The sequence below is a fragment of the Homo sapiens genome, chromosome 11 (assembly GCF_000001405.40).
Source record: "Homo sapiens chromosome 11, GRCh38.p14 Primary Assembly".
Classification (NCBI taxonomy): Eukaryota; Metazoa; Chordata; class Mammalia; order Primates; family Hominidae; genus Homo; species Homo sapiens.
Window position 1 is genome coordinate 33,224,050 of NC_000011.10, and position 576,716 is coordinate 33,800,765.

The following is a 576,716-nucleotide window of genomic DNA, read 5'->3' on the forward strand; positions in this document are numbered from 1 at the left end:
TCCTTAGAGACATATTTCCTAGTCCTGATTCCCTGAGGCTCCTATAAAAATAGACCATGATCAAAATGTGTTGCAGAAACAAACTTCTGAAAATATGAAATAATAGGTCATGCTTTTTTAGCCTTTCTACCAATAACCATAGTATAACTACATACATAGAATTGCAATTTCACCTTCTACTCACTTATTTGCACTAATATTCTAGAAACAATCAGTTTAGGCATTTAATTTTACAGTGTTTGAAAATAAGTTCTTTTTCTCTCACTTACAATTGCTTTCTTACAAAAAAAACTATACAGTTCAGGATTTGACTTTTAGCCTGCACTAATAGTAATAAATACAAGCTTTCAAAAGACTTATTTAGGCCTAGTTTTGTGTATTCTCTCCAATAAAATTCTATAAAATAATTGTACACTGATTTACACAACATTTTATTTGCATCTGTATCCATTATTAAAAGATGTGATTCTTTAAACGTTTCTAGTTTGAGTAACCTAATTTTTATTCAGAATAGAGCAAAGCATCATTTTTTTTTTCAGCCCCCCAGTGTTAATATTTCTATAGCATCGTGGTTAAGAAATTAGACTGACTTCACACTGCTTTGTTTCAAGCTCTGACTTCACTACTGGCTCTCATTGTGTGGTTAATTCAACTCCCTGTTCTTCAGTTCCCTTCTAAAAAGGGATAGATCATTAAATCCATCCTTATGAAGTAGGTGTGATGATTTTTCTTTCTCTTTTTCTTTTTCTTTTTTTTTTTTTTTTTTTTTTTGAGACAGAGTTTTGCTCTTGTTGTCCAGGCTGGAGTGCAATGGCCTGATCTCAGCTCACTGCAACCTCCACCTCCAGGGTTCAAGTGATTCTCCTGTCTCAGCCTCCCGAGTAGGTGGGATTACAGGCGCCCACCGCTATGCCCGGCTAATTTTTTGTATTTTTAGTAGAGACAGGGTTTCACCAGGTTGGCCAGGCTGGTCTCAAACTCCTGACCTCAGGTGATCTGCCTACCTTGGCCTCCCAAAGTGCTGGGATTACAGGCGTGAGCCACCGGGCCAGGCCAATGATCATTTTACATAATTCTTAGCACAGTATCCCTGACATAAAGTAAATCCAATTAAAATATGCCTAATGGGCTGGGCGTGGTGGCTGACACCTATAATCCCAGCACTTTGGGAGGCCGAGGCGGGTGGATCACCTGAGGTCAGGAGTTCGAGACCAGCCTGGTCAACCCAGTGAAACCCCATCTGTACTGAAAATACAAAAATTAGCTGGGCATGGTGGCCGGCACCTGTAATCCCAGCTACTTGGGAGGCTGAGGCAGGAGAATTACTTGAAACCAGGAGGCAGAGGTTGCAGTGATCCAAGATTGCTCCATTGCACTCCAGCCTAGGCAACAGAGCAGGACTCCATTTCAGGAAAAAAAAAAAAAAAAGTGCCTAACATTGTCTTAAACTTTAGCTAAGGTACAAGGAGAAGTGGTTTCAGTTTCCAAAAAGTAGGGAAAAAACTTTGAATTGAAGTCCTTGGAGGGGATTTTTTTGGAAGGGTAGAACCTGCACTGGGCTTTGAAGAATGAGTCATGATAATAATTTAGGACATTTTGTAAGAGAAGCAACTTTGATCATATGTTACATTTTGTATTTGAAGATTTCTTGGGAGTCATTCATACACAATTATTTTGGTTATTTTGTTTATATGAAATATTTCTATTTAAAATTCTTAATTTCTTTATAAATAATAATGCTTATAATCTAGAGAAAATCCAATAAATGGAAAGTACTTAATTAAAGTTCTTTCAGATCTGAAGAACAAACTAATTTACTAGCTATTAATGACTCCTCAGCGTGGATATGCCTTTCTTCATTAATCTTTTTAAAAAACTTGTATTTAGGCCAGGCGCGGTGGCTTAACGCTTGTAATCCCAGCACTTTGGGAGGCCGAGGTGGGCGGATCACGAGGTCAGGAGATCGAGACCATCCTGGCTAACACAGTGAAACCCTGTCTCTACTAAAAATACAAAAAAATTAGCCGGGCATGGTGGTGGGCGCCTGTAGTCCCAGCTACTTGGGAGGCTGAGGTGGGAGAATAGCGTGAACCCAGGAGGAGGAGCTTGCAGTGAGCTGACATCGCACCACTGCACTCCAGCCTGGGTGACAGAGCGAGACTCCATTTCAAAAACAAAAACAAAAACAAAAACAAAACAAAACAAAACAAAAAACTTGTATTTAGCAGAACAAGATAAATTTTAAAAACTTGTGTCTGTTACACACCTGATGCAAGTGTAATTGATCTGTTAGTACCAGGTTTTGCATCAGAATTACAGGTGTGCAAAATCAATGACTATATTGAAGACAGTTCTGCTTAGTGTTCAGTAGGCAGTAGCATACGTCATAATACATTGTAATTTCAAATAGAGGCATAGCAACCCAAAGCTGAAAAAGACTTCTTACAATGATTTAGGCTGACTTCCACCTTTTTTGTGTTTAAATTAGGAAATTAAGTCAGGTTCTCCCAAGGGTTTATGTAACCCAGGGAGACACATTCATTCTTCCAGGCCCTCCTGGAGCACCATTTGATGTTGTTGCTTTCTTAGTCACCAAATTGCCTACAAAGTGGGAAAATAACATGCAATGCTTACTAGAGACATGTGTCTCAAATGTGATTCCTAGGATCACGCCTATACAAGTCGAGAAATTAAGAAAGCATATTACCAGAGCCTCTGTCCAAAAGCCTAGCTCTTAAAAATTTCACGTTGGGCTGAGCATGGTGACTCACGCCTGTAATCCCTGCACTTTGGGAGGCCAAGGCGGGTGGATTACCTGAGGTCAGGAGTTTGAAACCAGCCTGGCCAACATGATGAAACCCCATCTCTATTAAAAATACAAAAAATTAGGAGGCTGGGTGCCTTGGCTCACGCCTGTAATCCCAGCACTTTGGGAGGCCAAGGAGGGCGGATCACAAGGTGAGGAGATCGAGACCATCCTGGCTAACATGGTGAAACCCCGTCTCTACTAAAAATACAAAAAATTAGCTAGGCGTGGTGGTGGGAGCATGTAGTCCCAGCTACTTGGGAGGCTGAGGCAGGAGAATGGCGTGAACCCGGGAGGTGGAGCTTGCAGTGAGCCAAGATCGCGCCACTGCACGCCAGCCTGGGGACAGAGTGAGACTCCGTCTCAGAAAAAAAAAAATTAGCTGGGCATGGTAGCGGGCACCTATAATCCCAGCTACTTGGGAGGGCTGAGGCAGGAGAATCATTTGAACCCAGGGGGCAGAGGTTGCAGTGAGCCAAGATCTCACCACTGCACTCCAGCCTGGGCAACAAGGACAAAACTCTGTCTCAAAAACAAACAAACAAACAAACAAAAACAACCCACTGCACTTTGCCCTGTGTAAGTTCCCCAATGAATTCCCTGATGCTTCCAAAAACCATCCTTTACCCCTAAGCCTTTCTATCACTGTGACAGTACTCACTCTTCTGACTTGTCCGTTCTCTAAGCAATGTTTCATGCTTCATACTTTTCCACTTGGAAAAACTCATCTGTCCCTTCTCCCATTCCTTTAGGGTCTTGCTAGGCCTTGCTACGTCTTGCTAGGCCTTCCTAGTTCTTGCTTAATTTAATATGATAATCATAATAGGAAATCAACAATTGCTTCCCTTCAGTATTTTACTGAAAAGACCCATCTATGACTAGGAGTATTCAAAACATTGAAATCCAAGAATACTATGTTGTTCTTGGGAAATTCTCTTCCAAATCTCAATTCTGGTAAGTTATTTTACCCTCAGTGATTCATAGGAGTAGCAATCACTTTTTACAAAGCACTTATAATGAGATGGGAAAAAGAATAACCTAGGAAAATTTTAGATCTATTAAAATATGTTTATGGCTTAGAAACCTATTGTTAATTTGTACAACATGTTCTGATGGGAGAATGACTTCCTAAATTTGAACTTGAAGTTGACATAGGGAGAAGCAATCTGACACCTATGTTGCAACCAGCCTATTTTCAACAGTCAGAAAAACAAGTAAAACTTATCTCTGAGTTTTTGGTAGGGTAAGACTCAAAGGATGATGTCACTTTTCCTTTCTCATACTTTTAAAGGTCCATGAAGCCATTTTCTGGCAGATGTGTGCTTTAGTTATAATAAACACGGCAGGCAGATAGATCTCACAGGTATGCCTCAATGTCTGAAAGTTTTTAGTTTCTGATAAGAGCTGGAAATTTCTGTTTTAAGTGGTGGCTTTGGTAAGCAGTCCTGCTAAATGTTCGCCAAATCAGTTTAATTGCTGCTAATTTTCATATTCTGCTTTTGAGTTGAATCTTCAATATTTGACTGAATGTGGAATTTAAGACCAACAAATAAAAAAGACATTTTGTAAATTTCTTCAATATTTAAAAAAACAATAATAAACATTTTGAACTTACAGTAAGCACTTATTTCAACAAATTGTGCTATTGTCTCAAATAGGAAGAAGCTTTTTGCTAATTGGATGTCTTGGCTTTATCGCTGTTATGACAAAAAATGATGCTTTAGGCATCTTTGTCAAGAAAAGGACTACAGACTAATGCTAAGAGGAAATGAACTATTTGGGAAGTTATCTTTTCAATTGCAAATGCTTACAAGTAGCATCCTTTTAATAAATTATGTGATGAAAAGGGAACAAATGTATCACTTTGGCAGTATAAATTGCATTATTTGCAAGGGCTAGACAAGAAAATAAAAAATGGAGGAGTAGGGCTGGGTGCGGTAGCTCATACCTGTAATCTCAGCACTTTGGGAGGCTGAGGTGGGTGGATCACTTGAGGTCAGGAGTTCGAGACCAGCCTGACCAACATGGTGAAACCCTGTCTCTACTAAACCTACAAAATTAGCTGGGTGTGGTGGCACATGCCTGTAATCCCAGCTAGTTGGGAGGCCGAGGCAGGAGAATCGCTTGAACCCGGGAGGCGGAGGTTGCGCTGAGCTGAGATTGCGCCATTGCACTCCAGCCTGGGCAACAAGAGAGAACTCCGTCTCAAAAAAAAAAAAAAAAAAAAAAAAAAAAAAAAAAAAAGCTGGGCACGGTGGCTCATGCCTGTAATCCCACCACTTTGGGAGGCAGAGGTGGGCGGATCACGAGGTCAGGAGATCGAGACCATCCTGGCTAACATGGTGAAACCCCGTCTCTTCTAAAAATACAAAAACAAAATTAGCCGGGCGTGGTGGGGGGCGCCTGTAGTCCCAGCTACTCGGGAGGCTGAGGCGGGAGAATGGCGTGAACCTGGGAGGTGGAGCTTGCAGTGAGCCGAGATCGTGCCACTACACTCCAGCCTGGGCGACAGAGGGAGACTCCGTCTCAAAAAAAATAAATAAATAAAATAATAATAATAATAATTTGTAATGCAGAGCAAAGTATGCCATCTCATGGTATCTTATGGATAGATCTCATGCTTATGGTAAGTTTTGGGTGTTTCTCATCTGACGTCTATAAGATCATTGTTAGATGTTATTAGTGATGCAATTTTGAAACAGACTTCTTATTACAGATCTGTATTTTTAAATGAGTTTAATTAAAGAGCAACTTGAAGTTCCAAGGCACGCTGTTAAAAAAACAACAACAGCATAAAACACCAACATCTATTACTTCTTGTGACTCCATATTTGCATGATGAGTATTGTGATACTATACAACCAAAACAAAGTATAAAAGTCAATTGGGCTGGGCACGGTGTCTCATGCCGGTAATCCCAGCACTTTGGGAGACCGAGGCAGGAAGATTGCTTGAGTTCAGGAATTCCAGAGCAGCCTGGGCAACATATACTGGCGAAATCCTCGTCTCAACAAAAACAAATTGTCTGGGCATGGTGGCGGGTGCCTATAGTCCCAGCTACTCGGGGGAGGCTAAGGTGGGAGGATCCCTTGAGCCCGGGAAGCAGAGGTTGCAGTGAGCTGAGATCGCGCCACTGCACTGCAGCCTGGGCGACAGAGTGAGACCCTGTCTCAAAAAACAAAACAAAACAAAACAAAACAAACAAACAACAACAACAAAATTTGAAGCAGACGCAGATGTAAGACAAATGATTACACATAATTCCCGATTTCTATTTTATACATTCATCAAAATGACTTTAGACTTCATTGTTCTCCGTGATTGACTTGATAAGAGTAAATACTATAAATGTAAATGAACTTATAAAATAAATGTATGTAGATGGACAGTGGAGACTCAGAGGGATGAAGGGGTGGGAAGGGGATGGATGATGGGAGGTTGCTTGGTGGGTACAACGTGTGTTGCTCCAGTGATAGACGTACTGAAGGCCCTGACTTTACCACAATGCAATATACCAATGTAGCAAAATTGCACTTGTGCCCCATGAATGTATACAAATTAAAAACTAGATAGCCAGCTGTGGTGGCTCATGCCTCTAATCCTGGAAGGCTGAGGCGGGAGGATCACTTCAGCCCAGAAGTTGGACCAGAAGTTGGAGACCAGCCTGGGCAATATAGTGAGACTTTGTTCTACAAAACATTTTTTTTTTTTTTGAGATAGAGTCTCGTTCTGTCGCCCAGGCTGGAGTGCAGTGGCGTGATCTCGGCTCACTGCAAGCTCTGTCTCCTGGGTTCACACCATTCTCCTGCCTCAGCCTCCTAAGTAGCTGGGACTACAGGTGCCCGGCCACCACGCCCGGCTAATTTTCTTGGGACTACAGGTGCCCGCCACCACGCCCGGCTAATTTTTTGTATTTTTAGTAGAGACGGGGTTTCACTGTGTTAGCCAGGATGGTCTCTCCTGACCTCGTGATCTGCCCGCCTCAGCCTCCCAAAGTGCTGGGATTACAGGTGTGAGCCACCGCGCCCAGCTTACAAAACATTTTAAAAAGGCCGGGTGTGGTGGCTCATGCCTGTAATCCCACCACTTTCGGAGGCCGAGGTGAATGGATCACTTGAGGTCAGGAGTTCAAGACCAGCCTGGCCAACATAGTAAAACCCCATCTCTACTGAAAATACAAAAAATTATCTGGGCATGGTGACACGTACCACCTGTAATCTCAGCTACTTGGGAGGCAGAGGCAGGAGAATCACTTGAACCCGGGAGGTGGAGGTTGCACTGAGCAGAGATCACACCACTACACTCCTGAACAACCGAGTGAGACTCCATCTGAGAAAAATAAAATAAAAAATAAAAAATGAGGCAGGAGGATTGCTTGATCCCAGGAAGTCAAGGCTGCAATGAGCCATGATGGCACTACTATACTCTGGCTGGGTGACAGAGCAAGAACCTGCCTCAAAATAAATAAAAAAAAACATAAATAAATAAAATAATGCAGAAAAATATATTCTGCAAAAAACATTGACAAAATGGGTTTTAAAACTTTAAAATTTGGACAACCCCTCTTTTCACTACAGATGAGAGGATGCATTTCTTGGGGTGGGATAGACTAGGAGTTTTTTGGTTTCTTTGTTTTTGAGACTAAGCCTCGCTCTGTCACCCAGGCTGGAGTGCAGTGGTGCAATCTTGGCTCACTGCAACCTCCGCCTCCTGGATTCAAGCGATTCTCCTGTCTCAGCCTCCTGAGTAGCTGGGACTACAGGTGTGCGCCACTGCACTTGGCTAATTTTTGTATTTTTAGTGGAGATGGGGCTTTGCCATGTTAGCCAGGCTGGCCTCGAGCTCCTGACCTCAGGTGATCCACCTGCCTCGGCCTCCCAAAGTGGTGGGATTACAGGTGTGAGCCACTGTGCCTGGCTAGACTAGAAGTTTTTTGAGGAAATACAAAGCACTAAATATATATATTTTTAAAAAAAGGCTCTGCAAAGGGCTCTACAAAGGTGAAATGGAGACCAGTTTCTTGAAGACCTGCCTGGTTGATCTTTAAGCCTTCGGCTGCTGCCACAGCCCATCTTTGTAACTCAATAGGATTGGGTAGGAATAGTAGCTGACAGTCTCTTCCACAATCCTCAAATCAGTGCCACCAATCCTTTGGGAAATTAAAGTCACATCCTCCTAGTGATATCTTCAAAGGATGAAAAAGAATATACAGCACAGTGAAAAGTAAATATCCCTTCTTCCGCTGGCGCCTTCTTACCCAGTTCATTTCCTGGAGAGAGCACCGTTACTGGTTACTTAAATATTCTTTCAGAGATATTATATTTTCAGATTATGTTTACAATTATCCATAAATCCTTACCTTCCACACTAATGACAGCATATTATGCACATAATTTAGATCTTCCTTTCTTCAGTATATAGCTTGGTAATTGTTCCATATTACTGCAAAGAAAGCTGCTTCATTTTTATTTTATGGCTGTACAGTATTCCATTGTATGGATATGCCATAATTTATTTCCAGGTTATTTATAATCTTTTGCTGTTATAAACAATGGTACAAAGAATTATATATACATTATTTAACAAATGTATGAGCATGTCTGCAGTATAAATATTAATACTTTTGTCCATTTTTGAATCAAGGCAGTCTCTTAATGACTTGTAGGAGGCACATATTTATATAAAGGAAATTGGCCTTTTATGTATGAGCCCCTAATCTTTATTTTTATTTATTTATTTATTTATTTATTTATTTATTTATTTATTTATTTTGAGACAGAGTCTTGCTCTGTTGTCCAGGCTGGAGTGCACAATCTCAGTTCACTGCAACTTCCGCCTCCTGGGTTCAAGTGATTCTTCTGCCTCAGCCTCCTAAGTAGCTGGGATTACAGGCATGCATCACCACGCCCAGCTAATTTTTTGTATTTTTAATAGTGACAGGGTTTCACCATGTTGGCCAGGCTGGTCTCAAACTTCTGACTTCAAATGATCCGCCCGCCTCAGATTCCCAAAGTGCTAGAATTACAGGCATGAAGCACCGTGCCTGGCCTGAGTCCCTAACCTTTAAAAATTCATGTTAAAATTGAGTTAAAATCTGTCTATATGAAAATTTAAATTTCTTATTATGAATGTTCATAGTATAAGGGAAAGTGGGAATTGTGTAGCTCTAAGGTAAAGATTATCTGTTGAAGTTTATTTAATATGATATCTTCTTTTACAATAGGGTACATTATTATTTATAAGGATATAGTTTTTTCTTGGAGAAATGAAGAAAAAAGGGTATATTATGATTTTTATTGTGATGGTGCTATGAAATAAAATAATCCTTTTAATTTGTTCACTACATAGCGCTTCTACTTGATACTTTGTCATTTTCAGTGATTTGTCTTTTTCCTGAATGTGGGCCTTAACAGTGTGTTATTTAAGAACTAGAAAATATTAAAACAAAGTAATACATAAGCAAAGCTGGGCCTTTTGTAACATAATTCCCAGAGACAGATGCAAAGCTGTAATGGAACTCAGTATTCAGGAGCAAATAGAACTATTCTGTAACATTTGATAAGAAGTTAAACCCTATTGAGCTATAGATACTTTTGTTTACGTTACAGCAGTTGTGATCTGCAGTTTTTTTGTGTGTGTGTGTTTTTTTAAGACAAGGTCTTGCCGTGTCACTGGAATACAGTGGCAGATCATGGCTCACTGTAGCCTCGATGTCCTAGGCTCAAGCCATCCTCCTGCCTCAGCCTCCCAAGTACCTGGGATTATAGACATGAGCCACCATGCCCGGCCTGCAGAATATTTAAGCAAACTTTTGTTGTAGCAAACAAAATAATATCCAAAGAATTAGTTTATTTTTGACCTGTGATTCAGGATTTAAAAAAAAATTTAAGGCCCAAGTGCAGTGGCTCGCACTTATAATCCCAGCATTTTGGGAGGCCGAGGTGGGAGGACAGCTTGAGCCCAGTAGTTGGAGTAACATAGCAAGACCCTTGTATCTACAAAAAAAAATTTTTTTTTTAAATTAGCGGAGTGGGGCGTGACAGTGCATGCCGGTGGTCCTAGGTGCTTAGATGGCTGAGGTGGAAGAATTGCTTGAGCCTGGGAGGTCAAGGCTGCAGTGAGCTGTGATTGTGCCACTACACTGCAGTCTGAGTGACAGAGTGAGACACTCTCTTTTTTTTTTTTTTTTTTTTTGAGACGGAGTCTCGTTCTGTCGCCCAGGCGGGAGTGCTGTGGCGCGATCTCCGCTCACTGCAAGCTCCGCCTTCCGGGTTCACGCCATTCTCCTGCCTCAGCCTCCCGAGTAGCTGGGACTACAGGCGCCCGCCACTGCGCCCGGCTAATTTTTTGTATTTTTAGTAGAGACGGGGTTTCACCGTGGTCTCGATCTCCTGACCTCGTGATCCGCCCGCCTCGGCCTCCCAAAGTGCTGGGATTACAGGCGTGAGCCACCGCGCCCGGCCGAGACACTCTCTAAAAAAAAAAAAAAAAAGAAAAGAAAAAGAAAATTAGGCCGGGGTGGGGGGGTGTGGCTCACGCCTGTAATCCCAGCATTTTGGGAGGCCGAGGTGGGCTGATCACCTGAGGTCAGGAGTTCGACACTAGCCTGACCAAAGTGGAGAAATACTGTCTCTACTAAAAATACAAAATTAGCTGGGCATGGTGGCACATGCCTGTAATCCTAGCTGCTTGGGAGACTGAGGCAGGAGAATCGCTTGAACCCGGGAGGTGGAGGTTGCAGTGAGCCGAGATTGCGTAACTGCACTCCAGCCTGAGCAACAAGAGTGAAACTCCATCTCAAAAAAAAAAAAAAAAAAAAAAAAATTAAACTCTCCACTACACTCAGTGTTTACAAATTAATTTCCTTTACTTTTTAGAATATTTTTCTATTTTGACAAGAAAGGAATAGCAACAATGTCACATACAAAATGGCACCATCTTCCTATGATGCCAGTTTTGAACTCTTTAAAGAACATTAACCTTTAGAAAGAAAGATGTTTATCTACTTGCAAGGAACATAACCCCCAAGAGATTTTCCTGGACTGTGCCCTAATTTGTTGGATTTTTATCAAATTTCCTGCATATGCTCATGCACTCATACTTAATTAGTCATAATTCTTCTTTAGAAAAGACTTGTTTTAAAAAGAAGCACAACAACTGTGATATCTTTGGAACTTATAAATATCTGGTCTAGGATTTCCTTAAGCTAGTCATCTGTTTCCTCATTTCAAAAGCTGAAACTGTGTTAGGCTGTGTTTTTAAAATGTTGGATTTGTTTTGCAAATGCAGGAAAAGCAACACTTCCTAATTTGCTTAGATGGGTGCCCATATAATTTGGTGTTTTATCAGCTCTAGATGAGTACTGGTGTAACAGTGGGAATAAGCAAGTTGGATGTGTTTGCATGCACATAGATGCCTATGTGTGTCTGTGTATAAGTAATATGATGAGATTTTAGTAGAGAATCAGTATGAAAGTCCATTCATTCTTTAAATATTTTAGACCAACAGAGAGACTGAACTAAAGTGAACAAAACTGGTTCTACTAAGCACATTTTCTCTCCTTTGGCCACTGATTAACTTATTTCTCTTAAGTGGAAATAGGATAGAACCTATTTGTCTATTCTTTAAGGATAGTACATATTTATCTAAATCCTTGAGTTACATTAGTGTATTTTTGGCCAGGCACGGTGGCTCATGCCTGTAATCCTAGCATTTTGGGAGACCAAGGAGGGCAGATTGCCTGAGTTTAGGAGTTCAAGACCAGCCTGGGCAACATGGTGAAACCCTGTCTTTACTAAAAATACAAAAAACTGGCCAGGTGCAGTGGCTCACGCCTGTAATCCCAGCACTTTGGGAGGCCAAGGCAGATGAATCTCCTGAGGTCAGGAGTTTGAGACGAGCCTGGCCAACATGGTGAAACCCCGTCTCTACTAAAAGTACAAAATAGCCGGGCATGGTGGTACACACCCGTAATCCCAGCCACTCGAGAGGCTGAGGCAGGAGAATCGCTTGAACCCAGGCGACAGAGGTTGCAGTGAGCCGAGATTGCGCCACTGCACTCCAGCCTGGGCAACAGAGCGAGACTCTGTCTCAAAAAACCAAAACAATACAAAAAATTAGCCACGTGTGGTGATATGTGACTGTAATCCCAGCTAGTTGGGAGGCTGAGGCCCAAGAATTGCTAGGACCTGGGAGTGGAGGCTGCAGTGAGCCGAGATTGTGCCACTACACCAGGCTGTGCAACAGAGCAAGACTCTGTCTCAAAAACAAAAACAAATTGGTATATTTTTATAGCAGCGTAGTATTTCCTAAAATGGTGTTTTAAGATGGGTTACACATTATTTATTTATTTATTTTTGAGACAGAGTCTCACTCTGTTGCCCAGGCTGGAGTGCAGTGGTGCGATCACACCTCACTGCAACCTCCACCTCCCGGGTTCAAGCGATTCTCGTGCCTCAGCCTCCTGAGTAGCTGGGATTATGGGTGCACGCCAGCAAGCCCGACTAATTTTTGTATTTTTAGTAGAGACAGGGTTTCACCATGTTGGCCAGGCTGGTCTCAAACTCCTGACCTCAGGTGATCCGCACGCCTTAGCCTCCCAAAGTGCTGGGATTAAAGGCATGAGCCACCAAGTCTGGCCTAGATACTTAATAATTGCTTATCACCCTTTATATCATAACTGTACTAAATAAATTTGGCCTAGAGATCTAGCTCAAAACTTTATGCTTTGCAGGAATTTCCCTGTTACTCCTTGTGATAAGTGGTTAGTCAGCTTTTGTTATTGTTGTTAGTTAAGAGAATGCATCGGAAAACACCTAGAACCGGTCCTGGTCCAGTTAACTGCTTTTGCTTAAAACTATTTTTAAAATGAAGAAATTTTACCAGTGAGCATTATTAAATTTATTCAAAGACTTACTGATTGCTTATATTCTTTTTTCTTTACTGATTATGTAAGCAAAACATGTTATTTTTACAAATTCATATATGTTTTTGTGCATATATTAACATTAGTATATTTATTAGTCTTTATTTTACAGAAATTGATCATAGGTGACTTACATTTTTAAACATGTCTTAGATATCTTTTTACATAAATAAAAATAGGTCTATCTGTTCTTTTCCTCCCTGGCTTTCTGAGGATAGACTGCCATCATGAACGGCACGGTAACTATCCGCGTTAGAAAGTTCATGTCCAACCGACTACTTCAGAGGAAACAAATGGTCATTGATGTCCTTCACCCTGGGAAGGCAACAGTGCCTAAGACAGAAATTCAGGGAAAACTAGCCAAAATGTACAAGACCATACCGGATGTCATCTTTGTATTTGGATTCAGAGCTCATTTTGGCGGTGGCAAGACAACTGGCTTTGGCATGATTTATGATTCCCTGGATTATGCAGAGAAAAATGAATCCAAACATTGACTTGCAAGACATGGCCTTTGTGAGAAGAAAAAGACCTCAAGAAAGCAACGAAAGGAACGCAAGAACAGAATGAAGACAGTCAGGGGAAGTGCAAAGGCCAGTGCTGGTGCTGGCAAAAAGCCGAAGGAGTAAAGGTGCTGCAATCATGTTATTTGTGGCTGTTGTGGATTTTTCACAAGAAGATTAATAAACTATAAACTTTAAAAAGTAAAGATCTATCTTATTTGTTTTAATGCTGCAATGTATTCCATTTTATGGCTGTACCATAGTCACTTATCTAAACCCTCTAAGGTACATATTTCTTTCTTTCTTTTTTTTTTTTTTTGAGATGGAGTTTCACTCTGTTGCCCAGGTTGGAGTACAGTGGTGCAATCTTGGCTCACTGCAATCTTTGCCTCCTGGGTTCAAGCAATTCTTGTGCCTCAGCCTCCCAAGTAGCTGGGATTACAGGCATACGCCACCACACCTAGCTAATTTTTGTATTTCTAGTAGAGACAGGGTTTTACCATGTTGGCTGGGCTGGTCTCGAACTCCTGACCTCAAGTGATCTGCCCGCCTCAGCCTCCCAGAGTGCTGGGAGTACAGGCGTGAGCCACTGTGCCTGGCCAGTTACACTTTTCATTTCCACATTTTAACATTTCTGAAATTACTTCTTGGTTATTTTATTTATTTATTTTGAGACAGGGTCTCGTTCTGTCACCCAGGCTTGAGTACAGTTGCCGGATCTCAGATCACTGCAGCCTCCACCTCCCCAGCTCAAGTGATCTTCCCACTTCAGCCTCCTGAGTAGCTGGGACTACAGGTGTACGCCACCACGCCCAGTAGTTTTTGTTGTTGTTGTTGTTGCTTTTTGAGACAGAGTTTCTCTCTTATTGCCCAGGCTGAAGTGCAATTGCGTGATCTTGGCCCACTGCAACCTCCACCTCCCGTGTTCAAGCAATTCTCCTGCCTCAGCCTCCCAAGTGCATGGCACCATGCCTGGCTAATTTTCGTATTTTTACTAGAGACAGGGTTTCACCATGTTGGCAGGCTGGTCTTGAACTCCTGACCTCAGATGATCCACCCGCCTCGGCCTCCCGAAGTGCTGGGATACAGGCGTGAGCCACAGCGGTGCTAACATTTCTGAAATTAGGATGTCACTTATATTTTATAATGCATGACAGGTTAAAGTTACTATCTGCCAGGCAGCATTTGTGACCTAATTGTCTTTGCCTTGCACAGGTGAACTTGATCATAATTGTTCAAATTTGTGTCACTTAAATCAGTTATGTGCATTGTTAGTACTACAGGTGTTGGGTTTAATTGCTGTTTAAAATGTTCAGATGAAGATGGTGGCTTGACAGTGTGGCTCACGCCTGTAATTCCAGCACTTTGGGTGGCTAAGATGGGCATGATCACTTTGAGCCCAGGAGTTCAAGACCAGCCTGGGCAACATGGCGAAATCCTGGTCTCTACCAAAAATACCAAAATTAGCACACACCTGTAGTCCCAACTACTCAGGAGGCTGAGGCGGTAGGATCCCTTGAGCCTTCGAGGTTGAGACTGCAGTGAGGAGCTATGATCGTGCCCCTGCACTCCAGTGTGGGTGACAGAGTGAAACCCTATCTCAAAAAAAGAAAAAAAAAGGTGGTATTATGACTTTTTGTTGAAACACAAATTTATTGTTTATGAGGAAAGGACAGACACAGAGCAGTGGGGCATACATTTGATATTTAGTGAAGCACATATTTGTCATTCAGGGAGTAACTAATATCATAATGTTTTTCTACAAAGGAATGACAATTCTTTATGAGATGGAAGAAAGTAAGACAGTCATAAGTGATGAAGTTGTTTCAAAGCAATGGGAGGTTGGCATGACTGATTTATACATCTCACAGGACCGGTATTAAGGCATTTTGTCATAGTTTAATTGGCAGCAGTTTTTCTTTCTTACAGGCCCATAAAATAATAACAATTTTACTATTAATGATCTCTAAGAGTAGATGACCTACATTACAGTATCCATGATAAATAACAGACACTGTGCTTAGACTTTACATCTGGGCCAGGTGCAGTGGCTCACACCTGTAATCCCAGCACTTTGGAAGGCCGAGGCAGGTGGATCAATAGGTCAGGAGTTTGAGACCAGCCTGGCCAAGATGGTGAAACCCTGTCTCTACTAAAAATACAAAAATTAGCTGGGCACAGTGGCGGGCCCCTGTAATCCCAGCTACTCAGGAGAATGAGGCAGGAGAATTGCTTGAACCTGGGAGGCAAAGGTTGCAGTGAGTGGGCCACTGCACTCCAGCGTGGGCAACAGAGCAAGACTCCGTCTCAAAAAAAAAAAAAAGACTTTACATCTGGCCGGGTGTGGTGGCTCATGCCTGTAATTCCAGCACTTTGGGAGGTGGGTGGATCACTACGTCAGGAGTTTGAGACCAGCCTGGCCAACATGGTGAAAACCCGTCTCTCTTAAAAATACAAAAATTAGCTGGGTGTGGTGGTGTGTGCCTGTAATCCCAGCTACTCAGGAGGCTGAGGCAGGAGAATCGCTTGAACCCGGGAGGCAGAGGTTGCAGTGAGCCGAGATTGTGCCACTGCACTCCAGCCTGGGTAACAAAGCTAGAGTCCGTCTCAAAAAAAAAAAAAAAAAAAAAAAAGAACTTTATATCTATTTTACCCTACATTTTCTAATTGCATTTTTGAAAATAGACTTCTTTTTTTTTTTTTTTTTTTTTTTAAGAGGGAATTTCATGCTTGTCGCCCAGGCTGGAGTGCAGTGGTGTGATCTCGGCCCACTGCAACCTCTGCCTCCCGGGTTCAAGCGATTCTTCTGCCTCAGCCTCCTGAGTAGCTGGAATTACAGGCGCACACCACCACACCCAGCTAATTTTTTTTTTTTTGTATTTTTAGTAGAGATAGGGTTTCACCATGTTGGCCAGGCTGGTCTTGAACTCCTGACCTCAGGTGATCCACCTGCCTCGGCCTCCCAAAGTGCTAGGATTACAGATGTGAGACACCGCACCTGGATGACTTCATTTTTTTAAGAATAGTTTTAAATATACAGAAGAATTGAGAGCGTAGTACTGAAAGTTCTCATAGACTCCACCCCCACCCCCACAATTTCCCCTATTATTAACATCTTAGATTAGCATGGTACCTTTGCCACAATTAATGAACCAATATTGATATATTATTAATAACTGAAGTTCACAGTTTATTCAGATATCCTTTTTGTCTAATGTCTTTCTCTGTTTTTGCCTAATGTCTTTCTCTGTTTCAGTATCCCATCCCTGGAACATTAGGTATCTAATAAGCATTAGGTTACATGATATTATTTTTATTTTTTATTTATTTATTTTTTGAGACAGAGTCTCGCTCTGTCACCCAGGCTGTAGTGCAATGGCATGATCTCAGCTCACTGCACCTCTGTCTCCCCGATTCAACTGATCTCCTGCCTCAGGCTCCTGAGTAGCTGTGATTACAGGCGCCCACCACCACGCCCGGCTAATTTTTGTATTTTTAGTAGAGATGGGGTTTCACCATGTTGGTCAAGCTGGTCTCAATCTCCTGACCTCGTGATCTGCCCGCCTCGGCCTCCCAAAGTGCTGGGATTATGGGCGTGAGCCACCGTGCCCGGCCAATGTTATGTTTTTTTTAGGCTCTTCTTGGCTGAGACAGTTTTTCAGAATTTCCTTATTTTTCCTTGAAAGTTTGAAGAGTACTGGTCAATTATTTTGTAGGATGCATCTCTATTGAAATTAACTGGGGCTGGGCGCAGTGACTCACGCCAAAAATACGTGAGGATCTCGTCAGGAGATCGAGACCATCCTAGCTAACATGGTGAAACCCCATCTCTACTAAAAACACAAAAAAATTAGCCGGGCGTGGTGGCGGGCGCCTGTAGTCCCAGTTACTTGGGAGGCTGAGGCAGGAGAATGGCGTGAACCCGGGAGGTGGAGCTTGCGGTGAGCCGAGATTGCGCCACTGCACTCCAGCCCGGGCGACAGAGCGAGACTCGGTCATTTCAACACACACACACACACACACACACACACACACACACACACACACACGCAAAGAAATTAATTGGATATTTTTCTCATGATTAGACTGGTGTTACAGGTTTTAGGGAGGAAAAACACAGAGGTAAAGTGCCACTTTCGTCATATCACATAGTGTCAACATGATTCATCACTGCTGATGTTGAACTTGATCACCTGGCTAAAGTAGCGTTTGTTAGGTCTCGTCACCATAAAGTTACTCCTCCCTCAACCCTCGTTTTGATACTGTACTCTTTGGAAGGAAGTCACTATGGGTAGCCCACACTTAAGACTGAGGTGTTATGGTCTCTCTCTTTGAGAGCTGAGTATCTACATAAATTATTTAAAGTTCTTCTGCATGGGAGATTTGTCTCTTCTTCCCCATGTATTTACTTATTTAATTATTACTTATATCACCATGGGCTTATGGATATTTATTTTTTACTTCGAGTTATGTAGTCCAATACTATTTCATTTATTTTGTTGTTTAAAATGTTCCAGGGTTAGCCATTGGGAGGTCTTTCATTTGACTCCTGTGATCATTTGACACTCAGGGTTTTTATTTTGTTTGTTTGTTTGTCTGAGAACTTTCTGGAATCTAATTGAATTTTTACAAGGCTATTGTAAGTAGGTATTAGAATCTCCTTAGTTACAGATAAAGAGACTGAAGTTTAGAGAGATTAAGTAGCTTGCCTAAGTCACATAGGAAGTAAATGACAGGATTTGCGTTTTGCTCTATCTGAAAGCTTCTCATAATCTTAAATGTCTTATTCTGATATTTGATAGTATAATAAATAACACATCCTTTTAAGAAAAATAATTCTGCCATGATAGTCTGTTAGATATATGCATTTCTATCTTTATTTTGGACTTAGAGGGGAAAAATGTATCTGCCTGGAACCAAACACATAATTTTTGGAATTGCATAACGCTGTGAGTGAGTGTGTGAGTGTGTGACTGAGTGTCCACTCAAACTGCCAGAGTTCCAGTTATCTCTGGCTCAGGGATCGTCCACCTTCCTGTGGGAGTTCATTTGCTCCTCTCTGCATAGGTTACTGCAGGCACTTGTAGTAGAATATGTCAGGCTATGCTTTTGTTGCCAATGTCTTAAGGGATGACACTCCTTTCATTCATCCCATGAGGTTTTATGAGAGTCTGCTGCTCTGGTGGAGCTTACACTGTTATAGGAAGAGACAAAATAAACAAGCATGAAGTTAGTACAGCCACTATGGAGAACAGTATGGAGGTTCTCAAAAAAATAAAAATAGAACTACTGTATGATCTGACAATCCCACTGCTAGGTATATCCCCAAAAGAAAGAAAATCAATATATTGAAGAGATACCTGTACTCCCATGGTTTATTGTAGCACTATTTGCGATAGTCAAGATTTAAAATTAACCTAAGCATCCATTAATAGATGCATGGATAAAGGAAATGTGATACATATATACAATGGAGTACTATATAGCCATAAAAAAGAATGAGATCCTGTCATTTGAAACAACATGGATAGAACTGGAGGATATTGTGTTAAGTGAAATATGCTAGGTACAGAAAGACAAACTTCACACGTTCTCACTTATTTGTGGGAGCTAAAAATTGAAACAACTGAACTCATGGAAATAGTAGAATGATGGTTATCACAGGCTAGGAAGGGGAGTGGGGGCAGGGAGCAGGGGAATATTAATGGGCATGAAAACATAGTTAGATCTCTCCCTCCCCCTCCCCCTCTCCCTCCCCCTCTCCCTCTCCCTCTCCCTCTCCCTCTCCCTCTCCCCTTTCCACGGTCTCCCTCTCCCTCGTCTCGCCTTTCCACGGTCTCCCTCTGATGCCGAGCCGAGGCTGGACTGTACTGCCGCCATCTCGGCTCACTGCAACCTCCCTGCCTGATTCTCCTGCCTCAGCCTGCCGAGTGCCTGGGATTGCAGGCGCGCGCCGCCACGCCTGACTGCTTTTTGTATTTTTTGGTGGAGACGGGGTTTTACTGTGTTGGCCGGGCTGGTCTCCAGCTCCTGAGCACGAGTGATCTGCCCGCCTCGGCCTCCCGAGGTGCCGGGATTGCAGACGGAGTCTCGCTCACTCAGTGCTCAATCTTGCCCAGGCTGGAGTGCAGTGGCGTGATCTCGGCTGGCTACAACCTCCACCTCCCAGCCGCCTGCCTTGGCCTCCCAAAGTGCTGAGATTGCAGCCTCTGCCCGGCTGCCACCCCGTCTAGGAAGTGAGGAGCGTCTCTGCCTGGCCGTCCATCGTCTGGGATGTGAGGAGCCCCTCTGCCCGGCCGCCCAGTCTGGGAAGTGAGGAGTGCCTCTTCCTGGCCGCCATCCCATCTAGGAAGTGAGGAGCGTCTCTGCCCGGCCGCCCATCGTCTGAGATGTGGGGAGCGCCTCTGCCCCGCCGCCCCGTCTGGGATGTGAGGGGCGCCTCTGTCCGGCCGCGACCCCGTCTGGGAACTGAGGAGCGTCTCTGCCCGACCGCCACCCCGTCTGGGAGGTCAGGAGCGTCTCTGCCCGGCCGCCCCGTCTGGGAAGTGAGGAGCCCCTCCGCCCGGCAGCCGCCCCGTCTGGGAAGTGAGGAGCGTCTCCGCCCAGCAGCCGCCCCTTCCAGGAGGTGGGGGGCAGCCCCCACCTGGCCAGCCGCCCCGTCTGGGAGGGAGGTCGGGGGCAGTCCCCACCCGGCCAGCCGCCCTGTCTGGGAGGTGGGGGGCGCCTCTGCCCGGCTGCCCCATCTGGGAAGTGAGGAGCCCCTCTGCCCGGCTGCCACCCCGTCTGGGAGGAGTACCCAACAGCTCATTGAGAACGGGCCATGATGACGATGGCGGTTTTGTCGAACAGAAAAGGGGGAAATGTGGGGAAAAGAAAGAGAGATCAGATTGTTACTGTGTCTGTGCAGAAAGAAGTAGACATAGGAGACTCCATTTTGTTCTGTACTAAGAAAAATTCTTCTGCCTTGGGATGCTGTTAATCTATAACCTTACCCCCAACCCCCTGCTCTCTGAAACATGTGCTGTGTCCACTCAGGGTTAAATGGATTAAGGGTGGTGCAAGATGTGCTTTCTTAAACAGATGCTTGAAGGCAGCATGCTCGTTAAGAGTCATCACCACTCCCTAATCTCAAGTACCCAGGGACACAAACACTTCGGAAGGCCGCTGGGTCCTCTGCCTAGGAAAACCAGAGACCCTTGTTCACATGTTTATCTGCTGACCTTCCCTCCACTATTGTCCTATGACCCTGCCAAATCCCCCTCTCCGAGAAACACCCAAGAATGATCAATAAATACTATTAAAAAAATAAATAAATAAATAAAATAAAATAAAACATAGTTAGATTTTTAAAAAAGAAAATATATTAGATAGAATGAATAAGATCTGGTATTTGATAACACAATAGGGTGACTATACTGAACAACAACTTATTGTACATTTAAAAATAAGGAATATAATTGAAATGTTTGTAACATAAATAAATGATAGATGCTTGGGGTATGTGTACTCTATTTACCCCAATGTGACTATCACACATCGCATGCCTGTATTGAAATACCACATATGCTCCGTGAATATATACACCTACTATGTACCCACAAAAATGAAAAATTTAAAATAAAAAAAGAAAACACAAAATAAACAAGTATGTAAGAAAATTAACAAGGTATTTTTGGATGTGATAAGTGCTAACCAAAGGCCAGTGTGCCCAGAATTCAATAACCGAAGTGGGTAGCATGGTAGGGGATGAGGTCAGAGTGATAGGCTTTGTGGCTCACAGTAAAGAACACGGGTGTTATTCCCTTTTCAATGGTTGGCTTTGGCTGGGTTCAGAAAGGGAAGGGATATGGTCTCTCTGGCTACTCACAGACCCTATTGCATACTGCTCTTTTTGGTTCCTCCGCCCAAGCCACACTGGCTTTCTGACTGCTCCTAGAATATGTCAAGTTCTTTTCTGCCTTTGAGTCTTTACATTTTTTAATTTCATCTGCCTGAAAAAACAATGACCACAACAAGAACAAAAACTATTCCATCACATAATGGTATAATTCTTCCTTCATATCATTCAGGTCTCTACTTAAAGCTATCTCCTTGTACATCCTATCTAAAAATGCTTCACTCTGCTCTCACCACCACGTCTCTACTTCAATCCCTAGGAACTCTGTATATCTCCATCTGGCTTTGTATTTCTTTCTTTCTTTTTTTTTTTTTTTTTGAGAGTGAGTCTCACTCTGTTGCCCAGGCTGGAGTGCAGTGGCATGATCTTGGCTCACGGCAGCCTCCACCTCCCAGGTTCAAGTGATTCTCCTGCCTCAGCCTCCCAAGTAGCCGGGATTATAGGTGCACACCACCACCGCCGGCTAATTTTTGTATTTTAGTAGAGACGGGGTTTCACCATGTTGGCCAGGCCGGCCTCAAACTTCTGACCTCAAGTGATCCGCCTGTCTTGGCCTCCCAAAGCACTGGGATTACAGGTGTGAGCCACTGTGCCTGGACTGGCTTTGTATTTCTTAGAGTATGTATTGCTACCTGGCTTTATTTATTTATTTACTTGTTTATATTCTGTCAGCCCCATTAGAATGTAAGTGCCATATTAGGGCATGGATTTTGTTTGTACTGTTCATCATTACGTCCTCAGTGCCTGGAACATTGTCTAGTACATACAGGGTGATTTTATTAGTTATCGCTTACTGTGGAACACATTACCCCCAAAACTGAGTAGCTTAAAACAGCAACCATCTATCTCCTAGTTTCTGTGGATGAGGACATCAGGAGAGGCTAAGCTGGGTTTGTGTGGCTCAGGGTCTTTAAGGAGGTTGCACTCAATGTTGGCCAGGGTTGCATTCATCTGAAGGCTTGACTGAGGCTGCAGGATCTGCTTCCAAGCTCTTTCATATGGCTATTGACCAAAGGTTTCAGTTCCTTGCTAAATGAGTTTCTCCATAAGGCTTGCAACATAGCAGTTGGAGAAGTATCAAGGTGAAAGGCATAATACCTTTTGATGACCTAGTGTCTGAAGTTGCACATCATCATTTCCATTTTATCATTTTATTTTGTTTGTTAAGAGCAAGTAACCAAGTCCAGCCCACAAAAGGAAGGGAATTAGGGTCCACTCCTTTTTTTTTTTTTTTTTTGAGACGGAGTCTCACTCTGTCACCCAGGCTGGAGTGTAGTGGCATGATCTTGGCTCACTGCAACCTCTGCCTCCTGGGTTCAAACAACTCTCCTGCCTCAGGCTCCCAAGCAGCTGTGATTACAGGTATCTGCCACCATGCCCAGCTAATTTTTGTATTTTCAGTAGAGACAGGGTTTCGCCATGTTGGCCAGGCTGGCCTTGAACTCCTGACCTCCAGTGATCTGCCCTCCTCAGACTCCCAAAGTGCTGGGATTACAGGTATGAGCTACTGCACCCAGCTGACCATCTCATTTAATTCTCAGCGTCATGCAAGGTAGACATAATTACATCAAATTCAAAGATGAGGAAAAAGACTTTGGAGGCTATGAAATATGTCCCAAGTTGTACAGTTAACTGAGGATTCTCCTTCTCTTGTCAAAAGGCAAGAAAGGAAGGCTGTACCAGCACAGCTGCTGCATGAGGACAGGCATGCTTTACACTGCAGATATCACAGATGTGTGTGTTTATTATGATGTTTTTCTAACAGATGGCAAAAACGTGTTGCCTTAACAAAACTGGTATATTAAGAAAATTTTCTGGGTCAGGTGCAGTGGCTCACACTTACAATCCCAGCATTTTGGGAGGCGGAGGCTGGAGGATCACTTGAGAACAGGAATTCAAGATCAGCTGGGGCAACATAGAGAGACTCTGCCTCTACAGAAAATAAAACAATTGGCTGGATGTGGTAGCACATGCCTACAGTCCCAGCCACTCAGGAGGCTGAGGTGGGAGAATCACTTGACCCTGGGAGTTTGAGGCTTCAGTGAGCTGTGATCACACCACTGCACTCTAGTCTCGGCAATAAGAAAAAACCTGGTAGGTATATATATATATATATTTAAAAAAAAAAGATAATTTTCTGACAGATGGAAGTAGAGTCAATGCCTTTTTCTTATTCCAACAAAGGCTTTGTTTGGGCTATTGGTTATTTTGGATATTATAAAACATAAAATAAAAGTATGTTTTAAATAGCATACTTTTCCTGGCTGGGTGTGGTGGCTCACGCCTGTAATCTTAGCACTTTAGGAGGCTGAGGCGGGCAAATCATGAGGTCAGGAGCTTGAGACCAGCCTGGACAACATGGTGAAACCCGTGTCTACTAAAAATACAAAAAACTAGCTGCGCATATTGGCGAGTGCCTGTAATCCCAGCTACTCAGGAGGCTGAGACAGGAGAATCATTTGCATCTGGGAGGCAGAGGTTGCAGTGAGCCGAGATAGTGCCACTGCACTCCAGCCCAGGTGACAGAGTGTCTAAAAAAAAAAAAAAGCATACTTTTCCTAAGATTAAACTTGAATTTACTTGGGGAATGAGTAATTTGATCAAAGAAAGATGTAATTTCAATGTGAAGGATCTCTGCATACCTGGTGGGAAGAGGTGTGTTCCAATGGGGCGCTTTTGATAATGAGAGCATAATCTGAAGCCGTTAGAAGAGAGAGTCTTTGAACAAAGAAGGGAGAAAACCAAGTGTGTAGACAAAATGTAATATAAGGGGCATCCTAAGGAAAAGCAAGGAAGAAAGAGTACTAGTCCAAGCCTCACAAATTTTCTTAGACCTACTTCTATTGTCTGTTATGATTTTATTGATTGATTGATTGATTTTTGAAACAGAGTCTTGCTCTGTTGCCCAGACTGGAGTGCGGTGTCCCAATCTCGGCTCACTGAAGCCTCTCCCTCCCAGGTTCAAGTGATTCTCCTGCCTCAGCCTCCCAAGTAGCTGGGATTATAGGCACCCGCCACCACACCTGGCTAATTTTCGTATTTTTATTAGAGACAGGGTTTCACCATGTTGGCCAGGCTGGTCTTGAACTCTTGACATCAAGTGTTTCGCTCACTCTGGCCTCCCAAAGTTCTGGGAGTAGAGGCCTGAACCACGGTGCCCGGCCTGTTCTGAAAGTTTTAAAGGCACAGCTATCTTCAACGTTCATCCACTCTGGCGCCCTGGGAACAGTTCCTTACATTATGTCCTCTAGAAGAGCTGGACTAACACATATGCAGGATAGGTTATGATGCGGTACGAGAATTGAACTTCAACCCGGGAGGCGGAAGTTGCAGTGAGCTGAGATAGCGCCACTGCACTCAAATAATTTCTTTTTAAGTGCCTGACATTTCACTATCCCAGAGGAATCTGGTGTTAGCAGGCAGGGTTTTGTTGTAGTTTGTTATAGTTATGTGCATGACTGAACACACTCCACTTTTGTAAGGTCTTTGCATATTTCCTCATACATTTCACTGTGGCACATGAGCCAAGAAACAAGGAATGGGTGATTTACTACCTAAAAATAGGCAATCAACATTTAATATGGAAGGACTGAAGGGAAGAAGGAATATAAAGAGAGGGAAGAAGGAATTTGGAAATAAATAAATAATAAATCAGGGAGTTCCTATTTTGGGACTACAGACAGTCATTATGATTCATAAATGGGATGACTGAGGCAAGAGGACTGGACCTGCATGGTCTTGGGTAAGTAATGAAATCTGTCTGAGTTTTTGTTCTTACTTAACCGAACCTCTGTTCTTTCATCTGTAAAACGAGATGAAACCAGATGAGCTTGAACCACTGTTCTCCATGTACCATTTTAGAGGATCATAAAATTCTACTTTCCTTTCATAGTTTAATATTTGTCATATCCATGATTTGATGCTGAGACCTGTCAGGAACACAAGTCTCAATTTTAACTCCTTGCAAGAGAAATTAAAATCTCCTTTAGGATTATATGTCTTCCAGAAACATTTTAAAGACTTCATTTAGTGGAAATCTGTATTTTTTTGGGATAAAGGTTTAAGGCCAGACAGCTTGGGTACAAATCCAACTCCATCATTTACTATGTAACCTTGGACAAGCTGCTGCTTCTTTTTTTTTTTTTTTTTTTAGACAGGGTCTCTGTACTTCAATACTTCAATTTCCTCACTTGTAAAATGAGAATAGTAATAGTTACCATTTATTTATTTATTTGAGACAAAGTCTCACTTGATCACCCAGGCTGGAGTGCAATGGCGCAAATTTGGCTCACTGCAACATCCGCCTCCTAGGCTCAAGCCATCCTCCCTCTTCAGCCTCCCCAGTAGCTGGGACTACAGGCACGTGCCACCTTGCCCAGCTTATATATATATATATACTTTTTTTTTTCCTGAGGCAGGTTCTCACTCTGTTGTCCAAACTGGAGTACAGTCTGCAATCTCTACTCACTGCTAACTCCACCTCCCAGGTTCAAGCGATTCTCCTGCCTTAGCCTCCCAAGTAGCTAGGATTACAGGTGCATGACACCACACCCAGATAATTTTTGTATTTTTAGTAGAGTTGGGGTTTCACCATGTTGGCCAGGCTGGTCTGGAACTCCTGACCTCAAGTGATCTGCCCAGCCTCCCAAAGTGCTGGGATTACAGGCATCAGCCACCACGCCCAGCCTAATTTTTGTATTTTTTGCATAGATGGGGGTTTCACCATGTTCCCTAGGCTGGTCTAAAACTCCTGGAATCAAGAGATCCTCCTGCCTCAGCCTCCCATGGTGATGGGATTACAGGTGTGAGCCACCATGTCCAGCCTGGACAAGGTTCTTAATCTCTCTGTATTAATGTTAATCTCTCCGTATTATTTATTTATTTATTTATTTAGAGACAGAGTCTCACTCTGTCACCCAGGCTGGAGTGCAGTGGCACCAATTTAGCCCACTGCAACCTCTGCCTCCTGGGTTCAAGCGATTCTCCTGCCTCAGCCTCCCAAGTAGCTGGAATTACCACACTTGGCTAATTTTTGTATTTTTAGCAGAGAGAGGGTATCGCCATGTTGGCCAGGCTGGTCTCAAACTCCTTGCCTCAAGGGATCCTCCTGCCTCAGCCTCCCAAAATGCTGGGATTACAGGTGAGCCACAGTGGCTCAATTACTATTGAGTCACAATAGTTATCCTTGAGTTATTTAATAAAATAATTCAGAAAAGTTCCTGGTATATAGCAGGAACTAAACAATATTTGTGAGGTGAATGAATATCACTTAAGAATTGGATGTTCAGGCTGGGCGTGGTGGCTCATGCCTGTAATTCCAGCACTTTGGGAGGCTGAGGTGGGTAAATCACCTGAGGTCAGGAGTTCAAGACCAGCCTGGCCAACATGGTGAAACCCCGTCTCTACTAAAAAATACAAAAATTAGCTGGGCATGGTGGCTCCTGCTGGTAATCCCAGCTACTCAGGAAGCAGCGGCAGGAGAATCACTTGGATCCAGGAGGCAGAGGTTGTAGTGAGCCGAGATGGTGCCATTGCACTCCAGCCTGGGTGACAAGAGTGAAACGCTGTCACACACACACACACAAGAATTGGATGTTCAATCAAAGCTTTTTGGAAGGGTGAACATTTAACTTTGACTTTGAAGAATGGCTACTGGGCATGGAGAAATAAGGGTTAGAGTTGGGGAAAGGGAAAAGAACTCTTTGGTGGGATCATACGGAAGTACAGGAAAAATGGCTAAAAGGTTTTATGGGATCCAACTGTAATGTGCCTCAACAGCCAAACTAAAACACAGGGACATTTTCAGTAGGTAAAACAATAGTCCTAAGGTTTGTGAGCAGGGAAATGTTGAGATGAAAAAAAGATTGAAGGCTTACTTGCCTTGTTTTGCATTACCTTAGTTTAAACATTTTTTAAAATATAAAACTGATGTTAGTTCATTATATTGCATTTTAAGTTCCTTTAACTTCTGAGAACTAAATACAGCAGCTCTGGAGAGAAAGAACAATGTAAATGGTGTGAGTGCTGGCAGGACTTTCCATTCAAGTTGCTGAAGCACGTGGGCAATGATTCAATCAAATCTGAAAGGTGCATTTTGGCAAAAACCTATGGAGATAATGTGCCAAGTACTTTAATGATTCCCCAACCACAGAGAGATTATTTGGGTGTCAGATGGGGTGACATGCTAGTGTATTCATTATCCTGGAGGAAGAAATTGAATGATTAATTGAGGGCTCTAGCAAAACTTTGACAAAGAGGGTGATTACTAGACTGTATATAAAGAAGATGATCAGCCTGGGCAACATGGTGAAACCCTATCTCTACAAAATGTACAAAAATTTGCCAGGTGTGGTGGCACATGCCTCTATTCCCAGCTGCTCGGGAGGCTGAGGCAGAAGAGTCACTTGAGCCTGGAAAGTCGAGGCTGCAGCCAGCTGTGATTGTGCCACTGCCCTCTAGCCTGGGCGATGGAGCAAGACCCTGACAAAAAAAAAAAAAAAAAAAAAAAAAAAAAAAAAAAAAAAAAAAAAAAAACAGAAAGAACAGAAAGAAACTGAAAAAGCTAACCAGTTATTATAATCTTCATAAAATTTCTGAAGTGCTCCAAGAGGTGAAACGTGAAAATTTAATTTATGACTAACTATAAGTAACATATCATTAATATAGACATATAAGTAACATATCATTAATATAGACATGTTCAGGTTGTATATACAAAACAATGTATATTATGCTTTATGGGTAATTGAGGTAATTTTCAAGGATTAATTTTACTATGTGAGATTTTTGCCTTGCGCTGACTGTAGTACCTAACTCCCAGATAAAGATGAGATTGTGAACTTCTAAAAATATGAGTGTTTTATCTGTAAAATTTAGTGGAAACAGTTTCTTTCTTCTTTTTTTTTCAGAAGGAGAAACAAATCTTTGGGCTGCAAAGAGTTACTTGACTGGGCTTTTTGGTTATGCAGAGTGGTAGGAGTGGCACACTCCTGAATGGATTTTTTTTTTTTTTTTCCATTCCAGTTGCCCCTTCCTGAGGCTCGGGTATACAAAGCTGATCTCCAGGAAGAAGACAGATTATTTATATAAGAAAGCCAGGACTGCCGGGCGTGGTGGCTCACACCTGTAATCCCAGCACTTTGGGAGGCTGGGGTGGGCGGATCACCTGAGGTCAGGAGTTGGAGACCAGTCTGATCAACACGGTGAAACCCTGTCTCTCCTAAAAACGCATAAATTAGCCGGGCGTGTTGGTGCACGCCTGTAATCCCAGCTACTCGGGAGGCTGAGGCAGGAGAACCGCTTGAACCCGGGAGGCAGAGGTTTCGCTTGAACCCGGGAGGCAGAGGTTTCGGTGAGCTGAGATCGAGCTATTGCACTCCAGCCTGGGCAACAAGAGCGAAACTCCACCTCAAAAAAAAAAAAAAAAAAAGCCAGGACCTCCTGGGAGGGAGGAGACAGAAGTCCCCTTGGTGAACCTCTCCTCCTTGATATTAGTAACTAGGGGGCTATTTTTGGTTGACAGGGTACCTCCTATTCTCCCAAGGTGTAATGGTAAGAAAGGATACCCAAGGACTAGAGAAAAAAACAAAAACAAAACAACAACCAACTTCCCTGAGGAAGGGGAGTGTGGATTGGTGACTCAGGCTCTGAAAAAGTTCCCAGCTTTTTCTTGAAACTGCATGGCTTTGGACAGAAGCGTCGGCATCATTTGTGGAGACTGCGGAGGGCCATCTCTTCACAGGAACACCTATATGTGGTTTAACGAGGAGCAATGGCAGCGAAGAACACAAGGTGAGTGCGAGGAGGACTGGCCTCCTTTGGGAAGAGTAATGTTATTTTTATTTATTTATTTTTTTAGGCAGAGTCTCATTCTGTCACCCAGGCTGGAGTGCAGTGGTGTGATCTCGGCTCACTGCAACCTCTGCCTCCCAGATTCAAGCTATTCTCATGCCTCGGCCTCCCGAGTAGCTGGGATTACAGGTGTGTGCCACCACATCCAGCTAATTTTTGTATTTTTAGTAGAGACGGGGTTTCACCATGTTGGCTAGGTTGATCTCGAACTCCTGACCTCAGGTGGTCCACTCGCTTTGGCCTTACAAAGTGCTGCGATTACAGGCATGAGCCACCACGCCTGGCCTGGGCAGAGTAATTTTTGGAGGTAGAGGTGGGAGGAATAGCTGAGAGAGAGGGCTTGGATTTCATGGCTAGGTGATCTCAAACAATTGTGACTGCTCGCAGTCTGAGTTTATGGAGGGTTTCTTACTGATTCCATAGAAAATTTATTTTTTCACTTTACAAATATTTGAGTTCCCTTTACATGCAAGGCCCTGTTCTAGGCTCTGGGGATCAAAGCATCAAGAAAACAGACAAAAATTCTTGCCCTGTGAAAGCTTACCTTGAGGGACAAGGGAACAGAAAATATATATCATAGTATCTAAGATGATGGCAAGCCCTAAAGAGAAAGATAAAGACAGGGAATGTAAATATAGGTGGTCATCGCTGAAGAGGAGGCTTCACCATGAAGGCAATATTTGAGTAAGGACAGGAAAGAAAGGTGGATGGCTATACTTGAGGAATGTTTCAGGCAGAAGGTGATCCAGGCACCTACGGAGCTCCAGAGAGTGGCTGGAGTAAGGAGACAAAAAGTTGATTGAGTTCCTTGTGGGCTAGTTCTGTGAAGGATTTTATTTGTTTATTTACTTACTTACTTACTCAGAGACAGGGTCTTACTCTGTCGCCCAGGCTGGAGTGCAGTGGTGTGATCACAACTCACTGCAGCCTCAGGGCCCATCTCAGCCTCCCGAGTAGCTGGGACTACAGGCGTGCACCACCAGGCCAGGCTAGTTTTTGTATTTTTTGTAGAGAGAGAGGGGTTTTTGAAGAGGCTAGGTCTTGCTCAGTGATAGAATTACAGGTGTGAGCCACCAAGTCTGGCCCTTAAGTAATTTTTTTGAATGAAAACATTAAGGTTTTCTTTAGTATCTTCCTGTTTTATTTTTTAGAGGCAAGATCTTGCTCTGTCACTTAGCCTGGAGTGCAGTGGCGAAATCACAGCTCACTGCAGCCTGGAACTCATGGGCTCAAGCAATCCCCCAACCTCAGCTTCCCAAAGTGCTGGGATTACAGATGTGAGCTACCATGCCCTCCCCCAGCCTGCATTTTTGAGAGATCTTAGCACTATGAGAAATTTTCCTTAAAAAAAAAAAACAACCCTCAAACTTTGTAAAATAGCTACATTAGGGGCTTTGGGAGATTATCTAGATGTTTGTGTTCAGAATAGATTTGAAAGCCAGGCGCAGTGGCTCACACCTGAAATCCCAGCACTTTTGGGAGGCTGAGGTGGGCGGATCACTTGAGGCCAGGAGTTCCAGACCAGTCTGGCCAACATAATGAAACCGCATCTCCATACTAAAAATAAAAAAAAAATAGCTGGCTGTGGTGGTGCGTGTCTGTAATCCCAGTTAGGTGGGAGGCTGAGGTGGATGGATCCCTTGAGCCCAGGGAGTTGAGGCTGTGGTGAATGGAGATCACACCACTGTGCTCCAGCCTGGGTGACAAAATTAGACTCTGTCAGGTCAGGAGATCAAGACCATCCTGGCTAACATGGTGAAACCCCATCTCTACTACAAATACAAAAAATTAGCTGGGCGTGGTGGCACGGGCCTGTAGTCCCAGCTACTTGGGAGGCTGAGGCAGGAGAATCGCCTGAACCTGGGAGGCGGAAGTTGCAGTCCCAGCTACTTGGGAGGCTGAGGCAGGAGAATCGCCTGAACCTGGGAGGCAGAGGAGCTGATATCGTGCCTCAAAAAAAGAAAGATTTGAAGGGGAAGAGATTAGAGGTAAAGAAATTAGGTTAGGAGACAATAGGTATAAAGTGAAGGGGGGCTGGAATATATCATTTACTTATTTTGCAACATTTACTAAGGTCTTACCACAAGTCAGGCACTGTATTAGGCACTTGCAATATAATGGTTAAAAAAAAAGATGAGGCCGGGCGTGGTGGCTCATGCCTGTAATCCCAACACTTTGGGAGGCTGAGGTGGACAGAGCACGAGGTCAAGGGATCGAGACCATCCTGGCCAACATGGTAAAACCCCGTCTCTGCTAAAAGTACAAAAATTAGCTGGGTATGGTGGGGCATGCCTGTAGTCTCAGCTATTCGGGAGGCTGAAGCAGGAGAATTGCTTGAACCCTGGCAATAGAGCGAGACTTCATCTAAAAAAAAAAAAAGATGAATGAATCCCCTCCTGGAATATATAGTGTAGTGAGTAGCAACATGCAGGAGATAGAAAGGAAAATAAATCCTTGTCTCTCATTTCCATCTCTTCATGGATGTAGCAAATACAGGGAATGGAAGCCTTCCATTAGAGATGGCCTCCTTAAATGTCTGCAAAAATTCTGAAATTTGAAGTTCTAGTGGAATAGTTTCTCTGTTCCTCCTGACAGATTTTTCTACTATTGTAGCTTTCTCCGTTGAGTAAATGATTTTATCCTCTTTGATTCTTTTGACTATTGTTCTTAAGAAAAATAAAAAGTAACGAAATACTAAGTGAAAAGGAATGGTTCATAGGCTATCTCTCTGAAAGGCAGCCATTGTTTTGTTCTTCTATATTGGAAGCCTTTTCAGCTGGTTATCCTCTCTAACCTGAAAACAACTGTCATTCGAAAGTGTTATTTCCAGTGGCCTCAGGGCATACTATCCTTTCTCTTTTATTTTATTTTTTGAGACAGAGTCTCTCCCTGTCGCCCAGGTTGGAGTGCAGTGGCTCAAGCGATTCAAGCGATTCTCTTACCTCAGCTCTCGAGTAGCTGGGATTACAGGCGCCCGCCACCACGCCCAGCTAATTTTTGCATTTTTAGTAGAGACCAGGTTTCACTATGTTGGCCAGGCTGGTCTTGAACTCCTGACCACAGGTGATCCACCCGCCTCAGCCTCCCAAAGTGCTGGGATTACATGTGCGAGCCACCGCGCCCGGCCTCCTTTGTCTCTTAAAGGCATTATCCAAAATACTCATCTTCCGGTTTGAAGAGCAGCAGGGATTAAATGTGTATTATGTATGCAGCAATTTGCCACTCCCTTTGCCCTGCCCCAGTTACTGCAATAGAAAATTTCTGGGAATAAATACATCTCTGGTAAATTCAATCTTGCTAGTGAAGATTATGAAGGAAACAAAGAAAGGACACTTCCATTCCAGAAAGGTGTTTGTTTCCCAAAAGGTTAGACATTGATTCAGAACAAAGGGAACCTGAGGAAACGGGTATAAAAGAAAATCAACTCTGAATGTGAGGTATTAGAAAGCCATTTGTTTCCTAGGGAAAAGGAGGAAAGATGGGGTGGGAGACATGGGCTTTACTGTATAACCTTGGTCATGTCACCTAAACTTCTTGGAACTCCTGAGTGTAAGAGTTGGGACCAAGGATCGCAAAGCTTCTTTCATTCCTAAAATTCTATGGTTCCACGATTATGTAAGCTGAAACAGGCCATTCTGTTGATTTCCTAATCTCCAGGAGGAAAGAAACTAGTCTTTGGGAGTTAAACCGACTAATTTAACGGAGAATTACCAATGTGGAGGTGGGCGAACTTCACAATTATGGGGTTTTGGACAGTAGAGATGCTCTTAAAATTTCCAAGAGGACCCTTCCCCCGTCCTTGAACCTGGCTTTACAATTCTCTTCACTCTTTGGGATAGGGGAGCGGGTAGAACCTAGTTTAGATTGAGGTCGTTCATTTGAGCATTTCCCCTTTACTTATTTTGGGACCTTTAACGACCAAATGCCGAGAAACAGATCCTTAATTACGGTTCCGGGATCTCGAAAGGCCTGTAAAATCCTGCTTCCGCATCTTCATCCTTTCTTCGGGTATTGGGATCTTTTTTAAAAATGTGTATTTCTGGCGGAGGGGGCATGGAGTGAGGTTCAGAACAGCAGAGCCGGGCTGACGGATGCTTCTTTCGCGGGAGGCTTGGCTTGCGGGACTCCGGGTTGGGGCCGCACGGGCTGGCAGGCGGGCTCCGGGCAACAAGGGCGCGGCTGCGGACTGGCGGGCGGACCCCGGGGAGGGGCTTCACGGAGGCGCCGCGGCCGGAGCGGAGCGGAGCCGCCCGGGCTGGGCGCGCAGCGCTGCCGGGCGGGCGGTGGCGCTGCGGAGGCGGTGGCCGAGGCCGACGAGCGCGGAGGAGGGGCCCGAGGCTGGGGCGGCTGGTGGCAGCTGCCTCAGTGACGACTGCCGGCATCGCGGCGACCTGAGGAGATCAAGCCGCAGGCCCCGCCGTCGCCACCACTCCCGCCAGTCTTCCTTCTCCGCTCCCGGCCGGGGCGTCAGGAATGGGCCCCAATCGCCGTGGGCCCCGCACCCTGCGTCGCCCGTAGGCCCCAGTAGCCGGAGGCCGACCGGCCTCCCACTACCCCTCGCCCTAGCCAAGCCGTCCCCACCCCAAATCCCCGGGAAGGAAGATGAGGGAGACGGGCCCGGCGCTTAGCAGCCAGAGCAGCAGCAGCAGCAGCAGCGGTCGGGGGAGGGTGTTTCGCCGTTTCCTCTCAGCCGCCAGGACAAGATGGCAGCGGCCGCGGAGAGGGGCTGAGCCCGGGCTGGGTGGTGCCGCCTGCTGAAGCGCCTGGCTCCCGGTCCCCGGCACGGCCCTGCGCCCCACCCCGGACATGCTCAGGGCTGCGGCCGCCCGAAGAGGAGAGAGCGCGGGCCTCTAGGAAGGTAAGGGAGTCGAGCGAGGGGCGCCGCCACCCCGGGGTGGGGGGATCGGCTCCGTCTGCGGGCTCCGCGGCCAGCGGACCCCAAGCCTGACCCGGGCCTGGCCCGACACCTCCGGCGCAGCCCGCACTCATTGCGCGTCCCGTGCCCCATCCGCATCCCCAGCGCTCTCGTGCTCCCAGTTTCCGCCCTAGCCCCTGCAGTGTGGCCCGGTATGAGCCGCTCCCTCGAAGCCGGCGCCACGCCAGGCCCTGGGCCGCCGGACGCGGGGGCCGTAGCCTCCGGGAAGCCGCGCCTGGCCGGGGCCCGGGGGCCTCGGCCCCCCCTCCCCCTGCCAAGGTTGCGCAACGGCTCTTCCCAGCAACCGAAGTTTTGTTTAGTCCCACGGGGAGCCTCTCTTCCCCCTCCGCAGTCCTAGGCCGTAACTACGGAGATCCCTTTCCTTTCATTAAGGGGAACAAACAAACGCGCAGGCACGCAGCTTGAGCACCCCAGCCGATGGCCGCGTCCCGGGCTTTGTGGCCCCGTCCCCAGCGTCGCGGAGCAGCGGGTTTGCAGGGTGTCAACTCTGGGGACGTGCGTGCGTGTGTGTGATTGTTGGGGAGGAGAAATGTGATCCGCGGCTCCGCGTCCCCAGCGGCGGCGGGAGGAAGGCGTGGCGGCCGCGCGGCGGGGCTGTTGCCGGCTTCTCTCGTTACGGTGGCTGCCGCCCGCTTCCCTTCGCCGCACTGGGAGAACTGGCGGAAAGACTTTGGATGAAAATGTCTGTTTCTCTGTCGGGAGGGAGACGGCTGTTGTAAAATGGTATGTGGCTCTCGGGGAATCCTGTTGTTCCCGTCTCATCTCTGCTTGAGGAATTGCGCTGAAGAGTGTGTGCGTAAATTACCTTGGACTTGTTACAGAGTAGTCGTAACACGTTCAGGCCTTGAACCGTGTTTTCACAACCTCTTACTGCCCTGTTAGGGAATTTGTTTTTCCACCTGTCAGTTGGCTGCTTCTAATTATAATAAGGGGCTTCTATTAGCAACAGCAAAAAATTTCAGTTTATCGTCCAGTTTAGAGGGAAAGCGCATGGTTGGCTCTATTGTAAACTTTGTTTTGATGTCTGTCTGGTACAGGGCCGGAAAAGTTAGCTGGCAAACCAGTCTGCGTGTGCTTTTGCGTACTTTCTAGTAGTTTGGAGATCTGCTGACACTTTTTCCCTTTTTGCTATTTTAGGTATTTGCTTTTAGCTGTAGCTTCTGAAGTGGGAGTACTTATATTCATTCAAACCATCTCAGTTAATTTCAAAGTTTTAGTTGCTGGGCTCTTTAAAATTTTTAAAGAGGTTTCCTTTCTGATCAAATTTTTGATGAAAAGTCTTGAGCCGTAACGGTGGTTACTGCTTACCCAACTAAGACATTTTAATCCTATATTATTTAATTTTTCAGAAGCTGGTGAAGTCTCACCATATGTTTGATAAGTCTAGATTCTGCTTATGTTTGCAAGTGCAGTGCTAATTTTATACAATGAGCAATGATAAGGTTTAGATAGGTCATGATTAAACTTAGTATTTTAAGTAAACAAAATATGACTGACCTTTTGTAAAAAAAGTTTTCATAGTTTTATTGATTATCTTATGCTTTCGTGCCACTTATCAGTAATTGCAATTTTACCAGCCAGATACAGTTATTTAGTTTTAAGTCAATGAAATATTTCTTGGTGTATTTATGGCTGCATTCATAAAGTGTAGAGGACTTTTATTTCTGAACTATAATGCTTAACCTGTTTGAGATTTTTCTTTTTTGAAATTTACTTATTTAAAATTTATGTTAAGGCAGAGATGTGTTGAAATATTTGTGATGTTTGGGCATGTCTTTTTTTTTTTGTACTTATGGAAAAATTTGTTCCTTAATCCCCCCCTCTGCCTCCCGCCCCCCGCCCCAAGGGGATCTCTTTTCTAAGAAAAAAGTATTTGTGGAGAACCTTAGATTAAAACTGTTGTAAAAAAGTAAGATGAGTTTGAAATCTAGAACAGAACTGGCCATTAAATGTTTCAACTTTATATTTGGGCATTGCTGACTACAGTAGCTAAACATACATATTAGGCAAGCAGATCATAACATGATAAGTCAGCCTTACTTAGTTTATTGTCAAAATATATTTTCCATTGAACTAGTCATTACCTTGCTTATAAACTGGTCATTGGCTTTTGGGCATGGGATTTTAGAGTCACATTAAAATGGATGGTTTATATGAGATACTTCTTCTTGTAAACATGTTTGAAAAGAAGCTGTAGATCATACTCTTAACTTTTTGGATACCATAAAATAGGGTGTAAATTACAGACGTAGGTTGCTGTTGCAAGTATGGCGTGGGCACATAGGTTTTTATGTTTAATGCAAGATATGGAGAGCCTCCCTGCACCCCCTGCAACTTAAAAAAGCAGCAGCTATCAAATTAATTTTTTGATTGAACTTTTGTTTTTAATATTTGATGCATGAACCTGAAAGCATATGGAAAGGAGGAAAGGGAAAATGTAAATTTCAGAATGCCGCAATATTATTTTTCAGACCTGATTCACATCCATTTCATGGAATGCTTGTTTGCATGTTATTTTTTATTTGAATGCTAGTACGACTTATCCTGGTAACTTTTGAAGTTAACTTTATTTTACCAGGTAAGAGAGTTAACTTATTAAATGTTATTTTCATAGCAACAGTTTACCAAGTATGATGATAAGGTAAATTAGAATTGCACTATTGGTGGTTAATTCAAAGGCATAAAAATGTAGTTCCCATTGGAACCTCACATTTAAGTTTGGAGATGAAAAGATGTCATGGTAATATTTAGATTCAAAGATATTCTAAGGAAATTCTCCATATTTAAATATCCTTCCAGAAGTTGTTATTCCTGACTCTTAACTCTTAGAGGACACAGAATAACTTGATTTATTGTTGCCAAAATAAATATTCGTGTTGTAGCTGTCCTGGTTTTCTGATGTCCAAAGTTGAGACTCCCAATGTAGTATGTTTAACTTGGAAGTTACTTCTGAAGACAAACTACTAAAACTTTGTTAAAATGGATGACTCTATCAGTGTGTTTATTTTTTAAAAGGTATTATTCCCCCCCAACACTTTTCACTGGGATGTAGTATTTCTCTTTTTTAACTTGCTGAAAGCTTTGTCATGGAGAATCTTTTGTGATACCGGTGTAAGTCTAAAGGGATTATATGTATATATATATACATAAAATATATATTATATATAAAATATAAAATATATTATATAAATATATATAATACATTATATAAAATATATATTATATATAAATATATATGTATTTTTTTTTCTTTTTAAACTTTTAGGTTCAGGGGAGCATGTGCAGGTTTGTTATATAGGTAAACTTGTGTCATGTGTGTTTGATGTACGGATTATTTTGTCACTCAGGGACTAAGCCTAGTGCCCAATAGTTATTTTTTCTGCTCTTCTCCCTCCTCTCATCCTCCACCATCTGGTAGGTCCCAGTGTCTGTTGTTCCCCTCTTTGTGTCCATGTGTTCTCATCATTTAGCTTCCACTTATAAGTGAGAATGTGTGGTATTTGGTTTTCTGTTCCTGCATTATTTATTAAGGATGATGGCCTCCAGCCCCATCCATGTTCCTGCAAAGGACATGACATCATTCTTTTTTTATGGCTGCATAGTATTCCATGGTACATATGTAGCATATTTTTAAAAAATCGAGTCTTCCCATTGATGAACATTTAGGTTGATTCCATGTCTTTGCCCTTGTGAATAGTGTTACAGTGAACATATACATGCATGTGTCTTTATGATAAAACAATGTATATTTCTTTGGATATATACCCAGTAATGGGATTGCTGGGTCCAATGGTAGTTCTGTTTTTAGCTCTTTGAGGAGTCACCACACTGCTTTCCACAGTGGCTGAACTAATTTACATTCCCACCAACAGTGTATCAGCCTCCCCTTTTCTCTGCAACCTCATCAGCATCTGTTATTTTTTGACTTTTAATAATAGCCACTCTGACTGGTGTGAGATGGTATCTCATGGTTTTGATTTGCATTTCTGTAATGATCAGTGATAACCTTTTTTTCATGTGCTTGTTGGCCACACGTATGTCTTTTGAAGAGTGTCTGTTCATGTGTAAAGGAATTATTTTAAATGTCCTAACTGGTTCTGGATCCAGCTGCTTAAAAATATATATCTTGCCTAATACTTAAGCACCTTATATTAAGAATATATATTTGGAGAAGTACTGAGTCAGTGGAGGCTTTTAGGATAGTCAGTACTTATGTGGCCTACTTAAGGAAGAATGTCACTTCTTTTGGTTGGCTTGGTATGTAGTTAAGAGTGGTTTGGAGGAAGAACAACTTAATATTAGTGTGCTGCTTCTGTAGCTTTGCCATAGATGTTCTTTGGGACCTTGTCTTAGTCACTTGTAGGACAAAGATAGAATAGATATTTGGAGGATGTATGTTACACATTTATAAGTTTGTCAAATGAAACCTTGAGCTTTTTGGCAGACCAGGCTGTTCTCAGTTGATACTTGGAACATATGTTACTAAACAAAGGCAGCATATTGTCTGGATTCTGAGACACCACTGTTATGCCAGGGACCTAGAGCCTCTGTTCTTACTGTGTGGAAATTAAAACAACTGGATGAATATTGTCAATATGTATTGTATTTTTAGGACAGCATTTGTGGTTTGGAGACAGTTAAGTTATTAAGCAGATTTATTTTGTCTTTTATATTTGGCAGTTAATGCCAAGTTAGTACTTGAGAAGGCTCTTTTCAACAGAAAGTCCTTGAAATGGAGCAAACTGAGGACCATATTTTTGACCTTAAATGTATTTTGTTACTTTAAACTAATTTCTCTAATTTTTATATTTGTTCTTTTCTCTTTTTATATTTATTTTTTCTATTTTTGTATTTATTTTTTTCATTTACAGACAGGGTTTTGCTCCATGGCCTGGGCTGGAGTATAGTGGTATGATCATAGCTCACTGCAGCCTCAACCTCCTGAGCTCAGGAGATCCTTCTGCCTCAGTCTCCAAATAGCTGAGACTACAGGAGGTATCGCCACCATGTCTGCTAACTTTTTCATTTCTTTTTCTGTCTTTCTAACATGGTCTTGCTGACACCTTGAATTTTTTCATTTTTTGTAGAGACGGGGTTGTGCTTTGTTGCTCTGGCTGGTCTTGAACTCCTGGGCCCAAGCGATCCTTCTGCCTTGGCCTCCCAAAGTGCTGGGATCACAGGCATGAGCCACTGTGCCCGGCCCAATTTCTCTAATTTTCTAAAATAATGAGACCTTTCCCATTCTGTAGGAGACTGAGTGGGAGAGTGGGTGGTGAGGCAGGGGAGACTGGACAGTAGAAGGGAGAAGAGCTTGGTTTAATTGGATTTGAGAGACTGAAATCTGCTTTAATTAATTAATTAATTTTTGAGACAGGGCCTCGCTCTGTCACCAGGCTGGAGTGCAGTGGTGCGATCTTGGCTCACTACAACCTCCGCCTCCGGGGTTCAAGTGATTCTCATGTCTCAGCCTCCTGAGTAGCTGGGATTGCAGGTGCCTGCCACCACACCTGGCTAATTTTTGTATTTTTAGTAGAGATGGGATGTTGCCATGTTGTCCAGGGTGGTCTCAAACTCCTGGCCTCAAGTGATCTGCCCACCTTGGCCTCCCAAAGTGCTGGGATTACAGTAAGCCACCGCGCCTGGCTGCTATGATTTTAAATGTCCAAGTTGCTGGAGCCCAGAGTTCACTTAGTGAAAAATTGTAATAGCTTGAGGGAAAGATTAAGTCAGTAGCCTGCTAAGTGATCAGTCTTGTGAAATAATAGCATCTCTGTTTATCATCCTTGACCTCAGTTTTTAAAATCCCTCCCCCAACCCCTTCCTCTTTCTGTCTTTTGTTTCTTCAATCTGAGAGACTTTTCCTTAAGGTGGAGTTTGGGGAAGATAAGCTTTTTCTACAATTAAAACAAAAAAAAGTCTTATGTTCCAGGACTAATCTGAAGCTGCAAGTGTGAAGACTATAGAACATAATATTGCTGTTAAAATGAGTTTGAGTTATAGGATATATCCTTTTAGTTTCTGGAGATCTTAAAAAATAAAACTAAGATACATCATGTATGAATTAAAACTCAGACTTCTGATATCTATGTCTGTCACACAGTCCTTTTCACCTTCTTCTGAGATAAATATCTCTTAAAGACTAGATTTCTAGGTACACTTTTACCTTGCATTTTCTTCGCTGCTAACCTTGTCTTTTTTTTTTTTAAACAAAAAGGTCACACTTAAAGTGGATATTTAGAGAAGCATAATAAAGGAAAATGTAGTATTTGCTCATTTGAGCTGTACTTCTAAGTTGTGAAAGACTTATTCTTTCATATAATTCTTGATCATGTTGAACGCAAAGGATTGCCAAGGCTGGTGAGATAGAATTTCTTTTTATTTTGAGTAATTGTTTATGCTGGAACACCTTTTCCCATCCAAGTACTGATGAGGTCTGACCCTGCTTAGCCTCCAAGATCAGGCAAGTTCCAAGATCAGAAACTTTTCCATTTCTAATCTAGTTGGAAAAAAAACAGTTTAGATTTGATAGGCATTGAAATCAATAGAGTATGAGGCGAGCTCCTCACCCTAAACATTTTGTAGCTTTTATAAATTATATTTGATTTAATATGGATTACCAAGAAAATTGTCTTAAGGATGCTAGAAAATAAAAACTTGGCTGTATTTGGCTAGACAGTTATTTTACTGTGGAAATTTTAGAAAGTATTTGATTTGCTAAAAACAAAAAATGTTTATTTCAAATTCTTTAACTTCCCCCTACTTGGTTGTATATTATTTATAAGCATACAAAATATTTTAGAGTTTTTAAAAACAAAATAGTGAACTTGAAAACATTTGCAGGATATAACTTTGCTTATTAAATATTTCCTACCCTATAAATTGGCATATAAAGGCCTAAAAGTGCCAATTTTAAAATCTGTTTCAACTTTTTAAAAGCATATTTCAATTACATGTTATCTCTTTAATAATACAGAGAGTCTGGTAGGTTTGGTAAACTATACAACTTTAGATATATAATGCTACAGTTTTAAATAGTTAATGAGATAGATTAGAGTGATAACATTGAAAACTGAACCTGACTTTCTAGACATTTCTTCCAAAGAATGACTTAAATTAATACTTCTGAAGGCTCTAGGTATGTAATTTATTACACTTTCTATTGAGTTTAAATAGGGTGTAGTGACATAAAATCACAATGAAAATTACAGGTTATGCTGCTATATAACCTATAGCTATGATGCTGTGCTATATTCTCAAAGCCAAATAAGAATGTTTTGGGCCAACTTCTAATAAGACATTTTCAATGGAGACAGTAAGATGTCTCTGCAGTATATTGGTTGTAGTTTTGTATTTTAAAGTTAGGTAAGAATAATATTGGGTTCAAAAATAGTGGATTTGTAATCATTGTTTAATGTGCTTTAAATATTTTTTGTAGCTGATCACAGACTGTGGCCACAAAAAAGATAGAAATTTTATTATGACGGGTAATGATAAAATATTTGTATGAAAACTATTTATCTTATTGGCCAGGCACGGTGGCTCATGCCTGTAATCCCAGCACTTTGGGAGGCTGTGGTGTGTGGATCGCTTGAGCACAGGAGTTCAAGACCAGACGGGGCAACATGGTGAAACCCCATCTCTACAAAAAATACAAAAACTAGCTGGGCATGGTGGTGTGCACCTGTAGCCCCAGCTACTGGGGAGGCTGAGGTGCGAGATTACTTGAGCCCAGGAGGTCGAGGCTGCAGTGAGCTAAGATCGTACCACTGCAATCCAGCTTGAGTGATGGAGTGAGACCTTGTCTCAAAAAAAAAAAAAAAAAAAAAAAGCAAAATGGGCCGGGCACGGTGGCTCACGCCTGTAATCCCAGTACTTGGGGAGGCCGAGGCGGGTGGGTCATGAGGTCAGGAGGTCGAGACCATCCTGGCTAACATGGTGAAACCCAGACTCTACTAAAAACAAAAAAATTAGCTGGGTGTGGTGGTGGGCACCTGTAGTCCCAGCTACTCGGGAGGCTGAGGCAGGAGAATGGCGTGAACCCGGGAGGTGGAGTTTGCAGTGAGCCTGGGCGACAGAGTGAGACTCCATCTCAAAAAAAAAAAAAAAAAAGAAAACAAACCTATTTTATCTAGTATATATTTGAACGTCCACTAAGTGCAAGGTACTGTGCAGTGAACGAAGAGACTAACACGTGGTCCCAGCTTTGAGCAAGTATATGATAAGTGAAATTAGCTGAATACTGTAAATTTTCTTTTATATTTGTATATGTGCACCTAAGTTAGAAAAACACTGCTTAAGAAAAATGATTAACAATAGCACATTCAAACTTCTAGGCTGTTTACTTTATTAAAATGAAATATTTAAATAAATGATATTAAAATAGTAGCATTCATGTTAAAGTTGTGTGTTATTCACTGCTGTTCTTGCAGTGGGTAAAATCAAAATAAGTCATTGAAAAATATGAACACTTCTGTAATCCCAGCACTCTGGGAGGCTGAAGTGGGTGGATCCCTTGAGGCCAGGAGTCTGAGACCAGCTTGTGCAACATGCAGAAACCTTTTCCTACCGAAAAACAAAGAAAATACAAAAGTTATTCAGGCATGGTGGTGCATGCTTGTGGTCCTAGCTATTGGAGAGGCTGAGGTGGGAGGATTGCCTGAGCCCAGGGAGGTCGATGCTGCAGTAAGTAAACCATGATTGCGCCACTGCACTGTAGCCTTGGAGACAGAGTGAGACCTTATCTCAAAAACAAACAAACAAAAAACCAAAAAACCCTAATTTTTAACTTTATTCATTTTTTTTTAAACTTTGCCAAGTCCTGATGGAAAAAAATATTACCAGTTTTATCTTGTGACAAGTGTTTTCATTAAGGCTAATCAGTTTTATAGTTGAAGTATCTTATAGAGATAAACTGTATGTTAATTTAAATAAAAGAAGGTCATATTTCTCAGATGTGGCTAGTAATACAGTTCTCTTGTTTTCTCGTGGTTTTTTCTTCTGGACCTGTACAGTTTTCACATTGCCTGAGGGAATTCTATTAGGCTTGCCCTTTCTAGCCATATTTCCTTTCTCCTAAATTTAGAATGTAGAGCCCTTTAAACCTCATTCCTATGCCAACCTGTGGAAAGTAAACAAAAGGCGAAAACATTTCCAGCTTTTTGTTTTTTTTTTTTGAGACGGGGTCTTGCTCTGTCCCCCAGGCTAGAGTGCAGTGGCGCGATCTGGGCTCACTGCAACCTCTGCCTCCTGGGTTCAAGCGATTCTCCTGCCTCAGCCTTGAGATTACAGGCAACTGCCACCACGCCCGGCTAATTTTTGTATTTTTAGTAGAGACGGGGTTTCACCATGTTGGTCAGGCTGGTTTGGAACTCCTGACCTCAGGTGATCCGCCCACCTTTGCCTCCCAAAGTGTTGGGATTACAGGCGTGAGCCACTGTGCCCGGCGCACATTACAAGGTATTTTTAAGAATGTTGAACCTGCTAGCTGTAACTTACTTGAAACCACTACACAAAAGGAATATTATTATTATTATTATTTTTTTTTTTGAGACGGAGTCTCGCTCTGTCCCCCAGGCTGGAGTGCAGTGGCGTGATCTCGGCTCACTGCAAGCTCTGCCTCCCAGGTTCACGCCCTTCTCCCGCCTTGGCCTCCTGAGTAGCTGGGACTAGGCTCCCGCCACCACGCCCAGCTAAAATCTTTTTGTATTTTTAGTAGAGATGGGGTTTCACTGTGTTAGCCCGGCTGGTCTCCATCTCCTGACCTCGTGATCCGCCCGCCTCGGCCTCCCAAAGTGCTGGGATTACAGGCATGAGCCACCGTACCCGGCCGGAATATTATTTTTGTATTTCATTTATGTAACTTAAAAGTGTTTAACTTGGAGTCCTTAAAAGCAGAGATGTGAAAATGGCAAGTATTTTATTGTTTGGCTCCTAGTATAATTGTATATAATACAGTATTCTTGGCCAAGCTTGGTGGCTCAAACCTTTAATCCCAGTATTTTGAGAGACTGAGGCCGGCAGACCACCTGAGCTCAGGAGTTCAAGACCAGCCGGACCAACATGGTGAAACCCCATCTCTACTAAAAATACAAAAATCAGACGGGTGTGGTGGTGGGCGCCTGTAATCTCAGCTGCTCCGGAGCCTGAGGCAGGAGAATTGCTTGAACCCAGGAGGCGGATGTTACAGTGAGCCAAGATGGTGCCACTGCACTCCAGCTTGGGAGATGAGTGAAACTCCATCTCAAAAACAAATAAGCAAACAAACAAAAAACAGTATTCTTAATTAAATTTGACAATTTGGCAACATTTTGATATTTTATACATGTGTATTTAAAATTGAATTCTGGGCCGGGTGTAGTGGCTCAAGCCTGTAATCCTAGCACTTTAGGAGGCTGAAGTGGGAGGATTGCTTGAAGCCAGGAGTTCAAGACCAGCCTGGGTATATAGTGAGACTCCATCTCTATAAAAAATACAATTACCTGAGTGAGGTGGTGCATACCTGTAGTCCTAGCCACTCGGGAGACTGAGACAGAAAGATCATTTGAACCTAGGAGTTAGAGGCTGCAGTGAGCTAGAATTGCACCACTGCATTGCACCTTGGACAACAGAGTAAGACTCCGTCACCAAAAAAAAAAAAAAAAAAAAAAAAATTAAAAAAAGAATCTTGTATGAAAAGGTGTTTGGTATGATGACATGATTAATTGCCAGTAGCCTTGAACAGAAAATTTTCGGGAGTGTTTGCCTTATGAGTTGCCTTCTCTAAGCCTAGTGTGGCATTTCTGAAACTATTTCTAGTGGCCACTCTATAATTTCTCCTTAAAGTATCTCAAAATCTGAAATCTCCTTAAAGTATCTTACATCTGAAGGTCTATCTAGCTTGAAATGATTTTGCATTAATTCTATTGGAAGAAAATGAAATACCTCAACTTCCTAACCTATTAGAAGTTAATATATAACATTTTTGGGAATGTTATACTTTCATTTAAAAATATGAAATCGTATCTGAACTGTTCCTTAAGTTTAGGGACCATGCTCTTACCTGTTTTTATGTTCCCTAAAGTGTATAATAGATGTTGGAAAACAAATATATTACTATTATAAAAGGAGTCAAATACAGACATATGATACTCAACTTACATACCTTAATCAACGTGTAGCATCTTTATTGCATAGCTTGGCAGGTACCTGACCAAGCAGTTGTGAACATGTCATCGACAAACTTAGCTTCTCAAAACCCTCCTTTATTCCTGCCTCTTTTTTTACTTCTAACAGATGAGTCGCTTTCCTTGATAAAGGTCAGTAGGTATGACCTTCTCCCAGATTTCCAACCCTTTACCTCTGGACTTAATTCCAACAGTACACACTTTGGGATTTCACTCCTCTCTCAAGGAAAGAAACATCTCTTCATTCCCCCAAGATTACTCACTATTTTCCATGTGGGCTTCATCCAGAATTGTGTTTTTCAACATCTGGAGCTTGTCCAAAAACTTAAAGTTCTGTTTTTTTTCCTGCTTTTTTTTTGACAGGTAAAATTATATATATTTATTGTGTACAACATTGACTCTTTTTCCTTCAGCTTTTTAACATGCCCAAGTATCTGAGATCTTAAGCAACCATCTTTTAATTGTGCCTCTTCAAGTCTAGGGTCCTCTGTTTCTTTTTCTGTTTCTTCTAAACTTCTTAAATGTGTTCTCTGGCCTCTACTTGGATTTCTGTTCACTTCATAGCCTTTGGCAGTATAGTTCTGTCTATGCCACTTTAATGAGATTGCTCCTACTAAGCTCCCCTGTATTTTTTTTATTTATAGTTTATGTATTCCTTCAGATAATTGTTTACAGTGTCCCCTACTCAGTTCTTAGCTTTCAACCCATATTTTGAACCTCCTATTCATTTCCATATTTTTCCCTTACAGGTACCTCAGAATTACCTTATTTCTAAATCCTTTGCCTGGATTCCCTATCTAGCATCCTCATTTCTATTGCCCTGTGTGTGTGTGTGTATACCTGTATATGGTTTTTTATTATTTTTTTAAGACAGTTTCGCTTTCGTTGCCCAAGCTGGAGTACAGTGGCGTGACCTTGGCTCACTGCAACCTCTGAATCTCAGGTGAAAGTGATTCCTCTGCCTCAGCTTCCCGAGTAGCTGGGATTACAGGCACATGCCATGACGCCTGGCTAATTTTTTGTATTTGCAGTAGAAATGGGGTTTCACCATGTTAGCCAGGCCGGTCTCAAACTCCTGACCCTCAGGTGATCCACCTGCCTCATCCTCCTGAAGTGCTGGGATTACAGGCGTGAGCCACCATGCCTGGCCTGCCTTTTGTTTATGTTTGAAACCTTATTTATTTATTTATTTATTGTTTTTTTGAGACGGAGTCTGTCACCCAGGCTGTAGTGCAATGGCACGATCTTGGCTCACTGCAACTTCCGCCTCCTGGGTTCAAGCAATTCTCTTGCCTCAGCCTCCCAAGTAGCTGGGATTACAGGCGCCTGCCACCACGCCCGGCTAAGAAAATTGAGAATGTATGAAAACTTACAGTAAAAATAAGATATTAAAAAGAAAGAATGTGTAACAACTGTATGAAACTGCTTATTACAACTTTATATGAACAGTGAAAAAAATTGGAAAAAAAGCAGTCCAGCAAATTATGATATGCACATAGGATAGAACATTACGCTGCTATTTAAAATAATAATAGTTGATTAGAGTCTGGGTGTGGTAGCTCATGCCTATAATCCCAGCACTTTAGGAGGCTGAGGTAGGTGGATCACTTTTGCACAGGAGTGCAAGACCAGCCTGGGCAACATGGTGAAACCCTGTCTCTAATTAAAAAAAGAATAAAAAATGTGATAAGAAAAAGAATAAGAGGAAACATTGTTATATCCAGTTATCATGTATTTTAATTTTAAGCATATGATAAAACATTTAACTGACTTGAAGGAATTAGGTTCTTTTCCCTGAATATTTTGTAATTTTATAGTAATTGAATAACTTCAAAATGATTGCTATACTGAAATTTAACCTCTTGTTAATGTGAATGATATATCTTTTCATGATTTTATGGCAAAATACTTTAAGTTTTATATTAGTCTAGTATACCAATTCCTAGCAGTATGATTCCAGGTAAATGATACTGCCTTAGTGGTAATTTTTATTCACTCAAATTGCAAGGTTCTATGAATAAATAGCATTCTAAGTGTTTGTTAATATGATAAATAATGATATAAATGTTTTGGCGTATTTCATCATGTATAGTGAATATGCAATCATTATTTTCATATCTGAGATTCTATCTAGTTTCTTGTGCAAATGCCTAAAAAATGGTGGCTGGGTGTGGTGACTCACGACTGTAATCTCAGCACTTTGAGAGGCCAAGGTGGGCACATTGCTTGAGCCCAAGAGTTTGAGACCAGCCATGGTGAGACCTCATCCTAACAAAAATACAAAAAATTAACCGGGTGTGGTGGCATGAGCCTGTAATCACAGCTACCAGGGAGGTTGAAGTGAAAGGATCACTTGAGCCCTGGTGGTCTAGGATGCAGTGAGGCATGATTGTGCCACTGCATTCCAGCCTGGGCAACAGAGCAAGACCCTGTCTCAAAATAAATAAATAAATAAAGTCAATTTTAGTTACTATTTGAGAATAGATTTCTAATCAGTAAACTGTAACTACTTTGCAGCCATTTTCAGTCTAATGAGGAAGCACATTTTTATTTATGGGATCAATGGCTACTTAATTTTAAACTTAAAATGTGTTAGCTGTTAGTTACATATGCAACTTAAATTTAAACTTTCTTAATATCTTTCTTTTTTATACATTGATGGTGTATTTAAAAAAATCTCTTCAGCCAGATAATTATGAAGAAAACTATTTTTATCATTATCATTATAGTTCTGATATGTATGGTTTTTAGTGTCATGCATTGATAGTGTGACTTTTTACACTAACATAAAGAAAAAATCTGTTTTTCTATGACACTTTCAGTGGAAGAAAAATAAATATGTAGCCTTGCTAAGTCTATCTAAATTTGTGGTTTTAATGCACAGCTTATAAGCAACTCAAAAAATGTGTCACTTAAAGTTAATGATTAGATGTAGTTAGGGCCAGATAGAAGCAGTTGTAATAGATTTTTAAGAATTCAATGTCGTGGCCGGGTGCAGTGGCTCACGCCTGTAATCCCAGCACTTTGGGAGGCCGAGGCAGGTGGATCACTTGAGATCAGGAGTTAGAGACCAGCCTGGCCAACATGGTGAAACCCCATCTCTACTAAAAATTCGAAAGATTAGCTGGGCGTGGTGGCAGGTGCCTGTAATCCCAGCTACTCAGGAGGCTGAGGCAGGAGAATCGCTTGAACATGGGTGGTGGAGGTTGCAGTGAGCCGAGATCGCGCCACTACACTCTAGCCTGGGCGACAGAGTAAGACTCCGTCTCCAAAAAAAAAAAATAATAATAATTCAATGTCGTTTCTTTGTGGGTACTGTCTTGAGAAGCTGCTTGTTTTCTTAACTCTTTAGATGTTTGTAAATTACATTGCTGTTCTTTAGTTTTTCTGGCTTTCCTAAGGAGACCTGTTGCAAGTTTCTGCTGTATCACCTTCCTCAAAGTTGTCATAAGAATGAGAGAGATCTTTCTCCTTTCCTTTTTCCTTTTTTCTTTCCTTTTTCCTTTTTTCCTTTCCCTTCCCTTCCCTTTTCCTTTTTCCTTTATTCTTTTTTCTTTCTTTTTGATGAAGTCTCATTCTGTTGCCGAGGCTGAAGTGCAGTGGTGCAATCTCGGCCTTTCCTCCTTCTCTCCCTCCCTCCCTCCTCCCTCCCCCTCCCTCCCTCCTTCCTTCCTTCCCTCCCTCCCTCCCTCTTTCTTCCTCCCCTCCCCTCCCGTTCCCTCCTGTCCCCTGTCGAGATGAGGTCTTGCTTTGTCACCCAGGCTAGAGTGCAGTGGTAGGCACTATCACAGCCAAGCAACCTCAAACTCCTGGGCTCAAGGCATCCTCCCAAGTAGCTGGGACTATAGGTGTGTGTCACCGTGCCTGGCTAATTTTTTTTTTTAAATAGAGATGGGGTCTTGCCATCTTGCCCAGGATGATCTTAAACTCTTGGGCTCAAATGATCCTCCTGCCTACGCCTCCCTATTGTTTCCGACTTGATACCAGAGAGTTTCCTGAAGCCATTGTAAAGGGCCATCCTCAGTTGACAAGATATAAGTGACAGTTAAACTTTGAAAATTAAAAAGAGTATTTCCACATTAGAAAGGCTTTGGGCTGGGTGCGGTGGCTTACGCCTGTAATCCCAGCACTTTGGGAGGCCGAGGCGGGCAGATCACGAGGTCAGGAGATCAAGACCATCCTGGCTAACACGGTGAAACCCCGTCTGTACTAACAATACAAAAAGAAATTAGCCAGGCGTGTGGTGGCGGGCACCTGTAGTCCCAGCTACTCGGGAGGCTGAGGCAGGAGAATGGCGTGAACCTGGGAGGCGGAGCTTGCAGTGAGCCGAGATCACGCCACTGCACCTCCAGCCTGGGCGACAGAGTGAGACTCTGTCTCCACAAAAAAAAAAAAAAAAAAAAAAAAAAGAAGATTTTGGACAATACTTTGCAAAATTCCTTAAAAAGGGCATTTATATAAAGTGGAATGTCTGGCAACTACAGCCTGAGTAGAAAGAAAACATAATTGTAGAAATTAAAAAAATACTTTGAATTTAGCAGTATAAGGCATATTAGGACCCTATAGGATCTTAATAGAATTTGGAAAATAGAAACAGTTGACTTTTCTATTCAACTTATTTTTTCCAGGCCCCACAATGTCTTTCATAAAGATTTTTAAAAACTGAAAGTACTATACTCAAGCTTATGCAGCTGTAAATAACTGAAAGTACTATACTCAAGCTTATGCAGTTAAATATTTATCTTTTCAGCTCTTACAACTGAAAAACTGTTATGTGTCTGGCAAAGGAGATGGTAGCCACTGTTCTCATTCTGTTGGTTTTTAGAATTTTCATTCTTGTGTGATTTACATTACTGTAGAGTGATAGTTCTCTTTCAGGTGTGAATATAGTGATGAGAATCTTAAGGTTGTTTAAGGTAAACCATACTTTTGAAAAGTTTTATAGAACCTGACCTTTGGTTCTCTACATGTTCATTTAGAGCTTTGAATCATTATCTCATACAAAAATCTTATTTGTTGGCAGATTTTTTCCTTTTTATTGCTGTCAGCAGTGGGCATTCGGTCAAATTATTAATCTAGGATTCCAGTTTACCTGTTGAGTTGTTTTAAAGGGAGATGATGTCAGGTGATCTTGTAGGAATCATTTGACCTTTGCCTTCTTAATCTTTAATATTTTGTATTTATCTTTGTCTGAAAGTTACATAGATTTTCATAAGAAATAAAAGTTTTGTGGTGGTTCTTTTGAGACAGATTTTCCTATAAAGTAGAAAGCAATACATTTGGCTTTCTATTAAGGGAGTTGTTCATAACCCAAACTTAAAAAACTGTTTACTCTTTCTAATAGCTCATTGGTAGATATTGGGCGTTGTATGAAGAATTTAAGTAAAAATTTTTCTTTAGTACTTAAGTTATATAAGCTGAATTTGAGTTATTAATCTTAAGTTTACATCAAGAAAGAGGGAACTTCAGGTAAACTTTTTGTCTTTAGTCAACCTTTCTGTCAGGGTTTCCATTTCTGATTTTTTATTTTATATAGCTTTTAAAAATCTAGAGAATTATCTGCTTAGTAAGAGTAATCCTTGTGTAATTTTTTTGAATTAATTAGCTCTTTTCTAGCCTTGTTAAAGATTTGTACTGGCAGGGTGATTTCTAGCAGCTTTGAAATGTCCAACAGGTCATTTTCTGTTCCAAATGTTGGAACATTTTGCTAAGTCAGATGAAGCTTGTTATTTAACATGCTGATTTGTGTTATAGTCAACACATTCTCTAGATGCTTTGTTCACAATACTGCTGGAAAATACCCAAGACTTTAGTATTTTCAAAATAAATGTTCTGTAGGCACCTCAGACAGCAGGTTTAGTTTATTAAGTTTTACAATGTATGGTGGTTGTTTCTTATATGAAATGGTAGACACAATTTTTTTTTTTTGAGATGGAGTCTTGCTCTGTCACCCAGGCTGGAATGCAGTGGCGTGATCTTGAGTCACTGCAGCCTCCGCCTCTCGAGCTCAAGTGATTCTCCTGCCTCAGCCTCCTGAGTAGCTGGGATTGCAGTTGCGTGCCACCATGCCTAGCTAATTTTTGTATTTTTAGTAGAGGTGGGGTTTCAACATACTGGTCAGGTGGGTCTTGAACTCCTGACCTCGTGATCCGCCCGCCTCAGCCTCCCAAAGTGCTGGGATTACAGGTGTAAGCCACTGTGCCCAGCCAATGAAATGGTTTAGTATTATTTCCTGGATTGAATGCTGGTAAAAATAATCTTCTAAAATAATAGAGGTATTTAAAATATTGACACCTAGTTAACCAATGAAGAATTAAACTCATTTACTGTTCATACTACCAACTTATTGTCTAGTGTCTCCTGCCTTTTTTTTTTAAATGGCATGTTGTTTTGTCTTTTATAAATATGCACTTTAAACAAGGTAATTGAGAAATGAAATAAACTGACTAGAAACTCCTTTTTACTGGCTACATATTGTTATATAGTTCTATTTTGTAATTTCTATTTATAGAGCCTTGCATAGACTGGCACTATGGTTCTGTCCTTTGAAGAATGAAAAGCCCTTTTAATTGTCAGAATTTATTGGATCATATAGTGAAGTTCTACTTTTAGTCTTTATTGATTGAAGAAGTTATATAATGACCAACAGCTTTAAAAACTGTTATGAATTAAGTAATACTTTTAAATGAAGAAATTTGCCCTCACTGCTTATGATTACTTTTAAAATTAGTGCTGGCAGATGATCCTAGGGACTCTTCATATGCCTGGCAATTCTAGACTTTGGGTGCTCTGGGCTACGCCTACCATATTTGGCTGTTCATCCACAAGTTAGTGACCCTTGAAGAAGAGTCTTGTTCAAGAAAGACATTGTTTTATACCTGTCACTCGTTCTTGTTTTCTGTTTAACTTATCCTTTGACAAATATTCAGACCTACAGAAAAGCTGCAAGAATAATACAAAGAATTCCTGTGTATTTTTCACCTAGATTATTCAAATGTTAACATTTTACTGCATTTGCTTTTACCTTTTTTTCTCTGTATCTATATTATGTTTTTATCTGAATTTTTTGAGAGTAAGTTGCAGGCATGTCCCTTTAACTCTAACTAATTGCATAAAGTAAAGACTGTTCAGTTGTTGTATCTCTTTAGTTTAATCTGTGATCTGAAAACTTCCTCAGTCTTTATGTTGATTTGACATTGACCTTTTGAAGAATACTGCCATTATTTTATAGACTCTTCCTCAATTTGGATTTGTTTTCATATTTTTGAGACAGGGCCTATGAATAAATAATATTTTAAGTGTTAATATGGTAAATAATGTTATGAAATAACTTTTGGATATTCATTATATATAGTTGATATACAATCACGTTCATATCTGAGATAGATTCTAGCTAGTTTCTTGGGGTACGTGGCAAATATTTTAGGCTTGTACGGACTGAACAGGTGACTGCTTCACTTTGGTGTGGTTACCAAATTGGTATGGTTACCAACTGAATGAAATAAGGTATGGCTGATTGGTTATGTTAATAAAATATATCTAAAATGATCGTATTTTTGTAATTTTATTTTATTTTATTATTCTTATTTTTTTTGAGATAGAGTCTCACTCTGTTGCCCAGGCTGGAGTGCAGTGGCATGATCTTGGCTCACAGCAACCCCTGCCTTCCGGATTCAAGTGATTCCCATGCCTCAACTTCTTGAGTAGCTGGATTACAGGTGTGCACCACTACACCCAGCTAATTTTTGTATTTTTAGTAGAGACGGGGTTTCATCATGTTGGCCAGGCTGATCTCAAACTCCTGACCTCAAATGATTCACCAGCCTCGGTCTCCCAAAGTGCTGGGATTACAGGTGTGAATCACCATGCCAGGGCTGTATTTTTGTAATTTAAAAATAAACAATTACTAAAATAGGTTATTCCTATTCTCTGATAGATTTTTTACCTTCTTTATTTAAAAATTAATGTAAACCCAGGCTATGAAAGTATAGGGAGTAATAGAATCACTTCCTATGCAACTGTCATCCAGTGTGCAAAATAAATTTGAGGTCCCTTCCTTCTCTTTTCTTCCTTGACATGTCTGTCATTTCCATGCATGTTTTTATACCTTTACCACATATAAAACATGGTATAGTTTTGTCTTCTGTTAACTTTATAATAAATGATACATGCTCTTCTGCAACTTTTTTTGTTCTATATTTTGAGATTTATGTACGTTGATATATGTAATTTCAGTTAATTCATTTTGCTGCACTTCATCAGTTCTAGCACATTTCCTCCTAACATTTTAACATCTTTGAAATTGGGATGCATCTTAAAATCGATGATGTCTTGACCTAACAATTGGTATATTTTCTTTTTTTGTGGTACATAAATATATAATAATTGTGATATGAGCCACACTTGTACTGCATGCTTTGTATTTTATGACTAAGCCACAATATCCAGTCCTTTTCTGACAATTAGATTATTCTGAAATTTTGATACTACATATAGTGCTGCAGTGAACATTAATTTACCTGTTTCTTTGTGCATATTTGTGAGAATTTCTCTAGATGGAGTATACACCTGGGAGAAGAATTGCTGGATTATAGAGTATGTCCATTTTCAGCTTTGCCCTCAAAAGTGATTGTACTTCTTACCCTTGTATAACAGTTCCTGTTGCCCTATTCTTCAACAGTGGATGTTGTCCTACTTCTTTTTGCCAGTTTGGTGGCTATAAAATGGCATAAAATAAGACTTGGCTTGTATTTCCTGTCTGTGAATTGTCTGTTTATATCTTCTGTCCATTTGTCTACTCAGTTTTACCAAACATAATATGACTTCTTTAGATCTCTTCTCAGTTACGTGTATTGCAAATAACTTCTCTATGTCAGTGGCTTATCTTTATTTCAGGTATCATTTGATGAATGAAAGCTTTAAATTTTAGTAAAATCAAATTTGTCATATTTTCCCTTCTAAGAGTGTGTGTTTTTTACATCTTCTTTAAAGAAAACCTCTCCTTTCTGTCAGAGGTTGATGATTAATTTGTTAAAAATATAACTAATTTTAAACTAAAAGGAATAAAAATTATAAATCTTTATGAATACATTTTGTGCTATGTAAGAAAAGTGTTAATTTTCTATCTATAATTTTACTAGAAAGAGGAACTAGAATTTAGCCAAGAATATTGGCAGGCTGTGGTGGGAAATAATCAGGAAGAGATGATAGGTCAAAGGAAAAGAAGGACAATATTTTGAGGACAGAATGTGAAGGGCTGTGTTTATAGGAGCATAAACTCATATCTCAGGGTTTGATTGAGATAAGGGAGGAAAGAGAAAACTGTGAGAAATAACTGGATCCATGTAAAGACCAAAGTAGGAATAGGAGAGGGACTTGGTAGTTGGTCAAGAAGCACCTACTTGTGTTTCTTGGTGTTGCTGGTTTCTTTGTTTTTTTAGCATGCTCACTGTACTTAATGTCACTGAACAGTACATTTAAAATGATTTAAGATACACGAGGTCAGGAGATCGAGACCATCCTGGCTAACATGGTGAAACTCCGTCTCTACTAAAAATACGAAAAATTAGCCGGGCGTGGTGGTGGACGCCTGTAGTCCCAGCTACTCGGAAGGCTGAGGCAGGAGAATGGCGTGAACCCGGGAGGTGGAGCTTGCAGTGAGCAGAGATCGTGCCACTGCACTCCAGCCTGGGCGACAGAGCGAGACTCCGTCTCAAAAAAGGAAAAAAAAAATGATTTAAGATAGTAAATTTTATTTATTTTTACCGCAATTTTTAAAAAGGAAAAGATTTTTAAAATGGAGATTTGAACAAATAGAAGTAAGTTGAGTAAGGAGAGTGCAAGGCATTATTACCTTTTATTTAATTTATTTGTGATATCAAAGTACATTTAAAAGAAGAACCCAGTCAGGCCTGGTGGCTCATGCTTGTAATCCCAACACTTGAGAGGCTGAGGTGGGTGGATGGCTTGAGGCTAGGAATTTGAGACCAACCTGGCCAACATGGCGAAACCCCATCTCTACTAAAAATACAGAAATTAGCCAGACATGGTGGTGTATGCCTATAATCCCAGCTACTTGGGAGGCTGAGGCGCGAGAATCACTTGAACCTGGGAAGGCGGAGGTTGCAGTGAGCTGTGATCACGCTACTGCACTCCAGCACTCCAGCGCAGGCAACAGAGGGAGACTCTTTGTCTCAAAAAAAAAAAAAAAAAAAAAAAAGAGAAGAAGAAGAACCCTATTACATATGTAGTGTATGTAAGTTTGGTCAAAAATAATTCAGAAATTTCATATTGGCAAATAAATTGAATATAACTTGGTAAAGTATTTGTTTCTGTTTTCTCCCTCCCTTTTCAGATGGGCTAATATTATGTGTAGTAAAAAAAGATGGAAACAGCCCACTATGGTTAGCAATGATCAGACTCATGACTATGGGTGTCAATATTGATTACATTGCTGGTTTGGTAATTATAAAAAGATGTGAACAGTTTGGATAGAGTAGTTCAGATGCGACTTAAAGTTTGTTAGAGGATTGGAAAAATAAGATGTATATGGTAGTCCATTTGGGCTGCAATAATAAAATCCCTTAGACTGGGTAATTTCTAAAGAGCATAACCTTATTGTTCACAGCTCTGGAGGCTAAGTTCAAGATCAAGGTGCCAGCAGATTTGGTGTGTGGTGAGGGCTCACTTTCTCCTCCTTCAAAGATGGCGCCCTTTTGCTGTATCCTTACGTGGTAGAAGGGGTGAACAAGCTACCTCAGGCCTCTTTTATGTAAAAGAGCACTAATCCCATTCAGAGGATAGAGCCCTCGTGATCTACACCTCCCAAAGTTCCCACTTCTTAATACCATCACTTTTGGCGGTTAAGTTTCAACATACAAATTCTGGGGGAGCTGAGGGGAGGTGGGGGGGACACAAACATTCAGACCATAGTAGGTTAAAGAACCTGAAATTATTAATTCTAAGGAATGAAAGCTTAATGGTTGCTCTAATAGGAGTCTTCACTATCCTCTGAGTAATATTTTATGGACAGCTCCAGCTCACAAAGGGGTAGTATTTCAAAACATCGTTTCTTAGTTGATAAGAACAATTGGCAGGGTCATGAATAATACAGCTGCAGAGGACAACACAGTATACATTGCAATGAAAAATAGGAAATAGTATTGTACTAAAACAGTATTTTGGACCATGGGCTTCAGCTCCTGGGAATATAGTACTTTGTAAAATCCATAAACACCAGATACTAGCAAGTCGTGAGTATGTCTGATGGAGGGTAGGAGAAGGAAAAGAGTTAATACCTGGATATATCAGGGAGTCACAGTGGTCAAGTTAATAAGTAATTTATAGGTCTTTTCTTATGGTCTTTTATACCTGTCTCCAGCACCACCACCTATGCCTTCTGATGAACTATAACTTGCATGATATTCCTATCTGTGTTTATTTTCTAAAGTCCCTTTTGAGATAGGTTCACAGAGCATAGTGGCTGGGAATTGGCTGGTGAGGGATAATGACACTTTGTCCAAACCCTGGTTGGAGCCCTGGGTTGATTGATTGCCTTCCAGCTTGGCATGTTGGGAAAGAAAAGCTAGGAATGGCAGGATCCAGAAATTGCAGCAGTTTTAAAAATTTCTCTATGTCAGTTATCAGCTGTTCACACAATTTAACATGGCATGAATTAGCCTAGAGTGGTGTGCATTGATCTGATTCCCTGGCACTTCATCCTGTTTTTTCAGACTTGGGGGCCCTGATTTGGTAGGACTTGAATTTGCCTGTGGTTTTTGTATAGACGAGATCATTGGTTCTCAGATTTTAGTGTGACTCTACATGGCCCTGGGAGCTTGTACACTTTCAGATGCCTGGACCTTATCACAGACCTACCACATCAAAATCTTTCTGATTAGAGTTTTATGTGTATATTTACTTATTTGACTTTTTTTTTTTTTTTTTTTTTTTTTTTTTAAGGCAGAGTCTTGCTCTGTCGCCCAGGCTGGAGTGCAGTGGCACGATCTTGGCTCACTGCAACCTCCACCTCCTGGGTTCAAGCGATTCTCCTGTCTCAGCCTCCCGAGTAGCTGGGATTACAGGCGTGCGCCACCACACCTGGCTAATTTTTGTGTTTTTACAAGTGTGAGCCACTATGCTTGGCCCTTATTTAACTTTTCATTAAGGAAAAATATAAGCGTATTCAAAAGTAGACAGGATAGCATAATGAACTCCAATATACCCATCATCAGGCTTCTGTAAATAACAGTTTATGACTCATTTCATTTTCTCCATATCCCCATCCACTTTTTCCTCTTCTATATTATTTCAAAGCAAATCCCAGATTATTTTATTTTTAGATACATATGTTTTAATAGGTTCCACAGATGATTAAAAAACTTTCTTGGAACAGGTGATACATGTATGTAGTAAAAAAGGATGTACAGTGAAAAGTAATTCTTTTCATTGCTGCCAGTATTGTTACTCTTCACCAAGGCAAAGAAACCCTCAATTTCTTTATATATCTATAGATATTCAGTGCATATGCAAATATATGCATATAATTCCTCTTTTTAATTAAACACACATGGTAATATCTATTGTAAAGTATACATTTTTTGAAATCTTGCTTTTTTTCAGGTAGCAGTATTCAGAATCAGGTGAATAGCAAGGCAAATAAGTTGTTTTCATTCTTTTTAAATTGGTCCATGTGTCAAGGTCTGTTTAGTACCTTTTGATGGATATGTAGGTTATTTACAGTATTAGGTTGCTTTACACAGTGCTGCAGTGAATATTCTTTTATATTGTCTTGAGTTGCCTGCATTTCTAGGTCAGAGGATATGTTCATTTGCAATTTTGTTAAATATTGCCAGATTGCCTTCCCACCATCTGTATATGTATGGTGTACTGTTCTTCTATATTTTTCATGTCTCTCTCATGCTTTCCTTTAAATCCACAAGTGTATAATAGCTGTTTTAAAATTTATCTGTTGGCCAAGCTCAGTGGCTCATGTCTGTAATTTCAGCACTTTGGGAGGCCAAGTCAGGAGGAGGATTGCTTGAACCCAGGAGTTCGAGACCAGCCTGGGCAATATGGCAAGACCCCATCTCTACAAAATTTAAAAATTAGCTGGGCATGGTGGCACATATCTGTGGTCTCAGCTACTTGGGAGGCTGAGGTGGGAGGATCGTTTGAGCTCAGGAGGTCGAAGCTGCAGCAAGCCATGTTTGTGCCATTGCACTTTAGTCTGGGCAACAAAGACTGTCTCAAAAAAAAAGAAAAAAAATTGGGCCGGGTGCCATGGCTCATGCCTGTAATCTCAGCACTTTGGGAGGCCAAGGTGGGTGGATTACTTGAGGCCAGGAGTTCGAGACCAGCTTGGCCAACATGACAAAACCCTGTCTCTACTAAAAATACAAAACATTAGCTGGGTGTGGTGGCAGGTGCCTGTAATCCCAGCCACTCGGGAAGCTGAGGCAGGAGAATTACTTGAACTTGGAAGGTGGAGATTGCAGTGAGCTGAAATCACGCCACTGCACTCCAGCCTGGGCAATAGAGCGAGACTGTATCAAAAAAAAAAAATTATCTGTGAATTTAATCATCTCTTTTTCTGAGTCTATGGGTATGGGTTACAGAAGTGGTTTGTAAATTAGGAGAATCATGGCAATGTTAAATTATCGAGTAGGGTGTAGTGGTTCGAACCTATAGTCTATTTGAGATTACTTGGGAGGCTGAGGTATGAGGATCATTTGAGAACAGGAATTCAAGACCAGCGTGGGCAATACAGTGAGACCTAGTCTCTTAGAAAAACTATTGCAGATAAGATTGGAAGCCTCACAAAAGTGCCTTAATGGATGAGTTTGATACATATAGCCGGAGTTTTCAGTGTGTTTTTTCTTCATTAAAAGAACAATCAGTTGATGGAGTTTCAAAATCTTTTCTGAGTAAAGGTATGGAATAGATGTCAGTAGATGCCAATGAGATGTTTGGAACTCCAGAATTTCTTTTTTTTTTTTTTGAGACGGAGTCTCCCTCTGCCGCCCAGGAAGGAGTGCAGTGGCGCGATCTCTGCTCACTGCAACCTCTACCTCCCGGGTTCACGCCATTCTCCTGCCTCAGCCTCCCGAGTAGCTGGGACTATAAGCACTTGCCACCACTCCCGGCTAATTTTTTGTATTTTTAGTGGAGACGGGGTTTCACCGTGTTAGCCAGGATGGTCTGGATCTCCTGACCTCGTGATCCGCCCACCTCGGCCTGCCAAAGTGCTGGGATTACAGGCGTGACCCACCGCGCCCAGCGGAACTCCGGAATTTCAATTTATAATTTTCTCTTACAGAGTGAACATCAAGTCTTAATTTGTCTAGTAAGGTTTTGTAGCAGATTTATTAAGGTCAAGTCAACTTAGGAATGTGGTAGACTGTGCACAAGAAAACTTGTAGGAAGCTATAGGAGGTATAAATTTGCACCTTTTATCTGAAAGGTGGTACGTTTACTTGTTCCTTGTACCATACCTTAGCTATTGACTATGGGCCAGTTACCTAGTCTTGGTAAACTTCAGTTTTCTTTTTTTTTTTTTCTTTTGGAGACGGAGCCTCGCTCTGTTGCCCAGGCTGAAGTACAGTGGCGCGATCTCGGCTCACTGCAACCTCTGCCTCCTGGGTTCAAGCGATTCTTGTGCCTCAGCCTCTCCAGTGGCTAGGATTATAGGTGTGCACCACCACACCTGGCTGATTTTTGTATTTTTAGTAGAGAAGGGGTTTCACCATGTTGGCCAGGCTGGTCTCGAGTTCCTGACCTCAAGTGATCTGCCCGCCTCGGCCTCCCAAAGTGCTGGGAATACAGGCATGAGCCACCGTGCCTGGCCAACTTTAGTTTTCTTAAAAGCAAATTGGAAAGATATTGCTATGATTAGATAAAATATTGTAAATAAAGTGTTAAACTGTTGCATAGTAAGTGCTCAGTAGGTAGTTGCTCTCATTTTTAATATCGATATTACAGATTGATGGTAATCTGTGGATTCTGAGTTAAAGAACTGATGTTTGTGATTTGTTATAAGAGTAGGAGACCACATAGTTAATATAATACAGATTTTTAAATTGTAGAAAATGAAGATATTTCAACCAACCAACAAGCCAACATTTATTGAACACCAACTCTATATCCTTGGCACTTTGCTTTAGATCTAGTGTGAAAGACAGATATATACACTGACAATTACAATATAATGAAATGTTGTAATCGCAAAATGAGAAGAATTTAGGAACTACTGTGAGAGCACTGAATGCTAACCCCTGCCTAGAGGGTGAGTTTATATGTTTCAGGAAAGGCTTCAGCAAGAAGATATTATTTTACTTTGATTGAAATCTGAAAGAGTTTTTAAAGTGTTCAATAGTAGATGTGAGTCTGGGTGCAGTGGCTCATGCCTATAATCCCAGCATTTTGGGAGCCTGAGATGAGAGGATCACTCAGGCCAGGAGTTGGAGGCTGCAGTGAGCTATGATTGTGCCACTGCACTGCAGACTAGGCGAGACCTTGTTAAAAGAAGAAAGGGTAGATGTGCAGAAAAACATTAAGAGAACATAATGCAAAGTTCCTGTATCTGGCTTCTCAGCTTATTTTTACACTTGATCATTTGTATTAGGATTTTACCATTAGGGAAATTCCAAGATAATTTTGTGCAAGTAGAAAACATGGAGTATTACTTAAAGTGATGATTCTGTCAAATGGTGGTTTTGACGTACACGTTTATATATTGTTGTGGCAGACCAAGTAGATGGAAGGCAGATCTAACACCTGTGTAATTATCAGTTTTTCTAGCTATGGTACTGAGGATTCATTCTTATGTGTGTATATGTTTTGAGTTCCTATAGATAGGTCAGCAGTTGCTAGGTTGATTTCATATTTTATAAATTCTAATTTGGTAAAATAAGGTCATAGGGGAGAATATTAAATATGCCAGAATAAAACTGGATCCTCTTTCATATCTATGTTATATCTGAATCAAATAATGTTTATAAAATCATTATACATTTAATGGTTGTGTGGTAAGAATGTTGGCTATTTCAGCCTCAATAAACTCACATCCTTTTTGGATGCAGGCATAAAATAAATAGAATGTCATTTAGTCCTTGAGAACCTTAGAATGATTTTAAATCTGTTTTTCAAATATGATTTGAAATTTGATTTGAAAATATGATTTGAAAATTTCAAATATTTTCCAATATATTTGGAGGAAGTTTAAAGGAATATCCATATAATAAAGTACACATTGAGAAGAATGGGAACATGAATATAACTGGGTAGAAAGTCATTAACTTGTCTTTGTAATATAATGCTTTTTAAGATCAAAGGATAATATTTTTAGTAAATAGAATGTAGCATCAGCTATTCATGAAATTGGCACCCTAATTTTATTTAAAATCCCTGCCATAGGTGGGGCATAGCGAAACTCTGTCTCAAAAAAAAAAAATATATATATATATATATAGTTAAAGCAGACATAGATTTTTTTTCCTCCTGAGGCAATTCTTGGGCTTTAGGTTTAAGAAATATGGCTATAAACTATGTTTATATAATGTATATTTTCTTTTCTTGTCATTGGTTCATACATTTGAATTTGGTAATAGAATGTTTTACTTTTGTCAAATGTGTACAGTTAAAGGATCTGTACTTTTTTTTTGAGACAGAGTCTTGCTCTGTCTCACAGGCTGAAGTGCAGTGGTGCAATCTCGGCTCACTGCAACCTCCACCTCCCAGGTTCAAGCGATTCTCCTCCCTCAGCCTCCCGAGTAGCTGGGACCACAGGCATGCACCACCATCCCCAGCTAATTTTTGCATTATTAGTAGAGTTGGGATTTCTTCACCGTGTTGGCCAGGCTGGTCTTGGACTCCTGACCTCAAGTGATCCAACTGCCTCAGCCTCTCAAAGTGCTAGGATTACAGGGATCTATACTTTTCTTTTGAGGGAAAATGTTGGCACCGTTTCTAGGGCATATTGGCCATTTCAGCTTCTCAGTAAATATTTGTTAAGTAATTAAATGCACTTGATTCTTTATTCTTAGCCTTTTAACGCAATACTCAGAATAGCTGAAGCACCAATTAACTGAAATGGAGATATTATAAAGATAGTTATCTTCTCCAAGGGAAAAAATCATCTTCATGGAAATTAATTACTTTTTTACAAATTGTGAATTTGACCCTTAAGAGTTTTCTTCCTGATATTTAAAATTGAAAAAAAAATTGTTGACATTAATATTTCTTCTTTCCTTTTTTTTCTTTTCCTTTTTTTTTTTTTTTTTGCAGGTATGGCCTCACAAGTCTTGGTCTACCCACCATATGTTTATCAAACTCAGTCAAGTGCCTTTTGTAGTGTGAAGAAACTCAAAGTAGAGCCAAGCAGTTGTGTATTCCAGGAAAGAAACTATCCACGGACCTATGTGAATGGTAGAAACTTTGGAAATTCTCATCCTCCCACTAAGGGTAGTGCTTTTCAGACAAAGATACCATTTAATAGACCTCGAGGACACAACTTTTCATTGCAGACAAGTGCTGTTGTTTTGAAAAACACTGCAGGTGCTACAAAGGTCATAGCAGCTCAGGCACAGCAAGCTCACGTGCAGGCACCTCAGATTGGGGCGTGGCGAAACAGATTGCATTTCCTAGAAGGCCCCCAGCGATGTGGATTGAAGCGCAAGAGTGAGGAGTTGGATAATCATAGCAGCGCAATGCAGATTGTCGATGAATTGTCCATACTTCCTGCAATGTTGCAAACCAACATGGGAAATCCAGTGACAGTTGTGACAGCTACCACAGGATCAAAACAGAATTGTACCACTGGAGAAGGTGACTATCAGTTAGTACAGCATGAAGTCTTATGCTCCATGAAAAATACTTACGAAGTCCTTGATTTTCTTGGTCGAGGCACGTTTGGCCAGGTAGTTAAATGCTGGAAAAGAGGGACAAATGAAATTGTAGCAATCAAAATTTTGAAGAATCATCCTTCTTATGCCCGTCAAGGTCAAATAGAAGTGAGCATATTAGCAAGGCTCAGTACTGAAAATGCTGATGAATATAACTTTGTACGAGCTTATGAATGCTTTCAGCACCGTAACCATACTTGTTTAGTCTTTGAGATGCTGGAACAAAACTTGTATGACTTTCTGAAACAAAATAAATTTAGTCCCCTGCCACTAAAAGTGATTCGGCCCATTCTTCAACAAGTGGCCACTGCACTGAAAAAATTGAAAAGTCTTGGTTTAATTCATGCTGATCTCAAGCCAGAGAATATTATGTTGGTGGATCCTGTTCGGCAGCCTTACAGGGTTAAAGTAATAGACTTTGGGTCGGCCAGTCATGTATCAAAGACTGTTTGTTCAACATATCTACAATCTCGGTACTACAGGTAGGTAACAACTCCATACTTTTTGGTTGTTTATTAATGTGAAATTTCTGCTAAATGAAATACTTTTGTGTGTGTTTGTGGTAGAAGAGACCACTTCAGTTAAATAAGGAAATCAAGAGAGGATCAATTTAGGTTCGTTTTAAAGAGATTAAAAAAAATCAAGACATAAAATCTACCCAAGCAGGATAGAAATCTCCACTGCAAAGTTCCATGCCAAAGACATCTGGTTATTTTTATTTTTAATGGAAGACTTGAAGGAATGATAGGTGATTAATAATGATCAAACAGAAGTCTTTAAATGTTGGAAAGTATTTACATTAATCTTTGTATATATCATTGGGCATTTTAGCACTTGAGAGAAATAGTTTATTAAAGATATAATCAATCATATGTAACTGAACATTTAGAAAAATTATATACAGGTTTGAGTAGCCCTTATCTGAAACTTTTGGGGCCAGAAGTGTTTTGGATTCCAGATTTTTCCGGATTTTGGAATATTTGCACTGCCAACTAGTTAAGCACCCCCAAATTTGAAAATTCGTTTCCTTTGAGTGTCATGTCAATGCCCAAAAAGTTTCAGATATTTGGATTTGAGATGCTCAACCTGTATAAGGATTCAGAAAGTTATTCTGATTAATGATTTTAAGATTCAGATATACAGCCGGGTGCAGTGGCTCATGCCTGTAATCCCTGCACTTAGGGAGGCTGAGGCGGGTGGATGACCTGAGGTTAGGAGTTCAAGACCAGCCTGGCCAACATGGCGAAACCCCCATCTCTACTAAAAATAACAAAAATTAGCTGGGTGTGGTGGTGGGTGTCTATAATCCCAGCAACTTGGGAGGCTGAGGCAGGAGAATCACTTGAACCCAGGAGATGGAGGTTGCAGTGAGCCGAGATCATGCCATTGCACTCCAGCCTGGGCCACAAGAGCAAAACTCTGTCTCAAAAAAACAAAACAAAACACAAATATACTTCTTTGGCTCCCGTGACTCTTTAGGTCACCTGATCATAACCAGTTTTATTATGTTCTATCCACATATATGCTATGGGTAATGCTATTTTGGTCTTGCTTCTTGGGGGAAGTTAAAGAAGAAAATAATGCCCATGTAAGTATTGATAAAGTGCTACAATGTAACACTAGCCTGAAGTGCAATAGATAGTATGAGAGGCTAACTAATGATTACCAAGATTCAGAATACTGAAAACTCATTCTGGAGTGTAAAATGGCTTTGAATTCATAGTTTGATAACTTTGAGCTTAAATTATTTTCATATAAGCCTGAGTGAATTTATGTTCTTGGTATTTGCTAAGCCCTACGAGGTCCAACATGATGGACCTGCCATCAAATACAGACAAATACAGGATCTGCCAATATTGGTCATTCATGCAGTTTATTGTTAGAAATGGTTAGAACATGGGGGATATAAATTTAGACCCACCAAGGAGTATATTCTGATACTGCATTTGCCTTTCACTGTACCTGATTACCCTTCTTGCAAGTATATGCTATAGTGCCCAGTATAAAATAAAGGAGAAATTAATTAACTCTTACACAAATCATCTCTAAATACATGCCCTACCAGTAGGTTATCAGAAAGAATTGCCCATTTATGTCACTTAGTGTTAGTAAAGCTTATTAAAATATGTATTTGAGCTGGGCTTGGTGGCTGACACCTGCAATCCCAGCACTTTGGGAAGTGGGAGGATCGCTTTAGGCCACGAGTTTAAGATCAGCCTGGGCAACAGAGCGAGACCCTGCCTCTCCAAAAAAAGAAAAAAAATAATGAGCCAGGAATGTTGGTAAATGCCTGTAGTCTTAGCTATTCAAGAGGCTGAGGTAGGAGGATCCCTTGAGCCCAGGTGTTAGAGGCTACAGTGAGCTATGATAATGCCACTGCACTCCAGCCTGAGTGACCGAGTGAGACCCTCTGAAAAAAAAATAAAGTGTGTATTAGGAATTAGAAATAACAGCCTGATATACCTTTAGTATATTCTTTTTTTAAAAACATTTTTATTTTTATGGGTCCATAGTAGGTATATATATTTATGAGGTATTTGAGATATTTTGATATAGGCATACAGTACATAATAATCACATCAGGGTAAATGGACTATCCATTGCTTCAAGCATTTGTCATTTCTTTGTGTTACAAACATTCCAGTTAGACTCCTTTACTTATTGTTAAATGAACAATAAATTATTTTTGACTGTGGTCACTCTGTTGTGCTATCAAATACTACATATTATTCATTCTAACTATTTAGTTGGACCCCTTAATCATCTCTACTCCCTACCCCCATCTACTACCCTTCCTAGACTCTGGTAACCATCATTCTACTCTATCTCCATGAGTTCAATTGTTTTAATTTTTAGCTCCCACATATGAGCGAGAACATTGTGAAGTTTTGTCTTTCTGTGCCTGGCTTATTTCACGTAACATAATGTCCTTCAGTTCCATCCATGTTGTTGCAATTGACAGGATCTCATTCTTTGTATCCATTGTGTATATATGTATCACATTTTCTTTATCCATTCATCTGTTGATGGGACACTTAGGTTCATTCCAAATCTTGCCTATTGTGAATAGTCGTGCAGTAAACACTGGATTGTAGATATCTCTTTGATAGACTTTCATTCTTTTGGCTATGTATCTTAGTATATTCTTGATTGTATGGGTTTTAGTAGTAGAGTGCTAGATACCATTAAAACTTTTCAGATCATTTAAAATTTTAAATTTGCTGTTGCAGGGTAGTAGCTCTTGCTTAGTATCACATAATTAGATTTATTAGATATCTGTGCTCCGCAAAAGATTTTTTTTTCAATATACAAGATTAGCTTTTAATTTTTTTCTGGAAAAAAATTGTAAAATCTTATTTAACAGTATGAGAAGAATAGTAGTTTTTGTTTTTTTCTTTCCCTTGGTACTCTATGGATTCTGTCTTGAGAGCTTTTAGTAGTGAGCTAGCATATTATATAAACTCCCAGGCTTCAGCTGCTTGGGCCCTATATTTAGTTCACTTGCTAGTAAATGACTTCACTTCATTTGGGTCCTGCATTATTCTGCATATCAGAATTACCTCATTTTCTTTATTTGAAATCTTTTTCCACTAGAGTTAAAAAAAAAAGTCTTTTTTTTTTTTAATACTTGAGAATGTCTGTCGGTTTACTAAATCTTTCAAGGGAATGAAGGAAATCCTTTAAAAAGCAATCTAAAATGCTGAATATTTTATGATACTGGTTTCTAGCATTAGGCCTTTGCACAAATACTAGCCTTTGTATTAGGAATGAACAAATCTATGAATAATTGCTAAATACAGTTAGTAGTTTCTAATTTGTGTTTATATATAAATTTCAGGTAAATAATTTACCCGACGTTCAGAAGCTATACAATTGCTATGCTAAATTACAGGCTCTGGGTTTAGAGTGAAAAATAAGAGGCTCTTATTTGTAAACAAAGACTAGTGCAGGCATTTTGGTTGATGTTGCCTCGATAAAAAACTAAAAATAGATTTTATGTCATTTAGATCCAAGAGTTAGAAGAGTTAGTAAGTATTCAGGTATATCAGTGAAAATATATTGTAGTCCTTAATCAGGTACTGTTTTAATATCTAGTGTAATTTTGCATGAAAATGGCAGATACCACTACTCTGTTTAAGTATTTGTTTGTACTTTATTTGGGACCCTGCCAATTCTGGCCTAGTTTATGACTAGGTTACTTATAAATCTGATAAGGCAGTAAGCTAAAGTGTCTTATACTTGATTTTTCAATTTTTGTTAAAATATTTTTTATTTCATAAATGAAAGCAGGAAGTGGAAACTAACCAAATTAAATATTTTTGAGCAAAGCACAGTAGGAATGCACATATCCTGATTTCTGAGGTAAACGATTTGTGTTTAAACTCAGGTTTATGTGTATTCTATTTCTTTGTGCAACACAGAAGTGTAGTAGGGATATCTTAAAATAGACAGGGGACAGTGGCCAGAAATTGTTGACTACTATAGATGGTGAGGCTGTCTAACTCTTGCAGTGATACAAGCCAGAAGTACGTGCTAAGGGCATTGATTTGCTTAAGGTCAGCATGTTCTAAATTGAGCTGCTTGAGTATGGTTTCTGTCAAGAACACGTAGGGCTCTTAAACGTGTAAAAGGCTTTAGCGGCAGAAGGTGCTGTATTTATGAGGTGTGGTGGCAACATTTAGGTCATGAATTTCTTTTTCTTTTTCTTTCTTTCTTTTTAAATATAGAATTTTAGCCTGCGATTCTAAGTCATTTCAGAACACAGAGACAGGAAAGTGGGCTGTAAAAATAACCTGTGTAGCAGTTATATTCTTTGCTACTCTACTGAGTAATTTAGCATTAATTGCTGTTGAGTTTTAAAAAATGCTATTTTGCATGTAATAGTTAACAAAAAGGTATGTAATGATAAACAGTTAATTTAGACATATTTGTTCTTTCATGGCATTCTTACCTCTCATGCCTTCTTAGATCCAGAAGTATCAAAGTTTCTGTAACAAAATTAAGCTACATAGGAAGACCCGTAAAATAACGGCTAATATTTTACATAGGGTACTTTATGATGAAACACCGTGTATGTATAATGCATCATTTTTTCAAAGTGCCTTTCGTTATATTTTCTAGTTTGTTTCTCACTTCTCTATGGGGTAGTTAAGACTGGGTGGCATTATTCTTTGATAAGGAGAAAACTGGGACTTATGTAAGTCAGACAGGTTCAAATTCACACTGTAAGTTTAACTTTACAAATTTTGTTAGGCCTTTTTGGGTGCTGGTACAGTGCTAGGTGCTAAGAATACAAAGGTGATTTATGTATGTTCATTAATTTATTTGATTAATGATTTCATCATTTAATGGAGGGGAAAAATAGTTTGCTTCAAGAAATGCCAGGGTGGAGAGGTGTGTGCAGGGTGATATAGGAACCCAAAGGAGGGCTCCGAGCCTGATCTGAGGGGCAGGGAAGGCTTCTAGGGGAGCGATGACCCCAGAATGACCCTTGAGAGCACAGCAGAGAAGGAGCCAGGGTTGACTGGTCTTGAGCATTTTCTCTCACTAAGCCACTCTTAACCTAAAAAAGCTCAGCATTGGGATGAAATTGCTGGTGATTTCTTTTGTATATCATAAAGTAGTTGTTTGGGAACCTTTATTAGACAAATACAAGATTGTCAATTGAGTTTAGTTTTAATAGAAGATTAGGAAATTCTAAAATGAAATGGTTTTCTTTTTTTTAAGATGGAGTCTCGCTCTGTTGCCCAGGCTGGAGTGCAGTGGCACAATCTCTGCTTACTGCAAGCTCCGCGTCCCGGGTTCACGCCATTCTCCTGCCTCAGCTTCCCGAGTAACTGGGACTACAGGCGCCCGCCACCACGCCTGGCTAATTTGTTTTGTATTTTTGGTAGAGACGGGATTTCACCGTGTTAGCCAGGATGGTCTCGATCTCCTGACCTTGTGATCCACCCGCCTCAGCTTCCCAAAGTGCTGGGATTACAGGCGTGAGCCACCGCTCCCGGCCAAATGAAATGGTTTTCAGCGCCATACCTGTGGCTGCAAATGTGTAGTACTTTACTACATAAAGGACTTTACATAGACACAGATAGTCGACTACATATATCGGGCCTTCTATTAAAAATTCTAGCAGAGCTCTTAAGTTTTTTTGTTTTGTTTTTGTTTTTAAAAACAGCTTTATTGAGATATAATCTACATACCTTGAAATTCATTCATTTAAGTATACAATTTAATGGCTTTTAGTATATTTATAGTTGTGCCATCATCAGCACAATCAATTAAAATTTTAAGTTTAAAATTTTTTTGGCCAAATTATTTCTCACCTGACACAATTTTTGAATATTTACATTACCCTCAAAAGAAGCCCGTGTGCCTTTTAGCCATTGTTCCCCAGTCTGCCCATCACCCCCAGCCCTAAGCAACCACTAATCTACTTGCTGCCTGTGTAGATCATCTATTCTGGACATGTCATATACATGTAACCATACAATATATGGTCCTTTTCGACTGAGTTTTTTTTTCACTTAACATAATATTTTCAAGGTTCATCCATGTTGTAGGATGTATCAATACTTACTACTTTTTATTACCAAATAATAAACCATTGTGTAGATATATACCACATTTTACGTATACATTCATCAGTAGAATGTATTAAAATTGTGTCAATGAAAAGATATGTGAATAGAAACTGTAATATGGTCCAAGATTAAATATCAAAATACTTTAGTGCCTCTAAAATGTAAAGTGTGGTGCTTGGTGCTGCTTGTACAGGAGGAGAACAAAATGAGTCTCTGCTTTTATGGTGTTTGCAATCTAATGGGTAGACAAAGAACAAAAAAAAGTAGTTGGAGAGGCTGAGTGCCGTGGCTCACACCTGTAATCCCAGCACTTTGGGAGGCCGAGGCAGGTGGATCGCCTGAGGTCAGGAGTTCGAGTCCAGCCTGGCGAGCATGGTCAAACCCCGTCTCTACTAAAAATGCAAAAATTGGCCGGGCATGGTGGCAGGCACGTGTCAGGAAGCTGAGGCAGGAGAATCGTTTGAACCCGGGAGGCGGAGGTTGCACCAAGCCAAGATCGCGCCATTGCACTCCAGCCTGGGCAACAGAGCGAGACTCCATCTGAAAAAGAAAAAAAAAAAAACGTAGTTGGAGCAAGGAGAGAGAACAAGAGAAGTTTAAACTTTTTTAGTTCCTTTTTTTTCTTTAACTTTTACATTGAAATTATCTTCAACATACAAAATAAGTAAATTTAGGCATACGAAAAAAGTTGTAAAAAATAGTACAAAGGATTCCTGTTATCCTTCATGCAGATTCCCCAGTGTTTCACGTTAGTGTTTGACCACCCTAGTTTTATCAATCATTCTCTCTTTACACACCCACACACCCACCCTCACCTACCCACCCACCTACCTTTTCCTACAGGGTGTGATACGAAGTTGCTTTACCTCTAAATGCTTCAGTGTACATTTCCTAAACATAAGGACATTCTCTTGCATAACTTCAGTACAATTATCAAAATCGTCATCAGTTAACATCAGTTCAATATTATTGATTTGATGAACTGTTTAAACTATTTTTTTTTCTTTTCTTAAAGACAAGGTCTTGCTTTGTGGCCCAGGCTGGAGTGCAATGGTGCAGTCATAGCTCACTGCAGTGTCAGACTCCTGGGCACAAGCAATCCTTCTGCCTCACACCTCCTGAGTAGCTGGGACTGCAGTCATCAGCCACCCAGCTCATGAATGCAATTTGGTTTTGAGGAAATTAAAATCAACTCAATACTGTTAGCTAATTTACTGACTTTATTTAGATTTTGCCAACTGTCCCACTAATGGACCTTTTTTTCTCGTGCAGAATTCAGTCCTTCATCACATGTTTACATTATTTGCCCTGTCTCATTAGTGTCCTCTAATCTGGTGATATATCATAATGATGTCATTCTCATGTCTCAAAATGGAGTCACTCATGTCAAGTAGCATTGAGCTCACAGCAAAGTCGCCCCTTCCCCCCCAGCGATAAACATATGTAATGGACTGCTGTGACAACATCTGCCCTCACCGGGTACCACCTGAGACTTGAAACGAACCCGTAGAAAGTGAAAGGTGGCTGAGATAATGAGAATAGACCCATTTGGGAGGATCATAAAATGTGCCAGGACGAGACGCTTTTAGAGGCTGTGCCCAGGAGACCTCTGAAGCTTCCTCCCGATTTGGCATCTGCTGCCACCTGGAGAGAAGCAGCCACCACCGCCCCCCCCCCACAACTCCACCCCATCCCCGCCCATGGCATCCGAAGGACTTCGGGACTGTTCGGCTCATCTGTTTGCCTGTTGGTCTCCCTAGCCAGGGTTGTGCTTTGTTCCCCACAACCCCCTTTTCTTCTGCCTCTGTGTTGAATATTGGTTGTGTGATTGGTTGGCTGTGGAGGCCTCGCAATAAAACGTGAATTCAAGCTTATGTTGCGTCGTTATGAAACCTTCGGGCGTAGGCTCCGCCTGTGGTCGGAGTCAGCGCACCTGCGCAGAACCTCGTTCACATAGTACCCAGGTTAAGGCCCGACAGCTGCAGCAGCTCCTTACATCTTTCTTTGCCTTCATGCCTCTGACACTTTTGAAGCGTACTGGCCAGTTATTTTGTAGACTGTTCCTCAGTTTGCTTATGGCTGATGTTTTCTCACGATTAGATTCAGGTTTTGCACTTTTGGCAGGAACTTCACAGAACTGATGTTGTGTCCACACATATTGAGAGGCGCATGATGTCAATTTGTCCCATTATTGGTAAGGCGAACTTTGATCACTTGGTTGAGGTGGTGTAACTGCCAGGTTTTTATCACTATAAAGTTACCATTTTTTTCTTTGTAATTAATAAGTACAATATCTTGTGGAGAGATACTTTGAGACTATTCACACGTACTATTTCTTATCTTGTATTCACTGACCAATTTTAGCATTGTTGATGAGTTTGGCCTTAACTGAGGTTTGCCAAATGGTTTTCTAATTCTGTAGTTCCTCTATTAGGAATTCTTCCACAAGAAGAGCTTTTTTTCCCCCTCCCTTCCTTTCTTTCAGTATGGACTCATAGATTTTTGTTTAATTCAATGGGTTGTAAATATCACTCATCATTCTTTGTTTTGTTCAGTAAATTATCCCAGATGGTTCAGAGAGAGCATCTTTCTTTAGGCTTTTTCCAGTGTCCCTGTGGTATGGCCGCATCCTTTCTTCAGGGTTTACTTTCTGGCACCACAGATGTTCTGACTTACCTTGTGCTTTTTCTGTCCAGCCCTTGGATTGGACCTCTAAGGAGCACTTGTTCCTTTTATTGGAGAATGGCTTTTGGAAAACAGGACCTGGACACAGGTCAGGTATGCTCAGTGGTTCTAGGATATTACTTCTTTTAGGTCTTTTGAGTGGCAAAGTTAGAAAATATAGAAGCATACCTTGTTTTCTTGTTTTGCTTTATTGCATTTCACATATACATGCTTTTTACAAATTGAAGGTTTGTGGCAACCTTGTGTCAGGTCTGTTGGTGCCATTTTCTCAACAGCATGCGCTCATTTTATGTCACTTTTTGGTAATTAATGATATTTCAAACTTTATTATTATTTGTTACAATGATCTTTGAACAGTAGTCTTTGATGTTACTATTATAATCGTTTTGGGGCACCACAGACTGTGCCTATATAAGATGGTGAACGTAATAAATGTGTGAGCTCCGACTGCTCTAACAACCAGCTGATCCTTGGTCTCTCCTTCTCCTCTGGCCTCCCTATTACCTGAGACACAACAATATTGAAAGTAGGCCAGTTAGTAACCCTGCAGTGGCCTCTCAGTGTTCTAAGAGAAAGGAAGATCTCATGTCTCTTGCTTTAAATCAAAAGCTAGAAATGATTAAGTTTAGCGAGGAAGGCGTGTGGAAAGCCAAGGCAGGCTGAAAGCTAGGCCTATTGTGGCAAACAGTCAAGTGGCGAATACAAAGGAAAAGTTCTGAAGGAAATTAAAAGTGCTACTCCAGTGAGTAGTAAATGGTAAAAAAGCAAAACAGTGTTATTGCTGATATGGAAAAGATTTTTTTTTTTTTTTTTTGAGATGGAGTCTCTCACCCTGTTGCCTAGGCTGGAGTGCAGTGGCACAATCTTGGCTCACTGCAACCTCTGCCTTCTGGGTTGGATCAATTCTCCTGCCTCAGCCTCCCGAGTAGCTGGGATTACAGGTGCACACCACCACGCCTGGCTAATTTTTGTATTTTTAGTAGAGACGGGGCTTCGCCATGTTGGCCAGGCTGGTCTTGAACCCTTGACCTCAGGGGATCCACCCAACTTGGCCTCCCAGAGAGCTGGGATTACAGATGTGAGCCACCGCGCCCTGCTGGAAGAGATTTTTGTGGTCTGGATAAGTGATCAAATTAGTCACAACATTCCCTTAAGCCAAACTCTAAGCCAGAGCCAGGCCTTAACTCTCTTCAATTCTATGAAAGTGCAGAAAGGTGAGGAAGCTGCAGAAGAAAAGATGGAAACTAGCAGAGGTTGATTCATGAGGTTTAAGGAAAGAAGCCTCTCCATAACATAAAAGTGCAAGGTGAAGCAGCAAGGGCTGATGCAGAAGATCTAGCTGAGATCATTGGTAAAGGTGGCTACACTACACAACAGATTTTTAATGTAGATGAAACAGCTTTATATTGTAAGATGATACCATCTAGGACTTTCATAGCTAGAGAGAAGTCAATGCCTGGCTTCAGAACTTCAAAGAACAGGCTTTTTTTTTTTTTTTTTTTTTTTTTTCTTGAGATGGAGTCTTGCTCTGTCACCCAGGCTGGAGTGCAGTGGTGTGATCCTGGCTCATTGCAACCTCTACCTGCCAGGTTCAAGCGATTCTCCTACCTCAGCCTCCCGAGTAGCTGGGATTACAGGGGCGCACTACCATGCCTAGCTAATTTTTGTATTTTAGTAGAGACAGGGTTTCACCATGTTGGCCAGGCTGGTCTTGAACTCCTGACCTCAAGTGATCCTCCCTCCTTGGCCTCCCAAAGTGCTGGGATTAACAGGTGTGAGCCACCGCACCCAGCCAGAACAGGCTAGCTTTGTTGGGATAATGCAGCTGGTGACTTTAAGTTGTGGCCAATGCTCACTTACCATTCTGAAAATCCCAGAGCCCTTTAGAATTACGCCAAATCGACTCTGCCTCGACTCTGCCTATGTTCTAGAAATGGAATACCAAAGCCTGGATTAGAGCATATCTATTTACAGCATGGTTTACTGAATATTTTAAGCATGCTGTTGAGACCTACTGCTCAGAGAAAAATATTTCAAAATATTTATTACTACACATTAACAAGGCACCTGGTTACCCAAGAGCTCTGATGGAGATATATAGGGAGAATAATATTGTTTTCATGTTTGCTAACACAACATCCATTCTGCAGTCCCTGCATGCATCAGGGAGTCATTTTTACTTTCAAGTCTCATTCTTTAAGAAATATGTTTGGTAAGGCCATAGCTGCTATAGATAGTAATTCCTCTGATGCATCTGGGCAAAGTAAATTGAAAACCTTCTGGAAAGGATTTATTGTTGTAGATGCCATTAAGAGCATTCATGATTCATGGCAGCATTAACAGGAATTTGGAAGAAGTTGATTCCAACCCTCATGGATGACTTCGAGGGGTTCAAGACTTCAGTCTTGAGGAGGTAACTGCAGATATGGTGGAAATAGCAAGAGAACTATTAGTAGAATTAGAAGTGGAGTTAGTAGAATTAGAAGTGGAGTCTGAAGATGGGACTGACTTGCTGCAATCTGACGATTAAACTTGACCTATTGACAAGTTGCTTCTTTTTGTTTGTTTGTTTTGAGATGGAGTCTGTGTTGCCCAGGCTGGAGTGCAGTGGTGCAATCTTGGCTCATTTCAACCTCCACCTCCTGGGTTCAGGCAATTCTCCTGCCTCAGCCTCCCAAGTAGCTGGAATTACAGGTGCCTGCCACCATGCCTGGCTAATTTTTGTATTTTTAGTAGAGACTGGGTTTTACCATGTTGGCCAGGCTGGTCTTGAACCCCTGACCTCAAGTGATCTACCTGCCTCGGCCTCCCAAAGTGCTGGGATTACAGGTGTGAGCCACTGTGCCTGGCCTAGACGAGTTGCTTCTTTTGGATGAGCAAAGAAAGTGGTTTCTTGGGCCGGGCGCGGTGGCTCACGCCTGTAATCCTAGCACTTTGGGAGGTCGAGGCAGGTGGATCACGAGGTCAGGAGTTCAAGACCAGATTGACCAATATGGTGAAACCCTGTCTCTACTAAAAATGCAAAAATTAGCCGGGCACAGTGGCAGGTGCCTGTAATCTCAGCTACTCGGGAGGCTGAGGCAGGAGAATCGCTGGAACCTGGGTGGCAGAGGTTGCAGTGAGCCGAGATCATGCCACTGCAATTCCAGCCTGGGCTGCAGAACGAGACTCTGTCTCAAAAAAAAAAGAAAAGAAAGTGGTTTCTTGAGATGGAATCTAATGCTGGTGGAGATGCTGTGAACAATTGAAATGATAGCAAAGGATTTAGACTATTATATCAACTTAGTTGATAAAGCCAGCAGCAAGGTTTGAGAGGATTGGCTCCAATTTTGAAAGAAGTTCTCCTGTGGGTAAAACATCATTAAATAGCATCGCGTTCTACAGAGAAGTCTTTCATGAAAGAGCAAATCAATGTGGCAAACTTTACTATAGTCTTTGAGACATCGTTGGCCAGGTGCAGTGGCTCACGCCTGTTATCCTAGCACTTTGGGAGGCTGAGGTGGGAGGATCATGAAGTCAGGAGTTCCAGACCAGCCTGGGCAATGTGGTGGGACCTCATCTCTACAAAAACACAAAAATTAGCTGAGCTTGGTGGTGTGTGTCTGTAGTCGTAGCTTCTTGGATGCTGAGGTGGGAGGATTGCTTGTGCCTGGGAGGCAGAGGTTGCGGTGAGCAGAGACTGTGCCACTGCACTCAAGTCTGGGTGACAGAGTGAGACCCTGTCTCAAAAAAAAAAAAAAAAAAAAAAAGAAAGAAAGAAAAGAGGCCAGGCACGGCGGCTCATGCCTATAATCCCAGCACTTTGGGAGGCTGAGGCGGGCAGATCACAAGGTCAGGAGTTCGAGACCAGCCTGGCCAACATGGCGAAACCCTGTCTCTACTTCTACTAAAAATACAAAAATTAGCTGGGCGTGATGGCAGGTGCTTGTAATCCCAGCTACTCGGAAGGCTGAGGCAGGAGAATCGCTTGAACCTGGGAGGCGGAGGTTGCGGTGAGCTGAGAGATCTTGCCAGTGCACTCCAGCCTGGGTGACAAGAGCAAGACTCCATCGCAAAAAAAAAAAAAGAACTTGCAGCCATTTTAACCTTCAGCAACCACCATCCTGATTGGTCAGCAGCCATCAACATTAAGGTGAGACCCTCCACCAGCCAACCAGCCAAAGTATTACAACTGAAGGTTCAGATTCCTGTTAGCATTTTTTAGCTATCAAGTATTTTTAAATTAAGAGCTATACATTTTTTTAGACATAATGCTGTTGCACACTTAATAGACTACAGTATAATGTAAACATAACTTTTATATGTACTGGGAAACCAAAAAATTTGTGTGACTCACCTTATTGGGGTATTTGCTTTATTGTGGTGGTCTGGAACCAAACCTGCAATATCTCTGAGGTATTCCTGTATGTTGATATATTTGTGGGTGTTTATGTGTGTAGTATTTTTTTGTTTTGTTTTTTTGAGAGTCTCACTCAGTCACCCAGACTGGAGTACAGTGACATGATCTTGGCTTACTGCAACCTCCACCCCGCCGGGCTCATATGACCCTCTCACCTCAGCCTCCTGAGTAGCTGGGACTTCAGGTGCATTCTACCATGCCTGTCTAATTTTTGTATTGTTTTGTAGAGACAGGGTTTTGCCATGTTGCCAAGGGTGAGCTGAAGCAATCTGCCAGTGTTGGTCTCCCAAAGTGCTACAATTACCACACCCGGTTTTATGTGTATATTTCTATGTCTATCTGTTTGTATATTAAAATCATAAATTCATGCTGATATGTCCAATTTTGATACCTGAGAGTTTGTTCTTTCTTATGTGTAATCCCTCATTTGACACCAAGAAACTGACTCTCATTAGCCACAATATGTTACTTATTTGCTCAATTTTGGAATACATTTAAAGGAGTTTTAGAATTGTTCACCCCTGCCACTCCTAATTTAGTAACCAGAGTACAACATGTATTTGCAGCTCTTTTATTCTTTAGCCTGAGACTTGGAGTATGTAGTCAAAATACTGTGTTCCAAAGTTACTTAGGTTAGTTCCTCCCCAAACTCCTTCTCTCCCACCTTCAGTGTGATTATGTTATTATTTTTGAAATACAGTTAAGTTTATTTGTTTCTGTTTGTATTCCATTTTGGGTCTCCCATGTCCTTGTTGATTGATTGATTTCACCATGTGCAAAATTAACATGTTTCTAAAAATCAGAACTAAGGGTGAGGTATAGTGTCTAATGCCTGTAATCCCAGCACTTTGGTAGGCCAAAGAGGATTGCCTGAGCCCAGGAGTTCAAGACCAGCCTGGGTAACATATTGGGACCCCATCTCTATAAAAAAAAAAAAAAAAAACTTGGGCATGGTGGAGCACACCTGTAATCTCAGCTACCTGGGAGGCTGAGGTGTGAGGATCTACCTGTCAGCTATCTGGGATGCTGAGGTGGGAGGATTACTTGAGCCCAGGAAATCAAGGCTGCAGTGAACTGTGATTGTGTCACTGTACTCCAGCCTGGGCAACAGAGTGAAACCCTGTCTGACACACACACACACACACACACACACACACACACGAGTACAGTACAGTACCTTGCTTAGAATATTGTCCTTGGGCTCTGTGCCATGAGAATATATTTTAGATAGGTCTCTTAAGTACTTTTATATGTACTGGGAAACCAAAAATTTGTGTGACTCAGGAGACCTGTACAGTACCTAAGGAATGAAACTCCTTAGAGGGAGAGGGAGAAGCAATACTACTACTTTACCATGTACTAAATTCTATTCATTTGGAAACAGCATTGTAATCAATCTAGATATCTAAAGTGTTAGATCCTGTGAAGGTTATCTAGAATCCCTTTCAGTTCCAGAATTCTATGATTCCTGTGTGCCTAGACACTTGTAACTTCTAGGTTCCTTCCTTCCCAATTTTTCCTAACTGCCCTCCATTCCTTCCTGAAATGAAAAATGGTATCATGTTTCACATCTAATCATTTTCCTACATTTTAATGAATCCTTACTTGATTCTCTCCAATGAACTTCTCTATGATAATTCCTTACTTCTTTTTTTTTTTTTTGAGAAGGAGTCTGACTGTTTCCCAGGCTGGGGTGCAGTGGCACAATGCCTACTCACTGCAACCTTCGCCTCCCTGGTTCAAATGATTCTCCTGCCTCAGCCTCCCAAATAGCTGGAATTAGAGGCACCTGCCATCACACCTGGCTAATTTTTGTATTTTTAGTAGAGAAGAGGTTTCACCATGTGGCCAGGGTGGTCTCGAACTCCTGACCTCAAGTGGTCCACCCACCTTGGCCTCCCAAGTGCTGGGATTACAGGCATGGGTCACTGTGCCTGGCCACTTATTTGTTGTTATATAATGGTAAACCAGTGCGTTTGATTCAATAAGTGATTTCAATAATATGAAGAAGATAAGAATAATAATATAATCAAATTTGCATAGAACGAGTGGACCAGGAGCTGTTAATTTTAATCTTAATGCTATTACTGATTTTTATATGTGACTTTTGAGGCTACTTAATTTTATATGTTTGTACATTAATGAGTTAAAGTATGTATTTCTATCCTCTTTCCTTAGGTGTGACATTAGATTGTAAGACAGTAATACATAGATGTTAAAGAATACTAGTTAGGCATAGGGCAAAAACATTTTTAAAGGCTTGGTCACAAAGTGAGTTTATTTAATTCTGTACACTGTAGCTGTAAAATATGTAGTAAATGTAATACCATGCAAACCAGTCTGATCTGTCATTTCATATCAGGTTTTAATGACTGTATTTAAGAATTGTTTATACCCATTAGATGTGGTTGTCCCTTGATATCTGAGGGATTGGTTCCAGGACCCCCCACGGACATCAAAATCCACAGACACTCAAGTCCCTTATATAAAATGGCATAGTATTTCCACGTAACCTATGCACTGCCTCCTGTATACTTTAATCTCTAGATTACTTATTATAATGCCTAATACAATGTAAATACTTTGTAAACAGTTATTATACTGTATTGTTTAGGGAATATTTACAAGGAAAAAAAGTCTGTACGTGTTCTGTACAGATATGATCGTCTGTTTTTTAATCTGTGGTTGGTTAAGACCATGAGTGTAGAAACTGCAGGTACAGAAGGCTGACTGTAGTTACTCGTAGGTTAAAAGAAGACTTTAGTGGTGGTTTTAAAATTTTTGGAATAAAAGCCTTTAATGTCAAAGGTTATTAGTTTTTTTTCCTTGTGCTATATATGTAGCTTTGTTTTAAAAGTGCATATAGCTTCATGAATGTACTATGTCAATAGAATGTAATGGTATCATGGATTAGATGTCCTTCCCGACCTCACACACTTCAAAATGTGTGTACCTATTTGTTCTGAGTCTTCAGCATTTTCCTGTGAATGGAATTCAGCACGCTGAATGTTATTAACAGCATGTGTGCCACCATGAAAGAGTGCCAGTTCAGTGGCCAGTGAATAATTTAGGCATCAGCTGGTGTGGCAAGATTGTATTACTTAGGACAGAGAATCTAATATGTGCTAAACTTTGACATTAAAAGGAACAAACATTTCTTTCGTGAGAAAACATTGCATTACAAAGAATGTCGTGTATATCTAAAAACCAATATACTAAATTAAAAATTATTTGATATATATGTGTATATATATATATTATGTTTTTGAAATGGAGTCTCTCTGTCACCAGGCTGGAGTGCAGTGGCACCATCTTGGCTCACTGCAATCTCCGCCTCCCAGGTTCATGCGATTCCTCTGCCTCAGCCTCCCAAGTAGCTGGGACTACAGGCGTGCACCAGCACGTCCAGCTAATTTTTTGTATTTTAGTAGAGACGGGGTGTCACCATGTTGGCTAGGATGGTCTCCATCTCCTGACCTCGTGATCTACCCACCTTGGCCTTCCAAAGTGCTGGGATTATGGGTGTGAGCCACTGCACCTGGCCAATTAAATATTTTTTAAATTAAAAAAGTAATGGAAGCGGGCAGGCGCAGTGGCTCATGCCTGTAATCCCAGCACTTTGGGAAGCCGAGGCGGGTGAATCACCTGAATTCGGGACTTCGAGACCAACCTGACGAACATGGAGAAACCCCGTCTCTACTAAAAATACAAAATTAGCTGGGCTTGGTGGCGCATGCCTGTAATCCCAGCTACTCGGGAGGTTGAGGCAAGAGAATTGCCTGAACCCAGGAGGCGGAGGTTGCGGAGAGCCGAGATCATGCCATTGCACTCCAGCCTGGGCAACAGGAGCAAAACTCCATTTCAAAAAAAAAAAAAGAGGTAATGGAAGCTCTGTCAGACAAAATTTGATAATAGAGAAAGGACATGAAGTAGGGACAATTTCTCCTTTTATATTGTGGCTGTATTTTATAATTTTACAAAATACATATTATGCTTCATTTAACCAGTCCTCAATGATACACATTCAGTTTTTTGATTATGTCAGAGAGAACCTTCTTCTGTGTCTATGGATACTTGTAGGCACATTTTCATAACATATTTCTAGAGGGAGAATTGTTAGGTCAAAGCATATGTACCTTTTGACCTTTTGCTCATGGACGCTGCCGGATTTCCTTCAGAAATAAGCTAGTCTGGTTTATCATCTCATCAGTAGTGTGAAAATGCTCTTTTCTTCACATTCTTATCATGACAAGGATATTTCTGGTCTTTCACATTATTGGCTTTGAATAGGCAAAAACCAAAACTTTTTTTATTTTTGTTTTTTGAGACAGAGTCTTGCTCTGTCGCCCAGGCTGGAGTACAGTGGCACAATCTTGGCTCATTGCAGCCTCTGCCCGCCGAGTTCAGATGATTCTCCTGCTTCAGCTTCCCAAGTAGCTGGGATTACAGGCTTGCGCCACCATGCCTGACCAACTTTTGTATTTTTTGGTAGAGGCAGGGTTTCACCACGTTGGCCAGGTTGGTCTCGAACTCCTGACCTTAAGTGATCTGCCTGCCTCAGCCTCCCAAAGTGCTGGGATTATAGGCTTGACCCACCATGCCTGGCCTTTTTTTAATTTTAATTTTTCACTACTCTGTATTACCTTGAAATAAGTTTTAGGTCTGTTTTCTCTTTCATATGTTATTAAGGTAGATGCTCTTATATGAGGAATAAGAATCTAAAAGTAAACAGTTCATGAAATAATGATATTTACTGACTGCTTAGGTTCAGCCGCTGTGCTAGAAACTTTGCATAATTACCCTTTACTCTGACACCAACCATAATAGATGATAATACTATCTTCATTTTACAAATAGGGACATTGAGATTCAGATATGCTAAGCAGGTTGTCCAGTGGTGCACAGCTAATAAACTGCAGAGCTATGATTTGAGCTCAGTTGTGGATCTCTATTTCCCACAATCCTTCTCCAAGGATTTTCTCTCATCTTCCTGAAAATCTCTCGAAGACACTGATGAGTTATTTGTTAATCACCAAATCTGGTGGATTTTTTGTTTGTTTGTTTTTTAAGTCCTCATCTGTTTGGACCTTTATCATTCAGCACAGTTAGTGTATATTTTATTGAAACTTTCTTTCCTGGCTTCCTAAACAATTTTTTTATTTTTTTTTTGGAGACAGAGTCTCACTGTGTCATCCAGGCTGGAGTGTAGTGGTGTGATCATGGCTCACTGCAGCTATATGTTGCCCAGGCTGCTGTTGGACTCCTGGGCTCAAGCGTTCCTCTTGCCTCAGCCTCCTGAGTAGTTGGGACTACAGGTGGGCATGCTACTGTACCCGGCTGGAAGCACATAACTTTAAAGCTGAAGATATTTTAGAAAACATTTACATAGACATTTCGTCTAACTTAATTTATAGAAGAGGCAACTGAAATCTAATATACTTAAATGAGAATTGGTATATCAACATTTATAGATAACTCTTTTACTTAATTTTTACGTGTATGTTATAGGAATGTATTTGATTTTGAGTAATAGTAAAATGAAAATAAAATTATACTTCTAATCTAAGGAAAGCATTCATTGTAAATGGTTAAATATAATTATAGAAATTGTCAATTTGTGATTGTAAAAACAGGATACCATTTTCAAACAAAATACTTAGAAAAAATAAATTCATTGAGGGAATTTTTGCTTGTAATATGGTTTTGAAGCTGTCTAATATGACAGAAATATGTGTTTAAATTTATTAAAGATTTTACTTGCTCTAAATTGCTTTTTTTTAAAAAAAATTAAGTCATAAAACCATGAAACAATATACTTATGTCTGATAGTCCTAAATATTAAGTAACTAATTATATTTCCGTATTTATTCACAGGCTTATAATTTTAGTTCTGCCACTTATTGTGTCACCCTGAGCAAGTTGTTTGACCTTTCTTGGCCTCAGTTTAGTCATCTGTAATATAATGATGATAGTAACTACCTCACAGGTTGTTGTGAAGGTTAAACTCCATAATGTATATAAAGTATTTAATACAGTCTTAGGACATTGTGTACATTTTATAGGTAGAAGCTATTAAAGTGGCATGGTTTAAAAGAAAATTATACAGTAGTAATGATATGATGATAGGGAGTCTCCCATAGTTGTTTCCTGGCAGCCTGCTTTTGGTATTATGTGCTGCTGTTGCTTTTCAGGGAAGAATCTTTGAAAGAAGTGGCTTTGTATGAATAATGATAGATGCATCCACTTTTTTTTTTTTTTTTTTGAGATGGAATCTCACTCTGTCGCCCAGGCTGGAGTCCAGCGGTGCGAACTCAGCTCGCTGCAACCTTGGCCTTTCCAGTTCAAGCACTTCTCCCTTCCTCACATCCCCAGTGGCTGGGATTATAGGCATCCGCCACCATGCCTGGCTAATTTTTGTATTTTCAGTAGAAATGGGGTTTTGCCATGTTGGCCAGGCTGGTGTTGAACTCCTGACCTCAGGTGATCTGCCCGCCTCAGCCTCCCAAAGTGCTGGCATTACAGGTGTGAGCCACCATGCCCGGCCAGATGCATCCATTTTTAAATAAACTATCTTATTGAATTGTAAGATAGTTTAATGTGTACGAATAGTATGTAAACAGCATGGTAAACTTTTATAATATGAACACACTTATATAACCACTACCCAAGTCAAGTGTATTGACTAAATTTGTGTATTTATGAAGTGTTTTTTTTTTTTTTTTGAGACAGAGTCTTGCTCTGTCGCCCAGGCTGGAGTGCAGTGGCGTGATCTCGGTTTATTGCAAGCTCCGCCTCCCAGGTTCACGCCATTCTCCTGCCTTAGCCCCCCGAGTAGCTGGGACTACAGGCGCCTGCCACCACGCCTGGCTAATTTTTTTTTTTTTTGTATTTTTAGTAGAGACGGGGTTTCACCGTGTTAGCCAGGATGGTCTCGATCTCCTGACCTCATGATCCGCCCGCCTCGGCCTCCCAAAGTGCTGGGATTACAGGCGTGAACCACCGTGCCTGGCCTAAAGTGTGTTTTGACTTTATATATGTGCTTGGTTGTTTTATTCTTGTTGGTGTGTGTGTGTGTGTGTGTGTGTGAGTGAGACAGTGAGTGATTTTAAAAGATATTCTCCTTATGAAACTTTTGGGAAAATACCTTCAATTTTATGACTTGCTTTTTCACTCCCCAGGCTGTCTTAGGTGAATACATGGTCTTAATTTTAATAATTTTAATATAGTTTAATATGTTTTTATTTTTGAAAGATTTCCCTTATGATTATGATTGCCATTTGTGTCCTATTTAAGAAGTGTTTACCTTCCCTAAAGTAACTGTGATATTTTCCTGTTTCCTTTTTAAAGCTTTATTCTTTCACCTTTTACATTTTGATTTGCCACCCATCTGGAATTGATTTTTGTGTATGATATGAGGTAGAGATTAAGATGCATTGTTTTCCCCATGTGGCTATCCCTAAACTGAGCACCATTTATTATTCTACTGCATAACAGTGACAGCTGCCATATTCATGAATCAGATGACCTCATATGTGTGGGTCTGTTTTTGGACTCTTTATTCATCATTTTGACTGTTCTTCTGCCTGTGTCAGTGTCATTACCATAACTGATAGTGTAAATCCTCCTGATTGTTCTTCAAGGGCCTATTTTTTTGTCCTTTGCATTCTAGGTGAATTTTATAAACTGTAAATTTCTGCAAAACTATTTTAATTTCAACGTATATTTTCTCCTAAGTATGTTTTGAGAGTTACTTTCTGTCTGCACTTTAATTACATCATTCCATTTAATTCTGCCTTCTATTATTTCCATAGAAAATTGGCTACTTTGATAGCAATATGTCCTTTTCCCCCCTCTGGCTGCATTTAGGGTTTTTCTTTGTCTTTTGTTTAAGCACTTGATCTACAGGTGTGTGCCTAGGGGTGTGTGTGTGTGTGTGTGTGTGTGTGTGAGATTCTGCTTGGGGTTTATAGAGCTTCTTGAATCTCTTAATAGCTTTCCCCAGTTTTGGAAAATTCTCAGGCAGTGTCTCTGCAAGTATTTCTTTTAACTTTTTTTTTTTTTTTAACATTTTCTCTTTCTCCTTTGCTTCTGGCATTTTAGTTCTATATATATAAGACTTTAAAAATGATCTGTATATTTCTGATGTTTTCCCTCCCCTCAATACTTTTTTTATATTTCCTTTTACTGCTTTTCTGTTTCAATCTGTGTATTTTCAGTCTGGCCTATCTTTTAAAAATTCCTCTTCTCACCAATATTTTACTGTAAAACATTAAAAAAATAGTAATAATAAAATAAAAAGGATGGATTTGTGAACAAAAGTTCTCTGAAAAGGAATTTAGAGGAAAGAGGCTTTATTCGAGTGAGCAGTTTGCAAACTAGGAAGGCATAGCCTTCTGTGTAAAAATGAAGATACTTTCCAGAGATCAAAGGGAGGGATTATCTTTTTATTTATTTATTTTTTATTTATTTGCCCAGAGATCACCCTCAACCTGAGGGAGGTATTGTCTTTTATAGAGATCCCACCCAGGTTCCCACTCAAGTCCATTTATGCAAATGGAGGATTAGAACTTGCTCCCTTCTTCCCTCCTTCCCTCCTTTTTGTTAGAGACGGGATCTTGCCATGTTGCCCAGCCTGGCCTCCAACTTGTGGCCTCAAGTGATCCTCCCATGTTGGTCTCCCAAAGTGTTGGGATTACAGGTGTGTCACCACACCCAGCCCAAACTTGCTTAGTTCTGATTGGTTGACTGGTTGGTTCAGGCAGAATATATAGGAACAGGAAGCTATGAAAGTCCCAAAGTTAAACAGACATGTAAGTTTCCCTGGAACTAATAGTAAGTGTGTGACCTCTAATCAGCAAGTGGCTGCTTGACTCTTATTTTTAATTTAGACCCAGTTAGCCACTTAGGATCCATCTTGAAGGATTGGCTCTTTTGGGGTTCAGATTATACAGCAAACACACATACACCCACCACCTGGATTCTACAGTTAACATTTTGCGACATTTGCTTTATCCCATCTTTCCCTCTATCCATTTATCAATCCATTTTTATCTTATGAGGCAATTCAAAGTAAGTTATAGATACCAGTACACTGTACTGCTAAACACTTCAGCATGTGTATCATAAAGTAAAGCTTAATATTTGTTTATGGTTCTTTTTTTGGAGGTAAATTTTATATATGGTGAGATGTACAGGTGGTATTTATAAGTCAAGTTATGAGTAGCCATTTGTTGAATTTGTTTTTTTAAAAAGTAGATTCCAGCTTTCTGCTGAAGTTCTCTGCCATTCCATCCATTTTCTTGCACATTTCTATTGTTATTTTAAAGTCCCTGTTTTAAAATTTCAATAGCTGGATAACTGTGGTGATGCTTCTACCAATATCTTTTCCCCCATTGGTTTTTGGCATTTGATTATATTTCTTGTTAGAATGACAACTTTGTTTTTTAGCATTGGTCCTTGGGTATGAAAAATTCTTGACACGTGCTGTTCAATATGGTAGCCACTAATCACTGTGGCTGGCTGGCTGGCTATCTTTGTCTGTCTGTCTGTCTGTCTGTCTGTCTGTCTGTCTGTCTGTCTGTCTATCTTATCTATCTATCTATCTATCTATCTAATCTATCTATCTATTCTATTGAGGGTCTTGCTGTGTCACCCAGGCTGGCGTACAGTGGCACCATCTTGGCTCACTGTAACTTCCACATCCCAGGTTCAAGTGATTCTCCTGCCTCTCAGCCTCCTGAGTAGCTGGGATTACAGGTGTGCACCACCATGACCCAGCTAATTTTTGTATTTTTAGTAGAGATGGGGTTTTGCTATGTTGGGCAGGCTGGTCTCAAACTCCTGGCCTCAAGTGATTCGCCCAGCTTGGCCTCCCAGAGTACTTGGATTACAGGCATGAGCCACCGTGCCCAGCCTATTTAAGTTTAAATTAATTAAAATTAAATAAAATTTGCAATTAAATTCCTCAGTTACATTAGCCACATCTCAGGTGCCCAATAGCTACATGTGCAGATAGAGATAGTACAAATAGTACAGATAGGAACATTTCCGTTGTTGCGAAAATACGGTAGGACAGCGGTATGCTAGTGAGTCTACATGAAATCTTCCTCCAGAGAAAATGCAGTTTTATGCTGGAAGGCAGATCAAGTAGGTAGATCATGTTATTCTAAGGGAGACCGGTCTGTTTCAGTTTGTCTTTGTTCTAGTAGTTCAGCCCTTTGTGGTTTTGCTTGAAAAGCCTGAGGCATCTGCCAAGGCCCCTCTTCCTTGGTAGGTTCTGAATTCCAGGTTTTGTTTTGCCGGCCCAGTGGGATGGCTGCAGGCTCTTGACTACTACTTTCTGTTCAGCCTCTATGCCTTACTTTGAATTGTTGACTACCTTAAGGATATATAAGGCTCACTTTAGTAAGTTTTCTCTTTACTCTGGGATTTTATTCTCTCAGGTCCTGGCTGTCTTGTCTGTTCTCTGATGACTTTGCGCATTGTTTTTTAAATTGTTTTTTGTTTTTTTGAGATGAAGTCTTGCTTTATGGCCAGGCTAGAGTACAGTGGTAAGATCACAGCTCACCACAGCATTGACCCCCTGGGCTCCAGTGATCCTCGCACCTCAGCCTTCTGAGTGGCTAGGACCACAGGCATGTGCCACTACACCTGACTCATTTTTTCATTTTGTGTAGAGACGAAGTCTTGCAGCCCAGACTGGTCTCAACTGCTGGGCTCAAGTTGTCCTTTAACCTTGGCCTCCCAAAGTGCCAGGATTACAGGTTTCAGCCACCATGCCTGGCCTTTTTTGTTTGTTTGTTTTTCAATAGACTATTTTGTAGAGTAGTTTTAGGTTCGCAGAAAAACTGAGCAGAAAGTACTGAGTTCTGTATACCCCCTGCCTCTGTACACATACAGCCTGCCACTATTGACATCCTGTACCACAGTGTACATTTGTTAGGATTGATAAACCTCCATTGATGCATTGCTATCACGCAAAGTCAGAAAACACACCCTTTTTTGTTTTTGTTTTTAAAGAGTTGAAGTCTTGGCCATATGCAGTGGCATATACCTGTAATCCCAGCACTTTGGGAGGCTGAGGCAGGAGGATCGCTCCAGGAGTTCATGAGCAGCTTGGGCAACATAGCAGGACCCTGTTTCTACACACACACACACACACACACACACACACACTACACACACACACTTGGGCAACATAGCAAGACCCTGTTTCTACACACACACACACACACACACACACTACACACACACACGGGCAACATAGCAAGACCCTGTTTCTACACACACACACACACACACACCACGAAAAAATACAGCTTTTAATTTTTTGTATGTGTGTGTTTTGTAGAGACAGGGTCTTGCTATGTTGCCCAGGATGGTCTTGAACTCCTGGCCTCAAGCTATCCTTCTGCCTCAGCATCTGGAGAAGCTCCAACTACAGATGTGCACCACTGTCTGGCTACACACAGCTATTTTTATGTGTATATTTTTTCTAGCTCTATAGTTGTTCAGTATCCTTCCATTTTCTTTATTAGACAATATAATTCAGTATATTTGAAGGTGCCTTGATGGCTCCTGGCAGTTCTCTAGACTGTTATTTGTTGGGATTACTGGTTTTGATAGGAAATTATGCAGGGTGTGTTATGTGGAAGAGTGCTATATTTTCATGTTCACTTTAATCCCACTCTTCTAGATATAGAAGTTGATTAATTTTGTTGGCTATTCCGTATGATATCAAAAACCTGAGAATTTCATTTAAAATACAGATTAAAATGGAATGTATTTGGGGAGCATTATGTCTCTATATTTTGTGTTCATCGAATACATCTTTAAGGAGTGATTTAAGTTTGTAAAAGACTCTGCCAGGGATTGTATGAAATATACAAATGAGAGACAGTTTCTGATCTTTCCAGTCTTCTTAACAGAGTTGATAAGATACATATATAAATATTGTGAGGACACTTTGTAGAGGGCATATTTTATTTCTAATATGGTTTACAATTTAAATCTTAAGTTTTTGTCTTGCCACTATCATTTATTGACCCTGGGGAAATCACTCAAGCACTCTTAACTTGTGATGCTTTTGGGTTTAAGGGAGACTAGTTATGTGCCAAGTGCTTTACTTGGTTTTATTGTCACAATAATCTGGAAAGGCAAGTATATCTCTCATTTACAAATGTATGAATTGAGGCTGCAGTGACGTTTACAATTCACATAAGGCATTGAGTTTGTAAGTAATTGCCAGAGTTGGGATTTGAATTTAGTTCTCTATTACTCCAAAGTCTGTATTTATTTGACTATACCAGCACATAACAATTGTTCTAAGAATCATTAATAGGTTGTACTTGAAAAATTGATGGTAATAATATGTTTTCTAATAAGCGCTTTGAAAAAATCAAGTGTAAGATAGCATCACTCCTGTAGTAATCCTGCTAAAAATTAACTGAATTTTCTTATGAGAAAATATTAAACAAACACCAATTGAAGGATATTATACAAAATAACTGGTGTGTATTCTTAGAAAATGACAGTGTCATGAAAACCACAGAAATACCAAGGAGCTATTTCAGCTAAGCAAAACTAAAGAAACATGAATCTGGGATTTATTTATTTTTTTAAAGTATTGTTGTGACATTATTGGGACAGTTGGCAACATTGAATTGTAATATCATATTAATTTCCTGATTTTGACAAATATACTGTAGCTATGCAAGAGCTTGTTTTGGGGAAGTATACACTGAATGAAGCATTTAGAAGTAAAGGGGTACAGTGTCTGCCACTTAACTCTCAAACAGTTCAGAAAAATTATATTTGTGTGTGTATATAAAAGAAAGAGAGTTAAGGCAAATGGAGTAAAGTGTTAACATTTGGGGAATCTAGTTGAGGGGTATTATCAGAATTGTGCTATTTTTTGCAACTTTTCTGTAAGTCTAAAATTATGTCAACATGATCAGTTATAAGGAAAAAAAAGTATAGGAAAAATACTAATGATTTTTCTAGCTGTTAAGTGATAATTTAAGAAATGGTGTGCTCCAGAGCACCATGAGATTACGTGAGATCACCTGATGAACCAGAGTGTCATTTTCTATGTGCTCATTTATGCACAAGTACCCGGTCTTATGGTTAAATAATGTGTTTATTTTATTTTTATTTATTTATTTTTTTAAATTTTTTTGAGAGATAGGGTCCAGGCTGGAGTGCAGTGGTATAAAGACAGCTCACTGCAATCTTGACTTTGTGAGCTCATGCAATCCTCCTGCCTCGGCTTCCCAAGTAGCTGGGACTGAAGGTGTGCATGATGTTGCTTGTATAGATGGGGCCTTGCTATGTGCCCAGGCTGGTCTCGTACTCCTGGGCTCAAGCAGTCCTCCTGCCATGGACTCCCAAGATGCTGGGATTACAGGTATGAGCCACTGCACCTGGCTGAATAATGCATTTAATAGTTCATAAAGTAAAAAATGATTTATCTACATGGTGGTGAGGAGCTTGGACTGTCACTCAGACTGCATAGGTTTGTATAAGCCCCACCTTTCACTAACTGAGAGATCATGAAAAGTTACTTTTGCACTTAGTTTTCTCCTGTCTAAAATGGGATAATGTATCTACCTCAAAGGGTTTTGTTAGGATTAAGTGAGATAATGAATGTAAAACATTTAGCACAGAATCTGACTCTAGGCTGGGGAGGGTGGCTCATACCTGTAATCCCAGTACTTTGGGAGGCCTAGGCGGGTGGATCACTTGAGGTCAGGAGTTCAAGAGCAGCCTGGCCAATGTGGTAAAAACCCGTCTCTACTAAAAATACAAAAAAATTTAGCCAGCCATGGTGGCAGGTGCCTGTAATCCCAGCTACTTGGGAGGTTGAGGCAGGAGAATTGCTTGAACCCGGCAGGCAGAGGTTGCAGTGAGCTGAGATTGTGTCACTGCACTCCAGCCTGGGTGACAGAGAGAGACTCCATCTCACACACACACACACAAAAACGAATAAAGAAGCTGACTCTAATAAGTACTCAATCAACATTTTAAATTATTGTTAATAATTTTACAAAGTTAGAAAGTTAAATCATTTATTGCAGTTAAATAATTTTTGTTGTCTGATCTAGCCTAAATATACCTAATAGATTATGAGCCTCTGTTGGTGTTTTACTGACGATACATTATAATTTTAAATATACTTCATAGTCAGATAAATTTAAGACATAATTGGATTGTTCCATACTCACCTCCTAATCACCTGTAAAATCAGGATACTTACATTTATTTTGTTATGTCATACAATAAGATATTCGAAAAGATTGTAAAATCCAAATGCAATACAAATATGTAGCACTAATAATATAGTGTGTATATATGAGCTGTGATAATCATACATTAATTTTTCGACATTAACATGTAAAGAACAGATACATGCTACCTCAGTTACTGACATGTTTTGTCTTTATTTTCCACAGATACTTTTTGTGTTACCCTACCAATCTGGTCCCTTAGCTTCTCTCTCTTGATATATGTTAGTAATGTTCTCACAGTCTTCTCTTACATATTGTGAGATTTTTGATAGAATCTTGCTCTGTTACCCAGGCTGGAGTGCAGTGGCGTGATCTTGACTCACTGCAACCTTGGCCTCCGGGGCTCAAGCAATTCTCATGCCTCAGCCTCCCAAGTAGCTGGGATTACAGGCACGCGCCACCACACCTGCCTAATTTTTGTATTTTTAGTAGAGATGGGGCTTCACCATGTTGGCCAGGATGGTCTTGATCTCCTGACCTCGTGATCCACCTGCCTCGGCCTCCCAAGGTGCTGGGATTACAGGCGTGAGCCACTGCGCCTGGCCTTAGCTAAGTTATTTATTTGTAGAGACAAGGTCTTGCTGTGTTGCCCAGCCTTGTCTCGAACTTCTGCACTCAAGCTGTCTGCCTGCCTTGGCCTCCCAAAGTGATGGGATTACAGATGTGAGCCACTGTGCCTGGCCCTGACTCCTATTTTTATAAAATATTAGCTATTGATCAGTCATAGAAATGCAAATTATTGCTGTATTCATCTCTTTTGGTATTGGGCTGTGAACTATATTTGTGGCATATTGGTAACAAATATTAAATCTTTGCTGTCTTCTATCCTCCATCTCTTGAGTTTAAAATTTAATAGGCTTTGAAAATATTTGTTATTGTTGTTATTCTTTGTACTTGGTGCTTTGATCTGGATCATTGTCCTGCATACTTAAAAGATTAAGTGGCCTTTCAATAAGGATATTTTTAACTGTGATATTTTTAGTCTAAGACACAAACTACATTTGAATGAGTATCTATTCTGAGCCTGTACTTTGATTACATTTCAACATGTAATCACAACATGGATAGTTGCGGTTATAGAGTCATAAAAACAATCTGCATGAAGGTCCAGTATTCTGTAGTGATGTTATTTCTTATTATATCGAAAACATTCATAACAAAAAATATTTGTAGAAGCGGTTGATCATCTGTTTTGAAATCTGTCTACCTTTCTAAGAATGTTGAGGGTTTGTTGCTTGTTTTAAAAAAGCACCATTCTGTGGGATATTGAAAAAGCTGCTTTAACCTGAAATAAACTCACTAGTAGTATTTTGACAGTCATCCTTCTGTTAAAGTTCCACTTGTGGAAATGCTGTTCTGTATTTTCATAAATTTTAGTTGCATTATGATTTGGAAGGAGTCTTGCAGGTACTCTAGTGTAAGTTCCCCTGTTATGCTAAAAGAGTCTCCTTTATGGTATCCTCTACACAGCGATAGAAGCTTGAAGGGACATCTCCAATATTTCTTTCCCCCTGAGGCAACACATTCCCACTTCAAATACATGTATTAGAAAATTGTTCCTGGCTGGGCATGGTGGCTCACACCTGTATTCCCAGAAATTTGGGAGGCTGAGGTAAGGGGATCACTTGAGGCCAGGAGTTCGAGACCAGCCTGGGCATGTAGCAAGACCATGTCTCTACAAAAAATAAAAACCATTAGCTGGGCATGGTGGTGCACGCCTGTAGTCCCAGCTACTTGGGATGCTGGAGGGAGGAGGATTGCCAGACCCTGGAGGTTGAGACTGCAGTGAGCTATGATTGCATCACTGCTCTCCAGCCTGGGCTATAGACAAGACCCCATCACAAAACAACAACAAAAAACCCAGAAAATTGTTCCTTATAATAAATAAAAATAAATAAGATTCACTTAAGATCTAATTTGATACTTATAGTAAGAAAACTAGTAAATTCCTTTGCAGTCTCAAAGACTGACAATTTTAAACATTAATCTTTTTTTATTATGTGTTTAATTAATTTTTTTTGAGACAGAGCCTTGCTCTGTTGCCCAGGCTGGTGCCATCTTGCTTGCTGCAACCTCCGCCTCCTAGGTTCAAGGAATTCTCATGCCTCAGCCTCCCTAATAGCTGGAATTACAGGTGTGCGCCACCATGCCTGACTAATTTTTGTATTTTTAGTAGAGATGGGGTTTTGCCGTATTGGCCAAGGCTGGTCTTGAACTCTTGACCTCAAGTGATCCTCCTGCCTCAGCCTCCCAAAGTGCTGGGATTACAGGCGTGAGCCACTGTGCCTGGCCCTATTTTTTTTTTTTTTTTTTTTGAGTCTTGCTCTGTTGCCCAGGCTGCAGTTCAGTGGCACAGTCTGAGCTCCCTGTAGTCTTGCTCAGGCTGTCCTCCCACCTCAGCTCCCCAAGTAGCTGGGACCACAGGCACACACCACCATGCTCAGCTAATATTTTTAAAAAATTGTTTTGTAGAGACGGAGTCTCCATATATTATCTGAGGTGGTCTTGACCTCCTGGCTCAAGTGATCCCTCCCAGCTTGGCCTCCCAAAGAGTTGGGATTACAGTCGTGAGCCACTGCACCTGGCCAGTCTTATTTTATAGTATGAGATGCTTGTTTTAGAAACAATAAAATATTGTGGAAATATATAGCATTTCCTACTCCTTGCCAGGTTGATTCCTCATTGATAATTGCTGATACAACTTAGGTGTGTATCCTTCTATTTGCTGTGCTTGTACAAACACTTGTTTATCTATGCCTGCATTTTATAACCACTTTAGGTCTTTGCTGTCTTTTGTTACAAGTATAGGGGTTTAACTTGTAAGAATTTGTTGAGTGCATGATGAATTGGTATCTGTGACTAATCACACCTACTGACTAGTAGATGGTCACATCCACTGTTGAGCTCATTTCCTAACTGCCTCTGTAAAAAGATGTTACAGTCGTCTTTAGGAACTCTGTGTCCCCCAAAATAAGAGCTTTGTTTTAACTAAGAGGTATTTTAGAGGATGTCTATGTATTTAATGTGAAAGATTTTTTATGGTTAAGATGAGTAAATGCTTAAATTATAGGAAGAGTTCAGTAAAATGTCTGCTAGAATTCTCTTAAATATGTTATATTTTACATTTCCTGATTAGTTTTAAAATCAAAGGTGATAGGTTTAAAGAAAAAGAGATTATTGAGAAATGCAGCATCTAAGTCTGAGCACTTCCATTAAGATAAAAGTCCAATAGTTTTTTTTCTTAAATTTTTTTTATTTTTATTTTTTATAGAGATGGGGGTCTCACTATGTTACCCAGGCTGGTTTCGGACTCCTGACCTCAAGCAGTCCTCCCATGTTGGCCACCCAAAGTGCTGGGATTATAGGCGTGAGTGAGCCACAGTGACTGGCCCAAAAGTCCAGTAGTTTTAGGGATCATAGGAATTATTTATTTTAAGGTGTAGTGGTTAAAAGCATGGATTTTGAGTTCTAACTATACCTCTTACTAGCTGTGTGACCTTAGGCAAGTTACTTACCCTTTGTCTGTTTCTTCATCTATTAAAAGTTTTTATATGAATATCAAATGGGTTAATACTCATGCTTAGAACATTGCTTGGTTCATAGTATTATGTTGGTACTTTATTACTGTTACTGTATATTTTAAAAAGGATTTATGTAGGATGAAAAGTTTGGTTTAAAAAATGCCAGCAAAATCTCTCTGTCTCTTCCCCTTTTCTTTTGATTGTCATAGAAATCTAAAGACCAGTTAATCATAAAAGGAACATAACAAATGTTTTCTCACGTTATATAACTATTAGAAAATATAAGTCAGTATTTTCCTGCTCTGTAGAAAATAAAATCAGAGGATATCTTTATTGAATTGCCAAAAATTACTTCTGGGCCAATTTCTAGGTTTTCTGTTCATTTGGTTTCCTGTGTTTCTTTGAATCAAAAGGTTTTATGATTTGAGATGAAATGGAATAGAGAAAGAGGCTTTAGAATCAGGGGTTTACATTTAAATTCCAGTCCCACCACTTTCTGAGTAACTTTGGGCAGTGTATTTGTTATCTGTTGCTGTGTGACAAACAATTCCAAAATTTGGTTGCTTCAGAAACAATGATTTATTATTTCTCATTCTGTGGATTGGCTGTACTCAACCCAGGGGTTCTTCTGTTTCATGTAGAACATTTTGTTTACCCACATTTTTGGTCTTGGGTAGAAGAACAATGCAGTAATCTGTTTTTAAAACATTTTCTTTAAATGAAATTATGCTCATGCCTGTAATCCCAGCACTTCGGGAGACCGAGGCAGGTGGGTCATGAGGTCAAGAGATCGAGACCATCCTGGCCAATATTGTGAAACCCCATCTCTACTAAAAATACAAAAAATTAGCTGGGTGTGATGGCAGGCACCTGTAATCCCAGCTACTTGGGAGGCTGAGGCAGGAGAATTGCTTGAACCCAGGAGGCGGAGGTTGCAGTGAGCCGAGATTGTGCCATTGCACTCCAGCCTGGGCAAAAAGAGCGAAACTCCATCTCAAAAAAAAAAAAAAAGTCATGATACCTGGCACATTGTTAAAGCTCAGTAAATAGTATTTTTTTAAATTTTGTAGTGATAAAACAGTTGTCCCCAATGCAAAATGGCTATGTAAGAGTCCATTGGTTCATACTTGTTCAGCTCTTATTGGTGATGTTTAACAACATTTTCTTTGTTTTCCTGAATGAATGATGTATGCTATTAGCTTTTGTTGGTTGATCAATTCATTGAACAAATAATGAAGTGTTTTATGTGTTGGGAATATAGCATTAAAAGAATTAAAGTTCTTGCCCCCATGGAATTTATGTTCTAGTGGGGGCAGAGAGGAAATAGATAATAAGCCAACATATTTATCAGTTAATGACAAGTGCTATAGAGAACAGTCAAGCAAGATAAAGGAAGAAAGGCAAGTGCCATGTGTTGGTGAGGGTTTACTCTTCTATTTAAGATGGTCAGGGAAGGCCTTTCTAGTAATATGACTGTTAAGCAGTAACACAAAGTAAGAGGAAGGGATCAAGTCTTGTATTCTCTCTGCCTGGAACTCTCTTCTCCCAGATATTTTTAAATGCAGAGGTCTTGAGGCAGGAACTATGGTTTGAAACAGTAAGGAGACTAATGTGGCTGGACCAGAGCAAGCAAGTGGGAGAATGGTAGGAAGTTTCAGATGTAGCTAAGGGCTGCCCCTTGTAGGCCATTGTGAGGAATTGAGATAGGAAGCTATCAGGGTTTTGAGGAGAAGAGTGACATGGTCTAATTTATGTATTAAATGGATCACTCAAGCTGCTAGATTGAGAATAGATGGCAGAGGGTAAGGACAGAAGCAAAGAAGAACAGGAAGCTCTTGTAATAACAGATGGAGGTGATGGGGGGTTGGATTAGAGTGGTAACAGTAAAGGTGGTTACATTGTGAGGAATTTGACTTTTACTGTGATAGGAAGCCAGCTGGGATTTTGAGGAGTGGAGTGACATGGTCTGATTTGTGTACTAAATGGATCACTCAGACTGCTAGAATGAGAAGAGATGGTAGAGGATAAGGACAGAAGCAAGAATAGTTAGGAAGTTCTTGCAGTAATCCAGATGAGAGGTGATGGTGGTTTGGATCAGGATGGTAGCAGTAAAGGTAGTTACATTCTGTTAATAGATACACCATATTTTGAAGATAGAGTCAATGGAATTTGCTGATGTGGGAAGTGAGAAAAAGAGGAGTTAAATTTGATTCTCACAGGTTGTGGGCCTGAGAAACTGAAAGGACAGAATTGTCGTTTACTGACATGGGTAGGACTGTGAGAGAAGTGAGTTTGGGGGAATCAGGAGTTTTTCTGAACACATTCAGTTTGAGATGCCTAATAAACATTCAAAAAGAAGTGCTGAGCAGACAATTGGATTCACAAGTCTGGAGTTAAAAGAGAGAGGTCTGAGTTGGAGATGTACGTTTGGGAGTCTTAAGAATAGAGGTGCTTATTTAAAAACATGTGACAGGATGAGATCATGTAAGGGAGGTTAGTGCACATAGAGAGGATAGATTCCCAAAGACTGAGCCTTCAGATACCCCAAAGTTTAAACGTTGGGAAAATGAAACGGAACTAGTGAAGCAATCTGAAAAGGGTGTGCTAGTGAGATAAGGAGGAGAACGAAGAGTTCTGGTGCCCTGGAATTCAAGTGCAGGTAGATTAATAATCAGCTGTGTTAAATACTGCAAGTCAAGTAGATTGAGGACGTAGCGAATGCAGTGGTTTAGTGACCTTGATAAGAGCTATCTGGGTGGAATGATAGGGTAATGAAAGCCTTTTTGAATGAGTTCAAGATGGGGGTGGAGTTGGAGGCAGCTTGTATAAACAGTGCTTTCAAGAAGGATTGGTGTAAAATGGGAACAGAAAAAGGGGTGATGGCTGAAGGAGGATATATAATCAAGAGTTTTTTTATTCTCCTTTATTTTTCCAAGATGGAGATCTAGAATTGTCCTATAGAGAAAGAGATATTGGTAATGAGGGTGGGAAATTGGAGTGATGTACTTCAGTAGGTGAGCATGGATGTCTTAGATAGAAGCATTACACTGACAGCTGCAAGTGGTCTAGTAGATGTGGTAAGAATGTGGAAGCTGTCTTTCAAATTACATCTATTTATTTTAGTAAAGTAGAATACAAGGACAACAGTGAGGATGAGGAGGAGGTGGATGTTTGAAAAGAGGAAGTGTGAAGTAGGACAGTGAGTATGAATAGTTCACAGGAATGTATATACTGCTTTACATTTCACACACATTCTTTTACTTAGTCCTTTAGATAATCTTCTGAGTGTGGAAGGTTAGTAAAACCCTGTTTTAAAAATGAAAATACTAAGGCTTAGGTAAATTACTCGCTATTAGGGGGAGAGCTGTGTATCTACTCCTGAGTATTTGAAATCTAGCTCTATTTAGGTGATTTTTATTATGTGAAATCAGTGCTTCCTTACCAGGCTCCAGTGTTTGTCTTCCCAGAGCTTTTCTTCATACATTCCCAACTTTTTATTTTTATTATTATTTTTTGAGACACAGAGTCTTGCTCCGTCACCCAGACTGGAGTGCAGTGGCGCGATCTTGGCTCACTGCAAGCTCCGCCTCCCGGGTTCACACCATTCTCCTGCCTCAGCCTCCCGAGTAGCTGGGACTACAGGCGCTTGCCACCACACCCAGCTAATTTTTTGTATTTTTAGTAGAGATGGGGTTTCACCGTGTTAGCCAGGATGGTCTCGATCTCCTGACCTCGTGATCTGCCTGCCTCGGCCTCCCAAAGTGCTGGGCTTACAGGCATGAGCCACCACACCTGGCCATTACATTCCCAACTTTTTAGTACTACTGTAACATAAAGTTCAATGAAATTTGCTTGAAGGGAATTGCATGCATGATCCATGTTCTTTTATATTGGATTGCCAGTATATGAGCAAGAGGTTCTTACTATTTTCTTTTAGTGGCCTAGAGGTTTGAAAAATGAATAGGACAAGATTAGCTCAATCATAAAGGCTGTTGCACTGGACAAAGTAGGAAGAAAAATCAATAGTTCCTTTAAAAACTAGTGCCCATAGCCAAGGGCTCACACCTGTAATCCCAGCACTTCAGGAGGCCGAGGCAGGCAAATCACTTGAGGCCAGGAGTTCGAGACCAGCCTGGCCAATGTGGCGAAACCTCATCTTTACTAAAAACACAAAAATTAGCCTGGCATGGTGGCACATGCCTGTAGTCCCAGCTACTCAGGAGGCTGAGGCAGCAGAATTGCTTGAACCCAGAAGGTGGAGATTGCAGTGAGTCAAGGCTGCGCCACTGCACTCCAGCCTGGGTGACAGAGCGAGACTCCGTCTCAGAAAAAAAAACTAGAAAAACGAGTGGCCACTGTTTCCTTTTTGAATATATGTTCCATCAAAGGCATTTTCTTCCTGAATAGGCCAGTTCTGTCTGAGGCCATAGTTGTTCTTCATGTAGACCCTCTCTACTCTGACCTTCCTGAGCACTGGAGTGTGTTCTTCTCAGCATCCTGGTGAGCTGACATGGCCTGTCCTGTTAACAGCTCATTTTTTATAATAGACAAAAAGTAGAAACAACCCAAATGTCCATTACCCGATGAATGGATAAATAAAATATTGTATACAAGGGAATATTATTCAGCAGTAAAAATAAATGAAGTGCAGATATGTGTTAAAACATGGTTGAACACTGAAAACATTATGCCAAGTGAAAGAAGCCAGTCACAAAGACTACGTATTATGGGATTCCATTTATTTATTTATTTATTTTTTGAAGACAGAGTCTAGCTCTGGTCGCCCAGGCTGGAGTGCAGTGGTGTGATCTTGGCTCACTGCAACCTTTGCCTCCCAGTCTCAAGCAATTCTTCTGCCTCAGCCTCCCAAGTAGCCGGGATTACAGGTGCACACCACCACACCTGGCTAATTTTTGTATTTTAGTAGAGACAGAGTTTTACCATGTTGGCCAGGCTGGTCTTGAACTCCTGACCTCAAGTGATCCTCCCGGCTTAGCCTCCAAAAGTGCTGGGATTACAGGCGTGAGCCACCACGTCCGGCTGGATTCCATTTATATGAAATGTCCAGAATAGGCAAATCTATAGAGACAGAAAGTGGATTTGTGGTGGCCTAATGATGGAGAAGTTTGAGGAAGTGGGGGAGTGACTTCTAGTGGATAAAATGAAAATTGTTTTTCAACTTAACCACTTTAACATAAGTTTTATATCAGTGCTTCAAGATTTTAGAGTAAAAGGATTGATAAATTCAACTAAAAGCACATGGCAAAAAATTAAAAAGGAAAAGAAATGGCATTTCAGATGTAGATTGGCTTTATCACATGCCCTAAACTGTTGTGTTTATGGTTTTCACACTTACCTTCTAACTGTGAGTTATTATTTATAGAGTGGGAGAAACAGGTTTAGTTGTATTCTCCATTCAACTGGCATGTTTAATTTGCGCCTTGACTGTTCTACAAAAGTACAAATGATGTCTATTCTCTGCAATATCCTTAGCACTGCCACATACACATGCCCAGAGGATAAGAGTTAAAGTAGAGGAAAAAAGTGGAAGAACTTTCTGTAGGAGTAGGACAGAAGATTTCTGTGAGTGGTCCATTAGTCAGAATTCTTGCTATGGTCTTTTCCATACATAAGTATATTTAGCCCATGGGAGGAATTTGAGAGCCAATTAAGATGAAACCAGTAAACTAAGCTTTATTCACTACTGACAGACGGATGTATTCTTTCAATGCATGGTTTATTTTTTAAAGTGTATTGTGTTGTAAACTGGCTGGTAGAACTGTCATGTCTCTGGCAGTTTCATCTAGATTTTAAGTGCTTTCAGGCATTGCTTCCCAACTTTCCTCATGCTATGGTATGATATACATAGAAAATGCATGGCATGCTACGGTTAACTGGGGAGGATTTGGTCTTGTTTGTAGGGGACTTAGTGAAGAAATTTACTGCATTTTCTCTATGATAGATAACGTATTGTGAAATGAAATGCGGAAGCTTTTGGGAAGCTAGTTGTGGCAGCTGTGAAAGTGTGCCACTCAGAATCCCCTTCAAGAGAGTCCCCTGTGTAGAGCAGCTGGCTGAGAGCCTCCAGCTGCTGCACCTTCAGATGTGCTGCAGTGCTCAGGCTGAGGCCATACTTCCTTTGGGCCCCTTCCCACCAATGACCAGGCACAGTGTGGGGCACTAGAGTTGGGCTATTCTTGCTTGATGGGAGGCTCCTCATACAGATAATGTTTGCTTAGGGACTTGGTATTGGCCTATCCGAGACTTTCTCATAACTGCACTGCTGTGGGAGGTTCTTTGTACCTAACTACTCCTTTGCCTCTCTTCTTCCACCCTCAGACCCTGCTCAAGTTTCTCCTCACCTCCTTCTGCTTCCTCTGCCTGTATGCTGCCCAGGCATCTTCCCCAGCAAATTTCTGGTGTATCTAATTTGCTTCTCAGAGGATCTGAACTAATGCAATAATAGATAGTGAACTTGTATAAAACTCCCAGTTAAAACTCTTTTGTATTTTAAAATGGGAAACTTGAATTTGCTTCTGTGAGTGTAACTTTTGTATCTCAGGTTTTATGTTTGAGTGGCTATGTGCAATTCCTGATCAAGATTTTGTAAAGATGACTCTGTATTCTTGTTGTCACCATCAGTTAGAAACTTGACTTATTCATTAAATGGTAGCACATGGCAGAAGGAATTTGTTGCTCTTTGTCTGACAGAAACTCTTTTCTTACTGTTAACAGAATTAAAATGATTTCAGTCTCTTTAAGTGGTATATCTTAGGTGCTGTTATTGTTACTTTCCTTTATTGCCAAATGCGATACTGAAAAGTTCTACACCGAAAAATTTCAAATCCTATGAAGAATTTTCCATATTAAATATTTCAAAATAATCATAAAACTTTTATACACACAGTAATAGGCCTATCATTAGTCTTACTGATTTTTGTTTTGCATTCAGATTAGTATATGGTTAACATTGGTAGTGAATCTCATTTCCACGCCGTACTTTCAAAACTGCATTTTTGCTTTGAATCTTTTTTAGTATAGGTTAATATATGCTCTTTATAAACTCTTGTGCCCCGTTCTCTTTCTTTCTGCCTAGACTTCTGTATTTGAAGGCCTAGTCCAAAACCAGACCGTACTCTGATACTTTTCTTTGTGTGACTCAACCTGTGTTGAAATGATTTATTTGAGAAATGTTTACTGAATGCATATTCTTTACAAGGTTCTAGGTACACAAATAATGAACAAAAAGGGATAAGGTCTCCATCTTTGATAGCTTTTTTTGGTACAATATTGTGAATATATAGGATTAATAACAGTGCAGCTTCCTTTTTTTATCTTTCTACAACACGTTTTAGCATTTGATTATACCTAAATATAATTAATGTGTATACATCCATACACACACTTGAATATTTTGTCAAAAGAATGAAAACTTCTTATAACCATGTTTTGAAGATCTTTTATACCTCATAGAATCTCCCCGTGGCTCTTGTTTTCAACAAATGCCTGTGGATTGGTTAAGGTTCTACTGAATCTTAAGTATTATTTACAGCAGAGATGGGGCCAGGAGTAGAATATTCACTGGACAGATCCCAAGTCTGTAGTAGAAAACAGCTTGTTCATTATCCTCTGAATTTCCTTTGCCAGAAGAGTTGTAGGGAAGAAATGGGGTGGTCCTCCCATTGGTCTAACTTCTTGAGTGTAAGGCTTTGGTTCTCAACTTTGGCTATATGTTGAAGCCACTCTTGATTCCTAAGTCTAATCCCCAGGGTTTCTGATTTAATTGGTGTAGGGTGTGGCCAGGACCAAATAATTGTAATGTGTAGCCAAGATTGAGAACCACTGCCTTAGGAGATGACAACCCCCAGTCTCAGTTAAGAAATTAGCAGGCTTATTTTGCTTAACTCTAGGTAATATACGTACTGAGAAGGTCTGGGAACCATCCCAATAGTAATGAGGATCCATAGCTCCCTGATCTTTGTTTCAAAGGTCTATTCTATACGAAAAGATACCAGAGATCCTCAGAGAAATAGCTGTTTTTAGGACTGGAGCAGGGAAAGAACAAGATGTGCCTGGAATATCTTGCTGTGTCAGAAAGCAAAGAAATAATCAGAGATTATTGTCAGAAGAACATAAAAGTCTGAGGGAGTTATGACTGGTCAAATCTGGGATTTTTTTTTTTTTCCCCCGAGACAGAGCCTGGCTCTGTCCCTCAGGCTGGAGTGCAGTGGCACAATCTCAGCTCACTGCAGCTTGGACCTCCTGGGCTCAAGTGACCCTTCCACCTCAGTCTCCCAAATAGCTGGGACTACAGGTGCGGACCATCACCCTGGCTAATTAAAAAAAATTTTTTCTTTTTTTGGAGAGATGAGGTCTCATTATGTTGCCCAGGCTGATCTGGAACTCTTGGGCTCAAGCAATCCTACCATGTTGGCCTCCCAAAGTGCTGGGATTACAGGTGTGAGCTACCACGCCAAATCTGGGAAAATCTGAGAATCAAAATAAGTAATTATAGTCATGGATTATAACTCATTGAACAAAGTAGGAATCCTTTAATCTGTACTCATACAGGTAAATAAATGAAAAAAATGAAAGTTTGATAAGAAATGGATTATTTATATAGTTTCAATTTGAGATCCCACAAAATACTTAATTAGAAAGAGAAAAGTAGGAACTTAGTAGTAGAGAAATATAGCAGACATCATGTGATCAAAGTAAAAATTATTAGTAATGGAACATATCAGAATTGCATGCCTAATAAGATACAATGAGAAAACATGATCACTTCTGTGATGTTCCTCTGAATCTAATTATGAGGAAACATCAGACAAACCCACACTGAGGGACGTTTCTTCAAATATCTGTCCTGTAATATGTTATACAAAGGTCATGGAAATCTAGACAAAACTTAGGAATTATTCCATATTGAAAAAGACTGAAAGAGATAGGACAACTAGATGCAATGCATGATCCTGAGTTGGATCCTTTTGCCAAAAAGGACGGTATTAGTATAATTGGCCAAACTTAAATGGAGTCTGAAGCTTAGAAGGTGGAGATGTATCAGAGTTCATTTCTTGATTTTGATGATTGTATTGTGGTTATGTAGGAGAATATTCTTCTTTGTAGGAACTATAAAGTATACAGATATTTGGCAAGTTATTCTCGGGTGATTTAAGGAAAAAATATGTACTGTTCTTGCAACTTCTCTGTAAGATTGAGATTGTTTTAAAATTAAACACATGCACACTAATCTAGGATAACTGTGATCCATATGACTTCTTTGGAATTACACAGCTGTACATGGAGTCTGTCTTAGAACATGAATCTTCTCAAGGGAAATCCATATGAAGGTGCAACATAATTTATCTAGGAATAATATGTTTCTTGGAGTACATTTCCCAAATGACCAAACACTTTTAAGTGCTGAAATGCTTTTTAACTATGTTGTTATATGCTGTATACTTGTCTGCCTTTTAAGACAGAATACACTGAATTTAGTTTAATCTCTTGGATGACTAATGGCTCCAATTAGGTAAATATTTATTACTGTATTCTGAAGTAATATCTAGGTCTAGATTCACTTTTAGCCTTTGAGGATTTTGCTTTGTTTTTGTTTTCTCTCTCAATGTCTGGTTTTCAGTTCTGCTGATGTCATAGTATGTATTTAATAGTTTGCCAGTTCTCTTCCTATTGTGTTATTTCTGATCTGCTGTAGTCTTAAAAACAAGATGTATGTTTTTCCTTTTTCAAAAAATGTTATGTTAGTAAAACTATAAGGGAAAAGGATTACAGTGGAAGAGACTTTATTATAGAAATGTTGTACTCATAGTACCCCTTTCAGATTAATTCAGGATTATGTCTAGGTTTCAAAGAGTTCTGAAATAGTGAAGAGTTCCTATACATAGAATGTGATACCTCTGTCATTTTACCAACTTCCTAGAATGCCAGTTGAAATTAGGTAATTTTAGAGAAAAACCACCCTGATTTTTGTTTTAATTTTAAATTTCAGAGCTCCAGAGATTATATTGGGGTTGCCATTTTGTGAAGCCATAGACATGTGGTCATTGGGATGTGTGATTGCAGAATTATTTCTTGGATGGCCGCTCTACCCAGGAGCCTTGGAGTATGATCAGGTAACAAATAATGATAATCTAATAGAATTGGTAAAAAGTAAAGAATAATAACAGACTTACAGGAACACATGGCTGCAGGTGTACAATACACTGGAAAGTCTTTTTAACATAAAGTGGCAGAATCTGGGATCTTGTAGAATTGATTTTGAAAACTGTTTTATAATGCTGAAGTAAGTTTTCATAAAGTTACAGCCTATAGAATCTCAAAACCAGTTTTGTAAAATTATTGGGAAAATTTTATACTGTAAACATATAAAAGGTTGGATTGTGTGTCCATTTAATTAATTGTGCTTTGCTTGGGTGACAAACTTTGATGTGTGAAACGTCAGCCCCTCCCAAGGCATAAAAGCTCCTAAAAGGCGTTATAACTTTTGGTCTTAAACCAACTGCCATTATTGGTGTTTTAAATACCTCAGTAACTTGAACTCTTCTCAGTCTTTTTAGCTGTTTTGAGTGGTGCTGAAATTCTCTTTTAGCACTGTTTAATGATTCTCGGTAGAATTCAGCAAATTACCTTATTAAGCACACTTTTCATGGTAGTTTTCAGGTATATTCATTAGCCTTTCTGTACTATTAAACAGTGTTGTGTGCTAGTAGTCTTAAATATTAATACCAAGATTATTTTTTGGAGAAACTGCCATCTTATTTATTATTCTTTGAGTATCTTTGAGATAATGTACTCAACTCATTCTAATAGAAAATGCTAGTCAAAATCAACAAAGTAGTTACATTAATTTTGTCATTCTGATTAGTGAATATTTTTATTTAGATGATATTTAACTTTCAAGCAAGAAAAAATAGAAAATAGAAGAATTTAAAGCACCTATTACATAATCATGATTATAGCCTTGTATTTTAGGGCTATTTTCTCTATCAAGAGGAAAAAGAGAGGTAATTAATTTAGGTGACTTAAATGTTCCTGAGATGACTCTGTCATTTAATACTGATTATTAGATTAGATGTTATCATTGACTTTAATCTCTTGTCATCATCCATGAACCTTCCCTTTTAGGTTAGGTTTTCCATATTCTCTACCTTCCCTCCTCCATGTTCAGAATTCCACTGGGTTTCTGTAAAATTTTCCATACATCCTGTCTTCTTTCAGCTTTCTACCCAATTACTAGCTTTGATACAGATGCAAGACTACCGTCAGTTCTGAACGAGTTAGTAATTGAATCAGAGTCCCATAATCCTTTAGCTGTTGGAATACTGAGGCACCAGTAAAATGCTAGAAATACACCCTTGGCTTTGTAGATTAGCCTATGGCATGCATACCGCCCTGGAGCAGGACACCCTCTAGTGGCAATTTCAAGTTGATTTGTTATTATACTCGATTAGGACTTCACAGTTCATCTTGGACAACTGATATTAGTATTGAAAAGGACCCCAGAGATTACCCAGTAACTGCCCCCTTTTCATTTTATAAAGGAGAAAACTGAGGCCCAGAAAAATGAATTCACTTGTCAAAAGTCACAATAGTAATTTTAAAGACAAAGCCTTGACCAAAACTCAGTTTTTCTAAATTTTATAATGAATGTTTGTTTTTTTTAAACTAAACTTGGAACAGGTATTATCTGATCCAGATTGACAATGTTTTCAGGATGTATATTACCAAAGGGATTAAAAAAAGTCATTGGCCCTTGGCATATAGCATCAATAGTCTCACAGTTCAGTGGGGTTTTTTTGTCTTTGTTTGTTTTTCTTTTTTCTTTTGAGATGAAGTCTTGCTCTGTCGCCCAGGCTGGAGTGCAGTGGCGTGATCTCAGCTCACTGCAACATCCGCCTCCCGGATTCAAGCGATTCTTCTGCCTCAGCCTCCTGAGTAGCTGGGATTACAGGCACACACCACCATGCCCGGCCAATTTTTGTATTTTTAGTAGAGATGGGGTTTCACCATGTTGGCCAGGCTGGTCTCGAACTCTTGACCTTGTGATTTGCCTGCCTCAGCCTCCCAAAGTGTTGGGATTACAGGCGTGAGCCACTGTGCCCCGCCCACAGTTCAATGTTTTAAAATATTTTACAAAATACATGAATGCAAAGCAAATAAATTGTAGTGATTTTGTGGGCGTCTTTGTTTTGGCCCTAATCTGGGACTTTAAGCTCATTTTCAAGCATGGTATTTGTTATAAAGGCTTTGATAAATTTTGATAATTTTTTTTTTTTTCCCTATCAGTCTTAACTTGGTTTAGGACTTTCAAGTGCTTTTTTTTTTGCACTTGTTAAAATGTTCACATATGTTTTTCTTTTTTCTTTTTCTTTTTCTTTTTTGAGACAGGGTCTCACTCTGTCGCCCAGGCCTGAGTGCAGTGGTTCCATCTCGGCTCACTGCAACCTCCGCCTCATAGGTTCAAGCAATTTTTCCACCTCAGCCTCCTTAGTAGCTGGGACTACAGGTGTGTGCCACCATGCCTGGCTAATTTTTTATTTTTAGTAGAGATGGGGTTTCATCATATTGACGAGGCAGGTCTTAAACTCCTGATCTCAAATGATCCACCCACCTTGGCCTCCCAAAGTGTTGGGAATACAGGCAAGAGCCACTGCGCCTGGCCACATATGTTTCTCAGAACAGCTTTAGTCTGTTTATTAATGTGTTTGACTTTCATAGATTTTCCCCATCTCGCTAGATTGTGATCACCTAATGTTAGGATGTGAAAGGGCCACCAGTAGGGTATGTCTCTCTCTATTATCTGTTCCTTATTCCAGTAATCAGCTGCCTAGATATACTTGGACACCCCAACTGGGGAGTTGGTATTTTTTTTAGACAGGGTCTCAGTCTGTCATCTAGGCTGGAATGCAGTGGCATGATCATAGCTCACTGCAGTCTTGAACTACTGGGCTCGAGGAATCCTCCTACCTCAGGCTGTGCCCAGTAGCTGGGGATACAGGTGTGCACCAGCATGCCTGACTCATTTTTAATTTTTTGTAGAGATGGGGTCTCTTTCTCTATGTTGCCCAAGCTGGTCTCAAAGTCCTGGGCTTAAGCCATCCTCCCGCCTGGACCTCCAGACATGCTGGGATTACAGGTGTGAGCCACTGCACCTGGCCTGGCAGTTTTTTTCTAATTATTATTTTTTGCCTTACAGTGGCAGTGCAGTGGGCAATAGTAATATTAACTAATTAATGCTTACTGAGCTCTTTTATGTACTAGGAACTGCTGTTAACACTTTATATTAACTCATTTAATGCTCGTAACAACCCTATGAAGTACACACTACTGTTGCCTCCATTTTATAGATGTAAACTAAAGAGTTCTTAACAGTATATCATATTCTTCTTTAGAGACAGAGTCTTTCTCTGTTGCCCTGGATGGAGTGCAGTGGCAGGATCATGGTTTACTGCAAAGTTGAACTCGTGGGCTCAAGTGGTCCTCCTGCCTAGGCCTCCCAAAGTGTTGCAATAACAGGCACGAGCCACCGCGCCTGGCCAAATTATTATATTTTTAAAAGCCAAATTTGAGTCAGCAGGAAAAATATTCAAAGTATTTTAATTCTTCATTATAGGGTTTGTGTTCTAGCCCTTTAATCATATTTATCATGTCTTAAAACCTTTCCAATGCCATTTTCTCTTTGGATTTTAGATTCTGTAAGTAGACACTGACCGTGTTGAAAATTTATAATTTCATATTTTCTTGTATGTGCATTTTATTTCCGTTTATATAGACATCTATATTTAGTGTGTGTGGTTAGGGAAGATCCTACCCACCAATTGTTACAGTGCGTGAATCCCTTCCTGTCTTGATTGTAGATAAACTGTCTTATTAGTGTTCTATTTACAGGACTTATATTTACTAGGGACATATCAAAAGTATTCTAGGGAATTAAGGACTATTTTATGGATGGATGGATGGTTGAATGGATGAATGGATGGATAGACGGATGGACAATAGTTGGTAAATGTTCATTATTTCTCCAAAATGTTTGTTGGAGTTTAGATAGAATGTTATCCAGAACAACTAAGAGTCTGACTTTATATTCAAATTATATTTGGTAATTTCAAGTCTTATGTAAGAAAAATAAAGTTCACTATTTCAACTGCAGAGAAAATAAATCTTTCAAGATTTCTATTTTTGTCAGGCTATTTAGCAAAGAGACCCACACAAGCTGGCCCAAATAAGGGGACATTTATTTATATGTGTGGATGTATTAGGCCATTTGCATTGCTATAAAGGAATACCTGAGTAATTTATAAAGAAAAGAGATTTAATTGGCTCACAGTTCTGCAGGCTGTACAAGCAGGGCTCCAGCATGTGCTTCTGGTGAGGGTCTTAGGTAGCTTACAATCATGGCAGAAGGGAAGGGGAGCAGGCGTTTCACATGGTGAGAATAGGAGCAAGAGATGGGGGAGATGGGTACTACACACCTTGAAACAACCAGATCTTGAGAGAACTCACTGTTGGGGGGACAGCACCAAGCCATTCATGAGGTATCGGCCCCTATTACCCAAACACCTCCCACCAGGCCCTACCTCCAACACTGGGGATTATATTTCAACATGAGATTTGGAGGGGACAAACATTCAAACTATATCAGTGGACTATCACAAGGATCTAAGAATGGAACTATAATATGACTGGGATTTGTGAAGTATGGAATTGAAGGTGCTTTTCAAAGTAAGGCGACACGAGAGGAATTAACAGATGTTGGTAGAACTTCACTGGTACTGGACCATCAGTGTGACTTGGCTGTTCTTCAAGTGCCTTTGTCTATTCTGATCTGAGTTTCTGCTCACCTTACCTTTGATTAGGTTTCATGACCATAAAACTCCGGCTCTACCTAATAACCCTTTAGCTCATCCCCCAAGAGTCATTGGTATTTCTTAGTTCACATTTCTGACATAGTTAATCTGATTGACTTAGTTTTTTTCTAGTTGAGTTCATGAGGCCAGTTTAGAATTATGTGTCAGATTCCCATTCTTCATCCACTGGAGATGGAGGAAGGCAAATATATTTATATATTAGGGGTTCTAGATGGAACATTTTTCTCTTCAAAAGACTGGGCAGACAGTATGACAAGTAATAAACTCAGATTTTCACTGGCCACTTTTGTTTGTTTGTTTGTTTTTTGTTTTACAGAGCCATCTCAACTCCTGAGGTACATTAATTGCTCTATTCTCTTTGCTTTTTTAGCACTTTGTTTTCTTCTTCACAATGGCTTACTAGCTTAATTGCAGATTATATGCTTAAATATTTTTCTGTTCTACTGAATTGTGCTTTTGAAGATTGGCACCATATTTATCTACATGTCTTTAGCATCTAGCAAATAATAGATGCTCTGTTTGTTGAAATTGAATTGTTGATGGCTTTTCTGTCTGATGCAGCATCTAGGCACCAAACTCTTAGTACTTTTTCCTTCCATTTTTCTGTTTCCTTAAAATAAGGAAGTTAGCTACTTAGTGGGTGGGAGGTGGGGAGAAAGAACAGCACTTTAACGAAATGAAGCCAGTTTGTAATGTGGAAGTTTTCGTTGTCATTTTATATAAAATTGGGGATACAAATGTGGATAAAACAGACTGTTATTGGAAGGCACACAATCTAGTAGGGAAAACAGACATGTAAAAAATTGTAATATAGTTATAATAATTATAAATGCATGTTCTAGGTGTGATGATAGCACAGAGTAGAGTAATTACCTCTGCTTGGCATCGTCAGGGATGGCTTTATAGAGGAGAAGATTCTTGAGCTGAGTCTTGAAGAAGGAATAGTAGAAGTTTGTCTTGTGGATTTGGTGAAAGGGGGAATATGTATGTTGGATAAGTAGAAGTTCGAGAACAATATAGGAAAGAGAAACTGGCCCATGTGGTTCGACATGGTGCCAGTTGGTGCCGAAGTACCAGGAGAATATAAAAGGGCAGGGAATATATATAGTTGGAGGGCCTGTTTGCTAGGGTTAGAGGTCTGGAATTGATCCTCTAGGTCAGGGGTGTCTAGCCTTTTGGCTTCCCTGGGCCACATTGGAAGAAGAAAAATTGTCTTGGGCCACACATAAAATACACTAAAATTAATGATAGCTGATGAGCTTTAAAAAAAAAAAAATCACAAAAAAATCTCATAATGTCTTAAGAAAGTTTACAAATTTGTATTGGACCTCATGCAGCCCCTGGGCCGGGACTTCTGGTTGGACAAGCTTGCTCTAGGCAGTAAAGGGTTATTAAGTAATTTTACACAAGTGACTAACAGATGCACATTTTGCCAGAATGTTTGGCAGTAGTGTGAATAATGAATTGGGCGTGAGCGGCTAAGGACATTAGGAGAGACTGGAGGCAGGTAGAATAATCAGGAGGCTTGTGAAATTGTATAACTCAGAATTGAAGAGGATCTGAGGTAGGGATGGAGAGGAGGGGACAGTTGTGAAAAATGTTAATGAAGTAAAATTGTTAGGCTTTTGGATATTGGGGGAGCATGATGAGGAAGAGGTACAGGGCATCAATTTCAGGTTTCTGATTTGAGTGGATGGTGTTGCTATTAACCATAGGAGGAAAATACATTAGGATTAGCAGATCTGGGGGCAAATCAGTTTAGGATATATTCAGTTGGAGATATAGAGTCCAGCCAGGTTGAAAGTTTCAATAAGCGGTTGGGCCTGGAGCTCCAGAGCTAGAGCCAAAGATTGAGGCGCAGATTTAGAGATAAAATTGTGGGCACTTAGGACTTGTAGAGGGAAAAAAGAAAGACAAGACTCTGGAAAGCAGTGTCATATAAAGAACAAACAGAGGAACAGAGTTAAAGACTGTCAGGAAGTAGAAGAGACCCAGAAAAGCATGGCGTCGTGGAAATTGAGCGATTTTTATGTAAAATGGTAGTAGCCATTAGTATCAAAGTAAAATAAGGATTTATATGTGATTATTAAACATGTCTGTTACTAACAGGCCATTACTTATCTTAATACCATATCATGAGGGTGATGAGACTAAAATTCAGATTGCAGTGTGTTGAGGTGTGAATGGGAAGTGAAATAATATAGGCTACTATTTTAAGGGTAAGACGAGAGAGTTAAGTAGTTAAGGGAGGTTTACTTTTTTTTTTTAGGATAGAAGATATTGAACATTTTTGTATTTGGTGGGGAGAGAGCTCAGAGGGAGGAAGAAATAGAAGATGCAGAAGAGGATGGACTAATTGATGGAGCAGAGTCTTTGAGGTTAAAAAAACATCTTTGCACTTATTCTCAAATACAGGTTAGGGGAGTCAAGTTTTAGTAAGAAGGAAGGATGGAAAAACAATTTTAGCCCCCAGAGATCTCTCTCTTTGCTAAGCCCCTGTTTATCCCCCGTGTTTCCCACTCATTAAGTGGGGGAATCAATATTTCAGGGCCTACTGTGTACCATGCACTTTCATGGGCTCTGGGGGTATATAAGTAAACAAAAAAATTCTTCCGTTCATGGAACTTAGAGTCTCATGGAGAGGTAAGAAAATGGAAAGTAAATGCATAGAATATTAGATAATGAAAAGCGCAGTGGAGAAAAATATAGCCAGGAGGATGGTGGGTGAGTTACTGAGAAGGGCAGAGTTTGCCGTTATTTATTGATGGGTCATGGAAGGCCTGGTCAATAAGGCAACATTTGAACCAAGAGCTGAAGGAAGCAAGAGAGCCATACAGATATCTAGGGGAAGAATGTTTCAAACAGAAATATTAAGTTCAGAAGCCCTGAAGCTGGAGTTTTTTAGTATCACCCTTGGGAGAGCCCATCAACTACCATGCCTCTTCCCCAAGAGACACAGCTGTGTATATATCAGTGTCTCAAAAAAGTGTTTCCTCCAAACTCCCACCATAGTAATTCACCCAGTGTTTATCAATCTAAATCTCTTTTGAATCCATTCCTTCCTCTCTATTCCCATTCAGTCTCTCAGTTCAGACCCTCTTCATCTCTTCTCTGGCCTTATCCCTTCACCCATTGTCAGACATTTCTTTAAAATGTAAGCTGTCAATTTCTTGCTGAAATTTTTCCAGTGGTTTCCCATTATTACCTCCTGGCATATAATCCAAATTTCTTAATTTGCTGATAAAGCCCTTTACCTGCTAGTTCAATTTCATCTCTTACCATTCTCTGTTAGTGACCCTCTGTACTTCCAGTCTTTGAATGTGAGGTTATTCTCTCTTGATTTTCTATATTTACACATACTATAACCTTGGCATAGTTTTTCTCCCCACTCTTTCAGTGCAAACTCCTATTTGTCCTTTAACACCAAACTTGAGGACCACCTCTTCTAGAATTTTACCTGACCACAATTACTTTAGGTATGCCTTTTCTATCAAGCGTGCATTTATTATGATACTTATAATTCCACATTATAATTTTTTCCATATATGTTCTCCACTAGACAGTGCATTTCTTGAGGGCATAGACTATGTATTTTCATACCTGACCTAACATATAGCCTAGTGTCTGACTTAAGTGTTCTGTCACATGAAAGAATAAACTATTCTGTTCTGTAAATTATTTTTCAGATTCGATACATTTCTCAGACTCAAGGTTTGCCAGGAGAACAGTTGTTAAATGTGGGTACTAAATCCACAAGATTTTTTTGCAAAGAAACAGATATGTCTCATTCTGGTTGGAGATTAAAGGTAATTCATTAAAAAATAGAATATTTAGAAGACTAGTTTTCTAAGATGCCTCATATGCATGGATAATACCTTCCATGTCTATTTACATTTTACTATATTTCTTCCTTTTTTTGAATTTTCATTTTTGGCCCTTCTTTATTTTATTTTATTTTTTTCAATTTTTTTAGTTTTTATTTTTTGAGATGGAGTTTCTCTCTCTCGCCCAGGCTGGAGTGCAGTGGCGCCATCTTGGCTCACTGCAACCTCCGCCTCCTGGGTTCAACCAATTCGCCTGCCTCAGCCTCCCAAGTAGCTGGGACTACAGGCTTGCACCACCATGCCCGGCTAATTTTTATATTTTTGGTAGAGGCAGGGTTTCACCATGTTGGCCAGGCTGGTCTTGAACTCCTGACCTCAAGAGAACTGCCCACCTCCGCCTCCCAACGTGCTAGGATTACAGGCGTGATCCACCATGCCTGGCCCCGTCCTTCTCTCTCTCTTTCTCTTTTTCTTTTTTTGAGACAAAGTCTTGCTCTCTTGCCCAGGCTGGAGCGCAGTGGTGTAATCTCGGCTCACTGCAACCTCCACCTCCCAGGTTCAAGCGATTCTCCTGCCTTAGCCTCCCAAGTAGCTGGGATTACAGGTGCCTGCCACCATGCCTGGCTAATTTTTGTATTTTTAGTAGAGACAGGGTTTCACCATGTTGGCCAGGCTGGTCTTGAACTCCTGACCTTGTGATCCGCCTGCCTTGGCCTCCCAAAGTGCTGGGATTACAGGTGTGAGCCACTGTGCCCAGCCCCCTTCCTTCTTTAAGAAGAAAGCCCTCTTGGAATAACTTCACTAACTCTCTAATTCAGCAACATAATTATTAATTCATCTTAAATTAAAAAAACTTTTATGTGTATAACTACATTTGTGTTGTGTGTTTATCTTCTCAGTTCTACATTATTACACTTTATAGGACAGGGAATGAATCTAACCACTTACTACATATCCCAAGTGTGCTAGGATCTTTGGAGGAATCAGTAAATCCTCAATAATTAACTTCATAAACAGTTATTATTATTATTGTATTTTTTGAGACAGAGTCTTACTCTGTTGCAAGGCTGGAGTGCAGTGGCGCGATCTTGGTTCACTGCAACCTCCGCCTCCCAGGTTCAAGTGATTCTCCTGCCTCAGCCTCCCAAGTAGCTGGGACTACAGGCATGCGCCACCACACGCAGCTGATTTTTGTATTTTTAGTAGAGACGGGGTTTCACCATGTTGACCAGGATGGTCTCGATCTCTTGACCTCGTGATCCACCCGCCTTGGCCTCCCAAAGTGCTGGGATTACAAGCGTGAGCCGCCGTGCCCGGCCTAGTTATTTTCTTTATGGGGTTTGTTACATTTGTAATATTTTTCTTGGCCTAAACCAAGCACTTCTCATTTTTTTTTTGCGTATACTTTAAAAAATACATTTTTGATAGTGTCTCTTTTGAAATTACTATTTGCCTTAGAATATTTAATATATTAGACTAAATGTGCCAGGATTAAAGAAATTTGTAATAATGTATTCTTTTTTCCCTTTGATATATGCAATAAGACATTGGAAGAGCATGAGGCAGAGACAGGAATGAAGTCTAAAGAAGCCAGAAAATACATTTTCAACAGTCTGGATGATGTAGCGCATGTGAGTACCATAGCCACATTTGTTCATCTTACATGCTTAGATGGTAGACTTGAATGCCAAGGGGCCCAAAACATGTTACTCAGTTTTTAAATGGCTACAGAGTCCATGCTGTTTTTAAGTTTTTCAAATGAAACTGATTCTATTTTCAACCTTTCAGGAACTAAATTGCATTTGTCGTTATCAAAATTTTAATTTACCTATTCGTTCTTTAGTAAAAAAGTTTTTGCTTTGAAAGGAAAAATCCTAGCCAACAGATTTCCCTATATTTCATTAGAAATGGATATTTGTTTAATTTTTAAAAACTTCTTTTATGCTTTGAATCCTATTTGGTACCTCAACACATTTTGAGGATTTGTTAATATTATTTGTTCTTCTTTGTTTTAAGATAATTGTAGTTCCCTCTCCTCTCCTGTGTTGTGATTTTTGTTTTATTTTTTAACGGTGGAATTTATACTACTCTCTGTGACTTATTTTTACTTGATGGCTTGAAATTTTGATTTTCTTAGGTGAACACAGTGATGGATTTGGAAGGAAGTGATCTTTTGGCTGAGAAAGCTGATAGAAGAGAATTTGTTAGTCTGTTGAAGAAAATGTTGCTGATTGATGCAGATTTAAGAATTACTCCAGCTGAGACCCTGAACCATCCTTTTGTTAATATGAAACATCTTCTAGATTTCCCTCATAGCAACCAGTATGTTACTTTAAGATCTTTTAAAGTGGTTCTAAAAAAAAATAAGTCTGTAGAAAATGACTGCATCAGAGAAATTACTTTTCTTCATTAAACACAAGTAACCTGAGTCAAAAGAGGCTAAGCTAACTTGACCAAGTTCACATACACCAGTAAGTGTCAGGGAACTAGAACCCAAGTCTGAATTGCAGTCCAGTGTTCCTTCTCCAAAATGCGATACTAAAAATAAGACTGAGTGGTTTTGTTTTTATTATACATGACTTTCTTACCTTAATAACCAGGCATATATAAAAGGAAATGCTAACAGTTTTCTCTTTAAAGTCACATTTCAGTTTTCCTACACTGTAGGTTCTATCATATTTTGAGTCGTGCAACTTCCATTTTACATTTTTTTTTCCCCACAACTTTTGCTTTCCTTTTTCCTCTTTTTCTCCTGCATTTTGAAGAAAAGGAGGTTTTTCATGGGTCAGTAGATCATAGGTCAGTAGGGAAGAATATATACTAAAATTCCAAAGGCCTTAAATATTACAAATTCTTTGTGTTTTGTTTGTTTGTTTGTTTTGGAGACAGGGTCTTGCTCTGTCAGTTGCCCAGGCTGGAGTGCAGTGGCACAATCTTTGCTCACTACAACCTCCGCCTCACAGGCTCAAGTGCTCCTCCCACCACCTCAGCCTCCTGAGTAGCTGGGACTACAGGCATACGCCACCATGCCTGGCAAATTTTTCGTAGAGATGGGGTTTCACCATGTCACCCAGGTTGGTCTCGAACTTCTGGGCTCAAGTGATCCACCCACCTTGGCCTCCCAAAGTGCTGGGACTATAGGTGTGTGCCACTGCACCTGGCCAAATCTTACAAATTCTTTGAACCTCAGACATATTTTGGGAGATGAAGGGAGTAAATTTAAGTGACTTAAAATGGCTTCCTTCAGTATTTAAAAAGACAAAATGAAGAAGGCATGGGAATGAATCCAATATTTATCATTGTGAATTGTTCTTAAAAATTACGTTTTTCTACAGCCCAGTTACATTTTCCCCTCAAACACTTAAAATGTCCTAATGTTTTTCATATACAGTCACTTTGAAAGTAACATGATAGCAACTCTTTGGTACTGTTAATTTAGTGGTGTGGAGATCTCGAAATTTCGGAAAAAGTTTTTCGTGTAGGGGATCGTAAAATTATTGCATGCTAACCAAAAAATGCTTACTGTGGTTTTACTGTTTTAAGAAAAATATTGCAGAATATATACTTTTACTTGCTCTGAAACTTAATCTTTTCTGGTAAGATTTCCTGTTAGAAATACTATTGGAAATAAGCAGATTAAGTGCAAATTAGGATTTTTTTCTTTTAGGAATAATTTTTTTATTTTGTCAATGTACCTCAATTTAAAACTAAGCTTTTAAAATAATACTGTAATACCTTCACTTTTTCTTTTACAGTGTAAAGTCCTGTTTTCATATTATGGATATTTGTAAGTCCCACCTAAATTCATGTGACACAAATAATCACAACAAAACTTCACTTTTAAGACCAGTTGCTTCAAGCAGTACTGCTACACTGACTGCAAATTTTACTAAAATCGGAACATTAAGAAGTCAGGTAAGAATGTGTAGTAATTAATAACTTAGGGTCTTTTTTTAATGATTGCGCATTTTACTTTTGATATATACAGAAGTTTGGTGTCAGTTGTTAGAATGTACAGTGCTGTGAGGTCTTACTATACCTGTTTTTACCAAATCTCTTAAAATTCCAAGGTAATAATTGGAACATATCTACTCCGATTCACTTTTTGCCATTCCTCTCTTCATTCTCTCAATACCTTTCACCTGCCCTTCTATGCCACAACTCTACCAAAAGTAGAGGTCAGTAGAATCGGTTTTTAAATTTTAATTTCGGCAGCTTGTTTTTGTTCTCATTTTCTGGACACATTTTAATAGTAGAATTATGATCTTAAGAAATGTGTTTGAATTCTATTTATACAGCGTGTATATTTCATTTAGAAGACTGCTCTATATAATGTGCTCGTTGTTTCAGGCATTGACCACATCTGCTCATTCAGTTGTGCACCATGGAATACCTCTGCAGGCAGGAACTGCTCAGTTTGGTTGTGGTGATGCTTTTCAGCAGACATTGATTATCTGTCCCCCAGCTATTCAAGGTATTATTTTATTTAAATTTTGCTTTGAATCTAGGCATGCTTTATTTTAAAATAAGTTTAGGAATCTGTTCATTAAATATATTGTATAATTTTTGCTGCATTTAGTGCTACATTTGAATTTAAGCTGTTCAGGCCAAGTGTGGTGTTTCACGCCTGTAATCCCAGCACTTTGGGAGGCTGAGGTAGGCGGATCACTTGAGGCCAGGAGTTTGAGACCAGCCTGGCCAACATGGTGAAACCTCAGCTTTCCTAAAAATACAAAAAATTAGCTGGGTATGGTGGTGCGTGCCTGTAGTCCCAGCTACTCGGGAGGCTGAAGCTGGGAAATGGAGGTTGAAGCTGGAAAGTGGAGGTTGCAGAGAGCCGAGATTGCGCCACTGCGCTCTAGCCTGGGCGACAGAGTGAGACTCTGTCTCAAAAAAAAAAAAAAAAAAAAAAAAATTTAAGCTGTTCAATAAGCCTTCAGACCAGTGACACTCATTTCTTGACTGGAACTCCGTTACAGTCATCACTAACAAAATGGGTCATATGATAACTGTATTTCCTGTAGAGTCTAGCATGATAAAATACCTTAATAGGAATGAATGAACTTGGGCTACAGGTTGGCCTATACTGGGTATCACTGTTTTAGACATTTAGCTACCAATACTAAACATAAAAGTGACTGAGAGCTCAGTTATTTAAAATTTTGGTCAAAAGAGTTTTGTCCCAAAATATTATAGTCTTTATTGATAGCTTAGGTAATAAATAATGGATTGATTTCAATTACATTAATGTCCCTTCATTAAATAAAAATAGCCAATTAAATCCTCAAGCGGAATGGGTGACAGAATACCTTTGAAGAGGCTATACATTCTTTTTTTTTTTTTTTTTTGAGACAGAGTTTCACTCTTGTTGCCCAGGCAGGAGTGCAATGGCACTATCTCGGCGCACTGCAACCTGCAGCCTCCGCCTCCCGGGTTCAAGCAATTCTGCCTTAGCCTCCCGAGTAGCTGGGAAGCTGGGATTACAGGCATGCGCCACCACGCCTGGCTAATTTTGTATTTTTAGTAGAGACGGGGTTTTTCCATGTTGGTCTTGAACTCCTGACCTCAGGTGATCCACCTGCCTCGGCCTCCCAAAATGTTGGGATTACAGGGGTGAGCCACCATACCTGGCTGGCTATACATTCTTAAACTAGGAAATCTCTTAGTGGTTTCTAGGGAATCATAGCAGCAAACCTCACTACTGGAATAACTGGACTAAAACCCTACTTCCTAAGTCCTTTCCTGGGATTTTGTCCTTGCTAAGCTTTAACATCTAGTTAATGCAAGAGGTCAATTACAGATGGGGCCCTAAACCAACATGTCCAACTTAGTGGTGATACTGTACAGAGTAAATGAAAACAGTTGGTGCTGAGTCAGGACACCTGGAATCTAATTCTGTTTCTCCTGTTTGCTGTATCATTGTAGGCTAGCCTGTTTACTTATTTCAGCCTTAGTAGAAGGAAATAGCCTGAATAGATAATATATTGGCCATTTCTAACTCTAATATATTTTGATTCTGAAGGATTATTTGATTTTGTGTGTGTGTGTGTGTGTGTGTGTGTGTGTGTGTGTGTGTGTCTTTTTTTGAGATAGTGTCTTGCTCTGTTGCCCAGGCTAGAGTGTGGTAGCACGATCTTGGCTCACTGCACCTCCACCTCCTGAGTTCAGGTGATTCTCATGCCTCAGCCTCCCAAGTAGCTGGGGTTACAGGTATGCACCACCACTCCTGGCTAATTTTTGTATTTTTAGTATGTACAGGGTTTCACCATGTTGGCCAGGCTGGTCTCGAACTCCTGACCTCAAGTGATCTGCCTGCCTCAGCCTCTCATAGTGCTGGGATTACAGTCATTAGCCGCTGCGCCCAGCCTCTGATTTTTTAATTTTAAGCATTCAAGCAACTCTAAAACTTTTTTTATTTTAATATTTACCTCAGTACCAAATAAAAAACCAAGAATATGTTTGTTGACTTGATTTGCTGGTAATAAGAGATGTGAAAACAGGTCAGATCTTTAGTTACTGTTGTTCTATCGGGGTAGCTTTATTTTCATTGTTTTTATATATTGGATTTTCAAGTAATGTATCATTGGGAGAAGGATTTATATCATAGAAAGTATAATAAAAGGGCAACTTAGATGGTTGATTCTGAAGGTGAAATTGTGGCCCAGTGGCCACAGTGGTGGTCTGTGAGTATCTGTAACAGTGACATTTTTATTACTTTCTGGTAATAAAAATGCCCACATCATTGTAGTGTTAGGAATAATAGATGCTAACAATATAATGCTGTTGTGTTTTTCAGTTTTTTCCCCCAAGTGTTTATTATAGGAATTTCAAACATACAGAAAAATTGAAAGAATAATATGTTTTCTACCCTAGATTCAACAGGTGTTACTATTTTACCATATTTGCATTATCAATCTACCTACCTACCTACAGTGCACATACATGTACTATTTGAAATTAAATGGTAGATTTTATGACACTACTTCTAAATACTTCAGCATGCAAGATTGCTGTTTAAAAATTTTTTTTAATCAGTTATTACTTGTGTTATCTTGACAAATGCATTTTCACTTAAATTTATAATCTGTACTAACAAGTAGGTTATTTGGTTCTAGTAATCCCTCCCATGTACCAAAATCAGTTTGAGGGTCACCACTTATACTGTGGTATATTTCACGAAGATTTAGAATAGCAGGTTTTTTTTCAGAGCCTAGCTTCTTTGGCAAAAACTTAAAGAGACTTCGGAGACACATTTCTAAACAGCATTGAGCATAATTCTTAAAACATTTCAATGAGGTTAGAAAAATCTTTTATCTTTTTATATGGCTTATAATTGATGAAAAGTTAGAAACCTTTCTGTACATAAAGTAACAACTATATCAGTGGTTTACAATATGGGATAATCGAAGGAAAAGAATTACTGTCACAGACTCATTAACCCATTAAATGTCATGAACAGCACTTTTGAATTAGAATTACTAGTGAGAAGAAGCACAGTATGTTTTAGCTTTTATAACAGGTGCAGTTGCAGCAACAGGCCAGGCAGGCTCTGTAAGTATGTTGTTTCTCTTCTTAGTAGAGTGTCTGCCTTAGAAATGAAAGCACTCCCTCTACAGTCTTAGTATCTAACGGGTAGATGTTATATAGAAATTGTAATGTAGAAAATTTCAGCATTGGGCTTCTTGCCCCTCCCCTTCATTTACCCTTTCCCTTCAGAATGTGTCAATCCATTTACAAGAAACATTTAAAAATAATTATTGGGCAGCTATTTGAGATAGTAATTATGGTACCATTGTGGTTTGTATTTTAAAATAAACTTTATCCCTTTGACTTAAAAATTTTACTTTGGAGCTATCATGTTTAAGTAATGCATTTAATATATTTTAGATATTATAATATGTAGGTATAGGTATATAAATACTATATCCATAAGACTGTGCTTATTTTAAAAAGTCAGTTTATTTTTAAAAATCAGCTAAGCTTTTATTTAACATCTGAGTGTTTTATATATTAAACAAGCTTTTAAAATTATTTAGTGACCTGAAAAGTTAGGTATTCATCCCCTCTAGATGACAACTACTATATTAGAGTAAAATATATTCCAGCAAAATTCTCTTCTGTTATACTAAAATAATATTCATAAGCTTTTTATGTCTTGTCTTCCAAGTATTAAAGCAAATATAATCAAAGATAAAGTTTCAGCTAACCTAATAACTAACTATACAAAAATTAAGATCTTATCCCACTGTTGAATCTGATCAAAAATTAGATCTCCTGTGGAGAGGGTATATAGGAGAATTCTTCTCATCTTAAGGCATTGCTTGTGGAGAGAATTTACAGACAATGAGATTTTTGTTCAGATTTGGAAATTTGCTCTCTCTGTTCATCCTTGTCAAAGTGAAGAGATTTTTTTTTTCTTGAAGAGATTGTCTATATATTGCAATATATCTACACTGCCTGGGTGTGCTTATATTCCATGTCTTGGAGAATTGGATGATCAAGACAGGCTTTTTAGCAGGAGTAAGAAGATTTTTATTAAACTTGACTCATACCTGGCTCTTTAGGTGGAGCACAGAGAGTAGAATACCCTGGTATGGTAGTAAGGTAACAGTCTCAGTGAAGAAAATAAACAGGCTGAAATGGACATTCTCTTTAGGATTAACACTTACATCTGTGAAATAGAAAATTTGAGGTTGTTTTACAATAGAGAAAGAAAACAATTGTAGTATTTTTCTCTTATGCCTGAAGAGAAACACTCAACATCACATTTATCCCCAAATTGATTATATTATATTTAAATAATTTGCAAGCCCATGTTGAAAGTAACTGCTGCAATAAACTGGAATTATGAAGTGCTGAAATGATTTTCATTAATGTACTTTCTGATCTTCGGGGATGTCCCTAAAATCTTGTCAAAACTTTAAGCTGGAATGTGATACTACTTTGCTCTCTCAGAGTTCAATATTATAAGACTTAATATTTGCAAGGTGCTTTGCAGTGAAAACAGCTATATTAACATTATAGTAACATTAACAGGATTAACATGTCTGGTAATCCTGCTTTCTAATTTTCCTAGTGGGCAAGCAAAATGGTAGCATGTTTGTTCTGGAGTTTCAGCTCTCTGCTAAGAATACTAGTCAATTAAGCCACATTGCGGAAACCTTAGTTTTATCATCAAATTGGTAAATAGGTTAGTTTTGCCTTTCCTTTGGAGGTTGAAATGAGTGTGCCATCCCGGAATTTTCATCCATTATGTGAACCATTATGTCCATTAAATTATGAAGTTGTGATGTATTTCTGTTTTGGTGACAGGAGCATAAGATTCTATCACAGTTTTAAAGAAGAAGATAACTAAGCATAGCTAAAAGTTTGTATGAAAAGAAGAACCTTCACCTGCTAGGTTGTCAGCATACTAAGCCAGATTCTTCTTTCCATGTTCTTTATCATGGTGACTGAACTATTTAAAAAGGAAAATAAAGCTTCAATAGCAAACTTCGGAGATGAGAAGTTTCAAGAAAATTAAATCGTTCAACTTTGTAGTATGCATTTTGAAACAGAAAGGGAAGCTTTATGATAATTTTTGGAATGATGTATATCACAAAGTAGACAAGAAGTACCTCATTTTGCTACTAGATTGCTCTGTTAGTGTTATGAAAATTTTATGCAGAGAATGGTATCATAACTCCACAATCAGGGCTGGGTGTGGTGGCTCATGCCTGTGATACCAGAAATTTGGGAGGCCGAGGTAGGAGGATCTCTTGAGCCCAGGAGTGCAAGACCAGCCTGAGCAACATAGACCCTGTCTCTACCAAAAATTAAAGAGATTAGCTGGGCATGGTATATGCCTGTGGTCCCAGCTGCTCAAGAGGTTGAGGTGGGAGGATCCACTTGAGTCCAGGAGGTTGAGGCCACAGTATGGATCATGCCACTGTGCTCCAGTCTGGGCAACAGAGCGAGGCCCTGTCTCAAAAAAAAAAAAAATCTGTCAGAATCTAAGCAATTCTTGACATTTAAAATAATTGTATAAGTTAAATAAGAGGAAGATTTTTTCTTTTATTTGATAACTATTCTGTTTCACAGGTATTCCTGCAACACATGGTAAACCCACCAGTTATTCAATAAGGGTAGATAATACAGTTCCACTTGTAACTCAGGCCCCAGCTGTGCAGCCACTACAGATCCGACCAGGAGTTCTTTCTCAGGTTGGTAATAATTCATTCTTTGCCATATATCAGCTTGTGCTTTTGGGAAATAGTGAAAATGACCTGGATAGGGATTTAATCCATTTTGTAGGTTATGGACTTTAATGTTTATAATTGTTAGCTGTTACTTTTAGATAGTTTTGAGTTTAAGATATGGTAAAGTTCAATTACTTATAACTTGTTATTTTCTATTGTTTTGCTTTGCTGCAAGCAGACGTGGTCTGGTAGAACACAGCAGATGCTGGTGCCTGCCTGGCAACAGGTGACACCCCTGGCTCCTGCTACTACTACACTAACTTCTGAGAGTGTGGCTGGTTCACACAGGCTTGGAGACTGGGGGTAAGCTGAAAACAAAAGTACTTTGTGAATAGTTTGCAGACTAGATCTTGATTAAAGAAAGATCTTGATTAAAAACATTGTTCTGAACTTCTCCCTAGGAAGATGATTTCATGCAGCAATCATTATAACTCAGTGATGCCGCAGCCTCTTCTGACCAATCAGATAACTTTATCTGCCCCTCAGCCAGTTAGTGTGGGGATTGCACATGTTGTCTGGCCTCAGCCTGCCACTACCAAGAAAAATAAACAGTGCCAGAACAGGTTGGTATTGGTGCTTTAGCTTTCCTCTGCATTTTGAGAATCTTTTAAATGAATTTTGCATGTACTCTAAAGGGTCACTCTGTTGTATTCAAAATGACCTCTTTTATAGCTTTGTTACAAACACTAAGCCAGCTCCCTTCTCAATTTCTCAGAGGTATTTTGGTAAAACTAATGGAATGGGAGCCAGGAAGAGAGGAAATAAATGCTTTCAGTTGGTAAGATTGTCTTTATTGCCCTTTTGATTTATTATCTACCTGTAATGTAGCAATTGTGGACATTCAGATAGCACATTTACCAAAAAGCAACTATTTAAATGTATGTAAATGCAGTCTACATGGATATTTCTAGAGCTATTTTATATTTCACAAAAACTCAAGATCTGTTAGTGTGTTATATTCATGAACTCGAACAAGTGAAGGTTCTCATTTTCTGGTTTAACAAGATACCTTAGACAATTGATTATACATATTTTGATTATAGAAATTATAAATTATTCCTTTGGTTGCAGGAGTAATTCATTACAGAATACCAATATCCCACATTCAGCATTTATTTCTCCAAAGATAATTAATGGGAAAGATGTCGAGGAAGTAAGTTGTATAGAAACACAGGACAATCAGAACTCAGAAGGAGAGGCAAGAAATTGCTGTGAAACATCTATCAGACAGGACTCTGATTCATCAGTTTCAGACAAACAGCGGCAAACCATCATTATTGCCGACTCCCCGAGTCCTGCAGTGAGTGTCATCACTATCAGCAGTGACACTGATGAGGAAGAGACTTCCCAGAGACATTCACTCAGAGAGTAAGTGCCAAACGCTGCATCCTCAAAGGATATAGATGGCATCCTTTGGTGTGCCGAAAAACAACTTTCTGTGACTTATTTCTTGTTTGTCAATGTACTCTGGAGTAAAACCTTTAAATTAGATAACCCAGTTCTAGACAGGGAACTTTCTAAATAACATTTAGCACGATTATTATAGCATTTTCCTTGTATCTGTAAGCTTTAACTTTTTGTCCATGTAGGTCATTCTTAACAGTTTCATATCCTTAATTAAAGAATATAAATTTTGGCTATTTGGAGAGTATCTTCTTGTATTTGACTCATGTTTTTCCCTTTTCTCTTCCACTAGATGTAAAGGTAGTCTAGATTGTGAAGCTTGCCAGAGCACTTTGAATATTGATCGGATGTGTTCATTAAGTAGTCCTGATAGTACTCTGAGTACCAGCTCCTCAGGGCAGTCCAGCCCATCCCCCTGCAAGAGACCGAATAGGTAAAAGAATCTCAATAGTAGTGTGTAATAAATAGTAAGTCTACTAAAAAGCCTACGATTTCTTTCTGTTGTTTAATAAGTACCTGCCAGTTTACCACAGTGACTTCTATCTTGAACACAATTTTTGAACTAGATCAGTTTTTATAAACACAGGTTTGTTTGTTTGTTTGTTTGTTTTTGAGACAGGGTCTTGCTTTGTTGCCCAGGCTGGAATGCAGTGGCATGATCTCGGCTCACAGCAACCTCTGCCTCCCAGGCTCAAGCAATCCTCTTGCCTTAGCCTCTTGAGTAGCTGGGACCACAGGTGCGCACAGCGATGCTCGGCTAATTTTTAAGTTTTTTTTGTAGAGATGGGATCTTGCCCTGTTGCACAGGCTGGTCTTGAACTCCTGGGCTCAACCAGTGCTCCCACCTTGGCCTCCCAAAGTGCTGGGATTACAGGCATGAGCCACCATACCTAACTAAATAATCTTTTTTTGCTGAGGGGCGGGTGGGAGGAGATGAAGTGTGGCTCTGTCACCTAGGCTGGAGTGCAATGGTGTGATCTTGGCTCACCGCAGCCTCCGCCTCCCCAGGTTCAAGTGAGTCTCCTGCCTCAGCCTCCCATGTAGCTGGGACTACAGGAACCTGCCACCACACCTGGCTAATTTTTTGTATTTTTAGTAGAGATGGGGTTTCACCAGGACATGCTGGTCTTGAACTCCTTACCTCAGGTGATCTGCCTGCCTCAGCCTCCCAAAATGCTAGGATTACAGGCGTGAGCCACCACATCCAGCCAAATAATCTATTTTTGAAAGGATAAAAAAGCCACATTCTTAATTTCAGCCCCACAGACTACTATTGTAACTTAAATTTGGAATAAAAACATATACTTTAGCAAAATTAAAAAGGAATGTTTTGCATAATGAAGTACTCACTGGCCCACTGTCTACAGGACATCCACTATGATTTTTTTCTCCCATTGGTGACTGATTTGCATGGTTTTATCCATATTAACCTGGCTTACCCATCCTTTGGCCAGCGACATGTACCACTGCTAAGATAGTAAGCTTGTCCTAAGCAGAATGATTTACTAACGCATTGAGAGATAAGCCACAGTCTAGGCACAGTGGCCAACACTTGTAATCCCAGCACTTTGGGAGGCCAAGGCAGGAGGATCACTTGAGGCCAAGAGTTCGAGACCAGCCTGGACAACATAGTGAGACCCCGCCTCTACCAAAAATTAAAAAAAAAAAAAAAAGCAGGATGTGGTGTTGCATGCCTGTAGTGCTAGCTACTCAGGAGGCTGAGGCAGGAGGATTATTTGAGCCCTGTAATTTGAGGCTGCAGTGAGCTATGATCACACCACTGCACTATAGCCTGGGCAACAGAGTAAGACCCTATCTCTTAGAAAGGAAGGAAGGAAGGAGGGGAAGGAAAGAAAGAAATAAAGTCTTATTTTAGTGGCAACAAACATTTGAAAAATTTTAAGTTTTAATTTTACACATCTTTTTCCTTAGGAAATATGATATTGCATTCTTATAGCCAAAGCTCTATGGAAAATATAAGGAAATTTTAATGTATCTTCTTAAAAGTTGCTTATAATATGGTTTGAAAATTGATAATGTACATAACTATACATTCACATGTAAAATATATATAAACAAATATACGTATAAGATATATAAATAAAAATATGTATAAAAAGAGATGCTTCAAATTCGTAAGTAAGTATGGAATGAGTGGTTGAAACAGACAATAAATGCTGTAGAAATCCCAAGGAGAGAGAGATTGTCAGGGCCCAAGAGTGTCAGGAAGAGATGAGAAATATGGGGCTCTGTCTAGGCCTTCAGAGGTGTGGGGATACCTTTCAGATACCTGGTTAGGTACAAGGACCCAAATTACCAGCAGAGGCACATATCCTGATGTTAGAATTTAATTTGAAATAGCCAAGTCACATACATATATGTTTGTATATTTCATTTAAATTATCCAGAGCAGTGCCTCTTTTGTCATGTCTTGATGAAATTATCTGGAATTTATAAAGAGGAATTTTATGAGCTGCTACTAAGGATCAAATGGGAAGGGAAAGAAGAAAAAAAAAATGCCAAAATGATGTTCCTGAAATGGAACAGAATTAGGTTTGGCAGTTGGAACAGAGAATTAATTTAAGGGTCTAGAAATTTTATGAAAAAGTGCTATTGGACAAGGAAAAAGGTGTAATTATATATAAAATAACTGAATAATGTTCTCATCAGTTCACTGGAGCCTGAATATTACTTAACATTAGATTTAATGTTGGAAAAAAATATCACTCATAAAAAATGCTTTCTTTTTGTAGTATGTCAGATGAAGAGCAAGAAAGTAGTTGTGATACGGTGGATGGCTCTCCGACATCTGACTCTTCCGGGCATGACAGTCCATTTGCAGAGAGCACTTTTGTGGAGGACACTCATGAAAACACAGAATTGGTATCCTCTGCTGACACAGAAACCAAGCCAGCTGTCTGTTCTGTTGTGGTGCCACCAGTGGAACTAGAAAATGGCTTAAATGCCGATGAGCATATGGCAAACACAGGTAAGTTGAGTCCTCCCATTTCTCTGGTTGTCCTTTAAATACGGTCTTAATTTAGGAAAATCTGAGAATGCAGTTGCCAAAGTCATCTCTGAATTTTGACTTGACCCTGCCTTATGTATTGTACAGAGGAAATCTTCTAGTATTATCCAGTGCTTGGAAACCATGACCTCTCCTTTGATTTTATTTAATTTTAAGGCTCTCAAATCACTATTGTGTAAAATATCTAAAGACTTTGCTAATTTTTTATTTGAAAAGGAAAAAGCATAAACTCTTTAATATTTTATTCGTCGCCAGATTCTATATGCCAGCCATTAATAAAAGGACGATCTGCCCCTGGAAGATTAAACCAGCCTTCTGCAGTGGGTACTCGTCAGCAAAAATTGACATCAGCATTCCAGCAGCAGCATTTGAACTTCAGTCAGGTATGTTCATTTGTGGATATGTAGGAGTCTGTGGGATTCAAATTTAGCAGTTGTTTTTCACGTGGAGGAGAAAGCTTCTGAAACTGTATGTAGTGTTAATGAATTTTTCCCTTCTCATTATCCCAAGTGGCTAAAGAGTAACTGGCTTAATAATAGGATAATTAAGCAAATTATCCATAGAACTTGTAGCCTTTTTCAGAAAGATTAAGTCCTTAGGTTCTCTTACATAATATTAACAGAGTGTGTCTGTTATCTCAGAACATCATTAACCTTCCTGAATACTTTCCATCTTATTCAACACTATATTTGGCGGTTGTGTTTCAGTTGGGAAAAGAAAAGATCACAGATACTGGAGTTGGACGGGGATTCAAATCTTGGTTTTGCCATGTACTATATATATATATTACCTTGGCCAGGTCTTTTCAACAAATCTGATTTGGAGCACAGTTAATGGGAATCGTAATTATATCATGGGTTGTTTTAGAAGTAAATAACATTGTGTATGTAAATGTTAGCTTTACATATAAGAAGTGCTCCACAAATGGTAGCTGTTAGTAGTGATGGGGATAGTAATAGGTAGTACTAGCAGCAGTAATAGCAGTGTTTATATTATAATAATATGTAGTAATAAATACTAAAATGTTAATACTAATATATATGGAATTGATATTTTTCTCTCCTCTAGTTATTCTTAGTATAAGTTAGTTCTGAGAGATCCACTATGAGTTATCAATCACAAAGGGTATATTGTAATTTCCCTTTCTTTCTTTCCTTTTATCTTTTAAGGTATGTTATTCAGTCATTTTTTTTTTTTCTTTGTGGATAGGTTCAGCACTTTGGATCTGGGCATCAAGAGTGGAATGGAAACTTTGGGCACAGAAGACAGCAAGCTTATATTCCTACTAGTGTTACCAGTAATCCATTCACTCTTTCTCATGGAAGTCCCAATCACACAGCAGTGCATGCCCACCTGGCTGGAAATACACACCTCGGAGGACAGCCTACTCTACTTCCATACCCATCATCAGCCACCCTCAGTAGTGCTGCACCAGTGGCCCACCTGTTAGCCTCTCCGTGTACCTCAAGACCTATGTTACAGCATCCAACTTATAATATCTCCCATCCCAGTGGCATAGTTCACCAAGTCCCAGTGGGCTTAAATCCCCGTCTGTTACCATCCCCAACCATTCATCAGACTCAGTACAAACCAATCTTCCCACCACATTCTTACATTGCAGCATCACCTGCATATACTGGATTTCCACTGAGTCCAACAAAACTCAGCCAGTATCCATATATGTGAAAAACAGTATATTGGGGAAGCTCAATGATACAAACATTTGATTAAAAATAAAAACATGGTATTTAATATTAGCCATGGCACAAGAAAATTATTTTTGAATCATGTAGACTTGGGTGCAATTTAAACAACTTTGAGCTTTAAAAACTCACTTTTGATGTGTTTTGCACATTTGGTATAACTTGTCTTTGGTCATGTTATCTTCTTATGTAGTAACTCTAGACAGGTGACTTATGGGAGCAGAAGTCCAGTTTTGCTCCTGCTATTTTTTATAAATTGCCTTCTAACTAGTGCAAGACACGTCTACATTTGGGAAGCCATTCTGTGTACAGACTTAGAGCAACAGATGCACATATGTCAGAATTACAGCATACAAGTGAATTGTATTATCCGTGTCTTAGTGTATAAATGTTGGGTCACTTACCTAAGAAATTGAGCTATTGTTCTTTACATTTGCATGTGTCTTTTGCATGGGCAAAATGTTGCCTAGACTTTGCTCTTAAATGTTGTTCTAATAATCTCAGCTGCATTGTAAACCGTTCCTACACATAGTGCCTTAAATATTTGAGGTTGTTAATGTTATTACCTATATATAAATGTTGAGGACTGCAGCACTTAAAATTCAGACCTACTATTTAGTTTCCTTTTGATAGCGTAATGTTCATTTTTGTTTTTGTGTGGTATGATTTCAGGTAGTAGCTGTTTTTTTCCTTATTAAGAGGGCAGCATGTTTGCTATAGCTGAATTCTGCTGTCTGATTTTTCAGAATGATCTAGCTTCAAGAAAAGCAAGCAGTTAGTAGTGCTTAAGAAAAATTGATTCAGTATCTAATGGATAGTTGATAACTGTCACAGCACAGCATTTTATATACTGTTAAGTGAAACTGCAATACAATCTAAGTTTATTTTGAGAGTGTTTGCTGTATAATTGGACTTAATAAAATGTTTAGAGGTACAGTAGGCATGACTTTGGGTAGATAATAAAATGCAAAATGCTCATTGATTCATGATGTGGTTTTATCTTAGCTTGGGCAAACCATGCAGTATTTAATAAATAGTAGCAGAACTTTTACTATTGAAGCTTGAAAAGATGTGAGTTCTTTGTGTGCAATTTTTGATTTATGCATGTGAGAGGGTTTTTTTTTTTTTTAAGTATTTTTACATTGCAGTACTTGTTTTGCTTGTTGGTGATGTTTGCTTATTTAATACATTCCGTCAGGGACAGAAATTACATGCTTTTTTTTCTTTCTAGGAAGTGTGTTGAGTTCCCCCCTTCCCCGACATTTTTTTCTTTTTTGGGTGGTGGTGATGGTAGTGGTTATGTCTGTTTAAATGAAGTTGCTTTTACAGCACCAAAGACTTAATCATCCATTTCCTATATAAAGGTAGCTACTTTTTGCATAGACCTCAAGTATATTGTAGTGTAAAGGTGGAATTTAAGGAAAGGTATTAAATTGAGGCTGTGTTTTAGCTTACAGGCAAGTAATAAATTGTATCATTTATCTTGAATGTATCATAGATAAGCTGCTATATAACGATTGCCACTTCAGATAGCTGTGAAATTAGGTGATTAACTAGTTGTTATTTAGCCTTCTAATTTCTGTATAAGTCTAATTACATGAATAGAAATTGGGGTTTTGATTTTTTACTTTGCTTTTCTGTTTGGAGTGTCATTGTAACTACTGTATTGTAAATGGTGGAAAATAATTGCATTTGTTACTTTGGGGTGTGTTATTTGCATCAGTATTTTATCTCTATTAATGTTTGTGCTCATCACTGCATATTAAAAAAACTTGGATGTATCAGTGTAACTTAATTTTTTATTTTCATACTGGCATTGTAGACACTTGAGAAAGCTGTATCTTGCAGGCTTGACTTAACTTTTTTCCTTAAAAATCTGGAATATAATCTTACAGCATTTACTGGAATAAACAGTACAAAGCATTGGAGTGTAAAACTCTAGATGTTTTGGATTTACAGCGTTTCTTTGATAAATGAATTGTATACCACTAGTACAGCTCTAGTACAGCGTTCACAATAAGCTAATAATGGATAAGTTTTCTTCACTCCATTAACACAAGCAGTGTTTTATTTAATAATCATCAATGAAATAAATGTGCCTGAAATTGATTTTAAAAATTACAGTATTAGATCATAAAGTAAAAACCAGCAGTACATTTTTAGTCACACTGAAAATGAAGGACTTAATTTTCCCCACAAGTTTCAGTGTTTTTAGTAATTAATTCTATGCATTTTATACAAATAGAAATATATATATATAAAAAATTAAATGTTTAAAAAGGAGTAGCCTAAGATTAATTTAAAAGATTATTTACAGATGACACATTTATGGGGTCACTATTTAAGTAAATTTGCTGCCCTCCACAGCCTTCTAATTTTATTTATATGTTCCAGCAGATTATTAGGATCTGCTTACTTCTTAGGAAAGAATCAATGCTGGCAACACATTGTTTCAGAAACACCAAGTGCAAAGGATTGATTGTATCACAACAGGTACAAAACTGACAGAGTTTTCTTTTTGTTTAGGGCCATGTTTACTACCCTGAAATGTTGTATTTTTTGTCTTTAATTTCCAAGACTTAAAGCAGTCTTGTTAAATTGACATAAATGGTAAACTTCAACATTTTCATAATACAGTATTAATGTTTGATAAAGGTATATCCCAGTTAACTACACTGCTCTTTAATTGCAATCATGGGCATTTTAATGTATTTTAAAATAAATTTCAAAATTCTGCTAAATTCTTAATTTAGCATATTGACAAAGTAATCTGGATTTATACCTTTTAAAAACCATTTTGACCAGTTTTCTTCGGTTTTAATGCTTTCTTAAATAAAACACTGCATGATTTCCAAGTTGCATATTTGCATACTATTTTAATTTGCAAAATGTTTTTTAAATCAAATATCCTGATATTTAGTTGTTTTTTTTTTCCTCCAGCGTGTTTAATTAAATATGTTACTGTATTAGCAAAACATTTTCATTTTTAAAATCTGCTAATTTTAAACTTGGACTGTGTTAAGTAAAAGTTAAATCATACACTGCAAGGTGTAGGAAGATTTGTTTTAATGAATCCAATGATACAGATTTGATTACTAAGTTTGAACTGTTAATTGTTTAACAATTTTAGACTTGTGGCTTTCTTTCTTTGGTTTATTTGTTTTTGCTTTTACTCCTATGCTACACTAGTTTGCCATGTAGCAATTGCACTGTGCAATATTACAATAAGGACTGGGAAAATTTTATGGATGTAATGTCTATTACGGTTTGCGATAGTATTTCTCTCTAGTTCTCAGTGATTTAAATGTGACCAAGCCTTCTGTACTTTGTCACAAAAAGCGGGTTTTCCAGGTGACTATTTTGGTGAGTGTCAAAATAAGAATTTATGGTGTATTACTGTCGATTCACTTTGAATTAAAATATATATATTGCAGCAAACAGCTTGTTGACTTTTTTTCCACCCCAATACTCCTTACAGGGTAGGGAAGGGAGAGGTTAACAATATTGAGTATCTATTAATAACTTACATCATCTTATTTAACTCTCAAAGCCACCTTGTGAGATAGGTATTATTATCTTTGTTACACAAATGAGGGCATAGCTGCAGAATGTTTAGGGAACTTGCACAAAGTCACATTGTCAATGAGTTGGAATCTGAGATACACACCAGGATATCAAACCATAACTAATCTACTTTCTATCAGTTCTTTTAAAACCGAAGTCTGAGGCAGTGTACCCGGACTACCTGCAACCATAAGATGACCCTGTCCCATTTTCCTTCAATATTAAGTTTCCGCAAATATTTTTTGAGAGAAATAATTTCTGTTCAATATGTGTGGATGAATAGGGAATTCACATGTATCTTTAATACTTAAAACATATGACTTCGAAAGAATGTGATTGTAGTAGGCCAGCTTACATCCTAAAATACCAACACCTCATAATTCAAGGATCTAACTTTCAAGGAACCTCAGTTGGAAAGTTTCTAGGGGAGCACTCCCCCAGAACACAATAGTGAGAATACGTATTTTCAATTTCTGCCTTCCCCTATCAATGTTTAATTGAAGTATAACATATATGCATTCTTTGGCATCTGGCTATTTTTTGTTAAACATTTATAAGATACATCCATGTTGTGTGTAGTTCATTTATACTCATTGCTGTATAGTAATCCTTTGTGTGTATACAGAACTATTTTGTTGATGGACATTTGACATCTGAATAGTTTCTACCTCCTGGCTATTATGAATAGGGCTGCCATGAATGTTTTGTCCATATCTCTTGGTGAACATATGCATGCATTTCCTTTGGGTATATATGTAGACGTGCATTACTAGGACATAGGGTGTATACAGATACTGCCAAACACTATTCCAAAGTAGTTAATGTACACTTATTAGCAATGTATGAGAGTTCTAGTTGCTTTATGTCCTCACTAACACATTATTTTTTGTTTCTTTTGTTTTAGTCATTCTTTTGAGGGTGAGTTTTTCAAAATAACATGAACATTTTCATTTAGGTCAAAGCACTGATCGTACATAGAGATGAAATTCAGATTTTGCAATTTACTTGAAAGTAAATTAGCCTCTTGAAAAAAATACTAAGAAGCATTCAGCTATTTAAATAGATCTAGGAATATAAATTTTTTTTCTCTGAAACAGGGTAATAGGATGAAAAAAGGGCTTTGAGCAACACATTTAAACCATTCAGCCAGTAACTACCCAGCACAGTGCCTGGCATATAGTGGGTACATCATGAGTCATTTAAAAAACCTTGAAGCATCTACTATGTTTCAAGCACTATACACGGGGCATGTACCAATGGACAAAACAGAGGTCCTTTTGCTCTTATGGATTTAACCTTTTTCCAGGGGAGAAGACTAAAGTAAGATTCAGGTAGGGTAAGTAAAGAAGACGGTACGGGGATAGGGTGACTGGAGAGGTCATGTCAGGGAATGCCTCAGTGAGGTGACACTTGAGCTGTGACAAGGAGAATGCTGGTCAGGCATGCAAAGAAAGAATATCTGGCAGACGGAGCAGCAAGTTAAGCTTTTAATATGAGCAAAATAGGAAGTGGCCATTATGGCCAGAGCATAGTGTTTGAGTGGGTGGCAAGAGATAGAAAATGCAACTGTAAGAGTGGGCATGCAGGCTTTTTGCCAAAGATTGGAGTGTAGATTTAATTCCATATATTGTAGGAGGCCATGGGATGATTTTAAGCAGGCAAACAGTATGACCTAACTTAAAGATCAGTCTGGCTGTTGAATGAAGAATAGATTGCAGGGCCAGGGTGGGAGTCGGAAGACCAGGTAGGAGGTTGCTGAAGTAGTCTAGGTGAGAGGGATGAATAACAATATTTTGTTAAGAGGTTTGTATTAGCAATATAGTCTCCCAGTCTGTGACTTACCCTTTTAGTTTCTTAACAGGGCGTTAGGAAGAGCGAAAGTTTTGGATTTTGTTCAAGTCCATCTTATCAATGTTTTCTTTCATGGTTTGTGCTTTTTGTGTCCTAAGACATTTTTGCCTATCACTAAGTTTCAAATACTTTCTCCTTTGTTTTCTTCTAGGAGTTTTATAGTTTTAGCTTTTATTAAGTCAGTTGTCCGTTTCATGTTAATTTTTGTGTCAAATTTTTACTTAATGGTAATTGAGAAACTACACTTAACACCTAATTAGAAGTGTGGTTATTTGAAGTAGAAAAGTCAGATGTTAATGTTTCATATTACCCCATTGTAAATATAATACATGGTTACAATATGCTTGGCTAATTCAGAAAAATAGATTTTTTAAAACATAAAAATGTATGTTTTCAGATAGTTAATGTACATGTAAGCAACTTCAGATACAGATATTTGCTACTTCAATCTATAGCATTGAATTTATAGGCATTTTGCATGTTTTACAAACTGCACAAACATTTGAATGCCAAAATGCAAAATTCAAAAGTGATCAGATTTATTCTAATAGTTGCTTGTTTCTTCAGTGACTGGAGAATCCAAAGAACTCAACTTTTTTTCTCATGTAGAATTTCTATACTTCTATTTTTTTATTAAAAAATACAAACAAGAAAAAGAGAGTAGTACAGTGAATACACACATAACCTTCACCTAGATTCATCAGCTGACATTGGCCTCATTAGCTTTGTATGTTTATGTGTAGTTTTTATTTTATTTAATTAATTAATTATTTTGAGATGGAGTCTTGCTCTGTCGCCCAGGGTGGAATGCAGTGGCACCATTTCGGCTCACTGCAACCTCCACCTCCCAGGTTCAAGCAATTCTCCTGCCTCGGCCTCCCAAGTAGCTGGGACTACAGGTGCGTGCCACCACACCAGGTAATTTTTTTGTTTTTAGTAGAGATGGGGTTTCACCATGTTGGCCAGGCTGGTCTTGAACTCTTGACCTCAAATGATCCACCTGCCTCAGCCTCCCAAAGTGCTGGGATTACAGGCATGAGCCACCGCGCCCAGCTTGTTTATGTGTAGTTTTTAAATTGAGCCATTTCTGGTTAATCATACTTTGCTCCAAAATACTTAAGCATGCATCTGTAAGAATAATGACGTTTTCAACTAACCATGAGACCTTATAACATCTAGCAAAGTTAACAATTCTCTAACATTTATCTAGTTTTCAGTCCATAGTCAAATTAGACATAGTCAAATAGACATAGTCAAGAATGTCTTGAAACAAGTAGCTATTTTCCCCCTACTCCACCAGCCAATTAAGATTTACCCATTGCCCTTGGCTATGGCATGTCTCTGACTACTTTTAATTCAGAACAGTCCCCCATCCATCCCCCATCTTTTTTTTTTTTTTTTTTTTTGAGATGGAGTCTCACTCTGACACCCAGGCTGGAGTGCAGTGGTGTGATCTCAGCTCACTGCAACCTCCGCCTTCTGGGTTCAAGCAATTCTCCTGCCTCAGCCTCCAGAGTTGCTTGGATTACAGGCCCCCATCACCATGCCCAGCTAATTTTTTTATTTTTAGTAGAGATGGGGTTTCACCATGTTGGCCAGGCTGGTCTTGAACTCCTGACCTCAAATGATCCACCCACCTCGGCTTCCCAAAGTGCTGGGATTACAGGCATGAGCCACAAGTTCAGGCTAGAATATTGTACATTCTGGATTTGTCTGATTGTTCATTTGTCCTAATTGGCTCATCTCTATTTTCTGTAAAGTAGAGGCTGGTTCTAATGCCTTAATTCGGTGTTCATGTGCAAAGGTAATTATAGGAGTTGCGTCATTGTGTCACGTCAGGTTGTTCACTATCAGGGATGACAGTTAAAGAGTGATGACTGGCAAATCTCTCCACTGTCATTGGTGGGGTGATACTTTGAAAGTATCAATAACATTTTACTCGGTGTTTTTAGCATCCATTAATGATTGCTGTCTGAATCTATTACACTGGGGATTGCAAAAATAGTGATTTTCAACTCTATGATTCCTTCTCTTAAATACATTCATGACCTGGCATCTTTCTGTAAAAACAGGCTTTCTCCCTGTACACAAGCTCTCTCGCTCTCTGTTTTTCTGTCATCACTATGGGTTCATGGATTTTGCTTTATTCAGTAGGTTAAAGTGACCAATTATCTTCAAGACCCCTGAATCTTTTTGACATCACCACATTTGTCTGAATGTTCCCTTGCTTTCTGGCCCAAAAGAATGTCTTGGGCTCACCTTGTACCTTTTCTGCCTCAGATCTGAAATCAGCCATTTCAACAAAAAGCCCAGGTTTCAAAGAACTCAGAGTAATTTTTACAGGTCAGGCACAAAACTAATCCCTTTGTCTTGTACTACTTCCCAGTCATGGATGTCATGGGTGTTTAATCGTGGTGTCATGATTCGTTTTTGCTCTTCTCTTAGTTTAGCTTTAATCCCATGTCTCCATTACTTAAGGGTATGTCTGATTCCTATTTTTGCAGAGATGTGGCTTGCCCAGCAACTACTGCACACTCCATGGATCTTACTGATCTTGAGTCCCTCTTAGCCTAGCACACTGATTGCAGATGGTAATTCCGAAGGCAGGATGAACAGGGAGATGAATGAGTGACTATTTTAGAGGGCATGCTTGGGAGAAGTAATGTAGTAAATGCAGCATTTACTACTCTTTCTCTAGTATTTAGCACTTGTGCCCAGTGAATGTTGAATCAATGTGGGCCCTAGGGTTTGAGGACATTATTTAGAAAATCTTGGTAATATTTGTATTCTCAATGATGATGATGAACTTGAACCAGGTGCTGAGGTGAGAGCAGGAACTGTGCTGCAGCATCGCCACAGTTCCCTTATCCCTTGTTTCATCACTTTCATTATATTTCTTGCCTTGCCCACCTGCTCTTTGCACTAACTGTAAGCTCTAAAGACAAAGGCCATTTTAATCCTGCAGACTCTGTTTCTTTGACATTTGCTATGTACCTGGCCACAGTCAGCACTAAAACATTTGTTAAATAGATGAATGAAATCAATAAACATCTGTTGAATGCAATTTAGGAGGCCCATATTTCATTATCTGCTTTGCTGCTACTATAGGTAGTATGATTTTGAGCAAGTTTGGGCTTCAGTGTACTCATTGGCAAATTGAGAGAGCCTGGGGTTGCAAACTTAAAAGCAGCAAGGGCTGGGCAGATGCCATAAGTAGATGAAGCAGACTGAGTGGGGACTGGCCGAGTGGAGAGTCAAAGCCCCACCCAAAGTAATCAGGAAACACAAGTAGGATGGCAGACCAAATGTGCACCAATGTCTACTTTTTGGAGAAAACACAGAAATATGCATGTCAGATATTGGCAACTAATTCAAAAGTTTTTTAAAAAAATTATTTTAGACATGGTGTATACCAAACACAAGTTGTCTTCAGGCCAGAGCTGGTCTGTGGGTAGGCAGTTTGCAAGATTAGTTATTTTGAGTTTATTTTCAGTTTGACGTTTAGTAATGCCGTTCAATATAGTATTGCTATGTTGTATTATGGCCAGCAGGGGGGGAAGTTTCCTAATAAATTTTTTTTTAAGTTTGGTCTCATAATAACTTTAAAGAAAATAGCAAAGCAGAAATATGAGCAGTGTAGGCTATGTCGGAGTGTCTAATTTTGTAATTTTTATTGTTAGAGACGATGTTTCTGTCTCTCTGTCACTTAGGTTGGAGGGCAGTGGCATAATCATAGCTCACTGTAGCCTCAAACTCATGGGCTCAAGTGATCCTCCCACTTCGGCCTCCCAAATTGCTGGGATTACAGGCATAAGCCACCACACTTGGCTCAGTTTTTCTTTTTCTTTCTTTCTTTCTTTTTCTTTCTTTCTTTCTCTCTCTCTCTCTCTTTCCTTCCTTCCTTTCTTTCTTTCTTTCTTTCTTTCTTTCTTTCTTTCTTTCTTTTTCTTTCTTTCTTTCTTTCTTTCTTTCTTTCTTTCTTTCTTTCTTTCTTTCTTTCGTCTTCCTTCCTTCCTTCCTTTCCTTTTTTTCTTTTTTCTTTTTTCTTTGAGACGGAATCTCGCTCTGTCGCCCAGGCTGGAGTGCAGTGGTGTGATCTCGGCTCACTGCAACCTCCGCCTCCTGGGTTCATGCCATTCTCCTGCCTCAGCCTCCCGAGTAGCTGGGACTACAGGCGCCCGCCACCACGCCCGGCTAATTTTTTTGTATTTTTAGTAGAGACGGGGTTTCACCGTGTTAGCCAGGGTGGTCTCGATCTCCTGACCTCTTGATCCGCCCGTCTCAGCCTCCCAAAGTGCTGGGATTACAGGCGTGAGCCACAGTGCCCGGCCGGCTCTGTTTCTAATTTTTATATATTTTGAAAAAGTGAGAAAGGATTTCAACCGTCCATGAATTCTTAAATTACTACTTAGACTGACTGGTTTATCAAGGAATCAAAGGAAGACATCCATTCATCCATTCGTTTCTCTGCTGTCAGGTAGACCTGCGATGTAGTACGAAAACGTGTAGATCATTTTATCTCCAGCAAAGGAAATAAAACTTAGAGGATTTGGCAGCTGGAAGTGGAAGGAAAAGATAAGAGGAAAAGAGTAACAGACATTCAACACCTACATTGTACCAGAGCCTTTTATGTGGCTTATTCTCACAACAACCCCTTCTTGTGACAAATCCTTCTTTATTTTTTTTATTTTGCAGAAAAAGAAAAGGCTTAGAGAAGCTCAGTAGTTTACTTAAGATAACACAGAAAGAGGCCGGGCGATGTGTCTCATGCCTGTAATCCTAGCACTGCAATTTGGGAAGCCGAGGCAGGTGGATCACCTGAGGTCAGGAGTTCGAGACCAGCTTGACCAACATGGTGAAACTTCGTCCCTACTAAAAAACACAAAAAATCAGCTGGGCATAGTGGCACGTGCCTGTAATCCCAGCTACTTGGGAGGCTGAGGCAGGAGAATCACTTGAACCTGGGAGGTGGAGGTTGCAGTAAGCCGAGATCGTGCCACTGCACTCCAGCCTGAGCGACAGAGTGAGACTCCAAACAAAACAAAACAAAGCAAATCAAAACAAAACAAAGATAACACAGAAAGAAGCAATGGTGAAATTCCAGTCCCTGTTTGACTCTACAGCTGTGAAAGTCCCACCTAATTACATTCTCTAAAATGCAGTGCTGGCAAATGTTCACCAACTAGCTGGGTGGGTAAGGGGGTATTCATATGTATTTATATAAATTTGTTATAAATTACATGAATATAAAGAATGGTAGCACATAATTTATAAATGATAATAAAGTATACAACAGTCTTTATTATAAATTCCATATGGCCAACTGGTTCTCATAGAATGCTTTTGTTGAGTTTTACCAGACATATAAGTATACTTATAAGTATAGACTTAAGTAAAACCTTAAGTTGGCTGTAGACATACTAAGAGTATATAGATAGACATATAGTATAGTATAGTATAGTATAGTATAGTATAGTATAGTACAGTATATCTATTTATATACTTACAGCCAGCCTAAGGTTATAATTCTTCCAACTTAAGGTTATAATTCTACCATGATTTGACAAAATCAGGCTATGAATAAATGCTTGATTACTACCTGATTTAGCCAAGAAGTTGCTCATGGTATTGATCAACAAGTATACTTTTGATGTCAGTGTTTGTTATTGTTTTCTTTTACATTTAAGACCAAAAGGAAACAACAAAGACGTATGTTAGAACTTCACTTGTTCAACAATGACATGAGTGAATTCTTTGCTCTATCTGACGATAATTTTCAAATACTGGAAGAATACGCTTTCCCTTTTTTCCCCATATTTTGTTTGTTATTAACAATGTACAACCATAGGTAAGATAAACATTTAAATATAGTCCACATTAACATTTTCTCCATAACTTTCTCAAGTCTAGATGATCAACAAAACAATAAGTCAAGCCCTGATTTGTAGTGTTTGCCAATTTTCATGGTGTAAATGCTCCCACCAAGAACAATTTCAAGCTATCTGCACAATGTCGCTGAACACAGAGCTGGAAAGAGATTTGCACCATTTAACATAGATAAGATAGACATAAATAACTTCAAGAGCACAGATAATAGTAAAATTATTCAAAGGTGATATGTTTTGAGTATAACTCATCCTTACTTTGGACAGCAGTGTGTGGCCATAAAAATGACTATAGAAGCTCAGACTATGTGATCTTTATCAATGGGAAAAATTACAATTGTTCCATGACCTTTAACATTATTTTTTTGTTAAAGCATTGCTAAGTCTCTTACTGTTGGTTGTAAATGTATAGGGAAATGAAAAAATAGAAAAGCTAATATTTATATAGCATACCAATTAAAAACATGAGAAGCATTGAGAGTTAAGCGTTTTATTTCTTTGCAAAAAAATGTATCAGTAGTTTAAATGGTGTTTGCATTCTTCTTATCATATAACTTAGGATTCACCTTTTTTATACCTTGGCAAATTGTCATACTCCTTTGCAAGTTTGGATCAGCTTCCAACATTTTATCCTCTGTGCTCTGAATGTCGTGAAATATCTCTGAGAATTTCTCTAATGTGAATCTTTTTCAGCATCACTTCCTCTCTGGGCTATCTTCATTCTTTTTGTCAGAGCCACTTTGCTCATTTATGTTGATAAGTTTGCTTTCCCTGAGTTCCTCTGGCTGCACCTGTACAGACTCTAGAACAGCAGTGTGTCAACATTCCTACAATGAGCTATTTCCTCTACAATTCCACTTACATTTATGTCAAATTTTACTTCCAGCATTGTCACTTTTTATTTCTTTGCTGCACCCTCATCTTTGTTGGTCAACTGCCTCTTTTGATTCTATCCATTTTTGTCAAATGTCATGTGGGTTCGTCACTGGAGGACAAGAAGGTAAAACAACCACACAATTTGCTGTCTGCAAGAACTGAATGACGGATGAGCAGTGCTCCATCACTGACAGTCTTTGAAAGAAGAGATGCGATTGGTCACTGATCATGAAGCACATCTATTGCCTACAAAGTGATTTGTGGACCAAAGAGCTAGCAATGAAGTTTGTACTTTATGCAATCACTCACAGCTAATATACTGTGGTGACTAAAATTTGAACTGCGTTGTTGGCAGACTGGTATTATTTAACTAAATGGTGATAACCAAAATTCGTGTATCCTGGATCCATGTAAAGTGAGGATTGCCCTGTATTTACCTTTGCTTTTAACATAATTTAATTGTAACTTTATGTAATTGAATTTTTAATGATGACTGTGTTTAACAACGGCTTCATAAAATTCCTGTAAATTTAACAATTGGCTCTCACAAGCTGGCACAAGCGAGATTTAGCACAGCACTGCAGAACCTCATGAAGCATCTGGTATTTCCCATTTATGTTAAGCAAGGGGGCTGTGGCTTGTTTAAGTTCCCAGGAAGAATGGCATAGCCAGAGCTATCATTTCAAGGCTCATATTCTTTAAACTCCCCTGATAACTGCATTCAAATAATCTAAAGGGTTACAATAAGCCTATAACCTTATTCTATATCTTCTTGGTATCCATCAAGACGATATATTTGAAAATTTAATAACTTTTAAAAAGTGAAACATTTGTTTGAGCTCTTCTCTTTCCTTCCCAGCCTTATTTCTTTCATTAATAGCTGACAGAATCTGATTGTCAGCTTTCAATAGGTTATACTGCAGTAACAATGATCCCCAAAATCTTAGTACCCCAAACCAGCACAGGCTTATCTTTTTCCCTTGTTACATGTTGCTCCCAGATTGGTGGCAGCTCTGCTTCTGTCTGCAGGTCACATATGCTCCATGGGCCTTCTTTATTTTAGGATTCTGACTGAAAGAGTAAAAAATATTGGACATGCTTTCTTATTGGAAGAGGGAAAAGATGCAGAGTTGAATCTTGAAATGGTTCTTAAAGCTTATGAATGAAACTGGCACATTGTCATCTCTGTCACATGCCATTAGCCAAAAGAATTTGCATGCCCTAGTCTAATATAAGTGGGGAGGAAAGAATCATCAGGGAAGAAGGGCACTGCAAATCCCCCGTGGTAACAGGTGAGGAAGTACAGCCATCCCTCGGGATGTGTGGGGGATTGGTTGTAGGACTCCTCTTGTACACCAAAATCCACAGATGCTCAAGTCTCTGATAGAAAATGGCATAGTATTTGCATATAACTACACATTTACATCATCTCATATACTTTGGGCCTGGCACAGTGACTCATGCCTGTAATCCCAGTACTTTGGGAGGCCAAGGCCAGTGAATTGCTTGACACCAGGAGTTTGAGACCAGGCTGGGTGACATAGTGAGACCCCTGTCTCTACAAAAATAAAAAGAATGAAAAGTAGCTGGTGTGGGGGCACACCCTGTAGTCCTGGCTTCTCTGGAGGCTGAGGCAGGAGGATGACTTGAGCCAAGGAGTTCAAGGCTCCAGTGAGCTATAATTGTGCCACTGCACTCCAGCCTGGGTGACAGAGCCAGATTTTGTCTGTAATACATACATACATACATACATACATACATACATACATACATACATGCATATATACGTACACTACCTTCATCCATTCATCCATCCACCTTCCCATATACTTACATGCTTTTTTATTTTTGAGACAGGGTCTTGCTCTGTTGCCCAGGCTAGAGTGCAGTGGCTTGATCATGGCTCACTGCAGCCACAACCTCCCAGGCTCAAGTGATCCACTCACCTCAGCCTCCCAAGTAGCTGGGAATACAGGTACGCACCACATGCCCAGCTAATTTAAAAAGTGTGGTTTATTTGTTTTGTTATTATTATTATTATTATTATTATTGCAGAAATGAGGTCTGTTGCCCAAGCTGATCTGGAACTCCTGGTCTCAAGCGATCCTTCTGCTTTGGCCTCCCAAAATGCTGGGATTACAGGCATGAGTCATTGTGCCTGGCCACATATACTTTAAATAACCTCCAGATTACTTATAATACTAATACAATGTAAGCACTATGCAAAAAGTTGTTATACCATATTGTTTTTTATTTCCACGTTTTTATTGCTGTATTGCTATTTTTTTATAGTTTTTCTCTGAGTATTTTCCACCTGAGGTTGGTTGAATCTGTGGATGCAGAACCACGGATACAGAGGCCGTGCCTAGTCATCTCCAGGGAAGTGAAGAGTAGAAATGAAGCTGTTTTTTGTTTTTTCATTTTTCGTTTCTTGTAAAAACACAGGAATAGCTTTTCAACAACTACCAAAGCTTAGGGATTTGATTTTTTAAAAATTCACTCACTGACGTTAGGTATAAGCCCTATACCGAATGGCCCAATATCTTGTTACTCAAAGAGTTGTCTCCGATCAGCCTCGGCATCACTTGACAGTTTGTTAGAAATGCAGACTCTGGGGCTGGGTGCCATGGCTCACGCTTGTAATCCCAGCACTTTCAGAGGCTGAGGCGGGTGGATCACCTGAGGTCAGGAGTTTGAGACCAGCCTGACCAACATGGTGAAAACCCTTCTCTACTAAAAAATACAAAAATTAGTCAGGCATGGTTGTGAATGCCTGTAATCCCAGCTACTTAGGAGGCTGAGGCAAGAGAATCGCTTGAACCTGGGAGGCGGAGGTTGCAGGGAGCTGAGATCACGCCACTGTACTCCAGCCTGGGCAACAGAGCAAGACTCCCTCTTAAATAAATAAATAAATAAATAAATAAATAAATGCAGACTCCTGGGTGACCCCAGACGTTCTTTTTAGCCTCTCTCTCTCTCTTTTTTTTTTTTTTGTATATTTTTGTGTTTTTTTGTATTTTTTACTACTTATTTTTGTTTTTCTTTTTGTATTTCAATTTTTTTTACTACTTTTTTTTCACTTCAAAATTTTTTAAAAATAGATTTCTTTATTTTCTGGAATTTTTCTAGCCATGGTAACCCCAGGCCTTTTTAATCAGAATCTTCATTTTAGCAACATCCCCATGTAACTTATGTGTACATTCGAGTTTGTGAAACTTGGGCCTAATGGACAGCTTTACCTGGATGCTCCTTTTAGCACTTGTTTTTTTCCCCCAAGCCTAATTTTCCTGTATCTATATTTCCTGTATTCCCAGATACCTATCTTCCTTCCTACTTTCCTTCCTTCTCCCCTACCTCCCCTCCCTTTCCTTCCCCTCCCCTTCTCCCTTCCCTTCTCCCTTCCCTTCCCTTCCCTTCTCTTCCCTTTCCCTCCTCCTCTTCCTCTTTCTCCTGGTATCATTGGTTACTCCCTGTCAAATCCTTCAACACTGTTCCTGTCTCCTTACCATCCTCATTGTGCTGCCTCAGTTCAGACCTGGAACTTATCCAAACTAATACTTTTATCTGACTTCCTGGCTTTGAGTCCACCCCCACTCCTCCAACCTTCCTCATTACTTTCCAGGTGGTCTTTTTAAAATTCAATTTTGACCAAGACAGTAGCAGTGGAGGTGCCAAGGAGATGCTTGGAGCAATAGAAGGGGCAAGTAAACATAACCTAAGTGAAAGCAGAGCTCTTCTTATCAAATTCAGCTTCAAGACGAGTCCTGGACCAGTTTCCTCAAAGCTTCTCATGAAAATTCTGAAGTTGCCTTTGGATGCCAGCCTGCTTTCAAATTTTCACTGTCACTGTCAAGATGATGTCCAATCTCTTGGAGGACTTTTCGGAGGACTTTTCTTTTCTTTACTTTTTTAGAGACAGGGTCTTGCTGTATTGCCCAGGCTGGGCTTGAACTCCTGGCTTCAACTAATCCCACCTGGGCCTCCCAGTGCTGGAATTCCAGGCTCGAGCCACTGTGCCTGGCTTTAGGAGGACATTAAATTCTCTATGACCACAATCTAATTTTAAAACATTTCTATTACCCTAAAAAGAAACTTTGTGCCCATTACAGTCACTTTTTGTTTTTACTCACCAGCCCCAGGTAAGCACTAATCTACTTTCTCTTTGGTTTGCCTTTTCTGGACACTTCATACAAACGGAGTCATAGAATATTGTGACCTTTTGTGACTGGCTTCTTTCATTTCGCATAGTATTTTCAATTCATCAGTGTTGTAGCATGTATCAGTACTTTCTTCCTTTTTATCGATGAACAGTATTTGGTTGTCCCACATTCTATTTATCTTTTCACCAGTTCATGAGTTCTTCCCACTTTTTGGCTATTGTGAATAATGCTGCTCCATATATTTGTGTAAAAGCATTGTGTGAACATACGCTTTTATTTGTTTTGAGTAGATACATGTATCTTGATATCTTGGGTAGATATCTCTAGTTTCTGAAAGGGATAGTGTGGTAGCGTTTTAAAGTTTTCTCAAGGTTACTAGTTATTAGGTGATGGAGTTAGGACTTCAACTCAGGTTGTAAATCATTGAGATTTTCAATGACCAATCCTGGTTTCCACCCCACAGAGCCCAAGAAATAGTCTCAACACAGTGAGACAAGAAATTGAGGGCAAAGAGAGACAGTAAAAATGAGCTAGCCCCATACTGTCAAATGCTAGACCAGATCTCTGCTCTGCTATTGGATGAATCCCAAAAGCAACAGAAGTATTAGTGAGAGACAGATTGACCTTTGATCGTTAAAAAACAAACAAAAGACCCTGCCTCCTCCCACTGGAGGATTTATTTATTTATTTATTTGAGACGGAATCTCACTCTGCTGCCCAGGCTGGAGTGCAGTGGCATGATCTCGGCTCACTGCAACCTCTGCCTCCCGGGTTCAAGTGATTCTCCTGCTTCAGCCTCCTGAGTAGCTAGGATTGCAGGTGTGCACCACCATGCCTGGCTAATTTTTCTATTTTTATTAGAGATGGGGTTTCACCATGTTGGCCAGGGTGGTCTCAAACTCCTGACCTCAAATGATCCACCCGCCCAGGCCTCCCAAAGTGCTGGGATTACAGGCGTGAGCCACTGAGCCTGGCCCCCCTGGAGGATTTAGAGGATAATTAGCCAGAACCTGGAGGAGCTGAAATGTCATCAATGGATGTCAAGTTGAAGTCAACAAACACTGAGTAGCTAGGCTGCTGTGGGGGACACCCTGAGGACTGAGATCAGTCTCACTCACCCTGGAGTCTAGGGGCTGGTCCTAGTGGGTGCTGTTACCGTCTTGCTGGGCCCGATGTGCTGGGCCTTGGGGTGGGCCTGGGAAACTGTTTTTAGAAAAACAGGTTGAGATATAAGGGGGAGGGGAAAGCTAGTTGACCTGCGTTTCTGCAACAGCCTTCTTACAGTCGGCCTCCTCCTTATCTCACCCCTGTTGTACCCGTTCTACAAGGTGGCCAGAGTGATTTTCCTGGAACACACATTCACCACTCCTCTGCTTTAAAATTTGTCCCTAAGCTCCCTACTGCCCTCTGTCATTGTTAATTCAGCTGCATCTCTTTGCCCTTGCGGGCAGTTGCTGTCTGCGGGGAACCCATATGATAAGCATTTGTCTCAGGGCCAGGACAGTGCCAGGCAGGAAGGGCCCAGTAAACGACCCATCGTTGTTATATCCAGTGTTTTCTCAAGGGCACGGAAGCAAAGAAAACCATATTTAAATTTTTGTTTTGAATTTCTTCTGTCTCAATGTCTGCAATATACACCATGGCACCAGTCCCTTGCTTGCCTCCCTAACCTCCTCTCTCAGCAGTTTCCTCTGCAGAAGCCCACAGCATCCTTTCCCGCCCCCCTGACAGCATATACTGAACTGTGGCATAATTGAGTGTTTACTCATCTCCCTCACTTACTCTTTTTTTTTTTTTGAGATGGTGTCTCACTCTGTCGCCCAGGCTGGAGTACAGTGGTGCTATCTTGGCTGACTGCAAACTCTGCCTCCCAGGTTCAAGCGATTCTCCTGCCTCAGCCTCCTTAGTTGCTGGGATACAGGCGCCCACCATCATGCCTGGCTAATTTTTGTATTTTTAGTAGAGATGGGGTTTCACCATGTTGGCCAGGCTGGTCTCGAACTCCTGACCTCATGTGATCCACCCGACTCAGCCTCCCAAAATGCTGGGATTACAGGCGTGAGCTACCGCGCCCAGCCTCCCCCACTTATTCCTAAGTATGGAGTTCAGTGAGGGTGGGGACAAGGCCTTGCTTGCTGTGGGAATCCTAGAGTCTAGAACGGTCCTGGGTGCACAAAAGGAGTTCAGTGTAGACTTGGGCTTTGCTCCAGCAAGGAGTGTCAGCAACAGAGTTCTTGACTAGAGGAGAAATAGCTGCCTATTTTAAAAAGAATGAAAGCAGAGGCCTAGAGATTTCCCCTCTATGAATGGCAGAAATTTCTGTTGTGGGCCTGAAACAATTGCCCAAAGATTGTTCTTTCTTCCCAGCCTAACAAAATGCTTTGCACAAAACACACTGACTTTTGAAAGCTATGTAGCAATAAATTTACACACTGAGAAAGCCCCAAAGCCCTAGAAATAGACTAAAATTAATGAAAGAGTTTATGGTTTAAGAGGGTTGCAATTGTCATATAATAAGATTGGTTGAGTGTTTACTGTGTGTCAAGTATTCTTCTAAATGCTTGACATGTATCAATTCAATTCTCAAGACAATTCAATGAGGGAGTCACTCTTATCATTTCCAGTTTTATAGGTGAGAGATATAGAGTAATCTCTATATGATGTGCCCAAAGTTAAACAGCTAGTAAACGGTAAGGCCTGAATTTAAATCTGAGTAAAGTTTCAGAGTCTATACAGTCACCCACCAATCAATGACTCATCAGTCAAAGATCTCACCAAGCTTCCTGCTCCAGCAGAGAACCCTTCCGGAGTGGTTCCTCCTGGATAAGAATAAGGTACAAACTCCATGCCATGGCATCGCAGGCTCTCAACATCTGCCCGTAACTTGGCTCCCCTGCCTGGAGGCTGAATCTCCCTAAGTTCCCTCTGTGCTTCTCTCACCAGATACCTTATCTTTCCCTGCAAAATGCTGCAGACTTTCATGGCTTTCTATTGTGTCATTGGCTGTGCCTGGCAAACTCCGACTTTAAATGTTTCCTTCTTTTGCCTTTTCTCCTCCAGGCAGAAATAGCCACCCCTTGCTCACATTCCCATGGCGATGAGTGATCTGCACGTACCTCTATCGCATCCTCAGCACATTGCTCTGAAGTTATTGCTGCATGTATCTGTCCCCCTCATTAGACTGTAGGCTTCTTCTTCTTTTTTTTCTTTTCTTTTTTTTTTTTTTTTTTGAGACGGAGTCTTGCTCTGTAGCCCAGGCTAGAGTGCAGTGGTGTGAGCTCGGCTCACTGCAACCTCCGCCTTCTGGGTCCTGGTTCAAGCAATTCTCCTGCCTTAGGCTCCCGAGTGGCTGGGATCACAGGCATGCACCACCATGCCCAGCTAATTTTTGTATTTTCAGTAGAGACGGCGTTTCACTATGTTGGTCGGGCTGGTCTTGAACTCCTGACCTCGTGATCCACCCACCTCGGCCTCCCAAAGTGTTGGGATTACAGGCGTGAGCCACTGCACCTGGCTGACTGTAGGCTTCTTGAGGAAAGGGATGGTATCTCGTCTTGAGGTCAGTCTCATCAGGGAGACGAATTCATTGAAACACCAGTGCAACAACCAACACGTGAAAAGTAATTTATAATTTGTGTAAGTCTGGCAAATAATGGAGAAGGGAAAATCCCATTTACAATACAGAATTTACTTTCTCGAGATATGCATTTGCTATCTCCCAACCCCATGGCAGTTGCCCCTAAATCAATCTCTCTCAACTCGCATGGAGAAGCCAGCTGTGTTCAGGTCTTGCCTTTCTTGCTTTGCACACAGCGTCTCTCCTGCTGGATCTTTTATATCTCTTTAGGCCAGCAACATTCAGTCGCTTCCCGGGTGAATGCAGCCAGCCTGTCCAGCTTCCTCAGTTCCTGACTCACCATCAACACCACAATTGTCCAGGTGCAGAAAAGGGGTGGGTGGGGGAAGCTGTGGCTACTAAAGGGTTCGTGTTTTCCCCCATCACATCCACCTGTGTGTTCTCCGGAGCTCTTAACTCAGAGCCTGATACAGGATTGGTGCTCCTGAGAGTGACTTATCTTCCCCTCTCCCTCTCCTTCAGATGTGTCCAAGGCCTTTCACAACTTGGCCTCAGCATAAGAGTTCTGGGTCTCAAACAGGCAGGCCCACTGCTCCAAGACCAATCTTCCTGCCTCCTTCCCTGCCTCTGCTCCGCCCACTTCTCTCTCCAGGGGCTCCCTTTTCTGCAACACCTAAGCGAGTCTATACCCTGCCCTTGTTTCAGTTCTTCTTTGCCTGACATCCTCATTCCCCATCGCCTTGTCCGTGGGATCACCACCGGCTGCAGGGCCGTTCATCTTGTGATGCTGCCTGAACCATGACCATGGGCTGGCTTTCTCACAGTGTCTCCAACTAATTTAGTGAATTGCTTTATCTCTTCAACTAGACTGCATCTTTCCCTTCCTCCCTCCCTCCCTCTCTCTCTCCCTCTCTCTCTTTCTTTTGAAGGAGTCTCCCTCTGTTGCCCAGGCTGGAGTGCAGTGGTGCAATCTTGGCTCACTGCAACCTCTGCCTTCCAGGTTGAAGCAATTCTCCTGCCTCAGCCTCCCAAGTAGCTGGGATTACAGGCATGCACCACCACACCTGGCAAATTTTTGTATTTTTAGTAGAGACAGGGTTTCACCATGTTGGCCAGGCTGGTCTCAAACTCCTGACCTCAGGTGATTCGCCTGCCTTGGCCTCCTAAAGTGCTGGTATTACAGGCGTGAGCCACTGCGCCAGGCCAGACTGCAAGTTTCTTAACACAACCCAAAACAGCCCAACTAGTTTAATTAAAGAACAAAATTAAATCATAACCCCCAACAAGGCATTACTATATTTCAACAAATCTTAGACATATTATAAGAACACATCTGACTTCTGAAAAGTTAACATGTGAAAAGTATGTGTCTTAGATGAAATGTGGTGTTATTTCTATCCTGCAGATGCTCAATAACTAGAACCTAACACTTTTCCAGATCCCCTGGTTAAGTTGCTGTGCCCTAACACACCAGGCACGCTCTGCCCCGGGATGTTAGCCTTTTTGGTTCCCTGTATCTGGAATGCTCTTCGCGCATGGCTTGTTCTCACCTCCTTCAGATCTTGGCTCAAACGTCACCTTCTCAGCGAGGCCTTTCTTCACAATGTTTAACATTTGCAACACCCCCTCCCCACGTTTCATTCTTTTACACTGATTTTTCTTTACGGCATTTACCAGTCTAATATTCTATTACTTATTTGTTTATTGCGGGTGAACCCCCACTAGAATGTCAGCTCCAGGAGGGCAGGGATTTTGTTTATGGCTGTTGTCATTGGCACATCGCAGGCAGTCAGTAAGGATTGTTGAGTGAATAGCGTCTGAGCTTTACCGGGTCAAGGATGTGTGTGTTTCCCCGCTGCTTGTATCCTCAGTGCCTAACACAGATGCTGGCAAACAGCGGGCCCGTAATAGATACTCAGTGACTGGGGATGGATGAGGCGCCTATGAGCCAGGTCACTTGCTAAGGCCATCAAGGCTAGCAAGGGCGAAGAGCAGGGGACCAACTCAGGTGACGCCTGGGCCTTTTGTCCCTCTGAGCAGGAGCTGCCTGACTCTCCTGTTTGGGGGTGTAGACTTTTTTGGAAAAACTTCCCCCAGTCTTCCCAGTGCGCAGTGTAATGCTTTGCACGTAGTGTGGCTGCAACAAATATTTATAATGTGTTTTAATCCAGCGTGTTATTGCAACTAGCCCACAGCCGCTTGAGCTCCTCAGGGGTAAACTGGCATGCAGCTGTCCGTTGAACCCTCGGAGAAGTAGTGAACAAACAGCACAAAGCGCGCCCGCCCTTCTACAAAGAGCTTTTCCAAAATCCAGGCGGAAGAGCTTTCCTGCCGCTTGGGCACGTTGACCATGACCCCCCTCCCCGGCCAGACGACCTCTCTCCCGCCAACCTTCCCTTCTCTAGATGGGGGACAGGAGGGGAGGGAAGCCCTCCCCTTAAGGACCTCCGCTGCGCGGGAGCCGCCGGGAGGGGTCCCCCTCCTGGGTCTCGAGCCCGGCCGGGCGCGCGGGAGCGGGGAGCGCGCGGTGGCTCCGCGCGGGGCTGCGCGCGCGCGCCGGCCTCGCCTCCTCGCCTCCTCGCCCGTTCCGGAGGCTACGTGCTTTCTTTGTCAATGAGGCGCCGCTCTGAGCTGCGGTAGCACTCGCGGCCCGGGAACCCGAGCCGGAGCCGGGGCTGGAACCCGAAGCCCAGCGAGGAGCGAGGAGCGAGGAGCCAGGACAGCGGGGCGCCGAGGCTGCAGCGGCGGCGGGAGGGAGGGACCCGAGCGCGCCCCGCGGCCGCCACCCCCGTTCCCGGCAGCCTCGCCCCCTAGTTCTGCAGGAGCCGGCCCGGGGGAGGGGGCCCCGGGCGGCGCCCGTCCCACCCTCGCCGCCCCAATCGCGCCGGCGCGCGGCGACAGGCACCGTGGGAACCCCGGCCCGCACCCGCCGCGGCTCCATGCGGGCCCGGCCCCTGCGCGGGTGAAGCCGCGGCTCCCTGGAGCCCGCCCCGGGCGCGGCAGGACGAGCGAGCCAGTCGCGCCGCTCGGCGCCCCCTCCCTCCGGCGCCCGGGCCGTGGCCGGCGATGCCCGGTGAGGACCGGGGCGCCGAGGGCTGGGCTCCCCGGCGCGGTGCAGAGCGAGGCAGCGGCCTGGATGTGTGAAGCGTCCCCATGGCTCCGCAGGAGGCCAAGCCTCAGGGCTCAAGGGAAGCTGGGCCCGCGACGCGGGGGCGCGGGGGCCGGCCCGTGGCGCGTGGGCTTGGTCGGGCTGCCTGGGGAGCCGCGCGCTGCACGGGTGTGAGGGGCCCCGGGGCCGGCGCGTCCCACGATGCGCCCCCGCGGCCACCGACGCTGCTGCTGGGACTTCTGCTGCTGGCGGCCCTCCTGGAGCACGGCCAGGCCGACCCGGGTAAGCGCTCGGCGGCGGGGCGTCCGCGGAGGTTTCTGGAGGAGCGGGGCGGCGGGACGGGACCCACACCTGCCCAGGTGGCGGTGGAGAGGTATTGGCAACACCGGCCCTTTACTGCTGCAACAGTAGGCGAACTGTCAGAAATCTGTCTTTCGGGAAGGCACTTTGGGCGGGGAAGAAAAAAAAAGGAGCAATCGCCTCTTCTTTTTGGACAAGTTGTAGAACCTTCCTAGTGGTCCCGCAGGCACGCTTTATTTAGAGAAAGATGTGTGTTTAGGACACCTTAAACGGGAAATGTATCATTAGAACACGTTTCAGGGTGGCAAAGTCCCTGGTATTTTGGGCTCTCTGTTGAGTGTCCACTTTGTCTTAACTGCATGAAATGGCTAGAGAGTTTTAGGCAATCCGCGTGTCGGCTTCCCAAATATCAACACAGTTTCTCCTGTGTTGATAGCGGAACCCTTTTCTTTTGGGAAGGAGGTCTCTCCAATAATTGCTTGCACCTTGCAAAGGGATGCAGGCGCTCATTAAGTATATAATCCACTGTTTGCAGGTTAGTTAAAAATAGTCATGCTTGGCTTGTAGACTTCCAGCAATCCCCAGGAAATAGATTTCTGTAATTCCTTGGACAATTTTGAGAAATCTGTTGTAAGTATTCTAGGTGGGGGTGGATTTTTCTGCTAAGTGTGCTTCAAAACTTAAGCTGTGCAGTAAGCAGTTGTCCTGGAAATAATAATGATTACTGCCTGCACTTGGAAAGGGCAGGCTTTTGTGTTTCTGACGAAATTCTGAGCTCTTGATACACTGCCTTATCAAGGAATATATTTCTCACTTCAGATAATGTGTTCCTGTAGTTTTGCATTTTTTAGCAAGGACTAATGACTTCTTCTTTCTCAGAGTACCCCCTCCCCCAAATTAGATTAAAATTCCTAATTGTAAAGGGGCTGACATTGTTTTAGATAAGAGAGTTTTAGGTTAAAAATATTTCTCGTCTTCAGCAGCTTAATTCAGAGCCCATTTTCCTTCGATTCACTTAAAGAGTCACTGACAGGTGGTGCTTGTGCTTGCGAGTTACTGTCAGATAATGTTCTATTGCGATTATAGTGGTTACAAAGTTCAGGAATCTTTGGATGTGTGCCTCAGACTTGAGAAAAACCTCTGACGAATTTTAGCCCCCGATTTTTATGCCTGTAGCAGTTTTTAGTGATGTGTATTTGGCATAATTGTTAAAAGATAAGGCCTGAGAAAGACCCACGTAAATACCTTGGTATTCATTGGCTCAGAAACATACATCCTGTTTTTGATTAAAGGATATCAAGTCCTTGGTCGTTTTTGTGAACTGCTTATGAGATGTTTGCTTTGGGATGATGTTCATTTGTTCAGCCATCTGTAATATGTGAAACTGGCTTTCATGTGTTGTTCTTGTTCAGCCTGATGTTGGGTGATTTCCTCGGATCAGTTTTGAATTTCTGATTTCCCTTCTGACCTTTGTACCTTGAGCCTTCTGAACCTCCCTGACTTTCCTTGGCTCCTCTTTCAGACCGCCAGAGCCTGATTTAGAGGACTTCTCATCCACATTGTTTGGGTTTAGCCCTGGTGTCCTCTTTCTTTTTCCTTTCAGTGTGGTGGTCATGGGGATACGGGGCTGGGAAAGATGCTTTGATTACAATGATGGTAAAAATAATTAAAAGTTGATGTTCCTCCCCAGAGTCCTCTCCGTCTTTCTCCATCTCATCCGAGCGACTCGTTGCTTCCTCTATGCTTTTTGGATGCACTTTCTGCTGTCCCCCTTTATGACCAGCTTCCCGTGGTCCAGCCCACCTGCGGATTCACAGTCCACCTCTGAGCTCCATGGTTTTCTGTGGGTTTGCCACTGATTCAATTCCATGACTCAGTGGAAGGGTTAAACACTGGGTTCCCTGTGTGTAACTCTTACCTCCTATCTGCTCTCATTTGTTCTCTGATTTCCACTGGAGGCAGTTTCACCCCAGGGTAGGTGAGTCCTGGGCCTAATGCAGGGCATCCTAAGGGGTTTGTGGGAAGAAGTGGTGTCAAGAGGGAGGCAGGAGAATGAATGACAATTTCTGGGGCCTTTGACTTTCTGCAAACAACCTAGTTTGGAACTTTTTCTGAGGAGTCGCTGCGGTTTGGTGTTGCCACTCATTGTAGAATGCGTCCGACCCTGAGATGTCTGAGATCTTACTCAAAGTGCTGGCTTGCTACAGTCCCATCATTTACATGGCTGCTCTCCCTTGTTGTTTAAGGAAGGCTAAGCCAGACATTTGTCTTGGTTGAAAAATGGGCAAACATAGATTTGTTTCTGGAAAATTCTGTAGCAATTGTTCAGCACCTTCCTGTCCTGGAGACTCTGCAGTGTGTTCCCAGTCTACTTCCACCCACCCCACCCCAGCCTCTTTTGCTTGAATATTCTAAAGGAATCAGAGTTCCTTCTCTTTTCCACATAAAGAAAAGGCTGTTGTCATCTTCACTGCCCTCCATTAGACTCCTAACTTCCATCTCCGTCTTCCGTCTTGCTTCCAGTCAGTAAGCTCTGTTTTGGATGCGGGAGGTTGGTGTGGGAAGGAAGTTTCTTTGTAGTACTGAGTACTGACACCCTGTATTCTCTTTGGCCATCCAGGCTCCAGGCAAAATGGTAGAGCTCAAATTTGACTTCACTCTCTTTTTAACTACTGAGCTTCCATTCAGTTCATGTCAGTAAACATTTACTGTGTGCCTGTTATGTACAGGGATAGTGCTCATCTGTTCACGGGCAGCTACTCAATGTGACTGTCTGGGTCTCAGTTCTCTCATCTGGAAAATGGGGACAACAATAGTTCCAATCTCATTGGGTTCTTGTGAGGATTACACGAGTTAAAGCATCTAAAGTGTTTCAAACAGTGCTTGGTATACAGTAGGCGCTCAGTGAATGCTACCTGCTGTTTTAAAATGGCAGAAACGATGGAATGTTTACTCTGTCTAGGTGCTGTGCAGGGGCAGGGGATACAGAGGTGAATAAGGACGAGGCAGTTTGTAGAAGCTCCTCAAGAAGAGGGCGATCAAGGCCCTTGCCCTCTGTGCTGTGTGATCAGAGCTAATGAGGGAATAGTTAATTCTGGGGGCATGGGGGCCTTGAAGGATGAGGTGGGGTTGGCAGTGTTGATGGTGGCATTTCTGGCAGAGGAAAAGTAAAGGGTTCTTTGTGGTCAGAGCACAGGGCGCTGTGGGGAGGAGTCCTCAGCACCCTGTCTGCATGCTGGGGCTTCCCCAGGCCCTCCTCTGCCGGCTGAAGGGCTCTGAGCGGCTGTGTGCTTCTCCCTCCAACTTATTAGTTCCTGATTTACCTTCATTTGCCTATTGCCTGTTACAATACCCAGCACAGAACAGGAATTTCTTAAATTTTCAGTCTCTACACTCCTGTTCCTCCTGCTTGGCTGTTTCTGTTAGATTTTAGAATACTGTCTCATTTAAATAATTCACAGTAAGTTGTGAATGACTGCTTTATTAAGGGAATATATTTGCATGTTGATAGAAGGTTTTGCTGATACCAAAGAATTTCTTCTGATTACGTGATCAATTTTAGCATCAGTGACGTATGGTGATAAGAAGAATGTATATTCTGTTGTTTTGGGGTGGAGAGTTCTGTGGATATCTATCAGGTCCGCTTGATCCAGAGCTGAGTTCAGGTCCTGAATACTTCTGTTAATTTTCTGTCTTGATGATCTAATATCGTCAGTGGGGTGTTAAAGTCCCCCACTATTATTGTGTGTGAGTCTAAGTCTCTTTGCAGGTCTCAAAGAACTTTGTAGGTCTCTAAGAATTTTATGAATCTGGGTACCACTGCATTGGGCGCATATGTATTTAGAATACTTAGCTCTTCTTGATGAATCGATACCAAAGAATTTCTAATTTAGAACAGTGTGTGGGGAGATAGTTTTGACCTGGGACGTCCTCCTTGCCGCTCCCCAAACTCTTTGTACACATCATCAACTTGCAGTCGAGTCTAGAACAGGTTCAAGCTCATTTGTTCATTCATTCATTCCTTTATTCAGTATGTTTTGAATGCCTCAATATTCTGAGGTAACAGTAATGAACAAAAACAAGGCCTGTTCTCACAGGGATTAGAGAGAATGGGGCTTGTTTTTGTTCGTTACCGTTACCTCAGAATATTGAGCCCAGTGCCGTCCAAACTTGACTGTGCTTACCAGTCACGTGAAGATCTCGTTGAAATGTGGATTCTGATTCAGCAGGTCTGAAATAAGGCTTGAGAGTCTGCATTGTTAACAAGCACTTGAGTAATACTGACGATGCAAGTTTGTGGACCCCATTTTGAGAAATAAGTGGCAATAAGCAAATACCTGTAGGTCGGGTGATGGTAAGCTCTATGGAGCAAAATAAATCAGGGTAGGGGATAGTGCCTTCACACATGAACTTGTCTAGATGGAGTGGTGAGAGGAGGCCTTTCTGAGGAGATGGCCTTGAGTAGACCTGACAGTGAAAATCTGGGGGAAGAATATTCCAGGCTGTGGGAAAAGCAAGTGCAAAGGCCTTGAGCAGAGATTGTGCTTGCGTTGTTTGAGGAAGAGCAGGAATGCCAATGTAGAATTGAATGAGCAAAGGGAGAGTAGTGAGAAATGATGTTGAAGAGAGAGATGGGGCTGGATCCTATAGGACTTACTGGCCATGGTGATGACTGGGTACTTTAGTTGGAGTGAGATGGTCAGCCATTGGAGCATCCAAACAAGAGGTGACATAATCTGACTTAAGTTTTAAAAGAATCACCTTGGTTGTTGTGGAGAGAAAAGTCTGTAAGGTCAAGTATGGAAGCCAGGAGATCAGGAAGGAAGCTGTTATTGAAATCAATCTGCAGATGAAGATGGCTTAGAGAGGGTGGTAGCAGAAGTGGTTAGATTTTGGATGTCTCTTGAAGATAGAGCTAGTAGAATTATCTGGTGGATTAAAAGGGTAGGAGAGAAAGAGAGGAATTGATACGGCTCCAAGGTCTTTGGCTCAAGCAACTGGGAAGATGAAGTTGCCATTAATTGAGACAGCAGTTCAGGTTTGGGGTAAGAAAATAAGAGTTCATTTGGGGGTATGTAAAGCTTGAAATGTTTATTCAAGTGGAGATGTCAGGTTGCCAGTTGAACAAAGTAGTCTGGAATTCTAGGGCGATAACAGGTCCTAAGGCATACATTTTGGAGCCATCAGCATGGAAGCGAATAAGAAACCTAGAAAGTGAGTATGGAGAAGAGAGAGGGAGATCTGAGCAAGGAGCCTGGGATTACTGCAGCATTCAGGGGTTCAGGGTGAAGGGGACCAGCAAGAGATAGAGAAGAAAACAATGAGGCAGTAGGAAGAGAAGAAAGTGTATATGGTGTCCTGGGTGCTAAGAGAAGAAAGCAATCAAGGAGGAGGGCGTGATTGGCTTGGACAGATGCTGCTGAGAGTGGAGTTAGATAGGCACTAGCAATGCACGTTGAGTTTGGAGGTGTGAAGGTGGTTAGTGGCTCTGAGAGTGATGGGGATAAAACTCTAACTGCAGATGGTTCAAGAGAGAAAGGAAAAAGAGGCATTGGAGGCAACACATAAGACAATTCTTATGAAGTTTTTTCTCTAGAGAAAAGCAGAGTCATGGGGGAGGTGGGCCAAGGGAGGGTTAAGATGAGGTCTAATTATATGTGTTCACACTTTCTCATTTTTAAACATGAAAGACATATGACCAGAGTGTTTGATTTGGTGTTTTTCCCCCAAATGTAGATGGCCCAATAAAATATATTTTGACTTTTTACTCTGAGTATGATTAGTACTTCAAAGATTCTTACAAGATGTCCCAAATCTTGCCTCCCATCTCATCCTTCCCATCCCCACAAAGTAAAGAAAATGATCTTGGGGCCAGAGCACAGGGCACTGTAGGGAGGAGTCCCTGGCACCCTCTCCCTGCCCTGGGACTTCCCCTGGCCCTCCTCGGGGGACTGAAGGGCTCTGAGGGGCTGGGATACTGCAGCATTTGGGGGTTCAGGGAGAAGGGGGACAAGCAAGAGACAGAGAAAATAAAATAAGGAGGTAGGAAAAGAAGAAAGTGTATTAAATATTAAAAGTACAGTGTTACTTGTACTTGGAAAAGTACAGTGTTACTGTACTTTTAACACTGGCATAAAATAAGTTAGATATCCCTTTGCTGACCCACATCCTTCCGTCAAACTGACCACCACCATGGAAACTTCAGGATCCTGAAATTCTGATGACGACCAGAGAATCTCTCAGAAGCTTACTTAGCTCAAGTCTCAAATTACTGGAATATGATCTGAGAATATTCAAAATGAATGTGCACACTTCCCTTTTTATTTTCATTAACCTTCAAGCCCATATTGTGGTTTTCTTTCTTTCTTTTTTTTTTTTTAAAGACAAACAAAAACTCCACTCTTCCCCAGACAAAAATGAATAGTTGGAATGACCTTAAAACATTTTCGTTGCTTGACAACATATTAGAGGGGATTTCTAAACACACAGAGGGACACATTATTCTGGGTCACGGGATGGCAGCCATGGATGGTGACTCTCTTTGGGGACTTCAGGACCAAAGGAGCAGTTAGCAATCTGGGTGTTGTAAATGTCAGTTTTAGGAGCTGGCAGGAAGGTGGCAACTGAGTCATATTAATTCAGCAGTGTTTATCAAGCACCCAGCATGTGTCAGGCCCTCCACTAGATGCTGGGGGTATAGTGAGAACAGGCTAGGCCTGGACCCTGCTCTCAGGCAGCCCGTGGTCCAGGACAAGAAACTCTCACTCGGGCAGGTGTGGTGGCAGGTGGGTAAAGTACTTCCATGAATTGGGTCAGGTTGGGGGATGTGGCAGGACAGCAAGTGCCTGCGTTGCTCAAAGAGGCAGCTACTGCTTAGTGGCAGCCTGCATGGGACCGAGGCTCAGGGTGCCATAGTTCTGACTTCTCAAGAAAAGGCAGATCTTTATTTAGAATCTTTTTGTTTTCAAATATCACCAATTAGTTCAGATTTCTAAAATGTCATGCAGTACAAAGAGAACACACTCATCAGCCACCATCTTTTTCTTCTTTTTTTAAAGTCAAGTTTATTAAGGTGTAATTTACATACAGTGAAATTCATCCTTTGTAGGTGTGCTGCATGATGAGTTTTGACAAAAGTGTGCAATCATGCGTCCACCACCACAATCCAGATACAGAACATTTCTGTCACCTCAAAAAGTTCCCTCCTGCCCCTTGCAGTTAATCCACTCCCCCAACACACCCAGTCCCTGGAAACTACCCATGTATTTTCCATCCCTGTAGTTTTGCCTTTCCCAGAAGGTCGTAGAAATGGAATTGTACTGTATATAACATTTTGCATTTGGCTTCTTTCACTTAGCATAATGCTCTTGAAAATCATCTGTGTCATTGCATCGATCACTAATTCTGTTCTTTTTATTGCAGAATAGTATTCCATTGCACCACAGTTTGCTTATGCATTCAGCAGTTGATGGACATGTGGGTTGTTTCCAGTTTATGACATGGAAGTCTTTCTGTGGGCAGTTTTCATTCCTTTTGGGTAAATGCCTAGGGGTGGGATTGCTTGGTCATGTGTTAGGGACGTATTTCATCTTATAAGAAACTGCCAAACTGTTTTTCAAAGTAGCTGTACAGTTTTGCATTCTCATTAGCAATGTATGAGAGTTCTAGTTGTTCCTCTGTATCCTCACTGGCATTTGGTATTGTCAGCTTTGTTTTTCCTTTTAATTTAGATGTCAGCCATTCTAATAGCTGTTTAGTGGTATCTCATTCATTTTAGTTTACATTTCTCTAATCACTAATAATTTTATTGTTGCATATCTTTTCATGTTCTTACTTGCCATCTATATCTCTACTTTGAAGTCTGTTAAGTTATTTTGCCCATTTAAAAATTGGATTGTTTTCTTTTTACTGAGTTTTGAGCTTTTCTTTATATAGTCTGGATACAAGTCTTTTTATCAGATAGGTGTTTTGCAACTGTGTTCTCCCGGTCTGTGGCTTGTCTTTTCATTTTATTAACAGCGTTTTTTTTGTTTTTTGTTTTTTTTTTTTAAAAGGAGAGAAGTTTTAAATTTAGATTAACTCTATCAACTTTTCAATTTAAGATTTGTGCTTTTTGTGTCCTAGCATAGAAATTGCCTAATGTGTGCCAAGGTCACAAATATCTATGATTTCTTCTAGAAGTTTTGTATTTTTATTTTTACTTTTAGGTCTGTGATCCATTTCATGTTTGTGTATGGTGCAAAGTAAGAATCAAGGTTAATTTTTTTATATGGATATTTAATTGTTCTAGCACCACTTATTGAAAAGACTATCCTTGGTCCATTGACTTATCTTGGCACCATATATGTCTGGGTTTATTTCTAGTCTGTTCTATTGTACTTCTCTCCATATGCCAGTACAACACTGTCTTGATTTCTCTAGTTCAGGGTTTCTTAACGTCAGCACTATTAACATTTTGGGTTCAACGGTTCTTTGTTGTGGTTGCCTGTCCTGTGCATTAGAAGTTTAGCAATATTTCTGACTGCCTGGTAGATGTCAGTAACTCCCCTCACTCTTAGTTGTGACAACCAAAAATGTTTCCAGACATTGCTAAATGTCCCCCTAGGGAGTAAAATTGACCGTGATTGAGTTTCACTGCTTTAGTTCTGTAGTAAGTCTTGAAGTCAGATAGTGTGAGTATTCTTTATTCTTTTAAAAAATCTTTTTGGCTATTCTAGGTCTTATGCTTTCTATACAGATTTTAGTATCTTCTTGTTAATTTCTATTTAAAAAGCCTGCTGGATTTTTGGTTGGAATTTCTTTGAATCTAGACCATTTAGAGATCTCTATCTTAACAGTGTTTTTTTTTTTAATCCGTGAACATATCTCTCTCCATTTACTTAGGTATTCTTTCTTTTCTCTCATCAATGTTTTATAGTTTTCCACATACAAATTTGTACATACATTTTTCATGTTTTTCAGTGCTTTGGCATATAGTAATAGAAAAATTTCTTTGTTAGTGTATGGAAATATAATTTTAAAAACCTTATATCATATGACCCTCCTAAACTCATTTTAGTTCTAGTAGCTTTTTATAGAATCTTTGAGATTTTTCTAAATAGGAAATAATGTTATCTGTGAATAAAGACACTTTTCATTCTTTCAAATCTGTAAGGCTTTTATTTATTTTTCTTGCCTTATTGCACTGGCTAGAACTTCTAGTACTTTGCTGAATAGAAATAGGGAGAGTGGACATCCTTGCCTTGATCCTGGCATTGGAGGGAAATATCAGTCTTTCTCTAGAGTATGATGTTGGCTATAGTTTTGATTTTGTTTCACAGAGGCCCTTTATCAGGCTGAGGAAATTCCCTTCTCTAGCAAATTTGCTGTGAATTTTTATCATGACTGGTTATCAGATTTTGGCAAATGCTTTCTCTTTGTCTATTGAGATGATCACAGGGTTTATCTTTAGTTTGTAAAAAGACAACTTTTTACAAACTAAAGAAATTCCTGGCCAGATGTGGTGGCTCATGCCTGTAATCCCAGCACTTTGGGAGGCCAAGGCAGGAGGATCACCTAATGTCAGAAGTTCGAAACCAGCCTGGCCAACATGGTGAAACCCTGTCTCTACTAAAAACACAAAAAAATTAGCTGGGTATGGTGGTGGGTGCCTGTAATCCCAGCCACTCAGGAGGCTGAGGCAGGAGAATCGCTTGCACCTGGGAGGCAGAGGTTGCAGTGAGCTGAGATCATGCCACTGCACTCCAGCCTGGGTGACAAGAGCAAGACTCCATCTCAAAAGAAATTTCTAACAACGGCCAGGCCATTGTTAGGAATTTTTAGTTTCATGTTCATGAGGGGTATTGGTCTGTAGTTTTGTTTTGCTAAAAGGTGTCTGGTTTTGTTAGAAGGGTAGTGCTGGTCTATAAAATAATAGGGGCCAGATGCGGTGGCTCAATCCTGTAATCCCAACACTTTGGGAGCCCAAGGAGGGTGGATCACTTGAGGTCAGGAGTTCGAGACCATCCTGGTTAATGTGATGAAACCCCGTCTCTACTAAAAATACAAAAATTAGCCAGGTATGGTGGTGCACACCTATAGTCCCAGCTACTTGGGAGGCTGAAGCATGAGAATTGTTGGAACCCAGGAGGTGGAGGTTGCAGTGAGTCGGGATTGTGCCACTGCACTCCAGCCTGGGTGACATAGCAAGACTCTGTCTCAAAAATAAAAGATAAATAAAATAAAATAAAATGAGAGAGAAGTATTCCCACTTCTGCTTTATGGACGTGTTTGTGCAGAACAATTTCTCTTTTAAGGCCCGTGAGCTTACAGATGATATTGAAGATCCCTCAAGGATTTCTTTAGTAAAATAAAAAGTATCAGGTACCTCTAGTTCATTTTCTCATTCTCTCTCTCTTTATTTTATTTTATTTTTTTGAGATGGAGTCTGATTCTGTTGTCCAGGCTGGAGTGCAGTGGCACAGTCTCGGCTCACTGCAATCTCCACGTCCCAGGTTCAAGCAATTCTCCTGCCTCAGCCTCCCAAGTAGCTGGGACTACAGGCACGCACCACTGCACCTGGCTAATTTTTGTATTTTTAGTAGAGATGGGGTTTCACCATGTTGGCCAGTCTGGTCTCGAACTCCTAACCTCAAGTAATCTGCCAGTCTCGGCCTCCCAAAGTGCTGGGATTATAGGCATGAACTATCATTCCTGGCCCATTTTCTCATTCTGAAAGCTACCAGCAGACACTACTTTGGTTTAAGGTCTAGGGAAAACAGCCTGGGTGAGGGAAAATTGCATTGGTTGCATTCAGGAGACTGAGGTCACCCCTGGCTGTTACCAAATCATTTCACTTTTCAGGGCTTTCGTTTTCTCATCTGTGGATAACAGCCTCAAGATCTTCCCTTCTTCCCCCATCCCCCGTCTGTGTCTTTACAAGCCATAAGCAGATGTTTTGGTGGAGTTCTACCATCTGCATTTCCTGCTTCTTCCTACATTAGCAGCCAAGCCCAGCCAACGATTTTCATTCTGAAAAGGGAAGAGTTTTCCCACAGTTTGCTGTCATAGTTCCAGTGTGAGGCCCAGATAAATATAGGCCTATCTTCAATCTTCATTGGATTTTAAAAAATTATGAAAGTAATATATATTTTATTAAATTCAAGCAATACTCAGGTAGATGCAGTAAAATGCAAAAGGCCCTCTTTGCCTTGTGTATTAGTCCACTCTCACGCTACTATAAAGAACTGCCCGAGACTGAGTAATTTAGAAAGGGAAGAAGTTTAGTTGACTCACAGTTCCGCATGGCTGGGGAGGCCTCAGGAAAGTTACAATCATGGCAGAAGGGGAAACAAACACATTCTTCTTCATATGATGGCAGGAAAGAGAAGTGCCGAGTGAAGTGGGGAGAATAAAACCATCAGATCTTGTGAGAACTCACTATCAGAAGAATAGCGTAGGGGTAACTGCCCCCATGATTCAGTTACCTCCTACTGAGTCCCTTCCACAATGCATGGGGATTATGGGAACTACAATTCAAGGTGTGATTTGGGTGGAGACACAGCCAAACCATATCACCTTGCTATTCTCTAGAGTCATGCTGTCAGTCAAGTGTGATGGATCCTTCCAGACCTCTTCATACAAATATTTATATCCATAGACGTAGCCTCAACTTAATTTTTTTTTAAGATATAAAAGGTATAATATTCAGCAACTTGCTTTTCCCGTTAACACTATATCATGACCCTCTTTCCATGCTAACTAAATTGTGTCATGAGAGAACTTGAACTTCTGTTAGAAACAGGGAAAGACCTTTTATTATAAAAGAGAATAAATAGCTTTAACAACACAGGTCAGATTCAAACCTAGAGTTAAAATATCTCCTTAGACGGTTCTGCCCATTTTCCTTTACTCCCTGGCTTCCTTCTCTAGACGATACTTCTGCAGACATTTAAGAAAAATCATGGGCCCTTTTAAACACCACATAGAATGGGGATAAATTCATGTTATAACCAATCCTAGATATAAATAAGGCCAAGTAGCTTCCTCAACATAGGCCAAGGTCGCTGCTGCACCTGCCTCCTGTTCACTCAGACGTGGCTTTGCCCAAGTGTCCTAACCACAAGAGGTGAATTCGATTTAGATTGAGATTTATATATGTTAAATCTATTCTTAGCTAGAAATAAAATCTCCTGACGTCAGACACACAAAATGGTTTTGGTATTTATGCAGTTCAAGTAAATGGGGAAGCCTAGAATACTTCTAACTTCAGTCTTTCCACATGAAATATGGAATGAAGTATCTAGAATGAAACTGGGACTCCCAGACCTGTCTGCCTACCTCTGTCCCTAGTAATGAATGCCGTTCCCCTGTCACTTGCCTTTTTATTTACCAGGTGTCAACAGCAAACCCAAGAAGGCTGAAGAAAAATGGGAAGTGTGAGAAGAAAATGTGTTGAAATTGACAGTGTGGCTTATAAGTTCTTGTTGAAAAGGGATGAATAAAAATATCTCTAGATTTGTATCCTTCATTGTCCGTTAAGAAGTCTTTGTTTTGAAAAGAATGGGAGGATCAGTCTTTGGAGCATTATTTTGAACATAATTAAGCTGGGTGAAAGTGTATTAAAAAATCAGCATCCTAGAACTGTCTTTGGCAGTTTCCTGTTATTATCTTATTAATACTGGAGATGAACGTATGAATCAAGCTGGTGAACCCTACGGAAACTGAACCTTTTTTTCCAGTTGGATGGGGAATATTTCTCTAGTCTCTAGTCCAGCAATAAACACATTTTAAACAAGTGTTTTCCATTCTTGTGACCAATGTAATATCTTTTCTTTTCCCTGCAGAGACAACAGTCTCCAGAGTTTGGTACAACAGTTCACGGTTGTCGAAGCTTTCAGTTTCTTTTCCTATTTGAATCTCACACTACTCTAAGAGAGGGTTGAGAAAGTGATTTGCTAAAGGTCACACATTGGTCCAGGGATTTGCACATTATTCTGTGATTCAGGGGACAGATCACCTAGCTACACAACTAAAACTAGCTCCAGTATGGGGCCTCAGGCCATGGGGGAATCCCAGGTGACATATTCGTAATAGGAATGAAATATAACCAGGCCACGTGGATGCTATAATTAATTGATAGAAATAACAGCTAATACTTTTGAGCATTTACTGTTTGTATCAGTTCATTTGATTCTCATACCAACCCTATGAAGTAGGTTCTGCAATTATCCCCATGTTTCAGAAGAGAGAACTGAGGCACAGAATAACTTAACAGTAACTGGTTCAGTGTCTCCCAGTTAACTGGCAGAGTAGAGATTGGAACCCAGGCAGTTCGATTCCAGAGCCCACACTCTGCTTCATGATATTGCCCTCCAGGATATTAAGAGGCTAAGGTTACTGGCTGTGCATCTCCTGGGCCCAGTGCCTCTTCTTCCTATGGCCCAGTTCATCCTTCTGCCTCTTTCTGGAGACTGGCTTTTTCTGCTTCCCCATAGCTTCTTGGTTCCCCTGACAATAAACCTTGCACGGGGCTTTTCACTTGCTGTGGTGCTCACTGCAGCCAGAGTGGGCAAGCCTCTTTAGTTTAAACGCCCACCATCAAGACTCTGCCCCAGTTCCACATTCCCATGAGGGAGAATCAAGCTGCTGCAATCTGGCCAATGGAATTAGGGAAACTACCTCTCATCCATTCAGCAGAGGCCAGAGGAGAAGGGGCACATGGTATAAAAATGCCTTCTTAGCCTGATCCCCCTTTCACCATGGCCTTGGTAGAGGTCAGTTTTAAATGTCAGTTTGGAGGGCAAACTTCTGAACATTTGTCTCCTCCTTCGTAGCAGTAAAAGACAACTTCACATGTTGGTAAGCTTGTTCTATGGAAGATAACAATGACAGGTGGCCTGCTTGATAGTGTTGGCCAATTTTCCTTGTATAAATACTCCCACCATGGCTGATTTCAAGCTACTAACATGATAATGGAGTTGGGAAGTGATGCCTCAACTGGCTCAGCTCTGATGTGACCTGGCCCTGGCACACCAATGCTCCTATCCATATATGGGCTAGAGGAAGGGAAGCTTCCACAGTAGGTGCACGATGTCTCCAAGGACTTTGAAACCTAGGCTTCACAGGCCAGTCAACTAGTTGCATTTGTAATTATGTAAAAGGGAATAAGATTTCAAGGTAGAGAGGATGGGAGTCAGATTTGCTGCGTGGTCTAAAACAGCTTCAAATACTGTGTATAGTCCCAATGGTACAACCTAGTAGGCACTCAGCGATGCTTTATAAAAAATTGCAATTTCCTTTGATTATGGTGTCTCACTTGTGACATATAATTAACCCTTTCACTGAATTTAAGACGTCAGACCTAATTTTCTTGAATGAGCATTGGTTTGGTTTTCTGGCACGGAAAGGTGAAATTTTTCTTTGCTTCCAGATGTCAGCAGCTCCTCCTCCTTTGCTGTCATCATGTCATCATGTTTCAAACCTAGGGATGCGGAGTCCACGTGGTACCCTAGTAGATGTCTTTTAGTTGGATACACATTATTAGTCTCAATTGGAGGCTTTTATTTATGATCATAAGGCCATCTCTCAGTTCATGTAATTATGCTAAAAGCCAAGACAGTCATGTGACTGCCACTTCCGACGGCGTGTCTGGTGCTTTAACAGATCTCAAGGCCTGTCTGATTGGCTCTTTTCATTTGCACATCTGAGAAGGAGACTGGGAGTCTTGGCTTCAGTGTGCTGCTTAAGATGCTGCCGACATTCCCCATCTTTCCTCCTGATGTGATGATGTTGCTAACCTTGGCCAGCTCTCACAACGGGTCGTGTTGGTCACTGGGAGATGCAGGGAGGAAGTGTCAACAGTGTGGATCTCTCACCCTCCTTAGACATGGAACTCCCAGTGTCCTACTGATGGAAGGTCAGTGTCTTTACCTATAAAAATAGCACAATTAATTTATTCTTTTAATTTCCCATGGGGCATAGCAAGAGAAAAATTTTTACAAGATTCTTCTTTCACATTTTATTGAAGATTTGTCCTAGTTTGTGAATATGTAGACTTCTGAATAAGAAGACTAACATTTATGAGACAGCTATTATTGTGTTAGTCACTGGATCAAGGGTTTAATCTTATTGAGTCCCCATGACGATGACACTGTCAGATAGTTCTTGCCCATTTTGCTTGGAGGAAGTTGAGATTGAGAGAACATGTAAAAACCAACTGGCCTAAGGGCACATTGCTTGTAAGTAGTGGAGCTGGGATTTGAAACTAGATCTGATTACAATGTAAATATATTATCAGTTATACAGTGCAGTCCTTCCCTGCCCACCCAACATTTTATGAAGTTGTCAAACACACGGAAAAGTAGAAAGAACAATATAGTAAACACCCCTATATCTACCATCTAAATGGTGCAATTAACATTTTGCTTTATCATATATCTGTCTGTCCCACTATCCATCAATTCATCTTATTTTTGATGTATTCAGAGTAAGTTGCAGACATCAGTACATGTCACCCCTAAATACTTTCGCATACATGTCATTGATTAGGGTTCAGTATTTGTTTATGACTCTTTTTCTGAGGTAAATTTTACATACAATGAAATACAAAACTCTTGAGTACATTTTCTTGAGTTTTTACAAATGTATACACCTGTGTATCCCAAATCCCTGTCAAGATATAGCATGTGACCATGACCCCAAAAAGTAAGTTTTCTTTTGCCCTTCTGCAGACATTCCCATCTCTTCTCACTCGCCCCACCCAATCCAAGCAACCATGGTTTGATTTTGTTTTTCACCATAGTTTAGTTTTTATATCACGCAGTTAAAAAACAACCAGATTGCCAGTTTTCTTTGTTCTGCAGCAAAAGATAAAAGTGAGTATCTATCCTGCGTGTCTTGAACTCCCGGGCTCAAGTGATCTGCCTGTCTCAGCTTCCCAAAGTGCTGGGATTACAGGTGTGAGCCACTGGGCCTAGCTGCTGATTGCATTTCTGAACACTTTCATAATTCTGACAATTTTCTGTCTTTGCTGCCTTATTTCAGACCCTCCCTCCTTTTGGTCCACGTTCTTACCAAAGCTGCATCTCCTAATTGTCCCCTGTCTCTAGTCTTGTCCCCCTTTAAACCAGCCTCGTCCTCCAGCCAGAGATTCTTATAAAATATAAATCGGCCCAAACCTTTTGTCGGCTCTTCATAACTCAGTTTGACTTCATTGCTTAGCAATCTGGGTCCTTTATGAATGAACCACCTCCAACTCACACCTGCCGCTATAGCGAGGCTTGCAGTTTCCCCAGAGCCCTTTGCGCCCTTTACATTTTATTCTTTCTGCCTGGGAAGCCCTTCCCAGCCTTGTCTGCATGATTACCATCTACACTTCTTCAAGACTCAACTCAGGTGTTAGGCCTGCAGGCAGCCTTCCCTGGCATGCACTCTGCCCTCTGCCTTAGGAGTTAGATGCCGTCTTCTCTGCTTCTGTCTCCTGGGCCATCCTTGAGGTCTCCTGGCCCGTCTCCTTCATCAGACTGTGAACTCGTCAGAGCAGTGGTTCTCAAAAGGTAATCCCGGGTACAATGGGGTCCTGGAAACCCCTTCACAACTGTGATCAATGTGTTAAAAACTATTTTGGTTATAAGTGAGGACACACACGGTTATTAGCCATGTCTACTAGAAGAAACAATGAGCTAAGTACCTAGTGGGACAACTTGCTTAGAGAAAGAGGGAGGAAGATACTATAAAGTCAAGCCAGCACTAAGGAACAACCGAGGCATGTTGCCTCCCGGGCATAGAAGACAATGTTCAGGAAGAAGAGCAGGAAGCAGTGCTACTTATACCGTGTAAAGGTGGGATAAGTGTGGAGTCAGTTTAAGGTCTAGGGTACGAAGGTGTGCAGACAACCCCGAAAACTTGAGAGCCGCTCTCTTAAAAGCTGGGATTATGTTTTATTTGTCTTAGCACAGGGTCTTGCACATACATAGTAGATACAGGATAATTGTGTATATAAAGGAAGGAAGAGAATCTCCTGGTATGTTCTCACAGTACCTCTGAAAACCTGTTGTGTTATTCCTGCTCTTTAAACCTTTTTGACCATTCTGCCTACAAATATGCATGGATAGCACAGCACTAGCGGTGGGATGGAGTACAGGCATCACAAGCCAGGTACTAACTTCTCTCCACAGATGGGTTTTCAAAAATTAAACACTTGTGGCTGGGCGCAATGGCTCACACCTGTAATCCCAGCACTTTGAGAGGCTGAGGCCAGAGGATCGCTTGAGCCCTGAAATTTGAAAGCAGCCTCGGCAACATGGTGAGGCCCCCTCTCTACCAAAAACTAAACAAAACAAAACAAAAATTAGCTTGGTGTGGTGGTGTGCACCTATAGTCCTAGCTACTAGGGAGGATGAGGTGGGAGGATCACTTGAGCCCAGGAGGCAGAGGCTGCAGTGATCTGAGATCATGCCACTACACCCCAGCCTGGACAACAGAGCCAGATCCTAACTCATAAATAATAAATAAATAAATAAATAAATAAATAAACAAACAATAAACAATAAACACTTGTCAAACAAAATGAAACATCACTTAAAAATCAAGAGCTTTTCCATAAAGAAAAGTCAGGATTTCTAGGTTCCCTTGAAATAGTCAGAAGTTTAACCATACTGGTCCTATATTTCTGGATGGCCACACTTGGCTGAAGCTTAGTAGTGGTGCCTCTTTTAGACGGGGCATCTGTCACGGCTCCTGTTTGTCCCATTTCACTCTCATATTGGCTGTGATGAGCTAACTGTGGTAACAAACCAACCCCCAAATCTACAATGGCTTAAAGCCAGAGAAGTTTATTTCTCACTCACATAAAGACAAAATGAGTGTTCCTGATGGGCAGAGAGCTCTCTTTAAAGCAGTGATTCGGGGACCCAGGGTCCTTCCATTTTGTGGCTTTGCCATATTCAGTCTGTGGCTCCCAAGGCTGCCCTGCTTGTCTGCGTGCAGCAGATGGAAGCAGACAGAGTAACAGGTCCCTAAGTGATGTGTAGCATTCTGTGCACATTCCATGGGTTAGTGCTCTGTGACTTGGCCATAGTGACCTGCAGGGAGAGGCTGAAACACGTAATCTTAGAGTGGTCCCAGAAAGTAGAGGTAACAGGTTTGGCGAACAGCCAGCTGTTACCTGACCCAATTCATTTCTTTCATCTACTTGGCCCTTTGGTATTTGAGTTTGCAATCCCTGCTTTTAACAGCAACAGGCTTTGGAGATAAGGAAACCTAGGTTCAAATCACTATAATGTCAACTCTAGCAGGACAGGAACTTAATCTGTTTTGTTCACTGCCTAGAGCAGTCTCTGGCACACAGTAGGTGCTCAATAAGTCTTTGTTGATTATATGAATGACTTCCTTCTGCCTGTAGCAATAATAATAGCTAACACTTAATGTTCATAACGCGCTTAACTCTGTGAGTAGGTTGGGTGCTATCTCAGGAAAAAGGTGCTAAGATTTGAACAGCCATAAGGTAAATGTGAAAATTATTTTCTTTTTCTCTTCTCTCTAATTTTCAGGATGTTTCTGGAACTCTCTTTCATCTATATATCGATGAGAAAATGTAACATTTTCTTTTTCATATTTTAGAAGGCTTTCTATAATATGAAAAGAAGGCTATTTCTTTAACATATTTTAGAAGGAAGGCTTTATTTTTTATTTCCTTAGGTTTTTGGAGAACAGGTGGTATTTGGTTACATGAGTAAGGAGAAAACGTAACATGTTTTCTTATTGGCTGACTGCTAGGGTGAAAAAAACAGCTGTTTTCAACTTCTTGTAGTTTCGGTAGACAAATGGTTGTTACCTCAAGATAAGATTTTTTTTTCCTGTATGTAGTAAATTCTGATTAAATTGGACTCAGTTGTACTTCAAGTGGATTGTAGTCTGCTGTCTTCTGTTTGGCAAAAAAGTTAGTGTTATTTTCAAAGTCACCTTGACATCTTTTCGCCGTACTCAGCACAGAGGGCAGAAGGTCCAATAGTTTTCCTGCAGTTTGAGGTCCTGATGGTGGTACATGCGAAGTGTAATTTCTTTGTTGTTATTGTTGTGACTTTCTGATTTATTTGGGGGCAGGTTTGAGGTTAACTGGAAGGAATTGGTTGTATTTTTTTCTTTCCCCATAGGAATACAAGTAAAATTCCTCATACCTTGTTATCCCTGGTGTTGTGTCTTTGCTAGTTATTATGGGACCAGATAGCCTAAAGACCTCACCTAGAGCAACTTAAGGTGATAGCACCCATGTTCCGGGCAGCAGGAAGTGAATTACCTTTGCATGAAGTATGTCCTATTACAGGACCATCAGACCATTGGAACCCCACCTTTCCCTTAATTGAAGGGGGCTACTGGAGTTGCAGGAGCTTAGCTGCAGGTCTCTTCCAGATGCTGCCTGAATCCCTTTTGCCAGAAAAATATCCATGAGAAGATTGAAAACTACAATAAAAATAGTGATGTATAAACACATAACTAAAATAAATAGATTACTACAATATTTACAGAAGTATTGTGAGAGGAAGAGATTAATGTGGATTTTGCTGGTAGAATTTCTAGTGAGTTGGGTTAATCGGAAGGAGGACCTTGAATAGAGGTTGAATGGAGAAAGTCTGACTTGACGGGGTCTGGGATCCTTCTTATGGCATTGCGTAACTAGGACACAGCCTAAAGTAGGTAGAGTGAAGGGACTCAGCTGAACTTACTCTTCTCCCTTTAACTTATCAATAGCATTAACTTTCTTTTTTTTTCTCTTTCATTTAAAAGCTTCCAAAAAAATGGCTGGTCATGGTAGCTAGCACTTTGGGAGGCTAAGGCAGGTGGATCACCTGAGGTCAGGAGTTTGAGACCAGCCTGGCCAACATGATGAAACTGTCTCTACGGAAAATAGAAAAATTAGCAAAGCATGGTGGTGCACACCTGTAGTCCCAGCTACTTGGGAGGCTGAGGCAGGAGAATTGTTTGAACCTGGGAGGCAGAGGTTGCAGTGAGCCGAGGTTGCGCCATTGCACTCCAGCCTTGGTGACAAAGTGAGACTCTGTGTCCAAAAAAAAAAAAAAATTCCAAAAATGAATTAATGTTTGTTTTAAGCTCTCCTCTGTTTTCTAAATTTTATCATAATTTGTTTAAAAGTGAAAACGTTTTAGGTTGGGCGCGGTAGCTCACGCCTGCAATCCCAGCATTTTGGGAGACCAAGGTGGGTGGATCACAAGGTCAGGGGTTCGACACCAGCCTGGCCAATATGGTGAAACCCCGTCTCTACTAAAAAAAATACAAAAATTAGCCGGACGTGGTGGCAGGCGCCTGTAGTCCCAGCTACTTAGGAGGCTGAGGCAGGAGAATCGTTTGAACCTGGGAGGCAGAGGTTGCAGTGAGCTGGGGTTGTGCCATTGCACTCCAGCCTTGGTGATGAGGTGAGACTCTGTGTCAAAAAAAAAAAAAAAATTCAAAAATGAATTAATGTTTAAGCTCTCCTCTGTTTTCTAAATTTTATCATAATTTGTTTAAAAGTGAAAACATTTTAGGCTGGGCGCGGTGGCTCACGCCTGTAATCCCAGCATTTTGGGAGACCAAGGTGGGCGGATCACAAGGTCAGGAGTTCGACACCAGCCTGGCCAATATGGTGAAACCCCGTCTCTACTAAAAAAACTACAAAAATTAGCCGGACGTGGTGGCGGGCGCCTGTAGTCCCAGCTACTCGGGAGGCTGAGGCAGGAGAATCTCTTGAACTTGGGAGGCGGAGGTTGCGGTGAGCCAAGATCGCGCCACTGCACTCCAGCCTGGGCGACAGAGCGAGACTCCATCTCACACACACACACACACACACACACACACACACACACACACACACAAAAGTGAAAACATTTTTTTCTATTTAAAAAATTTATTACAAGGTAATCTTTTAATAATAATAAAGGAAATTTTTGAAAGGAAAAATCATATAGTTTTTTTTGTTTATTTGTTTTTTTTAAATCAGGTTGGAACACTGAAAGTTCCAATTTGGTGGTTGGCCTTTTTTTTTTTTTTTTTTCTTTTTTTGAGATAGAGTCTTATGGTTGCCTAGGCTGGAGTGCAGTGGCACAATCTCGGCTCACTGCAGCCTCACCTCCCGGGTTCAAGAATTCTCCTGCCTCAGCCTCCCGTGTAGCTGGGATTACAGGTGCCTGCCACCATGCCTGGCTAATTTTTGTATTTTTAGTAGAGACGGGGTTTCGCCATGTAGGCCAGGCTGCTCTTAAACTCCTGACCTCAAGTGATCTGCCTGCCTCAGCCTCCCAAAGTGCTGGGATTACAGATATGAGCCACCACACCTGGCCTGGTGGTTAGCTATTAGATAGTAACATCATATGTTAATATTGTTCAAAAATGTAAAAAAAAAAAAAAGGTAACATCAGGCCTGCATCCACTCTATACCAATGCTGCTGCTCCACATGGCTTATAACCAGTCTGGGGTAAGCTGAGTACAGGAACTAAAAGCTTAGAAACTTTTATGGCAATTAGGCATTGGCAGGACATCTGGGCATGTGATCAGTGGATCTATCCCATAGAGCAGGAACTAGTCCAGTTTGGGTGTGATTGAACTCTCATGGTAAGGTGCAGATGGCATGAGCTATAGTAAAAGGACAGTTTGGTAGGTGATGGGTTGGAAAGTAAAAACAAGCAAGCAGAGAAACAAAGCACCAGTCCTTCCCCATGGATAGAGCTCTGCAATACTTGCTACCACATTTTCGCTCACTCTTCTTCCATTCATAACCTAGTTAGAAGAAGAAAAATCGCCCATAGCCCCAAGAGTCTAACACAACCATTGATAGGATTGATATCTTTCCTTTCATCTTTTGCTTTTTGTGTGTACATGCCTTTTACAAATACATTTGTAACCATAATTCATCACAATCTCTGAATCTTAGGATTCAAGTTCCTAGTTGACATATTATGGCAATTTTTGTGTTTCGTATATAGTCTTAGTTAAAAAGACTTAATAATCAGTTATAGTCTGAATTGTCTCTTCTTTTAGGAATTTTTGGCTCCTTTCACTCCAGTGAGTGTTTTTTTTTTTTTTTCTTTTGAAATGGAGTCTTGCTCTGTCACCCAGGCTGGAGTTCAGTGGCACAATCTCTGCTCACTGCAACCTCCACCTCCCGGGTTCAAGTAAGTCTCCTGCCTCAGCCTCCTAGGTAGCTGGGATTATAGGCATGCACCACCACGCCTGGCTAATTTTTGTATTTTTAGTAGAGACAGGGTTTCACCATGTTGGCCAGGCTTGTCTCGAACTCCTGACCTCAAGTGATCCACCTGCTTTTGCTTCCCAAAGTGCCAGGATTACAGGTGTGAGTCACCACGCCCGGCCCAGTTAGTGTTTATAATGTCATGAGATTTTTGTGTTTTGGGGTGGAAAGAAGGGGAACGCTTTTCTCCTCTATTCTAAATTTTGCTGGTTTATTGCCAGGCAACCAAAGAAGAACTGCTAGAAGATAAATCAAATGTCCTCTTTAGGATTCTGTTCTCATTAATCCCACGAGTGGTGGTATATGCAGTTTTTATCCTCTGTTAGTTTTCTCTTTCAGATAAGATAAAATTCTTCTAAGTCCCCAAGCTTTCCTGGTGGCTGAGACTCCAGGAGATGAGCTGGCCATCTGGTGAAATGGACATCACCTCCTACACAGAGGCATCTCCCATGGTGGAATGTCATCCAAAGGGCCATGGTTCTGAATCCCCCAGCTCTGCCCGCTGTCAACTGGCCATCTGTTCCCCCTCACCCTCCAGGGTTTATTTTGGCTTTGCACGCTGACTGATGATCTCTTCTGAGTCACCTGTGCCTACCTTGGGCTTTTTTAATTTTTTTTAAATCCCTTCCCAAACCTTGGAAATGGTTCCAGATTGTACTCACTCAGTTTTGTGAATTCAGAAGGACGAAGATGAAGAAGATAGGAGGAGATGGCCATGTTTGGGTCAGATTCTTGTAGCACTCCGCTTCTCTTTGCTGTGGCACCTCCACTTTGTGGACTCAGCTTTTTAGCTAACGGTGTTGTGAAGCCAGCCCTTGCTAGAAAGGAGCTGACTCCGCTCATACTGCTAGGAAATCGACTTTTAATTCCTCACCAGTAAGTTGCTTATCTCAAGCCATCTTTAAGAGAGATGTTTAATAATATGTTCAATGTTTATTATTAATTAATAGAAAAATAATTTCTAGAACAGTCTTGTTAGCTTCTGACCTTTCACGTACAGCACATCTTTAAGAGTCATTGGTACCTACAAATGTGTAGAAATCAACCCATCACATATTTACAAAACATGCATGATGTGTTAAGTAAGACCAATGCTAGGTAAGGTTTCCAAAGTGATACCAGTAGTGCTTTGAAGGTATATAAGTAAGGACAGGGTTGCATGAAAATAGCTAATTGAATATGAAAGCTTAAGTATCCAGGCACAAAATAAGTGGTACAGAAACTAAATGAACTGGGCTATCAAATTTAGCATCCACTTTACCCTGGGTTACAATGGGAATGGACTGCTGGTGTCCCTAATGGTAAGAACTTGTCTGAAATAACAACTTCTACTGAGTGTCTGTGACTTGGGACCTCATGGTCTAGGATAATGCTAGGGGTCTTGTGGGAACTTCTGAGTCATTGATTTTTACCAGAGCAGGTCTTAGAGAATCATGTACCAGCAACAGAATCTTTTAAAGCAAAGTTGGCATTTTGCTTCTGAAATATATTCTTACCCACAGCACATAGTAGAAATTGTGGATTAAAATTATCTTAAAACTGTTCTTACTTGAATTACCTAAAACTGTAGAATGTCTTTGCTGAAAAACTCTGTTTCATCCAAATTATAGTAATAGTAATAGTTTCCACTTATTCTGCCAGCATTTCCCATGATCCAGACACTGTGCAGGGTGCCTGAGATGCTTATATGGCATTTAATCTTCACAGACCTCTTATGAGGTAAGAACTGTCATTATTCACATTTTGCAAATGGGGAAGCCGAGGCTTAGAGAGGTGATATAACTTGCCCAGGACCACATAGCATAATGTTGGATCTGTCCTTCTGAACCCAAGGCCTGTGCTCCTGTCCACTGCTAAGCTGAATGCTCTCCATGACTGTATCTGCCTTTCCTCTGCCCCATGAGCTGCGTCCCAGGTCTAAGGATGAGATGAAGCAATTGTGTCTGATGGGCATGTATTGCTGTGGGCATTACAGAGGCTTTTCACATCCGTTGTCTCTGTAGTATGATCTGGCCACAAAGGGTGAAGGTGTGAGTAAGCGTGGCTGTGGCTCATATTATATATATATATATGTAAAATATATCTCATATGATATGTATTATATATTAATATAGTATATATAAATACATTATATTTATACAATATATAAAATATATTTATATATAAAATATATAATAGATATAAAATATACATATATTTGAAGGTGTTGGTCAGAACATTTTATCATATTTTATATCTATTATATATTTTATATATTATATCTATTCATAGGTTCCCCATCAGTATCATTTCCAATTTCCATACACGGCTCTTCTGAATGAGTCTCCTTGAGCCTTTTAACCTCCCTCCAGACACCCAGTCCACCTTAGATGGCTTTTGTGGTACCTTTTTCACCTGTTCACTCCTTAAATGTGGGTGTGCTGTCAGGTTCTGTCCTAGCTTTTTTTTTTTAGACAGGTCTTACTCTGTCACCAAGGCTGGAGTGCAGTGGCATGATTATGGCTCACTGCAGTCTTGACCTACTGGGTTCAACCGATCCTCCCACCTCAGTCTCCTCAGTAGCTGGGACTACAGGCACATGCCACAATGCCCAGCTAATTTTTTGTAGAGATGGGGGTCTTGCCTCTGCCTGCCTCAGCCTCCCAAGGTGCTGGGATTATAGGCATGAGCCATGGCGCTCTAGAAAGTTCTGGGACTAGAGCAGGGCCCTAGCAGCAAGAGGAGGTCCAACTTCATGCCACAAGCCAAAGGTCACCAACTCAAAGATGCGGAAGCCAGGTGGGTGGCATGAGTGAGCCAAGCACACATGGGAGGGTGCACCCCACATAAGGGGCACAGCTGTCCCTCTGCTCCAGCCAGTTGTTCCCGTGGGGGAATTTAGGAGCCAGGGGCCAAGATATGTTCTAGCCTTCTCGTCTTCTAGCTTACAGCATCGAGGGGTCAGTGACTCACAATGTTACAACTCCAGCATAGACTCTTCTGCACTCCAGCCCTGTTCCCTCTTATGGACACTTCAGCTAGGTGGTCTCTAGTCACCTCACACTCAGCTGTCTCCCAGCCTGATCCCCTGACCTGGCCATCCTGCTGTATTCCTAGTCTTGGTGAATGGAGCTTCTGTCTGCTTGGCCGCTTAAGCCAGAAACCACAGAGTCATCCTAGACTCCTCCTCCTCCTTCACCCTGCATATCTGATTGGTCCTGTCAGTTCTGTCTCCTTAATGTTTCCTGCACCTGCTCCCTCCTCTTACAGCCTCTACTCAGGCCCCTGTGGTCTCTCATCTGGATGATTTCTGTAGCCTCCTATTTCTGGTCGCCTTGTGGTCCTTCTCCCTCTGTACTTTCGCCTAAGTCTGTCCTCCAGGGCTCTTTCTAATCATAAAGCAAATCATATATCCCTCTTCAGCCTAAGGCTTGAAATCTGTGTCCATCTCACAGATCTGTATTCTTTCCTTACAGTGTTAGCCTGCATCATATTTAAAAACAATTCCCTTTGGCTTTGCTTGCCTATATTAAAAATCAGAGGATTCCATATAAGGATCCAGGTTTCTGGCTTATCTTTGAAAACCAGAAGCCCTGGCCCCTGGCTCCTGAATTCCCCCGTGGGAGCAGCTGGAGCAGAGGGACAGCTTTGCCCCTTATGTGGGGTGCATCCTCCCAGGTGTGCTTGGCTCACTCCTGCCACCCCCCCTAGCTTCCGAACCAGTTGACTTGGTGACCTTTGGCTTGTGGCATGAAGTTGGACTTCCTCTTGCTGCTAGGGCCCTGCTCTAGTCCTTGTACCCTGCACCCACAGAGCTTACTTTCTTGGAGTACCTCTAATTTGGCTTTTTGTTTCACGCCTATGTCTTGTCACATACTCCCCCCTGGTTAAAGCTCACACGAGAGGCAATACTCTTTTCTGAGGATCTTGACAACAGAGTAAGATTATGGTTTCATCCTTAGTCATTTGGCTTGGGGTCCATGAACCCCTAGGGTAGTCTCTTCTAAATTATTTTGATAATGTACAATAAGAACTACATTTTACATTTTGACCCAGCATGCGTGTGCATACACACACACAGACATACACAGACACACGCACCCACACATGCAGACACAGACACAAACACACATATGCAGACACACACACAGACACAGACACACACAGACACAGACACACACACACACACACGCATACACGGACACAGACACACACGGACACACACATGCAGACACGCAGACAGACACACACAGACACATGCAGACAGACACATACAGGGACACACATGGACATGGACACACAGACACACAGACACGCACACAGAGACATACATGCAGACACACACAGGGACACAGACGCAGAAACAGACACACATCAGACACACATAGACACACAGACACACATGGACAGACACGCAGACACACACACGCACAGACACACAGACACGCATGGACAGACATGCAGACATGGACACACACCGACACGCAAAGGGACACACACAGACACACACACAGACATAACACCCACACCTACAACTGATAAAAAGGGTGAGGAAATAATACATGACCTCTCTTCCATACTTTTTTCCTCTGCTTTTCCCTTTGCTTCTCCTCCTTCTCTTCCTCCCTTTCTTTCTTTTTCTTCCAAGTTGCTCATGACCCACTAAATTGATTTCATCACCCATTAGTAGGTCACAGTTCATACTTTGAAAAAACACTGTTCTTGAGGAGAGAGCTATAAATCCTTGAAATTATATGTTTAAATCTAGTGTATACCATACCTTTGTTTTTCCAGGAGACAGGAAGTTTCTAAGCATTCGGCTTTCCAAGGGGGCCATGATGAAAACAGATTTCATAACCACTGATTTAGGTATTTTATTTTCAATGGGATTTGAGGTCACCAGGTTCATGCACCCATAGAAATTAGTGATAATTATTTGAAATGTGGGCCTCTGTGTCAGACGTCTGACATGGCCTATACTGTTTGTTGCTAAATGAAGTTAATATTTGCAGAATCTCAGGGAGGGTGGAATGGATCCTTTAAATCTCCTGTACCCATGAGAAGGTGAAAAGCTATGTGAGGCACATAAAAAGGATTTACTTGGTGAAAGAGTTTCAATAAAATCTTCATTTAGGCCAGGCACAGTGGCTCATGTCTTTAATCCCAGCACTTTGGGAGGCCGAGGTGGGTGGATCACTTGAGGTTAGGAGTTTGAGACCAGCCCGGGCAACATGGTGAAACCTCATCTCTACTAAAGATACAAAATTAGCCAGGCGTGGTGGCAGGCGCCCGTAATCCCAGCCACGTGGGAGACTGAGGCAGGAGAATCGCTTGAACCCAGGAGGGGGAGGTTGTTGCAGTGAGCCAAGATCACACAATTGCACTCCAGCCTGGGCGACAGAGCGAGACTCCATCTCAAAACAAACAAACAAAACAAAACAAAAACCTTTCATTTAAAGTCAGATAAGTACAGACAATTCATGGAAAAAAATAAAAAGAAAAAGAGATGAAGGTCGTGAATAGACAATACCATAGCAAGATTCAGGTAAAACAAACAAAAACTATATAAGGTGTTTATAATCACAACAATAATGAAAAACAAAATAAAAGTTATTTAAAGCTGGGCACAGTGGCTCACGCCTGTATTCCCAGCACTTTGGGAGGCTGAGGCAGGCGGATCACCTGAGGTCAGGAGTTTGAGACCAGCCTGGCCAACATGGTGAAACCGGTCTCTAATAAAAATACAAAAAATTAGCTGGGCATGGTGGCATGCCTGTAATCCCAGCTACTCGGGAGGCTGAGGCAGGAAACTTGCTTGAACCTGGGAGGTGGAGGTTGCAGTGAGCCAAGATCGCACCACTGCACTCCAGCCTGGGCGACAGAGTGAGACTCTGTCTCAAAAAAAAAAAAAAAAAAGTTATTTCAAAAGATAAGAAAAAAAGTCAGATAAAATAACCCAGAAAATGTTTTATTTTCATTTTGTTATATTGTTTTTGTTTTGGCTTATATGAAACCATTATTCAACACCTGTCTTGGTAATAGGAATGAAGAAAATAGTAGTGAACAGAATAAATATTCTTGCCCTCAGGATGTTCCAATCCAGAAAAGGGGAGTGAGAAATAAAAATAGAGAATCACTAAAGCATTGGTGTAAACAGAATAAATACCATAAATGCATTGCTGCCAAAGAATATAACAGAAAACCAAATTAGGTTTGTGGGAGGGGTTGTGTAGCGAGATAACAAAAAAGACATTACAGAATGACCAAGATTATTTTGAGCTACAAAATTATTAAGCAGTGGTTTTGAGTAACAGAATTAAAAACAGCTGCTGTAATAGACTAACAAAAAAATTCCAGATTCAATATCCTCTAGTAATGTCTTTTATGTTATTTCCCTACACTTTTTTTTTTTTTTTTTAACATAATACACTGCTTCTAAAGAATCAAAAGCTGTCTGGGCGCAGTGGCTAATGCCTGTAATCCCAGCACTTTGGGAGGCCGAGGTGGGTGGATCACAAGGTTGACAGATAGAGAACATCCTGGCCAACATGGTGAAACCCCGTCTCTACTAAAAATACAAAAATTAGCCAGGCGTGGTGGCGGGCACCTGTAGTCCCAGCTACTCAATAGGCTGATGCAGGAGAATCGCTTGAACCCAGGAGGTGGAGGTTGCAGTGAGCTGAGACTGCGCCACTGCACTCCAGCCTGGGCAACAGAGCCAGTCTGTCTCAAAAAAAAAAAAAAAAAAAAAAAAGCAAAAGCTCTACTAGGAATAGTGTTTTATCCATGTTCCAGGTCTTGTTATCCCCATTTTTAGAAGAGGAAGGCTCTATGTTAATGGGCTTGTGGACCTGGTCTACTATAGGAAGGTTAATGGGTTCTCCAAGTAAGGCCATTCATTATTACCCATGTGTATGTATCACTTCCTTGAATGATTCTGGCAGTTGGAGCAAAGCTAACTCATTACTACAACAGTCAAAGAATGAAAAATGGCCACTGTGATGAGCCTCCCTTTTTTACTCTAGTAACACAATTACAATTTGATTATAGATTTTTGTTGTTGTGAATATAACAAAGGCATGTTGCTCCCCCCAAAACTGGCCTACAGAGAAGAGGGAAAAAAATTAATCCAGAATCCCACGGCCCCAACACACCCGCTGTTTGCATTCCTGTTAGGAACCGAGTGTGGCTTTCATTTGCTTGGCTGGCTTGCAGGATGGCTGGGTGGGGAGGGGGTTCCTGCCGGCTGCGACTTATGCTTCACACGTGCACGGGCCATATGGCAACACCAGTGTGCATGTGCAGGGGAGGGGCCGCTGCCTTGACCCCGGGCTTTCCATTGGGTGCCTCTGTTTTCAAATCATCTTTGGTCCGAATCCTATCATCTCCTCTCTTAGGGACAGGTGGATGTAGATGGGGAAGCTGGAACTCAAACTACCCCCTTTGCTTATGTTGTGTTGTAATCCGCGCAGCGGAGCAAAGCTCCCCAGAGTTGGCAGCCCCTGAAATTCAGGGCAGGTCTGACATTTGCTCTCCACTCTGCCCTGCACTCTTCTTTCTTAAGGCCCCCTAGCCCTCCGCTGCCTCAAAGGGATCAGCGCTCACTGCATCTTTCTTCACGAATCTAATTGTAAAGGATCAGGCACCTACCAGGATGCAGTTATACTTTGCTGCTGCTTCGTATTCTTCATTTTTGGGGTAACAGTTTTGTTAACCTTTGCTTTCGCACACCCAGGTGTCGGATGAGGTCTTTTGGCCCCTTAAGACCTACTTAGATTGGCTCCAGCCCTCCTGTTGCCTGCTGCTGGAGGTGTAATGTTCACGATTCCTGTAAATTCCTCAGGCACTTATGTTCTAGTTTCTGTCTTTGAGCTCTTGCTTCACTGAACTAGCTCAAGGTAGGGACTCTTTGTTCCTGTTCTTCATAGGTCTATCTAGGTAGATGTGGAGTTCAGTCCTTTTTCTTTTTTCATTTTTTTTTTTTTTTTTTTTTGAGACGGAGTCTCGCTCTGTCGTCCAGGCTGGAGTGCAGTGGCGTGATCTCGGCTCACTACAAACTCCGCCTCCCGGGTTCACGCCATTCTCCTGCCTCAGCCTCCCGAGTAGCTGGGACTACAGGCGCCTGCCACCACGCCCGGCTAATTTTTTGTATTTTTAGTAGAGACGGCGTTTCACCGTGTTAGCCAGGATGGTCTCTATCTCCTGACCTCGTGATCCGCCCGCCTCGGCAGTCCTTTTTCTTTTTCTTTTTTGAGACAGTCTCACTCTGTCGCTTAGGCTGGAGTGCGGTGGCATGATCTTGGCTCACTGCAACCTCTGCCTCCCGGGTTCAAGTGATTCTCCTGCCTCAGTCTGCAAGCCTGCGAGTAGCTGGGATTACAGGCACGCGCCACCGTGCCTTGCTAATTTTTGTATTTTCAGTAGAGACGGGGTTTCACCGTGTTGGCCAGGCTGGTTTCAAACTTGTGACCTCAAGTGATCTGCCCGCTTTGGCCTCCCAAATTGCTGGGATTATAGGCCTGAGCCACCGTGCCCTGCCCTAATCCTTTTAATTCCTTCAAACCACCCACCTGAACTCACCATTCACAAGTACAGAGAAGACTCTAATGAGGGTTGGGGAATCCTAAGGGTTTGCCTTGCAGTGAAGCAGATGGCTTTACAAGGGAAACCCTGCCTCCTTGTTCTGAAAAGTTCCTGGCCAATTCTAAAAACTTTAAATCCCCCAGCCTTCTGCGCCCGTCTATCCATTTTCTCTCTTCCCTTTCATCCTCAACCCCCACATTCCTCATGAGTTCTCACTCAGAGTTCTTGAGCTTTCTTTAGTCAACTTCCTACTGGGAATGACCCGTTCCTGCAGGGTCTCACCTTCCAAGCCCAAGAAGCTCATCAAGTTGTTTTTTTTTCCCACCTTGTAAACAAGACAGTTTCCTTCTCAAGGGGTGTTAAGATAATAAAAATTTTACCTTGTTGTTTAATTATCCGCTTTCTGGAGGAAAAAACCTCAATCAATTCTACTCTTCTGAAATAAGGAACAAATATTGTGTACAAAACAGAAAGATTGGAAAATGTCTTTTGTAGTACCTTCTTTTCTAAAACATGTAAAACTGAGCTAATACATTCTGGAGCTAGGCAGGTAGCTAACTGGTGCTCTGGGCATCAGTCGGGAATAGAGAACTAAATTCTGAGTTGGGAGTGTTGCTGGGCAGGGGACTTCGTCACATAGCATCTGCGTGATCTTGGTTTTGGGCCTATCATGTGGTGTTTCCCCATCAGCAAAATTGGATTCAGTGATATCTAATATCTAATATCTTCCAAGTCTAATATTTTATATGGCGCTCTCCATAAGTTAGAGATATATATATACATACTCTGTATATGTGTATATATATATATATATATATACACATGTATATATGTATACAGAAATTTTAGATCTTCCCAAACCTTTAGGAAAGCTTCCTACACACAGATGCCTCATGTGAGCAAGTTTTTTTGGCACCTCTCTGTCCCAGTCCCACATGTCCAAAGTGATATAGACTTTCCTTGGTTAGGGAGTTGGTTGTCTCATTTCTGACATCATCTTTAAGATTAAGTGTTCTACGGATCACATGAGGCCCGGAGTCTGAGACCAGCCTGGCCAACATGGTGAAACCCCATCACTACTAAAAATACAAAAAAAAAAAAAAAAAAATTAGCCGGACATAGTGGCGCATGCCTGTAATCCCAGCTACTCGGGAGGGCGAGGCAGGTGAATCACTTGAATCCAGGAGGCAAAGGCTGCAGTGAGCCAAGATTTTGCCACTGCACTCCGGCCTGGGTGACAGAGCGCGACTCCATCTCAAAAAAAAAAAAAAAAAAAAAATTAGGTATCCTTAAACTGCACTTGAAAAAAAGTCAGCAACTGCTTGTGTGGGGAAATATTCCTCCTTCAGAACAACACAATAGTCAGAGGTTAGAAACGGTGTGAATGATGCTAGAGGGAGGGGGGACAGGTATCATAGCATCTGTGTGCATTTGTTTTTTTTCTTTTTTTGGAAGCGTTTACAAAGTCTTTGGAAAAAGTCTCAAAACTGGGCCTTGGTCCCTAAAACCAAATACTGTCAACACTGACACTGTGAAACCCCAGTGTTTTTGAGGTCCTAGTATACAAAAGTACTGGATTTGATGGCTTCACAAAATTCTTCATCAGATCTTAGAAGGGTGATGGTTCATAACTTACTGTTCTCTAAAGGACCTTTTCTAGAAAACAATAACAGATGACATTTGCTATCCTGAATATTTCTGAGTTCTTGTTTTTCTTGCTGGTTTTTATAAAGAACAAAGGAGGTAGCGTTTCTTCCAAGATATTTCCCTCCTCCTTTGTGCTTCAGTGACATTTTTGCTAATCTACTAATTTCATTAAGGGTAGGCTTTAATGTCACACACTGTGGATTGTGACTTTCCCCAGAATCAAGTAAGAAGGTGACAGGAAATCAGTGAAGATCAGTTGCTAAATCAAGGTCATTCTGCTTACTTTTTCCTTTCTCTTCTCACTCATTTATTCTTTTTCTTTGGAAAACACCCTTTTGAATGACTTCATTTGATCATTATCATCCATCCCCTTTCTCAATTTAAAATGAAAACCCTACAGCTTGCTTTTCTTATGTGTTCTCACCTCTTTTTTTTTTTTTTTTTTCCTGCCTGTACTTTTATTTCCATGATGGTTTTCTCTAGGTCCTCAGGGCATTTTGAGATGAGATTTGGAAGGAAAACTCAATACAATATAAAGTTACCTTATACCCATCTCAGAGTGGGACAAATACTTAAAACAGTCAGAAAAATCCACAAGGGAGTCTGGGCTAGTGGGGGCCACAAAGAACATCTTGTTTTTTTTCTGACGTTTCTCTGTGTCTGTTATCACTGCCTTACTTTCTTTTATTTTTCTTTGTTCATGGCTGTCTGCTGTATTTTTTTTTCTTTTTACAAACATGCAGAATGTTAGATTTGGAGTGTGGACCATGGGAATCACTGAGACCAAACCCTTCAATTTTTGGAGAAGAAAAGCAAGTGGGCTAGAGAAGTTACCATTAAAGAGGCAGTAGACTGTAACAGAGAGATCTATCACAGGCTTTGGAATTGCAAAAGGGTGGGTGCAAATCCTAGCTCAGTCACCTGTTAGCCAGGTGCTCCTGGGCAACTCTCTTAACTGCATTGTTAGTGTAGACCGCATTTGTAAGTGGGAATGGTAATGCATTCCTCCTGGAGCTGTTGTGAGGGTTAAATGAGATAATGGATGTCGTGTTCCTCTTGTGTCTAGGCAGCGCCTAGAAAACCACTAAAAAAGAGGTAGCTGTTGCCACAAGCTAGTTAGAAGTAGTACCTAGATTAGTTCTTATAACACATTTCTTACTCCAGCAGACATTACTAACCATCTTGGTTCTGAACCACCTGCCTCAGTCCATCTCATACTTTGCTTTCCAACATTTTCAGTCTTCATGGCTTTTAACCTTGTGGCTTTTTCCTTATGACCTCATCTCACCCACTGGAAGTAAAACTGCACTTTATATTCTACTGGATTCCCTGTAGACCCATGCATGGAACACGGATGGGCATAGTGGGTGGGTAGCATTTGACTTTGTCCTTGAAATAGATGTAGGATTTGGATCTATGGAGAAGGGAGAATGGAATTCTGGGAAGAGGGAACAGCATGAGCAAAACTAAAAGAAGGGATTTGCAAGATGTGTTTGGGGAACGGTGAATTGTTTGGAGAGAGCTAAGGCATTTGGAAGCCAGGAGGAAGACAGTTTCAAGAAGGCAGGACCAGCCTGCTCTGGGAAATACTGCAAAGAGGTACAAGTGAGTAATGAGGAAAAGTGACTGGATTTGGCCACACAAGGACCAGTTTAGGGGAGTGGGCTTTGGAAGGACCAGTTTAGGGGAGTGGAGCAGGCACACACTGGGTTGTAAGGGCTTCCCAGTGGAGTGAGTGATAGGGAAGTGCAGTCTGCTAGTCTAGACCAGGTGTTCCCAAATGCTGGTCCACAGGTTGTTTATCCTACTTTGCCAGAGGTGAAACGAGGAACACAAAGCTAGTATAGGGTGTTTTTCATAAGCCGAATTTTATTTATTTATAATGACCACCCTCTAATCTGAGATGATAGCCTTACTTTATTGGTTTTGAAATATCTCTTTTATGAAGTGATTGTTGTTCTCAATCCTGGCTGCACATGAGACCCACTTGGAGCACTTTTAGAAATCATGGCATCCTGACTCCACCTGAGACAACTGAAGCTGATCCCTGGGGCAGCCTGCTCCTGCTGCAGGTCCAGAACTCCACAGGTGATTGTCATGCATCCAGATTGCATACCTCTCGGCTAGTGGATGTTAGGGTTTTTGAGGCGGTGGTGGTTATTTTAATTTCTAAAATGACCTTGCTTGGCAAAATTAAAAGTTGGAAACTCTTGGGTCATTGCCCAACCTTATTTGTTTGTTTGTTTTGTTCAGCTTTTCGTTTTTGTTTTGCTGATTTGTGAAATTCAAATGGCAGGGACCCAGCTGTAGGTAGCTTTTTAAATGACGGAGGCAAGTTTGATGTAGTCTTTCTTTGAAAGAGGGTTAGCTCTCCTAGTGCTTTCCAGCTATCGTGGAGTGTATTTACAGTTTGAGGAACATTGTGTTTGTATGAAGTAAGGCTTAGCTGTGTTGTCAGGCACAGTTCTTATTTCAAGTATCACTGAGAATTATTAAGAGACCAAGTTGGAGACTCAGGTTCGATGGATGTAAAGCACACAGGACATCCTCCATGTGAGTCTTCTCTTGCCTCCCTTGTGGAGGGCTCTTCTTGTGGTTCAGCAGTGCTTTCCATTCTAGCCGCTCACAGGATGTCTTGTACTTTCTGACCTTGAAGGTGAAACATCTTTCTACTGACAATTGCAGGTCTGAAATGTAGCGTCGGATCAGTGAAACATTCTCATTTCTGTTTTGTGGTGCTTCTAGTTATTTTAGTGTTTAAAGGTCAGAGTAGGAAGCATCTTAAATGCAAAGCATTTAATTTCCATTAGAGTTAAAGGATTCTGAGTCTGTGTTATAGTCAATAAAAACGGTGATGCTTAAATCAGCTAATGCTCTATTTCTTACATGAATATTTTATATGAACTACAAAGGAAGAAAAATCTATATGTTTATCCAACATTATGTCCAGTGGCTATTGGAAACTTGTCTTCTTGGGTATTATATGAATGACTCCTGTTGTATCTATTCAAGTTGTAAAATAATTACATGTATTGTTCTTGGGAGCTGTTTTGCAGACTTAAGTTTATGGCTAAATCTTGCTAATAGAGGCATTCCCTGAATTACTAACACCCTTACAGACTTGCTATAAATAAGACTGTGTGGGCTGGAGTATGCTACCATGAGGCAAGAAATGGTGTTTCTGGGTGCTGCTCTGGAACTAGTATTGAGGTACACAGTGATAGCATAGTAGAGTCTCTTAGCTAATGTACCACTGCTTAACCAGCTGGCTGCATTAATTAGTGCTGGTCATTTGCTCTATGACTGATGGCAGGCTGATCACCCATGATTAGAAAACGGATAGCTTCTCCCACTGGGTGAGGATCAGTTGTGTTTATTCCTAAATGTGCTGGTGTCTGTTTGACTTGTTATTGTGATTTCTTAATCTGTTGAAGTATTATGTAAACGGATTAAATATTAGTACAGACATTTACGCATCATAATCTATGGGATAGATGCTATTTTTCTCTTCTTTTTAGAAACAAGGAAACTGAGATATAGAGAGGTTAAATAACTTGCCTGAGCTAGTAAGTGGCAGTGACAGGGTTTGGACCCAGGAAGTCTGATTCCAGCTATAGTCCTAATGAATATACTGCACTTTCAGGGTAATAAATACATGATCTTGGTGGATTTGAAGCTTTTTGAAGAGGGAATATGAATAAAATTTTCCAAAGCCAGGTCTGGGGAACATGAATCCCATGAGATCCTGTACTTAAAAGCATTTTACTTTCAGATGTTTTAGGGAAATGCTGCATCAGATACCTGCTTCCTGAGATAAACCATTCACCCTCATTTTCTAAAGTTTGAGAAGTTGGGCAGCACAGAAACTAGCTTTGCTTTGTTTACCCTAGAACTTCCCAAACTTATTTGAACACAGATTTTTTTTTTTTTTTAAATCAAGAATACCTCTTAAGGCTGGGCGTGGTGGCATGTACCTACAATCCCAGCTACTTAGGAGGCCAAGGTGTGAGGATTGTTTGAGCCAGGAGTTCAAAGCTGCAGTGAGCTGTGATCATGCCACTGCGCGCCAGCTGGGGAGACAGAGTGAGACCCTGTCTTTAAAAAAAAAAAAAAAAGCAATACGTCTTAACATTCTTCAGAGTGAGTGGCCTATGAAGCATGGTTTTTGTTGGGTTTAGAGTAATTAACTCAAGATGTGTCCCCCTTAACAATCCTAAGTTAGGATTGTTATGCTACCACGATATCTCAATGTTTAAAACTTATGTTGACTTTGGTCTGTTTTATTTTTAATTATAGTACAGTCTATGTAATTAATTATCTCTACTTATTTTTTGGATAAATTATTATTTGTTCTTATGAACAGAAAAGACATTGTTTTAGGCATGGAGGAACAAAGAAAGTGACAATTATAATGAAAATCTTAACATGTTAAGAGGTCTGCATGAACTGCTGAAGTGGACTTCTATAGCACACCGAGGTCCAGTGCTGCATCCGTCTCTGCATACCTGTCCTTTTAGACTGTCTTATGGAGGGTGAGAACACCTGAATCTGTCTAGGGTCTCTGGTGAAGGTGTTCACATTCAGAAAAAGAAGATTAGAGCAGGGATCTGACAAAGGATTTGTGTCTGAGGATGTGTAAGAATTGGAATCTCCAGGACCTAGATGTTTATGGAAACACAGAATACATTTCTTGGAAGTCTCCTGGGAAACTCTGAGATAGCCATTGTCAAAGCATCTGTGACATCATTTCTTCATTCAGTAAACCTGCTGCCTAGTATTTTTATTAACTGCTACTTCTAATTAGTACACAAGCCTAGAAGTCTATTAAAATTATAGTTTGTAGTTATGAAGATCATTATAAATCAGTCCTGCAACATCCCTAAGTGCCTTCAGAATCATACGAAAATTAAGCTATGTGCAGTATGGATCTAGCACGAAGTATATAATATCGTAATTTATGAAGTGAATATTCCATGGATGATTAGATAATCTTATAAAAGGACTTTTAAAGATGTGATGCATAGTATCTATTACCAGCTTGTAATACAGTTCACTTAACCTTCTTTCTAGTGATGGATTTATAGGTGACTTCTGTTTTCCCCTGCCATAAACATGTGATGGATGTCTTTCATATAAATCATTGGTTACATCTTTGATTATTTCTTTGAATAAATTCCTGGAATAGAGGTACTGGATCAAACGGAGTGCACATTTTTAAGGCGATTGGCACACTTTATCAAATTATCTTCCGTTAAGTATATATGGGCAATGTAGCAGGGAACATATTCCTTCACACCCTTGCAATGTTGGGTATTGGTATTAAAAAGCAAAACAACAACAAGCGACCTTTCCCAATTTGGTAGTTGAAAAGGGTATTGTATTATTGTTTTAATGTACATTACTTTGATTACTAGTGGAGAGGTAATCGAATAAATAATGTGTTTTTATCATGTGTTTATTAGCTATTTGTGAGGAGAGAGAGTGTGTGAGTGAGTGTGTGTGAGAGAGAGAGAGACCTATTCATGTCCTTTCCCCATTTTCCTGTTAATATACTATATCGTTTTGATGTCAGGACCTCTTTATAGAGCCATAATACTGTCTTTATCATATGTTGCAGATATTTTTTCCCTGTGAAAAGGCAATTTGTCATTTGCGTTTTAATTTTTATAGTGTTTTTGGATGTCTGACATTTAATGTTGCCAAATCAATGACTCTTCCTTGGTGATTTCTTTCCTCTGTGCATTATTGGTAAAACTGGTGAAATACTAGATAAGCCAAGTCTACCTTTCCCTGCTTCTTGCTCCAGTTCAGAAAGAGAAGTGAAGTTGTGTTTGGCTAGTTCAGGGCGTTAGACATTTCATATTCAATCATTCATTACTTTATTCATTCCAAATATTGATCTAGTGCCCACCATGTTTTGGGCACGGTATTTGACAGTGGATTGCATAAGGTGCAACTGAGTTTCATGAATATGGTGCCTATATGTTATGGATTTTCAGAGTCCTTAATATTCCATCCCATTGTCAGTCTTAGGGATCAGGCTACCAGTTCTGAATTTGGCTTCAGAATGTGTCGCTGTACTGTCCCTGGGGAACATGCTCATTGGGGATCCTGCCTCTACTTGGACCAGCAAACAAATGTGTCACCCAGGCCTGAAGTTGAAAGTGGGGGCCAAGGTCCTGTTGCAGTGGAAGGCGTGAACTCAAACACTGCTCCTTCTGGTTCTGAGAGGAAGCAGCATCTGTTTAGGATACCCGAGTGGAACAGCCAAGCCTGTGTCCTCTTCTTGGTCTGTACTGCGCAGGTGGATACGGTCATTTTACCTTCCTAAGTAAGCTACATGGCAAGTCAGAGCCCAAGATGGGACCCTTATATCCTTGAGCTTTTTTCCTTTATATTGTTGCCATGAGAGAGAGCCAAAATGAAGAAGCCAGCAAACACTGATGACTTATCAGCATTTATTTTTATTTATTTATTTTTTTGAGACGGAGTTTCACTCTTGTTGCCTAGGTTGGAGTGCAGTGGTGTGATCTCGGCTCACTGGAGTGCAGTGGCGTGATCTCGGTTCACTGCAACCTCTGCCTCCTGGATTCAAGCGGACTTATCAGTATTTAAAAGACCAGGGATGTCAAGGCTGCAGTGGGATGTAATCACACCACTGCACTGCAGGCTGGGTGACAGAATGAGACCCTGTCATAAACTAATCAACCAACCAACCAACCAATAAAAAGGCTCTTTTCAAACAGCAGGCAGCCCCAGACACCATAGGGGGAGGACTGTCCTGAGGCAGGTGACCACCCCTGAGTTACGCGTCCTGAAAACCCTCCATGTGATGTGTCACCGCCTTCTTGGGCCACAGGACTCCTGAAGATAACGCTCATTGGTAACTGTTAGAGTTCCATATGGGAGTATTTATTGTTCCTTGGATTTGGTTTCAGACCTTCCTCAGGGCCAAGAAATGAATTTTTAATTATTACACTGTTGTAATTGGTCAGCTGTTCCATTCCCGAACAGCTCTTCTTTGAGATTCTGTAGATTTTGTAGTTTTCTTCCCTAGTAAATCTTTATGTAGTCGGCTCTTCATATCTGCAGATCCAACCAACTTGCAGCTCAAAAATGTTTGAAAAAAAAAACCAACACAACAATAAAAATAATGCAAATTAGAAAACAATACAGGATAACAGCTATTTACATAGCATTTACATTTCATTAGGTATTATAAATAATGTAGATATGATTTAAACCATATGGGAGGATGTGTGTAGGTTATATGCAAATACTACACCATTTTATATAAGGGACTTGAGCATCTGTGGACTTCGGTATCCTTAGGGGCCCTGGAACCAATTCTCTTTGGATTGTAAGGGACATCCGTGATTCAAAACAAACAAGGGATGGTTATTTAGTAATAGTCACTTTATGGAGAATGAAATTAAAGCCAACTAACTCTTACCAGCACATGCCTATGGCTGGTAGGACTCCGTGATTTTCAGTATATTTTGGTTTTACCTTCAGCTGGATGCCAGCTGGATTATGAGGCAATATAAATTCAGAGCCTTCTATTCAGAAAACTCATTCATCTGCTCATCCTGCACACACCTGTAATTTTATCAGGTGACATTAGAGGGGTCACAGACTCAAAGAGAATGCTCTGTAACTTGCTCCTCAAGAGAACTTTCTGCATTTGATGGAAATGTTCTATCTGTGTTGTCCAATACAGAAGCCACCAGCCACATGTGGCTATTCAGCTCTTGAAATGTGGTTAATGCAACTGAGAAATTAAATTTTAAATTTTGTTCAATCTTTATTAATTTAAATTTAAATAGCCATATGTGGCTGGCACATACAACATCGGACAATACAGATCTGTAAAGTACTACATTCACGTTTTTCAAACTTTCTGATCGTAGTTCAGTAAAAGAAGCAGATTTTATGTGGCACTGCCGCACAGGCACACAGCATGCGCATGACACCCCCCACCCTGCCTCCCACCCAGTATCATCCAAGTTTCACCAAATAGTACTTAGCCTCACTGTAGGCGCTGCACACTGGTATTTTCTGTTTTATTCTGTTCTATTTCATTTTAAAGGTGCTGGTTATCACCTACTAAATTGATTTCATGACTCACGAGTGGGTTATGATCCCCAGCTTGAAGAATAATTGCCTTGCATGACCTGCCCCCGACTTTCAGCCATGTCTTTTATTCCATCCACTGTCTCTGCATCTGGCCTCCTTGCAGGGGCTTTGCCATTGCTGTTACCTCTGCCTGGTGATGCTTTTCCCTCCAACATCTCATGGCTGCATTTCTCACATCCTCGGGTTTCTGCTCAAATGTTCACTAGAGATTTCCTCTGTAACCATCCTACTCTAGGGAGCTCCCCATCCCTCTTTTCCTGCTTTGATTTTCTTTTCCTTCCTTCCTTCTGTCCTTCTGTCGTTTTGTTTTTTGTTTCTTTTCTACACAGTTTCAGTCTGTCGCCCAGGCTGGAGTGCAGTGACACAATCTCAGCTCACTGCAACCTTCGCCTCTTGGGTTCCAGCGATTCTTGTGCCTCAGCCTCCTGAGTAGCTGGTATTACAGGTGCCCACCACCACGCCCAGCTAATTTTTTATATTTTTAGTAGAGACAGGGTTTTGCCATGTTGGCCAGGCTAGTCTCAAACTCCTGACCTCAAGTGATCCGTCCACCTCAGCCTCCCAAAGTGCTGGGATTACAGGCGTGAGCCACCACACCTGGTTCCTATCCCTCTTTTTCTGCTTTGGTTTTCTTTATAACAATATTCGCTATAGGTCATATATATTGTGTTTATTGTTTGCTTTCTCAACTAGAATATCAGACCAATGAGGGCAGGGTCTTAATTTTGTTGGCTGGTATGACCTGGCACCTAGAATAGGCTTTCATAAATATTAGTTGAATAAATGAACAGACACCGCCTGATGTCTTTACACAGATTAATTACTCACTGTGGTTCATATGCTGAGAGGCCTGTGGAATCTTTCACTTGTTTCTCTGGAGACATTGAATTAATACCAGAGGCCTGGCATGGGGTCTGGGCACTAGGAGGTAGGTATGCTAGAGGAGATGGCAGACAAGGCCCTGTCCTCTTGGAAAGTTTAATCGCCTTTGGGGCTCTGCTGTGTCTGGGTCTGTGTGAAGCAGGTTCACTGCACACTGGTCACCACTGAGTCTGAATCCAGTGAGATAGAACACCCCAACGTAACAACCTCGCCTCGTAACAAACAAGTTTCATGAGTTGGATTTATTCCTTACATATAGGCAGCGAGGGACCACAGGAGCCTAGGATTCATTGCAAACCATTCTTCTGTAGTTCAGGAAAGTTACCTGGGGTGGATGGAGGCTTGTTTGTGTATAACCCACTTGGATGGCAGCTGAGGGACCCCAGAAAGCAGCCTGACCAAGATTTTATATCCTAGTGCAATGTGCCTTGCTGGGCTAAAGCATTGAAGGACATCCTGTTTCTAGGGGGAGCTGGAAAAGAGCCTGGGCTGTTCTGGCCCTTTATGTCAGTATGTTGCATTCCTAGCTTTTTTTTTTTTTTGGGTGGGGTGGGGTGTTTGGGATAGGGTCTGGCTCTGTCACCCAGGCTGGAATGTCGTGGTGTGATCTTGGCTCACTGCAACTCTGCCTCAGCCCCCTGAGTAGCTGGGACCACAGGCACTTGCCACTGTGCCTGGCTAATTTTTGTATTTTTAGTAGAGACAGGGTTTCATTGTGTTGGCCAGGCTGGTCTCGAACTCCTGACCTCAAGTAATTCACCTGCCTCAGCTTCCCAAAGTGCTGGGATTACAGGCATGAGCCACCATGCCCCGCCTCCCTACATTTCTTTATGGTTTTCCTTTACATTTTCCTCTCAACTTAGAAATAAAATGGCTAACCAAAAAAATGATTTTCTCTTTGGTGTTGAGTGGCAAGCTTTATGAGAATTGAGTAATGAGCCTGGTGGATAGCTCTCTAATTATAATGATACCTTGACATTTTTATCAGCCAATCTTTATACTTGATGGTTTCTGCTTACACTATGGATATGTTGGTGGTTCTTGGATCCATTTTGTAGGCACAATGTATTTCTATTCTTGGCCTGTTTTCCCTCGTCTTTTCCTTATAGTCAGATTTATTACTCTTTGGGATTTCCCCCCGTCCTTCATCAGAATAGTGCTATCTTTTTTTCTCTTTTTTTGAGTGTATGCATTAAATATAATATGGGTCGAGTACAGTGGCTCACACCTGTAATCCCAGCACTTTGGGAGGCCGAGGTGGGCGGATCACTTGAGGTCAGGAGTTTGAGACCAGCCTGGTCAACATAGTGAAACCCCATCTCCACTAAAAAATACAAAAATTAGCTGGGCATGGTGGCACACGCTTGTAACCCTAGCTACTCGGGAGGCTGAGGTGGGAGAATCGTTTGAACCCAGGAAGCGGAGGTTGCAGTGAGCCAAGATCATGCCACTACACTCCAGCCTGGGCAACAGAGCAAGACTGTCTTTAAAAAAAATGTTATACATACATACATACATACATACATACATACATACATACATACATACATATATATATATGAATAGCTTTATTTTTTTCAGCAGGAAGTGTTCAAAGAGACCGTATTATAATATTAGGCTTCCTTGTAATAAACAGTGGCACTGGCCTAATAAGTCCAGAACATCTGAGCCATCTCTTTAGATTATATTGTACACTGGAGCTTTTAGCTGCATAAATTTTACAGTATATCATCTGACACTATTTGTGGTAAATATCCCCTAGTGATTAACTCATCATTTTATGATCTTGTGCACAGAAGGAGCATTGGCAAAGCTACTTCCCACACATCGAACTGAAATGTTAAGAATCTTGGTTTGTATCTCAAAGTTTTTTTTTTGTTTTTTTTTTTTTTTTGAGACAGGATCTTACTCTGTTGCCCAGGCTGGAGTGGCACTATCCTAGCTCGCTGCAACCTCGACCTCTCAGGCTCAAGCAACCCTCCCACCTCAGCTTCTAGAGTAGCTGGGACTACAGGCACAGTTCACCATGCTTGGATTATTTTTATTTTTTGCAGAGACAAGGGCTCACCATATTGTTCAGGCTGGTCTTGAACTCCTGGGTCCAAGTGATCCACCCACCTTGGCCTCCCAAAGTGTTAGGATTACAGGCGTGAGCCACTGTGCCCAGCCAGAACTATTTTATTAATTTTAGTTAAGCTGTTCTGAAGAAGTTGTATGGATTTTCATAAAACAGCCTTATATAAGAACTACCGTTTTAGGGAGAAGTGAAGAGAGTGAGGACTGAACCACCCAGCAGGGAAGTTCAGAGAATGGGCCCTGAAGTCAAAGAGAAGCTGAATGGCCATGGTTAATAAATATTTACAGCTAAGTCTGGACTGCAACTCTGCAGTTTTGTTAGCATAAACGTTTCATAACCACGAAATATATGATGAGCAGACAATGGGTGTGGTATACAGCAAGATGAAACCTCGATTCCCACCTGTTAGGGATGTACTGTCTGCAATCATCACATTTTTTCATTGAGTTAATGCAGTGGTCCCAGCTGGGATTTTGACTATTCTCGATGGATGGAACCCATGGGAGGGTGACAAGGGTCCCTCCGGCCCTGAGGAATGCCTATTGATTTGCAGCCTCAAATGAAACTAAAGCTAATAAGTTTATGTTTTAAATAATGGATAGTTAGCTCTGCAAACAAATGAACTGGATCCTCCCACCTGGAAAAGTCTCTCTGGAGGTACAAGGAGAGTGCTTGGGGAAGTGCATTAATTCCCTCCACTGTCATCACAGGCACAGAAAGCCCTGCTTCACTGCTCTTCTCACTCAGGGGATGGAGGGGAAGATTGCACTGATGCAAGTATTGACTCAGAGGCTAATTAGAAGAAAGGGGGATGGGTGGGTGGGGGTGGGAAGTGTGTGCACTGGGGCTGTAGCAGTAGATTATGGGGTGGGGGTGAGCAGATCGGAGAGGAAAGCTCCCCTGGTGGGAAGATGGTGTCCCATGACAGGAGCTTTTAGATTTCTAGAGCCATGCAATTTCTTGCTACCCACAGTGTGGGCCGTAGGCCAGCCGCATAGCATCACTACCTGAGAGCTTGTTAGAAATGCAGAATCCTAGGCCCTGCTTCAGAACTTACAGATGCGGACCTGCATTTTAACAAGATCTCCAGGTGATTTGTGTGCATGTTAAAGTTTGAGAAGTACTGACTTAACACTTTCCTTTTAATACATTTACAGAACCTTGGTCAAACATTGAATGTTAGTGATTTATAAAGCAGATGAATAAGTAATCCAAATATATACTGGTTTAAGTCTGTTCTCCATGTTTTGAGGAAGGAAGGGCTGAATAACAATAACATCAATAATAATGCAGATTTCCTGGGGATGGAGTTGGTGGGAGTTTTAATAGAATTTTGGCCATCATACATCAGTACCAGTGTGAACTCAGAGTGGTGCTTCTCAAACACGTGTAGGCATCACAATTACTGGAGGGTTTGTTAAAACACAGATTGCTGGATCCCCTCATGGCTCCCCTGCTACCAAGAGTTGATTGAGTGGATTTGAGGTGGGGTTTGAGAATTTGCATTTCCTAACAAGTTTCCAGATGCTGCTGCTGCTATTGGTCTGGGGACCGTACTTTGAGAATCACCCTCCTCAAGTATAATTCTCATCATGGCAATTGCATGACACTTGTTTGTGCTATCCCTCCCCCATGAAGTCCATGTCCTATAGCCAAGCTTGGCCTCCTCTCCTGCCAGGCCTCTCTCCATGCCCCTTTACTACTGATTCTGCAAATGTCATCCAAGATCCGGGTATACCTGTGGATGCCCAGGATCCACACTTTCGATCTCTTGAATTGGAATCCCTGGGAGTGGGGCACAGGATAGTTCATAAGCATCCCAAGGTGACTCCAAGGCACACATGTGATAAAACAACCACTGCCCTGTGTATTCCTTCCCCAATACATTGTATTCTTAGTTTCTAGGGCATGTCTTGTACTTTCTTTCCCCTTTGTCACTTTTCTTGATCCACTGCTGCACCAGGAGTGCTCCCTCACACTTACTCCCCTGCTAGAAATCTTCTGTCCTTCTAGGTCTTCCTCAGAAGCTACTTCCTCCTTGAGACTCTCCTTAGCTGAATGGACTCCCTCCCTTCCCTCCCTCCCCTCCCTTCCCCCTTTCCCCCCTCCCCCCTTCCCCCCCTCCTCTCCCTCCCTCCCTCCTTCCTTCCTTCCCTCCTTTCTTTCCTTCTTCCTTTCTTCTTAGAGATTGTGTTTTTTCTTTTAAAAATGAGATGGCAGTCCTTATATTTTGATCAACTGTAAGATGCCTTTTTCACCCCTCCCTATGCTCACTCCTCTTTCTGAGTTGAATTTACAATATATGGCATGTATACAATAGATAATGAGGTATAGTCAGTGGATGTTGCCATGAAAAAGAAAAAAAAGGAAGGCTTATGACTTTTTAAAGTTTTTAAGTGTTAAAAACTCAATGGCGTATCACACAAAATGGCACTGCCCTTATGGCTGTTGTGTATGTGATCATAGCCCCTACCAATTGTATAGGTTTCTGGATGGCTGAGCCTGTCTTAAATCCATCAATTTGGTTCCCCCTGTACCTGGCCTATATTAAGTACACAAGAAGTGTTAGTTGAGTGATGTAAATGCGATTGATTTATCTGTGTGTGGTGCTGAAACAATTTCTTTGCTGGTTTGGCCTTTTATTACATGTGAAAATATGCGAGGACTTCAGAAATTTCATGGGAAATGTGTATATAAAAAACTATGCATACATTTCAACTTTTTTGCACAAAAATAAACTCATACTAACTTGTTGTAACATGTTTCAATAGGATCTAGTTTGAGACACTAAAAGGGTTAGGACATCAATTTGAAAAAAGCCCCTATCAGAGCCACATGAATTCTGCTAAAATTGAGGCAAGAACACACATCAGATTTATGGTAAAGCTTGGGTGGAGGGGTGGTGAAATCATTTATATTTTATGAAAAGTTGATGGGGACAATGCCTCATAGAAATCAGCAGTTTATAAATGGATAACTGGTTTTAAGAAGGAATGAGGTGATGGTAAAGATGCAACTTGCAGTGGCAGAGCATTCACATTAATCTGTGAGGAAAAATTAATCTTATTCATGCCCTCATTGAAGAGGACTGATGATTAACAGCAGAAACAGTAGCCAACACCATAGACTTCTCATTTTGCTCAGCTTACACAAATCTGACTGAAAAATTAAAGTTGAACAAACTTTCTACTCAATGGGTGCCAAATTTGTTGCACCCAGGTCAGCTGCAGATAAGAGCAGAGCTTTCAGTGGAAGTTTTATACAAGTGAGATCCAGATTCTAAAGTCATTCTTTGAAGAATTGTAACAGAAGGCTGAGTGCGGTGGCTCATGCCTGTAATTCGAGCACTTTGGGAGGCCAAGGCAGGAGAATTGCTTCAGCCTAGGAATTTGAGACCAGCCTGGGCAACATAGCGAGATGCTGTCTCTACAAATAATAATAAAAGCTAGCTGGGCATGGTGGCATGTGCCTGTGGTCTCAGCTAGTCTGCAGGCTGAGGCAGGAGGATTGCCTGAGCCCAGGAGGTTGAGGCTGCCTTGAGCTGTGATCATGCCAGTGCATTCCAGCCTTGGTGACAGAATGAGGCTCTGTCTTGGAAAAAAAAAAAAGAATTGGAAGAATTGTAACAGAGGATGAAACATGGCTTCACCAGTACAATCCTGAAGACAAAGCACAATCAAAGCAATGGCTAGCAAGAGGTGGAGGTGGTCCAGACAAAGCAAAAGCAGATTGATCAAGAGCAAAGGTCATGGCAACGTTTTTTTGTGATGCTCAAGGCAGTTTGCTTATTGACTTTCTGGGCCAGAGAATGATAACATCTGCTTGTTATGAGAGTTTTGAGAAAGTTGGCCAAAGCTTTAGCAGAAAAATACCTGTGAAAGCTTTATCTGAGAGTCCTTCTTCACCACAACAAGTTCATTCCTCTCATCAAGCAAAGGCAGCTTTGCAAGAGTTTCTATGGGAAACCATTATACATCCACCTTGCAGTCTTAATTTGGCTCCTTCTGCCTGTTTTTGTTTCCTAATCTTAAAAAAAATCTTTAGAGGGCACTCATTTTTCTTCATTTAATAATGTAAAAATACAGCATTGACATGGTTAAATTCCTAGGACCCTCAGTTCTTTAGAGATGCACTGAATGACTGATGTCACCACTTACAAAAGTGTCTTGACCTTGATAGAGCTTATGTTAAGAAATAAATTTTGTATTTTTATCTTTTAATTTCATTTTTACCATGAACTTTTTGAGTCCCCTCATACATGCTCTACTCTGGGTACTGATGAGAAGGGCAAACAGAAGAGAATAAACCAGGAGAATGATGATCTTTGTTCAAGTTTTAAATACAGAGTATTGAAATATACTCCTCTCCAAGTATCATCACAGATGCAGCCTGCTTCTGTAGAATCCTGATGGCTGTGGACTCTGTGTGGTGAGGAGGTGAAGAATGAGGTTGGGAGAGGTGCTGCCTTTCTGGCCTCTGTACAGAGGGCATGAGGAAAGCTAAACTCCTCCAGTCAAGAGACCATGGGTCTCCAGTATCTCCAAATGCCCAGCACTTAGAATAGAAAGTTGGCAGGGAGTCAGTGCTAGTTAAATGAATGAACAAATAAAACCTTGATTTTGATTCCCTTTCTAGATACCAAACTTTGATCTCTTTATGTCTTATTTTATTCATTTGTAGGGTGGAGATGTTAATATGTGCTCTAATTCCATCTCAAGGAGCTTTTCAGAGCCTAAGATGAGTTAATTGATTTGAAGATTTGTATATACGTTAGTATCTAGAGCAGAAGAGAACTTACCTTGTGTTTCTTACAGCTCTTCTTCTTGGTCCTCAAGTCCTATTTTAAAATTTTGTCAATTAGAGGACTCTTGGTTCTCTTGGTTGACTCATTCTCTGCTGATTTGTTCTCTGTACTTGCAGCAAATAAAGTGCAGTCATTGAGAATGTTCCTGTGTCACTGTGATGTATCAAGGGATCTTCATGTTAATATCTGTTTCTCTGACAACTGTGTTTTATACTTTGTACTGTAGCTTTCATTGGAGAAGCCCTGGGCTCATAAGAGTGATTTGTTGTGGCATTTCCTTATGGAACATAAGCTTTGAAATATACTTGAGATAAATATTCATGGGAGACATCCAAATGCAGTAATGAGAGTACAATGAAGACAGCATTTGGACTTGGAAAACCTGAGTTCAAGTCCTCTCACTTGCTGTACGTAGATGAAAACATCTGCTTATTTCCGCTATTATTAGGAAAGGCTGGAATTCTATTTCACTTTGCATCACACGTCATATGGATGGAGAAACCCAGCAAACACTACTTTAGCCAAATAAAGTAATCAAAGATAACATCACCAGTAATGAGATGTGTCAACATGTTCTCCTTATTTTGATGCACAGAGCAAAAGGCAAAACATCACTTCTTTGGGATTTTTACTGAAAATGCACAAGTTCAGTCTAAGCACGAGAAAACACCAGACAAACCCAAATTAAGGGCAGTTCTACAAAATACCTGACTAGTCAGTCCTCTTCACAGATGGCAAGGTCATGAAAGACAAAGAAAGACTGAGGAACTGTCACAGATTGGTGGAGGCTAAGGAGACTTGAGAACTAAATGCAATGTGGGACCCTGGATTGGATTCTGCATCAGAAAAAGGACATTAGAGACAAAGTTAGCAACATTCAAATAAGGTCTAGAGTAGTTAATATAAATTTATCAGTGTTATATTCTTGGTTTTGGTAATTGTATTATGGTTATGTAGGATATTAACAGTAGAGGAAGCCAAGTGAAGCGTATTGAACTCTCTGCACTCTCTGCTTTGGTAATTTTCTATGAGTCTGAAGTTTTTTCAGAAGTTAAAAACATGATACTGGGACACATGAAAGCTTTGTGAAATATCCTGTTTTATGGGAAGTAGAGGGGGTTTCATTTCTTGCATATGAATTTAGGAGCTAGAAAGACCAATTTTCTGAAGCTAAAGGAGTCAAACTGTATCTTGACTGATGGAGTTCCTGACCATAAATTGAGAGCAAGGAGGGTTAACTCTTTGAGATCCCCAGAGGCCCTCCTGGTGCACAGGTGGTTGAGTACCTGGAGGTGATAGTATTTTGGCTGTATCATCTTTCACCTGGTCACCTGGGCAGAGCTGTGGGGCTATAATGATGATTACCCTTAGATTGAAAGTTTGTTATGTGCTAGAATCTGGGTACCAACTGCTTGTCACCATTAATCTTAATAATATTTTTGAAAAGCAGGTAGGTGATAGTTCCCTTATTTTAGGATACATCTCAGAGAGATTCATTTGCCCAAGAGCACTTGGATGGAGTGGAAATCTGACTGCAAGCTCAGGTTCTGACAGCTGTGCTGATCTTTTCTCCTTTGCCCTTGGTGGGTGCTCCCCTGAGGGCCTCCAGATCTGGCCCCTCCATTATCATTTATATCTGTGCTTGATAGAAAATTAGGAATCAGTGTTTTCCTACCCCCTATTATCTGTTTAAGCATAGACTAGCATTTTATGTAGGCTCTTTGGGGCTATTAATTGGTTTCTGTGGTCAAATGTGTTTTGGGGAAACTTAGGGATAAATATTAAATTCAGTAGCTCTCCACCTTTACCCAGGCAACTAAATGGGCGGTAGAAAACCACACGACCAGGCTCATTAGTCTCATCAGTTTATACCATGAACCTCAAGTGGGCCTTTGGTGCTGCCCAGCAATGCCACTCTATTTCCCTAGCACAGTCATCTGCCCATTCTCTAGGGTGACTGCTTCATACCTTCTCTTCCTCACAAAATCTCCCCATCTCCCAAGAAAAAACAGGTAGAAGAGGATTTCCACAAGCCCTTACCACTGCCTTAACCTGGCTGCCTGAATCCTGCCTTCTCTCCCTTTGAGGATGAACCATCTCTGATCCCTTTGTGGGAGACAATATCCCCTCTCAGGCTGTCGGGGTCCTCCTGCCAGCAGTTCCCCCTGCTCAGTATGCTCCTCTCCCATCATAGATATGCATGCTGATTTGTCTTCCATTTCTCCATGTTAGGAAAGCCCTCCCTTGGCCATGCATCCCCCTTCGCTGCTATACTCCCTCCGTCCCTATTTCTCCTTCCTCTTTTTCAGCAAACCCCCTTGAAATAATTTCCTTACAGGCTGTCTCCGGTTCCTCACTTCCCAATTCTTTCTCTTTTTTTCTTAATTGAGGTGAAATCCACTTACCATAGAAGTCATCATTTTGGTGTTTTAAAGTGTACAACTCAGTAGCATTTATAATGTTATGCAGCCACTACATCTATCCACTTCTGAAACCTTTTCATTATTCTGAAAGCAACCCCCTTACTAGTTAAGTAGTCACCCTCTCTTCTCTCCCCTGCAGTGTTTGGCAACCACAAATTGGCATTCCGTGTCTATGGATTTACTTGTTCTGTATATTTTATATAATTAGAGCCATACAATATGTGAACTTAATTCATTTAGCATAATGTTTGCAAGGTTCATCCATGTTGTAGCATGCATCAGAATTTCATTTCCTTTTATTGGTTAGTAATGTTTCATTGTATGTATCTAGCCCATTTTGCTTATCAGTTCGTCCACTGATAGACATTTGGTTGTTTCCACCTTTTGGTTATGGTGACCAGTGCTGCTATAAATATGAATGTACAAGTTTTTGTGTGGACATATGTTTTCAGTTCTCTTGGGTGCATACCTAGGGGTGGAATTGCTGGGTCATATGGTAGTTCTGTTTCACTTTTAAAGGAGCCACCAAACTGTTTGCAGCTTGGACCAAGTGGCTGGGCCAGTTTACATTACCACCGGTAATGTACAAGTGTTCTGATTTCCTTATATTTCCTTACCTCTTTGTCAACGTTTATAATTTCCTGTTTTTTTAAAAATTATACTTTAAGTTCTAGGGTACATGTGCACAACGTGCAGGTTTGTTACATATGTATACATGTGCCATTTGGTTTGTTGCACCCATCAACTCGTCATTCACATTAGGTATTTCTCCCAATGCTCTCCCTCCCCATCCCCCCGCCCACGACAGGACCTAGTTTGTGATGTTCCTCGCCCTGTATCCAAGTGTTCTCACTGTTCAGTTCCCACCTATGAGTGAGAACATGTGGTGTTTGGTTTTCTGTCCTTGCGATAGTTTGCTCAGAGTGATGTTTTCCAGCTTCATCCATGTCCCTACAAAGGACATTAACTCATCCTTTTTTATGGCTGCATAGTATTCCATGGTGTATATGTGCCACATTTTCTTAACCCAGTCTATCATTTATGGACGTTTGAGTTGGTTCCAAGTCTTTGCTATTGTGAATAGTGCTGCAATAAACATATGTGTGCATGTGTCTTTATAGTAGCATGATTTATAATCCCTCGGGTATATACCCAGTAGTGGGATCGCTGGGTCAAATGGTATCTCTAGTTCTAGATCCTTGAGGAATTGCCACACTGTCTTTCACAATGGTTGAACTAGTTTACACTCCCACCAACAGTGTAAAAGTGTTCCTATTTCTCCACCCTAGTGGGTGTGAGGTGGTATCTCGTTTTGTTTTTTGTTTTTGAGGCAGAGTTTTGCTCTTGTCACCCAGGCTGGAGTGCAATGGTGCAATCTCGACTCAGTGCAACCTCCGCCTCCCAGGTTCAAGCGATTCTCCTGCCTCAGCCTCCCAAGTACCTGGGATTACAGGCACCCACCACTACCCGCTGCTAATTTTTGTATTTTTGGTAGAGATGGGGTTTCACCATGTTGGCCAGGCTGGTCTCAAACTCCTGACCTCAAGTGATCCGCCCACCTCGGCCTCCCAAAGTGCTGGGATTATGGGTGTGAGCCACCGTTCCCAGCCCTCATTGTGGTTTTGATTTGCATTTCCCAAGTGGCGAATTGACCATTTGTATATCTTCAGAGAAATGTCTATTCACATTTCTGCCCATTTAAAAATCGGGTTGCTTGTCTTTTTGTTCTTGAGTTTCCCATTCCCTCTTGAACCCACTCCAATCAGTCTTTCCTCCTTACTATTCCAGGGTTGCTCTTATCGAGGTCACCAGTGACCTCCCAATCTGTCAAATCCAGTGGTCCATTTTCGGTCCTCAATGTATTGCCCTCACGGCAGCATTTAAGGAAGGATCACTTGTTCTCCGTGGAGCTGCTTTCCAGCTGCCATGATTTCATGGTTCTTCTCAGTCTCCTTTGTGGATCCCTCTTCATCTTCATGACCTCTAAACATTAACCTTCCTCAGGGTTCAGCCTAGACCTCTTTCCTTTGTATCTCTTCTACCCTGAACGTCCCCCTCCTTCCATTGTTCAGGCCAGGAATCTTGGTGTTGTCTTTGATCTCTCTCTTTCCCCTACTCCACCCGGCTCTGCCTTCATATATCTGGACTTGGATCCCTGCTCACAGCCTCCACTGCAGTCATCTGGACCCAAATCACTGATTTGTGAGTGGAATCCTGAAGTAGCCTACTAATTGGTCTCCCTCTTCCTGCTTCTTCTCCTACCCCTCACCATCTCTTCTGTATGAAACAGCAACCAGAGAGATCCTGTTCAAACCCATCAGATCATGTGGCAGCTCTGCTCTGCCCTCCCTTCCTTCCTTCCTTCCTTCCTTCCTTCCTTCCTTCCTCCCTTCCCTCTCTCCTCCGTTCCTCCCTTCCCTCCCTCCCTCTCTCCTCCCTCCCTCCACCAGGATTTTAAGTTTGTTATGATAATGTTCATTATGAATCTCTAAGAAGAGAATATTTTTGCAGTATTTCCCCACCTACCTCCCTTCTTTCCCTCCCTCTCTCCCTCCCTCCCTTCCTTTCATCCTTCCCTCCCTCCCTCCCTCTCTCCCTCCCTCCCTCTCTCCCTCCACCTATAGGACCTATTTTTCCCAACATATTTTTGGGAAATGCTTGAACAGACTCTTTTCTGTAATAAGTCATATTTGGGGTGATGTAGGTGGGGTGAATGTTATATAATCTGAGTCTTTTTCCTTTGACTAATAAAACATTTCAACATGTAGGGAAACTGTACATCCAAAAGGCCTGAACTTGCCCTGAGGCTATCCTTTGATAACTCATTAGGTAAGATCTGGCCAATTATTTCTTCTTCAATTTGAAAAGCGATTTTACATTTAAATATTTTTGCAGAGTTTCATTTTTATAAGCAAAGTATGGTGAAGCTTTGAAGCAGTTTCTCCCAGAGCTGTGGAAACAATTTAAGTCTGCCCTTTCTCTGCTTTTGTCTTGGTTCCCTAATGGATCTCTGGGATGTCAGCATCCTGTAGAGTCATGTAGGCAGCCATGGTCATGTTCTAGGACCAAACTTACCTCAACCTGTCAGAAGCAGCCCTGGGAGGGCAGGAGGTATTTCTGTTTTGTTCACCACTGCAGACCCAAACATATAGCACCGTGCTGTTCACATTGTAGGTGGCCTATTAATATTTGTTGAATCAACTTTTGAAGTAGCACTGTGTCCGGAATTGGTGGGTTCTTGGTCTCACTGACTTCCAAGAATGAAGCCGTGGACCCTCGCGGTGAGTGTTACAGCTCTTAAGGTGGCGCGTCTGGAGTTTGTTCCTTCTGATGTTCAGATGTGTTCGGAGTTTCTTCCTTCTGGTGAGTTCGTGGTCTCGCTGGCTCAGGAGTGAAGCTGCAGACCTTTGCGGTGAGTGCTACAGCTCTTAAGGCAGCACATCTGGAGTTGTTCGTTCCTCCTGGTGGGCTCGTGGGCTCGCTGGCTTCAGGAGTGAAGCTGCAGATCTTCGCGGTGAGTGTTACAGCTCATAAAAGCAGTGTGGACCCAAAGAGTGAGCAGTAGCAAGATTTATTGCAAAGAGCGAAAGAGCAAAGCTTCCACAGTGTGGAAGGGGACCCGAGCGGATTGCCACTGCTGGCTCTGGCAGCCTACTTTTATTCTCTTATCTGGCCCCACCCACATCCTGCTGATTGGTAGAGCCGAGTGGTCTGTTTTGACAGGGCGCTGATTGGTGTGTTTACAATCCCTGAGCTAGACACAAAGGTTCTCCATGTCCCCATCAGATTAGTTAGATACAGCGTATCGACACAAAGGTTCTCCAAGGCCCCACCAGAGTAGCTAGATATAGAGTGTCGATTGGTGCACTCACAAACCCTGAGCTAGACACAGGGTGCTGATTGGTGTGTTTACAAACCTTGAGCTAGATACAGAGTGCTGATTGGTGTATTTACAATCCCTGACCTAGACATAAAGGTTCTCCAAGGCCCCACCAGACTCAGGAGCCCAGCTGGCTTCACCCAGTGGATCCCGCACCGGGGCTGCAGGTGGAGCTGCCTGCCAGTCCCAGTGCTGTGCACCTGCACTTCTCAGCCCTTGGGTGGTCGATGGGACTGGGCGCCGTGGAGCAGGGGGCGGTGCTCATCGGGGAGGCTCGGGCTGCACAGGAACCCAGGGAGGCCGGGGAAGGCTCAGCCATGGTGGGCTGCAGTCCCAAGGACTGCCCCACGGGAAGGCAGCTAAGGCCCGACGAGAAATCGAGCTCAGCGCTGGTGGGCTGGCACTGCTGGGGGACCCAGTACGCCCTCCGTAGCCACTGGCCCGGGTGCTAAGTCCCTCATTGCCCGGGGCCGGCATGGCAGGCCGGCTGCTCCGAGTGCGGGGCCTGCCAAGCCCACGCCCACCCGGAACTCCAGCTGGCCCACAAGCTCTGCACGCAGTCCCGGTTCCCGCTCGCACCTCTCCCTCCACACCTCCCCGCAAGCTGAGGGAGTGGGCTCTGGCCTTGGCCAGCCCAGAAAGGGGCTCCCACAGTGCAGCGGTGGGCTGAAGTGCTCCTCAAGTGCCGCCAAAGTAGGAGCCCAGGCAGAGGAGGCGCCGAGAGCAAACGAGGGCTGTGAGGACTGCCAGCACACTGTCACCTCTCAGCACTAGGGAAATCTCACTTTACTTGACCCTGACTCATGGTGACTTACAATTAGGATTTGGTTTTGGTAAATTTTATTTGAATATGTGTTTGAGAATGCAGTACCAAATGGGTTTCTTAAATGGATATGGGTTTTTTTTTCTTGTAAATTTGTTTAAGTTCTTTGTAGATTCTGGATATTAATTTTGTGTGTTCTTTCTGGGCATGATGATAATTTTGTCCTCTGTAAAGCTGCTGAGATTCTGAAGGGAAATAAACATATCTTTTCCTCCTATTTCCATGATCTAAACTGAAGACAAAAATATGGGCATTCTTCAAGACAATTCTAAGCAAAAAGAACAAAGCTGGAGGCATCATGCTACCTGACTTCAAACTATACTACAAGTCTACAGTAACCAAAACAGCATGGTACTGGTACCAAAAGAGACATATAGACCAATGAAGCAGAACAGAGACCTCAGAAATAACACCACACATCTACAACCATCTGATCTTCAAAAAACCTGACAAAAATAAGCAACGGGGAAAGGATCTCCTGTTCAGTAAATGGTGCTGGGAAAACTGGTTAGCCATATGCAGAAAACTGAAACTGGACCCCTTCCTTATACCTTATGCAAAAATTAACTCAAGATGGATTAAACACTTACATGTAAAACCTAAAACCATAAAAACCCTAGAAGAAAACCTAGGCAATACCATTCAGGACATAGGCATGGGCAAAGACTTCATGACAAAAACGCCAAAAGCAATTGCAACAAAAGCCAAAATTGACAAATGGGATCTAATTAAATTGAGCTTCTGCACAGCAAAAGAAACTATCATCTGATCATCAGAGTGAATAGGCAACCTACAGAATAGGATAAAATTTTTGCAATCTACTCATCTGACAAAGGTCAGAACTTACAAGGAACTTCAACATATTTACAAGACAAAAACATATTTACAAGAAAAAAAGCCCATCAAAAAGTGGGCAAAGGATATGAACAGACACGTATCAAAAGAAGACATTTACATGGCCAACAAATGTGAAAAAAGGCTCAACGTCACTGATCATCAGAGAAATGCAAATCAAAACCACAATGAGATACCATCTCATGCCAGTTAGAATGATTATTAAAAAGTCAGGAAACAATAGATGCTGGTGAGGTTGTGGAGAAATAGGAACGCTTTTACACTGTTGGTGGGAATGTAAATTAGTTCCACTATTATGGAAGACAGTATGGTGATCCCTCAAGGACCTAGAATCAGAAATACCATTTGACCCAGCAATCCCATTACTGGATATATACCCAAAGGAATATAAATCATTCTGCTATAAAGACACATGCATACATACATTTATTGCAGCACTATTTACAATAGCAAAGACATGGAACCAACCCAAATGCCCATCAATTATAGACTGGATAAAGAAAATGTGGCACATATACACCATGGAATACTATGCAGCCATAAAAGGAATGAGATCATGTTCTTTGCAGAGACTTAGATGAAGCTGGAAGCCATCATCCTCAGCAAACTAACACAGCAACAGAAAACCAAACACCACATGTTCTCACTCATAAGTGGGAGTTGAACATTGAGAACACATGGACATAGAGAGGGGAACAACACATACCATGGCCTGTTATGGGGGTCAGGGGTGAGGGGAGGGAACTTAGAGGATGGGTCAATAGGTGGAGCAAACCACCATGGCACATGTATACCCATGTAACCTGCACGTTCTGCACATGTATCCTGCTTATTTTTTTTAGAAGAAATAAAGCCCCCCCCGCCACCAAAAAAAAAAGAATATGGTATTCTTAGAAGGATTCTTTAGGTAGTTTGAACAGTTTGTGATACACAGATTTTTTTAAAAAGATTCTACTGGGTATCTGATATGGTGGAGATAATTGAATCATGGGGGCAGTTTCTCCCATACTGTTCTCGTGGTAGTGAATAAGTCTCATGAGATCTGATGGTTTTATAAATGGGAGTTCCCCTGCACAAGCTTTCTTGCCTACTGCCATGTAAGATGTGACTTTGCTCCTCCTTTGCCTTCCACCATATTGTGAGGCCTCCCCAGCTATGTAGAACTGTGAGTCAATTAAATCTCTTTCTTTTATAAATTACCCAGTCCAAGGTGTGTCTTTATTAGCAGTGTGAGAACAGATGAATGCAGTAAACTGGTACCAGGAGTGGGGTTCTAAACCATGTGGACATATGTCCGTTGGATCTGCTGGGTCATATGGCCCAAGTGCAGAGCAGCTTGCACAAGCTAGCTGCACAAGAGAGCTAGCCTGGACCTGTTGCAGAGCCTTCTCCTGTTCTGGGCCCCACTCAAAACCAGCAGCCATTTGGGTCACTCAATAAATGGGCTGGAGTAAAACACCCAAATGAGGAATGTGTTGCCTCCAAAATCCAAATAGGCCTACTTGGCATTGTGCCTCTTTCTTGGTTGTAGGAGGGGCCAAATGTAGCAACTTATCCTTCACCTTAGAAGGAAGATCTTGACTGGCACCATGCCACTGGACCCCTAGAAATTTTACTGAGGTAGAAGTTCCCTGAATTTTAGTTAAACTTATTTCCCATCCTCTGGCATGCAAATGTCTCACCAATAAGTCCAGTGTGTTTGAAAGCCACCATTATAGGTATAAAGCAGCTTGTATAATCAGTGATGATCATTGATGAATTGTCCATGTATTCTTTTGAATTTGGAAAGATAGAATGATGTTGGCTCACAATGTAAAATGTAGCTTGATCATTTTATTTCCTAGAAATGATAAAAAGCTGTGCCATTTCTGGAAATTAGAAAAATAAAAGATTAATCATAAAAGTTCAGGATTTTTGTATTTCAGCCTGTTCTCATAAGCACAGAATGATGTGTGCCCTTTCCTATTAGATTTTCCAAGGGTGTTTCTGATTTGCAAAGTAAGAAGAATTGCCTTGTATCTAGCTAATTAACTTGGAGTACTAATGCCTGAGTATTAGTGTCTTGACTTGCTCTAATTAAGTTCAGCAAGTTCAAAGGCACCTGAAGAGGCATGGAATGGACATTTGCTTTATAGAAAGACAGTAAAACCAAAAATGAGAAAGCAAGTGGGGCTATAATTGAGACTCTGACATCAGTTCTTTTTTGGTAGTTTTTCATAGATGTCACCATAGTTACAGTCTCTGTAAATCACACATGTATTATAGTAGGGAAAATGAAGAGACTTGTTGCAAGTGAAGTAACCTAAATTTTTACAATTCTGTTGCTTTTAAAAAACATTTTGCTCCTACATATTTTATGGTTTTTCTATAAAAAAGATCATAGGACTGATATGCTAAATGTCTAGTGGCCAAATATAATGTTTATTGAAGATTTACCATGTGCCAGGCTCAGTCCTGAGTATTATCTAATTTAATTCCAAAGTAACCCTGAAGTAGTATATTTAGTAGTCTAGGCCTTCCAGAGAAACAGAACCAATAAGATATATATATATATATATATATATATATATATATATATATATATATATATATGTGTGTGTATATATATATATGTATATGTATATGTGTGTGTGTGTGTGTGTGTATAAAATATTAGATATAGTACATACATATTACAGTTGGTCATCAACTTCCATGGGTTCCACATTTGTGGATTCAACCAACTTCAGAGCTAAAATATCTAAAAAAAAAAAAAAAGTACAACAAAAAATGATACAAATAATAAACTAATAAGGTAGAACAACTATTTACATAGTATTATATTGTATTAAGTACTATAAGCGATCTGGAGATGATTTAAAGTATACGGGAAGATGTAATTGCATAGCTTATAAGCAAATGCTATGCCACTTTATATCTCAGGGACATGAGCATCTGGGGATTTTGGTACCTGCAGGGATCCTGGAACTGATCCCCCATAGATACTGAGGGAAGACCATAAAACGTAATATGCATAATACATATTATATACATAGCATATAATAAGGAACTGGCTCACGCAATTATGGAGATGAGAAGCCCAAGATCAGCAATTGGCAAGCTGCAGACCCAGGAGAGCCAATGGTATAATTTCCAGTCCAAGCCCAACTCTGAAGGCAAGAGACTACTGTCCCAGCTTGAAGGCAGTCAGAGAGAAAGAAGTCTTTCTTAGCCTTTTATTCTATTCAGACCCTCAATAGATTGGATGAGGCCAGCCCCTGCTGGGGGAGGGCAGTCTGCTTTATTTGGTCAAATGTTAATCTTATCCAGAAATGCCCGCACAGACACACTCAGGAAGAATATTTTACCAAATATCTGGGCACCCTGTGGCCCAGTCAGTTTGACACATACAATTAACTATTGCAGGTAGGTATTGTTTTTATTACTTTGTAGAAAGGAGGAAATGGAGGCATAGAATGGTTTAACAACTTGTTCAAGGTCACATGCTGGTAATGGTGGAGGCTGAACCCAAGCAAGCGCAGTCTGGCTCTTCAATTCCTCACTCTTAGTTGGTTCAGAAAATTACCTTTCAGATGAGAAAACTGAGATGATGGAGGAAGGGCAGGAAAGGGGAGAAGTGAAGGAGTCCAGTACTGGGCTAAGGACATTCAACTTGTTGGAGGCAGAGCTGGGATTTGAACCCAGGTCTTCTGACACCAGCCCTAGACCCCCAGGAGTCCTTCAGCACCAACGTGGGGTGTTCTCTGTATAATGGACATTGTGTTTGTGAAAGGAAAAAGGTTAACTTTTAGTTATACACCTGAATTATTTACTTAAGTACTCTATGCGGTAGTTATAGCTGTCTCATCTTGTCAGCATTATAATTTGTATTTGTAATATTCCAGCCCTTAAATATTCTCAGATGAGTTGGCCTGCTGGGATGAGTATGTTAATTATTTTAATAATGCTACCTTCCATTTCTAAATCATTTCAAACTTTTTAGAGTACTCTCATATGTACACATTATTTTAAAATGAATTAGCTTGACAAAGTGGCTTTACTCTGGGGTTGTAGCCTTTCGTGGTTGTGAATGGAAAAAAGGGCTTTTACTTCCTCTGAGCCAGGATTAAAAAAGAAAAAAATGAGTTATGAGAAGATGCTGGAAGAAACAGAAGTGTTTATTCAAGCAGCCTATCACTGAGAGGCAGCTCTGATGAAGATCGAAGAGCCCTGGACCGGGAGGTGTCATCGCAGAAACTGGGCATTGAAGCCAGACAGTTCTGAGTTTGAATCTTGGCTCTGCCACTTTTGAGACACATTGTGTTATCTTTCTGAACATTTATTCATTTTTAAAATGGGAATTACACTTTGTACCTTACAGGATGGTTGTGAGGATGAGAAATGTTTGTCCAGTGCATGGAATGTATATAGCAAGCCCTTGATAAATAGCAGCTGTTACAAATTCCCCCACCTCCTATTGGTGGGGCCTCCCTTTACTAGCCTGCACTGCATGTTCTAAAGACCTTTGCCCTGGCTGCTCTTTCCTACCCAGCTTGTGCATTTATAGTGACCTGACCTGACTATTTACTAGGATTCTTGTCCCCTCCAGTGGGTCAGTTGGGAAGTCAACCTGCAGCTCCAGGCTAGATGTGGATGGAGAAGCACCTGTTCCTCAGCCTGTCAATGGCCCAGACCAGATAAGGGGACCGCTTTCCTGGTTCCTGGTTTGCATTCTGGATTCTTTCTCTGAATCTGGTCTGCCTGGTTGTCCCACTACCACCTGCCTACGCCTCTCCAGCCCTGTCCAGACCACTCTCCCCTGAGCCATTCACATCCCTGTTTTTCCCAACCGTTGGTGTCAAAATGAGCAATTGTTTTTTCCTTTCTTAATTTTCTTTTGGATGAAGAGTTGTTTCACATGGATCATTTTAGAAGGAGCTATACTACTTCAAGAGAGATAGTAGACTTGGTTAATTGCATCAAATTCCTGGTCATTTCTTGGGGGAGAATTGGTTAAACTGGTGGTTTACTGACTCCATTGGCTGGTAGCCTAACTAAATTAATTGACCCATTTAATCAAAACAAGCCAAGCTGGTGACCAGTTTAGACACATACTTGATGTCCCACTCTTGGCTTTTACCCTCGTTTCTCCTTATTTTGTGCCTAGAGTATAATAGCAAAACTTGTTAGAACCCAGGTCTTGTCTTTGCTTTTGCTGGAACTGCCTCGAAAGAATCTGGCAGCTTTGGGGTATGGAAGCCAAAATTGGAGAGATGTCAGCTGTGCCCGTGGTGACAGGTGGAGGGTTGCTGCTTTCAGCAGGGGCCCTGAATACTGGGCCAGTGGTCATGCTGGCCAGCAATCCCCGGCCAAGGAGAGCAAGGATGCAGGCAGCACGTGGGCCTTCCATGCCAACGAAGAGGCAGTTCATTAAAGAGGAACCTGTGACGTCAATTATTTGACTCCTTGTCACTCTTTGGAATTGCTGTCATTTAAACTTTTTGACTAGATTCAGTTCCAAAGATCAAGGTATACGAGTCTCCACTGTTAGAAGTCTTGGAAGACTTCTTGTGGGATGAGAAGTGTTCTTCCTCTATTGACTTTTCCCCCTTTCTGCTTCTCTGTGATCAGACTGCAGGGATTTGAAGGTTTTTTTTTTTTTTTTTTTAAGGTGTAACCCTGGGACTCTCAAGCTTAGAATCTTTGTCAGCCAAGTAAACTGAATTTATTTATTTATTTATTTTCTGAGACAGAGTCTTGCTCTGTTGCATAGGCTGGAGTGCAGTGGCACGATCTCAGCTCACTGCAACCTCTGCCTCTCGGATTCAAGCAATTCTCCTGCCTCAACCTCCTGAGTAGCTAAAATTACAGATGTGTGTCACCACTCCTGGCTAATTTTTTTGTATTTTTAGTGGAGATGGGAATTTACCATGTTGGTCAGGCCCTCAGGTGATCCACCTGCCTTGGCCTCCCAAAGTGCTGGGATTACGGGTGTGAGCCACCGTGTCTGGCCTAAATTGAAATTTTTAATTGTGAAATGACCTTCTTTAACTATGGTTTTTTACCTTTTAAAATTGATACATAATATTTTACTTATTAATGGAGTACATGAGATATTTTGTTACATGCATAGGATATATACTGATCAGATCAAGGTATTTGGGGGTATCTATCACCTTGAGTATTTATCAATTCTTTTTTTTTGTTTCTGTTTTTGTTTTTGAGACTGAGTCTCGCTCTGTCGCCCAGGCTGGAGTGCAGTGGCGTGATCTCAGCTCACTGCAAGCTCCGCCTTCCGGGTTCATGCCATTCTCCTGCCTCAGCCTCCGGAGTAGCTGGGACTACAGGCGCCCACCAGCATGCCCGGCTAATTTTTTTTTTTTTTTTTTTTTTTAGTATAGACGGGGTTTCACTGTGTTAGCCAGGATGGTCTCGATCTCCTGACCTCGTGATCCGCCTGCCTTGGCCTCCCAAAGTGCTGGGATTACAGCCACCGTGCCCGGCTGAGTATTTATCAATTCTATGCATCGGGTACATTTTGAGTTCTCTCTTCTAGCTACTTATCTATAATAGTTTTGACCTCAAAACTTATCTGATGTTAAAACAGCCACATAGCTTTACTTTGGTTGGTATTTTCCGGGTATGTCTTTCCTCATCCTTTTACTTCCAACTTTTTGATATTTTTATAAATAAAAGGACAAACATCATATAGCTAGCTTATTTCTTTTAAACTATATTCTGAGAGTCTTTGCCTTTTATCTGGAACATTTAGTCTATTTACGTTGATTATCATTACGAAAATATTTGGATTTATTTTTACCATCTTATTTTATGTGACATCTTTTTGTTCCACTTTTTCTGTTTTCTTTTTGCCCCCATTTGTCTTCATTTGGATTGGTTATTTCCTCACCTATTTTGTTTCTTTTTTTTTTTTTTTTTTTTTTTTTTTGAGACGGAGTCTCGCTCTGTCGCCCAGGCTGGAGTGCAGTGGCGGGATCTCGGCTCATTGCAAGCTCCACCTCCCGGGTTCACGCCATTCTCCTGCCTCAGCCTCCCAAGTAGCTGGGACTACAGGCGCCCGCCACTACGCCCGGCTAATTTTTTGTATTTTTAGTAGAGACGGGGTTTCACCGTTTTTAGCCGGGATGGTCTCGATCTCCTGACCTCGTGATCCGCCCGCCTCGGCCTCCCAAAGTGCTGGGATTACAGGCGTGAGCCACCGCGCCCGGCCTATTTTGTTTCTTTATTAACTTAAACACTCTGTTTCTATTCTTTTAGTAGTTAACCTAGAAGCTTAAACATGTGTATTAATTTAACAAGGTCTAAAGTTAATTAATATCTTTTCCCTCATTTTATACAATATATGTAATTAGAATCCAAGTTTTCTAAGCCTGGCTTAACATGACATTATTATCCATACTTTTCTACATTGATTTCTTAAAAATTCACTAATCAGTCATTGTTTTCAACCTTTACACAATGAACATTAAATTAGATTTATCCACATTTATAGTTTTCCTTGCTTACATATTCCTTCGGGCATCTCAGACCTTCTTTTCTGAGCATATCCCTTAAAAATTCCTTTAGTGAGGGCATGCTAGTTATAAGCTCCATCCATTTTTGGATAGTGGATCCATTTTGCATAAATGTTTTAATATCACCCTTGTCCTGATAGATACTTTTACTGGATGTATTATTCTAGGTTGACAGTTCTTTTCTTTTTTTTTTATTATTATTATACTTTAAGTTTTAGAGTACATGTGCACAACGTGCAGGTTTGTTACATATGTATACATGTGCCATGTTGGTGTGCTACACCCATTAACTTGTCATTTAGCATTAGGTATATCTTCTAATGCTATCCCTCCCCCCTCCCCCTACCTCACAACAGTCCCCAGTGTGTGATGTTCCCCTTCCCGTGTCCATGTGTTCTCATTGTTCAGTTACCACCTATGAGTGAGAACATGCGGTGCTTGGTTTTTTGTCCTTGCGATAGTTTGCTGAGAATGATGGTTTCCAGCTTCATCCATGTCCCTACAAAGGACATGAACTCATCATTTTTTATGGCCGCATAGTATTCCATGGTGTATATGTGCCACATTTTCTTAATCCAGTCTATCATTGTTGGACATTTGGGTTGGTTCCAAGTCTTTGCTATTGTGAATAGTGCCGCAATAAACATATGTGTGCATGTGTCTTTATAGCAGCATGATTTATAATCCTTTGGATATATACCCAGTAATGGGATGGCTGGGTCAAATGGTATTTCTAGTTCTAGATCCCTGAGGAATCGCCACACGACTTCCACAATGGTTGAACTAGTTTACAGTCCCACCAACAGTGTAAAAATGTTCCTGTTTCTCCACATCCTCTCCAGCACCTGTTGTTTCCTGACTTTTTAATGATTGCCATTCTAACTTGTGTGAGATGGTATCTCATTGTGGTTTTGATTTGCATTTCTCTGATGGCCAGTGATGATGAGCATTTTTTCATGTGTCTTTTGGCTGCATAAATGTCGTCTTTTGAGAAGTGTCTGTTCATATCCTTTGCCCACTTTTTGATGGGGTTGTTTGTTTTTTTCTTGTAAATTTATTTGAGTTCATTGTAGATTCTGGATATTAGCCCTTTGTCAGATGAGTAGGTTGCGAAAATTTTCTCCCATTCTGTAGGTTGCCTGTTCACTCTGATGGTGGTTTCTTTTGCTGTGCAGAAGCTCTTTAATTTAATTAGATCCCGTTTGTCAATTTTGGCTTTTGTTGCCATTGCTTTTGGTGTTTTAGACATGAAGTCCTTGCCCATGCCTATGTCCTGAATGGTATTGCCTAGGTTTTCTTCTAGGGTTTTTATGGTTTTAGGTCTAACATTTAAGTCTTTAATCCATCTTGAATTAATTTTTGTATAAGGTATAAGGAAGGGATCCAGTTTCAGCTTTCTACATATGGCTAGCCAGTTTTCCCAGCACCATTTATTAAATAGGGAATCCTTTCCCCATTTCTTGTTTTTGTCAGGTTTGTCAAAGGTCAGATAGTTGTAGATATGCGGCATGATTTCTGAGGGCTCTGTTCTGTTCCATTGATCTATATCTCTGTTTTGGTACCAGTACCATGCTGTTTTGGTTACTGTAGCCTTGTAGTATAGTTTGAAGTCAGGTAGCATGATGCCTCCAGCTTTGTTCTTTTGGCTTAGGATTGACTTGGCAATGCGGGCTCTTTTTTGGTTCCATATGAACTTTAAAGTAGTTTTTTCCAATTCTGTGAAGAAAGTCATTGGTAGCTGACAGTTATTTTCTCTCAACTCTTTGAAGATGTATTTTTCCTTCCATTTTTGATGCTGAAAAGTTAGCTCAATCTTTGTCAGTGATCTGTCTTTTCACTCTGACTGCTTTTATACTCTTCTTGATTTTGCTTTCTTCAGTTTCACTAAATGTTGAAAATTTTAATGTCTAGATACTGATTTTATTTATTCTGCTTGGCATTTATCATGCTTCTTTAATCTGAGAATTCATGCCTTAATACTTAAAAATTGTTAGTCCTTATTTGTTTGAATATTGCCTCTATCCAATTTCCATATTTTTTTCCTTCTGGAAATCTGGCTAGACGTGTGTTAAACTTCACTCTGTCCCCCATATCACTGACTCCATATCACTTCTTTCATGTATTTTAACTTTTGTCTCTCTGTGCTGCACTCTGGGTAATTTCTTTAGGTCCATCTTATGGTCCATAAATTATGTCCTTGGCTATGTCTGATATATGCTACTTATCTGTTTTCTGTTTTCATTATTATATTTTATATTTCAGAAATTCTTTGTAGCTTTTCAAAATGATTTGCTTAATTTGCTTAATTATCTTTTCCATAATTTGTGTAATCCTGTTTTATTTCTTTATGCATATTAAACTTATTTTATATTCTATATCTGATCATTGTAATATTTCCAGTTTTCTGATGACTTTCATTTAGAGTGATTCGTTTACTCTTATTTTTTAAAGAGACAGGGTCTTGTTATGTTGCCCAGGCTAGTCTTGAACTCCTGGGCTGAAGGGACCCTCCTGCCTTGGCCTCCCACAGTGGTGCGATTACAGGCATGAGCCACCATGCTTGGCCCATTTGCTCTTCTTTTTAGTGATTTTTTTTTTTTGTTATAAACCTATTTCCTTAAAACTTTATCTGTGGGGATTGTTAGAGCCCTGTGTTTAAAGTGACTTTCTCCAGAGAGGACACATTTGAATTTATTCCAGCCATGGCACAGTGCCCACCAAGGGGTGGTTTAATCACATCTTTAGCTCAAGTTGTTATCATTCTTCCAACTCACACTACTAGTGTGAATCTGGTCCTAAACCCAAATGAATGGGGCTTTTGGTTAGAGATTTTCAGGGAGACTTTTTCAAAGTACTTGATTTTTTTTGGTGCCCCAAATAGATTTTAACTCACTAATAGCCAGATAGTTTTCTCCTTTTTGGTGCCATGAGCCCCTTTGGCAGTCTGGCGAAGCTCTTGGGTCCTTCTCAGAATGAAAGTTGTATTTATGGAATTGAAAAAAAAAACAAATATATTGAAATACAGCTTTATTCACAGACCCTTGAAGAGGCACCCAGAATATTAACCTGTGTGACACATTTAAATTACATCTCTAATCTTGATGGAGAAAAAGTGGTTTATGATAGGACTCATTTCCTCAATTTCTTAAATGAGGAAATGGAGCTGGCACCAGTGAGCTCTACAAAGGCTCTACTGCAGTCTTCTCATCTGTATTTGAAAAGTATCTCTGCCATGATAACCACATGTTACCTTGGAAAGGAATCTCCTGAGTTTTTAGTTTTGTACCCATAGGGTTTCCAGTAAAATATTAAATTAGACAAGATCTGCACTACCTGGGTTATTGAACTTATATGTGAATGATGATCTCAGAAAACAAAAAGAAGGGAAAATAAATGGGATCAGTTTTTCTTTCAAAGCTATGATTTATTTCTTTATTAAACTGTCACAATAGAATGAAATATTATTTATTCATTGTTCTTTTCGGTAGCTATGGGAACATTGAACTGCTTCAAATCACTGGAAACAATCCAATTGAACATCCTTAGAAGACTGATTAATTATGTTATATCTATATAATAAAATCCTATGCAGCTATATTAAAAAGAATAGAGATAGATATGCTCTTATAGAATGAACTCTAAGATATGTCATTAAGTGGAAAAGGAAAAGTGTACATTGTGTGTTTTCACTTGTAAAAATCTGTCCATTCATAAAGCATGTGATATTTCTGGAAAGAGGCACTGGTAATTGGTGTCAGCGATTGCTTCTGGAAAGAAACTTGAGATCTGGGGGAAGATGGGAGGAGAGACTTACTTTTCATTGTGTGTCTATTTGCATTGTTTGAATGTTTTGCCATGTGGATGTATTAGCTCTAATTAATTCATTAAAGATGAACTGTCCTTGCTTTTAGCAGCTATTGAAATGAAATGAAAGCATATAAAGAATATGTACTAATTAAGCCTGTCAAGTTATATATTTCGCTAACGAATACACTACTCTGCAAAAAAGAGAGAAATTCTCAACAACTAGGGCTGCTCCAAATAAGACCAACCAGTATTTGAGTTCAGGGATGAAGACGGGTGGCCCCCGGTTCAGGTGTTCCTTATTGGAGGGTCTTCCTGCAGTTGCTGTCTTCCTTACACCACATATCCACTGCTTTATAGCTCTCTGTACTCTCTTCTGCTCCTCTCCTTGGTCTTAAACTTCTGGAGGCATGTTCCTCACACACTACCTGGCACAGAGCAGGTCTACAGTAAATGGAGGAAGAATGAGTCACTCTTGAGCCTGCCAGGAGTGAAGTCCAGGGATGCAGAAATAGTAGGAGGCCCCATGTTTTCCCACAATGGAGAGCGCAGCACAGTTAGGCCCCCAGGTCCCAGTGGCTCTCAGTTGGATGAGGGACCAAGGGCAGGGCCATGGTGAGGAAGCGAAACCAAGAAGGACTGAGTCTGATGAGGGCACCATTCTTTGATATCCCTAATTTATCCCAAACCTCTGTTGTGGGGGTGGCTGCTGGGAGAGGAGACAAAGCCAGCAGAACAGTGGGAGTAGTAGGTGGGAGAGAATCAGAGAGAAGTTGGATAACAGCAGTTGTTCAGTGGAATTTCACAGTGCCTTTCAAGAATGAAATTCAATTTATATTTAGAATTTGACTTGAATCCAGAAGAAACAGACAAGCTGGCTAATATCAAGACACTGTATGAAATAATTTGTGTCGGTTATTGAAAGGATTTGTAATCAAGTGTGAAAGGGATGTCTGGTCATGATCATTCATTCACATATTTTTGGGGCATTGTGTCCCACGAGGTGTATAGAGATGAATTAGGTCCTCTCTGTCTCCAAGTAGCTTATTGAAAAATAATTTTGCATAATGGCTAAGAATGATATGTTGGACTCAAATTCTTGGGTCCAAAGTCTGGCTCTGTTACTTGCGGTGTGACCTTGAGCAAGTTATTGAATCTCTTTGTGCTTCAGTTCCCTCATTGTCAGCGTGGGGACAGTAGTGCCTGTTTCATAGGACTGAATAAGATAACAGATGTAAAGTGCTTAGGGAAGTGTCTGGCATAAACAGGACTCAATGAATGTCAGTTTTTAAAAAACATTCAGCCCTTCTGCCATGTGGGGACACAACAGGAAGACAGCCATCTATGAGCCAGGAAGTGGGCCCTCATAGACACTGAATCTGTTGGTGCTTTGATCTTGGACTTCCTGGCCTGTGGAACTGTGAGAAGTAAATTTCTGTAGTTCATAAGCCAAAAAATTCTTTTTCATTGATTCACTGTACATTTTTGAAGCTCTTGCAGTGTGTCAGACACTGCTGTAGGTATTAGGGATTGTGGACATGGAGGGCAAAAGTCCTGTCTTTTTTTTTTTTTTTTGAGACAGAGCCTTGCTCTGTCACCCAGGCTGGAATGCAGTGGTGCCGTCTCAGCTCACTGCAACCTCCGCCTCCCAGGCTCAAGCGATTATCCTGCCTCAGCCTCCAGAGTAGCTGGGATTACAGGCGTGTGCTACTGTGCCTGGCTAATTTTTGTATTTTTAGTAGAGACAGGGTTTCACCATGTTGGCCAGGCTGGCCTTGAACTCCTGACCTCAAGTAATCCGCCCATCTCGGCCTCCCAAAGTGCTGGGATTACGGACATGAGCCACTGTGCTCGGCGTTTTTTGTTTTTTGTTTTTTTCCAAAAGTCCTGTCTTTAAAGAACTCTGTGGTTGGTGTATTAGTTATTTCTTCCTTTGTAACAAATTACCCAACACTTAGTGGCTTGAAATTGAAATTACGAGGGACATTTCTTACCTCTCACAGTTTCTGCAGGTCAGGAATTCAGGATCAGCTTGGCCACGTAGTTCTGCTCAGGGTCTGTCATGAGTTTACATCCCAAATGTTGGCTAGGACTGCAGACATCTAAAGGCTTGACTGGTGCTAGAGGATACTTTTTTTTTTTAAATTTAAGTTTTAGAGGATACATGTCTAAGATGGCTCACTCATATGACTGGAACATTGCTTCTTTTCCACATGGGCGTCTTCATGGTGCTGCCCTAGTGTCCTGAAATGTGGTAGCTGGCTTTCCTTTTGAGCAAGTGATCCAAGTGATCACGCCAAAAATTGCAATGCCTTTTATGGCTTAGCCTCAGAAGCCAGACACCATCACTTCTGCTATATTTCACTGGTCTTGCAGCTCAGCCCTCTTTCAATAGGGAAGGGACTCTACACAAGCATTGGTACCAGGAAGTGAGTGTCCTTGAGGACTATTTTGGAGGCTGTCTATCACAGTTGAGGAAGAAGACATATAATCGTACAAAAAGTGCCATGATGGAGATTTACCACAGGGATCTTCTTGTGGCAGCACAGTCTTGTCAAGAAAGGAGAAAGTGAAGCTTGAGGTCAGTCTTAAAGGAAAAGATATTCAGCCTGGACAAAGGAGAGTGTTCAGGGCAGAAGGAACTGTGCAGGTGGAAAGTCACAGAGTTGAGAATGAACATAGCACACCCTGAACGCTTGAAGTACATCTCTTGGCCTAAAGCAAGGGGGTCTGGTAGGGCAGGGGCAAGAAGATAAGTAAGATGATGATGTGAGTAATGACCTACCTATATGAGAATGATGCAATGATGGTTTAGACAGGTTGTGACAGCTGCACTTACACTCATAAATGAATGAAAACTATTTCATACTCCTTAAGGATTTACTCTCTAAAAAACCTTTGTAATATTTAAGATGTCTCCACATCCATCCATCCATCCACCCACCCACCCACCCACCCATCTACCTACCTACCCATCCATCCTTCCACTCACCCATCTATCCACCCATGCGTGCATGCATGCATCCATCCATCCATCCCACCTATCTAGTCAGTTTTTATTCATTGTATACATGCACATGAACTTGCACACACACACACACACACACACAAAATTTTAGCATTCTTTGCATTACTTTTCTTCATAGCATTAATTACTACCTGGCATTATGTTGTATTTTATGTTAATTGCCTGTGTCTTTCTCTAGATATAAACTCTAAGACATCAGAGACTTTGTGTTTATGTCATTTTACCCTTAGTACCTAGACTAATGCTTGGCACATGTTAGGAGCTCAATAAATCTGTAGTTGAATAAATGCAAGAGTGAAGTGAGGTGGTAGAAGTATGCAGAAGATGCTGCGAGAACTTGAGGAAAGAGTGAGCATTCCAGACAGAGGAGTTCTCATGAGCAAAGGAGTGGAGACAGAGAAGAGCATGGCCTTGCCTCGCCATGTAGTGTGGGAAACCAGAAGTATAATTGCAAGACAAAAGCATCTTCTAGCAGTTGCTTTCATTCAATAACTTATTTTTTTTAATTATTATTTTTAAAAAATTTTAAGTTTTACTTTAAATTCCGGGATACATGTGCAGAACATGCAGGTTTATGTGGGTATACATGTGCCATGGTGATTTGCTGCACCTATTAACCCGTCATCTAGGTTTTAAGCCCCACATGCATTAGGTATTTACATTTGAGGAAAGCTTCTTTGGAGGTATTTATGAACTTAAAACTCCACTAGTGGATAGATTTTCTTTGTGCTGCAGCCATAATAATACTCAGAAACATGAATACCAGGGATGTATGTCCTTCCGATGAGTGAGCCTTATTCTCAATACTGTGTGTGTTTATCTCTTAAAATACATTTCCTTGCTGCAGTGGCAAGACATTTAGTCTTCTCTATGGAGCTGACATGAGATGTGGTTTTTGGCATCTCTGTGGCCTTGAAGATATTTTTTATGTCAGATTGGTACTAGATAGAGCCACAGTTTGGAATATTTTGCAGTAGAGGAGGCTGCAGGTCTGTGATGAGAATAGGTTGATTCAGCTATTGCTTGTACTGCTACACTCCAGGGACAGCTTGAGGTCTTTTGGTTATGATATTCCCAGTGTTCTTCCTCAGTGCGGGAACGCTGGCATGCCAGAAAGTGCTTTTCTGTGACCTCTGCTTGTCTGCTTTTTGTGAACTTCAGGAAATGGCTACTCAGAGGAAAGATAAAACCTTTATAGATTTCCAAGTACTGCATTTGTGAAATACCTCCTCAGTAGCATCCAGGTTATGTTCAGGTAATCTGAAAGTATGAACACAGACAACCTTTGAAAACTATTTCAAAAGAAACAACTTGGCTCCCAGAATTTTGGCTGGTCCCCATCGTTTCCCCCTCAGTGACTCACTTTGGTTTGATGATTGTTACTCACCTCTTCGCACACTTAGCGCTGTAATTGTTCAGTATCAAAGAATACATCCTCTGGGTTTACAGGGGCAATGAACTTTTGTTTCTATTGAAAAAGTGGAACTCAAGTTTGATCTTAAATTGGAATAAAAAGTTAACAGTGATTGTCTTTGGGTATTGGGACTGTGGATATGTTTTTCTTCCTTCTAATTTTCAGTTTTTCCCTTAAATGTCAATAATGAACATGTATTATTATTTTATAATGGGCTTAAAGCCAAGAAACTTTTTGGAAAATTTGCTCTTCAATTTTTTTTTTTTCTGTGTGTGATCTCTAGAGATTGTTTCTGCAAAATGGATCCTGATTTCTCACACTTTTTCTTCTTTGGAGCTTACATTTTAGTGTCTATTATGGTGGATTGAGTGATGGCTTCAAATAGCAGAGGAAGATTCTCATTTATTAACTGAGACTTGCCTGGAGAAGGAGGCAAGTCAGAGCCAAGTCAATGAGACTATTGAGGTCATCTGAGTCTGGAGCAGGCTGCCAAAGAGGAGACATCTATTCCCTACCCCAGACCTCTTAGTTCCTCTCAAGGAAATCCAGAAGCCACCATTCTTCTGTGACTCTCTGTTGTTGGTAGTTAGTCATTAATGCTGTCAAGCCCTGTTTTGCGCTGGTACATGTCTGCCAATGAGTCTGACAATGTGCCTTTCAGTGGGTGCTTTTGAAATACCACCTCCTGATGGTCCTCTCTGACCTTACGGTTGCATCTTCCTCCCATCAAAAGCAGACACATCAGATGCTTTGTGGGACGCTGCCTGTGCCTAGCCTAGGGTAACTAGATGATCATGTGACATGTCAGATGAAGTCCTAGATCCGGAAGAAAAAGAAGGCAGCAGTTTTGAGCAAAAATAAGACAGGGTTGAAAATAAGCCCTACCTATTTGACCAGCTCACCGATTTTTAACTCCCGGACTCAGATTCCCACAGAAAGCACATGCAGGTGACAAAGTAGATGAAATCAGCCTTCCAGCCAACCCATTAGCTATCCATCACTGTTTGTCTTAAGTAAATAGCTATTTGCAGAGCTGCTTCAGTGGCTTTTTGGTGACTTGGCTTTATGGTATGCTTGTAGCTTTTCCTTAGATGAAAATTTCAGAGTTTGTTCAGTCTGATAACACTCAAGCATAACTGAACACCTCATTTAGTTATAACCTCAAATACTTCTTTATCTTGAAGATGATCAAGGGCAAATATAAGAAAATCCCCTAATACGCAGCCACTTGGGATGAAAATGGGCGAGTTGGGCTTTCCATTTAGGTGCAATCAAAGACGTATCCGTAGAAAACTGGGTTGGGCACAGTGGCCCACACCTGCAATCCCAGCACTTTGGGAGGCTGTGGTGGGAGGATTGCTTGAGCCCAGGAATTTGAGACCAGCCTCGGCAACATAGCAAGACCCTATCATTACAAAAATATAAAAAACATTAGCTAGACATGGTGGTGCACACCTGTAGTCCCAGCTACTCAGGAGACTGAGGTGAGAGAATCACTTGAGGCTGGGAATCTGGGGCTGCAGTAAGCTACAACTGTGTCACTGCAGTCCATCCTGAGTGGCGGAGTGAGACACCCTGTCTCTTAAACAACAACAACAACAACAACAACAAAAAAGAAAACTGCTCTGGAGTCACAGCATACAGTTCTTTGCTCAACTCCAACACTGCAAAAATCTCCGGCTGCACAGAGATTGCATGGTGGTGCATCACGACCCTGTGCTGTTTTCCAGAGAGGTATGCTGGACGGGACCATAACAGCTGCAAACTCTCCCAGAGGGGGTTCCTAAACTTCATGAACACTGTACTGGTTGCCTTCACAAAGAACCAGAAGGGCTCTGGTGCCCTTGACTGCATGATGAAGAAACTGGACTTCAACTGTGATGGGCAGGCTAGATTTTCAGGACTTTCTCAGTCTTACTGATGGTGTAGCTGTGGCTTGCCCTGACTCCTTCATCCCGGCTGGCCATGCCCATGAGAGAATCTGAGGTGCCCTTGAGCCTGGCCTCCAGACCTACTCCCTTTCCTTCTAGCCCCCTACTTTCCATTTCTCTTCACAGCCCACACATCCCTTGAACTCAGTGTACCGACCACCCCTTGAAGGCCACTTCTGTTGGTAGTGATAAAACACAGTATTGTTTCAAACACACACAAACACAGACCCTCAGGTTTGTAGATAATCTGTTAGATGTTCTTTCCTCTGTCCCTTCAGCAGTTACCTTTATAAGGACCTACTATGTGCAACGCTGAGGATTCAGAAAGGAAGAAGACATGAATTTTTCCTGGGTGAATTTATTGTCCTAGAAGGGCAGGTGAGACCCATGCACAAATAGATTTTGCAGAGTTGAAGGTGGATATTGCTTCAGGAAGGCATAAAGTGTTATGGGCCCGAATCTCAACAATTTTACAAGGGGACAACATAGACAACCAACCTGAAACTATTTATAAATAACCATGTGCACATAAAAAAGTGTTTATTTTTCCTGAAGTTTCTCTAACATATGGGCATTTCTCCCTACATTATTTCTATTTATTGCACACACTGGGGCAAATTTATCATCCTGCGTAAATGTCATTAAATTTTACTCACTCTCCACTCTGAGTTAATTTGTTTGCTTTGTAGCTGAAGGGTTGTTCTGATCTTGTCTGAAAGACAGAAAACAGAAGTGTCTCACTTGTGACAACTCCCTCAACCTCCTTTCTTTACTCCTAAGCTATGTTTCAACAGAAGCAGACTGAGCTTCTCTCCAGAACTTATTCCAACTTAGGGAAATGAATTAGACAATCTGGAAAAAACCTCAAAAGCAAGAACCTTTCTCCCCCTTGAACAAGTCCCTAAACAGCCAGCCTGGTTTCTTTCCACTCCATTAGGCCTTGCTGGGACTCCTCTAGAGTTCAAGACCAATTAGCTGTCATTTATTGAGTGCTTACATATAGTCACCTCAAACTCTCTCACAATATCAGCTGAGGAAACTGAGGCCAAGAAGTCAAGTAATTTAGCCAAGATCACAGAGCTGAAATTTAGACCTGGGTGTGCCTCATTCCAAAAACCGATGATTTTCCCCATTGTGCTATGCTACTCTTAAATCCAAAATCCCAGTAGAGGAGAAGATGCCTTTTAGTTAAAAGAATTAAACAACCCCCTCCCCCACCAAAAAACCATCTTCATTTGCCCAGCTCTCACATGTCTATAATCCCTTCATTCTCCTGCCCTTCTCATATGCAGGAGGTAGGTGAAAGCTGGATGAAATAGCAGAAGGAAGCTGCCTATCATAGCTGTCCCCATGCAAAATAGAAGGGTGTTCTTTAGGTTGGTGCAAAAGTAATTGCCATTAAAAGTAATGGCAGAGGCCAGGCATGGTGGCTCACACCTGTAATCCTAGCACTTTGGGAGGCCAAGGCAGGTGGATCATGAGGTCAGGAGATCGAGACCATCCTGGCTAACATGGTGAAACCCTGTCTCTACTAAAAATACAAAAAAATTAGCCAGGCGTAGTGGCGGGCAGCTGTAGTCCCAGCTACTCGGGAGGCTGAGCCAGGAGAATGGCGTGAACCCAGGAGGTGGAGCTTGCAGTGAGCCAAGATCGCACCACTGCACGCCAGCCTGGGTGACAGAGTGAGACTCCATCTCAAATAAATATGTATGTATGTATGTATGTATGTATGGGCAGAAACTGCAATTACTTTTGCACCAACCTAATACCTTTCTGCCACACTAGAAACCTTCTAGTGATTGGCTGTTGGTGAGTTGGTTTTGCCTCCTGCTCCATAGTTCAGCCTGTCAGGTGTTTCTCTGAGGGTCCCTCGCCCCTGTGTGTCCCCTGGCACTTTGTGGATCTTCCTGTTTGCAAGGACCTGGAGGCTGCTTTGCAAGGACCTGGAGGCTGGAGCAAGTGGGATGCAGGTTGTGGGACCAGTGGCTCTGTATAATCTCTTGATGAAGTGAGAGCTTTCCTTCCTGCGGACACACTCCCTCCTGCCCATTTTGGTGACTCAGACATGGCCAGAATTGACTCATGCTTATGCTTAAGAAGGAATCTTTCCAGCCAGACTTAGACTTTTAAGATTCTTTGGATGAAACTGATTATTTCCTGGGAAGCCATGTGCATTCTCTGAGTGACTGACATAGGCGAGCACTGCTCTTTCAGGCCAAAGCTGGATCCCTGCAAATGTTGCAGGATGGATGAAGAAAACAAGACACTGAGAGTGTCAGTGAATTACAGAACTGTGAAAATTTGAGATTTCATGGAGTCATATTTCTGAAAAGAACATCTGTAGGGATGGGCCTGTCTAAATTTTTCCAGAGAGTTTTCATTTTGGCTTCTTCCAGATCTTGGGATGACTGACTAGGGTAGGGAATGGAGGGTAATAATTAGCAAAGTAAGACTGGGGTGGGGGATGCCTCAAGTTGATTATAAGTTCAAATATGAATCAACAGTATGATGTGGCTGCTTATACAAGAGGATTCACTCCTAGGCTGCATTGATAGGACTGCGTTATCTAAGACCAGAGGTGTGATTGTTGTCTCATGCTTAAGGATCCTGGGGAGATTTTCTTGGAGTGCTGAGTTCATTTCTGGAATTTCACTGGTTCATTTCTGTTTATTTAAAATTCTAGAATCTTTCTGGGTCACCTTTCTGGGCTCAAAAAGCAAGAGTTGTCGGGGTGATAGGCATCTGATCATATCATGAATATAATTGAATATAGCTATGGGAATTAAGTTTTAACCATTCCTAACAAATCAGATTAAAATAGCTAAGAAATATCAATACCTAATCATTGTCAAGCATCTGCAGTTTCTGCTTTGAGTAATGTTTAACTGTGAAAATCATTTTTTAATTATGCCTGAGCTCTGTGAACATAAACCCCAAAGTAAAACACATGATTAGTTCATTCAATATCCAGTTGCACCCTTCCAGGTGAATAGTGCCAGGCAAAGTATTGGAGGGAATACAAATAAGAATAAGCATATTATTTCCCCCTTCACTCCCCCAGGTTTTTAATTCCTCTGTTGCCAAAGTGTTTATATGCTATTTGGGGAAACAAGTAATACTGAGCAAAAAGTTAAATCACAGTTAAGGGCAAGCATGCGATCCCTTTCAGCAGACAACTAAAATACCTGACCCATCTGTAAACAGCTGTTACACAAGCTCTCTGCCTGGAACCAAGAAGTAAGCGGAGGAGACTCTGAGCTGATGAATTTCAAGAGGTCCCAGCATTAAAACCAGAATTTACTGATAACCCTTTACATCCTTATTTATACCCTATTCCTACTTTACAAACATTTCTAACTCCAGTTCTAGCACCCCGAAATTAGCAAATCAGAGGCAACAAATGAGAGGGGAAAAGAAGCATCCATAGACACAGGCAAGCACCTTTTGAAAACAAGGTAAGTAGTAAGTAAATATAGGCAGACACCCTGACAGTAATAGAGCTTGACATTAATAGCTAGGCAACAGATGTGACAGAAAGCTATAAAATTCTGTGCCTGGGGTAGGTCTAAATAGTCCCACTGAGCTCAGTGACCCTGAGGGCTTCATTGCATTAAGGGGCATTATAGTAATTGATGCATTTTTTTCTGAGTCTGATAGCCTGTGTTTATAACAGTGACCCTGAGGCCTTCAGGGAAGATTAAATTATGCTCAGTGGATGCTGTTCAAAAAGGTATATGGGTGTATTGTATTTTTTTTTCTTAAGTCATTTTAGAGAGGCATCCATCCTAATGTCTAAAGCAGTGCCATTGTCATAGAAGAGATGTCTTTTGAAAACAAAGGAGAAATAAGATGAAAAGGAATTGCCGCTTCAAAATAAGTTTTAAAAAACCATTTGGTGGCTGGGCGCGGTGGCTCACGCCTGTAATCTCAGCACTTTGGGAGGCCGAGGCGGGTGGATCACGAGGTCAGGAGATCCAGATCATCCTGGATAACACGGTGAAACCCCGTCTCTACTAAAAATACAAAAAAATAGCCGGGCGTGGTGGCAGGCGCCTGTAGTCCCAGCTACTCGGGAGGCTGAGGCAGGAGAATGGCGTGAACCCAGGAGGCAGAGTTTGCAGTGAGCCGAGATTGCGCCACTGCACTCCAGCCTGGGCGACAGAGTGAGACTCCATCTCAAAAAACAAAACAAAACAAAACAAAAACAAACAACAACAAAAAAACCGTTTAGCAAAACAAAGGTTTAATGATTGCTCCTTAGTTTGCCAGAAAGCTTGGTTAGCTACAAGACCCATTCTTCAAGACAGTTCTCTCCATTGCCAGCAATAACAAGTGCTTTAGAACTGTGCTGTCCAGAATGGTAGCCACAGTCATATATTATGACTGTTTAAACTTAAATAAAGAATTCAGTGTCTCAGTTGCACTAGCCACCTGTGGCTAATGGCTACCTTATTGGACAGTGCAGATATAAATATTTCCATTATGGCAGAAAATACTTTTGGACATTAAAGCTTTAGAAAGTCAGGGGGAGACAAGATTCCTGGGGGCTGGTGTAGATCAACAAGGCTTCAGGTGGGGATTAAAGCAATCATATATATACCTTTTGGTGTTAGTTTCTTGTTTGGTTTATGGTGTTTGATTATTTGAGTTAACTCCACAGTGGAATTCCAGTTAGGTTTGGTTCCATTAGAATCATAGAAAAATACTGTATCTGAATGATTTCCTGGGTATAATGTTTCCACACAGTTCTGAGGCAGCCAGAAAAATTATCTGAAAACATGGGCCCTCTGAGAGACATTTTTTTCCTAAATACACAGAAGATTCTAGAAGATGACAGAGGTCACAAGGCTATTGGTTAATTCCATGCTAAATAATTGAAGTACTTATCTGTATTTTTTTTAGAGTTCATTCTGCTAGATATATGTTGGAAATAGGCAAAAAATTTCAACCAGGTTTTCCAAACAGCTTTTAGGGAGCAAAAATGTTTCTTTCTCACATACATGTTCAGCTGAAATACTAGCATGTCTTAAATTACCCGGGGAGGAAGTATTCAGCAGCTCCCCTGTGGTCTGATGTGTGAGTGATGGTTGTGATGAAGAGGACATCTCTTAGGAAAGTGGAAGATCAGTGAATTACAGGGAAGATAATGGCATTCAATTACAGCCAAGGGGACTCTTCTTTACTTGGCTTATAGGTCTCATGATATATGTGGATTTAAAATGAAAAGAGGAGAAACTAAAGCCAGTTTAATGGGTGACTTATAATTTGAGCAGGGAACAAAATGACTTTCTCAGTCTTACAGAACTCCAATCGATGACCTAATTAATTTTTCCCCCTAGGGCAGCTGAATGGAGGCGGGTATCATGGGAATGTCATAACGGTCATGTGTGCCTTTAGCTGCCAAGGTAATTTATACCTGTGAGTTAATGGAAGTATGATTGGCTTATTGAACAAGCTGGACTTGGTAGGCACAAGTAGGGTGCATTTTGCTGTTGTTGTTGTTGTTTTTTGTTTTTGTGAGACAGGGTCTCACTCTATCACCTAGTCTGGGGTATGATGGCGCGATCATGGCTCACTGCAACCTTGACCTTCCACACTGAGGTGATCCTCTCACCTCAGCCTCCCTAGTAGCTGGGACCACAGACATGAGCCACCACCCCTGGTCAATTTTCATATTTTTTTGTAGAGACAGGGTTTCACCATGTTGCCCAGGTTGGTCTTGAACTCTTGGGCTCAAGCTATCCTCCTGCCCACGCCTTCCAAAGTGCTGGGACTACAGGCGTGAGCCATTGTGCCCAGCCTGCTCTTTCTTATGTCTTTCTTTTTCAGTCCTTTAGCTTTTCTAACTACTACTCAGATAATAAACCAATAAGTCTCTTTCCCCATGTATTAAAAATGTCAGTTCAATGTAATATCAAAATCCAATCTAACACACTTGTCCAATCTAAACCTTCTCCCCATCATCTGCTCAGGCCTGGGAACAGGCAACAGGGAAGAGAGATGCACAGTAGATTTCATCTCCACATTTTGCTCCCCTTCTCCTTCCCTTAGTTACTGCAGGGCTGGGATGGGGTTAGGAGAATCAGGGAGAGAAGGTCAAGGATCACGGATGAGAATCTGGACATTGTAGTTTGATACCACGACCTTCAGGGTGGCAGATGCACAGTTACCGGCTGGGTATGGGGTCCTTTTGAGGGTTTCCTGAGGTCCCCATAGTGGAAGCTTTTCATTTTTCAGGGTAGTCCCCTGTCCAGAAGAGGGGTTTGGGGGAGTGTTGAAATAGGCAGCACACTGACCTCCCTCTGCAGAAATGTCTTGGACTTCCCAGTGAATTCTTCCCCTCTCTTAAAGAGCTTGAAGTGTGTGGTGGGCTCAAGGTAGCAGAGCTGGCAGCTCAGTTTCTTAGCAAGTCCTGGGGATGTGGTCAAAGATAGGAGAAGTTCTGGCATCTGTTGAATGGTTTTGCCCTGTGCAGCCTCAACAACCCTGAGACCACAGCAAATGTGGCCTTTAACATCCTGTTACCCAAAGCATCTGGACCTCTCAGCCAGGAAGAGGCCTAATTTGACAGGCTTCTCAGCTGCGAACCTTGACTCCCGCATCCTAGGTGAGGAACCCAGGGGTTCGTGGTATTTCAGTCAATGTGGCCACGGCCCACAAGTATCTAAGTCTTTATTGGGAGAAAAGACTGAAATATAGGTTCAGTCTGGATTACAGGGAATCTATGCTCATCCTGGTGTTTCCACAGCATTCATTTAACAAGCATTCATTGAGCCCACTGGATTGGCTGTTGTGGGATCAGGGAATGGTCAGGGAAGACTTCCTCGAGGTGGTGATGTCTTCTGACCTAGGTTTTGAAAGAGGAATTGGATATGCCCATGAAGCTGAGTGGTATCATCCTTAGACCTTGACAATAGGGTCCCATTCTGGCCCTCTTGGTTTGTATGTCTCCATGGGACAGGAGATACGCAGGACCAAGGGGCCAGGCCCACACAGAGTCCACACTCTCTCTTCTACAGTCCAGAACGTATGTGATGCTCTGGATACCCAGGACCCGAGTTCCATGTCCCGTCTGCTTCCATGGCCTGTGTGGGCTTCATTCTCTCATCCCAAGAGCAGACTATGATGCCAGTGTGCACGCTCTGAGGCCCGAGGGATGACAGAGAAGTGGCTATTTGAGGAGGCTGGGAAAGAAGGACTTGTGTATGCAGCCCAGCATTTCCATTAGTGAGAGACCCCTTGTGGTGTGGGTTGGCGCTGGCAAAGAAGGTGGGGCCAGCACAGGGCCAGGGGTCAGAGTGAGAATTCTGTGTTTGAAGCTGGACTACCATCATGAATGAATCAATATCAAGATAGGATAGGATATGCTTTAATAATTTGTTTTAATGTATAACTAAAATATTTACATTTATGGCATGTGGGCCACCATTTGTACTCTTGCCCCAGGTTCTGCAAATGTTAGGAGTAGGACTGAAGATAAATACATTCGTTTGGGTGACTGGATAGCTTCAAGTCATAGGAGATAGAAGGCAGCTCTAGATTAAATAGAAAAGAATCCTAATTAGGAAGGAATCAGATGGACTTTAGGTGAAACCTGCAATGATGGGCAGGCTCAGCTTGGTGAGGGAGAAGAGTAGGGAGATGAAGTATTTGAGGGGAGCTGTGTCAAAGCTGGCCTGTCTTACAGATGGTGTGTTACACAGAGCAGGACCTGAGAAGAACTGCTGTTTGGCAGCTTGATGGTTCTCTCTGTAGGATGAATAGTATTCAGGGTACAGGAAATGGGAAAAGAGGGTGATCTAAGAAGGAAAGGGCAAGTGGCCCCTACCCAGGTGTGTTTTTCAGTAGTGATTGTGCTGAGCAAGTGGCAGATGTCATTCTGCTGCTGTGGTCAGGTTGAGGGCTCGAGGTGACCCCTGGGCTGATAGCTTGTGTCCCCCCTGGGAAGCTCTGTGTAGAGTTAGGGAAAGCATAGAATGAACAGTGTTAAACTTCAGAGCACAAGACTTAGAATCTGAGAAACAATGGTGTTTGAAAGTGCCAGCTGGGATGGTAGCCGTGGCAAGATGGGGAGTTTCAAGCTTTTAAATAACATGTTTATTACTTACACTGCTTTTTATAATCCTAAATCTCCCAGTTTTGATTGCCATTGCCAGCTGCTATGAGATGGGCTTTGTTGATGGATTGTATTTATAAATTTGGATGTTTGTATGTTAGTGGAGACTTTATTTCAACTCTACAGCAGCTTGAATTGATAATCGTGTGGAAGAATTCTGGGCTTTACCCATTTAGCCCAGACACTGCTGTTTTAACCTTGTTGGATGGTTGTCACACTGTATTTATTTTGATCTGTACTCTGAGATCACCCTTCAGAGGTCTGCTTCCTCCATCTTCAGGTGTGCATTTTGGGGAGGGGAGTTCTGGGCAGGTCTTTCTGAAGGGCAGTTCGTGTCGCTACTTTGGAAATGATTGCACATGTGGATCCATTACTTGCCCTATCTGCCATCTAATGTCACACTGCCTTTGGCCACTTCGTTGTGCATTGTCTCACTTAAGTCCTGCCTTATGATGCTCAGCCCAGGAGGGTTGTTTGGTGCCACGGTGTCCTATTAGCAGGATAACATATTACATTTTGTCACTATAAAAGGAGTGAGGAGTTGAAAAGCCAGTTTCCTGGAGGATATGGAAAACTAATTCTGATTCATGGCCTCCGTCTGAACCATCCATCAGTCCTGTCCCTTGTTTGGCTTGTAGAAATAGCCTTCATCGGGCCGGGCGCGGTGGCTCATGCCTGTAATCCCAGCACTTTGGGAGGCCGAGGCGGGCGGATCACGAGGTCAGGAGATCGAGACCATCCCGGCTAAAACGGTGAAACCCCGTCTCTACTAAAAATACAAAAAATTAGCCGGGCGTAGTGGCGGGCGCCTGTAGTCCCAGCTACTTGGGAGGCTGAGGCAGGAGAATGGCGTGAACCCGGGAGGCAGAGCTTGCAGTGAGCCGAGATCCCGCCACTGCACTCCAGCCTGGGCGACAGAGCGAGACTCCGTCTCAAAAAAAAAAAAAAAAAGAAATAGCCTTCATCCCACTTGCTCCTTAAATCTTTATGTCTTCTGTTCCTTAGCAACCCACAGCATATCTTTAATGCTCTCCCCATACTCCCTACTCTTCATGGGAGCAATTTCTTTCAAAGAAAGTGATTAAAATGTATGAACATTCACTGTCCATGGCTGTCTTGGACAGGGCCACCTGTATCTCTCAAACACAGCAAATGACAATCCCAAATGCTCGCTGGCCTCTGGGAGAGACCTTGGCTTCACTGGAATGGAAGTAGAAAATTGGCTTTTCAGTATTACCTCTGATGGGAGGGGGGAGCATGAGATTGAGGTGTGGTGGGGGCCAGGAGAGGTGGGTGAGCATACACATCCCTGATTTTGAAGAACTCAAGAATCCATCCCTATGCAATAGTGCAGCCCAAGTCTGCTGCCTGGTGTGAGGAAGGGGTTGTGGATGAAACAATTCTCTTTGGTGGGACCCATATGGGCGTGAGTGAGTTCATGGGTTCCTGGTGTAGCAGAACCATTTACTGGCTTAAGATCACAGAGTGATGTGTGAGTGCTGCCATGTTCAATGGTGTCTTTAGCTTGCCTGGGTCTATGTCCATGGATTATATTTGGCTTGAGCATCTATTGTGAATGCATGTGTGTTTGTCTTCCTGGTACTTGGTTACATGTTGTTGGTCACAGGGAGATTTATGCATAGTGGAGAAGTTGTTGGCCTTGGGATAGTACGTTTAATTAAAAATAATTCCTTTACCTATGTGCTTCTGCTAAATAAATACATAAAGAAAAATCCCTCTTAAGTATTTGCGTTTTGTTCCTTGCAAAGACTAGTGCAGGCAGAGATGATCCTGAGGGAAATGAAGTTCCTGGTCTTTGCTGTGTGGGATTATTTAAAAATGGGTTTACATACACATGTTTATAAGCTGAGCAAAACGTTCTGGGAGGCAGACACCAAAGTGCCATGTATGGTTATCTCTGCATGGTGGGATTATGGTAGACTCATTTTCTTCTTTTTATTTATCTGTATTTTCTAATTATTCTGCAGTAAAATTGCTTTGCTGAGGTATTTGAAAATAGGTAAAAAGCATTAAAATTGAATTGGGGGGTTGGTTTATATATATGTAATTCTCTTTCCCTAAAGAATAACCGGTTCTACTTTATGTTTTCCTAAGAAATGGACTTCTTTTTTTTTCTTTGTAACAAAAAAAAATATTTTTATAGACCACCCTTTCAATAAAAAGGAAAAAATGATATTTAAGTGCAATTTGATAGGCTGGCGTAATGGTATCTATTATGTATTGTGCATCTACCACGTACCAGGCACTTAACCCATCTCACTCTCAGCTGTTACAGCAGCACCGCATGGTAGCTGCTATCATCCTCATTTTATAAACCGGGGACACAGAGGTTAACCAGCCTGCTCCACAGGTGAGTGCTGAGCTGGGATTCGAGAAAATGCCTGACTCTGAAGTTTGGTTCTCCCCACATGCCAGACTGCCTCCCTCAGCATGAAGGCATCCAGGATCACTGAACTGGGATCTTGCAGGTGTTGGCTGTACCTTGTCACTGTCATTTGTCCCCAGGCATTTCATTCTTCTTCATGCCTGAATAGCAAAGTGATTCACACCTGTGCAGCCTTTTCTCCCAAAGGACCTGTATGTTGCTATTGCTAAATTAATCATCTGGTTAAAAAAATCTACCTAAATAATAAAATCAGCCAACATTTACAGAGTGCTCACCATGTGCCAGACATACTGAGTCTTTTATGTGGTTTGGCTCATTATGTTTTTACAGCAGCCCTGGGAGGTGTATATCATTATGCTCCTTATTTTGCAGATGTAGAAATTGAGGCATCGAGAGATAGCTTGTCTAGGATCACCCAGCTAGTGAGGATTAGAGCTGGTTTTAGGGCTTAGGCAATCAACCCCAGGGCTATATGCCTCATCAGGACACAGTGCTGAAGAAAGTATCTGTTGCTGGTTTGTGAATGCTAGGCCTCTCCCATGCTGTAGTCAAAATTGTGGAGATTCTTTCTAGAGGAGAGGAAGGTATATGCTGACTTCCAAAGAGAGTGTGAATCATTTAGTGTCTAGCCAATTTTTAATCCGTAAGCGGATCACTATATGGACAGAGTTTATTGATCAGCAGAGTTCTTTGCTGGAGAGTAGTACCCTGAGCTGTCTAATGAACCAGTTTCCAGTAAAAAGTAGATGGAGAACAATGCTATGTAGGGAAGATAATTTAAGGAGCATATTCCCTACTTCTCTGGATATGTTTACTTTCATCCATGAGTCTTCATCATGGGTAGACCATGAAAAGGTTACATTCATGGACTACATGAACTTAGCCATGGAAAATGGTCTTCATTAGGCTATTTTTATATATTAACCTTCTAAATGTTTTTGAAGGTTTCAACAAAATCATCTGCAACATACCCATTATGCAATATCTGTAAAAAAATTTTCCTTTTAGTTTTGTGCAGATAAAAGTTTAGGTTCCTTGAGTAGCTAGTGTGTTTCTTTCCCAAATAATGAGAATTATGTAATTCAACCTGTGTCTATCTTTATTATCAATCTATGTCCATCTTTACTGTCACTGCCGGGAAGCTTGGCCCTAGGGAAACAGCATATTCAATGATTAGGGGCTGGAGCTCTTTGCTGCCAAATTGTTTGGGTTCAAAACTTGATTGTTCCACTCATGGACCAGTGACTTTCAGCAAATTTCTTAACTTCCCTGTTTTCCAGTTTCCTTACATATAAGTTGGAAATGATAATATCATGTTTCCTTGATTCTTAGCTGCACATTTTTTTTTTTTATTTTAACATCTCCGAAATCAAAGTGTTTTGCCATTGTTCAACGGCAGCTTTCTCTCTCTCTCTTTTTTTGGTACGGTCTTCCTCTGTTGCTCAGGCTAGAGTGCAATGGCATAATCATAGTTTACTGCAGCTTCAACTTAAGTGATTCCTCCCACCTCTGCCTCCCGAGTAGCCAGGACTCCAGGTGTGCGCCACCATGCCTGGCTAATTCTTTTTCTATTTTTTGTAGAGACGGGGTTCACCGTGTTGGCCAGGCTGGTCTTGAACTCCCGGGCTCAAGTAATCCTCCCACCTCAGCCTGCCAAAGTACTGGGATTACCTGCATGAGCCACCATGCTCAGCCAGCTTTTTCTTCCTTAATGGTACTTTCTACTTATGTAAATATGATATTTGCCTCGTTTGGGTTACTGTGAGAGCTACATGCAGTACCATATACACGTCACTTAGCACGTGAGTGTCCTTGCCTTCTTTTTTCACACTCAATCCCAGGAAGCATAGTCATCCTTATTGTTGACTCATCTGCTTTCCTTCTCTTAACTATTCTTCCTTTTTTATTTTAATTTTATTTAGTTTTGTTAGTCTCTTTTGCAAGCCAGTGTAAATGAATTGAAAAAAAAAAGTAGTGTTGAAAGACACATTAGTTATGACGACCACCAGTTGAAACCATCCAGAATAATAAAAATTAATAATAAATACCAACGTCTTGGGTGAGAGACCAAGCCCATACCCACATGTTCTTGTACCAAGGAAAAATAAATGATGATTCTCTGTTGTTGAGGCAAATCCCAAGGACACTACTGAAAAAGTGGCTTGAAATAAAGGATTATTTTTCTGGCTGATAGTTGTGGATCACAGATAATCTAAACCTCTTTCTACTCAGCTGAGCATGATTAGGAGAGACTGCCTTATGTCATTTTAACTTACTCTCTATGATGTCTTTCCTACATGCTTTAACTTCTTTGCTCTCTGAACAATTATTTTAAACTCCTGCTATTTAGTGGCTCAGTAGCTGCTGGAATGAGGATGAGCCAATTCTGCCCATTATTAACAATGAATTTTTAAAAAGTTGTTTTCCACTTTGCCTTAGGTGCAGTTCTAGAATCTCTGTTTCCATAGTTTTTCCCTCGTGCTGTATTTCTGGAGCACCCTGCTGGTACCAGGTTGGCAGGGGCCACATAAAATGGAAGGGGGCAGAGAGATGTTTGTTTAGTGCTTACCCTGTATGCCAGACCCTTAATTGATAGCTGACACACATTATCTCATTTGATCCTATGATAACACTGTGAGCAGATATTATTATCTCCTTTTCACAAGTGAGGAAACAGTCTTAAAGTGGTTAAGTAACATGTTCAGTATCACACAGTCAGTAAAAGCTAGATCTGTGATTTAAATGAAATCCAGCCTGGTTCCAAAGATCATAATTTTTTCATGAATACTTCCCAAAGTCCTCGTTCTATGTCATTTGTTAATTTATAACTTCCATCCATTCTTTCAGGGACTCAATCATTCATTCAATCAATCAGCAAACCCTTGTCCCTTGGTTGCTCTGTGTCAGGTCCTACCTACACTGAGCCCCTAAGATAGAAAGATGAGTAAGACTTGAGTCTCTCGCTTATATCCTAGTGGAGAATGCAGATAAGCCAACAGTCACGCATCATAGGCCCAAATGCCTGCAGAGCTGTGTGTGCATGTGTGTGTGTGTGTGTGTGTGTGTGTGTGTGTGTGTGCGTGCGCGCATGCCCCCCCCCACACACGCATTTGTACAAGCTAGCTGGGGCCTCTGAATTTTTTTCTCTGAGTAACATTAATATTTATTTGCCTGCTCAAATAAGTTAGCATTCCTATGTCCCTGTCCCTGCCATGTCTCCTTAAATTCCCTCTCCATACCACAGCCAGTGTGGTGTTTCTAGATCCACATCTGTTCAAATCATTTTCCTGCTTAAAACTCTTTGAGGGCTCTCCATGGTTCCAGGATCAAGTCCAGACCTCTTAGCAAGGCTTACTAGCTCTTTCTTGATCACCCTGTGTCTTCCCCCACCTCCTTGTGCTTGATTCAGCTGTATGGAATTTCCATTCAGATTTTTTTTAGCCCTGCATCTTCTCCGAACCCCAAGTCTGATCCAGCTAGATTGAACTTCGTGCAAATGTAAGGAATCTAAGAACATGCCTTGGGTCTCTGAGCTCTGGCCCTTTGTCCAGGGGTTCTCTCTGCTGAAACATCCTTCCTCCACTCCACATTCAACTCGCATGGGACCTTCTTCTTTTTTTTTTTTTTTTTTTTTTTTTTTGAGACAGAGTCTCACTCTGCCACCCAGGCTGGAGTGCAGTGGCACGATCTTGGCTCACTGCAACCTCCGCCTCCCAGGCTCAAGTGATTCTCCTGCCTCAGCCTCCCAAGTAGCTGGGGATTGTAGGCTCACGCCACCATGCCTTGCTATTTTGTATTTTTAGTGGAGACGGGGTTCACCATGTTAGCCAGGCTACTCTCAAACTCCTGATCTCAAGTGATCCATCTGCCTCGGCCTCCTAAAGTGGTGGGATTACAGGTATGAGCCACCGTGCCCGGCCCCAGGGGACCTTCTTGTCTTCCTTCACCGTCACCTCTTATGGGAAATATTCTCTGACCCCAGAGCCTTGCTCAGGGGCTCCACTGAGGGTTCTCATCCTGCATGCATGACCCAGTTGGAACACTTATCACACAGTTTTACAGCCTCCTGTAGATCTGCCTGTCTCCTCTCTTGGCCTTATGGGCAGGGGCTTAACTTTGTTATTCATTGAGTGGGTGGATCATAAATTTATATGCCAATATGAAGAAAATAGGAACTGTTTATGCTTTTGTACAAGTGTGCGTTGAAAAGTATGGTTAACTAATGGAACAGAACAGAGGCCTCAGAAATAACACCACATATCTACAACCATCGGATCTTCGACAAACCTGACAAAAACAAGCAATGGAGAAAGGATTCCCTATTTAATAGATTGTGCCGGGAAAACTGGCTAGCCATATGTAGAAAGCTGAAACTGGATCCCTTCCTTACACCTTACACAAAAATTAACTCAAGATGGATTAAAGACTTAAATGTAAGACCTAAAACCATAAAAACCCTAGAAGAAAACCTAGGCAATACCATTCAGGACATAGGCATGGACAAGGACTTCATGACTAAAACGCCAAAAGCAATGGCAACAAAGCCAAAAAACAAAAGCCTACTTGTTAATCACAACATGCCTTATTATAGAACAAAACAGACTGACATTCTCATCTCCATACATTGTAGACTGCTTTTCCCACCCCTCACCTCTTTCTCTACCAGCTGCTGCTTCTCCAAATAAATGACATCTAATTAAACTAAAGAACTTCTGCACAGCAAAAGAAAGTATCATCAGAGTGAACAGGCAACCTACAGAATGGGAGAAAATTTTTGCAATCTATCCATCTGACAAAGGGCTCATATCCAGAATCTACAAAGAACTTAAACGAGTTTACAAGATAAAAACAACCCCATCAAAAAGTGGGCAAAGGATATGAACAGACACTTCTCAAAAAAAGACATTTATGCAGCCAACAGACATATGAGAAAATGCTCATCATTACTGGTCATCAGAGAAATGCAAATCAAAACCACAATGAGATACCGTCTCACGCCAGTTAGAATGGCGATCATTAAAAAGTCAGGAAATAACAGACGCTGGAGAGGATGTGGAGAAACAGGAATGCTTTTACACTGTTGGTGGGAGTGTAAACTAGTTCAACCATTGTGGAAGACAGTGTGGTGATTCCTCAAGGGTCTAGAACTAGAAATACCATTTGACCCAGCAATCCTATTGCTGGCTATATACCCAAAGGTTTATAAATCATGCTACTGTAAAGACACATGCACACATATGCTTATTGCGACACTGTTCACAATAGCAAAGACTTGGAACCAACCCAAATGTCCATCAATAATAGACTGGATAAAGAAAATGTGGCACATATACACTATGGAATACTATGCAGCCATAAAAAAGTATGAGTTCATGTCCTTTACAGGGACATGGATGAAGCTGGAAACCATCATTCTCAGCAAAATATCACAAGGGCAGAAAACCAAACACCACATGTTCTCACTCATAAGTGGGAGTTGAACAATGAGAACACATGGACACCGGGAGGGGGAACATCACACACTGGGGCCTGTTGGGGGGTGGGGGGTTGGGGCAGGGATAGTGTTAGGAGAAATACCTAATGTAAATGATGAGTTGATGGGTGCAGCAAACCAACCTGGCACACGTATACTTATGTAACAAGGCTGCATGTTGTGCACATGTACCCTAGAACTTAAAGTATAATAAGAAAAATATGGTTAACTTTTTTCTTATTTTCTTTTCATAACGAAGTTGATTGACCTGCACTTGACATGTAAAGATGTATAAGAGTGCTGCTTGAAAATTTGGAGAAGCAGCAGCCAGTAGAGAAAGAGGTGAGGGGTGGGAAAGGCAGTCTACAATGTATGGAGATGAGAATGTCAGTCTGTTTTGTTCCATAATAAGGCATGTTGTGATTAACAAGTAGGAAACAGAACACAAGCACACACATACTAATGAAACAGTGGAAAGATTTCTATCAAAAAAGCACATCCAGCAGAGAGAGTGACCATTGGGCAGATGGAAAGTTTCAACCTAGAGTTTGAAGAGGGACATAGGGGTGATTTGCTTGGTTGGTGTAGAAGTTCCACATAGGAGAAGGAGAGGTTGGTAAGGCCCTTGGTGAATGACTGGTTGCCAGTTGAGGAGTTTGCCATAGCTACCCTGGTTATTTGGACACGTGGCAGAATCCCAAACACCAGATCCCAAGAACAGTGTTCCCATTTGTGTTTTATCTTCACCGCTTTCTCTGCCTGGGCAGTATATAGTAGATTCCATTTTTGTTTCTAGATCAGCATTAGGGAAAATCTGTGAGCTGATAGAGGATGGCTTTATTTTGAGAGTGCAGAGGAAAAGTAATGGTGACACCCTGCAGTGAGCAAGTGTACCATCCTGGAAGTCTGGCTTGCTCGTTTCATACCATCCTGGAGTTCTGGTGAATAAGAAGGTGAAAAACTCTGCAGTTAAAAAAGAAAGAGAAAAAGAACACCCAAAACAAACCAACAAAAATCTTGTCTTTTGAGCTCCTTGGAGTAGGGCATTGAGTGTTTGCAGCCACCCTGTCATTAATTCCCTGCATGTATCTACAGCCTTTTCCAGACAGCCACATTTTTCCCCTGACAAAACATTTAATTCCCTGTGACATTTCTCCATCATTATAAATAGCTGGGAGTTTTTAATCATTTTTTAAGTGCCAAAGCTTTTTTTGCCCAGTGGGGCGATAGCAGTTTGAGCAAAGCCATTTGGATCCTAAAACAAATCGATTGGCAAGTATTACACTCGGCTCTTCAAAGGGAACTGCTGATTTTAGCATGTTGGGAAGTTTCACAAGGGTATACATTTTCATATTTTTCTCCTGTCAGTAGTTTCCATGGCACCAAAGTTTCTCTGTAGCATTTGACGCTCCAGAGCAGCTCCAGTTATCTCTAAGGGTGTCACAAAGTTTTGAAAAAAAATTATCAAAAACAAATTAGTTTCAATTCACTGTAATTACAGAGAAATACTAAGTCCTAGCAAGGAGTGTTACAGAGTCACCCAGTCAACACCTAGTGTGGCACCTGCTGGGACATACCTGTGTCATTTCTGAGCCAGGACACACCTGCGACTGCAGGTCTATCACTGTCGAATCATCTGGAATGATGCTGTATTGACAGTGCCCTTATCTTCTATTGTTGTACTGATCCTGTATCCCTTCCTGTTGGTTGATCCTCTTTTATGTACTGGTGAGTGATGTTCCTTATTTATAAAAGAGTGAGAAGATTAAACTTAGTGAATGTTGATTAGCATTCTCAGCACTGCTTTGAAAATACATATCATAACGAACTCTTCTCAGCTATAATACGGCGCTCCAGAATCATAACTCTGGCCTCCATGCTATTGTAATTTTTGTGAGTATACTTTATTGCTCCCTAGCCCTGGGAGGAATGAAGATACTGAGCTTATTATTTTTTTTATGTTATAGAAACATCAACAAATAGTTTCAAAAATGTCCCCAGGAAGGTAGAAAAAGTAAATGTTGAAAGAGGGTACAATAATGGACTCAGGACTTCGTTGGCTCTGGGCTGAAGTGGGCCCCACTTGGAGGGTTTGCTTGCTTGTTGGTTTTTGTTTCTTTCATGACTTTATTGACATATAATTTGTATATCATTAAATTCACCTGTTTAAAGTGTACAATTCAGTGGTTTTTAGTGTATGTGCAGAGTTGTACAACTATCACCACGATCTAATTTTAAAATATTTTATCACCCCCAAACAAACCCCGTTATCTATTAGTCAGTCCCATTGCTCCTTCCTCCCAGTCCTACGCAATCTACCTTCTGTCTCTGTGGATTGGCCCATTCTGGACATTTTATATTTATGGAATCATATAGTATGTGGCCTTTTATGTGTAGCTTCTTTTACATGGCATGATGTTTTCCAGGTTTATCTTTATTTTAACAAATATCAGTACTTTACTCCTTTTTATTGCTGAATACTATGAATATAATGTGTCATCTTGTTTATTCATCAGGTGATGAACATGTGAATTTTTTCCACTTTTTGGCTTTTGTGAATAATGCTGTGATGAATGTTCATGTACAAATTCTTGTGTGGACATACGTTTTTGGTTCTCTTAGGTATATACCTAGGAATGGAATTGCTGGATCATATGATAACTATGTTGAATCATTTGAGGAACTACCAAACTGTTTTGCAAAGAGGCTGCACCATTTTAGAATCTTGCCGGCAATGTATGAGGATTCTGATTTCTCCACATCCTTGTCAACACTTGTTATTGTGTCTTTTTTATTTCAACCATCTTAGTAGATGTGAAGTGTAGCTCATTTTGGTTTTGATTTGTATTTCCCTAATGGCTAATGATGTGGAACATCTTTTCATATGCGTAATGACTGTTTTTATGTCTTCTTTGGAGAAATGTCTGTTCAAATCCTTTGGCCATTACAAAAATTGGATTATTTGTCTTTTCATTGCTTAACTGTAAGAGCTCTTTATATATTCTAGATACAAGCGTCTTATCAGACATTTGGTTTGCAAATATTTTCTTCCATTCTGTGGGTTTTACTTTCTTGATAGTGCACTTGAAGGCAAAATGTTTTAAATTTTATGAAGTTCAATTTATCTATTTTTTTTTCTTTTGTTGCTTGTACTTTTGGTGTCATATCTAAGGAACTGTTGCCTAATCTAAGGTCATGAGAATTTACTCCTATGTTTTCTTCAAAGAGTTTTGTAGTTTTAGCTCTTACATTTAGGTTCATGATGCATTTTAAATTGATTTTTGTATATGGTGTGAGGTAGGGTCCAATTTTGTTGTTTTACATGTGGGTATCAATTGTCCCAGCACCATTCATTGAAAAGACCCTTCTTTTCTCATTGAATTGTCTTGGTGTTCTTGTTGAAAATCAATTGACCGTAAATGTAAGGGTTTACTTTTGGACTCTCAGTTCTATTACATTGATCTCATATGTCCATCTTTATGCCACTGCCACACTGTAGTATAGTGTATTGTAGCTTTATAGTAAGTGTTTGTTTGTTTGGTTTTGGCTTTTTTTTTCAGACAGGGTCTCACTCTTTTGCCCAAGCAGAAGTGCAGTGGTGTGATCATGGCTTACTGCAGCCTTCACCTCTCCCTCCTCACCCTACAGAGTAGCTGGGACTACAGGCACATGCCACCTCACGCAGCTAATATTTTTGTGTGTGTTTGTTTTTTGGTAGAGATGGGGGTTTCACCATGTTGCCAAGGCTGGTCTTGAACTCTTGAGTTCAAGCAATCCACCTGCCAATCCACCCGCCTTGGCCTCCGAAAATACTGGGATTATAGGAATGAGCCACTGTGCTCAGGCCTGTAGTAAGTTTTAAAATCCAGGAAGTTAGAGTTTTCTGACTTTTTTCTTCTTTGTTTTGTTTTCTTCTTTGGCTTTGTTTTGGTTATTCTGTGTCCTTGAGAGAGAAGCTTTTAATGCTAGTGTGCCACTTCCACTCAGGATTCTGGCTGCAGGAGGAAGTAGGCAGTGTTGGTGAATGGGCAGAGTACTGCTACAGTGTGATTTAGTGATTTGTTAGGTGTTTCCATAAGTTTCTTGCATTTTTTTTAAGAGACTAAATTTTGCTATGTTGCCCAGGCTGGTTTCAAACTCCTGGGCTCAAGGGATCCTCCTGCCTCAGCCTCATGAGTAGCTGGGACTACACGCATGCCGCTGCACCTGGCTAAGTTTCTTGCATTCATAGTGAAATCTTTTTGAACACCACTACCATTACTGCCCCTCAACTTTTTATGGCCCAGGGAAGCCAAAGGCCCATCTCAGAACCTTTTTTTTTTTTTTTCAACATTCTCAGACTTTTGATCCCAGCCCAGCATCTTCCCTGTCTCTAGCACCTGCTTCTGGGTGTGCCCTCTTGAGTTCTTGCCCCATGTCACCCTTGATGGTAAACTTAGCCACTTCATTAGTTCTCTAAGTCATGCAGTCATGCTAAGCATTTTGCAACATTGGTAAACTTTATGAAGATTAAGGGGTCACTTGGAGTAATCATGTAGGGCATAGCATTCTTCCATCTTAATCATCCCTTCTTCTCTCTCTCCTCATTCTCTTCATTCCAGATCTCCCTATTCCTATCTCCAATTGTTGATGCTCAGTTACTCAGAACAGCTTTATTCCTTCTTAGAAGTCTCATTCAGGTTTTGAAGAAAACAACTTCTAGCCTAATGAGCTCATCAGAGCCTTTACCCAACAGTGGAGGTTTTCTCTAAGGTCTCTCCCTAGAAGGAGTCTCCTTCCCTCCTGCTAAGAGAGAAAACATCTCTCCAACTGCTTTCACATGTTGACTCACAGCAAAATCTGTTAGCCCTATCAGGGAATTTGCCAGGTAGGTGCAGATCTGGCATGGACTCTGCAGGCAGGAACAGAGCCAGGTTTCTGAGGTCCATCCTGGGTTGTACATTCTGCGAGTCTCTGAGCCCTTGGTTTCTTTATCAGAACCTTATGAACAGTCTCATGGAAGTAAGCAGACAATGGCTTAAGCATAGAAGGTTTTATTCTCTGAGTAAAAAGGCTGGAGTTGGGCTTACCGGAGATGCAGACTCCTTTTATCCTGTTGCTCTGTTGTTCTGAGTGTTGCCTCAGAATGAGCCAAAGTGGCTTCTTAAACTTTATGCATCATCTCCACATTCCTGTTGGTGCCTCTTTCTTCCTTCCTTTCCTTTTTTTCCTTTCTCTCTCTTTCTTTCTCCTTCTTTTCTTTTCTTTCTTCAGGACCTTGCTGCGTTACCTAGACTTGAGTACAGTGCAGTGAACTCCTGGGCTCAAGCCATCCTCCTGCCTCAGCCTTCCAAGTAGCTAGGACTACAGGCACATGCCTCATGCCTGGCTTTTTTTTTTTTTTTTTTTTTTGGTTGTAGAAACAGGGTCTCATTATGTTGCCCAGGTTGGTCTCAAACTCCTGGCCTCAAGAGATCCTCCCATTTCGGCCTCCCAAAACACTAGGATAACATGTGTGAGCCACTGAGTCTGGCCCTCTTCCTTTTAAGGACACTTCCTGGGAGTAACCTCCTGCCTACATTAATTGAACAAAACCTAGCCATATGGCTGTACAAGGGAGACCAGGAACTATAATTCCAGGGGCCACATACCTAGCTAATATTGGAGTGTTCTAATACTAAGCGAGAAAGTCATTTGGGAAGACAGCCAGGACTTTCTGTTACAGAGGCTCCTGTCTCTGTTCAGGAGCCCAAGAACAGAGAAGGATCTCAGACTGGAGAAGTCAGTAGGTATAGCCTGAAATAGTTGCTGACTGCATGTCAAAAATTTCTTTCAGGTCTCATTTTTTATCTTAAAATTGTGCACATTCTGCACCACAGTCCGTATTATATCCATGTTTCTCATGCTGCAAAATCTAATAAGTAAAATCAGTACTTTGGAGAGATTCACCTTACTAGTTGCTGCAGCTTCCCTCATTTCCTACCATGCTTCTACTTACCTCCAGGCTGTTTCCAGTTTGAGAAACAGGGCTTTCTCTGGACTTGGTGCTCCAGCTTCCAATGTGTGACCAGGAACATGAGTAGGGGCTGCTTTGAAGGCAGCCACCCTGTAGTGACCAAACCCAGAGCCCAGTGCAGGGTCTCAAATAGGGTCACAAGAAACATTTGTTGGAAGAGTGAAAGAACAAATAAATCAAATTGTGTCTGTACTTCAGACTTGGATGGCTGTGGCTGTAGTGTCTGTTTGGGGCTTTTCTGATGCTTGTTCATGTTAATCCATCAAATAGTTATTGAATGGCTATTAGGGTACCCCCAAAATCAGGGATTTGGGGAAATTAAAGATGAATAACCATAGTCCCTACCTTCAAAGAGCTTCCGTCTAGTGGGAAAGGAGGAGGCAAGTGGAAATTTTAATGTAGAGTATTAAGTACTGTAGGGTCAAACCCAGGTGCTGAAGAAGCACCTAGGAGGGGCATCTGACCCAATCTTGGGCGAACAGGGGATACTTCCTGGAGGAGGTGATGTCCAAGACAAGTCTTAGAGGTTGCATAGGAGTTGTCAGGACATTGAAAGGAGGAAGAGAGAAAGACACGCGTGAAGGCTCATTGGTGAGAGGAACTATCAGCAGTTTAAAGTGGCCTAATTATAGTTACCTTCTCAAAGGCCCTGTCTTATAATCTCATTCCTTTGCCAAGCAGCCTACTATAGTGTCCTTTGCCTAAAGACTGTGTTCTCCGCTTCCGAGCATGGCATTCAAAGGCTCTCCACCATTTGGTCTCATATGCACGTTCCCTTCGAGTCATATTAGATTAGTCCCCATTCCCTGACCATTTTCCTCATTCTCCCCTCTTGGCTAATTTTATATCCTTTATCTAGAATAACCTTTCCTATCTTCTCCACTGGTCAAATCCTACTCCCTTCTGGGAAGTCCTAAGATGCTGTATTTTAAAAACAGATTAAAAAAAATCTGTTTTTGTGTTACTATAAAGGGATACCTGAGGTGGAATAATTTATAAGGAAAAGAGGTTTGATTGGCTCTTGGTTCTGCGGGCTGTACAAGCATGGCTCCAGCATCTGCTTCTGGTGAGGGCCTCAAGAAGCCTTCTATCATGGAGGAAGGGAAAGTGCACCAGCATCTCACATGGAAAGAGTAGGAGCAAGAGAGAGAGGGAGAAGGTGGCAGGCTCTTTAAACAACCAGCTGTCTCCTGCACTCAGAGCTAGAATTCACTCATTACCATATGGAGGGCACCAAGCCATTCATGAGTGATCCTCTGCCATGACCAAAACACCTCCCACCAGGCCCCACCTCCAACATCGAAAATTACATTTCAACATGAGATTTACAGGGGACAAACACCCAAACTATATCAGATGTCATCTGGCTTGTGAAGCCTTAAATTTGCCCTGAATTGGACTTACTTTGCCCCACCTCCGTGATTCCAGAGCTCATATCTTTCATTATGCAGCATTGATCACATTCAGTCGTACACTTTAGTTATATAACCTTTCCCTTGCTCGTTGCTCTTCTGTGAGCAACTTGAGGGCAGGGATGCAAGGCCAATTCATCTTTAAGTTCCACAGAGCTCTTTCTCTCGCTGTCTTAGAATCACATGTGTGACAATGCCTGACAATATGCGATTCTAAGAGACTGAGAGAAAGAGCACCCACTTTAGACTCAAGCCTGGGTTCAACTCTCTATCCTGGCACTAATGCTATGCCTTGGGGAAGCCCTTTAACTGCCCCTTGGGCTCCTAACTTCCTCATTTGTAAAAGAGAGATAATGATAATAGCCACTTTGGGAAGTGGGTTGGAGGATTAAATGAAATGGCATCAGCAAAGAGTACTGCATAGAAACTGGCACCCAGTAGGTACCCAATAAACACCTGCCAAACGAAATGGCTGCAGCCTAATTGCTGCTCAGTTTATTTTGGTTCTGCTTTTTCCAGGCGAGGGCCTGTCATCTTCATAAACACTCCAGCGTGAGGAATGGTGGAGGAATTCTAATTATTTGGTGTTATAGACTTTTTTTGTTAATTAAGGAGGGCTGCAATATTTTAAACTCACACGGGAATATCCAAGGGAATTGAAAGCCTTGCAGAATATGTATCTTCAGGGAATATGGTGTTGAGAACTCTGGGTGTGTGGGTTTGCTGGTTGCTGCTGCGGAGCTGTGAACATTTAAAGCAGCGAGTGTGCAAAAGAGGGAGCTTCTCATTCTCCTGCAATGACTTTCTGAGCAGAGGGGGCCAGAGCTGTATATGCCCCTAACACCCAATTCCTCACCTCGTCTTTTCTTTCTTATGGAGCCCTGATTCATAGAAGCTGGAGGTAGTTTTGCCTCTTCTGGTACTGTGGCTGCTAGTGTATGGATGCATATTTATTCATTTTTTACTTAGCCTTGTTCTAGAAAAGAATTTGCAGTGGTGAGCTTGTAAATATAGCCTGTTTCTTCTCCGTTTAATGGCTCTTAAACAAAAGTGCATATCAGATTTGACTAATGAACTTTTCAAAAAATATGTTTTTGGCCAGGCATAGTGGCTCACGTCTATAATCCCAGGGCTTTGGAAATCTGAGGTGGGAGGATCGTTTGAGCCCAGGAGTTCGAGGTTATAGTAAGCTATAATCATGCCAGTGTACTCCAGTCAGGTGACAGAGTGAGATCCTGTCTCTTTAAAAAAAAAAAAGGCCAGGTGCAGCGGCTCATGCCTGTAATCCCAGCACCTTAGGAGGCAGAGGCAGGAGGATCACTTGAGCCCAGGAGTTTGACACCATTCTGGGCAATATAGCAAGACCCTCATCTCGCTCTCTCAAAAAAAAAAAAAAATTAGCTAGACGTGGTGCACATCTATGGTCCCAGCTGCTCAGAAGGCTGAGGCAGGAGGATCACTTGAGCTCAGGAGATCAAGGCTGCAGTGAACTGTGATTGTGCCACTGTACTTCAGCCTGGGTGACAGAGTGAGACTGAGACTCCATCTCAAAAATTAAAACAAACAAAAATATAGTCTCTCTCCCGCCTGCCCCCCACCCAACTCCCCCCAGGTTGGGATTCATTAAATCTGGGGTGGGCCTGGTCACATTAGTATCCTTCAGTAAACCCTCACATGTGCCCATCCCTGCTTGAGAAGCTTGGCTGTAGATCACACACATGATCTTTTAAAACCTGGAAACTCCACACAACTGGTCTGGGCAATAGCCCGTGGGAGAGACGGCAAGTTTGAATGCTTCTCAGGAAATCTATTACTGTGCTGAAATTGGCAAACTGCCAAGGCAGCTTTGAAGGGAACAAGAATCTGCAGTTTTGTTGAAAGACAAGTTTACTCTGTAATCAGGGACTTGGCTAATGAGTGCATAGGCCATGCTGATTAGGGAATAAGACATCGAGATGAATGAATGGGGGTGTGTGCTCATTGGCGAAGCTCACCTCCATCTCTCTCTGTGGTCAGCCCAGAGGCTGGTGCCAGATGTTGAACTAGAGAAGCCTCAAGCTTATAAGCCACGGGTCAAATTCAAAGAGGTTATCCAAGAAGAGGAGGAACTAGTAGATGCTAGACGCCCAGAATCCAGAGCAGTTTTGATACAGCAGTCTTTAAACAACAAAGGTCAGATAGTGTCACCATTTTGCTTAAAACTCTTCAAAGGATTCCCATTGTACTTAAAGTCTGAACTCCATACAGTAGCCTACTGGCACCTACCTGTCCTGGCCTCTCTCACCTCTCTTCGTAGCTCCTACACTTCAGCTGCTATCCCTGGAATTCTCAAGCTCACCATTCTTTCAGAACCTTGCAGTTCCTTCTTCCAAGCGCATTGCCCCCAACCTCCCAGCTCCTGCTCATCATTCAGGTCTCAGCTCAGTTGTCCCCTTAGAGGGGCACAAAAATGTGCACCCTATTACAAATAAACTCTCCTAACGTCACACTGAAACACGTTACCCTGTCTTATCTTTGCTTTTTCACAAAACCTATTCCTACTTGAACATCTCTCGTTTATTTACTAATGTCTATTGTATGTCTCTTTCATTAGAATGTAGGCTTTGTGCGTTTTGTTTGGTTCTGTATCTCTGGCACCTGTAAGAGTATTAGGCACAGTTGGGAGTTCAACAAATAAGTGATTGAGTGAATGAATGAATCAAGCCAGTAAACTGGAGCCTAGAGGGCTGACCCCCAGACTGAAGTTCTGGCAACTCATGGTCAGTGCTTGATCAGGCCAAAGGCAGTAACACTTCAGTATCTATGCAAGAAGGTTGTTATTCAGTAGTAGCAGAGCTGTGTCAGTTAAGAATAGAGCTAAGTCAGCCTGCTTCTCCAGAGGAGTCTCCCTGGAGCCTTCTTGGTGTGGCCTGAGCCCGAGGAGGAGGAGGTGTTTCTACCTGGGTAGAATGCCCCCCACCACTTTTGGAACACTGGGTGGGGAGCTGAGAAGTCTGTCTCTGATACTTCAGAAAAAGTGAACGCTTAACAAGATGTAGAAATCCAGTGAGGTATGACTCACAGAAATGTTCTCTCTGACCTTCTGCCCAATGGGATGGAACACAATAAATTTCAAGATGTAAGATATTTAATGTAGGGTTTTTAGAAAGGCACTGTGATGAATAATCTGTGGTGGAGTGCCACGCAGGTGCACGCACACACACACAAACACACACACACACACACACACGACACTACCCCCCTTTGCATGTGGTTCTCTTCGGTTAACTCTTGCTCACTTTTCCAGCCTTGTTAAGGTGCCATTTGCTTTGGGAATCACTGGGTGCTGGTCAAAGTGCTCATATTGGGTGATCTCTTTAGATGGCTTTGTCTGAGCACATCCTCCCCTCTTGGGATTGTCAGTTACTTGCTCCCACCCTCACTTCCTAGAACTGTGAGCTCCTCGAAGGACTGTATAATTTGTCTTTATGTTTCTGTCACCCAGCACAGTGTCTGATCTACCATGGTGCTTAATAAATGTCTGCTGAATGCACAGATGCATACACACACACACACACACACCACTGTGGGAAACCACTTACGTTTTGTCCAAGTTCATAGACCCAAGGAACAGCCCCAGAGGCACAGAGCACCTGCTGTACTAAAATAGGTGGAGACCTGTGAACTACAGGTAAGACAAGAGGTCCAGCTACATTTAGACAGAAGGCTTATGGTCCAGCCAGAGGGGGTGTTGGCTTGTCACATAAAAGGGAAAGGCTTGAGTGTTTCTCTGATATTTACTTCCCCTACAGTAAAAGGGCAGGACAGGGGAACCAACCTAGCGACATTAAAATCATTGTCTTCTGTGGTATGCAGATTCACCTGACCTTGAACTCACTGATGACATGGTATCGATTGCACCACCACCTGCAGTCCTGCAGCAGCAGCTGCCAGCAGAAGCCATGCTAACAGAACTCACAGAGGCAAGTTTTGTTCTAGCCTGACAAGCATGCCTGGCTTTGCAAGCCCCCCAGACGGGCAAAGGTTTCTGCAAAGCTATGTCTTGCAGGGATTGCAGTTTTGTCTTGGGGAAAACACAGATTGGCCTGAACCCGTTGGGGGAGGAACAGAGCGAAAGAGGTTTTTTCAAGCTCTGCAGAGCTGTTATAACCACATGGAGCGGATTTCAGAGCTGATGGGCTCCGCCTGCAGAAGGCTGCATAGCAACAAGGGAGGAGTTCTCCATTTCTGTCCTTTTAAAGAGCTGGTCACAGATAGGAATAGCATTTTTTTCCATCTGATTTTTATGTTGTCCTTCATGTAAACAGTAAGCCATGATTTTGCTTTATATGGACAGATAGAGTGGTCACAGTTCAAGCCCTTCACTTGAACTATCTCATTTAATCCTCAAAATATTTCTGAGGAGGTGCTATTATTTTTTTAAATTATTATTATTATGATTTTAGACGGAGTCTTGCTCTGTGGCCAGGCTGGAGCGCAGTGGCACGATCTCGGCTCACTGCAACCTCTGCCTTTCACCATGTTGGCCAGGATGGTCTCGATCTCTTGACCTCGTGATCCACCTGCCTTGGCCTCCCAAAGTGCTGGGATTACAGGTGTCAGCCACCATGCCCAGCCACAGGTGCTATTATTATCCTCATTTTCACAAATGAGGAAGCTCAGACTTGGGCATGTTGCCCCTAAGGTTACTCAGTTAGTAAATGGTAGAGCCAGAATTTGAATCCAAAGGAGATGAAGACATATATGGGATATATACAGATCTGCATATCTTCAGATATTTTTTCACCAGTGCTCATTATGTTTTTATCCTCTTTGCCTTTGTTAGGGTAGACAAGAGGTAAAGCTGAGATCATGGAAGTGGAAGCTTTCTATGGATTTGCTGGACTGAGCTGGGGGTTCCTGGGCTAGGTGCCTTCAGCTGCACTTGTAGCAACAAGGAGAGGCTGAGGCAAGGCCAGAGGGCATTCAAGTGACACTCATGCCACCTGGGAGCTGCCACCTGGCCTTCCTTCATCTGTGATTGGCCAGCGTTAGGAAGAAAAGCCAGAATGTGAAATTTACAAATGGTTTGTCGAGGGAGGGAACTGGGGGACATCCAAGTTAGAAGAGGTTGGCAAAGGGTAAAATGAATAGCCAACCAAAATATAAGGCAACAGTGGGCAGGAGGTCTGGGCTGCACAGATGACAAGCTGGCCCTTGAAGTGGCTGTGCCAAAGAGAAAGGGGAAGAAGTGCCAAGAATGGAAAATCAGTGGGAAATTTAAAAGTTGAATTAGAAAATCTGAAATGAAAGTGGCATCGGAGAATAAGAGAAGGCTTTCTGTTATATTGGAATTAAAGAGACAGAGCTTGTGATTCTCAAACCTTTTCTGTTGTTAAGAGCGTCACCCTAGGTCTGGAAATTGAATTGAGGGGTGCGTTTTTAGCAGAATTGTTGGGAGGGAAAACAGGAGCCAATGCCGGGCACATTTTTGATTGAGAAACAGATTTTAAAAGGGAAGAAAAGAAAGAAGAAAAGGCAGGACTCTCAGGACCAAGCAAGGTAGCAGAAGAGAGGCTCAGAGCTTTCCTTAGGGTCTCCATTTAAAAACTGTGGTATGTTTAACACGCAGAAACTTGTTTTGAAAGACTGAGCTGTAAGAGACAGCCTATTAGCTTGTTTTCCTAAATCAAGTTAAATTTGGCTTCAAGCCTCCATGTATCAGAGTTGGAGGGAGGTTCATATTAATGATTGTGTGTGTGTGTGTGTGTGCACGCGTGCTTAAAATAGCTTTGTTGAGATATAACCCAAATACAATACAGCTCACCCGTTTAAAGTGTGTAATTCAGTGACTTAGTATATTCAAATTACAAGTTCATTTCCACAATCAATTTTAGAACATTTTCCTCTTCCCCAAAAGAAACCCTGTACTCTCCTTTTTCCTCCAACTCTCTCAGCCCCAGGCAACCGCCAATCTCCTTTCTATCTCTGTGGATTTGCCTATTTGATTGGCTTCTTTCACTTAGTATAAGGTTTGCAGGGCTCAGCCGTGCTGTAGCATGTATCAGAACTTCATTCCTTTTTATGGCTGGATAATACTCAATTGTATAGATGGGCTTTACTTTATTTGCTCGTTCATGAGTGAATGGATTCTTTTGGCTGCTAGGAATAATGCCGCTGTGAACACTCGTGTACAAGTTTTTGTGTGGATGGATGTTTTCATTTCTCTTTGGTGTATACTTTTAGAAGTGTAATTCATGGGTTATATGGTAACTGTGTGTTTGGGATGGTGATTTGTATCCCTAAGGTTGTAACAAAGCTACAAGGGGTTACCAGAAATTTTGGGGAAGGATCTCTGGTCTTCAGTCCACATAGACACTGCAAGAAGCTCATCACCCAAGTCCTGGTGGGCCATTTGAAAGTTAGTGGTTTTCCTATTCTCCGTTTGTGCCAGACTCTTTGCAGTCTTTGTGCCAAACTCTGCAGTGAGACTGCCACTGTTTGCCAAGGCTGGGGGCCTTATGGCTTAGTTTCCTAGCAGCCATGTGTCACCCCCATCAGAAGCCCAGCTCCCTCCTAGGACATCACGTGGATGTAGGAGTCAGATTTAGCTGCTGCTTAAGGGACATGATGCCATCTCCACCCTCCGCTAAATCTACCATTAGCAACTCACATTTTTTTCCCATAGAACTGTGTCAACATTGAATTTTACTATTTGTACTTATTTTAGTTTAATGTGTTCAGTGGTAGTTTAAAGTTGCTTTGGCTTGTTTTTCTTTAATGGCTAGGAATAGTGCATTTCTGTATTTTTTTCTCGTTTAGACTTCCTTTGGGCTAAGTGGACCATTCTTCTGTGGCCCACTTAATGAATAGCATCTGGGCTTTTTGTATATATTTATATCAGTTCTTTACATGTGCTACTTTGAGTAGTAAAACTTTCATCAATTATGTTTGTCGTATTTTGATATTACTATTTATTTATTTCTCAAGGCATTGCTCTTTTTTATCTCTTCAGTAGTAAGAATGCTATCTCATTTTCACTTTTGTTAAACTTTTATTTTAGGCTAGTGGTACATGTAGAAGTTTGTTCTATAGGTAAACTGGAAATTTTTCACTTTTAATACAAATTAGATAGTTTTAATGCATAAATTGTTGCCTGGTTTAAAAGTTATTTTGTGTCACCAGGACCTAAAGTGCAATAAATCATTTTTTATTTAAGTTGGCATTTAACAGTAGTTCTCTTTTCCACTTTTGTGTTACTCCTGATATGTCATTTATTACGTTCCTTTAATAGCTTGAATTTTGTTTCTGGAATATATACCAGCCCAGGGATGCTTGCTTTTAATACAGCTCCACGTACGTTCAATAACTGCAGCTTTATAATTTGCAGTCCAGTAGGACAGACCCACCCTCACTTTTTAAAAAAGAAGTCTCTGTTATTCCTTATTCCTCTGAGTAAATTTCACTGTGTGCTTGTCTCACTCTAGAAAGTGTTCCAATAGACCTTAATGATATTGGATTAATTTATAAGTCTACATTGGACATGTTTGCATCTCTACCACCTGAACGAGGATTATGCTCTTAACTGCACCTTTTAAGCCCATGGGCTCATCCCATGTTCCCTGTAATTCTCAGTTCTCCTTCTGCCTCCTCTTTCTCTCAGAGCAAGTTAGAAATTTGCCCTTGGAGCAGAAAGCATCACACTATTCAGGTTTTCCTTATTTCTCTTAACAGAGTTTTATAACTTTCCCTAAGTCATGTGTGTCTTAAGTGAAATGAATATGCAGATATTTAATGTTTTGTATTACTATTTCAAATAGCATTTTTTTCCTGGATTTTTTTTCTTTGTGCTGTCTGGCACTAGTGTAAGCAAAGGTTATTGATTTTTGAGGATTATTTTATACCCTCAATTTTGAGCAAGTCATTCTCTGGTTAATTTTCTTGAATTTTCTAGGACTATAACCACGTCATCTTGAAATACTGACACTTCTATTTTTTTCTTCACAATTTTTATACTTTTTTTTTCTTGAATAGTTATCTGCTGGAATTTCTAGAGCTAGGTTAAATAGAGGTGGTGACAATGGGACATTGTTGTTTTTTCCCCCCAGTGACTATAAAACTGATAAGTATGTTTAACCTTTCCCCCAGGTTAAGACAGAAAATCTGCACCTTTTTTGGGAAAATTAATTAAAAATTAATGCTGAATTTTACTCGGTTCCTTTTGGCACATATTTAACAATTACGTGTATCTAAGAGCTATCTTTGCATATGCTATACTTTTTTTTTTTTTTTTTTGAGACTGAGTCACTCTGTCGCCCAGGCTGGAGTGCGGTGGCATGATCTTGGCCCTCACTGCTGCCTCCACTTTCCAGGTTCCAGTGATTCTCCTGCCTCAGCCTCCTGGGTAGCTGGGATTATAGGCACGTGCCACCATACCTGGCTAATTTGTGTGTTTTTAGTAGAGATGGGGTTTCATCATGTTGGCCAGGCTGGTTTTGAACTCCTGACTTCAAGTTATCCACCCGCCTCACCTCCTAAAGTGCTAGGATTGCAGGTGTGAGCCACAGCACCTGTTGCTATACATTATAAAGTAGTTTTTAAAAAGTTATACTAGATTTATATGACTAAGACAAGCTCTGATTATTCATGATTTAAAATTTTCAGTGTTTCCTGGTATTTTCATAAGAGACATAAGCCACTATCCAGCTCGCTGTTCCCTATCTCCTCCCATTGTTCCTTTCTCCCTGCATCCTCCTTTCATGCATCATTTTCTCTCCTCCTTTTCCCTCCTGTCTCCTCCTCCTCCTCTCTTTCCCTCCTCTCCTTCCTCTATCCTTTCCTTCTGGTGTCTTTGTCAGCTTTGGGAGTTAAAGCCTTTACCTCAGAGACTAACCTAGTTAATAGTGCCATCGTTCTAGAATAAATGAGATCCTTTATGTAATAAATGATTTGGAGAAATTCTCCTGTCAGTCCAGTAGTAACAAATATCTTGTTTGAGGGGTAGACAGGGTTGGAAATTGTTGAGGGGGAGAAATCTACGTTCTGGGCGCCCTTTGGGAAGGCGAACCTTGAGCAGAATGATGTTGGGAAGTGATGTGGGTGGGTTGGGTACATTCACCTAGAGACCTTAGCTAATCTGGCATGGTGGGCATTACACATATATTAATAGATGGTGAAAGAGACATCATGAAGGTGAAATCTGACCCACTTGGCATACCACTGGGCATGGCAGGCACGAGGCAAGGCAGGCATATGTTTGCTGCTCTTAGGCCTCCTCTGATATGGTTTGGCTGTGTCCCTACCCAAATCTCATCTTGAATTGTGGCTCCCATAGTTCTCATGTGCTATGGGAGGGACCCATGGGAGATAACTGAATCATGGGGGATGGTTTCACCCATACTGTTCTCGTGGTAGTGAATAAGTCTTATGAGCTCTGATGGTTTTATAAGGGGAAACCCCTTTCGCTTGGTTCCCATCTGTGACCATGTAAGATGTGCCTTTTACCTCCCACCATGATTGTGAGGCTGCTCCAGCCACATGGAACTGTGAGTCCATTAAACCTCTTTTTCTTTATAAATTACCCAATCTTGATATGTCTTTATCAGCAACGTGAAAATAAACTAATACATCCTCTATTTCTGAGAGTTGTCTTTCCCACTGAGGAATTAGCTTGGCCATTTGATCTTGGAAATAGTCTTCTTGGTCAGATACTATCCATGCTGTGAGGGATGCATATGGCTTTATTTGGGGCAGGTTCTTCCCAGACCCTTTTCTTTTTCAAAGAGCAAAAACCAGAATGGCATTCTCTTATTTCTATAATTATTTTCTATTATTTCTATTATTTGTTATTTCGTCTTTAAACTTCGGGGACAGCTGGTGGATCTGTTCTTGAATTTCAAGTTTAGAAACCTGATGAGTGCCTTTGACCTCAATCCTGAGCCTGACTCTGTAACCATTTGTTGATATCCACATGGAGAATGTCTTTCAAATGGAGAATGTTGTCTTAAATCACTGCTCTTTTAAGATCTCAGTATCACCGCCTTTGTTTTCCTCTTCCCCCTGATTCCCCTTGTCATGTGGTATGGATCTGCATTCTTCAATTCTGTTGTGGCTATTTCTTCTATGTTGTGGTCCATGGTTTTGAGCAAGGAACCTGCAGCCAGACTGCCTGGGTTCTAAGACCAGCTCCGCCATTTATAGTCGGAGTGGACTTCGCCAGTTACTTAATTCCTGTGTAACCTGGCTTCTCCAGCCACATAATGGGAATTGTGACCACTCACCTCCCTAGAGTCGTTGTGAGAATGAAATGAGATTATCTACATAAAGGGCTTTGCACCATGCTGGACGGAGGTGAGCATCCCATAAGTATTAGCTGTAGCTATATTGTTAGCGTCTGCTGGTGTGGAAAGCTGTAATTTAGGTTTTCCATGGTTGTGTATGTTCTCCACTGCATCAGTGTTGTGTCTTCTCCTTTTTTCAGTCCCACTCCAGAATTTATAAGTTTATTGTAGTTTATTTTCTTCTCTGTATAATCTCACTTTGATAATTTATTTTTTTCTTGCAGCTTTAAAATAAGTAGGCATGGATCATGCCCCTACTGGCCTTTAAAAGGCACCATGCTGGTATTCTAATCAAGACCATTGCTTAGAACCAGCTTCCTCTATTTAATCCCCAAATTCTTGGTTTCCTTTTTCATTTCCCTAGGTCAGAAGGCTTCCTTCATCCCCTGATTTTGATAGGTGCACACTGGCCAGGGGTAGACATAGCCTCTTTATCATCCACGACCCAGCACCTTCAACCTTAGGACACAAGTTGGGGGGCTTATTTTGCTGCTGGGGCCTTGGTGCTTCCCATTGTTTTAGGAAAGGACTTCCTGTCCCAGCCTGCCCATTGAAAAAGTTGGACCAAGGGGAGGAAGCATCTTGTCAACTTGCCCCTTTCGAGTCCCAAAATTTTCAAGAATCTGTAGTTTCTTTTGCAATGGCATTGGGGGGAGGTTGATTTCTTTTATTATTTTCTCTCATGCCTAGCTACAAAATGCATGTTCAATCTTCTACAAAATTTATCTTTTGACATTCCAAAAGATGTCTTATTAATAGTGAATGAGTCAAAGTCATTGTCAATGTGTACCTTATTTAAAGAATAAGTGATTTTCATGACAAAAGTATCTATTTGTTTTTTAAATTATTTATTTTTTAATTGGCAAAGGTCAATTAAAGATATTTCCAGATTAAAAAAACCTGTTATATATTTATGGTGTACAATATGATGATTATGTATACATTGTGGAATGACTAGATAAAGCTAATTAACATATCAGTTACCTCACATTTTTATCATTTTTTTTGGTGAGAACATTTAAAATCTCAGCAATTTTCAAGTGTACAATACTTTGTTGTTAACTATAATCACCATGTTTTACAATAGATCTTCTGAATGTATTCTTCTTGACTGAAATTTTATATCCTTTGACTAACATCTCCCCATTCCCACCCCAACCCCAGCCCCTGGTAACCTCCATTCTACTCTCTGCTTCTATGAGTTCGACTTTTTTAGACTTTATATGTAAGTGAGATCCTTGGTATTTGTCTTTCATTGCCTGGATTATTTCACTTGATATAATGTCCTCCAGTTTCATCCCTGTCATCACAAATGACAGGATTTCCATTTTTAAGGCTGAATAGTATTCCATCATGTATATATTCCGCATTTCCTTTATCCATTCATCTGTTAGTGGACACTTAGGCTGATTGCGTATTTTGGCCATTGTGGATAATGTGGTAGTGAACATGGAAGTGCAGGTATCTCCTTGACATACCGATTTTATTTCCTTTGGGTATATACCACAATGAAACATCACCCTATACATGTTAGGATGACTTTTTTTCAAAACGACGAGAGGTAAATATTGGCGAGGCTGTGGAGAAAAGGGAAGTCTTATACAGTGTTGGTGAGAATGTAAGTTAGTACAGCCATTGTGGAAAACAGTATGGAAGTTCCTCAAAAAATTAAAAATAAAACTACCATATGATCCAGCAATTCCACTTCTGGGTATATATCCAGAGAATCTGTGTCTTTTAAGATTGATTTTGGATCATACATTGCTTGGTTTTTCAATTGTTTCTCTTGGTTTAAGACATTTGTATGTTTTTTATTTTGGCAAATTTTGTTCAGAGGAAATTCCTTGGGGCTACCCCTACTCAAAACGAATTTAACTACTTAATGCATATACTTTATGTGTGAAATGATACTTTTATAATTAATTTAATTAAGTCTTTGTAATAAAGATATTATACTCAGAACAATGTTTTATTAAAGGTTAGTAAATGATTTCTGATAGAGACACCATAGAGCTTTTTACTTTGTCTTTTCATGAAGGACAAATTATCCTTTGAATCATTGCCTACGTCTAGCCATTCTCTTAACATATTTCAAATGTCAAGGTCTTTCCAGATTAAAAAAAAAATCTATGAATAACTCAACCAAGGAGCTACCTGCAAAATTCAATTTCTGATGGTGATCAGGTATGTCATAGAAGCCCCACTGCTGATGATGGAGCAGGTATTCTCAGCGTTGTTCTACCCAAGACTTACTTCAGTTTATCAGTTCTTGAAAATTTCATTTATGGAAACCACTACATTGCCATCAAACACTTTATGGACCCATGAAAGCAAGTGGCTTTAAGCATTTTAAACAGAGCCTGTGTACATGATGAATATAAAGAAGTATTATGTGGATCTCCATAGCAATTTATTATTCACTCAATCATAAATTGCATTTTTCCACTCTGCCTCGACCTTTAGGAGGCCCGCTGATGGGGAAAAGATAACATCTAATAATGGAAAGTCTAGTTGTTTTGTTAGATGTCAAACTTTTGAGATCAGCTTCCAAGCAAGGACAATCTTATTTGAGAAGATTATTAACCATCTCTTTTTCTCAGCGCTAGCTGTAGATCATCTGCAAGACTCTTGCGGATCATGGAGACTAATTTGGAGGGGTGGGACTGTGAGATGGAAGGTGGTATGTACTGACCAAGAAGTCTAGCCCACTAGGTGGGGGGCAGGTTGCTGGATGATGAGCCCTGGAGGCAGGGACCATGGTCTATTGTTCTTTTTTTTTTTTTTTTTTTTTTGGTCTATTCTTGTATCCTTAGCAGCCAACATCCAGACGGTCTTGAATGTTTGTTGAATGACTGAGTGGATGACAAGGAGCTTTGGGGAATGAGATGTTCTAGCAAAGTTCTAGCATCTCAGCTTTGGTGGCCATTCTTTTCTGCCTTGCCTTCAGAAGTTTGTGAGCTGAAACATCGATTCGTACTGTGAATGCATTTTAGAATTACTTGGGAACATTTTTAAAAAATACTTGAAACCCATCCTCAGAGATTCTGATTTAATTAGTCTGAGGTGGGATCTAGGCATCAGTATTTTCCGGAAGTTTTCTTATGTGATATTAATATACAGTCAGGGTTGAGACCCCCTATAAATGGGTAGGGTCCAAAGTTGGAAGACCAAAATGAGGTATGTTAGGATTCACAGTTGATCAGGATTGGTTGGGGAGTAAGAACTTTGTGTCTTACATGTGATTGAAATCTTGGAAATGGAATGTTCTAGAATCACCTTTCAAAGCTTTTTAAAAATTCTTTTGCTTCCTGTCCTCCCTTTCCCATCCCTGGGAGGCAGGATGATAGGGTAGTCCAGGAACTGGGCATTGCGAGACTGGTTCTGATCCCTCCTATTATGGATGTGATCTTATTATCTGTCACTTAACATCTCCAATTCTCAGCTTTCTCATTGGTAAAACAAAGACTTCAAAGATTTTAGAATCTTAGCACTTCTAAATATGGTTGGCAAATATGAACTTTCATGCTGATTGGCTCTTGCATTAGTGAGTCTATGTTTGTAATGCTCAAACTCAAAGGCAGTGTTAAGAAAATGAATAATGTTAATGTCATAAGTATTTATATCTCCATGGCTTAGTCTATGGATAATTCCTGAATGTGAAACAATCCATCTACAAGTGCGCTCCTCCTCAATTTTCTTGAAGAAAAAATATTAAAGGATGACAAAAGGACTAAGTCTAATATTTTAGTTGTCAAAGGTAAAATATTGTACATTTTAATGGGAAGGGAGGCCAAAATGAGCAAAACAGAAAATTTTGGGTAATTGAAGCCTCTAATTCTTGTGTCTTGTTTAATAGTTACTAGCATTGATTAATTGCTTTCCACATATCAGATGCTGTTTTAGGAGCCTTCTCTGTATCAACTCATTCAGTAAAACAACTATAGGAGGTAGATTCTATCATAATCCCAATTTTGTGGGTATGGAAATTGAGGCACATAAAGGTTAATTAACTTGCCTACTAAGATTACTAACCAGGAAGTAACAGATCAGAGGTTTGAACTCAGAAAGGCTCGTTCCTAACAACTAAGTCATATTACATTTAGAACAATAGCTTTTACTTCTAGAATGCATTCATGTGTCAGAGTTTCTCTCACCTGCCTAAGAGCACTGTGAGTTTTATTCTTATTTCTATTTTCTAGATGGCTCAGAGAGTGTAAATAATTTATGCAGGGTCACCCAGTTTGCATGCAACAGTGCTTGGATGTGAACTAGGTCCTGACTTCAGAATATAGTATTCTCTCTCTAGATATTTGCATAGCACTTCACAGTTTACAGTACATTTCTACATTTGTTATGTTGTTAAATCCTCACAACAACCCTGTGAGGTAAACTGTGAAAAATCTGAATGCTGTGCTGGCCAGCTGTCGTTGGGTGATGCTAGCCACTGGAACAGATATACCCTGAAATCTCTGTCTTAGCATGTCTTCGTCAGTTCAGGATGTCATAACAAAATAGCAAAGACTGGGTGGCTTAAACAACAGGAATTTATTACTCACAGTTCTGGAGGCTGAAAGTCCAAGATCAGGGTGCCAGCAGGATTGGTTTCTGGTAAGGTCTCGCTCCCCACCTTATAGATCACTGCCTTCTTGCTGTGTGCTTACAAGGCATGTGTGCATGCAGAGAGAGACAGAGACAGAGGGAGAGAGAGGGAAAGATATCTCTCTTTCTCTTACTCTAGGGCCATGCTGAAGGCCTTACCCTGGTGTCCTAATCTAATTACTTCCAAAGGCTCCATCTCCTGATACCATCATGTTGAGAGTTAGGGCTTCAATGTATGGATTTTGGAAGGACACAAACATTCATTTCCTAACAACACAGTGGGAGTTTATTTCTTACTCATGTACAGTCCAGTTAGTAATGGAGGTGATGTAGTTTTGCTCCATGTAGTCATTCAGAGGCCCAGGCTGATGGAGATGCTGCCATCTTCATCCCATGGTTTCCAAAGGCACCCTGGACATCGACATGTGGATTCAAATGGGCAAAAGGAATGGCGGGTCACACAGGAAGTTTTGATGGGCCAGACCCAGAAGTGGCATCTGTCTCTTCCAACTACATTCCATTGGCCAGGACATTCCAAGAATTGGCGTTGGAAAATGTAGTCTAGCTGTGTGCTCAGGAATGAGGGGAAATGGGTTTGGTGAACAACTGCCAGAGTCCACTGCAACAGTTAATAAAAATGAAAAGATCAAACGTTATTGATTCTTGTTATATGCGAGGCACTCAATGATCTAGAAAATGTATAACCATTATCTCAATACATTCTCATAATAATCTTTGAGATAGGTGTGACTTCTTACAGTTGTAAGAATTCAGACATATTAAGAGAAATTAGGTGACTCACCCAAGGTTATACAGATTGATGGTAAATGGGAAGGTTTGAATTCAAACCCAGTCTTTCTGACTCTGGAGTTATTCTTCATAACTACTCAATAAGTTTCGTATCTTCCCATGGCAAATCAGGAAAGTGGGGTTCTAGTCCCATTTTGCTATTAATAGTACAACACAGGACTTGAGTTATTGGGCAGTTGAGAACACTGGGGAGAACAGATTATCTTTCTCCTCTTATCCAAGGCCCCAGGCATGAAGGTTCTGAGTGTAGTATGGAAGTTGACAGAACTACTTACTTTACCTCTTTTTTTTTTTTTTTTTGAGACAGTATCTTGCTCTGTCACCCAGGCTGGAGTTCAGTAGTGCAATCTTGGCTCACTGCAACCTCCGCCCTCTGGGCTCAAGTGATCCTCCTACCTCAGCCTCCCGAGTAGCTGGGACCACAGGTGTGTGCCACCATGCCTAGCTATGTTTTTGCATTTTTAGTAGAGATGAGGTTTCACCGTGTTGCTTAGGCTGATCTGAAACTCCTGAGCTCAAGCAGTCTGCTGGGATTACAGGCATGAGCTACTGTGCCTGGCCCACTTTACTTCTAATTAGCCAGCTTTTTCTAAATTCTACATCCCTATAAATTAAAACAGATGTAAAATGCCTCCCTTCCCCACACCCATTACTTTTGGCGCATTCTAGTTCCAGCTGCAGTTAGAAATGTTAGCAGGGACTCAGGTGCCTGCCTTTGCATTGACATTTAACACCGTGCTCTCAAACTCTAAAATGCCCGTGAATTACCTGGGATCTTATCAAAATGCAGATTCTGCTTCAGTAGGTCTGAGGTGGGGCCTGAGAGTCTGAGTTTCTAACAAGACAACAGGTAATGCCCACCCTGCTGGTCCATCAGCCACACTTTGCACAGCAAGAATCTGCTACTTGTATGACAAATAGAATCAGCCTGTTCATGCCTCTGTTTATTTTAGCACTTTGTTCCTATCTGTCATTCCTCTTACGTTGCACTGTAACTAATGGTATAAGTGTCTGTCTCCTCAACTAGACTCTGAGTTTCTTGAGGGCTGAGACCATTTATGCTTGACAATTTTATGTCTGGCTTAGTGCCTGATTCATAAGTTGCCAAATCCATGTGTTTTAAACAGATGACTAATGACTTCAAGTGCAGGTATAGTGAGAAGCCTCATGGAATCCTGGTCTTGAGGAACCATCAAGGGCATAGCATGTGTAGGGTGGTATGTGAAAACCGTGCTGGCTATCAGCAGTCACACAGGGCTTTCAATCCCCTTGGGTACTACACGGTTCACATGGCACTACAGTATGATGCAAGACCAAAGAATAGGGGAATACATAGGAAATTGTAGGGCTAACGTTAATTTGTTAGGGGTTGTGGGAAGAAGGGGCTTATGTACACAATCCATAGTGTATACAAAAGAAGTTAGGGGCTATGGGAAGAAGGACCTTCCAGTTTATAACTTTCCAATCAGCCAAGAGTGTCTAGTTACATTTTCTATTGGGCTATTTTCCTGTATGTACCAGGTTTTGAATCTGGAAGTACTTTTGAAGCCCAAGCTAAAAAAAATAAAACTAAAACATCCTTCCCAACAAATCCCTTTTTAAGTTTTAATTTTTCTATAGAAGAAGCCCTGTTTTCTCTAAGAAATCTGAATCTCTGAGGGCTGTAGCTGTCTGAAAACAGAATGGTGTCAGTCCACTTTGTAAAGGCATCCCTGACCACAGGCAGTGAGACTTTCAGGATATCTAAGGCTGATGGAAGCCCCCTTCTCCACTCTGACCAGTGACAAACCACTACTGGGACAAAGAGGGCATGGCCATCAAGTGCTAGAAGAGAGAGCTGGTTTCTATCAAAGTTCAAATGCACACAAGACCTATTTGTAGAGGGCGAGGTCTAGGGAGGAGGTCAGAATAGGTGAGGTGGAGGATATAGAGTTTCCACAGAGCTGTGGGTCTAAACCTTTTTGTGGGTTACCAACCCTCTCAAACATCTAATGGGACCTGTGGTACCTCTGCCCAGGGAGACACATACATGCAAAATTTTGCTGCCAGTTGCGATGGCTCATGCCTGTAATCCCAGCACTTTGAGAGGCCAAGGTGGACAGATCACCTGAGGTCAGGAGTTCGAGACAAGCCTGGCCAACATGGTGAAACCTCATCTCTACCAAAAAATACAAAAATTAGCTGGGCATGGTTGTGTGTGTCTGTAATCCCGGCCACTGGGGAGGCTGAGGCAGGAGAATCACTTGAACCCAGAGACAGAGGTTGCAGTTAGCTGAGATCGTGCCACTGCATTCCAGGCTGGAAAACAGAGCAAGACTCTGTCTCAAAAAAACCCCAAAAAGAACAATTTTGTATAAGATTTCAGTGAGTTCAGGGTGACCTTGAACCCTGGACTAGGAACCCCTGGAGTGAAGGGACGTGAAGACTAGGGTGTGCGTGGGATATGGCAGGATTTAGAGAGGTTTTATCTTTCTCTGTCATCTGACTCCAAGTGGAATTTCGCACAGGTAATAGTCCTGGACGTGGTTCTACTTTTTGTTATTTAGGCTGCTCGGAGGAAGCCCCTTGATTTCTTTTCAAACACTGGAACAATCTCCGAGACAATCAGAGATGTCAACAGCCTTGATAATTGTGCTGCATAGGTCACTGTGTTAGTTCTGCTTCTTTAGCGAGATTAGATTTATTATTGTCCCAGGCATGGGTACAGTGTTTCCTATCAAAAGCTATCCCACACATTCTATTCATTATTCTGTCTGCCTGCAGTACTGTCATCAGATGCATATCAAATCATTCGGGTAGATCTCAGCGCTGTTTGGAGGAACTTTTTTTTCTGCTTTGTTAACATTAGTATTCGCAGTACTAATGTGGAGGGAGGAGGGGGAGTGATACAGCTTGTATTCGTGATCAGGAAAACACAGTGTTTTCCTTTAGTGTGATTCCATGCAGTTGTCATGATTTCTAATTTAAAGGTAGAAAAAACAGGATTCCTCGTTGTTTGACCTGCACCTCCACTTTATGATGGTGATGATGGAAGGTCTTGGTCTTTCCCTTGTGGCTTGGCTCAGTGCAGCAGTGGTGACTTTTCCATTTGAGCTGCAGCTGGGGTGATGCTGTGGTTTGAATGTGTCTCCCAAAAAGCATGCATTGGAAACTTAATCCCCAACATAACACTGTTGGGAGGAGGGGCTCCAACCCTCATGAATGGATTAATACCAATTATAAAAGGGCTTGAGGCTGAGAGTTGGATCTTTTGCTCTCTTGCCCCCTTCTTCCATCTTCTGCCATAGGATGATGCAGCACAAAGGCCCTCACCAGATGCTGGCACCTTGATCTTGGACTTCCCAGCCTCCAGATCTGTAAGAAATAAATGTCTTTTCTTTATAAACTACCCACTCTGTGGACTGAGACAGATGATGAGCTTGACTGCACATTTATGCTGTGCTGGGGGCATCTTACATCTCTGTCTCCCTGAGTCCCGGTCTGTTGAAGAGGATGATCTTGCACACAACATTCCTGAGTCATGTGGAGTGTTTCCTATAGGGGAGAAAAGGACGTGCATTTGTGTATCAACTAAATTGTTGCTTTTATATGTAGAAATAATGATGGAGAATTGTCATTTTAGTTGTCTGACATCTGTTTTCCCTCCTAAGAGCACGTCATTCTCCTTTTGGGGAACTACCTCTTCCCTAGTGCCACAGTTCCGAAGTTGGGTAAGGCTGGTAACCAAGTGCCCTGTCCTTCCCTAGCCAAGGGGCAGACTTGGGAATCAAACTAAGCTGATAGTCCCATCACTCCCCTGGAATTTTAGCTTGATCATTGTGACCCAGGGACTGAGGATGATTGGAGTGCAGTCATTGTTAACAGCAGATACCCAGTGACAGCAGTCCTATCCCAGGGCAATTAAACCAGAATCTTAGAGGATGGGGTCAAGACATCAATCTTCTTTAAAAGCTTTAAAATCTCCCTTGGTGATTCCAGTGTGCAAGAAGGGTAGGACCACTGCCAGAGAGGCTGCTTCTAGAACCTCCAGAACTGCCTTGGTTTCCATGCCTAATTTGCCATCCTTCTTGTTGATTCTATGGGTTCCTAAAAGCCTTCCTTGAAATGCTCAGATTACTGAAGTTTATCACTGTTGATTTTGTTTTTTGTGACACATGACCCTAATATTGAAATGAAAAGCAATTATATAGATATGTTTTACTCTGAACCCAATGCAAGAAAACCAAAACTTAATGGATTTGACAGCTTAAAGCCAACAAATATGCTTCCATTCCTAATGGAAAAGCCAAATCCACTCATGGAAGGGGTAAGCCCATTATACCACCAACACAGAGTGGGGATTTGCATGGTGTTAGGAAAAATTTTTCAGAATCCCTGGAAGGCTTAAGGAAAAGGACTGTCTAAGTACCAACATATTCGTTTTTCTTCTCTAGACCTGCTAGAGATTACTTAACATGTAGCCAGATAGCTCCTTACTGGCAGCAAATGTATAAATCAGGGACTTTGCAGATCCTCTTCAAAGAAGGTTGGCAACAGGAGGACTTTCTGGACCTTTAAAGAGTTTCCAAGTGCCTTAGATTTTCCAGTTGGCATCACAGGAGAGGTAATTGCATTTTAGAGAATGAGGGTGCTAAGTGGCCAGTGAAATGGAAATTTTTCCAAAAGCCAGATTTCATTTTGATTGTGTTGCAAATCCGGAAAAGAGCCACTTTGGCTCGATGCTGCTTCCCAGGTGCATGGCTGAATTTCAGGCTCTGAACAGAGGTGCAGAGGTGTCTCATACAGCTTTTGTGTGAGAAGAACGATTTGTCTTTTGGTGGTCCATGCTATGATTGATTTATTTACATTCGTGGTCACATCAGTCGTAGTCAAATATTGAAGCAGAGTGATCTTGATAGGAGAGAAATGCGTTCTTTGTTAAGTGCTAAGACAGGAGAAGTATACCTTGTTGTAAACAAGATTCACACACGTCTAGGCCTTGGGAATTGTCAAGTGCCTTAGGCCACTTTCAGAGATCAGAAGTTAGAATGGCATTTGCTACTTTATTATTATTATTATTATTTTAATGTTTGTATTTTTTTATTTTTATTTATTATTATTATACTTTAAGTTTTAGGGTACATGTCCACAATGTGCAGGTTAGTTACATATGTATACATGTGCCATGCTGGTGCGCTGCACCCACTAACTCGTCATCTAGCATTAGATATATCTCCCAATGCTATCCCTCCCCCATCCCCCCACCCCACAACAGTCCCCAGAGTGTGATGTTCCCCTTCCTGTGTCCATGCGTTCTCATTGTTCAATTCCCACCTATGAGTGAGAATATGCGGTGTTTGGTTTTTTGTTCTTGCAATAGTTTACTGAGAATGATGATTTCCAATTTCATCCATGTCCCTACAAAGGACATGAACTCATCATTTTTTATGGCTGCATAGTATTCCATGGCGTATATGTGCCACATTTTCTTAATCCAGTCTATCATTGTTGGACATTTGGGTTGGTTCCAAGTCTTTGCTATTGTGAATAATGCCGCAATAAGCATATGCGTGCATGTGTCTTTATAGCAGCATGATTTATAGTCCTTTGGGTATATACCCAGCAATGGGATGGCTGGGTCAAATGGTATTTCTAGTTCTAGATCCCTGAGGAATCGCCACACCGACTTCCACAATGGTTGAACTAGTTTACAGTCCCACCAACAGTGTAAAAGTGTTCCTGTTTCTCCACATCCTCTCCAGCACCTGTTGTTTCCTGACTTTTTAATGATTGCCATTCTAACTGGTGTGAGATGGTATCTCATTGTGGTTTTGATTTGCATTTCTCTAATGGCCAGTGATGGTGAGCATTTTTTCATGTGTTTTTTGGCTGCATAAATGTCTTCTTTTGAGAAGTGTCTGTTCATGTCCTTCGCCCACTTTTATTATTATTGTCATTTTGAGATGGAGTCTTGCTCTGTCGCCCAGGCTGGAGTGCAGAGGTGAGATCTCTGCTCACTGCAACCTCTGCCTCCTGGGTTCAAGCAGTTATCCCTGCCTCAGCCTCCCGAGTAGCTGGGATTACAGGCTCCTGCCACTACACCTGGCTAATTTTTGTATTTTTAGTAGAGATGGGGTTTTGCCATGTTGGGCAGGCTGGTCTTGAACTCCTGACCTCAGGTGATCCACCTGCCTCGGCCTCCCAAAGTGCTGGATGACAGGTGTGAGCCACCATGCCCAGCCACCACTTAAGAATGCCAGATCTCTCTTCACCCACAGGCAAACAACCCTTAGAGTCACAGGACTTCCTGATAATATCTATGAAGGTAGGGGCTTAGGACCCCAGGATTTCTGGGTGCGAAGTCACTGGAGGGGTCGTCAGCAGCTGCTATTCATACAGTGCCGGCATCTCTTTTGCAATATGCTTGCTGGTCTAGTGCACATCTTGGCTGAAATGCCCAGAGCGCAGCTCTTGAATTCTACCCCCAGACATGTTCTTCCCATTTCAGTGTGGATGGCTTCCAACTCTATCCCCTTGTCAGCATTTCCACTACCACTCTTCATGCTCAATCATGGTAAACCTTGGCAGACCACTGTAAGGCTTCCCAACAACTTGTCTTGCTTCCACTCTTGACTTCAACAACAACCCGCTCCCACCCCACTGCCCAGCTGCCCAGCACTGCAATTTCTGCTCCACAGTACAGCCAGAGTATCTTTTAAATATGCTCCTCAGATTGTGTAGCACTGCCTCTAAAAGCTTTCCATCTCAATAAAATAAAACCCAAGCTCCTATGGTGACCATAAGACCCTGTGATCTAACTCCTTCTGCCTCCTTTCTAATCTTACTTTGTATAATTCTTCCCTTTGCAAATCATGTTCCAGCCACAGTAACTTTCTTTTGGTTTCTTAAACACACCAGCCTCCTTTCAACCTCATTTCTACCCCCACAAACCCTTGCAACTGGTATTCTTTCTGCCTAGAATCTCTTCCTCAAATCTTCCCATAGCTACTACCCCTTACCACTCACACGGTAGCTCCAATGTCACCTCTTCGAGAAGCCTTCCCTGGCCCCCCAATTTAAGGTAGCCTGGCACTCCCCAGCACCTCATCTTACTTTAGCTTCTTCATAGCACTTACCACTTTTGGGTCCTATTTAACTTTTTCCCCATTAGAACCTAAATGCTGCAAGAGCAGGAACTTAAAAAAAAATTTATTCTTGTGTCACCAGTATTTAAGATACTTTCCAGCACAAAGGGGATAATAATAGGCCTCAGTAAAACCTAATATGCAGCCTCAACATTCACCAACTAACTTAAGTTGCCATGCCCCAAAATGTGACCTTCTTAATAAGCAAGTGATATTCCTTTCTAGAAAACTAAAAAGTCATTATTGCAGCCCATAATAAAACTCGTTTGTCTTGGGGCCCCATTTAGGTATGATGTCCTTTTTGGAGAAATGTCACCCTAGCCCCCAAAATAATAAAAAAAGAATTAGAATCTTTACTGCAATTTGATGCAAAAACCCCAAAGCACCATAAAACTTCTTAAACATTGTCTTTATTTATTTGGTTCTTTTTTAGTATATCTGGAAGGATGGAGGGTTGCAACCTATTTATCAGTGCTTTCATTTGTTCCTATTTACATTACGAAAACATCTTGAAAATCAAAATATAAAAAAGAACACAACAAAACAAGGCAGTATTCTATCAGTAAAAACATTTTATATTTACTTAACCTTTCTTCAGAATTACCACTAAAGTTTGTGTTGAAGAAATATGTGTACACAAAATAAAAGTCCATTAAAACTTAAATATGCAATTAAAGTAACAGCTCTTGCACTACATGCCAGATCTTGGTGTTTATTTGAGCTACGGTGCCATTCTGATCTGGATTCAAATCCCAGTTCTGTCATTTGCTGTGAGCATGATCTTGGAAAACTTACTGGAGTTTCTCTGAACCTTATCTCCTCATCTATAAATACTAGTAGTGGCCGGGCATGGTGGCTCATGCCTGTAATACCAGCACTTTGGGAGCCTGAGGAGGGAAGATTGCTTGAGGCTAAGAGTTTGATACCAGCCTGGGCAGCATAGGGAGACCCAGTCTCTACAAAAAATAAAAATAAAAAAATTAGCTGGGCGTGGTGGCATGCACCTGTGGTCCCAGCTACCTAGGAGGCTAAGGTGGGAGGATTGCTTGAGCCCAGAAGGTCGAGGCCACCACCCATGGGGCTTGTCCCGGATTCACTCTGCCCTTCTTCCTCTTTCCAATTTTTTCTCTGAACCTGAACCCGATGGCTGCACTGAGAGGAGAATTTTCAGTGGTGGTTCCTGCTCTCATTGGAATACAGTGTGTGGTTTGCTTTATCCAGCTGGCAGGCCCCTTTATGCCCTTTTGATGTATCCCATTCCACAGGGCACAGGGGAGATGGCTAGTATATGCTTCACCATGTCTGGGATGGCTTAAACAGTGAGGACCAACTTGGATAGCTACATGGTTCCACTATGTTGCTAACTTAGCTTTCCTCATAGCATGGAGGTCTCAGGGTAGTTTGGCTTCTTACATGGCAGCCGACTTCATCCCAGCAAGAAAACAGAAGCTGCCAGGACTTTTAAAGCCTGGGATCAGATGTCCTAGAACATTTCTTCCATCACATTCTATTGTCAAAGCAATAACAAGGTCAGCCTAGATTCAAAGGGGGTGAAGGAGACTGCACATCTTGATGAAGTGTATGTATACAGGGAAGGGAGGAATTGTTGGCAGTCTTCTTTGGTGGTGATCTACCATAGTGAGGAATCACCCATTTTCTTCCTGCAGAGGGGCGAGGAAAAGGAACAGTGAATTCCCTGCAAGATCATTGCTCTGGTCCCTAGATTTCTTCTTACGTTAGCCAGTGATGGTGATGGGGTGGGAGAACTGAATCTCCACCCTGATGACTCTCAAAGAGCCCTGTGAGGAAGTGCAGGTTGTCGAACCAAAGCTGGTAGCTCTTTGAAATTAAACATGAATATGTAGAGCCTTTTGTGCTCAGTTTTTTTTTTTCTGAACCATTGCACTGAACAATTAGAATACAAATCCCACTTGACATTCTGCTGCATAGAAAAGGTCCTCCTTCCTCTTTCCCATTTCAGTTTCTTGGTTGTTTTCTTCATCCATCTTATATCAGCAAGTTAACCTCTGTGTCCAAACTCAGGAACTGAGTAGATTCAGTTACTTATCAAGTAAATCGCTACCATCTGATCTTTGATTACTCTAAAGAACTTTGGTTAATCTTTTGAAGCTCAGAGAGCCCTGAATGCGTGAGGTGGCATCCTTCACTAACTAGACTTGTGTACAAACTCTCATAGGTTTAAGTAGTGAGGGTTGCTTATAGTTTATTTATTGGGGTATTTTGGGGAGGGGGATTTGTGTTCTCACACTAGAATGTAAGCTTCTTTGAAAGTAGGGTATGTATCTGTCCCAGTCCTATGGTTTAGCACAGTTCTTGGCACAGAATAGGTGTTCAATATTAGTTGTTGATTGAGTGGGTGAATAGAATGGTATATGCAGAGGCTCACTGTTCCCTGAAGCCAGAGTGAACACCCCCATCTCTCCGTCTGGGTTTTGTGTAGTTGGTTTTTGGATCAACTTGTAGGACCTTGGAATTATCTCACTTCCACGTCCCCTTCTTAGATCCAGCCCATCATTTCATCACATTGTAATCGTTTTGGGTTGTACCCAAGCCATTAGATACTCTCTGACCTTCCTCAGAACCATTTATTTGATAAATGTGCATTTATGGAGCACTTACTATGTGACAGCCCTATGGTAGTGATAGTGGGTAGAGTGAGAAAGAAATGGAAAACATGGTCCTGGCCATTAGATAAGTTCTTCAAGGCTTTTGATGTATCTGATTTTTTTGGTTTGGCTTTCAAGGCTCTCTGGAGTTTGGCTCTTGCTCTTCCTCATCCACATATCCAACTCCCTGCATCCTACCCTTCTTCTTTCACTGATACCAGGGTAGCCTTCTCACTGTCTCAGATATTTGGCAATTAATTCTCACCTTAGTGTTCTGTTGCCTTCTACCTCTCACTCAACCTGCAGTAAGCAGTTATTATCCTAATTTTACAATAAAAATTTTGAGATTTCTTATAAAGGAGAATTTAGACTGGCTTTTTCAGGGTGTTAGGAAATACTAGCTTGATTTTATACGTTAAAAAAGAGGCTTAGAGAGAGGTTAAGTAACTGTTTCAAGATCGAGTCAGGATTTGAATCTAGGACTTTCTGGCTCTAAATCCAGTGCTGTTGTAGTACTGATATGAGAATTAAATGAGATGAAGTGTATATAAAGACTCTCAAAAAGTGCCTGGCACATACGGGCACTCAGAAGTATTAGTTTCCTTATAGAGAAGTCAAGTTCATTCAGCATTAATAAAGCAAGCAAGCCAAAAAACCAACTTATGAAATATTCTTCATTAAAACTCAAGTCATAGCAAAATACAGGAATTGCTGTGGAGTCTTTCTTAATCTGAACAACTGCATTCCTCATAGTTTGAGTCATAAAGTGATGATAGAAGGAATAAGTTCTAGGATTCAGTAGTACAGTAGGGAAATTATAGTTAACAGTAGTTTATTATATATTTCAAAATAACTGGAAAAGATTTGGAATGGTCCCAACACAAAGAAAAAAATAAATGTTTAAAATTATGGATATTCCAATCACCCTGATTTGATCACTACATATTGTATACAGGTATCAAAATTCACTTGTACCCCCAAAATATATACAAATGTTGTATATGAATAAAAGAGAAAAGAAATGTAGGCAACACCTTTTCATTAGTTTATTATAAATATAATATATGAAATACTTTTTACACAAATATTACCATGTTAAAATGCTCAGTAGATAGAGGTTTTGTTACTGTTATACCAATTGCATTGTGTTTAGTTTGTGATCTTATTAAAAGTCATAATTTTGCTAGTAAGTAGAGACAAATTTCCAAAAAAAAACCAAAGACATACTCCTCCAATCCACTTATTGCTGTCCGTGGTGCTGAAACATCACTGCCCATCTTCTTCCAGGATTATGATCTAAATGTCAGGATAAGGAGTGTTAACAAAGAAGAGAGACCAGAGACTAGGGCAAAGGCGACTGAAGCTATTGGAAAGGCCTATTTGCCTACAGAAATTTCCAGGGAGAAAAGAAGACAGACCTTTGTTTGCTATTCTTTTCAAATACAGACATCCTTTGTCATTCAAAATTAGAAATCAAATGGCTACAAATACATTTTAAGATCAATCCCTTGTTCTCCAAACCTTTCTTGCTGGTGCTGTCAAAAAATTGGGAATTAAGCAGATTTAGATAACATATCTCTCACTGTCCAAAGTTGTTATTCAGTCTCAGAAATGGAAATAATTTGGATAATGAAGGATAGTTATCATTGCAGTTCATTTATTCTAGTACTATTTGTTGAGTCTTCTATATTCCAGGAACTGTATTTGGTAATCAGACATAGAGTGGTGAACAAGAAGGAGAAGGTAACTGTTGTCATGGGGATAATATTTTTGTGGGAGAAGACTGAATGAAGATAAATAAATGTAAATACTTTGAGATACTTAGTACTATGAAGAAAATAAACAGCAATTACCAAGAAAGATAATTATCTTTTTTTCTGAGAATTGTATATGTGGAGAATAGTGTAGATGGTTAATAATAATAATAATAACTAATATTTACTTAGTGCTATGTGTTGCCAGGCACTACTCTGAGTATCTTACCTTTATTGACTCATTTAATTACAACTCCAAGGTAGCTACAATTATCCCCATTTTATAGATGAGACAGCTGAGGCACAGGAAGGTTAGGTTCTGCCCAAGGTCGTTGGTAAGTCAGTGGTAGAGCTGAGATTTGAGCCCAGAGATTCTGGCCTCAGAGCTTATCTCAGAATCTGAGATGCCCAGAAGCCAGTGGTGAGGGAGAGAGGAAGATGATATGGGAGGAAAGAATGAGGGAAGCAAATTCTCCAAGCACACACAGAGAGATGGAATTCAGAAACTTAGGAGAGAGGGGACTTTCGAGGGAGTTCATGCAGAACTTTGCATTTTGCTTTTGCAGAGGTTAGCCTTCTGGCCTTCATGAATCAATCTTCATTTTCCCCTCTTGTTACACCAGTGATTCTGTTGCAGAGGCCTGATTCCTAATGAGATTCTGTTCCACTAGCTTCTGGGTAGAGCTACATCGCATCACTCATGAGAAGTCAGCTTTAATCGGGGATTTTTATGTTGCTACCTTCAGGCTTGGAGAGGAACTTGAAAGACAGGGAGAGAGACCGAATGCCAGTTTGGTTTATGGGAAGTATTGCACCGAAAGCTTTTAACACCTCTCTAGCTTATCTATTTTTCCTCTGTGGAAAAGAAACGTGGTGATATTTGAACTGGCTTCTCCCTAATCTGTTCTCAGGCACACTTGCTTTGCGGTCTTCTTCAGTTTCTCAAGTTGAGTTGACCATGGAGCTTATTTCATTGGGTGCCATTTGTCCTGGAGTTTCAGTGTTTTATTTAAAATATCAAACACAAGATGACATTTAATGGGAAGACTGATATCTCCCACTTTAAGTGTTACAGAAGCCTAATAAACAAATGCCAAATACAGGTATATCAAAGAAATTGTTATCTTTATTACCAAAATATGCTTCATGGAGTATAGTGTGGTTTCATGGAAAGAGAATGAGCTTCTAAGTCAGTGAGACCTGGGTCCAGACCTCAGATCCACCACTTGTGAACTGTGTGACCTTGAGAAAGTAACATAATCTTAGAGCTTTTGCCACCTTGTTTCTTAAAATGGAGATAAAACGTAACCTTGTACAGTTGTCTGTCAAGGTCAGATGAGATTGTAAACAGATAAAATTCCTAGCACAGTGGCTACCAATGGTAAATACTAGTCAGTCTCTTCTTTTTTAACGCAAACTTTATATGAAGTATAACATACGTAATAGAAAAATGCACACACTGTAAGTATATAACTTGATTAATTTTCAAAAACAAGCACACCTGTGTAATTAGCACCTAGATCAAGAAACAGAACATTACTAGCTCACCTGAAGTCCCCCTCATGCCACCTTTTTCTGATCATTCAACTTACCATAGATATGTTTTAAACGTTTTGAGATTAATATAAATGGAATTATAGAGTATGTCCTCTTTTTTGTCTGGCTTCTCTTGTTCAGCATTATGTGTGTGAGTTTCATTAATTCATGTTGGCATGTGTATTTGTGATTCTTTCATCCGAATCATTGTATACTATTCTATTGTATCACAATGTATTAATTCATTCCTCTGGCAATGAGCATTTGAGTGGTTTCCTTTTTAGCTATTAAGAATTTTGCTGCTAATCATTATTCCAGTACATGTCTTTGGTGAACATGTGTAGTCATTTCTATTGTATATGTATGTGTTTCCATTGAGAATATTTCTAGAAGTGAATGGCTGGGTCATAGGATCTGCATATGTTCAAGTAGTTTTGCAAAGAGGCAAAGTAGTTCTCCTTCCTTTTCCCTTTACAAAGGAATTTACCTCAAAGTTCTTTTAAATAAGTGAGATAGTACATTTATCACATAAGTCTATTTAACAAAATCTAATTGATAACCTTTGGTGATATTCCCATTATATAAAGTGAAATATGTCTGGCTGTACTTGTAACTTTATTTCTGAGGGTTCCTTTACTTGGGAATTTCTCTCTCTTGACCACCAAAAAGTCATTTGACAACTGGATTCACTGTTTATTCCAGGCTTTTCTCACCTCACAATTCTGTGAATGTAACCCTTCAATTATTAACTTGTTCTCACTGAATCTTGGCTTGCTCTTCCAAAATGCAGCAGGAATGGTCAACAGGGTAGCCCCACTTTCATTATTCAGCTCTGATGACATTCACAAAGTTTTGCCTTCAAACTGCCTAAAGAATTGTTATATTAAAATCTTCCCCAGCTGGGCACAGTGGCTCATGCCTGTAGTCCCAGCACTGGGAGGCCGAGGCAGGTGGATCACTTGAGGTCAGGAGTTTGAGACCAGCCTGGCCAAAATGGTGAAACCCCCATCTCTACTAAAAATACAAAAGTTAGCCAGGCGTGGTGGCACACACCTGTAATCCCAGCTACTCGGGAGGCTGAGGCAGGAGAATTGCTCGAACCGGGGAGGTGGAGGTTGCAGTGAGCTGAGATTGCGCTACTGCACTCCAGCCTGGGCGACAGAGCGAGACTCTGTCTTAAAAAAAAAAAATCTTAATCATGTAGTTTTTCTTCTGATGTAAGAACTTTATTTCTTATCTTTATCATCATCACTTATTGTTTGCCTACTGTGGACAGAGTAAATCACTTTTACATGCATTATTTTATTTAATTTTTATAGCAAACCAATCAAATAGGTATCATTGCAGATTTCCCTTCCCTTCCCTTCCCTTCCCTTCCCTTTCCCTTTCTCTTTCCTTTTTTTGAGACAGAGTCCCTCTCTGTTGCCCAGGCTGGAGCGTAGTGAGGTGATCTTGGCTCATTGCAACCTCTGCCTCCCAGGCTTAAGCGATTCTCATGCCTCAGCCTCCCAAATAGCTGGGACTACAGGTGTGTGCCACCACACCCAGCTAATTTTTGTATCTTTAGTAGAGATGGGGTTTCACCATGTTGGCCAGGCTGGTCTCAAACTCCTGACCTCAAGTGATCCACCTGCCTTGGTCCCCCAAAGTGCTAGGATTACAGGTGTGAGCCACTGTGCCCGGCCACAGATTTTCTTTCTTTTAGACAGGGTCTTTCTCTGTTACCTATGCTGGAGTGCAGTGGTGCAATTATGGCTCACTGCAGCCTCAACCTCCCGGGCTCAAGCAATCTTCCTGCCTCAGTCTCCCCAGTAGCTGAGACTACAGGCATGCACTGCCACACCTGGCAACTTTTTGTATTTTTTGTAGAGACAGGGTTTTGCCATGTTGCCCAAGCTGGTCTCAAACTCCTGGCTCAAGCCATCCGCCTGCCTCAGCCTCCTAAATTGCTGGGATTACAGGCGTGAGCCACCACACCTGGCCGATTGTTGCAGATTTTTCAAACCAAGGTGTAGACAAGTTAAGTTGCCCAAAATCACATAGCTTGTAAGGTTCTAACAATAGCACTCTGAAGTCAGAGCTGTTTCCTTCTGTCATACATCCTCACATCTCTGTATCCTCCTGCTCGCCTCAGAAGAATTTCCAAAGAGCTAAACAACCCAGACTCTCTGAAGGGAATCTTAACATGTGAGTGTTCCAGTCACTCAGGTTCATTAGTTGGTTGTCAGGAGAATCTCCAGTGAATGCCTCTTATCTGTGCTTTTAGTCAATGATGATTGAAAACTTTGCAGTAGTAAGCTCCTTGTTTCTCATCTCTCCTTGCCAACCAGCTCAACATTCTGCTGCCAAGACAACGTTTCTCTTCTATCCCTATCACATGATGCCCCCGTGCTTGATTGACAGTGGATTCCAAATTAATTCTAATTGTTTTGTGTGTTAGAAATGCAGGTTATTCTCCACTCCTGCCCTGGCCTCTCCCCATTTCCCTCTTACTATCTTCTGTTCCCACTCTCGTCAAAGTGAGTCTTCACTTATATCTGTTCATTCCCCTGTTGTTTCTGGTCTGAGCAAAGCAATGGGACAGTTTCTTTCTTTCACCATCTGTGCTCTCTGGGAGGTTAATGTAGCAATATTTGTAACAATTAGTAAAAAGGAGTCTTCCCTTTGATCCTTCGCACCTGTAGCTACAGTTCCCAGTTTGCTTTTTTATGGCCAGATTTTTGGCACCTGGGAGTATGATTCCAGGACTTCAAAATATTTCAGTAGCAAAGTGAAAGATTCTAATGTTATACGATAATAATCGATTATATTTATTGAGTACTCACCATGTGCTAAGCTAATTACCATAATTACTCAGGGTAAATTATGTATATCATATGGTATCTTATTTTCATCAATACCATAATCTTGTGAGTTGTCATTATCCCCATTTTACAGATGAGGAAATTGAGTCAGAGAGAAGTTAAGAAATTTACCCATGGTTGTCAGCTTAAAAGTGGCAGAGCCAGGATTTGAACCCAGGCAGTCTAACTCTAATAACTGTGTTTACTTGTTATGCTGACTTACCCAATGGTAGATACCTTAGGTTCTGGAAAGAGCTCTGCACCTGAAGTTAGGAAACTGGAGTGGGCCCTGGCTCTGCCCTTTATCAGTTGGCCTTTTAATGGGGAGGGGATGCCCAGTTTCCTGAGTATTGTCTTCCTCATTGCTCTCCTTGAGATGCAGTTAGTCTAAAGCTGATTCAAAGCACATGCTGGGGCTGCAAGGCGCTCGAGTTAGAAAACCATCTGATATTCTGTAGTACTGATGGTTTGTTTCATCACCATTTCTGCTATATCCAAACTATAAAAACGCCCAGGTGGGCCAGGTGCGGTGGCTCACACCTGTAATATCAGCACTTTGGGAGGTTGAGGCAGGAGGATTTCTTGAGTCCAGGAGTTCTAGACCAGCCTGGGCAACATAGCGAGACCCTACAACAAATTTTTTTAAATGAACTGGGCATGGTGGCATTTAGTCCTAGCTACTTGGGAGGCTGAGGTGGGAGGATCCCTTGAGTACAGGAATTCAAGTCTGCAGTGAGCTATGAGTGCATCACTGCACTCTAGCCCGGGTGACAGAATAACACCTTGCTAAAAAAAAAAAAAAAATTGAACAACAACAACAAAAAACATTCAGATGAAAGCCCATTGGAAGAACATAAAAATATTTGAAAAATTCCAAAATCAGGCTTTACTTGATATTTGGGTTCTACTTTTATAAATCTGTATTAAAAAACAGATTCAATGTCACAGTTCAGTTTGTCATGGAAGCCCCACCTCCCACCAAAACCAGGGCCTAGGTTAGTGGATGGGCCAAGGAGGGCATGGTGCTTAGGAAGAGTCCCAGGTTTGAGGCTCTTTGGCAGGGATGGGGATCAGCCCTGTTCAGTTTTGTGTACCAAACTCCTGAGCCACTCAGTCCAGGGAAAATACCAAATTGCTGGTAACCTAAATGGGAACCAGCAAGGTGTAGCAGAAGGAACATAGGGAGATCTGGGTTTTATTGAATCGTGACTCCCTAAAATACCACCAAATCCCTTGCTGCTAAGGCAAGGCCGAGTTTATTGCTTGCTGAGGTCAGAGTCAGCTTTGCCTTGATGGAGTCTTAATGTCTCAGAGGGTATAGAGTAAAATTGGGATATTTATGAGGTTTTGGGGAGTCTTCATGAGGATGGGGTGGAGCATGATATAAAAGCTTAAGATTAGTGGATACAGCAAAGCCAGAGTTTTGCAGAGACTTGGTTTGATGCTATATATTGAAAAACTGAGCAGTTGTAAATAGGTTTTTGAGAAGTTCTTGAAACAAATAATAACATTTTTGCAGCTTTGATCTTTCTGGCAAAGAGTTTCCTGAGGAAGAGCAAAGTCATGTTGATGACGACAATGGAATTGGAAAGTCCTGGCAGGGAAGTCAGCTGAAGAGTCATTTTAGCATAGACAGTAAGCTGTCTGGATACAGGCCGTTTTTGGTTCTCAGTCTGACCCCTGGCAGTAGCTTGCCAACTGTGTAACCAAGTCCTTGTTTGTGAAATAGAGATACTCCTCCCTACCTGACAAGGTATTTTTGAGCATTGAGTCATATGATATGTATACAGTACCCCGAACAGAGTAAGTACTCAACTATTAGTTCCTGTTCTTTATATGCTATCTCAAACCAAGGCTCATTACAAGCAAAATTGTATTATATTGATATATGACTCTGTTAGGGTTCGATTGCAGACAATTGAATTCACTCTAGCTAGTTTATGCTGAAATGGGATTTATTATACGTGTTAGTACTACATTTGCTTACTGACTCCATGGGAGGGCTGAAGAACCAATACTAAGTTGAACTTTCAGGAATAACTGTCAAAAACTATCTTGAAGGACTGGGCTGCCAAGAGAGCTGCTGCCTCTGCATAATCATGAGGCTGATGCCCAAGAATAGTGCTGCTGTAGCCAGGGTCCCCAGCAGCAAAACAGGTCTGCTGCACTCTGCCTTTCTCTGCACAGGACTTAGCTCTCAATCAAGATCTTGCGCAATGCATCTGCTCCAGGGAACCTAATTCCCACATAAAACCTCTGCTGCAAGGGCATCTGGGAAGTGTAGTTTTTGGTTATCCAGCCTCATCGTGCTAGAAGGGGGTTGGACTGGATGTTGAGCAAGCCAGTTGACATTATCCACCATAGCTGCTACTAACATTTTACCATCCAGCCACGGTGGCTTCACAGATAAGGGACCTCAGGCACTGGCCTCTTCTCTTTCCCCTTCCTTGTCATTTTACTGCCTGCTGGACTGTTAGCCTTAATGGGAGGAGAGGCAACTAGAGGAGCACAAATAAACTGCTCTTCTTTGCTCTTTACAGGCAAAAGAGGAAAGGTGAAAATGAATGGCTGCTGGTGTAATGTACAGAGCATTAGGGTAGAAAAATTACACCTGCGTGTGTGTACTTGGGTTCATTGTCCTTATTCTGCCTACCCCAGGCTTTGGGCAATGTACTTTTCCCCATGACCCAAATATAGTTCACATCCACGTTCACCTCATCTTGTTCTCAGCCCCGTCTTCCTTGAGTCATTCATTAATCATGACACATCACACAGTTGCATGAGAAGTAGGTACATTTACTGTGCATCTGGACCACCCTCTTGAAAATCCCTTTGAGACCCATTCTCTCAATGAGGAATGGAAAGCATCATGTTTGAAGAGAGTGGAAGCCTGGGTTTTTGCTGTAGGCCAGCCCATTTCCTTGCTCTGTGATCTTCGGCAAGTCATTTAACCTTTTGCTTCAGTTTCTTTGTGTATAAAATGAGACGGCTGGGGCATATGGGCCTGATGGCTTCCTTTCACTTCTTTGGTTCTGTCGTCTCTTTGGGGGAGTTCAACTCTCAAATGACAGTTGAGAAGGTGACTTGTTTTCTGAAGTGAGACCAGTGGGTTTTGCCACCTTTTCTGTGACCTTGACATCCTAATAAAGATTTTCACTGGCTTGGTTTCTATCACTCTTCTAGCACTTTCTGCACTCACTGCATTGTATTTCTGATGTTTTGTTGGCACTTCTGTCTTCCCCACAGTCTTTAAAGACAGCTCTCCTTTCTTATCTTCTTAGCTTTAGACCTTACAGAAAAGGCCAAACCTTCCCTCCATGGTTTGCAAACAGAAAACACCAAAGACATTTCTAGACCACACTTCTGTTTTAATTTGTGCATTTTACCTCTAGAGAGCCTTGTACTTGCTCCCTGCTTATTCTCATTCCTTACTCCATTACCAAAAAACCCAGCTTAGTTTATTTCCAGTGGTAATGGGACCATATCACTTAACATTTGGGATGCTCAAGAGGTACAAAGTCAAGCAAGCTCATGCGTCATTACAAAGATGAACTATTGCCTTTGTTAGGCAGCAGAAAGGACCCACTCGGGAAGTGAAGGTTAATGTTCGGTTTCATAGTGAAGTATAAAAAGGTCAGAAGGAGCCATAAAATTTTCATAGTGTTTATGCTGCCTCTTCTTGCTTGGCCTGCACTCTCAATTCCATCTGAGGCAGGAGGTTTATGATTTAGAGCCTTAGCTGATCTGCATAATCCATTAAAATGTCACTTTTTTAATTGCAGAAGCTATTCCTCTGAAGCATACACCTGCCGCTGCTGGAATTTATAGCCAGGACATGGTGTGATTTGTGTTTGGAATGAATGTAGCCACCTCTGCCATCCCAGGCTGCCCTCAATAATGTCCCTCTCATCATCCCCAGAAACTGAAGGCGAGTTGAAATGACTCCTGCACCACAGTGTTCCGTGTTCTCCTCCTGGTGCCTTTAGGGACTCATTTCTCTCTGTCAGTAATTGCTCTGCTGGTGCCACATTTCATACAGGGGAGAATTCTACACACAGCATCAAATGAGAGTGGGTTTTGAGGGAGGCTTTGGAACTGGCTGCTTTTAGCACATTGGTGATCACATTGTGCCAAGAAGCTGCCAAGGGAGCCTTCATTAGTGTGTGGCATGGGACTGGCTTGGAGAGTTTAGAGCAGGGCAGGATCTCTCACTCTCTCTCTCATGTCTCTCTCTCTTTCATATATCTCTCTCAGTCTCTTGATCTCTTGATTTCTCTTTCTTTCGTGTCTTGTTCTGTCACCCAGACTGGAGTGCACTGCTGTGATCTCGGCTTACTGCAACCTCTACCTCCCGGGTTCAAGTGATTCTCCTGCCTCAGCCCCCCGAGTAGCTGGGACTACAGGCATGCACCACCACTCCCAGCTAATTTTTCGTACTTGTAGTAGAGATGGGGTTTCACCATGTTGGCCAGGCTGGTCTTGAACTCCTGACCTCAAGTGATCCACTCGTCTCGGCCTCCCAAAGTGCTATGATTACAGATGTGAGCCACTGTGCATGGCCAGGACAAGGTTTGTTTCTAAGACCCCAGGACTGTTTGTCTCTGAAGTAAACAGATGTGGAGGACACTAATGTTGAACTCAGGCATCTGAGATGCTCTCCAGAAAGCCCATGTCCTAAAACAGGGGCAGGTAGCCCTGAAAGCAAAGGCATAGTGATGCTGGCGAGGACGTGGATATAGCGAGAAGAGAAGTAGGCTGAGATACTTCTGCAAATCACCTAACATGTGAGGGTGTGAGGCTGTGACCTCCTGGGGAGTAAGAAGAGAGGTGAGGCAAGTGCAGAGGCCGCTCCAGTGGGTGTTCCTCAGAGTCACCACACGTGGCCAGCCCTGGAGAATCTGACCCAGAAGACCTGGGTGGTGACAGCCAGATGTGAAGCCAGCTTTGAGAACCACTGGGATGGAGAAAGCAAGTAGGAGCAGCATGGTGCTGCAGAAAGGGCACAGGCCCAGGAGTCATGCAGACTGAGTTCAAATCCCACTCAGGGAGGTCAGCATTGGAAATTGTTTCCTCTACATTCTTTCCAAGTGTGCCTTCCTAGGCCTCAGAAGCTGGAAGGCTAAACATTAGTTTTCCATGGCGTCAGTACAGCTAGAATGTGGGCTAGGCTCAGCCAATCAGATGTACTTCTGTGATGCCCAGAAACAGAGGCCAAGCTTCTGTAGCTGCTGTTTCTCCAGCCAAGCACAGGCACGGCTGTGTTGGCTTTTGTCTGCAGTATCCCAATTTTCTGCTGTGACTTTGGGTGAGATCCTGGAAGGCTTGTCTCTAGAGGCTGTTTCTTCAGGCCTCCTAATCAATTCCTTAAGCCATTTATTATCCCTAGTAAACCCTTCCCTGCTTATACTGGCTTCTCTGCAATGGAAGTGTGACCAATGCATGGGGATACTGATATCTTACTCAGGTGTTGTGGGAGGATTAAAAAGATAACATATGTCAAATATCTGTAAGTAACTGGCCCTCAGTAAAATTAATTCCTTTTCAGAAAGGAAGTGTATTTCCAATGGGAAGATGCTGGGAAAGGCCACTGGAGGAATCGGTGATGCAATGTTACCAAATACCTGTGTACAGTTCCATCAAACATTGAAATGCGTGGTTGCCCAGGTGAATCTGAGCTATCTGGTAAAATGCAGAGCCTTGGTGCCTAGGATGGATGACTATGAGGTCTAAGTCCCAAATATGCACTGACCTTAGGGTGAACTGTAGAGCTCATGGATGGAATTTCCTTGCACAGATGGCACATGTCAAGAACCTGGACTTTGGAGTCTGACTGCACAAGCTTAAGTGCCAAGTGTTACCCTCTCTAGCTTAGGTTAGTATCTCACATCTCTGGACTTTAGCTTTCCCACCTGTAAAATGGGGGTATTCAGAGGACCTACCTTTCAGCTGTAAGGACTGGACCAGGTGATGCATCTGAAAGGCTCAGCTCTGCCTAGCACATTATGAGTTTGTATACAATAAAGTTAGCTGCGATTAGGTTGAAAGTGATCATTTATCTAGAGCTTCCTTAGAGTAAGAAATTTACTTCTGGTCTTTTTCTACAAGCTAGTTAGCCGTTTCTCCTGGATAATCTTGATAAGGTACTACTGCAAGTCTATGACTATCTCAGAATATTCTAATTTTAGCACTCTAGAGGGTCACGTAAAATGTCAGTGGCCAGATTGTTGATTATGTGGGAGACATTTTTATTAAAAGATGGTCAGAGTTGTCTATTTAAAAATAGACAAGGTACAAAACATGGACATCCTTCTTAGAGTGATTGGAAGGTTAATAATGGACATAGAAAATAATTTTGCAGCAGTGGGTTCTGTTTTAAAAATAAACACAATTAGCTTTTTAATTGGCTGACATTTAAAAAAGTTTTTACCTTTTAATGCTGCCATTATGGCAGTAATTAATAAATACACAGTTTTAAAAAATGGTTACCATGTTCCAGGTAATTATTATTATTTTTTGAGACAGGGTCTCACTCTGTTGCCCAGACTGGAGTGCCGTGGTGCAATCTCGGCTCACAGGAACCTTGATCTCCCAGGCTCAAATGATCCTCCGACTTCAGCCTCTGGAGTAGCTGGGACTACAGGTACCTGCTACCACCCCCAGATAACTTTTATATTTTTTGTAGAGATGGGGTTTTCCATGTTGCCAGGCTGGTCTCCAACTCCTGGGCTCAAGTGATCCAACCTCCTCGGCTTCCTGAAGTGCTGAGATTACAGGCGTGAGCCATTGCGCCCGGCCCCTGCTCTAGGTAATATTCGAAATCCTTTTAGTGCATTATCTCCTTCAGTTCTCACATCAGTTACATGAACAAGGTAGTTCCTAGGCGACAACACTGAGGCACGGAGAAAAGCAATTTGCCCAAGGTTACACAGCAAATAAATCTGAAGCTTGGGTTTTAATCTGAGTCTGTCAGATTCTAAGGCTCATGTTCTTACCCACTGAGACCAAAGACAGAAAAGAAAGTGGAGAGAAAAATTGCACAGGGTTGAGAAATCTGAGAGCCTGTAACCTTTGGCGGTGATACCTTAGCTTGGGTCCTCTCCCTTGATGATGTGGTGTAATCAACCTCAAGATACAGGGACAGAGAACATCAGTGGTGCCTTCTCCCAGGCACTCTCCACACAGTGGTCAGGAGTGTCAGCTGGGAAGCTTTCCTTTTGGCCTGTGAGGTGTGTGGGACTGTACTAAACTGTTCACAAATAACCACAAAAATGGGGCAAAATGAAAATAAAACAAATATTTTTCCAGCTAAATAGAAGATTTGGTGGTAGAGAGTGGAGTCTTCTCATGGAGGAATGGGTGTTTTTCCTCACGGAGGTAGAGGTGGCGATGGTTTTTTAATCATACATCAGGTTGAGATGGTTGATGTTGTCTGCAGGGAGTCTCTGGTTGCTAGTGACACTCATATTAGCTGAATCAGAGTACATCGTGGCATGTAGATCCTGGAATCCCAGAAGAGAACGTGCCACTGGGCTTGGTGGGAGAACAACCATTCAGTCCAGGGTCAGCCACCTCTGTTTCTTTTCTTTCTGTTTCTTCTTCTCTCCCCTCCTTTTATTCCATCTCCCTCCAAATTTCCTCATTTTCACTTCTTTCTGATCCTCCCCTTTATGTGTATCTGAAGACTTTCTGTGGATCCATGCTGCAAGTGGCAGCTTGCAGCCCAGTGTCCCCTACACAACTAGCCGCAGCTCTCTGTGGCCCAGAGACAATCTGACGGCTGTGAGGCCAGAAGTGATTGGCTTCTCCTGGGGCAGACGTTCACTCTTGGGCCAGTTGGCCACAGGGGGTGGTAGCAAATGAACTTCATGTTTGCAGGATGGGGCATTTGTTGGAGGAGGGGCTGTGTGCTAGATAGATGTTCCTGGACACCAGTGGACAAAGTGATAACCATTTATTTGTCATCTACCCTCTATAAGACCCTCTACTGTCTGAAAATTAAAATGAATGCTCCACTGACTCTTCCTAGATTATTATGCTCCTACCCCAATTTAAGGTATATGGAGAAGCAGCTGTCTAAGGAAGTGAATGACAAAGGAAGATGATGCTACAGCTCCCTCTGCACCGGTTACAAGGTTACCTCAGAGAGAAAGGTTGAGTCTTGTTGCAGCATGAGCTATACAATCCTTCCTTCCTGTTCCAGATATCTCTTTGGAGGAATCTGGTCTACCTAAAGATTGACAACCTGGAAAAGCACCAGAGGCTTATCTCATTGAAGATTAAGCATTGAACATGGTTTTGGAGTAAACTACACGAAGAATAAACTCAACAAAACTAAGTAGTATTTTATGCAAAGTCATTGAAAAACACTGAAACAATGAAAAAATTTAATTTGGAGAATTCGTTTCCCAGAATTTGTTGGGGGAACCACGGACTGATCAACCCTTTGCAAACCACATTCTTTTTTGACGTCTACACTGACTCATGCTTGGTGACATCTCCACAGGGTTTTCCATCAACATTTTCATTTTCTGTGCCAGATTAGGAGGACTTCATTGAAAATCAGTTCCTACAAAAGTTCTTTGTCTTAAAATAGTTTATTTCTCCCGGCTTCATATCATTTTGCTCTCATACAAAGAGGCTACAGAGCAGTCTTTGCACAGGCTTTGCCTAAGCACTTCCTGGTGTCTTTATTTAATCACAGTTTTATGAACTCTTCATATACCAACCAGCCAATTTTGCAGCCTCAAAGTCATGCTCAGGAGACAGACACTGATTTTTCCTGTAGTCAGTTTTAAAGGCTTTACCATCTGGGATTTTTTAGTAACTTGTGAAAAGCAAATGGATGCCATGTTTTCAGGATTTTGCAGCCCAGACTCTAGGGTTGTTGTACATGAAATGCATGGTAATAATATAAACTTGTCTCACGTTTGCTTATGAAGCTAAGTCATCAGAGTAGATTCTAAGTAGCTGATATCTTGTTTAATTTGACTTATTGCCTTAATGCTTACTTGGTGCATAAAATTGATATTTTAGTGAAAAGTTTTGCATATATGAATTTGAGTGTTCTGAGAATATTAAACTCATAAGAGGCCACCATTCTCATCTCCCCCTCCCCCACAGCAATGTTGCTATGTCCATAGAAATTGGAAACCAAGTAGGATTCAGTTGACTTCACCAGGGGGTCGTATTTATTTGCAGTGAATAAAAGCCACCTGAGCTGTGGAACCCAGTGGTTTGGAGTACAGCTAAGTGCCTCCCCCACCCACCAAAATGTGGAAGCAGGGCAGCTAATATCTCTTTCTCTTCTTAAGATTACATGGTCTCTTCCCCCTACAGCTCCTGGACCTGTTCTGTTCTCTCTCTCTCCATACCAGTGTTCTCTGTTTTGGCATGTATGTGGGCCAGACATGGCTTCCTGTTTTATGTCACTTCCCTAGTCAAGCACCTAGTGTCTTCAGGCCCCAGTTTCAAATTCCTGGGGAAAAATCCAACTAGTTCAAGTTGGACGAGTTATCCATTTCTGGTCCAAGCATCTGTGGCCAGGAAGCCACAGTCATATGACCAGCAGTCTGCGCAGCTGGGGCTGTGAGAGCAGATGCTCAGCCATGGGGGAGATGACACAAGTAGGTTTCCCCACGTGGGTGGTGAGCAGGAAATCGTCAGCAAGGGAATCATGAGTATCTTTGATTCATCAGGTGTGGAAATGGTTACTTTGCATAGCAACTGCAGCGTGGGATACAAGTCTGTTTTCTGGCCCATCTCTGTCAATCCTGCTGATCTTTTCCTCTTTTTCATTTGGTTTCTCAATCAGTCTTTAACCTCCTCCCTTTGCTTCTCCTTGCTTCATTTTACCTCCTCTATCTCTGAGTCAGTGCTCCAGAAAAGTAACGTGATGCATCTGTTGGTAGCAAGAACACTATTAGAGGGAATCCTCTAGTTCTGGTGCTAGACCTTTGGCAAGTCACTCAAGCATTATTGGTCCTAGCTTCATCTGAAATTGAATGCAGTTGGACCAGATGCTAGAAGAAACCTCAGAGATCACCTTCCCCAGAGATGCTAAACATCTGTCCAAATTCATGCTGCCATTCTGTACTACAGCACCCAAGGCAGACATTGCTAATTGATCCCAGAACCCTTCCCTGCCAATCCAGGACTGTGCTTAGAATTCTTCATAACAGTCTAGGCAGCCACTACCAATCAGCTGGAGGTGATTCTTTTTTTTTTTTTTTTTTTTTTTTTTTTTTGAGACGGAGTCTCGCTCTGTCGCCCAGGCTGGAGTGCAGTGGCGCAATCTCGGCTCACTGCAAGCTCCGCCTCTCGGGTTCACGCCATTCTCCTGCCTCAGCCTCCCGAGTAGCTGGGACTACAGGCGCCCGCCACTACGCCCGGCTAATTTTTTGTATTTTTAGTAGAGACGGGGTTTCACCGTGTTAGCCAGGATGGTCTCGATCTCCTGACCTCGTGATCCGCCCGCCTCGGCCTCCCAAAGTGCTGGGATTACAGGCGTGAGCCACCGCGCCCGGCCTGGAGGTGATTCTTGAGATGTGATCAGCTATATCTGAGCGAGAAATCTGAGCAACCAAATTACCACAGCTATATCTGAGCAAGAAGTTGAGGCCCAGAAGTCTACCAACTTTTCTTACTCCTATCTTCCTTACAGGGATGGATATGTGAAGCCATTATTCCTAATTCTCTGAAGTTATGAGGGAAAAAATAAATTCCCTCCTCTGCCTTTTTCTTCCTAATTATTCAGTCTTAAAACAAACAAACAAACAAAAAACACCTGTTTTCTTTCTGACCAATCCAACCTTTAATTTCTCCTATGGCTGAAGAATTGGCAACTTTTTTTTTAGCAAAGGTATGGAATCAGCCACATTTGTCTAAGCTCCCCAGAATTAGACTGGCTCACTTTGCAACTGTGTGGTGGCAGGCAACAGTGAGAGTTATTTTACTTTTTGAAAATATGTTTTCTGTAGTTATATTTAGACTGAAGAAAGATCCTTGCATTCTCAGCTCTAATTATATTCAATGTGCCTAATTGCTATTACTCTCAAAGATGATATTGAGTGAGGTCGCATCTTCAATTCACGTTTCTCATTTATTTTTACAAATGACACAGCTTTGGAACATCTGCTCTGCCTATAGAACACTCATTTTTGCAGATGATGCAGCTGTAATGGCTGGTGGCAGAATTGTTTCCTCGATGACGATGCTAGGGTATGTCTCTCCCTTTCCGCCTTTCCTGCTAAGATGCTGTTTTTAAATTCACCTTCTGGAGTTCATTTCCCCAAGATAGATGGGTTCACACTTCTAAGGCAGCATATTTCTATTATTTCTGCTGAAGGGCTGCCTCCTGGAGTAGTTAACAATGGCAGCCACCCTGTGGCAGGTCTACCTTATGTAACGCCTCTGTAGCTGGGGGAGCTGTAGGTCTGGGAAGAAAGGAGACTAATGCAAACATAAAGATGAAGGGAAACTTGCCAAGATCATACCTAGGGTAATATCCATATCCTGAGTGCATATGAGCCTAGAGTTGGCTTTCTAGTAAAAAGAATCCTTGGTGTTGATAGAGAATGTGGCCATTATGCCTTATTCCCCCTTGGAAAGGGGTAGTGCCCTAAGCAAATGAGGAAGAGTTGGGTTCATATAGACTGAATTAAACTCCTTTATGTCATTATTATTAATGTTTAATTCCAATTTCAAAATGTTATAAGTTAATAAAAGCGAGGACATAAATGCTTCTATTTCTGGAATCAACCACCCATTTTTAGGAAATACAGAGGACAGAGGAACATGTTGAAATGAGTCATGAATGTGTATCACCACAGTCCAGACTGTGGGAAACTCTGCAGGTAAAAGGGCTCAGGCTCTTCTTCAGGAGCAAAAGGAGTGGAAGGGGAGAACTTAGAGATTAAGAAACTTAAAAGACATTGCAGGCAGGCGCGGTGGCTCACACCTGTAATCCTAGCACTTTGGGAGGCTGAAGTCGGTGGATCATGAGGCCAGGAGTTCAAGACCAGCCTGGCCAAGATGGTGAAACCCCATCTCTACTCAAAATACAAAAATTAGCCAGGTGTGGTGGTGGGCACCTGTAACCCCAGCTACTAGGGAGGCTGAGGCAGATAATTGCTTGAACCCAGGAGGCAGAGGTTGCAGTGAGCTGAGATTACACCATTGCACTCCAGCCTGAGCAACAGAGCAAGACTCTGTCTCAAAAAAAAAAAAAAAAAAAAAAAAAAAAGACATAGCAAAGGGAAAATTTTTTTCTTGGGCAAGATTAATCTATGTCTACAGTGGTAAAACTACTGAAAAAATTTCTTGTTTTAAAACATGCTAAATTAGCAAGTTCTTGATTGGATTTCAGCTTCTCATGCTACAATTGGGAAACTGAGGCTTAGATAAAGTGATTTGCTTTACATGTAAATGGGAGCATGTCGGGGAATTGCAAGCAGAATCCAGATCCCCTGGCCCATTGTGTGATGTTTTCCCTCTTTCCCTTGAGTATGATCCTGTACTATACATTAACTTTCTCTTTGAGTTCATTGAAATAGATAAAATCACAGCAGAGTCAACTACATATTGGAGACTACTTTGTGTTCATCTGTTCTTTTAATTGCTTTTCAAGGAAAGTTGGCTCTGGCTTTGTCCCTTGTATAGTGGCTGTAAACCTAAGAACTATGTCATACTGTGACTTTTTAATTCATAGAATAAAGTTACTATTTTGCTTTCTACTTGCTATGATATTATAAAGTCTGTTTTATTCTTTTGTGCTATTAAAATGTTCTAAAGTTGCCATTAAAGCTGTAAAATCTAACTTTGGTTATTAAATTTTATTTTCCCCTAATAGTTCTTCTGGCATTGATTTAAATTACAGGTTGAGTATTCCTTATCTGAAATGCTTGGGAATAGAAGTGTTTCAGGTTTCAGATATGTTTTGATTTGGGAATATTTACATTACACTTATCGAGTATCCCAAATCTGGAAATCTGAAATCCAAAATGCTCCATTGAGCATATCCTATGAGTATCACATTGACACTCAAAGACTTTTGGATTTTGGAGCATTTCAGATTTTGTATTTTTGGATTTTTGGATTTGGGATGCTCAACCTGTACTCATTTTCACATGTGTAGCACATTTTCTTGGGGAATCCAATCTTAAATAGACTGGATGTTTTGAACATGAGAACTGTCTAATGTAGGTTAGCATGAAAAATAACCAGTTAAATACTCAGAATTCTGAATAAAGATGTGTATCACTACCCTGCAAGTGATCTAGCCAACAGATTTACCCTACTGAAATTAATTTAGTGTTAAATTATTCAATATTTCAATCCATTTTTTTTGAGAGAGTAGATTTTAAGGAAGACTCTATAATAGAAATGTTGATTTCTATATGCTCCAGTGATATATATTTGTCATAACTTATTTTTATTTTTGAGAAGAGCCAGGATTTCAAGCTCAAATACAAGTAATTAGCAACTTAACCAATGTGCTACAAGAAGCATTTGATTTCTCTTGGTATTTGTAAGAAGTCAACAAAACATGTCACTATTTCACCAGCAAATGGCTGTAACAATTATTTACTGTGAAAATAATAGTGTTAACAATTACTTCAGGGTAGGAGATAGAATTGTTTGTTATTCATCTTGAGGGTAGGTAGTAGTTTATGTTTTTAACTTCAAGAAGCTGTGCATATATAATGATACTGAACAAGAAGGGTGTAAAATCACAAGCTATATAAAATTCTGACCTCAGAACAACTGTTCTTTCTTTAGAGGGGGGTACATCAGAGAAGGAGAGCATTTTCCATCATTTAAAAAGTCTTCATTTAGGCAGTTTGTCCTTGGCCATTCAGACAAGCCCCTCACAACCTTTAATGCCAGAATGTTCTGTGGAGGCTGCCACTCTGGTGCCCTCCTCACATTTCCTCTTTGCCTCCCCGACCCCAGCAGTAAGAGGTACGAAATATCCTTCTCTATGATACTTACCTATCAAAGGAAATATCGGGTCGCCATCTTTTTTTTTTTTTTTTAACAACTTTACTAAGGAATGACTGACATACAAAAAGTTGCAGATATTGAATGTGTATAACTTGATGTGTTTGGAAATAGGTATACCATGAAACCATCAAACCATCATCACTATCCATGCCCTGAACTTATCCACTATCTCCCAAAGTTTCTTCTCCCTTCCTTTTTTTTCCTTTTGTGGTAAGAGCACATAACATAAAGATCTAGCGAATTTTTAAGCATACAATACAGTGTTGTGAATCATGGGCCCTATGCTATACAGTAGATCTCCAGATCTTATTTATTTTGTATAACTGAAATATTGTATACCCTTTGACCAACACTTCCCCATTTCTCTCCCTCAACAGCCCCTAGTAACCACTATTCTACTCTCTGTTTCTGTGAGTTTGGCTATGTTAGATTGCACATATAAGTGAGCTTGTGCAATATTTGTCTTTCTGTGTCTGGCTTATTTCACTTAACATAATGCCTTCTTCAAAAAAAAAAAGGTAGTTCATTGATTTTCAGACTTGGAGCTCTATGAGCTCATGGACCAGTGAAATGAAAAATTTCAGAAGCTCAGTTTAGATTTACTAACTTCTCATTTGGTCAAGTAAGGGCATTAACAAAACAATAGCTACACATGCTGTCATTATTGTTTAGAAAACAAAGGAAATATTGACACTAAAATGGAGGATTATCCATTAGACCCAGAAAGGCAATTGGTGGACATACACCCCCCACCCCCAACACACACACACACACACACACACACACACACACACACACACACACACACACACACTCCCTCTCTCTCCCCCTCTCTCGTAATTGTTTTTTCTTGTTTTGTCTTGGTTGGGTGAAAACTTTGCATCAAGGATTGAAGTTTGAACTGGCATTCAGAAACCTTGCATTGAGTGTTTTGTTTTTAAAAAGTAACATCTCAGCCTGGTGCAGTGGCTCATGTCTGTAATCTCAGCATTTTGGGAGGCTGAGGCAGAAGGATTGCTTGAGGCCTAGAGTTCTAGACCAGCCTGGGCAACAGAGCAAGACCCAATATCTACAAAAAAAAAAGTACAAAATTCACTGGGCATGGTGGCACATGCCCGTAGCTCTAGCTACTCAGGAGGCTGAGGTGGGAGGATTGCTTGTAAAAGCCCATGACTTCCAGGCTGCAGTGAACTATGATCTCGCCACTGCACGCCAGCCCAGGAAACAGAGCAAGACCCCGTCTCTTAAAAAACGAAGCATCTCTAAAAGGTAAACTCTTCATATTTTCAAAAGAATATTAAACACCTTGGGGTAGGGACCTCATCTTACGTGCTGCTCTGTAGTGAGGCAGGATACAGTTGCGGTTAAGAATGTAGACTCTGGGGCCAGACAGCCTGAGTTAAAATCACAGCTCCACCACTTACTTACCGACTGTATGACTTTGGGTAAGGTTTTTAACTTTTCTGTGCCTGCATCTGCATCGGTAAAATGAGAACAAGAATTTGTCCCTTCCTAATAGCATTGTTGTGAGTCTTAAATGTGTTCACATTTGCAAACACTTAGAAAAATGCTGGACTGTAGGAAGTATTCAGGAAGTTTCATGTCTGGCATGTGGCAGGTACTCAGCAGGCTTATTGAATGAGTGTGGAAAGGGTAAGTTTCATGTATACAGTAAATACTTTGACTGTGGGTTCTTGTCTTTCTGGTAGTGGCAGACACACGTGGCATCTCCTCCCAGACTCTAGCAAATGATATATGTCTCTCTTAGGCCTCTCTTAGACAAGAAAGTTCTCTGGACTGGCTAAGCCACATGACGAAAGTACCAGCATTCTGGTTCTTTCTCTCTTTGTGGGCACCCCTAGTCCTGATCAGACATCTTGATACTCTGTTGCTAATCACAGATTGGTCTGAAGGAGAATGGAAGGATAAAGGAAAATCCCATACTGAAAAATCATGTCTAATGATATGGTTATTACTAGGTAAGCTGAGGCATTAGGAGATAGAAATAGAACTTTCGTTGATGGAGCAAATTTAAATTTAATGTAGATAGACCTTATTCTTTTATGTCAAATGAGAGACAGTGTAGCCTCAGTTTGTGAAACATCTAAATTATGGAATTTTTAAAATAAATGCTATTTTGATATGACTATATATATAAACACTAAAGGCAAGTAAACTATAAATGAAAATTATTTGCTATAAACATATTGTTATCTTTTTGAGTTTGGATGTTCTAAAGGGCTTGAAAATTATTACTTAAATATTTTCTTTTTTACAGTCTTAGAGGCAATCAGTTTAATCATTCATTCCTAATAAAGTTGGGCTGTAATTTGTTTTTATAAAAATCTGAGTTAACAAATCTTGAAATAGTGATATCATATTAATGGCGTTAGACTTCTGCAGTAAAACTTACATCTAATCAGTCATCGAATATGGAATTAAGAATTAATAATAGTATTCGTTATTAATATTGACAACATATTCTGCTTCTGTGGTCCCAAAATAGATACCTGCAGGTTTTTGGTGCCAAATGGTAAGAAGAACATCAGTACCCACGATATATCACACAGTCTTTTTCAGTAGACCACTTTTCTTGTGTGTTTCTGGTCATGGGAGAAAATGATCAAGTACTGATATTAACATCTTACCTAAATTAACTTAGTGCCCCAAGAAGGCATTAGAACCAATCAGTATAATAATAATTTATGCCTGTAATCCCAGCACTTTGGGAGGCTAAGGCAGGAGGATCACTTGAGGCCAGGAGTTTGAGACCAGCCTGGGTAACAGAGAGAGACCGTCTCTACAAAAACCTTATTTAAAAAATTAGTTGGGCCTGGTGGCGTATGTCTGTAGTCCTAGCTACCTGGGAGACTGAGGCAGGAGGATCTCTTGGTCCTAGGAGTTCAAGGCTGCAATGAGCTATGATTGCGCCACTAAATTCCAGCCTGGGTGACAAAGTGAGATTCTCTCTCTCAAAAAAAAAAAAATATGGTCTTTACATACATTTGTTATAGCATTTTACAGTTTTCTTGGTGCACATCCTTATGTTGACTCATGTGAGTGCATCAGTAGATGAGTTCATGAATAAGCCTGGTAAGATATAATCTGAAATATGACAAAAGCAGAATAATTTGTCAGCCATGGAATGACAAAGAGTGTGTTTTCTGATTCTACAATGGATTCTGTCTACCCATCAGTTCTTTGTTTTCTTCTCAGTGTCTGAAATTGCTAGGACAATGACTTTAACTCTGGAATTCCCTCAAAGTGTTCTTCAGAGCTGCAGTTCCTTGGGATATTAACAGGTATCACACAAAAAAGAAACAAGAAGAAAGAGTTCTGCAGTCAACTCATTTGGGGATTTTCCAAGTTAAATAAAACTTTCGTTTACCACAGGACTTTTCAAAGCCCTTAGTGTATGCGTATGCCCTGTGAATCTCCCATAAGAGATTTTCTAAACTGCTTTGAATAGAGAACCCCTTTCCCCCCTCATATCTATTTATTGGAACATATGTCTTGACATGATTATCTTTGCTTATTCTTAATTTTAGAGAATGTCAGGTTATCTGAATGCTCCTAATATACTAGAAGGATTATTTTCTTTTCAATGTAACAAAATTCTCTGTGAGATGCAAAATGAATGAGACATTTTCTGCCTATCATGTACCAATGTAGATGGTACAAGGCTAGGATTACACATCATAACCTTTGAGAAAACACTGAGTCCTGAGTTTGGCGTAGGATCTTACTACTGGGTCCTTAAATGCAGTGAAAAGTCTTACATTCGTTTGTGTGTATGTGCTTATGTTGACTGTTGTGGACTTGATAAAATTATTACGTATTAATTGACAATTTATGTGTTATTAAATAATTTATTAAATGTACACACATAATTTTTATATAATTGCACAGATGTGATCACAGGTTTCTGTTTTTTATGGCGGTCTTCCTCATGCCTCCTTCTACATTTTTGCTTGGCTGCATCATATTTATTTATGTACATATTTTGATCATTGTTTTATTTATTTAGTAAATCTTGATTGGATTTTGGTACTAACTCAGTACTGGTTTCATAAAATGAATTGGGGACATTTCTGTGTATTTTAAAGGCCTGAATTAGTTCAATAACATTGGAATTACCTATTTAAAAAAATAAGATAGAATTCAGCTGAATATATCTGATCCTCCTACCTTTTTCTATGGTAAGTGGCTCCTTTTTCCTATGTTAATCTGTCTGTTTAGGTTTTTCATTTCTGGATTGATTTTGATTATCGACATTATTCATTTCCTCTAGGGTTTCAAACTTTTTGCCAGAGTTGCAGGTGGAATTCGCTCATAATTATTTTATTTTCTTCTTTATCTGTAGTTGCCTCCTTTCTCATTCCTAATGTCTTACACTTCTGTTCACTCTATTTTTTTTTCTTAAACAGGCCTATGAAAGATTTACCTATTTTACTCTTTTAATTTTTCTTCCAAAAGACCCAAAGAGGTCTTTTGAACTTATTTATCCTTGCTGCTACTATTCTTTGTGTTATAATGCATTAGTTCCAGCTTTTATTTTTATTAGTTCATTTTTTGAGGCGAGAGGAATTTACTATTTCTAATTTTTATATATGAATAAAGAGTTTCTTCTAAAAAGTCTCTTTTAAAATTAAAACATTTCAGTCTATAAATTTTCCTCTAGGTATAGCTTTTACTGTTCCAACTGAGTGTTGGGAGAGTGTTAAAAATTCTTTGACTTAAAAAATATGTATAAAGGGTATACATAAATGCTATATATATTTATGTATCTGCATGTGTATGTCTCTACTTTTTCCTCCCAGCATTTCAGTTAGAGTTAGATTTGTGATAAATCTTAATGGGAAAGTGCTCATTTTGTGACCATGATGAATAAGTCATTTTCAAAACCTCATACTTGCTTGTAAAAATAAGCAGACTGGAGACTTTAGGGGAAAAATCTAATGCAGAAGCATAGTCCGTCTTATTAATGCCACTAAAGCCAGATGGATTGCCTAGGTACTCATTGGAGAATTAGTTAGAGAAAAGGGATTTATCATAAGAAATATGAACAACTTCCAGAGAAGACAGAAAAAGTTGACCAGATTTTTATAGGGGTGAAGAGGAAAATGGCAGATAGGAGACAGGACTAACATGCACCTCCCACGTGGATGGACAGAACAGTGTGTGGGGACTCAAACCATGAACTTGAGCTCCAAGAACCACTACAGGAACATACCAGGAAAACCGAAATAATTCATAGAGTCTTTGAAAGAAGTGGCTTGCCACTGCAGACTCTGTAAGACAGCCCAAAAACTGTGAGCTCCCAGAGTGTGAGAGGGGGAAAAGTTGGTCTCTGACACACATCCCCACTGGAGAACCTGAAAATACAGATCATGGGAGAAGGATTTAACCTTATCTAGAACTGAAACGGTTTTAAGGAGCTGAGAGAAGTATAAAAATAGAAGCAGCAGCAGGAAGAACCCTATAGGGTCTTCCTAGTCCCTAGCTTGAGCCCAGGGAAAGCATTCCTGGCCTTATCTCACAGGAGTCCTTGGGGAAGGCAGCCAGCAGAATTAGAGAGGAGCCACAGGTGATGGAAGCTTCTGGCTGAACTTTGTAATAATTTCGACCTAAGCATAAATTTTCCTGAGTAGAATCTGGTCGGGGTCGGGGGGTGGGGACAAATTGGAAGTGCATATATGAGTGCAGAAGTCACAGCCAAAGCTGCAGGCAGGCAGGGAGAGGTAAAGCCTGACAGCCCCACTTGCTTTCTTGGTGGAGAGGCTTGTTGTCTGGGGCAAGATTTCAGCTCTGCTCACCAGCTGCCTGGATGTATACTTGGTGCTGTTGGTGAGGCATGGTGGGAATGAGACTGGCTTTGCTGGCTGTGTGGGAGCTGGGTGAGGCCTGTCACTGCTGGCTTCCCCCTCTTCCCTGGAAACCTGTATGACACAGCAGAGGCAGCCATAATTCTCCTGGGAACATAACTCTATTGGCCTGAGAACCACCCGCACCGCTGCCTCCCCCACATTCCCCACAGTTGCTGCAGCAAGCCCTGCCCAAAGAGAGTCTGAGTTCAGACCCGCCTACCCCAGCCCCACCTGATGGTTTTTCTCTACCCACCCTGGTAGCCGAAGACATAAGGTCTTGGTAGCTCTATGGCCCCACCTATTGCCTGAGAAACCCAAGTAAGTACTTAACTTGGCCAACATAGGGCAAGCTTATATCCCCCTTCTACTACTGCAGCTTATGCTCTCTTGAAAAGTGCCACCTCCTGTCTGGAGGCCAACCAATTCAAGCCATTACAGCAACTCATAACAGAACAACCCTGCTCCAAAGAAGGAGAAAACAACAGCTAATTCTACCGCCTGCAACATCCTGGGTAACCAGAAGTCCTGAGTCTGTCCATGTGACAACTTCACTGCTAGCATAACCAGCATTTGAGGAAACCAGCACACTAAATGAAACTACAACCAAGGACTCCCACAGAGTCCACTTCACTCCCCTGCCACCTTTACCAGAGCAGGTACTGGTATCCATAGCTGGGAGACCTGAAGACGGATCACATCACAGGACTCTTTGCAGACATTCCCCAGCACCAGCCTGGAGTCTGGTAGCCCCGCTGGGTGGCTAGACCCAGAAGGGCAATAACAATCACTGCAGTCTGTCTCTCAGGAAGCTCCATCCCTAGGGGAATGGGGAGAGCACTACATCAAGGAATCACCCCATGGGACGAGAGCCCTTGAGTTCCAGATTTTTCCACTGAAACTGTCTACCCAAATAAGAAGGAACTATAAAAGTAATTCTGGTAATATGACAAGGTTCTATAACACCCTAAAAGACCACATTAGCTCTCCAGCAATGGATCCAAACCAATAAGAAATCTCTGAATTGCCACATAAAGAAGTCAGAAAGTTGATTATTAAGCTACTCAAGGAGGTACCAGAGAAAAGTGAAAACCAACTTAAAGAAATTTAAAAAATAATAGAGGATATGGATGAAAAAGTCTCCAGAGAAATAGATATTATAAAGAAAAGACAATCATAACTTTTGGAAATGAAAGACATACTTACAGAAATGCAAAATACACTGGAAAGTTTCAACAATAGAATCAAGCAAGTAGAAGAAAGAACTTCAGAGGATGAAGACAAGGCTTTTGAATTAACCTAATCCAACAAAGACAAAGAAAATGGAATTGAAAAAATGAACAAAGCCTCCAAGAAATTTGGGATTATGTGCAAATGACCCAAACACAAAAATAATTCGTGTTCCCAAGAAAGAAGAGAAATCAAAAAGTTTGGAAAACTTATTTGAGAGAATAATTGAGGAAAATGGAGCAGAATAGAGAACCCAGAAATAAAGCCAAATACGTATAGCCAACTGATCTTCAACAAAACAAACAAACAATGTAAAATGGGGAAAGGATACCTTATTCAACAAATGGTGCTGGGATAATTGGCTAGCCACATGTAGAGGAGTGAAACTGGATCCTCATATCTCACCTATACAAAAATCAACTCAAGATGGATCAAGGACTTTAAGACCTGAAATCATAAAAATTATAAAAGATAACATTGGAAAAACTCTTCTAGACATTGACTTAGGCAAAGAGTTTATGGCAAGAACCCCAAAGCAAATGCAACAAAAACAAAGATAAATAGATAGGACCTAAGTAAACTAAAAAGCTTCTGCACAGCAAAACAAATAATCAGAGTAAATACAGCCCACAGAATGTGAGAAAATATTCACAAACTTTGCATCTGACAAAGGACTAATATCCAGAATCTACAAGGAATTCAACAAATCAGCAAGAAAAAAACAAATAATTCCATCAAAAAGTGGGTTAAGGACGTGAATAGACAATTCTCAAAAGAAGATGGTACAAGAAAAGAAGATGGTACATATTACAAATGGTAATATGGTTTGGCTGTGTCTCCACCCAAGTCTCATCTTGAATTGTAGCTCCTATAATTCCTATGTGTCATGGGAGGAACCTGCTGAGAAGTAATTGAATCATGGGGGCGAGCCTTTCCTGTGCTGTTCTCATGATAGTGAATAAGTCTCACGAAATCTGATGGTTTTATAAAGGGGAGTTCCCCTACACAAGCTCTCTTGCTTGCTGCCACTTAAGATGTGACTTTGCTCCCCATTCACCTCCAGCCATGATTGCGAGGCCTCCCCAGCCATGTGGAACTGTGAGTCAATTAAACCTTTTTTCCTTTATAAATTACCCACTCTCAGGTATGTCTTTATTAGTAGCATGAAAACAGACTAATACAAATGGCCAACAAACTATGAAAAAATGCTCAAGATCACTAATTATCAGAGAATGCACATCAAAACCACAATGCAATACCACCTTACTCCTGCAAGAATGGCCATAATTAAAAAATCAAAACATAAGAAATGTTGGTATGGATGTGGTGAAAAGGGAATACTTCTACACTGTTGGTGGGAATGTAAACTAGTACAACCACTATAGAAAACAGTATGGAGATTCCTTAAAGAACTGAAAGTAAAACTGCCTTTTGATCCAGCAATCCCGCTACTGGGTATCTACTCAGAGGAAAAGAAGTCATTGTATGAAAAAGACATTTGCACATGCATGTTTATAGCAGCACAATTCACAACTACAAAGTATGGAACCAGCCTAAATGCCCATCAACCAATGAGTGGATAAAGAAAAAGATACATATAGATATACACCATGGAATACCACTCAACCATAAAAAGGAATGAAATAATGGCATTTGCAGCAACCTGGATGGAGCTGGAGACCATTATTCTAAGTGAAGTAACTTGGGAATGAAAAACCAGTGTACGTTCTCACTTATAAGCAGAAGCTAAGCTATGAGAATGCAAAGGCAGAAGAATGATATAATGGACTCTGGGGACTCCGGGGGAAAGGTGTGAGGGTGGTGAAGGATAAAAGACTACACGTTGGGTACAGTGTATACTGCGTGGTTGATGGGTAAATCTCAGAAATCACCACTAAAGAACTTTTCCATACAACCAAACAGCACCTGTTCCCCCAAAATTATTGAAATGTTTTTTAAAAATTTAAGAAACCAAAACTATTTTTTTAAAAAAGAAAAAGTTGACCACAAAAGTGGGAGTATAAGAATTTATTGGCTAGGCATGGTGGCTTATGCCTGTAATCTCAGCACTTTGGGAGGCCTAGGCAGGCAGACCACTTGAGCTCAGGAATTTGAGACCAGCCTGGCCAACAAAGCAAATGCCCATCTCTACAAAGAATACAAAAATGAGACGAGTGTGGCGGTATGTCCCTGTAGTCCAGCTACTCGGGAGGCTGAGGTGGAAGCATCATCTGAGCCCAGGAGGTTGAGGCTGCAGTGAGCCATGAGCATGCTACTGCACTCCAGCCTGGATGACAGAATGAGACCCTGTTTCAAAAAAAAAAAAAATTATTATCACAGTTTAGGCAAGAGATGCAACTCAGAAACGTCTTAATTAGATTTTGCTCTTCTGGATGGCAATCATGATAACAAATGTTTATTGACTGCTGACATATACCAAGTTATGTTCCAAATACTCTTAAAGGATGAATGCCTTTAAGCCTCAAAACAGTCTTGTGAGACACATGTTATTATCCTCTTCTTAGAAAGGAGCAAACAGACACAGAGAGGTCATGTAACTTGCCTGACTTTTTACAGCTGGAACAAGGCAATTGGATCAGGAACTCGGATGCTGTGTCTCCAGATCCCACATGCTAAACTGTGACACTTGAGTACCTTCATGGTGAGGATCACAGCTTGTAAATCTTTTATGATGGGGTGATTTCCAGAGGAAGCGTCCCATAAATATTTGTGGAATAAATAACCAAATGATTGAGCAAATAAGGGAGATAACTGGCTAGCTATCATACTAAGCAGAAAGGGAAAAGTACTCTAATAGAGCTAGAAATAAGGAGTTGTGGGAACAATGACATGTTAATTAGGGGACTCTCACTTAGAAGAGGTTTACATTTAGGCCTTTACAAAATGGTGTGAAGCCCTAGTAAGATGTTTAGTCTTTTTGCCCAATTCTCTAGGCCCCTATTACTGCTTTCCTTTTAAAGGTATGGTATTTTCTGTATCCTCAAAGTCTTTCCTGCCTAATGGATTTAAGTGGACTTGACTCCCCTTTGGGCCATTAGCATCAAATAGTAAAAATTAATATGAAACCTTGGGGCCGGGCGCGGTGGCTCACGCCTGTAATTCCAGCACTTTGGGAGGCTGAGGCGGGTGGATCATGAGGTCAGGAGATCGAGACCATCCTGGCTAACACGGTGAAACCCCATCTCTACTAAAAAATACAAAAAAAAAAAAATTAGCCGGGCGTGATAGCAGGCACCTGTAGTCCCCGCTACTCAGGAGGCTGAGTCAGGAGAATGGCATGAACCCAGGAGGTGGAGCTTGCAGTGAACCGAGTTTGCGCCACTGCACTCCAGCCTGGGCAACAGAGCGAGACTCCGTCTAAAGAAGAAGAAGGAAAAAAAAAAAAAAAAAAAAAAATATATATATATATATATATATATATATATATATATATATATATATATGCAAGATTTGCAAGTACCACTGTCCTAGTTTTAAAAGTCAGTTATTGGTAGTTAATACTGTGTTCTGTGGTTGACTTTAAACTTATTAATGACCCTGTCAGAAAGATGCCGGGAGAAGAAGAGAGAAGAACCCCCCTAAGTCCCATTGGTTTACTTTTCTTGACACAGATAATATATTTCCAAACAAGTGACCTTCTGTGTGTGTGATGTCCTAGCCCAAAAGAGGTCATTGTGGCCGCCCTACCTGCTGCATAGGGATTGTGATGACAAAATTAGGAGACACTGAAATTCTGAAAATTTATAATCAAGCTGTATTGTAACAGTCGAGGATTGGTAAACAAATTATAATGCCACATCTTAGTGGAGATAATATGCAACCTTATCCAATATGGAAAAATGATTTTGTTATGTTAAAAGAGAAAAGGCAGTGCGAAGTTGGATGTGCATTGTGATCACAGGTCTGTCCAGCAAGCAAACCAAAGCTTTTCCAAGAACATCATCTGGAAATAAAATTTACCACAGTATGAGTCATGGTTTTCTTGATGCGGTGGGATGTGCACGTGGTCAGGGCAGAGGGAGGAATGGAATTCTTCTTCTTTTCTTTCTATTTTTCCATCTTTTCTAAATTTTCTGTAATGATCATGTAAACCCAGGTTAAAAAGAAGTGAAAGTGAAATTCTATTACTTTTAAAATGGGGAGGCAGAGAGGCCAGTTGCGGTGGCTCACGCCTGTAATCCCAGCACTTTCAGACGCCAAGGCAGGTGGATCTTTGAGGTCAGGAGTTGGAGAACAGCCTAATCAATATGGTAAAACCCCGTCTCTACTAAAAATACAAAAAATTTAGCCAGCCATGATGGCGGGTGCCTGTAGTCCCAGCTACTTGGGAGGCTGAGGCAGGAGAATTGCTTGAACATGGGAGGCGGAGGTTGCAGGAGCCGAGATTGCGCCACTGCACTCCAGCCTGTGCGAGGAATGAGACTCTGTCTCAAAAAAATAAATAAGTAAAATAAAATGGGGAGGGAGAGGTATCAGCTTTATTTTTAAACCTGATTCCACAAAAGATTACCAACAAACTTTTTTAAAAAAGAAATAGCTGTGAAAGAGCTTTGAAAGTTAAAATGCTTCTATCAGTGCAGTCAACAGAATCTTCTATTTGCTGGCATCACTTCAAGGCATGGCAATTTGATTCTATTGACTGGTGCATTTCGTTTTAAAAAGCCCCAAGAGGAATCACGTTAGGCAAGAAGGTCCCAGGTGCCAAACTTCAGCACTTAGGGCCGTGGAAGGGTTTGGCGCCTAAGTGGGTTGGGTGTGGGTGGATGCTTCAGCATAGCTGTGGCTCTTAGTCCATCTCTTTTGACCTTCTGGGAACGGAAGCCTGACGGGTCTTGGTGATTTAGAGCCGTGCTCAGTAATGTTTGCCAAAACAGCCCTGGAGAGAGACACATCATCAAACTCTGAAGAATGAGGCAGCTCTGTGGGCCCCAGTCTTCTCAGACCACTCTGGGAGAGTGGAGCCCGCCCCAGATCTGGAGATGGAGGAAGACTGACTCCTTCCCACGTGGTGCAGAGAGCCTCGGCTCTGGAGTCCCAGGGCTGAGTCACACTAGGCTGCAGAATAACTCTTGGTGTGACCTTGACTAAGCCAGCCCTTGCCCTCTCTGAGCTCTGGTTTCCTCATTGGTAAAATGGAGATAATCTTGATTCTCTATCTCACAGGTACTATGGAAGAACAAGGTGAGGTGATAGATATGAAAATATCCTGCCAACTATGAGGCATGCACAGATGTTTGAGATTCTGACAATCCATGATTTGCAGGGATTTCTGAGTGCTGACTGGAACCCTGGTCCTCTGAGCAAAACTTTGATGGCATCTATGCCTAGCCTGGACTGAACAAATAATGATAATAATAACAGCAACAGTAGTAACACTTTTTGACCACTATGTGCTGTATAAGCACTATTCTAAGGACTTTACGCGTATCAGCTCATTTTAACCCTTAAAACCATTCGTGAGGTAAGTACTGTAATTATCCCCATTTTACAGATAAGGAAACTGGCACACAGAGATGTTAAGTAACTTGTCCAAGGTTACTCAGTTAGCAAATGGAGAAGTGGGATTTGAATCCAGCCAGTCTGATTCTAGGGCCTGATCAAAAGCTGCAGATATTTTTCTCTGACATACAAGGGAGAGGAGTTTGGCATCTCCATGAATGTTTCTTAATTGGTTTCCTTCGTTTATTTTGTTAAAGAGCTATTAGTGATCTAGTTTGCTTTTCTTTAAGTGCTGCCGTTAAGGAAACCTGCCAGTGGGCAGTGAATAGGACAAAGTGGATTGTCTTGTGACTGTTGTGGGAAATGCAGCCATGCTTATACTGACACCTTGGGAAGATTTTCTTCTCCCTCAGTGTTTCCAGCAGTCAAAGAAAGGGACACTGCTGATTGAGAAAGAACCACCACTGTGGCTGGATTACAAGAGTAGTTTTGAGCAAACCAGGAAGCAATCCAGGGCAGCATTGAACCTGAAGGGAGAGTACTCCTTAAGTAGCAGACTCTGGGGTCTGTGATAAAAGCATCATGACCAGGGGACTGATATAGCCCTAGGCCTGATGGGGGAGAGGTTCAGACAGGAGGTAACAGCAGAAGGGGAGCCAGATCAGTACATGTGCACTTCCTTGAGGTTAAAGTTCTGTTTGCTACATGGCGGGAATAATTAGAGTGTAGCAGCATCACAGCCCGGGTCTGAGTCTTGTGTACAAGAACTGAGAATGATAAACTAGCAGCGCGAAGAGCCTCAGGAAGACAGAGGCCTGAACAATCTGTCATTATGCATGTGGTTCCTGAGATGTGGGGAGTCTCAGGAGGCAGTTTGCACTGTTTTTTGACATTAGTCAATAACAGGTTCTGTGTGTCCAAACCTGGCTAAGCACTTTCTTAATTCCTTTTATGTTTCACAGTGATAATAAACTGCTCTCTGATGCGTTTAGTTCAAGGCTAAGTTTAACATTCATGGGATTCTATGCAAATTTGCAAAGCACAGAAAAACATTTGATACTTACCCTGCATGTGCATACATGCACGTGATCCTAATTTGTGGAAGTTATTAAGCCTGATAGCCTTACTGGGGTGACTTGTCACTTTCCTGAAGCTCTGAGAATCATGGTTTTATTTCAGCTTGTCTGGCTCAGACAAGCTTAGTGAAAATGTATGTGTATAAATTGTGTATTGAATAGGGTTTTGTATGACTACCCATTCTTGTCTCCTTGAGATGGGAGGGATGACTCATTTTAACTTTTTATTATTTTGAGAGTCTTTATCTTGCTTGCTTTCACCCTTGTTTCCAACGTAAATCCATCTCTGTTTCCTATCTTTCCTCATCCAGCACCTCCTTAAATTTCTTATCATTTAAGCTACTTTCCAGCAAAATTCTTTAGACGACTAATTCCCCCTTGTGGGAAATACTGTCGGTCCAAACACAAGGGGATTGTTGGCTTGTCCCTGGTTGGGCAATCATTGTAAACATTCAGAAAAGGCAGCCAGTTTGGGGCTTGTGCAGCAAACCATTACTGTCTGTCTCCCTCTCATATGTGTAGGATTTACCTTTGCTTTCCACAATTTTTTTTTTGAGACAGAGTCTTGCTCTCTGGAGTGCAGTGGTGTGATCTTGGCTCACTGCAACGTCTGCCTCCCAGGTTCAAGTTATTCTCCTGCCTCAGCCTCCTGAGTAGCTGGGATTACAGGTTCCCACCACCACGCCCAGCTAATTTTTTTTTTTTTTGTATTTTTTGTAGAGATGGGGTTTCACCGTGTTGGTCAGGCTGGTCTTGAACCCCTAACCTCAAGTCATCTGCTCCCCCTTGGCCTCTCAAAGTGCTGAGATTACAGGCATGAGCCACCGCACCTGGCCGCTTTCCACAATTTTTTTGAAGACTATTACCGTATTTGTGAGCAAACAGTAATTCATGTCATTTAGTCTAAGTAGAAGAAAGTCATGGTTTTTTGGGGGAAAGGAGAGACACTGGGGAGTCAGTGGAAGTTTATTGATAAAAACTAAAATTCTGTAATTTGGCTAGAATGGCTTAGTATTTTTTTTCTTGAAAAATGGAATTAAAAAATAAGAGTACAGCCTGTTTCATAGCAACATTTCAATGCGTTTGCTGGTGTGGTTTTGTTTCTACTCTTGCAAAGCTCTGTTTTCTCTTTAAATAACTTCCTCCAAGTCTCAGGTGCTATGTTACAATCTTTATTTCATGACTCATTCTCTATGATGTTCCAAACAAACTTACTGACTTGTGCTGCTTTTTGACTGTCTTGATGGCAAACTCTCACCATTCTTTAGTCATGATACCTTGTGATCTCCCTTCTTCCTACTCTCCTGCTTCACCATACAACATTCCAAAGCTCCCTGCTTCCTACCTGTATTAGTTTTCTATTGCTATGTGACAAATCCCCACAAGCTTTGTGGCTTAAAACAACATACATTTATTATCTCACAATTTCCATGAGTTGAGAGGCTGGACACAGCTTATCTGCACAGGGTCTCACAGGGCTGCATACATGGTATTGGCTGGGCTGTGTTCTCATCTGGAGGCTTGGCTGGGGAAGAATCCACTTCCAAGCTCACTCAGGTTGTTGGCATAATTCATTTCTTTGTGGCTGCCAGACTGAAGGCTTTGACTTATTTCTGGCTATCAGCTCTAAGAGGCTGTTCATGGTTCCTAGAGACACCAGTAGTTCCTAGAGGCCACCCACAGTTCTCACCAGCTGGGCTTTCCCATTGTGGCCTCTTACTTTATCAAGGCACCAAGAAGAAGTCTGCTTGCAATATGCGGTATTATATATGATCATATAATCACAAGAGTTACATCCCATCTCCTATTCTGTTGTTAGAAGAAATCACAGGTTGGCTGGGCATGGTGGCTCATGCTGGTAATCTCAGCACTTTGGGAGGTCATGGCGGGAAGATCACTTGAGCCCAGGAGTTCAAGAGCAGCCTGGGTGACATGGCGAAACCCGTCTGTACAAAAAATACAAAAATTAGCTGGGCTTGGTGGTGCGTGCCTGTCGTCCCAGCTATTAGGGAGGCTGAGCTGAGAGGAACCCTTGAGTCCAAAAGATTGAGGCTGCAGTAGGCCATGATCACACCTCTGCAGTCTAGCCTGGGTGGCAGAGTGAGACCCTGTCCCCCCTCCAAAAAAGAAAAAAGAAAAAGTCACAGGTTCTCCTCATACCCAAAGAGAGTGGATCACAAAAGGCATGACCACCAGGAGATGGAGATCATGGGGTCACATTAGAGTCTGCCTGACATACCACCTAGATCAAATTTTTACTTCAGTGCCTTCCTAAAGTGTGTTTTAAGTTCTCTGTAATTTGGTTTTGCCCTATTTCTCCTAATTTATTTTCTCCTTCTCCCTAATAAACATCAGCTATCTCTCATTTCCTCCTCAAAATTTGTGTTTCTGTCTTATGGCCTTCCATAATGCAACTTTAATTAATACAGATATGTTTTACCTAATTAGCGTAGACATAATTCTAAAATCTTATGTATAAAGCAAAATTATTTTTCATTGAAGTGAAGGGTTCTTAACCAATTTTTGGCTTCTGAATCCTTTTGAGAATCTGATTAAAGCTATAGAGACTCATTTCCCAGAAGTGAGGGACACGACCACACATATACTATTTCAGTTATTATTACAGTACAACAAGCCACCCCTGGCTCAGTGCTGTAATACAACAAGCATTTTATTATGCCCATGGTTTTGGGAATTCAGACAGGGCACAGTGCGGATGGCTTTTCCCTGCCTCATGATGTCTGGGCCTCAGTTGGGACGATTCAGACAGCTGGAGTGATTCAAATGGTTAGGGGAAGAATGGTCTGGAGGTTTCCTCATTCATGTGTCTGTTGTCTGGGCTGGCATGCCAGGCAGGCTTGGCTCAGCTGGGACTGTGGATTGGAGTGGTCAGGCATAGCCTCTCCACGTGGTGTGGGCTGCTCACAGAGTGGGGGCTGGCTTCCAGGAGAGAGAGAGGGAACATCCCAAGAGCGAGCATTCCAGGAGACCAAGCTAAAGTGGCTTGGCCTTTGATGATGTTGCTTTGGAAGTCACGTGGCATTATTGGTCAAACAGACTCAAGCCCACTCAGATTCAAGGAGAGGGGACATAGACACCACCTCTTAATGGGAGGCATAAAGGAGAAAAAACTCAAAACATTGCATGTGTAAACACAAACTATTTAAATCAATAATAGAATCTGGAACTCTGAGAATTGAAAGGGACCATAAAGGAGGATCTGTTTCCATCTCCCATGCAGGGCTCAACTCCTCTTTACAACATTCCCGTCGTCTTGAGCCTGGACCACTGCAGGTGTTTTCTAAGCACTCTGCCATCAGCCATTGTCTCTTTCCCGTCTGTTCTTCATGCCAGGATGGTTTTTCCAAAACAGAAATTTGCTCCTGTGCATCACCTGCTCGCATCCTCCCCACCAAACTAAAACCTACAAAGCTGCAGAGGGAGGTGATGGCTACTGGAGCAATGGTCCGGCTGTCGCCTCCCTCTGCAGCCTTAATCTTGCCCACCTGCTGTTCTTGATCTAGCTGTGGTTACCTTTTATCAGTTCCTTGTACTCGTGATGCCTCTTCCTGCCATAGGGCCTTTGCATATGCTTGTTCCTTTATGTGGAATGCTTTTCCCTACCCTCTTTGCTTGGTTAACTTTTATTCATTCTTTGGATCTTGATAGTCACTTCCTCAGGGATGTGCTTTCTGACCTCCCTGATCAGATCACAGGACTATGGATCTTTCATCTGTAACATCATTTTTCATTTGAAAAATGCTGGTGTCCATATCTCCCATAGAACTGTGAGTTCCATGAAGCTGGAGACCATGTATGTTTTTCCTTAAGACGTTGCTTAACTCAGTGTCTGGCATACAACAGGCATTTGCAGATGGAAGGTAGAAAAGGAGGGAGGGAAGAAAGGAAGGAAGGAAAGGTGAGATGAGATGAGTGAACCTAAAATATGCACTTTGGGGAATTTCTAATGGTGGAGAATTCACTGACTTTAAGCCAGCTCATTTGGTTTTCAGTAGTTTTAATAATTAGGGAAATGTTCTGTTATTATTAAGTTCTAATCTCTCTCTTTATACCTTCTTCCCACTGTCCCTAGTTCTGTCCCTGGAGCACTAAATAACACATCCAGTTTCTTTTTCACATGTTTTAGGGAGATTGTGGTTTCTTGAATCAGTCTTTTCAAATGTTTACTGACATAATTAATACCTGCTATAACAGTGAAGGGTAAACTGATACCCCAGGGTCAGTGACAGGCACAGACATGTCTTTGAAGGCCTTAGTTTTATCTTGGATCAGTCATTTGAATTTTGCATTCTACTCAAGAATGTATATTTATCTTTATATATGAGTATGTTTCCCCTAAATCTTTAAATAAAGTTGATACTTTGGAATGATATGTGTATTAGTCCATTTTCATGCTGCTGTAAAGACATACCCGAGACTGGGTAATTTATAAAGGAAAGAGTTTTAATTGACTCACAGATCAGCATGGCTGGGGAGGCCTCAGGAAACTTACAATTATGGTGGAAGGTGAAGGGGAAGCAAGGCACCTTCTTCACAAGGTGGCAGGAAGGTAAAGTGCTGAGTGAAGTGGGGAGAGCCCCTTATAAAACCAGATCTCGTGAGAACTCACTCACTATCCTGAGAACAGCGTGGAGGAAACTGCCCCAATGATTCAATAACCTCGACCTGGTCTTTCCCTTGACATGTGGGGATTATGAGGATTACAATTCCAGATGAGATTTGGGTGGAGACACAAAGCCTAGCCATATCAATATGCTTTTTCAGTCATGAAGTTTTGAGTACCACCAGGGATCTCCTCACTCCAGTGTGCAAATGGGGACTCTCCCTTTATTAACCGTTTTCCTTTTTATAATGTAAAACACCTCCAAAAAGATCATGTACTAGCACGTATCAGTTTCTTAATGTTTTTCTTAAGATGTGACACTCAGAAATCATCCCAGCTGACCAGGTATGCGCTGAGTAGGGCAGAGAATGGTGAACCTGATCCCCTTGAAAATCAACTAATTTTTAAAAATTCAACCTATAATGGTGGTTATCTCTGGGGAGAAGAAAGACAGAGGGAATCCAGAGAGATACCAGGGACAGGGCTCTAAAAATATTGACTCTGTTGTTAAGCTAAGAGGCACATGAGTGTTGATTTCCTATAGATATTATTTTCTAAATATAGATACTTCCATATAGATATTTTACATGTAGATATTATTTTCTAAGTATGAACTATTCTTCTAGTTAAAGAGTAAAAAAAATTAATGTAACCTAAGGATTTGTCATTTCCTTGCCGGCCTATATTTCTCTTTTAGTTCATAAGGAACTCTAGTCAACTCTGCCTACAGATAGCATAGGCTATTCTTAAAGGGAAGTGCCCCCGTCCTGTTCCTGTCTAGGTAATTTTTGGACTAAGGGCAAGCCTTTCTGTTTAATCCTAATATATGTCTTCCTTTAGTAATAATTTCAGTCTGTTGACATGTCTTTGAAACATGTTTTTCTGAAATTCTTCAAATCAGTTCTTCTGAATTTGGCATCATTTGGTAATTCAGTGAACATGCTTTCTCCCTTGGCTTTATGTGGATCATTGAGCATTTTTTTTTAAGTCAGTCAATTCTGAGGTTAAATATTTCTGAGAAATATCCCAAACATATTGCAGCAGTCAAATATGTTTGAGAAATATTGGCTAAACAAAGTTTAATTAAACCATCCAATATCCTATTTATTAATTTTTTACTATATACCTCTTATGTTTTCTTGACTATGAGAGTTTTCTGAGCCTTTATTTACATGATGATGGGAATATGCCCACATAAATTCCAAATCTACTCTGGTATCACTTTCTGAATAGGTTAGGGTAAGGTAGATTATGTTTCAATGACAACCTCCAAATTGCAGTGACATAAAATAGCAAAGGCTAACTTCTTGCTTGTGCTACCTATATATCCTTTGTCAGCAGAGTCCATAGGGGATGCAGGCTGGTGAACCAGCAAACACTTTGAACATTGCTACTTTCTTCTTTCTCTTCTTTCTTTGCCTCCTCCTTCTGTTTTTCAGTAGCAACTTCCTGAAATATGTTGCTAGGTTTTGTTTCTTTTTGTTTTGTTTTGCTATGGAGAAAGAAAGTTCCGGAGAGTCTTCCTCCAGCACTTAAATGTTCTAGCCCAGAAGTGACACTTGTCATTTCTGCTTACAAACTCATTGGCTGGAACTAGTTACATGGCCCCCATCAACCACAGAAGTATCCAAGACGTTCAGTCCTCCCATGGGCTTAGAAGTGGGAGAGCCGGAAAGATATGGTCAGCATCATTAATGACTTTCACATGTGAATGTCAAGCACTTCTCAAGATTGTTCATAGAAACTTTTCTTCATGAGACATTTGGAATACTGTGTTTCATAGGAGCTATCTTGGGAAACACTAGTTTCTAGTGTGGAAAACAACAAGGTCCAGTAGAAGCAAATCCACTAGAGACTGCCTTTCTTCACTTCAGCATGGAGTTTTCCATCAGTCTCTCTTGGCCGTGGTCATTCAGTCAGTTACAGATCCCTTGGTATTAGCCCCTATTCCTCCATCCTGTTTGCAGAATTTTTGTGTGTGTGTGTGTGAAAGAGTTTGCAAAACTTCCTGCTGAAAGCAAAAGCTGCTCAGCCTGTAGCATCCTTTTCCTGAGTTACAAGGCTATGTAACTGAAACAAGATGAATTTGTTTTGATTCTGAATCCATAAGTTGGACTCATGGTTGAATCCATTTAAACAAAGGTACAAAAGAAGAAATCCTACACAGATTTCACCTGACATCCACATAAAAGTGGATTCTAAAGTTTAACTGAAAAATACAAAAATGCAAAAGTACCTTATACAGATGTTATATTTACCCATATAAGTAACCAGATAAGACTGCATGCAAAGTGTGAAATTGAGGCTATCTAGGAGATAAGCAACATGAACAGGGAGGATTGAGGCATGAAAGCAGCATCCACCTTCTGTGTAAAATTGCAAGTGTCTGAGGGGGGAATACCTCCTTAGGCTGCATGTGGTAACATAGAAACACAATTTCCATTGCAAACCATGAAGCAGTTCCTAAGGAGGGCATGCATTTTAATGAAATACTATGCAGACTTTAGTGTCTTGGAGCTATATATGCATTTTATCACTTATTTCTATTTGAGGTGGGCCAGTGGAGGCCAGAGGGAGCTTTGGCTCTTCAGAAAGCACCCCAATGATCCTGATCTGGTGATCAGGAGACAGTCAGGCTGAGCTGGGCATATGATTACGGCCTGCCTAGGAGATGGAGTTGGTTTCTCTTATAAAATCAAGTCAACAAACCTGATGTAGTATTGGCTTATACCCTGATGAGTTCTAAAAATGATGTAAGGCCAATTTCTTGGGTATCCGTAAACCCCAAGAATGGGGAATTTTAAAGAAAAGGAAGAATGAGAAAGGAATTTTTCAGAATATTGCCTAATTCAGAGTGAACTTCTAGCTTTCCAAGAGTTGTTTCCTCGCCTCCTTTTTAGCGGAGGTCACCAGCTTATGCCCTGCCTCCTTGTCTGTCTGCCTGTGGGGCCACACATGAGTGTTGATATTTCTGGCCTCTGCAGGTGCTTATAGTGACACCAGGCCCTGTGAGAAGTGTCTCCTTCCTGGTTTTTCTTTCTGAAATAGCCTAATCTGAAAGAAAATCTCCTTTGCTATTTGACATGGCATGAATGATAGCACCTGGAATCCTTTTAAATCCAGGAAGATAAATATGTTTCATTGGAGCCATCTTTCCAAACGCAGACAACCTCAAATATTTCATATGAGATGCCTCAGGGTCCTAAAAAAGATTCGTGCTTGAATACACAGTTCTTCTTTAGTTTCGTGCATTTTGGTTTCCTGGATGAGGTTGTTTTGGTGTCATTGGCCATGGCAGTTGACCACATTCAGCTTTGCAAGTTTCACAGTCCACGCCTTGTAGGTGGTACCAAAACAATTTTTTAATACACAAGTATTTTCAACATCTTGCCTTAAGCATCACTTCATCAGAAACTGCTTCCCACCAACCCTGCCCTGTAGGTTCACTGCAACATTTTCCTACTTGATATTATGTAATTTGTTGTTTGACTCTGTTTCCTGAGCCTTCTGTGATGGGTCCGGGCAGAGCCTGTCTTGCACACACCTTTGTCTCCAGCACCTGACCACAGCAGGCACTTCATGAGCATCCAACACCTGACGGCCTGATATTTTGTTTCACAGGAACAGACAATCTACAGATGAATGTCACCCGGACTCCAGAGTCATTTCCTCCCGGGAAATTGTTACCAATTTCACCAACATGGCCTTTCACAGAAGTCAGGTCTTCCTCAGCAGCAGACAGAATCAAGACCGTGCTGGGACAGTCCTCTGACAACACAAGCTTGCCACAGTCAGCCCGAACCCCTGCGTCCAAGACACACCACAGAACTAGGGCTCACGCGGACTTCTCTTCTTCCCTTTACCAAGGAAGCGGACATAGCGCCTCCCTCGAACCTTCCAAGGATTCTACCGAGTCCCTGGTCCAACCGGGGCCTAAAGGGGGACAAGAAGCAGCCGATGTGTCAGGTTTGCCTCTCACCAGCATGCTCCCCTCGTTGTCCACAGTCCCATCAGGGACATCCTTCAGTGCTGTCCCCCCATCCCAGCCAGTATGGGCAGGGACTTCCTCCATTTCAAAGCATCCCCCAAGGTCAGACATTCCCCCACTCCTCCCTCTACCTCCATCCTCTTCATTGGCTCCTGACTCACCTCATTCCATCATCTCTGAGCCAGCAGAGCAATCCCCCAAAGTGCTGTTAGTTCCCCAAACAGCTCCAGCCGACCCCTCTTTAGGTCAGAACATAGCTAATCCCTTAATCCCATTTTCTGATGAAATGGACCACACTGCATCCCAAAATGCCCAGGATCTCATAGGCATCCCTCATCTAGGTGTTTCTGGATCCTCAACAAAATGGCATTCCGAGCTGTCCCCAACAGAGGGTCCCCATTCAGCAGGTTCATCCACACCTGGGTTTTTGAGCCCCATGGCAGAACTGTCCCATCCGTCTCCCCCTCCCCCAGCACTTGGAAGTCTTCTTCAGCTTCCAGATGGAAGCCCCTCATGGTCAATGTTGGAAGTGGCTTCAGGTCCTGCATCCACCCAGCAGATCAAAGCTGGGGTGCCTGGAAGAGTGCACAATGGGGTGTCTTTGCCAACTTTTAAGAATACAGAAACAGCGACCCATGAGGCTGAGCCTCCACTTTTCCAGACTGCAGAATCAGGGGCCATAGAAATGACCAGCAGAAAGCTAGCCTCTGCCACTGCAAATGACTCTGCTAACCCGCTGCATTTGTCAGCAGCTCCAGAGAATTCCAGAGGGCCCGCCCTTTCGGCAGAACACACCTCTTCTTTGGTGCCTTCTCTGCATATCACCACACTGGGTCAAGAGCAAGCCATCCTTTCTGGGGCGGTTCCCGCATCACCATCAACTGGGACAGCCGACTTTCCCTCCATACTTACTTTCCTCCAGCCCACAGAGAATCATGCCTCCCCATCTCCTGTGCCAGAAATGCCCACTCTTCCAGCAGAGGGCAGTGATGGGTCCCCTCCTGCAACTAGAGACTTGCTCCTCTCAAGCAAAGTTCCTAATCTTCTTTCCACATCTTGGACATTTCCCCGGTGGAAAAAGGACAGTGTGACAGCCATTTTAGGGAAGAATGAAGAGGCAAATGTGACGATTCCTCTCCAGGCCTTTCCAAGGAAAGAGGTTTTGAGTCTTCACACTGTAAATGGATTTGTCTCTGATTTCAGCACCGGTAGTGTCTCATCTCCCATCATTACAGCACCAAGGACGAATCCCCTTCCTTCAGGACCACCTCTACCTTCCATACTCTCCATACAAGCCACCCAGACTGTTTTCCCATCTCTTGGCTTTTCCAGCACCAAGCCAGAGGCTTATGCAGCTGCTGTGGACCATTCTGGGTTGCCAGCTTCAGCTTCCAAACAGGTGAGAGCATCGCCCTCCTCCATGGATGTATATGATTCCTTAACAATAGGAGACATGAAAAAGCCAGCAACCACAGATGTTTTCTGGAGTTCTCTTTCAGCAGAAACTGGATCTCTTTCCACAGAATCAATAATATCTGGCTTGCAGCAGCAAACAAATTATGATTTAAATGGACACACAATTAGCACCACAAGTTGGGAAACTCATTTAGCTCCAACAGCTCCTCCCAATGGTTTAACTTCAGCTGCCGATGCCATAAAATCTCAGGATTTCAAAGATACTGCTGGGCATTCAGTGACTGCAGAAGGGTTTAGTATTCAGGATCTAGTCCTCGGTACAAGCATTGAGCAGCCTGTGCAACAGTCAGACATGACCATGGTTGGAAGCCATATAGACCTCTGGCCCACAAGCAATAACAACCATTCCAGAGACTTCCAAACAGCTGAAGTTGCATATTACTCACCCACAACTCGACATTCCGTGTCTCATCCTCAGCTACAGTTGCCCAACCAGCCAGCACATCCTCTTTTGCTAACCTCACCAGGACCAACTTCTACAGGTAGCTTGCAGGAAATGCTTTCAGATGGAACAGATACAGGTTCTGAAATTTCCAGTGACATCAATTCATCACCTGAGAGAAATGCTTCCACACCATTCCAGAACATCTTGGGATATCACTCTGCTGCTGAATCTTCTATATCGACCAGTGTCTTTCCCAGGACCTCCTCCAGAGTGCTGCGGGCTTCTCAGCACCCCAAGAAATGGACAGGTGCAGCCACTAATGCAGGTAGTTTGTTTCCCGGTACCCCCAAAACAGGCATGACTGCTTTTGTGGTCAAAGCATCTTCAAGCTCAACGCAGATACCAGCTTTGCTCTGAAGGAGCTCATACCCCCGATCAGGAATGAGTTAGTAGCCCCAAGTAGTCACCTCATTGATCCTGTGCCCACCTGAGCTTTCGAAACTATTCACAATGTAAGCATCCTTGCTATCAACCATAGCTGTGCTGTAAGTGGCATTCTTGTTATGGTTAATCAAGTTTATGAGCCTAGAGTTGTTTTGCCTAAGTTCTGTCCACTGCAAGCCCAGATTGCAGAGACTTCACCCTAGCAAATCCATAAGTTACATCCATTCATCATCAGAACAAGTGACACGTGCATTCCAAGCCAATGACAAACTTTGTTTTTTCTCTCTTTACAGCGGACACAGTATCATCTAAGGTACAGCCAACAGCAGCAGCTGCCGTCACATTGTTTCTGAGGAAATCAAGTCCACCTGCACTGTCTGCAGCCCTGGTTGCTAAGGGCACCAGCAGCAGCCCTTTGGCCGTGGCCTCAGGACCAGCTAAGAGCAGTTCGATGACTACTCTTGCTAAAAATGTCACAAACAAGGCCGCATCTGGCCCAAAGAGGACACCAGGGGCAGTCCATACAGCCTTCCCATTCACACCAACCTACATGTATGCAAGAACAGGACATACCACGAGCACACATACAGCCATGCAAGGAAACATGGACACTGCCTCTGGCCTGTTGTCTACAACTTACCTCCCCAGGAAACCACAAGCCATGCACACCGGCCTCCCAAACCCCACCAACCTGGAGATGCCCAGAGCATCCACGCCACGCCCACTGACAGTCACGGCCGCGCTGACATCCATTACAGCCTCAGTGAAGGCCACCCGGTTGCCACCATTGCGAGCAGAAAACACAGATGCTGTCCTTCCTGCTGCATCGGCTGCAGTGGTCACGACTGGCAAAATGGCATCCAACCTGGAGTGTCAGATGTCCAGTAAGCTCCTGGTGAAGACAGGTATGAGACCACTGTTCTGATCTGAAAGCAGCAAGCCTGGCCTCAGAGATGTAACCATAATGTTTATTTTAGATCAGTGGTCCTCAACCAGGGGACATTTTTCCACCCTCCCCCAGGGACATTTGGCTATGTCTGGAGACATTTTTGGTTGTTATGCTTGATGGCTGGAGATACTACTAAAATCTGGTGGGATAGAGACTGGGGATACTGCTCAACATCTTACAATGCACAGAACAGCCCCAACAACAAAGATTTATCCAGCCTAAAACATCCATAGGGCCAAAGTTGAGAAACCATGAGCTTTAGCAAGTGTTAGAGGAGAGAGGGCCTGATGTGGCATGGATTCTAGTCCTAGGATCAGTCCTGATATCAGAAGTCCCAGGAAACCATGGTTCTGCCAGTGGGTCTAAGAATGCAAAGGTACCATTTTGCATCAATGATGTCTCACATGAATGAATGATGTGGTTTGTAAGATACAACATCTTGGGAAGTGCTACAGAGTTCAGAAAGGCTTTTGTCATGCATTTTTTCAATTAGCTGATAGCAAAAGCACAGCTTCTGCACACTATGTGGGAGCCCAGGATTTCTTTTGATGTTAGAAAGACTTTCTTGAAAAAGTGGGATGGGCAGCACCAGAATTGTGAGCAAGGATGGAATGCTGTCTTTTAAGCCCCCATTCCCCAGCTGTAGCAAAGCAGGCCTAGAATGCATGGAGAGCTTTTAATAGTGTGGCAATGTTTGCTATAAAAAAAATTAGACAAATTATTTGAAAGAGCATGCCAATGTTGAATGCTCACATCCTGCCTTCCTCCTCACCCCACAAAGAATTAAATGAAATCATATCTTGAGACATATCCTATTCTAAAATGGGAAATTATGAAATTAGGCATAACAAAAATTACAGTATCTCTCTCTGTTTCTCAAGAAATTATACCATCTGGGTTTCCACTCTCTGTCCCTGCTCCATTCCACTCTCCTCTGGGTGGCAGGCAGCCCTGGCCCCTCAGAGGCAGAAGTTGGAAACATTCTCTTCTCTGTCTTCTTCCCAGCCCCCCCACCAACCCAGCTACATCTAATCAATCACCAGTTCCTTTCACTTCTACCTCCTGGATACCCCTTCTCTCCATCCTATTTCACACTGCCACTTCCCTAGTTCACACTGTCATCATCACTCACCTAAATTTCTGTAACAACAGCCACATTTATCTCTCTGCCTTCAGAGTCCCACCTCTTCAATCTGTTCTCCAGTCTGTAGTCAAGAACCTTCTAAAATGCATTCCTTTGCTTAAAACTCATTTCCCATTGCCCTTAGGACCAAGCTTAAACTTGTATATACAGTAGTCCCCTCTTATCTGCAGGGGATCTATTCCGAGACCCCCAGTAGATGCCTGAAACTGCAGGTAGTACCAACCCCTATGTCAACTATGAATTGTCCTACTCATGCATACCTATGATAAAGCTTAATTTATAAGTTAGGTGCAGTCAAGGTCAACAACAACCAGTAATAAAATAGAACAAGTATAACAATAGACTGTAATAAAAGTGATGTGAATGTGGTCTTTCTTTCCCTCTCTTTGACTCTCTCAAAATATCTTATTGTACCATACTCACCTATTTTCAGACTGTGGTTGACTGCAGTAAATAAAACCATGGAAAGAACACTGTGGCTAAGAGGGAACTGCTGTATACTGAAATATTTTGCTTCTTTCCCCTGCGCCTTTGCGCTTGGTACTCCCTCTGCTGAGAGTGGGTGAGGGCAATCTCTTCCTCCTTGTCAGATTTCACTCTTGTGATCCTTCAGAACTTAGCTGAAGCATCAGTTCCTATGGAAATTTTCCCTGATCCCCATCCCTTTACCAAACTCAGGGCTGGGTGCTCCTCCTAGGAGCTCTGGCAGCGTCCTAGGCTTCCCTTCAAACAATACCTGTCACATTCAATCCCAAATACCTGTTCTCTGTCCTTTGTCTCCATCCCACTTGCGAGGTGGGGATGGCACCTTCCTGATCCAGGGTTGTTTGAGGCCGCAGCACCGAGCTCAGGGCCTGCACCTAAGGAGGCTGTCCATGAATGTTGTTGCAGGAATCTCATCGCATGCACTGTCGAGCCGGCTTTCAAAGTCAGAGGCAGCATCTGTCAGAAATGAAACGCCACCAGCATACCAGCTCTCTCTCTACTCGGGTCACACAAATGGCTAGGGCCTTCTTTCCTTAGGACTTTAGCGGGACCCACAGAGCTACCACCCCAGCGCACCCCCTCAATGATGGCCCTGTGCTTACCGGCTCTGCCCAGAACTTGCAGAAGGTGGTGGTTGGGAGGAGCAGAGGGCAAGTGAATGATGAGGTTTGTCGCCTTGCCTGATTGCCATGCTTCTATTTTACCCCACAGTTCTCTTTCTCACCCAAAGGAGAGTGCAGATCAGTGAATCCTTGAAGTTCAGTATCGCCAAAGGGCTCACACAGGCATTGCGGAAGGCTTTCCACCAGAACGATGTCTCAGCTCACGTAAGTGCTTTGCTTTGTAACCAAGCTAATCCATCACAGTCTGGCTCTTGGGTCTAGAATATGTTTAGATTGTTTTCCTCCTTTCTAGGGATCATAACAACACTGGCCAGAAGTAGAATCTGTCTTCACTTTGGCAACTAGCTAATGTGTAGTGGCTTGAGAAAAAGGTCAAATTTTGAGATGGAAAATGGAGACTAATTGCTTTATGTCTAGATTTATTTTTAAAGATTGGATATATTGGCCAGGTGGGTGGCTCACACCTGTAATCCTAACACTTTGGGAGGCCGAGGCAGGTGATCACTTGGGGTCAGGAGTTTGAGACCGGTCTGGGCAACATGATGAAACCCCGTCTCTACTAAAAATACAAAAATTAGCTGGGCGTGGTGGCAGGTGCCTGTAATCCCAGCTACTCGGGAGGCTGAGACAGGAGAATCGCTTGAATCCAGGATGTGGAGGTTGCAGTGAGCTGAGATCATGCCGCTGCACTCCAGCCTGGGTGACAGAGCGAGTCTCTGCCTCAAAAACACACACACAAACAAACAAACAAGCCTGGATATATTGTTTTAAACCATCCCATTATCCCATCGTTTGGGGAAAGTATTTACATTGTTCATGTAATTTTCTAGAAAACTCTCCATTGCTTTTCCCCTTATTTTCATCACTATTGTAAACAGTGATTTATTTCTGGACATTTAAAAATTATCCTGACTTGTAAATCGAGTCCGACTTTGCTTAAATTGCCCACTGCAGACAGGGAAGTAACATTTTTTCTTTTAATGCCAAGTACTGTTTAATGAGTGCTGGCTGATTTTGATGTCTTATCCAAGAGATGGAAGCTTCACTTTACATCTTTGGGTTTGATTCCAAGTTTTCAAACAGTAAATGCAGTTGGCAGTCAGTAGACTCCCATTTGCACCACTAAAAACTATTGCTGTGGCTTCTTCTTTTGATGTTCTGTCCTACAGCTGCAGTCAGCTTACTGACCCCCTCCCTCCCATCAACACCAAGGACTAGAAAGGAGATTCGGCACATACTTTATTGATCATTGTCGATCTCTTTTATATATTTCTAAAAAAGAAGAAAAAAGAAATGCATTATATGAGAGGCTTTTATGATTTCTGCACCAGAAACTTTATGGGAAGTTGAAAATGTGAATATTTCCATTTAATTGCCTGATACAATTTTCACTAATCTTCAAACATTCTCAAACTGCTTTTACAGTTTTGGTCTTTGCTGCATATCTTTACAGACCAGTGTGACAATGAGTATTTTTTTTTTTATGGATTCTGTTTTAAAAACTTAAGCACATTTTTTTGAAAGGGCATTTGATATTACCACCATAAATGGAAATCAAAATCATTTGCCACAAATAAAAGGTGATGGTAAGAATGAGAATAATGGAAACCAAACAGCTTGTTAAATTCAGGCTAGAGGTTGTTGCTTGCAGAAGGCTCTAAGGCTGAGCCTGGTATCCCTTTGTTTGTTTGTTTATTTAAAAAAGGAATTAGCAAGGGTTAGAGAGATGTTAAAAGCAAATATTCACTAAACTGAGACTTATTCCTTGGGGTCATTAGAAGGGTTGAAAGGGAACAACTTTCTCACTGAGTGATTTAGTTGATTTAGTGTTGTCTTGTGCTGTGTCCACGTTCCATGCTGAAATACCTCTTGTTCCACCTAAAATCATCTTGAGCACCATCTTCATGAAAAACTGACCGGGAGCACACAATGTGGAGGAAGCAAAGGCACACCCATCCTGTTGCAAAATCAGTTGTCTTGCTTCCTTTGGAAAATACACATGGAGATGCAAGAATATGGGGAGAAAGCAGGTGTCAAAAACTTCCTGGCCGGGCACAGTGTTTCATGCCTATAATCCCAACACTTTGGGAGGCCGAGGTGGGAGGGTCACTTGAGGCCAGCAGTTTGAGACCAGCGTGGGCAACGTAGTGAGAACTCCATCTCTACAAAACATATGTAAGTTAGCCAGGTATGGTGGCACACACCTGTAGTCCTAGCTACTCGAGAGGCTGAGGTGGGAGAAATGCTTGAGCCCAGGAGGTCAAGGCTGCAGTGAGCTGTGATCATGCCACTGTACTCCAGTCTGGGTGACAGAGCAAGACCCTGTCAAAAAAACAAAAAACAAAAAAAACAAACAAAAAAAGAAACAAAAAAAAAAAACACAAAATGAAACCCTGAGTTCCAGTTTTACAAGATGAAAAGAGTTCTGGAAATGGATAGTAGTAATAGCTGTACACCATTATGAATGTGTTTAATAGCACTGAACAGCACACTAAAAAATAGTTAAGATGGTAGATTGTATATTGTGTGTTTTTTACCACAATAAAAACTTGGAAAAAAAGGAGCTGCATACATATACGTATGTGTATATATGTTACTCTTTTCTCTGTTTTTCAAATATACAGATTCTGTAATAAACATTATATTTAATATATAAAAACCAAAACAAATTAAAAAAAAACCCTGAACTGTAAATATGTAACACCAAGAAAGAAAAAAAGAAAAAATAAGAATAAAATCTAAAGCCTGAAAATCTTGCAGTTGAGACAGAAAGAGCTCAGACCATCAGTGTCCCCTAGGATTCAGCTGTCAGAGAAATTCTCTGGTGCATCCTGCCTTGGTCTTGAACCAATTTACAAGCCAAGGACAGAGTCTGAACAAGTCTTCTCTCTGCTTCTAGAAAGAGGAATTCACTTTACTTACTCCTTGACCGGTGCCCCCAAGGTTCCCCCACTTAATCTATCATTTCTACCTTTTAATTCTCATAAATGATGAGAAATATAAGAAAGTGATTTTCCCCAGCATTTCATTCACTGAAAATCTCTTTGAACTACTCTCTCCTCCCTACCTTTTTGGTAATAATAATTGATGGTCACAGGATTATACTGAGGCACTTAATAAAAAAGATACAGATTTAATTCTATACCATGAAGGTTTGATGTAAATTATATTTTGTTGTTTTTGTGATATTTTGAGACTTGCCAATCCAAACTATGCTTTATAGAATTGTTAAGAATATTTGTTGAACGAGAACATTCTATTCTCCAGTCTTGTTTCTAACAGCCGTGGTTCTAAGAAATACCAGGAAGAACTTAAAGTGCTGTGGAAATAAACAATGGGTTTTGTGGGTCCATTTGTTTTGTAGGTGGACATTCTGGAATATTCTCATAATGTCACAGTTGGTTATTATGCTACCAAAGGGAAGTTGGTGTATTTGCCTGCTGTGGTGATCGAAATGCTGGGTGTGTATGGAGTCAGCAACGTCACTGCAGACCTGAAGCAACACACCCCACACTTACAGTCTGTGGCAGTACTTGCCTCCCCATGGAATCCCCAGCCTGCAGGCTACTTCCAGCTAAAAACAGGCAAGTGACTCGGAAGGAAGGGATTTTCATCCATTCTTGGGTTCAGGGCCAGTACCAAGTGGACACCTGTTTAAAAGCTCCATTGCTAGCTGCTGTGTCATTTTTTAGTCCCTGTGAACCTTCTTCAAAGGGTCCTGCTAATCAAATGTCCCAGTTCCTTGCACATCAGCCTAAACTCTTCCAACCCTAGATTTGTTAGAAATGTTCTATCATAGGAGCCTTCCTTCCCAATTTACAAACTTAGTACTTTTGAGCTCCAGGTACTATATTTTATATTTCTTTCTATATTATCAGTGGGTACTAATAATAGTTGAACATGCAAAAAAAAAAAATCTGTGGTTTGGAGTAATGGATTCCAGATACCACTGAATGAGAATCTCTGAGTTTAGGTCTTCGAATATATTTTTTTCAAACTCTCTGGTGATTTCGGGTCTGCAAAGTTTGTAACCTACAAGAGTGGAGGAACTCTTAAAATCGAAACACTCAATCAACTTAGCAATGGAGGTCAATGATTTTCTTCCCTCCAAAGAAATAGAAGGCATGATCTCTCTTAGATTGTGATTTGTCAGTCTTTGAGCAGATGTCTACATATTCCAATCAAATAAAATCATAAAATCTTTTGCATTGGAGGGAATCTCTGGTTCGATCGTGCTTTTAATTCTTCTGTGTTATATAATTCATCTTAGGAGCCACTTTCAAAACTACAAGCAAACCTTGTCTGGCCTTATTATTTATTTGCCTAATTCCTCTCATCTAAAATCGTGCTGTTTTATATTATGACCACTGTTAAATCCAAGGAACTGAGACATGGAGCTTTAGTGAGCACTGATTGACTTCTCTCATTCTAGTGCTGCAGTTTGTGAGCCAAGCGGACAACATACAGTCCTGCAAGTTTGCTCAGACAATGGAACAGAGGCTGCAGAAGGCATTCCAGGATGCCGAGAGGAAAGTCCTGAATACCAAAAGCAACTTGACAATTCAGGTAGGGAGGAAGGTGCTTCAGGCTGTGTAGTTGACAGACAACCACAATGCAGAGTCTGGCAAGAAATGACTTGGGTCTTCCCTTTCAGAGCTACCATGTATAAATGTAACTTTGTACTTCAGACATTGGTGAGGATGTCTGGGGTATGGCCATGACAGGAGGGATGCTGTGTCACTGTGCACCTATTGTGGTTTGGGGTTTTATATTTCTTTCCCCATGGGATGCTTTCTGAGGCCTTTCTAATACATTTATTATTTTGAAAAGTTGAACTAGGCTGTACTGTATATGTCAAATTTCTAATATAAGATGAATAAATGAATCAATTCTAAGTAGCTAAGTCACCAAGATTTGCCCGTTCTGTGATTTTATGCATTGGCTTATATTCCAGTTGCCTTAGTTTAGACACATGCCAACACACACACACACACACACACACACACACACACACACACACACACACACATGCGTTTTATATTGAAGTCTTTACTATGTGCCAGGAACTGTGCTAAGTGTTTTACAAATATTTTCCTACCTAATACTTAAGACATCCTTCTGAGGTATTCTTACTCCCATTTCACAGAAGAGAGAACTGAGAGGCTAAGAAACTTCCAGAAGGTCACACGGTAAAGAATGGAAGAAGGACCTGAGTCAATCCACTACACCATACTCACGTCAATGCAGTGTAGAAATGGGGTCCTTAATGAAGCCTGTGTCAAACAACAGAATTCTTTCCCAGGGAAAATCCCTGGGAAATGAATCATGGCATGAGTGAGGAGGAAGTAAGAGATGAGGTTAGAAGCTACAGGAGTCTTAAGAGTTAAAGGGTGATGGGAAAGCGTCCCCTGTAGGGGCTGCTTTTATTGGGGGACAGGATTTTAGATGCTCTAAACAGCCCTTTTAAACATTTAAACAGCCCTTTTAAAAATTTTTTAATTATTTGTAGAGATGGAGTCTCCATATATTGCCTAAGCTGGTCTCTAACTCCTGGGCTCAAGCAATTCTCCCTTCGCGGCCTCCCGAAGTGCTGGGATTACAGGCATGAACCACCACACCTGGTGCGCTGTATTTTTTTTTTTTTTTGCAACTACGTAGATATCATCCCACTAAAGACAGATGCTTCTTAATGATACTCATCTAGCCCCCAATTAACTCTTCTTTTCAATGTCTCTGTTTTGACTACTGAACTATAAAGCCTTTGTAATTAGACCCAGTGGTTTTAAAATGGACATTTAGCGTAAGTGAATTATCAGCAAAGCCAATATGATGTAGAAAGCATACAATTTAACTTGAGTGAGCAGCTTTCCTGTTCTAGATTCATCCAAAGTGTAGATGGAAGTATCTCATTATGATTTGGTTCATGTTAGACGAAGATCTAAAAATGTGTCACAGACTGAAGATTTATGTAAGGAGTGTGACTCAGCTCTCTTGTGGGAACTCTTTTTCTTTCTGATTGGATTTGTGATCCTCACAGGTGCATGAGCCTAGTTAGATCTTGGCAGCACAGCATACTTTAATTGTATTCAGGAAGCACAGACTTATTGAGTATCTGCTATTTATCAGGCACTGGGAAGGACACCAAGATAAGCTGCCCTTGGCCTTAAGAAGCCTCCTTGTGTTGTTGTATGGTAGTTGTGGGCCATTAGAGGAAACTTTATAAATCAAGTAACAAACCTTCCTTGGAAAAGATGATAGGAGGTGATTCGAAGATTACATCTAAATAGATTTTAGATGCTCTTGAACATTTAAACAGCTCTTGAAATGAATGGATAATTGGATGAATTGTTTTTTATTAACCCTGTTTCCATTTTTGCCTCGGCTGACAGGAATCCCAGAGCCAAATTTGTTGCCTGGATTTAGTAACCCTCAGGGCCCCTATATTATGCATGGTAACTTCATGCTGACATTCCCTTGGGGCTGTCTTTCACCAGGGCCTGTTTTTGTAATTAATAACTTTTCCTTTTATTGGATAATATATAATTTGTAAGACACCTTGAATCCTTTGTAGAATAAGACCATGTAAATATTTAATTAATTTGCTCAGATAGTCATTGAAAAATCGACTTAACAACTTGTATAGGTTTGGTATTAGGGACTAGATTACAGTGGACTCAATTAGGACGTGTTTGGTTGCCAGGGACAGAATCTAAGCTGATGAAGCTTAAGCAAAAAGAGGAAGTGATTGGCTCATGTAACTGAAAGGTTCACATTTATTCCGACACAGTTGTATCCAGGTGATTATTTGATTTCATCAAGCTCTCTCTTCCTGTCTTCGTTGGCTTTGCTCTGCACGGGCATTGTCCGTGGCTCCCATGGGGTGGCCGCTCACAACCCCAGGTTTGTCTCATCCTTGTTGCTCACAGTCTTGTGGAACCAAAGTGCCTTTCCTGGTGTCATTCCAGTAAAATGCCTGGGATTAGCTCTCATTGAACCTACTGTGCCCTTTCTGGGCCAAGGAGGTTAAATGTCCCAATGAACTAGGCCTGACTACTCCTGAAACTTGGGTGGGGCAGCCCCATCCAGAACACATGAGCAAAGAGGAGAAATGGTTCCCTGAGGAAAATTGTGATGCTATCAAGAAGGGAGGATGGATGCTGGGTAGGCAAACAACAGCTTTCTGTTCCATCAGCCTATAGGTCTTCTTAGCTAAATGAATCATGGCATGAGTGAGGGGTAAGTAAGAGATGAGGTTAGAGGCTACAGGAATCTAAGAGTTAAAGAGTGACAGGAAAGTGTTCCCTGTAGGGACTGCTTCTATTGGGGGACAGGGCATGAATTTCAGGGATCAGTGCCATGACTTTGAACCCGTAGGCCTCTTATTTTTGGAGCTAGTCTTAAGTATACATCAAGAATGACCTCACTTTTCTTACCTAATTTTTCTTACAATTTTTCTTACTAATTTTTCTTACAAAAAATTAGTATATTAAAGAAGACAAATAAATGGAAAGACTTCCTGTGCTTATGGATTGGGAGACTTTATATTGATTGTTACTACCCAAAGGAATCTGAAGATTTAATGTAATTCCTATCAAAATCCCAGTGACTGTTTTTCACAGAAATAGAAAAATTAGCCCTAAAATTCCCATGGAATCTCAAGGGGCTTTGAGTAGCCAAAGCAATCTTGAAAAGGAAGAACGAAGTTGGAGGTCCCATACTTCCTGATTTCAAAACTTACTACAAAGCTATGGTAATCAAAACAATGTAGTGCTGGCATAAAGGCAGACATCTAGACAAATGGAATAGAAGAGAGAGCCCAGAAATAAACCCTCTTGTATATGGTCAAATGTTTTTTGACAGAGGTGCCAAGGCTATTCAATGGGGAAAGGACAGTCTTTTTAACACATTAGGAAAACTGAATATTCACATGTGATCCCAAAAGAATGAAGTTGGATCCTTACTTAACACCATCTACCAAAAGTAACTCCAAAGGGATCAAAGATCTAAATGTAATATCTAAAACCGTAGGACTTTTATGGGAAAACATAGGGGAAAAACTTCATGACACACAGTATTTGGCAATGATTTGTTGGACATGACACAGGCAAACAAAAGAAAAAGTAGGCAAATTAGACTTCATCAAAATTAAAAACTTCTGTGCATCAAAAAACACTACCAGCAGAGTGAAAAAGCAATTCATAGAATAAATGAAAAATATTTGCAAATCATATATCTGGTAAGTAGTTAATATTCAGAATATATAGAGAATATACCTACAACTCAATAATAAAAACAAACAAAAAAATCCAATTAAGAAATGAGCAAAGGACTTGAATAGACATTTCTCCAAAAAAGATATACAGATGACTTAAGCACATGACAAGATGCTCTGCGTCACTAATCATTAAAGAAATGCAAATCAAAACCATGAGATACCTATTCACATCTATTAGGATGGCTATTCTCAAAAAATGGAAAATACTAAGTGTTGGTGATAACGTGGAGAAATTGGAACCCTAATGCATTGCTAGTGGGAATGTCAAATAGTGCATCCCCCGTGGAAGGCAGCATGGTGGTTTCTTAAATAACTAAACATAGAATTACCATATGGTTCAGCACTTTCATTTCTCATTATATACCAAAAAGAATTAAAAGTAGGGACTCAAACAGGTATTTATACACCCATGTTCATAGTAGCATTATTCACAACAGCCAAAAGGTGGAAGCAACCCATGTGTCCATTAATGAATGAGTGGATAATCAAATGGCATATATACATACAATGGAATATTATTCAGCCTTTAAAAATGAAGGAAATAATGGATGATTGGAATGCAGAAAAATTTTAAAAAGGAAATTCTGATGCATGCTACAACAGGGATGAACCTTGAGGACGTTTTGCTAAGTGAAATAAGCCAGCCACAGAAGGACAAATACTATATGATTTCTCTTATAAAAGATATCTAGAGTTGTCAAATTAATAAGTGATTCCACTTATAAGAGGTATCTAGAAAGTAGAATGGTGGCTGCCAGGGGTTGTGAGGAGGGAGAAATTGGGAGTTGTTTAGTGGGTACAGAGTTTCTGTTTGGGATGATAAAGAGGTTCTAAAGATGGATGGTGGTGATGGTTGTACAACAGTGTGAATGCACTTAATGCCACTGAACGATACACTTAAAATGGTTAAATTTTATATGTGTGTTTTACCACAATAAAAAAATAATTATAACTTAACTGGTCAAGTATAGTATATACAGAGGCACCCACATTGCAAACTTTGTAGGCTTCCTCGGGCTCCAGTGGGATTTGGGTTTTTGTTTCATTTTGTTTTAGAGGCAGGGTCTGGCTTTGTCTCCCAGGCTGGGGTGCAGTGGCACAATCATGGCTCACTGCAGCCTCGGACTCCTGGGCTCAGGTGATCCTCCTGCCTCAGCCTCCCAAGCAGCTGGGACTAAAGGCATGCAACATCATGCTTGGCAATTTTTTTCTATTTTTTGTAGAGACAGGATTTTGCCATGTTGCCCAGGCTGGCCTTGAACTCCTGGGCTCAAGTGATCCATCTGCCTTGGCTTCCCAAAGTGCTGGGATTACTGGCATGAGCCACCACACCCAGCCAGGATGTGGTTTTGTTGAGAGGTAAAAATAGAATGTTCACAATAGAGATAAAGATTGAAAAGTTTTTTTTTTTTTAGTTATTATTTTTTTAGGTGGCCGTATGGTGAAGTTTTTTAAATTGTTCAGAAAGAAATGCCTTTCTTTTTGGTACCTTGGGAAAGAATATGCTTAGCCACAGGTATTCATGCCTTGGGGAAGAGGCTAAACCACATTCCAAAAATACTTCCATAGAAGAGAGTCAGAGTTGAATGGACATACTGATTCAGTTTATTGTTAGTCATGGGAATATAGGCTCTGGATTAAACAATTAAAAAGGGACCAGTTATGGTGGCTCACAATTGTAATCCCAGTACTTTGGGAGGCTGGGGTGGGTGGATCATTTGAGCCCAGGAATTTGAGACTAGCCTGGGCAACAAAGTGAGATACTGTTTCTACAAAAATGAAATAAATTAGCTGGGACTGGTGGCGTGTGCCTGTAGTCCCAGCTATCCAGGAGGCTGAGGTGGGAGGATCGCTTAAGCCTAGGAGTTCAAGGGTTCAGTGAGCTACAATAAGGTCACTGCACTTCAGTCTGCGGGACAGAGTGAGACCCTGTCTCTAAATAGGAAGGGGCGGGGTAGAGAAAAGGCGGGGGAGAGAGAGAGAGATCGATTGATCAATCTTCCACTTATGGGAAAAAGTGGGAAATAAAATGAAGAGCTCTTCCCAATAGTTTCCTGGGTGATGGATTTCCTAAAAACCCTGACTTGATCATTACACATTCTATGCGTGTAAGAAAATATCACATGTACTGCCTACATATAGATAAATATTATGTATCATTTTTTAAAGTCTGTAAAAAAATTTTTTTAATAGGAAGGTGGCAGAGATGTTAATATGTGAACACCCAAAGGTCTGGGAAAGACAGGGTGTTAGTCAGTGTCCTGACAGGAAAAGGAGGCTGCATTCAAATGAAGGTGGCTTTGTAGAAAGAAGAGTGGGCAGGCTCTGGGCAAACCGCAGGAGCAGTACGGTACCCAAGGCTCTAACAGCTGGGACCCGATGGGGTGAGTGCGGGGTTCGAGGTTCAGCTGCCTGATGGGAGTGAGCTTTGACCCCGTGAGGAGGGAGTCCTCAGCATCAATACTTTGACCTCACCCTCCTCCCTCTCTCCCATATCCTCCCGAAGGCAGTGGAGCCCACTGGGGTTGTCCACAAGGATCTGCCTCCAGGGGCACCGGACAGGGCAGAGAGGGTGGGTGGCAGGAGGGTCTGGAGGGAGAAGGGAAGGCACGCAGCACAGAAATTCACAAAAAAAGGCCTCACCAAGTTGAATGACTTCCTACTAACGATGCTTTTCAAATCTCATCTGTAGGATATTTTTGTTCATACATTGACCCAGAAAGCTTCATTTTCCAGCAACTGAAAAACTAGCTTCGACAAAATGTGAAAAGAAAACCGTGCCATCTCATAGGATGTTTTACACATTCAATGTTGAATTAATAGACCACAAGGAAATGTAATTGCTCTGTAAAGAACATACTCTATATTTCTGAATTCCTTTTTCTTTTCTTTTTTTTTTTTTTTGAAGAATCTTGCTCTGTCTCCCAGGCTGGAGTGCAGTGGTGCAATCTCGGCTGACTGCAGCCTCTGCCTACTGGGTTCAAGCGATTCTCCTGTCTCAGCCTTCTGAGTAGCTGGGATTACAGGCACATGCCACCATGCCCGGCTAATTTTTGTATTTTTTTTTAGTAGAGATGGGGTTTCGCTATGTTGGCCAGGCTGGTCTTGAACTCCCAACCTCAGGTGATCTGCCTACGTTGGCCTCCCAAAGTGCTGGGATTACAGGTGTGAGCCACCGTGCCCGGCCTCTGAATTCCTTTTCTAATTAGGTTCTGTCGCTCTGCCCGTGACCAGACTGGTTTTCAGCTCTGTTGGCTCCTGGTCCTTTCAACTTTCAAATTCCCTGAAAGTTTGACTCAGGCTTTCTCTATCTGAGCAGTTGAGCCCTCCTTCAATGTAACATTCCAATGCTCTATTTTATATTTTCAGAATCACAAAAGTAACCTGAGACTATTTAGCCCAGGAAAAGATACACATACCAGTGATTAAGAACCTGGAGTCAAATCACCTGGGTTCAAATCCTGAGTCTATCCTTTATTAGCTGTGTGACCTCGGGTTGGTCCCTTGATCATTCTGGGCCTCGGTTTCCTCATCTGTGAAAGGGCGTCATCACTGGATACATCTCCCAGGGTTGTGGTAAGGAGTAAATGAGATGACGTGCCCTTAGCACCCTGCCTGGCACACAGCAAGCAATCAGAAATGATGACGGTTACTCTTGTCTGTTCCTTGCTGTTTCCCTGACCCCCTTTCATTCCTTCCCTCAACTCCTGCTTAGCCTCCCCCTCCCATGGCCTCCATGAAACACACCCTGGTCTTATTTGGCCTGTCTCCCTCCCCTTTTCTCCTGTGTTGATTCAGATTGTGAGCACGTCCAATGCCTCCCAGGCAGTCACCTTGGTGTACGTCGTGGGCAATCAGAGCACATTCCTCAACGGCACCGTCGCCAGCAGCCTCCTCAGCCAGCTCTCGGCTGAGCTGGTGGGATTCTACCTCACCTATCCGCCGCTAACCATTGCTGAACGTGAGTATGGCCATGCCTATGGGGACCCCAGTGTTTCCCCTGTGGCCTTTCTCCATTTAGCAAACATTTATAGTGCCAGGCCACATACTACCACCTTTATCATAAAGTGACAGCTAAAATATGTGATGGATTAAGGTGACAGCTAAATATGGATTAAGGAGGCAGATGGATTAAGGTGACAGCTAAAATATGTGATGGACTAAGAATTGATGAAAAGTTTAGTGTACATCAAAGAAAGCACTTGCTAGTTGCCTTCGTCCTTTGCATTTCTCTTATCTCATTTAATCCTCAGACCTGCCCTATAAGACAGATGCAAAATTAGCCCCATTTTGCAGAGGAGAAAACTGAAGCTCTAAGAGGTTTCACAAGATACCCACTCTCACTTAGCTAGTGAGCCATGGGACCTGGGTTTTGAACCCAAGCAGTCTGCCTTCTGAGCTTACAATTCTGCCTGCTAGGGCAACCGATCTCTGAGCAATCTGGGTTGCTATGGTTTTTCTCCCACTTAGGCCATCAGCAAACGTTCCCAGACCTTGAGGCTCGGTCCTGCCTCCAGATATCATAATATAACTCATTTGCAGTCCATGGTGTGACTTCACTTGCTGAGGTCCCCGTAGTCTTGTGGCCTCATCTTTTTCTAATGTTTCAGTTACATTATCCTCATTACCATGCAACAGGCATAGATTTTGAAGATGCAGCAGGTTACATTTTGTATCCAAATGTTTATTTGGTAGCCAAAGGATGGAAAGGTTTGTACTCCTAAATTTAAACATTCTTACATTTCACAAGGTCACTGGGCAAGTTTATTTTTTAATACATATTAGCAAAATTGTCTCATAATTTCCTTCTGTAGTTGTTTTTGATACTGTAAATAAACAAGATAATACGCGTGAATGTACTTAGCACATGGCAGCCACTCAGAATTTTTTTCAAATGTTTGTTTAATGGCAAGCTTTTGTAAACGTCCACATAATAAGGAAAGATGACTCTGGGTTTTAGGGAAAAGATGATGTCATAAAAGATGGCATTATGTCACATGTCAGCATGTGAAGACTTTATTTTCCATCATCCTTTTATTTCTGAAAACAACTACGATTTATTGAGCACTAACCATATGCCAGGCAATGTACAAATCCCTTTGCATGTATCAACTCCAGTAGGCCCCATACTTGTAAAGAAATATGGGCCTTTTGTTACAAGCATGTGGCTACTAAACTTAAGTCCTTGACACTGAAAAAATCTATCCAGGAGATAATCATTCCTAACAATGTTAGTGATGGTCAGATGATTTTTAAAGAGAAAGCTACAGCAAAGACAGGTTCCTGCTGTGGGTCTTGATAAAGAAGGTGTTCTGTTTGAACAGAAGATTTTGATGAAAAAACGGAAAGGGCAGAAACTCACAAATCCTAGAAAACTCTTCATCTACAAGTTGGACCTTTATTGAGTCTTTTAGTTTTCTGAACAGTGAGATAGTTTTGGTTCATATGTCCTAGGATCCCTAAGAATCACAAAGCAGGATTTAGCCGCTTGCTATTTTGTCACTTATACCTGTTTTCCTTAATGAAATTTCAAATAAGCCAGGTGCCATAATGCATGTTATAGTCCAGCTACTCAGGAGGCTTAGGTGCAAGGACCACTTGAGCCCAGGAGTTCAAGAACAGCCTGGGCAACATATCAAGATCCCATCTCAAATATAACTAAATAAATGAAACGAAACAAATCAAACCTATAAAAGTAATTGGGTATGTTTCTTATTTGTTTTAGCACTGGAATATCCCAACCTTGACATATCAGAAACAACCAGAGACTATTGGGTAATTACAGGTAATCTCTTATTTTGTAATTTCCCCTCTTCATGCTGTCAGATTGATTTATTTTTTTTAAACTGTAGGCCATTCATTAATAAGATTGGCACTTTTCTTTGCTCCTGTCTTATAAGTCAGGAAGTTACTTCTACAGGACCAGAAGTGAATGGGGTAAGCTGAGATGAGAAAAGACATCACACTGAAGATGAATATTAGCTAAACAATTCAAAACAGCTTTCAAGTCCTCTTTTGTAAAAAGTGACCCTATCAGAAGTTACAATGTTAACCGAAGAAGGTCTAGGGCATCAGTTTATAGTGAATGGTTATCAGTTTATAGATGGAAAGCCTTTTTGGACTGCCCTGCAAAACCCAAATTAAAGTTAGAGGAAGGCCGGGCATGCACTTGCGTCTCTCCTCTGGCACAACATGTACCCAGACCAATCCTGGCAGGTCTTGACAGTGAGAGTGTTTGGAAATAGAAAGGGGTTCTTTTGGTGGCATTTTCTCTTTTGTTCCTTGACATTTTCCTGTGGATCTTTATGGAACAGCAAAAAAGTTCTTCTTTGTGTTTTTCAAAAGCCAGACAGTAGTTTCGGGATTGAGAGCTGAAGAACAGATGTTTGTAGGAGGAAAAGTGGCCAGCCTAGCCAGGAAGGAGAGGAACAGGAGGAGAAGTATATGAGTCTACTGGCACTGCTATAAGCAAGTGCCACAGACTGGGTGGCTTCAACAACAGACATTTATCTGCTCTCAATCCTGGAGACTAGAAGTCTAAAGCCAAGGTGTTACAGGATTGGCTTCTTCGGAGACCTCTCTCCTTGGTTTAGAGATGGTCATCTTCCCCCTGTGTCTTCACATGCCCTTCCCTCTGGGTCTGTCTGTATCCTAATCTCTTCTTATAAGGACACCATCATATTGAATTAGGGCTCCCCAGTATGACCTCATTTTAACTTCATTTCCTCTTTTTTTTTTTTTTTTTGAGATAGAGTTTCGTTCTCGTGGCTCAGGCTGGAGTGCAATGACGCGGTCTCGGCTCACTGCAACCTCCACCTCCTGGGTTCAAGCAATTCTCCTGCCTCAGCCTCCCAAGTAGCTGGGATTACAGGCACACACCACCATAACCAGCTAATTTTTTTGTATTTTTAGTAGAGATGGGGTTTCACCATGTTGGCCAGGCTGGTCTCGAACTCCTGACCTCAGCCGATCTGCCCGCCTTGGCCTCCCAAAGTACTGGGATTACAGGTGTGAGCCGCTGTGCCTGGCCTAACTTCATTACCTCTTTAAAGGACCTGTCTCCAAATACAGTCACGTTCTGAGGTACTTGGGGTTAGGGCTTCAAAATAGGAATCTGGGGGGACAGGCCGGGTGTGATGGCTCACCCCTGTAATCCCAGAACTTTGGGAGGCTGAGACAGTTGGATTGCTTGAGGTCAGGAGTTCAAAACCAGCCTAACCAACATATCTAGTAAAAATACAAAAAAAAATTAGCCTGGCCTGGTGGCAGGTGCCTGTAATCCCAGCTATTTGGGAGGCTGAGGCAGGAGAATCACTTGAAACCAGGAGGCGGAGGTTGTAGTGAGTCAAGATCATGCCACTGCACTCCAGCCTGGGCAACAGAGTGAGACCGTGTCTCAAAAAAAAAAAAAAAAAAAAGAATTGGAAGTGGGGGGACACACGTCAGCCTGTAACAGGGTGGAGGAAAATCCTGCACATCATGGAAGATGTGCCTGGGTAAGCAGCCTGGTCCCAAACCTCCCCTCTGTCCTCTCCCATCCCCTCTCTCACTTGCGGTCCCAAGCAAGCAGCAGATGGGCTGCTGCCTAAAATACTAAGGACTGTACACCCCTGCTGGATGAAGCCTGCTCAAGAACTCTTCTAAATTGCAGAACATTGCATTTCTTTCCCTCTGCTGCAGAGCCATCGGTATGCAGAAATCATTTTACCTGCTAAGAAGGCAAACAAAAAAACCAACCCACCAGAGTTTATGCCCAAGAGAGAAACAGTGCTAACCCAGCAACACATTTTTGGAGCTAGTGGCTTATGTAACATTTACAAAATCATGTTTTCTTTACAAGGAATGGTGTTTTTTTTAACATGGAGATATTCCTCCCTTCTATTAACTTTAAGGTTTACATTAAATGATAACTCATTCACTCTTCACCACAGGCTGTCCTTGACAACCTCTTGTGTCATCTTTTCTTCATCTACCCGTGTCTTGCCGTGCCTCTATTTTGGTAACATAACCTTAATCAAAAGCTCCATTCCAGGTCTTTTTTTCAGGACTCTCCTCAGACTTAGCCTTCTACCCACTCACTTATGAAACCCTTATTTGTTATTGCTGTTGGTGTTCAGAATAAACAGTGGCTTCCATCACTGTGTTTAGGGCTAGCTGGATCAGTTGGTTAGTGCTTGGGAAGGGCTGGAACCAGGTCTTAGGATGATCATCCTGCCTTCCCTTTGACCTGTGACCACCTTCTGAACCCCTGGGTAGCCACCAACCAACCTGCCCCATAATTTACCAAAAGGGTAGAGGATAGGGACCTGTGAGGCTTTGTTCAGCCTTTACTCCCAGACATGCATCACAGGCTTTCTGTCTTCTGCTCATTTCTAACAGCCAAGAGGATTTGGAGCAAATTCTCTTTTCTATAGTTTGTATTATAAAAGCCTGACATGTTTTCATCTGTTTTCCAACTATTAAATAGGTTTTTGCAAACTGCACATACTTCTCCTGCCTCAGAGGGTGGGTCCCTTCTTGATGGAAAATCACTGGCTTAAGGTGACTCCTGAAGTCTCTTTACAGAGAACCTAGAGGCTACCCTGCCACTCAGGGGTCCTGCAGTGAAGTTTGTATATGTGAGGCAAGATAGAAATGTGCAGATTCAATATTGCTGCCAGACAGAGGGGACAGCCCATTTCAGGCTTATCCATCTGCCTTTATTTCTCCCACCAGAGGCAAAATATCCCAGACCCAGCAATGGAAAAATTTCTTCTGGTCTCAGCTCTGCCATTTTCTAACCTAGTGTGTCCTTGAGCAAGCCACTTGGGCCATGTGGACTTCACATTCTCCTTTTGTAGGAGGAGGGAGAAGTATTAACTGAGCATTAAGATTCTTTTAGTGCTAAATGTGTAGGATCCAACTGCAAATAAAACAATTTAGCCTGAGTACAGAAGGCTGAACCAGGCCTGATCACTTGAATTGTAGAGCCCAGTATGATTGTGAATAAAGAAGGAATAAGAGAACAGCGATGTGAAGGTCATTGAATCTTCTGGACAAAGCTTCATTGAACACAGCTGGGGACGTGCCCAGCTCCTCTAAGCTGAGTCACGGGTGGCCAAGGCTGGGGGACCAGGGCCCTGGCTGATGCACTAGGGGGCTGGTGTCTTCCTGGTTGTCTGCGCCAGGTCTGAGCTTCTATGGTTCTGTGATTTCTGTGTCTCTGTGAGAGAGAGAGGTACATGCCCCTTTCTGCTGCCTTCCAGGTGGACAGAGAGGGCTAGGGAGCCTGAGCCTGCCACATTTTTCAGGGGAAGGGGGAGGAGCCACATCCTGGGACACATTTCCATGCCTTGCAGGTGTTTTCTTCCTCTGGTAAGGATGTGTTTAGCAAACAAGGGGCACATCGTAACAACAGCAGCTACCATTTATTGCCGTTCCCTCAAGGGCCTTATGATAGTACCAGGCTAGAAGCATTTTTTATTGAATTATCCTTTCTTAACAGTGACACGATCAGTAGTAGATTATGATCCCTGTGTTTTCAGATGAGGAACTGAGGCATAGAGAAACTCAGCAACTTGCCTGAGACTACTCAGGAAGGGGAAGCCAGGAGGCAAACTCAGGGCCCTGCCCCCAAATCCAGCTCTTCCCCAGGTGCCCCCTAAGAAGGACACATTCTCTTTGCAAAGAGTGGTGACAAAGCTGTGGAGATTGTCCAGTTGATCCCCTGTAACTCTGTGAGAGATTCCCACAGCCTCTGGCACTTCCGTGGAGGCTTTTTTTTTTTTTTCAAAAAAATTTTTATTGGCTGGGTGTGTTGGCTCACACCTGTAATCTCAGCACTTTGGGAGGCTGAGATGGGAGGATTGCTTGAGCCCGGGAGTTTGAGACCAGTGTGGGCAACATAGTGAGACCTCATCTCTACAAAAACAAAAAATAGCCAGTGTGGTGGCTCATGCCTGTAGCCCAGGCTACTTGGAGGCAGAGGCTGGAAGATTGCTTGAGCCCAGGAGGTCGGGGCTGCAGAGTCGTGATCCTGCCACTGCATTCCAGCCTGGGCAATAGAGGGAAACCCTGCCTCAAAAGAAAAAAGAAAACAATTTTATTGTAAAATATACCTAACATAAAAGTTACCATTTTGAACATTTTTAAGTGTGCAATCCAGTGGGATCAGGTATATCCACAATATTGTATAACCACCACTGCTATTTCCAGAACTTTTTTGTCCCCTGGAGGCTTTTGACTATTCCCTTTATTTGATGTCTGCCTTTGAAGCATCACCGAGATTCCCATAAAATAATCCCTGATGACACCTCTCGACTGTCCTGTGTCCCCTCTCTCACTCTTGGCCAGTGGTCAGGAGAGGACAACTTAGAAGTAATACTTCAGTCATTTGATCTGTTATTTTGCTAGAGGGGCCGTCTTTGAACCGGCAAGTACATGGGCTTTTCTGTCTGGGGACAAGAGGTGGGCCAGCCCTTCCATGATCTGATAGCTGTGTCATGAGGGATTCCAGGGGTCCTCTGGGACCTGACACAGTGGGAACAGCACAACTCTTTGTTTTATGAATTTGCAGGAATTAGGCTGATGCATGAGCTGGGAGTGTCTCACAAGGGCCCTAGAAAGAGAGCTGCTTTTATACCCTCCAGGGGGATTATTTGGCATTTATGGCTTCAAAGAAGTAATTTCAGAGACCTAGCTGTGACTTTTCTTTCTCGCTTGATCTATTTAAACATCATTCTCTGTATCTGTTGTCGCCGGTTATCTGGGCTTGTATGGAATGTGATGATTAGCGTTGGCTGCTGGTAGCCCCCTGTTGTACTGGATGCCATAACTGCAATGCGTTCTTCACATCCAAGCTATTTCCATATCCTGGTAGGTGGATGATATCGATGATCCTTGGATGGGCTCTGGTAGAACAAACTCTATTAATAATGGAAAATCTTATCTTCCCAGCCCTTTCAAGTTTTGGTCTCTTTAAGAAAATGAGATTTGTTTTTCACATTTTTAATTTTAAACATGACCGTGTTTGAAGGCAGCCTTTGTGTGTTTGGGGTGAAGAATGTTTCCCAAGGGATGTGGAACAAGGACTGGACTTTGAGGGTAGACAGAAAAAGGGAGTTGCCCTGATAGTAAGTGAACACAGCAGTCCTAGAACAGCCCTGGTGGTCCTGAAAACCCTCCTCCCTGCACTGGCCATGGCTGAAACCATCATTCATGCCTTACCTGTTGACTGCAGATGCCCTGGCTATAGATGAAGCCTAGCGGTGGAAAAAGGATGGGCAAGAAGGGTGTTCCCTTTACCTTCCTCACAGCAGGCAGTGTTCTAAGCTGCTTTACATATCCTGTCTCATTTAAACCCTAGAGCTCATTGGGCTTATGTTGGCTGTGATGTACACTTTCTTATTGCCTTTTTACAGAGAAGGACTTGGACTCAGAGAGGGCCAGTGGCTTGCCTGAGGTCCCTGAACTGACAAGTGCCATAAGAGATAGCTCACTCTTTCCATTCAGCCATCCTCTTCTTGAATGAGAGAGCATCTGAGGGGTTTGGGTAGCTTTAGGGTGGGCATTCAAAGGACTCCACAGAGGAGGAAGAGATGAGGACACTGAACAGGGTAGTCTGCCCAGATATAAGGGATTGAGTTGCAGGATGGAGCTCAAGCTGGGACAAGGCAAAATAAAATAGGAATAGCCCTGAGCCAGACCTTGAGTGGAAACCAGCAAAAATACCCGTTAGCCATACCTACAGCTGTGCTGTGTTCCCATGTGGACTTTTAGCAACACAGATCATCATCTTAGGTGAAGTCTGAGTTAAATACGGCAGCATTCGCAGTGTCACAGTTCACAGAGCAAAGAGCCCAGGCTCTGGAGTTACACAGTCTGGCTTGGGTTTGGACCCTGACTCTGCTGGTTGCTAGCTGCGTGACCTCAGACAAGTCACTTAATCTTTTCAGCATCTATAACATGTGGATAATGATTGTCATAGGGCTGTCGCGAAGGTGAAGTGAGGTAAGGTTGGCCAAGCCCTAACATGAGGTAGGACACAGTGGCCCTTGGTGGCCTGTGCAGGGTCAGTGGTGCTTGTGCTTACTGAATCAGCAGAAAGTCTGCCTTCTGAGCCTCTGCTCTGCCTTCTGCATCCACAGTGCTGCAGGGTGTGGACAATTCGCTGGTGGGCCTGCACAACCAGAGCTTTGCCCGGGTCATGGAGCAGCGCCTGGCCCAGCTATTCATGATGTCCCAGCAACAAGGCCGGCGGTTTAAACGGGCCACCACCCTGGGAAGCTACACTGTGCAGGTAGGTGTATACAGAGCCACTGGGGTTTTCTAATAACTGGGGGTAGAGGGGGGGATGTGCTTCCTGAGACTAAATAAGTCAGTGTGCTCAGAGGAGCCTCCATGCTGCCAACTGACTAAGCCATTTTATCAAGGCTGCTCTTAGGTTTTGGGAACTGACGGTCATAACCATCAAAAACATGAAGGAGGGTGAGAGTTTGCTGCTCTTCCGACATTGTCACTAACTAGGTTATAACACAAGGAAGTCTCGGTACAAAATCTGTACTCATGCAGATATTTTTGAAACAAAAAATTCTTGGTAAGCAAGGACAGACTCATCATCAGCTTGTTCAGTAAGCTCAATGAAGTCCCAGCTCTCTGTCCTTTTAGACCCTCTCACCTCCATTCCTCTGAATAGCAGATGCACCATTATTCCAGAGACAGGATTCTGTTACCTGTATGTAGTCAGTTTCAACAAACAGAACCCTCCAAGCTTATAGTGGACACCTGGCCACGTAGAGATTTAGGCTGGAGGAATGTAGCAGACACTAGCTGTATCCAGCCCACATCCCCTTACCATTTTTGTGCATTCCAGTTGGAGTTCCAACAGCCAGCCTCTGAATCTTTTTCAGAGGGCTTACTTTTGAGATGTCAAAACCTGCTTTGCCCATGCCATGCTGGTTGGAAGTGCCTGAGAATTACCAGTATTATAAATACCCTGGTTCTCTTGGCTGGGAGAATTCTGAAATGTATGTTTTAGATCATTTTCAGAGCTTTCCCACAGAATTAAGCTTTAGTCATTGACTGCAGTAACTGGCTTAATAACGCATCCCTTGTAGGCTCCTTCCCATTCTTGTATTACCTCCTCACCCTCCTGCCAGTTCGTTGCACCTCTCAGATAAACTAGAAGCGCTCAGCTCTTCTCAGGGTCTACTTCTGAGGGCACCCAATCAAGGCAGTAGCCATCCCCAGGAGTAGAGATTCTAAACCTTTCTAGAAACTTTAGCCAGTTCCTGCAAGAATGGGAGCCTCTCTGGTGTATTCTAGCCAGGTCTGCTTATCTTGAATTGCACTGTCACCACTGAGAACTCATGTCTAACATTTGTTGTGCTAATTAACAAAGCTCTGTTGAGCATGATGTCAAATTAGAGAAGCACTCCTGGTAGCTGCCTCTGGAGTGGGGACTTCCTACCTGGAATTGAGCAGACTACCCCTGGCATGTGAACCCCTGATTGATGATTGACCACATCTCGGGTGTAACTGAACCATAGCACACATGCATAGTATCACACTGTCTAAGAGTAAGCATTTTAAGGGAAATTGCAGCCATTAGCATAGTCTGTGTGCAAATCCTGTCTCCAGGCAATCTTGAAAGTATAGACAACCCATCTTAATGAACACACTTCCCCGCATGAGTCATCATCATGCCCCTGATGGAGACTCCAGGTCCCTCCATTCGCAGTTGGTGAATTTGGCCGTTTGTCCTATTGGATGTTGCTTTGGTTCTAAAAGTCTCTGTGGTCTGAGATGACCTTACCACGAGGTAAAGCGGTGGTTAAGCTTGCGTGTCAGGTTTGTGATTTCTCCTTTGTAGGTTCCATGTGAGCTCTATAATTTCCACTTTTCCAAATGACAGGAAGAAAGTCACTGGTGCTCAGATAATGGAACTGGGATTTGCATCAGCCAAAGGGGGAGAAGGGGCCACCCTACAACCCTGGTGTTATTTGTAAACCTAAGAAACCTAACACATTTTGCATGCCAAAGGGCCCAGAGAGGTGTTCTTTCTCTCTCTCTCTCTCTCTTTTTTTTTTTTTTTGAGACGGAGTCTCACTCTGTCATCCAGGCTGGAGTGCAGTGGCACAATATTGGCACACTGCAACCTCCGCCTCCCGGGTCCAAGCGATTCTCCTGCCTCAGCCTCCCGAATAGCTGGGATTACAGGTGCGCACTGCCATGCCTAGCTAGTTTTTGTATTTTTAGTAGAGTTGGGATTTCACCATGTTGTTCAGGCTGGTCTCAAACTCCTGACCTCATGATCCACCCACCTCAGCCTCCCAAAGTGCTGGGATTACAGGTGTGAGCCACCACGTCCAGCCTTCTCTCATTTCTTCTAAGAGCTCAGTGCACTTGGCCCCTTTAGCTGCCTGGAAAGTCTGAGGGAAGCGGGTGGGGGTTTATTTCTGCAAATCCCTGATTTACAGAGGGTGTAGATCACCTTGTAACATACCCTTAAGGAAATCTTGGCAGGAGGAATTTGCTATTAAGTTGAAACTGAGAGAAACTATTAGATATTTGAATGGTCATTCAACTTCTACCAGATTCTACTAACACTTTCCCCACCTCCTTTCCCACTAGGGAAAGGAATAACATGCCCCAGTTTCCCCCAAAAAATTCACTCTACGTGGGTTACAATATCCTTCTACCCTGAGGCCTTTCTTCTAGGCTTAGATCATTTTAAAAGATGAGCTACCTTCATGAATATGGAGATTTAACTGTCTAGAATCTAAAGATATTTCTTAAGTTGACATATTTGAAAAATTGAGGCCTAAGAGAAAACATGTGACCACTAAAAATTTTTAAATATTTGACTTAATTTGTAATCGAAGTAAGGCAAGTTTTAACTACCACAAGATGCCATTTTCACCTACCAAAGATTAGTAAAATACTAAGATCCAGTATTGATGAGTGTGGAGCGAAAAGGGCACTTTCAAACAGAGCAACTGGGTATGATTTTTCTGGAGGAATTTAGACAAGAAACTCTTAGATGATCACAAACTGACTCCTAGAAATTCATCTCGACCAGGCACAGTGGCTCACGCCTGTAATCCCAGCACTTTGGGAGGCCAAGGCAGGTGGATCACAAGGTCAAGAGATGGAGACCATTCTGGCTAACATGGTGAAACTCCGTCTCTACTAAAAATACAAAAATTAGCTGGGCATGGTGGTGCACACTTGTACTCCCAGCTACTCGGGAGGCTGAAGCAGGAGAATTGCTTGAACCCAGGAGGTGGAGGTTGCAGTTAGCTGAGATTGCACCCCTGCACTGCAGCCTGGTGACAGAGCGAGACTCTGTGGTGACAGAGCAAGACTGTCTCAAAAGAGAAAAGAAAAGAAATTCATCTTGAGGACAAGGACACACAGGTGAACACAAAGACAAAAGAGTGAGGATAGTGTTTTCCGGAGAGTGTCTAGAAAGTGATTAGGCCGTTCTTGCATTGCTATAAAGAAATATCTGAGACTGAGTACTTTATAAGAAAAGAGGTTTAACTGGCTCATGGTTCTGCAGGCTGTACAGGAAGCATAGTGTTAGCATCTGCTTCTGGAAAGGCCTAAGGAAGCTTCAAGCATGGCAGAAGATGAAGGCGGAGCAGGTCTCACATGGCAGGAGTAGAAGCAAGAAAGAGGGTGGGGGGAGGCTCCACGCACATTAAACAACCAGATCTCACAAGAACTCATTCACTACTGCGAGGACAGCACCAAGCCATGAGGGAGCTGCCTCCATGACCCAAATACCTCCCACCGGGACCCACCTCCAACACTGGGATTACACAATTCAACATGAGATTTGGAGAGGACATGTATTCATACTATATCATGATCTTATCAAGTGTTCTTTTGAAAAGGGGCTCTCTGGCCAAATCGGTTTGGGCAAGGCTGCATCCTAAAGCCCCTTCTTGAAGAGTCCCAAAGCCTATTTGCATACCAAAGCTCTGAAAAGACCTGAAGTAAAGACATCTCCTTAATTTTCTTCAACATGCTGGTTTCCAAGTTTAAACGTCAAAAAGCCCTTGTTTTTAAGTAATATCTATATAGTCCCAACATTTTATTATGAACTTTTTTTTTTTTTTTGAGATAAAGTCTCGCTCTGTCGCCCAGGCTGGAGTGCAGTGGTGTGAGCTCAGCTCACTGCAACCTCCGCCTCCCAGGTTCAAGCGATTCTCCTGCCTCAGCCTCCTGAGTAGCTGGGAGTACAGGTGTGTGCCACCACGCCCAGCTAATTTTTGTATTTTTAGTAGAGATGGGGTTTTGCTATGTTAGTCAGGGTGGTCTCGAACTCCTGACTTCAAGTGATCTACCCACCTTGGCCTCTGAAAGTGCTGGGATTACAGACATGAGCCACTGTGCCTGGCCAACATTTTCAAACTTGTAGAAAAGTTGATAAAATTATAGTCAACACCCATATCACTATCTAGGTTCTACAATTGACATTATACTGTTACTATTTTATATTTGATTACATATATCATTTCCAAACACTTCCATAAGGTTTTCTTAACATATATTTTCATATACTTCTAAATCATAGATTGATTTTGACATTCTAGCATTTCATATAAATCGAATCCTACAGTACATACTCTTTTGTATAAAGCTTTTTTGACACAGTGTATTGTTTTGACATTCATCCATGTTGTTGTGTTATTCAGTAGTTTATTCAATTTTTTTGCTGAATAATATTCTCTTATATGAATATACTACAGTTTGTTTATCCATTCTTCTGTTGGTATACACCTGGGCTTTTCCAGTTTGTAGCTATTAAGCAAGGCTGCTGTGAACATTCTTCCACAAGTCCTTTGGTGACCACATGGCTTTCACTCATCTTAGTTATATAGGCTGGAATTGCTGGTTCTTAGGGTTGGTGTACATTAATTCTATAGGAAACTGCCAGACCTTTCTTCAAAGTGGTTGCACCATTTGCACTCCCACCAAACAGACAGGTGTTCCAGTTGCTTCACTTCCTCATCAACACTTGGTGTTGTCAGTTCTTACTTTAGCCGTGCTGGTGGGTATAGAGTGGTCTCTTGTGGTTTCAATTTGAATTTCCCCATTGAGCATTTTTATGTGCTAATTGGTTATTCAGACATCTTCCTTTGTGAAGTGTCTGATCAGCTCTTTTGCCCATTTTCTATTGGGTTGTAATAATATCTTTTTTAATTGTTATGTATAGCATATACACAAAACAGTATAAGAAAGATGCAGAATTTAAAGGACACTAATAAAAAGAATCCACAACCTGAAGGGTAAGAACATTACCCTTACCTTATCCCAATAGCCTTTTATATGTCTTCTCTGATTGTACTCCCTTCTTCCCTCTTCAGAGTTTAGAGTGAATCTGAATTTTGTATTAAATCATTCCCATATTTTTTGTATAGATTTTACCATCCACGCCTGTATCTCTAAATAGTATATTATGTAGTTTTGCTTAACTTTTAACTTTATATTTTGTGATTTGTTCCTTTTGCTCAACATCAGGCTTTTGTATTCATCCATAATGATACAAATAGCCATAGTTTATTCATTTTCACCACTACACTATAGTATGTCATCATGTGAGTATACAGTAGCTCATTATCCAACCAATTATTAACAACTTTTGAATTTTTAGTCTTTTTACTGTTATAAACAATGTTGCTATAAACATTTTTGTAAAGTCTTTTAATATCCTGTGAAACTCATAATCTGTAATATAAACTTTGGAAAATACTATATACTATTTATGATTTGTCCATTATAACTGCAAAAAGTTGATAACCAATGTTCGATAATCAAGGGTTAGTTTGATTTACCAGGCATGCGTACTGTAGAACACTATGTAGGTATTAAAACTTAAGTTTTAGTATTTATGATTATCAATTGTTAATTACAGTAGTAAAAAATTAGTAACAGTCTAAATGCTTAATAAAGGATTGTTTAAATAAGTTTATGAGGTATGCATCAGAATGCCATGTAAAAATAAACGTTTATGCTTTTGTTATATTTAAGGTCCTTTAAAGATGCAAGTAAAAATTGCAAAATATTGTATATAGACTATGACAAATAATTTTGTAAACTAATAAGGAAAAGGGTTGTGTGGGCAAAAACGAAGAATGGAAGCAAATACTCTATAATGGCAACAGTAATTAGCTTGTGATAGAAGGATTACAGATTGTTTTTATTTTATTTCTTGATGTTTTTCCATATTTTCAAATTTTCCTATAGTGAATATGTATAACTTTTAGGTAAAAAAAAAAAAAAAGCAAAACCGTTATTTTAGAAAAAGAACATTGGGTTTCCAAGTAGTGTTTTTATCAGAGATCTTTTGAATTGCAGACATATAAGTTAATTTTTCTCCCTTTCTGGCAATTACAGACATTTGAATTTAACAGTCGTGTTTGAGAATAACCTAACATGCCCTGAATTAAATGCAGAGGCCTATTTTCAAATGAGGCCAGAGTTCTGTGGATGCTGGGAGACATCACTATCCTGTGTTTTCTTCTCCAACCACAAACTGTTCTTTCCAGATGTTCGTATTTTTCAAACCTTTTTTCTCCTCCCAGTCTCCTGCTCCAGCGAGAGCAGGCTTCTTGAGAGGCTGGATATAGGGAGGTATGTGAAGGTTGGCGTCTAGCCACAGAAGTCTTCAGCAGTCAGGAGAGGAACATCTGCTGATCACCTGGGTGATTGCAGGGTCCATGCAAAATGCCCTGCAAACACTCGGCCTCTCTTTTTCCGAAAGATGGTGAAGATGCAGCGTGTCCCAGGCCCGAAGGACCCAGCGGAGCTGACTTACTATACCCTGTACAACGGGAAGCCTTTGTTGGGGACCGCAGCTGCCAAGATCCTGAGCACCATTGATTCCCAAAGGATGGCCTTGACCCTTCATCACGTTGTCCTTCTGCAAGCTGACCGTAAGGGAATGGTCTTTTTATTCAGTCTTTTTAATGCCATTAAATGTTTCCTGAAAATCAAAATGATTCCCCAAAATCATGTTAATGGTCTCAGAGCTAAACATATTTGTATTCTGGAAGGTTCTTAAATCAATCAGCTATGTTTCTGTGTTGTTTCAAGCAATAAGGGATATGTTTTAGATACTGGAAGGATGGTAATGATATTACTTTGCCCCCAAGTCCTACCCACCCTTCTTCCTCAGCATAATCTAGTGAACAGCTATGAAAATCACTATAGCTGAGATTATTTTTGTATGCCAGGGGAATTAAAGATAATCTGATTCAACAAACATTTGTAAAGTTCTACATGAAGTCGCTTAGTGCTGGAGGATGTATGGAAGTGGGCGAGACCTGGCTCCTGCCCTTAAGGAGCAGGGAGACTTAATGCAGGTGCAGTGGCACACAACATAGGAAAGTGCTGTAAAAGGCAGTGTGTGTTAGGGGGTCAGCAGAGGGAGGGTTTGCTTCGAAGGGGCATCTGGAAAGAGTGAGCAGAGGAAGGATGTTAAAAATAATAGCTGTCTCTTTGAATACCCTCCCTTGTGGCAGCTGCTATGCGAGTTACTTCACCTAGATTTTCTCACTTTCTGTTCTCATTGGGGCAGTGTTTACTCAGATCTAAACCACAGGAAAGGAAACTGAGGCTCAGAAAAATGAAATAACCTGCTCGGCATCACAGAACAAGTGCTTAGGTGGCCCGGATATTAATCTAGATCTGTCTGACTTTGAACCTGTGTTCTTAACTATATGACACGTGAAGATTTCAGCAGAGGGAGAAGAAGGTGTGTGTATTCCAGAAAGAGAGGGCAGCATGAGCGAAAGAATGGAGGTGAAAAGTACCAAGTGTGCTTGAAAAATGAGTTCAGATTGCCTGGGGTGCTGACACCCATGGAAGAGTTAAGGGAATTGGAAAGGTGTATTGATCCGGAGACTAAGGCCTTGAATGACAGGGAAGGAGATAGTACACACTCTGATCAGCTGTGGGGTGCTGATGAAGATTTCTGAGCTAAGGAGTAATATCATTGGAACTGCCCATTTTTAGGAAGCTTAATTGGTCAGCAGTGTCTAGGATGGGAGCAGACAGGAAGTGGCAGGACTGGTGAGGAGGCTCTGTGGCGTCCCAGGCATTGGGAACCCAAACAAAAGCTATAAAGAGAGTGGGGGAAGGGGAAAGGGTATGAAGGTGAGAGATTAGGTGGTAGAAATTTTAGTATTTGGCAGCATACTGAGCATGGAAGGCAGGAAAGGTCATCTCCTATGGGTTTGCTTTCCTAGCTCATGTCCGTGTTGCCTAAGTCCCTGACACCTGGCTCATGGTCTTCCTCTCCTGCTCAGCTCTTGTCTTTATCCAGTTGACTTTTGCTTCCAGGATGATGGTCCTGACCTTGTATTGTCTTGCTCGGCCGGCATATCCTCACAGACACAACTTTGTCTAGGAATGACGATGGTCACTCTCTGCAATCTTGTTTTTCAAAGTGACAATTTTAACCAAGATTCTTTTCCTTTGCACCTCTCCCCTTCCCTCCCTGTGGGCTCCGTCCTCATCTGCTCAACAGCTTGCTTCATCTGTTTTGCCGCATCCTCTTTATGTGGACTCCAGAGTTTTCTGTTCTCAGCTCTTTCTCCCTCTCTCCAGGTGAGGAATAAATCATAGAGGACAGGAGTGAAAACCACTGCAGGTGTCCAGGCGAGAGCTGAAGGTACTAAAAGTGGACATTCAGAGAAGTGAACAGATTTGGGATATTTCAGGGCACAGAGTCAACGGCGCAAGATAATGATTCTGTGTGTAGCCAGGGAAGGAAGCGGGGCTCAGAGGAATCAAGGATGACTCCTAGGTGCTGGCTTGAGCATTGGTTGTGGTGCCATTTGTTGAGATGCAGAAGGTGCAGGTCAAAGAGGATAAGTGGGGTTGGGATGGGAACAGGGGAGATGGAACTGGGAGTTTGGTTGTAGACGTGTTAGGTGTGAGATGTCTACTAGACATCCACGTGGATCTCAGAAGACATAAACTCAGGAATCATCAACATATAGGTGACATTTAGAGCTAAGGGAATAGGTGAGAATAACCAGGTGGGTTTAGCTAGAGAGAAAAGGGAAACTGAGCCCTGGGGAATCCACATATGGGAAGAGTGAGAGTGAGTAGAGGACACTGACCAGGAGCAGCCAGGGAGATGGGAGGAGAGTGTGGGGTTCAGAATGCAAGCAAGGACAGCAGATCTCACGGGAGGGAGAGAACTGCGTGTCGATTTATATTCCCAAGAGGCAGGGCATGACAGGGTAGAGATTAAGGGGATTGGAGGTTGTGACCTTAGCAGGAGTGGTTTTGCAACCAAATGGGCTGAGAAGAAGAACAAGGTGTGGGGAAGCAGTGACAGCAAAAGAGAGGAAATCTTCTGAGGCAGTTGCTGGAGGGGCTGTATGGCATTCCAGGCATTGAGAACCCAAACAAAAGCTAGAAAGCTTGAATTGGTGTGTGTTTGAATATTGAGAGGATGCTGTCATGGAGAGGGAGAAGCTGACAATGCAGAAGAGAGAGGCAGGAATTGTAGGTGCAAAATCTGTCAATGAATGAGGCAATGGGATCTGGTGCACGGGTGAAGGGGTCCGCAGGGACAGCTGGTCCTTTCTAATGAGGAGAAAGTGGAGTACGGGGGACACTTGGTGATGGAAGCTTGCGGACGCTGTCTCCGATTGTTTCTGCTCTCTTGGGTATAATGAAATGAAGTCGGCAGCTGAAATCGAGGTGTGTGGGGTGGATTTCAGCTGGGGTGTGTGGTAATACACACGGAGAATGGCAGAGCAAACTGCCCAAAAAGTGCCGGAAGATTGACAGGGCTCCGCTTCTCCTTAATCCTCATGGCTGTGTCCACACCACTTCTTCTCTTTTTCAATCCCAGGTCCTTTGAAGCTCCCCTTCCTCGCTGCAGTCACCTCAGGGCCCCAAGAGGCCCCCATCACTCACTGGAGATTTATGCACCTGGCTCAGTGTCTCTTCCTCTCTAACACTTCTGTTCCGGCCATCTGCCACTTTGGCCTGTCAGTTCCATGACAGTTCTATGATGGTCACTGTCTATAGTCTTATTCTCAAAATGACATTTTTAGCCAAGACTCGCTTCCTTCACTCCTCAAGGCCACCCCAGGCCTTGAGGTACTTGGGACGGGCATGAAAAGGAGAGCTGGCTTCATGGTGAGCAGCTGTGAATGGAGTGTCAGGAGGACCGGGTGAGGCTAAGGGACTTTGCTGGTGGCAGTTGATGGGAGCAGTGGACGGGGTCAGGGGCTAGGACAGGAGAGAGAGATCCTATCAGGTTAGACTCATGGAGGCTTTTCGGAGTGAGAGTCTGGGAGGTGAGGGATGGCCCCGGAGGCTCAGCTGTCACTCAAGAGAGTCGAGATTCAAACTCTGTTTGGCCAGGCTCCAAGGCTGCCACCCTCTGACCCTTCCAGCCTCACTCCTTTGTCTCCTTCAAATCCACTCAGTCCTCTCAGTTCCCTTCCACAGTCACTCACAAATCCATTTCCTTTTGTCCATCCCATCATTCTCTCCCACTTGGACCATGGCAGTAGCTTCCAAAGTGACTCAACCTCCCGTTAATGTGCCTTCTACATTGTAATTAGAGTCATTGTAATAAAACGTAGATTCTGATCTTACATTGACTCCATTTTAGAAAAATACTTGCTGGCTCCCATCATTCACAGAATAAAATCCAAACTCCTGTCTTCACAGCAGGTGCACCCAGCAAGCCTTCAGGACTGCACAGCTTGGTCTCAGGCTGCTTTTCCAGCCGTGTGGCCTGCGTTTCTCTCCTTCATATCTAAAGCCACATAGGGGTTTTCATCCTGCATGTTCCCTCTTCCTTGAAGCCTTCCTTGGCGCCTGAGGCACAGCCCTCTGTCTCCCTTGGTTCCAGGAGCTCCCATTGCCCTCCTCACATTGGGCCATAACAGTTGTTGTCTGTCTCTCTCCCTCATGAGCTCTTTAAAAGCAAGTGCCGCATCTCATTCATCTTGGAAGATCTAGCTCCAGTTCCTTCCTGGTTCTATTCTTGTGAAGGCAAAGGAACCACCCTTCACCAGATGCCTCTGCTAGGTGCCGAGAGAGGCATGTGGTTAGGAGACACCATAGCACTTGAGAGAAGAGCCTTTGAAATAAGGTAACCCAGGCCCAGCCCCTGCTCTTCCACTTTCTAGTTATGGAGCTTGGAGTCAAGTTAATTAGCCTCTCTGACCTTCATTTTCCCCACCTGTAAAATGGTAGTATAAAAACACCTCCCTAAGAGAGCTACATAGGAGATTAAAAGAGATAATTGTTGCCTGTAAAGGGCTTGGTGCAGTCCTGGGGCACCTGTTAAGCACATAGTAAGTGGCAGCTGAATCTCTCCGTCGGTATTCCAGCAACACCCGACAATATCCCACGGGCATCCCTGTGATATGTGTCATCATCCCCTTAAACTCCACACAGCTCAAACAATAAATTACCTTCTGCCTTCTAACAATGCCTCTCCTCTCCAGTCCCCTTTCCATCTTCATTAGTTGCACCCTCTTCTCTGTATTATATGGGTTCTTCTCAACCTTCAAATCTCCTTTCTTCTTCATTTCTCTCCTGTAGTCCTCTGGCCTCACGGATAAAGGAGATTCAGCTCCCACTTACTATGTGCTTAACAGGTGCCCCAGGACTGGGGACACTGATGGGATATCAAGGGTGTGATAGGATATCCTAGGAAGGTTAAGAAAGGTGTTGGGAATTCAAGCCTAGAACTCTGGAGAGAGAATCAAGGTAACGCTATAGACTTGAGGATTCTGTAGATAGAGATTAGAATTAAAATCCTGGGGAAAATATGAGTGCCTGGTGAAGGAACGTAGCTAGTGGATGGAAGAGGAAAGCAAGAGGATGTCCTCTGGGAAATATGTCCACCCCAGGAGCTGATGAGGACGAAGATAAGGCCAATGAAGGAGAAGAGGGCAGAGATCTTTAAAATCCCATTTTCTCCCAGTAGTTTCAAGATCAGCCTACAATGTTCATCTGAGGTCAGGACTTTGAATAGAGAGTCACAGTGTTGAATACTTTGTCTCTCTGAAGGGAGAGTTTCTGCATTCTGTGTGTTCCAGAGCCTTCTAAATCACTAATTCTAGGGCCAAGACTGGAGCATGCAGTGCCCACGTGACTCACCCCATCACCTCTGGGTGACAAGGCAGCATTTGACTTAGGCAGCTAGAGGTTTGCATCTGGTCCATTTGCAGGGTCTGGAGTGAGAGGCACTTCAGAGTTGTTATCCAGCTGATGGAATAGGGAAAATTCACCCCAAGGAGAAGCATACCAGAGCAGGAAGTGGTTTGCTTTACATGGCCACCAGACATTTATCTGAAAAGATGCCACTTGGCTGGGCGCAGTGGCTCACACCTATAATCCCAGCACTTTGGGAGGCTGAGGTGGGTGGATCACCTGAGGTCAGGAGTTTGAGACCAGCCTGGCTAACACGGAGAAACCCCGTCTCTACTAAAAATAAAAAAATTAGCTGGGCATGGTGGTGGGTGCGTGTAATCCCAGCTACTTGGGAGGCTGATGCACAAGAATGGCTTGAAACTGGGAAGCAGAGGTTGCAGTGAGCCGAGATCGTGCCATTACTCCAGGCTGGGGGACACAGTGAGATTCTGCCTCAAAAAAAAAAAAAAAAAAAAGAAAAGAAAAGAAAAAAAAAGCCACTTAAAGAAATAGGCTGACCCTCTGGTAAAGAGGACTCATGCTCATTCACTTTTTTAACAGATATTTATTGAGCACCTACTATGTGCAGGGCACTGCTCTGGGCACTGGAGATAGAGCAGTGAATGAAGTGGACAAAAATCCCTGCCCTCATGGAGCTTATGTTCTAGGGTGGGCAGATCAAAGAAACTAAATAAATAAGTAACATGTTTGACGCTAATTAGTGCTATGGAGAAAATTGGGCAGGGAAGGGCTAGGGCATGTTGAGAAGATAGTGGTTGCAATTTTAAATTGTTGGGGGGTCAAGAAGAGAATCACTGAGGAAGTAACCCTTGAGTGACCACCTGAAGAAAGGGAGGGAGGCAAGGGTCCCTGAGGATATCTGGGGGCCAGGTTCCAGGCAGGGAGAAGACAGTCTGACACCTAGCATCGAGGTCATTGAGGGAGCAGAGTCGTAGCTGTGAGGTCAGAGGCACAGAAGAGCGGCCATGGTCACTAGGGCCTCACGGGCTGGGACCCCACTGGGAAGAGAAGCCACAGGAGGGTTTGGTGGGAGAACCACGTGGACTGAGCACTAGCCATCCACTGGACCCTGGGAGGACTCTCCCCTGCATCCAGTCACCCCAGTTATGAGCTCTAATATTTGAGACATAGGTGACGGCCACAAAAACAAACTGGAAACACTTGAATGGATGCCTTCTCCTTTCAACATTTGCTGTACGTGAGAATAATTTATTTTGTATTAGATTATTTGGACTGTTTGACTTCATTCCTTCTGACAAATTGTGTGTGTGTGTGTGTGTGTGTGTGTGTGTGTGTTTACGCTTGCACATAAGCACACACTTCTATTCATGTGTGTTAACTCGGAACCGACTTTAACTGTTTATTTCAGAGAAGTGACTTTTCATAGAAACGTTTGACCTCTCTGGGTCTCAGTTTCCTCATCAGCATATTGGGGATGAGAAAAGCATGCAGGCTAAGGACCTATCACAGCGCCTAACACACAGTAGGCACTCGGGAAATGGGTTTTCCTATCAGTCCTCTACTGAAATTCTTGCAATTTAAATAACCCTTCATTCCTTTTCACCTTTAGGCATGACTTTGTACTTTTAGGTAATTACGCCAATGAACACAACATTGAGTTTGGATGACTTCAGTTGACCTAACTTTACTCTTGTTTTGACTGTTAAATGAATTTATTAATGTGTCCAAGATAAAATCTGTTCTGTTTATGTAAATGAAGGTGAGGGGATTTTACATACTGCACCAAGAAGAAGCACCTCCACTAAAACAATAAAACTGGGTAAAAGCTGAACATTCTTGCTAATAAAAAAAAGCATGTATTTATTTAGGGTATACACTGATATACTGTACATTTTTCTCCATCAGGATAAAATAATGATAAAGAGGCATACAGATATTTTTCACAGAAGCTATAAGCTCTATGTTAATGACAGAATACTCACATATAAATACTGAATTACTAAAAGCAGGAGCAATTAAGTGTTTAATGTCAACAGAAACATATTATCTAATGAGCTGTTTTCAGAAGTTAATAATGTGATTAATCACCGATTGATAAAAACTGTGGAGAAGAAGCTCTTCTGTACTAATAGTATTCTGAGCCTAAGGGCAGCCAAATGAGAGGTAGATCTTGGCTAATGAGGAACCACTTGATGTCAGGGCTTGGTTGAAATCAGAGAGGAAGACTGGCTGGCTCCTCAGGCAGGTCTCACCACGTGGCACTTACTGGTGGAATGTTCATATTCTAGGGTCTGGGCCTCAGTTTTGCCTAGTAGCCCCCAAGTTCAGCAGGATCAGGAGGACCAACTCATGCTAACCAGGCTTACAAGAGTTTGATGTATAAACTAGATTGCCAATATATTAATTTAAACTACAGACCAAACCTACCATGGAGAAGGAACTTCTCCTTTTAACTTGTCAATACTTTTTCCTGTCTCAAGTAAATCATAGGATGAGCTTTGGCAAATGTATACACCCATGTAACCCAACTCTCTATCATACTACAGAGCATGACCATCACCCTGTTGCCCTTTCCAGTTAATTCATCCCAGCCCCCTTGCCCTGAGACACCTACTGTTTTAATAGCACATTCTTCCTGCTGCCACTCACTTTGGTTGCTCTTCTTTACTCTGGTTCTGAGAACAGCCTGAGTCTTTTGACTAGACCGAGGCATTTCCAAGCTCCCAGCCAGCTATTCTGGGGGAGATCCATCTGCTCATGTTACATTTTACTCGTTGCTCACTCTCAGGGTGACTACACTACAATATTGAGAGTCATTTCTCTGTGGCTTTTGCCTCTTGATTCCAGCACACATTTCTAATCTGCACATTTCTCAGCTTCACTTTTCTTTTGACTTGTGGATGTCACCCCTGGGGAAAATTGTTACTGATCCATCTTTTTCTCCTCTTCCTCTCAGTAGTAGTGAACTCTAGCATTTACTGAGCAACTACTAGAGACCACACCAAAAACACTACAAAGTGACAGCCCATTTTACAGATGAGGAAACTGAGACTCAGGGAGCTTAAGCCACTTGCCCAAGGTCACACAGCTGCGGAGGTGGAGGCTTTCTAACCCCAAACCCTCTTAACCTCCCACGTCCTTCTGTCCAGGACTTGGGACTGGGGTGGGGGGTTATGTCTGGGTTGCTTTCCTCTTCCCAGTGTTGCTTGTCATGTCCCTCCTGCTGGCTCTTTCCCACAGCCGTGGTGAAGAACCCGCCCAATAACCTGTGGATCATCGCTGCAGTGCTGGCGCCCATTGCCGTGGTCACGGTCATCATCATCATCATCACTGCCGTGCTCTGCAGGAAGAACAAGAACGACTTCAAGCCTGACACCATGATAAACCTGCCGCAGAGAGCAAAGGTATATGGAAGTGGTGGGGAGAGGGGCAGGAGGACAGGCCTGCAGGAGCTCAGCCTGCCTTTCCCTCTTGCCTTTTGAGGCCATTGCCAGAGCCTGCAGAAACATCAGGGCAGGTCCTCATTTTGAAGGAGATCCTTCCTTTTAGTCTCAGGACCTGATGGTTTGTGGTTATCTGATGCCCATTCGGCCATCAGTGCTTCCAAGTGTTTTATATACAGCAGCTCTCTAATTCTCACAGCTGCCCTTGGAGGAAGTACTATTATTTTACAGATGAGGAAACCGAGGCATAGAAAACTACAAGCTAAAGAGACATGAAAGGGATTTTAGAGATAATGTAATCAGACTCCCTCCTTTCACCCATGAAAAGTAACTCTTTCAAGGTCATATGGTTGGTAAGTAGCAGAACTGATGGTAGAATAAGGTCTGCTATGTTCTGAACGTTGTGGTCCACAGATTTATATGTTGAAATTCTGACCCCCAATATGATGGTATTAGGAGATAGGGCCTTTGGGAGGAGATTAGGTCATGAGGGTGAAACCTCCAGGAATGAGATTAATGCCCTTAGAAAGGAGGCCCTAGAGAGCTCTCTTCCATGTGAAGACACAAGACATTGGCAGCCTGCAGCCCAGAAGAGGTCCCTCACCTCTGACCATCCTGGCACCTTGATCTTGGACTTCTCAGCCTCCAGAGTTGTGAGAAATAAACTTCTGTCATTTACAGGCCACCCAGTCTGTGATATTTTGTTACAACAGCCCGAACTGACTTAGACAAAGTCTCTTGGCTCCTAATGCAAGGCTCTCTGGAGCACATGCTTGGTTGGAGTGACATCTTCAGAGGCCACCATGATGGAGAAGCTGCAGGGCTTTGGCTGGGTGGCCAGAAAACCCCCGTTCAGTGGCTCCACTGAAGCCTGTCCTGGGGCCCCATCCACCCACTGCGGCCTCCACATCTCTGCACCACTCACCTCCAGTGACTGGGAAAGAAATGGACTAGGACATGCTGCAGGATGATTTTCTGGTCACCTTGCTCCCTTCATGATATTCCATGAGGGAAATATACTAACTGTCATACCTGATGCTTAAATAATGCCTTACAATTTGCTGGGCTCCTCGAGGACTATCACCTCGTTTGTTCATCACAGCAGCCTTATGAGGTAGCTCGTAGTCAGGGAAGGTTTTATTATCCTCATTTTACTGCCAAAACACTCAAGGGAAAGAGAGACTTTGGGGTTTGTCCAAAGTCATGCTAGCAGCAGAGGGGTGACTGAGGCTCACATCTGAGTCTTAGAGCATTTTCGCCATTATACACCTACCTGAACCCTGAGATTTGGCAGGTAGAATCCTCTTCCAGCTCTGAAGATCTGAGCTTTGTCTACCAGTGCAGGAATGAAATAGTGAGGCAACGCCTCACATTCCAGAGCCATTGGAATGCATGTCGGCCATGGAGATCGTCCTTGCGGGGGTCACGCATGCCTTAGTTCTTTCTTGATGATCACACCTCACTTCAGCAAAAGAAATCAAAGGATTTTTATTGTTTGTTAAACTGATACACCTGTTTTGATGCTGCAGCTCGTTTAGATACTGTCTACTGAAGAGCCAAATGCCAAAGCGAGTTGTTCTGTTTCAGTTGACACAAAGGCACCTGCTTCCCAGACACAGCAGGATGTTGGTAATAAGTGTACATTGGGAATTGCCCAAGCAGTGAAAGGTGAAACTCTTCCAAGAGTGTGCATTTTGGCCGGGCGCGGTGGCTCACGCCTGTAATCCCAGCATTTTGGGAGGCCGAGGCGGGCGGATCACCTGAGATCAGGAGTTTGAGACTAGCCTGACCAACATGGAGAAACCTCATCTCTACTAAAAATACAAAATTAGCTGGGTGTGGTGGCGCACACCTGTAATCCAAGCTACTCAGGAGGCTGAGGCAGGAGAATTGCTTGAACCTGGGAGGCAGAGGTTGCAGTGACCCAAGATCACACCGTTGCACTCTAGCCTGGGCAACAAGAGCAAAACTCCGTCTCAAAAAATAAAAAAATAAAAAATAAAAAGAGTGTGTATTTCATCTTCATCTCAGCTTAGTTACAACATGAGCCTTTTAGACATAATGGTAATAACCAGAATCTAACTGTACCCACATCCAGGAATACAAAACATGCCATACTGAGATTGTAAGGGGGCATATTTATGTTATAGATTAAACCAAAATTGTACTAATCTGCCAAAATGAGTTGGGCAACACATGATTTCCACATAGCTTCTGGCTGGAAGGCTGTCTGAAGCTAGGACAGATTAGCGTTTGTGGTTTTCCATAGCTCCTTCTGCGTCCTACTCTGTATATTGGGCTTTGTGAGATACCTGGCTGACATTGAACATCAAGCAAATTTATGTTCCATGAGTTGATTGAATTCACTTGTGTGCGGTGGAGCTGGTTGTTTTCCCCCTCCATGAGGCTGGGCTACATATTTTGATTCCCAAAGCCCTTTTATCATGGGAAACCAGCAGGGTGGAACTGCCTCCTGCTTACTGCAGTTCTTCTGCTGTTACAACCCAGGGACACTGCAGTGTTGGAGAGAGGAGAGAGCTTCCTGCATCACTTCTCACCACCTTGTGTGTGTGAACAGAATTCAATTATTGTCAAAGGACGAGGCAGAACAAAAAAGTTAGCCTTCACCGCCAAGCCTTAGACTAGGAGGACAGTCCTGGGGACATCGCTGCATCTTTACAATTCAGGCTACAGTGCCAGAGGGCACTCCCGGGGATCCTTCTTGAGACTCAGTAATAAACTTAACATGCTAAGCAGAGGAGGTGAGTGTGGCTTTCCCGGGAGCCGAGACCAGAGTATGGATACCCTTACCCTTCTTCAGAGACAAGGTACCATGGACTACCCCATTCCCATTGTTATCAGGTGGGCTTCTGCAGGTAGAATGGTGAAAAATGATAAATGCAAGAGGGCCAGCATCATGACTTTTGTCACCTCCTTTCTTCCTAGTTCACTTCCCTTTACTCTGTCATTGGATGTACAGCCATTTTTCTAGTTTTTCCCTTCATAGAATTGAAGAGATCACGTTTCCCTGGAAGAGGCCACCTTAGAAGAGGGTGGATAGGACTATATCCAGATGCAGGATGGAGCTTGGAGGGTCTGTAATCTTTTGCATGAACATCTGCTTGGGACAGGCCAGTCACCCCCTAAGAACAGCCAACTGTTTCCTCTTTCCCACTACTATCTGTAGGATACTATCTATAGGATACCTATAGGATAACTTACCCAGCTCTGTGAGCCTGGGTAAGCTGCTTAACCTCTCTAAACCTCAGTTGCTTTATCTGTAAACTGGGAACTCATGATAATACCTACCTTCTTGAACTATAGTGAAGATGCAATGAGAAAAGTTATGTACTGTGTTTAGTACTGTGCCATTGATATCAAATGAGGCTGAAACTGAGCCCCTTGAGGGTGAGGAACCAGTTATTTAACTTTATATGTTCAGCACCAAAGACAGTCCCTGTCGTTGGAACAACAATAGGAAAGTTACTTAACCTCTGTGCCTCAATTTTTCCATCTGTAAAATGGAGATATAACAATAATCGTATAGAGTGTTGTGAGGATTAAGTTAATATATATACATCACTTTGAGATATGTCTAGTATATAATAAATACTACCTATAAGTTGGCTTTTATTGTTACCCATGCTTTTTTTCTTAAAAGGTCTTGGCAGTGTATCCGCCATTGAAATTACTGGAGATTATTTTGATTTGATAATTTTATAAAACGAATTGAAGTAACTATAGCTACTTCATGATATTTTATTATTGGGGTTAGGAGTCACTAATGTGTCTAATGGGCAGTTGATTAATCTCAGGTAATTTTCCAGTTGAAAGCTAAAAGACCGCTACCCTGGGAGTCAGAAGAGTGAGGGAGTAGTAGTCCTGCGCCACTTAGCTGTGTGATCTTGGGCAAGTCACTGAACCTCTCTGAGCTTTTGTTTTCTTATCTGTGAAATGAAGGCTGTAATGTTTGCCTTGCTTACCTCACAGGTTTGTTGGAGGATGAGATGAGATAACAGTGTTTTGCATGCTGTAAGTACCAAACATACACAGGGATTGTTGTGATTAACAACACAGGTGTAATTAACCTAATAACAATGGGAACCTTTTAAGCTTGGAATTCCTTAATGTCTCTCTTTGTGTATATCCATCATTGACCCAATCACCTGAAGTATCCAGTGGATAACTTTAACCCTGTGTGAAAGGTAAGGGGCCAAATCCAGAGGGAGGAGAGAGAAAGTGGGAGATGGGACCAGAGCCAGCTTTCCCTATCATTAGGTTCTTGGGAAGTCTTAGCTGCTGTTGGAGCCTCCCACTTCCTCACAGACAGGCCAGGAGTGTTGCATAGGAGCCAGGCCATGTACGGCAGGAGATGCTAACCAAGATAGGAAGCTGCAGAAGGAAAGGAAGGGCTGTGGGAAGACTCATCAAATCGTGGTTAGATGTTCCAGCTCTGTGTCACATAGTCCTAGGTTCAAATGCTGACTCCATCACAGCTCTGTGAGCCTGCGTAAGCTGCTTAACCTCTCTGAACCTCAGTTGCTTCATCTGTAAACTGGGAACTCATGATAATACCTACCTTCTTGAACTATAGTGAAGATGCAATGATATAAGTTGTATACTGTCTTTAGTACTGTGCCATTAATATCAAATGAAGCTGAAACTGAGCCGCTTGAGGGTGAGGAACCAGTTATTTAACTTTATATGTTCAGCACCAAGGACAGTCCCTATCGTTGGAACAAAACTGAATAGGATAATGGGGGCGTGAGGGTGTGGTACAAAAGGGGTCAACAGGACATGAAACTGGGCAGGCAGGTTCAGCTGGCATGTGAAGGGCTTTGAATGCCTTGCCAAAGCATTTGGGGAGACATTCAAGGCCCTTCATATTTTAAATGAGAGTGACGCAACCACATGTGTTTTAAGGGAGATAATTTTGGAAGCTCATCGGGGAGGCCTGGAAAGGAGCTAAATTGGAAGCAACGAGACCGAGGCAGGAAATAGTGAAACAGTGGACCTGGGGAGGAAAAGTCAGCTTCCAGAAACATTTCAGACGTTGAATCTAATTGGTGACCAATTGATTATGGAAGGAGCAGGCAATTCAGTATTTGAGAGACATTACCAAGTTATCTGAAGGCTTGCTTCTGTTTCTTATAGGCCAAGGACAGGGAAGGAAAAGAACAGAGACCACCTTCCCTCAGCAAACCCTATTTCAGAAACGCAGTTCCAGGTCCTGGCCTCAGAATGTCACTGATCACCACATAGGTCAGAGTGTATGTCTCAGAGAAGAGAAGGGGGTGATTATACTTCCCAGAGTGAGTTTCTCAGGGAACTGGGGGAGCTGTCCATGGCAAAGCTATAGACAGCCTCAAATAAAAAAGCCATGTTGGAGTTAGCAATAAAACTCCATCCTGTTCTGAGACACAGTGGTGAGATTTGACAGGTTAGGCCACAGTTCTAGACTGGATTGTTAAATCCGCTGGAACCTTCCTGTTGTATCTCTGGCTAAATTAGCTGCTGAAATTTACAAGAAAAAAACAACCCTATCAAAAAGTGGGCGAAGGATATGAACAGACACTTCTCAAAAGAAGACATTTATGCAGCCAAAAGACACATGAAAAAATGCTCATCATCACTGGCCATCAGAGAAATGCAAATCAAAACCACAATGAGATATCATCTCACACCAGTTAGAATGGCGATCATTAAAAAGTCAGGAAACAACAGGTGCTGGAGAGGATATGGAGAAATAGGAACACTTTTACACCGTTGGTGGGACTGTAAACTAGTTCAACCATTGTGGAAGTCGGTGTGGCGATTCCTCAGGGATATAGAACTAGAAATACCATTTGACCCAGCCATCCCCATTACTGGGTATATACCCAAAGGATTATAAATGATGCTGCTATAAAGACACATGCATACGTATGTTTATTGCGGCACTATTCACAATAGCAAAGACTTGGAACCAACCCAAATGTCCAACAATGATAGACTGGAATAAGAAAATGGGCACATATACACCATGGAATACTATGCAGCCATAAAAAATGAAGAGTTCATGTCCTTTGTAGGGACATGGATGAAGCTGGAAACCATCATTCTCAGCAAACTATCGCAAGGACAAAAAACCAAGCACCGCATGTTCTCACTCATAGGTGGGAATTGAACAATGAGAACACTTGGACACAGGAAGGGAGACATCACACACCAGGGCCTGTTGTGGGGTGGGGGAGGTGGGAGGGATAGCATTAGGAGGATATACCTAATGTTAAATGACAAGTTAATGGGTGCAGCACACCAACGTGGCACATGTATACATATGTAACCTGCATGTTTTGCACATGTACCCTAAAACTTAAAGTATAATAAAAATTAGCTGCTGAAGGAGGGGCTTCTGATCATATCAAGTTCTGATATACTCTAAATGACAGAGCTTGAATTTCATCTGCAGATTTTCTTGAAAAAAATCACTGCTGTCCATTTCACCTGGACTATGATTTATCAGGAAAGCAAAAGTAATAACTAATATTGATTGAGCACTTACTATTGGCTAGGCACTTATCTAAATGCTGAACTTGAATTTCTTATTTAATCCTTACAGCATCCCCTTAAAAGTGGTTACATGTTGCTCTCACAAACATATAAATTGTATCATGTTTATACTATCTCCAATTAACATAATAACAATGGCCATCTTTTAAGCTTGATGAAGAAACTGATGAGCAGAGAGTTGCAGTAACTTACCCAAGGTCACACAGCTAATGAATGACGGAGTCGGGATTTGAACCCAAGCAATCTGCTTTTGAAACTGCCACTTTTACCCACCACACTGTCCTGCCTCAAATCTGTATTGTACTGCTTTGGGGTGTAAAGCAAAATAGAGACACTTTCAGGAATTGTTTAAATATGCGTCTTGGTTTTCATTACCACACTACTAGATGTCTGTTGGATTTTGCTCAGAGCTGCCTTATGCACTTGGGATTTCAGATGCTGTGCAATAAAACTTTGCCAGTTTCCCAGGAATGCATTATAGGAGAGCCAGCCTACTTAAGGGCGAAGTCTGGATTAAAGAGTGACTCCATAAATTCCATTTCATTATTAATGATTGTACGGCTTCACATGTGATAACACACTTCCCTCTGTGTTCAGATCTGTGATCCACTTTAATACTCAAGGGTGGTAGAAGTAAAGCAGATAAGATTATCTTCAGTTCTCAGATGAAAAAATTGAGGTTCAGAGTTCAAGTGGCTTGGCAAAGTCACACATGTGCTATTACACATAAAGCTATACGAGAATGGAGTGAAGAGGTGACCAAACATTTCTAGGCAGGAGGTGATCCACAGGACCTGTTTAATGTATTAATTGAGTTGTTTCTCATTTGCAGCATCCATTGACTTAAAATTCATGGTCTAAAATCTTTGAAAGAGGTTTGATCTTAAACACCTGTTTACATGTTGTTTACAGTCTTCATTTTTCTGAGCAAGTCTTATCTGTAGAGATTCTGTAGCTGGATGGAATTAACATGGATTCTGATTTTGAAGAGACGGAAATAATGATGGGGATTTGAGTTAACTCTTGTTTATTAATTAGAAAGCTAAGTTTGGTCCCATCTTTTTGCTGCCTGTCATCTCTTAAAGCCATGGTTAGAGTCACACTTCGCTAGAAATACGACTGCAAATCTGTTTCCTCTTTGCAGCCTGTGCAAGGCTTTGATTATGCCAAGCAACACCTGGGCCAGCAAGGGGCAGATGAGGAGGTCATCCCTGTGACTCAGGAGACAGTGGTTCTCCCACTGCCCATTAGAGATGCTCCTCAGGAAAGAGACGTCGCTCAGGATGGAAGCACCATCAAGACCGCCAAATCCACTGAAACCAGGAAGAGGTAGGCACGGGGCTGACTTCTGCCTCTCTGTGTCAGCAAGAGAATAATTGATGATGAGAAAAGCTGATGCCCTCAAGTTAATTCCACGGTTCTCTTTAAAAATTCCCCTTCATGCTCATTTTGAATATTTGAAAAGAGACTAAAGGAGATGATGAGAATCACAATACCTGCCTAGCCTGGGCTACGCTTTGTAAGGTTTTATGTCTCTGATAACCACAACAGCAGAGATTTAGTTCATATATTTACTATAGCAAATTTAGCACTGATGTTACACTTATATTTTAAACTTATATTAAAAGCAGTGCCTTTGATTCAATATAGTTGTATTTTATCTGGCAATTTCTCAATAGGGGTTTCTGATTTCAGTCAAAACCATATATTTAATTTATACTATAAGCAGAGCACTTTGAAGACATCCCTTTAGGACTACAAAAATGTGTAAGATTGATTTGTGACCCCAGGAGTCTCATGATGGAGGAGGCGGAGAGAAAAATAACTGGAATACCGAGGATGAGGTATTGGTGCCTGCACTGGAGACTGCAGGGCTGTAGTAAAGTCAGGAGGAAGAACTTAATTCTGAACAGGGAAAACCTCGTGGAGAAGGTTATCCTTTAGCTGAGCCTTGAAAAGTGAGTGGGATCTGAATAGGTGGGAAGATATAAGGGCATCCAGTCTAAAAAGAGTGGGGAGAGAAAAGGGACAGGTTTGTTCTCTAAATGGTGAGTGTCCCCAGAGTTTAGAGTTCATAGTGGCTGGATGTAGTGAAGAATGAAACCAGAAGATAAATTAAAATTTTGGAAAGTCTTGACTGCCTGGCAAGGCATCTGACCTTTATTATCTAGGCAACGGGGAGCCACTGAAAGGTCTTTTGGAAGATAATGATGTTAGCCTATATGTTAGAAGGATACTTTGATGGCAGTGTGGATGAGAGATGGGAGAGGTTAGTTTAGAGGCCAAGAGACTCATTGTAAGACTTTGCAATAGCCTTATAAAGAGGTAATGAACCCTATGGCAAGCCGCGTTGGCTGGCTAAACCAACATGCGTTGTCAACTCCCTTGTTGCCTGAGACTACTATGGAGACTGAAAAAACTACATCATCCATGTCTCCTTCCTTTCTCCCCTCCTTTTATCTAACATGTGTATTGATCATTTGCTGTTTATCAGGCACTGGGGATATTGCTGTGAACAAGACAGAGTTACTGTTCTTGGGCAGCTTATAATCTGGTGAGGAGAGATAGATAATAAACAAATAGAGAAACAGGTAAAATCTATCTATTTCTGGATCAGGTGGTGATGAGTACAAAGAAGAAAACCAAAGCACAGTTAAGGGATAGAGAAATGGAGAAGGAGACATAGTGCTATTTTAGCTAGGAAGCTAGGGAAGACTTTTTTGATAAAGTGACATTTGAGAAAGACCTGATTGAGGTATAAACCACGAGGTTATCTGCAGGAGGAATGTACGAAACAGATGGAACAGTTTGTGCATCGCCCAGAGGAGGGAACTTCTTGACATACTTAAAGAAAAGCAGGATCAAGGGGGCTGGCATGAACTAGGGAGGAAGTGGTGGCAGATGAGTCTGGCAAGTTGCTGGAGGTTGATTATGTCAGGCTTTACAGACCAAAGTCAGGACTTGGGATTTTATTGTGAATAAAGATCAGATGTCATTGGGGGGTTTTGAGAAAAGCAATGACATGATGTGACTTGCAGTTTTATAGGCTCACTTTGGGCTGGGTGCATGGCTCACACCTGTAACTCCAGCAGTTTGAGAGGCCGAGGCAGGAGGATCACTTGAAGCCAGGAGCTTGAGACCAACGTGGGCAACCAAGCAAGACCTCGTCTCTACAAAATAAAATTATATAAAAAATATTAGCCAGGTGCAGTGGTGTGTACCTGTAGTCACAGCTACTGGGGAGGCTGAGGTGAGAGCATGGCTTGAGCACAGGAATTCAAGGCTGCAGGGAGCTGTGATTGTGCCACTGCACTCCAGCCTGGATGACAGAGTGAGGGCTTGTCTCAAAATAAAATATAATTAAAATAAATACAACAGACTCACTTTGGCTGCTGTGTGGCAAACAGACTGTAGGGATGCAGAGTGGATGCAGGGAGACCCTTTACAAGGCTACTGCCGTGACCTAGGTGAGAGACGATCGTGTCATGGGATGGTGTGAGAAGTGGTTGGAGTTTAGAGGTGTTTTGAAGGAAGAGCTGAAAAGATTTGCTGATAGATTCTTGTGGAGTGACAGAAGTGGAGAGGAGTGAATTTGCCATTTATTGTGTTGGGGGATACTGGAGGAGAAGTAGTTTGTAGGGGATGGTCAAGAGTTTGAGTGTGGACATGTTACATTTGAGATGCCTGTTAGGTATATGAGTGGAGATGTTGAGAACTCAGTTAACCTTGAGTCTGGAGTTTAGAGGAGTGGTCTAGGGTAGAAATATAAATGTAGGAGTGGTCAGTGTGTAATTACTCTATAAGACTGGGAAGAATCACCTAGGAGAGTACAGATAGAGAAAAGAAAAGATCCAAGAACTGAACCCTGGAACATTGTCATGATTAGAGGTCCAGAAGATGGGGAAGGATCAACAAAGAAAAAGGAATAGTGTCAGGAAGAAGGGCATGAGAAGAACAAAGAGAGAGTAAGATCCAAGAAGCCAAGAGAAGGAAGTAATTTGAGAAGGAAGGAGGGATCGTCTGTATCAATTACCCACATTTTGTACTGGAATCAAGCAACAAGACTGCATATTTTCTTCCAAGAACTCTTGGTACCTCAGGAAGAGGAACAGAGGGTTGGATTTCAGCTTGTGTAGGAAAGAAGGTTGGGGCATGTGGATTAGTTACCTATTGCTCCATAACAAAGCACTCCAAAGCTTAATAACTTAAAACAACAACCATTTTTTTTTAGCTCATTATTTTGGTGGGTCAGCACATTGGGCTGAGCTCAGCTGGATGGTTCTTCTGGTCTCAGCTAGGCTTGGCTGACCTTAGCTGGGCCTGCTTATGCATCTCCAGTCAGGTGACAGATCAACTGGGCTGACTTGTTGATACTAATCTTATCAGGAATACCCCAGGTAGCAAGGGCCTTTGTTCATATGGTTTCTCATCCTCTAGCAGGCTAGTCCTGGCTTTCTCACAATGTGGTTGCAGAGCAGCAAGAAAAACAAAAAACACCCAAAGCATAAGCATTTCTCAAATCTTTGCTTGTGTCATGGTTGCTACTGTCCTCTTGGATAAAGCAAGTCTCATGGTCAAGTCCAGACTCAGCATGAGAGAAGACTACCCAAAGCTTGTTGACAGAGATGTACGAACAAATTAGGACCAAGAGATGTACAAACAAATTAGGACCATTACTGCAATCACGCACCCAACATGAGAGAGCATAAGCAGAGCAGAGCTGAAATGTACAGAGAAGCAATAGATGATTTACCTGAATTGACTTGCAAGTAGTATTACCTACAGCTATTATTCTCATCATGATCTTTGCCAAATACAACAAAGGCTTATTAATAACTTATTTATCACCTATTTAGAGGACACTGAAAATAAATAGTGTTACTAAAATTAGGATATGAACATAGTACTTTCAGGAAGAATAAAAATTATTTTTCACCCATTCTAGTTGAATAATTTAAATTGTGTAAAGTTTTCTTTAAATTTTTTTAGAATAAGCACTTCTTCTTGGATTAGCAAGGAATCTACTCTTGCTAATCAATTACCCCCAAATTTTTAATAAGAAATATTAACTGATGAAACAAATACAGATGAAGATGATAACACATATATTCCTGAAGGATTTCTATATTTGCTTCATAATTTTTTCTTTTTCGAGACAGAGTCTCATTCTGTTGCCCAGGCTGTAGTGCAGTGGCAAGATCTCAGCTCACTGCAACCTCTGCCTCCCGGGTTCAAGCAATTCCCCTGCCTCAGCCTCCCGAGTAGCTGGGATTACAGACATGTGCCACCATGCCTGGCTAATTTTTGTATTTTTTTGGTAGAGATGGAGTTTCACCATGTCGGCCAGGCTGGTCTCAAACTCCTGACCTCAAGTGATCTGCCCACCTTGGCCTCCCAAAGTGCTGGCATTACAGGCATGAGCCACCATGCCTGGCCACTTTCATAATTTTAGCATAAAAATATAATTTTACTAAGGGCTGGTTAGATCATTTCCAAAGCTGTAAGAGAAACCTCCTCTCTGTTGAAGTCCAGCTGACCATGGGAGTCTCTGATCATTTGAAAAGATTTTCAAAACATCAAAGTCAAGAGAAAACCCGTTATGAATCTTATGTTTCTGGCTTCCCCATCTTGCCACATCATTTTTCTCATTCCTGCTAGATAAAGACTGCCTTCCCTCTCAGAATGGGTCTGTTAGATGATCCAAGAAGTTTCTCAAGTGAAAACCAGGAGAAACCGGTGGTTTGATGGTTAAGATATCTCAATTTTTATGAATTATTTTAGCACTGAACTCTGAGGGTTCAGTCACTTCCAGACAGTCAGATGGGTGTTCTGCGTCCTTTTCCTCCAGTGTAGGGTCTTGGTGAGGCTATTTTGTTGATATATGACTGAGATTGTTGGGCCAGGATGGAGAATCAACCGTTTACAGCTGTTTGCAAAGGGCACTTCAGTGTAGTGATTGGCCGTGATTCGTGCCATGTTCGGCAGTTGATTAATCCTCAACCCGAGAATATTCTTCCCAGCTCCATGTCCTCAGAATGGGGACTTTTGCATTCAGTAGCCTCAAACTGCAGCCTCGCAGGTGACACTTTCTTGCTTTCAAAAACACTTTTGTTACTGTCATGTGAGTGGACATGCATGCACAAACACACGGGCACAAATCTCACTCTATTTTTGAACGGAAGTTTTGACTTGATGACTCCCTGTAAATGTGTCTATAAACAGAAGCAAAGAGTAAAGCAGAGTTGGGTTTTGCTACAGAAATTTGCTCATTAACACCTTTCCTTGGAGTGAGAGGAGCAGCCAGAAAATTGTTTCAGGATCAAATGAGGGAAATGGTATGAAAATGCTACAAAAACCATTCAGGCCAGGCTCGGTGGCTCATGCCTGTAATCCCAGCATTTTGGGAGGCCGAGGCAAATGCATCACTTGGGGTCAGGAGTTTGAGACCAGCCTGGGCAACATGATGAAACCCCAGCTCTACTAAAAATACTAAAAAATTAGCCTGGCATGGCGGCGGGCGCCTGTAATCCCAGCTACTCTGATGGTTGAGGCAGGAGAATCACTCGAACTCGGGAAACGGAGGTTGCAGTGAGCCGAGATTGCACCACTGCACTCCAGGCTGGGTGACAGATCAAGACTCTCAAAAACTCAATCAGTCATTCACTATTTTGTGAATGTGAAATAGGTTATAAAAAGCCTTTTCCTTTCCTATTTTTTTTTCTGGACGCAAATTAAAGCCTTTTGTACCAGTGCCGCCAGTTGGGAGAGTAGGTGCCATTCACCAGAAGAGTCCAGAAACAATCTAGGGGTGTGTGTCTTTTATGTTTGGGTGTTGCACACCCAGCACTCAGCAATCAAATAGCTGTTGGGTAAATAAAATAACATATATTCAACAAGTTAGTACCGATCCTTGTTTTCACAGACTACATTCTTTGTATTACTCATTTTATATGATGTTAAAAGGTATTAAGATGAGAAAGATTGTGACCGAATAAATTTGGAAATGTTGGGTTAAACGAGACCAGATGAATCTCTCTGTGACAGAACTGATCAGAGCCTTTGATATGCTAAGGTGCATTAGGAATCTCCAAAGAAGGAATATAGTGAGCATTTCCCACATTTAGGGAACTTTGGCGAGGAATGTCCCACTTGGCTTTAGTGTGCCACGGAATGTTCTTGGCAGATACTGCCTTATCCCATAGATATCCCAACTTTGATTGTTCATGGCTTTTAGGGTATTAAAGTGTACAGACTGAGAACTGGAAATTTCCGGAGGCAGAGGGGAGAAGGGAGGAGGAGGGAGAAGGGAGGAGGAGGCAGAGGAGCATCCGGAAGGATACACAGCTTCCAGCTGAGAAGCTGCTCGCCTACTGATCAAGTGCATTTATTCCAGACAATTCTCCATTGTCAGGGATAGATGTCATTATTTTCTAAATCTGGACGATTGACAATAGAAGAACAGAGGCCGCTAGATACCTGCCTCCCGCTTGTCTCCCACAGTGGGGAGGCAGTCAGTCTTTATGCTCAGCCGGACCCACGGGCTGGCATGTTCTGAGGCCAGAGGCAGCATGAGGGAGGCTTTCTGGATCCCATTCCCTGACAGAGTTCCAGAAGATGAGAGTCCCGCCCTGAGGAAGGAAAGAAGGCTCTGTGACTTGCCCTGTGTGAAGGGCTGCCTTATCTTTGGTCATTGTATGGGACAGCAAAGGGAAGGTGTTCTGGGATGAGGGAGGAGGGGGAGCCTGGCTTCCAGGACTGATTCGCCACTTTCCTACTATGTCCTAGACAACACACTTCACTTCCATGAGCTTCATGTTCCTCACTTGCTAAACAAGGGTGGCAGCCACCAAATCAGTGGCTCATTATAATGATCCATTAGCAGTTTTAAAAGCACGCAGTAAAGTCCTTGGTACACAGTAGGTGATCCTGGTGGGGAGCTCTTGGGGGGCATGGGGTGCTATCTTAGAGTCTCCACATATGTATATGTCTGGCACAGAGTAGATGAATGAAACGTATTTCCTGAATGAACAAATAGCTCAAAATCAAAATGTTAAGTGGGTAGCAGTTGCCACAGTTAGAGAGTTAGAGAGAGAATGTTTGTGTGTGTGTGTGTGTGTGTGTGTGTGTGTGTGTGTGTCAGAGTGAAGCCCCTAGTGATGGGGTATTATGCAAAGAATAAGGCATAGTTGAGTTTTTGCTACAGAAATTTGCTTATTGATGCCTTTCCTTGGAGTGAGAAGAGCAGCCCGAAAACTGAAAATTGGAAACGGAATGTTTTGTAGTCAAAGTCTATGTGGTAAAGACAATAGCCAAAGAGAACCACGTGTGATACATGTCCCTGGAAATTCCCATGTGATTTAAACACTCTGCAACACTATCCAGAGTGCTGGGTATTAAAAACAGGCTATGCTGCATGGATGCCACCCTTGCCACCATTCCCATAGTCACGGCGGGTGGTGGTTAATGAAACAGAGATGGGCACCCAAGGCTGCGCTCACTGAACTCTATGGGCTGAGCACGGCAAAACGGACTTCCGAGCAGCCAGCTGCTTAACCCACGCTGTAGTGTGGGTGGTTTTGTTTTTTTCTTTTTCTGTATCGTTTCCTCTTTGTCCATTAAACTGGAATGAAAGGCTACAGACATTAAACTGTGCAAATAAAATAACCTTGAGAGGCGGCTGCTCTAGTTGAAACTTACCGTCTCCCCTGTTGCTATGGTTACCTCCAGCAGGTCGCCCAGTGAGAATGGCTCTGTCATCAGCAACGAATCAGGGAAGCCCAGCTCAGGGAGACGCTCACCCCAGAATGTAATGGCACAGCAGAAAGTGACAAAGGAGGAGGCAAGGAAGAGAAATGGTGAGAAGCCTTCCCTCCAAGAACCACCCCCAGCTGCTCCCACGCGTGCCCGCACACACATGCGTGCACACGTGTGCACAAACTCACACACAGCCACTGGGCTCTGACCCTCAGTCGTTCTTTCTATTCTGCCCCACAAGGGCCAGGAGTCTGTATGTACCCCTTGGGTTCTCACCTTACCCCTTGTCTGAATTGTCCTGTCTCACTTCCTCCGCCCCTGTTCTTATGAAATGGTGTAGTTCCTTAGGAAAAACCTTTTGCGGAATGAACTGATGTTTGCTTAGAGGTTTTTCTAATTCTCTAGTTAGAAATCCTCTAAAATTTCTAATTTCTAATCACATGAATTGACGCAATTTCTTGCACCAGTTCCACTAAGGCAGCAGATCTCTGAAATAACTGCTCATCTTGGAGATTCCTCTCATTTTCCTGCCCTGACTCCCCTGATAAGTTTCATGGGTTCAGTCTGTGCCACTGAGTCCAGATATTGCAACTCCACTTCTCCCAGGAAAAAACTAACCCAAAACAATAAAGGAACAGATCTGTCATCAAAAAAAAAAAAAAGAAAAGAAAAGAAAAAAAAAGTTATATGCTTCTGTCTTAATTCTCCAGGGAAGCTGAACTACTTAGTTTCTCACACAGATCTCTCCTTTCCTGTAAGGATTGGCGTTGGGGTTTATTTATCAGTCATCTGAGCACCGTAGTTGTGGAGTGGCATTGTCTATAGATGGCCTCTGTCAACATCATTGTGCAGCTCCCTCTCCTGTTCCCACCTTGGTTCTGACTCTCATCTCCATGTGGCCCTTCCGTGTGTGATGCTGGTTTACTGGGGCCAGAATTCAAGTACCCAGCACTACTGATTTCATATCAGGGAAAAGTCCTTTTGGATTTTAATGGGTTGTAGGTGGAGCCCTACAGAAATGCCAGGTGAAAAGCTAAACCCTCTAGCACCCTGCTTAGCTGCACTTCCCTTTCAAAGGAGTTTGCATAGTGCAGGGACTCTTTCTTGAAGCTAGTGTTGGAATATTTTTTTGTTTTCAAATATCACTTTTATTTTTTTTTTCCGACTGAAAACGGTAAGAGCAGAGAAAAGAAAAGAAATAACGACACATGGATTTGTATTCTGTAGGGAAAATGTGCTCCCTGTTCCCATTTTCAGCTATTATATAAAGCACTTGTTTAAAGTTTAAACTGTCATACCTATTTGGTGGTTGAAATTTTGTCTTTCCCTGAATTCTGCATGCCTGTAACACAGAGGCTGTGCTTTCTACATCAGAAATGGGGTGTGACCTGTGGAATTTTCCTGCAATATCTGCCCCACCTGGGACCACTAGAAATCCTGCCATCAGCTCTATCGAGTGAGCACACGGAGTCAGAGGTGCTCTAGATCTTGGGAAGGGGACTTGAGTTCAGCAACTTTCTTCTCTTTCTTCCTAGGATGAGGTGATAAGAGAGATGGGTAGAGAGAGTGAGGTGACAGCAGAGACAATGGACAGTGAAGCCATATGGGGAAGGTTGTTTTAACTAAATACTGTGACGGCCATCACCATCTATCCAAGATGGTGCTTCCCGCCCTCCCAGCTCCGCCTACTCCCTCCCCTCCCCCTCCTTCCTTCCTTTCCTTCCTTCCTTCCTTTATATACTTCCTGGAAATTTACAAGGTCAAATCAAAGACTACTCACTCCTCCAGATGCCCCACTCACCCACCCCAGTCCTCAGAGGACCCCGAATAACTCAATGTATATCTTTCTCTGACCTTTTTACTATGCATATGGCAATACACATGTATCTTTGTTTTTTGTTGTAATGCTTTATTTTGTTTTATTAAATGGAATCAGTGCGCATATTGTTCTATGCCCTTTCTCTTGCTTTAAACTGTGCCATACAAAGCTCCTTTCTTTATGAATACACATTTGCAAAGTGATGTCTTTTCCCCTTCCCTGCAAATAATCCATAGAAGATGAGAGAGTGGGGCTGGTTCCTGACCCCGTCACTCCCCACTTAGCTGGTGAAATTCTGGCCTGCTCTAGATGTCCCTGCTGACCTTGCCCATTTCTGCTTGTCTGCCCTCTCCTCCTGCCTCTTTATTCTATTTAGGTCACTTTGACTATTTAAATATAAGGCTTAGAAATAAAACAGGTGGGTGCAGGAATAAAATGCAGTTACTATGCCAGGTTGAGGTTTTTGCTTGTTTGCTCTATTAAAAAGCCATCCTTCCAGGGTTAGAGTGCTTGCTTGGTTGCACTTTATTTTTGCCAAAAGTAAACCCAGTGAATTTGGGGGGCTGGTTGCTTCTGTTTACAGGTTTCTATTCCGTAAGGTTTTAGGTTTGAACTTTTCCAGTAGAACCAATAGAACCAACTTGTCTCATGTAAAACTCAACAGACATCAGAATTTTAGGATAGAACTTTATGAAAACATACACTTGTTGTTTTTATCAGAGGGTTCCATTTTATCATAATCCTAGGTTAGAGTTTACCAATAAAATCAATAGTGTATTTTATTGCATTGGAAGATGAACCAAAGGAAGGAAGGAAGAAAATGACATTGAATGGAATTGTGGAGAAAACAAAAAAGTATATTTTCATCACCTTGCCAGCTTGCAAAAAGTATTGAGGACTTTCTGTATGCACATGGCCTCTGAGAATCCATTATTCTGTTGATATGGAATATTCAAATGCTGTTGTCTTATGGCTTAGTATCTATTTTTCACAGAAGCTTAAGTTACTAAGGTTAATAAATGTTAAATGTAGCAGGCTGTTATTCTAAAACTGTTCTTGTTTTCTATCAGGTTTGTTACATCTGTAGCTTCCAATCTTTTTCTTTTATGTAAAAAAGAACTTTGAAAGGAAAAGACACTATTCTGCTAGCCAGATGGCTGGCATAGGTCCTTATAGCTCAATGGCCACATCAGTTACCATCGCTGCAATTTTAGAGTCTGTTTCATAATGATGCTTACATGTAAGTGGGAAAGTCAGACATGAGAGCTAGGATTTTGAAAGCAAAAAGAGTTTGGTGCTTTCTCAACCAAATAGACATTTGAATTTCTGAGCCAATTTCTAAACATGGAAAATATGTTTAATAGGAAAGAGTTAAAAGTAAGTTCAAGATTTTTGAAAATAATACATATCTTTGCATCTTAAGTCATTTGGAAGCAAACAACCACCTGCCTGAACCCTTTAAAGTATGCCCCCTTCCTTTATGTCACTGAGAGAATTCACTGGTAGGGCTCAGAATCTATTAATAATCAAACTTCACCTGTCTAAGGTATGGGGCAGGTGAGGCAGGCAAAGAATTAGAAAGTTTAGAGGATGAATTACTAATTTATTAGGAGCTCTTTATGGGGCATCTGGAATTAAAACATCAAGGAAGATTTGTCAGAGATACTAGCTCAAAAACACAGTTTCAGTTATTCTTTCTTTGCCTTCCCAATGAAGTGAAGACTTGCTTTATCTAATAAATAATACTAGAGAATAATGATGCTATTATAGATTGTCTGAGCTTTAATGAAATTTTCAGAAAAAGCACGTGTTGGATAAGAACACTTTCTGCCTCAAATGGGAGAGGGAGGCACTCCCCATGCCAGTTCAGACATGAAGAAATGAAATCTCTCTGTCCAACCTGATTTACTGAAATTAAAAACAACAGTAAAAACAAGGCACAATCAGATACAAGATAACTATTCAGTGGCATTTACTGTGATGCGATGCTATGCTAAGACACTTGCAGTTTCACTGTGGCCCCTTAAGCATTCTCCCATGCTTTTTCTTTAGGGACTAATCATGCATTAAAAATCCCCATGAACCTGCTGTGTTCATACCACATTTTGAAGCATTAATATTTAATGTCTTTTAATATATTTGCCTATAAAGTCTTTTTTAGGGGAAGGATAACTAATTATTTTTCTCTTCAAAAGCCTAGAGGAATTGTACAAATCTGAATAAAAGTTTTTTTGAAAGAGTGAAAAATAACTATAGCTTGTACAATTCCCAAGGTGTCATTTTCCTGTCCCATTAATGCTATGCTGCCCACCTTACCCCGTTCAGTTTGGGGAGTGAGGGTGTCACCATCCAGAAGTGATAAAAATGCTAAGTGCCATCTCTTCACCCTCTGATGGGTTGAGGGATAGCATGACTTTAACTTCTGCATGGTTACCTGTTCTGCAGGTACTAACAGCATCTCCTTTTCCAAGTCAGGGAAATTGAGTCATTCATTTCTTCACTCACAACCAATCTTTATTGAAGGCCAACTATATGTGAGACACTGTTAAAAGCAATAGGCATTAGTCTTTAAAAAGATGGGCAAGAATGGAGCTTCTAGTCTAGGGAAAGGGGTGAGGGTACACTGTAAATCAGTATAACATATCAGTAGTGGTAACCATTGTGAAGAAAATAGAACAGGGTAATGAAGGGGGGATTAGATTGTTGGTTAAGGAAAGTCATTTTTAAGCTGCAACTTGAAAAGCAAGAGAGAACTGGGCATATAGAGATCTGGGAAAAGGGCATTCTGAGCAGAGGGAATAGCTAGTGCAAAATTCCTGAGATGGGAACAAGCCTGATGTGTTCAAGAAGGCCACTGTGGGCCGGGCACGATGGCTCACGCCTGTAATCCCAGCACTTTGGGAGGCCAAGGTGGGTGGATCACCTGAGGTCAGGAGTTCGAGACCAGCCTGGCCAACATGGTGAAACCCCGTCTCTACTAAAAATACAAAAATTAGCTGGGCGTGGTGGCGGGGCCTGTAATCCCAGCTACTCGGGAGGCTGAGGCAGGAGAATCCCTTGAACCCAGGAGGCGGAGGTTGCAGTGAGCCGAAATCATGCCATTGCACTCCAGCCTGGGCAACAAGAGCAAGACTCCACCAAAAAAAAAAAAGAAAGAAAAAAGAAGGCCACTGTGGCTGGAGCAGAGCAGATGAGGGGAGAGGGACTAAATGAGTTCAGCAAGGGGGCCAGCATTAGATTGACAGGATCTTGGCGGGAAGACCTTGGTTTTATTCTGACAGAGATGAAGCCTTCAGAGGGTTCTGGTCAGGGGAAGAATGCCATCTGGTTACCTTCTGGAAAGTTTATCCATCCTGGTTACTGGTGGAATATGTATTTTAGGGATAGAGGGAGAAGAGGGAAAGCTCAGAGGTGGAAGGTTGTTTAGAAGGTCTGTAAGTTATCTATTGCCATGTAACAAATTACCCCAGCACCTAGCAACCTGAAATTTATTATCTACATTTATTATCTCATATCATATCTGTGGGTAAGGAATTTAGGACTGGTTTAGCTGGGTCATTCTGGCTCAGGGTCTCATGAGGTCATAGTCAAGATGTTGGCCTGAGCTGTCATCTAGAGTCTTAACTGGCAAAAACCAATAGATGTTGGCATGGATGTGGTGAAAAGGGAATGCTTATACACTGCTGGTGAGAATGTAAATTAGTACAACCCCTATGCAAAACAGTACAGAGATTCCTTAAAGAAGTAAAAGTAGATCTACTATTTGATCCAGCAGTCAATCCCACTCCTGGGTATCTACCCAAATGAAAAGAAGTATTATATGAAAAAAGACACTTGCACATGTGTGTTTATAGCAGCACAATTCACAATTGCAAAGATAGGGAACCAACCTAAGTGCCCATCGACCAATAAAGAAAATGTAGTATATATACACCATGGAATACACTACTCAGCCATAAGAAGAAATGAAATAATGTCTTTTGCAGCAACTTGGATGGAGCTAGAGGCCATTATTCTAAGTGAAGTAACTCAGGAATGGAAAACCAAATACTATATATTCTCACTCATAAGTGGGAGCTAAGCTATGAGGACACAAAGACACACAGAGTGATATAATGGACTTTGGGGACAGAGGAGAGGGTGAGGGGGGAGTGAGGGATAAAAGACTACATATTGGGTACAGGATACACTACTTACGTGACGGGTACACTAAAATCTCAGAATTTACCACTATAGAATTCGTCTGTGTAACCAAAAATCGCTTGAACCCCAAAAGCTATTGAAGTTTAAAAAAGAGAAAAATGAAAATAAAAAATAAAGTCTTGACTGGGGCTTGCAGGATGGTCACTCATGGCTCTTGACAGGGGGCTTCAGATCCTTGCCACATGGACCTTTCCATAGGACTGCTTCAAGGTCCTCAGAATGTGGCAGCTGGCTTTCTTTAGAGTAAGTGATCCGAGAGAGAGCAAGGTGGAAGTCATGAGTTTTTGTTTTGTTTTGTTTTGTTTTGTTTTGTTTTGTTTTGTTTTTTTACAACTAAGCCTTGGAAGTAACACGTTGTCATTTCTGTAGTTTCCTGTTGGTTACACAGGTCAGTCCCATTCATCCTGGGTATGAATATCAGGGGGTGAGAATTCTTAGGAGCCACCTTATTGGCTGGCTTTCATAGATGGCTTGTATAGCAAGTGTCCAGGAGGCAGATAATGGTGGCCAGGCCAGAGCTGCCCAGCAAAACTACATCTAAAAATATGGATGCATCTGGTAACACATTCAAATAGAGATTTTCCTCTGTCATTGGCTGCTTGGTGGCCTGCTATTTGCAAATCAGCCCACAGAACTTAAAAAAAAATCCAATTATAACCCATTGTTAGACTCTGAAGTGTTTTAGCCACTTTGTAAAAATAACAATTTACTTGGCTTAATTTGACAAATCTTCTGTGATTATGATAAGTGACAGAATGATACAAACTATGTGTTTCTCAATAATTTAAATAACATCCCAATCTCTCAAGCAGACAGGAGGAAAGATGAATACACTGCTATTACATTCATATTTTATATAACACCTCTTTTCCTCCTAAATTGTCTGCTGGTTTAGTTGTTTGAATAGGCTTAATGTATCTCTTGCCTAGCCATGCTCAATAAGCTGTCTTTCTTATAGTTACTTAATGGGAATATGCTTTAAGAACAAGTAAATCAGCAAGATACCAGGGGCCCTGGAACTTCTGTCAGCTTAGTTATGGAAGCTCAAGGCAGACTGGTGTCTTTTAGCAATTGCAGCAGAATTATCTGTCAGAAGGGAGGATTAATTTAACAGAGCGTAGGTAGAAATCCTTCTACTTAATTAGGGGAGTTGTCTGTAGCTTCAAATTAGTTTCTCTGGCGGAATTTTCGTAGCTTTCTTTTATTTTAGACAAATAAACCAAAACCCAAATCACTGGGGAAACAACCTTCAGAAGAGGAAAAAAAAAAAGAATGTCAGCCACTATAACTGTGGCTTGTTGACCAAGAAAGACTTGCTACTTTAACATCTTGTAAAGATTGGTAGCATTGGTGGCTGAACCTGAACTGAATGCTGTTAGTCTGAGGATTGTCGGATTTTAAGGACAGTTACAAGGTTTAGCCAAACTCACTTTTCTCACCTCCAACTCAAACATAGAGAAAGAAGTTACTTTTTAATTTTTTTCAACTGTCTTATGTCATAGTTTTGAAAGAATGGTTCTTACTGTTTAAATTCAAACCTCTACAGTTCTTTCCCACCCATGATAAGGCAATGGAGGGATAAATCATACAGATCTTAAATTTAAAGGAAAACCGCTAGCAGTAGCGAGTCCTTGGCACAGAAGCAGATGCTGTCGTTTCTGAGGTTGTTTTGAGTAAAGTAATGTCCTTAGGCTGTGAGTCTAACATAAATTCTCCTGGGATCACACAGCTCCCCAACATCATAAAATCGATGTGTTTATGTTGTGCTTCAGTGCCAGCGAGTGACGAAGAGGAGGGAGCGGTTCTATTTGACAACTCCAGCAAGGTGGCCGCTGAACCCTTTGACACATCTTCTGGGTCTGTGCAGCTCATTGCCATAAAACCCACAGCCCTCCCCATGGTGCCCCCCACCTCGGACAGGAGCCAGGAGTCATCGGCAGTCCTCAACGGCGAGGTAAGTGCCTGGAGACCCAGGGCAGGAGATGGTCCGGCCAGACTTGGGAAATTCGGACGAAGGAACAACACCTGTGAATACTGGGTGCAGATTGCACCTAGGGCCGTATAGGTCATTTTTACCTCTGCATGTACCAGGCCTCTGCAGAATGAATCAGGACACAAGTCACCCAAAAAGAATTTGTTGGGTGATGTTTTCAGAGCACTTCCTATGTTCATTAAAAGCCCAGAAGGAACTGTTAAAAAAATGTGATTATGAAGAGAAGCATCAGGCGTCCTGCTCCCCGACCCCCTCACACACACAGCCTTTTGCCTTTCTTGGTGACACTCCTAAACTGTCCATTGTGGGATGTTGCTTGTAGTGGGGATGGAAGGGGCTTGAATTGAGAGGGAACCAGGGAAGATAACGTCATATGGACAGGGATGTGGGCCACTCTGGGGACTTTGAAATGACATTTATTCCTTTGAGCAAACTTGAAACAACTCATTGGCTGCTTCCAGAAAGCTATCAATGGATATCATGATGTTAGTCAACTTTCCTAAGAGTCTGAAAAAAAAAATTGTAACATTCACCATAGAGTGATGATTTCATCAAAGAAAATTAGATAGATAGATGCCAGAAGTTAGGTAAAAATTATCTGCATTTCCTTCATCTTCAGCAGCAGAATGGCCAGTGGATTGCAAATGTTTATGAACTTTAAGAAGATGCATTTGGACCCTACATGTGAACATTTACATTACATGTGTGCCCAAGCATGTACACACACAAGCTCTTAATTTTTCTCTGTTCTTAAGCTGTCAGGTTGGTTGTTAATTTCATTTGTTTATACCCAGCTATTTTTACCTGCAAGAGGTGGGAGATTTCCAAAGTTTTAGTCTTTTTCCCATCACACCTCAAGGAACATGCTATGGCCCTACAAAACCAGGTATTGTAAATACGCAGCATCTGGGCCACTTATAAAAGCATTTTACAAACCCAACTCAGGAAGCAACTCTTGTTTTCTGGGCAGAAAGACTGAGATGGCCTAAAGATGTGATGGGTAAACCTTCATTGATTTAAAAAAAATAACTGGTTGTGGACGTACAGAGCACTTCTCTTTCAGCCTCTTCATTTTTTAAACCAAGAAGCTGAAGCTTGAGGGGTCCAGTGGCTTGTTCAAAGTCACACGGCAGGTTATGGTGACAGCCATGAGGTTGAGGTCCCCTGACTTCCTGTCCAGCGCTCCTTTCCTCTCTTTTACTTACTACAGCCTACCAGAGAATAATAGCATTGTGCTTAAAAGAGTATGGATTCTCAAGCCATGCCTCAGGGGTTTGAGCCTCAGATCTTTTACTTACTGTGTGACCTTAAGCATGTTAGTTCATTTCTCTGTGCCTCAGTATCTCCGTTTATAAAATAGGGCTGCTGTGAAGATCAAATTGTTTAATATATGTAAATTACTTAGACTAGTGCCTGGCACACAATAAGCACTTTGATGATGATGATAATGATGATGATGATTATTATTATTACTGTTGTTGTTATCACCACCCATTAGACAGCCAGTGAAGAAAGATCATGTATTTTATGCCCCTTGGCTCTACAATTTGAGAATCTGAATGTCTTCTCAAAACCAGTCACAGTCACTGAATTTTCTCTTGGGCACAATTCTGCCAGCAGACATGCAAACCCCATAATTAGAGGCCTCTGAGGTTGACACTAATGCATTGATAACTGCTGTTGATTTGGACCCTCTGCTCAGTTATGGATACATGTGATGGCCACTAGGCCTGGATCTTTTCATCCCAGCTTAATGATGTGCATGTCATAGAGACAGATTCCAAATCTGGGATAGATTCAATTTATCACCCCCTTTTCCTCCCAGGCCCATCACCTTGTCAAAGAAGGAGAGCAAATCAGCATCTTCCTTGTCCAGAAATGGATGCTGTATTTTGGTAGTTAAAGGAATGGACCTTGCTGGCATTTGGATTGGAAGAGAGCCCTGAACTGTTCTCTATAATTTGCTGCCTTGTGGAGCCTGACACAGATTGTCTTGTAATTTTCTTCCTCCTTCTATTGTGGGTGGCTGGTTTAAATGAAGAAAGCACAACCCAGAAGCCATACGTTTTTCTTTTGTAAATTACACGACATTCTTTTAAAGATTATTTTTAAGAAAGCATAATAAAAACAGAAAGTTCGGAAACGTTGGTGTGACATTCTCATCACTTGTTACTTATTTAGCACAGTCACCTGCTTATATCTCCAACAGTTTGCAAGGTACATTAGCCACGTTCCCTTCTGAAAGACCAGACTGCCTTTGCCCTATAGGGCAGGACCTGGTTCATGTTAGTGGCCATACAAGGCTTCAAAATTACATATCTCTCAAGAAAGGCATGGATTTACAAAAACATGCTGTCAGATGCAGGTTGACAGTGTGGAAAGGCATTGGGAGCAGCTGCTTCCCCTTCCACCCTGTCCGTCCCAGCTCAGCCTCTTCAGGAACTTGCTCTCTTATCTAGCTGGACACCAGCTGAAGGGCAGCGAAGGCCACTGGGTTCCCCAGGACTGGAGCTAGACTCAGGGCACTGAGAACTGGCGGAGGCACCCACACAGAGGAACCAAAAGGGTATAGGCATAATTAAGGCCGAGCCACATTGCTAAGAGCACGGAGTCAGGCCTAGGCCTGAACAGAGACAGGACAGACTAGGGAGAAGGAGGCCTTGGAGGAAGGTCTCAGGTGATTCAGGTGAGTGCCAGGCTCCACAGTATCTATAGTCTACTGTTGTGGGCTTGTCTCAGAATGGGATGCAGGTGGGCCTGGCTAGCTCAGAGGCCCGGAGGTGATGCCTGTGATGGCTTTTTTAGAAGTGATAACCTCCTGGTGAAAGTCTCCCACCTGCCGGCCCCACTGGGTCAGGTTTGGGCCTGAGACTGCCTCTCTCCCCAGGTGAACAAAGCCCTGAAGCAGAAGTCAGACATCGAGCACTATCGGAACAAGCTGCGCCTCAAAGCCAAGAGGAAGGGATATTACGACTTCCCTGCAGTGGAGACGAGCAAGGGTCTGACCGAAAGAAAGAAGATGTATGAAAAAGCCCCGAAGGAAATGGAGCATGTTTTGGATCCAGATTCAGAACTCTGTGCTCCATTCACCGAGTCTAAAAACAGGTGCAGTCTCTAAGGGATTCTGTAAAGGGTGCTGTATCATTGGTGGGATAAGGGCAGGCCTTGGGCAGTATATCCTGGTTCCTTATCTGGTACTGTAGGATTGTGATCTTTGCAGTCCACTGATTTGTACCACGCTGGTCTGTGCAAGCAGGTGCTCTATAATGAGTCTGAAAGAGAGTAACATTAAAGCCATTAAAAAAAAAAATACTTGGGCAAACAACCATAATTGTCCATCAGCTTAATGGTATTTTCAAACCAGTTGCTTTTTCAGAGCTGAATGAAGATTATAATTATCACCTACCTAATGGTGCAACTTCCAGATCAAGGGACATTGTATTGTTCAATTGTTTTAGAGGCTCTTGCATAAGAAAACCAAATTTCATGCTGCACCTTTTCATTCAGCCTCAGTAAGTACTTACTGCACAGGTGCTCAGAGCTCCATGCTGGTTTATCTCATTCATTCACAGACTTGTTCATTTATTCGACATATATTGTCACCTGCTATGTATTAGGTACCATTCAAGATGCTGAATGCTGTCATGCTCATGTGGGCTTATTCATTCATTCAATTCAAATTCCTTCAACATTTAATTGTGGACAAGACAGTCCTATTGCTGCTCTTATGGAACTTAGGGTCTAATGGGAGAGAAAGAATCACCCCAAAAGTTTATTAATGACAAGTGTGGTAGGTGTTTGAAGTATGAGGTGCTGTAACGATCTAAAAGGGAGTCCTGTCCCAGCAAGGAAGGGCTAAGCCAGATGGTTTAAATTGGCATCTGTCTTAGTTCTTTTTGTGCTGCTATAACAGAATACCTGAGACTGGGTAATTTGTAATGAACAGAAACATATTTTCTCACAGTTCTGGAGGCTGGGAAGTCCAAGATCAAGGTGCCAGCATCTGGCAGGGCCTCCTTGCTGCATCATCCCATGGCAGAAGGCAGAGGGCAAAGAGAGAGCAAGAGCAGGCCAAATAATGCCACCCATGAGGAGGAGCCCTCATGGCCCTGTCACCTCCCAAATGTCCCACCTCCTGACACCACCATGACAGGAACCAAATTTCAACATGAGGTTTGGAGGGGAAAAACATTCAACCATGGCTGCAGCCTTCCAAGCTTTGTTGCTGACTAAGCAGAGTGATTTCACATGCACGGTCAAAGGCAGAGGTTAGTGAACCCAAACATGTCCACCTTTCTTCCTTTCCCACCTACCTGAAGCACTTTCATGATTTGAGGCCACCTCTTTCCCATACACAGTCTCCTTGGTGACTTCCCTCTGGCCTTGAGCATGCTCCCACCCCGACATGCCACAGAGCCATGACAGACACATTCTCCACAGACTGGGGAGCCATAGGGCAGTTTCTGGCCTGAGTAAGTACTTATTAAAAGCAAAAATGACTTTGTGACAGGCTTGGATCAAAGCCACAGAATCAAGCTGGGAGGTGGGGCTGAATTTTATGAATTGGATCAACATAATTTATTTTCAATAAAGAAAAGAGGAAATTCTCAACCAGTGCTTAATTTACCATGCTTCTAATTAGGCTTTGTTGGTATGACAAGCTATTGATATCAAATCACACCATGACAGGGTTCACAATGCATGTGTCACTGTGTTAATACCTGTAGAAAAAAAAGAAAAAAGTTGGGGAGTTTATAGGGAGGCTGATTGGTTCTTTAGCTTTTATTTTGTACTTCAGGGAGTTTTACTTCAGTGGTCTTTGGGATAGGAGCTGGGATGGGAGCTGTTTTTCCTGGATTTCATGCTGACACTCAGGGAAAATGAATCAAAGCCACGAAATCAAGGTGAGAGGTGGGGCTAAATTTTATGAATTGTGTTAACATAATCATTTTCATGTACAAATTAAAGAAACTTAGGAAGTTACTTGAGAAACAAAAATTTCAGTTAAGGCTTTTTATGAAAAGAGAATGAATGAAGAATGAACCAAACTTGTTTCTGTAGAGAGGCATCACCTCTGCCTAGCACAGGTGCAGGCCAGATTCTTGGGGCCTTTTGATGACCTGCTAATGCCACGTGTATTGTAGCTAATTCTCAGCAAATGTTCATTGAATAAATGGTTTCATGATCATAAAGCACCAAAAACAACTTTTAAAACATTTTTGACCAGTTAAGGGGAAAATAATGGAGAGCCATAAACTGGGTGAGCTAGGAATAGGAATGGAGAGAGGATCAGCCAGAGATGAGAATGGGGAGGGACAGACAGAAAAAAGAGAGTGACAACCTCGGTAAGCTCAGAGGTATTATTCTTGACACACTCTGCTGTTGACTCCAGAGACTGCTGACTGTTTATCTGCTATCACAGGTTAGAGTTACCTGTTAATTACTGTTCACAGTATAACCCTCCAGAGGTTCTGCTTTCAGTGACCAAGCCACAGCAGGACAAGTGAAGGAATCATGCTCTAGTCCAGAGGTAGCATCAGTGTATTAGGCCAGTCTCTTTTTATTTTTTTATTTTTGTAGAGATGGGGTTTTGCCATGTTGCTCAGGCTGGTCTCAAACTCCTGGGCTCAAGCAGTCCTCCTGCCTTGGCCTTCCAGAGTGCTGGGATTACAGGCGTGAGCCACTGCGCCCAGCCAACCATTCTTGCATTGCTATAAAAAATACCTGAGACTGGGTAGTTTTTTTTTTTTTTCTTTTCTTTTAGGTTTGAAGTTACATGTGCAGGTTTGTTATATCGATAAACTTCTGTCATGGGGTTGGTTGTATGGATTATTTCATCACTCAGGTATTAAACCTATTAGCCAATAATTATTTTTTCTGCCCTCTCCCTCCTTTTACCCTACACCCTGAAGTATACCCCAGTGTCGGTTGTTCCATTTATATTCATGAATTCTCATCATTTAGCACCCACTTATAAGTGAGAACATATGGTATTTGGTTTTCTGTTCCTGTATTAGTTTGCTAAGGATAATAGCCTCCAACTCCATCCATGTTTCTGCAAAAGACATGATCTTGTTCTTTATTATGGCTGTATAGTATTCCATGGTGTATATGTATCACATTTTTTTTCATCCAGTCTGTCATTTATGGGCATTTAGGTTGATTCCATATCTTTGCAATTGTGAACAGTGCAGCAGTGAACATTCTCATGCATGTGTCTTTATGGTGGAATGATTTCTGTTCCTCTGGGTATATAATAGTAATGGAATTGCTGGCTCAAATGGTAGTTCTGTTCTTAGCTCTTTAAGGAATTGCCATACTGCTTTCCACAATGGTTGAACTAATTTACACTCCCACCAACAGTGTATAAGAGTTCCCTTTTTCCTGTAACCTCACCAGCATCTACTATTTTTTGACTTTTTAATCATAGCCATTCTTACTGGTATGAGATGGTACCTCATTTTGGTTTTGATTTGCGTTTCTCTTGTGATCAGTGATACTGAGCTTTTTTCATATGCTTGTTGGCCACATGTATATCTTCTTTTGAAAAGGAGACTGGGTAATTTATAAAGAAAAGAGGTTTAATTGGCTCACAGTTCTGCAGGCTGTGGAAGCAAAGCACCAGCATCTTCTTAGGCCTCAAGGAGCTTTTACTCATGGTGGAAGGAAAAGCAGAAGCAAAAGAGATCTGGGGCAGGGAGATGCCATACACTCTTAAACAACCAGATGTCGCGAGAACTCATTGTCACAGGGACAGCACCAACCCATGAGGGATCCACCCCCATGATCCAGTCACCTCCCACCAGGCCCCACCTCCAACACTGGGGATTACATTTCAACATGAGATATGGGTGGAGACAAATATCCAAACTAGATCAATCAGTAACCAGAATTTTACCTTAAGACCTAAATTAAATCAAATAAAAGACAAAGTTTAGGTTCCAAATGTTGACTCATCACTAAATCTTTTAAAATCATTTTCAGAGCCTTAAAAAAATCAGAACACTTCATTTTTACATTATAAACTCTTACCCAGAGACACAAAGTACATAACATAATTGAGATGGTTGCTGTTGGCGGCCCCAGTCCATGCCCTCAGCTCTCCCTGAGCCTGTCCAGGCCAGCAGCATCCTACTTGCTACAGGCATCTGTGACTCCAACTTAAAGGCTTTTTCTCGGCAGCCACCAACCAGAAGTGTCATGTAGTTAAGACACTGTGGAGCATCCTCAGTTTGTAACAGATGGAAACTGATGGATAAATACCCCTGGCAAGGGAACTGGAAGCGTAAGTTACACTGTTGCAATAACTACATTTTCTAGTTTCTATATTTGATGATTTGGACATCTGGGGCCTTGCTGACCCCAGAGAAACTGTCCTTCCCAGGCTACTGTCCTCCCCAGGCTAGTAAAGGACTCACTGGCAGACATGCCTTTCATGTGCAAAGCAGCCAGTGCAGAGGCCAAACATGAACTGCCTGCTCTATATGGTCTCACAGGGCTCTCCACCCTGAGTCACTGTCTGTCTGCCCTGATTACCCCAGGGCCAGGTACCAGACAACTCAGGACAGCCCTTGTGCCCCAGAATCTGCCAAAAGTATTCAATCAAAATTAGTCACACTCCCCTGTGGTATGGCCTGTTCCCTCCTCTTGGGATCTGTGAGTGTAACAAGATATATATATATATATATATATATATATATATATATATATATATATATATATATTTTTTTTTTTTTTTTTTTTTTTTTTTTTTTGGTGTAGGGGCTGGGGGAGATGGAGTCTCCCTCTGTTGCCAGGCTGGAGTGCTGTGGCGCTATCTCGGCTCACTGCAACCTCTGACTCCCTGGTCCAAGTGATTCTCCTGCCTCAGCTTCCCAAGTAGCTGGGATTACAGGCACGCGCCACCACGCCCAGCTAATTTTTGTATTTTTAATAGAGACGGGGTTTCACCATGTTGGGCAGGATGGTCTCAATCTCCTGACCTCTTGATTGGCTTGCCTCAGCCTCCCAAATTGCTGGGATTACAGGCATGAGCCACAGTGCCGGGCCTCAAGCTATATTTTTAATGGCAGTCTTGTCCTGATCTATTGGCCATGCCATACCTAAATAATAAAACCTACCTTTTAAAACAACTGTCTCCCACACTTTTCCAGTGGGCTTGAGCCTCCGTTACCCAAAACACAAATCTACTCCATATCATACCCTTTATTGATTTTCCTTCCTTCCCTCTGTCATTTCCCCACTCCCCAGCTAGTGCTTCCTGGAGCCACCTCCCAAATAAATGACTTACACTCAAATCATTCTAGAACCTGCTTCTAGGGAACCCCACGTAAGGTAATAATATATAAAGATGGAGTTGCTCTGATGGAAGCTGGGCCTCCTCCCGCTCCTCAGTCCTTTCCAGGCCATCTCTGTGGAACCCCAGGGTTCCATAGAAAGAGAACATAATTTGAGAGTTACTTTCTTAAACTGTATTGGGATTAACCAGCAAGTAAAACTCATCATTACCCACCCAGCAGTATTTTCAGAGGTAAGAAACTTACTTCTCAAGTTTGTATGCTTCAAAATGTATTGCCTTTAAAAAGTATATAGCAAAATATCAACAAGAAATGAATATACCTAATGGGATGCTATCTTATTAAAACAGGTAATTTCTCTACCTGAGAGTCTAATTTATTTTTACATAGATGCTTGCACACCAGGCCTGCATTGGTGGTCTGGAAATTGAAATCCATGTTAAACAGCAGCCTTTAAGCTGTATATTTTAAGGGGATGTTGCCTCCGAGACAAAAGTAGACTGGTATACACTTCAATGTCGACACTTTTACCTACATTTACAGTTCTTGACAGGGCTTACACACTCTCGCTATTGTACTTCTAACACTTGCAAAATAACCTACTTAAGTGTCAATTGCTAATCTTAGTATTTACTCCACCACCACCCTTATTAGTAAATCTTTTCTAAATGGGCTAATTGATAATCTCAAGACAGTTGTAAAGTCTGCCTTTTCCCAAAAACGATGTGTAATTAGGTCAAGGATGAGAATTCCTCTCGAGTCTGCAGAAGGTGTGAATCACTAGGAGCAGATTGTTTCAACAGCTCACTGAGGTTGTGCTTCCCTAAAGGAAGCCTCTAATTGCAGATAGCTATAGGGCACAGTTTATACTATTAGCTTGTGAGTGCCGTTATTAGAGTTAGTCAGACTTCTTTGGGCTGCAAATGATGGAAATCCAGCACAAACTGGTTAAATAAAAGGGGAATATATTATTGAGCATTATTGAAAGGTCCAGGCTTCGGCTTGGCTGGATCCAGGGGTCAGATGATGTCTCCTATGTTAGATCTTGCTCTCTTTTCACTCTCTGCTGCCCCCATTTTCAGGCAGGCTCTTACCTCATGGTGACAAACCGGCTGCCAGCAACTCCTGGCATATATCCTATCTTCTTAGAAACCCCAATACCAAGAGAACGCCTCTTTCCTAGTTTCCCTAGCAAAAGCCCTGAGACTCAGTCCCACCAGAACAACTCAGGTCAGATGCCCAGCCCCTGACCCATCACTGTGGCCATGGGGATGTGATGCTGGGATTGGTCCAGCCTGAATCACATGCCTACCCCTGGAGGAAAGGGAGCCCCCAAGTGACATCATGATGCTCTTACCAAAGGAAGGTTATCACAGGTAATAGGCAAGCAAAGGCAACAGATGCTCTTTGAGCAGGTATAAGCTCTTCATGGTGAAGGTCTAGAACCAGTGGTGTCTGCTGTATTCCCAAGGCTAATGGCAAGGGTAATGCTTTGCCTTAGAATTCTACTGCCTCTCCTAGACTATGTATGATTGTAATTCTGTGACTAACTTACTGTGTGTCTATGAAAAAAAATGTGTAAGCCTGCCAGGTTTCTGGGGCTTCCCACATAGTCACTGGGAAGAAATAATACAGTCTCTTCACCTTCAACCCATGAATAGCTAGAATCTTAGAATAGAGACACTACATAGGCGGTGTTGGCGGGCACGGAGGCTCACACCTGTAATCGCAGCACTTTGGGAGGCTGAGGTGGGCAGATCTCTTGAGCCCCAGAATTCGAGACCAGCCTGGGCAACATGGTGAAACCCTGTCTCTACAAAAATTACAAAAAAATTAGCCTAGCTTTGTGGTATGTGCCTGTAGACCCAGCTACTCAGGAGGGTGAGATGGAAGGATCACCTAATCCAAGGAGGTCAAGGCTGCAGTGAGGTTATACCGCTGCACTCCAGCCAGGGTGACAGATTGAGATTCTATCAAAAAAAAAAAAAAAAAGGAATGTTTGGAGAGTTTTCTGAAGATAGATAGTCTTAGAATGCAAGTTAATCACAGGGAGACTTATAGCTGGGTGAGAAGGAAGTGCTATCCCTTTGCCACCTTGCAGGATCGTGTGGAACTCACTTGTCCCCAATAAGCCTCACCCCCACTTGTAAAATTACCTCTTGTGGAAGAAGAAAAGCATAGCCAATCTCCTCACTATGTTGCTATTTACTTCCCACTCTTTGAAAAGATTTTTCTAATGACAAGTGGAGACAATACAGGGGTGACAAATGTATGAATTTTTTAGCAGTAGCTGAGTGGAGTCCCTGAATGTGCCACTCCCTGGGCCTGAAATGCTCTGTGCCCAGATCAATGTGTGACTGGCTCCACTTAGGACTCAGCTGAATTGTCACCTCCCCAGAGAGGCCTTCCCTGATCATCCTATCTAAAGTTGTCTCCCATCCTAGTCCCCGTTTGTCACAGCTTAATAGCACTTATCACTCTGAAATTACCATGTTAATTATCTGTCTCTCTCATTAGGATGTAATCTCTAGGAGAGGAGGGGCCATAATCTGTTTTGTTCACTGTGGATGTTCATCATCTTCCATGGTGCCTGGCACATAGTAGGCATTCGGTAAATGATGGAAGCCTCGGTGGATGGATGGATGGATGGATGGATGGATGGATGGATGGATAGGTAGGTGGGTGGATGGATGGATGGACGGATGGACAGATGGGTAGGTAGGTGGATGGATAGATGTGGATGGATGGACGGATGGACGGATGGATGGATGGATGGATGGATAGGTGGGTGGGTGGATGTGAGGGTGGATGAATGGATAAGCCCCAAATTACATCTGGGTTTATGGCTTCTTAGTCCGGAAGGAAATCTACTGTGGTAATAGCAGAAAAGAAATCTATCCACAGTCATAATGTTAAGCAGCCCACTAGCTACAGGGTTTATTAACACATCATAGAATCCTGCGTGTGAAACCAGAAAGAGTAAAAGGAACAGGAGGTTGCTGAGTCAACAAAGTCAACAAAGGCAAGTTTGTTCCCATCAGCGTTAGCTGTCCTAGAGGGTCAAGGGAGAACCCCTGGTCTTGCCATCAGCAGAATTTTAAATGAGGTTGCAATGTTGCAATTGACTGTAGTTACCTAGTTTCCATATGAAAGAACACTTAACAATTCAGCCAAATGATTACAGCATCTGGAAAAAAAAAAATCTTTATTTCACTCTTTCTACAGCCCCTTATATCCTGGGAATAAATGCCATCAATTCTGAGATTTGTGAGGCAAATCCAAACCCTTCATTGGTTGCCTGTACTTTGGATCAGTGGAGAATTCCATCTGTCAGGGCATTTGCTGCATCATAACAGTTGTTGAATTTTCTTCAGGCAACAGATGAAGAACTCTGTCTACAGAAGCCGGCAGTCTCTGAACAGCCCGAGTCCAGGGGAAACCGAGATGGACCTTCTGGTGACTCGGGAGCGACCCCGGCGTGGAATCCGCAACAGCGGATACGATGTGAGTCTCTGGTGGGCTGGGTAAATACAAGCTTTCCTTTCCCCTGAAGGCAAGGGGGATAGGGCATCCCACTGTGTTTTGGTTTACCACATATTTGTGGAATTTTAAAAAGCACTAAAATGTTTTCTATTTTTTTATTACCTATTTTGCAAAGTAGGACTACTTGGAATGTGTCAGAGTAACAGATTATTGCTAAAAGGATCACGATTTCCGAATTGTGCCATGTTATGAATAGCACATTACGGACTTTAAACTCAATGGATATTCTAAATGCCCTTAATTTATTTTCCCCTCTGTCCTTAGAAATTCAGCAGGGACCACGGCCATGGGTTAGAATTCACTTGAACACAGGCTTCTTTTAATTCATAGCGATATTGAAAAGCTGGATTTGTTCCTGATTTCATAACTCCTCGGTATGCCATGGAAACAATGAGATGTCCAACAGGGCGGTTTGATAATTTCATGTGACAAAGCACATGCTTATGTTCAGTGACGTGACCAAGCTGCAGAAATTATTTTAATCCCGTCAGATTTCCCCAGATGAGGAGTTGCAATTTGGTGCCTCATCTCCGGTACCCTGCACCCTGTGACTTGTCCTTGGACCCATGAGCTCAGGTGAATTGTCCTGTGCTGAGAGGTACAGTAATGCCTCACCCTGCCCCAGCATTTCACATGATCTTGAATCTACACCTAGGTTTGTGAACAGTGTTTCCTTCCCATTCCCCTAAAATGTTTCTCTAAATACAAATAAAATTTTTTCTTTAATAAGAGTTATAATTCAAATATATCTAGATAAACTTATGTTATAATTTAAGAAGTTGTAGTTTGACACTTGGTTTTTAAAATATACCATGCTAATTGGAAAGCAACAATATTTTTCTCCCTCAGGATTAGTCATCTTTTGCCACAAAACCTTAAAATGGGATTTTTTAATGGTCCAATTAAAAACAGAGATATTCTACCTAATTTGAATTTCTAATCACCTTCCTTATATTTAAACTTGATGTTTGTGTTAGTAGTGTTACCCTTATCTTTTGTTTCTTTTTCCTTTTTCATAAAACAGTTTGGTAGTTTAGTTTTATAAATTATAGATGCTTTGGGCAAATCTTTTATTTTTCCACTAGGTTAAATTATTCAATGTTAATTTTTCTCCTTATAAAAAAATATTTCCTATGCGAAATTCATTCAGCAATTTGATAATCAGCCTGTGATTAAAAATCAGGCATTGGAAGCTTCCAGTTAATCTTTCCCCACCAACAGTGAACCTTCTTCCTCGATGCTTATTTAGTTTGGGAACTTTTTCACCTGCTCAGGCATCTGAGACACAGTAGGATTCTCAATTTATTTCAAGATTGGCATTAATAGGGTTTTTTAGTGAGATTGTAGGCAAAGACACCTTGACAGTTTTGAGGAAATGGGTCAGAGGTTTCCCTAATAACCTTAAAAAGAGAACATTGCAGATCGTTTTTTAACCACAGTGACATGACTTGCAGCACTCACTTAGCATCTGTGGAATGTCATGTTAGCAACTTACCTAGAACAATAGAAAGAGACAGATAATTTTTAGGAGGAGATTGCTCACCCTTACAGACATGTATAAGTATACCAAGTACATGTTACTTTAGGGGAAGCCTGCTTTATTCTAATAGACTTCTTTAAAATAGATACTGCTTTGAGAAGTGCATGTGATCTCAAAAATATGATGATAAGCTCCCTTCAGAGAAAAATGATCATCTAGGGAATGGCTTTAAGAATTTAGACTATTGACTGTAAGAATGAAATTGCTTACCTATATCTCCTCTTGTGCTTTTTATACTAATCATATGAAAAGTGTCTAATATTTACCAACTGCTCACTATAGACCAAGCCCTATTCTAGTCTTTTCATGTGTATTATCTCATTGCATTTGCATAGTTACCAGCCAAGTAGATGCTTTCATTATGCCCATTGTATGGATGAAGAAACTGAGGCCAGTTATATAATTTGCCTACCCAGCCACAGAGCCCCTCCCCTTAACCACCATGCAATATGGCCTCTGTATTCATCCTTCCTCACTATACATCTATCCTTACGTAATATAATCCGTATCCTATATTTTTGAACCTCTGGAAGAAGCTAGATGTCAGGGCTCACAAGCATTCTTACATGAATAACTCACACAAGCAAAACATGGACCAGCAAATAAAGTAGAAAAAAAAAAGTGAGTCATAGTTTTAAACAATACATTCATTTTCTAAGCTCTTGATTTTCTAAAATTACCAGAGCGCTTCTGGCAAAAGAATCCATTAGCACAGCAGTGAGCCGGTCATTCAATTGGAAACATGTCATTCTTCCCACTGGGTCTGGGGATCTAGAAGCCCTGCCAAAATATCCAGTCCTTTCTGCCAGGTTGGGGAACCTTGACACCGTAGAAGCAAAAGCACTGGGAGATTGATTTAATTTTACGTTTTTTGAAAGATGACTGGAGTCCCAAAGGAAAAGCCTGAATGTAAAAATAAATGAATAAATGCATAAATAAGCAAATACGTGCTACACAGGCAAATCTTAGCACCAGGACTGTAGCAGCATGGATTGTTGCACAATTTTCCCATAGAACAAGAGTTATTAGGGCCTATAGAAGGGAGACCCTTAGCTCCAAGGGGTTTGGGATCACTGCGTTTTACAGCAACAATCTTCAACCTTTTGGTCACTCTTTCAGCTAAGGGATGTAGTACACTCCCGGCACTAACAATACCTCACTTGGTAGTAATATTCTAGAAGGACACATTCCCATTAGAGGGATGTGTTATTTTCACAAGATGCTCCAAACTCCCAAAAGACCAGATCATATTATTAAACCAACTTTGGCATTGAACTTAATTCATCCCTATGTATAAAGCAGGTAGAAAAGAAAATGTCAGCCTAATGTGTAAAAGCAAAAATATCTCTATTTCAAAGTATTTTTAAAATGTTATTTTCTGAATGAAAGTCATGTGGAAAATAATGAAGCAGTAAGGAAAAGAAAAAAAAAATGCTGTAAATATGATTCTCAGGCAGAATAAAGACCGAAGTGATTTTTCCTTTATCAGCCAAATTATTTACCCCAGTATGTGGATACGAAACCTTTGCTTCCAAAAGGTAAGTAATCATTAAATCATCCCCCAGAAAGAAAAATGCACCTCTTCAACATTGATCTGTTTTTGGAGTTTAAAAATCCGTGGCAGGAAAGGAGCCAGCTATGTGCCTTGGCTATGAGGGAGACTCTGAAATTTATTGTTTGAATTATAACTTTGAAAATGAATGAAGTAGGGACTTTTACAAACTACTTCTCTTAGTTTCCCTCTAGCAGCTTGTCTGAAGTTCCATGCACTGGAGGTAGTTGCCAGTCCTGTGGGCTCAGACCCTAAAATGTGGGCAGTGGGTTTGAAAATGTTAAGAAGGATGGTTGATTCATTGGTGCATCTCAAAGAGGCGATCACAGTCATTAGTTCTCACTCCAGAGGGCTTCTTTGGGGAAATGTTTGAAACCAGATGCTTCTACAGCTGAAAAGTACATGTAAATCTATAAAAAGGGGTATCAGGCGAGGTCCAGCTGCAGAAAACTGAAAACATCAGCTGTTTAAAACAGACCCAAAAAATGACTATTAGGAATTAGGCGCTCACAAAATCATCGGCGGGTTGAAGGAATGTTCCTGGAAAGATTCCTAGAACAAGACCACAGGGCTGGCCCTGAGGAGGGGCTGCTGCCTCTTCCTCAAGCAGGAAGATGGAGAAGCGGCCTGCCCTGGAACACCGAGGTTAAGAAAACACAGTCATAGCATGATCCAGGAATGAGAGAGCCCCACAGAACCAGAGTTAAGGACTGTGGTGCTCAGCAACCCAGCTTCCAGCAGCCTAGGCAGCAGAAAGATGGGCCTGCCCCATTTCCTCTGTCCGGAGTGCACACAAGTGCATCTAACTGACAGGACCGAAGTCTCATCCACAGCCACAACCTCCTGGAACGCCAGGAGATAGAAATTAGCCATTTAGCCTCAACAGTACAGGAATGCACACTACAAGGAGGTTGCCTGTCCATTACCTCCACGGCAGGCACCAGGCAAAAGCGAGAGGAGAGAAAAATTACCAGGCAGGGCAATACTCAGGAAGCAGTTGGGGCAACTAGTGGATAAAAGTATATCCCAAAGGCGAAAATGAGCCCGTTTCTCAGAGCTCAGTCCACAACAGCCTGCTGAGGAAGGCCTGGGCGCGTTGTCTGATGTCAAGCCTATAGGCTGACAGTGCACCCAGCTTCCTTTGTTACAGGTGAGCAGTGGTTACTGGAAGGAGATGAAGGAATTGAAACGGTTGTTTTGATGAGTTGCACTTGCAGAACAATGAAATATTATCTGGAAAGTCCCTGACTGCTCACAAAGCTTATGGCAAGTCTGGGGCCTCCTCAGTAAATTTGTAATCCTATTATTAATAGAAATCTCTTCTGCCCACCCACTTCCCACACCTGCCCCAGCACCTTACAGCTTTGGCGTAACAGTCAGGGACCAAGGCCAACACAGGAATGCCCTGGTGCTGCGTAATGGAGTGGTCCCAATTAAGGGTACAACCAGCTTGTTGCTCCATTGGGAAGCAATTGGTTGGATTTGGAGATTTTGTCCTTTATTCTAGAAGCAACCTGCTTGTTGCCCCCCTGACCTCGGTGCTCTTGTGTTGACCCCACTACCATTACCACCTTAGCATCTCACCCAAAACTTTCCTCCATAGCCCCTCATCTTAGCCTTTCATTTCCTTCTCCTACCTCTCCCAGCTAACATGAGCTATAATAACCCTGGCTTGATATGTTATCTCGACTTAATTTACGGTACATTATATTTTAACAGGGACTTCTAATCCAAGAGAAATATCTGCTCATGGGAAATCAGGCTCCCTGGGAGAACCTGAGGCAAAGAGATTGAGGTGTTTGAGGGTGAAGGAGGTCTTTAGGTAAAGTCCAGATGTCACCAGGTTGATGGCTGCCCAGAAAGACACTTATCAACCCCAGTGATGGAGGCCACTTGGCGAGTGGGGAGTGGGAGGTGGGATGCTTGTTGTCAGGTTTGAGAGGGAGGCGGAGGGGTTTCAGCATGGCCTAGTGACCTCCTTCAGAGCCAGGCCTCCCCTGCAGGCCAAGAATTTCCCTCCCCTATAGGCAACTTCCCACTGGGCAGGAGATAAACAACTTCCCTTCTGTTAGCAGCACTCAAGTGCTATCTGCCTGCATCTTCTCTCTGATCCCCTGCGTTCTGGACCCTGTCTGCTCTTATTCTTGGTACCTGCCTGCCCATGCCCATTTTTTCCCGGACTCTGGGACCTCCTACCCTCTTGACCTAGGGTAGCCACTTCTTTCAGGCCAGGGTCCTCAGCATGCTGTAGGTATACTTTCAGGGAGAGGAGGAAGTAGATTTAGGCAGCTTTTAAAGTTGGGCTATGGTACAGACACTACAAGGCCTCAGCTGACCCCATGGAGGCTCTGCAGCTCAGATGGCCCTGAAGAGTTGTCTCAAGTTTGGGAAGCAGCTGTGCATATGTACTCTAGAATGGACCAGTCATTGGATGTCCTTGGGTGAGGCTGTTCTCTTTAGCCAAGGGCAGTTCCCTGCAAGAGCTGACATCTGAGGACTGACAGCTGGCAGTGTGCCCAGCAGCTGGGGGAATCCATCTTCTAGTCCTAAGCAGCATGGCTTAGAGTCCACTAGTTCCTTACAATCCTATGTACTCCTGGGCCACCTATGTCTGCCAAGCCCCTGCAGGAGCTGGAGGCCAGTGGACAAATGTAAACACCCCTTGGGAATTGCCATTCCTTTTCTTTCTTCTAGCAAACATTAATTGAGTGCATTGGAACCATGGCAGCATATGTGCACTTAATGTATGTAAATTCAGTAATACGAGTCCTGAAAGAAAAAGGAAAAAAAACTTAAATAAAGCCAAAAAACTAGCTTTTACATGTATTTTGTTTATATTGTACATTGCAGATTATGTGTTTCTTTTTCCCTATTACCTTATAAGGTTGTATGCACAGGGCCACATAGGCTACACCAAGTGGACGATTTAAGAGATTTTCTTTTTTTTTTTTTTAATTTTTGCTTTTTTTTTATTATTATTATACTTTAAGTTTTAGGGTACATGTGCACAATGTGCAGGTTAGATACATATGTATACATGTGCCATGCTGGTGCACTGCACCCACTGACTCCTCATCTAGCATTAGGTATATCTCCCAGTGCTATCCCTCCCCCCTCCCCCCACCCCACAACAGTCCCCAGAGTGTGATGTTCCCCTTTCTGTGTCCATGTGTTCTCATTGTTCAATTCCCACCTATGAGTGAGAACATGTGGTGCTTAGTTTTTTGTTCTTGCGATAGTTTACTAAGAATGATGATTTCCAATTTCATCCATGTCCCTACAAAGGACATGAACTCATCATTTTTTATGGCTGCATAGTATTCCATGGTGTATATGTGCCACATTTTCTTAATCCAGTCTATCATTGTTGGACATTTGGGTTGGTTCCAAGTCTTTGCTATTGTGAATAGTGCCTCAATAAACATACGTGTGCATGTGTCTTTATAGCAGCATGATTTATAGTCCTTTGGGTATATACCCAGTAATGGGATGGCTGGGTCAAATGGTATTTCTAGTTCTATATCCCTGAGGAATCGCCACACTGACTTCCACAATGGTTGAACTAGTTTACAGTCCCACCAACAGTCTAAAAGTGTTCCTATTTCTCCATATCCTCTCCAGCACCTGTTGTTTCCTGACTTTTTAATGATTGCCATTCTAACTGGTGTGAGATGGTATCTCATTGTGGTTTTGATTTGCATTTCTCTAATGGCCAGTGATGGTGAGCATTTTTTCATGTGTTTTTTGGCTGCATAAATGTCTTCTTTTGAAAAGTGTCTGTTCATGTCCTTTGCCCACTTTTTGATGGGGTTGTTTGTTTTTTTCTTGTAAATTTGTTGAGTTCATTGTAGATTCTGGATATTAGCCCTTTGTCAGATGAGTAGGTTGTGAAAATTTTCTCCCATTTTGTAGGTTGCCTGTTCACTCTGATGGTAGTTTCTTTTGCTGTGCAGAAGCTCTTTTAGTTTAATTAGATCCCATTTGTCAATTTTGGCTTTTGTTGCCATTGCTTTTGGTGTTTTAGACATGAAGTCCTTGCCCATGTCTATGTCTTGAATGGTAATGCCTAGGTTTTCTTCTAGGGTTTTTATGGTTTTAGGTCTAACGTTTAAGTCTTTAATCCATCTTGAATTGATTTTTGTATAAGGTGTAAGGAAGGGATCCAGTTTCAGCTTTCTACATATGGCTAGCCAGTTTTCCCAGCACCATTTATTAAATAGGGAATCCTTTCCCCGTTGCTTGTTTTTCTCAGGTTTGTCAAAGATCAGATAGTTGTAGATATGCGGCATGATTTCTGAGGGCTCTGTTCTGTTCCATTGATCTATATCTCTGTTTTGGTACCAGTACCATGCTGTTTTGGTTACTGTAGCCTTGTAGTATAGTTTGAAGTCAGGTAGTGTGATGCCTCCAGCTTTGTTCTTTTGGCTTAGGATTGACTTGGCAATGCGGGCTCTTTTTTGGTTCCATATGAACTTTAAAGTAGTTTTTTCCAATTCTGTGAAGAAAGTCATTGGTAGCTTGATGGGGATGGCATTGAATCTGTAAATTACCTTGGGCAGTATGGCCATTTTCACAATATTGATTCTTCCTACCCATGAGCATGGAATATTCTTCCATTTGTTTGTATCCTCTTTTATTTCCTTGAGCAGCGGTTTGTAGTTCTCCTTGAAGAGGTCCTTCACATCCCTTGTAAATTGGATTCCTAGGTATTTTATTCTCTTTGAAGCAATTGTGAATGGGAGTTCACTCATGATTTGGCTCTCTGTCTGTTGTTGGTGTATAAGAATGCTTGTGATTTTTGTACATTGATTTTGTATCCTGAGACTTTGCTGAAGTTGCTTATCAGCTTAAGGAGATTTTGGGCTGAGACAATGGGGTTTTCTAGATATACAGTCATGTCGTCTGCAAACAGGGACAATTTGACTTCCTCTTTTCCTAATTGAATACCCTTTATTTCCTTCTCCTGCCTAATTGCCCTGGCCAGAACTTCCAACACTATGTTGAATAGGAGTGGTGAGAGAGGGCATCCCTGTCTTGTGCCAGTTTTCAAAGGGAATGCTTCCAGTTTTTGCCCATTCAGTATGATATTGGCTGTGGGTTTGTCATAGATAGCTCTTATTATTTTGAAATACGTCCCATCAATACCTAATTTATTGAGAGTTTTTAGCATGAAGTGTTGTTGAATTTTGTCAAAGGCCTTTTCTGCATCTATTGAGATAATCATGTGGTTTTTGTCTTTGGTTCTGTTTATATGCTGGATTACATTTATTGATTTGCATATATTGAACCAGCCTTGCATCCCAGGGATGAAGCCCACTTGATCATGGTGGATAAGCTTTTTGATGTGCTGCTGGATTCGGTTTGCCAGTATTTTATTGAGGATTTTTGCATCAATGTTCATCAAGGATATTGGTCTAAAATTCTCTTTTTTGGTTGTGTCTCTGCCCGGCGTTGGTATCAGGATGATGCTGGCCTCATAAAATGAGTGAGGGAGGATTCCCTCTTTTTCTATTGATTGGAATAGTTTCAGAAGGAATGGTACCAGTTCCTCCTTGTACCTCTGGTAGAATTCGGCTGTGAATCCATCTGGTCCTGGAATCTTTTTGGTTGGTAAGCTATTGATTATTGCCTCAATTCCAGCTCCTGTTATTGGTCTATTCAGAGATTCAACTTCTTCCTGGTTTAGTCTTCGGAGAGTGTATGTGTCGAGGAATTTATCCATTTCTTCTAGATTTTCTAGTTTATTTGCATAGAGGTGTTTGTAGTATTCTCTGATGGTAGTTTGTATTTCTGTGGGATCGGTGGTGATATCCCCTTTATCATTTTTTAGTGTGTCTATTTGATTCTTCTCTTTTTTTCTTTATTAGTCTTGCCAATAAAGAAACAATTAGTCTTGCTAATAAACAAAATCTATCAATTTTGTTGATCCTTTCAAAAAACCAGCTCCTGGATTCATTAATTTTTTGAAGGGTTTTTTGTGTCTCTATTTCCTTCAGTTCTGCTCTGATTTTAGTTATGTCTTGCCTTCTGCTAGCTTTTGAATGTGTTTGCTCTTGCTTTTCTAGTTCTTTTAATTGTGATGTTAGGGTGTCAATTTTGGATCTTTCCTGCTTTCTCTTGTGGGCATTTAGTGCTATAAATTTCCCTCTACACACTGCTTTGAATGCATCCCAGAGATTCTGGTATGTTGTGTCTTTGTTCTCGTTGGTTTCAAAGAACATCTTTATTTCTGCCTTCATTCGTTATGTACCCAGTAGTCATTCAGGAGCAGGTTGTTCAGTTTCCATGTAGTTGAGTGGTTTTGAGTGAGATTCTTAATCCTGAGTTCTAGTTTGATTGCACTGTGGTCTGAGAGATAGTTTGTTATAATTTCTGTTCTTTTACATTTGCTGAGGAGAGCTTTACTTCCAAGTTTGTGGTCAATTTTGGAATAGGTGTGGTGTGGTGGTGAAAAAAATGTATATTCTGTTGATTTGGGGTGGAGAGTTCTGTAGATGTCTATTAGGTCCGCTTGGTGCAGAGCTGAGTTCAATTCCTGGATATCCTTGTTGACTTTCTGTCTCGTTGATCTGTCTAATGTTGACAGTGGGGTGTTAAAGTTTCCCATTATTAATGTGTGGGAGTCTAAGTCTCTTTGTAGGTCACTCAGGACTTGCTTTATGAATCTGGGTGCTCCTGTATTGGGCGCATATATATTTAGGATAGTTAGCTCTTCTTGTTGAATTGATCCCTTTACCATTATGTAATGGCCTTCTTTGTCTCTTTTGATCTTTGTTGGTTTAAAGTCTGTTTTATCAGAGACTAGGATTGCAACCCCTGCCTTTTTTTGTTTTCCATTTGCTTGGTAGATCTTCCTCCATCCTTTTATTTTGAGCCTATGTGTGTCTCTGCACGTGAGATGGGTTTCCTGAATACAGCACACTGATGGGTCTTGACTCTTTATCCAATTTGCCAGTCTGTGTCTTTTAATTGGAGCATTTAGTCCATTTACACTTAAAGTTAATATTGTTATGTGTGAATTTGATCCTGTCATTATGATGTTAGTTGGTTATTTTGCTTGTTAGTTCATGCAGTTTCTTCCCAGTCTCGATGGTCCTTACATTTTGGCATGATTTTGCATCGGCTGGTACCGGTTGTTCCTTTCCATGTTTAGCGCTTCCTTCAGGAGCTCTTTTAGGGCAGGCCTGGTGGTGACAAAAGCTCTCAGCATTTGCTTGTCTGTAAAGTATTTTATTTCTCCTTCACTTACGAAGCTTAGTTTGGCTGGATATGAAATTCTGGGTTGAAAATTCTTTTCTTTAAGAATGTTGAATTTTGGCCCCCACTCTCTTCTGGCTTGTAGAGTTTCTGCCGAGAGATCCGCTGTTAGTCTGATGGGCTTCCCCCTTTGAGGGTAACCCGACCTTTCTCTCTGGCTGCCCTTAACATTTTTTCCTTCATTTCAACTTTGGTGAATCTGACAATTATATGTCTTGGAGTTGCTCTTCTCGAGGAGTATCTTTGTGGTGTTCTCTGTATTTCCTGAATCTGAATGTTGGCCTGCCTTGCTAGATTGGGGAAGTTCTCCTGGATAATATCCTGCAGAGTGTTTTCCAACTTGGTTCCATTCTCCCCATGACTTTCAGGTACACCAATCAGACGTACATTTGGTCTTTTCACATAGTCCCATATTTCTTGGAGGCTTTGCTCGTTTCTTTTTATTCTTTTTTCTCTAAACTTCCCTTCTCGCTTCATTTCATTCATTTCATCTTCCATCGCTGATACCCTTTCTTCCAGTTGATCACATCGGCTCCTGAGGCTTCTGCATTCTTCACGTAGTTCTCGAGCCTTGGTTTTCAGCTCCATCAGCTCCTTTAAGCACTTCTCTGTATTGATTATTCTAGTTATACATTCTTCTAAATTTTTTTCAAAGTTTTCAACTTCTTTGCCTTTGGTTCGAATGTCCTCCCGTAGCTCGGAGTAATTTGATCGTCTGAAGCCTTCTTCTCTCAGCTCGTCAAAGTCATTCTCCGTCCAGCTTTGTTCCGTTGCTGGTGAGGAACTGCGTTCCTTTGGAGGAGGAGAGGCGCTCTGCTTTTTAGAGTTTCCAGTTTTTCTGCTCTGTTTTTCCCCATCTTTGTGGTTTTATCTACTTTTGGTCTTTGATGATGGTGATGTACAGATGGTTTTTTGGTGTGGATGTCCTTTCTCTTTGTTAGTTTTCCTTCTAACAGACAGGACGCTCAGCTGCAGGTCTGTTGGAGTACTGGACCGTGTGAGGTGTCAGTCTGCCTCTGCTGGGGGGTGCCTCCCACTTAGGCTGCTCAGGGGTCAGGGACCCACTTGAGGAGGCAGTCTGCCCGTTCTCAGATCTCCAGCTGCATGCTGGGAGGACCACAGCTCTCTTCAAAGCTGTCAGACCGGGACATTTAAGTCTGCAGAGGTTACTGCTGTCTTTTTGTTTGTCTGTGCCCTGCCCCCAGAGGTGGAGCCTGCAGAGGCAGGCAGGCCTCCTTGAGCTGTGGTGGGCTCCACCCAGTTCGAGCTTCCCGGCTGCTTTGTTTACCTAAGCAAGCCTGGGCAATGGCGGGCGCCCCTCCCCCAGCCTCGCTGCCACCTTGCAGTTTGATCTCAGACTGCTGTGCTAGCAATCAGCGAGACTCCGTGGGCGTAGGCCCCTCCGAGCCAGGTGCGGGATATAATCTCCTGGTGCGCCATTTTTTAAGCCTGTCGGAAAAGCGCAGTATTCGGGTGGGAGTGACCCGATTTTCCAGGTGCCGTTTGTCACCCCTTTCTTTGACTAGGAAAGGGAACTCCCTGACCCTTTGCGCTTCCCGAGTGAGGCAATGCCTCGCCCTGCTTCGGCTCATGCATGGTGCGTGCACCCAGTGACCTGCGCCCACTGTCTGGCACTCCCTAGTGAGATGAACCCGGTACCTCAGATAGAAATGCAGAAATCACCCATCTTCTGCGTCGCTCACGCTGGGAGCTGTAGACCGGAGCTGTTCCTATTTGGCCATCTTGGCTCCTCCCGATTTAAGAGATTTTCAAGGGCTTTTCTCTACATGATTTTTACCTACTCTGCTGGCTGGCATTAGCATTAGCATCTAAGCTTTGTATGAGATTCCACTGTATCAACCCGTGTGAGGCTCTGTGGAGAAGGGAAAGATGTATTAATTTTCGTGCATGGCCAGGTAATTACTAGTGGAGGAGAGAGGTGGAGGCACGTGCAACGTACTGTGGCAATGAACTTGGATGGGAAGAGGAAGTGCTCCTGAGGGTTTGTTCCTTCCTGTCTGTCCCACAGCCACTGCCCAGTACTGTCTCCATTACTCACCACTGCTGAAGCTGCCAGACAGCTGCCAGGGACATCCTTCTAAAACACACACTCTTGTTCAAAATCCTCCAGGAGCTCCCCATAGCTTTGGAGATAAAACTCAGACTCTAAGCTCCCAGCTCAGCACTTTTCTGCTCTGGCTGGCCCAGATGTGCCCTTCTAGCTGACGCGTGTTACTCCTTCAACCACCCCCTTGGCTCCAGCCTGAACACCTTCCCCAAACTTGTCCTGTGGTTTCTCATCTCCGGGTTTTTGCATGCATGCATCACTCCGCCTGGAATCTCCCTTCCCACCTGCTTCATCCAGGCCCAGGCTGCTCAGCCTCCTCGCTGTTAACACTTAGGGCTGTAGAGTTTCTTCATATGGTGCGCTGTCCTGTACGTTACAGGGTTTTTAGCAGCATCCGTGGTCTCTACCTATGCCTGAGGTGCCAGAAGCCCCTCCCAGTTGTGACAACCAAAATACGTCTCCAGGCATTGCAGATGTCCCCTGGTGGTCAAACCTGCTCCTGGCTGAGAACTACTGACCTAAGCAATGCTTTTGGAACTTGGTTTAAACATGACCTTCCCCAGCACCTTTTCCTGGCCCCTATGCCTATGGGCCCCTCCTTTGTGTTCCAGTAGCCCCTGATACCCCAATCAAAGCCTTCACCTCCAACTTCCATTAGTTAGTTCACTTGTGTTATTTCCCCATGCAACTCCTCGAGGACAGGAGTCATGTTTTATTTATCCTTGAAACCACAGCACTCGGAATAGTAACTGGCACACAGTAGATGCGGTGTCTCTATTTGTTGGGCAAATGAACAAACAAGTGTGTCAAACAGAAGAGGTGACTCCTGAGCTGAGACTTGAAAAAATGGGTCACGTTTCTAGCTCTGAGCCAAATACACATTAGATTTGACGGAATATCAAAACCATAGGCTGATGTCCATTGCCATTTGGAGTTCACTGTGAATGGTGGTTATCCACTAAAATCCTTTGGCAAAAGCAACAGAAACTCCAACTTAAACGATCTTAAAACATGAACAGGGTGAATTGTTTACGGTAAATCCAGGCATGGTTTGGTTGGGGCCCCAGTCTGTTCCTCTGCATTATACACAGGTCTGTGTTCCCTTGTGTGTTGGCTGTATCCACAGGTGGACTCTGGTAAGAAATCCCAGGCCTCATATCTACATCCTGTATGGACCAGTGCAAGAGGGAATTCTCTTTTCCCAACCTCAAGACAAGGTTTATGGGTTTTACTCTGACTGAGCCATCATATGCCAAGTGTCCAGCCCTTCATGAATCACTGTAGCAGTGAATGCGGGGAGATTACACTGATTAATTTAACTTGGTCAGGCCCCATCGATGGAGCTGGGGCAGCTTAGTCCCAGCTAGCCCCCCTGGCTGAAACACAGGGAGAGAAGGAGATGGATGCTGAGGCCATCACAGTGCCTGCTACAGTACCTGCTGCTTGAGGAACACTTGTAGTTGGACTTTTTTATTTAGAGAGACAGATCTTGCTCTGTTGCCCAGGCTGGAGTACAGTGACATAATCACAGCTCACTGCAGCCCCAACCTCCTTGGCTCAGGCGAGCCTCCCTCCTCAGCCTCCCAAGTAGCTAGAACTACTACTACCATACCTGGTTAATTTTTAATTTTTATTTATTTATTTATTTATTTTTGTAGAAATGGGGTCTCCCTATGTTGCCCATAGAGGCTGGCCTAGAACTCCTGGCTTTGAGCAATTTTCCCACCTCAGCCTCCCAGAGTGCTGGGATTATAAACATGAGCACTGTGTTGGGCATTTTAAGGAACACACCCAACAGTCTCCTCCACGTCACTCTTCCCTCCAGTTTCAGCCTGTTGTCATCTTTGTGTTTTTTGTCGTTGTTGTTTGTTTTTGAGACAGAGTTTCATTCTTGTTGCCCAGGCTGGAGTGCAATGGTGTGGTCTCAGCTCACTGCAACCTCCACCTCCTGGGTTCAGGCGATTCTCCTGTCTCAGCCTCCCAAGTAACTGGGATGACAGGTGCCCACCACCATGCCCAGCTTTTTTTTTTTTTTTTTTTTTTTTTTTTTTTGTATTTTTAGTAGAGACAGGGTTTCACCATGTTGGCCAGGCTGGTCTTGAACTCCTGACCTCAGGTGATCTGCCCGCCTCTTTCTCCCAAAGTCCTGGGATTTTTACAGGTGTGAGTCACTGCGCCCAGCCCTCTTGTCATCTTTGGTTGGCCCATTCTGAAGGGAAAGATCAGCGTGGTGTTGTGTAACGACTGCTATTCACTGTGAGCTCGGGAAGTCCAGGCTACAGTCAGAGGTTCATGTTTTAGACACAGATAGAGTGACAGAGGGATTTTGTGCATCCGTCTGGTTTTTTCAAGAGCTGAAGAGGTGAAAGGGCAGACTTGAGTGGATGGCGGGGAGAGCCTGTTTGTGATGGAATAGTGCTAACTCACGGGAGAGATCCTCCCAGTGTCCTCGCTCCCTGCAGTGCCAGCTCAGCTAAGATGAAAAAAAGCAGGTGATGACTCACCTAGAAAGCAAAACGCGAATTAGCTTTCCAAGAGAGAAAGCCATTCTGATATGTTTACTTTCGGGTGGATTCCTTTTGAAGAGGTGTTTTTAATTATGACTGTGGTTTATATATTGTTCTTGAAGTTCACAGGTAGTACAGTGTAGGGGCTGTGCTCATAGCCTCTGGAGCTAGGCTACTTACAAGCTACGTGAAGTTAGGCCAGTTACCTTCCTATCTGCGCTTTAGTGTTCTCATCTGTAAAATGGGGATACCAGTGGTACCTACTTTATGAGGATGTTGTGGAAATTAAATGAGCTAATGCAGACAAAGCATGTAGAAAACAGGCGGTGAACATTAGCTATTATAACTCCCCAGGAGGGAGAGGGCGATACTCCCCTTTTCCTGTTTCTTTTCTAGCAGTTACTACTCTGTTTTTGTTGTTGTTGTTGTTGTTTTGAGACAGAGTCTCATTCTGTCGCCCAGGCTGGAGTGCAGTGGCATGATCTCAGCTCACTGCAACTTCTGCCTCCCGGGTTCAAGCAATTCTCCTGCCTTAGCCTCCTGAGTAGCTGGGATTACAAGCATGCACCACCATGCCCAGCTAATTTTTGTATTTTTAAGAGAGGCAGGGTTTCACCAGGTTGGGCAGGCTTATCTGGAACTCCTGACCTCAAGTGATCCACCCACCTCGGCCTCCCAAAGTGCTGGGATTACAGGTTTGAACCACCACGCCCGGCCTGCGCTTACTGCTCTGAATTGTGTCACACACCAAAGAGAGGACTGCATTCCTCCAAGGGTGCCTTTCTCCAGCATGACTGGACAAGAGATGGGCCGTAGTACAAGGCCACACTTCCAGAGATGACCTTTAAGGTAATGTTTTTGCAAACACAGGGTGGGACAGTGGTTGCAACTCAAGGCAAATGGATCTTGTGGGCTGCTCAGTAATTGAATTTCCCCTGCTCCTTAGAGAGCAACAAGTTATGGGGGGAGAAAGACGGGAAGTTGAGCTGGCACCTAAGACTTCTGTTACACGGGGAAGATGTTTTGCTTTAGGGGCAGTGAGTAATGCTGAGAGCATTGGAGCACCTTCTTTTATCCTTGTCTGTCCCATCTTCATAGTCTCAGTGGAGACTCTGATTATGAGTCACTCTCTGAAAGGTCCTCTCTGAAAGAGGATGTCCCTATTTCCTTAGAAGTCTATGAGAGACCCTTTATATGTCTTTTCTACTGAACTGAAACACAGAAACAGCATGCTGTCCTCACATCCTCATAGCCCTGGAGTGATCGTAGATCATCCTTTGGAAGGGCCATCAGAATGAAATTTGAAATTTTGCTGAAAAAATTTTTTTTAATTCCATTTGCACGCCTTTGCAGAAAAGTGACCAAGCCATTATTTTGAACCCCACTGCCTGTTCTGAGGGGAACCAATCTCACTTTATTATTAGAGAAGCTTCCAGGATGCAGGCTTATGGGAAACTGCTGCCAAAGGTCTCTCTGCTCCTGTACCATCATGGTCTTCTTCCCACCTGGTGAAGTGAGAACTTCCTGAAATGTGGTTTCCAGAAGCAACTTTCTAAATATGTCTCTCCTTCCTCAGTAACAGGCAGCACTTGCAGTGGGCAGAGGAGGCATTAAATGGAGAGAAGTGGCACTGTTTTGTGTGGCCCAAAAGACTCCGATTGGTGGAAAATAAAAATGGACATGGAGCCAGATAAATTTCATCATGGCCAGATGGCCCAGGAATTTATCTTGCTGAAACCCCCACTCGGTCTCTGGGCCCTTGCCACGAAGTTGCATAATTTGTTCAGAATCTGTTCGTGCAGGATGGAGCTGCGATTGACACTGAGCTGAAAATCTGGGCTTTGGGGCAGGGTTTGGAGAGAGGCTTCAAATTCCTATGCTCCAGAAATGAAGTAACAAGGTGAGGTAAAGTGATGTTACACCCACTTGTGTGTCCTGGAAAGTGTGGGCTTGTAAAACCCCTGTTCACTTCGGGGCGCCTAACTCAAGAAATTCTAGAATAAGTGGCCTCAAGAGCCCTTTATCCCTCTTCGTTAAGCCCATTCTAGATAAAACTGTTTCATTCATTTTAGACAAAACTGTTTCATTCATTTTAGACAAATGGAAATGTCTTTTACTGTTGAAGACTTTTGAGTAGGAATTCTCCAGACTTTTAACACTCATTTATTCAGTGAGTATTTATTAATGTTCTACCACATGCCATTCTGGGATACGGCAGAAAATATGACAATATCCCTGCCCTCATGGGGCTTATCCAGTAGTCACCACTTATCCATGGTTTCAGCTACTTACGGTCAACTATGATCTGAAAATATTAAATGGGAAATTCCAAAGATAATTTATACGTTTTAAATTGTGTGCCATTCTGAGTAGTGTAATGAAGTCTGACGCCATCCCACTCCATCCCACCCAGGACATGAATCTTGCCTTTGTCCAGCTTATCCTGGTCAACAAGGATAATGTCTATGCTACCCAGCTGTCAGTCACTTAGTCACACAGTGGTTATTCAGACAACCACTGTCGCAGCATGCCAGTGCTTGTGTTCAGGTAACCCTTATTTTACTTAATGGTGGCTCCAAAGGGTGAGAGTGGTAACGCAATTTGGTTATGACAAAGAAAAGCCCTCTAGTGCTTCCTTTAATAGGTGAAAGTTGCTGACTTAGTAAGGAAAGAAAAAAAATTGTATCCTGAGGTTGCTACAATCTCTGGTAACAATGAATCTTCTTTTTTTTTTTTTTTTTGAGACAGAGTCTCGCTGTGTCACCCAGGCTGGATTGCATTTGCGTAATCACGGCTCACTGCAACTTCCACCTCCTGGGTTCAGCCTCCCAAGTAGCTGGGATTACAGGCATGTACTACCACGCCCAGCTAATTTTTGCCTTTTTAATAGAGATGGGGTTTCACCATGTTGGCCAGGCTGGTGTTGAACTCCTGACCTCAAGTGATCCACCAGCCTCGACCTCCCAAAGTTCTGGGATTACGGGCGTGAACCACCACGCCCAGCCAAGAACGAATCTTCTACCCATGAAATTGTGAACAGTATATTGTTATAATTGTTCTTTTATTATTAGCTATTGTTGTTAATTTCTCACTGTGCCTAATTTATAAATTAAACTTTATTATAGGTTTGTATGAGAAAAAACATCATGTATCTAGGATTCATTACTCTCCACGATTTCAGGCATCCAGTGGGGGTCTTGGAACATTTTCCCTGAGGATAAGGGAGACTAATTTATTACACTAGGGAAAACTGGCAACAAACACCCACACACATACATGTACAGCACAGTGTCGGGAAGGCTATGGAGGAACATAACTCAAGGAAGGCAGTGGAGAGTACCAGGAGCTTCTCTGAATAGCTTGGGCAGGGCAGGGCTCTCCAGGGAGGTGACTTTTGAGCAGACCTAAAATGCTTGCCCCAGGGGAAGAGCTTTCCAGGCAGAAAATTCAGCAAGTGGAAGGGCCCAGACATGCTTGGGGAGCTCAGAGACCATTAAGGAGACCCATGTAGCACAGTTCCTCTTGTTGGTAAAGAGTCTTGGCTTCAACTCTTGGCTTTCCTTCACTCTCACATCTAATCTGTCAGCAGCTCTGCCAGTTCTCTTCCAAAATACATCTTGAACTCACCTACCCCTTGTCTGTCCATGACCACCCTAATCCAGGCCCCTGTCATCTCTTCTGGCCTAGGTTACGGCCAGAGCCGCAAGCAAGTGCTTCCTAACCGGCCTCCCATAAATTCCAATCACATTTCTTCCCTGCTTAAAATTCTTCAGTAGTTTCCCATTGCCCTTTGACAACAGTCCAGCCTTCTTACCATGGCCTTTAAGACCCTGCATGATCTGGACCCTGCCTTCCTCTCCAGCCCCATGTCCTGACAATTAGGGCTTCAGCTACAAGGTCTGTATATTAGTTTGCTAGGGCACAGACTGGGTGGTATGGCTTAAACAACAGACATTTATTTTCTCACAGTTCTGGAGGTTACAAGTTCTAGATCAAAGTGTTGGTAGGATTGGTTTCTTCTGAGGGCCATGAGGGAAGGATGCGTTCCAGGTATCTTTCCTGAGTTTATGAAAGGCCATCTCTTCCCTGAGCCTTCATATCGGCTTCCCTTTGTACATGCTGTGTCCAAATTTCCTCTTCTTAGAAGGATCAGTCCTTTGGACCCAAGGGTCCACTCTAATGACCTCATTTAACTTAATTACCTGTGTGAAGGCGCCATCTCCAAATACAGTCACATTCTGAGATGCTAGGAGTTAGGACTTCAACATAAAAATTTTGTGGGGGACACAGTTCATTCTGTAACAGTCCTTTCTTTTTCTCAAGCACTACCAACTCTCTCTCACCTCTGGGCTTTCCTACAACCATCACATGGGCAACCTCTTCTCCTCCTTCAGGTCTGAAAACATGGCATCTCCTCAGAGAAGCTTTCCCTGACCATCCCCATCAAGCTAGCTATGTCAATCTGTTTTGTTTCTTTTAGTATGGGAAAATTGACATATGGTAAAAATGTACAGGTTGTTAGTACACAATGTGATGAGCTTTGACAAAAGTGTACACCCTTATAACCACCAGACCAATGAAAATACCAAACGTTTTCATCACTCCCAGAAAACTCCCTCACTTTTTTTTTCAGTCAATATTCAGCTCACCCATAGGCAACCACTTGTCTGATATAAACCACTATAGTTTTGCCTGTTCTTGAACTTCATATAAATGGATTTATTCAGTATGTACTCTTTTGTGTCTGACTTCTTTCACTCAAGATTCATCTATGTTATTTTATTCTCTAAAATAAATAAAAAAAAAAAAAATAAATAAATAAATAAATAAATAAAATACTCATCTATGAGTATTTTATTCTCTTTTATACTGGGTACTATTCCATTTTATAAATATAATACTATTTGTTTATCCATTATCCTATTGTTGGACATTTGGATTGCTTCCAGTGTGAAGCTAGTATGAAAAAAAAAACTGCCATAAACATTTTCATGTGTTTTCTTAACAAGTGTTTTCATTTATTTTGGATAAATATGTAGGAGTGGAATTTCTGGGTCATAGGGTAGGTATATGTTTAAGAAATTGTAGTCAAATTTACAAAGTTTTTGCACTGTTGCCTCTCCCACTAGCAGTATAACAGTTCTAATTCTAGTCTTAAACCTCACCAACATTTGTTGTTATTAATCTTTCTCATTTTAGCCATTCCACTGAATATGAAATGATATAATTTCCTTATTCCTAATGATGTTGATCATCTTTCCACGTGTTTATTGGACATTTTTGTGTCTTCTTTCATTGAGGTATCTTTTCAAGCCTTTTGCCCAATTTCTAAATTGAGTTGCTTGTCTTTTTGTTATTCATTTGTAGGAACTATTTATATATTGTGGATACAAATCCTAATATTTTCTTGTGGTTGGTAGCTTGTCTTTCCATTAGTTGTCTGATAAGATAGTAGTTTTAATTTTGAATAAGACTTAAAGCTACAGAATGTGCCCCAGGACTAAATTGTTTTGGAATATTTTTTAGGAAGAAGATACTTGGGGTTCCCAGCAGGGCTACAATTTTCTTCAAGTTTGTTCTCATGGTGTTTCAAAGAGAGGATGAAGTCGTGGGTACTTAGCCACTGTGTGCACTATTGTAGATGTATTGGACTGGTTCACTCATTTTAAAACAACATTAAAAGAATTCCAGGTGCTTCCTCTATCCAATGGCCACCATGAAGCGCAAGACCAGGGGCCCATGTGTGGAAGAGGAATGGCTTAAATCTCTTCTAAATACTGTGGCCTTTGCTACTGAGTTCTGATATACCATAACTCTCCAAAACTATAATTACGTGTATATCCTCTCACCTGGTAATTCTCCTTCTAGAAATTTAACCTAAGGATAAACTCATGATTATATGCAAAGTTCTTTTATTATTATTATTATTTTTGAGATGGAGTCTCGCTCTGTCACCCATGCTGGAGTGCAGTGGTGTGATCTTGGTTCACTGCAACCTCCGCCTCCCGGGCTCAAGCGATTCTCCTGCCTCAGCCTCTGGAGTAGCTGGGATCACAGGCGCGCGCTACCTCGCCTGGCTAATTTTTCTATTTTTAGTAGAGGCGGCATTTCACCATGTTGCCCAGGCTGGTCTCGAACTCCTGACCTCAAATGATCCGCCCGCCTTGGCCTCCCAAAGTGCTGGGATTACAGGCATGAGCCACTGTGTCCAGCCATATATGCAAAGTTCTAAACACAAGGATACTTACTCCAGCTTTGTTCATATAGTAAGATATTAGGAAAACACCTAAAATAGTGGACTATTAAATATATGGTAGCCTAAAAACTCCATTTATTAGAATGCTATGAAATCCTTATTCTCTATACATTTATTTATTGATGGAGATACTTACTTACAATATTGTTGAATTAAAAAGGTTTCAAAATATTGTAATGTCATTTTTAAAAACCTTATATATGTGTGCATATATATATTTATGCCTGCATATATGTGTGTGTGTTTACATATATATAAAATATACATATATGCCTACATATATATGTATATGTGTGTATGTATTCTGTTTATAAAATCATGACCCAAACAGCTCAGTCTGAGAGAGTATCTAAGTCAAAAGAACTCTGCCAACAAAAGTAATTTTAAAATACCTCTACTCCTTTACTTATATTTTTATATGTGAGAAGGCAAATACATCATACTCAGTAAAACTTTCTAAATTCCCTTAATTACTCTGCCATTCACATGCCACACCTGCTTCTGCACCTCTCTTGAAAATCTCACTATAAAATTCTGCAGTCCACACCTCTTCTGCCTCTCATTGCCCATCCCCACTTCCTAGTCTCCATCACGCACACAATCTATGTGGCAAAGCGTGGGCTCTCCTTGGAAGTGGAAGAAGGAGAAACTGACCTGGGTCAAGCTCACACTCTCTGTAGTGGCCTGGGGCAGTGGGGAGAGCGTTGGCAGTGCTTTAGCATTCATAATCCTCATCCTATTTCATATGCATAGAAAACATCTGGAAGGATGTGCACGACGTAAAAATGTTAACGGTAGTTATTTCTGGCGATCAGATTAGAGTAGATTTTAATTTTCTTCCTTTTGCTTATCTGTGTTTTCTAATTTCCGACCATGAACAGACATTCCTCGATGAATATTTTTAGAATTTTTATTGAAGTATATCTTGATTAATTTATAAAAACAGCTTTTTGAAAAAAATGAGTTTCTCAGAGCTTTTCAAGAATAGGAAGTCAGAGAAGCAAGTATGGTCCATTCCAAGTTAAAGAGGTTTAAAAATACATTCTGTGTCCCAGATACGGTCCCAACCCAAGCCAACTGTCAGCCAACACTGGGAGATTTGTCTTTGTTCCTGTCTCCCCTCTTTTGTCAAATAAAAGCAAAAGGCATTTTCAGAAATATGCCAGTGAGGGAGAAGGGTTTAGGGCAAGTTCAGCCAGTAGATGTGATATCTCATATCTGAAAATGGACACAACTGCAGAGCTCCGAGAGACTGAGTGAGGAAACCCACGTGGAAAAGCCAGCACAGAGCTGGCACACCACAGGTCCTCGAGTCAATTTGAGCACCTACTATATTTGTTCGCTAAACAGACAATTACAGCTTCACCTCTGGGGAAGGTCCCGGATTGGGGGCTGTGAATACAATGATTATAAGACACTGACCCAACCCTGAAGGAGTTCCCAGTCTATGGAAGGAGACAGATAACAGCAACAATAATAATTGCAGCTAACATTTATTAAACAAATGCTGATGTGCCAGATACTGTGGCACATATATAATATAAATGCTTTGTATTTATACATTGATGCTTTTCATCCTTATAGTAATCTATAAGGTAGATTATCTCAATAAGTATTTTATCTTCTTTTCTGGTCACAGAAATTTGTTTGACTCTGTCAGAGCCCACAACTATAGTATGGTAATGGATCTGTATATATATATATATATATATATATATATATATATATATATATATATATATATATATATATACACAGTGGGTAAGAGCTTAGGTGACGGAATCAAACTGTCTGTGTTCAAATCTCAGTCCTGCTAATTATGGGGAACACATTTGTCTTTCAATGCCTTAATTTCCTCTTCTGTAAAGTGGGAATATTCATAGTTGTTACTTCATAAGTTCTTATAAGGACAAAAAGAGCCGATATGTTTAAAGTACTTAAAACAGTGCCTGGCATGTAAGCTGTTAATAAATATTAGCTGCTATTATTGGTATTGTTATTATTTGTTTCCTGCCATTGACTGGGAGCTCCTTGAGGGCTGGGTCACTATCTTATTAAGTATTGTATCCATCACCCCCAACCCAGGGTCTAGTACAGGGTTGAAACCAATAATTGTCTGTTAAGCAAAAGGACAAACTTATCACTACTCAATATGTTTTAGTGGGGGAGGGAGGTGCAGGGATGTTTCTCTTCATGAGTAGATGTCAGATTCCCCCAAAGATGATGATAATAGGAGGAGTATGGCATCTCCTAGAGCAAGTAGAGTCCAAGAAACATAAATGTCAGACCATAGTTCAACTCTCCCATTTTACAGATGAGGAGCCTGAGGCTTAGGGGGTTCCTGCAACTTCTTATTGTCATGCAACTCATTAGCATTGGAAGAAATGTGTTAGGGAAAGTGGGCCTTTTACCTTAACCTCAACTTCCACCTCAAGGGTGTTATAAATAAAGTTACGGTGCTGCAAAAGAAATAGCACTTGAATGTAAAATTTTCTTTTCAATTCTCAGCAAGGCAAGTTACTTCTATAGAAGGGTGCACCCTTATAGATGGAGCAATGGTGAGCGCACACTTGGATAAGGGAGGGGAAGGGGTTCTCACCCCTGACGCATGTGGCCTCTGCTGCTGTATCGTTCCCCTATTGGCTAAGGTTAGACTGCACAGGCTAAACTAATTCCGATTGGCTGATTTAAAGAGAGTGACGGGGTGAGTGGTTTGGGGGGGTGGAAATGGTTATGACAGAGCAGGTAATTGGAATGAGTCAGGGTAGAGTAGGTAATCAGAATGAGTCAGGGTGGAGCAGGTAATCGGAATGAGTCAGGGTGGAGCAGGTAATTGGAATGAGTCAGGGTGAACCAGGTAATCGAAAAAGGTTTCTTTACAAGGAAGTTAAGTTTAAAAGTAGAAGGCAAAGAATTGAGCATACTGACATACTGATTCTTTGAAAAGAAATTTAGAACTTCTATCTATCTAACAAGGGGAAGTGGACAGAATTTATTTCAGTTTAAGTTCACAAAGCTTGATTGAATGCCAAGTGCCTGTGCTAGGCTCCTGAGAAACAGAGGTGAAATGGGTTCAGGGAGTATCCAGTCTTGGGGAAGTCATACTTTAAGTAAGCAAATCCAAGTGTGATGAGAGGAAGCCAGGTATAATGAGAGCTAGTCTTGTTTCTATCTGTAGCTATCGAGAGATGATTGGTGGCCGCATCAAGCCTGTGGAGAGTATACTTGGACCTTCCAATTAAAGGGAACTCCCCATGCAGAATGGAAACCCTGTGGGGGAAGCAGAGGCTGATCTTCATTTGGGGATCATGGGGTAGGTGGCAGTGGGAGCCTGGAGAAAAAGTCTCCACCTTCCCAGCAAAGGTAGCACTTATGTATGTGTGTATATATATAACATATATATGTGTGGTGGCCTAGCACTCCCCTACCAACCTTACTCGGAGAACTCACCCACCCCCAGTACTACCCCACCCCAGGGCTCTTGGGGCAGTGGGAATAGGGAGATGTTGCTAAGGAGTATGCTTTTGCCCTAAGGCACAACTATAAATTCATGTGATAATAGATCTACCAATATGTCTGGAAATGCACAGCACAGCTCAGGGGTGGGGAAATTGTACCTCAGCTCACCCCTGTGCTGTTAATCTCCCACCTGGGAGCAGTTGAGCATTAAGCCTCCGTTATGTATCAGGGAGACTCTGGATGTAGGGAGGAAGGGCCTTGTGTGGCTAGCAACCAGCATGAACAGGACATTTACATGAGAGGCAGTGCCGTGCTGCAGGATGTGCATGGGTCAGGAGCTGGGAGCAGGAGGCTCTGCCATTGCCTGCTTCTGCATAACTTTAGATAAGTCACCTCCCCATATGTAAAATGGGGCTTGAGTTTAATGATCTCCTAAAGTCCCTTCAGGCTCTGAAATTCAGTTCTGAATGTTCTATGCATTGTGAAGAACGTAACTTTCAAGGGTTGCATTCGTGTTCTAGAAGGTATCGCCAGGCAAAACCACATCTCAACAGGCAGATCTGCTGGCTTTCAGGGAGCACATTTCCCACTCAGCGACCTTAAGCTTTTTCTCTTAAGAGCTTCTAAGAGCAGAAGAGCCCCAATATGTCCCCCAGCCCAGGAGTTTGGGGGGCATGCACCCAGGCATGAAATGTCTTTGAGTTCTTGTTTATGATCGCAAAGGTAACTTTACATTCTACTCCAGAATCTGTCCTTGCTCTTATTAGTATAAAAATATTACAATATTTTAAATTACTTACTGTAGATGTTTGTTGATAAATCTAGACTTAGAGGCTGATAGAAAACCTCACTTTTCATCTTGAACTTTAGCCAAGTCCTAACTCTAGGAGATAAGATGACAAGAAACGTGTAATTTTTTTGTGCTTTCTATATTTTCACTTTCTTTGCTAATGAGCATGTATTAATTTAATGCTAAAAAGGTAAATATACTTTTTAAAATGAAGTATAATGCAGTTATGACCTTCATGTGTAATATTTAAGGAGGGAAGGACTCCCCATTTTGGGTGAATTCCCTCATTTACTTGCTGTGCTTATTTTATATATCAAGGTGCTTTATACATAGTAATTACATGGAAATATGTGTGGTTGAATGAATAAAGTAATAGTGATGATTATGATGATGACAGCAACTAGTATTGTTTTTACCATGTGCTACTATTCTAAAATCTTTAGATGTACCTTTATTTAATCCTTATAAAAGCCTTTGAGGCAGTATTATCCTCATTTTACAGATGAGGAAACTGAAATACCAGAAAGTTAAAGTAACTCTCCTGGTTGGAATGTTTTGAACACCCTGTCTTTTATCTTCTCTGTGCACCTTTATGGGGTCTAGCTATTGCTGTGGCATCCGCCACAAGGCAGCAGCCTCCCCATATTGCCTTGGCAGTCCCTATCTCTTCCCTTCTGTGTTCTTGCACCTTGAGATTCATGCACGTCCAGACTGGTGGAATAAACTCCTACAGGCATCCCCACCTAATGATGGCACAGAAGCCTCAGAGCAAGAAAGCAGACACTTACGAAGCAAGCATTCATTAGCAGGCAAGCACGAGACCGTCCATGCAGCCTGTTCTGGAAGCTTATGAAGTTCCAGCTGTCTGCCCACCCTGGTACTGAAGCTGCTCGCTGGAATGAAAGGTTCAGTGAAGAAAGGCAGGAGAACGTTCTAGATCAGTAGATTTCAAATTTGAACAGGCATCGGAATCTCCTGGCGGGCTTATTAAAGCACAGATGGCTGGGCCTCACCCCCAGAGCTTCTGATTGCGTACCACGCTTTAAGAGCTGTGATCTAGAAGCAGGATTTTGTTATTCTGTCTGATAAGTAGCATCAGGCAATCAGCACTTCCTTAACCAAAGGCTGGACACAGGACCATTTAGGGAGTGAATCTAGAATGCTACCCCTCCAGGTGTAGATTACAAGACATTCCAGGGTCTTATACCCTAAGGCATAGGGGTGGGGAATGTCTCTAAAAGATTTTAGAAAGTACCGTTAATGTCATCGGTGAAAGCCATTTCTCGAGTCTGTTACACTAACAGGCAGAGCCTGCAGCATTGGTCAATCTATGGGCAACTGAAGTGCACACCGATAGCCAGAGTGTGGCCTTCCTGATAGAGTGCTGGCTGAGTACCCCAGTAGTGTGAATTCCTAGATAGGGCACGTAGGATATAATTTAAATTAGCACAGATGCATCCTAGCACCTGTCCAAGTGAATGTTTTAGAGTAAATTACAGAGCACCTTCACGGGAAGGAAAGTAAACACATCAATGGGCTTTGTTTCCTCCCACAGACTGAGCCTGAAATCATAGAGGAAACCAACATTGACAGAGTTCCTGAGCCCCGGGGCTATTCCAGGTCTCGACAGGTGAAAGGCCACTCGGAGACCTCCACACTGAGCTCCCAGCCATCCATCGACGAGGTCAGGCAGCAGATGCACATGCTGCTGGAGGAGGCCTTCAGCCTGGCATCCGCGGGCCACGCAGGCCAGAGCCGGCACCAAGAGGCCTACGGCTCAGCCCAGCACCTGCCCTATTCGGAGGTGGTGACCAGCGCTCCGGGGACCATGACGCGGCCCAGGGCCGGGGTGCAGTGGGTGCCGACCTACCGCCCAGAAATGTATCAGTACAGTCTGCCCCGGCCGGTAAGTCATTCATTCCACCCACCTGCCATCATCTGGTCAGTCTGCCCAGTGAGTTCCAACAGGAGACTCAGAGCAGGGGCTTCTACAGATAAAAAGCTTTGGGATCTGGAGATGAACTATGCCAGGCCCTCATCCCATCATCCCATCTTCCACCCATGATCCAAAGCCTAAGCTTTTTGACTCCTGTGGACAATGCACGTGAGAATCCCTTCTTTCCAGCCATAATGTATTTTAGAATGAATTGCCTTTTCTACTATCCCTTCTATAAATGGCTGACCATATTCTTCACGCACTGGTGGTTTCCTACACTTTCAAGCCTGAGACCCATTTTAAATATCAAAAGGCATCTCAGAGCCACATGCTAAGGGGTTGTGTGGCCTGGTGGTTTAAGCGCACAGGCTTTGAGCCAGATGGCTCGAATTTAAATCTCAGGTCTACCAGATGAAAGTTGACAGAATCAGAATGGAATCACTTGTGTTAAATAAAATTAAATGAAAAATTTTGAAAACCTGGCAAATAGAGCCAAGGAAGGCCAGGGAGAGTTTCATGCATAAATCCATGATAGCAAGAACTATCATAAAAGACTCTGCAAAAATCACAATCTTGCACAAAGGCCATTGCAACCTTACACACACACAAAATACTTGTGCGAGGACATCTGTCCAGCAACTGCCTGTCCAGGCTTGGACTGGTACCACACTCGTCATTGATTTTTGCAGCCAAGAATAATTATTTCAAAACAATTATGCAATCCTCCCTCTTTTTCCTTTAAAAACTTGTGTCTTCCTTTGCCTCCCTGAACACAGTTTACTATGGCATGGGTATTCCCATTGCAATAACCATTCCCAAATAAACATCATTATTTTTAGAGACCAAAAAAAAAAAAATCTGTTATTTAGGTTGACAGCCACTTCCTGGCTTTGTAACTTGGGGAAATTGTTTAAATTCTTTACAAATAAGAAAAATAAGCTACGTCCTAGACTTGTAAAGATTAAATGAGTTGGTGTATGTAAGGTACTATAAGAATGCTTGGTACGTAGGAAATGCTATAAAAATATTAATCATGGGTTGGACATGGTGGCTCACACCTATAATCCCAGCACTTTGGGAGGCCAAGATGGGCCGATCACTTGAGCTCAAGAGTTCGAGACCAGTCTGGGCAACGTGGTGAAACCCCATCTAAACAAAAATTAGCCAGGTGTGGCGGCATGCGCCTATAGTCCCAACTTTTTGGGAGGCTGAGGTGGGAGGATTGCTTGAGCCCAGGAGGCAGAAGTTGCAGTGAGCCAAGACTGTGAGACTGTACTTCAGCCTGGCTGACACAGTAAGACTCTGTCTCAAAAAAAAAAAAAAAAAAAAAAGAATATTCATTGTGATTATTTATTAAGTAGCAATTACATTTCCATATTTGAAAAAGCATCCAATGACTGAAAGCTTCTGTAATTTACACTTGATCTTTGTATCACAAAAACCGAGAAGTTATAAGTTTTTGTGACTTAAATCACAATTTTAATTAGTTTGCATTTCATTCATCACCATAGCATCTAAAATATATATTTTTAAAAAGACATAGTTTTATAAACCATAGACTGTAATAGACAATGCCTTGTGCATGTATAGATGCCAGATTCTAGGAATCTGGGATGAGTTCTGGGTTTCAGAGAGAAAGGCCTAGACAGCCAGATCAAGTCTTCCAACAGGTAAGAAGATGCGATGGCCCATAGCCATCGTATCTCAATTTTGTAAAACCATCTAAAAAAAAAAAATCCATTGTGGGTCATATGATGAAAACTTAAATGGTTCTGCTTATTATAATTGGGGCTTAGTGTTTGTGGCAAGAAGGACAAAAACATCAGCATTATATATATATTATAAATGAAGCCACCTACAGTGGAAAAGGACTGTGAAATAACACAACAGAGAGATGGGTCATCAAACCAGAACTAACCTTTTCTTTTCTTTTCTTTTCTGAGACTGAGTCTCACTCTGTCACCCAGGCTGGAGTGCAAGTGCAGTGGCGCAATCTTGGCTCACTGCAACCTCTGCCTCCCAGGTTCAAGCAATTCTCGTGCCTCAGCCTCCCGAGTAGCTGGGACTACAGGCGCATACCACCACACCCAGCTTTTTTTTTGTATTTTTAGTAGAGAGGGGGTTTCACCACGTTGGCCAGGCTGGTCTCAAACTCCTGACCTCAGGTGATCCACCCACCTCGGCCTCCCAAAGTGCTGGGATTACAGGCGTGAGCCATCATGGCTGGCCGAATCAGAACATTATTAAACGCAGTCTTTTGTTATTAAGGTTTCCTTCTTTATCAACAACCTGTGAGGTCCGTATTTTCAGGAAAGGAGAAAATAGCTAACAATACAGAGTAGAAATGATGATGATTCTTAACCCAAGCTCATGCAGAGTCCTTTTGTGCTTTGATAATGTGGAAATCCATAGAAAAGGTGGCAATTTAGAATGATAACTATGATTACTTTCTGTCTTCTAAAGAGGAGGTGCTTTGAGCTCTGCCAGAAGATAATTGGAAGCTGGTGGTTTAAATACACTAGGCCAGGCTAATGGCATTTATACCATGGAAAAGGTTACTGCTGGTGGCCTGGGATTTCTGCACTGCAGTTCAGGAGACTCTTGATCATATTTTACCCGTTAACTCTGTGAAGAAATTGGACTCCACATCTAATGTCCAATCCAATTTTGCTAGCAGTCATAATGGATCTATGCCAAGCAGAATTAAAACATCCTACAGCCTTCCTGTTGTTGGGAGACAAGAAGGGGATTTCAAAAAAGACAACAGGGCTAACACATCTTCCCCACTAGACTCTTTACAGATGGAATTAATGGTAATAAAAATAACAGCAACAGTTGGCATCTGTTGAGCTCCCATTGTCTACTGGACACAGCTAAGTGCTATGTAGAAATTATCTCTTCTAATCCGACAACCACCCTTTGAGATCAATATTATTATCCCAAAGTACTCAGTGAGGAAACTGAAGCTTGGAGAAGTAAAGAAACTTGCCCAAGTTTATGCAGCAGTAAATGGCAGAACTGGAGTTAGAACCTAGAGCTGCCTAACTTCAAATCCCACGCTCTTTCTACCCGCTGGGTGACTTATAGGGACATCTTCCAGGCTCTGATGAGAACTTGAATATCCAAACTTTGGAATATAATCTTCTTATAAGGAAGCTTACCCAAGGCTGGGCTTTGTGGCTCATGCCTGTAACCCCAGCACTTTGGGAGGCTCGCTTGAGACCAGGAATGTAAGACAAGCCCTGAGCAATATAATGAGATCCTGTCTCTACGGGGGAAAAAAAAAAAAAAAAAAAAAATTGGCTGGGCCTGTAGTCCTAGCTACTTGGGAGGCTGAGTTGGGAGATCTCTTGAGTCCAGAAGTTCAAGGTTGCAGTGAGCTATGATGACACCATTGTACTCCAGCCTGGGTAATAGAGCAAGACCTTGTCTCTATTGTAAAAAAAAAAAAAAAAAAAAAAGAAGCAGCAGCAGCAGCAGCTTACCCAGTTGGAGTTTTGTCCATTCTTATCATTGCCCTAGTAAGGGAGGCATCTCCATTAGGGTAAAATTGGGAATTTTATGGTCTTTTTTTCCTCCTCTCCTCATAAAAACAAACAACTCCCCCCAAGCCTTTGTTAATGAGGAAATATGCAGATATATCAGCTATGACTTCGATTCTGCCGCAACACTTGGATTCAAGAAGTGTTGCATTTCTGCATCTGTAGTTCCAGCTACTAGGAGGCTGAAGTTGGAGAATTGCTTGAGCCCAGGAGTTCGAGGCTGGCCTGGGCAACACAGCACAATCCCATCTCAAAAAAAAAAAAAAAAGGAAAGAAAGAAAAAAGAAAAAGAAATGTTACATTTCTTGTGTTTCTCCAAATCAATTTGAATCTATTCTGAACTCCCATCTGGCCCAGGGCGTGAGAGATTCAATGCCAGTTATTCTGGGGCTCCTTCCACCTCTGGTTATACAAAAGTTATTAGTGGTTTGATGAAGTGAGGTCCTCACCCGGAAGGAGAGGACCTGCACCAGTCACTGTTGACAGAGCATGGTCCAGCTCGCAGGAGTCCTTGAAGGCAGGCCATTCTATCATAGCTGGACCAGATATGATTCTATCTATCTGGGCCAGATTGGGAATGGGGCTCTCTGCCTTGGAACGGCCCCAAGAAATCCTTCCCTGTAAGTCACCTACCTCTGGTAAATAAGTACCCTTATAAGCTTAGAAAAATCCTTATAATGAGTAAAATCCACAGTTGGTACAGCAAGGCTGTGTGAGAAGGGAGAGAGGGAAGGTGGGAGAGGAAGGCTGGAGAATCCTTATCTCAGCCCACAAACTCAGATGGGCAAGAAAAGTAACTTTATTTTTCTGTGATCTTCTCTGCGTGCCAGAAGCTCAGTCTCAGTTCAGGCTCTTCCTCCGTATTTTATGGGGACCTACATGATGTTGGGTAGGGGGAAGGCTGCAGTATCTGGTCCCTGTTTGTCCTCATCTCACCATTCCAGCTGGTGTCCCTGAGAAGCCCTTGTTCCCACCTTTTCTCGGGTTGCCCGTCCAGGCAGAGCATAGCCGTATCCTCTTTCTCCTACTCAACACGCCGTCACCAGATTCTTCCCTTCCTTCCTTCCATGCTTGTGTGTGTTCAGGTGAGCTCACTCTGTCCCTTGCTCTGTCATTCTCTTGCTCAAGCACACGTGCACACACACGCACCTGCCCCTCTCCGGTGGCTTCTTTGCCACCACACAGGACTGTTAAAGGCACTTCTGGTCTACTTCCATACCACCATACTCTTCTTTTCCTGCACCCCGTGGAAGGAGGGGGAATTTTGTGCTGTTGCTGATTCCTGGCCTTTCCTAGAGGCAGACACAGGTTCCTTGTCTTTCAGATTCCCCAAATTTTGATGAGACTTATGTCCTCTCCTCCACTTCTTCCCCCAGGGTGAGACAGGACAGAAGGCCCCTTTTCCAGGCCCACTGGCATCTAACCTCTTGCTTCCTCTCTGGCTCTCCTCTCCTTCCTATCCACAGAGTGTAAATGTACCTCGCTTCTTTGAAATCTCTTGTTTATGGCATCAAACTGAGTATTTTAGGACTTAGATATTCAAAATCCTAGGTTCTTGCAATTTAGTAGCTTTCGCTTATGAAACTCTGATAAGAATAGTCAGGCGGATCACAAGGTCAGGAGTGCAAGACCAGCCTGGCCAACATGGTGAGACCCCATCTCTACTAAAAATAGAAAAATTAGCCAGGCATGGTGGTGGATGCCTGTCATCCCAGCTACTCGGGAGGCTGAGGCAGGAGAATTGCTTGAACCTGGGAGGCAGAGGTTGCAGTGAGCCGAGATCACGCCATTGCACTCCAGCCTGTGCAAAAGAGCAAGACTCTGTCTCAAAAAAGAAAAAAAAAAAAAAGAATTGGCTCTTGTGCCCTCCTCAGTCTTTTGTGCCTCCTTCTTCCCTGGGACAGGGAAAGGGCCCTAGATTCGAAGAACTATGGAGGAAAAATGACTACGATTACTGCTGAGCATCCCAAATTCTTTGGGACCCCTTTACCAGTCCCTCCAACCACAGGCTGTCCCCTGCAGCCTGTTACCCCTGTAGTGCCACCCTGGAGGTTTATCTTCACCAGATCCCTCCTCCTGGGTAAATGCACATGCACAGAAGAGACCAGCATGCACTGGGGCTCGTCAGAGCTCCCTCTCCACTGGGAATGCTAGAGAGTATGGCACTGACCCACTTCCCTCATTCCCTCCCGAGGGACACTCAGCACTGAAACTTCAAACAGACTGTGGTCCCCTCCCCCTCCCATTCCCCTCCCCTCCCCTCCCCCCCTTTCTCCTCCCCTCCCCCCCTTCCCCTCCCCTCCCCTCCCCCTCCCTCCCTCCCTTCCTTCCTTCGTTCCCTCCTTCCTTCCATGTTACAACCAAACTTCTGAGCTCAGAGAGTGCTCTCTTCTGGTCACACACAGCCTCCTTCAGCCTCAGAGACCTGCAATCTGACTGCCTTCAGTCCTGAGTCTTTTATCTCCTTCCTGGCCAGAGGGCAGGGACCCCAAAAGACGGGGTCCTTAGGTTTTCCTCACAGCCAGCATCGTGGCACTGGGAACTTGGAACCTGGCAACAGTTTCGTGCAATAGCTTCCAATGGATTCCTGTCACAGAGCAGCCAGGAGAGAGCCAGATTCCAAATACATGAGGCAGGAAACTAGAAGGCAAAGACAAGAGGACTTAGAACCAGGGGGAACATGCACAGGAGTGGGTAGAAGACACCCTGGGGGAGGATTCCTTCAACCACGAGCACGTGGCACAGGCTGCCCCCTCTGTGTTTTGTGTGGCTCGCTGTCCTGGGGCCCCGAGGATACAGCCCAAAAGGGTCTGCCTGATCTCCTGTGCCATCTTGCTTTGTACCTGGCAAAATCTTCAAGAAGGGAATTCCCTTGCTGCTTGTCAGAAGTTCAGAATTTTTCATCAGTTCTCTTGGTGAACTGCTATAGGACATCCACAGACATAGAAAGCCTTTTCTTGGCTGGGAAACTCTGCTGACTACAGAATAAGCCTTCCAACAACCTGAGATAAAAATAGGTTGTCTGTCTCCTCCGCTGAATAGCATGAGAGGCCAGAAGAGAGAAGAGGGGCTGTAAATCTCCTTTGTCTATTTTGGGAAAGAAGTGCCTCACTTGGTTTATTGATAGTCATGGAGGGTAAAGCTGGAAGGACCTCCAGGACAAGGATTTGCTAACTGTCTGCAGAACCTCAGGGTTCAGGGAGGTCCTCAGGGGGTCATTAGACAGATAAGTGAAGGGCCAAATTCACCAGGGCACCTCCTCCCCAACTTCAACCAGAGAAGCCCTGCTTTCGTCTGTCTATGTATTAGGGTCTGCTGGAATGGTGTCATGGCTAAAGAAACGTTTGGAAGCTTGTGAGATAGGCCAGTGCCTTATTTCACAAGGAAAGCAAAACAAAACAAAACCAAAACAAGGTTCAGAAAGGCTGAATGACATATCCAGAGAAAGTGAATGGCTGAATCAAGATAACAGCCTGAGTTGCCTTACTCCTTGTTCACTCAGCATTCATTCAGAAAATAGTTACGTAACATGGCTAGGGGCAAGATATTTTGCTTGGTGATGGGGGACTACTGTAATAAGACAGACCTGGTTACTGCACTCCAAGGCATTTAGGATGTAGTGGAGCTGAAGATTTGGTTCCCTGAATGCTGTCTTAGCATACATTGTTTACTGATGCTCAAAAAAAATTGGAAGTACAGCACAGCAACGTAGCTTTCCAAATTGATTCAGTCAGTACTTCTGGATCTGGGCAGATGTTTTCTTTCATTCTTGTTCTAGAAAGATAGTATTGCTGACACACTTCTAGGTTGACTCCTCTCTGAGCACTTTGCATTCCATGTCTTCTGGGTGCTAACGAGAAGCCATTTGTTAGTGTCATTGCCATCCCTTTGTAGGTGATAGGCCTTTTGGGCTGCTTTTAAGATCTCTTTGCCTTTGGTATTGTTTCACTACAGTGTATCTAGATGTGTGTTTTACTTTATTGATCCTACTTGGGATTATTAATTTACTTATTTTATCAATTCTGGAAAATTCTTAGCCATTGCTTCTTCAAATACTGCCTTGTCTTTGTTTTCCTTCTTCTCTCCTTTGGGACTTCGGTTAGCTGCATGTTAGACCTGCTCATTCCATCCTCTGTGTCTTGTATTTCTCTTTTATATTTTCTATCTTCTCGGCCCATTGTGCATCATTCTTAGTAATTTCCCCAATTCCATTTTCTAGTTTATTAATTCTCTATTTGTGATTAATCTATTATTTACTTCCTCTACACTGAATGTTTTTATTTTAATAATCATGTTTCACTTCTGAAAGTTCTATTCTTTTTCAAATCTGCTGGATCATTTCTAATAGTATCTGTCTGGTCAATTATTATTATTATTATTTTTAGACGGAGTCTTGCTCTGTCATCCAGGCTGGAGTGCAGTGGCGTGATCTCGGCCCACTGCAACCCCCAACTTCTGGATTCAAGCAATTCTCCTGCCTCAGCCTCCCGAGTAGCTGGGATTACAGGTGCGTGCCACCACGCCCAGCTAATTTTTTGTATTTTTAGTAGAGACGGGGTTTCACCATGTTAGCCAGGATGGTTTCGATCTTCTGACATCGTGATCTGCCCGCCTCAGCCTCCCAAAGTGCTGGGATTACAGGCGTGAGCCACCACACCCAGCCTGGTCAACTATTTCTTAAAAACATTTTTTACGTTGTTATTTTTTGTCTTGTGTCTGGAAGTTCCAAACTCTAAAGTCCTTAAAGGTCTGAATCTTGTTTGTTTTTTCTACTCTTTTTAACTTCACTTTTCTGGTGTGTTCATGGTCTTAGATCATGAGCTCCACTTGCTTCATCTTAATCGGTGCTAATCCTGAGAGACTGCTTTAGGGATACTTTTCTCCAACAAGGATTTACAATTGCTTCTGCCTGAGCTGGGATCATTGCCATCCATCCTCCCTCCCTAGAAGGGACCAATGCTAGCCTCCTTTTGTGTTGGAGGTGAGTGCCTCAGGTTCAGCCACCTCACCTCGTTCTGTTCCAAGGCTTGATCTCTTCATCAACTGTCAATATGGCGTTTGTTTTCCAGGCCACTTCGCCATTCGTATTTGCTTACCTTCAGTATTTTCACCTCTGGTTTCAGCTCATGGTTTTGTTTTAGTTTGCTGAGGTGTGGGGTAGGGGAATAGTCCCTTGGGATTTCCCTGACATCTTGCAGTTTCACACTGCATTAAAAAGTAGGTTTAATCCTGGACCTCGTCGTTATTGAGTGGGTTGGCCCTTATGAAGATGTAGTCTGCCATCATGCTGGAGGGAGAAGACTTCATTATTCAGTTGAAAGAATCCTGTTTGTGGATCCCCTGTGCTGCTGTTTTTTGTCCTGATGCCTTCAGGTTTAAAATCCTGTCATCCTCCTCCTTGAGAGATCTGATGGGCAGAATACCTGAAGAAAGAAACGGATGAGAACCGCAAGTGAAGCTTTGTCTTCACAGAGAGCATTTCTAGATTTTCTCTTGCTAAAGGAGGTTGTGGCCTGGCTCTTTCTAATCCTGTCTGTCTCTGTCTGTTTTGCTTTTATCCCCTCACATGTTGATAAAAGTCTTCACTTTTCTGGTGACAGTTCTAGTCTTTTATCTTTGAATAGTGCTTTATAGATTGCAAAAGACATACACACACACACACACAGACTTACCTGATCTTCTCAGCAGCCCTCTGAGCAAGCATTGTTGTCCCCATTTCAGAAGAGGTCCAGAAAGGTCACCTGAGTTGCTGAAGGACCTAAAGTTTGCTCATCAGGACCTTCACACATACGTCCTCACTCCAAATCCATTGCTTTTCTCCACTAAACCTGCTCTCCCTTGAGAGAAAGTAAAACACAATCAATGATTCATCCATTTAATCATCTAATATTTATTGATAACCTGTTATATACCAGGCACTGTTCCAGGTATAAGGATATCTCTGACAACAAAGCCCTTGCCCTTATTACACTCTAGTTGGTGGCAGATCGTAAATAAACAAGCAACCATATAAAGTCAGAGAGTGATCGTTGCCATGATGAAAAATAGATAAATGGGGCTCTAGGGGAGTCTGGGGCTGGATGAATGAAATGAAGCGTGAAGCCCTGGGAAGAATGGTGAGGAAAGCACCCAGGTGGAAGAAAAGCCCAAGGTGAGACAGAACTTGGCGTGTTCTGAGAATGGTTGGAGGGCCCTGTAAGTACAGTGGCCCCAGCGAGAGTGGTGGGAGGTGCAGTAGAAGAGATGGCTGGAAACATGTGAGGGAAGATCTTAGAAAAAAGTCTGAGTAAGGAGGCAGAGTCTGACCCTTGGAAGTTTGCTTCCTCCTCAAACAAGAGGAACCTGTGTGCTGATCGACCCTGGGTGTTAACAACTCTCCCTGTATTGCTTGTCTCTTTCACAGGCTTACAGGTTTTCCCAGCTTCCTGAGATGGTCATGGGCTCACCGCCTCCACCCGTACCTCCCCGGACTGGTCCTGTGGCTGTCGCTTCTCTCAGGCGGTAACACGTTCCTTTCTTTGTTTTGTTTGGAATATTTGGAAAAGGGTCAGTCCTATGTACCCTGACCTGACAACAGCACCGGCAAATTTCCTTCATGCTCCACCCCATCCAGGGTGTGTCACCTGTACAGACAACCATGCGCCTGTGGCATCCCAAGTACCATGAATGAACAGATCACGGTGCTTTTGTGCTTTTTAACCAGAAAGTTCTTGAGAATCCACAGTTGAAGAAGCCCAAGGTCAACTGCCCCATACCTGGAAAGCCTCAGACCGTGACCTTGAACATCTAAAAATGACTCCAGCTCAGGCTACCACAACAGCTGCTACCAAAAGTCCCTTGGTTATTTAAGGGTGGTGTCTGAGAAGCCAGGGAGGGGCAGGCATGTCTGGGCATCCACCCCAACTCTTGACTTCCAAGAGGGAGAGATTGAAAATGTATGAAGTCAGATATCTCAATTGCAACACATATGTTAAGCATGTTCTTTGCTTTAGGAAAATCTAACGAGGGCATGTTTTTAATAAGGATGGACAAGAAGAACAAAAGCCCTGAGCACTGGGAAAGGCTAGAACTGTGCCCTGGGGTACATGTGGACCACTGCCCTGGCCTTCCTACTCCAGCTTCCCCCAACATACAAATCACATCCTATCTGTGAACCATGGGTCTGGGCTTTGTGAATGGGGAAGAAAAATAGGAGTTTCCCTCGGAATAGGAGGGACCCCGCTCTCATTGCCAGTGGTTTAGAATGCGGAGGGGCGTAGACGTCACTTCTTGCCACCAGCCGAGCCTGGGTGGAAAGCAGCAGACCCTGACCTGCTGTGCAGCCCCAGCAGTTGGCCTTGCCCCTCCAGCCCCTGTTTCTCTATCTGTAACATGAGCACAGGGGCCTAGATGATCTCAAAAGCTCCAGGGTTCCCCAGAAAGGGGTCTCAGAATTGCTTATCGAGCATAACTCAGAAATTTTCCCAGGAAGGGTTTTCTGAACAAGTAGCAGATGCCTGGAACAGTGTGTGGGAAGCCAGGGCTGTGGGAACAAGCAAGCAGAGAGGGAGGAAGGGAGACCCCACCCTGATGAACGGTCACATCATACAGCCTCCACATTGGACCTTCCTAGGAGAGTAGCAACGGGCTTCTTGGTTACTCCTGAGAGTCCTGGATTGGAGGGGCCTCATACCAGCAATTTGTGGGAGGTTTGCTGAAGGCCAGCATCAATTTCTTATTTCTTCTTTCAACCACCTGTCTCCTCCCAGGCCCCTCCACGCCATTTGCTATCTTGCCACATATCGGGGGTGGGGGGTGCACTGCCCTTCATATAAACTCAGGATTAGACCAGGAAGGAACCTTTGAGATGAGTTTGTCTACCCCTGTCATTGTATAGATGAGGAAACAGGCTTGGAAAGGGAACGTAGGCTGGGCATGGTGGCTCATGCCTGTAATCCCAGCACTTTGGGAGGCTGAGGCGGGTGGATCATTTGAGGCCAGGAGTTTGAGACCAGCCTGGACAATATGGTGAAACCCCGTCTACACTAAAAATACAAAAATTAGGTGGGCGTACTGGCATGCACCTATAATCCCGGCTACTTGGGAGGCTAAGGTGGGAGAATCGCTTGAACCCAGGAGGCAGAGGTTGCAGTGAGCCGAGGTGGTGCCACTGCACTCCAGCCTGGGTGACAGAGTGAGACCTTGTCTCAAAACAAAAAAATAAAAATAATGAAAGGGAAGGTAGCTGGAACCCAGACCTCTGCCTCCCATGTTCTCCCTTGCCGTGGCTGTCATTTGCTCTGTGACAGCCACTGCTTAGCTCAGAGGGTGGCCCTGTGGGGGGCCAGGCCTGCTGCAGCTGTCTTTGCCTCTCTCCCATTGGGCTAATTTTAGGGGAGCCTGAAGTCCCTCTGTGAAACTGCCTCAGGCAAGGGTTGATGCTTGTGAAGGAAAATGGTCTGTGGCTGAAGGACCCTTTGGAAAAACCAGGAGATGCCCACGTCTACAGAGCCTAGGCTGCCCTCTTCTTACACGGCTTTCTGAGCACTAAGTGGAAATAGGATGTGTTAAATGGGCTTGATTCTCTGATTGCCCGGGGAACAAAAAAAAGTTCTGTTAGAATGTCCACTGCTCCCTGGAGCAGCCCGAGCTTCCAAGTCTTGGGCTTGGTGCTTCCTGCCAGTTAGGAATAGGGAATGTGGCTCCCCAGCTGTCCCGGGTCCCCTTTCTGGTGTCGGTGAGAAGGGAGCAACCAGGCACTCCAGAGAGAGCCTTCCCACTGGCTGCTGATGATGTCATCACCCCCTGGGTCGACCATCCCCAGCTAATACCCAAGGCTAATTGCTTTTCTTATTTTATGTGGAAATTAAATGTTCTACCACCCAGAGACATGAGAGCCACCCTTAGGGGAGAACTGACCTTGAACGTCTAAAAATGATTTCAGCTGAGGCCACCATGACAGCTGCTACAAGTCTGGGTGCCTCCTGCCCTGCTGGTGTTCCTAGAAGTCCGTTTGTTATCTGGGAATAAATCCAGTCCTGGGGACCTCATGAGGCTTGGAGGCAGCTGTCCATGCCCAAAGGTGACGGGGCGCACTCCTCCTGCTCGGGACGCCGCCTGAGGTCTGGGACAGTGCTAACGCAGTCCCTCTGCCCCATCTAGATCCACCTCAGACATCGGCAGCAAGACCAGAATGGCCGAGTCTACAGGGCCCGAGCCGGCCCAGCTGCACGACAGCGCCTCCTTCACGCAGATGTCCAGAGGCCCTGTGTCCGTGACGCAGTTGGATCAGTCGGCTTTAAATTACTCAGGTGGGCAAGAGAAAAGCCCGAGTGTGCCCCCCACCACTGCTGCTGTGCCCTGTCCTCCCTCAAATCCCCAGTTCCAATCTCCTTTCTACCTACCACCCTCAGGAATCACAGCCACTGCATTTCTGGATCCCCTCATAACTTCAGGAGCCCCAACTAAAAGAGCTGCTGATTTTCTTTCTTTTAAAGATCTGAAATTGGGCAAAATCCCAAGTTATGCTAAAGTCAGCATGTATGTTAACATTTTGCCAGACTTCAGTTCAATTTTTTTGGTTTTGTCTTTAAAGCATTCCAGATACAGCCATCCACCCCCATTTCATTCCCCTTCTCTCAAAAGGTGATCCCGGGCTTCAGGTGATAGGTTTTAATCCTTTGCCACATATGTATGTTTATATAACAGTATATATTAATGTTTAATGTATTTGAAATTTACATAAATGATATCATGGCATACATTTCCTTTTGTACTTTCTCTATTTAACAGTGTTTTAAAAAATTTCTCCAGGTTGCTATACACATACTATATAGATCTAGTTCATTCATTTAAACTGCCATGTGGTATTCTATGATAAGCCACAGTTTAGACTTTTCCCTATTGATGGACATAATGGTAGTTTCCAGTTTTTTGCTATAACAAACAATGCTGAAATGAACATTGAGGTTTGTACATGACGTAATTGGTTTCTTAGTTTATCCAAACCATACCTTTTAGGCTAAAACTGCAAGCACTCAGTTGCCAGCACTTAGTAAAGCATTCATGGTGTCTAGAAATTCCACCAGTGAAGTCCATTTCTTTTGGTTCTTTTTCTTGGCGCTTTAAAAATACACACTCTCCTGGGAGGAAAACACCTGACCACCAAGGTGTTATTTCCTCTTGCTGGCAGGTCAGGGGTGTTGGGATGGGGATGGGGGAGTTGGACCACCACTTCTGTAGAAAGCCAGGTCTGAGTCCCAGCAGATGATGCCCTTTCATTCTGACTGCGAGGGTGAGTGGGGCTGCATGGCAGGTGGAGGTCTGCTGCTCCCCCAACCCCTGGAGACCTTTGTCCTCTCATCCCCTAGCCACGGCCAATCCCAGAGTCCTCCTCTGCTTCCCTAGATTCCCCAGGCCTGGGCAGATGCAGGCCTAGTGGGCGGGGTGCTGGCTGGGCCCACAACTCCCTCTTTAGGGGATGAGAAAAAGGGAAAATTCCAGAGCACTACTAGTGCATGCTGCATTTGGTGAAGTTGGAAAAAGACTTTCCTTCCCCAGGTGAGTACAGACTCCACCCCTGGCAAAGGGAATACTGTCTGGACTTTAGCCCACTTGGCCTCTAGGCCAGATGCTCTTGAGCAGTGCACCATCTGCCCAGCTGTGCACAGTGGCTCTAGAAGAGGTCCACAAAGAAAGAAGACCAGGTGGCCTGGCGCGGTGGCTCATGTCTGTAATCCCAACACTTTGGGAGGCCGAGGCAGGCGGATCACAAGGTCAGGAGTTCGAGACCACGGTGAAACCCCATCTCTACTAAAAATACAAAAAATTAGCCAGGCACAGTGGCAGGCGCTTGTAGTTCCAGTTACTCAGGAGGCTGACGCAGGAGAGTGGCGTGAACCCAGGAGGAGGAGTTTGCAGTGAGCCAAGATCGCGACACTGCACTCCAGCCTGGGCGACAGAGCGAGACTCCGTCTCAAAAAAAAAAAAGAAAGAAGACCAGGTTTCCTCCATCGCATCCCACCTGCCTCTGTTGCTACATCACCTGGGATCTTAGCCATCATGGCCAGGTCCACTGCACCTTAAATGAAACTAAATTCCCCAGCAAATGTTACAGCCCAGAGCAAGCTCCCCTCAGCTCAGACCTGATTTAATGAGACTTCAAATCCAGCAGCCAGCCAGGGAGCCAATGAAACTGACTTTATTTGGCTCTTGGGTGGCTGGATCCCTCAGACCAGCCTCTCTTAACCTCCCTCCTCCATTTCCTCCATGCCAGGTAATACGGTGCCAGCAGTGTTCGCCATCCCAGCTGCCAACAGACCTGGCTTCACCGGCTACTTCATCCCAACGCCTCCCTCATCCTATAGGAACCAGGCCTGGATGTCCTATGCAGGAGAGAATGAGCTCCCGAGCCAGTGGGCAGATTCGGTGAGACCCTTGCTCTTCACCTCATAAAACTTTACCTGCTTAACACATGCCAAAAAGTAAATTAGATAAAAGGTTGAGACTGAAGGTTTTGTTATCTCAGCCTCCTCACAGTACCCGGATGACTAAAGTCAGCCATTTTAAAGGAGACAGATGGTGTGGTGAGAGGGGATGTCCCCTTGACAGAGGACCTTGAGACCTGCCTTCTAGTCCAGCTCCCACCTCTTCCTAGCAGGACGACCTTAATCAAGTACATTTTTATAATAATAACTACCATTTGTTGAGTATTTTCTATCTACTAGACACCTTGTCAGATGTTTTGTTTATATTATTTAATCTTTATTACAATCTTAGGTAGGTATTATTCCCGTGATTACTCCCATCTTGCAGATGAGGAAATCAGGGCCGAGTCAGGGGATGCCACTTATCTAAGGCCACACAGCTAGGAAGGAAATGCCAAGGACAGAATTCAAACCCACACCTGTTTGGCTCCAAAGCTTTTATTAAATTCGTTTCTTTTAGCATAATAATTCTGTAAAGTTTTAGAAGAAATGTCAGAAAATGAAGGATTAGAAACCCAAGATTGGGCTGGGTGCCGTGGCTTATGCCTGTAATCCCACCACTTTGGGAGGCTGAGGCGGGCAGGTCACCTGACATCAGGAGTGAGAGACCAGCCTGGCAAACATGGTGAAACCCCTTCTCTACTAAAACCACAAAAATTAGCTGGGCGTGATGGTGAGTGCCTGTAATTCTAGCTACTGGGGAAGCTGAAGCAGGAGAATCACTTAAACCCAGGAGGCAGAGGTTGCAGTGAGCCAAGATCGCGCCACTCCACTCCCGCTGGGGCGATAGAGCAAGACTATGTCTCAAAAAAAAAAAAAAAAAAAAAAAAAAAGAAACCCAAGACTGAATTATTACATTTATTAATTTTCCAGATGACCAAGTCTTACCCCTTTAATTTCCAAAACATTTAAAAATATATGCAGCTTGGCATAAAAATATTTCTGAAATGAATGCTATCTTCCCTCTCCTCCGTTAAAAGAGTATACAATGTAATTTGCCTTTTATGAATGATTCAGTATCCTTATGATGCCTCATTATACTAAAATGGCATTTGTAGGATGAACTCTCATGGCTTGTAGGATTATTGACCTTATATTGTGAAATATCTCCAAACTACTATAATTTTTGGAGTTACTATCATGGCCCAGTATATTTTTTTTCTGACTTTGCTTCTAGTGGCCACTCAATATTGCTGTTAATGTCCCCACATCTAGTAATATGCCCACCCTTAAGTGTGCTTTGCATCATGTGCCATTATCTGCAAATGAGGCTTATCTGTGCTCATTAGAATTGTTTGTAAACTTGGAGTAAATAAGCTCTAAGAGAGGAACTAGAGGGATCCCCTGCTGTTCAGTCTGTGAATCTGAATGTGGGACTTTACGGCATCTGTTTGTATTGTTTGGGGGCCTTTTTTGTGTCCTTTGTCATTCTCTGCTATTCCACATGGCTGATACCACTGGATATGATTTGAGCAATTCAGAGGTTATTGATTTTGTAATTCCACTTCATCTGAAAGTTATGCAGACTTTTCAGAAAGTAGATGATGTTTAACTTGAACTACTTAGGCAGTAATTCCCTTACGCCTGCAGCTTTGACACTTCACCTGTTGTGTGGAGTGTAACCCTGGGCACCAACTGGAGTTGGTGAAAGTATTTTCCAAAACCTTGACCCCTGTGTTCAAGACACTTAAAATGATAATTTAGCCAGGCTTATAACTACATCTAGATGCCTTTGGGCTCATAATTGCCTTAAAGATGAAGAGAAAGGAACCAAGCAAATGGAAATGTAACCTTCCTGCCATGATGACTGTACTGGACCCTTCTGGGCTCATCTCCCAGTGTGAAGGAGAACCAATGTCCTATTAGTTGTTTTAAATTAAGAGGAAGATGATTGCTGCAGCCTAATTGGGCCTTTCCTGGAGCCCAACTATCACCTGCAATTAAGCAGGGAGGCGTGCCCATGAAAGGAGCAAGGTGAAACGGGTGATTTATAGCATATGAAAATAAGTGCAGGAGGCTCAGAGAGACCAGTTGTCAGCTTGAAAAGGGTCCAGGAATAATGCACACCTTCCACATCTATGTGAGAAAGCAAAGTCCCTCACCAGCATTTGGATGTCTGACCTTCCTGATCCCAGCAGCTAGCTTGGATAAAATCACCTGGACCTGGGATAACAAATAGGTTTCATCCTTGGTGCCAGATGGAGAAGGATTGGGAGGGGCTTCCAGGCTCAGCAGGAAACTGTGCTGTGATAAAGTTGGTGATGTCTGCCATGGGCACTGGCTAGGGAAGTAGTAGTATTTGCCAGCCCTGAATTTTGGCAGGAAGGGCATGATGGCTCCAGCCTGCATCTACTATAAGGGAGGAAGAGTTTCTCATGTCATCTTCCCTGCTTCTGCCCTGCTGCTGAATATTGCCCTGAGGATACTCCAGTGGGATCAGGTATCCCTTGCCTGTCCCAGCCACCAGCACCAACAAGCTTGATACCATAGAGCTGAGGGGTCTCAGGAGTTGGACATTGGCTCTCTCAGCCACAGCAAGTACAGTTAGCTGAATTTGAAATGCAGGGAAAGGGAATGTGGTAGCTTCCTTCTCAAAAATTTGACCCCAGCCAATCATTCTTCAGTGATTTTCAGACTGTGCTCCTCAGAACCCCAGGTTCTGAGAGACTCCCTGCTCTTGCTCTGCACAATTCTGAGCACTGGTGTACAGCAATAAGCAAGTGAGGCACTCTCCACCTTCATGGAGTTGACAGCCTGAGACAGGCAATGGCATCAGGAGCAATAACTGTTACGCTGGAGAAAGTGCAAGGAAACATTTAACAGGGACCCCTAGGCAATTGTTGGGCTGGGAAAGGTCTCCTGAAAGAAAGGAAATTTGAGCTGAGATCTGAAATACGTACCCCATGTCCTGGTCTTGGTTCTTTGGTGAGCCCAATAACCTGTACCTTCCCAGCTCATGTGGCCCAAGGACTCAGACAGCCCAACTCTGGTTTTCCTCTAAGATACAAATGAAACATATCAGTGCTTGTATATAAAGACCCACTCTTAGTGCCATTTTGTCTATCTTTGCTGGGTCTTGTGGGGAAATCAAAGTCCCAACTTGTAACTTGGGACATCTGTTCTGTTACTTCTTTCCTGGCTTGGGTCCTCATCAGTTCTCATCCGACCCATTGAGAAAGCCTTAGAACTTGTCTGCTCCCTACCTCCAGTGGGTCCACCTCCAGGTGTCCTTTCCAAATATAGACTCCCCCTCTGCCTGACACCCATCCGTGGCTCCCAGCCAGGCGTCAGCCGCACATCTCAGGAACCTGCCTTCTCAGGAGGGATCACCGGAACATCCAGCAGGGAGGAGAGGGGGCTGCTTTCCTACCACACATCCCCCATCTAGAGTTTCTGAGTCATCACCCCATCCAATTGGTGATGTCCCACTCGATTCATATGTTCAAATCCTAACCCCCAAGGTGATGGTATTAGGACATGGGACCTTTGGGAGGTGATTAGGTCATGAGGGCGAACCCCCTAATGAATGGGATTAGTGCCCTTAGAAAAGAGGCGTGAGAGAGACCCCTGACCTTTCCTGCCATGTGAGAGGATAGTGAAAAGAAAGACAGCTGTCTCTGAACCAGAAAGTGGGCCCTCACCAGATAGATACAGAATCTGCCGGCACTTTGATCTCGGACTTTGCAGCCTCTAGAACTGTGAGAAAGAAATTTCTGTTGTTTATAAGCTCCCCAGCTTATGGTATTTCAGCATAGCAGCCAGAACAGACTAGGACTTCCTGCTCCATCCTCCCTTAGGAGCCAGATGAGCATTGCTGTTAAGCATGGGAACAGGCTGTATTTCTCAGAAGTGTGACATTGAAAACGGGTAGATCAAACGGGACATGCAGACTCTGTAGCCTGATATTCAGCAGCTTATGAATCCAGTCCTGTCTGTCTTGCCTGAGCTCCTCCCACACTAAACACACCCTCTCTGGTCAGCCTGAGGTCACTGATGCTTCCTGGGGACACTCTTCTTTTTGTACTGTTATGGGATCTTTGGGGTATCAGTTTTCTTCCTGGAAACCTCTGTGGCCGGTGGTGCTTTTGCCCGAGTTCTTGTCCTGGGTCCAGGAAGAATAAGGTATGCAGACACATGAAAGGTGAAGAAGGTGAAAAGGAGGTTTATTTAGTGTTAGAACAGCTCAGAGGAGACCCACAGTGGGTAGCTTCTCTCTGTAGGCAGGTCATCCCATGGAGTGTTCAGCTTTCAGCAAAGAGGTGGCCCTGGGGAGGGTGGCTCCTCTCTGCCCACTGCTCATTCCACTGTCTGCTGCTCTCAGCAGAGAGGAGGCCCTGGAGAGCGTGGCTCCTCTCCGCAGCAACTTGTTCAGACATCTCTGCATGTCTCTGAAGCTCTCAGCAGGGAGGGTAGTTCCTCTCTGCTGCTGGTTGTCCCATAGTCTCTCTCTCTTCTGCCCTGCTCTGACTGAGCCCCAGGGCTTTTATGGACCTCAGAGGGGAGGAAGTGTGTGCTGATTGGTCCATGGGTGGGACAGAAGAGGTACCACGAGTCCCCACTCCAGCCTGAGGACTGGCAGGTGGCCCCCAACCTTCAGGCCCCCCCTGGCCTTCTGAAGGTAGGGCCTTGTGGGAGACCCGCCCTCTTCCACCCAGGAGTCTGTCTGTCCGCCCCACCCCTTGCCATTCATGGCCCTGGGGGCTTGTCCCCAACCCCACTCAGAAATCAGAGCCCCTACAGGGGGAAGAGAGAGGCCAGGCAGCAGAAGCAGACACCCCCAAGCCAGCAGGGAGGGGGGCACCTTCCCAAGATGCTGAGGATGCAGGCTGATGCCCAGTCTTGTGCCTGGGAGGGTGGCTGCAGCTGCACCCAGGGAGCTCCAGACCTGCCAACTCTGAAGGGGTGGAGTTCCAACTTGTCTCTGGCTCCTGCCTGCTCCGTGGAGGGGGAAGGCCAGGTCTGCAGCTATGGGTGGGGTGGTTGTAGCAGTACCCAGGGCAGATCCTGCCTGCTTCTGGCCCCCTCCAAATCCACAGGGAGGCTCGAATCCACAGCACAATTTGGGTGGCTGTAGCCCCACCCAGGAGGGCAGGGCTCCTGCCTGCTCCATAGAGCAGGAGGCCTGGGTCTGCAGTCATGGTTTGGGTGGCTGCAGCAGCATCCAGGGGAGCTCCTGCTCCAACTCAGAAGGGGCAGGGCTCCCACTGGCTCTATGGAGTGTGCAGCCCTAGCCACGCATCCCTGCTGCAGCCAGTATGATGGCAGCAGCCTCTGCCATCAGTACGCCCATACATTTTGATTTGATGATTTACATTTGATTTTCCCTTTGCCCAGAATCCCCCTCCCACTGCATCTTCCTGGAGGGACCCTGTTCAACTTCCAAACTCATCTAAGCTGCCGAGTCCTCCCATACATACTTCATTCGCCATAGCACCCTGTGCCTCTGTTGTCTGTGGGTGCTTATTCTATAGTGTTCCAATTAACATCATGGGGTATGTGGACTATCCTGAAACAGCATCCCTGTATGTGCCACTGTTTCTGTGGGAGAATCGACTCTAAATTCAAAATTACTTACTTGTCCTTATTCCTAGAAGTTTACATATTTTAAGCATAGGACTCTGTGTCTTCCACTTTTGATGAAGAGAGAAAAATGTTTCAAGAAACTAAAATCATATCCCAGATCCAAGACGTTGTAATGCAGTGATTAATTCCAGCCCTTAAAGCAGACAGACCTCTGCAAAGAGTGTCTTGGTAGCTTGTCGCCTTAGACCGTGGCACTCTTCAGTTTCCTCATCTGCAAGGTAAGGCTAATACCGACCTCCTAGCTTATTGCTTTGAGAACTAAATGAGATAATGTGTGGAAAACCCTTAGCAAAGGGCTCAGTCGATGTTGTTATTAATCAACCCCTGGGTTCCTCTGGGGTACATAAACAGTTCTGTTTGCTGGATTGTACTTATATGAATAAGGTAACTAAGTGCTGGGCATGGTGGTACCCACCTGTAGTCCCAGCTACTCAGGAGGCTGAGGCAGGAGAATCACTCGAGCCCCAGAGTTCAAGACTGCAGTGAGCTATGATTGTACCACTGCACTACAGCCTGGATGACAGAGTGAGACATCATCACTAAAAATAATAATAGTAATAAAAATAAGGTAGCCAGGTAGATTCAAATATAGACTCAGATATATATTCCTAAGGTTTTTCAGCAAAATATATCTTCCTAAGGTTTTTCAGCAAAATATATATTCCTAAGGTTTTTCAGCAAAGTTTAAAACACCTATTTAATTCATCCAAACAGTATATCTAGTGAGTGAGTCCAAATTACCTTTTTTTTTTTTGAGACGGAGTCTCACTCTGTCGCCCAGGCTGGAGTGCAGTGGTACAATCTCGGCTCATTGCAGCCTCTGCCTCCCGGGTTCAAGTGACTCTCCTGCTTCAGCCTCCCAAGTAGCTGGGACTACAGGCGCATGCCACCATGCCTGGCTAATTTTTTTTGTATTTTTAGTAGAGAAGGGGTTTCACCATTTTAGCCAGGATGGTCTTGATCTCCTGACCTCATGAGCCGTCCACCTCGGACTTCCAAAGTGCCGGGATTACAGGCGTGAGCCACCGAAATTACCTATTTTCTAAACAAACTGACTCTGAGTTTTATATCTATACAATGGTATGTGGCTTCCATTTTCTTCTAAGTTCTCTTCCATGTCCTCAGCCCCCTCCTGCTTCCAGTGTCAAGTGTGTCCTGTGACTTGAGCTCCTTCCTCATGCCAGGCCCTGTCCTTCTCTCCCCACGCCCTCTGCAGGTGCCCCTCCCAGGGTACATCGAGGCCTACCCCCGATCACGGTACCCCCAGAGCTCTCCCTCCAGGCTTCCTCGTCAGTACAGCCAGCCAGCCAACCTGCACCCCAGCCTGGAGCAGGCCCCGGCGCCCTCCACAGCGGCCTCGCAGCAGAGCCTGGCAGAAAACGACCCGTCTGACGCTCCCCTGACCAACATCTCCACTGCGGCCCTTGTGAAGGCCATCCGGGAGGAGGTGGCCAAGCTGGCCAAAAAACAGACAGACATGTTTGAGTTCCAGGTCTAACGCCTTAGCCCCGTGGGACTCTGGACTTCCAAACTCTGAGGACTCAGCCTTTGGGTTTCCCATGCCTACGTGTTAGGACTTGAGACATAGCAATGGGTGAGTCTTTCTCACCCTCCATTTCTGAAAAGGTGAACTATGGGGCTTCTGGGAACAGGAAACTCTTGAACGACTAGATTCTTGGCTCATCCAACTGATTGTGGGTCAAGTCCCTGGCTTGGGGCCTTATGTTTGATACTCTCTCATGTCAAATGTTTGAACTTTGGGCATGTGCCCTATGGAAGCTTAGTCACAAGAGGCACTAGCTAATCTACAGATTCCTATCCAATGCCACATTTTAATAAATCACCGGAAGCGGGAGAATGTAGCTCTTATCTTCGGTGACCTCTGCATGTTAACTCTGTTTCTGTGTTAAAGGCAATGCAGGAGTGTGGATTAAGCACCAGACTGTATTCTCATTCAACCATGACCGTGCGCATTAAAATCAGTTTGTAAGGGAGACACTGACTCCAGCCAAGAAACCTGAGCCCCTTTTTTTTAGGTTCATATTCAAAGTCAAATGAACTGGATGAAAGTCAGTACCAATGGCTGTGCCTATAAATAGACCTGATTCTTTGTTTCCCTCGTCAATTAAACAAAGGCCAAGAAAGAGAGAAGATGAGAGGGAATGGTGGATTTGCGTTGACAGATTTTTTAAAAGGTGTTGCCATTTTGGAAATAAAAGTCCCCTACAAGTTAGGATCTAACTGAAAGAGAATCGGTGCTAAGAGCTTTTAGGATCCTACAAAAGAAACACAGTTATTTGTGAAGGTTTTTCTTTGCCTTGTTTTGAAGGTGGCCTGAGAATGGAGCTTCTCTTTTTCTTGGGATAATAGATACATCAACTTTTACAAGAAAATCTCTGTCTCTTCAACAATGATGTCCAGTGTGTGCTGCTGAGTGGTACAAAAGGAAATAGTACTTGATTCCTGTTAGAAACAGGAGTGGTAGAACCACAGTCTTCCCAGGCCGCAGCCTCTGTTTATAGAAGCTTCTGAATGTAGAAAAGCTGTTGAATTTCATTTAAATGTAAATAACCTTTTAAAAAGCGTATGGAGTTAGCCAGTTCCCCCTAGTTAATGGACATAGGAAGACATTTGCTGAAATGGTAGGGTGGCCACTTTGTGACCATGATGTTGCAAGTTGCCCTCCCTGGCATGGTGAGTTGGCTTCCAGAGCTGTGGGTAGAGGACATCGCCTCACGGCACTGAGGCACCAGCCGCTGCCTACCCATCAATGCAAGCAAAACAGCTACTGACTTTGTGTAGCAGGGAGATTGGGGACTCTGGTTCCCTCGCCAAGTGTGGCAGCCTGTGCAGTGTTGGGGGCTTACTTGGTATCTGTTGGAGAATGAGGTCCTGTCCTGCTTTCACCCATGACCCATCTAGCTTCAGCTGTATCCATTTTCTTCTGAGCCCATCTTCCATTGTCCTCAACGAGTTTCTTTGGTCTTTACTGAAAGAAGATAGTAGAAATTTAAAAGTTGAGAGAAGACTAGAAATGGAACTGATTAGAAGGGGAGGTTCAAACTGTCAATGCACAGACTTTTCAAAGAAGTTGTTTATATTTTCCAATGGCAAACTGCCCTTTCTGGAATGTTCAGAGATGATGTGTCATGGAACCTTCAAACAAGTCTCTTGTTCGGATGATAATAGGTAGTGTCCTTTTAGTATGCTGGTTGATCTTTCATAGTGTTAGTGTTTTGTTACTTAAAAAGGAAATCAGCTATAAATAAAATGTATTTTTGTAATTCCCGTGTGTATATATGGTATATTTCTATCAATGGCCAGTTGTTGTAGTCCAAAACCTAAATCAGTTTGCAAAACACTGTGGACAGTGCGAGATTTTATTGACAGGTTAACACAATGCCTACGTCTATCCACATAGGCATTCAATGCACTTGAATGAACAAAGAGCCAAAGAAACTCAGCCTGTTCATGCAAATGGTATGAGTCTGATAAAATCAGCTACATTGTCCTGCTTTATCAATAATAATATTTCATTAGTGCAATGATATCAACCAGTACTTTGTCTACTTGGTAAATGCCTGGAAATACTGTATGTGAAAATGATGTTTCAAGATCTTACTGTAATTGAAGTATACGTAAATGTTTCAGAAGACAGTGTCTGAAATTTGGCTGTTTCAATGACTTACAGAGACTGAGTCTACAGTTTGCAGAGCTATGGCTCCAGAGTGCTAAGAGGGTGGAGTCACAAATCACTGTGGTCTTTACAGAGCCCCAGGAAATACTGAGTGAGTCAACTGAGACGACTAAAAAGATAGCATGCTAAATCAGATACTGTCTTAAACTAGACACCATGGGTTCAAGAATAGTATTAATAGATGAGAGGAAAACCTTAAGTTGGAAAGAAATCAGTCTGTTCATGTTATCCCACTCATGGGGAGACAGAGCCACTCTGGTCAGATTTTCTGTGAGTGAGATGTGGTCCCTTCCCTGAAGAATCTCCTAACCTCATAGAGGTGAGAGAGATGACTGGACAGCTGACTCTAAGAGATGGTCAAAAGTGCCTCAAGGAATTGAAATAAGGTTCCCAGAGAGCCCTGAGGAGGCAGCAATGAACAAACACCCTGTTCATCAGAACCCTCTAGATAGTCACAGAAGCCACAAAAGGACCTTGGTTGACCTTGGAGGAGGAAGCAGAAGTACCACGAAGTGGAGTGACTGGCCCAGTGATTCAGTCCCAACCTCCTGGTTCACGAACCTGCTTGCTTTCCATCTCGCCATGTGGCCTGCAGGCTTGTCAGTAACACATTTCTTTAGCTGTGCCTAGAGGTTTAAAAAAAAGATAAGGGTCATATGAAGAACTCCATAATGTTCTTGCCAAGAAAAAAGATGATTGAGTATATAACGAACTTCAGATACAGTGTATAGAGGATGATGCATTTGTGGCATAATAAATAGTTTTCAGTGCTGGTTTTGATATGAGTTTTCTGCATTCATGAAAAAGAAATGCATTTTGGCTTTTTCCAGAAAGAGTACCATCAAGGAAACGGAGACCTCAACTGCTGTTCTAGACTGTGGGGGTGCATTCCTGTCTCAGCACCAAGGATCCCAACAGGCAGGCAGGGAGGCCCTTGACTTTGTGTCACTGTGAGGCAGCAGAGTCCATGCTCTGCATCAGGGGAGGTGCAGTAAAGGTCCATTGTGTGGCTTGAGACCTATGATCTGAGGCTTGTGCATAATAAGATGGCAGCTGTTACCTACAGAGCAAGGAGTTTCCTCTTTCAGGGTAGATTATGTAAGAATCAATTCCCTGGTCCCAGGAGAAGTTTTATTGTGAGTTTGTTAATTTAAGAACTCACTCAGCAGAAGGACATGTAATGTCTGAGTAATCTTGATGGAAGAAAGGAAATAGATCTGTGATTAAAACACACACACACACACACACACACACACACACACACCCTACTTCGGAGAGAGAATGTAGAATGGAGGAGGTGAGGAATTTAACTAATAGAGATGCTTTTTCTAACAGGCAGAAATTAGAGAAATGGATCAAAAGATTTAAACATTGATTACATATAAACGAGTTTCCTTTTTTTCTACATAGCACACAGGTGCTCAACATTTAATGAATAATATAACAGATACTGTCTTAAAAGTTTAAAAACAGGATTTGTACTTAATCCTAAATTCCTCTTATCACACACCAGAAAATAATTTGGATTTTATTTACAAACTACATCCAAATACTCTTAAGGAAAGAGTGTCATTTAGCTTGGAGTAGGGACTGACTGGGGTCTAAGTGTTGGAAATTAAATTCTGCCATTCAGTCCAACCTCAAAGGTGTTCCAGGCAAGGAGTTTTGCAAGGACTAGAAACCCTTTCACACTTGAAGTGCAGGTGTTGGCTGAAAGAATAGAGGGACATTTCACAAACACAGAACACGGCTCCCCTACAGGAAAGGGATGGAGACAGCTACCTTTGCTCTTGCTCTCACATTCTCTGTCCTCATGGACTTTCTTCTCTGTTTCCCTCTGCCTATCTATCTGCCTGGTTCTCTTGCTTCTCCTGGCCAACCAGCTTTCTCATTAGTGCATATGTAGCTGAAAAATCCACCCCTCAAGAACCCACTCCACACAACCTTTCCTTTTCAGTACCCACCACGCTCTGACTAGCATCTCTGTGATGCCTAAGGCAAATTTTTGAGGATCTGATTGGTTTAGTTCATCTGCCTATGGGTGAGCCACCCTGGGGTCAGGTGCCTGTCCAATCACCTGTTACCAAGGAGGCAGGGCCGTGTCATTTAAGCATGGCCCCATGGACTGACCCTTTCAGCAGGGACTTTTATTGGGGGCTGGTACCCAGAAGAAGGAGCATGAGTGGGCAAGACCTTCAAAAAGAACCTACTACACACTGGAACTGACTAGTACTCCTGGGATGCCATGCCACGCAGCAGCCAGCACTCGGAGAGCAGTCCCCTGGATACTACCACACAGAGAAAAGGGGCATCTTCACTTGCACATCAGGTGAGGGTGCACACACTTGAAACTCTGCTAGACTGGCCAGAGCTGCCCCAGCCACTTCTCACCCCACCACCAGTTATTGATACAGCCGCTGGGTCTAGGAAGCGATTTCTGAACAAGGCCCAGTTAGCACAATGTCTTGCTCAGCAGACAATAAATACTTGTAAATTGAATTGCATGATCTTAGCTCAGGTGCTACTAATGTGGCTCACGGCCACACACTTGCATGGATAAGAAAACCAATGAGCCCCTCAACAGAGTCTTTTGAAACAAAATTGGTTTCAAGTGAAACTTACATTATTTTTTGGCTGTGACCTTCTGAATATAATAACTTAGTGTCCTGAGAATTGAAAGGCCTCTTGATTTCTTAGGTGAACTGTTACAGAATCCTAGCCTGTGGTAAATGCTAAAATGTAAGGTGTTTCTGAGAAGGAATATTTAGGAAATATAATTGTGCCACACACACATTACTTTAGAAGATATGCAGTTGCTCTGATTCTGCAGGTTTAAAAAAAATGGGAAGTTTGTGATATGGCAGAATCTGTCTCCATTGGTCAAACCATACTTCAGTGAGAGCCATTATAAGTGAAATCTAAAAATTGATCGTTTTCATTCTCTGACTTTGGTCAGACTTTTGCAAATTATGGAGAGAGGCCATCAACATATTTTACATAAATTACTGTGGCCCCATCTTATTTCTCCTCATTTCTTCCTTATGTTTAAACACGCCCCCATCTCACACACAAACTGAGAAAAGATTTGTATCAAACAGAATCAGAGGCATATGAATGGACTGGAAATTGTGAAAAAGGTATAAATATCCTAGACCTTGATCAACTCACTTTAAACTGGTCTCTGATTCCTCATCTGTCAAATGAGTATAAGACCCTCTGTACTTCCCATGGTGATTTTGAGGAGCACATGCATAATGTATCTGAAAATGGCTTGACAAGCACTTGAAGCCATTCTTACTAAATTATTAGTTTTGTAATTCGGTTTTATCCAGGAAAATATTTTAGCTCCTCCTATCTGCTGAATTAATTTATACAGTCACATGTTCCATGACACCATGTTTTGCCAAGGAAAAATAAAGAAATTCCTAAATTTGAAATTGCCCACAAGATCTAGCCTCATCTGGAGTTGCTGTTATTGTCCTTGTTGTCTATGATTTGGAGGATATGTAAGTACTTGTACATGTGCTTTAACTCTGGGTGAAAAACCCCAACCGGTGAGTCTTTAAAACCATATTAGACACATTGGGCAAAGTACTGAGCAGAAGCTTTGAATGTAGCTGTTGTTATTTTAATGCTTCGCTTTCTAATGAACTTTGTACGTCCTTAGCCTCTGCCGGGAACAGAGTGTTCATATGCTGTTAGAATTTTTTATTGTAAAATAAAATGACAAAGGCTTTCATACCCCAAAACCTGCCTGTTTCTCATTCTACCTCCTCCAGATGGTGAGATGGAATCCCTTTCACAAGCCAGCCACAAAACAGTGCCTGTTGGGGGTTGCTAAAGAGCCATTCCAGTCCTGGAGACCACATTCCAGTGTGGTCTCAGGAGCCATCCCAGCTTGGGTGATGAGCTCATGGGCCAAAAAAATGCTCACCCCTGGCCATCCACAGGCCTCAGAGAAGCAGTTTCAGCCTACCCATGACTTAGCAGCTAAAGAAAGATGTATTCCTGGGGCCAACAGGACCCAAGGGAGAAGAAGCCAATGTCCACTTAGGTGCCATTCTCAGAGCATAAAGAAGTCTCATCCAGGTCAGTGGCTCCCAAGGAGTCCAAGAATGACAGTGGTATGGGACACCAGCTCCCCAGACCACCCATCTGTCCTACCCTATGTGAGTCCCAGCAGTCCTGATGCCTGCCTTATGTTCAGCCCTATCCAGAGAACATATGTGGTGCCGCCTGCTCTGCCCTCTGGCTTCCGCCTATTGGACAGGAGAGATATCGACCCAGGAGTCACAAGCTCACAGGCTGACCAGCCACAAAAATGTGGCTCAACACATGGGCTAGGCCAACTGGATTCTCTCTCTAGGAAATACCAAGAGACAGAGTCTGTTATCAGTAGATGTTGAAATTGGGTGGTCAAGACTCAGAGAGGCCATGATGGACCATATTCAAAGCAAAGTTTTAAGAAGGCAGAATATTGAGTAAGAAGTGGCCTTGAGGCCAAGGAGATTTCAAAGGTAAGAAAGCCTGTCTCTTGTAATGAAAACAGACAAACCAACCAATTTCTGAGGCATCCCTGTGCCCTGGTGGTCAGTCACAACCCTGGGACTCTTATGGATCCATTGAGCTTGGGCAGCAACATGGTGCTGCTTCTCACTGAAGCCTAATTTGCTCCAGTTCTCTCCATGTACTTAGAAAGTACTTAAGAGACTGGAGGAGCAACTTTTTTACTCCACTCTCTGCTTCTCTGTAAAGAGGACTCAAATACGCACAAAAGACATTTCCAAAGCCACTATCTTGCTACAGTGAGAAATAAACTTGGAGCCCCTATGAAATGCTTTTTGTGAGGCTCACCGTGGGGTGAAGGCCATTGCAGAGAATAGTACAAGTAGGTCCAAGAACTGATGGGTTCCCTACTCTTCCATTTTTTTTCCTTCCTCCTGGACCCTGGTTGCTCTTGGCTTTCAAGGCAAATGAAATAATCAAGTAAAAGGAAGTGGTGGTGCCTATGTCAGTACCAGGAGTAGGAGGCAGACACAGGCACAGGAAGCTGGAAAAGGCATATTGCAAGCCCAGCTTCGCCTTGCTAAGTCTCCATCATAAACAGGAGAACATACTTCTTCCAAAGGACATTCTGTAGACTTCTGAGTAAATGTCATGCATCCAACTCATGAGCTCTGCTGGCCACTAGAAACCAGAAAGAATGTGCCTACGAAGGAGTGTGGAACCAAGTAATGGAAACATCGTTGAGGGTCAACCACTGGTAAAGTGTACACGGATGAGTAGTAGGTGCTACAGACTGCATGTTTGTGTCACCCCCACTCCCCAGTTCATGTCTTAAAACCTAATCCCCAATGTGAAGGTATCTGGAGGTGGGGTCTTTGGGAGTTGATTAGGTCATGAACCTTCATTAATGAGATTAGTGCTGTTATATGTAATAAAGGCCCCAAAGAGACCCCTCATCTCTTCTGCCATCTATGAACCAGGAAGCGGGTCCTCACAGACACCAAATCTGCTGGTACCTTGAATTTGGACTTCCCAGATTAGAACTGTGAGAAATAAGTTACCATCCAGTTTATGGTATTTTGTTATAGCAGCCTGAACAGACTAAGACAGTAAGAAACAATTGCTTTGGGTCTCTCTGTAACCACTTGGAGGTATGGTTATGATCAACACTGGCTTGCACAGTTCAGCACTTCATTTTTAACATTTCAGTGTTAATATTTGCACATGCACAAACTCACATTTGGGCAGAGGCCATGGGACTCATTGGAATTGAAATAGTCTCATTAGCGTAACAGTTTCACCACCAATCTGTCCCCCAAGCCCCTGGACTCTGATGAATCTTCACTCAACATATATGAGAGCTTGCTTTTTCTTTTGGTGCCCACTTCATCACTCAGCTCCTCAGTCCTGGTGGGAGAGGCCTTTGGGAGACCTACAGGTCCTGTGAAAGCCACACCCCTTGAGGCTGTATCCCCATGATGTCAACACAACCCAATGAAAAATCAGGCAACCACCAGATGCCTTGCCTAGGGAAGCTTTGAGAACAGCTGGATTTGGGGCACAGGATCTCCCAATAGGCTGGATGTTGCACTGGATTTCTCATGGTTTATCCTACTCTGCTGGGATTGGGAGACAAAGCCAGGGGCTGATTGCATGCCCCTTGGGATGTCCATTTTCTAGGTCAAGTTTCAGCAGCATCAAGAGAGGTTCTGGACAGTCTTACAACTAGGAAAACAAAGGGCCAGAATGCCCCAAGTTGCTTCATGTATTAATGTTCAGGGGCTTTGGGAACTAGAAGTTTGCTTCTCTGTGAGATTTTATCCCTAAAACTGGTTGGTCCTGAACACACTTTGTGTGCCACAGTGACCAACTCTTTTAGAATGGGTCCAGGTAAAAGAGAACCAAAGGCTGAGACCAGAAACCAGATGCCACAACTGAGAAGGCATTAGCCCTGGAGAAGTGGGCATGCATATCTGGGTATGGTTTTATCCTGTTTTTTATTATTTCCATAGGTTTTTGGGGAACAGGTAGTATTTGCTTACATAAGTTCTTTAGTGGTTTGTGAGATTTTGGTGCGCCTGTCACCCAAGCAGTATACACTGAACCCAGTTTGTAGCCTTTTTCCCCTCACCCCCTTCCCACCCTTTCCTCATGAGTCCTTGAAGTCTATTGTATCATCCTTATGCCTTTGCATTCTCATAGCTTAGCTCCCACTTACGAGTGAGAACATACAATGTTCGGTTTTTCATTCCTGAGTTACTTCGCTTAGAATAATAGTCTCCAATCCCATCTTGTTTGCTGCAAATGCCATTAATTCATTGCTTTTTATGGCTGAGTAGTATTCCATTATACATATATACCACAATTTCTTTATCCACTCATTGATTGATGGGCATTTGGGCTAGTTCCATATTTTTGTAATTACAAATTGTGCTGCTATAAACATGCATGTGCAAGTATCTTTTTTGTATAATGACTTCTTTTCCTCTGGGTAGATACCCATTAGTGGATCAAATGGTAGTTCTGCTTTTAGATCTTTAAAGAATCTCCAGACTGTTTTCCATAGTGGTTGTACTGGTTTACATTCCTACCAGCAGTGTAGAAGTGTTCCCTTGTCAGCACATCCATGCCAACATCTATTTTTTTTTTTTTTGATAATGGTCATTCTTGAGGGAGTAGGGTGGTATCACATTGTGGTTTTGATTTGCATTTCTGTGATCATTAGTTATGTTGAGCATTTTTTCATATGTTTGATGGCCATTTGTATATCTTATTTTGAGCAATTTCTATTCATGCTCTTAGCCCACTTTTTGATGGGATTGTTTATTTCTTGCTAATTTGTTAGAGTTCCTTGTAGATTCTGGATATTATTCCTTTGTCAGGTGTATAGATTGTGAAGATTTTCCCCCACTCTGTGGGTTGTCTGTTTACTCTGCTGACTGTTCCTTTTGCTCTGCAAAAGCTCTTTAGTTTAATTTAAAGTCCCAAGTATGTATCTTTGTTTTGTTTTTGTTGCATTTGCTTTTGGGTTCTTTTGGTCATGAAACCTTTGCCTAAGCCAATGTCTAGAAGGGTTTTTCCAATGTTATCTTCTAGAATTTGTATAGTTTTAGGTCTTAGATTTAAGTCCTTGATCCATCTGGAGTTGACTTTTGTACAAGGTGAGAGATGAGGATCCAGTTTCATTCTCCTACATGTGGCTTGCCAATTATCCCAGCACCATTTGTTGAATAGGGTGTCCTTTCCCCACTTTATGTTTTTGTTTGCTTTGTTGAAGATCAGTTGGCTGTAAGTATTTGGATTTATTTCTTGGTTCTCTGTTCTGTTCCACTGGTCTATGTGCCTATTTTTATACCAGTACCATGCTGTTTTGGTGACTGTGGCTTTATAATATAGTTTGAAATCAGGTAATGTGATGCCTCCAGATTTGTTCTTTTTGCTTAGTCTTGCTTTGGCTAGGTAGACTCTTTTCAGTTCCATGTGAATTTTAGGAATGTTTTTTCTAGTTCTGTGAAGAATGATGGTGGTATTTTGATGGGAATTGCATTGAATTTATAGATTGCTTTTGGCAATATGATTATTTTCACAATGTTAATTTTACCCATCCATGAGCATGACATGTGTTTTCCATTTGTTTGTGTCTATGATTTCTTTCAGCAGTGTTTTGTAGTTGTCCTTGCAGAGGTCTTTCACCTCCTTGGTTAGATATATTCCTAAGTATTTTATTTTATTTGTAAAAAAGAAAAGCTTATTGTAAAAAAAGGTTGAGTTCTTCATTTGATTCTTAGCTTGATCACTGTTGGTGTATAGCAGAGCTACTGACTTGTGTACATTAACTTTGTATCCTGAAACTTTGCTGAATTCATTAATCAGTTCTAGGAGCTTTTTGGAGGAGTCTTTAGGGTTTTCTAGGTATACAGTCATACCATGAGCAAACAGCAACAGTTTGACTTCCTCTTTAGTGATTTGAATGCCCTTTATTTTTTTTCTCTTGCCTGATTGCTCTGACTAGGACTTCCAATACTACGTTGAATAGAAGTGGTGAGAGTGGGCATCCTTGTCTTGTTCCAGTTCTCAGAGGGAATGCTTTCAACTTTTCCCAGTTCAGTATTATGTTGGCTGTGGGTTGTGATAGATGGCTTTTATTTCATTGAGGTATGTCCCTTGTATGCCGATTTTGCTGAGAGTTGTAATCATAAAAGTGATGCTGGATTTTGTCACATGCTTTTTCTGTGTCTATTGAGATGATCATGTGATGTGATTTTTGTTGTTAATTGTTTAAGTAGTGTGTCATATTTATTGACTTGCATATGTTAAACTATCCCTACATCCCTAGTATGAAACCTACTTGATAATGGTGTATTATCCTTTTTGATATGCTGTTGAATTTGGTTAGCTAGTATTTTGGTGGGGATTTTTGCATCTATGTTCAACAGGAATATTGGTGTGTAATTTTCTTTTTTTGTTATGTCCTTTCCCAGTTTTGGTGTTAGGGTGATACTAGCTTCATAGAATGATTTAGGGAGGATTCCCTCTTTCTCTATCTTATGGAATAGTGTCAATAGGATTGGTACCAATTCTTCTTTGAATGCCTGGTTTCAGCTGTGAATCCATCTGGTCCTGGACTTTTTCTGTTGGTATTTTTTTTAATTACCATTTCATTTTCACTGTTTGTTTTGGGTCTCTTCAGGGTTTCTAATTCTTCCTGATTTAAGCTAAGAGAATTGTATCTTTCCAGGAATTTATGCATCTCCTCTAGGTTTTATAGTTTATGTTCATAAAGGTGTTCATAGTAGCCTTGAATGATCTTTTGTATTTCTGTGGTGTTGGTTGTAATATCTCCCATTTTGTTTCTAATTGAGCTTATTTGGATCTTCTCTCTTTTTGGTTAATCTTGCTAATGGTCTATCAGTTTTATTTATCTTTTCAAAGAACCAGCTTTTTGTTTCATTTATCTTTTGTATTGTTTCTCTTGCTTCAATTTCATTTAGTTCTGCTCTGATCTTTGTTATTTCTTTTCCTCTGCTGGGTTGGGGTTTGGATTGTTCTTGTTTCTCCAGTTCCATGAGGTGTGACCTTAGATTGTCTATTTGTGCTCTTTCAGACTTTTTGATGTAGGCGTTTAATGCTATGAAGTTTCCTCTTAGCATCACTTTTGCTGTGTCTCAAAAGTTTTGATAGGTTGTGTCACTATTATTGTTCAGTTCAAAGAACTTTTTAATTTCCATCTTGATTTCATTGTTGACCCAACGATCATTCAAGAGCAGGTTATTTAATTTCCATGTATATATGGTTTTGAGGATTCCATTTGGAGTTGATTTCCAATTTTATTGCACTGTGGTCTGAGACAGTACTTGATATAGTTTCAGTTTTCTTAAATTTATTGAGACTTGTTTTGTGACCTATCATATGGTCTATCTTGGAGAAAATTCCATGCACTGATGAATAGAATGTATATTCTGCAGTTGTTGGGTAGAATGTTCTTAAATATTTGTCAAGTCCATTTGTTCCAGGGTATAGTTTAAATCCATTGTTTCTTTGTTGAAGTTCTGTCTTGAAGACCTGTCTAGTGCTGTCAGTGGAGTATTGAAGTCCCCTAGTATTATTGTGTTGCTGTCTATCTCATTTCTTAGGTCCAGTAGTAATTGTTTTATAAATTTGGGAGCTCTGGTGTTAGGTGCGTATATATTTAGGATTGTGATATTTTCCTGTTGGACAAAGCCTTTTATCATTATATAATATCCTGCTTTGTCTTTTTAAACTGCTGTTGCTTTAAAGTTTGTTTTGTCTGATATAAGAATAGCTACTTCTGCTCGCTTTTGGTGTCCATTTGTGTAGAATGTCTTTTTCCACCTCTACCTTAAGTTTATGTGAGTCTTTATGTGTCAGGTGAGTCTCTTGAAGGCAGCAGGTACTTGGTTGGCGAATTCTTGTCCATTCTGCAATTCTGTATCTTCTAAGTGGAGCATTTAGGCTATTTGCATTCAACATTAGTATTGAAATGTGAGGTACTATTCCATTCATCATGCTATTTGTTGCCTGTATACCTTGGGTTTTTAAAAAAAATTTTTATAGGTCCTGTGAGATTTATGCTTTAAAGAGATTCTGTTTTGATGTGTTTCTGGGATTTGTTTCAAGATTTAGAGCTCCTTTTAGTAGTTCTTGTAGTGGTGGTTTGGTAGTGGCAAATTCTCTTAGCATTTGTTTGTCTGAAAAAGACTATCATCTTTCCTTCATTTATGGAGCTTAGTTTCACTGGATACCAAATTCTTGGCTATTTACGGAGGTTGAAGATAGGGTCCCAATCCCTTCTAGCTTGTAGGGTTTCTGCTGACAAATCTGCTGTTAATCTGATAGGTTTTCCTTTATAGGTTACCTGGTGCTTTTGCCTCACAGCTCTCAAGATTCTTTCCTTCATCTTGACTTTAGATAACCTGATGACAGTGTGCCTAGGTGATGATCTTTTGCAGTAAATTTCCCAGGTGTTCTTTGAGCTTCTTGTATTTGGATGTCTAGGTTTCTAGCAAGGCTGGGGAAGTTTTCCTCAATTATTCCCCCAAATATGTTTTCCAAACTTTTAGATTTCTCTTCTTCCTTAGGAATGCCAATTATTCTTAGGTTTGGTCATTTAACATAATCCCAAACTTCTTGGAGGCTTTGTTCATTTTTTAAAAATTCTTTTGTCTTTGTTGGATTGGGTTAAATCAAAAACCTTGTCTTCGAGTCTGAAGTTCTTTCTGCTGCTTGTTCGATTCTATTGCTGAGATTTTCCGGTACATTTTGCATTTCTCTAAGTGTGTCCTTTATTTCCTGAAGTTGTGATTGTTTTTTATTTATGCTATTTCACTGAAGATTTCTTCCCTCATATCTTGTATCATTTTTTTATTTCCTTAAATTGGACTTCATCTTTCTCTGGTGCCTCCTTGATTAGTTTAATAATCAACCTTCTAAATTCTTTTTTTAGGTAAATCAGGGATTTCTTCTTCATTTGGATCCATTGCAGGTGAGCTAGTGTGACTTTTTGGGGGTGTTAAAGAACCTTGTTTTGTCATGTTACCAGTATTTTTTTTCCGGGTTCCTTCTCATTTGGGTAGGCTATGTGAGAGGGAAGATCTGGGGCTCAAGGCTGCCATGCAGATTCTTTTGTCCCATGGGGTGTTCCCTTGATGTGGTACGCTCCCCCTTTTCCTAGAAATGTGGCTTCCTGAGAGCTGAACTGTAGTGATTATTATTTCCCTTCAGGATCTAACCACCCAGCAGGACTACCAGGCCCCGGGCTGGTACTGAGGGGTGTTTGCACAGAATCCTGTGATGTGAACCATCTTCAGGTCTCTCCATTGTGGATACCAGCACCTGTTCCAGTGGAGGTGGCAGAGGGGGTGAAATGGACTCTGTGAGGGTTCTTAGCTTTGGTGGTTTAATGCACTAGTTTTGTGCTGGTTGGCCTCCTCCCAGGAAGTGGCGTTTTCAAGACAGCATCAGCTGTGGTAGTAGAGGGAGGATCAAGCAGTGGGCAGGGCCCTAGAACTCCTAAAAGAATATGCCCTTTCTCTTCTGCTACCAGGGCGGGTAGGAAAGGACCATCAGGTAAGGGCAAGGCTAGGTATGTCTGAGCTCAGACTCTCCTTGGGTGGGGCTTGCTGCCACTACTGTGGGGGATGGAGGTGTGATTCCTATGTCAATGGAGTTATGCTCCCAGGAGGATTATGGCTCCCTCTGCTGTGTCAGGCAGGTTGTCAGGGAAGTGGGGGAAAGCCAGCAGTTACAGGCCTCACCCAGCTCCTACGCAACCCAAAAGGCCAGTCTCACTCCCACTGTGCACTCCCCCAGCAGCACCGAACTTGTTTCCAGGCAGTGGATGAGCAAGGCTGAGAACTTGCTCCAGGCTACCAGCCTCCCAGCTGAGAAAACAAGAAGGGCTTTCATGCCTCGCCACCTCTGGAGTCTACACACCAGATTCATGCCCTCTTTCGAGTTCTGGCCAGGAGACCTCGTGTTTGGTTGGAATTGTTACAGAGTTCACCTGGAGGTTTCCTTCTGTCTGTGGTCTTTTCCCAGTTCCTCTGGCAGCCCTCCCTAAGGACCCCTGTGAGACAAGTCAGAAATGGCTTCCTTAGGGACCCAGAGAGCCCACAGGGCTTTTCCTGCTGCTTCCTCTACCCCTGTATTTCACTCAGCTCTCTCAATTAACTCAGCTCCAGGTAAGGTTCAGTCCTTCTCCTGTGATCTAGACCTTCAGGTTCCCCAGTGAGGGTGTGTGTTTGGGGGCGGATGATTCCCCTTTCCCACTGTCACAGCTTGGGCACTCACAGTATTTGGGCTGCCTCCCAGGCCCTGCAGGAGCAATCCACTTCCTTCAGAGCGTCTATGGATTCGCTCAGCATTCCTGGTATATTCCTGCAGTAGTTCTGGAGCAAAAGTTAATGATGTGAGTCTCCACATGCTGCTCTATTTGTCGAAGCTGGAGCTGCAAGTTAGTCCTGCCTTCTATCTGCCATCTTCCTTCTAAAAAAAAAGCTGGTTTTTATCCTGTTAATCATTAATCTTTCATTTAACTGGAAACTGGAACTATCTAGAAGCACTGATAGAACCTTCCCCATAGCCATCCCTTCAGTCCTTCATAGGTTGAGGAGATGTTTCCTGAGCACCTGCTGTGTTTCAGACACTGTGCCAGGAGACAGGGACTCAGTGAATGGGACACAGCTCCTGCCCCTCACAAAGCTCACAGTCAAGGAAGATTGATCCTTGAGACACAAAGCCCAACCTATTAAGGGCTCACCATTCATTCAGTGCCATTTCTTCCTCATAAAAGCCAAATGAAAACTGACATCTTCTTTCTGGAAGCGTTTAAGTCTAGAAAAGGACAGGCTCTACTGTTGCATCTTCCAATTATGTGACACAGCTTTCCTTCCCAATTATCTTTAACCAATTAGTAAGATGTCCACAGTATCCCCAGGGGGAAGAGAGAAAATTGCCAATGCGAAGAAGCAACAAGCGTTACAAACCCAAATTTCAGAGCTGTCACCACCAAATGAAATCAGGAACCCAAGTGTAAAGAAGAAATAACCAATTTGCGAACTATACATGCAATCCAAATGAAAATTCAGGAACCATGTACTTTATGAATGAAGCCACAGTACACTGAACACTCTCATTTTGAATTGCTCATATCAATAAAATGCCATTCAGAATGTACCAGATTATTAATGTATGGGTTTTGGTTTTTATCCATCCTCTCAAATATAGTGCTCTGTGGAGCAAATCTAAATAGGCGAACCAAGTAGCGCTTTGCAGTGATACCATTCTTTGCTGCCTTAGTCTGTGTAGCTTAGTTGGCATTGTGTTGGGTTTTTCTTGCCACATTTGCATATGAAATAAAGCACATTGTCTCACTGGTAATTCGCCTTCCAAGGTGTAAGCAGATATTTGTGTTCACAGTTTGTCTTTTCCCTTAATACTTCTTTCTCCATTCCTCATAAGGAAGAGATTTTAACAAGTGTTTACAATATTCTCAGAATATTAGACATTGCCACATGATGAAGTGATATATCTTGCTGTTTTTGAAGTGATAGAATCCCAGACTCTGAGTTGAAAGGGAATCTAGTGAAGATTCTGTCCTTCACACTCCAGTCATCACAGGATAAACCTCATGACCTCTGTACACAATGTTACTCCCCTCGTCAGAGATTAAGCAGGACTAGAGCTTCGGAAAAGCAGACAGTCAAAATGAGAGGAAGTGGAGCAGAGAGAGGAGAAGATCAGGAAAAGAGAGCTTTTGAATGCAATTTAATAGAGAAAAAGAAAAAGGCACTATAGTTACCCTGGGATGGGGGCTGGGGGGTTACAAGTTTGTTGTGCTTTTTTAATACTTTATAGTTTAGGATTGTTTTCATTTTTAATTACATATAGGAAAAGAGGGCACTAAAATCTTTTCAGTTTGGGGCCTGATAAGGTTTTACTGTAGCTCCGAATCTATGTCATGACCACTGTTATTACACTTTAAAGGGATCCCAATCTTGGGATTTGACATCATCCAGACCTAGGTTTAGAACCTTGCCTTTACTACATTCTAGCTGTGTTACTTTGGGCAATTCATGTCCCCTCTCTGAGCCTTATCTGTGAAATGTGCAGTCAATGAGGTGACTGTAGAAGGGGAAGGAGAGAGTGCACCATTCACAACTGCATGGCACTCAACAAGTATGATGAATTATTGTTATTTATGGAGCCTCTGTTTGAATACTTGTACACAATGTTGCTCCCCTCGTCAGAGATTAAGCAGGACTAGAACTCACTTTCTCACCACAGCCAATGCATCACCCATTGATCACCCAGAAGGAGTGACTCCTCTACTCAGCCTCATCCGACTCATCTGCTATGGACAACCTCCCTTTTCAACAGCCTCCAGCACAGTGGGCTCAGGACACCTAGGGAGAGATGAATGGTGCTGTGAAAGGAAGAGCCCTTCATCATCCGGCCATGATGAGACAAGCTGGAACCAGCTGGAGCTGTGCTGCAGATTCCACATGCTCTTTTGGTTACAGCCTCATCATGCCTAGGAATCATTCTGAGTAACCAGCTCACCAGGAGTATAATACCCTGGTCCCAGCAACCCTGGAAAAGATCTGGGCTTGGTGGGTTAAAGATCTGGCAGCAAGAACGGTCAGCTCTGTAAGAGTGGCATGGAATTCTGGCTGGGCATGGTGGCTCACACCTGTAATCCCAACACTTTGGGAGGCCAAGCCAGGAGGATCACTTGAGGCCAGTAGTTCAAGACCAACCTGGGCAGCATAGTGAGATCCTGTCTCTATAAAAAAAAAAATAATTGCAACAGCCAGGCATGGTGGTATGTGGCTGTAGTCCTGGCTATTCAGAAGGGAGGATCACTTGAGCCCAGGAGTCTGAGGCTACAGTGAGCTATGATAGCATCACTGCACTGTAGTCTGGGCCACGGAGCAAGACTCTATCAAAAAAAAAAAAAAAAAATGACATGGAACTCACTCCTAGAATCATATGGTAAGCTCATGGAAAATAAGATTATATTTGGGGAAAATCCATAAGTCTCCTCCTGTACCAGCTCAAGGACAGTGTCGTTAAAGTGATGCATGTGCATGATTTGCATGTGATGAAATCAGGAGGGAACTTGCCCGTCCCCACTCTGGAGTCCATACCCTTGGCAATTAAGACGTTTGCCCACACAAACATTCTCCATATCAGCTGGCTGCTGTGGGCTAAAGGACAACAGGGAAAATATAATAGTTTGAAGCCAGTCACTGAAGAAAAGAGCTAAGAGTTTAAGACTTCAGGCTTTGGAGTGGCTCAGCCACATCCTAGCTAGATGCCTCTCGATGCCTCTATAAAATGGGGGCTGGGGCCATTTTCCTCATGTGTTGGGATGTAAATATTGATGAGATGCTGTATGTAGGGTGCTGAGCCCAGGGCCTGGCACTTGGCAATTCCTCAGTAGCTGGCAATTGCTAGCTGGCAGGGCTTGGGAGAAGCTCCAAGGGTGTCTCTAACCCCCTGACTGGACTCTCCTGTGCTCAGACACCACCACATCTTTTCCAGTGCTCTAACGGGCCCGTTAGAATGGTTGCATTAAACAGACTATAAAATGACATCAGTCCCTGAAATGCACCTAAAATAAACAGTTATTATGGACTGGATTGGGGAGGGCGCAGTGGACAATTCATATTTGCACATCATCCTTGTTTCTGTGTAGCAGGTTACACAATCTCTGCCAAGAGCCTGCTCATATACACGCATGCATACACCCAAACACGCATACTCACATGCCACACACTGGACAAGTGGGCCTATTCTGATTGTCCAGTGACTCTTCCTAAGTCACCTCCAAGAGAGAGAAGAAGGGACCTGGATTCCTGGAGGACTGCACAGAAGAAGAAGCTGCCAGCTGGAGCCTTGCAGGGAGGGAATAGGCTCAGCCATTGACCCCCTGTGTCAGCTTCAGCAGTGACTTCATTTCCCTGAGCCTATTTCTTCATTTATAAAGATGTGCCATTTTGCCTGCCCCCACAACAGTTAACTCTGGAAATCAAGCCTGCATGAAATCCCAAATATTACCTCTTCCCAGACTCAACACAATCTAATCAATTAAGAGGGGAAACTGCAGATATATTCTTCTATTCAGATCTGAGCTGTCCACTATGGTAGTTACCAATAGCCACGTGCCTATTTCAAGTTAAATTTAAATAACTAAAGTGAAATAAAGTTTAAAATTCACTTTCCCAGTTGCACTAGCCACATGTTAAAAACTCAATAGCTACATGTGTCTGATGGTCACCATAGTAAATGGCACTGATATAGAACATTTCTGCCATTTCAGAAAGTTCTATTGGACAGTGCTAAGATCATCCCAACATTAATGGCTAGTAATAACGACAGACAATAAAAAGATAAACAATAGTCTATATAAATAGATATATGTCTGAATAATAGGAACTAGGTAGACAAACAGAAGAGTACACAAAAACTAGAAATACATTGTAGATAATGCTATGAACTGAATTGTGTCCCCCGCTAAATTCATATATTGAAGCCCTAACCCCCAAAGTGATGGGATTTGGAGACAGAAACCTTAGACAGAGAATTATGTTTAAATGAGGTCATGAGGGTGGGGCCTTCATCATGGGATTAGTGCCCTTATAAGAAGAGAAAGAGACACCAGAGCTCTCTCTTTGCCATATGAGGACTCATGAAGAAGGTAGCCATCTCCAAGCCAGAAAGAGTCCTCAACAGGAACCAAATCAGCCAGCAGGTTAATCTTGGACTTCCCGGCTTCCAGAACAGTGAGAAATGAATGTCTGTTTTTTAAGCCACCCAGTCTGTGGCATTTGGTTACAGCAGCCCAAGCAGACCAATACACATAGTAAGAGTCAATGAGTTCAGCCCAGCTTCTCTTGTTCATGTGAACTGAACTTTTCATCTTGAAACCAGTTCTACAAAGAGCAGATTTTCCCTGGGTGAGTAAGATGTGGCTCTCAGCAGACAGCCACCTGCAGGCCTCTGGGAAAGGCCAGGTGCTGTGCCTGTTTATTTTTGCAATGAAAGCCTTCAATGGCTGTAGTGTCTCCTCCTCCCAAAAGGTTTCTAAATTGGATTTTTCCCTAGGTTATAATGAACAGGCTAATAAATGTCAGCCCTGGATGTGAGAGGACTAGAAAGGGGAGACCGTTTCATCCCATGTCTAAATCCATGCTGCCACCTGGTGGATCCCACTATAAGAGAAATGTGGGGATTTTGTGTTAATGACCAGAAACCTTGTTGCAAATTGCCCAGTGAACCCAAAGAGGCAAAGATGATGGTGAGCATTAGCTGTTTGTCACATCATGAGCTGAGCAGTTTACATACATATCTCAGGTAACTGGCAACAACCCCAGGCTGGGGGAATTATTGTGCGCCTTTTCCAGATGAGAAAAAGGGCCTAGAGAGTTAAGAATCTATTTTTTTTTTGAAAGAACAATTGGATGAATAAATGAGTAAACAAAGGAGTAAATGAATGCAGGCTTAGTTTATATGCATTGTTTTCAGAGTTACAGAATGTTTGTACTGGATTCAGGTAAACTCTGAAATGACAGTGATAATCCTGGCTGACTCTGTGAATGAGTAGATGGAATAATTAACATCTATTGAGTACTGGCTTTGGACTATGCATTGTTCTGAGTACTTCATACATATTAACTTACTTCAACCTTATAGCAACCTATGAAGTGGGGGTACTATATAATCTCCTCATTTTATAAATGACGAAACAAAGACACAAAGGTTAAGCAGTTTGTCCAAAGTCACACAGCTGGTGTGTGCTGGGATTTCAACCCAGGCAGTATGACCCCAGATCCAGCAATTATATACCACTTCTCAGATAAAAAGAGCTGTCTTAGGCCTGTCTCTGAATCTTGGTAAAGAACTCAAGGTACATCTTGACCCCATCCCCAAGCCTGTCATAAAGGCACTTGGCCCAGATGAGTCCCAGGATATTGCATCTAGATCATCCTTTCTTATCATTTTATGCAATTGACGTTTCCACCATAAGTCAAACCACAAGGCTGAGACTGCATTTTCCCCTCTATCCGCAGCCAGCAACGTGCTCCTTAAGCACATGGAGTGTCCACTTTGTGCAAAACCGTGTGCTCAGGATGACGATGATGACAACACAGGCCCTACCCTTAAGAAGATCGCAGTCGAGCTAGGGAGACATACTGATGGGCTATTATAATCCAGGTAGTAAGTCCCAGGAAAGGGGATGCCCAGAGTACAAAGGGAGCTCAGAGAAGGGACACATAGCCCAGACTGGGGACTGGAATCAGGGAAGGCTTCCTGGAGGAAGTGACATCCATGCTGTTGGGAGAGGAGCACTTCCCTTCAGCTTCCTTCCAAGAGCAGTACGGGAGTCCTGGCCTCTTCCTGCCTCTTTACCCGCCCAATGCCCAGTGATGGATGGGGACTTGTGATTCATAATTTGGGGAAGAATAAACTGGGCATACTTAGCCACACCCTGCCATTCCTCCTGGCTTAAGTAAAGAGAGTGACTGGCAATGGGTGTCTTTGATAATGAGCAACAGAAACTAAACTAAGGGAAACTAAGAAAGGTGTCGTCCGAACATTTAGAAGGAAAGGAATGAGGTGTTGCCACTGGACAACTCAGCTCCAACTACCATTTCTTGGGGAGAAAATATGAGAGACGGAGAGCAGCCTGCTCGCGATCATGTGTACTTGGAGCCTGATGCCACTCTTGTGAGTTCCCTGGGAGCCAAGTTGGAAGGAAGCTGACTGCAAAAGGCAGGAGGATGCAGTGAAAAAGAGATGGGAGGGGAGCTGCCTGGGCTCCTGGTGGCTTCCAGGCCCTGGTGCCAATTGCGCGAGGCCCATGAGGGAGCCATGTATCTTTGGCAGCCAGGGTCCTTCTTTTGGGAAGCAGCTGCTCCACAGTTCCAAGTGGTTCTGGTGGGGATGCAACCACAGGACCCTGGCCACCTCCTCCGCAACATGGACAGAGATGGAAACGTAGCCCGAGCTGGGCCAATCACATTTTCTAAGAACTGGTAGTTGGAGCTGAGTTGTCCAGTGGCAGCACCTCATTCCTTTGCTTTCCTTGTTCAGATGATGCCTTTTTAAATTTCCCTTAGTTTAGTTTCTATTGCTTGTGATCCAAGAAGCCCATTGCCAGTCACTCTCTTTACTCAAGTAAGTCAGTTTGAGTGGCCTGTTTCCCCCCAAAACCAAAGAGCACCTGGAATAGGTGATACTTCAGCTTTGCATCATAGATTTTCTGGATTCCTATTGTCGATTGAAATTACAGCTGTTTCACCAGAAATAACTTGATAAATGTTTATTGGAAGCCAAATGTGAGGATCGACCCAGGAAGACACACCAACAAAGCTGGGAGTGTCCTAGAGTCTGTTACAAGTTAGAAAGCTTTTATGGGAAGGTTTAGAAGAGGGGAGGAGGACTCTTCATACAAAGAGTTGTCTTTTTGTTATTGGAAGGTATAATAGAGAGATTAGTCACTGGCTACAGATGACAACCTACAGGCTAAAATGTCTACGGGCAAGACAGCAAAGTTTCATGATTCAGAAACAAATCAGCAAAACTTCATGATTCAGAAGCAAATCAGCATCCTTTTCCATGTCAGGCATGCATTAACCACTATGTCAACAGTTTAAGGAAATCACGATAAGATTCCTTACTCAGAAACAGGATGTCCTCATGAATCACAAAACTTCTGCTAGGTGGGAAGTCTGACAAATGCAAGTTATTACTATTTAGTCACTTTCATGGCAGCTCGGCACAGATATGTTCTCGGATATGCTCATGCGCTGGTGTGGACAGAATGACAGGATTGGGTGGTGACCATCCACCCTTCCTTTTGGGGACTGCCTACAGAGAGGCCATGCCCTTGGCCTTGTCTGTTGGGTGTGGGCCATGTGATACTGCCTGGGAGGAATGTGGTTGGCTCCCTCTAGAAAACAAACCCCTCTTCCCCAAACTGCTTCCCAGCCATATTCACCCCCTTTGTCGCTGCTTATGGGGCTGAGCTCCAGGGCCTGCGCATTGAATGCTTCTCCCTCCCTGTGGACTGGGCCTCCCTCCAGCTCACATCTCGTGGCCACCACCACTTCCAGCACCAGTGACTCAACAATGAGGGCTGTGTACTACACAAACAGGAAAATAATATTAAAATGATTCCCAGTTTGGGGCAGTTTCACATCTGTCATTTTTTGTTGTTGTCCCCACTCCCAGCCCCCATCCTGTGAAAGCAGCGTCTCCATTTGCCTGATGTGGAAAGAGGCTGTGAGAGGCTGGGTAACTTTCCCAAGGTCGCAGATCTGGTTAATGTCAGAATCAGGACAGAGTTCAAAGGAAAAGGCCAATATTCCCTGAGGCACCAACAAGGTATTTACCTCCAGTGAGAACAAAAGCCGTAAAGCAGTAATTAAATGTCTCTTCCTTCTGTTCCCAGCTGACTTCCACTGAACCCTGCCTGACCGCTTTGGCACAGAGGGTGGGCACAGGTGACTTGGATAAGGTAGCAGGAGGTCTTCCCATCACACTTGAAGTCTATATTTCTCTCAGGAGTAATAAGCTTATGATGAAAGGATCATGATATAAAGAGCTGGTTATCTGTTCTATCAGGTTTCATGCTTCATCTTGCCCAAACAGTCAGCACTGCAGAAGGCCTTCAGCCTCCATCTACAGGCCTCTACCTCAGCTTTCCCTCTACCCTAGTTTCTTGAAAGTAAAGATCGCTAATTGATCTGACTGGCCAGAGTCCAGGACAATTCCTTTGACCCCACTTTCCCAGTGGATAGGTTTACTACATCTTAAAGGTCAGGACATGGGGGCCAGGTGCAGTGGCTCACACCTGTAATCCTAGTGCTTTGGGACGTCAAGGCAGGAGGATTGCTTGAGCCCAGAAGTACAAAACCAGCCTGGTGGTGAGACAAAGTGAGACCCCCACCTCTACAAAAGAATTTAAAAATTAGCCAAAGACTTGGGAGGCTGAGGTGGGAAGATCACTTGAGCCCAGGAGTTCGAGACTGCAATGAGCTAAGATCACACCACTGCACTCCAGCCTGGGCGACAGAACAAGACTCTGTCTCTAAAAAGCATTAAAAAGAAAAAATAAAGTCAGCACGTTGGGCTTTCCTTCTTCCCTGAGTTCATGCAATAGTCAGACCCAGGACAAGCCTGCCTCCACGGACGGGTGAATCAGGCTCTTGTCTGCCTCTTTCCTGTCTGGCACTGAGTGGGCAAATCAAGCCAGAGGAAGCAGCGAGCTTCATTTATACCATCATCCCAGCTTTGAATGCTCCAAAACAGCTTTCCTTCTAGCTCAGCCACAAATAAAGCGGGGCTTTTGTTTTTCATGTCGCTGGTGGCGTGCTGGTAAACTCTTTTCAACCAGCTCTTCTCAGTGGAGGTCCGAGGGAGCCAACCCTGATTTGTACATTTGCCAATTTCCTTGTTGTAAATACACTCCCCGTGGCCAGTTTAAAAAAACCCCACATGACATCATTCAGAAGATATGCACATTAGCACACCATTATGTAGTATTTCGACCACACAGACACAACAGGCATAAATGAGCTCAGGAGTACAGATGATAGAGAACTGTAGCAAAATAATTAGGAAGTGATGAATTGTGAATATTTGTTACCTTCGTCTTAAATATGATTTAATTAAAAGTTGATATGGTTAAATTTTTAATAATGGTTGTATTTAATAACCAGCTCATAACATTCCTGAAAATTTGGCAATTAGTTCTCGTGAGCCCATAGAAACTGGCTCCGGCACACCACTGCATTTATCTATTATTCCTTGCATGTGGTGTTCTCTCAATCAAGCTCTCTATTGCTTTCCTCTGCCAAGCGCCCTTTTCTTTGAGGAACAGCCTCTTTTGTTTCATTTTGTTCTGAGGGGCTGTCAATTACATGACAATTACATCCCACCAACCGACGGTAACAGGACCTGTGCCCAAAGTTAGTCCAAGCCATGGGGTGACTGGGGAGGTGGCAGGCCTGAGTGTGGGCATTTCTGGGACCTTGGCTGTAATACTACCAAACTATCAACCCCATTCTCTCTTGCCAAGTTGTGGGAAGCAACCTAGCCAACACCAAAACCACCCCCTACCAGTATTTACATGTATTGGAAGACCTGACCTCACTGTGCTCCCCATCTGTCTCTTGCAGGGGCTCCCTCCCTGCAGGGGCTCCCCCTCAGCAGGGTCACTGTGGGCTACCTGTGGCCCTAGACAAGGGTCACACTTATGAAGGACCCTTTCCACACAGCCCTGTCTGTTCTCAGGTTCTGGCAACCACTCCCTCCTCTCACACCTACCCGCCTAGGGTTAGCAACAGCTCGGTGGGTGATAATCCGCATTCCCTGCCTGCACCTTTGTAAACACTCTGTCTTAGTCCATTCAGACTGATATAACAAAATACCATAGACGGGGTGGTGTCTAAACAATAGAAATTTCTCATAGTTCTGGATGCTGGGAAGTCCGAGATCAATATGCCAGCAGATTCGGTGGCTGGTAAGAGCCAGCTTCCTAGTTCATAGAAGGTAGGAGTGGTGAATAAGCTTGCTGGGCCTCTTTTATAAAGGCACTAATCTCATTCCACCCTCCACCCTCATAACCTAATCACCTCTCAAACATCCCACCTCCTAATACTATTGCACAGGGGATTAGGTTTCAACATATGAATTTTGGAAGGACACAAACATTCAGTTTATAGCATAATCCCTTTATTAAACGCTCTTCAAATTAGCCAATTTGGGTGTTCCACGCATTTCCTGCAGGAACCTGGTGGACCTCCCTCTGTACTCCCCACACTGCTCTGTTCATTATGCTCACAGGAGGCTTTGTGGGCCCAGCGGACCAGAACACAAGCTCTGGAGTCAGCCCTGAGTTTGAATTCTACCTCTCCTATTTACTAGCTGCAATACCAGACTCACATTACTTTACCTCTTTGTGCCTCCATGTTAGTCACCTGTAAAATGAGGACAGCAGTCCCCACCTCGAAAGGTCATTATAAGGATGGAGTGAGATGGTCCATGTAAAAAACCTAATATAATATGTGATACCTACAAACTGCCAGTAAGTGTTGATGACTTTTATTACATTGCTTTTTAAAAGTATGCAACAATTATTAACTATATTCATCATGCTGCAGGTAGAGCTCCAGAACTTATTCATCGTAAGTGAAACTATTTTGATTATATTTCCCTTAGTGTATTGTGAACTCTTCTTTGTTCTTTTCCAGATTTTTCTCTCTATAACTGGAGACCCAGAAGCTAAACCTGGATTAAAAGGACTTGTACCACAGGAATGGCACATGGGCCCCCATACCCCCATGGTGGTACTGGTTTCCATTGAGCTCAGTTAAGGTCTCCAGTTCTCCACAAGAGCTCCCAAGTGCAGATGGGAGTTAGTACTTGCGATATGAACCTATGTATCTTCTCTGGCTTGGGTCTGCAGGAAATGAGAAAGTTGTCGGTTGATGTGAATAGTGTCTAGTGGTGGCAGCCTGGTGCAGCCATCTCCAGAAGACTTGGTCTCAGCTGCCACAGGGGATTCAGGACAGGAGACTGTACCTACTGCAGGTGTTCCCCGCCCCCTCCACCCACAGGTGTGTGTGTGAGCACTGAGGGGTCAGGGGCAAGCAAGTGTTGCGTCATCATCCCCAATGGTCCTGCCCTGCCACCCACCATTTTAAGGGCATCAAGAGGACACCTGATAGCTCCAAGGGGATGAGAGTTCCTGGAAGAAATGCTGGATGCTTCTTTTTTATGGCTCACCTCAAGCTTCTCCTGTATTGGCACCTCACTGTGGAAGGAGAGGTTGGGGTAGCCTTGATAGACCTGAGTTCTAAACCCAACCCTGCAACATCCTAGCCATGTGCCTGTGGGTAAGCCACTTTCCCTCTCTGAGCCTCTGCTTCCTCATTTGTAAAACATGCCAAGAACAGTATCTGTTTCACCAGCTGGCAGTGAGAATTAAATTATTCAACTCCACCGACTCCCTTAGTGCCCAGCACATGGCTTGCACTTAGCAGTTGGGCACTTTTAAGGAATATGGCCTAGGGAGGGCTGTTGGGACTCTGGGGAAAGAAACAAGGCCATGCCAGACATCTCTGTCTCCATCTGAGCTCTGCACTTGGTTTTCCTGATGCCTGGTTTGTTCCCATTTATTCTTATTAAGATTCTCCACCCCCACCCTGCGCCCTTCACTGCCCTCTGGCCTGGCCAGCCTGAAGTTTTCTGGGAGAACAAAGGAGCTTCTCTGGTAGCAACCAGCCTAGGGCTCAAATCTGGCTTCTTCCTGGGGAGATATTGATTCCTGGAATCAATATCTGGATTCCAGAAGGGCCTGGAATCTCTGCCTGGAGTAGGAGGGTTTCTGTGTGTAAAGCAGAGGTTAACATGTCTGGGGACTTTCCACCTTTATTTTACTTGGCCTGCCTAGTGTTTTGGAAACATTTGAATTCATTGTTAAGATTTAGAAACCAGCAGCTTTCACCTGGCCCTGTGCTCACACTGCTGCCCTGGCAACAACAAGCTGGAGCTGGGTGTCCGCTGCCCCTGTAGTGGGGGCACGAGCTCTGTGACTTGCCAGTTTCCACCTGGCTTCCTGGCCGCTGTTCCAGGTTTCCAGCCTGACCTTGTAGGCATGTGCCTCTGTGTCCTCAAGATAGAGGTAGCTAGACAAACTTTTGTGTATGTGTACGCAACTTCTAGGGTTCCCACCTCCCCGTTTACCCATCTACCGGCATCTGCACCCCCATGCCACAGATGTAACTCCTGTTACTACAAATGAGCCATCTCGGCTCCCCTCAAAAGCCAATCTCTTTACTGTAAACTAGATACCCCCTGCTGTGGTTTGAATGTTTTTGTCCCTTCCAAAATGCATGTGTTGGGAACTTAATCCTCAGTGTAACACTACTGGGAGGAGAGACCTAAGAAGAGGTGTTTAGAATCTAGGCAGAGCCCTCATGAATAAATTCATGTCGCTATTAAAAGCGTGAGCTTGCAGTGAGCCGAGATTGCGCCACTGCACTCCAGCCTGGGCGACAGACCGAGACTCCATCTCAAAAAAAAAAAAAAAAAATTGCTTGCTGGAGTGGGTTCCCTCTTCTCTCCTGCTCTTCTGCCATGAGAAGACAGAGCTAACTGTTCCTCCCCTCTGGAAGACATAGCATTCAAGGCGTCATCTTGGAAGCAGAGACATCACGATCCAAACTGTTGGTGCTTTAATCTCCACCTTACTTGCCTCCAGAACTGTGAGAATAAATTTCTGTTCTTTATAGATACTCCAGTCTGTGGAGTTATAGCAGCACAAAACAGACTAAGACACCACCTCTCTTGACCACTCAAGGACACGATTCCAGCAATTTCCCAGATCTCTTCTACATCATCACTTTTTCTCTCTCTATTGGGTCATTTCTCTCAGGCCATGGTTATTTCTCCCATCTTAATAAAAACCTTCTCTTATCCCCACTTGCCCTACCAGCTACTGCTCTCATTCTCTGTGATCTTCTGCAGCTTAACTCCTCTAAAGAGTGAGCTACACCCATTGTCTCCAAATCATCCCCTTTCATTCACTTTTAATACCACTCCAGTCAGGCATTACCCCTATCACTCAACCAAAACTGTTCTGGCAAGATCAGTACTAACATGCGGCAAAATCCAAGGGCAAATTCTCAGGCTCACCTTACTTGGCCTGTCGGCACAGTCTGTCAGAGGCGACCACTTCCTCCTTTGGCTGCCGAGACACCTGACTCCACTCCTTTTCATTCTCCTTTGCAGGTTCCTCCTGTTCTCCCCATCTTCTTAAGTGAGAGTGCCTCCACCCTCAATATTTGGTTCTCTTTCTCCCTACCCTCACTCCCTCAGTGATTTCATTTGACTTCGTTTTTTAAATAAACCTACCTGTCAGCAACTCCCCAACGTGTACCTCCAGCCCAGGCTTTCTCCTGAACTCCAGGCTTATATGGGCCCCTGCTACACAGCTTCTCCACCAGGAGGTCTACCAGACACCAAAAACTTCACATATCCCAAATAAAACTGCTGATTGTCTCCCCAAAAGCTGTTCCACCTGTGCTCCTCCTTCTCACCAAAACCTGTTCCACCTGTGTTCTCCTATCTTAGATTACCACTCTGTGCTTCAATTGCCTGATACTTCTCACCACACCCACTGCTACCCGCATGATCTTTTACTTGGTTAATTTTTAGAGACAGGGTCTTGCTCTGTTGCCCAAGCTGGCATGCCAGTGGCATGGTCATAGCTCACTGTAACTTTGAACACCTGGGGTCAAGCGATCCTTCCCACCCCAGCCTCCTGAGTAGCTGGGACTACAGGTGTGCACCACCACGCCGGGCTCAGCATGGTCTTTTTAGCTGGAATATTAATTACTACAGCCTCCTGACTGCTCTCCCTGCCTCCTTGCTTGCACCCCGGTAGTCTATTCATATCACAGCAGCACAAGTCAGATCCTGTCACTCCCCAGAAGGCTGTCTAATGACTCTGTCCCACTTGGAGTAAAGCCCAGAGTCCTTACTGTGACTATAAGGCTCTATACAAATGGGCCCCCTGTGTATTCACCCCTACCACTCTCCCCTCACTCCTCCTGCTCCAGCCATCTGGACTGTTTGCTGGTTCTCAAAAATGCTGCCATGCTCCCATCTTTGAAGCAGCCTTTGCACTGGCCCTTCTACCTGGCACATTCCCTAGGGTGTCACGTGGCTATGACCCTCAACCTCCTTCAGACCTTGTTTAAATAATACGTCTTCAAGAAACCCCATGTGAAATTCTGCCCTGCCTTCCTCTGACCCACCCTGGCAATCCTTACTCTGCTTTTTTTTCCCCCTTAGCATGTCATCTTCTATGATACCATATTATGATTTACTTATTTATAATATTTATTGTCTGTCTCTCCCCCACCCCCAATCCCAAGTGCCTAGGCACAAAATAAGCACTCAATAAATATTTCTTGAATATATGAATTTCTAGGAAGGTCCAGGGCTTTGATAAGATTATCAGAGAGTTTGTGGTCCAAAAAACATTTTAAAAAAAATGAAAACACCAACCACTTCCAAGGAGTAAATATGTTTGGGAAAAAAAACAAACCACACACCAAACCTCCACTATTCCAGTCCTCAAAGAACCTTTCTGAGCAGAGACACAGCAGTAGAACCAATATATACATTGCCCTTGGTTTCTCCCGATTCCTTCCTGATAATCTGTTGTTCTGGTTTGCATGACTGTGGTAGTGTTGGGGGTTCCCTCCCTGGTCTCGGGAGACCTTGAATGCTGGCTGGACAGCAGCTTCTAGACACCATGAGAGAGCTCCCTCAGCAGCACATAGAGAGGAGAGAGACCATGAGATTTACCACACAAAGTGGGCACTGTATGTGAAGTACATGCTGGTAGCAACAAGAACAGCGGTAAATACAGAACAGAAAATAACCATCTTTGAAATGACAACAAATGGGACACATTATCTAAGCACTAACACCTAAGGAGGTGGCTGCCCAAGCTCTGGTAGGCAGCTCCTCAGGAGAGAGAGGCCGACTTCTTTCCAGGTTGCTTGGTCTTCAGTCCTTGTAACTTTTCGTCTTTTAGCGCCTTCAGGAATGTGTCTGCAGGAGAGCAAAACAAACTTAGCCGTAATAGAGATAAGGGCTTTTCCTAACACTTCCAAAGCAAACTCTTGGGAAGCAACTGTGCTTCCTCGACCCTAAAACTCCATTTGTGATCCAAGATGGGAGAGAAAAAAACAAAAAACTGAAAACTCTGACTGTAAAAACATGTAACTGGTTCTGACTGTACATGCAACACATCCAGTTACATGTGTTTTTACAGTCAGAGTTGCTAAGTCCTGGATTTCTTCTTCTTCTAATTTTTTTTTTTTTTTTTTTTTTTTGAGAGGGAGTCTCACTCTTTCACCCAGGTTGGAGTGCAGTGGCACAATCTTGGCTTACTGCAACCTCGGCCTCCTGGGTTCAAGCGATTCTCCTGCCTCATCCTCCCGAGTAGATGAGATTACAAATGTGTGCCACCAAGCCCGGCTCATTTTTGTATTTTAGTAGAGACAGGGTTTTACCATGTTGGTCAGGCTGGTCCTCAATGATCCTCTTGTTGGTCAGGCTCCTGACCTCAAATGATCCACCCGCATTGGCCCCCCCAAAGTGCTGAGATTACAAGTGCCAGCCACCACACCCGGCCCCTGGATTTCTTAACTATGTATTCGGTTAAGATTTCTTAACTATGAATACATAGTATTATGTATGTATTCATAGTTAAGAAATCCAGGACTTAGCAAAGCCCAGTTTTTCTAGGGACTGTCTTCCTTCCATGGCTATGAGAAAGGGTGCATTACAGTGTGTCTGATGAACTGAAGACCATTTCCATGGCCACACGGACCTAAGCATTTAGGTTATTTCATACTTCCCTTCTCTGTGTGGCAGGGGAAGCCAACTTAAGCCGTTATATACGATAGTTGGAATGATCTTTTTAGAACTATCTGCCCTTCTCCAGTGGTCAAGGACAAGCCTTAGCCAAAACAAGTGATGGGAAAGACAAAGTCTGCAGGACAACCTACCGCTACTGAAAGTTCTACTTTGCAATAGGTCCTTCTTGGAGTACAAGGCATTTAACAACTTTACCCTCCAACAGGGAGGAGTCATTCAGCTCGTAGGCTGAGGGATCCTGCCCGCATCAGCACACGTGGTCCAGAGCCCTAAGACTTCAGACGTAAGACCAGATATCAGCCCAGGATCCTGGTGAGAGAACTACCGGCGCCAAGGCCACAGAGTCCCAGGGGGGCTGCCCCCCAGCATTGAGAAGTGGAGTGTCCCAAAGCTGCCCTGGAAACGGCCTTGGGCCTTGTGGTTCTTGCACAACTCCCACCTCCCCCTACAGACAACTGACAGTCACCTTACTTCACCTTCCCCCCATGGAGAGCCCCGGTTTAGGACCGAACATTAAAGCTTAGGGACTGTCTGTGGTGGGTGGAGCTCCAGAGTACAGGGTAGGAGGATGACTGTGCAGGAGGATTAAAGTTCAGGACGGGGTGGTGGCGGATGGAGTTCCAGGTGTGGAGGCTCAGAGTCCAGATGACCCAAAGGGTTTAGGACGGAGGGAGGATGGAGTTTGGGACTAAGAGGCTCATGAAGTTCAGATCTGTGGTGGGGGGAGGAGTCGGTTAAGTCCAGGATAAGGGAGTCTGGGTGCTAGGGGATAGATTTTGGATCTGGGACTACTGGGGGCTGGAGTCAAACCAGGCTACATTTCGGGTCGGGGCACGGAGCCAAGGAGGGAGCTAGGGCAGGCTAAGGCTGGGCTCGGTGGCCCTGGCGAGGTCACGCACAGCTCTGGGAGTCGAAGCCGTCCCCAGTGATGGTGAGCAACTCCAGCTCCTTAATCCGGATCTCCAGCTCGCAGAGCTCCTCCGGGTGGGAGGCAGAGGCGAGCCTGGGGGTCGAGGGGCAGGGGACCAGGGGCGAGGCAACCACCTCAGGCCCCGGCGGCGGTGAGTAGAAGAAGCGCAGAGGCTCGTAGGGGATGGAGGCCAGGCCGGAGGGCCAGGGCGAGGGCCAGGGGCGCTCGCTGGAGGGACCCAGGCCGGGTGGTGGCGGGGGCGGGGGCGCCGGGGCGGGGAGCGCCTGGGACAGGGACCGGGCCCCCGCCGCCCCGCCCACTGGCGCCCCGCCCGCCTTCAGCGGCACGAAGAGCTTCTTCCAGATGTTGAAGTCGCTGAGCGGGGACGAGGAGATGCCGCGGTCGTACAGGGACGGGAAATAGAGGGGCGGAGCCGACCGCTGGCTCATGGTGGGGCTGTGGCTGCCGCGCCGCCCCTTTGGCATCGTTTGAATGAGGGTCTGCGTGGGAGGAACCCCGCGCCGGGAGACGCGCGCTCAGGCCCCGAGTCGCCGGGGTTTCGAGGTTCCACAAGCCCCGCCCCGATGGAGCGCGGCCCCACCCTTTCGCCTCAGCCCGGCCCCTAACAGGCGGGGTTCCAAAGCCCGGACGACCACGTCCCGGAACGCGGCCCCGCCCACCTCGGCTGGCCGCACCCCGCAGTTAGAAAGCCACGCCCCCTGGCTCGCCTCGCCTCGCCTCCCGTCCCTCGACTCCGCCCACCGCCTCGCTCTTGCTCTGCGACCCCGCTGGCTTCCGTTGTCATATCCCAGCATACCCTCATCCAGAACAGGCAGCGGGCCAGGGCTGCAGAAGAAAGCTTACTTCAGGCTTCCTCTCTTTCTCCCATGAGGGAGAAAAGTATTTCCTAGAAACCTGGCCCCTGCACCAGCAGACTTACCTCATTGCCTCACTGGCCGCGCCCACAGCAAAGAAGTCTGAGAAAATCAGTGTCTGATTTTTCATCCACTACTGTGGGAGGCAGACAAAGGAGAAGAGGATTGATTGGGAATGGCTGTTAGAGCCAACCTATGTATCTGCCAAACGTTAGCAGTGTTGAGGAAGATTCTAGAAAAGGGGATCCTCATCTGGTTTGTAATAGACCTGAAGGAGTGTTTTCAGTGAAATGCAGTTTAGTTCTCTTCCAAACACAGATATCACCAGGAGCTAACAGGCAACGAGCTAACCACCAAAAGGAAATCCTGTCCGCCCTACCTCAAATACTTCACCCATTGCTTATGAGCGATTTGGACATTTTGTCCAAAGGACATGACAGCTCATTTATGTGAGTAACCTGTATTAGCCATAGACTGAGGGGAAATAACTAATACATTTTCTTGAGAGCCTCTGCCTAATGATCACTGGTATGACTAGTGATGGGTGGAGGGCAGTTAAAGAGTCAGTATCAGCTTCACAAGTTAAATATATATATGCATATGTATCTGCACACACAGTGCAAAGTGTGTGTGTGTGTGTGTGTGTGTGTGTAGCAGCAAAGTGGAGAGAGTCAGATATTCAAGCTGGGTAGCCTTGGACAAGTTGCTTGACTTTTAAGTAGGTTTTCCATAAAATAGAAATAAGAAAACCAGGCTGCCTCATAGGGTTGTGATCAAACAGAAGACGGAACAGTGTGTGTGTGAAACACTTGAACTTGGACACTTTGTCCAAACACAAGAGGCAGCTGTCCCTACTAAGGGGCATGTCTGAAACTGGGAAGCTTTTTCTTCCCACACTGAGCTTCCCACACTTAGTTGTCACACGCAGTATTTGCTCTCTGACTTTGGCAGCCACCCATCATTGTTTATTCATACAAGTGATCACTAGGCTGAGGCTCTCAAGAAAATGTATTTCCCCTCAGTCTATGGCTAATACAGGCCATGTGCGATAGCTCAGCACCCAGCCTGTAATCCCAGCACTCTGGGAGTCTGAGGTGGGATCTCTTGAGGCCAAGAGTTTGAGAACAGCCAGGGGCAACATAGCGAGATTCTGTCTCTATAAAATAATTTAAAAAATTAACCAGGTGTGGTGGCATTTGCCTGGAGCCACTCAGGAGCTGAAGTGGGAGGATTTCTTGAACCAAGGAGGCTGAGGTTGAGGCTGCAGTGAGCCACAATCATAGCACTGCACTCCAGCCTGGGTGACAAGGCAGGACCCTGTCTCAAAATAAATAAAATAAAATAAAATAAAAAATACCCTTATCTTCCATTAGTTTCCCCCACATATTTAACTTCCCATAATTTACTGCCCAAGAAGCTCAAACCTCTTTTCCTTTGTCTTATCACTTTTCTACAATCGCCCATTGTTAAAATTGTATATAAGCTCTCAAGCCACTTCTTTGGGTTTTCACTTTGTTTCTGTAAGAACCCCATGTACCTGCGTAATAAACTTTGTCTTCTGTTAATCTGTCTTTGTCAGTTTAATTCTCAGGCCCCAGGCTCTGAACCTAAGAGATTAGAAGAAAAATTTTTTCACCCCTACAGAACCACAGTAATGGTAAGAACCAGGGTTTTGGACTCAAGACTTGGGACCAAACCCTGGATCCACTATGTATTTGGCTGTGCGGCTGAACCTTTCTCAACCTCATTTTTTCATCAATATAATGGGAATAGTAATGGCATCTACTTGCTTAGGTTGGCAAGACTAAGTGAGACAGTTTAAGTACCTGGCAATGGCTTGTGTTCAACATTAGCTCTTGTTATTACATATTAAAGGCCCTTAGAAGGAAAAGAGATTTTGCGTTATATTTTTTAAATGAAGCAATACAATCATTTTTTATGTATATATCTAGTTGAGGAGAAAAAATTACAGATTTTTTCCCCCTTACTCCAAGATAATCTAAACAGATTTTACTCTGGATGGCTTAATTATAACATAATCCATGAAGTTATAGCCAGGGGGTTAAATAAGAAGTTGATGACAAACTTGGTTTCTCTAACAAGTATGCAAGAAAACTCAAGTGCCACAATGAACACCCATAAACTGCTGTCAGGAGGCAAAGTCCCTATGAGGTAATAATAAACCCACGAGGTTAAGGCAAAACCCTACGGTTGTTTCTGCAAACAAATGTCCAGGAAACTCAAGTTTGTGATGAAAGAACAGTCTTGAATTCAACTTCAGCAGAACCTTTCCCTCCCTGGGCTCCAAAGCACTATGTCACCTACCTCTCCACTCAAATGCCCCATTAAGTACCATCCTGTTGGAGCTTCCTAACGCCCCTGCTCCCTGGTTTCATTTGGAACCAACTGAGAGACACAAGTCCCTCTTCGTTGATCAGGGTCAGTTGAAAGATGTAGCTGTCGGCCTGGTAGCCAGGTGGGCTTGCTAATCCTGCACCTCTACCTTAAGCTTACCCAGCGTGAGGCCAGGTTAGAAAGTCACAGGCCTTGGCAGCAGGCAGAGAGCCTTTACTGTCATAGTGAAGAGCTTGCCAAGGACAGGACTGATTCTTCCTCCAGCCTCACCTATCGGGGCAGTCATTGTTCCGCTGTCAGGAGGAGAGGGGCCAGAAGGGTCACACTGAAGAAATGTGACATGAGGGTGGAGGTTCCTGTCCAGCATTCTTCACTCTCTATTTAACCGAGGCTGACTCATTGCAGTTGGCACTAATTTTCCATTGCCACAGCCCTCTCCAGCCAGGAGGGCCTGGAGTACCTGAGGTGCTGTTTGCCGGGTTCCCTTGGTCCTCAGACTGCTCCCTTCAGAGAAAGCACAGAAAGCCTTCTCTGTCCCAAGGAGCCCCCCTTCCCCTCCCCCACTCCAGCTCTGCATCTGGACACACTGTCAGCCATCAGATCCTGACCAGGTGCTCAGCCTCTTTAGGGATATGTCACAATTTGCCGTGCCCGGTGGCTCTGGGCAGCCTTTGGACATGTAGTGGTTGTGTCTTGGAATACAAGAGTTGTGCCTGAATCTGGGACTCTCTGTGACCCTGGGAAAATCACATCAGCTCTCTGAACCCCAATTGTCTCTGATCTATAAAATGAAGACAGTATCTACTTCATAGGATTGATTTGATGGACATATGTATAAGCAGTGCCAGGGACAACTAGTAGGTGGTCATTGGAGTGTGGCTACAGTTATTATACAGTTACACATGGATTCCTTGATTCCCCATTAAGCCCTGGTGGATGAATGAGGAAAATGCAGCAGGGGGTCCATCCTAGAAAACCCAACCCACTCCAGATAATCGCGCCAGCCTCACACCTGAGAAGCTGCTTCTACGACCTGCTGAGGACATAATGATAAACACACACAAGAGGCTACTGTGTCCCAGGCACTTGTCTTAACTCATTTAACTTTTCTAACAACCCTAAACCTAGGGTTCTCATTTTCCAGATGAGAAAACTGAGGCATGTAAGGTTAAGTAACTTGCCTGAGGGTCGCCGATTAGCATCAGAGCCGGCATTTCAAATAGACAGGCCAGCTCTAGAGGCCAGGGTGTTTGGACAGCCTCCAAATTGTCACCCTAGCCTTCAGGGCAAGGCTGCACACACGGCCTCTAGTCTCCTACCCCTCTTCCTGGCAGGAGGCTGGCTCTGACAGGAGGTTGTTTGTGCCACAATTTAAGGACCAAGCTATTCTGGGAAGCCCAGAACAGTCTTTCCTTTATTATTCATCTCAATTAACCATTGTGTTGGTCTGGACTTGGGGGTGCAGGCATTCCCATCTCCCTTTCAAAAAAGTTTCTAAAAAATGCAGAGCAGCCTTTATTCTTGTTTTCCCAGGTAAATGTGGTCCTATGTACTTGCAGAGTAAGAATTTAAAAAAATAAACCTGAGAGGTAGTTTAGTGGAATAGGGAGTACAGAGGCCTGGAAGATGAGGGAGCTGGGTTTAAGCCCCATCAACCGGCATCAACTAGCCATGCTACCTTGGGCAAAATAACCGTAGCTAACACTTAGTGACCACTTACTGTTGTGCGTTCTCATGTTATCCTGACAGTAACACTTATAGGGTAGGTCTGTCAGAATTTTCTGTCCACAAGCAACAGAAGCTTACACTGAGAATTTATTGGAGGGCTTTGAGACAGCTCATGTAATGGAAAGCTCTTAAGAACTAGGTTTAGAAGGTGCAGAGACCAGGGCAACTTCAGGGATCCAGGTAGCAGGAAGGAATCGGTAGCCTCTTTGGTATGGCCACTATGGTGGTAGACACTGTCTACCTTGTTTGCTGAGTCTTCTGGCTTTCTTCCACTCTTCCTGCTCTTGGACATCAGACTCCAGGTTCTTCAGCCTTTGGAATCTAGGACTTGCACCAGTGGGTTGGTTGCCAGGGGCTCTTGGGCCTTTGGCCACAGACTGAAGGCTGGCTGCACTGTCAGCTTCCCCAGTTTTGAGGTTTTTGAACTCAGGCTGAGCCACTACTGGCTTCTCTCTAACCCAGCTTGCAGACGGCCTATTGTGCGACTTCGCCTTCTAACTGTGGGAGCCAGTTCTCCCTAATAACCTCCCTTTCATATATACATATATCCTACTAATTCTGTCCCTCTGGAGAACCCTAATACATGAATTATAACTCTAAGTTTCAGTTCTGGCCATAGCATTATGTCACACCAACACCAGCATCAATATTTTAGGTTGCCTAATTAATGTATCTGTAAACCTATAGCCAGCTTGGGTGGGGCTATTGAGAGTCAGCACCAGCACTGATCATATATAGGATCAGCCTACTGGGGTTGGCCACGTTGTATGTAGCTGCGAATAGCAAGGAGGGGAACAGCAACATCCCTAGGGAAACCGATCACAGAAAGGCAGCTCACTACCCCACAGTAAAAAGAACCTTGAGTTTCCCAGTTCAGTCCCCTGCTGGGTGCATGCTACCCCCCTCCTCTCCCAGAGGCTCTGGACCTACACAGCTGCTGAAAAAGAGAAAATGTCCTTACCTACAATGAACCATCACAGGCACCCACCTAGAAATTAAGGTACTGTGGTCATTTATCTTATCCCAGAATAACAGGAGTGTGTATAAACAGGAAGCTTTAGTTTAGATAAATAAGATTATCCATTACAAAAATTTTATATTGAATAACCTGTAAGTAATTTGAAAAAGAGACTTCTGGCTAGTTTTCACTTATGTCCAAGTCAGTGGGGGTAAATGCATTGTGATTCACTGTAGGTTTTAGACTCTTACAGCCTTAACAACCTTGTAAATCCATAACTAGCATCTTCCTATCTGGCAGACCCTTTACAAATGCATTATCTCAAGCCTCACAACAATTCTTTGAGGTAGACATAGAAAGTGAAAGTTCAGAAAGGGTTTAAAAAAAAAAAAAAAAAAAAACTTGTCCAGAGACATAGCCAATTAGTGGAAGAGGGTTTGAACCCAGGTTCCTAACTACAAAATCCACGGGTTTAACTGCTGCTCTCCTGAAATGAAATATCTACAAGAAGTAGCAGGCATTGAGAAACAGATGGGAAGATAGTGTTTTGATATGATTTTCTGTTTACAGGAAGGCCTAACTACGTCCTGTTCACCTCATGCTATTGGGTAACTTTCCAGTAAAAAACAATTGCACTTTGTTTTCTTTTCCAAAAAGAGGCAGAAACTGATTTCTTCAAAGTAAAAAGGCACCAGGGACCCATTCTAGACTTTCCAAAGCTAGGCACATATTAAAGAGAGTATACAAAATAGGCAGAGAAGTAGACTTGCTGACCTGAGGAGCTGAGTGGGAAGCATGGACTTGCCAACTTACCTAAGTGACCTTGAGCGATCCAGCTAACTTTGCATAGTTTCCTCTTGTGTAAAGTGAGGTGCAAGTACAGATGAAAATGTATATAAAACATAGAGCTTAGAATCCTGTACCAGAAAGCTGCCCTCATCACAATGAATGTCAGTCAGTACTAGCTCCAGCCAGCTGCTCAGCCCATCAAGAATCCCTCAGGGGGATCTGTTAGCATTAGTTCAGATCTGTTGGCAGCAACAGAAACTAATGCGAGCTAGTAGACTTTGAACACTGCTAAAGAACTTACCAAGAGAACTCAGATGTATAAAAGTGGTTAATTCTGTCAAGAGGCCCAAAGTCTTGGGCAGGCTCTTATTTTTTCAGGACACACATAAGACATGGGGGCTAACTGCAAGGACACAAGAAAAATATACCCATACCTTGAAGCCCCCAGTACATTCAAGACCAAGTTTGGCAAATAGATTAGCATCTTTCAGGAAATACCATGAGCTCCACTTATCTACTCATCAGGTGTTCCTTGCACCCCTAGCTCATCCCCCCAAGGGGACAATCCAATGGGCTTATCACCACCCAATACTGAACACTATGACAGTTCCTGTAAATCCAGATGAGTGGAGGGCACAGGGTATTGGCTCTCGAGCAGAGAGCCAGTAGGCATGACTGGTGTTCGATTCCTAACTCCCCTGCTCCCTGGTTTCATTTGGAACCAACTGAGACAGACACATGAATCCCTCTTCGTTGATCAGGGTCAGTTGGAGGATGTAGCTGTCGGCCTGGTAGCCAGGTGGGCTTGCTAATCCTGCACCTCTACCTTAAGCTTACCCAGCGTGAGGCCAGGTTAGAAAGTCACAGGCCTTGGCAGCAGGCAGAGAGCCTTTACTGTCATAGTGAAGAGCTTGCCAAGGACAGGACTGATTCTTCCTCCAGCCTCACCTATCGGGGCAGTCATTGTTCCGCTGTCAGGAGGAGAGGGGCCAGAAGGGTCACATTGAAGAAATGTGACATGAGGGTGGAGGTTCCTGTCCAGCACTCTTACACTCTCTATTTAACCTAGGCTGACTCACTGCAGTTGGCACTAATTTTCTATTGCCACAGCCCTCTCCAGCCAGGAGGGCCTGGAGTACCTGGGGTGCTGTTTGCCTAGTACTATAAATGTCTTTACATTACAGTATTGCCTTTGGGTCCAGGCACTCAACCTTGTCTATGGCATGAGTCACAGCAACTTTTTGCAGAAAGCAACCCCAAAGTTTAAGGCCATTTATATGACCCTTGTTGATTTGGACAGCTTAACAGCCCCATCTCCCCATTTAGTGGCACTCAGATTTTGCTTTAGAGGACTACCTTCTTCCCAGTGTAGTCTGGCCAAAAAGTGGGTACATGACACAAGATAGCAGTAAGCCAATCTCATCCTAGAATCTCAATCCTGAGAGAGGCTTCCAAAACTGTCGACTCCTGGCTTTCTGGAGTGTGGCTGAATTCCCCACCCCCCCGCCCCCAAAAAAGTTCCCAGAAATTCATTTTCTGCTTAAATTCATCAAAATTGTTTCTCATTCCTTAGAACTCACATGAAATGAGCTTCTTTGCTCAGCCGGTGGCTGTGGGCATGGTCAGTACTTCCTCAGGCCAAAAAAAAAAAAAAAAACCTATTGATGTAAGGAAAGACACTGAGCTAACAGAGAACACAGAGCACCAAGGTAATGCTAAGTTTTGATAAGCAAGTTTCTATTTTCCTATGTTCAGGGAACGGCATCAACAGAAGAAAGCTGGCACTGCTCAGGATGTCTTCTTTCAGTTGCTACCATTAAGCATACTGCATATCCTTTTCGGCCATAACCACATTCACCCACTTGTTATATTTCATTTTCAGAAAAGCATCATTCATTGCACTCGGTTTGTCCAACAGAGTATAATCAAGGGTTTTTTTTCAACATTAATCAAGAAATTCCTCCATCTGCAAAAGTCAGCCTATGCCATTAAATACAGCCAAGATCATAAAATACAAATGTCATTAGGTCTACTGAATCTTGAGATTCATTCACTAGAATACACAGGGAAAAGGAAAAAGTTTGCCCTTGTGAAAGGTGTGTATCATTTTTTAGAAGAGCTTCTGAAAGCCTCAAACATCTGTGAGTGTGCTAAGAGCCGTTACAAAGGTATTTTATACAATCTATGCTGAGTCAGCTAGGAGTTAGCAGGAGGCTGGATGCAGATGGTAAAACATACCCCTGCAGATCTGTTGTTATTAAGGATGACCTTTGGAAGTCTCAAACTGTAACCACAAAGGGTGTCCCCACTGCATTCATACTATATACACACATACCTGAACTGCCTTTCTACCAGTAACATTTAAAATAAGCACACTTAATACTGCCAGTCACATGTAGTAGAGTGTTCACTCTGTAACTGTGTGTGGCAAAGCCAAGATATCCTACCATTCCAATAAAAAAAAGGCAAGGAAATAGCTTTAACACACCATTGATGTATGCTATTACACTTTTCCAGTGGAAGATAACAAAGCCCATATAAAATTTAAAGACAGAGGAAAAACTCGATTTTCAGCCACTTGTACCTCTCTAAGTTTTCATGCCCTGCTATCTGGAACACTTCCCCACTTCCCTGCCAGAAGTCCTCTAGCTCTGCATTAAGGATCTTGTTGTCCCTGACTGACACCCACATATGGAACATTTGGCATGCCTCCATGGCAACACGGGATCCCTGAAGTTTATGAAAGCGTTCCATGTGAGAGAGGATGCTCATATACTCCTGCCCCACCCTCCAAAGATGTACTAATGATGCTAACTGACTACATCCAAGGAGCCAGAGGAAAAATAATCTGAGGGCTGCAGAGAACCCACTCAAGCTGTCACTGCAAAGCTGGTCTTCCCAAGAGCAAAGGAGGAAGCATGCAATCTAGTTCAAGTCACACCTACTTCACTCTTAGACTTCTTCCTTCAAGTGGGGCTTCCCTGCAAACAGGACTGGTCTTCAAAGTCTCCCAGAGCCCCTCTATCTTAGCCAGGTTGCTCAAGCTAATTTTATTCTTTCCCAACAGGATCCATTTGGAAAATATCAAGCCTTTAGAATGTGGCAGCAAGAGAAAGCGGACTACGCAGGAACGGGGAGTTTGGGAGAAGCTCTCCTGGTGTTGACTTAGGGATGAAGGCTCCAGGCTGCTGCCAGAAATGGAGTCACCAGCAGAAGAACTGTTTTCTCTGATAAGGATGTCCCACCATTTTCAAGCTGTTCGTTAAAGTTACACAGGTCCTTCTTGCAGCAGTAGTACGTTAGCTCATTTTCCCTCAAGCGGGTTGTGACGTCGTTGAAATTGCAATGCTCAAACTTCCAACACTTGTTATACACTTGTAACCCTGTGGGGAGACACACACAAGGGTAAGAAAGTAAGTGGGAAGAGTTCTGTATCTGCTTTTGAATCCTCAATTCTATTTCGTATGTATCCTGTGCAAGTAGAGACTTCTAGGCAAGATGCTCATCCCAGGTGGGTTGTAAAGGAGAACAATTAAGTAAATAATGATACACCTCTAAATAGAGCTTTTACAGAAAACCAAGGTCTCATCAGAGCCAGTATAGTTATGGGGGTGGGACGGAGGAGGAACAGGCATTTATACTGTTAAGAGGGAAATTTGGTAATATCTGCCAAGATTTTAAACACATGCCCCCTTTGATCCAGCAATTCCACTTTTAGAATTTACGCTATGAAGTTACTTGGGGATTTTTTCCTTTTCTTTTCTTTTTTTTTTTTAGAGAGATAAGGTCTCACTTTCTTGCCCGGTCATCTGGTCTTGAACTCCTGGGCTCAAGTGGTCCTCCTGCTTCAGCCTCCCAAAGTGATAGAATTATAGGGGTGAGCCACCATGCCCAGCCAAAGCTATGTATAAGATATATGCTCAAGAATGGTCAGAAAAAAACCTGAAAAACCCAGTCCATTAATTTTTAAAAAGTGTTAAAGAAATTACAATAGAATTCCTTACAATGCAAGTTCCATGCAGATAAGAAATGACGTGGGCCTTCAAGTGCTAACATGGAAGGAGCTTGATTTAAAAAAAAAAAAATAAAGGTGGGGGGGGGGCAGAAAAATAGGTAAACTGGACTCCATCAAAATTTAAAACTTTTGTGCTTCAAAGGACATTATCAAAAAATAAAAAGATAACTCACAGAAAGGGAGAAAATGTTTGCAAATCACATGTAAACCACCAGGTGCGGTGGCTCACACCTGTAATCCCAACACTTTGGGAGGCTGAGATGGGAGAATTGTTTGAGGCGGGAAGTTTCAGACCAGCCTGGTCAACATGGCAAGACCCCCTCTCTATTTCTTTTTTAAAGTCATATGTAAGAGCATAGTATCCAGGATATAGAAAACATTCTTAAACTCTACAATAAAAAGACTAACCCAATTAAAATATGGACAATGAGGCCAGTGTGATGGCTCACACCTGTAATCCCAGCACTTTAGGAGGCTGAAGTGAGAGGATTGCCTGCGGCCAGCCTGGGCAACATAGTGATATCCCAACTCTACAAAAATAAAAAATAAAAAAATTAGCCAGGCAGGGTGTTGCGCCTTTAGTCTTAGCTACTTGGGAGGCTGAGGCAGGAGGATCACTTGGACTCAGGACTTTAAGGCTGCAGTGAGCTATGATTGTACTGCTGCATTCCAGCCTAGGCAACAAAGCAAGACCTTGCCTCTTTAAAAAAAAATGGGCAAAGGATTTGAATAAACATTTCTCCAAAGAAGATTCTCAAATGGCCAATAAGTACATGAAAAGATGCTTGATATCATTAGTCATTAGGAACATGCAAATGAAAATCACAGTGAGATACCACTTTATACTCACTAGGATGGCTAAGATCAAGAAAATGGTAAATAGCAAATGTTGCAAGGAAGTGGAAAAAATTGGAACCCTCAAACATTGCTGGTGGGAATGTAAAATGGTGTAGATACTCTGGACAAATTTGGCATTTCTGCAAAAAGTTAAAGATAGAGTTATCCATTTGACTGAGCAATTCCACTCACAAGTGTATATACTTCTGCCATTCTCTGGAAGGATTCCCAAGTAATTTAATACTGTTATCATCATGGAAGAATACACTTCGTTTATGTTTCTATTGAGTTTTTCAAATTTGCCACATGGATAATTTTTAAAATATTTGAAACTTCATTTTAAAAATCATTAGATTATTCAGTAATACAGGAAAAGTTTCTATAAGAACATGCTATCATGGTCTCATTTTTGGAAAAATAGCCTTGGGCACACAGGAAAATAAAGGCCAGATGTATACACTCCAAGTATCTTATCGTAGTTTGAATTGAAAACTACGTTCACACACAAGTTTCCACATGAATGTTCATGGCACCATGATTCAAAATTGCTAAAAAGTGGAAACAACCCATATGTCCATTACTGGTGAATGGATAAACAAAATGTGATATATCCACACAATAGAATACTATGTGGCCACAACAGAATGAAGTACTGATACATGCCACAGCATGAGTGAACCTTGGAAACATTATGTTTAGTGAAAAAAAAGCTAGTCGCAAAGTGCCACAATACTGTATGATTCCTTGCATATGAAGTGCCCAGGAGAGCCAAATCTATGAAGACAGAAAGTACATCAGTCACTGCTGGGGCATGCAGGAGGGAGGAATGAGGACTGACTGCTAACAGGTTTCTTTTCAAGGTGACAGAAAGATCCTGGAATTAGACAGTTGCGATAAGTCATACAACCTTGTAAATATACTAAGAGCCACTGAATTATACACTTTAAAATGTAAACGTTCTGGTCTGTGAATTATATCTCAATAAAAACCCTAGATGCAGAACAGTGTATAGAATGTGACCCATTTGTGGAAATAAAGCACATATACATTGAGGTAAGTGCATTTATTTTTCTCTGGAAGGATTCCCAAGTAATTTAATAGTGTTATCATCATGGAAGAATACACTTCGTTTATGTTTCTATTGAGTTTTTTTAATTTGCCACATGGATGATTTATTTTTAAAATATTTGAAACTTCATTTTAAAAATCATTAGATTATTCAGTAATACTGGAAAAGTTTCTACAAAAAACACGCCATCATGGTCCCATTTTTGGAAAAATAGCCTTGGGCACACAGGAAAATAAAGGCCAGAAGTATATACTCCAAGTATCTTATCACAGTTTTTTTAATATTCAGAAAAAGCATGTTAGGTGAAAAATGTATTAGTTGAGAGAGTGGTATTATGGTAGATTTTCTTCTCCAAAAATAACTGAGTGCCTGTGTGCTAGATACTGGGGTATAAGAAGGTATTTGTCCTTGCCCTGAAAGTGGTTTCTTATCTTCTGTGCTGGAAAGAAAAAAACGCAGATGCATACTTCCTTATTTCAGGCTTGTAGCTAATTTACCCAATTCCATGCAGAGCTTGGAACACAACACTTCTCAGTTTATAACTGCAGGCATAACTGTCCTGTCCTCCTCCTCTGAGGGGATGGGTATCTGGATTGGAATTTAATGAAGTTTAGTCAAGTGGCAGAGTCCACATAGAGTATTCCAGAAATGGCTCTAGTTGCTGAAGTCTTAACTAAATAACTGGAAGCTTCTAATATTGTACTAGAGGCTGCTGGTGATTCAGACAAGTTACTGCTTTGTAACAGTAATTACGCATTGGAACTTGAAAAGCTTTAAAGCTATCAGAATTTTAATTAGGGAAGCCTAGAAGCTTGGGGAGAACAGACAGTAATTTATGAATAATTGCTACCAATTAATCATTTACTATGTGTCGTGCAGCGTACCAAAGTGCTTTACTTGAATTATCATATTCAAACAACAGCCTTAACGATGGTAATAATCTCACCAAAGCCAGCCTTGGAATTATCCACATAAAAGTGGCTTATATCAGAATCCCTGGAGTGTTACAGGTTTTCTCCTCCTCACTCTTTTTGAAGACTTCGGCTCAAGTCTATCTAAAGTCAACAGTCTTCAGCTGTCCTAGGCACCCTTAAATGTGGCCCTTGTTCAGAACGTCATTACAGCAGTGACCACTTGACACTGTCATCAGAGGCTCCTTCAAGACTAAGTACATTTAACCTTGCTTACACTTCCATGGTTTATACTGCTAGGATGCCAGTAAATATTGGTTGAATTAGCAGCCAACCTGTCTCTCTTCTAGACTTACTTTGTATAGCACCATCATATCTGTCTCTGTGCAAACGTCATAGCGTGTAGTTACACAAACTTACATGGAATAGCCTAGTACACACTCAGGCTATGTGGTATGTCCTATTGCTCTTAGGCTACAAACCTGTACAGCAAGTTACTATACTGAATACTGTAGGCAACTGTAATGCAGTGGTAAATATTTGTGTATCTGACCATATCTAAACATAGAAAAATACAGTAAAAATATGACACAAAAGATTTTAAAAATGGTACACCTGTACAGGGCACTTACTGTGAATGGAGCTTGTGAGATTGGAAGTCAGTGAATGAGTGGTGGGCGAATGTGAAGGCCTAGGACATTGCTGTACACTACTGTAGATGTTTTAAATATTGTACATTTAGTCCACACTAAGCTTATTTTAAAAAATCAACCCTAGTTTACTGCCACTTTACTTTAGAAATTTTTTAATTGTAAATGTTTTTACCTTTGTAATAAAACAGGGTAAAACACAAACATGTTATACAGTGGCACAAAAATATTTTCTTTCTATTCTTATTTTATAAGCTTTTTTATTTAAAAAAATTTTTAAAAACTTTTCTTGTTTTTGTTAAAAATGAAGACACAAGCACACACATTAGCCTAGTCCTACATAGGGTCTGGATCATCAGTATCACTGTTTTCCACCTCTTCATCTTGTCCCACTGGAAGGTCTTAGGGGTAAGAATACTCATGGGGCTGTCCTGTCCTAGGAGAGCAATGCCTTCTTCTGGAATACCTCCTGAAGGACCTGCCTGCTGAGGCTGTTTTTTTTTTTTTTTTTCTTTTGTAGAGACAGAGTCTTGTTCTGTCACCCAGGCTAGAGTACAATGGCACGACCTTGGCTCACTGCAACCTCTGCCTCCTGGGTTCAAGCAATTCTTCTGCCTCAGCCTCCCGAGAGGCTGTTTTATAGTTAATTTTTTTAGTAAGTAGAAGGACTACATGCTAACATGATAAAAAATATAGTAAATACACAAACCAGTAACACATTTATTATAAAATATTATATACTGTATATAATTATCAAAATATCAAGTATTATATATTGTGTTATATTTTAGTTTTGTAATAAACTACCAAACTGTCATCCACAGTAGCTATACTGGTTTGCATTCCCACTAGGAATGAATCAAAGTTCCCACTGCTGCTGGGCGTGGTAGCTCACGCCTGTAATCCCAGCACTTTGGGAGGCCGAGGCAGGCAGATCACTTGAGGCCAGGAGTTTGAGATGAGCCTGGGCAAAATAGTGAAACCCCGTCTCTACTAAAAATACAAAAATTAGCTGGGCATGGTGGCTTATGCCTGTAATCCCAATTACTCAGGAGGCTGAGGCATGAGAATCACTTGAACCCTGGAGGCAGAGGTTGCAGTGAGCCAAGATTGCACCACTGCCCTCTAGCCTAGGTGACAGAGCAAGACCTTGTCTCAAAAAAGAAAAAAAAAACCAGAAAAACAAAGTTCCCATTGTTCCACATCCTCACCAGCATCTGGAGTTGTCAGAGTTTTGGAGTTTGGCCATTTTAATAGGTGTGTCTCATTTTTGTTTACATTAACCATTTATAAGAAATTTTGGGATTTAAGAGCTGGAAAAAGATCTTGGCTTTGACCTCCTTTCCTCTCCTCCCTACCTCTGCTGTCCAACACATACATTTCATAAATGAAAAACAGAGGTGGAGAGAGCTAGCTGGTGGCAGGACAGAAGTCAGAGCTCTAATTGCTGCTGTAATATTCATTCAACACATAGTAATTGCCCTTATCGTCTCATTTGGAAACTATACTTAGTTTAATTATACTTAGTAGTGAGGAGTCCAAGAGACACAGTTGATCAAGCTAAAGAGCCAAGTCTTCTGTGCTCGTACATAATGACCATGTTCTCGCTAGGGGCCTTACTACGCTTCCTACATTAACAGTGAATGAATATGGTCTTCCAGTGGGGGCAGAGGGACTGGTGCCCTACAGAATCAAGAGCTCTGAATGGAAGGTTTGGAGTTTTAGCTGCAATCCAGCTAAACTATATCAAATTTATCAAATCCAGCTAAATATATCAAAATTATCAGATGCCCCTGTTTTTTTAGACAGGGTAACTATAATTTGTCTTTAGTTATTGAGGGATTTCTCCTTTCTGGGGAAGTTAATCATCTTTATCTCAGGTTTTTCTGAACATGTGGGTGTCCCAAGGCTTTTCTGAGTTTACCTGACATGTTCACCATTTCTTGATGTTGACACTGGGGGGAGCTGGTGTAGAAGGTCTAAGAGTACAAATAACCTTGTGGAGTGTTTTTATTATTAATCTCTTAGAAATCTAAGCCTGAGGGTTTTACCTTGGACACTAAGAACATTCTGAAACTGCCATTCCTCGCTGGCATCATTTGCACACATCGATTCTATCCAGAACCACACCCCAGCAAGAACAGAGGGCATGTCTTTGCTGGTTTCTTTCCTCTGTCTACCACTTCCTAAACTCTATTTTAACAGGGTGATGGAGGTGAATATTCTGTAGTCTAACAAATTTGGAAAATGCAGACTGGACAGGACTTGTGCATGTTAGCATTGCCCATCCCCAAATTCATGAGCACCTTGCTCTGAGGCTACCGAGCCCTGGCACCTGCTGTTGCCCCTCCCAGGCACACCCTTCCCTTCTTAGCCCTCTTACCTCCTACGTGTCCTTTGAGCTCAGCTTGAGTCTCCTCAGGACTCTGAATATACCAGATACCCCATGGAATGAGACAGAGGCATATATAATGACATTTAGGACAGCCAAACAGGCCTTTGTCATAATTTTAATTGTATGTGTCCTTTCTTTATCTTTGCATCCCTAGCTCCTAACCCTCTGCTGGGCACACAGTAGGTTCTCCAAGGTCTGGGAGGCAGCACAGGGCTGCTGTAAAAGAGCACAAGCTTTGGAATCAGATGGACTTCCATGTTCAATTCCTGAGTCGGTTACTTAACCATAATTTCTTGCTTAATCTGAACCTCCATTTCCACATTTATCAAATGGAAATAAAAGATCACCCTTAGAAGTGCAAAACATTAAATTTAAAATGTATGAAGAAAGTGCTTAGCCCAATACACACCTGACGCTAATAAATGGTAGCTATTACTTGATGCAAGCCTAATGAGGATTACAGTGGCACAATTTTTTTCCCAGGCACTTATTACCCCATTACATTTAGGAGACAGACAGGGGAGGCTCTTACCAGCTTTGGTAATGAGACACGCATCAAAATCAGATGAACAATTGACGGCTGTTTTGCAGTCAGCAGTTGGGTTAGGACAGTTGTAGCACTGCAGGCTATGACCTAGAATCAGGAAGAAAGTCAGGATCTCTTAAAGCAGCACTGACTTGTCCCCTGGCAGCCCACCATCTCCATTAATATGGGCCCAAAGTCAGCAACTTGTGGTATACTTCCACTCCCGCACAAATGTATAGCAGTTATATCTTTCCAAATTCAAACTACAGTTCCAGCAACATTTTTTGGACCCTGATGCAAGCACAAAGGAAATATCCACATTTGAATATCCATCTAACTGTGCAATTGAGAAGCTTCCTCCTAACCTGCAACTGGAAGGAGATTAGTCTGCAATGTAATGATGTGTTAAGAAGAAATTACCGAGAAACAAACAGAATTCTATAAGTGTCTTCCAAGCAATGAATATGCCCAATTAAATCACATCCTCGTGGGTTGATGATCAATGTCTGGCAATACCTATCTGCGTGAAAATACATTTTCAAAATGAAATATGTAAAATGTCATCACAGATTAGTATTAATAGATGAACATCTGCAATTGATTTGATGCGAGGGAACACTAATTTTGAACCCCAATTAAGCAAATGGTTATCCCCCTAAAAAGAATTCTATTCCCCTCATTAGTAGATGTGTATTATTATGCTGGACTCAATAATTATGTTATGAATTTTGTCAATAAAAAAATCTGTGAAAATTTTGTTTCTTATTATTGAGGTAAGTCTCATAATACCCTTGATTTTGCCTCTTGGTCTGCAAAGCTTAAAATATTTACTATCTGGGCCAGGCGCAGTGGCTCACGCCTGTAATCCCAGCACTTAGGGAAGCCGAGGAGGGTGGATCACCTGAGGTCAGGAGTTTGACACCAGCCTGGCCAACATAGCGAAACCCCATCTCTACTAAAAATAAAAAAATTAGCCAGGCATGGTGGTGCACACCTATAATCCCAGCTACTTGGGAGGCTGAGGCAGGAGAATCGCTTGAACCCAGGAGGCAGAGGTTGCAGTGAGCCACAATTGCACCACTGCACTCCAGCTTGGGTGACAGAGCAAAACTCTGTTTAAAAAAAAAAAAAAATTGCTATCTGGTCCTGTACAGAAAAAGTTTGGTAACCTCTGGGACAGGGTATCATTACTGAACTACCCCCTTCTAAGGGACTGACCGAATGCCAGGAGTACACACTGTCAAAGACAAGACAACAGCTGTGCACTTTAAACCCATGGGCATAGGACAGCTGGGTACCAGCAGACACAACGTGAGGGTCATCTTACATCAGAAGCAAATTGCCTCCAGTTCCCTAGTTTGAAAAACAATTATTGCTCCCAGTCAATTCTTAAGACTCATCCTTGCTAGCTGTCAGTTTTTGCTGGGTTATTTTTCCTTCTCCATTTTTGTAACAACAGTGACAACAAAAAGATGAGTTACAGTCCACACGTGTGATGGGGAGAGACTGAGGAAGCAAGAGTTGGAAGGAAATCTTCCTGGTTTGTATGGATACCCCCTTTTCCATCATCAGAGATAAACTATCTTCATGCCATATGACTTCTACCATGTAATCAGTATTTGGAAGTACCTACCTCTGTGAAAAGACATTTTCAAAGATGAAACACGTAAAATCTCACAAAAGAATGTCATGGTTAAACCAAGTGTGGGTTTTAGAGCCCAACAGCTGACTTCTAGTTCTAAGGCTGAAGGCTAGGTTTATCACCATGGAAATAGATTTTTCAGTGGAAAGTCCAGTGGAAGCAAGGTGGGTCCTCACTTTCTGAGCACACACAGGAACCCAGTTCTCTAGAGCATCTGAAATGGCCATGTCTGCCCTCACAGGTGTGAAATCCTACCCAATAGAGGATCCTCTGACTTGTGAAGGTTACAGATTAATGCCTTGAAATATTAGTTTTAAAAAACAACAACAAACTAGGCCAGGTGTGGCGGCTCACACCTACAATCCCAGCACTTTGGGAGGCCGAGGTGGGTGGATCACTTGTAGCCAGGAGTTTGAGACCACCCTGGCCAACATGGTGAAACCTCGCCTCTACAAAATATACAAAGATTAGCCGGGCATGGTGGTACATGCCTGTAATCCCAGCTATTCAGGAGGCTAAGGCATGAGAATCATTTGAGCTTGGGAGGTGGAGGGTGCAGTGAGCCAAGCTTGCACCACTGCACTCCAGCCTGGGAGACAGAGCGAGACCATGTCTAAAAAATAAATAAAATAAAATAAAATAAAAACCAACCTCCTCCCCAACTTTTTTGCAGATGACAAGACAGATGTCTGGAGAGGTGATGTGACTCACACAAGGACACCTGGCTACAAAGCAGCAGAGCTGGCGGCAGCCCTGGGGCCTGTGGGCAGGGCCCCATCCACCAGGCTTTGTTTGTTCTCCCCCACTGTCAGCCTGTGGCTGTCATGCCCGTGTGAGAGGGAAGCCACAAGGAGAAGGCGCAAAGATGCAATTTTTCTTTGGTCCCTTCCTTGTGCCAGACATGTATTCACACGCATGAAATGAAAAGAGTCTAAGATGAAGGGTGTTGTTCTTGAGACTGGCCATGTTTGAGGGCCATTTTAAAAGGTTACCTGTAGACATGGATTTTTGTGGTGGCTAGATCCCGGGCTCATTTGGCCTCTTAAGAAAGCTTTAGAAGGAAAGGCTAAAACCCATGGTTGGAACGTCTGTGGGCAAAAATATTCATGGCAAACATGTTCATTCAGTGTTCAAATATATGTGCATCTATGTGCTAAGCTCTTCATAGGATTGTTAAGAGAACTAGGCTCAATTATCTTCATCCCCACCTTGCAAGAGAAAACTAAGACTAAGATGTTAACTAAATTGTTCAAAGCCACACAGCTACTAAGTGACCGAGCTGAGCTCAAACTCAGGCTGTCAGTTCTAAAATCCAAGCTTGGTTAACCATGATGTTCTTCTAATTGACCTGAGTGGGAAGAGAAGGAAACTCTAGATTATGGTGGAAACTGAGGTCAAAAACAAGCAACAGGGCCAGGTGCAATGGCTCACGCCTGTAATCCCAACACTTTGGCAGGCTGAGGTAGGTGGATCATTTGAGGTCAGGAATTCCAGACCAGCCTGGCCAACATGGTGAAAGCCCGCCTCTACTAAAAATACAAAAATTAAAAAGTAAATAAAAAAAAATACAAAAATTAGCCAGGCATAGTGGCATGCTCCTGTAATCCCAGCTACTCAGAAGACTGAGGCAGGAGAATCGCTGGAACCTGGGACACGGAGGTTGCAGTGAGCCGAGATCGCGCCACTGCGCTCCAGCCTGGGCGACAGAGTGAGACTCCATCCCCCTGAAAAAAACAAACAAAAAAAAACAAGCAATAGGTCAGTGGACAATGGTTTGATATTTTAGCCACTAAGCCAGGGTAGACGAGGTTTCCCCTGGGCCATAAGAGGCAGAGCTCAGAGGAAAGTTCCCCTGCAGGGTCCTGAGACCCTTTTGGGCAGCAGCAAAGAAGGCCTCTCATCTGTGGGCATGTGAGCTTCACATCTCAATTCTCTGAGAAAGGGCTGAAGTGCACCCCAAGACTTGTCACAGAGAAGCTGATGGTCCCAAGCTTGCTCCATAAACAAATGCAGACTGCTGGAAGTAGGATGTCACTGGGCTATTAAAATTCTAGAAAATATTCCAACTTAAGCAGCAGAGACAGAAAAAAAGAAGGAACCAAGAAAAATGAATAAATAAAAAATAATTATAGAAAAAATATAGTGTTTTAACACAGGTGAACCACATTACAGTGCACCCTGGCTAGAATCACGGAAGGTGGGGAAGAAGGGGTGCCATGACTTCTCTTTCTGCTCAGAAAGGGAGAACATATTAAAGTGTGTCCTGGCGCCAAGTTACTACTTTGCCTTCATTTCCTCAGCTGTAATATGGGAGGTAACAGTACCGACCTCCCGGAATGGCTGGACGGATTTAAATGAGACAGGCTCTGGCACAGTCCCCAGTAAACAATAAACAGTGAATATATGGTTGCTGTTAATATTCTAAGACATGCTACAGTGGTGTGGAAATCTTTTTTTAAATTGCTCACTGTATTGCCACTTTCTTTTCTGCTCCCCCCACCAACCATATTTATAAAAAACAAAAAACCAGCAGTGGCCAAGATATTATACCAACATGACACAGGCAGACAACCACACTTGATCTTTACAATGAAGCATGTGTGTTTCCACTGTTATAGAAGTTGACTCAGAAGCACACAATTTCCTCCAGCAACCAGGGGAGGGGTGGCTGAGGAGAGGGGGTGGCCCAGTGACAGATGGCCTGGAGCAGGAGGGAAGAGCAGGGACTCTGTTGCCAGACTGTGTGTTCACATTCCCGTGTACCACTTCTGTGTGTTATTTGACAAGTTATTAATTTTGGGGAGGCCTCAATCTTGTTGCTTGTAAAACAAGGATAAAAATACCACCAACTCCATCAGGTTGGCATGAGGATTAAATAAGCAAATACACGTAAAATGCTTAGAGTAGTGACTGGCACATAAATGCTTCAGGGTTAGTTAGCTGCTGCTGCTGTCACTATGACCATCATCATCATTAAAACACAGGAGGAGCCTCAGAGCAGAAGGACTGAGCTCAGATGGCTCTAAGCAGAGTGGACCCCAAAGGGACTTGCACAGCACTCTAAGAATGGTATCCATTGGTGTCCCCAAGCAGCTTATGGTGACAGGAGTGAAACTTCAGCCGCCGATTGTTGACCCACCCCTGCCAAAAGCCACGCTGTAACTCAGGACGGGCTGTAACTCAGGACGATGCCCCACTGAGGACAAGGTCATAACATAGGAAGGAGCTGTCATACAACCCCAGACCTGTAACACTGGAAGGCAAAAGAACCAAAGCCAGGCCTGGAGGAGCAGCTGGGGCTGAAACTGAGGCTTAAGAAGGGAGTTCATGGCCAAGGCAGCCTAGATCCATGTCCTGAGACTGGAGCACTCACCTGAATGGCAGAAGACAGCCAGGACGAGCAGCAGCCCGAACAGGACAGACCCTCCTTGGATTCCCATTGTGATTGTCCACAGAACCTGGAAGGAAGGGACAGGAAGGAATGTCAGGAACGAACAAATGACTGCTGGTTGTCTCAAAAACCAAGGGCTGGAAGGCCAAGAAGGCTTCTGAGAGGAACATTTACAGGGGGAGTCAAGGCACACTGAATCCCTGGGCCATGCCCCAGCTCTGACCCACAGCACCATATACCCTTGAGTAGGCTCAGTCCCTATAAGCCCCAGTGTGTACTACCACACTGTGGGAATAACACTATCTTCCCCATCAGGGTCAGTGAGTCAAATGACAATATGAGCAAATTGACTCATATAGCCACTGTGGTTCCCACTCTACTGGCCCCACCCCAAGCTGCTGGCTGAAAGAGAGGGCCACTTCTCGGAGCCACAGCACTAAGTGAATCAGACCAAAGGGGTGACTCTGGAAGGCACCAGCATGCATTCAGCAGTGGAACAGGGAGCAATGGCTTAGCATACCTGGAAGCTCTGGCTCCTCACTGTAAGAAGTATAATGGGGACACTTGCTTGCTCTCTTTGGGGACATGAAGAGAGGTATTGAGCAACTTTGTAAGTTTCCATTACGTGAATGCCTAGATGTGTAGTGATAGCATCAGGTGAGAAGAAGGAAAGCCTGAAATGCCTCCAACCCTACTTTACCCAGTAAAGAAGCCAAAGCTTAGGGAGGTTTTGAACTTGCCTAAGTACAAAGCATCCATAGCAGAACTAAGAAATCTCCCAACTCCAATCCTACATCCCTGAACCCATCCTGAAATAAGGAGGTGGCAGTGCCTGTAAACCAGGGTACTCCATATTCTATTCTCCAGAGCCCCACAGGCCCGGACAGACAGATGGGTTCTTGGAAGGGTGAGTCATCTACCCTCCCTAAGTCAGAAATGCAGAGTTCCCTGGGGAACTGACAATCCTGACAATCATTCCTGTCCCTTCCTTCTCACACATCTTGAAGGTCATCTGCTACTTAGGAATTTGCTGACGCAGGCCAGTGGAGGACTGAGAAGTTCCAGGAAAAGGGCAGGGTCTGACATTGTCCAAAAAAGAAAACAATCAGTGAGTCAAGCCTGGAGATGGGGGTGGTGGAGATGAGAAAGAGGTGGTTTTATGATATGTGAGGAACCAGGAAGAAAGACAATTGTCATCTGGCCTTTCCTTACAAATTGAGGGCTCCCCACCACCCGCTGGGCTCTGAAACCTACAGCCTGCTACGGGACACCATCCCCCATGTGGACCTTCCCAGGAGACCTGGGCTCCAGCACATGCCAGCGGCTTGCTTGGTTCCCCATTTTCAGGGGTTTCTGAGTAGGAAGGGTGATTTATAGACTCAGGTTAGACAGGGCTCCAGTATACAAGGAACTGCTACAAGTGAGCAGGGAGAGGAAGGTATTGGTCTGAGGTCCCCGAACAGAGAGCTCCAGACACTTCCTAAAAGTTAAGCATAGCATGATCGGAGCCTGGGTATTATAGTGAGACCCTGTCTCTACAAAAATAAAAACATTAAAAAAAAATTAGACTGGTGTGGTGGCACATAACTGTAGTCCCAGCTACTTGGGAGGCTGAGGTGGGAGGATCGCTTGAGCCCAGGAGGTAAAGGCTACAGTGAGCTGTGACTGTGCCACTGCACTCCAGCCTGGGTGACACAGCAAGGTCCTCTCTCCAAACAAACAAACAAAAACCCAATGTAGCTACAATGTCAGGCATCCCCACGGAAGGAGGAAGGAAGGAATCTCCTGACTCGGGTTAGGCACTGGAAAGGTGTCAGGCTGGCAGGAGCTGCCGGTTCAGGACACTTCCCTTGGAATGGTCCTTGACATAAATCACACTGCCACAACACACAGGGCCCCTGATGGGGAGCTGTTCTTTGAAGTACCTTAGAAAGAAGTGGCCTGCTAAGAAAGCAGGAAGAACACAATGAAAGGGTTCAGAGCACAGGCATTCCAGTCCAATCTGGAGGCCTCTGAACAAGGCCAGATAGTTCTGGCTCTGTCACCTCTTTGCTATGTGTTAACCTCTGATCACGCTTTGGCTAGTAAGCATGGAGATAGTTACATGTACTGCATAGCACAATGCCTGGCCAAAGATGGCACTCAAAAAGCTGTGGCCACTGTTAGTGCTACTCAGGAGTAATGAGGTTACTTGAGGAAGAAATTGTGTGGGGAGGGAGTGTTGGGGGGTGAACGGTGGGAAGGCAGACAGAGGGTGATGTGAGGTGAGGAAGCCAGAGAAACACCCTGGGTTGAATGAGCAGGGGAGACCTCAGGCATCAAACCTAAGGAAGCCCTCAGTTTTCTGGGATGGTTGGGGAGTGTCAAGTCTTAGCCTCAGTTCCACATGACTGGCTGGTTGTTGCTATAGCTGATCCCATGACATGCTGCAGGGGAAGCCAAGACAGCAGAGAAAGGAAGTAGCTATGTGTAGATGCCAAGGTCGGGCTGTTCCATCAAAATAAGACCAGGCCTTTATGAACCACTGCCAAAATATGAATTTCCAAGAGCAAAACGTTCATATGGAGTATGTGTATGTGTATGGGGGGCGGAGGAGGGCGGGAGGCAGAAAAAGAAACAGCTGATTGTTTTAAAGCTATTTTATAAATGCCCTACAATGTAGATGGTAACTAACACTAAGCAAGATCATTTATGGCTTTTTATTTTTCTTCCTGATCCTTTACTTTTTGCCATCCTTTCCCCAAATATTCTATAATTAACCAAGTATTACTTTTACAATCAGAAACATCAGGAAAATTCACACATGACAATGTTCCTTTTCTAGTAGTCATAGATCATCTATCTTTTGGTAAAACTACTCCCTAGACTAAAACACCCTCCATTTTAAGGAAAAAAAAAAAAAAAAAAGAAGATGCCCATAAGTTAAGTGTAGATAAGATGGTAAATGAACCAAAAGTGTTGCCATTCCACCCAAACCAAGTACTTAAATGCAAGATACACTCAGAAAGCATCAACACTCAACTCCTTTCCAAACATTTCAGGATTCATTAATAACGGTGGGTTTGTCCCTAACGACTGTTCTAATAATACTGCTATTGTTCTGAATGATTTTTAATCATTCTAAAGAATGCACAACTGAAAAATCCCTCAAAGAAGATATGTAGGAACAAGTCTTCCCCCATGATGAAGGAACGGCAGGCTTTCCTGGGTGGTGCGTAAGTTGACTCTAAAGTCATTTCCGTAATGGGAGCTCCAAGTAGGCCTTTCATCACAGGAATAAGAAATAGTCAAGGGCATACAAACATTCTTTAAAATAGCAAAAATTTAGTGATACACACATCCAACAATAAGGAAATGAGTATACTATGGTACACTTCCATGGTGGGGAACCGCATAGCCAGGAAAAGTAATGGGCGTGGAAGGCTACTCACAATGAATTAAGATCTGCCAAGCAAATGGAAAGCAAAAAAAGCAGGGGTTGCAATCCTAGTCTCTGATAAAAGACTTTAAACCAACAAAGATCAAAAGAGATAAAGAAGGGCATTACATAATGGTAAGGAGATCAATGCAACAAGAAGAGCTAACTATCCTAAATATATATGCACCCAACACAGGAGCACCTAGACGCATAAAGCAAGTTCTTAGAGACCTACAAAGAGACTTAGATTTCCACACAATAATAGTGGGAGACTTTAACACCCCACTGTCAATATTAGACAGATCAAAAGACAGGAAATTAACAAGGATATCCAGGACTTGAACTCAGCTCTGGACCAAGTGGACCTAACAGACATCTACAGAACTCTCCATCCCAAATCAACAGAATATACATTCTTCTTAGCACCGCATGGTAATTATTCTAAAATTGACCACATAATTGGAAGTAAAACACTCCTCAGCAAATGTAAAAGAACAGAAATCACAACAAACTGTCTCTCAGAACACAGTGCAATCAAATTAGAACTCAGGATTAAGAAACCCACTCAAAACCGCACAACTACATGGAAACTGAACAACCTGCTCCTGAATTACTGGGTAAATAACGAAATGAAGGCAGACATAAAGATGTTCTTTGAAACCAATGAGAACAAAGACACGACGTACCAGAATCTCTGAGACACATTTAAAGCAGTGTGTAGAGGGAAATTTATAGCACTAAATGCCCACAAGAGAAAGCAGGAAAGATCTAAAATTGACACCCTAACATCACAATTAAAAGAACTAGAGAAGCAAGAGCAAACAAATTCAAAAGCTAACAGACGACAAGAAATAACTAAGATCAGAGCAGATGTGAAGGAGATAGAGATACAAAAGACCCTTCAAAAAATCAATGAATCCAGGAGCTGGTTTTTTGAAAAGATCAACAGAATAGACTGTTAGCCAGACTAATAAAGAAGGAAAGAGAGAAGAATCAAATAGACGCAATAAAAAATGATAAAGGGGATATCACTACCAATCCCACAGAAATACAAACTACCATCAGAGAATACTGTAAACACTTCTACGCAAATAAACTAGAAAATCTAGAAGAAATGGATAAATTCCTGGGCACATACACCCTCCCAAGACTAAACCAGGAAGAAGTCGAATCTCTGAACAGACCAATAACAGGTTCTGAAATTAAGGCAATAATTAATAGCCTACCAACCAAAAAAAGTCCAGGACCAGATGGATTAATAGCTGAATTCTACCAGAGGTACAAAGAGGAGCTGGTACCATTCCTTCTGAAACTATTCCAATCAATAGAAAAAGAGGGAATCCTCCCTAACTCATTTTATGAGGCCAGCATCATCTTGACACCGAAACCTGGCAGAGACACAACAACAACAAAATTTTAGGCCAATATCCCTGATGAACATCTATGTGAAAATCCTCAATAAAATACTGGCAAACTGAATCCAGCAGCACATCAAAAAGCTCATTCACCACAATCAAGTCGGCTTCATCCCTGGGATGCAAGGCTGGTTCAACATATGCAAATCAATAAACATAATCCATCACATAAACAGAACCAACGACAAAAACCACATGATTATCTCAATAGACACAGAAAACGCCTTCAACAAAATTCAACAGCGCTTCATGCTAAAAACTCTCAATAAACTAGATATTGATGGAATGTATCTCAAAATAATAAGAGCTATTTATGACAAACCCACAGCCAATATCATACTGAATGGGCAAAAACTGGAAGCATTCCCCTTGAAAACTGGCACAAGACAAGGATGCCCTCTCTCACCATTCCTATTCAACACAGTATTGGAAGTTCTGGCCAGGGCAATTAGGCAACAGAAAGAAATAAAGGGTATTCAATTGGAAAAAAGGAAGTCAAATTGTCTGTTTGCAGATGACATGACTGTGTATTTAGAAAATCCCATCGTCTCAGCACAAAATCTCCTTCAGCTGATAAGCAACTTCAGCAAAGTCTCAGGATACAAAATCAATGTGCAAAAATCACAAGCATTCCTATACACCAATAACAGACAAACAGAGAGCCAAATCATGAGTGAACTCCCATTCACAATTGCTATAAAAAGAATAAAATACCTAGGAATCTAACTCACAAGGGATGTGAAGGACCTCTTCAGGGAGAACTACAAACCACTGCTCAAGGAAATAAAAGAGGACATAAACAAATGGAAGAAAATTCCATGTTCATGGATAGGAAGAATCAATATCATGAAAATGGCCACACTGCCCAAAGTAGTTTATAGATTCAATGCTATTCCCATCAAGCTACCACTGACTTTCTTCACAGAATTGGAAAAAACTACTTTAAATTTCATATGGAACCAAAAAAGAGCCCACATAGCCAAGACAATCCTAAGCCAAAAGAACAAAGCTGGAGGCATCACGCTACCTGACTTCAAACTATACTACAAGGCTACAGTAACCAAAACAGCATGGTACTGGTACCGAAACAGATATATAGACCAATGGAACAGAACAAAGGCCTCAGAAATAACACCACACATCTACAACCATCTGATCTTTGACAAACCTGACAAAAACAAGCTACAGGGAAAGGATTCCCTATTTAATAAATGGTTCTGAGAAAACTGGCTAGCCATATGTAGAAAGCTGAAACTGGATCCTTTCCTTACACCTTACACAAAAGTTAACTTAAGATGGATTAAAGACTTAAATGTAAGACCTAAAACCATAAAAACCCTAGAAGAAAACCTAGGCAATACCATTCAGGACATAGGCATGGACAAAGACTTCATGACTAAAACACCAAAAGCAATGGCAACAAAAGCCAAAATAGACAAATGGGATCTAATTAAACTAAAGAGCTTCTGCACAGCAAAAGAAACTGTCAGCAGAGTGAAAAGGCAACCTAAAGAATGGGAGAAAATGTTTGCAATCTATCCATCTGACAAAGGGCTAATATCCAGAATCTACAAATAAACAAATTTACAAGAAAAAACAAACAATTTCATCAAAAAGTGGGTGAAGGATATAAACAGACACTTCTCAAAAGAAGACATTTATGCAGCCAACAAACTTATGAAAAAATGCTCACCATCACTGGTCATTAGAGAAATGCAAATCAAAACCACAATGAGATACCATCTCACACCAGTTAGAATGGCGATCATTAAAAAGTCAGGAAACAACAGATGCTGGAGAGGATGTGGAGAAACAGGAATGCTTTTACACTGTTGGTGGGAGTGTAAATTAGTTCAACCATTGTGGAAGACGGTATGGTGACTCCTCAAGGATCTAGAACATCTGACCCAGCAATCCCATTACTGGGTATATATCCAAAGGATTATAAATCATTCTACTATAAAGACACATGCACACGTATGCTTATTGCAGCACTGTTCACAATAGCAAATTCTTGGAACCAACCCAAATACCCATCAATGATAGACTGGATAAAGAAAATGTGGCACATATACACCATGGAATACTATGAGTTATAGTTCTTTGCAGGAAAAAGGATGAGTTCATGTCCTTTGCAGGGACATGGATGAAACTGGAAACCATCATTCTCAGCAAAGTAACACAAGAAGAGAAAACCAAACACCACATGTTCTCACTTGTCAGTGGGAGTTAAACAATGAGAACACATGGACACAGGGAGGGGAACATCAGACACCAGGGCCTGTCGGGAGTTGGGGGGTGGGGGAGGGATAGCATTAGGAGAAATACCTAATGTAAACGACAAGTTGATGGGTGCAGCACACCAACATAGCACATGTATACCTATGTAACAAACCTGCACATTGTGCACATGTACCCCAGAACGTAAAGTATAATTTTTAAAAAAGAACTTAAACCCCGTATCTCCGAGAAAAAAAAAAAATACAGGCACTTCTTATCAAGTTCCTGAAAATGTTTTAGATAGCAAATGTTCTGGGTATTTGGGTAGAAAATGTAATGAGTCTATTTCCACTATTTTAAGTAGGAAAACGTGTTACTGTTCATCCAAAACCCCAACCGGCCCCCCAAATATCAATTAAATATATATATACACCCACACACATTTGACCCTTGAACAACACAGGTTTGAACTGCAGGGGTCCATTTATATGCAATTTTTTTTCTGAAAATATATTGGAAAATATTTTGGAGATTTGCAATTGAAAAAACTGTTAGATAAACTGCATAGCCTAGAAATATTTTTTAAAATTAAGAAAAATTTAGGTATGTCATGAATGTATAAAATGTATATAGATACTAGTCTATTTTATCACTACCCAAAAACATACACAAATCTATTATAAAGTTAAAATGTGTCAGCCAGGCATGGTGGATCTTGCCTGTAATTTCAGCACTTTGAGGGGCCGAGGTGGGTGGATTGCTTGAGCCAAGAGTTTGAGACGAGACTGGCAAAACCCCATCTCTACAAAAAAAAAAATAGCCAGGTGTGGTGGCGTGTGCCTGTAGTTCCAACTACTCAGGAGGCTGAGGTGGAAGGATTGCTTGAGCCTGGGAGGTTGAGGCTGCAGTGGGCCAAGACACACCACTGCACTCCCACCTGGGCGACAGAGTAAGACCCTGTCTCAAAAAAATAAATTATTAAAACTTACACACACAAACACAGACCAGACATGGCACCAAAGTAAAGAGAAATGTAAACAAATGTAAAGATGCAGTATTAAATCATACTGCATAAAATCAACTATAGTATATACTGTTAATAATGCCATAGCCACCTCCTGTTGCTATTGCAGTGAGCTCAAGTGTTGCAAGGATCTACTTATCAGCAGGGATATGATTAGTATCATGTGATGCTAATTATCTGTGAGCTGTTTGCCTCTTTAAGAAATTGCACATCACAGTAAAAGGTGATCTCTTGCAGTTCTTGAGTATTTTCTTTATCGTGTTAAGCGCAATAGTGTAAAACTTGAATGACACATGAGACCCTTACAGGGTGCCACAAGTGATGCTGGCCACGCTCCCAAGAAGCAGAAAAAAGTCATGATGTTACCAAAAAACAGTTGAACTACTTGATATGTACTACAGATTGAGGTCTGCAGTTGTGGCCGCCTGCCATTTCAGACAAGTAATTCATCTTGTAAACAGACGACATAAACTGATGGTATCAATAACTATAGTACAGAACTGTAATGGATTTTCTCTTCCTTACGATTTTCTAAGTAACATTTTCTTTTCTCTAGCTTACTTTATCATAAGAATACAGTAGGCAATACATATAACACACCAAATGTGTGTTAATCAACTGTTTATGTTATCGGTAAAGTTTCTGGTCAACAGTAGGCTATTAGTAATTAAGTTTTGGGGGAGTCAAAAGTTAAACTTGAATCTTCAACCGTGTAGGTGGTCAGTGTCCCTAACCCTGCATTGTTTTAGGGTCAACTGTATATAAACATATATAATATATATTACATATATACGTAAAAACACACATATACATACATTATATATACACACACAAATACACATATATATGCACATATATATATGCAATCCAAAGAAATTGAACATAAAACATTTAACACATCAAATAATTATTTAATAACATTTAAGGAATTCACTCATCAGTATACTTACTACTGTGAAGTAGGTCTCAACTCCTACACCAACTGGTGCTAAAGACTAGGACGAAAATAAAAGAGGGTCATAACAGTGGTTCTCAAACTTTAGGGAGCATCAGAATCACCTGGAGGGCTCTTAAGTAGATGATTAGACTCCAGCCCTAGAGGTTTTAATTCAGGTGGGCTAGTGTAAGGCTCAAGAATGTGCATTTTGAGCCAGCACTCAGGTGCTGCGTTTCTGCTGGTTCAGGGATCACACTAAGAACCACTGGGTTAGAGGGTGACCTGGCATAAGGGCCAGGTTACTTTAGATTGGGTTGGAAATGTTTCTTCCAACAGGGTTATAAAAGAAGCTGTTAGTTCTTAAATATTTAGGAGCCGCTTCTACTTTTAAGGGCCCATATGATTATGACATTGAATGCAAGCCATTAGGCAAGACCTTGTGATATGGTTTGGTTGTGTTCCCACCCAAATCTCATTTTGAATTGTAACTCCCATAATTCCCACGTGTTGTGGGAGGGACCTGGTGGGAGATAATTGAATCACTGGGGACGGTTTCCCCCATACTGTTCTTGTGGTAGTGAATAAGTCACACAAGAGCTGATGGTTTTATAAGGGGTTTCCCCTTTCACTTGGCTCTCATATTTCTGTCTTGTCTGCTGCCAGTAAGACGTGCCTTTCACCCTCTGCCATGATTGTGAGGCATCCCTAGCCACGTGGAACTGTGAGTCCATTAAACCTCTATTTCTTTACAAATTACCCAGTCTTCGGTATGTCTTTATCAGCAGCATGAAAATGGACTAATACACCTCCAAAATCTCATGTTGAATTTTAATCCCCAGTGTCGGAGGAGGGACCTGGTGGGAGGTGACTGGATTATGGGGTGGTTTCTAACAGTTCAGCACCATCCCCCTAGTGCTGTCTTGTGGCAGAGCTTAGGAAATCTGGTTGTTTGAAAGTGTGTAGCACTTCCCCCTTTGCTGTCTTCCTCCTGCTCCCGCCAAGTAAGGCATTCTTGCTTCCCCTTCTCCACCATGATTCTAAGTTTCCTAAGGCCTTCCCAGAAGCAGAAGCCTATACAGCCCAAAGAACTGCGAGCCAATTAAACCTCTTTTCTTTATAAATTACCCAGTCTCAGGTACTTCTTTATAGCAGTGTGAGAATGGACTAATACACCTTGTTCCTGTGTTAACTTCCATTTGGTGAGCAAATATCAAGGGCCAGTTGCTAAGATAGATGCTCTTGACATAGTAACTGGAGTTAATCCTCACAATAATACCATAAGGTAAACTGAACCTTTGCCTCCAATTACAGGGGGAGGAAACAAGATTGAGGAAGAGAACTAATTTATGCAACTAACTTATGTGGTAGGTAGAATAATGCCTCTCTTCCCCAAAAATGTCCGTATCCTAACTCCAGGAACCTGTGAAAACAGGAGACCTTGCATGGCAAGTGACTTTGTAGATGAGATTAAGGAGATTATTTTGGATTATTCAATGGGCCCAATGTAATCCCAGGGGTCATTGAAAGAGGAAGAAGGTAGCAGAGTCTGTCAAAGACTCATGACCGACAACAGAAAAAGAGGCAAGAAATTTGAAGAATGAGATGAAGACACGAAGGGTTCCCTAAGCCAAGGCACACAGGCGGCCTTTAGAAGCTAAGAATGGTCCTCAACTGACACTCAGCAAAGAAACAGAACCTCAGTCCTCCAGTCACAAGGACTATATTCTACCAGGAACCTGAATGAGCACAGAAACAGACTCTCCCCTAGAGCCTCCAGAGCAGCACAGAGCCCTGCCACCTTGATTACAGCCCTGTGAGACCTGTGTCAGACTTCTGATTTACAGAATGGAAAGATTAATAAACTTGTGGCATTTGAAACAGCTAAATTTGTGGTGGTTTCAGCAGCAGTAGAAAATTATTATAAGGCCGAGTGTGGTGGCTCATGCCTATAATCCCAGCACTTTGGGAGGCTGAGGCGGGTGGATCACTTGAGGCCAGGAGTTCCAGACCAGCCTGGCCAACATGGTGAAACCCTGTCTCTACTAAAAAAAATACAAAAATTAGCCAGATGTGGTGGCACTCACCTGTAATCCCAGCTACTTGAGAGGCTGAGACACGAGAATCGCTTGCACCCAGGAGGTGGAGGTTGCAGTGAGCCAAGACTGTGCCACTGCACTCCAGCTTGGGCAACAGAGAGAGACTGTCTCAAAATTAAAAAAAAAAATTATTAAAATTATTATAGCAACCTCTGAACTGGAAACTGGTAGAACAGCATTTAAACCCAGGTCTAAGCTCTGAGTGAACGAACCATAGTTAAACTCTAGTGGGGAGACGGGAGACTTCTTATAAATTCAGCTTCTGAAATACATTAGTTAAGCTGAGGTCATTAGAGAAGAGAGTTGACATCAGTGGTGTTTCCACAAGATTCACAGTTGCCCATGAGTATGGTTACTCCTCCTAGGAGCCTGAGGCCTTACAGACTGAAGAATTTTAAGGCTAGAAGTGTCCTCAAAATAAAACCCAATGTTTTTATTTTATAGGAAATTAGTGGAGGCCCAGTGGGATGAAATTACCTGTCCCAAGGCAACATGTTAGTCGCAAAACCACCCTGGATGGATCTTGTTTCTATTCGCCAGGGGCTGGCAACTCACAAGATACCTAGTGTCAGCAATGTCAGAGAACTAGAGCTTTTGAACCCCAGGTCTGCGTGTCACCTTGGAGACATACACAATACCTGCTCTAGCCATGCCTGTTGAAGCGCCCAGACAAACATCCATCACTCAGTTCACGGAACAAATTACATCAGCAGGAAGAGACAAAGAGAAAACAACCATCATAACGGAAAAGGCTTTCCAATCCAGCCAAGGTTCTCATGCCAGGAATAACCACTCCAAAACTCTTTGTGTGATATACATATAAATTCTAGGGTACATGTGCAGGATGTGCAGATTTGTTTCATAGGTAAACGTGTACCATGGTGGTTTGCTGCACCTATCAACCCATCACCTAGGTATTAAGCCCAGCATGCATTAGCTGTTTTTCCTAATGCTCTATCCCCACCCACCCCACCTGCCGACAGGCGCCAGTGTGTGTTGTTCCCCTCCCTGTGTCCAAGTGTTCTCATTGGTCAGCTCCCACTTATTAGGCCAGAACTCTTTGGACCAAACAAATCTGCAGCTTCCCCTACAAGGGCCTTTCCTGCAGTTTGTTCCGGAATGCCAATCCCTAACTCTCCAAAGAGTCCTATCTCCGCACTCACGGCCCCTCCCGTGTTAAGTACACATGCAAAACCAAGGTTTAGTGAATATGTTTCCTAAGATATAGGACATAAGTAAAAAGAAGTCTTTGCCTTTAGAAAGCCTCAAGCACTTCTGGGCTTGGCAATGTCTGTGGCGGTTTGGCTGAGGTTCTTAAAGAGGTGGCCCAGAATTTTCCATGCTCTACTTTTCAAGAGCTTCTACCAGCAGCTGTCAAAGATGAATGCCATTAGGCACCCCACTCTCTCACCCTAAGATCCATTTTATTTAGGCTTTTATCTCCTAAGCCACTCAGCTAATGGGATGTTTTTCTTACAGCTAAGTTCAGCAAACAGTTTCTAGTTTCCACTGTGAAAATACAGAGGCCACAAGTTTTAGGACTGTTTGGCTTGTAGGGGAGGCAGCCTCCCTTTCTGCCTCTCCTTCATAAACTGCCACGTAAATAGCCACATTTTGGCAAACGTTGCCATCTCCCTCAACATTCGGGGCTCTGTGCCTTCTTCAGGGAACTGGGAGTAAACCGCCAGGAGTGGAGAACTTGAACAACTGCTCAGGGATCGCAGGGTACCTGAAATAATTAGCAGCCGCCGCGTTTGTGCTGAGCGCTTTCCGTCAATCATCTCAACCACCCTGTGAAGTGAAGCCTATTGTTTTACCCATCAAGTGCTGTTAAATACTTCCAGAAATGACCAGTGAAGAGCCTGGGTATCACTAAACGGCCATAAAAGGCACACTGCTTAATGTTGGTTTTTTTTGTTTGTTCTTTGTGGGTTTTGTTCGTTTTTGAGGCGGAGTCTCGCTCTTATTGCCCAGGCAGTAGGGCAATGGCGCGATCTCGGCTCACCGCTACCTCAGCCTCCCGGGTTAATGTTGTTTTTTGAAAAGTCAGCAGTCAGACTCTAAGAAGGGTGCGGCCCGAGCCGACCCAAGAAAACAAAACATCACGTTGTACTTAAAACGTCCGTTTCGGCCGGGCGCGGTGGCTCACACCTGTAATCCCAACACTTTGGGAGGCGGAGGCGGGCGGATCACGAGGTCAGGAATTCAAGATCAGCCTGACCAACATGGGAAAACCCCGTTTCTACTAAAAATACAAAATTTAGCCAGGCATGGTGGCGCATGCCTGTAATCCCAGCTACTCAGGAGGCTGTGGCAGGAGAATCGCTTGAACCCGGTACACGGAGGTTGCGGTGAACCCAGATCGCGCCACTGCACTCCAGCCTGGGCAACAGCGAAACTCCATCTCAAAAAAAAAAAAAAGTCCGTTTCGCCCGACACCTGCTTTTCAAAATTACACATTTAGACCGCGAGGGGAGAGAGGAACTGCCGTGACCACGGAGGGCTGGCCTTTCCCCCGGCGCAGTTTCTCTGGACCGCTAGAGCTTCCCTTGAGACGAAAGCGATGGCAGGGGCCCGGGTGCGAGGCTGCCCCCGAGGGAATGGGGGGCGCGACGGGGGTAACGGGGCTGCTTCTGGGAGAGGGCGCGCTCCCCGTTTCTCCTTCCTCGTAGATAAAATGAAGCCAGCGTTCGGCTAGGACACCGGGCCGCGGTGACGGGTTGGAAGGGCCAGGCCTCGGGAGGCTCGCCCGGCAGGGGTCGAGTGGAAAGCGAGGACGGGGGTAGCCCCCACAGACCCTCCGCCCGGGCCCAGACTGCCGCCGCCACCTCGGCTCGGCTCACCCAAACCCCAGCAGGCCTTCGGGCCTTCTTACCTGGCGGCGCCCAAGATCCTCTTCCAGCCTCGAGCCGCTTCTGCGCTCAGCCCCCGCATTCTTTCGCTCCAGCCCGCAAGGCTCCGCCCCCCGGCCCCGCCCCTCAGGATGCCCTTGCCCTCCCAGGCTCCCGGCTCCCGCACCGCGCAGCCGCACCTCGGCAGGAACCTCCTCCTCTCCCTCCACCCCCGCGCGGAGCTCAGCCTCCTGGCCCAGGTTCTGAGAAGGCCGGGTGGCCAGGACCCAATGAGCACCTTCAAAACCCCAGGGAACTGAAAGTTTGGGGCGTCCTCCTCGGATTTGCTATGGGACATAAAAACAGTAGGAAACTTCCAAAGACTTCTGATTTTCCCTTTTACTTTTTTTTTAAGTATATTAAAATGTTTTTCAAAACGTTTCTGTGCGTCTTGCTGGTGCCCTGGGTGCCCCAGGGCCTGGCTATCGGGCTATGCGGCCCTGCTGCAGTCTGAAGCTGCTTCCTACTGCGAGGCTTGGGCAGCATCCAAATAGCCATCAGCCACAGCCGCATCCGTATCCGTGCCTTGTGACTTGTTTGAGACCCAAACAAAATGTTATGCGTTTAAAAGCTTACTGGGCTGCTCGGGGACCAGTGTTTTGAATGAACCTCTTCGAGTGTCTCTATCAACTTAGCTGGTAGCTACTGTTCCCCAGCAGCCACCAGAGGCAGGGACAGAAGAGCAAGACCAGGGGATCCGCCTGCATGAGTCTGTCCCTTCAGGGTGGCCTCGCCTCAGGGACTGGATTGTAGGCATGGTTTCAATAACACAGCGGTGTGAAAGTTTAAGAGTTTTTAGTACTTACGGACCCTGGGTGGTACACAGCTTGCCTAGAGGACACACACACACACACACACACACACACACACACACACACGGAGATCAGGGAGAACAGGGAGAGGGAAGGGAGGAACGGACCTTTGGGCCAGCAACTTTATCCAGTTAGGTTTCCTCTGGAGAGCTCTAACTGGTGGATTTAAAAGCAAGCAGGTGAAAAGGCAGAGGTGGGAGGAACTTGAACCAGAGTTTGAAGCTGCAGTAGTGCCCTGTTATCACATCACTGCATGTTTATCTCTGGCCACCAGCTAGAGCCATTTGCGTGGGGTATAGTACTGGAAACTGTCAATGGTGACTGAGACTTGCTTCTGTTATTAAAAGTTAAACATATTCAAAAATGGATGCTGAGGTAACAAAAAATTATAAGCACTCACCAGAACCGCAACCACCATTTGGAACATTAGTTTTATGTGCAGATGTAATTAGAAGTTTCCATTTGCTATTATATTTGGAAAGTGTCCCACTCACTGCAGAACTGACTGTAAGAACGCCATAGGAGGGAGGGTGGGGCTACAGGCCAAAAGTACAAGTCTTCCTCCAAGAGGATGGCCTCTGTTAGAAAGCATGAGACACACTTTGAGGGTCAGGGTGAGAAGATATTACATCTCAGGGCTGCTTGTGTTGAACTGGTCAGGGAAGAAGGCATGAGATAAAATTTAAGCAGGGGGAATCATAGATTACTGAATGTCTTGCAGGGAAAATCATATAGTAACTGTCTTGACGCTTCTACTGTTATTCTGATGGCTTTGGGATGTCAGGGAATGAGTTCCATTTGGTGGTGCTCAAATCCTGGTATTCCTCTATACAAGTGGGAGTTTTTTAAATCAGGATGACTTGCTTTGATATTTAAAGCATGTCTCCTTAAAACAGCTAATACTGTATATTTCCCAAGATGGATTCCAAAGCTCTTTTGTGTACATACCTTACACACATCCTGTTAGCTATTCCTTCCTTGACACGCTTGGCTTCTGAGATGCCACTCTCTCCTAGTTTGGTTCCCTAGAATGGTTTCTTGACCATTCGGTCTTGAGATTCTTTTCCTTTACCCACTAATAATTTGGTGTCCCAGGATTAGACTGAGAACCATGGCTGTGTGTGCTCCCTGGGAGACTATAGTGTATCTACTCTTTTACCTTGGGATGTATGTTTGCAGATGATTCAAAAGTCTGTCTCCATCCCTGACCACTCCCCCTATCTTCATATTCATATCCAGCTGACTGCTGGACATCTCCACTTATATGTTCCACAGACATCTTGAACTTAATGTGCACAAATCTGAATTCATCTTTAAAGAGTGACTGCTTTTCCTGAATTTTTTTCATAAATGAAGACAGAAACCTAGGAATCAACGTTGACCTCTTCCACTCCCTCACATCTACTCAGCCATTCCTGCCTATTTTACCATTTCAATATCTCAATTTCATTCCTTTTTCACATTGCTACTGTGCTAATTCAGATCTGTAGTTTGCGTTGCTTGAGCCATTACAATTCCTTAATACCAGGTCCCCATGTTGCCCATGTCAATTCCTGCATCCCCTGCCCCTTCTCTGCTTGCCCTCCACACGGCTGCTAGAGACCTGGCTAGTTTACCTCTCCAGCCTCATGCCTCACTTTTCATTTTCCACTTCATTTTACCTTGTTATCATCATCCTTTTGTGAATACAATATGCCTGCAGCAGCCAGTATGCAACCATGATCGTCTTTGAGAGGAAAAGTCTTGTGCTAAGGATGGCAGGTCAGAAAGATGGAGCCAATCTGGACTGTTGATAACACCACTGTGCCATCATGTCAGCCTTGAACTAGCTACCTCTGACTATTCGCAAGAATAACCACCCCCAAACTATTTAAGCTACTGTTAATTTAGGTATTTGTCTTATTCTAGTGATATATCAAGCCTCAGAGAAATTAGTAAAAAAAATCAGTTGTGTTTTCAAGGGTCCTCAGAGCCAGAAATGGCCTTTTCACCACCAAAAGTAGAGTCTGGTTTGGGCAACATTAATGCCAACTGTTAAATTCCTGTTACGTGTGAATAAGCATTCTTGCCAATAGCAGAAAATACAGAAGCTTGTTACCAACAAACTTCACGTTAGGCCGGGCGCGGTGGCTCACACCTGTAATCCCAACACTTTGGGAGCCAGAGGCAGGAGGATCACTTAAAGACAGGAGTTTGAGACCAGCCTGGTCAATATAGTGAAACCCTGGCTCTACTAAAAATGCAAAAAAGGGCATGGTAGTGCACACCTGTGATCCCAGCTACCCACGAGGCCGAGGCATAAGAATCACTTGAACCTGGGAGGCGGAGGTTGGAGTCAGCCGAGATCATGCCACTGCACTCCAGTCTGGGAGACACAGCGAGACTGTCTGAAAAAACAAACAAAAAACTACACCTCAGTATGAACTAGAGGTCACTCATTCAACATACTAAGAGAATGTGAATTCTGATGAGAGGATAAAGCAAATCAAAGCATTCTGAGGAGCAAAGGTTAGACAGGGTTGGAAGGGAGATTTGGGGCATCATAAGTACTCTGGAAATAGAGAGAGAGGTCATCAGAAAAGAGAAAGAAAAAATGGCAAGGGATTCCAGGGCCAGCCTTAATTGCCAAGATTTACTAGTTTTTGATTACTGCTTTATTGGAAAAGTTCGGTTTTGAAAAAATTAAGTGGTTTGACGCTATGGTCTGAATGTTTTTGTTCCCCCAAATTGTTGAAATCCAATCCCTAAAGCAATAGTATTAAGAGGTAGGGCCTTTAGGCTCTGCCCTCATGAAGGGGATTAGTGCCCTTATAAAAGAGGCCTGAGGAAGTTTGTTTGCTCTTTCCACCACATAAAACACAGCAAGAAGGTGCCATCTTTGAAGCAGAGAGTGGGTACTTACCAGACACCAAATTTGCTGATGCCTTGATCTTGGACTTCCCACCCTCCAGAACTGTGAGCAATAAATCTCTATTGTTTGTAAATGACTCAGTCTAAGGTATTTTGTTATAACAAACTAAATAAAGACAATTGACTTTTTTTCTAAAAAGGATAGCCGCCGGGGGCGGTGGCTCACGCCTGTAATCCCAGCACTTTGGGAGGCCAAGGTGGGCAGATCATGAGGTCAGGAGATCGAGACCATCCTGGCTAACATGGTGAAACCCTGTCTCTACTAAAAATACAAAAACTTAGCCGGCCGTGATGGTGGGCACCTGTAATCCCAGCTACTTGGGAGGCTGTGGCAGGAGAATGGCGTGAACCCGGGAGGTGGAGCTTGCAGTAAGTCGAGATCACACTACCGCACTCTAGCCTGGGCCACAGAGTGAGACTCCGTCTCAAAAAAAAAAAAAAAAAAGGATAGCCATAATAGGATTTGATAGCCTGATTATACTCTATTAAATGAAAAGTAAACATGAAAAATGACTTAGTCTATTTCAGAACACCTTGACATGTGTGAAAATGAAAGGATAAGTTTGTCTTCATGTTCCCTAATGGCAGCTGCTTAGCCTTGAATGCCACTTGTTTTCTTACAGTTTTCTCTATAAAATAACTGTTCTTGGGGGAAAATGGATGGTGGGGCACACAAGACAGTACAGTCAAAGCTAGGAGATGACTTTGAGTGGACCTGCTACTTTTGCAGCAGGTCAGCAAGAATCCATCCCATCTTCTACCTTAAAAGCAAATGCTGACTAATATTAGTTTATGGAAAATAAGCAATTATACAAAATACAGAATTGGAACCAAAATTTGCTTTTAAAATGTGAGTTTTTAACACTTGAAGGATTTCATTCTTAACTCTCAATTATATAATTACAAAAAAAATCCAAGTTTCAGGAAAACATACTTAATCCTAACATAAAATTCATGTCACTTATCACAAAGACAGTCAAGTGTATAAAGGAGAAACAAAACAGAAGCAGTATTTACAAATTTAAACTACATGAGATGTTGTGAACAATCTTTTGTTAATAAACAGCACGTTACATACTTTTACATACTACATTTCAAAAATGCATCTGTGAATAATATGATAAAGCGCATAGTGTTGAAGACTTTAAATTAAATCCAAGGTCATCATGTTGAAGACCTGAAATTAAATTCAAGGTTGTAGTGATGAAAAATTTAAAGTCAAGGTCTTAGCGATAAAGACTTTAAATTCAAAGACAGATTGTCTAAGGACAAACCACTAGCGTTCAAGTTGTTTAGTCAATTAGTTCTCTGTGAGTACAAAATATTAGGAATCACTAAATGGATTAGCCTAATTACAAATTTTGATCATTTCTAAATAACTCACAACTGCAAGAAGTCTTTTCACAGAATGAGTCACATAGTTTCTCTCTATCCTTGTGCAGGTATTTTAAATCCTTATTCAAAACAGTTCCCTCTCCATTTCTAGATTTTTGTAAGTATAAAATATTTTAAAACAAAGGTATGTCCATTCCTTAGCTAGAGAACTATTCTTCCACTGACTCCTGGAAGAGAAAAAAAAGATTCCCATTTCTTCCTCTACCTCAAAAACACAAAGCAAACCCAAACAATCCAATTCCTAATGTAGTGTCACATAGAACCCAGGGCCTGAAACAATATTTCATGCTAGTTTTCCTGCTATATGCAGAGAACAATTTAGTTATTTACATTATTGAGAAATCTATTTAACAGCCTAGAATCATCCTAGTGCTTCCATCAGCAGAAGGCTTGCTAAAAAAGGCGTGAGCAGCGGCGTCTGCGAATGGGAACATCAAAGACTCTCCTCCGTCTCTCCTCTTCATCATCTTCATCTGATTCATCCATATCTGCTGAATCATCATCCTCGTCTTCCTCCTCTTCCTCCTCCTCCTCTTCTTCCATCTCTTCATATTCATCAGGACCCATTTCCTTGAAAGAGAAAACAATCTTTTGATAAGAAGAGCATCTATCAGTTTTTTAGTTATTTCATGTAAATTCTCATTTATCTAGAATTCAAACAACCAGACACGCCAAATATGAATTTCCATAGACTTGAACAGTGGATTCTCACAACACACATGCTGATGCAAGATTCTGGAGTGGATTCTATATCTTGTGTTAAATAATGCTCAGTGTGATTTTTTTGTTGTTGTTTAATGGAAGATCTTCTTTTTAAAAAAATTATTATTTTTTCTTAGAGACGAGTTCTTGCTGTGTTGCCTAGGCTAGCCTCAAACTCCTGGGCTCAAGCAGTTCTCCCACCTCATCCTCCCGAGTAGCTGGGACTACAGGTGCATGCGACCCAGCCCAGCTCAGTATGGTTTTAATGGTAAATATTTCACTAAGCCAGTACTTATTTTTTACACAGTAGTTGGTAATTCACAGAAGGTAGCAAACAGACCACTTGTAACAATCCAAGATACAGTTTTACTGAGCTTATATTCATATACTGAATAATAATTATTAAGCTATATACTTACAGAAAAGAGGATATGAAAATATTAATCAAGTATGACCTCTACTGGTAACTTTTATGCACTGTCAACAAGAGATCTAAGATTTTTATTGAGCTCCTACCATAAAGACACATCATTTCAATTCAACCATCAGTAGCCTCTACTTTTTAAAAAAATATTTTTATTTTTTTAGTGGCTTGAAACAGCAACAGTCATTATTATCTCTCATGGTTCATGTGGGTTGGTGTTTGGGAAGTATTCAGTGGGGTGGTTCTGGGTTGGGGTGTCCCGTGATGTTGCAGTCCGATGGTAGCTGGAACTGCAGTCATCTCACGAGCTTCTTCATTCACATGTCTGGTACCCGCGCAGGATGATCCAAATATCTGGAGTCTGAAACAGCTGGGGCTCCTGGGTGCCTCCCTCTATCTCTGTGTGATGTCTCTACATGGTCTCTTCTGCATGACGGCTTCATGGTAGCTGGACTTCTTACATGGTGGCTCAGGGTGTCAAAGACACATGTCCCAGGAGAGAAAGACAGAACCCTAGGCTGAAGGAATATTACCTTTTTCTAACTCAGAAATCACAGTGTCACTTTGCCGATTCGTTATAAGTATATATCTAAGATCAACCCACACTGGAAGGAAATGACAGCCTCTATTTTAAAATTACCTTGTTGGAGGCTCTCAGATTAGGACAGTAGTGATGTTGAACATGCATCTGAATATCTCTTGGAAATGTCAATTCTGCCCATGCAATGTCTGTAATCAAGCCATGACTTACTCTGCTGTCAATGTTCTCTCTCACACATTTGAAGACGCAATGGGAGGGGCTGCTACATTGAACAGAATTCTGAACAGCAAGGACCTACTTGGTATTCTGGAAAGTATGGGGCAACTTGGGGCGTGATGTCAGCCAGAGTCCTTCCACCAAGGCTTTTATGGTGTTACGTGATCCACCACCCCATTAACACTCTGATCTAATCTCCAGCCCCTCTCCCTGTTGTTCACTGCACTCCAGCTACACTGGCCTCCTTGGGTCAAGCACACCAAGCACATTACTGTTTCGGAACCTCCACACGTGCTGCTCCTTTGCTTCGACCTCTCGTCTCCCACATATCCACCTAATTCCCTCTGCTCCTTTCACGTTTCAGCTTAAATGTCACCAAGGCCTCTCCTGACACATCTTTATATTAGAACAACCTAACAATACGTTCTTTATCCCCTTTACTCTGCTGTTTCTCCACAGCACTTATTACTACTTAATATAAGGACATAGTGTTTATTGTTACAGTTTGTCTCTTTGAATTGGAATGTAAATTCCAAGGCAGGGAATTTGATTATATTGTTAATCACAGTGCTCAATAAATAGTTGTTGTACAAGCAAATGAATTAATGTAGGAGAAAGGAATTGTGTCACTTAGGATTTATTATAACACTAACAACAATAACAGAGAAAATATACACTGATACGACTTATAAGACATTACATTCTTTTATCTTTGGATTTATTTTTTTAATCTAAGGAATGAAGACTTTGAAATTCAGTTAGGAGGTCCAAAAGGTGGGAAAGGGAAAGGCTTAGGAAGTTCTAAAACATGATATGTGAGTAGTATGATTATTAATTATCTTAATGAAGAAGAAAACAGAAAAACTGTTAAAGAACTCAATGTGGCTAAGGAGAAAGATTGCTCAGAAAAAAAGTGTACACACACAAACAGCAGATGCAGAGAGGAACACACAGAGAGGAGTGGAAATGTGCAGCTGGAGCCTCTAAAAGTGCCCCAAACAAGCCAAACACACACACCACCTAGACCAAGAAAAGACATAAGACCAACTAATGCATATCCCAAGAGGCATTCCAAGGAGAAAGAAAAAGGAAGTGTTAAGCCTACGAATTAATCAGACTGGTAGAGGACGAAAAAGCAGAACAATTCTCCATATCAGAAAACTAATATACAAACAGGAAAGGTCAACAAATACAACCCCCATGGCTTTTTTAATGTTGATAAGAAGTAAGTCCAGAATTCTCATTTTATTTCTCATCCTTGAGAGAAAACATTTTCCACAAGGCAGGTCAAGATTTTATATGTTTATTTGTGGTTAGAAGGAAACGAAAACTAATAAGAAAGAACATAGTTAAGAGAGAGCTGAACATGAAATGGGTTTATTATTGTCATTTGAAAAGGAACTAATAAGTAAATATTGTTTTACTTATTTCTCAGTTTTAATTTCTGATATGGTAAGCATTAATACAATCCACATAAGCAAGAATTCTTCGGAGTCCTCAATAAGTTTTTAGAGTTTCAGGGGGTCATGAGACTGAAAGTTGACAACCACCGTCCTTAAATAAAGACAACTTTACACCCACCCTAACAAACATTAAAAACAAACAAGATTCCAAAGGATCAAGTCGACCCAATAGTAACTCAACTGCCTGCCAAAACACACCTCAATGCTCTTTGAACTTTAGGACAAGGAATATTATCAGCGATAAAGATGGAGATTTCATAATGATGAAAGAATTATGTCATTAAAAATACATAATAATCCTTAGCATATTTGCATATAATTATACAGCTTCAAAATACATGAAGCAAACCTGACAGAACTAAAAAGAGAAACAAAAAACTATAATTATATTTGGAGATTTCAACAATCATCTCTCACTTGTTGATAGGACAAAGACCAAAAAAAAAAAAAATCAGCAAGTATACAGAAGACTTGAAAAAAACTGTCAACCGATTTGACCTATCATTTATAGAGTAATATTCCCCAAAATAGCAGAATGTACATTATTTTCAAATATACAAGGATCATTTACCAAGATAAACCATAATTTTGGGCCATAAAACATTTAGGATTGAAAATACAGAGCAAATTCTCTAACCACAATAAATTTAAAAAATCGATAGCCAAAAGATAACTGAAAACTCCCCCAAATGTTTGAAAATTAACACATTTCTAGAAAAGTCATAGATCAAAATTAAATTACAAGGGAAATCTGACACTATTTTGAACTACGCGTTCATGAAAACACATCAAAACTTGTGAAATGCAGCTAAAACAGTGCTTGGAGAGAGAAAAGTTCTAAAATTACTAATATAAACTTCTACCTTAAAAAAGCTAGAAGAAAAGCAAACTCAAAGTAGAAGGAAAGAAATAAAGATAACTGCAGAAATCAATGCGATAGAAAATAAGCAAATAGAGAAAATTAGTAAAACCAAAAGTTGCTCCTTTAAATGATCAATAAAAATTACAAACCCCTAACTAAAGCAATGAACAAAAGAGAAGATATAAATTAACAATATTAAGAACAAAAGAGGACAAGTGACTATGGCTTTTGTAGCCATTAAAAGGATATCAAGGGAATACTGTCAATAACTTTATACCAATAAATTCAACATTTAGATGGAATGGACAAATTCCTTGAAAGGCACAAATTACCAAAACTGAAACAAGAAGAAATAGAAAATATGAATATTAAAGAAATTAAATTCAAATTTCAAAATTTTCCCACAAACAGAACTCTAGCCCCAGATAACTTCAGTGATGAATCATATCAAACATTTAGGGAAAAGATTATTCCAAACTCATACAGATACTGGGCCAGTCAAAAAAGGAATTCTGTTATGCAAAGCAGCAAATTCCCAGTACTGGAAATACAGTTTCTGGCATTCCTCCACTGGGAAGAAATCTAAATCTTCACTTCCAAACGCACACTGTAGATTCTTTTCACTAGATATGCCACACAGGTAATGGCCCAAAGTCTCATTATCATCCTTCTCTTTTCAAACTGGAGTTGAAAATGTGTCAGCTCTGGATCAGATTAATATCATGTCCATCTTTCCAAACTTAAACCCATCCATCAGGGTCATTCCAGAAGCTAGAGGGCATTTTCCAAAGATTCAACACCTACAACTCAATTGCATTCTGGGTATATAATTCATATTTTATCCCCATTGTATAACTGGAGCTTCATAACTTTCTTTAATCATGTTATAGTCTCTAAGGTTGGAGTTACTGTTACACTTGTCATAAGGTAACCCTAAAAACGAGATTTTAAAAAATATACCTAGTTGACTTAAGAAATGATCCCAGAGAGACTGCCAAAAGTACACATCCACACATTAAATTTTCTTTATAATGATCTTTATGGAATATTTGTTTATTTGACATTAAATTGGAAGTTTGAGCAAAAACACTGTAAGAAGTTGTTTTCCCAGTCTTAAAGCTGATTCTACTGGTCTAATGTGGTATTTCTCATAATCTACATTTAGGCCACTGAACAGTGAAAAACAAGTTGAATCTTTAAAACAGCAGAAATTCTCTGGTTAGAGACTATGGAGCCTCATTTACTTGTCCATTTCTCTCAACAAATTCACATGACCCCCAAGATACTTTCTCAAAATCTCTAGGGTTCTCTGGAACACTATTTATAAACTAACTATTTGCCTGGCTTATCTGCAGTGTTAACCCTACAAAGTCATGTAAATCAGCACTAGAGGAAAATTTAACTTACCAATCGGGCTATAGACACCCTGAATGTTGGACATGCCATATGGAATCGGGGAATGGCAACATTAAAGATCTTGTCTTTAAAGTAAAGAAAATGGAAGGTATAATATCCTTCCATGTATCCTGATGTTGTAGAGAATGTGGTACAGCTTGTGTATTCATATACCCGACCTGGGCTGATGATTGGAAATTCACCTGCAGGGAAAACAGTAACAATAAACCAAAGTATAAAATTCATTTCTTTATTACAATAAATAAGGTATGGTCTCCATGGCATTATGTAAACTATATAATAGTAAATGCACAGTTAGAAAAAAAAATTCCAAAAGAAAATGTAACAAAATGTTAACAGTGATAGGACAATGAGTAGGTATTTTATTCCTCTTGACTTTTTTTTTTTTTTTGAGACAGAGTCTTGCTCTGTTGCCCACGCTGGAGTGCAGTGGCGTGATCTCAGCTCACTGCAAACTCCACCTCCTGGGCTCAAGCTATTCTCCCACCTCAGCCTCCTGAGTAACTGGGATTACAAGCACCTGCCATGATGCCCAGCTCATTTTTGTATTTTTAGTAGAGGCAGGGTTTTGCCACATTGGCCAGGCTGGTCTCAAACTCCTGACCTCAGGTGATCCGCCCACCTTGGCCTCCCAAAGTTCTGGGATATCAGGCGTGAGCCACTGCGCTTAGCCCTCTCAACATTTTTTTAATGTATTCCTCAAATTCCCTACAATGTAGAAAGTGGGAAGTATCTAGTAAAAAAAAAAAAAAAAACAGAACAGGCATGTTTCTTTTTCAAAAAGCTTTGAGGCATTGAAGACACAACCTTTAAGACATGAGTAATAAAAAGCATCACAGACACCAGTTCAAACAAAGATAAGGTAATCTAAATATTTTTAAAGTAGCAAGAAACAAAAACATAAAATTGTGAAGATGCATCCTAAGCATTCAGACCAGACAAAATGGCACTCACAAGGGAGAGTCCTTATACCACTGGACCAAATGGCAGAAAAAGAACTGTGGCTTTAATAAAGCCTCTCTCTTAGCGCTAGATCCAGAAAAAATTCCTGGACTGAAGCCCAGGAAAAAAATTTGTTAAGTAAACATGTAGATCTATCCATGGCAATGAATTTAGAAAACGTTAAACTGAATTCTGTATATGCTTAGAACTGATAACAGAAGTACATAGCATAAATATGTTATTTTCCTGGAGCATATATTCAAACCTGAAGCATCTGAGGGCTCAGAGACTTCAGATAATCATAATCTTTAAGAAAGCCAAATGACAATGGTAACCAGAATTAAAGTGACTGAAATCTACAAACAATAAAAATTCATGCCATTAATTTTAACATTTCCCCCCAAGCTTCAAAAAACATGACGAATACAAAATTTATTTCCCCCTTTCTGCCCTATGTGTTCTAACCCACAACATACAATGAATAATGAACCAGTTAAAAAAAATAAAATAAAATCCACAAAAAGGGAAATCAATCCCTGAATAATTAAGTTTGCTATTATTTCAGAAAAGTTAATGCTTAAGGGATTAAATTAATAGGATAACGACCTTTATACATTTATATGTTATATTTAGGATGCAAAGTCTAACATTTCTTCTAAGGAATTAATGTATAAACCTAAATCTTGGGTTCCATACCAACTACTCCAGGTCCTTGAACTTCTTCCACGTCACCCTTAGCATTTGTTATTCTCCAATAGCGACTGTCCAACTGACAGGCCTTCTCAGGAAGTGCATCTTTTGACATTTCAATCCTAGAGAAGGGAATGGGGTGGTAGAGACAAAAATCTGGCTTCTTTGTTTCTTTGGTTTAAGAGATACAGTATTCAGGCTAATACTATGAAGAAAAATTTCCAAAAAATTAAGAAACCCAACCCAAAGTCCATGTTAGCCATCTATTTTTCTAAGTTCTCAAAGATACTGGCTTCATTAACTTGATCCCCCTACAAAAATGCTTTCACTCAACTTATGCATTTGACTGTCAGTGTGGATCAACAACAGAAAGGGCAACATAAAATGTGCAACATAATGGTGACAACAATCTTTCGCTGTTCAAATAAAGATCAATTTGGCAAATGCTTTCTAGAAAATAGTGCCATGAAAAACTTCCGGAGAACTGAAAGTCTCTCTTTAACTGCATGAGACTATACAACCCATTTCCCTTTTTTCCATTAGTTTCTAGACAGTTTAAGACAAGATGTCACCAGTTACTGGGATTACACTTTTTTTTTTTTTTTTTGAGACAGGGTCTCACTCTGCCACCCAGGCTGGAGTGCACTGGTGTAATCTTGGGCTCACTGCAGCCTTGACCTCCTAGGCTGAAGCCATTCTTCCGCCTCAGCTCCTCTAGTAGCTGGGGACTACAGGCATGTGCCACCACACCTGGCTAATTTTTTTAAAAATTTTTGTAGGACAAGGTCTCACTATGTTGTCCAGGCTGGTCTTGAACTCCCAAACTCAAGCAATCCTCTCACCTTAGCCTCCCAAAGTGCTGCGATTATAGGCGTGGGCCACCGTGTCCAGCCTGGGATTACACTTTGACTCTGTTTCCCAATGCTATCACTTTCCCCTTTCCCTAGGAATCTGGTGTCTCTTATTTTCACTTTGAGTACCCTATAAGTATGTGTTGGTATTTTTATTTTGAGCACATCTCAATCCTAGGCAGGATCTAAATCAAACAAGTAAACGACAAATATCTATACATGTGTATTTGGATATAGCAAAGGTTGCATACAGTATCTAAATCCTAGGATGCTTCCTGGTAGTTATATTTTACTCAAATACTTCCAGTATGCATATATGCATGTATGTGTATTTTAAAATATACTTATATATTACATAAAATATATAAAAATATATTTTAAAGCACAGTATCCTTAATCCCTTAGGGCAATGAGTTATCTTTGTGTCATAGCACAGAATACTTCTAACTAACGTAAATTTAAAATATTTGCTTCTTATTTAATAAAATTCAATGTCTAACACTATGTCTGACATCCATGAAGCACTCAATACACATTTATTAGATTTTTTAATTGAATATAAATAGGCCAGATGAAATTTAAAATGCATGACTTTATTATGGCAATTTGAGAGCTTCTAGAATGCATTACAACTTGAAGCTTTAATGACGACTACAACTTAGTGGTCCATTTCCACAGTACCTGGCACAATACTTGATACCCAGTATATTTTCAAGAAATAACTTAACTTAGAGGTTAATATGAAGTCAAAGTCCTCCATGAACACTATCTTGTAGAAAATGTATCCACCTTCCTCCAAACTTCAGCAAGTTCTTTCAAAATGTGTCTTACATATCATGTCAAATGGGACAATAGCAACATGTCCATTGGATATATCCCACCATTAACTGAAAGGTGACCCCATTTAAAATTCTCACCTGATTCGGTATGTGAAGAAATAGTGGGGTGGATGTACAGAGCTAAGTTCTGGCAGAAACGATGTGGAAACTGACACAGTAATATCCCCAGTTGTTGCTACACATTCTGGATCGTGAACATATCTAGGTAATTTAAAAATTAAACATTTTAAAATCAACTACAGGATTTAAAAGATACGATGCAAAATAGGTTATACTTTAGGACAAAAAATTTAAATCATATTTCAGACCCAGAAAAGTTCAATAATATTTGGGTATAGTCCTATTAAACTTTGAAGGAAACTAGAAACAAACTACAAAACCTTGGTGACTCTGGATCAGTAATGACAGCAATCAAGGTTCAATGATCAGTGGTTCAAATAACGGATTGGTAATTAGCTTGGAAACAAAAATGAGCTTATTCAGTTTCCAGGGCTAAGGAAACTTTTGGGACATCTGAAAACCCAGCTGCATGATGTCCAATGCTAAATGATGGCTCTGACAATAAAAATGTGCAAGTATGCTGTTCTCAGAAGCCTCTAATGTATAATCAATCTATCATTTCTGCCAACCAGGCTATTATGAACCAGTATTACCTCCAGTACTCCCTACAATACCTGAATGTTCCATTTAGAGATAATAAATATTTGCCAGGAATTAACAGTTACCGACTTGCTATTCATAATAAATCTATCAGTTGCCAAATAACTTTTTGGTGTTTTTCAAAAATAAATTATATAGATACTATTAACCCATAGTTTCTAAATCAAAATCAGCTTTTTCTTGATTCTTCTGGATAGGAAAAATACCAGTTGTCTAAGCATTTAGATGTTTGGCTTTAAAGTGAGAATAAAATAGTGAGACTGAAGACAATCTTCTATTATCAACCTCAATAGAGAGGTTCTATTATCAACCTTCTTGGGAAACTTCATTTCATGATCTGTGACTTATCATTTTTCTCTGATTTACAATCATTTCAATCCAAAAAGACCCAAAATAAAATACCTGAAAATTTGGTCTCTGATGATGGGGAAGCCACCTGATACAACATTTTTGACATAAGAGGTAAACCAGTCAGTAAAAGTAGCACCTATAAAGCAGGAAAGGGAGAAAAAAAGAAAAGAACAAATAGTTTTGTAAAATCTATACAGGAAACAATTGTAATTCCTCTATGCTTTAGAATGTGATACCAAAACTAGAAACATTTATAGATATAATTGTACTAATTATTTATAAGATCAATTTCTATTCTCAATTCTATCCACCTTATTTCCTTGGGATTCTCCCCCTCTTCATCCCCCCAACTATTGTTAGAGAATCCTCCAATGACCTTCAGACTATTTTTTTACACTTATAATTAATCAAATTTTAAACTTTAATTCATTGTGGTACAAGAATGAAAAGCCTTCTGTCTGTAATTTATTGAACATATAGAACAAAGAAAATACAGCTATGACTAGGAAGAAACTACAAGAAAAATATCAGCACCTATTCTCAGACGTCCCTGGTCCAGGTACATCCTGACTCAAGCACAAAATTTTGGCAGAAGCCAGGCTCAGTCTGGACATCTACCAGGGACATGACATTGTGGAGTTCTGTGCATCGGGCCAATCCCAAAGTGGTCTAGTTGCACACTACTATAGATTTAATTGCACAGCGGTCCTCCATCTTCTTAGTGACCAGCTCAAAGCAGAAAAGGATTACTGGAACAGTCTAGTCCAGACCATATATCTGTGATCTAATGATTGGATTATAACAAGTATTTACATGAATTAATAATGTTTACCCCTTCTAGGTAATATTTAACATAACTCTGTCAGACCCCCCATTATTTACTGTTAATACATCTCAGTGCCTGGAATGTATTAGTCCTTTAATTAATGTTGTTCAACAATGAATTTCTTTGTAATCTGGTTTCAATTAACCCAGTTTCTACACTCTGTCACACTGAATGTCAGATGCTAAATTTATAGTGTTTACTAATTATTCTATTTAGGGAATGATAAAAGATACAATTTGGCTTATATCTAAGGGTACAAGGCTTTAAACTTTTAAAAGGCATCAACTGAGAGAAGGCAAACTATAATAGTTGGCTCTTTCCTCAATATCTATTAATGACCCATTCTGACCCAATATTTATTAAACACTATTGTATTCAAGGTTCACTGATCATGTACCTACTTTGAGTAAGATATTAAGAAGTTATATAAATAATGTCATTAAAATTCATAGAAGGTATAATTTTACGTTTTTAGCACTAGTACTTTCTCTGAAAGAGTTTTTAAAAATCATATATATGTATATTTTGTGGAAAAAAGTTATATAACTAAAAACAAATTTGTGGTTTGCATAAAAAAAATTGGCATGGTGTATTTTAATCTACCTTATTTTATTACAATACGTACCAGAGTGTATTCTTTAAGATGAGGACAGACTAGGCAGCATTCACTACTAAACTTATCTGACAGATTCCAGGTTTCTTAAATATCTATTATTAGTACACTGAACACCAGGATATGCCATTTTGTGTGTTACCAGTCTAAGCAAACTTAGTTGAATCAAGATGCAATTTATATGTTCTAAGGTAATTTACCTTTTAAAGTAAGCCCATGTGTTGGGGTCTCTCTGATGGTTCTGGAGCTTTATCAAGGCAGCTGAAAGGAAGCTCCTTTTTCATCCTTCCTCCCTGCATTAACTTCTCACCTCATCTCTTCTCAGTGTCTCTCAATCTTTTGCTTTGCTCTCCCATTTTAAGAGAAATCCCAGCTACTGGCATAGTATTATTACACCTTAGTACTCTGCTGGAGTGGTGAGGTTCTACATACCATGTCAGACGAGCACCAAACTAAGAGTAAGGAACTCACAGAGGCTGGGCAGCAGCTTACCTTAGCACTCAGCTGCCTTCCATTTATAAACTGAGTAGCACTGCTGGACCACAGCCACTATGGTAATCTCTGAAAGTGTGTGCTATGCAAAAATAACAACGAGGGCAATGAGCACAGGAAAAACCTCCAGAGAGTGCTTAACTTAGAAACCAGAGACCACATGAGTCAGAGTGAGCTGAAACCTAGGACCTACATTTAAAAGCTTTTTATAACTTACTAGGTAAGAGTGAGATCTTGATATTATGAAGTACACCATGAACGTGGAATGTGCCATAGTATGGAACAAATAGAGACTTATACATTGTTCAAAGTTCCAATGAGAAGACAGAAGTGAATACAAATGCCTCAGTCTACAAGGACTCTTTACTATTCATATATGTAGATGTTTAATATATGTCAGTCAGTACCCTTAAAAAGCAAAATGGACAGTCTGGAGGAATCTTCTCTGGATGATCAAAATCCAAACAAGCCAAGACGGGATAAATAGCAAAGGGGTGAGCTGTAGTTACTTACAAATTGAAGGGTTCTCAAAACCTATAAGAAATACTCTTTTAAGGCCAAGAAAAACTAGTTGTACCAAGGAGTTTATAAGGCATAGAGTTTATATTAGTCCCTAAAGACTTGCTTTGGAGGTCTCTAATGTGACTTAGTATCTTAATGCTACTGCATTAGCACCAAAAGAGAAAAAGTTTAAAGTTGCTTTATATATCTGTATCCCCAATTATACATGAATATAATGAATAATACATGTGCATGTTAAGAAAAATATATACACATTCACAGCACTTCTACATATTTCATTGCCTTATAGAAGAGTCCTCAGAGCATGAGATTGTATATGGACTAGCTTTTTTCAAAATTAAAAATATTCAATACAAAAACGGTTCTAATGAAAACCTAGATGCAGTACTTTATAAACCAGCAAACCTTAAAGAAATCCAAGTATGAAATTGCCAGCTGCTAAAGTAGCTGAAAAAGTTTTTACCATTTTAATTTTTTTATTATATCCAGGAAGAAGAAGAAGGGGGAAAAAAGACTTTTTTCTTTCCTACCTATAATAAACATGTCAATAGCAGCTGGATTTCGAGCCATTTGGTCCTAGGTGAGAAAAAGAATACAATCGATAAAAACACATTTTACTTAATTTTTCATTGTTCATTATCTGTATCTTTCCCTGGAGACGAGGCAAAACAGATAAAAATAAAGTTGAGATAAGAAGATATATGGCTTGTTATCCTAGAAGAAAGGGTTCTGAATCAGAGTCAAGAGATCCGAACAGTTCTAGGTTACTCATTTCTTTCAGTAAATGGAGAGACCAAGCTACCATCCTACAACCTTACAGAGACATCAAGTAAAAAAATGAGATAAAAAGTATGAAAATGCTTTAAAAAGTTAAAGCTATAAAAGCTCTTTAAATATGTAAAATGTTATATAGAGTCACATGTCTCAACTATGAAAAGCATTTTCTTTTTTTTTTTTTTGAGAGGGAGCCTTGCTCTGTTGCCCAGGCTGGAGTGCAGTGGCTCGATCTCAGCTCACTATGACCTCCGCCTCCCGGATTCAAGCAATTCTCCTGCCTCAGCCTCCCCAAGTAGCTGGGACTAAGGCATGCGCCACCACACCTGGCTAGTTTTTGTGTGTTTTTTTTCAGTAGAGGTGGGGTTTCGCCATGATGGCCAGGCTGGTCTCAAACTCCTGATCTCAGTTGATCCACCCGCCTCAGCCTCCCAAAGTACTGAGATCACAGGCATGAGCCACCACACCCAGCCAAAATTTAGAATTTTCTATTTTAAATTCCTTTTTTAAGTAAAAAGTTCATATCTAGGCAAAAATGAAGGCAGAGGTTGTGTAACTGAGAAATTACTGATAACTGAAAATTATTTTTTCATTTTTATTAAATGAAACCAATACCATATTTTCTGTGGTTACATTAAAACAATAAAAGTCTCCTAAAAAAGAACTACATTTTTCGATACATCAAATACCCACTGAACAAAGTTTTAAAAGTTTCTATTGCACTCAAAGCATGAATCAAAGGATGTTCAAAGGCTAAATTTTTGGAAAGTCTGAAACACATATTACAATTAATTACTTCAACAAAAAGCTCCTCATTAATTTTCCTTAAAATACCTTAAGACAAATTGCAGCTTTTCCTCTGTATATACACCAGTTTTTTATGTCCAACTGTCAAGTTTTCTCTTGGGTTCCATGCCATTATGTCAGAATATTAACTCTAGTTAGAGAGGTCTATAACTAAAATGCATAATATTCTATACCCATTCTACAATCCTGAAAATACCTAATGCATGCATTTATACAACCATCAGAACACATCTTAATGCCATATTTAAACACACGTTCTACTTACTGGACATTGGTAGAAAACTTCATTTTTGTTTCGGCCCTCTGCAGCTTCCACTGCTATGTACTGACTCAAACCAGTATGTATGCAAAAAGTTAAAGGGAGACAGTATTTCAGTCCCTGTCTCTGCTGGAATCCTCCGGCAGCTGTATCGACGTCTAACAAATCTTCAGAACGATAGTGATTAGACAGTGCCATGCTTCCCAATAACCTGAGGAGCATACAGACTCAAACATGTAATACACGGCAGTGCCAAAGAGCTGTGCTTCATCTTTCTGATGAATAATAATTTCCCACTCACAACTTTATAAGTACTAATTAACATGACAATTCTAAATCAGGAATACCCAAAGCACTATAATTTCTAAATATTTAATTCAAACTCTTTTGATTGGAAAAAAGATTCTGATTTAAATTGAAAATTAATTAAATGTCTAAATGGCAATGTTTTAAAAAGAAATACAGTTTTACTGTTTTCAACAATCTATCCTGCCATGATATATTGATTTGCTGGTGTTTTGCTAGCCATGTATGTGTGGCCAATTTAATGTTTAAAGAAGTAAATTCTCTGATGCTGTTATCTTGATACAACCTTTAGCTTACCCTATGCAACCAGACAGTATAAATGTAAAGCAGCTTAAACCTTGTCCAAAGTTTCAAAAACTTGGATGCCTGGGGTATAGATTAATCTCATTAAATATATATATAGCAATACAGGTATCAAGGTATTCCTTGATGAGATTCCTAAGTCTCAATGCTTGAGCCATGTATAGATAAAAATCCCTGTGTTGCAATTTATGACCTATTGGTCATGTCAGTTCTGGGCAACTCTTCTAACAAAGTTCTCTCCTGTTTGCTCTTAAAATCTGACAGTTTTTCAACTTTGTCAAGTTTCAGTTCAATAGGAAAAAATAGCCAATAATTTAGGGTCATCTAGTCCTAACTGACTTCTATGTCTGACCCATGCCTAGTATTTGATTTCTTTCTTTTTTTTTGAGACAGGATCTTGTTCTGTCACCCAGGCTGGAGTGCAGTGCTTACTGCAGCCTCAGACTCCTGGGCTCAAGAGATCCACAGCTCCTGAGTAGCTGGAGCTATAAGTGCATGCTACCAAGTCTGGCAAATTGTTTTTAACTTAATTTTTTATAGAGACAGGCAGGATCTTGCTATGCTACCCAGGTTGGTCTTGAACTCCTGACTTCAGGAGTCCTCCTGCGTTGGCATCCCAAAGAGCTAGTTTCAGGTGTGAGCGACCACACCCTGCCCCCAAGATTTGACTTCTGAATACCTTATAATCTCAATGTGATCACCTTTGGGATTCCCTGTACTCATTCAACCCTCATCTGAAATTGTAACAGAGCCTCACATGATTCTTCACATACAAAGGAACACCAGGTTCCAATAAGAACAGTGCAAAGTTCTCCTTAAATTCTTATTAGCATTTCACAAGCACAATGTCTCTGAAATAGCTTACTTTCATAAAAGTACAAAAGGAGTAGACCCATTCAAAGCATATATGCCTTCTAAAACTGTGGGTGAGTTTTGATGACTACTGCATGGTCTACTTTTACCCAAAAGTTCCACAATGTAAAGTGGATATAGTGGCTGGAAGGCTGAGGCAGGAGGATCCCTTGAGCCTAGGAGTTCAAGACCAGCCTGGGCAATATAGTAAGACCCCATCTCTAATAATAATAATAATAATAATAAAAAAATAAAAATTTAAAATAATAAAAGTTTATAAAACAAATCTTAAAAAAAAAAAAAAAAAGCTGAGCCAGGCACAGTGGTATATGCTTGTAGCCCCAGCTACTTGGGAGGCAGACGCAGGAGGACTGCTTGAGCCCAGGAGTTAAATACCACTAGCCTGGCAACACACCAAGACACCATCTCTTAAAAAAAAAAAAAAAAAAAAAAAAAGTCTGGGTGGTTTGCATCTGTAATCCCAGCACTTTTGGAGGCTGAGGCAGGAATTTTTTGAGCCCAGGAATTCAAGACCAGCCTGGGCAACATGACAAGACCCCATCTCTACAAAAAATACAAAAAAGTAGCTGGGCATGGTGGTGCGCCTGTACTTCTAGCTACTGGGACAGCTGAGGTGGCAGGATTGCTTGAGCCAGGGGAGTCAAGGCTGCAGTGAGCTGAGATCATGCTACTATACTCCAGGCTTGGGGACCGAGCAAGACCCTGTCTCAAAAAAAAAAAAAAAAGTTCCACAATAAATACTTCATTCTTTAGAATTAAATTTTAAACAGGCCATTCAATTATAGACTGTGTTTAATATGACAAAACAATTTTATTTAGTGTAGTGTATGCAGCTCTGGACAAATGATTGCTCTTTACATGTATAGTAGGTAGAATTTGCGTCAAGCTCCCAAAATAATTTGCCTGGCCTGTAATAAGATACACATTTCAAGAGTTCTGAAGAATTTGGTTAAAATATATCGCACATACCTTTACTGTATGTCCCATCCCCCATCCCATACCAGACTTCATTTTAACTATACAAATATATTGATAAAAATTGTGTTTTTATGAGATATATTTATTTTGGTAAAATCTAATTCAAGCTATAGATTTTGTCTTATGGATTGCTATAAAGGAGAAAGAGGGAATTCCCATGCTTCTTTAATTTGTTAAGGGTAACTACAAATACAATTTATTTACTTTCATTCTAAAAAATAACTTGCATCATTAAAAATAACCAAAACATTGAATATCTTACCCAGGAACCACTAACTTCTGTCCATTGTGAATTCGGTATGAACATCGATAATCGTCAGGAAGCTTGCAGCCAATCTGCGCTTCCACAGCATCGAGGTCTTCCTCTCGAGCACCCTCTATAAAGGCACAAAAAAGAGTGAATTGTGAAGAAACAGCCTTAAATCTAAGAAGAAATGCAATCTATCTGCTAACTAATGAAACAATCTTGGAATGAGTGAATTCTGTCCAAAATATATGGCTGAAATAGAAGGAAATGAATTGAAAACTAATTTGAAGCACTGAGAAAGCAAATTTCTTAGTTTCCTCCCAACAGGGAAAACACTGGCACTTAGTAAAACATGGAAAGTGGGCACCAATGAGATCCACAATAATGTTTTCACATTATAACACAAACCTCTAAATTTCCTAAATCTAAAATATTCATACTGCTTTATTTAAAATAAAAAAAAAAACAGCAAAACCCCTGGAAGTTCTCTAAACTGATGTTATTTAAGAGTTTTAACATTGACTCTTAATGGGAAATATAGGACATAAGGTATGGTTCATGTGTGAGGAGGCCATTAACTTGAACTCTATTTTGCATATTTGTAAACTTGCCACATATTCTAGCTTTGAGAAGTGGGAAATAATGACAAATACCAAGAGATGAGATCGACATTCAGCAGCAGCCCACCAGGTTGTTGGACTAAACCTCTTGCTGAATAGTGAAAACAAAAAATTGGCTTGAAGACTTTCGAAGAGTCACAACGGTAGGGGAGAGGGGTCCAGGAGAAGAGAGAGACTGAGAGGTGGGCCAGGCATCGGAAGCCACCTTGTCTTTAGACAAGAATTGCTGTCAATTCTGAAAGCAAATATGAGGTTGAGTGGCCAAGAAGCTGAGCAAAGCTTTAGGCAGTACCACAGGGCTAGAGGGCAAAACAAACAGAGTTCAGGGTCCACAAAGGAGAGAGGGACCTGGTAAAACCCAAGGTTTTTGGGCTAGGATTCTGACTGACATCCTAGGAAAAAGGATGAACTGAAAATAAGACTAGTCCTCACAAAGACTAAAGCCCAGCTTTCAATCATGTCAATCCCTGATTGCATTACAGTGATCTGCCCATTGACTAGCTGCTAGCCAAAAGCAAAAGTAATCTCTAGAAGAAAATAACATTACCCCAAAATTCAAATTATGTCTAGCAATAAATTAAAAACAACTAGGCCTATACCAAGACAAGATCTGACTAAAGAAAGAGGAAAAAATAGAAAATAGAACCAAATCCATAATACATCGTTATTGGAGTTAGTAAACATGGACTTAAAAATAACCACAACTGATACATTCAATGAATTAAATGAAGATGGAGCATTTCAGCAGAGAACTAGAAACTATAAAAATGAATCAAATGGAAATCTTAGAGCTGAAAAATGCAAAAACTAAAATAAGAATACACTGAAAGGGTTTAACAGCAAATCATAGTTTTAAAGCTAAAGAGGGAATTATAAACTGGAAGCCAGGTCAGAAGACAAAAAGGGACGGAAAAACACAAAAAGAGCCTAAGACACATATGGGAGGACATGGCAGAAAGGTCTATGATACGTGCACTAGAATCCCAGAGGGAGAGGAAAAGCAGAATGAAGTAGAAGCAGTATTTGGAGATAACAGCAGAGAATTTTCCAAAATTGATGAAAATGTCAAACGATGATTCAGAAGCACCATAAACCCTATGGAGAAAAATTACAAAGAAAAGTTATCTAGATACATCTTGGAAAACTGCTACAATCAAAGACAAAGATAAATTTTAAAAGCAGTGTAGTGGGTGCAGTGAGGGTATAATTACCTTCAAAAGAGAAACAATAAGACTGACAGCTAAATTCTCTGCAGAAACAATAGAAGTTAGCTGGACTCAGTGGCTCATGCATGTAATCCCAGCACTTTGGGAGGCTGAGGTGGGAGGGTGGCTTGAGGCCAGGAGTTCGAGACCAGCCTGGGCAACATAGCAAGACCCCATCTATAAAAAAAAAAACCTTAAAAATTAGCCAGGGATGGTGTCGCACCTGTAGTCCCAGCTACTCGGGAGACTGAGCTGGAAGGATTGTTTGAGCCCAGGAGTTGGAGGCTGCAATGGGCTATGATTGTGCCACTGCACTCCAGCCTGGGCAACAAAGCAAGACCCTGTCTTTAAAAAGAAAAGAAACAATAGAAGTCAGAAGAATGATATCTTCAAACTGATGAAGAAAAATCACTGCTGACCAAAACCCTATAACCAGTGAATATATCTTCAACAATGAAGATGAAATAAATACATTTTTAGATAAATGAAAGAAAAATTCAGCAGCAGCAGTTAGAAGAAATACCAAAAGGAATTCTTCATGTGGAAGGAAAGTGATCCCAGATGGAAGCATGAAGACACAGGAAGGAATAAAGGGCAACCAGAAAAGATAAATATGAAGGTAAGTCTAAAAGAATATTGAATATGTAAAATAAGAATGTTTTCAGGGAAATTAAATATGTTAAAAAACAAAATCACAAAAACAATAAATCAAAAGGCAGGTAGGAGGTGATTGGAGTTAAAGCATTCTAAAGTTCTTTCATTGTCCAGGAAGTGGAAAAAATACTAATTTACATTAGACTTTAAAAAGTCAAAGATGCAATGTTTTAATCTCTAATATAATCACTAAAAAAAGAAAGGAGAAGAGAATGGAATAAAACATAATTAAGAAGATTACAGAAATGGAACAGTGAACAGGTGGGACAAATAGAAAAACAGAAACATGGTATAGCTCAACTCAAACACATTAGTAAATCTATTAAATATGAATAGACTAAATAATCTAATGAAAAGACAAACAGATCAGATAAAAAACAAAAAATTATATACAAGACACATCTTAAAGTAAATACAGAAAACAAAGCTAGAGTAGCTCTACTAAAATCACATGAAATGAGACTTTAAGGCAAACAACTTTATTAGAGCTAATGGAGGACTTTTCGTAATAACAAAAAGGTTAAATTCACTACACAGGTGTTACAATTCTAATTTTATGTACCTAATAAGAGCTTTAAAAAATATTTTTAAATGACAAATAAAATGGGGAAAAGATATCTACGATCACAGTGGCTGTAGTTTTCTCCTGCTGTAATATTAGCAGCTTAAAGCACTTATTATTTCACAGTTTCTGTAGGTCAGGAGTCTAGATATGACTCAACTGGATCCTCTGCTCAGGCCCCAAAAGGCTGAAAGTATGGCATCAACTGGGGCTGCTATCTCATCTTATGCATCGTATGCTTAGGATCCTCTTCCAAGCTCACTGGTTGTTGGCAGAATTCAATTCCTTAGGACTGAGGCCCTCAGCTCCTGGAGGCCACCCACCATTCTCTACCATGTGGCCCTCTCCATAATATGCCAGCTTGCTTATTCAAAGTCAACAGGAGAGGCACATTGAATCTGACTTCTGGAAGGGCCCCCAGTCCCTTTTAAAGGCTCATCTGATTAAGTGGGGCCCAGTCAGGATAATTTGCTTTTTGATTAATAATTAACTCAAATTCAACTAATTTGGGACCTTAATTACATATGCAAAATCCCTTCACCTTTTTCATATAATATGATCTAATGGAAGAAAATCAGTTATTTTCACAGTACCACCTACACTCAAGGAGAGATCATTATACCAGGCATGTACACCAGTGGGTGGGAATTTTGGGACTATCTCAGAATTCTGCCTACCACAGCAATAGATTTTATCATACTTCTCTCAATAACTAACAGAACAGGCAGACAAAATACACAATTCAGTAAGAGTGTAGAAGATTTGAACAAGATTAACAAATTTTACCTAATTATATATACAGTATTGAACTCCGTAACTGCAGAAAATACATTGTTTTTAAGTATACACAAAACACTGACCAAAATAGATCACATACCGGACCACAGAATAAGTCCTAACAAATTTTAAATGACTGAACTCACATAAAGTATATCCTGTGATCACAGTGGAATTAAAATATAAATTATATTTAAAAGATTACTTTAAAAGTCCAAAATATTTAGAAATTAAGTAATACACTTCTATATCATTCATGGGTTAAAGAAGAAATCAAAGAAATCAGAAAATACTTTGAACTGCATGGTAATGAAAATACAATGTATTAAAACTTATGGGACAAACTAATGTGCTTAGTGGGAAATTTAGAGCTCTAAATTCATTTAAAAAAATAAGAAAGGCTGAAAATCTATGATCTAAGCAATGATCCCAAGTCAGGAAAAAAAAAAAAAATCACAGTAAATTCAAAGCGAAGACATCAAAGAAATTAATGAAATAAAAAACAAACATACAGTAAAGGATTGGCAAAGGCAAAAGCCAGCTCTTTGAAAAGATTAATAAAATTAATTCACCCCATCTAGCAAGATTGATGAAGAAAAACAGCAAAAGTATAAATAATTAATATTAGAAATGGAAAAGGTGGTATCACCACAGATCCAACAAGCACTAAAAAGATAAGAGGATATTATGAAAAACTTCATGTCAATAGATTTGAAAATAGATGAAGTGGACAATTTCCTAGAAAACAACTTATCAAAATTGACATAAGAATAAATAGAAAATCAAAATAGTCCTATATCTAATAAAGGAATTGAATCCATAATTTAAAACTTTCCTACAATGAAAACTCCAGAATTGAATGGCTTCACTGGTGCATTCTACTAATCATTTAAGCAAAAAATAAGACCAAGCTTACATAAACTCTTCCAGGGAACAGAAAAAGAGGCAACACTTCTCGACTCGTTTTATAAGGCCAGCATCATCTTGATACCAACACCTGACAAGAACATTGCAAGAAAGGAAAATTACAGGCCAAACTCTCATGAACATAGATGTAAAAATTCCAATAAAATACTAGCAGATTATATCCAGTACATATAAAAAAGATAATATATTACAATCAAAGTAGGATTATTCCAGGAATACAAAGTTGGTTTAGCATTCAGAAAAGCAATTAATGCATTTCACTGCATTAACAGAGTAAGGAGAAAAATCATGAGAATCATAATGCAGACAAGGCATTTGATAGAAATTATCCATTTAAAAAACAAAAACAAAAACCCTCTTCCCAAACTAGGATCAGAGGGACTATCTTCAATCTGATAAAGAATATCTACAAAAAAAAAAAAAAAAAAAAACCCTACAGCAAACATCTTATTTAAAGGTGAAATGCTTAAAGCTTTCCCTCTGCAATCAGAAAGATAAGGATGCCCGCTATCCTATCATTACTCCTCTCCAACACTGTACTGAAGGCCCTCGCCAGTGCAGTAAGGCAAGAAAAAGAAATACATGATATATAAGGCTTGGAAAGATAGAAATACAACTGTCATTATTCTACATCCTTAGGGAAATGCAAATTAAAACCACCACTATACACCTGCCAAAAAGGCTAAAATAAAAAGAATGACAACATTAAAGTGCTGGTAAGAATGTAAATTGGTAGAACTACTTTCAAAAATAAACACCATCTTTTGAAGTTTAACATAAGCAACTCTATAACCCAGCAAACTCAATGCCAGATATTTACCCAGTAGAAATATACTCATAGAGACATCAACAATGTATATAAAAATTTACAGCATTATTTGTAATAGCCAGAAATAGAAATAACCCAAATATCCATTAACAGTAGAAGGAATAGTCTACTCAGATAATGGAGTACTATACTGCAGCCAAAATGAACAAACTCTGTTACACTCAAAAAGATTGAATCTCACAAAGTAGAAATAATCCATACAAAATACTTAATCATACAACTTACATAAAGTTCAAAAAAGAAAACTACTCAATAGCATTAACAATCACAATAGTGGTTGCCTCTGTGAAAGAGGGAAGGACTATGAGGAGGGCTTCTAGGTACAGATAATATTCTACTTCTTGATCTGGAGGGTGTTACAATGGACATGTTTACCTTGTGATAATTCAATGAGTTGTGCACTTACAATTTGTGCCTATTTCTGTATGCTACTTAAAACCATTAGTGACAGCATGTACCGCTGGATATAATGTGAGGAGAAGGGCACTTCACGTCTGCAGTTATCTTTCTAAAAAAAAAACATAACTCCAGCTCCAGTCTAATCATCCGTAAAATATCAAGACGAAGCTGATTTGAGGAACTGCAATTACTTTTGCACTAACCTAATACAAAATACCTGACAAGTACTCTCTCAAAACTGTCAAGGTGCTGGGTGCGGTGGCTCCCATCTGTAATCTCAGCACTTTGGGAGGCCTACACGGGCAGATCACTTGTGGTCAAGAGTTCAAGACCAGCCTGGCCAACATGGTGAAACCCTGTCTCTACTAAAAATACAAAAATTAGCCAGGTGTGGTGGTTCGTGACTGTAGTCCCAGCTACTTGGGAGGCGGAGGCAGGAGAATCGCTTGAACCTGGGAGGCAGAGGTTGCAGTGAGCCAAGATCATGCCACTGTACTCCATCCTGAGTGACCGTCTCAAAACAAAAGCAAAAACAAACAAACAAAAAAAACTGTCAAGGTCATAAAAGACAAAGAAACTGCCACAGATCAGAGTACACCAAGGAGACATGACAACTAAATGCAATGTGGTATTCCGGACTGGATCCTGGAACAGAAAAAGGACAATAATGGAAAATCGGGGGAAATTCAAGTGAAGTCTGGAGTTTAGTTAATAGTAATGTGCCAATGAAGATGTTTTAGTTTTCATAAATGTCCCACAGTGGGATATATAAGGGTAAAGGGTGAGGGGTGTATAGAACTCTCTGAACTCTCTTTGCAACTTTTCTGTAAATCTCAAATTACTCCAAAATAAAAAGTTCATTTTAAAAAAAGAGAAATTTTAGTATAAAAGAAACGAAGCTGAATGGCAACCTGAACTACTGGATGAGGAAAGAAACGAATATTTATATGGTATGTGCCACATGTTAGACACTTAACATGTAACATTAACAAACTAAGAATTTCTTGAAGAAGAGAGAGAGACAAAAATAGACATGGCAAAAAGAAAACTAAAAGGAAATGTATGTTTACAATACAGTAAAATCAAGGTTGAAAGAGGTATCCAACTGTAATAGAATTTGGGAGGCAGAAAGACTAGAGTTAATCTTTGCTCTACTGCTTTGACATAGTTTGTATATTTGTCCCCTCCCAAATCTAATGTTGAACTGTAATCCCCAATATTGGAGGGGGGCCTGGTGGGAGGTGATTGGATCATGGGGTGGATTTTTTCTCATGAATGGTTTAGCATCCTTCCCTTGGTGCTGTCCTCAAGATAGTGAGTGACTTCTCATGAGATCTGGCTATTTAAAAGTGTGCCGTACCTCCCCCTCTTCCTATTGATCTTGCTTTTGCCATGTGACACGCCTGCTCATACTTTGCTTTCCCCATGAGTAAAAGCTCCCTGAGGCCTCCCCAGAAGCAGATGCCACCATGCTTTTTGTACAGCCTGCAGAATCGTGAACCAATTAAACCTCTTGTCTTATAAATTACCCAGAGTCAGACATTTCTTTATAGCAATGCAAGAATGGACTGATACACACTGACTGCATGATTTCTAGCAAGCTATTTCACCTCTTTAATCCTGTTTCTTCATCCTCAAGAAGGGGATAATACCACCTACCTTAGAGAATTACAGTGAGGATTAATAAAGTGCTTTACTCATACTCAGTAAATATTTATTTACTTTCTTTTCCCCTTAACCTACTCATAGAAGGAAACAGTGAAAAAGTTATGAGGAGCCAAGAAGCCTAGATTAGAGTTGTATCTTGGTCACTAGTTTGATACCTTGCATGAGTCACTTAAACTCTCCGGGTATGTTTCTTCAACTTACTAGCATAAATCAGGATGGGCATATTATAGCCCACACTCCAAATCCTGGCCTGCTGCCTCCTTGAATGAATAAAGTTTTATTGGAATACAGCAACACTCATTTATTTATGCATCATCTTTGGCTGCTTTTCCACAACAACAGCGGAGTTGAAGAGTTGTGACAGAGACCATGTGTCCCACAAAGCCTAAAATTTTACTGTCTGGTCCTTTAAAGAAAAAGTTTGCCAACCCCTCGTCTAAACAGTCTCTAAGTTGCCTTCCAACTCTAAAATTCTAAGCCAAAACTTAAGGTAAATATGAGATTTGAAAATATGTGACAACAATATATCTTAATTTCAAGATGCTCCATAAAAATTTCTCCAAGTCCAATGCCTATCTGCTTTCTGATTTTCCTTTTTATCTGCAACCTCTATAACCTTGCAATTGAATCAGAGACTGTGGCAGCTGAGGTGAGCAGCTAGGTTCCTGACTTGGTTTTAAAATTCGTAAGCCTAGGGTTCCAAGAACCCACAGCACTGCAGACATCAAAGAGCCTTTATCCTATTCCAACTCATGGCAAAGCCCCAGAGAACTGGCACTGTGGAGTAAAACAGGAGCTGTCAAGGAATTATCTGACAACCTCACTTCCAACTGCTAGGTAGTACAGGGAGCCTGGAACTACCAAAATTCATGCACCAAAAAAAAAAAAAGAAAAAAAAAAGGAAAAGAAAAACAAGCAGCAGCAGCAGCTGTTACATATCCTTAGTTTTATCTTCTTGATAGCTCTGAGCCTAAGAGCAGAACCATATACCATATCATATTCCAAATGTCCTAATATTTAAACTAGCTCTTCTAGTCCAATATACATTCTAAGACATTCCAAACATAATAGGATAGGTCCTGTCTCCCTTCAGCCAATGTTAAGATCATAGCCCTGGAGTCTGCTCTATATCCAAATCCTGGTTTTGCCTTTCCTTTGTGATGGTTAAACAACTTAGTTTTTTTTTTGTTTTGTTTTGTTTTTTTGAGATGGAGTCTTGCTCTGTCGCCCAGGCTGGAGTGCAGTGGCGCGATCTCGGCTCACCGCAAGCTCCGCTTGCCGGGTTCACGCCATTCTCCTGCCTCAGCCTCCTGAGTAGCTGGGACTACAGGCGCATGCCACCACGCCTGGCTAATTTTTTGTATTTTTAGTAGAGACGAGGTTTCACTGTGTTAGCCAGGATGGTCTCGATCTCCTGACCTCGTGATCCACCCGCCTCGGCCTCCCAAAGTGCTGGGATTATAGGCGTGAGCCACCGCGCCTGGCCACAACTTACTTAGTTTTTCATGCCTTGGGTAATCCACCTATAAAATGAGAATAGTAATTATTTATCCCATAGGACTTTTGCAATTAAATGGAGTAATACTCAAGAAATACTTAGCCAGTGCCTAGCTTTGTGTTTAATTAATAATAGCTACTGTAAGCCCTTACCTTATCATCACCAAATATCTATTTTCAGATTTAGTTTCCTCTTGAAATATTCGACCCTACATACCAAGTAAATAGTATTATTCGTTTCTTCTAAGAAAAGGAGCTATTCAGAATATTAATCAAGGGTACTTTCCTTCAAAGCCCTACTCTTTCTGCCAAATCATTCTTTCTTCTACCTTTTAGCAATTCAGTTTCAAGCACCTCGTCATGCAACCGTGATTTGTATGAAAGTAATATTTGCATGGGAAATTAGAGAGGAAACACAAAATGCAAAAGGAATACTGTTTCAAAAGAGTCTTTAGTTCTAAAGGGAAGAAAATATTTGAGAAGAACTGATTCCAATTTTAGCTTAGCAAAACCGAACATCTATACAATGCCTTTCAGTGTAGAAATCTGAAAAAAACTTGGAGGGTAAAGCAGGTAAGTAGCAATCAATCTACAATCTGTCTATTTTCATGATCATTAATTAAATCAAATTAATGGAAATAGCTTAATATTTCTTGCCAAAATTGGACAATAATGGTGTAATAGAAAGAGCATATTCTGGAGTTGAACAGACCTCAGTTCAAATCTTAGTTCTACTATTTTGCAAATGTCAAAATAAGGATAAAAGTTTTCCTTACTCTACTAGGCTGCTCTTACACAGGTAAACACCAAGGGTCTTTCTGAATATTAGACTATCAGACATTTACTTGTACTGAAAATAGTATCAACTTGTACTGAAACTGTATCAACAGTGTTGATACAGTAGGCAAAATTTCACAATTAAAAAAAAATCTTTTAAAAGAAATCACCGTAGTTACTCTCACACAATCTTAGCATTACTACTTTCTTAATAGAAAACAAATATAAGGATAAAAGTTCAGCTTTCCCTTCTGATAAATAACCATGTGGGTCCCAAGGATGAGAAAAAACAGGGTAAGCACTAGAGTGAAGGTCCTACTTCCATGGCCAAATATGAACAGTAAATCACAGACAAAGTTGGGTTAACACAGTTGCGTAGATGACAGAGATTCAAAGTTGTTTAAACTAACCTATTTATACTAACAGTAATGGAAACGGGGAAAGGGACCCTGAATTCCCAGTACCTTTCAGAGATAAAACCATCCGAGGACACCTGGGCTCCAAATATTTCTTGAGATCATCCCAGGCCTTTTTAATAGCAGCATAATGGTCAATGTATCTTCCTACATCAGAGTAAGTATCTATGAAGAGAGATTTCCAACACTGATTCTTCTGTGTTTTCTCTTCCCTAAATAGATGAAAAACATGAGATTTTAAATCTTTTAAAATAATATTAGCATTTATTTTAGATACCTACAACATATAGAAACTTGTACTTTTCCCTTCCTTTTCATTATATTTTAGCCACAAATGAAGATCAGATAGCAAAAAGTGATATATACATAAAAAAATTTTAACAAAAGTTACTACTGGCATGGTGGAATTGCTAGGCACTCATTTTCTCCTTTTCTTTCTACTTATTTTTTTTCAGTTTTCTAATCTTTAATAAAATATGAATAGTAATAACGTATAAATTTCAACTTATTCTTAAAAATATACCAATTATAAACTTTTAAAGGCATTATGTATTGTTTTAGAGAATACTTAGAATCTTGTGATATAATAATATTAATCTAACACATATCTACACTGAATTAGTTGAGAATCATAGAACATGAAAGTAATTACATGATTCAACATTCCTATTTGGTAAAATTCCCCAAGCATTTATTGAGTGTCCACTTAGCCACTGAGGATATAAAAAAATAAGGCACATTTTTTACCTTCAAAAAAGGTAAGAGTCTAACCAGTGAGAAAGAATGAAGTATAAAATTAAGAATCAGAAGTGATAGAGGGTAAGGCAGCCACAGACGGCCTTAAGGTAACATACTAACGAGCTTAGTAAGAAAGGCTTGGTAAGCCTTTGTGATGAATATAGAAGGAGGGAGAGAAGTGGGGAGAGAGAGAGAGACACGCCTAGGATGACTCCTAATTCTGATCTGGATGCCTGAGTGGATGATGCTGCTATGAAGACTGGGAATGCTGAAGGACAGGTTTAGGAATGGGGAAAAGAACAACTCAGGGTGGGTTTTTTTTTTTTTTTTTTTGCGGGGGTAGAAGAGGGAAGGGGAGCATCTTTTTATTAATCTAAATAATATACACATAGATTATTAAAACTAAAAAGTATCAAAGAACTTACGATGAAAAACTATTCTCCTGTTTTAAGTCCAACTCCTCAAAGGAAATCTTAGGTATTTCTAGAAGTTACCTCTATAGTTCTAAATGTTTATGCCTCTAATTCTTGATTTATCAACTTCACATGTATCTACTGATACCCCAAAGGGAAACACGGGAAGATCTAGCAATACTTAAAATTCCCCTTACCCTGTTCTTTTTCCTCCCAATGTTTGATAGCTCTGTTATTAATTTTCACTTCTGTCTAAAGCTTGCAGCTTTAAATAATATGCTTAAACCTCTGCTTCTTACTTCACCAACTTTAGTCACTACCTGACTCCACTTAATCTAAGAAAAGATATCAGCATTCCTACTCATTTCTTCCACCTTTCTCAACTCCCACTTTCTGTCATCTGTACTTTGATTCTGTCAAATTTGTTAACATTTACTGAATCCAGTTAATAAGTGTGGGACAGCCAATAGAAAGGTCCAGCAGACAGTTGTGCAAACAATTCTAGACCTCAGTGGGGAAGTCAGGGAGGGAGATTCAGGTTTGGGAGTTAGGAGCATGCAGATAGTCACTATAAACGGCAACAATGCATGCAGTAGAGTTCAGCAAGGGAGAGCAGCAGTGGGCTAAGGACAGAACCTTGGCAAATACCAACATTTACTAGCAGGCACGAGAAGAGCCACCAAAGGAGATAAAGAGACAAGGGTTAGAGAGGAGAATCAGGACAAACTAGTGTTATGGAAGAAGCCAAGGGCCAGTTTTCAGAAGTACATATTCCTCGAATACTCACTCAGATATCAGCCAGTATTTTTTGCAATGTCTTCTCCACAGCGGATCATGACTTGATAGCTGGCTAAGTCTTCGACTGACATAACAACAGCTGGCAGTAACCAGATTCACCGATAGTATTTAAAAAAGTAAGAAAACAATTTAAAAATAAAGATTAAAATATTCATTGTTTTGTTTTATGCCTTTTGTTTCTCTTACTTTTCACTTATTACCCTTATAATTACAAAACTATTTTCTAAAACCTGTTTAACATGTTAAGTAGTATAATTGCCTTGTTAGTAGTGAAACTGAGTTCACAAATAAACCCTGAAACATCTACAACTGTAATTTTTCACAAAAATATCTACAGACCATATATGCCATTGGAGTTAATCTCAAGTCAAGGAGTTGTCCTATGCTTATTATCAGGACAATACTCATTTCTACATATAGGAAGAAAGTTATTTAGTCATAAACAAAGGGACTTGGGGTTTTTTCCCAAGATCTGTAAGATGTATGCTACTAAATACACAGACTTTTTATTTTTGTTTTTTAAAATTTTTTACTTAAAGGAAAAAAGTATTGCCACAAAAACCACGTTTTCATTAAAGCAACTACTGGAAAGTCCACCTATAGAGGGTGCCTGAATCGTAACAGTTCTGACTCAATAGTCATGGCTACACAAGCTATCAGCTGCCCCAAAACATCGAATGTTAGAAGCAAATAACTTTCTTACTATATAAAGATTTCTAACACAACAGTGTTGCAATCCTGTAAATTCTACCCTACATAATTAATTTGTAAAAAGAATGAACCTAAGATTAGGACTCTATCCTTTCCAGAGAGAAATTACAAGTTATATTAATTGAAAGTAGGTATTCAAAGATCTCACTTGGGCAATAGCTATCAACAGAATCTTAAATCACATCAGGTTTGTCAAGGCCATGACTAAGGTGTGTTAAAAACCATCTATAGTAAACAAAATTGCCTTTGTTTGATTTTCAGATTTTACAGAAACATCATCCTCATCCTTTTCTGCCAAGCTCAGGAGATGCCCAAATTAACTTTTGTAAACATAGGAATCCCTCCAGTTTTGTGCATTCAGTTTCCATACCCTCTTCTTGATTCCTGTCCCTCCACTGCCCTAGGAGCTAAATGACATAAAAGAATCTGGAATATGCATGAAAGATGAATTCAATGCACATCGAGAGTGAAAACTACTGTTCTAGAGATTCTGATCCAGTCGGTTTGGACTGAGATCTGTACCTCAGGCATCTGTATGTTTAAAAAGTGCCACAGGCCATTCTGATGCACAGGTCATTCTGACGCACAGTGTGGCATTTATTCACTCCATTTCAGAATAAATCACTCTGAAATGGAGAGGGTATCAGATCATCTCAATTCAAACTAGGCAACTGATGCTACATGATTCCAGTGTACTAATCCAATCCAACCCAATCCAGTTCAGCAAATAATACCAAAAACTTCAGAGCTTATCACTAGACTAGACCCTTGACAAAATTGGGCTGTATGGTGCAGGAAAAAAGCTGCAATACACTGGATACTTTTCTGTAGATAAAATTCAAATGGTATTCAACTCAATTTATTTCCACAGACATTTACAGAGGGATCATGTCACTTCTGTTTAAAATTGTGATTACTACCTAAAGCATTTAAAGTAAACTCTTACTTCCTCACCTTGGTTCCCAAGGTCCTGCATGATCTCACCACCCTCATCTCATCACTGTCTGTGAGTCACTCCCTACCTCCAGCAACGCCAGCCTTCTGTATCTTCCACCAGGCCATGCTGTTGAACAGTACCGTTCAGCAGTCCCGTCAATCTCTGAACATACTTTTCCCTCTGCCAGAACTGCATATGCCCTGCTTCATATATGGCAGCTCCTTCCGATTTGATCACTTCTCACTTCCTATTCCTTAACAGAGCAATCTATTTCCTTCACAGCACTTAGTACCTCTTGCAATTATGCGCTTGCCCACTGGACTGTAAGCTCCATAAGAGTTGCCTTATCTGCGTTGTTCACTACTGTACCCTCAACACTTAACAGACTGGCACATAGCAAGCCCTCGGGGAAAAAAAAATCTTTGAATAGGAAGATAAGCAAGGCAGCCCTTACAATCAAGAAGCACGCCATCTACCTGACATGGCAAATCAATTCTGCAGGAAGAAGGTAGAGAGGGCATCTTCTCCACCTTGCCAAGTTGAGAAGAGGTAGGCAAGGCATTCCAGGCAAGGTCGAGAGCTTGAGCCACAGGAAAAAAAAAAAAAAAGAAAGTGCAAGTGTGTTGTATGCTGGCAGAGGTCTGATTTGGTTAGAATGGATGGTGCAAATGTGATAGTGGTGGAGAAATAAGTCCTGGAGGACCTTAGATATACAAGCCAGATGATAAGAGCTTTCAATGCCCCAGAAGTTTAGGTTATAGTCTATAAACATAGGGGTGTCACAGGTTTTAAGGAGAATGACAACCAGATGTGTCTTGGAAAGATTACTCTGGCAGCAATCAAAAGTTGGAGACTGTTAGTTAAATTGTAAGTATTTTCTAGAAAAATAAAATTGCTAGCAGGTACAGGTAGCGACCAGTACAGGTAGTGACCAAAAACTTGAGGTATCTCTCTATCACCACTTAGCTAGGCCAACAACTATCTGTAGCTCCAAGAAATCTGTATTTATAAAAAGACCTCTAATAACACAGGGCACAATCATCAAATGGCTAGAATCTAATGGTTAATCCAAACACAAAACAAATCTCGCCCACCTATCCTAAGAGGGCGACTTTGCATCCTCTGCAAATATATACGGTAGCACAGGAAACTCACAGCCATGCCACCCCCTGTCAAGGGTGTAAACAATCCTGACAGCTGGGGGGCGGGCTGGCAGCGCCATTTCTTCCACCACCCCAGACAGTCCCAAGTTCTGAAGAAACTGGGCATTGAACCACCCTTATCAGCAACCGGTGTTTATTTCTGGAACAGATGCTAGTAATGTGGGAAACCCAAGGTGTCCAGGAGAAAAGATAGTCACCGGTATGGCATCACCGGAAGTCAGTACCAAAACATAAAATCCAACATCGAACCGTAAGGAGCAATGCTGACAGCAAAACAATTCTCACGCACTGAAGTCCGAAAGTGAGCCCGGACAGCGATTCTGGCGCTGGGGAAGTCGCGCCAGGGGAGTAAGGGGTTGCCTATCTTCTCCTCTCGCTCACCCACCTGCCCACCCCGGCGCCAGACTCCGCAGGCCCCGGACCCAGCAGAGAAGAGCGCCTGGCCGGGACAGGGGCTTTTACACAGCAGCAGGGACTGACCCCAACCGGGCGGGCACCTGCGGGGCCAGCGGGGGTCCGCGGAGCGCGGCGGTGCGGCACGAGGGCCACTACCTCCTTCTCTTGCAAGTGGGCCTCACCGAGGCCTGGGAGAGAGATATCTCGTCGCTTCTCATACCTGGGCCCAGGACAGGAGGAAGACTCAGGGCGAGGCCCTTTCCGCCCCCGTCTCGCCCCGGTCCCCGGTGGCTCCGCAGGATGAGGGCGGCCCTGGCGTCACCTTCTGGTGTCGCGGAAGCTCGGGTCCTGTCAGCGGCCCCGACCCCCTTTCCCCCTGCCTCACCGCCTCCTCTCCCCATGCCCCCACCCCTGCCATGCGTGTCGTCCCATTACTTGATTAGATCCCGATAGTCCAAAAAGGATAAGATGAGGAGCAGGGGATCGGTGGGCAGCGACTCTAGGGTCAGCGGCGCCGTCTCGGTCTCCATGGCCGCCATCTTGCCTGGCCCGGTGCAGGTCTGGCCCCGCCCTGGCCCCGCCCCTGCCCCGCCCCCACCAGCGCCCGAACCGCCCCCAGCCGCTCTCACAGGTTTGTTATGTAACCGCCGGGCCAGCCCCGCCCTCAGGGTGGGCTGAGGTGCGGCTCCCTGGAGACCCCGCCCGCTAGCCGGGAGCCAGCGGCGCAGTGCGAGTTCAGCCCGCTTTCTTCGCGCTCCGCGTCAAATCTCTCCAGCTCTGTTCTCGCATCCCGGTTCGTAAACTTGCCCAGCCCGGGACCCTTTTGTTGCCAAATCTGCCTCGGTCTGCCCAACTCCTCCTGCGAAATTTTACACTCAGTATGCAGGAAGCCTCGCTCAAAATCTGACACTCCTCCACGCCCTTGGTCCCCAAATCCATTCCTTCTCTTTGTTTTCCAACCCGAGAACCCCTCGTTTTCCCCGCTCAGCCTTCCCCACCCCGCTTGTCCCCCGCACACAGCAGGGCCGCTCCGAGACTTGTCCACTCAGCAAGAGCAGAGCTGAGAATCAGCCAGGGACGCCAGCTGAAGGCCCTTCTCCCAAATTAAGGAAATAATTGTTGAGGGCTTAACTTCACGCCCCTCCCCGCCTTCCTAAGTAAAATGTGTACAAGGAGTGAGTCTGAGTCTCAGCCGCTGTCCCTTAATTTGGTTATCATGGCTATTTTCAGCCTATTAGGGCAATGCAAAGGGTACAGTGTGGATTTTTTCCAGCTTTAAAATTTATTTTGGCCAGGGTTTAGATCCCGCAGAGTTAAGTATCCCGCGTGTGAAGGGATGAACTGAGACTCCCAGAGGGCATAACTGATGGAGGCACGAAGATGTCTGCTCTTCAGCTTTGCCAAGGTGATATTAAAATGAGAGTGGGGGAAGTATAATGGGTCCATACATCACTTGCCTGATTTCTTCTTTTCCATTGCTTTTCCAAAGGTAGTATGGTGTAAGGGGCTTTGGGGAATCCAGACAGACCTGGACTTCACACGCCCGTCATTTATTTCACTACTAGTGAAATGCTGGCGTAGTTACGCCTAAGTTCTCTGAGACTGTCCCTCATCTCTAAAACCACCCCTCCTCTGGTGAACTAAGGATGGCGATAACGCTTTATGTAAAGTGCCTGGCCAGATACTCAATAAATGTTAATTTTCCAAGCTTATACATGCATCAGTCACTAAGTTCTCCAAACATTTCCATATCCTGGAGAAAGTTTCTCTCAATTATTTGGAAGAGTGGAAGTGATATGCCCCGCCCCAAAAAAATCCATTTCCTCCATTCTTCATACCATTAATGCCTTCTATTTATGGTTTTGCTTAATAGTTATAACCCCTGCCACCCAGCCAACAAAACAGAACAACAGCAACAAAAAACTCTGCCTACATCTCTGTGCTTCCAAATTGTTTATGCATATGCTTAGAAGAACATTTATTGAATTGGATTTCAAGTACTTGTTCTGTGTCTCTCTCGTCAAACTGTAAACTCTCAGTCTGACTCATCTTTCTAATTTCAGGGCTTAGCAAGTTATTCAACAACTAGAAAGTTTAAATTCAGGTTGAATGGATGAATGAAGACAGAATAATCATTTCTGTTTACAAGGGAACCATACCTTTTTACATAGACAAATGCTTGTAAAGGTATTTGATCCTGATTTATGTTTGTCTCCATTTTCTACTTCAGATGGGCCACCTGTTTTAAATCCAAAAGCTGGTAGGAGTTTCAGGTACACTGCATTTGCTTCTGCTGTCCTATTGCACTTGGACTTGGTGCAGCTATGACCTAATGCAGAAGACAAAGTATGAAGCTACCAAACTGTCAGGGCCAGAACTAAGGTGAGGCAAGAAAGCTACTTGCTTGGGGCACAAATTTAAGAAGAGGTGCCAAAAAACTGAATAATCAAATAAATAACATTTTAATGCAATATTTTTAAAAATAAAAATTAATGCAAAAAAAATTCACAGTGAACAAAATACCAAACTCTTAAACAAAAACAGGATCCCACAGTGCCATGTAAGCCATATTAGAGCCTGATGCAAAAAGAAAAAACAATGCGCAGCACTAAATACATGCTTTTTATGGTTTTGTTAGTTTGTTTTTTGAAACGGGGTTTCTCTGCTGTTGCCCAGGCTGGAGTGCAGTGACATGCTTTCGGCTCACTACAACTTCTGCCTCCTGGGCTCAAGCCAATTTCCTACCTCAGCCTCCTGAGTAGCTGAGACTATAGCTACACCACAACACCCAGCTAATTTTTGTATTTTTAGTAGAGACAGGGTTTCACCATGTTGGTCAGGCTGGTCTTGAACTCCTGACCTCAAGTGACCCACCTGCCTCAGCCTCCCAAAGTGCTGGGATTATAGGCATGAGCCACCGCGTCTGGCCAGGTGGAAGACTTGCTTCTCCCATGTGGCTGGGCTTACAGCTTCTGCCATGCGCTCTCAGCACCTCTTTTCCAGGCTGCTAAGCCCTGCCACTTCCTACCTTGCAAAGTGCCATCAGGTTGCCATCCCCTGCTGCACTAGCCCAGGCCCCTCTGGAGAGGTGGCTTTGGCTCAGGCTCCACTTTTCTCCCCAGCATGGTATGAGGCATGTGGTAGAGGTTGGGGGAGCAATGCAGGTAGGCAGGACCCAGGAGAGCCCTTTCCTGGGCTGGGGCTTCCTATTGCCCTTCCCCCACCCCCTGCCACCCTGCCCCCAATACTGGCTGGAAAAGGGGTAGGTAGGAAGAGAGAGTCCAGAATTTGGCTATTCACATCCCCAGGGCTAAGCTTGGGTGGAAGAAACAGTCCCTCCAAGTTTGCTCATTGTTTTGGAAGCTGGTTTCTAAAGAGTTTCACTAAAATAGTATTTGCTTATCATTTTAATTTCTATGGTAGATCAGAAAGCAGAAGGTTTTAAGGCCAGGCGTGATAGCTCACGCCTGTAATCCCAACACCTTGGGAGGCCAAGGTAGGCAGATTGCTTGAGTCCAGGAGTTCCAGACCACACTGGAGAGACCCTGTGTCTGCAAAAAAAAAAAAAAAAAAAAAGCCAGGCATGGTGGTGCATGCCTATAGTCCCAGCTACTCAGGAGGCTGAGGTGGGAGGATAGCTTGAGCCTAGGAGGTCGAGGCCGCAGTGAACCGTGATCGTGCCACTGAACTCCAGCCTGGGCGACATAATGAGACCCTGTCTCTAAATAAATAAATAAATGTTTTTTAAAAAGAAATCAGAAGGTTCTAACAGAAGGGTTCAGATGTAGAATTTTTTTTTTAAAAAAAAGGTTTCTCCTTTTCTCAGGAGTAGAGAGGGACAATGCTTGAGAAATACACAGTCTTACGTGTTTCCTTTAGAACCCCAGTGGCATCTTATTTATGATGAGTAGCTCCTAGCAACAACACCCTACCTCTTGGTAATCAATCGTAGTTTCATCGGCTTTGAGGTTCCCACTGGCTGTTTAGGTAAATCCTTCAGACATTAACTCCTATCAAGTACAAGCATCCGGGCTCAGGACTGTGAGAGATCAAGCTGAACACAGTGCCATACCTGCCCTTGAGAAAGTGACAGACACTCCCTAACGGTTTGGTTGGGGAGAGGCAAATTCAAATGGCCCTGGAGACTCATTTTCTCACCTGTTTTCATGGTTTAGCAACTCGCTGCCTCAGCAGATCTGAGTTAGCTTGGAGGCAAAACAGGATGCTCTAGAAGTTCCTACTAAATGGCAGCCTAGAGGTGCCCCGAATCCCCGGCTTCCACCTCAGCATTTGTAAAACAGAGTTTAAGATCCTTCTGTATCGAACTCTGCGAGATGAACCCAGCCTAGGCACATTTCTCAGCGGGACAGGGAAGCTGGGGGCTGGGATGGATGGTGGGATGGGGAAATGGGGTTGCTTACATGCTCCTCCTTCTCTGCTTGTATCCCCCTCCCCCACCCAAGTTGTATTTATACCACATGGCATTGGTAGTGTGTGTCTGTGGCCCCTGAAAGGCAGTCGCACGCATGAAGGTTAAACTCCACTTTGCCTCGGTGCTAAGTGTTTTTGGAACTGCCCATTGTCCAACTGGGCCTTCCCAGGGACAAAAGCATTCTCTCCCAGGGGGCCCTGTCACCCAAGCCCCAGTGTCAGCAATCCTGGTTGTGCTGAGGCAGCCCTCGCATTTGGGAACCCAGAAGATAAAAGGGTGGGAGGATCATGGTGGGACTGCTGGGCACTAATTCCCCCAAACAAGTGTGACACCCAAGGAAAACCCTGGGCCGCAAGACTGCCAGTGATTGGTAAAAAGGAGACCCGCCCCTGTGGAGCCCAGGAATATTCAGGAGAATTACGCTTTATGGCTGAAAACAGGGAGAAGGATAAAATTGCAGGGATGAGTGGAGATTAGGGGCTGCTACTGCTACTCACTCAGAAAAGCAGCCAGGCTGATGGGGTGACACAAAAATCTGGAATGGATTTAGCTGCTCTTATGCAGCAAAACCACAGACAAACTCACGGCTAACGGGAAGCCTGGACCAGATATAAGAGATTTATAGGCACAGTTCCAGCAGCTATACACACTAAGTTCTAGGACTTGGTTCCCTGCTCCTTCCTTAAGGGATACTTTAAATATTTCTGAATTTGCCCAACCAATGTCTGGTTTCTTTGTTTTTGTCTGTGACATGTCTCTTGCTTTTTTGCAGCCTGTATAATTGATAGGAACCTTCTGGGTGCATGATGAGTGGATCTTCTGATAAGATACATTTAAAGTGTCCCCTGTTGGTGGCTTCTAATATGGGGCTAAGGATGTGACCAAGAATGGCCTGTAATCCTGAAGCCTGCCAAGATTGCATCATTGAAACAATGCTTCCTACCAGGTGGAGAGAAAATGCAGTATTCTTATCTGAGACGTAATAGAGGCCAGAGTGCTGAACAACACTATCCACCAGTTCCGTAGCCCCATAGGGCTGGGGAAGCCACTGGTATATGGAACCTTACTGTACCCTGTTGAGGCTTAAACATGTCAGTGGCCACTATTCTTATAGTGTCTGATATCATGAGTGGCTGAACTAGAATTGTGCCATTAGTGGTACTTGGCATGCAGGCTTGGATAGATTAATGCTGGGGTTTGTTTTTTGTTTTGTTTTGTTTTTGTTTTTAAAGACAAGGTCTGGCTCAGTTGTCTAGGCTGGTCTCTATCTCCTGGACTCAAGCGATCCTCACACCCCAGCCTTCTGAGTAGCTAGAACTACAGGCTTGTGCCACCACATCCAGCTAATGCTTAAAAAAAAAAAGAAAAAATACTCTTTATACCTTTTCTACCCTTCTCCATGCCCTAGGAGGCTGATCTTTAGGTACTCCTTCACCTGGGCTTCTTTGTTATCTGGCTTCTGGAAGAGAAAGCCAGATAACAAAGAGAGAACAATGGCAGAGAAAAGTGACATTCAGGTATTTATACATCTCCACCTCCTGGGATTTTGGTTGGGGCTGTGTTCCTCGGTGGAGACAGCTCCTGTCAGCGCCCTCTTTCCTACCTCCAGCTCACTCAGCTCTGATGATACTGTTCCCTCCCTCCAGCTGCTAGAACTGTGCCTCTTGCTTTTTCAGGGTTGGTAACGGCTTCCCTCCCCCACCCCATTACTAATCCCTGGGCACCTCACTGTCCCGCATTGGTTCCCTTATCTGGTTCATAACTCTCTTAGTATTGTCCCCACTGAATTCTGTTTAGTTATGTTCCTTTGCATGTTTTGTCTGTTTCTTGAGAGGTCTCTGACTGATATCACTTGCCCTTATCCACCAAGGCAAGCAGTACTGTAACAAACTCCCCAGGAGTACATTGTACATTGTCAGAGAGCTGAACAAATGCTGACAAAATGAGAACTGCTGGTTGGGGCCAAACATTCCACTCTCTCGATGACCTCACCACCGAATGTACTACATGAACTCCACTGCATTCCAGCTTAGAAAAGCTGACCAAAGATGAATGGGCTTCCAAGGAAGAAGAAACAATTCAGCCACCCATCTTTTTTGGGGGCTTCTTGTGCGACAGTCCAAAAAGACATTCTATCCTCTATTAAAGTCAAAGTTCTAATCTTGTGGCCACTAGCTGCTGTTGGGATGAATGCCTAACCTCTGATTGGCCTGTTTTGGAAACATCACCCTTTATACCTGGAAATTCCACAACAGGCTTTATATACCCAATAATTAACTATATTTGAGAAGGGGACACCTATGGCAAGAAGCCTTGAAAGTGATCCAGGCATCAGTAAAGCAAACCTTGTCCTGGAGCCTCCTATCTTATTCAGATGGAATTACAGATATCAATGATCAATCACACAGTGATTACAGGCTTTGGAAATGAGACTCCACCTTCTTACCAAGGACAAGCCTGCAAGGACTTTCTTCTGCTGCTGTGCCTGAAACTAGCCCCTTCTGGAAAAAGAGAATGTCACTGAAAGGAAAAATGATGACTTTGCCACCTGACATTGTCACTTTGCATTGGGTCCTGTCCGAACTGAGATACCCAGAAAGTTCTGTAGCAATATGGAAATGGCACTTACAACCAATGGCACCTACAACTTGAACCTACAAGGTTCAAGTCTGGTCCCCAATACCTTAGCCAACTTCAGGAACAACAGGTGGCTGCCCACCCATTAGACATGGAGAGACCCACCTACTGTTAAACCTAAGCTGTTGGCCTATTGGGGCCTCTTTGACAAGACTTGCATCTGACAAGAAGCATGGTTCACTGTTGAAATAGCTTGTCTCTGAGATGGGCAAATTCCATGGAATACCAATGCCATAAATTGCTGAGGCTCACAACGCTTGCATGCTGAATAATTGGCCAAACTTCAGGTGCTATTCTTGGCTGTAGAGCATACTGCTCCCAGATTGATGGAAATGAACCTTTACACAATATGTCAATTAGGATTCTCCAAAAAACAAATGTGAAGATAGGATTAGATTCATGAGAGATATATTCGGGGGCTGGGCAGAGGGCAGGAAAGTCTTATGAAGGATAAAAGAGAGGAAGCAGGAGTAGGCAAGGAGTGCCTTCAGACCACGATGCAGGTCTGACACCTGTGAAAAGAGAAGATGAAAGAAGGCGGATTTGGCAGGGAGAGTCTCGGGTTGGACTGCAGCTCTGAGAATGTCTCAGACAGGCCAGTGGAGAGTCCTTGAGTCAAAGCTGCCTGGTAGAAAGTCCAGAGACACACAGAATTGGCCTGCACTAATCCCCTGCCATGCTCAGCCATTGGCTAGGAGCAGCCCAGGGGAGGTATGGTTTTGATGCAAAAGCATGGTGAGCCGCAGACTGGCATTGTCTGTCAACTGTGCTACCTGCAGCAGGAGATCTGAGTGGCATATTCCCATGGCCATCACACACAGAAACATCAGTAATAGCCTAGCTATTTAGTCAGGCCATGGGCCACCTAAAGACTGAATTAATAAAGGCACATATTAATTATGTGCCTTTGGGACATAATTATGGGATCTCCCCATTGAAAAGATTATAAGTGACAAAATCTAGAGGAAAACAGCTGCCTGAAAAGACTGATCAAGCATATATGGGCATCATGTCTACCTACCACAGCCCATTGAATCTATGCTCTAACTCACCACAGTAATGGAACCACCCAAAAGACCAGGGATACCCAACCAGGAATTCTTTCATCAACACACATAGTAGCCACTGTTACTGAAAAAGCTCATACTCTTGGCCAACTGTGCCAGTCTGTCCATCGGTGACCTGATGATGTCTACAAGCCTAGTAGGTTTAGCTGTTTTGGGCTACAAGTTACACAGCACCATACTACCTTCTGCCTTGGCCAAACAACTAGGCACCCAGGACTTGAGGAACAGGCAGAGGAGAGTATAATCAGAAAGAGGACACTCTCTCCTCACACTCTTTTTTGGAATAGCACACAGTTGAGAGTATCCAAGTACTTTAGGGGAACAGAAACCATGCTAGGTATTTCAAAAGAGATTTAATACAAGGAATTGTTAAACATATATGGGAAGGTTGAAAGAGCAAAGGATGAATGCTGAGCTAATCCAGAAATCAAGACAGTGCTATGGTCTGACTGTTTGTGTCCTTCCAAACTGCATATGTTGAAATCCTAACCCCCAAAGTGATGGTTTTGGGAGATGGGGCCTTGGACAGGTGATTAGGTCATTAACAGGATTAGTGCCCTTATAAAAGGAACTCCAGAAAGCTGCCTTGCCTCTTCTACCACGTGAGGGCACAGCTAGAAGGTACTATCTATGAACCAGGAAGTGGGCCCTCAGCAGTGAATCTGCTTGGCACCTTGATCTTGGACTTCCCAGCCTCCAGAATTGCGAGAAACAGATTTCTGTTGTTTATAAGCTATCCAGTCTACAGTATTTTGTTACAGCATCCTGAACAAAGACAGACTGCCAGAAATAGTTCTCACCATAGGGCTGTGGAAGCAAAGGGGAAAAGATCTTTGGTTATAGAACCTCAGGGCTAAAAAGAGGAGCCATGGGCTCCCTGAGGGCCTAATGCTCTGCTCTCTCAAGAGAGGTCCCACGAAGTTGGCGTTGAGATCTCTGAAAGAGGACACCTCACAGCTGGTGCTTGTATCTCATGGCAGGTAACACACAGCAGATGCTCAAAACCTTGAAGGTAGGGTTGCCAGATTTAGTGCACACACACACACACACACAGACACAGACACACACACACACACACAGGCACACACAGGCTCACACACCACCACTGCCATCAGCATTACCACCACCAACAAAAAACAAGGGAAATAACTGAACTAAAATGGAAAAAAAACCCCAAAAAAATTAAATTTGAATTATTTGTACTTGCCTATGCATATATACTTTGAAATAAAATAAGAATACCACATAAAGCATGATAAAAATCATTCTTTATCTGAAATAACTGAAGAAGCACATAAATTACCTACCTCTTTATTTAATTATACTTCCCTGATGATTTGGCTCTCCTTAAGTTTTCTTAGTTTTGCAGAATTTGTTTATAAAATTCCTTGCATTTACTGTCTATATTGCATTTACATTGTAACAGTTTATACAGTGTTCATAGCCAACTTATTCTTTTGCCCACTGAACATTCATTATTGAGAAAACATGCTCAACATAGCATTATGAGCTGGTATACTGAATATCTGCTGGCTGTCACTGGCTGAATTTCACAAGCTTGGGGCTATCAGTGATTTACTGACTTTTAGATATGTGGTTATTAGAGTGAGTCTGTCACTGGTTGATTTTTCAGACCATAAGTGATCTCTAATTAATGCTGGTTACTTGTTCATGACTTGAGACTTGGACCAAATAATCATCTTTGCCTTTCTTTCCTTTTTTTTTTTTTTTTGAGACGAAGTCTCTCTCTGTTGCCTACACTGGAGCGCAGTGGTTTAATCTCGAGGCTCACTGCAAACTCCGCCTCCCGAGTTCAAGCGATTCTCCTGCTTCAGCCTCCTGAGTAGCCAAGATTACAGGCACTCGCCATGATGCCTGGCTAATTTTTGTATTTTTAGTAGAGACGGGGTTTCACCATGCTGGCCAGGCTGGTCTCAAACTCCTGGCCTCAGGTGATCCACCTGCCTCGGCCTCCCAAAGTGCTGGGATTACAGACATGAGCCACTGCACCCTGCCTCATCTTTTCCTTCCTTGAATATGAAAAATCAGTACTTTTTCCTCTGAATCCCCACTTTTGGTCTACTCTCAGCCAAATCTGCAGTAGAGACCATATGGACTTTATTTGCAGAGGTATGGGTTTTAGTTATGTTGCGTTTAGGTTACTTAAGATTTAACTACTATGGCAGAAAAGTAGCTCTAACTGGCAATATTTTGTTGTTTACTGAAAGATATGAATAGAGGGCATTTAGGGCATCCTGACAAAGTCAACACAGGATACAGGACACAATCAGTAAATACAGGACATGTCCTATGAAGAGAGGACCTACTTGAAGAGGGTGCCTCTTGTTTGGTACTTGGACCTTTGATATGGGACAACCTCATACCTAATGCTTTGGATACTGAAAGGGAACTCTGGGGCTGGGGTTCAGAATGCCTGAGGACCTTCAGAGGAAGGCCTGCAGAAGCTGAAAAACAGCGAGAGAATCCTCCTCGCTCCCTGCTTTCCATTCTTCTATGAGTACCTCCCAGTATCTAAAAGCAACTCAGCTTGTTAAAGCATCAGGGAAATGTAGTGTTCAGCCTTCCAGGCCCCACATCACTGAGATTATGCAAGGGTAGGCCCAAGCTAAGACACAAGAAATAATTAATTAACACAAGCAACAATACCCTCCTCCCATTTAGACTTCAGGGAATGGATGGAGAGTTCTCATAACTCAGATCGAGGACACCTTGATGAACATGGACGCTGACTTTGCTTTGGATAGCTCCCATGGTGCCTTATTCCTTATATCACTCAGTTTTTTTTTTTTTTTTTGCCAAAAAGAAAAAGACAGCTTTATTCAATAAATGGTATATGGAAAACTGAATTTTGGCAAACAGAAAAATAAAATTGGACCCTTATTTCAACACTATATACCAAAGTCAATTCAAAATGGATTAAAAACATAAAGATTCCTGTATTAGTTTGCTCAGGAAAATTGTCAACAAGAAAAAGAAAGAGAGAGAGAGAGAGAAGAGAAGAGAAGAAAAGAAAAGAAAAGAAAAAAGACTTAAACATAAGACCAAGAACCCTAAAACTACTTGAAGAAAACATAGGGGGGTCAGATGACAGCTGAAAGAAGGAAGGAAGGAAGGAAAGAAAGAGAAAGGAAAGAAAGAAAACATAGGGGAAACATACAAGACATTGGTATGGGTAATGATATTTTGGATTTGATCCCAAAAGGACGACAAAATTAAATATAGACAAATGGTATTACATCAAACTAAAGAGCTTCTTAGTTCATGATGTGTAGCTAAAACAAACTAAAAAGCTTCTGCACAGCAAAGGAAACAATCACCAGAGTAAAGAGACAACCTATGGAATGGGAGAAAATATTTGCAAGCCAGACATCTGACAAGGGGTTAATATCCAATACATATAAGGAACTCAAACAACTCAATAGCAATGAAACAAACAAACAAAAAAGCAATTAAGGCCTGCTTTCTGCTGACCAAGTCTTCTTCCTTACCCCTCCCTAATAAGAAGGAAGAAAAAAGGCAATTAAAAAAATGGGTAACTCCTCCTTAATATAGTGGTAAAATTTAAACATTAAAAAAGTTTTGGGGCCAGCTCGGTGGCTCACACCTGTAATCCCAGCACTTTTGAAGGCCAAGGTGGGCAGATCGCCTGAGCCCAGGAGTTAGAGACCAGCCTGGGCAACACGGCAAAACAATCTCTACAAAAAAAAAAAAAAATTAGCTGGGCTTCAGCCATGTTTGTGTCACTGCACTTGAGCATGGGTGACAGAGTGAGACCTTGTCTCACAAAAAAAAAAAAAGCTTTAAGTTGTAAAAATGGGTAAGATAAAAGAGAAGGAAAGAAAAAAATGTGTAAGGAACCTGAATAGACATTTCTAGTGATGTTTTTAAAGCCATGAACCCATTTTGGCACAAAGGCTTTATCATATGCAGTCATTGACAAAATTTTTTTGTAAAGCCATCAGATATAAAGGTGTGAATTTTCTCACCTGAGTACATGACAAGAAAACGCTGAAATCAATATATAAATAAAATCATCTGTACTGGCACTGTTAATCTAGAAGAAGGTGGTTGCATAGAGAATAACAAAAATTTAGATCAGCTTATTGAAGTGGGAAAAGAAAAAAGAGCTTCAGAGGTAGGCTTTGCCTCTTAAAAAAATTAAAAATATAAGTCACTGTCAGTGTTGAGCTTGGGAGTTAGTAGCCAAAAACAAACAAACAAACAAACAAAAAGAAGTCATCGTCTGTGAAAAGAAAAGAAGAAAAAAGAAAAAGACTTTGCATCCATTGAAGTATGCAGAAAAAGAAAACAATTTTTAAAATAAAATAAAGTGGGTATAGTTGGGAGCTTAGCCATGGACATACAGAATGGAGTAATAGACCCTGGAGGCTCCAAAAGGTGGGAGGATGGCAGAGGGATGAGGGATGAAATCCTACCTATTGGGTACAATGTTCACTATTCTGGTGATGAGGATGCTACACAATATACTTCACCACTATGCAATATATCAAAGCAACAAAACTGCACTTGTACTCCTAAATCCATAAAAATAAAAGATTATCTTGGCTGACACCTCTTTAAAAATAATAAAATAAAAAAATAAAAATTTTAAAAGAGAATAGTAAGAGCAGAGCAAGGACATTTAGTCTATACTTTCAAATGTGCTTGATCATTTGAAACAATAAAGTTGTTCACTGAATCTTCACAAAGTATTATAAAAAAGTTGTTCATTGGCAGAATTTCCCAACAAGTTAGTATAGATTACATGCTCTTTGATAAAAGCAACAATATAGTTAATTTTTTTCCTCTTTAGTATTTGCTTTAAGAGAAAAATCCTAAATTTCTTCAGAGGAGGGAAAAAAGAGAGAGAGAGAGAAATCCTTAAGACTTGTAGGGATTTTTGATTACAGTAAACCATGAAATATGAGAGTATATTTAGCAATCACGGTGATTTAGCTCATGGTAATTGGCATATGTATAATTATAATTTGCATTACAGTTATTTAAACTGAGATATTCTTGATCAGGTTGAACACATTGTGAGTAGAAGATCTCTTTCCCCAGGAAATAGGATGGAGAGAGTCTTTGGAGAATGGCCTCACTGAAATGCTAAGTCAGCTTCCTCCAGATTTTGGTAATTTCCCCACTTCCTCTGTAATTTCTCAGTGCCCTGGCCATTTTCTGGTAAGTCATGGTCTCCTTGTTGCCTTTTGTTTTCCCCCAGAGCTCGGCAAGTTTTTCTTTGTTTTTTGATACAAACTGAAAGATGCCTTTGGTTATATCTACCCACTGAAAACAAGATGCCATCTCTGGATTACACAGGGATTCGTGAAGGTATTCAAACAGTCAGAGCTTCTTCCTGCCTTTTCCCCTTTTGCTGGAGAACAGTGGGTTGTACCAGCTGGTTTTCAGTTATGTTCTGCAGAGATTGATGAATATTTCCTTCAAAATAGAAGTCCGCAGCACTGTTAATTACCATTCTCCAATTATAGACAGGCTCCTCTGTAGGCAACACTCCATAGCAGCTGGAATTTCCTTTGACATGAGGACGATGGTTGATTAAAGCCAGGTAATTTTTGTAATCTGGCGAGTACTGAAGATCTCCAGTTGAATGTTGCCTCAGAACCTCAAAAGCATCCTCAAATGCTTGACCCAGCTTCTCTTGTTCAACACATGTCATATTTTATTAATAAATTGACAATTCTGTTCCTTAGCAATTGTTGCAGGAAGACACTTCAACCCTTTATAGAGATGTTTCATTAATATCAGAATGGTAAATTCAACGGTAGGCTATCATGAAAATAAAAAATTATTTTCCAGTGCAATGGCTCTGTCCATCAGTGTCCAAAGCAGCATCCACTTGTACACAGTGGAAATAACCTTCCCGTCTCCTGAAACACATGTCTGCCTCTCCCATATCACTCAGTTTTTGAAGTGGGCTTTGTGAAACAGTGGAAGTTATCAGTGGTTAACCCACAGTTTGTGTGTGGGTTAACCTTGCAATCAAGGCTTTCTTTATAATAAATGTACCTTGACTCTTTCCGTTACCACCCCCCTTCATCTTATTTCCTTTTATTCAGGCTATCAGAACAGCTTCCTGATTACTCTCTTTCAATTACAGGCTGACATTTGTCTATTTGTTAAAAAATGTACATGTCATATACACCATGGAATACTATGCAGCCATAAAAAGGAATGAGATCATGTCCTTTGCAGGGACATGGATGAAGCTGGAAACCATCATCCTCAGCAAACACAGGAACAGAAAACCAAAAACTGCATGTTCTCACTTATAGGTGGGAGTTGAATGATGAGAATACATGGACACAGGGAGGGGAACATCACACACCAGGGCCTGTTGCAGGGTCGGGGAGAGGGGAGGGAGAGCATTAGGACAAATAGCTAATGTATGCAGGGCTTAAAACCTTGATGATGGGTTGATAGGTGTGGCAAACCCACCATGGCACACGTATACCTATGTAACAAACCTGCATGTTGTGCACTTTTATCCTAGAACTTAAAGTAAAATAAAAATAAAAAGAAAAAAATACATGTCTATAGTATTAATCTTCCTAAAGCAATGCTTTCATCATGTCAGTCCCTTGCTTTCAAAAAAATCTGTTATAGCATTTTGTTGATCACAGAGTATTACCAAACCTCCTTACTTAGCAGTTTAGGCCTTCTGGAAACTTCTATTTCTTCAACAAACACTTCTTTTTATTACACAAATAATTCATAGTAATATATAAAGAAAAAATACTGTGCCTTCCCCAAGTCCCATGAAATCTTAGTTGTGTGTTTTCCTCATATAAACATAGACATATAAGAAATGTACAATGTGGCTGGGTGTGGCGGCTCACACCTGTAATCCCAGCATTTTGGGATGCCAAGGTGGGTGGATCACCTGAGGTCAGGAGTTCAAGACCAGCCTAGTCAATATGGCAAAACCCCGTCTCTACTAAAAATACAAAAATTAGCTGGGCGTGGTGGCGGGCACCTGTAATCCCAACTACTCAGGAGGCTGAGGTGGGAGAATTGCTTGAACCCGGGAGGCGGAAGTTGCAGAGAACCGAGATGGCACCACTGCACTCCAGCCTGGGTGACAGAATCAGAATCTGTCTCAAAAAAAAAAAAAAGAAAGAAAAAAAAAATGTACAAATTTTTTAAAAATGGTTATTCTTTTATTATTCTACAGCTTGTATTTTTAACAAATTGTGAAGTATTTTCCTTCTTAGGAAATATTCACTTACATTATCATTATTAATGACTATAAGAGTGTTCCTTAATATGAATGCATCCTATTTTATTTAATCAGTCTCTTATTGTGAGAAATTTAGAAATTTTTATAATAACGCAGTAATAAGTATCTTTAAACATTCATTTTTTGTGAATTGTTTCAATGAGTTATGCTCACTGCATACATTTTAGGTGTGGCATTGCTGGGTCAAAAGTTGCAGAATTTTTTAGTTTGTCACATATTTCTAATTGGCTCCCCAAAATAGCCGCAGACAAAATATTGAGTTCCAGATGTAGAAGTAGTATAGACCACATTCTCTGACCCAAATATAGTAAAACCAGAAATGAATAATAAATATGTAATCCCCAAAGCCCAACCGTTTGACCTCAAAAAACAAACAAGTAAAGGCATCCTCTTAAAAACTCTTTGGTCAAAGAAGAAATTAAAACTGACATTACAAAATTATTTGACAGGAATGACAACCAGAATGGCATATAATAATTTTTTAAAATTTTTCTGCCAAAACTGCACCTACAAGCAAATTTAAAACTTGAATATTTTCTGTATTAAAAAAAAAGAAAAGTAAATATACAAAGCATCCCACTCAAGTTAGCAAAGAACAAATATACTCGGGGGAAGCAATATATAGATAAATTAAGGTAAAGGCAATATGGAAGGAATTGGGGGTAGGAAATAGTGGAATTGATGGATAAGTTCAATATCTTGCTCCGTGTGTGTATGTGTGTGTGCATGTGTGCGTGCTCAAAGGAAGAGGGACCACATGGAACACTCTCATGTTTTGCTGACAGTTCAGCAGGCAAGAAAAACTTGACATTCACAGTGGGATTAACCAGGATAAAATCAGTCTCAGCAGAGTGTCATGAAAGTACAAAGGTGGAAGTGATTAATTTAGTGGAGGTCAGGCCAGTGAAGGAAAGCTTCGCAGAGAATGTGACAGCTGAGTTGAGCATTATGGGATGGTAGGATTTTGCCAAGCGAAATGCTTGTAGAGAGGGAGTGAAGTCTAGGTGTGGTGGTAACAGTTGGGGATTGTTTTTAAAGTGCTGGAATTATTTTTCATGCCTAATCAGTTCTAGACATCTATGGGACTATTAACTATACAGCTTTATCGTTTTAAATAATGTGCTTTCTTTTAGAGGTAGAATTCTTTTGATTCAGGCAATCTATTTTTAGAGCCTGCTTTATATTTGTAGCAATTATGATGGAAAATGAACTTCCTAGAAATTAAATGTGTCATTTTATATCTTATCTGTAATGAGCTGATGGTGTTAGCATGCAAAGATATATTTAATACCTACTTTATCCGATGAAAAGAATATATTGCATGGATCCAAGTGTGGTCAAATAATGGAAAGTCTGTTAAAGCCATATGGAAATCTTTTCATTAATTTTAAATATTTAGGAATTTATCTGTTGACTATCCCATGACTAAGTTTCAGTATTTTATATAATAAGTATAGAATAAGAAAAATAATGTCCGTATCACTTCTCTTTCCAAAAAGGTATTTTATCTTTGTTGTTATAAGTGTTTTCAAAATGCAAACTTCTAAATTTAGTATGATTCTATCTTGAGGGAGAAGAAACAATCATATCCTCTCACTATGTGTATATGTATGTGTGAGATGTATGTTTGTAAAAGCATAGAAGATAGAAAAAGGTAGCAGTTAAAACTAGTGCCCTGGGGATGGAGAGGGGGAGATTCTAGAAAAGATGAGTGAGAAAAATAAAAGGGAATGAAAAAAGATGGTTAGTTCTTTTTATACATTTGTGTTGTTTTGTTGTGGTGGTAACTGGTCATTTTATAATTTTGGAAGAAGAGGTATTAAAGCTTTTAGAACTACAAGACAATTATGGTTCAGGAGGGCAGCTCTTTACTAATGCTGGGTTGGTTAAGGTATTTGAGGCCAGCATCTATCATTTCATGGCTACTATAGAGTGCACTGGCTACATTGAGACTTCATGGTCCCAAGCTTGCTGAAAAGGATGAACCTCAACCCTAGGCTGGCCATTTTTCTTTTTTCTTTTTTTTTTTTTTTTTTGAGTAGGACAAGAAGGGGATTCTGACTGCTAGAAAGTTGGAAGAGCTAGAATCTAGTCCTCCCTGGGCATTTGATGACCCATGACCTTGGGAAAGTCACACCTCTCTGGGCTTCAGTATCCTCCCACATGAGGGAGAAGAAAGAGATAATCATGACTATTCCCTCCAGTTCTAAAACACTGTGATTCCAACCTGCAGTCTATTTTAGCGGGTCTTATTATTTCCCCTTGAAATAAACCCCTGAAATAGTTTCTGAATAATACTCAGTACCTCAACATCACAGCTATTGTTGATTCATTTTTTATGACTCCCATGATCCTAACTAAATGTCATTCACATAACAAGTATTTAAAAGCATAAATGTTATGAGGGAAACAAAAAAAGTAGAGAACAAGACCTTGCTCACAAGACGCTTCTAGTGCAGTTGTGCAGAAAATATGTGTATTCTATCAAGCTGAGAGAAGCCATTCTATGAAATAAACATGAAATTACAAAATAGAATAATAAAGTCTCTACCTAAAAGTGCCACAGAAGTAAAGAAACAACTATAATATATTTGGTGATATAGTTTGGATGTGTGTCCCAACCCAAATCTCATAATGGAATGTAATCCCCAACATTGGAGGTGGGGCCTGGTGGGAGGTGATTGGATCATGGTGGCAGAATTCTCATGCATGGTTTAGCACCATCCTTGTTGGTACTGTTCTCATGATAGATAGTAAGTTCTCATGAGATCTGGTTGTTTATGTAGCACCTCCCCACCTCATTCTCTCTTGCTCCTGCTGTGTAAGACAACTCCTCCCCCTTCACCTTCCGCCATGATCAGAAGCTTCCTGAGGTCTCCCCAGAAGCAGATGCCACTATGCTTCCTGTACAGCCTGCAGAACTGTGAGACAACTAAACCTCTTTTATTTATAAATTGCCCAGTCCTAGGCATTTCTTTATAGCAATGCAAGAATGGACTAACACATGTGGTGATTGCTTGAATAATAATATGTCCTAGGTGGCACCAGAGTGTAAAGAAGGAAACAAAAACTGTACGTGGGAAGTGGAGGAATCCTTCTACAAAAGGATCAGAGGAAAGAGAACGTGAAAGGGAATGCAAATTGACACTGCTTAATGGCAGGAATGAAGGTTGATGGAGCACTGTGCTCTGCCCAATGCTAGAGACAAAGGGAGAGCAATATTAACCAAGGCAGCTTTGAGTATAGTGTCCCGCCCCTTTAGAGAAAAGTTTAGAATAGCTCCCCATACTCATATTTTGTAGTTAGTGAAGTTGAGTCTCAGAGACGCCAAGAGACATGCTTAAAGAGACAAAATCAGGAAGCAGTGTGCTGGAAACACATGATGGATCCATCTCCAAAGCACCTCCTCTTCCTGTTCTACCATGCTGCCTCCTTGAAGGAAACAAGGTGAAGCTGTCCTAGGAGAGACCTATTCTCCTCAGGGAAAGGCAACAGCAAATTTGATTTGTGTAACAAAAATATATTCCATACATAGAAATTGACAAACTGAATTTAAAATTTAGTCAAAAAGGCAAAGGACCTAGAATAGCCAAAACAATCTTCAGAAAGAAAAAGTCTGGAGGTCTTAACTTCAGGACTTAATAAAAGCTGCAGTCAGACTGGACGCGGTGGCTCATGGCTGCAATCCCAGCACTTTGGGAGGCCAAGGCAGGTGGATCACTTGAGGTCAGGAGTTTGAGACTAGCCTGGCCAACATGGTAAAACCCTGTCTCTATTAAAAATACCTAAAGTTAGCCGGACGTGGTGGCAGGTACCTGTAGTTCCAGCTACTTGGGAGGCTGAGGCAGGAGAATCGCTTTATGTAGGCATAAACCTGGGAGGCAGAGGTTGCAGCGGGCCAAGATTGCACCACTACACTCCAGCCTGGGTAACAGAGTGAGACTCCATCTCAAAAAAAAAAAAAAAAAAAAAAAAAAGCTGCAATTATCAAGACAGTGTGGTATTAGTGAAATAAATGACAGATCCATGAAACAGAATGAAGAAACCTGAAATAGAATCACATGTATATGGTGAGAGTCCCAAAACCTTTTTGTATATACAGTACAGTAGAGAGAAGAAAGCTTTCTTAGGGTGCTTTAACCAACTCTATTGAGGTATAATTTATATACAATATTATGCTTTCAGTTCAATGAGTTTTGACAGGTGTATAAGCCTGTGTAACCATTATCACAATGTTCTACATTTTCAATACCCTCAGAGAATTCCTTTGTGCCTCTTTGCTGCCAGTTCCTCCCCAAGCCTCAGCCCCAAGCAACTGCTGATCTGCGGTCACTATAGATGAGTTATGCCTTTTCTAGAATGTCCTATGCCTGGACTCATACAATAGATAGTCTTTTGTGTCTAACATATTTATGATGAAATATTGGAAACATTCCCTTTGAGACTGGGAATGAGACAGGAATGTCCACTATCACTGCTTAAATTCAACATTGTACTAAATAGTCAGTGAAGTAAGGCAAGAAAATAAAATATATGGTAAAAGATATTGGAAAGAAGAAATAAAACTGTATAATTTGCAGATTATATCATTATGTGTTTTGAAAACCCAAAAGAATCTACATAAAAATGTTAGTTACTATGAGTGCATCTTCAGTTTCCTGAATATAAAATCAATATATTAAATTATATTTCTAGGCCAGGCACAGTGGCTCATGCCTGTAATCCTAGCACTTTGGGAGCCCAAGGTAGGCAGATTGCCTGAGCTCAGGAGTTCAAGATCAGCCTAGACAACATGGTGAAACCCCATCTCTACTAAAAATACAAATAAATTAGCTGGGCATGGTGGTGCATGCCTGTAGTCCCAGCTACTCAGAGCTGAGGCACAAGAATCATTTGAACCCGGGAGGCAGCAGAGGCTGCAGTGAGCCAAGATTGTGCCACTGCACTCCAGCCTGGGAAACAGAGTGAGACTCTGTCTCAAAAAGAAAAAAATATATATTTCTATACATAAACCACACAATTAGAAAGCTGAAATTTAAAAAGGTAACATTTACAATAGCAATGAAAAATAGAACCTGGAAAGAAATCTAACAAAACTTATGCAAGAATTATTGGAAAAAATTATAAAACCAATAAAAGGCATTTTAAAATACCTAAATAAATGAAGAGCTATAACTTTTTAACTTACTACAAATAAATTGATTTAAAAACTCCATATCATAGAAATATAAATGATCACAAATTGATCTGAACATCCAACAATAAAAATACAAATCTCAATGGATATTTTGGTAAAATTTGGCAAGCTTATTTAAATATTTGGATGAAAAAGCACTAGTCCAAAAAAACGCCAAAATACTCTTGATGAAAATGAATATGATGGGGAGAATTGCCCTACCAGATATAAATCTATAACAATTAATTCAGGGCAGTATTGTCGTAGAGATAGAAAAAAATACACTAATGCGTTAGAATAGACAGCTCAGAAAAGCAATAGGAATATATGGACAATGTAATATATGGTGAAGGTGCTATAACAGATCAGTGAAGGAAAGTTTGAATTTTTTCAGTAAATGGCTCTGAGATCACATGAATAAAGAAAAATCAGAGGCTAGAGGAATTTTAAAAAGATACAGGACTTGTATAAAACAAACAGCAAAATGGCAGGCATAAATCCTACTGTATCCATAACTGGATTAAATATAAATGGATTAAACATTCCAATTAAAAGGCAGAGATTGGCAGAAAGGACTAAAAAACAAACAAACATGATCCAACCATATTATGACTAAAGAGAACACTTTAGAACCAAACAAACAAATAGGTTGAAAGTAAAAGAATGGAAAGCTATACTAAGGAAAAATAACCGAAAGAGAGCTGGAGTGATTGTATTAATAACAGACAAAATGGATTTTAAGGCAAAAATTGTTCTAGAGACAAATACAATTTATAACAATTAAGGATTAATCCATTAAAAAGATAGAAATATTATAAACATGTATGCACCTAACAGCCTTAAAACCTATGAAGCAAAAACTGATAGAACTGAAAGAAGAAATGAACATTTCTACAATAATAGTTGAAGATTTCAGTACCTGACTTTCAACACTAGACAAGACAACTAGACAGAATATTAACAAGAAATAGAAGACTTAAGCAACACACAAATAAACAAGACTTAACAGACATCTATAGAATACTCCCCCGAGAATACTAGAATACACATTCTTCTCATGAAACATTCTCCAGTATAGACCATAAAACAAATCTCAATAAATTTTAAAAGATTGAAATAATACAAAGTATGTTCTCAGACCATAATGGAATGAAATTAGAAAGCAATCACTGCATATGCAGAAGAATGAAACTAGACCCCTATTTCTCCTCATATTCAAAAATCAAATCAAAATGGATTAAAGACTTAAATCTAAGACCTTAAACTATGAAACTACTACAAGAAAACATTAGGGAAATTTGTCGGGGCAAAAAATTCTTTTTTTTTTTTTGAGACAGGGTCTCACTCTGTCACCCAGGCTGGAGTACAGTGGCATGCTCATGGCTCACTGCAACCACAACCTCCTGGGCTCAAGCGATCCTCCTGCCTCAGCCTCCCAAGTAGTTGGAGGGAGTTGATGTACTACAGACATGCATCACCACGCCTGGCTAATTTGTGTACTTTTTTGGTAGAGATGGGGTTTTGCCATGTTGCCCAGGGTGGTCTCAAACTCCTGGGCTCAAGCAATGCGCCTGCCTCAGCCTCCCAAAAGTCTGGGATTACAGGCATGAGCCATCACATCTGGCCATGTCTGGGCAAAAATTTCTTGAGTAATAAATATCCCATAAGCACAGGTAAGCAAAGCAAAAATGGACAAATGTGATAACATCAAGTTAAAAAGCTTCTTCACAGCAAAGGAAACAATCAATAAAGTGAAGAAACAACCTACAGATTGGGAGAAAATATTTGCAACTACCCATCCGACAGGGATTAAAACTAGCATATAGAAGGAGCTCAAACAGCTCTATAGGAAAAAAATTTAATGATCTGATTTTTAAAATGAGCAAAAGATTTAAACAGACAGTTCTCAAAAGAAGACATACAAATGGCAAATAGGCATATGAAAAGGTGCTCAATATCATTGATCATCAGAGAAATGCGAATCAAAACTACAATCAGATATCATCTCACCTCAGTTAAAATGGCTTTTATCCAAAAGTCAGGCAATAAAAAAGGCTGGCGAGGATGTGGAGAAAAGGGAACACTTGTACTTTATCGGTGGGAATGTAAATTAGTACCACTATGGAGAACAATTTGGAGGTTCTTCAAAAAAACTGAAAATAGAGCTACCGTATGATCCAGCAATCCCACTGCTGGGTATGATCCAGCAATCCCACTGCTGGGTATATACTCAACAGAAGGGAAATCAGTGTACTGAATATGTATCTGTACTTCCATGTTTGTTGAAACACATCACAATAGCCAAGATTTGGAAGCAACCCAAGTGTCTGTGAACAGATGAATGGATAAAGAAAATGTATGTATACATAACGGAGTACTATTCAACTATAAAAAAGAATGAGATCCTGTCATTTACAGCAACAAGGACAGAACTGGAGGTCATTATGCTAAGTGAGATAAGCAAGACAGTACTACAAACATCACGTGTTCTCACTTATTTGTGGGATCTAAAAATCAAAACAACTGGACTCACAGAGATAGAGAGTAGAAGGATGGTTACCAGAGTCTGGGAAGGGTAGTAAGAAGGTGGGGATGGGGGTGATGTGGGGATGGATATCAAGTACAAAAATAATAATAATCTAACTTTCCACATTAAGAAACTAGAAAGGGAGCAAACTAAACCCAAAACAAGCATAAGAGAGGAAATAAGAGTTATAAAATAAATAAGATAAATAGAAAAACAGTAGAGAAAAATCAAGAAAACAAAGTTATTATTTGAATGATCAACAAAGTTGGCAAACCTTTCACAGACTAACTTGGAAACAGGAAGACTCAAATTACTACAATCAAGAATGAAAGAGAGGACATTACCATCAACCCGACACAAATAAAGATTATAAAAAGAATACTATGGGCTGGGTGCAGTGGCTCACGTCTGTAAGCCCAGCACTTTGGGAGGCCGAGGTGGGTGGATCACGAGGTCAGGAGATCGAGACCATCCTGGCTAACACGGTGAAACCCTGTCTCTACTGAAAATGCAAAAAATTAGCCACACCACTGCACTCCAGCCTGGGTGACAGAATATTATGAACTGTAGGCCAGCAAATTCCATAATTTAGATGAAATGGACAGCTTTCTAGAAAGACATCACTACTGAAACTGACTGGAAAATAAATTAAAATCTGAATAGACTTATAACAGGTAAAATGATTGAATTAGCAATTAAAAAAAATTGCCAACAAAGAAGATCCCAGAACCAGATAACATAACTGGTATATTCTACCAAATGTTTACAATTGTCACCAATCCTTCATAAACCCTTCCAAAAAATAGAAGAGGAGGTAACAACTCATTCTATGAGGCCAGAATAATACTGGCCTCATAGAAAGTACCAAATTGTACCAAAACCAGAAAAAGATATCACAAGAAAACTTCAGATTAACACTGTTGTGAATATAGATGCAAAAATTCTCAATAAAATCCTAGCAAACTATACTGTGTCCATTTGAGTGATAAAAAATAAAACGCCGGCAAACTAAATCCAGGAACACATACAAGGATTATAAACCGTTACCAAGTGGGATTTATCTCAGGATTGCAAGGTTGGTTCAATATATGAAAATCAATTAATCTAATACACTAATTAATAGAATAAAGGGCAAAATGACAAGATCATCTCAGTAGATGTGGAAAAATGTAACCCAACAAAATCCAACACCATTTTATGCTAAAACAAAACCAAACCAAACAAAAACCACAAAACCACTTATCAAATTAGGAATAGAAGGAAACTTCCTCAACCTCATAAAGGGCATCTATGAAAACCCCAAAGCAAACACTGTGCTTAATAATGAAAGACCGAAAGCTTTTCTCAGCAGCAACAAGACAAGAATATCCACTCTCATGAATTCTACTCAATATAGCACTGGGGGTTTCAGTCAGGGAAAAGACAAGGAAAAAAAAGGTTTCTAGGTTAGAAAGGATGAAGTATAACTGTCTCTATTAGCAGACTACATGATCTTGTATATAGTAAATCCTGAGGAATCTACACAAAAAACAAATATAGCTATTGAGCTGGGTCAGCAAAGTGCCAGGATACAAGATCAATATACAAAAAGAAATTGTATTGCTATGTATTAGCAATAGACAATACAGAAATGAAAATAAAACAAAATGACATCAAAATGAAATACTTAGGAATAAATTTAACAAAAGAAATATAAGACTTGTTTACTGAAAACTATAAAATGTCATTGAAATAGATTCCAGAAGATCCAAATAACTGGAAAGACATATCACCCATGAAATAAAGTAGTTATTATTAAGATGGCAATACTTCCCAAACTGATCTACAGATTCAGTACAATCTCTATCAAAATCTCAGATGGCTTCTTTAGATAAATTGACAAACTGATCTTAAAATTTATATGAAACTTCCAGGGACCTGAAATAGCCAAAATAATCTTGAAAAAGAAGAATAAAGTTGGAAACTTCACACATCCTGATTTCAAAACTTATTGGAAAGCTACAGCAATAATAAAAAAAAGTGTGCTAGAATAACAGGTGCACTAAAATCTCAGAAATCACAACTAAAGAACTTATTCATGTAACCAAAAACCACCTGTACCATAAAACTATTGAAATACAAAAGTGTGTTATTGAAATAAGGACAGTTATGTAGATCATGTACTACAACTGAGAATCTAGAAAGAAACTCATACATTTTGAATTTTTAACAAAGTATAACTTTGCCAAAACAATTCAATGGAGGAAGAATAATATTTTCAACAAATCCTGCTGGGACAACTGGATATATACATGCAAAAGAATGAGGCAGGACCCTTACCACAACATATACAAAACAAAAACAAAAACAAAAACAAACAAACAAAACCAAAAACCTAAAAATGGATCAGTGACCCAGATATAAGTGCTAAAACCAAAACACCTTTAAAAGAAAACGTAAAGGTAAATCTTCATGATCTTGGCAATGAATTCTTAGATATGACACCAAAACCATGAGCAATGAAAGAAAAATAAAAGATAAGTAGGACTTCATCAAAACTTAAAACTTTTGCACTTTAATGGACACTATGAAAAAAGTGAAACAGCTAATGTATTGGGAGAATATATTGGTCAAATATAGAGACCAAATATAGTAAAAAGAATATTTGCAAAATACCTAATAGGGGCTTGTATCCAGAATATATAAAGAACTCTTACAGGCCAGGTACAGTGGCGCATGCTTATAATCCCAGTGCTTTGGGAGGCTGAGTTGGGAGGATCATTTGAGGCCAGGAGTTTGAGGCCAGCCTGGGCAACATAGTGAGACCCCCATCCCTACAAAAAAAATTTTGATAGCCAGGCATGGTGTGCATGCCTGCAGTCCTAGCTATTTGAGAGGCTGAGTAAGGAAGATCACTTGAGCCCAGGACTTTTAGGTTACAGTGAGCTATGATTGTGCCACTACACTCCAGCAGAATGAGATGAAAGAAAGAAAAGAGAAAAAAAGAAAAGGAAAAGAAATTCTCTTACAACTCTACAATAAAAAGACAACCTAGTTAAACACTGATCAAAGGAATAGACATTTCTCCAAAGGTGGCCAATGATGCTCGATATCATTAGTGACTAAGGAAATGCAAGTAAAAACATGACAAGACATAATTTCACACACTAGGATGGCTATAGTAAAAAAGACAGATAAAAAGAGTTGAGGAGGATGTGAAGAAATTGGAACACCCATATACTACTGGTAGGAATATAAAATTGTTAGTCACTTTGAGAAACAGTTTGGAAGTTCCTGAAAAATTAAATATAGAGTTAGCATATGATCCAGCAATTCTACTTCTAAATATATGCCCAAGAGAATGGAAAACATATGTTCGTACAAAAACTTGTACACAGATGTTCATAGCAGCATTATTCATAATAACCAAAAAGTGGAAGCAACTCAAATGTACATCAACTGATGAATAGATGAAAGAAAATGTAGCATAGCCATACAGTGGAATATTATTTGGTAAAAAAAAAAAAAAAGAGAAAGAGAAAGAAATGAAGAACTGATACGTGCTATAACGTGGATGAGCCGGTTTTTTTTTTTTTGATGGATGAATTTTGAAAACATTATGCTAAGTGAAAGATGTCAGTCACAAAAGGCCACATATTATGTGCTTCCGTTTAAATGAAATGTCCAGAAAGGGTAGATCCCTGGAG

General features: G+C 41.9%; 5 protein-coding genes, 2 long non-coding RNA genes and 2 pseudogenes across 34 annotated transcripts, besides 30 other annotated features; 4 read left to right on the top strand and 5 right to left on the bottom strand.

Moving 5' to 3' along the window:
* Positions 12,921–13,429, top strand: RPS24P15 (ribosomal protein S24 pseudogene 15; annotated as a pseudogene).
* Positions 32,623–132,974, top strand: HIPK3 (homeodomain interacting protein kinase 3). 7 transcript variants are annotated; one of them, NM_005734.5, is made up of 17 exons: positions 33,332–33,840; positions 62,364–63,462; positions 104,461–104,584; positions 113,026–113,145; positions 114,708–114,794; positions 115,301–115,485; positions 116,919–117,078; positions 117,514–117,637; positions 123,244–123,365; positions 123,580–123,704; positions 123,803–123,964; positions 124,117–124,179; positions 124,473–124,769; positions 125,098–125,238; positions 127,559–127,794; positions 128,089–128,216; positions 129,043–132,974. In NM_005734.5, exons 2-17 carry the CDS (start codon positions 62,366–62,368, stop codon positions 129,517–129,519), a joined length of 3,648 nt encoding a protein of 1,215 aa, NP_005725.3. In that variant the 5' UTR covers positions 33,332–33,840; positions 62,364–62,365; the 3' UTR covers positions 129,520–132,974. The 7 variants fall into 7 exon arrangements, with proteins under 7 accessions (NP_001265092.1, NP_005725.3, NP_001041665.1 ...); XM_047426223.1 differs by lacking the exon at positions 33,332–33,840 and adding an exon at positions 34,242–34,387; NM_001278163.2 differs by lacking the exons at positions 33,332–33,840; positions 124,117–124,179 and adding an exon at positions 32,623–32,703.
* Positions 33,087–33,416: a silencer, noted in NCBI's record as "silent region_3232". NCBI's record gives its function as "represses an Ori minimal core promoter by ATAC-STARR-seq in GM12878 lymphoblastoid cells {active_cell/tissue: GM12878}" and the evidence as "EXISTENCE:reporter gene assay evidence [ECO:0000049][PMID:35858748]".
* Positions 33,677–34,016: a silencer, noted in NCBI's record as "silent region_3233". NCBI's record gives its function as "represses an Ori minimal core promoter by ATAC-STARR-seq in GM12878 lymphoblastoid cells {active_cell/tissue: GM12878}" and the evidence as "EXISTENCE:reporter gene assay evidence [ECO:0000049][PMID:35858748]".
* Positions 34,087–34,286: a silencer, noted in NCBI's record as "silent region_3234". NCBI's record gives its function as "represses an Ori minimal core promoter by ATAC-STARR-seq in GM12878 lymphoblastoid cells {active_cell/tissue: GM12878}" and the evidence as "EXISTENCE:reporter gene assay evidence [ECO:0000049][PMID:35858748]".
* Positions 34,627–34,676: an enhancer, noted in NCBI's record as "active region_4575". NCBI's record gives its function as "activates an Ori minimal core promoter by ATAC-STARR-seq in GM12878 lymphoblastoid cells {active_cell/tissue: GM12878}" and the evidence as "EXISTENCE:reporter gene assay evidence [ECO:0000049][PMID:35858748]".
* Positions 34,717–34,806: an enhancer, noted in NCBI's record as "active region_4576". NCBI's record gives its function as "activates an Ori minimal core promoter by ATAC-STARR-seq in GM12878 lymphoblastoid cells {active_cell/tissue: GM12878}" and the evidence as "EXISTENCE:reporter gene assay evidence [ECO:0000049][PMID:35858748]".
* Positions 151,945–152,004: a silencer, noted in NCBI's record as "silent region_3235". NCBI's record gives its function as "represses an Ori minimal core promoter by ATAC-STARR-seq in GM12878 lymphoblastoid cells {active_cell/tissue: GM12878}" and the evidence as "EXISTENCE:reporter gene assay evidence [ECO:0000049][PMID:35858748]".
* Positions 152,035–152,274: a silencer, noted in NCBI's record as "silent region_3236". NCBI's record gives its function as "represses an Ori minimal core promoter by ATAC-STARR-seq in GM12878 lymphoblastoid cells {active_cell/tissue: GM12878}" and the evidence as "EXISTENCE:reporter gene assay evidence [ECO:0000049][PMID:35858748]".
* Positions 152,059–450,053, top strand: KIAA1549L (KIAA1549 like). 9 transcript variants are annotated; one of them, XM_005252847.4, is made up of 22 exons: positions 152,059–152,840; positions 317,753–318,097; positions 318,872–320,305; positions 320,718–321,329; positions 323,715–323,830; positions 326,991–327,210; positions 328,059–328,192; positions 335,700–335,862; positions 337,627–337,686; positions 344,027–344,178; positions 350,653–350,824; positions 359,289–359,452; positions 367,188–367,372; positions 374,771–374,898; positions 382,592–382,773; positions 385,700–385,917; positions 394,484–394,613; positions 421,637–421,987; positions 431,963–432,060; positions 434,701–434,849; positions 436,814–436,965; positions 443,824–450,053. In XM_005252847.4, the coding sequence occupies exons 1-22, from the start codon at positions 152,603–152,605 to the stop codon at positions 444,103–444,105; spliced, it is 5,685 nt and encodes a 1,894-aa protein (XP_005252904.2). In that variant the 5' UTR covers positions 152,059–152,602; the 3' UTR covers positions 444,106–450,053. The 9 variants fall into 9 exon arrangements, with proteins under 9 accessions (XP_005252904.2, XP_047282675.1, XP_005252905.2 ...); XM_047426719.1 differs by having other exon boundaries at positions 317,753–320,305; XM_005252848.4 differs by having other exon boundaries at positions 317,753–320,305; positions 374,774–374,898.
* Positions 152,415–152,514: a silencer, noted in NCBI's record as "silent region_3237". NCBI's record gives its function as "represses an Ori minimal core promoter by ATAC-STARR-seq in GM12878 lymphoblastoid cells {active_cell/tissue: GM12878}" and the evidence as "EXISTENCE:reporter gene assay evidence [ECO:0000049][PMID:35858748]".
* Positions 152,645–152,924: a silencer, noted in NCBI's record as "silent region_3238". NCBI's record gives its function as "represses an Ori minimal core promoter by ATAC-STARR-seq in GM12878 lymphoblastoid cells {active_cell/tissue: GM12878}" and the evidence as "EXISTENCE:reporter gene assay evidence [ECO:0000049][PMID:35858748]".
* Positions 187,812–187,981: an enhancer, noted in NCBI's record as "active region_4577". NCBI's record gives its function as "activates an Ori minimal core promoter by ATAC-STARR-seq in GM12878 lymphoblastoid cells {active_cell/tissue: GM12878}" and the evidence as "EXISTENCE:reporter gene assay evidence [ECO:0000049][PMID:35858748]".
* Positions 254,097–254,386: an enhancer, noted in NCBI's record as "active region_4578". NCBI's record gives its function as "activates an Ori minimal core promoter by ATAC-STARR-seq in GM12878 lymphoblastoid cells {active_cell/tissue: GM12878}" and the evidence as "EXISTENCE:reporter gene assay evidence [ECO:0000049][PMID:35858748]".
* Positions 291,295–291,454: an enhancer, noted in NCBI's record as "active region_4579". NCBI's record gives its function as "activates an Ori minimal core promoter by ATAC-STARR-seq in GM12878 lymphoblastoid cells {active_cell/tissue: GM12878}" and the evidence as "EXISTENCE:reporter gene assay evidence [ECO:0000049][PMID:35858748]".
* Positions 302,112–302,191: an enhancer, noted in NCBI's record as "active region_4580". NCBI's record gives its function as "activates an Ori minimal core promoter by ATAC-STARR-seq in GM12878 lymphoblastoid cells {active_cell/tissue: GM12878}" and the evidence as "EXISTENCE:reporter gene assay evidence [ECO:0000049][PMID:35858748]".
* Positions 398,970–399,099: an enhancer, noted in NCBI's record as "active region_4581". NCBI's record gives its function as "activates an Ori minimal core promoter by ATAC-STARR-seq in GM12878 lymphoblastoid cells {active_cell/tissue: GM12878}" and the evidence as "EXISTENCE:reporter gene assay evidence [ECO:0000049][PMID:35858748]".
* Positions 421,388–421,889: an enhancer, noted in NCBI's record as "H3K4me1 hESC enhancer chr11:33666983-33667484 (GRCh37/hg19 assembly coordinates)". NCBI's record gives its function as "activates a minimal SCP1, AML or CMV promoter by ChIP-STARR-seq in primed H9 embryonic stem cells {active_cell/tissue: H9 hESC(primed)}" and the evidence as "EXISTENCE:reporter gene assay evidence [ECO:0000049][PMID:30033119]".
* Positions 421,890–422,389: an enhancer, noted in NCBI's record as "H3K4me1 hESC enhancer chr11:33667485-33667984 (GRCh37/hg19 assembly coordinates)". NCBI's record gives its function as "activates a minimal SCP1, AML or CMV promoter by ChIP-STARR-seq in primed H9 embryonic stem cells {active_cell/tissue: H9 hESC(primed)}" and the evidence as "EXISTENCE:reporter gene assay evidence [ECO:0000049][PMID:30033119]".
* On the bottom strand, positions 430,224–446,938 carry LOC105376617 (uncharacterized). Of its 2 annotated transcripts, XR_007062647.1 has the most exons (4): positions 446,866–446,938; positions 445,475–445,596; positions 431,232–431,396; positions 430,224–430,982 (listed from the first exon to the last, which is right to left on the bottom strand). It is a non-coding gene; the product is annotated as an uncharacterized LOC105376617 (long non-coding RNA). The 2 variants fall into 2 exon arrangements; XR_007062646.1 differs by lacking the exons at positions 430,224–430,982; positions 431,232–431,396; positions 446,866–446,938 and adding an exon at positions 441,167–441,515 and having other exon boundaries at positions 445,475–445,556.
* Positions 431,108–432,307: an enhancer, noted in NCBI's record as "MED14-independent group 3 enhancer chr11:33676703-33677902 (GRCh37/hg19 assembly coordinates)". NCBI's record gives its function as "activates an origin of replication core promoter dependent on BRD2, BRD4, P300/CBP and CDK7 cofactors, and independent of MED14, by STARR-seq in HCT116 cells {active_cell/tissue: HCT116}" and the evidence as "EXISTENCE:reporter gene assay evidence [ECO:0000049][PMID:35650434]".
* Positions 432,424–432,513: an enhancer, noted in NCBI's record as "active region_4582". NCBI's record gives its function as "activates an Ori minimal core promoter by ATAC-STARR-seq in GM12878 lymphoblastoid cells {active_cell/tissue: GM12878}" and the evidence as "EXISTENCE:reporter gene assay evidence [ECO:0000049][PMID:35858748]".
* Positions 466,078–467,277: an enhancer, noted in NCBI's record as "P300/CBP strongly-dependent group 1 enhancer chr11:33711673-33712872 (GRCh37/hg19 assembly coordinates)". NCBI's record gives its function as "activates an origin of replication core promoter dependent on BRD2, BRD4, P300/CBP, MED14 and CDK7 cofactors, with strong dependence on P300/CBP, by STARR-seq in HCT116 cells {active_cell/tissue: HCT116}" and the evidence as "EXISTENCE:reporter gene assay evidence [ECO:0000049][PMID:35650434]".
* On the bottom strand, positions 474,212–482,501 carry C11orf91 (chromosome 11 open reading frame 91). 2 transcript variants are annotated; one of them, XM_017017053.2, is made up of 3 exons: positions 478,619–482,501; positions 476,196–477,217; positions 474,212–474,465 (listed from the first exon to the last, which is right to left on the bottom strand). In XM_017017053.2, exons 2-3 carry the CDS (start codon positions 476,689–476,691, stop codon positions 474,380–474,382), a joined length of 582 nt encoding a protein of 193 aa, XP_016872542.1. In that variant the 5' UTR covers positions 476,692–477,217; positions 478,619–482,501; the 3' UTR covers positions 474,212–474,379. The 2 variants fall into 2 exon arrangements, with proteins under 2 accessions (XP_016872542.1, NP_001160164.1); NM_001166692.2 differs by lacking the exon at positions 478,619–482,501 and having other exon boundaries at positions 476,196–476,777.
* Positions 476,443–476,532: a silencer, noted in NCBI's record as "silent region_3239". NCBI's record gives its function as "represses an Ori minimal core promoter by ATAC-STARR-seq in GM12878 lymphoblastoid cells {active_cell/tissue: GM12878}" and the evidence as "EXISTENCE:reporter gene assay evidence [ECO:0000049][PMID:35858748]".
* Positions 476,713–476,952: a silencer, noted in NCBI's record as "silent region_3240". NCBI's record gives its function as "represses an Ori minimal core promoter by ATAC-STARR-seq in GM12878 lymphoblastoid cells {active_cell/tissue: GM12878}" and the evidence as "EXISTENCE:reporter gene assay evidence [ECO:0000049][PMID:35858748]".
* Positions 478,961–512,430, bottom strand: CD59 (CD59 molecule (CD59 blood group)). Of its 8 annotated transcripts, NM_203330.2 has the most exons (6): positions 512,333–512,430; positions 509,446–509,561; positions 507,375–507,419; positions 498,330–498,414; positions 493,321–493,422; positions 478,961–486,294 (listed from the first exon to the last, which is right to left on the bottom strand). In NM_203330.2, the coding sequence occupies exons 4-6, from the start codon at positions 498,394–498,396 to the stop codon at positions 486,077–486,079; spliced, it is 387 nt and encodes a 128-aa protein (NP_976075.1). In that variant the 5' UTR covers positions 498,397–498,414; positions 507,375–507,419; positions 509,446–509,561; positions 512,333–512,430; the 3' UTR covers positions 478,961–486,076. The 8 variants fall into 8 exon arrangements, with proteins under 8 accessions (NP_976075.1, NP_976076.1, NP_976074.1 ...); NM_203331.3 differs by lacking the exon at positions 509,446–509,561 and having other exon boundaries at positions 512,333–512,374; NM_203329.3 differs by lacking the exon at positions 507,375–507,419 and having other exon boundaries at positions 512,333–512,374.
* Positions 499,947–500,036: an enhancer, noted in NCBI's record as "active region_4583". NCBI's record gives its function as "activates an Ori minimal core promoter by ATAC-STARR-seq in GM12878 lymphoblastoid cells {active_cell/tissue: GM12878}" and the evidence as "EXISTENCE:reporter gene assay evidence [ECO:0000049][PMID:35858748]".
* Positions 508,404–508,533: an enhancer, noted in NCBI's record as "active region_4584". NCBI's record gives its function as "activates an Ori minimal core promoter by ATAC-STARR-seq in GM12878 lymphoblastoid cells {active_cell/tissue: GM12878}" and the evidence as "EXISTENCE:reporter gene assay evidence [ECO:0000049][PMID:35858748]".
* Positions 512,023–512,492: a silencer, noted in NCBI's record as "silent region_3241". NCBI's record gives its function as "represses an Ori minimal core promoter by ATAC-STARR-seq in GM12878 lymphoblastoid cells {active_cell/tissue: GM12878}" and the evidence as "EXISTENCE:reporter gene assay evidence [ECO:0000049][PMID:35858748]".
* Positions 516,895–550,471, bottom strand: FBXO3 (F-box protein 3). 5 transcript variants are annotated; one of them, NM_012175.4, is made up of 11 exons: positions 550,345–550,471; positions 546,692–546,781; positions 544,802–544,965; positions 534,438–534,552; positions 531,722–531,926; positions 530,406–530,451; positions 527,474–527,558; positions 526,490–526,612; positions 524,728–524,843; positions 523,081–523,271; positions 516,895–518,035 (listed from the first exon to the last, which is right to left on the bottom strand). In NM_012175.4, the coding sequence occupies exons 1-11, from the start codon at positions 550,446–550,448 to the stop codon at positions 517,859–517,861; spliced, it is 1,416 nt and encodes a 471-aa protein (NP_036307.2). In that variant the 5' UTR covers positions 550,449–550,471; the 3' UTR covers positions 516,895–517,858. The 5 variants fall into 5 exon arrangements, with proteins under 5 accessions (NP_036307.2, NP_208385.1, XP_011518282.1 ...); XM_011519980.2 differs by lacking the exon at positions 516,895–518,035 and adding an exon at positions 518,724–519,109; XM_011519981.3 differs by lacking the exon at positions 516,895–518,035 and adding an exon at positions 519,970–522,010.
* Positions 537,525–537,584: an enhancer, noted in NCBI's record as "active region_4585". NCBI's record gives its function as "activates an Ori minimal core promoter by ATAC-STARR-seq in GM12878 lymphoblastoid cells {active_cell/tissue: GM12878}" and the evidence as "EXISTENCE:reporter gene assay evidence [ECO:0000049][PMID:35858748]".
* Positions 548,314–548,608: a silencer, noted in NCBI's record as "tiled region #12829; HepG2 Repressive non-DNase unmatched - State 19:H4K20". NCBI's record gives its function as "represses a minimal TATA promoter and a strong SV40 promoter by Sharpr-MPRA in HepG2 cells {active_cell/tissue: HepG2}" and the evidence as "EXISTENCE:reporter gene assay evidence [ECO:0000049][PMID:27701403]".
* Positions 549,485–549,985: an enhancer, noted in NCBI's record as "H3K4me1 hESC enhancer chr11:33795080-33795580 (GRCh37/hg19 assembly coordinates)". NCBI's record gives its function as "activates a minimal SCP1, AML or CMV promoter by ChIP-STARR-seq in primed H9 embryonic stem cells {active_cell/tissue: H9 hESC(primed)}" and the evidence as "EXISTENCE:reporter gene assay evidence [ECO:0000049][PMID:30033119]".
* Positions 549,485–550,003: a biological region, named in NCBI's record as "H3K4me1 hESC enhancer GRCh37_chr11:33795080-33795580".
* Positions 549,934–550,003: a silencer, noted in NCBI's record as "silent region_3242". NCBI's record gives its function as "represses an Ori minimal core promoter by ATAC-STARR-seq in GM12878 lymphoblastoid cells {active_cell/tissue: GM12878}" and the evidence as "EXISTENCE:reporter gene assay evidence [ECO:0000049][PMID:35858748]".
* Positions 550,464–550,563: a silencer, noted in NCBI's record as "silent region_3243". NCBI's record gives its function as "represses an Ori minimal core promoter by ATAC-STARR-seq in GM12878 lymphoblastoid cells {active_cell/tissue: GM12878}" and the evidence as "EXISTENCE:reporter gene assay evidence [ECO:0000049][PMID:35858748]".
* Positions 550,650–551,621, top strand: FBXO3-DT (FBXO3 divergent transcript). Its single transcript, NR_120550.1, has 3 exons — positions 550,650–550,702; positions 551,205–551,314; positions 551,399–551,621. It is a non-coding gene; the product is annotated as an FBXO3 divergent transcript (long non-coding RNA).
* On the bottom strand, positions 562,777–563,899 carry SPICP1 (Spi-C transcription factor pseudogene 1; annotated as a pseudogene).

Bases quoted from the DNA above. Each gene is read 5' to 3' on its own strand.
- C11orf91 (XM_017017053.2), bottom strand. From the start codon at position 476,691: ATGCCAAAGGGGCGGCGCGGCAGCCACAGCCCCACCATGAGCCAGCGG. The intron at 474,466-476,195 runs GTGCGTGACCTC...GCTCTCCTGCAG, and splicing joins CGGCTTCGACTCCCAGAGCT to ACACATTCCTGAAGGCGCTA.
- HIPK3 (XM_047426223.1), top strand. From the start codon at position 34,336: ATGGCCGCGTCCCGGGCTTTGTGGCCCCGTCCCCAGCGTCGCGGAGCA. The intron at 104,585-113,025 runs GTAACAAATAAT...ATTATTTTTCAG, and splicing joins GAGCCTTGGAGTATGATCAG to ATTCGATACATTTCTCAGAC. The intron at 125,239-127,558 runs GTAAAAGAATCT...TTCTTTTTGTAG, and splicing joins CCCTGCAAGAGACCGAATAG to TATGTCAGATGAAGAGCAAG.
- CD59 (NM_203330.2), bottom strand. From the start codon at position 498,396: ATGGGAATCCAAGGAGGGTCTGTCCTGTTCGGGCTGCTGCTCGTCCTG. The intron at 493,423-498,329 runs GTGAGTGCTCCA...TCCTGATTCTAG, and splicing joins GGCTGTCTTCTGCCATTCAG to GTCATAGCCTGCAGTGCTAC. The intron at 486,295-493,320 runs GTAAGAGCCTCC...GTCTCCCCACAG, and splicing joins GTGTCTCATTACCAAAGCTG to GGTTACAAGTGTATAACAAG.
- KIAA1549L (XM_047426719.1), top strand. From the start codon at position 152,603: ATGGCTCCGCAGGAGGCCAAGCCTCAGGGCTCAAGGGAAGCTGGGCCC. The intron at 327,211-328,058 runs GCAAGTGACTCG...CTCTCATTCTAG, and splicing joins CTACTTCCAGCTAAAAACAG to TGCTGCAGTTTGTGAGCCAA. The intron at 335,863-337,626 runs GTGAGTATGGCC...TATTTGTTTTAG, and splicing joins GCCGCTAACCATTGCTGAAC to CACTGGAATATCCCAACCTT.
- FBXO3 (XM_011519980.2), bottom strand. From the start codon at position 550,448: ATGGCGGCCATGGAGACCGAGACGGCGCCGCTGACCCTAGAGTCGCTG. The intron at 534,553-544,801 runs GTACTGGGAATT...GTGCCTTTATAG, and splicing joins GATGGTTTTATCTCTGAAAG to AGGGTGCTCGAGAGGAAGAC. The intron at 526,613-527,473 runs GTATTTTATTTT...TAAATTACCTAG, and splicing joins ATCAGAGACCAAATTTTCAG to ATATGTTCACGATCCAGAAT.